Here is a 576,716-nt window from a genome sequence, read left to right on the forward strand (position 1 = left end):
GCCCTCTTTTCTCTCATTGGCCTTGGACTGCACTGAGGTCTCCATGTGAAACCGATCACTTGTCCAGAGCAATTGCTCAGCAAAAGCCACAGCTCACATTCAACTCGAAGACTGAACGCATGACAGTAAACTTTTTCTACCTTCTTTCCACTCTCTTGCAGGTGCTTATATAGTTCTATATTTGCTTGGTCTTGTGAGGGCAAAGGCCTGTGAATCCTGGGGAGACAGTGATCACCTCACTGGCTCCCTTCTTCATACAGCCATAAAGCAGACCAAGAACACAGCTGCCGTGTCCCTGACGGACACACACAGAAGGGTACATAAGACAGAGCCTGGTTTGCACTTCACCAGAAGAAGTGAAAAGTCTTCATTTCACCCTCGGTTTATTTTTAAGATCTTACTTAGAGGAGAAATACCTTTAAAAAATTTACTGACTATGTAGTTTCTGGAGTGTCCTGCACTTAGTACCCATCACATTTTCCTAAAAAATGGCTCAACTATTTGACAGCTGAGCGACTAAAATCTATGAAATAATAGTATATATGAAAATGGCTAATAATTATGTAGTTTAATAGTCAACACTTCATCTAAAAAATTGTCCTTTCCTCAAATAGCTTAAATTGCTCACATGAGGATGGAGTTTTCTGTGTAACAGAGGTATCTACTTTGGCAGATGTTGTCTGTAAAAAAGCTTTTAGCTTGAGTACCTCAGCATTACACATTTGTCATCATGTGCCCAGTTACCAATTCTGAATCCAGCTTCTATTCCTTCCAGATCACTTTAAGGATATTTGAATGGGTGTAATGAGGAGAAAATGAAAAGAGGATGAAACCTCTGCCTTTAGATTCCCAAATTCAGAAGAAAAGAAGCTTCTTTCGCCTCCTTGATTAACAGCTACAATTTTTTCTTCCTTAGCCATAGTATTCCCATTTACACATAAGACATTTTTTCTAAGCAGATATGTCTTATATTTCCAAAGATGATTATTATGGAACTAAAAATAAGATTTAAAATATACAAAGCCCAATAAAAACCATAAATGTTAGAAATGACAACTCCTCAAAGACTGTTTTATATACATTTTATGTATTTCTATCACAGGAAAGCAACTGAAGATGTGTATGAATGAGTACTGGGCTCATTATGATGTGTAATTTTGAGATGGGTGATTCAAGTGAAAAAAAATGTTAAGAATAAGAAAAGTGTACATTTGAAGTGAAAATTTCCCCACATCTATTTGCCCTAAATGTCCTGTTGAGCCCTATAGGTACTCATTCCCTTTGTCTAACAACTTTTAGTGAGTTTTTATATTAAACTCAGGAGAGATTGTGTTGTGTACCACTAGATGGCACCATGCACAAATGATCGTTTTCTCCCATCCAGAAGGAAGCCCTGCTTTCCTCACAAGCTGTGGACAAGCAGGACATGTCACGTAGCAGGGTTGATGAAGTGGCTTCCTATGAAATGGACTGTTGTCTTTGGACCGTGTAAGTTGGGGAGCAATCTATCAGCTATTACTTTACTCCAAAGGAGAAGGAAATCAGAATTCATAGTGAATGTTATTTGACATAAACGGTGTGTTGAACGTGCGGAAGTTGTCACTCACTTGAGAGAAAACATAACAGAGCTCTACAATAGATGAATACCTCCCTTACAAGGAATCAATCACTCTTCCCTTTTCTGGTGTTGGGAGGTTGAACCAAAAAACAGGCATCTGAAGTGAGCCCTAAGGGCCCTCAATGGTTTCATTAATGCAGTTCCTATTATACTCAATATTTCTGTGTTGGTGATTTTTTTATTCAAAGTTTTTCATGAAAAGCTTTTGATTCATCTGCATAGCTGGATAGCTACACATTGATCCCCTCTACTTTTCACTAGCATAGAAGTTCCTTTGAGCGTCCAGTTCAGATGTCTAGTTCTTGATTTCCATAGGTGATTCCGCAGACCCACCGTGAATGAGTAATCTTGACAAGTTAAGTTTATTTCAAAATGCAGCAATGGACACTAGCTCTCTTTCCTCCCCCCTTTTTAATATCTATTTTTAATTTTTAGAGTGCAATTTCACTCATTGGTATGAATATTATATTATCCACTGACCTTATTAGTGCAAACTCTCCCTTCCACAATCACTGTAACAAATATTTTTATATGTGGAAATCCTGATGTAATGAGTAGCCCGAGAGAGAGATTATTTAATATATGTCTAAAACTGAAGATTAAAAAAAAATGCATCTGAGAAAAGAAGCTCAATAAAAAGGTATCAATAGTTCCTCAAAGATGAGGATGGGAGAGCTGGGAACATAAGTCACCAAAATAGGAGTTGAAATACATGTGGAAAGATGGGAGGAAATGTGTAAAATTATTTCTAATTAAAATCCAGTCAGCAACCTGCATACCTCCAGCCCCAAAGTAAACCACAGTGTTGTTTTGAGGTTCTGATTCATACGCATGGGCCCTTGCTGTTCAGTCTTGGTTTGGCTACCAGGCTGCTGACTCTTCATTCCCCACCTGCTGAATGGAGTCTCTGTGTTAAAACAAAGAGCCTGTGATGGTCCCAAGGAAACATCACAGTTTACATAAAGTAGTCTGTTGACTAACATTTTGCAAGGTACAATTTTTTTAAAGGGCTAATTAAATAACTTGAAAATACTACTGAATATTATGAAAGCAAAGATTAAGGGGGGAGAAAAAACTCACTAAGTTCCTACTGCTGGATGAATTTGTAAGAGTGGTCTTGATATTAAGAAACCAAGACAAAAATAAAACAGGATTTGCAATTAGTTAGGAAAGCTTGGAGTCCCAAGAGAAGACAAGAGAATGGTAAGGAAGGGATGCCATCTCTCTGTGAACAGCATAATGCAATGACACAAAGACAAGACTTAAAAGCCACATGTGTTGCAAGTTAGAGTAATTATCCTCCAAGTCGGAACTATTTGAAAGGCGTAATGTAGCCTGGGCAAAACACTAGCTATTTAAATGATCCAGGTCAGAGTCCACTGTGGTCTTCAGACTGATGAATGAGATGGGAGGCATCACGGTGGAAGTCCAGCATGTTAGAACCTTGAGAGGATCTAATCCCACCCCTTTATTTTACAGGTGAGGACACTGAGATCCAGTGAGGTTAAATGACTTTCTCAAGGTAGCATAGCTAGACAGTAACACACCCATGATAAGAACTGGTTTCCTGATTTCCAGTACAGAGGCTGTTCCCCCAACCACACTGCCTCTAAGGTAGACAGAGCACCATGGGGAGTCAATGTGGGGTCACACAACCACAATATTAAGTGAACTTAACAGGGACTCAGAGAAAGACTGCCTGAGCAAGCGGCAAGCACAGATTGACAAAGCCTACTTTTCCAGGGCAGAATAGTAGAAGAAAGGTAAAAGGTCAAGGAAGCAGTGCCTGTTGAACTAAACTGGCGACCACGCCCCCTTGTTATGTGAGAAGATGAGGCAGGTCTAGTCAATACCCAAATACTAATAGTACTGCTAACAGAAAAAATTTAAAAGAAAATCCTTTTACTAGAATACTTGTAAATACTCATCAATAATAATGATAATGATAATAATAATACCTTTTAGAAAAAACCACTTCGAATCGCATATTACAAACACACGTGTTGTGAAGAAATGCTGTTTGTGTGGCTGAATATGAATTACTATCTTCCCTGCAAAGCTACGGCTTTATTCCCAAAGGGCACCAGGAGGGTCCTCCCCAAGGAATAAGGAGTCTTAGTTATCTCTCCTCTACACTTAGATTCTCCACTTCCCTGATACAAGTAGTAACACTGGTTCGACAAGTTCTAGACACAGGACACTGATGGATTATCTGAGACACTTGATGCACATGATTTGTAGCAAAAGTCTGTGATTTCTCTGTAAATTACTCATCTGAAATAGACACAACAAACCGTCCACAGCTTTAACTTCAAATGATTTGAACAAAAATAGAACGAGCCATGGACAGTGTCTGCATCCCTGTCCAATCTGATGTAAACAACATTTGTAGAAATTGGGTTTGTTAAGAAAGTTTATCCATATATCTGGATAGCAATAAAAAGCGTTTCCTAGGAAACTGTAAGATCCTGTACCACACAGCATACAGCCCAACTAAGAGAAGAAATTAGGTTGATTTCTAAATTCAAAGTACAAATTTACACCATTTTTCTTAACTCCTCTGATGATGTCCGAGTAAAGTGGGCATGTACATCGGCAGGTGTATGTTTTCCTTCTCTCTCCTGCTGTGATCGTGCCTGTGAAGCTCATTGGTCTGGTCTGGGTTTGCTCCCCGGCTGTGATTCTCCTGGACGGCCACAGACTCCCGGTGCATGTGTGTCCTTCATTTTCAGTTCCAGCATGGTCAGTATTGCCCTTCTGCTGCTAAGGACACTACGGTTTCATGTCTTCCCATTTCTTCCAAGACAGCTGCCAGCATACTCAGGTTTCCATCTGGGAAGTTCTGTGCTTCCCAAAGATCCAGGATTACGCCAGTTGGGCTCGATTTAGTGGCAAAGTAATTCAAGTACCTGTAATAGGGAATGGGAGATTGTGCTGGATGACATGATTCACAGATCTATTTTCTATTCTATTTTTACTTGGCTAAATCTATCTGTGTCTCTCCATTTGTCTTCAAGTATACCAGTCCCACTGTGGTTTATCGTGAGCCATCCTCAATAACTAGCTCATACTTAATTAGATCAGCTCCAGACAGGAGACGTGATGTTTAACATTATTAACCTCAACTCTGAGTAAGATAATTTAAGAGACAAGACGTCTGTGGGTCATATCCTAAGCAGGAAATCAAGATACTTATGTTTTCTTTCCAGCCCAGGCTCTGATAATCTTTGACAGGTCATGCCATGTCTTTTGCTTGGTTTACTACCTTACTGGGTGACATTCTACAAAGGAGAGGCTCCTGAGGTCTCTTTATAACTTAATATCAGTGAGGTGTTAACATGTTAATTATTCGTCAAACATTAGGTCCTGCTTAACTGGAGAAAAGGAACAATAACTACCTTAGTGAGTGGATATATCATTTAGGGGGATTTAGCGCTTCAGCTTTGCAAAGTGGATCATAAAACTTGGTACTTACAAATGTCAAATAAGCCCAGAATGTCTCTTGGCACAATGTGTGTGCAAGCCCATGGTGCAAGGTACAAAGAAGGAGCTTAATAAGTGTTTGCAGAGTGAAGAAGTAAGTAGATGTGTGGATGGAAAAGAAGGAATGCTGCCCAGTGTCTAACAGTTACATCCAGAGACCTGTGTCTGACAGACAGTGACTAGTCCTGGAGCCTGGCCATCTCACCTGTCCAGGTTTAGCTTATGGGCCAGCATCCTCCAGTCATGGCCTCTGGTCTGTGGGGCGTCCAGGCTGCTGCAGAGCTTCTGCCGGATAGGGAGAGGGATGCTGAAAGCACTCGGCCCTGTGACGGTGGTGATGGTGCCAGCAGGATCCAGCAGTGGCAAATCGATGCCAGTAGGTTCCTGCAGTTCAGGGATGGGAACAAGACAGCATTATTTCTGGAGACAAGAGCAATCCCTGTTGAACCAATCAACACAATGCCTTGCTTTGAGCGGTCGGAAGAGAATGATGCTGTTATTCTTATGAGAGTGGCTTCTTCCCACCCTGAAAGTTGTGAGTTACTGTACATTACCTGGATGAGAGGAAGGGGTACATTTTGAGCACAGCCTTGAGTTTATGGGTCTTTGGTGAGGATTGAGCTAGACCAAAAGCTCTGGTGTGATTCAATACCAGCTTTTCTAATGGGACGCTCCAGGATGAGAGCGAAAAGAGGGAGTATCAATGACCCTAAAAGTTTAGATTTCAGGAGGGGAAAAATGTTTAGAAGAACAGTTCTTTGAGGATGAACAGATCTGAGATTAGAAGGCTAAGAGTTAAAGCTTCTGGAAACTGACCGTGAAGGGAATTCCCTGAAGAAACGCCCCCCTCTCTCTGGAACCCATGCTGAAGATGGTTCAGTTCTGCTTTTGTTGAATGAAATGGAACACAGCTCTCTTCTAAATGATGTCAATTTAAGACTAATTTTTTTTTTAAGAAAATGGTAAACAGTATATTGCCTTAGGGCGAGCTGCTAATGACATCCTCCAATTGCTGTACATCCTTATTTTTTTTAAATCTAATTTTAGTAGTGAAAATCATAAATTGGCTCTTAAAATAGTTTCAGCTCATAAAACAGCACAAATGCAAAATGTGAATTTCATCTGCAGGAGAAACTCTAATCATTTTCTGTTCACTTCTGCTCATTGGAAAAGCAAAAGCAAATGTTGCCTGGGAACTATTAAAGCAATAAAAGAAAATCTACTTAATCTACTTTAAATGTCATCTCTCTTTTTTTTAAAGTAGGTAACTCCTTGGTGTGCATAATTAGTCGCTGGAGGATAAACTGGCCACACACAGTGTCAGCCATGATGAAGTCTCCAGTATCTTGCTGAGGGCTCAGCTCTGGGGGTGTCACCATTGCCCAGAGCCCCTAAAAGCCACCCTGCACTGCTGCAGTGGCCTCTACAGCTGTGGGGTTTGTGCTGCGGGCGGTGGTTCTCAGTGGTCTGTGCCCCCGTGTTGACTGGCATTGTGTTCTGCATTCTGGCATCAGCAACCAATGATCACGGCTAGGCTTGGGTAATCCACTGCACGGGGTCCATCCTGGGGTTTGGAAGGCATTTTAGAGCAAACCTTTTTTTTTTGGGGGGGGGGCCACATATGCACAGTAGTGTTGGCTGCAATCACAATATTTGGTCTCAAAACCCAAAGCTTGGCAAACTGAGAGTCCAAGAGTTCCACTGGCTCCTCTGTGTTAGCTCTGGCACATACCAGGATTTAAAAGACTGTGGCACAAAACACAGAGGCAACAAATGGGAGCTGGTGTCTCTAAATAAGGATCATGACCCACAACTCTTTCCCCCATCAGGCACAGAGGGCTTTCTAAGGGATTCAAGGGGAGAGCATTCCTGACCCCCAGGGGCATAGTCTTCAAAGAAAGGAGACCAGAAGAGTGATCTGAGGGTATGTGTCAGTGTTTATCAATGGCTTTATGTTTGGGATGTCTGAACCCGAGTGCTCCAGTGCTTATATGAGGCACAAAATGATGTATGGATGGGTTGGAGGTGGAGGCGAGGGAAAATAGATTTTCTTAACAGAAAAAGAGGATAAAGCCAGTTCCTGATGGAAGCCCACTTCATAGAGTAATGACCTTCTTTCCAACTGGCGGCTAAGGGCTTAGTTTTTCTTGCTGTTAGATCCTGAAGTTAAAGGCCCGTCACAGGTAGGCATGGATCTCAGGAAGGTCTGCTTCTATATTCAGGTCGTTCCCTTTTTCTTGGTGAATAAAGACCATCACCATTTCATGTGGGTGTTAAAGTCCTGAGCCCTCTAACCCTGGCTGCTGTGCTTATTTATTTCTGTGTGGATGAAACAAGCTCATGGGGCATTATTGCTTGTCTCTCTTATCAGATAGCCAACAACAGACTTCAAAGTAAAAGAAAAATACATTTACATTTCATCTAGTAATTTCAGTTGCTATTAGTTCTTCCTTTATTTCCAGGTAAAAGTAGAGTTTACTCTCACAGAATGCTTATTACAATAATTGTTTATGATATTGGTACCATCTGCCTTTGATGTTATGATTCCCTTAGTTAACCATATGATTTTTCAACATTAACCAAACAGCTGCTATGGGAGAAGGCGTCAGGACTCCACAGTGGAAACAACTCCTATATCCTGACTCTTCCTAAAGTCACTAAGAAAAACTAGATTTTCCCAGTGGTCATTTTGAGCAAGGTATAGAAAAGAGAAGAGGTAAATGGATGGAATGGCTGGAACAGTGGGATGTTACTTTGTACGTTTTTAATGTTATCCTTTGTGCACACAAAAGTTCTACGCATCACTACTTAGTAGAGGTTACATCTAGCAAATGTAAGAAATTACAATAGTTGTTATTCTTATCTGGAAATCTATTATTAAAGTGGATGACTAATACTGCCCCCTAAAGCTACACCTTCTCCAGGGTTCAGAGCCATGAGCTAAGCAACGCTGTGATAAAACAACTTAGGGAGATATGCCATCTTCTCTCTCAGAGCTAATTTTTATTGATTTATATTTACTTTTCATTTATTTATGTATTTTTTAGGAACTATCTGAGTTTTATTTTGCTTGTTTGTTTGTTTATTTTGATAGAAAGGGAACCTGAAACTTAAGTTGAGACAGATCCCGTGGACTGGAGTGGCAGAGTTCACTCAAGAGCCCAGGTACCCTAATGGCTTCACGGCAACAGTAAGGACGGTGAGCGTGTATTAAGTGTGTACTATGGGCCGAGCTCTGCTCAGAGCACTTACTATTGTTCACCTAATGATATCATTTAATTCTCACAACAGGCCCGAGATATAATATACAGTCAGTGCTCTGCATCTGTGGGTTTCACATCTGTGGATTCAACCAATCACACATGGAAAACATTCAAGGAAAAAAAATTGTGTCTGTACTGAACACGCACAGACTTCTTTTTCTTGCCATTATTCTCTAAACAACACAGTATAACAACTATTGAAGTAGCGTTTACGTTGTTTTAGGTATTATAAGTAACCTAGAGATGAGCTGAAGACTTGCGCATCCTTGGATTTTGGTATTCACAGGAGGTCCTGGAACCAATTGCCCATGGATGCTGTGGGATAACTATATTACTATACCAATTTACACATGAGGAAACTGAGGCAAGAGGAATAAGTCATTGCCCATGTCCCCATGGAACTGTCCACTTGGGAATTTCCTATGATGGGTCTTTGTCTATAGCTAAAACTAAATAGAAGTCCTGAAGAAACTGTAAGTTTCTCCCTTTTCTCTACACCATTTTTTCTTTTGGTGGTGACGGGTAGCTTTCTGGTTATTACTGGCCCTGCACCTATCTAAAAAAAAAACCAAGAAAAAAATCTTTTATCATCATTTACATTTTGGCATTCATTCATGCCAATACTTATAGTCTTCCAGACATTTTTATTCTTAAACTTCATCTCCATGAAATGAAAGTCTTTGTCTCCGGCCAAAGCACCCGGAGAGGAATAACTGGCCAGCTCCTGAAATAATCACGGTACATGTCACACGCGTGGCCTGGGCTCTGTGGTGGGCAACAGGTCTCAGTAGAGAGGCCAAGAGAGGCGGGTGGCTGTATCCACAGCCGCTGGTGAGTGCCGGGCAGTGGTGGGTGGCTAGGGGAGGGGACAGCACATTCCTGGCAGGTTGGCTCATTCTCGCAAGCGAGGACATTGGGGACATTGGAATTGGAAACCCCGCCCAGCTGACATTTTGACCTGTGACCCTAGGAAGGAGCCCTGTGAAGGAGAAAGCAACCACAAATGGACCTTTTTCTCTCTTTGTTCATGGTTTGTCAGTCATCTTGTACCGCTTCTTGGAGTTAGTGATGAGGACCTGGGTCTCAGGACCCCGCAGAGCCCACTGTCCCTCAGCGCGGCGCCCCCCTCTCTAGTCCCGGTCGCAGCCCCACACCTGCTCCTCCGCGCACCGCACCCGCATTCACTGCTAACCACAATGGCGGGACTCAGTGACCCGGAAGTAAAGGCAGCAGAGTGCCCCTTAATCCCCAAAGTCATCTCCACTCCGGTCACTTCTTCCCCTCCTCCCTCCGTTCAATGCACTTGTCTGTCACACATGGACAAATGCCTCCAACGTGACTGAAGGGCTGGCCTCTCTGAGCTGACTGCCACAAAGTTGCAAGAGAAATCATCTTCCCTCTATGTTGGCAGAAGAAAGCAAGTCCTTAAATTGTGATCACACTATGCAAAGCTGTCCTTTCTCTGGGAGGGGGGAGGCGCTGAACAGCTCTCTTTCATTTGTGGCTGCCTGGATCCACCCTTTGAGCACGCAGCAAATGTTCACGCTGCCCAGAAAACAGCCATCAAAGGACCAGGCCGCCTCACCCCCCTCCAAAATCCCCAAGCCTTTGTTGTCACTGGAGCTGGGTGGTTATTGAACTCTGCAGACCTGCTGGGCCTGGAAAGTGAAAACACCCTCCCGAGCCAGCAGGGGTGGTGCTGTGTGCCTGGGAGATAGCGCTGGCCCCCAGGCCGGCGGTTGCCATGGCGCCTGGTCACCGAGATCACGCCTTATGAATGTCGCCGGGGTCTGTGACTAAAGTTGTTTATGAGTCAAAAGTCTCCTGAAACTACAGAAGGAAATGATGACCGCACCTCGGCCTGCTGTGGGAAAGATGGAGTGTTGTAGAGAACGACATGCTTTTCTCCCCACTTGGTTTGCAGAGGAAGATAGTCTTTAAATATGCCATGTGGAGCAAGACAAGCTGAACACACTGACATTTCATTCATCACTGTGCATGAGACAGTGAGGGGGAAGTAGTATTTTAAATCATATGCTGGCCCGCTGTAGTTTTTAAAATCCACCAATTCCCGTGTATTGTGGCTTCTTCTGTCCTCCGGTGTGCAGGGCTATCAGTGTCCGCACCACAGCCTCAGGATCCCAGGGAACAGATAAAGTCACAGACGCCTCCCCTTTCCTTGCAGAGAAGTGTTAAATAGCGGTGATCATTGTTAGTTCTGCAATATGGGCATGTAAAAACGCCCACATGAAGGGTGTGACAGTCACAGCAAAGAAAGGCAAAACTGATGGCCACCAGGGGAAAACATGTAGATTTTACTTCTATTTCTGCAACATTTCCCCCACCCTGGAAAAAAGGATATCTCTTCTGATATTTGGAAAACTATGTCAGAGAGAGGAAGGAGACCAAGAGATTTCTCTTTTCAACAAAGAGAAACAGGGAAAGAAGAAAAATAGAGAGGGCAGGGGCCCCTCTCTTTCTCTGCACCCCACTAAGCAGCACATGATTAAGGTGAAGGGGGGCACATTACTCAAGAAAGAAGCAGAAGGGAGGAGGGACGGGTGGAGGATGCAGGGAGCACATGCATCAAGGGAAGCTTTGGGAAAAGTAATCCATGTGCACGCTATTAAATTCCACCTTGCCCTTGAAATTCAGGTCTGTTTTTAAAAGTTAGAACCTGATTCTTAACTTCATGTCATAAAAAATTAGACTTGTTTTTCAAAGAGGATTCCCTATTATATTCCTTTAGGCATCTAGTTCCCTGTGTTCATTAAAAATATTATTTCATTAGCAAATAGGATGTATAAAAAGTTTTGAGGACTTCCCATATGGCCTATATTGAGATCTCCTTTTATCCCCTCATTCCCTCCTCCTGAGGGTCATTCTCTCCCCTGATTTCAGACAGACGAGAGCTGCTTACGTCTGACACGGTGCAGTTCAGCTGGAAGATCTGCCCTTCTCCTTCCACCTGCCGCACGCAGAGTTTGCAAACCAGCTCCACCGTGTTCAGGCTAAATCTTTCCAGAGTGAAGATGCAGTGGAGGTTTCTCTGAGATCCACTCCAGATATGGTAAAAAGGAATTTCCTGAAGGATATAAAAGTGTCAACCACGAATGAGGGACTATTACCAAAAGCAACTATCAGACACTCTGGGCTAGGTGCTGTTTTTGGTATTATACATTTACCTCAGTTAATCCTCACAACAGCTCTGTGTGTAAGTACATCCTGACCCCCTTTCACATGAGAAAAACTGAGGCCCAGAGAGGTTAAATGACTTACCCAATGTCACACAAGTAGGAAGTGGCAAAGTCAAAATTTGAATCTAAGGAGTCAGTCTCTAGAATCCATATACCTAACCAGTCTGTCATGTGTCTCTCATTTAGAAAAAAGAGCCATTGTAAATGACTTTTTAGTTCAAAAAATTCCCAAAATAAAACCTACATTCACCAGTCATCATTGCTCATTAAAAGGAATCCCTGCTGTGACATTCTGGAGAAAAACAGAGAAAGTCTAAAGGATAATGCACCGATACTGTTCTCTTTCATGCCTACATCCTTGCTCTGCACAGAGTGGTGAAAGCCAAAACTCACCACAGTGGGAAACTGCAGACTCAGCTGCCACAAAAAAGTCCTTGGCCTAAAAAGCACCAAGCCTCTAACAGACTTAAATTTTCAAAAAGTCTAGACCACATTACACAGGCAATCTGAGATTCTTTTGTCAGTAAAAGAAAGAAATGGTTGATACATAAAATATGGGAGCACATGGTTGTAGGCTGTGAAGGCAAATTTGGTACAAATGAGAAGTTCCTCCCCGAGCCCACCTGATGCTTTGGGGCAAGTTACTTAACCTTTCCATGCCTCAGATTCCTCATCTGCAAAAGAATAAGCAAAAGAGCAGCTAATTCATTGACCTGCGGGGGGTTAAATGAGATAAACCATAGTGCATAAGAGAGTGTGGCTGATGTAAGCATCCTGCCAGGTTAGCTTTAACTAATACCATATTATCATTATCAGTAAAAATAGTATTCTCCATTATGATTTTAGAAAGGAAATTGCTTGTAAAAGGGGACGATTCATGGAATTCTATGACAATTGCAGCATAGAGGAAAGATGAAAGCAAAGAAGAGATGTAATGAGAAAGCCCATATAGCCCAATCCCTCCATCCAGTGCTGAGCTACATATGAAGAATCTGGCATGCAACCTCCATCCAAGCTCACGATGGTTAACGAACTAGCAGGTTTGTTTTCCAATATTTATGTGTTAAGCACTTGACATATGAAAGTAAGAGTGGAGCTGAAAAGTCTTCCCTTTAGTGCTTCTGGTTTGTTCATTGACTTATATCAGGAAATAGCGACCAGTTCAGCCGCAGTGCTGGGGTTTGGGTTGGAGTAGCATGTGTGTAGACATGGCTTCACAGCTTCTCTAGATGTGTCTGCACCTCCAAGGACTGGCCATGAGGCTCCCAATCCCATCAGGACAGTCACGGGGTGGGTGGGGGGAGGTGAAAACCCCCTGAGAGTCCTGATTTTCTCACAGGAACATAAGTGAGACTTGGGACCAGTCTTTTCATGCCCGTTATTTTAAAATAAAATCCTGACTGGGTTTTATTTTCACATGCTATTTCAGTTCCCAAACTGGAATTCCTTTTAAGTTTTTAATGTAAGGGTACTGTCATAGCAAGGCTGAAGCCTAATTTGTGTCACATGGGGTAACAATGTCCTATTTTTCCTATTAATGCATTTGAGGCTGTTTTTATCAATTCAGTGTGAACATTTAATATGAAAATTAATTGAACGGATGGAATTGGAAGTCTTTTATTTATTAAAAAATAAAACCTTGACTGTACAGTAATTTGAAGAATTTTAAAAAAGCATTCCTTCAAATACTTGCATGTCTATGTGGTATTTTTTAAAAATCCTGAATAACCCAAAACTATTCTGGAGAAACAAGTACTGACCTAAGATTAATATCAAGGAAGGGGATTTCTGATGTCTATATAATTTTGGTCGTCTTTCTCGGCACTGCCTCCAATCCTTTAGTTCATGTTGGGAATCTTACCTGGTATTTAGCCAGCAGTTTACTCTTCCAGAGGGAATGGGCGATATCGTGAATCGACAGGCGCAGGTTGTGGGTGCTGCCTTTAAAGTGAAGAGCCTTTGGTTCTTCTAGGAGCTGTCCTCCCATCTGTCTTTCAAGATGTAAAACCTCCTGCAATGACATGTCCAAAACCCAAAGCATGTTATTGGATGACTTCACTTCCATCAGCTCTCATCAGATGAGTAAGTTTCTTCATTCTGCCTCCCGAACAGCACATCTAACTCTTGTAACACCATGAACATCCACTTCTGCAGCCCGGAGACCCTCAAACAAAAGCCCCTGTCATTTTGTATGGGACTGGGCCCTACTGACAATGTTTTGGCAGTCTACATCACATTGTTGTGGAGCAAATTCAGTACAGCCTGTCCTTACTGACTGACAAGTAGAGTATTTAATCAAATAGGGGGAATAACAATCAGAACTCAAAACTGGAAGAACCCCAAATAATAGACTAAATAGGGAGAAATATAGATAAACAGATAAGAAAGCAGATTTTCATTTAACTTTTAGGTAAAGGGGCAAGTAACTGGAAGACAACCCCATGCCTTGGACTTGATAAACCAACCAACAAACAAAATATTGAAACCTGTTTTAGACAGTTAGCTCATTACCCTGTAGTTTTCCTTTAAATGCAAAAATAAAATCGTGAATTTTTTCCTTAAGTTGATCCATTGCACAATTCCTAACTATTAAAAAATGAGAATATGTTCTTTAAATGTCCTACTAGAGGAAGATATTTTGATACAGTGTAGGAAGGTTTTTTCAACACCAAATATTGAACTAAACAGTTACTCAAATGAAATTAAAAAAAAAAAAACACTTTATTTTTCAAGAATTGTGGCTGATGAAAAAATTTGCTATGTACTTTTCTTATAATATAAAGATATAACATGAAGACAAATTCTATATATACTTCCATTTCTCAAGCTAGTTAATGGAGGTTAACGAAGCATTTCCAGCTGTAGCTGTAATTATCCAAACAGCAGCAGACCATTAGTTATCAATGAACAAACTATCCTGGGTCTCCTTTGCTGTCTGAACCATCCCCACACACTTTACTCCTCTCATGCCTTAAAAGTTCTAATGATACAAATATGTAGGCCATTTGTGACCTTTTTTTTTTTTTTTAATGGGGTCCAGGAATATAATAGATTTTATTAAAAAATATAAAAGTAAAATATGATTTTCTTTGTTGCTGATATTTCAATAGAAAGCAGGGATTTCAAGAACATAGGTGTTCATTCAGAAGGCCACACATATGTACTGGACACCTTACCAGGGTACCAAGCACAGAAGGGTCATGGCGGAGAATTTTAAGTATAGGACCCAGATTGTGTTATACCCAGAAATGCATCCACTTTGCATTTGTTGAATGAATTCTGACCCATGAATTTGTAGTCCAGTAAGTGCAGAGCTTGCTAACATCATCGATTAGATGTAAACAGCTCACTGCAAGCTGCTTCTTTAGTGGTTCTTGGCATCCATCATCTGTGGGTCAGGCCACTATGGTGAACAATGCAAGCTGCTGAAAGGTCTGATAAGGTGTAGGAGATATTAGGATAATGTGGAATGTGGTCTCAGACGGGGACTCCTCTAATTAGTGTCTAATGGACACAATGAGGCAATAGCAGGCTGACGTAGAGAAGCGGGTGGCCCAGCTGCCTGAGAGTATTGACCTATTTAACGTGGCTGGCTGATGAGTAGCTATTACTCGTGACAGGAGCTTGAGCAGTCAGCCAGCCCCCAACCACAGTCAGCCGGCCACCACAGCACAGATGTTGTGTCACTGTGTCCTGACTGCTGTGCCTGCAGCTCCGTGAGCCCAGCCACACAGGCACCTCACAGAACGCCCTCCACCACCCTGCATACCCTGGTCCTCTACAAGAATCCGGCCATGTGGAATGGAGGAAAATAAGAAAAGTGAGGGTTAATTGCCATTTCTTCTGCTCCAGCAGGAAGACATAATAAGCTTATGTTGATCACGCTCAGGGTCTAGTTAGCATAATAGAGAAAGCTGATTTCCCAGTGAACCTGGCACCTGACAAATTCTAAAGCTAAAATGATGTTTGTTTATAAGCCATTAGAAAAAAAGAAACATAATTAGAAATCTTTGAGATTACAGTCATGCCAATCAATCAGTTCTAGCTTCTTTCCAGTATGCCCTAATTACCTCATCAAGATGTCTAAAGAGCAATCGATAGTAATTATCTGATTACTATAGATCTTCATTATGTCCAAATTATCTCCCTGGGACGTCTAAAAGAAGATGCATTGTATTCTGGGAGGTAATTGTACCCAACGATGTATAATCCACACCCCATCCCTACAATCACCATAGATTGCCAGAGGATACAGAGAGCATTATCAGTTTTCTTGGCAAGGAGGACCATTGAAAGAAACCCCAACTGCCTATTGGCCATGAACTTGAAGTCAAAAAATCTAATACCACGTTTTGAGCGTAAAGTCTGGGTTGGAGTCAGCTCAAGAATCAGGCTCGGTCCTTGATTTCTTTAGCAATGAACTCAAAAGTCATGGCAAAGAGTTCTCCCTAGTGGGGAAAGAGTGTGGACTGGCTTGTAGAGCCCTTTTTTGAGAGTACGAACCAAGTAAAGTGCCATTTTAAAGATGGTGGGGCCAGAGAACACACTCTGTCCGTATTCCTCAGCTCTCCATCTCCCTATCAACCAGGAGTGACACAAAGCTGCTATAGGGAGCTGGGAGCTACCGGTTTCTTTCTCCCTTTCACAATTGGGCATGACCCCTGGTGAAAGATAGACAGGCCATCAGAATGCTCCATGCCTACAGCAGGGGCCTCTAAACATGTTCTCTTGCATGTTCCTACCTGTCAAAGCTTGAGCAGGCATTTTACATTTATTTATGTTATATACCTATATTAATACATCAGTATGTTAACATGTTACATTATAAAATGTACATAAAGTTAAAAGTACGAACTAAGATAGGTAAACACAGAAGTACTAATATTGTTTTTTTTTTGCCCCAGTAGTTCATTGGGCCTGCGTGTGTGAACTCAGTTTTGGGGACTACTGGCTCAGACAGCTGTCCTTTCCCTAGGACCTCGGGGAGAAATCAGCCGAGGAGTGAACCATTTTGTAAGAAAAAACTTTACCAAACTTAAATTTGACATTTTTTCCTGAAAAGTAGCAACTGATATCATTACACTCGGGATGTTCAACTTCAAGGAAACATAACAAAATAAAGAAGATAACAATCAAAATGCAAATATTTAAGCATGAATTACAGATATCTCAACCAATCACTAAAACAATCTTGGAAACTAAAATAATCTAAAACTCCACATGACTCAGAGCTGACTTGTCACATACGGTGAATCCCAAATATAAGTTCTGTGTCAGAAGATAGAAATAGCAAGCCCACTTGATAAGCTAACTAGGCTTTTGTTCCATATTGTTACTGTTTTAAGTATTATGACCTGAGATATGCTATAGCAGGTCCCACTTAAAAATGTGCTGCAACTTGTACTTCAAAAAGCTTGTTTTCTGAATTCCTTCTGCATGAAATCATTTTGGTTAGTGTGTATATGATACAGATACATAAGAAGACATAAAAATAACAGACATACAAATCAATAAGATATGGCTTTACAGTTAAATGTTTTCTTCTCCTTAACCTTCCTGGGAACATTCATTCAACATCCATGAAGCACAGAAGGCCTGCCTGGATCCATGTCAGGCACAACATAGTGCGTGTGCTCAGCTCTAAAGCAGCTTCTAGATGCGCTGCTTTCAGATCACAAAGGTTAGGACATTTCACACACCTTAAAAGAGAATAAGAACAAAATATATTGAAGGTTAAAAGATTTAGGAAGTCTTAAGAAAGATATCCTGACCTTGGAAAGAAACACCATAATAGGAATTAGGATCATCTAGGCTCTTTTTTCTCAGAAATGTAAATGTCACCTTCCTTTGCAGAGGTTATCCTCCCCCAGGGCGGCATCTCCCACCTTGTTCTGGCTCTGGGTGAATTCACCTGTTGCTCTGATGAGCTTGCTTGCTTATGTGAGAAGGGGTTCAGTTCTGACTTCCTTGTACAGTTGCATGCCACCCCTCAAACTTTACCTTGCATATGCACTCTCAAGAGTTGGTTATCGACAGGGGTGTTTCTAGCCCTCCCTCTACGGTGACACGCACGTCTACACACATAGGACTGCAGGCATAGTGTCACCAGGCCCCTCTGCCCGGGATCTGAGTAATCCTGTGGGATGGGCTCCTTCCCCAGGGGGGGCTGCCTCCAGCACAGACCCTGAGTGAGGGCTGTATTGATTCAGGGAGCATGTGAGGGATGGCTCTAAAGGCAGGGACAAGGGATTCCACAGTAGAAACAAGCAGCTTTCACAATAACCAATTAAACCAAGACATTATCCATGCCAAGCCATTAGCCTGGGCCACTTAAGAGCCACAATAAATCCAAGCTGTTTTAAAGGCCTGTGTGCATAGAGGGAGCACCGCTGGCCTGTACCCAGAGCTCTCCCAGGCTTGCAGACGAGAGAATCTGCCCTCATTAAGCCCTGACAGAGAAAGGCAAGAGGAAGGATACATCTGGAAGCCATATGACTCCCACACTGTGGTTTTTCCTAACCCCAGAATTTTTCACTCTGCATTCTGTCGGTGTTGGATTGCACCTGCCTCCTCTGCTTCTTTCTTCTTTCTACTCCTGGTCCTTCAGAGCCTGGGCAAAGCTCCCATAAGTGTTGATCTCACACCTATTGCTCCCTGGGAGCCCTCAGGTGACAGAATGGCATACACATATATGCTTGACTCTGAATATGACAAAGATCTGACAAGACTCTGCCTGCAGGGCCCAGGCTGAAGCTGGGTTACAAAGCTATGAAAAACAGGAACTTTGTGCCAAGCCCTGTGAGGTGCAGGGGCTGCACAGCAGGGCTGCTGGGCCCGGGGCTCTCAGCCCTGTCCGTGTTCCCTCCGCCCTCTGCTCCCCATCCTCCTCCTCAGCTCACACTCACTGCACAAGCACTCACCTCCTCTCTCACACCACTGCTCTGAATCACGCCACCTTCTTCCTTCGAGGCATTTGTTTTAGTTTCAGTTTCTCAAGGGGTGATTTTCCTATTTGTGGATCACCTAGTCTTTAGCTAGACTCTGTCTCTCTCTGTATCTCTTGTTTTCTCTCCAACTCCTTCTTTTCCTTATCTTATTAGAAAGCTTAGATAGAGAAAGGATGAAAAGAATGATTAAATATAAGTTTCATATAATTCACTGAAATCTCTTCTTGAAGAGAAGGTTGGAAGGAGGTTAAATCAGGACTGTGTTTTGCTTTGTCTTGCTTCATTCTTGAACTTGTTTCTGGAGATTGTTCGTCCATGCACTCTTTATTCTTGAATGGAAGTATGGGACCAGGAAGTGGCGGGATTTATTCCTGCCAAGGAGCCTGGGATGAGCACTGGGAACGTGAGCAGGTGGAGGTAGCTCTTGTGCGAAACCACTAAGATGACGACCCAGCGAGAGAACCCAAAAGAGCAAGTGCAGCAACGGCAGCCTGCACTCCGCCTGGTTTTAGCCGGTTTGGCTTTACCGCTCCGTGGCGATGGAGCCGCTCTCCAGGCTCTGTCCACGGTGCTGGACCAGGCACTGAGGGCCGCGCTGCACGCGGGCAGCGCCACACCTGCACCGTACCTCTGTGACATGGGCACACACCACTCTCCGAGGCACAAAGAGCAAGCCAGCAGACGTCCAGCGCACCACACAAGTTAAACTTTCAAAGGCTAATCCTCAATGATTGTGCTGACTGTGTTTAAAAAAATCGCTTCTGCCATCAGATTTTATGGAACCTGCCTTGCTTCCATTCATTCTTTAATACTGTGTTGAAACCTGCCCTTGCCATTTGGGGATGAGAAATTTCTCTCTTTGCTACTGTGGCTGTCGCCGCTGTCTCTGTCACAGCTGTGGGCCTGCACTCCACCAAAGCAGAGGCCAAAAAAAGCAGCCATCCTTCTCTCCCGCTCCTGCCAGTTCTGTGATGCTGCTCCAGCCCCCCATGTGCCGCCTCCTGCTCTGGCCTCCAGGCCTCAGGCTGCTGAGCCTGGCAGCGGGGAAAGTCTGACTGCCAGCCCGGCCGCGCCCACCTGCTCTGGGCACCGGCCTCACACTGTGGCTCTCCCTTCCTGTGTTCACGCTGGGGTGCGGTGCCCTCCCCCTGAGTTCGTCTGCCTTGCTTCATCCCTAATAATAACAAGGCTGGACTCTGGTGACCACGTGCAAACGTTTCCCCGTCAAGTCACGTCGTTTCTGGGGCTCAGCCTGCTGTTCCCACAGCTGCTGCTGCCATGGCTGCTTGGTCTGAGCTGCCACTTCCAGCCTGCCCTGTCAAGGCGGTCTGTGACACTTTTACAGTCAAATGCCAAGAGGTCATGTCACTTGTCTACCTCTGGGCATGCTCCTAAGGAAAAGATTCTCTCTTCCATCTGTATATTAGGAAGAGGATTTTTGAAGTCACCTTGTATTTCTTTTCACGCTTTAACACATTAATTTAAACTTCTGTATTAGTTTTTTATTGCTGCCGTAAGAAATGATCACAAATGTAGTGACTCAAAACATCACAAACTTAATATCTTACAGTCCTGTATGTAGGTCAGAAGTCCGACACAACTCTCAGTGGGCTAAAATCAAGGTGTCCCTGGGGCTGCCTGCCTTTCTGGAGGCTCAAGGAGAGATGTCTGTTTCACCTTCCCAAGGTTGCTCACCTTGCTTGGCTCACAGTTCCCTTCCTCCACCTTCAAATCTAGCAGTGGCACATCTCTCTGACCCTTCTTCTGTGGCCGTCTCTCTCTCTGACCATAGCTGGAAAAGGTTCTCCACTCTTAAGAACCTGTGTAATTAAATTGGACCCACCCAGATAACCCAGGATAATCTCGCCATGTCCCTCAATCATAACCGTAAAGTCCCTTTTGCCAGATAAAGTAACATATTCACAGATTCTGAATATTAATATGTCTTTCGGGGACATTATTATGCCTACCACAACTTCTGTTTTCTCTTCTCTCTTTTCCTCGCAAAAAATAAATTCAACATGACAGGTCATTTCCAAGATATGCTAGGGATAGGACCAAGTCTCATGAGAAGATGCTAAAGACAGGGTGAATTTAGAGGAACCCAAGTAGATCCTTGTGATTAAGTGGATGACCAGCCAGACTGCCAGCAAACCTGAATCTCACCCCACAACTACATCACAATTAGATTTCACAGCTTCATTAAGCCATTATGTTAAAAATGCCACAGTAGCCTAAATGCCCAGCTAGCGATGATTAACAGTATCTAGTAGCTATTTTGTGCCAAGAGATTTAATAACCTCGATCTCCTAGAATCCTCAAAGGGTCTGCAAGTTGAGTGACTGGCTCGCCAAGCTGATGAGTGGCAAAACTGATTGAGTCCCCCAGCCTGACTCAGGCTTTCCTACCACACTGTGCTCCCCTCCATACACGCAGCAGGGAAAATGCATTAGGAACATTTAGCACATTATCTCCTGTTGTTTTCTAATATATGTGCTACATGTGTGAATATATTCATTTCATTCCAGAGACCAAGATCCTGAAGGTATAAACACAGGTCAGGCTAGTTTTGAGGCTGTTTGAAGGAACTGAAAGAAAAGGTGTGGGTAATGGGGCCAATTCCAGGGAAGGCCAGCCTTAGGGGGCTTAGAAGAGCAGGCTTGAGGGGGTCTGGCTCCAGTAAGGTCACAGAGGAGGCACTGGTGGAGAAGGCGACAGGTGGCAAGATGAAACTAAAACCACCTTCTCCCTTTAACAAGCTGCCTATGACTGTCTACAACTGTAGCCTTAAAAAGTGAGTATCACACTGTTCTCAACTAGACTTTACCCACTATGCCTTCTCTTTCTCCGCCTTTCTATGTATCTTTCATTCTTCTCATCTTTTCACATAATATGACCTTTTACAGGTTACTATACTAGACTACAGCATGAGTTAGGGTATGTGAAGACTGACTGAATCCAGGGAAGGCTCTTCACCAGGCCACATGACTGCGTAAAGAAAGGCAGGTCATGTGGATACACATTACGTGTTTTGCATCACGTAAACATTTTTCAGAAATTCACTAATCATACATTGCCAGTAATGTATGCAAATAACTCCTCTTTTAGGTTCAGAATCTCAGAGTTTAGCATAAACCCCTTTATTACGAAAGGAAAACCTCATAAATTGTACCCTTTGGATAGAGGGGCAGAAATTACTTACTTCCACACAGACGTCTGTTTCTCCCTAGGTATTTTTAAATTTACCCCAAATATAACCTCATTCTCTGTTAATTTCTGCTCTATTTATACTAGGATTTAAGTCTTTGCAAATAATGAAAGGAAAACACCATTTTATTACTTTAATTACCCGAAGAGGGAAGAAAAAGAAAAGCTCTGATACCCAAAACTCAATCTTTGCAATAGACTTGACCTCTCTATATTTGAGTAGATTCCAAACTATTCCCACAATTCTTAGCGTCTTTATCTCTTTAGGAAAACTCAGCCTGAGCACTGTTCCCACTGGTCCTTCCAGCACTTGCGCAGGGAAAACCCCTCCTGAAAGGGGTATAAAAGAATCCCCCTGTCTCCCCTCAGCCTTGACTTCCACTCCGGTAGTCACTGCAGGCATTCTCACTCACATCAATGCTTCCAAATTGCTAAGTGCAGCTTGTAAGATTCAGGTGACTATTTTTGCCCCACATTTAACAAAACTCAGGGAAATTGTTACAAAAGTTGCCAAACTCAGAGGTGGGTGGGGAGGTGAAAGATGCATCAGGGTTGCTTCAGGCTGACTGACGGGGAGGTCTCCCTTTTATTTTTTTCATCCACTTGGATAATACAACCACATATGATCAAAAGTGATAATATTCTTGATATGTTCAGCTCTTGACATTGGGCCACAATCTTTCTCTAACAGCTCTCAAGGACCGCGTAGTTGTGACCCCACAGAATGAGTGCTCCCCTGGGCCCCCATCTCTGCCCTAGTCCAACATTTCTGATCTCTTCTGCAATTCAGAGAGAATCTCCAGCAGACAGCAGTGACTGTAAGAAAATATCAAGTCCTGGGAGACCCACGTCCGGGCGTCGTTTGCTATGCTAGAGATGGAGGTGGTCAGGAGACAGATTAAAGCACAAACAAGCAAACAAGGAAGCAGAGATCCTTGTCATGAGAGTCCAGATTAAGTGAGAAGAGGCCGAAGTGAAAGGTTTGGAGGTGTAAAGGACAGCAGCTGAGGGAGCGTCTGCTGAGGGGTCATGTCACTGCTAAGTAAATAAGAGGACTGTGGAGAGCAGGGGGAGGCAGTGCTTAGATCAGATATCTTGAGAGTGTAACAGACACAATCGGAAACGTATGATATTTTTATAGCAACTCAGCCTGGAAGGAGAAGTACAGGGCTTGTTCAGTGGAGGTCATCCTTAGCTGTGGGACTGAGAAAAGCCTGTAGCAGCTCCAGAGATCACCATGGGTGGGAGCAGATGAGGGTTTGTGGACCAGGAGACTACGGAAGGTTGAGGGAGCTTCTGCGCAGCCTGGGTGAGAGACATGGAAGGTGAGGTGGTTGTCATCAGGAAGGGGGAGTTTCCCAGGTGGAGATCTTGGCGATGGAGCAGCTGCAAGTGAGGATGAAGTCTAGAGTATGTGTATACTGGTGGCTACATAATGCGGATGATATGAAGGCTACTAGAGCAAAGGGATTGTGATTTCAGCGGCAACACTGAATTTGAGAGAATGATGGGAATAAAATGGGTGGAAAGACCACGAGGCAGGTTCTGCTAGTGTGAGGACATGTCCGTGCTAAGGAACTGAAATAGATAATGAGCAACAGAAGGGAGATCTAGCCCATGAAGCAGAGAGAGGCCGCAGGAGGCTTCATGGATGTGAGCAGCACTGGCCCTTCTCTTGGCCCTGTGGTTAGTTAGGGGTGTGGTCTTCCCCGCAGGTATTGTGAAGTGTTACCTGGAAGATCCAGGGGGCAATTACATGAGCAGGGGAAGGAGTGGGGGAGAGAAATGATTTGAGGCTATAGAAAAATCTGTCTTTAATAGAATTAAAGTTCCAAAATGATTTGTGAAAATGTTTAGGATGATAGTTCTTAACCTTGACTGCACAACAGAATAAGCCAGGGAGTGTTAAAAAAAAACAACCAAAACTCCAATACCCGGACCAACTAGATCAAACCTTTGGGATGGGACCCTGGAGGGAGGCTTTTTAAAAGTTCCTGCCAGTTCCCGTGTACACTGAGCTGGAGAACTGCTAGTTCAGGAAGAGCGTGAGTCAGGCATGGGGTAGGCATGACGAAGCACTGATGGCTGGCAGTGATTAGAGAAGCAGGGAGGTGGGAGAGACTGCTGCGGACATTAGCAGGCAAGAGGCCAAGAAGGCAAAATTTCGGTAATGAAGCGTCTTTTTGAGACAGGCAGCCTCAAGGTTCCAGTTCCAGCGTGAGTGTGAGGTGGTGTTGACATGACTGATCTCATTGTCTCTTCAGCATGTTAGGTAGACCGTTTACCTATAGCTAGGATTTTGGTATTTCTGTACTACTAAATGTCCAGGAGGTGCAAGAAAGCCTCATCCATTATTCATGTTTGTTTCAGGGTGACTGCTGGATCTCCAGATGCTGAGAATTTATAAATGTCTATTTGGAAAGTGTTGACCACAATACAAACTGCTCTTGGGTTGTTTTCACTGCTTAAAGCTGTTTGTCAGTCTTGACATTTGCAACTCTTTTCCACTAGTTAACATAATTGAAATTATTTTCTAAACTATTACATTTTTTGGCATGGATTTTTGTGGTGTCTGTTGGGAAGATTGGTCAAGATGCCTGCATAAAGAACTATGTGCGTGAATATAAAGTATGTGTATCCAATATTACAAATATGATGTAGGTCTTCTAGGGTATGATTTTTGCAATGATTTTTCTTGGAATTGTTAAAAAGATCTGCTTTAATCAGACCCCACAGATCCCCTACACATATAGTTTTCCTTAAGAAGGAGTTAAGTCTAGCATGATTTCTATCCTGACAATGCCTTAGAAGTATCACGTTTGCAAGGCATATAAAAGAAATAACCTTAAGCTTTACACTAGAGCTGTGTGTTCATCTCATTTATTCAACATCAGAAAATTCTACAGGCCTGACCATCAAAAATATATCCAGCGACAGACCAAGTCTCATCCCCTCCCCCAAGACCATCCTGGTCAAATCCACCATGAGGCACAGGTGACTGCAGTAGTCTCCTAGCTTGTCTCCCTGTTGTCACTGGTGTCCCCTACAATCTGTTCCTTTGGACCCTACTTCCTAGGGGATCCAACCACCTGAAACTCTCAGTTTTCATGACCCAGAACTACTCTCTGGATAGAAACTCTAGAAGGAAATACCCTGATAGTCAGAAAAAGTCTTCCTTGACTCATTTTTTTTCCCCTTCTCCTCTTCCTTCTCTGGGTGCTCATCCTTCTTTAGCTGCTTTGCAGGTTGCCTTTCTCCTTCCAGCAATGGCAGGGCTCTTCTTGGGCCCTGGGCTCTGGGGTGTGGCTCCTCAAGCAACCCTGCTCAGCAGCCAGCTGCCCGGGCACGAGGCCTGCCTTCTCCGCTGAATAGCTGGGTCACCTAGAGCAACTTTCCCACACTTTCTGTGCCTTGGATTGCACATCTGTAAAGTGGGGGTAAACGTATTTTACAGGATTCTTGTGAAGATTAAGTGAATAATATAAAATATTTAGAATTTTGCCTGGCACACGGAATGCTCTCAGTAATATTTATTATTTTCATGATCATTTTCTTCCTCTACCCTCCCTTGGTGTTCTCCCTGATCACTGTGGAGGATGAATATCAACACAATATACCTGGTTCCTGAATCTCTATCTTAGGATCTGCTCTCTGTTCAGAGAGCCACACCCATATTTCTAACTGTCCCTTGGGCATCTCTGTGTTGATACTCAATTCATACCTTTAATTCCTATTCCAAAAGAAAAAGCACTGTTATGAACTCAATGTTTGTGTCCCTCCAAATTCATATGCTGTAATCCTAACCCCCACTGGGATGGTATCAGGAGGTGGGGCCTTTGTGAGGTAATTAGGCCATGAGGTGGAACCCTTACGAATGAGTGACCTCATTGAGGATACTTCAAAAAATTTGTGGAAAAATAGAATTGAAAATAATACAAACCTCTCCATGAACTTTTTGAAATACCCTCATAAAAGAGATCCCAGGGGGCTCTATCGCCCTTTCTCCACCATGTGAGGACACAGCAAGAAGTTGGCTGTCTGCAAGTGGAAGAGCAGACCAGGGCCTGACCATAATGGCTTCTGAGCTCAGACTTCCAGCCTCTGGAACCATGAGAAGTAATGTTTGTTGTGTAAGCCACCCAGTATGAGGTACTTCGTCACAGCAGCCTGAACTGACAAAGACAGGCACCATCGCTACAGCCCCAGGCTACCACCTGCCTCCTGCTTTGCTATTGTTACTTACAGGCGGAAACGTGATCTTCTGCCCCACCCATGCAGCGTCAGTCACCAGGTCCCCGAAGAGGCTACTTGAACAGGAGCTTTTACACCTGTTCCCTCCATCACCCCTCTGTCATCAGCCAGCTCCAGCATGCGCTCCTTTACTTGGCTCTATCTTCCCACTGAAGTCAAACTAATACTTCTAATGCATATTTTCAATCATGTCTCTCTTCCGTTTAAACCTCTTCAGTCTTCATTATCTCAATTAACTGAATCTCAACTCCTCTCTCTGGCGGTCCATCCCAATACAACTCCTACCGATCACTCTAAGCTTACTTGAAACTATGTGCCTGCATAGTCTTCATTTACTTCTGTAATTCTGTTTGCTTCTGTAGTTCTTCATGCTCCTCCCTTCACCTAGAAATCTTGGGTTCCACCCCCCCCCCCATTATTTTTAGTCAAAACCCTACCCTCAGTTAGGGCCAATCTCAAATGTGACCTCCTTTTGCTGATTGCCTCAAAATAATATGGTGCCTCCTCTCCTGCACTCCCATAGAACTTTGCATCTCAGCTGCAGCGTTTATCATCCTCCGCCATGTCTCCACACTCTTGGCACTCTTGCTTTTATTCCTCCTCCTAGATTATAACTTCTTCAAAGGTGCTTACGGTATGCCTTTAAAGCTTCATATGGGACGAAGTGAATGGCAATAATCACACCAGGAATTAAAGCTCGTTTATTCTGCAAAGCAGCAGCCTGTTGTCAACTGCTAACCCGCTCCCAGAGCCCTCCTAAAGAGAATGGGAAAGCACATAAATGAAGTGGCACACAAGAGGGACATACAGTGTGAGCAATTACGCCGATCCCTTTTATAGGAAGAACACAGCTGAGATAAACACGGAAGCAGATTATTTACCATCCGTGGGTCTCATTGCCAAATTCTTCTAAATTTTTCATTAAAAGAAATCAAGGAAGGTAAACAAAAGTAGCCCTTGGGAGGAATCGGCATGAAGGAAACAGCTCGTATATCAGCATGGCCTCAGACAAATGTCTATTTTTTAAAAAAAACTGCATCCTTTGGGGTCAAACACGTGTGTTCCCACACTTGGGCGCAGGCACACACATCTCCAGGTGTGTACAGCCCGGCCAAGCCCTGGCTTCCAGGTGAAGGGGAAAGGGCGGGTCGGGCGGGCCACTTACCTTCAGGGCATCCTGGGTGTCGTCCAGACAGTAGACTCGGATGCTGTACTCCAGCGAGGAGCAGCAGAGGGGCCCGAAGATGGCCAGCTTCAGGCGCTTGGCGGCCGCTTTGGTGGTGGACTGCCCGACCAGCGTGTAGGTGCTAAGGTTCTCTGTGAGGACGTGGCAGGCCTCTGTGTCCAGCTGAACGTAGCAGGGGGTGGTGAAGTTTTCCTCCCCCACCACCACCACATCCTGGGGGACAAGAGGGAAGGAATGCGTCATGGCTAAGCCACCAAGGACGCACGCTGGCCACCGTGGGTGGTGGTGGATAGGGCAGGATCTCTTCTCCTGAGTTCTGATTATTCTTTTTCCTGCTTTTTTTTTTTCCTTTCTCAGGCTTTATGACACTTCAGTTTAGACCCTTAATCATTATTTCCCTTTCTACCATTGCCTTTATACTGATAATATTCTTTATTTAGGTGCCCTTTCTTTAGCATTTTTTCATCTTCCAAGACTGTACATTACTGGAATCTACATGAAAATCTAGAAGACATTTATAAATTATCCTTTCAACCTTACTGTACCTGAGTTTGTTATCTGTTTCTGAGAATTTAATGTTCAAATCTCTAAGTTTCTTATTTAATCCAAAAGTACAATTTTATTACAATGTCATTATAGCATAGCAGTTTCTTCCCTAAAAATCTACATGTTTGAAAATAATAACAGAAATTAAGGAATTAGGCAGTTGCCTTCTACTGTATTCTTCCAAACTCACCTGCCAGTTACTTTCCAAAGCAAGACACCGCCTTTCCTAAGTAATCCTGTTTGCCAGACTGTGGAAAGCAAGACATGACAAACTCCATGCATTTAAGACATTTTTCTCTGTTACTTTTTATGTAAGCCATTAAACAGTATTTTCGATTATTTTTTGACTTTGAAAATATTCAGCAAGAAATAAAAATAAGTGGAAGTGATGATCAGTGAAATATTTCCTTCAACAGAACCTAAACCCCAAAGGGAAGCTCAAACTGAAAAGGAAAAGAGAGAAAGAAGCTCAGCATTTCCAGGTTTATTCCAGCCCCCAAAGGACACCTGGAAAGCAGCTGCCTTCTCCAGCAGTACAAAGGCAAACCTCAAGTATCATCTAGTGATGGCGTGTTACAGAAAGCATCCTAGAAGACATGGCCAAGAATAAAGATGCCCATGTCCCAGTCACTTACAAGTACAACGATGTTTTTATAAGGATTATCCTCTTCCACTCTCCCCATCTATTTGGTTTACTATTATTATTGTTGTTAGTATTATTGCTCTAACCCAGAAACAGATACGGTATTAGGCGGAAAATCATACAAACAAATTAAGGATCACCTGAGATTAAGACTTTGGGATTTTTCCAGATAAAACATGTATAGCTCAAATGGAATTAAAGTTAGATCTGCTTAAGTCTGGTCTTAATATGACATATATTCCTAGACTCCAATCCTGGACTTTAGGTCCTGTGGCAAAGAGTGGTCCCCTCATATGGCTAAGGGTAGAACATGTTCACAGAAAGGAAATTCCAGTTAATCCCAGGAAGTCCATAATGTTTTCCTAAATTATTGGGGGCTTGAATCTTTATGTATATCTTTTCTAAAAATTTCTCTCCTAAAAGAAAAATACTATAAGCAACCACAATGTAGGTAACATATACTTTGTATATTATAACTTCATATTTTATATCTATTTAAAATTATATATAAATATACATTTATGTCATAGTTTTCATAACTATTTGATATTTTGGGGTAAACATATTCCTGAACTATAGGTGCTAAGTGAAGGGCTCTGATGTAAGGAAAAGGATGTGTTTAAGGCATTGTCCTTAAGAAGTTATGATGGCAATGGCCACAGAGAGCCAAGATACCACAGATTTTCTTTGTTCTAGTGGAGCTTTGGAGACACACCCTTTCTGTTCTCCCAGGTTAAGTCCATAAGAACTATATCCCAGCCACCTGTCTGAAAGTAAGTGCCTAAGATTTTCTGACCCAGGTGTAGTGTTTCTCTACCTGCAGATTAAAAAAAAAAAAAAAAAAAAAGTAGCCCTTTCCAATATATAGTACCTATATTCTAAAAGGGACTTTGGACTCTTAAGTGCACTTTCCCTGAGTTAGCTAATGCTTCACCATTTTCTTTGGGTATTCCATCAGAAGACAAAGCATTCAGGAAGTAGTCTGTCTGTCTGTCTGATTTTCATTTTGAGTGAGAGCTAAAATTCTTCCCATGTTTTGCTTTAAACATAAGAGGCTTCCCGTAATGGCTCCTGCTAATCTGCACGGACTGCTCCTGCATTCCGTCTGTATTGCAACAGGAGCTCACCTCCCACTGTCCCTGTGCAGCCTGGTTCTTGAGCTGGATCTTCCAGTCCTCGGTATGGGGATCTGCGCAGTGATGCATTGTGAGGACGACTGGGCGGGTCAGCAGGGCTCCTGGAGGCCCACAGCTCACCACAGGGGTCAAGAGCGTCTGAGAGTCTTCCATGGGTGGCCTGGTAGGGGAGCAGGGAACAGCATCAGTGGCATTTCTATAGTATTTACGTAGAATGTACTCATTGAGATCTGAGATCTAAAGTTGTATAAACAGTTCAAATAGATCTCTCTTGGAGTTTTTTTTTTTTTTGGAGGTGTGGGGTAGGATAAGTGAGGCAGAATTAAATGAGAGGACACACTTTATGTATGAAGATCTTGATCTTGCAAGACTGGAGGTCTTTATGACAGCAGTGAATCTGCCAGCATCTCTTTGATCCCCTTCCCTCAGACACTGGTCTGCCTTTGGTGGCTTCCTCTGAATTCACGTACCGATACTTTTAGGATGCAATGAGAAGGAACAGAGTCCTTATGAAGTTACATAACCAGCTCTTCTGATCATACTTGCCATTGGTCTCACAGGATTTTAAATACTTTTGCATTTTTAGGACCTAACTTGAAAAATATTTTTAAAAAAATCACCTCAGAATGAGGACACCCTGGAGCTAAATTTAGTCCAAATGACTTTCAGGAATAATTCAGACTAGTATAGAAGATTCATTCTTTCAAATATGACCAAAAAGAATATAGAACTGTATTTCTATACCAATTAAAAATATCTCTTTACTTTCATTCTTCATACTCTGAGAATCTGGCCGGAAAAAAACTTAAAGATCCAAATAATTTATTTTCATATATTTTTTAGTTGCTTAAATTATTTGCCCAGTAAGACTAATCAACAAGCAAATGGATGCATTAACCACACATCAGTTGATTTGTGGGGATTTTGTCCCCAAAGTGTTGAGTGGATTGTCCAGAGTTTCACAAGTAACAAGAGCAAGTTAGTGCTGGGATTAAAAGCAATGCCTTCTCAACCACAATACTCAAACTACTCTGTCAGAATAGTGTGGCTTTAGAAAGCATGGACTCATAGATTTTAGAAGGGCCCTCCGGGGTCATCGAGTACCACCTTCCATCGAAAGCCACAGCCTTTCTACAGCATGGCTGATAGAAGGTTAGCGCTTTAGGCATATTCAAAATTACAGTTCACTGGTTCATATATTTGGAGGTTGTAATGATGTCTTTAAACACTTCTTTATTACAGACCAAACACTTCAGTTTTTTCAACCTCAGATGGAAAACATATATTTCTACCTTCATTTTCATAAGTATGTTTGTCAGTGTTTCAATGTCCTTATTAAAGTGGGGCACCCTGAAATGAACTCAGTACTCAAGTAGACAGCATAGTGGGACTACTGTTTTCTTTGATTTGGAATACACAGTTATATTCATGCCTCACAAAATTGTTGCCTTAGATTATTCTCAATCAAGTAATTACTTATAAATATTATTTAGCAAGCTCCAGTTAGACAGGAAGAGGGAGATAGTATGGTTAAGCATCTCCTTTACAAAACGAGGCAATGAAAACCCAAGGAGCTTAAGTAATTTATTAAAGGTAACCATTCTAAGTATTTCTAACATGAAAGGCTCTTAGGTTAAGTCTATATCCTTCTGTGGTTGTAATGATGGCTTCTAAACCTAGGTATAGACATTTATGTTTAGCATTTTAATTTCACTTTAATAGTTTCAGGGCAAATTTCAGGCCGTCTATTTCCTAATGCTATGTCTTTCCTCCAAATATTGGCTGTCTCTTCTAGTCTTTTATTTTTTATAAATCTTATATGCCTGCCATTTGTGTTCTCATTCCAATCATTGATAACATTGTAACACAAGAATAGGGCAAGGGCAAAGACCTTTTCAAGGATACCACTGGAAAACTTTCTCTAGGCTGACATTAATACTTTGAGTTATTCAGCTCAACCAAATATAAACCCATTAAAATGGACATTGTCCATTCACATCTTTCCATCTCATTCACATGGATATTACAAAGGACATATCATATTCCTTCATAATTGCAACAGCCACTGAAATTGATTTTTTTCTAGTCTTTATCTCTTGTTTATATATTATTTATTACATAATCAAGAAGTTAGTTTATAACCATGGCCTACCCCTATTTAACACTGAATAAATGATAGCAGCTATTATTGTTTTTAATATGGTTGGAAGACAATTCTCCACGGATTTCTCATGTTTCTGAATGTTCCTGACTGTCTCTTCAAGGATGCTTGCATAGCAATTGCCTTGGAAGATACAGATAGTGTCTACCTCTGGTGTAAATAGCAGGCATGTCTACTTCTCCTTATAAAAGATTCAGGTTCCTAGGCTCAGAGGTCTTTTCCTGGAATAAAACCACTGAGTATGAAGATGTCGTCTGATCTTCTTTGCCTCACCCTTTTGGAACTGGAGCTCGGGAAACTGGCACAAAAATGACACCCTGGATAGTTCTAATGCTATGAATAATAAACAGTCCTTTGTCTCTGACTAAAGAGTCTTTTGTCTTCTATCAGCATCCATGAAACTGTGGCAGCTAACTTGGTAGCTAACAAACAAGGTCAAATCTTAGAGCTTTCACAGTTGACTATTACCAGTTCTAAGAACTCATTTACAATTTGGCATATTTCCCCCTTAATAATCCTTGACTATCACTACTTTCTCTCTCATTCTAAAATTTCACTAGGATCCCACCAACCTATGGCTTTTCTTTCTTCCTATTTAGAAAACCAAAATGATTTTTACCTACTTTTAGTCTTTTAATATCATTTCCGTTCTCTATGAAGAACAACACAGTTCCCTCTATTAAATCCGAAGTAATCTCGGTACTTGGAAATGTACTTATATTTGGAATCATAAGGTTATCAGCAGCAGCTTGAGACCTCACTACTACTCCCTTTACCACCTTGATTTTCATTTCCTCTTAACCCATTTGTCCTGCTCCTTCCAGCCTGAAATTCATTCTCTTAGACCATGAGTGAAGGTTTCCTTTCATGGTGTCATCGTTAATATCCCACTATCTGCCTTGAGCAGTGACTTTATTATTGCTTAATTCTACTTTTCCTACCGGGGGTGATTGCATTTTCCTGAGCACTACTCTCACCTTTTAGTTACAAGTGTATCTTAAGAAGTGAGCATTAAACTTTTAAGGCAGGAGACTAAAGTGGAATCCATTTCAAGTGGCCTTTGCAATATAGTTGGGGATTGGAAACATCTGTCTCTCAGTCTGGTGCTAGCAGCTGGTGCTTGAGGCAGGAAGGAGGAGGGGTTCTTCTCATCACTGAGTTGGAACAGAAGGGAGAAGAAGACTCCCCGCTGGGTTGGGGGCTGTCAGACCTGTACTCTCTGAGCACACCCCTGGCATACAATATTGATGGGCACCATTCTTGGAGGAGGGATAGCAAGGGAAGGAGAAGGAAGGAGGGGCAGTAGGTGTCAAAAGAATTTATTAAGCCAGTGAGGTGCAAGAATGTAATGAATAGGAAAGTGTTGGAGTGGAATTCCTAATGAAATGAAAAACAAAGAAGAAATAATAAGAATCTCTTACGTGTTTTCAAGATGAAAGAAGTAGCGTTGAAATTGGAAACATTTCCAAGCATATACGGAAGGAGTGACTTAGGGAAGAGTAAGATTTAACTATGTGAAATCAAAAGTCATGGTGTATGAATTCACATTTCTTTATTTATATAAAGAGAGGATATTAAAATATGTAAAGAACAGGAAATAATAAATACGTCTGATTCATGTTTTTGCAGAGAAAGGCTTCACTCCTTTATGTCTTATGTGTTCTCTAAGCTATTCAAGCAATTCGTAAATATTAATTGCAGATGATATGAAAATGAACCCAGAGCAAAAATTAGCTGCAGAAGCACCAATTAAGTAGAAATTCAGCAAAGAACAATGATTAAAATTTTAAAGGCTTTTCAAAGTCCATCAAGGATAATATCATGGTAAATGCTGGATGGGTTCCTAGGCCTCGAGCACAAAGCCCACAAAGAGGAGTTTCAGTTTCTGTCAGACATATTTTCTCATCCTTTGCTTGCTGTTATCAGTGAGAACTTCTACACAAAATTGCATAATTTACAAAACTTTCATAGAAGAAATTGCATTTGCTGCTCATGGCACACCTGTAAGGTAGGTAGAGTAAGTATTTATATTACCTCTTTTGCAGAAAACTGAAATCTAGAGATATTGACACACTTGCCTAAGGATGGAAAGCCAGTCATCGGCAAAGCTACATTTCAAACACAAGTCATTTAGTTTTCTTCACCCAGTAGTGTGTTCTGAGTTGCTTATAATGGTTTAGGGCCATGATAAATTTTTCTTGTCTGTTTGCAGGCTCAAAACTCCTTAGAAGGAATCTATCTCCATCCACCTCTGTGGGGAGATGAGATGCCTTCTATTTAACACACGTGTCTTCTGTCAGGTCCCTCAGGATGACAACCCCACCCTAGGCTCAGCTGCCTTTTAAGGCACACGCCTTCACACATAAATGGCAACTTGAAATATTTGCACTCTAGGTACCTGACAGGGAATATCTAACTCACTTGCTATCAGAAGCTCAATTGAGCAAAAGAAAATATTTATGGAAGCCACTCTGAAGGGCGTGCCACCATGTCCCTAGACACGCCAAAATCTATCCCTGGATTAAGCCAGAACAGCTAAGCATTGTGCTCTGGACGGAATGGCTGAATCCTTGTGGAATTATTGTACTGAATTTATACTTGGGTCTTATACAATCTATTTCCACTGAGGGACACTAATAGAAGCAGCCATTGAAACTCATCACTGTTTTTAAGGATGCTGTTCGTTGTATTAACAAAATGTCTTCTGTATGAGGAACCAAAGGAGAAATAATTGAGCTTTGTCTGGGCGTATTTCCTGTCCTCATGGACACTTGGATCTTGTAACTTAACACATTCTCCTCTTGAAAGCTTCAAAATAGTACATTCATAACTTATTATCAGGAAATGTGCTGGGATTTACACCAAATCTTTTATATTCTAACTGTTCACCTGACTTTATCTTATCTTTTATAACATTTATTTTTCCCATTTCCTTATCTTTTTTCATTCACTTATTTAAAATTATTTCCCTGCCATTGAAAATAATGTGTTTCCATAAACCACCTAGAAGCATTTCTTTAGAAACAGTATTTCAATAAATAAACATTGTGGAGAACAGTGAGAAAATAAGATTTAAATATACCTGGACTCACTGTCCCCTCATCTTTAGTCTTTTTATAGCTATTCTTTCAAACTGAGGAACTTGGGACTCATGAATGAGAAACGAATCTCTTCCTAAAAGGAGAAATATCACTGAGTTTCACCAAGAAATAATAACATCAACTACCATTTTACAAAGTTCCAAACAATAACTTGTTAAAATAAACAAAAACTTTCTCCTATATGATTACCCACATAAGGGATTTTTGGCCCTCTAGTTTATCATAATATAGTATTTGACTGCTTTTATTTTACTAGCTATATATGAAAGTTTTAGTTGCCTCACCACTAACTCACACCTTAAACCCTTTCTAGTGGGATTTCATCAATAAAACAAACCCTGAAGGCCACCAATGTCCTGCAATTGATGAACCCAATCATTTTTTAATGTTCTTCCACTTTCTTTACATTTTAATTCTAATGACGCCTCTGTCAACCACCTTCTCCATCTTGAAGCTCCCTTTCCCTTTGATTTTTGAGATCCTGTTATACCCCAAGTTGTTTATTTATCCTTATATTTATCCTTTCATACAAAAACATTCATTGAGGGCCACTATATGTTAAGCACTGTGCTAGATGCAAACTCTTCATTTATCTGCCTTATCTTCACATGTTCCATTTAGTTTCTCTCACCACACTCAAATCTGAATGGGAATGCTTCCCAAACTTCTTTCCCCAGCTCTTTCCTTTCTGCCTCTGCCTTCTCTCAGGTGGAGGTTCATTGGCAGCCATGACCTCACCTCCAGCACGCATCCCCTTCCCCACTCCCACATCTAAATCCCAGTCTGCTTCCCTAAAACCCTGTGCTGCTTCTGACCTCTTTCATGGCTCTCAAAACTCTCTCAGTGCCTGAGGCTTGATTCCTAAATATATTGGGTGTGTTTGGCCACTCCTCTGCAACATTTCTAGCCAGTTGTGAAATATGTTTTCTGGTGAAACACATCTCATTTTCCATTCTTTCGGGCTCAGGCCTGGCTCATTCCCCTCTCCTCATGCCTAGATGATTGCCACAGCCCACCCAAGCCCGGCCCCCTGGGAGACGCCTCTGTCCCTGCATCAGTCCAGCCCGCACATGGTCACCAGATCAGTCTTTAAAAAGCGCTGCTATTCTGTGTCACTTAGCTGCTTAGAAACCTTCTGTGGCTCCCCACAGTTTACAAAAAAAGTGTTCCATTTACCTTTATATTTGGGATTTCTATATATTGATTTTTTTGCCTTTGGATAAAACTGCTAGGTGAGTACAGAATGTGGAGAAAAGGGAAAATTAACTTTCATATCTTTAACGCAAATTGTTTTTCAATAAGAACTGACAAAGGGCAAAGTTTCAGTCTGAGTCACTCAGATTTTTAAAAACTGCTGCTAGAAACAAGGTAAAAAGGCCTGCATTAGTGCCATTAATGGTGGAAATTGTATCCACGGCGGAAACAGGCTTTGCAGCCTCCCCAGAGTTCTGTAACGCAGGAGAGGCAGAAATCCTGAGCACAGCCTTGCAGCTCTGCACACTCTTTGGTCAGAGTTGGCTTGTCCCGTGTCTGTGCTTCATTCAGGCTATTTATTCATCTGCCTGTCTGTGCTTTCTCTAATGATAAGGCCCCTCTTGTCACATTCACTATGCTACATGTAATTAAGTTCATGCCTCCCTTCAGATAATTCGCATCAGCAGATGATCAGCTGGAAACACACCCATTTTGGATTCAATAAAAGGAATCGGAGAGAAAGAAAATGGAGAAAAATGCTCAGAATTTTCCTATGAGTGCTTTGAAGTAATATCTACCTTGCCTGATGTCCTCAGAGTGCCTTCTCCCAAAGAAGTTCTATCTCATATCTGGTAAGGATAGAGGGAGGCTTTAGTGAGCAATAGAAGGTGTGTCCAAAAATGCACTAGAAACAAGAGGCAGAGGCTTGGTTCGTGTATCGTGCTATGGAGGGGGGACGGCACATTAGCAAGCGGAAGAGCTTTGGGGTTAGATGACCCTGGGTTTGAATTCTGCCTCCCTCAGTTAGTAACTTTGAAACCCTGCCCATGTGAACGAACTTCCCGGAGCTTTAGTTTCTTTGTCTTTAAAGGGGAGCTCACCATAGCTTGCAGAGTTGTGATGAAATTAAGAGCATGCTGAATAAATGGCAGCAGATGATTTGGATTATTGCTATAGTCTGAAGCACATTCTTGTCGGTGTGCTTTTATAAGAAAAATGCATTTAGTTCAAAGCAGAAAATTAGTGAAGAGAGGACTTCTCATTTAGCACAGGCAGGGTTATCTTCTCGTGTTTGTTCTTTTTTTATGGTCTCTGGTGCATATTTTCTTTTGCGGTCTTGAGGTTTCTCTAGCTTTATTTTTATATACAGAACTTCTTTGATGCACAGCAAATTCAATAGAAAATTCCCTCTGCACCTAACTTCAGGTAGTAGGCAGAGCAAGAAGTGATTTATACTCTCCTTTTCTCAATAGTCAAAGGCAGAGGAACCTAAAAGCAGAAGTGTCTAGCTTTATCAATTTTCTGTTTTCTCTTTCCTTCCTCTAATATATACAATTATCCTGGTATGATGCCAGCTAAACTACAGAAGGAAAACAGAGCAGGGGTGAGTACACATATCCTTCAGCTTCGGCCCTTGCCTGCAGCGGCCCCTTAGGGCTTCATCTTCAGTGGAAGACAGTGGTAATCAGATGAAAATAAGAGACCATGAGCACCTCCCGGCTTCTTAGCATAAAGCAAAAGCCAATACTTGTTGCTGTTTAAACAAAATGTCCATGTTGGCAAAAGCCTTGATGGATGGATCTACTTAATGTTAACCTTGATTCTGTACCAGAGAATGAAAATAAAACAGAGAGATTTTTGAAGTTTGCTAATCATCTTTTCTTCTGCTTGCAAAAGAGGGGAGCTCTGATGGCCTATGAATGCTGCTTTGCATTGGGAATGAAAAAAAATAAATATTTGATGTGGGTAAATACAAGCCTTTTAGTGATTTTCTGTTGCTCAAATTTAAGGCATGGATAATGCTCAAAGAATTTTATCATTTTCTTACATGGGCTAGTGTTTGTGGAGGTGAAAGTACACCACCTGAAGAAAAGATGTTCTGGGTCATATCAATTATAAATACCAATATCTCCACCTGAGAGCATAATAAAAGAGCTCTTCAGCTACTGAAGAACAAGACTAGAAATGGATGTTTTTCTAAGGATGACAGAGTAGAAGAGAAAAGGTGTAATACGCTATATTGACAGTCTAGGTCTACATTTGTCACTCACGCTTTGTGTTCAGAGCTCAATCTGAGATGCTCATGCTCTTCCCCTTGGGAAAAACAATGATAATTACATGATGATGATCTCCATTTTAACAATATCTTTTATTTTAAGATCTTAGTGAACTTCAGAAATATTAACCAGTCAGGCCTCTAAAGCACTATTTAACACATGCACTTTATATGGTAACTAATCAAAAAAGACCATATGCAATTCATTGGAGGTCAAACTGAAAAGTGAATTCAAGACTTCTAAACTCTTCTTGTTATTTTTACTTAAAATAATTTCATCTTTATGATGATGACACAGTAGAAACAGGCCTTTTGATTCAACCTAGTTTTGTTCAACCTTAGGCCTAGTTTGAAAAAAGTATGGAATTTAAACCTCAGTAGGAGGTTGATACTGGTTAAGCTAGAAGAAAGTCACAAAAGAAAGAATCTGTGGGGAAGAATTAAGTACTAGGCTCAGGTGGGAGTGGCAGGTCAGGAGTTAGGGGCTGTACAATCCTCTGTGACCTTTAACTCTATAATGGGAACAGGCTGGATTCCTGAGCCAGGCCACATGAAGTCGATGTCTCTGTGTCTACCCACATATCTCTCTGGACAAACTATGGATCACATTTCTGGCCATTTTTTCAGCTGCATGTTCACAGAAAAGATCTCTGGCCTTCTACCCATACTCAAGATCTGCAAAAGAGTCTGGAGCTTCAAAGACAAAGAAAAGGAAAACTCGACCTTTTGTAGGTCTAGAGGAAAAATGTATGTCAGAAGCAGGGCAATCAAGACAAAAATAGGTTTGGTTTATTCTTTCTATTGCACAGTTCTCCAAGTTAGACAGTGATAAAATCAAGTGCACCAGAAAAAGCATGCTTACCTCATATTTTCTTTCCTGTGTACAGTCACATACATTTCATAGACTCTCCCTTGGGGAATGGCCCCAGAGGGAATCAGCAAACTTACTCCTGAATAGCAAAAGAGAAAAACAGTCATATAAGACTTGTGAGTCAAAAGGAAGCTTCATCGAATGCTTTTGCAGCAAGTAAAAGGGAATAAGGAGATTTTTGTGACCATGTAGCAAGAAATTTGCTTCCTTTTTTCTAAAGACATGTAAATATTCATAGTTTTCTGCTTTCCTTCCTTATTGGCCTTATTTCTTACCACAGCTCCCTCTGAACTTTTATGGAATTACTTAAAGGAATGATGTAATTTTTTAGATTCTTGTTTTATTTAAGGAATACACAGATGGTCTCACTGTTGTTTTCCTTGTAAAACAAGGGGAAAACCAACAGTGGCTCTTAAAATTTCAAACAGCTGTAATAATGCATAGTTTCCAATTTTTAAAAAATCCCCACAAGATTCAAAGTCAGGGAAATGCTAACTTCAACCATATCAAAAAAATTTATTTCTGAAATATCTGTTTAACATCAGTGTTATTCTACAACAGAATTAGAATTGGTGAAGAACTTCTTTTATTATACATAACTCTAGAAACTGAACAGCAGCTGCTAGTTAAGTCACAGCAGATCAGAGGGTTTCTACTTAGTTGTTAATTGTGCCATTTTGTTGGAACTGCATTGAGCTGTGTTCTAAGCTAACTGTGCTTGTAGCAGAGGTTTGCAAATTTGCACTTGCACCAGAATCACTTGGAAGGCTTGTTAAAACACAGATTACTGGACCCTCCCCTAGAGTTTCTGATTCAGAAGGTCTGGGGTGGGGCTGGAGATTGTGTAGTTCTAACAAGGTGCCAGGTGATGCCCACACTGGTGGTCTGGGGTCCACCCTGTAAGCAACCCTGACTGCAGTACTAATCGCCATCACAAAGAGTGCATGAGGGTGGGCTGCACTCTGAAGATGTTTGGCTCCATCATTTATATACATAAAATTCAGTTTAATTCAGGTCAATAAAAATTAATGGAGCATCCTTGTGAGTACAATGCTTGGCACTGTTATGAATGCTGAGAAGTAAAAGATAGTGTTCTTGTCTTTGAGTAATTTATAATTTAATTAGCAAGGATATGGAATATGACAAATGAGCACGGGGCAATAGGAAACCTTGCCTGATGATGGTGGAAAGTCTAGAGAATAAAGAATGAAGAGATAAGGGGAATAGTTATTCAAAAGCCTTTGTGTAAGTGCTTGGAGATGTTGAGCCATGGCCTTCTTGAGAAGGAAAGTACCATGAGAGCCCTGGTGTCGTGGGACGTGGAGCCTCGTGCTAATGTACAGAACGGTTTGTGGAGGGCACAGAGTGGAAGCAGAAAGACCCCACACGAGGCTACCAAGCCTCAACACTTTTATTTTTTTCAAATGGAACCATAAAACATGCCTGCATTTTTGTTATGAGGATGAAACAGTATTATGGATGTAAAGTAACAAGCATAAGGCCTGACAAATATTAGGTAACTATGGTTACTCTATTAAATAAAATAATGTATGCTGATCACCATTGCCTAGTATATGGGTACAGGAAATATTTAAAACATGCTAGCTCCCTTCCTTCCACTTAAGAAGACTTTATAATAATTCACATATAAAAAAGTGGCAGGTGTAAAAATGGAAAGGAAAGGCAGAATCCAGTGAATATCAGGCAGAAGATAATTGTCTTGGGAATAATTATGATGTTTAAACAATGGAAGAATAATAGAGTATGTTTTGATCCATTCATTTGTGGACTATTATAAAGATACTTAAAATTATGATTTTGGAGAGCATGCAATAACATGAAAATTAATGAGAAAAAGGTAAAAAAAAACCATTATATATAATACATGACCTCAGATTATTTATATTATTAAAAAAAGAAAAAAATCATATCCCAATAAATATTTCAATTTTATTAAAATGTAGTTTTAAAGATAAGGAGTGAAAAGTTGACAAGGCATTGAACTGGGGGACTGAATAGAAGGAAGAATCAAATATGAAATTTTGTATTCAGGCCTGAAGACCCATTGGTTTGCACATTATTGGACTGAATATATATTTCCTTATGTGACATTAACACTTTAGGTCAATCAAGGTGCTTTTTATTATTGTATTTACAAAATACTCACAGTTTTGTACAAAAGAGTCAAGATTGAATATCAATCTTTAATCCAGCATTATCAGTCACTAACTTAAGTCCAACATTGAAGACCTTTATGAGGCTTATATTCTAGATGCAGATAAACTACATAATAAACTGAAAACTAAATAATACTACAAAAGGACACCTGACGAAGCTAAGATTTTAGATAGATATATCAGAGGTAGGAGTGAGTACCTTATAAATACCCAGATGTTAAAGCCCGTGTAATAGTTAATTTAATAAATGAAAATTTGATGTCTATTATGATATCTTCTGATCATCTAAAATAATTATTATGAAGTATTCCTTCACATAGTAAATTGGAACTGAGCCAACTGATAGGTTTTCTAATTAATTTGTCCTTTTTAAGTATAATGACAACAGTGAGTGTTCCTGGCTTGATGCTGCCTTCTGAAGTTCTATTAAAAAGAAGGTCAATGACAGTTCTAAATTACTCCTCAGCAGAAAGTTGTGCATATAATATTTCTAGAGGAAGTGTTTTCAGAGTTGGTTGAGGAAAGATAAATGGTTTTGCTGATTTTGTCTAAAATAATGTTTAGTTTACTTTGAAAGTAGATTTGGGTTTGATAGGCTACATTGAACTTTTCAGGCCTAATAAAAACAAACAAAAAGATTTTGGTACCAAAAAAATATGTTTTCCAGCTGCATTTTGCAATTTACACCTTTAGGAATTACCTGCATTGGGAACAATAAGGTGACCCCCGAGGGAGTTGAAGGTGCCAAATGCAGTGCAGGATGGATCAGTCTGCCTTGCCAGGCTCTGATTCTTCAAGTTGAGTGCCTCATTCTCCAGCAAGGATTGGGTCATCTGAGGGGAAAGCTTGGATGTAAACTCAGAGAGGTCATCTTGGGGTGTGACAGCACCTGAGGTGTTATACACTTTGATTTTCAGGTTGGGCAGTGGATCCAGAATTGGAGAATTGGTCATTGGGATTTTGTCTGAGACATCATGCAAGGCGTAGACAGGTCCTCTGTACATGGCTGCCGCTGAGGTGAGGTCTGGAGGTACTGCCAGAAGGTCTGAGTCAGAAAGAGAAAAGAATTCCATTTGCATTCTTCATTCGGGCCAACCTACATTAATCAGACTCCCTCTCCTCTTTCTGAGCCCAAAGCAAAGCAGCTTGGCTAATCCTGGAGATGTATGGACTGAAAGGCCCTGCTGAAAACAGGGCAATCAGGTAACTTGCATCATTTTTATTATTGGCTATAAATAAGTAGCCAAGCTCATTCTAAATGCTTCTTTGAAATCTACTCATTACACCTAAAAAATGAAGCTATTTCAACAGACTGGATTGGACAATGAGCCCTGCTAGGTGTCTTTTAGGTAATAGTCTCCCTTGTTTATACTGAATTTGGGTTCATCTGTAAACCACTGTATTCATAGCAATACACAGCAATGTCAAAGGAGAGAAAAGGAGACTCAAAAAATTAGTCAAGCAATCAGTGTACTCTTTTCAAAAAGAAGTTAAAAAGTGCGACAGGGCAACCAGTCAGAAGAGAAAAATAGATGATTTTTGCATTCAACTCTAACTTCTTATGTGAATGACATTAATAGAGAAATGAACAAAATTGACCAAAATTGTTGTCTTCATGACTACCACTCTAGCTGAACTGGATGATCGAATGTCCCAATCTGCTTACAGGCATAAGTCACAGGCTGTGCCGTGGAATGTCCACTGACCTTGTCTTGCTGCCTTGATGTTCACAGGCTGAAAGCCCCCATTGAGTGCCGAAGAGTCAATAATATCAGACTCAAAGTCACGATGATTCTTCCGATACACAAACAGGGCCACAACTACAGAGATCGCCAGGCAAACTATCACCGCTATCACAATCCCAACATAGAGAGCAACGTCATCTGAATCAGGAGCAGCTAGAGGGGAAGAATGGAACATTAGACCAACTGCTTATAGAAATTTCCCACAGTACACAGATGCATTACTATAATTTTTTCAGACATTTATTGCCTTTTTTATAGGTTAATTTCAAATCTATTTCAAAGCTATATAAAATGACTGTGGCCTTTCAGTGGAAAATTATCTCTGATTTTTCTTTCGCCCTCTGCATCTATCCACCCCCTAATCTATCTTATAATTGGGCAGCATAACAGACCGTTTGTTACCAAGCATATAACGAAACTACAGCTAGAACCATACCCACCCACAGGAGAATAAAGTTTATTACTCATTTCAGGTAGAAAAGTTTGAAGAGGTTTGTGAATCCACTAATAGTTATTCAAAAACATAAACATAAACGCTGTTAGAGATATCTGGCATGATTTGAATCTGTATATTTATTGAACCAGAGTATTTTCCTAAGTGTCATTCCAAGTCATAAAATTTCTTTTCATAGCACTCCTCTCACTTTCCCCTAAATCAGTGGAGGGGTAGGTGGGAATGGGGTAACTAAGCAAAGCAAATATTAGCAGCAAACATACTGGATTTGAAAGGTGTGCTTTCAGAAGGCCCAGATCTGGGGAGCAGAGGTTAATGTCAATACCTTCTCTAGGTCCAGGCTTTTGCTACAGATGCAGTATTATTTCTGAGAACCCTGAGCTTCTCATGGTCCCGTGTCAGATTTACATTTGATCTACTCATTACTGGAATAAAATATAGCTCTACGGTCTACTAATTAAGATAAAGGCCTGGGTCAGTGATCATAAAAGTCAGACTACCCCAGAAGGCAAATGGCACATGTGACCAGCACAGTGTATAGTCAATTGGGGACCTGTTTCTGGGTAAAGCAACAACAGAATTCCTGTAAATGGTCCATGTTGCCTTGGTAGCACAGAGAGCACTTTGATCCAACTGGAAAAGGTGATAGAAGCTGATAATTAAAATCAGACAAACAAACAAAATTAAACCTTTGTTGAACCCCTTTGACATCTTTAAGTCTCTGTTTTTAGTTTTCTGTGACCTACAAGAAATGTTTAGCGAAGTTAACTAAAGCTACTCTGCTTATCGTAAAAGTGATGCTTAAATTGGTACTTCAGGTGGTCAAGAACAACCTAAAATTTTATGATCAATTTTATATACATGTGCATATTTTGGGAGAGACAGTTTTCAAATTTGTAGGTCCCATGGCCTCCTAAAATTTGAGAAGCTGGCTGGCTGGTAGCTCAGTTAGAGCATGGTGCTGATAACACCAAGATCCAGGGTTTGATCCCTGTATTGGCCAGCCAGCAAAAAAAAAAAAAAAAAAAAAAAAAGAATTGAGGAATCTCTACTGTCTCCTAAGCCTCACAGCCACATGGTTTATGTGGTGAAATAACTCATTATTTCATTTGCCAGTGGCTTATGTGATAACTCATGCTCTCATTCATGGTATCTTTCACACATTGGCAGAATAAATGAATTCCTTATTGGAAATTGCTCCATCTCTTTTAGCATGTTGTGTTTAAATGTAGTGTATGTGAAAGGATTTTGCTTTCTTTTTAAAAAATTGTCTTTCTCAAACTTTCCAGGATATCCATTTTACCGATCAATCAAGTCAATATTGACAGATTTTTTCAGAAGACCGGTGACATCTCAAGTACTCTTGGTTGCATGAGCACCACTTTCAAAGTGCTGACTTCCCTTTGCTGCTGGGTTATTTTTTTTTAAAAAAAGATGACCGGTAAGGGGATCTCAACCCTTGGCTTGGTGTTGTCAGCACCACGCTCAGCCAGTGAGCCAATCGGCCAATCCCTATATAGGATCCGAACATGTGGCCTTGGTGTTATCAGCACTGCACTCTCCTGAGTAAGCCACAGGCCGGCCCTGCTGCTGGGTTTTATTTGAGGCCCTGCAGCAGGATTCTGAACTCTGGTTAGAGTATTATGTCTAAATCCTTAATGTTTTACTTTACCAGGCCATGATTACTTATTCAACATTCATGATTTCTAGCTTAATAGATCTGCATTTTCTCAACGCTTTCCTTTTTGGTATTTGAACCCTGCCCTTTATTTACATCAGCATATTTCATGATATGTTTTGTCAGTGACTGGGACTCAAGCTTTAAATGGTAGACTGATAGATTTTAAAGCTGGCAGAGACTTGAAATGACCCTTTCTTCTCTTCTGCAGTGAAAATCTAATTTGTTTTTCATGTTAGAATATATTAGGCTTCTATTTCCTGTGTGCACATCTGTGATCCAAAGAAAGGTAAACTTGAACTGGGGGCAATAACATTAAATGATTATTCAGCAACATAAAATCCAAACATCAAACTTACAAGAAAATCCATATTCATTCTGGGTTCTCTGTTCAGTTGAAATAGGATAAATGAAACCTTGAAAAGAAAAAAAAATGAAACAAAAATGGGAACAAAATCAAATTAATGAGGGAAACAAAATGGGAAGCATGAAAAATGGTTTAATTAAAAGAAAAGGAAAAGGAACTTGTGGTCCTTTAAAATTCTGATTCAGTACAGAATTATGATTTTGCGTCTCCTGTCTGCTCTGGGGCCTCACTAAGAATTAATAAGTAGGCAGATTGAATTTCAGAGCAAAAACTGGTCTCGAGTCACTAACTTTGGAGTGCTTAAAGTCTTTCTTTTATTGAGCATAAACTCTAATGGATCTAATTTATTTCAGACATCAAGGGTCATTAGCATAAGGAAAATCTTTTTTCCTTATCCCTGCCATATGCTTTAATTCCCAGGACATATTCAGTAAGGCTCTAAACAGTTTTTTTCTTTTTTATTTAATCATAACAGTTTGCTCTTGGTCTAACAGAACTGAAGAAGACCTGTCGTCATTGGTCAAAGGTTAAGTATTCATTTACTGAGCTGAGTTGAGACCACCTCTCCACCTCCACCGCAAATCCACCTTTTGGATTTTTTGTTGCTTCTTGTTGCTTCTTGCTGCTCCCACCTAACAGGAATCCAATAGGTTTTGTCCAGGGACTGAACAGTTTGTCAATGCAATGGAAACTGGATGCTTTTTATTTGAAATCACTTGAAAATCAATAGGGCCTAGAGGTTACAATGTTATTTATTTTAGGGCTTCAGAAGAATGGTATAAATTGGACAAAATAAAAACCCCAACTCAACTAAAAATGCAGAAATAATTTAGGAGTTTTATTTTTCTTTCTTTTTAGTGCATTCTGAAGTAGGAAACTAATAATAATAGTAACATAACACTAATGGGAAGTAGAAGAAGATAGGGAGAAAATATTTTTAAAATGTAGAACACAAAGTTTTTGAAGTAGAAAATCTGTGCAAAATATTTAAGTATAACTTATAACTGGTATCTATAGTTCTCCAAGATTTAGTATTCTGCAACATAATCAAATGTTATAGCACCATTTGGATTAATCAAATGAACACGGATAAAAGCATGTGAATTACATCTTGCTAGTAATACTCAAGGGCAAAAAAGATAGGGAAACTGCAAGAATCACAATTAATTGGTTCAAAATGAAAGGTCTGTAAAGCTTTAATACTAAAAGCAACTCTAAACCATGCCTCAGGTAGCTCTTCTGTAGTTTGCAGAACATCTAGTTCTTACAAGCTATTTACTTATTTGGGGAAACTAATTCTGGAGAAACATGCAGTGCTATCTTAATGAAAGAGAGGTTTGCTGTAGCACAGACAGGTTTGCTCTGAATTAATTTTTAATGCTTTATTTTAGAGCAATGATTGCAACCTCCTACTCAGTTTTATAAATATTATATTCCTCATTCCAGTTGTCCGAGTCCACGTATTAGGTTTGATTTTCATTTATAAACACCTCTGTCTGGTAATAACCTTTTTCCATTTGGATTCTGTGAACTTAATAAAAGGACATCTGGGACATCTACAGGCTTTATTTTTGAAACCCAAAGACTTGGGACAAAACAAGTTCACTGCTAGTAGTGGAGACCAGATAACAATCTTTTTGGAAGAGCCATCTTTTTGCAAGAGATGATGTTAAGTAGAGGAATTGCAAAAGACATATTTTTCACAGGTGAGAGGGCAAGGGAATGAGTATAAAATAGGATATTTGGAAATGTTCTGATGCTCATCCTGAAAATTTTGGTAAGAATCAGCATGGGCCTGCTTCAGTAAGCAGAAGGGCTTCTCATAAAAGAAGCTTGTCTCCAGAGAGATATAACATGGTCTGAAATTACTCTCTGTAAAGCAGTTCTGGGTTTTTCCTGACTTATACCACTATTTCTCAACAGAATTCCTGTTCTTGGCAGGCAGGCTGAAGAATAATAGGAAAGAACTTTATAATTTTAATTTCAACTTTACCATATTTATGTGAATTTGAACCACTTAATACCTATTTTTGTGCCTTACGATATTTATTTGAGACATATTTCATTTCAGGTGCAGAACTATAATTAATTCATTTATTAAATACTCTTGAACCCTATTATATTCTGGGTTCTATTCTAGACATAGGGGGCACTTTCTTGCTTTTTACAATTCTAGTTTAACAAAAAACGAGCAAGTAAACAAAATAATAAATGGATCATTTCAAATACTGAAAAAGTCCTTTTAAATATAAAAAGAATGTAATGTGATTGGAGATATAGAGTTGGCTAATTTAGGGAATTAGGGAACAATTTTTTTATTGAGAAATTTGAGCTGCAGCTGGAATGTTGAGGAGGAATCAACCAAGTAAAGATGAGGAGGCAATAATGTGTTATGAAGAGGGTCAGTAAATGCAAAAGTCCTGACATGAAAACTAAGTGGTTAGAGGACGGTGAGCAAGATGAGAAAGGGGCTGGAGGCGTGAGCAGCAGCCAGATCACGCAGGTCTGTTAGTTCATGATGAGGAGTTTTGATCTTATTCCAAGTGATGGAAGGTAATTCTGTGGCAAATCCTGTGATGGAAGGTAATTTTGGAAAAATCATTTTGGTTTCTCCATAGATAATGAATTGCAAACGGAGGATTTTACGGATGGTTTCGTAACACATGGCTTGAGAGATGTCCATCAGCAGGTGTATCAATATGTTTGATGAAGTGTCCATATTTGAGTTTATTCTAAAATTAAATTAAATTAAAATATAAAAAATAAATAAAAGTTTCACTATTAGTTATTCCTCATAGCCAATTAGGACCAATCTAACCAAACTGTTATTTTCCTACGTGGGAAAATTTAAAACAGACCTGTATTAAGTGTACTCACCAATGGTTCAACACCCCAATTTACTGTTACGGAAACACTGATAAAGAGTTTTGGAAGGCAGCCCTGTAAAAGTTTTTCCATCCTTTTCAAAACACTTCTGCTACTACAGAAGTAAAACAGCACTTGGAGGCTGGGAATGAGAGAAGAAGGGGATTACTGTTCCAGCTCCTAAATGAGGGGAACACAGAATCACTTTCTAGAGTTTGTTTTTATGCTTTTCCATCTGATCCGTCTCTCATGGAACATCAGGGGACATTTTCTTCAGCTAATGAGGTAACCCTGCTGAGAGTAGTCCTAGCAATAATGAAAAATAACATCTCCAGGAGAAAACAGTGCAAAATAATTGTTTTTAGTGTCACTACCGACAGACAGCCTGGTTCATAAGTTAGGGATTTCAGTTAACTTTCCTGTTACTTGAAAGTAAAGTGGACTAAACAGTAGCAGGGCTGTTGGCTGAGGCAGGGAAGCACTGAGGTTTTCAGCCTGAAAAGCACTGAGCTTTTCAGCTAGGATTTCAGTTTGAACACTACTCTGCCACTTCTTTAGCTGCCACAGCTTGGTCAAATGACTTCACTTCTCTAAAGCGTCAGTTTTCTGACCTGTGTAATGGGATATGAATACTGCCATAGCTGTGGAATGGATAAACGAGATTTGTAAAGTGCTGGTATACTGCAAGCCATCAATAAATGACAAATAACTCTGTCAACATCATTATGATGCACGTTACTAAGGTACACTAAGACACTGGTTTCTTAAGGGATTTTATTTGCAGAGTCAACACAGCCTATTATATAATAAGCAACCTTAGGGAACTTGTTTGAATTTCAGTTTCTCCAGTTATTACAGAGAAGAGAAGCCCAGTTTGTTCTGAGAAACCATGAGCAACAACATTCCTTTAAGGACTAGACACTTTTTTACCCTCTCCATTTAAAGAGGTTTATGCCTGGCCTTTGTGGCTTCTGGCAAAGATATAGTGGCATGTTACAGAAGCAAATTGCCAGAGCTGGAATACAAACTGATGCTAAAAGCATTTCTCAACTAGGAGTGGTGCCACTTCTCAAGGAGGTGTTTGGAAATGGGACGGGGGCAGGCTGTGTTTCTTTGGTTGTCATAATGATTAGGGGATTGTTTGGGGCATTTAATGAGTAAGGACCAAGGATGCTGAATGGCCTGCAATGGGAAGAACAGTCTTGCCATGGAAGAACTGTCCGGGACAAGATGCACCTCCACTGATAATTTTCAAAATCACCTCTCTGGCACTGATAGAGGGAGCACAGGTGAGGGACTCGGGGAAGGGGGCAAGACTCATAACTTCAATACTTCTCAGCATTATTGGCCAGTTTTAAATTCCTCAAAACCAAGTGTATGCCCTCACTAACCTGCAATCCCCCAGGGTATTGGAGTTGAAATACATCCCTGATTAGAACTTCCTATTTCAACCCCTTTAAGCACAGAGTGGTAAAGAGACTCGTCTAACATTACAAAGCTGGTGAAACCGCAGAGCCAGGGTCAGATCCCAGACCTCAGACTATAGCCCAGGTCGTTATAATCACTATATGAGCATTTATTAGTAGGTTTAAATAAGGAGAGACAAAGAAATAATAGAAAGGGGCTTGGTATGTTCCTGGATTAATTTGTAATTCAGAGATTGGATGAAATAACACTAATGATGTAGACTGTAAATTACTTCTCCACTGAAACATCATCATTGATATTCATGAGAAAGCTAACACAACATAGAGGGGTTTTCTCTCTTAAATGAGACAACTTCCAAATAGTGTCTTTTGTTTCAAGTGTGGGGCAAGCAAAGGGTTGCACCAAACCTTGGCATCTGTACTCTTATGTAACTGGAGAGGCTTGCTGGAGTGATGTACTTAATGCGTGATGATCACATTGTATTTGCCATAAACCCTACGATAAGTAAATATTTTAAGGAGAAACATTGTTTCCTCCAAAAATGATACCATCAGAAAGAAAAGGAATAAATATCAATAATTGGAGGGATCCTACACATCAGAAGAAAATCCCATTTTAAAGCAATAACAGCCAACAACCACTTGTTTCCAGCATCCAAGAACGCACACGAAAAGCGGTTTAGAAATGAGACAAGTTTGGGTTCATGTGCTGGCTCTAGTACTGGTCCGTGGACATTGGAGGGCTGTTTCAATTCTATACCTCAGTTTCTTCTTTGAAAGAGAAAACTATTATTAAGAGATACCAAATGCTCTGTTGGAAAGGTTATTTTTCCTATCTTTTGGGCATTAATTAAATTGAATTCAAGTCAGTTTTGTCTCAGCTTGGCTATATTTCTACCTAACACAGTAGAAAGGGGTCAAAGCAACTTATGCCAGATCCTAAAATCAGTGCATTAGGTGGAAAGTGAATAGAATTAAAATTAAATCTGAAAACCTTTAAACTACTATACATATACATATATATATAATATGGTAATTTTTATGCCCTCCAAAGTTTGAGAACAACTGACCCAGACTTAAGGAACACCTAAAAGGAAAGTCTCTATGTAGATATCTGAGAATTCAAACTATCTTTACATTACCTATCAAATCCCTAGCCAAAAGGGAGATGGGTGGAGCTTTTCTTAAAATTTATTAGCTAAAAATTATTAGCCGAAATTGTTAGCTAAACGTAGAAAATACAAGAGTACTTCAAAAAGTATGGGTAGATTTTGTAAGGTGTTCCCGCTTGGCTTTAAGGTTTACTCATTACATTTCAATATGAAGCCGATTTTATGACCTTAATTCACGTAAATAGATTTTAAGATACTGTGAGGACTAAGTACAATAAAGGAGTGATTCATACTAAATACAAGGCGTTAGTATGCAAGTTATGCATATGACATATCTCAATTGTAGTTTATAAAAACATTAAATGTGTTCTATAAAAGTACATATTTTTAAATCACTAAGTTTTGTCTTAGTTTTAGTCATATTTATCTACTTTGAGTATACTAAACCACCTCATAAGCTCTTTCCTCATTTTAAGATCTTATTATTCGAAGAATCTACGTTCCCAGCGGATTTTCCCCTTTTTGACCTGGCTGCTTGGTCTTTCTTTTTGCCAGTGACATTACACTTAGTCAAAACATGGCGTTTTTCTCACCCCAATTACATTTCTTCTGATGCAAATGTTCTTATTAAAACCTCAAGGGTCATTCAAAATAAACGTGTCCAGATTTTCTTTTTTCCTTTTAGGTCAGTTCTTATCTAGCAAACCCATAGGGGCTGAACTAATGATGTCAAAGGTCAGGTCTGTCAAAGACACCCAGGGTCATTTATTATAATTTACCACTCTTCTCAGGGTTTCTTTATTGATGGGGCTTAACGAACTCCAAATAAATGAATACATAAACTCTAGCACATGACAACATAAATTGCAAAGAACATTTGCTTATCACTGATGTCAGTTATCTAAACTGCTGTGGTAATTTGCTGCTCCAGACTTCGGAGAACATTTGGCCATGCCTCGCTAAACCAGTCCATAGCCCTGTTCGTAACAGTAACCATCCACACCATTTTGAAAATGAGGAGCAGATAATTAAGGTTCCAGGATGTAAAAGTCTTATCTCATGACTCACAGGAACTGAAGCATAAATGTCTGATATTTGACTCAACAGTTCAGTAAAGTCAAACTCATAGATCAGCTACCCGAGTGTTTTTATGTAGCAGACTCCATTCCCATCAATGCTCCTTAAAAGAGAATCATAAACTCTTAAATCCAAAGGCAATGATATTAGAATCTTTCCATAGTAGTAAAGACATCTGATAGAAAAAGTAAGATGACACAGAGTCCTGAAGTAAGGTTGCTGATTTCTAGAATACATCACTCTATGGGCTGGATGTTTAGGTAGAAAGAAAAATTCAGCTAACAGCCCTGGACCCGCATCCACGTGATTTCAAAGGAGCCCTTGCTTTGCTGTGGTGGTTTGCGGGGTGACACCTTTCCTAACCCCCTCGGAGTTTCCTTCCATCTCAAAGCTGAAGGACTTGGCTTTTGTCTTCTTACACTAATCTGCTGGGGGTTCCATAGGTGTTCATCAGGTTTCTGTGGGCTAAAGGTTTTGCCCACATCCCTGCTTTCAAAAGCAGGAAAATGTTTTACCAGAAAGGAAAAAAGCAAAAGAAAACCACACTGACTATATCGGAGACTGTGGAGCACTGATCTGGGCGGCCCATGTCCAGAATATTTATTTGCCAGCTGGGACACTACGCAAATCAAGAGCTATACAAACATAGCTATGACATCACCTTCTTCCAAACTACAGATAAAAGCCCACACTGTCTAACACTCACAATTATGCTTTCCTATCAAACTGCTGTGTTGACAAGAACTACACTGGGAACTGACTAGCATCTTTTCAAATGCCTACCACGGACGATTATAAACACATCATTCTAAAGTCAAGAAATGAGTAATTGTAAGGTAAATTATTTCCCCACATTAAATGCACTTGGGACTTGGGGGAGGGGCCAGGGGGAGGTGCTGGTATGCAGCCGTCCACACCTCAATTCAAACACAGAGTTCTGCCACTTTCTCTGTATGTGAGAATTAATGGAAGAGCTGTGTGTCATGTAAATTTTTTAATGAGTAGAAAGTGCTAAATTTGCAGAATGCATAACATTTTAATTTCCCAAAGTCAGGAAGTTCACTGTTGCAGACACAATTCCAGGCAGTTCTTGTTTGTAAATTGCAATTTTTAATTTGTCTACTGTGGCATAAACCCTCCTCAGCAAGACAGAGTAATTCTAAATTCAGATTTTCACTGTTACATATGCCTGTGTGGAACTCCAAACTTAAAAATGGGATTAAAAACTAAAGTCCATAGTATAGTTACAGTAAAGTAATAATCTAATTTAGTGTATTAATAAATATATATAACTCATCATTTCTGGACCAAGTCATATATAAAATCCTTGGATTGCTAGTTTCAAAAGGAAGAGGTAAGCATGGCATGGATTTGCCAACCATGACAAAGTAGATGTTACCATAAATTTATTATAAAGATTCTAAAAGTAAAAAGTTATCAAGTCTTAAATAACAATTATATTTTATACATACAATTATATTAAATACAATTAAATACAATTGTATTTAACATAAATTGTTTAAATACAATTGTATTTTAACATAAAATGTGAGTATGCTTATTGGCTTAGCATTTTTTGAAGATTTCGCAAGTGCTTTCTTCTTCTGCATCTTTCTCTGTGTCTCTGTCTCTCTGTCCCTCTCCCTCTCTCTCTCTCTCTCTCTGTCATCAGAACCATTTCATTTCAAAAATATATTGCAAAACCAAGGGCAGGCTACTTTCACATCATTTTAGGGATAATATAAAGAAACCTAAATATTTTAATGGGCAGGCGGTGCAATGGACCTTCAATACTACCTTGTGAAGAAGATATTTTAATCTGTAATATTAAAAGGTAAAATAGTGAAATTTATTATCAATGTTCAGTTTTTTTCTCATGTCAGACAGATCAGACATATGTTTTCAGTTATTTTCAATAGAGTCAAACATTCCAAGTCATTACGCTTTCTTGTTCAATTCAATCCATACCATTTAGTATACCAAAGGACTCCAGTTTTTAAAATGTTTACTTTAAAAAAAATTTAAAATGTGCTTATAAATTAAAAATGTCCAAATTCTTTCTGGGACAATAAGTAACTCTGACGACTTCTAATTAGCCTTTAATAATGCATTCTAGTGAAATAACATCAGTTTCTGGAAGTTCTTCATTTGAAGGCACCAAGGCATTTTTCTCCAGTATAAGAACTACTTTTTCAGGCCAATGAGACTATATCCACTGTAATATATATAAATATGTTACATATTATACATAAAATATGAACTAAGGGAAATGAATGGTTTAAAAATTTAGAGGAGCTTCTGAAATTGTTTAAAGACCATGGTCTTGTTTCACAAATGAAATCACACAGCATCACATAATGAATCCAATTTATCAAATGGTCTAAGAATAAGTATAGTTGCAAGGATAAAGTGATATGTATGTGATAGGGAACTGGGAAAAAATACAAAACTATTATTTCAGTTCCAAATCCCTGTGTCTTCAAAATACTTTGGTTTACTGGCTATAAGTAACTCTTGCCACCTAGGGTTTTGCACAACTAAAGTTTTATGCAAGTATTTTATGCAAATACTATTTTGGTAATCTAATTTGAATTAACTTGATCGAATTCCCAGGACAAGTCAGTGACATTGCTATATCTCAAATCCAGAGAGCTCTACCTCCAAATACCATGCTGTGGTTCCAGCCTATCCTCAACATTTCTTTTTCAAAATGTTATTTATAATTATAAACATAATGGAATACTAACTCTAAAAAATGTGGAAAAAAAAAAGCATAAAGAAAAAGAAAATAGTTACTTGTAATCTCACTAGCCCAGAAAATGTATAAATTTCATTCATCTTTTTTCTAAGCTTATTTTTACATAGTTTTAACCAAATGCATATACCCATATTTTGATTTTCCATGTTAAACCATCATACATATTTTATCAGCTGTACAGTGTTCCATTTTATAGAAGTAACATATATGACTAACACTGGACTTTTGAGTTTTGAATGTTTTAGAATAATAAAAAACAAAGAATGTAGACACATATCTTTTTAGGTATTCATATTAATTACTTAAGATTTATTCATTCAAGTAGGATTACCAGGTTATTTATTTTACTTTTTTACTTCTGCTGCTTGGGCTGCTGGTCAGTACAGGGATCCAAACCTGTGACCTTGGTGTTATAAGGCTGTGCTCTAACCAATAAGCTAACCAGCCAGCCCCTGGATTACTGGGTTAAAGTAAAAGGATATGAACAATTTTAAAGCTCTTGGCTTATATTGTCAAACTATTTCCCCAAATAATTTGTAAAAATTTGTATTCCCATCAGCAAAATACAAGAGTTTCCACTTAACTACACATTTGCTAACATTTAACATTATTAAATCTTTAAAATATTCAGTCATTTTGTAAGTAATCCTCAAAGCGTTTGATGAAAAATTTCAATTGGCATTGAAATTTGAGGAAATAAATGGATTTCTAAAATGTCTTACATAAGTATCTAATAGCCTGGTAAACAATGCAGAAGAATTTTGATTAATTATTCTGTTATAAATGAAGCATTCTAAAAAACTATAAAGCCTAAGAAAAACAAACATGTAAATTAGAACTATGAACAAAAACAATCTCTTAAGTATGTTACTTAGGCATAATGGGAAATGAAATTAAATAAAATATTGCCCAGTCAGATAGTCAAAGACATTCACCGGACGTTTCAAAATAAATATTGAACAACATTGTAAGTTCCATTTCTTAACTGTCAATCTTCCTGTATAATTATGATATAATTGTGTCCTTCACAAATATTATAAAACTGGATTTTTTTCCTACAATTAAAAGAATTTTTTAATAGGAGTGTTAATTCATTCACATTATGATCCCTGGTATAGGTAGATTTATTTCTACCACCTTTTTATTGTTTTATTTACCATGATTAGTAAATCTTTTTTCTTTTTTCTCTTTTCCTGCCCATAAAATTTTTATTTTGAATTTATGCATTCAACGTTTATGTGTGTAGTCAGTGTTAACTGGAACATTTGAATTAGTAAAATCTAATGCAAAATATATTACTATTCTTTTCCTGAATAATATATGGAAATTGGAAAATTTTAACTTAGTTCACACCTTCCCATGTTCCACGTTAATGCTGTCAACAATTTAGTTCCATCTTATTGCCATCTGCCCCTCAGTTGGTCTCTCTCTTTTTTGAAGAAGCAATTCTTATTTTACATTTCTAGTAATCTATTCAGTGAGGGTTCGAGAACAGTAAATCCTCTCTATACTGATTGTCTGAAAATCTTCTTTATTTTGCTCTCTTAAGTAATGAATGTTGGATTTTCTTATTCTGTCCTCCATGAGTTTTAATCTCCTTTTTACATAATCACTCACTTTACCTTTTTTCCCTGTATTTGGGAAAGTTTCATGATCTCTATGTTCCAGTTCACTAATTTTCTTTTCAGCTTTATCTAAAGCTTTGTCTGATCTAATTTTTAATCTTCCTTTGAGTTTTAAGTTTTGGTCATCATACTTGCATTTTTAGACATTCCATTTGATTTTTTTCCCAAATCTGTCTGTCTTTTTAATAATATTTTGTTCTTTAATTTGTGCCTTATTCCTTTTATTTATTTATTTATTTTTTGCACTTACTATTTTTTTTTTTTAATTTTATTTTGTCGATATACATTGTGGCTGATTATTGCTCCCCATCACCAAAACCTCCCTCCCTTCTCCCTCCCCCTTCCCCCCCAACAATGTCCTTTCTGTTTGCTTGTCGTATCAACTTCAAATAATTGTGGTTGTTATATCTTCTTCCCCCCCCCCCGGTTTGTGTGTGTGTGTGTGTGTGTGTGTGTGTGTATGTGAATTTATATATTAATTTTTAGCTCCCACCAATAAGTGAGAACATGTGGTATTTCTCTTTCTGTGCCTGACTTGTTTCACTTAATATAATTCTCTCAAGGTCCATCCATGTTGTTGCAAATGGCAGTATTTCATTCATTTTTATAGCTGAGTGGTATTCCATTGTGTAGATGTACCACATTTTCCGTATCCACTCATCTGATGATGGACATTTGGGCTTTTAAAAATAGTTTGTCTTTTTACTTTTACTTACTTTACAGTCTCACTCACATTGCTCTATGAGTCCACTATTTGAATACTAACTCATTTATTATGTTGCCAACTCTCCCTTACAGTGCACTACTCCCTTGGGAGATTTGAAACTTTATACTGTAAGCTCATTTTCAGGAGTGAGCTATTTTTGTCATAGAGCATTTACATTGTGGAAGAGACCCTAGAGTGGTTTGCTGTTTGCTGTACTGATGATGCCCCTGAAGTTTTAGTGATTATGGTAATTACACATCTTTTGTTTTTTGCTTCCTGCACTGTTTCTTAGATTCCACACTGGAGCTGGGTGTAGAATTGTGGTTTTATTTAAGTGAAGACTTCATTTTCCTTTTTCTTACCATGAATTTTTCTGTGGCTTACTGGGCCAGTGGGTGAAAATGTTCTACTTGTTCTTGTAGTGGGGCAGTTATTTCTTATTTATGAATCCCAGCTTTATTCAGGGTTCTTGCTTCCAAATCTCACCCTCAGACTTTCACAAAGCCAGGGCTGCTGGCTCTGTGCCAAAACTGGAACCCTAGCTCCCCACCCCTAGGACCTGTGTCCATGTCCAGTGCTGCCCTTCGTTATCCTGGTGTCAACTCTCACAGTTACCTCTCTAGCTTGGGGTTGCCACTTTATTTCTGGTACCTGAGTGTTTATCTTCTTTCTTTTGAACTACCCATGCCACCATATGTGTGTGTGTGTGTGTGTGTGTGTGTGTGTGTGTGTGTGTGTGTATTTTAAGTTTGCAATAGTTTATCCAATATTTTTATATATTTTGAATCAAAGGTATTTGTATTAAGGTAAGTGGTTAAGGAAGAAATGTATCTGAATTTGGTTGTTTTGAACAAATTAATGAATAAACACTGGCAGTAATATTTTAAATATATTTCACACTGTATTGCTCTTAAGCACCAATTTACCTTTTTAAAAAACATTACACTACATTATCCAGGTAACTGAATCCTAATCATATCCATTATGAACTCTGAATTTTTCCTACCTACCAGTATAGCTACATTTATATCAGAATTACTGTGTACAATTTTGCGTAGATTCAGAGGTAGTATTTCATATCTGGTTCAATGGTAAGTAAACTAGCTTTGTTTTGAGATAATATTGCAATACTGCTGAAGGACTATTTTTGTTAATATATTCAAGACACTAATTCTCCCAAAGTAAACAAACAGTAAGTGATTATTCCTAATTATTGATTGCAACTTTCTGGCTGTCTTTTCTACCATAATTCCTCTTTTTTTGGTGGGGGCAGCTGGCCTGTACAGGGATCGAACCCTGGACCTTGATGTCAGCACCACGCTCTAACCACGTGAGCTAACTGGCCGGCCTCCTCCTCATTCTTTTTCTGAACACAGACCTTGTTCTTCTCACAAGTTTTGTAGGTTTATTATTAGAAAGTCTTTTGTTTTCCAAAATAAGGGTCAAAGCACTATTATTTCTTTGTGAGACTTTGGCAGCAATACTATGCCAGAAACACCATGCTTACTGGTAAACAGAAACTACAGCTTTCACTGTAAAATACCATAATTACACAGCACAGCAATACCTCTGTGGTTTTTTATCACTGAGGAAATCAATAGTAGTATAGACTACAATTCTCCGTTGGACTAGAGTAGATATAGGAGGGAAAATGAAAGAGTTTATTGACTTAGTAGAGATTGTTACTACAGCAAATCAGAGCTATAGAAAGAAATAGCTTTTTAACTGAATGATTTTAATCCAAACACCAAAATGCTTTGGTCTAAAAAGAAACTTGATGAAAAATAAATACACACACAAAAAACAAAAAACCTGCCTTGTAGCCTCATTCCTCTTCCCTATTTACACACACACTTCAGGCCATTATTACTGACAAATAACCAATCACAAGGAAAAAATTCTATTAATGCTGATAAGAAATGATCTAGATGCTAAGAGGTTATTATGTCATGAAAGTTTTTGTCTGAATATTTCATATTTATGCTTGACAAATGTCATTATTTAGAACAGGTCATTTTGTATAACTAACAAAAGGTCCAATGTTTCATCTTGGGGCCTTGTATTCCTGGTTAAACAGGTTGCTTTGAAGAATTTTAAATATGCATAATAGAAGTAGTAGGTATTAAATCACTAAAATTCAAAATATTATATTGAGAAAGAGAGAAAGCAAAAGAGTGAGAGAAAAACTACAAATATTGCTACTTTTCAGTCACATGAAACAGTGTGATGTACAATTGAAGGAAGAATATTAAATGATAAAAATGTTAAAAAGAATATCTTGTATGTGGTATGCTGTTATTTTAATCCTCAACTCAAACTCATGCCCAGAGGAACAAACCCTGGATCGTTAGTGATGGTTAGTGAAATAGCTTTTCATTCTTGCATTTCTGGTACCAGCTTAGGGAGATGCACGGTAGCAATCCCCACATCACAACCAGAAGCTGTGCTTTACGCTCAGCAGAAGCCCATTCTCGAAGAATATGATGTGTCAGGAACATAAAAATAAGAGACTTATTGGATATTTATTCTGCATAAACAACACGATTATTTATTTGTATTTTAAGTAAGGTTCTTTTTAAAGGTCCTTGAGTGTATAGACTCTGAAAGGTAAAGAGAATTTCATGTGGTGAAAACAAAATACCTTATCCTTAAAAGACGAATACAAATACCTCTATAAAAATACATTTGGTTGCTTGTATTCTGTGTTATAAGAAATGTTAACATTTGGCCACCATTAGTTCAGATCCAAAGACAGCACATTGTTTGATCCATTCATCTGAACATGTGTGATTTCAGAACAACTCTTAGTACCTCAATGCACGGTCATGAAAAGAAATGGTAAATTGTGAATATTTAAGGGCTCCTTAGTAAAGAAGTGAGAGTTTGCAAGTATGGAAATCAAACTACCATCTCATTAAGAAAATTTCCAGAACAAAGACACGAAAAATGGAGAATATTTAGCTTATAGCCTCCACAACATTTCTGAGCCAAATTTCTGCACTCATTTTAAAAATTTATGTTTTATTAACATTATTTCCTTTAAATTAGCTAAATCATACTCATTATAATTTCTAAGACAAACGCAGCATTTTCAAGGGGTTGTGAAGATGTTTTTACTAAATACTTGTTGTAAATTGGTAAATCTACCTGCAGAAATGTCTACCATCCGTACATAGGCTTTGCGTTCCATGGACATTGGTTCAGCAGAAGCCATGGATTACCAATAAGTAGCTCACTTTTTGGAAATCATGTTTTGACTCTATGAGAAGTTTACAGTGCCCTTTTGTATGCTCTGACAAAACTGCGTAATGGTTCCCTGGTCTGGAAAGAATGACAGCCCCTCTGTGGAAATGACTAAATCACTTCTGGCTAGTGGGAAAGCAATACTGTGTGTCATTTGTTAACTGGACACAGTTACTCATTCTGATTCCTGGGAGATTAGCTTTTTCCAATTTAGAGACAGAGCTAGAATAATGTTATATTATCACATTTCATGTGGTTTGAAAATTCTTAATTTCTAATATTTCTTTCTAAGAGATCCAAATGGTTCAATCTCAGGCCCCTTCAGTGTCTGTAGTTTGCACAAATGGACTTACTCTGCATGCAGAGTCCATCCGTGCAGTTTTTGGATTGCAGGACGAGGCCATCACAGTCCTTGCCTCCGTTCTTGGGGGCTGGCGCTGTGCACTCCCTCCTTCGCCAGTGGGTGCACTCGGTCCCGCAAGTAGACCACTTGCTCCATGAGGTCCACCTGCCATCCACTGTCATGAAAAAACCCAGCAGCAGGTAAGAGAGAGAAGCAGCTGCTTGAGGGTAAAGGGAGCAGAGCTCAAGCACGACATAACAAAGCAAAAACTGGAAGCAAACACACCACCAAGAAGCACTGCATTCATTTCAACCACTGGGAAGTGGAGCATGCTCGACATCATCTGGGCTCTGTGGACTTTTCCTACAGGGAGTGTGGCTGTTTCCTCACTGACGAAGCCAACGGAAGCTTAATAGGACACACAAAATCCAAAGTTGTCACCAGGAGCTATGTAAAAGTAGGTCATCATGGTGCCTCTTTTTCCATTAATGTGGAAGCTTCTCTATTTTGCATTAAAAATTAGGGGGCCTCTCTTTGGATCTAAGATTCCTTCATTCATAGTGTCGTGTGGACAGTGAAAGTAAACTTGGGTGGGAGTGGGGAATAAATCCATCCATCCATCCACCTATCCATCCAATCCATATCTATCAATCTATCTATATTTTACATACTCTTTTTATTTTACTATTTTCATCCAGGCTGCTTGATTCTTGAAACCTTTAGCAATGCTTCTTGTGAAGGCTATATTATTTTCTATTTATTATTTAGTGATTCCATTCCATTATTTGATGATGTACCCATTTCTATATTTATTTTAAAAATAATATGTAGGTAAGTTCCTAATTTTCACTGTGACTCAATCATTTAGAATTCACTCACTTTCTTTCTAATTTTGGTGGCTGGCTTATTAGCAATTTCAGTGATAAACAGCTGAGATAGCTCTATTTGAAAAACACAAAATCCCAGTTTAAAAAAATCTACGTAAATTTCACTGTCAACTTTAAAATGCATTCTTTTAAGTTTCTCACAGAAATAGGATAAAAAATGTTGAAATAGGAGTTTAAAATGTTTAATTTTCTCTGAAATACATAAATAATTATGATTATCTAGAATTCGATGTAAAACAAGGCCAAAAGTTATTTATTGAACATATAAACCTCTTATACCTGAATATGGAGAAAAATGATATCAATTTTAATAGTCAACATAGTTTGGGAAATTTATATGATTTCATATTCAAATTATTATGTAAATATATTATGTATAATGTGTATAGAGATACAAACATTCTCCCACATGAAAAAAGATGAAAGCAGTCATATTTCAATCATACAGAATTGACTAAATAAGCAACTCCCAACTATCTGGAGCAAAGACATTTGCTTTGACCTGGACCATCTCAGTGTACTGATACCCGGACACACAGGTACATTTCTATTTCAACTCACGTTGATCAGTGCATTTTTAATTGTGGGAATAAGCACCTAGATAAAATATAGGAGAGTACAAAATAAAATCTGCAGTGCTAAGCTAAGTGTCAAAATTTGTTCCTTAATAAAAGCTCTCAAAGGTTCAGTGCGGGAGACCATTTTATATTTGGAAATCAACACTTGGGAATATAAAATACAGATTATATTTTTCTCTCCAGTTCATTTCTCCAGCCCAACTCTGCGAAAGTTTCTATTAAAGGATGAACAGGATAAAATTAAGTAAAATTAAAAAAAAGTGAAGAGGCCATGTATCTAAACAATGAAACCGATAGCACAATAGCTACTCCAATGAATGCACTAAATTTATGAATTATTTCAAAATAATTTTAGCTTAACTTTGGAATATATTATACTAGGCATTTTCACAGGTTTTGGTTTTGTTTTTTGGCAGATTTTAACTTTAATTTTTCAAGGTATAAGAGCTGGTAGCAATATGAGGTAGGGCAGAAATATGCTAAGAAGCGATCTTGCTACAGGTACCACTGCAAATAATGCGCAAAACAGATGACCAACATGTACAGATAATAAAGAGCTGACTGCATTATATTTTCAAAAGCCATTATCCCATGTGTCACAGAGCTTTGCCTTCCTTTAATTCATTCCAAATGTTTTATTTGCCTTTGCCCAGAAACTGACACCAAATATCAAATATTTCAGTCTAAAACATTTTCTAAATTTCATTTCCAATTAATTTCCATGTTTTTCTGAAGACCAAGAGTTGTTATTCCTAAAATGTGTGGCTTTCATTGCTGTTCAAATCCCTTGAATTATGGAACCTGCAATCTAGGCTCCAGCAGGTTTGTTGAATAATACAGAAGAACTGTGTTTATGAGTGTTTAATCTTCTGTTTCAGACTATTTTGCATGTTTGGGTAACAAAGTTAAGTACTCTTTTGGAGGAAAATACTTGATTTCCTAGCAATGTAAACATTGACTGTAGGATGAATTCAAATAATGTGTATCACACATTCAGATCAAGAATAAAGCCTTTGTATCTAATCTTTAAAACATATATCTAGGATGGTGATGTTGGGAGACATTTGGAATGAAAGGACAGGTTTATTTACCTGGACATAATGTAGTACATGCTATTTTCTGCACACTCTGCCCTTCACAGAAGGCACCACCATTGAGTGGTGCTGGATTGGTGCAGGTCCTTGTACGTTTCTGGTATCCTCGTCCACAGCGGCTATTACACACAGACCACTCTGTCCAGGTGGACCAGCCACCATTTACTAAAGGGAGGTAAACAATAAAAAAGTGGATTAAACGTGTATATGCACACAAACCGCACATGATACATAAATAAAAAGTCATCTCCTGAGAGACCACAAAAAAATCGAAAATTTCAAAGCTAGAAGAGACTATTAGAAGGGACCTTATTATTTAATCCAAAGTTTTATTGTATAGCTGAAGAATCTAAACATGGAGGTAAAATTATTACCAACATTTACTCACCTACTTAGAAAAATAAACAGGACCGTGTTCTCTTTTCCTTGGCCAGTATTCTTTAAAAAATTACATCCCCTTACCAATTCAAGCTCTGCAAATTACTTTTAACAACTTATCTCAAATAATAAATGCTTACATCTTTATGCCAAGACTGCAAATGGATCTATAGCACGGTAACTGAATAAAATCATTTAGCCTTTTTAAAAAAACCAGATGATTGATTATTTTTCTTTAGCATATGCAAATTTTACAGCCTTTTAAGGGTTTTTAGTAAGTTTCATAAACTAATCAGTGAAGCTGGCTAAAAAATAAAATCTTATAGTGTTGGAGTTTTAAACACATTGACTGGCTATTTGACTGAATTGGCAATTAGTTGATGTAATTGAAACGAACACCTGTTTTGTGTATAAAGGCTAATTATGATGTTTGCTGGAGCTGTCAGTATATTTGTGATTGTAAAACCTACACCCTAACACCATGCACACTATACAACTCTGGAGATCCCTCTTTAGAAAATATTCCAATATATATTTTTAGTACTTTAGTAATGTGAGTCTATTCAACTATTGTAATTAAGCAATTTGGTAACAAAAATTATTTGCTGGTAGTTAAAACATGATACAACTAACACATGATACATCTGCTTCCTGATAGTAAAAGGTGTAAAGGCAAGTAACACAAAACTTACATGTACATATCATTTGCCCAACATCTTACTTTCTAGAAAACTATCCAACAGAGAATAATCACGAATATGCTATATTTACAAAAACAAAGGTATTTTTCACACAGAGTTTGTTAATATAAAGGTATAAATAATTGGAAACAACTGTATGTTCAAAAGTAGGAAAACTAAAATAAACTATTCATGAAGGGTCTTCAAAAAATTCATGGAAAGATTCATATTATCTTTCAATTCCATTTTTCCACAAACTATTTGAAGTATCCTCATATGTTCATGTGATTGACTGACTCCTAGGCAACCATAAAAAATGATGCTGTAGAAGACTATTTAATACTACATGAATATTTCAACATTACGTTTTAAGTAATAATAATATATGCGTATCCCTTATTTTTAAATCCTATGTATGCAGAGAAAATACCAGTAGTATACATATCAATTGTGTGGTTCTTTTTAAATGCTATCTCTGGATACAGGTTGACAGGATTATAGGTATTTTCTTTTTTGAGCTTCTCTGAGTGTTCCAAATTCTCTCTAATGAATATATGAGTACATTTGCAATCTAATAATATTAATAAAAATGTATAAAACAGACTCAAAATATGAAATACTTTTTAGATGTATATGTTTTTCTGTGGACCTCTAGTGAGCCCAACCTATAACCTCTGGACAACTTATTTTATGAGGTCATGGATAGGGCAAACAGATGATTGATAGGTAGGGTTTCAGTTAGAGTTCCAAAGAGCAACTTAACCTACTCAACTTTACAAAACTCCAAATGTCATGGAATTATCAGTATAAATTGCTTAGTAGCATACTGGCAAGCTGATTTTGGGTTTATAGGACACATGTACTGTTCTGCTAGAATTTTAATGAGAAATGAATAACGAGAAACTTTTAAAGACAGAAAGGTCTTCAAAGATTAGGGATAATTAGGCTTATCCCTTCATTTTATCTAGAAGGAGACAAAGGCTCAGAAAACCTGGTTAAAAGACCAACTGAAGGTCAGTTAGTGGCAGAAGTAGTTCTAGAACCCAAGATGCCTGACCTTTAGTTTGATGCTGTTTCCTTAACTCAAAATGCTTAAGTTACTTGTGTTTGATCCCTTTTAAAGATAATGTACACACTGTATTTATGGATATTATAAGCATGCTATACATAGGAAGAGATTTGCATGTCTATTAAACATCTATATATAATCTGCCTTCATTAGTTATTTATGATTGGTGCATGCCATGATTGTGTCCCATTTCTCCTTTGCATTTGAAATGCTGTTAATCAAGTCTCTCAGGCAGTTTAGAAAAAGATAAAAAGTAGGAAATATTTTATTACAATTTAAGAGAGGCAATCCAGTACAATTTACCATAGTCATTACCTGGACTAGGAAATTAAACCTCAGAGTAATCAGAAGATTAAAAAAAATGTATACATCTGTTCTGTAATTAAATGACAGTTTTAAAGCATCACTGTATTCAGCCTTTGGAATATCATAATGGCTTGTGTTTTCATAACCCCTTACGTCATTGGCACACATCCATCTAAATGGCACTGTACGGAAGGCAAAATGTTTACTTCTATCCTTTTAGGTTTTTTTTGTTTTTTTTTTTTTGGTTTGGGCCTGAGAATTAAATTAACATAGGACAGATCAACGGGAGAAAAACATACACATTTACTTAATACAAGTTTTATGTGGAATGGAACCTTCATAACGAGATGAAGACCCAAAGATTAGTTAGAGTTGAACACTTATATACTGAACTGGACAAAGAGTAGTAAGTTGTGAAGAAATAACTAAATTATGTGGTGAAGTTAAAGATTAAGAGTTATTTTAATAAGACCTATACAGAATTCGCTTCCCATCCTTGATAATAAGAATGCTACTTTCCTTCTAGTATAGGAAAGACATCTTTCAGATGAGAATTTCATCTCCTGCTTTTAAGAAACAGAAGGAAAGTCAGAACAATTTTCCTGTACTTGCTGTTTTTCAAGTGCCTTTAACTAAAAAAATAGTCAATATACCAGAACAGCATACTTTGGGTGTCATATTCTTAACTTCTTTAGTAAGTACTTCTGCAGTAAGTATCATGAGCCAGATACTTGCCAGTGACCGTCCCTCCTTCACAGTCAATCAGACTCAGGCCCTTAGAGTATTGTTTAACACTGAAGCAGCAATGAAAAGCTTCATTATGTTCTAAATGGCAGTGAGACATATCATTCAGGAGCCAGCATAACCTCAAAATGCTTCCCAACGTTGTTTAGTTTCCTCCAAGACAATAAATCATAAACAATATAAGGACCTATCACGTGTCTCACATTGTGAAAAATATATAAATATTCAGACCAGTTTCTCAATCTACAAAGAGTTTGAAGCTTAGCTGGGGAGATTGAACAACCTGTGAAATGACTAGAAAACAATTAAACTGAAGCATATATGCCGCATCAAAATTGGGTACAAGATAGTTTGGTACTTCAGGAAAAATGATAGGTTCAGAGATGAGATGAATTAGAAAGGACCAGAGAGGGGAGAGAAGCTTCCTGCAGAAGTGGTTACGTTGGACTTTGCCATGCTGTTAGGATTAGGGCCACTTGGCCATGACAGCCCTTATCTTCAATCCGCCTGACTCTGATAGAGTGACTAAAAATGTTTGAGTAAGTTAAAGATGCTCTGATGTGCTTGGGGAACAGGTCAGCTCCAGCTTTCCCGAGGTTTGCAACCATTGGACTGAGCCCAGGTGCACAAAAGTATCAGCAGGCTGATTTCAGCATCTTTATCTCCAGAATTCAATCTAGATTTTGGTGGTACAGGTTACGAAGATGGAAGGGCACAGGGAAGCAGCATGCACTCAGGTAGACTCTTCACTTTCCTAGAAGCTGACTGACAGAGGGCCAGGGAAGCCTGGTCTTAGGAGTATCGGGGAAGCAGTTAATCCTCGCTGTCTACGTGAGAGGCTGGAATGAGCAGCAATACTGAAAAGGGGACTCTAGCGTGATATTTTACAATTAAAATACCAATATGAAAGAGAAACTGCAATTTCACATAAACTAGATTGAGACCCTGAAAGCTCACTCACCATAGACTATTACAGTTGCAGTTGTACTTTTCCTCTTGGCAACAATGTTTTTGGCGACACAGGTATAATTTGCAGTATCTGAAAGGCGGGCCTGCTTTATGATGAGGTTGTGATCAATAGTAATATAAAAATTCCGATCTTCAATAGGATCAATTATATCTTCATTTTTCAACCATTCCACCTAAAGATGCACAAGAAAAATAGATAAATCTCCAGTATGGGTCCCTGGCTGGCTGACTGTCCTAACTTGTGTTTTGTAATATGTACAACATTGTTCCATGCTATGAGCTTCTCCAAACTGGGGGGGAAATAACTTCCCGAGGTCATGAGGTCATGTTAAGTACCACTCACCTGCCAAACATGCTGATTCTGTCTGCACTACATTATTTTAAAATGCCAATAAACCTACTGGGAAATACAGCGTCCAACTTATTTTCACTTTGCCCTGCAGGCAGGAACTGGGGATGTGCACTGCCAAGTTCAGAACCCAATCAAAAATAATAGGCTAAGCATTTCAAACTGAACCTTTTGCTACTTGATTTGTTTACTCTTGGCAACTTACCTGCTGCTTTTCAGAAAAGAATATGAGGACTATAAAAACAAACAAACAAAACAAAACAAACAAACAGAAAAACAAGCTCAAAAGGCATTTTAGACATTATGTAGCTCTAATAAAATAACATTTGGATGATTTACATGTATCCTCACTGAAACATATGGATTAAATTTCCCCCCAAATGCACTGACTTTAAAATGTAGCAAAATACATATTTAGAGATGCATCTAAGCCAAAATATTTAGGGGAAAAAAAAAAAAAAAAAAGGTTTCTCTACCAAATCCCGGTACAATCCGAATACCTTATAAATCACATTCAAATCTCTCCTTTTGCATATTTCTAGTGTTCAAATCTTTGGCTCATGGTTTACTTTTGGGGTCATAAGACATGACTGCTCAAAACTATTATGCTGTTTTCTCTATGCAAATAATATCAATTTAGCAACAGTGATATTATGCTTGCTGAATAAAATGAGGGAAATACTAATACCTGCATAAGCTATCTTTCTGGAGGATACACTATTTCTTATGCTGGCGATTGATTTTTTTTTTCTCTTTGCACAGGTTTTTCCATAAAGCGAAATAACATTGATATTTACCACACTTAAACTTTCCTTTTGCATTAGGGAAGATGTAGATACAAGTAACCTTTAGTGGTAGGGAGTCAATATTGTTGCCATTTTCAAAATCTTAAGGAGCTTCTCCAGCACCACAAGAGGTCTAGAAATTAATCTCTAAATCTGTCAGTGGACTTGACATTGCACAGCTCTAAATTACATTTAACACAGGGACTCTCAAATATTATGTTCCAATAATCCTTAGAAGAGAGGCCAACATTTAAAGAGAAAAACAAAAACCAACAACAATCCTGAAATAAAACAACATGTAAGGATGTAGATTAGAGCAACTATTTGTAAAGATGTAAATTCTGAAATAGCTAAATATTCTTGATATTTGCACTAAAGGCTGTGAGAAAGAGAACAGAATCCATCTAAAACAGTGGGTTTTCCAAACATGCATTTTGTTTGTGAGTACAGACCGCACATTCAGTCAAAGATTGGATATATCTGATATGTACTCATTCTCATTTTGACCTGAATTTTCTAAGTTTGGCCCTCTGTGTGGTAACATGATCTTGCTGGAAGTAGATGGGAGAAGGTAGAAAAACTTACACCGCTAGAAATGTCCAGGATAATATTTTTTGAATCTAGTCTTTACCTAGGTTATCTATGCCATTCTAAAGAAAGCTTTCTACTCATAGAAAGCACTGTTGGGCTCCCCTCAGTCGGTCTTTAATCCCTTCTACTTTTTTTTGTGCTCAGCGTGCTTTTCTTTCAAGGGCCATACCAGCTACTCTTATTCGAAGGACAGCCCTCAGACTCATGGATTCTCCCTGCCTGGAAGTGCACAAGAGTTCACAGCTTCCTCTATAACTTCCCCATTAGCCGCTGACTAATGGGTGGGGAAATATGCCATCTGTCCACTCAGGTCAGAATCTGAGCTGCAACTCTCCAGAGTTCCCTTTTGCAGATCGGGCTGAAGCTATATCCTGGAGACTTGGCCTGAATTTACACTATTACTTGGCTTCTCCTTTTCTCTCCTGTTTGCTCTGCCCACTTTACAGGGCTCTCCTGGGAGAGCACTTCCTTAAAAAACTTCTTGTATCCAAACCTTTGGCTCAAAGTTCACTTCTGGAGAACCCAACCTAAGTCATGGTTTCTTCTATGTAAACTATATCAGTTTAAAAACACAGTGATGTTATCCTAATTACAAATGACATATAGAGATCCCAAGGGATATTGCAAACCACTTGTTTATTTGAAGAGTTTATTACATGGACTAAAGAGTTCAATCTACACAGTTGACAAAAGATTTAAAGAGACAATATATGATTGTTGGGTATAAAACTGCCTAAAATTATCTAAAACTGTTTTTTCCCCCCATCTCAAGTTGTTTTACAAGTTATCTTGCAAGGTGTAAGCTGAGCATGCACAGAGAGAAGGACCTTGCCTTCCCAATGACTTGGGAACCACAGGAACCTGAAAAGCCTCCACCAAAGAAATGGATTCAGGCCTAACCAATTAGCCCTTGCCTGCATCATATGGCCTGACTGAGTCCTAACCTATGATCAGCCTTTGCCTAGTCATATGGCCTGATTCAGAGCCAGCCAATCAGTTTTGTCTCATTATCATATGTGGCCTGACTTGGAACTATCCAATCCACTTTCAACACACCATATAGCCTGACTCAGAGTTAGCCAATCAGAGTTGCCAAATACCCCTTAAAGCCTGCACAGCCCCTGAATCAGAGAGGCAATTGGAGGTGCCCTGCCTCCTGTCTCCACACTGGTCAACCTCATGAATAAAGCCTTTTCTTTTCCCAGAAACTGGTGCCATGGTATTGGCTTCTCTGCATATGGGGCAGCAAGCAGGGCTTGGTAACCGGTATGTGAACTTTACTTTTAACTCCACACTTTCCTTGGGTGTCTCTCAGCAACTTGGGAGCAGTGATTATGACCTGAGCTTCAGGGATCCCTGAGAAGCCCCAGCAGTGCTGGGGAGGCCTCCAGGGCCCTGTGGGCGTGCACTGCCCTCCTCTCCTACTTACTGCTTTAGTCACAGAAGCTCTGCTTTCATGTTTTCCACAGTAGGTTGGCTCATATGTCTCTTTTGAAGAACTATAGCTAGAAAACAGCTGAAGAAATGAAGAGGGGAGCCAAGTACTCCTCCAGCTTCTGGCAAGACTCCCTACAGTTCTCTAGGCCCCGGGAATGCCAGCCATGCCACCCTCTGCTTTGAGACCATCGTCTGCATGACAGGCTCAGGTCAGGACTGCAGGTCATCTCTCATCTCCTGCACTATCATCCCAGGCTGTGCTGTACAGCCGCATCTCCAGAAGTCCTGGAGTACAGCAGCAAAATCCTCCAAAATTTCAACATTCTTAGATTGGTTTCTTCATTTTTTTCTCTACCTTTTTTGATGCTATTGTTTCCTCTGTAGTCTTCTCAAGTGGTAGATGTCTGATTTCCCAAATCCGACATACTACTGTGACTGTGGATTGGGAAAGCGTCCTCCTTGCTCCATAATGTCTATTTCAGACTATTCCCTCTAAACACCTTTGCTTTGAATCTCATACCAAGAGATAATATCACCCAATGTCTCCATTTTTGTGTAGTAATTTACATACCTCTTATAGTTACTTTACCCAGCATAATTTCTGTCATAATTTCTAATGATTTTAATAACCACAAGATGACACTTCCAAATCTTAGCCCCTCAATTCAATGACCCTCCCTCCCGCAATGGTTCTAGGCCAGAGGTTTTGAACCCCAGCTTTACAATAGAATAACTTGGAGAACATTTATGATATATCAAGTGTAAATTCAACCCAGAGAAACTAAATCTAACCCACAGAAATTCTGGTTCACTGCTCTAGAGTGGTCTAGCATCAGTATTTTTTAAATGCCCCAAAGGGTAATATTTTACTGCTAGGGCTGAAAAATACCTCTCTAGATCACTGCCTTTCAAAATGAGATCCCTGGACCAACAGCAACCTGGGAGCTTGATGGAAATGCAGAATCTCAGGCTCTGCCCACATAGGCTTAATGAATCAAAATGGGCAACTTAACAAGAACTTCAGGGGATTTATATGCACATGAAAGTTTGAAAAGCTTTGGTTTAGCTCTTACCTTCCCATTAACTGTGACCCTTCCATAAACTCAGTGTCAGTCATCCTCACCATTTCCCATTTTCTGTCTTTCCTACTCACTACCATGTAGTGGACTCACCAACTTCACTTCTCATCCTCTCATGTCACCTCTCCTTCCTTTACCAAGCTTAAATTCCAATGTCTAACTTCATAAATAATCATGCATTATACCATCACTCTCTCATCCCTCTCTTCCTTCCAGGCACTCACATGGTCCCTATTCCCCTACGCCACCTCGGTGTCCTCTGTGCACAGCCATGCTGAGTGGGCTCATCTTAAATTCAGGATATGAGAACTCAAATGGGCCCTTCATCCTGCTGAGAAGACATACTGTATTTCCTTTGTTTGTTCTCTCTCCCACTCTCCTAGACAACTATTTCATACATTCTCCTCTCTCCTTAAACACTACCTCCCCCTCTATCCTCACTTCTAGCTGCTGACCAAAATTTCTATGTCGCTGAGAAAACAGAAGGTCATGAGAGATCTTCCAAAGCTCCCGCTATCCACCTACCTTCCCCCTTCTGCACCCTCTCTTTTCACCAGGGGAGCTCTCTGCTCCTGTCTCTCACCGCTGACTTGTACTCTGCGTCCCATTCCCACTCTCCTGTTCAAGAGCAAGGCCCCGCTGTTCTCCTCTCTCTTCCAAATCATTCAATTTTCTCTCCGTATGGAATCATTTCCATCAGCACAGAGATGTGCTGTTATTTTTCACAACATAAAACACAAACCCTTCCCACCCACTTCTGCCTCTCGTCACCTCCACATTTCTCTGCCTGCCTTACAAAACTCCTTGGAACAGTTGTTTATCCTCACTGTCTTCAGTTCCAACCTCTTCATCTCCACTGAGCCCGTCTAATCTGCATTCACTCCCACCACTTCACCATGACTGCTCTTTTCAGTCACCAGTGACTCTCTCTAGTTTTGAATGCACTGGCGAGGCCTTGGTGCCCACCTTACTTGACTCATCAGCAGCACTGGACCCAGCTGGTCACTCCCTCCTCCTCCTGGCTTTCTTGGACACAGCACTTTCCTGATTTTCATCCTACCTCTCTTCCACTCCCACAGCTTCGCTGGGCTAACATTTGTGCCCCTGTTGCTCAGTCCTTGGACCTCTTTTTTTTATTTTCTATTTTCTGCCATATTCACTTCCTTGGTGAGCTCATCCAGTCTCACACAGATGACTCCTAAATTCATCTCCAGCCTGGGTCCCACCCTGAACTTCAGACTCATGTATCCAACTGCCTTCCTGCAAGTCCACTCGGTTGTCTAGTAACAACCTCCCGAACTGCCTTTCCAGACCTGCTCCTCCCACACCTTACTCATCTCAGTGAATGCAACACCAGCCTTCTAGGAACTTCAACAAAAACTTCCGAATAGGGCTGCATCTGGTCTTTACCTGTACTTACTGCAATCTAGTGAAGGATTTAAGGTGCAGAAGCATAATGACACGTTGATTTAAGAATGACTGTTTTAAGGTGGATTAGAAGGAGGCACAGCAGAAGGTGGAGACCAGTTAAAAGTCTATTGCCATCACCCAGGTGAACGACCATGAAGAGTGAATTAAGCAAGTGGCAAGGGAGATGAGGAGAAAAGAATGGATTCAGAAAGTAATTTGAAGGGACAACGGGCAGGACACAAGAGTTCAATGCATGTGGAAAAGAGGGTGCTAGAGGGATTTGTCTTCAATTTCTAGTCTGAGACTTGTGTGTGGAGCAGGTACTCTGGAGGCAGAAAAGATTTGAGGACTGAAAGGATAATCAGTTCAGGTTGGGCTGGTCTTACAAAGAATCCAGGTAGCACACTATGGTTTCAACAATAGCTAAATTTCTCAAAATTCCCATTATTTCAATCAACAGAGTGAATCCTCTTGCATTTTTGAAATACTCTTAAAAGAACACATCCCTGTGACTCTGCTTCTCAAGGATCAGCTTTATGTTACCATTAAGAACTGAACATGGATATTGATAAAAAAGATCTTCAAGGCCAGTATGGCAGAAACAACATTTATTACCATTTTGGCTTAGACAAAAACAATAAAGCATTAATGAAAATCTAGAGAGAAGACATATGGAAGGGAAAACAACGTGTGAGAATTATTCTGTTTTTCATGTAAAGGATTGTCTGAATCAGCAAGAGATATCAATATAAGAGCCATAATATACAATTAAAAAAATACATATATATACTTTTCATACAATGTCTTCAGAACTGACACTGCTAGGTAAAGTGACACTCTTCCATTTGAAGTAATTCCACAGTTAGTCTCCTTATATACACTGTATATAAAATTCCAAGAAACAATAAAACTCTTTTGTTGTGCTAGAACTGTACTGTATTGAATATTATTTAATTAATTATATTGTTGCAATGCTATTTATTTGTAAGCTAATCTTGGTTTTAACCAGGATTCTACTTTGGTCTGGCCTCTGAATTCTGTTCCTATCTTGGTTATTTCAATGTTTTCGTTGATTTCACCCTGAGGCTGGTCTTCCACCCCTCCCATTCAGCAAACTGATTTATGCAAGAGAGAAGTCTATCTGAGTTAGAAGTTATTTTTAGCTACGTATAAAACATTCAAGAAGAGAGAAAAATAGGTTGAAGTTCAGAAAACAATAAAAGGCTTCAACTATAAACCATGACTTGTTGTCATGGTTGCAGTGATGCAAAATACTGTTCAAACAATTTCTGTCCTTGTGGCTCAGTAACAGCAGTCTTTTCAATAATTTGGGACACATTTGAAGTAATTTACTTAAGTGGTTATAAAGGCATGGGCTTTTTAAAACAGGTAATAAAAATAGTCACAAGGCAACCTTAGGAAGACCTATTTGCGTATTCTGTTGTTGTATTTGGTGTTGATTAATCTCATTATGTGCAATTTCAAAATCTTACTTAAGGAGCAGTTCCTGAAGTCCCAGCTAAGAGGGCTGCTCTCAGCTGCCTGGGTTCCAAAACCGAGCTCTGCCATTTGGGAGCTAATGTTTGTGCCTCCCTTGGGTAAATTTCTTATCTTCTCTATTTCTCAGGGCCCTCATTTATAAAATGAGGATAATTTTAGAACCCATTCCATAAGGTTTCTAAGGATCAAAAGAGTTAATACACAGAACACTTAATGCCCAGCATATAATAAATATATAAAATTATTAACATTTAATTAAGGGTCTACTAAATGAGGTGGGACAAAACCCAAACAACTCTAAAAAATATACAAGAGAAATGGTGTTAATCTAAAAAACCAAAGAAAAATATTTTAGCATCTGAGTTCTTTTAGCCTTCACTGACATTTCTACTAGACAAAGTCCACTCATCAATAGATTATAACTCTTTAAGGTTGTACTAGAAGTACATTAGGTAATGGAGTATTAAACTGACCAATATAGTTTGTATGCTAAGCCTAAATACATATTTCCACTTAAACTATGAATCTATAATTCTAGAGATGTCATTAGTATGAATCTGCTTTATAGACATTATAACATTTTATTCAATCTATATAAACGTTATTTTCTAATTCTTTCAGTTTATAAGAAATCATCACAATACATCAATTTTTTAAAAGTATAAGTAAAATAGATTTTTAATCAAAGATATTTTATTAAAATTAATCTGAAAAATATTTATTATTGAACTTGGTAATAAGGCATAAATGAGAGGCAATTTATATATTACTATTATTTTTACCTAGATATAGAACATCCACATTTTTATAGGTTTTATTTTACTTTTGTGAGTGTTCCAGTTCTTTCCTCCTGGTACTTCAAGTCAGTCCTCATTACTTGTTCTTTTAATGACATCAATGTACACCCCACCCCCACCCCATACCATGGCACAAAGATCATTAGCTTTCACACTTTATCGAAGTCCCCAAGAGATGGAATTCCCTTCCAGCCACCTCTACTCTCCACACTGCCCCCAAGTTCATGAGTGATTGTCCCTGAGCTCTCTTCTCTGTTTTTCTTTCTCCCCAGAGAAAGGATTCTGGGACAGAAGGACTGGCATAAAGAAAGAGAAGAAATGGAAATCATGGGACATACCCTGTGCTTATAGAGTAATTATCATTCTTTGGGGTAGGGGAGGTAGGGGATGTGACCTGGAAAGGAGAGGAGACCTTAGAGGCCCTAATGTGAATCCTGAGAATCGTGACCTGGATTAACGGAGTGGAGAGTTCAAAGCACAATAGTTCCCCTGTGCTGAAATTGGGAGGGCAGAGAAGCGGGTGAGAGACATGGAGAGGATGGCCAAGGGTGAAATAGGAGGAAAACAGGAGCTCGTATTGAGCATTCCAGGCACCCAACTAGATACTTTATTTACTTACTCTCTATTCCTCATAACAGCCCTGTGAAGTACATATTTATATTCCCATTTTTCAGATGAGAAGAGCAATGCTCATAGAGAAGAAACTGCACAGGCTTACAAAGCTCGTAAAGGAGTGGAGATCTGAGTTCAAGACTGTCTGAGCTCTGGACTCTTCTCTGTTTGCTAAACACAGAACTGGGAGCAGGCAATTATAGTGCTATAGACCTGAGCGCTGACAGGTTGCGCTAGCCTCAGCCTGCTGCTCCCAGGGAAGCTATGAGATCCTTCAGAAAAAGGCATTGGATGCACCCTGGATATCACCATGACCTTGGTCACTCTTAGCTCCAAAACAGGTTTACTTTTGGAACTAGCATTAGTACTGGGAATACTTTGATTTTAGGGATATAGGGAAAGCCTCCTTGCTTTCCAAAATTGCTCCCCTGATTTTTGGCTGTGACTTGAAATGTCTGTAAGAGGGACCATTTTTAAATCCCACCATCAGAAGGTTCTCTTCAAATGCAAACGACCTGGAGAAATAATATAAACTAAACCATATAAAGTATTATAAAACATAACATGTAAATGACTAAGGGAAGACTCTCCTTGTTAGATAAAAAGCAGTTTGAAGGTGCCAAGATTTTCAAACTGGATTCAAGTAGAATTACAAACTGAGATTTCAAAGCTCGAATTCAAGTATGCAGCAGTATGCAAAAATTATAAGGGATGTATAGCAAGAATATTTTTAAGGAAATCAGTATTTATATCTTTAACTTCCACGTACACTCCTTCCTAAAACAAATTTCTCTAAGAACTTGCTCTTTATTTTTCAAAAGAGAGAGAGGCATATCTTACATCAAAATCTTACCATTGTACTTTGCATGAGAGTATAAACACCTCCAGGATGCCAGACATGGGAGTAATTGAGAATACAAGTGTGGTAGTTGAGAAAATAAGGAGCCATAATAACTGGGTAAAAAATCTTTTTGTAAATCAGGTAATTTACATTTCTTCACTTTCATCAAAATTGAAGGAGGATCTAATGTGCCAGCTGATGGTTACCGAATGTTAGTATGTGGTTTTTGGCACTGACAGAGTTTGGATGTTTTGTCCTCCCAGAACTCATGTGGAAATTTGATCTCCAATGTGACACTGCTGTAAACTGACTGAGTCATGGGGGTGGATCCCTCATGAATGGATTAATGCTCTCCCTGGGGAGAAGGGTTAGTGAGTGAGATCTCGCTCTATTAGTTCCCGTGAGAGCTGGTTGTTTATAGGACCCTGGCACCTCCTCTCTCTCTCTCTTGCTTCCTCTTGCCACATGATCTGCTTGTACCCACTGGCTGCCTGCCACTTTCCGCCATGAGTAGAAGCAGCCTGAGGCCCATGCCTGATGCAGCTGTCCCAGAATCGTAAGCCAAATAAATTTCTGTTCTTTATAAATTACCCAGTCTCAGGTATTTCTCGTATAGCAACACAAAACAGACTAATGCAGGCATATAACTTGGAAGAAGTGCAGAGTTGAGGGACATTGCTACAACACAGCCACACATATTCCTCTTTACATATGTACAAGAAGGTTCTCAGCATTTGAATCTCTTATAAATGACAGAAATAAAATTGATTTTATCCTCATTTCAGCAGTAAGCAACATTAGTACATGGCTAAATAAGCTAACATGAGGGGATGACAACCCCATCTCCTCTATTAAAACATGTACTTCCAATAAAAATTCAGTCTTTATGCTAAATACTTATTTATCAAAATTTGTGGTATATTTGGGTCCTTTAGACAAATCATGTACTAATAATCATAATGAGTACTGACAACTTAATCCTGAGGAAATTTAAAACTTTGATCCCTATGGTCATAGGAAATAAAATTTAAATATATATTTTTATTATACAGAAGTATAAGATGATGATCAATACAAATTTTTATGCCCAAAATGTATTATATAAAGATAAAAATCTATGAGAAAGTGGTGTAGAAATGCAAGTTAAAATAGAAAAAGGAACACTGCAAATTTTCCTACTATTAAAGAAAGTTGGTTCTCATATTTTATTAACTGATAATGTGGATAAGAAATCATTATGGTGTTTTCATTCCATCGGATAACTTTATGTTATCTAAGAGTTGTTTTTTTAATAAATATGCCAATATTTATAATATACCCTGACATAATATCTTTTCCCAGTTTAATTTTATGATAAAAATTTAAAATATCAACTTAAAAATGTGCAGGAGGGTACGTATTTTTTGTCTTTTAGAGATACGTAAACAAAAAATTTGAAGACAACTGCAGCAGAGCATCAGCGGTCAGTGATTCTGTCACCAAGAAGAGAACTGTACTGGGGACAGAAGGAAGGAGGCTGAGAACTGGGAAGAACAAAGAACAGGTTAATAGGAGCAGGAGTTGGAGACTAGTCAATGGAATCCCCATATGTTTCTCCTGGATGCTTCTGCAGTTATGTATATTGCTGCAATTTTTAAGAAGGCCAATGAGACCTTGCCAAAAGACACTTGAGTCTCAGGTACAAAGGCCTATGGTTAAGACCCAGCTGTACCACTCGCTGATCTTGAGAAAGTCACATAACATCACCGATCCTTATTTTTTTAATTTCTAAAATAAGAATAATAGTACCTATCCTAACTCCCTCATAAGGTTCTTGTGAGGTATGAAAAACACACATGAAAGCACTTTTGATAACTGCTTTACAACTTTAAATTGATATGACATTATGATTTTTCCTCCACAGAGTAAATAATTCATCCCTAGACCTTACATTAGTGTCTTTATTACTTTAAATAACTTTTGTAAGTTAAGATTTAAGGCTAATAAACAGGGAACAATGATATCTAGCAAAAAATGAAAGATATTTAGAAATATTTTCAACAGACACTTTTTTTTACCTAACAACATTCCTTTAAATTCTGTTGTAAAGACACCATCCATTTACACAAGGTGATATAGTTCTGTAAAGAGTAATCTTAACTGTTAACCTTAGTCACCCTACTGTACAACAGAACATCAGAACTTATTCCTCCTATGTAATCAAGTTTTTACCTGTTGGCCAACAGTTAAGTTTTGTTTATTACCTATTAGCTAGAGGAGAGGCTTTTGAATGTTTTTACCACAAAGAAATGATAAATGCATGAGGTGATTGATGTATTAACTACCCTAACCTGATTATTATACAGCATATGTATGTATCAGAACATCAGATTGTACCCTCATAAGTATGTATACTTACAATGTGTCAATTAAAAATGTTTTTAAAAGAAGCAATACATAAAAATAAATTTAAATGAAAAAAAATCAAAAACAAAAAGCAATCTTCACACTGTGAGTCTTTGTTCAATATTCAATGAAGGAAAGACAAACAAAAATAAGGTCATCCTACTGTAGCTGAGAAGTGTTAGCAAATAGGAAAAAGTCACCCTTTTCCCAACAGAAAGTCACCAACAAAGTACTCAGTATCTTTGTGATCTTCCAAGAAACATATATCAGACCTATTTTTTCAGACCAAATAGGCCAAAAATATTAAATTCCTCTTCCTTTCTTGAGTCTCAAGAAACCTACAAATACGCACAGGTCCCCTCCATCCTTAAAACAAACCAACAACAAAATTACCTCTTGACATGCCCACCTTCCCAAGCTATGCTTCAGCCTTTTCTTTCCTTTAGTGCCTTGAAAGAGTAGAATATTCATGGTTTCCATCTATTCACCTGCCCATTCATTCACTCTTCAATTTACCATCGTCTGGATCCACACTCACCGCTCTACTCAAATGTAACTTTTGAAGGTGACCCCTGTCCTTCCTAATTGCCAAATTCAAAGGCATATTCTCTTTATTGACCTGTCTACAGCAAACAACTGTCATCCCTCTGAAAACCCTTTCTCTGCTGTTTTTCTTGTCACCTGATTATCTGTTCTTTCACAAACCTTTTACTGATCCATTTATTTTATCCACCATTTTCATATAGTCCTTCTCAGGGATCTCTCTCTCATTTTCTCCTCTTTCTATTTTATATCAGTGGCTCCTAACTTCGTGCATCAGAATCACCTGGGGAGCAGGTGATTAAGAACTCCTCATGCCTGGGTCCCATCAGCAGAGATTCTGCTTTACCTGGGCTGGCAAAGTGCCCAAGCATCAGTATTTTAAAAAACTCCTCAAGTGATATGAATGTGCATCTAGGTTTGAGAACAGTGGGCTTATATACATGGTCTGGGTGATCTCATCCACCCACATGGCTAACTCAAAATTCACTAATTTCAGTTCCAATTTTCATTCAGCTTCATTCATATTTCTGATTACTTTCTAGATAATTCCATCTGGATGCTCAACAAATATAAAAAGCATAACAGGTACTGAATTGATCACAGTATTTCCTCAAGTTAGTCCTCTCTATAAACTTGGGCCCCCTGGTCTTCTTCTTAAGTAATGGAATCATTAATAGACACTGAAGTTGAGTTTAATTTCTCATTTATATTATAAAATTCCAACATTTTTATTATTTCGCTAAGTATGTGTAGATAATAACAACACACAACACAATAAAATGTGGTTGCTCTACTTTTAGAAAATTGATGAGATGAGATGATGTAACACTTTTTAAATAAATGATTTATCCCAAAAGATTTTTTTGTCTGGATATTACCTAATTAGCTTAGGAAAATCAATCAAAAAAGGCCATGCACACAATTTGTGTTATTTAATGAACAAAATTTCAAAAACGTGCAGTCAAAAAAATTTTTTTGTTAGAAGATAAAAGGTTTAGATTCAGACAGACTTGGCACTGAATCCCAGCCCTCCGACTAGTTGAGTTTGCAGCCTTGTCTAATATCAGCTCCTAGAATCACAATCTTTACCTGTACAGTGGGAAAGATTATCCCTCCCTGAGTGTAGGAGGATTCAATGATATATGGAAGGAAAAGCACCTGGAATTAGGAGACAGTCAATTTAATTTAATTGCCTCTTCCCTAGTACTAACTTTATCCCAAACAGACCTATATCTACACAAATATATTTTAAGCATTGATGACCCAATAATTTTTTCACGGTTTGCTATTAAAAGTTGTTTAAAATATAACTATGTTCTTGTTGTACTATTAAAAGACAAATATTTTGGGTGGAGTGTCTCTACTCAGTGACTTAGTGTCCCTACTAAGAAGTATATATCTTTAAATTCATAGTACCAATCAGGAAAATAATAAAAATTTTAAAACCTGGTAGAAATCTGACTTTCAATTTACCACTGCACAAGACTATTGGAGTCTTCATTCATAAAACTCTTGGGGTGAGGAAAGTTTCCCCTTATTTACAGCCTCAATCCCAACTATTGTATTTGCCAGAAGAGATGTCATATTTCTAGCCTGCCTATATGAGGACTGTTTTCCAGCTCTTACAGTAGGAGGATAAAATGTTCAGAAATCCTTCTAACAGTTAGATCGTTCAATTCCATTGACACTTTCAGTCTGGCAGAGTTCTCAAAACACTAACATGATTATATTAACGAAGATGAATTATTCCTAATTTGATTCCAAGTTTTAGGACTGGAGCATATCCAGTCCATATAGCGTGTTCCCAGAAAAGGTGTATAAAACTGCCATCTCTACTTGTGTGTGGTATGATTTAAGAAATAACTTTTTTATGGCTGCCAGATGCATGGTTTTATAGTTTCACTGTTACTGGTATTTTATAAAAGTCAGAACTATTGGCTGTACTAAGAGTGGTCAGGGTAAGAGAAGTTTTGTAGCAAAACATGAAAATCGTTTTTCAATGGCTCAGGCTTCCATAACTTCTTTTGAGCAGCTACTCCAGCATTCAACAACCTCATATTTCAAAAATTTTCTACTACCTCTTCCCTAAATATTTTATTTTCAGTTTGAATTTATTTTTTGATTAATATCATCAGCAAAGAGAAAAAAGCAGAATAACATTGCCAATGAATTATCCATTTATAGCTCATAGTTAAATATGGGATAAGTGATAATCCTGGTTTTTAATTTTAATTTTTTATTTTTTTAGGGTCAGTGTTTCGTTCTTATCTCATAGAAGCATTTCTTTTTAAAAATTTATTTATTAAGAATATTCATGAGATACAAAGCTATTTGTCTCCCCTCCTGCCCATGATATGAGGGTCAGATTCACACCGGGGGCATACACGTTACCAGAAATTACTTTTGTACCCTTTGTCCCCTCCCAATTATCCCCCAACCTCCCTCCCCCTCCCCCTCTCCCCTCCACTTGTATTTGTAGCCCGAGGAATGTTCCCTCGCTCTGTTGGGTCACGGCACGACTGTGCTTCTTCTTTCCTGCCTTCCTTTCTCTCTTAGCTCCCACATATGAGTGGGCACGTGCAGTATTTATCCCTCTGTGCTTTGCTTGTTTGACTCAACATAAGTTTCTCCACGTTCATCCATTTTGTTGCAAATGGGAGTATTTCATTCCTTTTTATGGCAGAGTAGTATTCCATAGTGTATATATACCACAGTTTCCTTATCCAATCATCCATTGATGTACATTTAGGTTGGTTCCATATCTTGGCTATTGTAAACAGAGCTGCAATAAACATGGGAGTGCAGGTATCTATTCGACATGATGATGTCCATTCCTCTGGATATATACCCAGAAGAGGGACTGCTGGATCATATGGAAGATCTATCTGTAGTTGTTTGAGAAACCTCCATATTGTTTTCCAAAGTGGTTGTACTAATTTACAGTCCCCCAACAGTTCGGTAGTGTTCCCTTCTCTCCACACTCTCGCCAGCATTTGTTATTCACCATCTTTTTGATTATAGCCAGTCTAACTGGAGTGAGGTGGTATCTCAACATGGTTTTAATTTGCATTTCCCTGATGACTAGTGATGTTGAGCATTTTTTTCATATATCTGTTGGCCATTTGTCTCTCTTTGAAAAATGTCTGTTTAACTCCTTTGCCCATTTTTTAATTGGGTCATTTATTTTCTTACTGTGTAATTGCTTGAGTTCTATGTATACGCTGGATATTAGTCCTTTGTCGGATGCATAGTTGGCAAAAATTTTCTCCCACTCTGTAGGCTGTCTTTTCATTCTGTTGATTGTTTCTTTTGCTATGCAGAAACTTTTTAGTTCGATATAATCCCATTTCTTTATTTTTTCTTTTGCTGCTTGTGCTTTCGGGCTCATGTTCATAAAGCCTGTGCCCTGACCTAACTGCTGAAGTGTTTCAGCTATATTTTCCCCTAGTCATTTTACAGTTTTGGGTCTTATACCTAGGTCTTTAATCCATTTTAAGTTGATTTTAGTGTATGGTGAGAGATGCATATCTAGTTTCATTTTTCTGCATATGGATATCCAGTTTTCCCAGCACCACTTGTTGAAGAGGCAGTCTTTTCCACAATGTAGATTGTTGTTGCCTTCATCTAATATTGGATGGCTATAAGCCTGAGGAGTGATTTCTGAGTTCTCTGTTCTACTCCACTGGTATGAATGTCTATTTTTATACCAGTACCATGCTGTTTTGGTTACAATAGCTTTGTAGTATAATTTGAAGTCAGGCAGAGTTATGCCTCTGGCTTTGTTTTTTTTTTTTTGGCTCAGGATTGTTTTTGCTATTCAGTCTTTTGTTTTTCCATATGAAAGGTAAGATTGTTTTTTCCATTTCTGTGAAGAATGTCACTGGTATTTTGATCGGGATTGCACTGAATCTGTAGATCGCTTTGGGCAGTATATACATTTTCCACAATGTTAATTCTTCTAATCCAAGAGCATGGAATATCTTTCCATCTTTTTGTGTCTTTAATTTCTTTCAGAAGTGGTTTGTAATTCTCATTGTAGAGGTCTTTCACCTCCTTGGTTAAGTTGATCCCTAGGTACCATATTTTTTTGGTGACAATTGTAAATAGGCTTACTTTCTTCATTTCTCTTTCTGTTAATTCATTATTTGAGTATATAAATGCTACTGATTTGGCGGCATTTGTTTTGCATCCTGCAACATTACTGAAGTTATTAACCAGCTCTAGGAGTTTTTTGATAGAGTCTTTAGTTTTTCCTATATATAGTATCATCTCATCTGCAAATAGGGAAAGTTTGACTTCATCTTTTCCAATCTGGATTCCCTTTTTTCTTTCTCTTGCCTGATTGCTCTAGCTAGTACCTCCAGTACTATGTTGAATAGAAGTGGTGAGAGTGGACATCCTTGTCTTGTTCCTGTCCTGAAGGGGAAAGCTTTCAATTTTTCCCATTCAGAGTAATACTGGCAGTGGGCTCGTCATAAATGGCTTTTATTGTGTTAAGATATTTTCCTTCTATACCTAATTTGTTGGGAGTCTTTATCATGAAGGAATGTTGAGTTTTGTCAAATGCTTTTTCAGCATCCATTGAGATAATCATATGGTCTTTGTCCTTCAGCTTGTTGATGTGATGTATCACATTTACTGACTTTCATATGTTGAACCATCTTTGCATCCCTGGGATGCATCCCACTTGATCATAGTATATAATTTTTTTTAATATGTTGCTGTATTCTTATTGCTAATATTTTGTTGAGGATTTTAGCATCTAGGTTCATCAAGGATATTGGCCTGTAATTTTCTTTTTTGTTGTGTCTTTATCTGGTTTTGCTATCAGAGTTACGTTAGCCTCATAGAATGAGTTTGGAAGAGTAGTGTCTGTTTCAATTGTTTAGAATAGTTTGAGGAGAATTGGTATTAACTCCTCTTTAAAAGTCTGATAGAATTCAGCTGTAAAGCCATCCATACCTGGACTCTTTTTCGTTGGAAAGTTGCTAATTACCACTTCAATCTCCTTGCTTGTTATTGGTCTGTTCAGATTTTCTGTCTCTTCTTGGTTCAGTCTTGACAATTTATATGTGTCTAGAAACTTATCCATATCTTCTAGATTTTTCAAATTTGTTGTCATATGGTTGTTTATAATAGTCTCTAATGATTCTTTGTATTTCTGTGTTATCAGTTGTAATATCTCCCTTTTCGTTTCTAATTTTTGTTATTTGGGTCTTCTCTCTCCTCTTTTCTGTTAATCTAGCTAATGGTGTGGTTTTTTTGTTGTTGTTTATCTTCTTGAAAAACTAACTTTTAGTTTTGTTGATCTTTTCTATTGTTTTTTGGGTCTCTATTTCATTTAGTTCTGCTCTGATATTAATTATTTCTTTCCATCTACTGAAAAGACTTTATGTTTGGATTGTTGTTGTTTTTCAAGTTCTTTGAGGCATAGCATTAGGTCGTTTATTTGAAGTCTTTCCATTTGTTTGATATCAGCATTTACTGCAATAAATTTGCCTCTTAGTACTGCTTTTGCAGTATCCCAGAGGTTTTGGTATGATGTATCTTTATTTTAATTAGTTTCTAGGAAGTTTTTGATTTCCTGTTTAATTTCTTCTTGGACCCACAGGTCATTCAGGAGCCTATTATTTATTTTCCATGTGTTTGTATAGCTTCCAGTGTTTTGCTTTTCCAGTTTTAGTCCATTGTGGTCTGAAAAGATTGTTGGACTGATTTCAATTTTTAAAAATTTGCTGAGACTAGATTTGTGACCTAATATGATTGTTATGTCTTCTAGCTGGACAGTTCCCTTTATCATTATATAATGGCCTTCTTTATCTTTGTTAATGTTTTTTGGTTTAAAGTCTATTTTGTCTGATATAAGAATAGCTACTCCTGCTCGTTTTTGGTTTCCATTTGCATGGTATATCTTTTTCCATCCCTTCACTTTTAGTCTATGAGTGTCTTTACAGGTGAGTTGGGTCTCTTGAAGACAGAATATACTTGGGTCTATCTTTTTAATCCAGTCAGTCAGTCCGTGTCTTTTGAATGGGGAGTTTAGTCCATTCACATTTAGAGTAGTTATTGAGAAGTGTTTTTTAATTCCTGTCATTTAATTGCTACTTGTTTAGGTGGTTTAAATATCTTTTGATCATTATTTCCCCTTTTATTTCTCTTCTTCAATGTCAGTTGGGAATTTAAGGTGGAATGATTTAGCTTCTTTCACTTTCTTGCTGGCATTTTTGTTTTAACTGTGGGTTTTGCTCTTTCTTGTGTGTTTGTGATGCTGGTCATCATTATTCAGATTCCAGATGAATGACTCCCTTGAGAATTTCTTGCAGGGCTGGTCGTGTGGTGGTGAACTCCCACAACTTTTGTTTGTCTGGGAAATACACTATTACTCCCTCATTTCTGAAGGAAAGCCTTGCTGGGTAAAGAATTCTTGGCTGGCAGTTTTTTTCTTTTAGTATCTTGATATATTATTCCACTTTCTTCTGGCCTGTAGAGTTTCGGTTGAGAAGTCTACTGTTAGTTTGATGGGGTTCCCCTGTAAGTGACCTGACACTTTTCTCTTGCTGCTTGTAGAATTCTCTCTGTCTTTGAGCTTTGTGGATTTAACTATAATATGTCTTGGGCAGGATCTTTTTGGGTTGAATCTGTTTGGGGACCTTTGAGCAGGTTTTCAATACCTTTTCCTTTCTCCTGCCCTTCAGGAATACCCACAATTCGGATGTTAGAGCACTTGAGGTTGTCTGCTATCTCTCTTAGATTTCCCCATTCTTTTTAATTCTTTTTTCCTTTTTTTGTTTGCCTGAGTTATTTCAAAAAGACCACCTTTAAGCTCTGAAATTCTTTCTTTTGCTTGCTCTACCCTGATGCTCAAGATCTCAGTTGTGTTTTTTATTTCACTGAGTGAGTCTTTTATTTCTACAAGTTCTGATACACTGTTTTTTAATGGTATTAATCTCTTTGTAGATTTCCTCCTTCATATTCTGAATGTTTTTTCTTGTTTCATTGTGTTTTCTAACTGAGTCTTCCTTTATTTCTTCAAGTTTTCTTAAGATCATTGCTTGAAATTCTTTTTCAGACATTTCAAGGATTCCCTGTTCCATGGAGTCTGACTTTGGGGCATTACTGTATCCTTTTTGCGGTGTCATTTCTTCTTGATTGTTTGTGCTTCTAGTGTTTTTTTACTGACGCTTGGTCATTTGGTAGAGGGTTTGCTTCTTCTATTACACTGAGGTTGGCTGTGGAGTGGCCCTGGTTGCTACTGTGGTGGGTGAATTGTCTTTGCTTGACAGTAGGTGGGGTGGTGGTTATGTTAAACCACCTTGGTTCCTGTTTGAGACTCTGTGGTCATAGAATGAGCCTCTAGCGCCATGGAGTTCTGCTGGGCCAAACTTGTTGGGTTTGATCCATAGGCTGATGCTCCCCCTGGGTCTGAGGAGGGGAGAGGAGCTGTGACCAACCGCATGGTTCTGCTGGCTGGTGCTGTTGCCAGCTGCTGCCAGTGGGCTCACCTTCTGATAATACTCAGTTTAATCCTGACTTCTCATACTCATTTTCTCAACTTTTTTCATTCCCCTCCCATTTTTCTAATTAAACATTATAAACGCTAGTGTACCTAAAATGGACTGTACAACTTCCAATTGTGTTCTCTTATTAAGAATATATAAAGTGGGACCCATTTCAATAAGACATTTTCCAAACATTATTTATGTCCAATAATTTTTTCATGGTTTGCTATTAAAAGTTGTTTAAAATATAACTATGTTCATGTTGTACTATTAAAAGACAAATACTTTGGGTGGAGTGGTATAATAATAATATTAGTAATAATCAACAACCATGGCCTCTCTTCCTTGATGCTTCATTCCTCCCAGTGCCTCGGGCAAAAGGAATGTATCTCAGGATGATGTATATGAGGGGCTTTCTAGGAAGGTCTGGCACCACAATCACAACTATTTTCAAATACATTAAATGCCCTTTTGTTCCATTTTTTTTTTTAAAGCAAATTAATGTAACAGTAAGAAAATGAATTTATAATCTATCATTCCAGTCTTATTTCCTGACCAACTGATTCAAATAAAACAAGGACAACATATTTGAAAACACAATATAGACATTATAATAACGTATGATGATGGCATACCTTTAGACTATAAAAGCACATAGTTAACTATTATTAAACATTAGGAATGTGAGCCACACTTATTAGAAAGTATATACTTTCTAAATTCTTTTTTTTTTTTTTTTTTAAATTTTATTTTGTCGATATACATTGTAGCTGATTAATGCTCCCCATCACCAAAACCTCCCTCCCTTCTCCATCCCCCCCTCCCCCCCAACAATGTCCTTTTCGTTTGCTTGTTGTATCAACTTCAAATAATTGTGGTTGTTATATCTTCTTCCCTCCCCCCCCCGATTTGTGTGTGTGTGTGTATGTGTGTGTGTGAATTTATATATTAATGTTTAGCTCCCTCCAATAAGTGAGAACATGTGGTATTTCTCTTTCTGTGCCTGACTTGTTTCACTTAATATAATTCTCTCAAGGTCCATCCATGTTGTTGCAAATGGCAGTATTTCATTCGTTTTTATAGCTGAGTAGTATTCCATTGTGTAGATGTACCACATTTTCCGTATCCACTCATCTGATGATGGGCATTTGGGCTGGTTCCAACTCTTGGCTATTGTAAAGAGTGCTGCGATGAACATTGGGGAACAAGTATACCTTCGACTTGATGATTTCCATTCCTCTGGGTATATTCCCAACAGTGGGATGGCTGGGTCATATGGTAGATCTATTTGCAATTGTTTAAGGAACCTCCATACCATTTTCCATAGAGGCTGCACCATTTTGCAGTCCCACCAACAATGTATGAGAGTTCTAAATTCTAAACTAAACAAAAAGTCTTATCTTAGGATACACTTTGACTACCTTCAAGAAATCTAATCTGTTGATTTCTTAAGTCTATTCTCCACAGTTTTAGAACCAACACAAGAGTGAGGCATTGCTCGTATTACAAAATGATTCGGCTACAACTCCATTTATCTCTAAAACCCCGCCAAATATGGAATGCAAATGCCAATAAAATAACAATAGAAACAAAATCAATTTTCCCACTAATCAGAAGGCTTCAAAATTCAGATACATGGAAAAATATAAGCAGAAAGTATAACAAATTACAATCCGATCGTGATTTATATATGTTTATAACACCTTCAATGTGATCCTATAAACTGAATTTTGTGATTTCTTTCAGAGTGATATATCAATAAAGGTGAATTCTTTTTGAAAGTTTCAACTATTTCTACTTAAGAAGTTGTATATTTCTGTAGTTCAGGGTAAATAAATAGCATACGTACATTTTACCAATAGGGCAATGTAATTTTTTTGTTGTTAAATATGAAGGAAAGACCACTCAAATTCTTTGCAGAGATCCTTCAGAGGTAGTTGAACTTTGGTCAGGATTATGTTAATCAAGAGAGGTGCTCAACCCCCCAAGTAGCTACTGGAACCACTTTACCCTTTTGATACATGAATTTGTTAACCCTGTGATTGATTAAGGAATTGTCTAATCATATATATCAATAATAAAGAACAAAACACCTTGCAGTTTTCTTTCCTATTCTACTCCCCTGTGAAAGACAGATGTGTTTTGTCTAATTATTCACTGATTGGTATCGGGAGAAACATTAACATAATTGGCACATTTGTTCTAATTAACAGAGAAAACTGCCACATGCCACCCAACATGAAAAGTGAGTCCAGCAACCATGAACTAGATAGACCCACCCCTATCAGAAAGGTTACTTTGTTAAACTCAAACTGGGGCCCATCAAGTCAGAACATGGATGTTGAAAATGACACCACCGAGTTGAGATATGTGTGCATACCTAAGAGAATGGAGATTCAGCCTAGAATGATTGTATGCAGGTACATTAATCAAACGAATGGGAAAAGCAATTATGGGATAATTATCAAATGCACACTCAGCCAAGCCAAGCTTCTCAAAAGAAATTAGCTAAAAGCTGGGAGTCTGCCAAGTTTTACTGACTGGTTTAGAAATGACAAGTTCGAAGTTTTTGTGTGTTTGTTTGTTTTAACCTTGCCATTTAGACCAGCTCTTCCCAAACTTTGCTGCATTTTAGAATCACCCGGGAGCTTTAAAAGCTCTTGATAACCAAGCTGCACATCATACCTATTAAGTCAGTATCTCCACGGTGGGACATAAGCACTGGTAGTTTCTAAATATTCCCAAGTGATATCAATATGACTCTAAGTTTGAGAATCAGTACTGCAGACTGGTTTTGATGATTTTGCTAAAATGCAGATTCTGATTAAGTGGTCTGGGTGGGGACTGAGATTATGCCTTTCTAGGTCATGTCAATGTCAATAATCTATGCACCATAGTTTGAATAGCAAGGCCTTGACAATTCTAAAACATATCTATAGCTAATAAGCCTTTTGTAGACTTTCACAGTTAAGATCAATTACTCCAGATTTCAAAATCTCAGTATTATTTTCTTCTCATTTCTTACACTGGCAATAGATATCTCACCGTCCCTTTTAGGTGCTTCAAATAACAAAGAAGTCTTCTACTATGGAGAATTGTGTTAGATGTTCTCTCTTGCCAGTAATCGAAAGCTACTTTGGCTTCTCTTTGCTTCTCAGATTTGCAATATCACAAGTATTCATTCACTTCTTTGTTGACCATTGTGCAATAATATACTTTGCCCCTTTCAGTTGGTTTGTGAAAGTATGGGCATTTTTTATGCTTTAAAAGAATGCTGGTCTTTAAGCAAGCTGAAATTATACCTTTAGATAATTGTAAAAAAATAGCCAAAGTATTAAAAAGAAAAGCAACTGGAAACTGTAGTGACATTTTGCTCAGTTGTTGTAACTTCTGCAAAGGGAAGGCATTTGCCAAGAAAGGGAATTTGTTTTCCTGTTGGGGAAACACTCCCTTAATTGCACATATGTCTGGCTCATTGCTTTTGAGAGCTGAACGTACATTGACCATATTGTGGAGGCGAACATGTCTTGAAATCTGAAAACTTCTAAAACCTAAGTTCGACTATGAGGAGATTAAAGCATGATGACAATGTACTAATAGCAACAAGCAACAGTATAATAAAGTAAATAAAAAAAACAAAGTAGAATGAATATTATATAATAGCATCTTCCAAGGGAACAAAATAGCACTAAAGTGTCCTTTAAAAAAAATTTTTTCCAGGGCAATAGGATAATAAATTGACTAGTCTATGGCTAGTTCCTAACCAGTTTTTATTGTGTGTCTTTCATGATAAGTAACTCTCAGACTTTCTTCTCATTGACAAATTAAAAAGTGTCAGGTCTATAGCTAAGTCTGACCATCTTTAGAAAATACAGGCTTTTTGCTCTCTATGACTGCTATTTTTCATCCACAGTGAGTTTATGATAAATAGTGTCTATAGGCATGTGGAGAGTCATTGGAAGAAATCCCAAAGCAAAATAACTTATCAAAGAAACAAAAATCTTTATTCACCTAATAAGGGCCCTCCAAATAAAAGACCCTCCTGCTGATTACAGGCACAGGCCAGGTCTTTGCCTGTTGCTGAAGCCCCACTGAAATAGAGATTGTATTTGAAACAGCTGAGGTCTACTGACCACTGATTTTAGGTCACCTGAAAAAAGGTTATTCTATTGGGTCTGCTGAACTTTATCCTGGAAGATTTCACTTCATCCCGAAAGCCCAAATACTTGCTAGATTTTCTTCATTTAATACAATTAGATTCAAATGCCATGTTCAGAGTTCTTCATTCCCACAGTAATTACAATATATCCTTTATTTCTCCACTTTTCTCCATCTCTTCTATTTCTGCCCTAAGACAAACAACCACCTCTTCTTGCTTGCTTGTGTGATGTTGGCATGATCCACTAAATGGTGTCCCTGCTTCCATTCTTGAATTCCTAAAATCTATTTTTATGCAGCAGCCAGAATGATCTTATTAAAGACACATATCAGGTCATGACAATTCATTACTTAAAATCTCCCATCACTTTTCATGCATTTGGAGACAACTCCAAATCTGTTACCATGTCTCTAAGTCCCTAACCCCCCCCCCACTCCCACTGAATATCTTCTGGCCCTCCTCATTGCTCACTGTCTCAGACACACTGGCCTCCTTTTCAATCCTGTAACAACATCAGCTCCTTCTGAGGGTATTTGTACTTGCTGCTCCAACTGCCTGGAGCTTTCTGACCCAGATCTTTTCAAGGCTGGCTCCTTCCTATCATTCAGATCTCTTCAGATAGACTTTCCAGTCCCCAGCAACCATCACTCTCTCTCCTATGAACCTGTCTTATTTCCTTTAACTTACAATAATCTGAAAATATCTTATTCATTTTTTTATATTCTTGCTTATTGTTTTATCCCCTGTAAGGACTTTGGCTTGTATTTCCGGCAACCAGAAGAGTATCTGGTGCACAGTGAGCCTACAATAAATATTTCTTGAATAAATGAATTGACGATTAAAAAATAAAATCTGCATTTTGTACAAAGGCTCAAAGGAACCATTATGTGCAGAAATCAGGCTGCAAATTTCTAAGAAGTCAGATAAGGTCTATTATTTCTTACTTTTGTTTTAAAACTGAGGTTTATGTGGTTTAATTTTATTATTTTTAAAATTTGGCTTACATGGTTATCTGGGCTTGTGGCAATCTTTGCATATAACTATTAGAGGCGGATATTGGAAGAAAAATATATGGGGATACCATAATAAAAATCAAGATTTTCCAACACCACTTCTTCACTGTGATCTCCTCACACATGAAAAGCTTGAAGCTGACCACTAGTCAGGGACTCAAATACTTGTGAAACCTTGTTTTCCGGACTGATAATTAGATCATAAACAAAACCCCTTCCTGTCGCTACAAACATGCTATAGATAAGATTTTGCTGTGCACTAAAAGCAACAGATATTGCTGTGCACTATAAGCAACAGATATTGCTGTGCACTAAAAGCAATGTCTCCCCCCAAATTAGTATTCAAACTCTCCTTTTTTTCCTAAATTTCTTTTGCCTGCAAAGAACATAATGCACAGCTTGGGAAACAATGCACCTACATGGAAATTCATTGACAAGAAGTTCCAATTATGAGTGAATGGCAGGGAAACACAAGTGGCTGTCATGAAACAGTGTTCAGCAGCCGTATTAATAATCAATTAGGAGAGCCACCTGATGCTGCACATTTGGTGGCACCTCCAGCTGCCAGCAGCTTTTTGTCCTGCCAGTATCAGCTTAAAAATTATCTGCTCCCTGTTTATCACGACTAAACCCATCAAAATTATCTATTCTTTTGTACTTGACCCCATATTTTCCCACTTGCTAATTAGAGATGCAAATGTTAATAAATAAGATGACTGTTTCTAAGCACAACTGGGTCACTAAGTTGAACATTGTGCCCTGTTCCTCCAATTAAACTCCTATGAGAAATAGCTCCGTTATAATTAGAGAAGCAATTATCCCCTTGTTAAAGGCAAAACAAATCACAGGCTTTACTGAAAAGTTCGGTTTTGTTCCTTCTGCTATGCCAACAAATCTTGTATCCATTGATGTTTTGATCCCAGTGCTCTCCAAAAGAGATAATCTGATGAAATAAAGTATCTCTGAGTGTGTTTCTGGCTCACCATGTGACAGTAACATTTTCTAGGCATAAACAAAAATGAGCAAAAAGGGATTAATTTCATACGCTGCTGCTATTATGCCACGGGAGCAACCCAGCACCAGTTTCATGTGCGTATTAATTTCCTCGCTTCTTCAGGGAGATGGAGGTGGGGTTTGTCTGTTGAAAGGGAGGCAAATGCCTCACCAGAAATGGAAAAAAAGAATTCTACTTTTGGCTTAATGCTAGCAAAAATGTTATAAAAAATCCTGAGTAATATCATTTTAGAACATTTCTGAGACTAGTTTTTCTTTCTTTTACCTAGTCTACTTTAAATTTTAACCTGATTATTATTAACCTCCCCTTCAGTCCTTGAGCTAAAGTATTTCCCAATGGGCTTTTATTCCCAGTCCGAGTGGGTTGGAACCTTGCTCTCAGGGTTCACACTGACAGATTCCCTCACCTCACAAGGAGTTTTCTCAATAAGGTTGCTTCTTCAGGGGTAAAAAAAAATTTCTTTTTTTTCTGGAAAGTTCTATGTCCTGAGGTGCAGCCTCTGTGTTACAGAGGAACACAGGAAGAGAAGCAGGGCCTCTTTCTTTCACTTAATTAAATATATTTAGAGAACCTACTATGTGACTTATAATCTGCTGGCTTTAGAGATAAAACACGAACAAAATCCTTTTTGCTCCTTATTTCATCACCATCTAGTCAGGCAGGCAGAAGAATAAGCAGATAAATTTCAGTACAAGTCGTAGTCAGAGCCTATATAAAATTGTGGTATATAGTGGCTACCATTTAGCTAGTCACACTGGCTTGCCCATACCAGGTGTTAAATACTGAAATAGTTCTGTATCTGTTACTAAGTAACTGAGTGCCCTTCACCCCCATACCCTGGCTGGCTTTTTGGGATTCCTGTACCACCCTATGTTTCAGCAGCTAAACGGTTTGTATCTGTTATAGCACAAGGGCCATCAAGACTCTGCTCCTGTGCTGAGGAAGCCAGGTAGTTACTAAATATTTTGAATAACTTTCCCAGATATAAAGAAAGGGCTTACGGAGAACAGAGGAGGGAGCAGCCAAGCCTAGAGCTCTGAAACCCTTGCGTTTCATCCCTAGAGTCCACACAAAATAGCTTTTCTTACCCAACGAGTACTGAGAAGTGCTCTTAGTCAAGATTGTCACCACCTAGAGAGAAGGAGTACAAGGAATCCTGGGTTGGCCGCTTCCTACTCTTGAGAAATGTTTTGTCACTGTCTTTAGTTGGGCTCTGAAAAGGAAATCTATGAGAAAATACAAGGGTTGTTCTAGTGTCTTAGGACTGTGAGGCCTAAAAGAACAGTAACTTTCAAGATCATTGTAAAGACAGCAGCACATCACAACTGGCTATAGATATTTACAAGTAAAAAATGACTATTTTGAATTCAAGAGGTTGAATTCAGGCTTTGATGCATTAATCGGTGATAATATAATAATATTACTAGCAATGGCTGATGTTTCTTATGTGCTTTTAACATGTTGTAAGTGATTTGCATATGTATCTCATTTAAACCTTCCAACCACATTCTGCATAGATTCTATTATTATCTCCCTTTTAGAACTCAGGAAACTTAGATTCAAAGAATTTAAATACCATGCCCAAAGTCAAAGAGTTAAAATGGTGATGCTTGGATTGAAACCTGGAGTTCTATAAGGAAATTAGATGAATATTCTATAGTGGACACTATAGAATGCCAGCTTAGGGGAGAAATCAATTATTACCTCAGAAATGACTATATTATTATTCGCACCAAAGGTGGTACTACCATAACTAAAGATAATAGTTCTTGAAAAAAATTACTGATTTGGATATGAAGGAAGAAAATTACTGCTTCCTGATATTCTGCAAAGAATGTAACTACTTCCTCAATGGAGCTAGACATATACTTATAAACCAAAGGTCAGTTGAATCAATCAGCCATGTGTTCATTGAACATTTACCATCTGACTCTCACAACCATTTCCTTATATACAAAAGATGCACATATCCATTCCAGCCTGATATCCTAAGGACTCATCCTAATTATTTCAAAACACATGAGTTTTGCCTGTTGGTTTCCCTTTAAGATCAATATTTCATCTTATGCTATTTTCTGCTTTATGATTCCATAAATTAATAAATAAAATATTAAATAATGAACGCATTTATATCTAAATTAAAATGATCATATAATCCTTTAACTCACCAAGTTACTTTGTATCCTTTTCTTTATTAATCATCTGCCCCGCTTGAGCAAATGGCAGTTGTAATGTGTCGTGTTAAGGTATTCATTAACTTTCTGATCCTGGTGATTTTAACAGTGTTGAAAAAGAACCTACATAGGAGTTTATTAGCCTGCTCTCAAGCATGTGCGTTTGATCTCTCTTCTGACTTCAAAAAAATGAAAAAGAAATATGTATTAAATATAGTTCTTTGAATGTCAAATGAGTATATGATTCTTGAGCTTGCCAAGTGTTAATTAGTCTCTTCCCCAGTGATGATACAAATAAAATTCACAGCCAATTAGTTTGCAGTCATAAATCTTTACAACTTGACAAAGTGAACTACTTTGTTGAGGAGACTGAAAAAAGTGAAGAAACTCCTAAGATCACCTCACTGAAAGTCAGTCACCTTGAAGAAATCTTGAGTAAAAATGAGACTGTGGATACCCACGTTACTCATAATGTGTTTTGGTTTTTAAGGTGGTTTAATGGAGGAGGTTTGCAATAGCATCTTAGAAATAAAATTAAGGAGACAGATGCACTATTGTAATCACTGAAATGAAATACTGAATAGAGAATTGTGTCCTCCTTTCTAGTTGCACTGAATCATACTGTGTTTCAGTGCAGGTTTTGGTGGTGTTGGATGAAACAGCTACCTACAGTCATGTGAAGTCTCTGATACAGTACTGGGAAGTGCCACGGGATGCCAATTACAAGGCAAAAAATAGCTCTCTTCTTTCAAAGTAAAAATGAAAATTTCATTAAAATTTCCTTTGAGTCTTTGCATTGACTCATAAAGATATGAATGGCTACGACAAAAAAAAATGGAGTTGTTTTGTAAGGGTCCTGCCTAAATTTTCAATTAATTTATTATTATTATTATTATTTATTTGGTAAAGGGAATTGAGTGTTTGATTTTATTGTCATGGGACCAGCTAACTGAGCTGACTTCCACCTTGCTTCAATCTTCAAAAGATTAAAACTATGAGGAGTCAGACAGTAAGTGCATTATTAATTATTAATCACTTTTTTGGTGAATGGTATAAGTATCAATAGCATTATTTTTCAACTTCACAGATAGACAAAATTTCGGGGTTTAATTTTACAAAAAGTTGGCTGACCCATACACATTGGACCCATATATAGGTTCACATTGCAGCAACAGAAACATGCCTCTTTCCACATATGCAATAAAGAGTAAAAATTCCAAACGACTCAAGGTAGTTTGAAGGTAAACAAGGATCACCAACAAATTGGTAGCTATGGCACTTGTCAAATTAAAGTGTCCCTGGGTTTGTAGGGTAGTGAGGATCACCGAGGGCAATGAGGTTGGACGTGTAGAAGGATGTCTCCGGATAATCATGTAAAGGGTAACATTATTTTAGAGTTTGGGATTACCTGTTAACAAATGAAAGATACAGTATGAATTTTCCCTAACAGCATGTTCTAAGATAATGGTGAGTGTGTCCAGGAGAGCATGCAATCTTGTGGGTCATCTAGGCCCATCCCCCATAGATGGGCATTTTCAAAGGGCTCTGTATTGTCTGGTGCTAATGAAAAGTCATGGTCTGAATCTGATTCGTAATACTCCACTAGCACTCAATAAGCTTTGTTTTAGCAGAAACGAAAAAATGAAAATGAAGAGTTTGATGGGAAGACTATAGGATAAAACTAATTGACACATTATTCCTTAACCATGTTTTTATTCATGGTGTGTAGATATAGCTTTCAGGTATGTCCATGATGACATCACAGAACAGGAAATACACAAGTGAGGTATACAGGCTTACTGACACAGACACATGTACACACACACACACACCCTTCTTTCAGTCACATTTTTTCATATTATCAAGAAGAACAATAAAATTGATGGCCCATTATTAAGTCATACCATCTCTCTCTATGATAAGTGCCAGATAAAATAAAGCAGTATTACTGATTTCTTAAAAGAGAATGACAAAATTAAACCAAGCTGCCTGTGGCTTTGTCCAGTGGGGCATTCTAATTGACTCCCAAGTCATTAATCAGTTCCCAATCAATCTATTTTGCCAGCAGCAGGCAGTTAGGACTCCATTACTAACCATTCATCATGCCATACCCTAATTCACTGCACTATTAGCCATGCGTTAGGCCTCTGTTACAATAACTAAGTGCCAATTGCTAAATGCAAAGAATTTTTGTAACTCACTTCAGCCACTGGGATCCCTTCAGGTGGTCGACACTGTAGTAAGACTTCCTGTTCCAAGGACACTTCCTTTCCCAGGGGTTCCTGCTCAAATGTTTTTCGAAGATCTGAAAAGCACAGGTGATAAAATGCATGTCAAAACTAAATAACATTTTTTAATTTAAAAAAAGTACAAAAAACATTTCTAATTTGATATTTTATGTGTCCTTGTATTTTTCTTTAACCACATGTTGTTAGCACTGTACCGTAATCTGGGTGATTATATTCTATGTGGTGAAAATGATGAAATTCAGATGCTGCAGACTGTTCCCCTTTTAAACTTTATTGGAAGCCTTTGGAGAGCATCATTTTAATAATTAATGAGATTCATTAATTGCATTTCTTGATAATCAACTACGATGATCATATTTTTAATCAAAAGAACCTCATTCTCATGATTTTTATAAACACAGAATTCCTTATGTACATAAATTTTCCTTTTTTTTACAATAGATACTATTAAAGTTGTAGGAATCTGGAATCTTTTGATCAGTAACTCAAAAGCAAGTTTCTGTTTCAGAGTAGAAAACAAAATGCTAGAGTCTTCAAAGAATGAATATAAGTTCTTGAGGTGACTCAAACACAAGGCAGGGGAAAGAGTGACTACTGAAGACAGTCCAGAAATATCTAATCATATAGTATTCTTCAATTAGAATATTAGTCATTTCTGCCCAAATATACCAAGTACCTAATTATGTATTTATATAGTAATAGTTATTAGAGCAATATGCAGCAGAGTTTTTAGAAAGTGTTTTAGATGGACACAATAATGTTGGAAAACAACTTGTCATTCGAAACATATCAGAAGCACCTACTTCAAGAGACAGGTTTAACTAGACCCTCACTGAATACCATATAATTATTTTGTTTTTTATGGTTTGGCTTTAAGCTCTCTATAAATTTTGTCTAATTTCTAAAGTTAAAAGATTATTCAGTCATAGAGCTTTGAAGCAGTACTTAAAAAAAAAAGCCCACAAAATTTTTATTTTGTACATGTACCGTTCAGTTTCTTCCATTAAAAAGTTATTGAAATTTTATTCAGTGAATTTTAATAAAAAATTAATGCCACTGTTCTTTCATCCCACGTGTCTGATAAAGACATAAGAATCTGACAGCACCATCTCAGTCTACTGACTTTGGGTGGAAACCTGAAGACTTCGGAGGCATGCCCCTAACACATGTAGATCCCTACCAGAAAGCACCACCTGGAAAAATGCACTAGAAAAAAATCCTTTGTTACACACTTGTCATTTTGTTGAATTTCTTGGCAAAAGAAAACATCCAAGATTATAGGAGTTGGGAAGAAATTGTGGATCTATGTGGGTCTGAGGTAAGATAAAAGACTCTCCAAATGATGAAAGAATTTCTGTCAAAAGGACATTTCTAATCTGATTACCAAGAAATTGAGTACATTGTAGAAATGAAAATTTAGAATCCACAGTTATCATGACTCGAAAGTTATTTAAACCATGTCCTTATTTTTACATGCGAGGAACATGTTTGCCAAATTATCGAAAGCCTCATAGCAAGACGATGAATGCTGCATTAGAACCTGCTGATCTTTGATTTTACACATGTTGCCAAGCAACACATCCCTTGGACATCTCTTTTGCTTAGTTGGTGCCCTTCCGACAGAAACATTAAACCTTTCTTTTCTGATGGGGTAGTTTCTCTGATTTTGATTTGCATTGAGAAAAACATTTTGGAAAAATACTAGATACCAGTTAGAAGAGCAGCAATGAGGAACTTTTATAGGATAAACTATTGATGAAGTATACCTTGTTTGTGAAAAATGATTCTGAAAAACTCCCATCTGATGTGGGGTAGGGCAAAACATAACTGGAATTAGTTCTCATGTTAAATAACATATTGACTCACTCTCACTTAAATTAATCAGGATATCACAAAATGAGAGCTAAGAACAAAAGTGAGGTATATAAGTATCTGAATAGTCAAAGCAATTTTATTTAATATTTATTAATTACCTTCTATTGGTAAGTATTCTATTAGGTACTTAGGAAGTAGATGTACAAGATACAGAACTAGGACTAGAAGGTAAACCTGAGGTCAGTTTGTGAGAAGAATTTCTGCCAGGCTAAGGAATGGCAAACCCTGAAAAGCTTCTAAGCCTCGAAGGAGGGAGTTCAGATGTCATATTGCTCTCAGAGTGACAGATGGATTGAGCTGCTAGTGAGGAGACAGAAAGTAGTTAGATACCCATTTAAATAGACCAGGAATGATAATGGGTCCTGAACTCAGTTAGTGATAGTGGACAGGAAGAGGAGAAAGCAATTCTAGAAATAAACAGATCATACCTTCAGGAAGACTTGGATACTTGGAGAATGCTAAGAGGCAAGGATAATGCTAAATCCTTAGCTACTGCATTGTTAAATTGGTATCAACACTAAATGAAATAGTAAGAAGTAGGGCAAGAAAGTGGGGAGAAATATAAATTTATTTTGGTACCTGTTTAGTGTATTTGTAAGATATTAGAATGGGAAAGTCCAGTAGGTCTAGATCATGGTTTCTAAACATCAGCACTATTGATTTTAATGGCTAGATAATTCTTTGTTGTAGAGTTGCCTTTTTCATAAGGAGATGCTTAACTGCATCCCTGGAGGCTACCAGCTAGATGCCAGTAGAACCCTTCCCAACCACAACAAGATAAATGCCTCCAGACAATGCCAAATATTCCAAGGGGAAAAATCACCCCTAGTAGAGAATCACTGGTCCACAATATGGAAAAGAAGTCCTGACAGGACTTCTTGTGCTTTGCTCTTTAGGCACTAGCTGAAGTGTCAGAAATAGATGACATCCCTGGGGAGAGACTGCAGAATAAAGAAAAGAGGGCACCAACACTTAAGGGGAAAAGTTGCCAGCATCAATGAACAAGCGTGAACAAAGAGATAGGAGAGAACCCGAAGAGATAAGCGTCAGAGGAGCCAAGAGGAAAAGAAAGTTTTAAGAAGTAGGGAGGTCAACAGGACACAAGCAGCAAAAGACTGAAAGGGGAGAAGTCACTGGTCTGGGAAACGCTGGAGTGCAGGGCGAGGAGAAGCCAAGCTGTGTGAGGAGCGCACGGGAACAGGGGGCACGAGCAGGGTACCTACTACTGTTTTCCAAAATTTTGTAGTGACAGAAGTTGGTGGCACCATTAAGGGGCATGATCTTCTTCTTCTTAGGATATCATGTAATTTTTGGAACAATTTTTCAAATTCCTGCCATATGAAGGCACATTGTTACGCAGATCCTTGTTTCCTAATTGAGAATGGTGACAACCAGAGGCACCTAGGTTTAAGTGAACTAACACTGAATTCCAAGTAATTATTTGGTTTTAATGATTTGGCTTTAAACGCTATATAAATTTCATCTAGTTTCTAAAGTGATCTCACATTTAAACCCCCTGAAGTCAATACTTCTTCCTGAAAAAGGCTTTTAATTCCTGCCATGAAACCTCTTTTCTGGCTTTCAGGTTGCATAATGAGCGTAGAATACATCGCGGCTGTGCGGCAGGGCGGGGGCTCATTTTGGTGGGTCTCTGCGTTACTGTGTGAGGGGAGGGTGGATAACACTTTCAGCATATCCTTCATCATCTGGGGAGTGTGATAGAAGGCGGGCCTGATGCCATGCAGGCAGAGAGAGACACAAGAGTGACGAATGAAGAAGCAAGAAAAATGGACACTTGTCCGCTAGGCATTAGATGTAAAACAGAATGCTTCAGAATAATGTGGGCATTCCTGTCAGAAGGAAGATGAATTTCTGCCCTTGGAAGATCTTTAAGATTCTACATTTCTGTTTTCTTTCCATTAGTGCTAAGGCTGCTACTAGAATAAGTATAAAGTCCCTTAATTATAATCTAGATTACTTTTGCAAAGTCAATTTGGCCTACCTTTGATTTAGTCATTGATTCTACCAATTAAAAGAAAAATCAGCTTTTGTCATATGCATGTATTCAGATAGATGTTTACTTAAGAACATGAATATTGGCTTACTAAATCCATACACGGAAATCCAATTAGCAGATGTAGAATTAGACCTGAAACAGTATGGATTTCCATTTACCATGTATATGTAATCAAAGAAGGTCTTTTTGAACACACACGTGTATACACAAAGTCTCATTTTTTTATTGTAGAATTTTGATGCTTTCAAGTGATTTTTTTTGCCCAATAATACTATGCTTACACATTATCTGTGATGCAGAATACACTAATCCATGGCATTCTGCAAACATTAATCTGCTTTTTGATGATGTGATTATCAGAAAAGAAGGCTAACTGTGAGATAGAAGACTTTCTGGCCTTTGCTTTCCTCACTTGTAAAATTGAAATAAATAACTGGATGCTTTTGAAGGACTCTTTTTCTGTAAGAGCTTATAACTGAATAGACCACAATTTAAAATATGCATTTTAAGGGAACAAATGCTTATCCTTTGTGGAATAAGATACTCATTAGTTGCAATTATCAATATCCAAGGGAAATAATATAAGAAATTACTTTTGGAATTGATGTATCTTTGAAGAGAACAGTTTATAATGTTCCTATCAGAACAACTTTCATGGAACTTTTGGACACTTGGATCTACAGGTATGGGTAAAGGTTAGAAATTGGGGAAAAGGGTGGGTTCCAGAAGAGTCAGTATTAAAAATATTAGCAAATTCTTGGTATAAATCCAAGAGTGATATAATATACTCCACAAAAGCAGATAAAAATTAAAACTCTAGTGATTGTACATGCACTGAGTTATTATGACAAAATGAATTTTCTGTTTACATGGAACAGAGAGGATGGGGAGTGAATTGCCTACCCAAAACAATGCAAGAAAGCCCATCATGTCAATGAGCATATTTACAAAAGAAGCAGAAAATCATGACTCCTCCCCCGTGACATCCCTTGAGCAACTTTGCTTGACACCATCTGAAAAGGGTGAGTGTGGCCTCTAATGGGAAAGTGAAGGTTGGACGGGCCACAGCTTTGACTATAATGGGTCACCATTCATGTACCTGTGAGTTCTGTTGATTTTGGAAGAAGACCAGGAGAAAACATCAGCAAAAAGATCTCCCTACAGTATTTAAGCAGGAGAGTTGCTGATAAACATTATTATTTCAAGTTTTTTTAAAAACTGTACATTTATTAAAAATGCTTATTCCCTCACCAATGCTATTTCATTATGCAGAAAGATTTATTGGAATAAAATATTTTTTAAAACAACCCAAAATTTTGGTGATGTGATACACTGATACTATAAATTCAAGAATTCTCCAATGAGTACGCTTCAATAGAATAAGATATAAATGAAATATTACATTATTAATGTTGGTTGTTTTTTGTTTTTAGACATAGGGCTTTGTGAATATTATAACAGATACTGAATCTTATAGGGTTTGGAAGATTATAAAGAAGAAAACACGTGTAATAAATTATTACAACTATGTTTATTATTACTCAGAGAGTTTTGGAATGAAAGATGATTATTCATATGTAAATTTTCAACATATCATTTTCCTATGTGCTTTGGCCATGTGTTCCATAAACTATGCTATCTAATATTCCTTATTGTTCTTATGGAATTTCATGTTTATTCCTGTTTTTCAAACTGTGTGTCATGACCCTGTAGAGGGTTAAAGAATCCATTTAGTGGATTAAAAGCCAGCATTAACAAGTATGAATTTGAAGAAACAGAAAATGTCAAGATAATGCTTTGTATGATATATCACACAAATATATGTGTGTGTTTGTGTGTGTGAGGAGGTGTGTATGTGTCTGGTGGATCATGATGCAAACATATTTTATTGTGGATCACTGTGAAAAAGGTTTGAATGCCACTGGGAGACAGGATAACATTGTGGCTAAAGGCAGGGTTTTGGTGTAGAAAAACCTGTGTTTAGATCTTGCCTCTATCCATGAGATCTTGAGCACACTGAATAACCTCTCCTTCTCTTAGCTTTTTCAGCTGAAGAATGGGTATGAGAATAGTAACTATTTCACAGCATTTTATAGGAAGGAGCTCCTATAAAATAATTTAGCATCATGCCTGGCATATAGTAAATGCCCAAAAGATAATAACTCCTGCTCCCACCTTTTCCAATTTTATCATGAATTTTATCATGCAATACAAACATTTGGCATTATCATCATTAGTCAAAATAAACATAACCAAGTGAGACAAAGCAATTATTAGTGTGGGAAGAGAAGTGACTGATGGTGATGTTTCACAAAGAGAAATCCAAGGATTACCATGCAGTGCTTGATACAAATGCAATTTCCTACTCAGATTATGCCCCGGCTATCTGAGAACCATTGATTGATGGATTATGGAACACGATTGGTGCAAAACACTGTAGGCCCTGTGGGGAACCAAGCAGATATGCTTCTGCACTGTGGCTGTAACCACCTGCTATACAATGAGCACCTGTTGGTGTTTCCACAACATCAACAGAGCTCATTTTTGTATGGCTAACAGCTGATACTATATAGCACAGGATTTGAATTTCGTGTGTGTCCAGGGGTCACGTAAGCAACATAAATGGGAGAAAGTTATGCATAAGATTTATTTTTTTCTGGAAACATGACACCCACTTGAGTTATCATTTGTTTTCTAAATTTTAATAGAGACATGGGTACAAAACCAATCCATTTCCTTGGTTCTTGCTGCATGTTAAAGATAGGAATGCAGGCTCATTGTCAGCAGAAGTTGGTAATGTGGATTTTTATGTGATTTTTTTTTTCTAACTGCTTATGCTGTAAACTATGTAAAACTTTATCAAAATACTTTGTGCGGGATACCATTTTGGGGGCTACACCAAAAAGTTGGTGGGCCGTATTAGGCCTGTAGACTGCTACTTTGAGACCATTGGTCTAGCAAGTTCCATGCTGAAAGTGTCAAGTTACCTTCGTGTTTTTTGTGGCCTCTCTACCATCTCAGAGACAATTCCCAAGACTTCTCCCTACAGTCTCCCTGCTTTTGACTTTCATACACTTAACCGAGAAAGCTGACCAAGAGATCTTGGAGGGTAAAGCTGTTTTTTGTTAGTAAAACTACATACATAAATTTTTCTGAATTACTATTTTATAATTACGGTCATGCATTGCTGAATGATGGGGATACGTTCTGAGAAATGCATCATTAGGCAATTTTGTTGTCAGAATATCAAAGAGTGTACTTACACAAACCTAGAAGGAATAGCCTAGGTTATAAGGTATAGCCTATTGCTCCTATGTGAGTAATACCTTGACCTACAATGGTACTAGGCAACTGGAATTTTTCAGCTCCATTATCATCTTATGAGGCCACTGCTGTACATGTGGTCTATCATTGGCCAAAACATCTTTACATGGCACATAACTGTGTTAATTTATATTCCCTTACTTACTTTCAGAAAGAACATTAGGCAACAAATATATGGACTTCAGAAAACAAACTGCCATTTCAAATAAACGTAAACTATTAGCACCCAAGCAGGCAAAACAAAAAGGTTCTTGATGGCTAAAAAAGATGCTTTGTTATCATTTGACTACATAGGATTTAAATGTCCGTACATTCTTTTCTGAACCAACCTTGTCATTGCTATGATTGCTATGTACAAAACCTGAAGTTCTTTTAGGTACAGCAGGAAACTGTCAAGAGTGGTTATGATCTGTGCTCAATGCTCATTCTTTAGAGTAGGAACGGCAAATATTTGGCACCTCTACCTTCCCTTCCAGCTTGCGTGTCCATGACTAATCAATCATCATATTCCTTTCTGCGGAGTCTGGATTTAGCCTCAGGATCCTCCTCCACACAGGGCTCTGGGAAGCCAGAGTTAAGCAGCAACTGCAGTCACCATGTGATGCATCTGCATCCCCAGCCTCGAGTTCACACACACAACTCCTGACACACAGTGTGTCTGTATAGCTATGGCCACCTTTCTATCAGCTATTAGGTCACCACTAAGTTTCACTTCAAAAAGACAAACTAATTACAGACAATTGAATGCTAAATTTTTAAATTTTGAAGATTCTTTGGGGTCAAATACATGGTGGTGCTTGGTGCTAAGGAGACAGTATCTCCTTAATAAATGCTGAATTGAATTCAGTTTACAAAGTAATCTGGCAATCCCTTTCCTGAGGGTCCGAGAACAATTTCTCTTATGATGTATAACTCTAAAAGGTCTTACAAAGTGCACAGTCCAATCCCCTCACTTTACAGATTATACAAGTGGGACCCTGGGAAGTTAACTCACTTGTTCAAACCCACCGGCTGTGTAGAGGCAGGCTACTCCATGATGTGGATTTGTTGATGGATGAGTGGCACACAGTGGTTGTGCTCATTTCCTGTGGAAACTACCACAAACTTCCTGGCTTAATACAACAGAAATATATTCTCTCACAGTTCTAGAGGCCAGAAATGTGAAATCAGTTCCACTAGGCTGTAATCAAGGAGCCGTGGGGCAGCACTCCCTCTGGAGGTTCTCAGGAAGATAGCACGGCTTGTCTCTTGCAGATGCTGGTGGCTGCCAGCATTCCTTGGCTTGAAGCTGTTCCTCCAATCTTTGCGTCTGTTGTTACACTGCTTTCTCCTCTTCTTTGTCAACTGTGTCAAATCTCCCTCTGCCTTTCTCTTTTAAAACACTTGTGATGGCATTTAGAGCCCAGCTGGATAATCAAGGATAATCTCTCTATTTCAAATTCCTTAATCACATCTGCAAAGAACCTTTCCCCACGTAAGGTAATGTTTACAAATCCCAGGGATTAGGACCTGATGCCTTTGGCAGCCATTGTCAGCCTACAACAGTGGTCACAAACATGGAGCCTGAGTTCACCCTGACTGGGTTTAATCCTGGTTTTCTGCACTTAATGAGGTTTCTATGCTTTTGTTTCTTCATCCGTAAAATGAGGATAATTACAGTGATTATTGCATAGGGTTCTTGTGAAGATTAAATAAGGTAATAATATACATAAAACACTTAGGACAGTGCAGTTACATAAAAAGCCCTCTATAAATGTCCTCACTTAGATGCCCACTCCATCTAGCCCCCCAAATCAGCATAGCTGTTCACAGAGTTCATGGTCAAACTGATATTCATTTATTTATTTATTTAATTTTTACTAAGAGGCCAAACTCCAACTATCAGAATTAAGCTTCTTGCCTCCTGGTTGAGTTGGTCTTGACAAAATGGCTTTAGATCTAGGGAAATTCTGTGCTCAGAAGAGATCCCTGTTGGAGTTATCTGCTGCTGGCATTGTAGGTAATTTCTGACCTTGCATTAAGCAAGTACAGTTGTTTTACCATGACTCACATTTTTATACTTTCAAATTATTTTTCAATTACCAATTTTAATTTGATAATAAACAGAGGTACTGAACACATTTTTAATTTTTTTTAAAAATTGGCTTAATGTCCAAGTGACAGGTACAATGGGGGGTGGTGGTGGAGGTGGTGGAGAGGAACTGGTAAAGGGGCATGAAAATCAAGCACATTGTATTTTGAGAAGTAAAATAAAATAAAATTAAATTAAAAAAAATAAAAAAATAAGCAATCAAAAGACCCCCAAAAATTGGCTTAATGTATTTTCAAAATGCTCCTCTAGTGAATAAAATAATTCCATGGTCACATAAAATAATAATATTTGTGTTCTTAAAATGAAAAAAAAAAGTGCTTTCTTCCAATAATGATGGAAGAGGTTAATTATGTTGTCATAGTAGAGTAGAATTTCTGCTTAAATCACCAAATCTGGCTGTTAATGGGAAATAACTGCTGTGAACTGACCAGTGCAGCATATTTTGGGAGAACTAGACTAGTCTTCAGAGCTTTGGGCACTTGTTAAGAGTGAAAAATGCCTGACTATCCCATAGAACCCTAAAAAGTTTGCTATGGTTTTCTTTTCCAGGAATAGAGTATCTGAAAAGTAACGAAAAATATTATTACATTAAACAATTCTTATTGTGGCTTTTAAATATAAGGGATAGAGTAATTTTAAAAAGTTGGAGGAGTTTTTTTACTTGCCTTTCCTTCTCAAATATTGTAAACAATAAAATCAAATAAAAACCAACCAATCAACAAACAAAAAACAATTACATGCAGTTCCCTCTATGGTTAGATTGAAAAGTCAAGAATTGTTACATGTTTCTCGCAGTACATGTGCAATGACCTGTACTGCGAGGAGAAAAGCTTGCTTAAAACTCAGGTACACCATTTCCTAAACACGTGACTTGGGTAAGTTGCCTAATGTTTCCATGCTTCTGTTTTGTTACTTGTGAAAAAAAAGTAACAGAATATACCTCCTAGTATGTTGCGAGCACTGCAATAGTTAACATGCTCAAGGGGCTGATGACAGAGTTAGGCCCACATACCATAAATGTTGGCTACTAGGACGGAGGTTTTTAAAAAAGAATGAAGATGACAGATTTTTTTCCTATTATTTTTGTAACCTCATTTTGCTTTTCTTAAGAGCTAAGGTTTTGTCCACTTTTAAGAATTTAGCATGAAAACTTCATAAAACCATAATTCGTATTCATTGACAGAGGTTAGAATAATCCTTAAAAAAATCAGCAGTATTGACTTGGTAATGTCTTCAGTTGTGCCAAGGCCTGGCTATCCCCTACTGCACTGAGATCATTTAAACAGAGACATTCCAAGCGAACAAAGTCCCTGGAGAAGAGAAGTACAATTTCAGCCATTCTTCTTTATTTCTTGACTTTGGGGCAAAGTCAAGAAATAAAGGACAAATATATATGTATTTTACAGGACAAATATATATGTATTCAGATAGTCTTGCTGCAGGGTTTTTTAAAAAATAAATATTTTAGAACTAGAATGCCAAATGACATCCATTACAGAGAAGGAAGGGGAAAAAAAAACAAAAACAAAAAATACAAGCCACTCTTTTATATTCACACTGCATTTTTACTTTCAGAATAAAAATGATTATATGTCATCACAATATTTTTTAAGGTATGTCTTAGGGATAAATAATAAGAAACATGCCAACTTTATGGATAAGAAACCTGACATACCCAAAAGTTAAGACTCTTTTCTCAGAGTACAAAAGAAGAATGCAATGATTACAGACAAGTTCTTTTTTGCAGATAAGTATTTTAGCTATAAACTTTGCTTTTCATACAGCATAAAACATACTTTAATGACTCATTTTAGTCCAGTGGGTGACTATGGACAGATGATTTCTCCCAAAATGTGTCTTATGAGACAGTGTTCTATCAATTGGATGATTACCTCTCAGAATAAATATGGGCTATAAGTGCCTATGGATTTGTGAGGCCTCCATGAAACTTAGGAACTTCTGCCATATACAAAAGCAAATATGTTTAGAAAAATATAGACTGATGTAATCAGTATAATTTTTAATACTGTAATAGGAATGACATGATGAACTATTTCATACAATGAGATTTATATGAAAGAAGGACAAATTTGTTAAAAAACCCTGTCTAAAAAAGTCTAATTTATACAATTAACCCTATATAATTCAAAATACAGCCTCTGTTACTTATAGTGGGATTACTAAGGGCTTTAACGGTTGCACAAGGGTTCAGATCACAACTCCAAAATGCACCTTGGTAAACAGGCCGTCTACTCTGGGGTATAGGAAGCTTGCTGAGTTCTGCCAAGACATCTGACATTAGGCTACTAGAACTGCTCATAGTATGGTCTACATCTTTCAGAATGCTTGGTTAAAGAAATGAATTATTTGGGTAAACTATATAATTTATTTTGTTTTATGCCAAGTAGAGTAGACAGTTAAGAAATGGAAAAATAACATATACACCACAAATAATGACTTCTGTATACATAAACCAACACACTAATTCATAAAGATTAAACACATATTTAATTGGAGATGCTTAAATATAGAAATGTTGATTCGTTCATTCCTTTATCATATTTATTGAGTACCTACACTGCACCCGGCATCACCCTAGGCATTTTGAATTCATCAGTGAACAAACCACGCAAAAATTTCTGCTCATGTGAAACTCACTTTCTAAGGGGGCAAGGAGGAATAGAACACAAACCATGAACATAATAAATCCTAAATATACAGTAGGTTTGAAGTTGATAAGTGCTATGGAGAAAAAAAAGTCCAAAAGTGCAAGGGGGGTTGTGGGGAGGGGCGCAGAGGCAACCACTGCAAGCTATCTGATGTTCTTGAATTACATGGGAGAGAAAATATTTTTATTAAATGAACAAATGAATAGCATTAAATAGTGTCATCACTTTGCCCCATCACTTGCTTTCAATTTAATGCCACTTATGTATGTCTTCTTTTATTTAGCACCACCAGCCACATGCCAGGCACTATTTTTAGACATTGGGGATATAACAATGAAGTAAATAAAATTCCTGCCCTTGTGAAGCTTATATTCTGGTAGGGGAGACAATCAACATAAAAGAAAACAGATCATAATACAGAACAATGTGTCAAGAAAAATAAAGCAGGTTTGGGATTAGGAAAGTGACAACATTGGGGTCGGGGTAGATCCCTTAGAAGAGGTGACACCTCAGTAGAAATCTGAAGGAAAGAAGGATGTACACCAGGTTTAGAGTTGGGGGAAGAATGTTGCAAGGGGGAAGGAACAGCTCTTGCAAACAGTCTGTATCTGAAATGAATTTATTGCATTGTGGAAACATGCAAATAGGTGTTGTTTGAGCAGACCAAGTAAAAGGAGAGAGGTGGGAAGACAATGTCTTTATATTTCTATATTATAAATAATAGTGAGCTTAGAAACATTATGCATGTGAAAAATAAAATGTTTTTGTAAACTGCCACCTGACATAAAAATCCTTGTCACCTCCTCTCTTATTTGTACTCAGTGTGTTGGTTAAAAGCATGGACTCCATTGCCAGACTGACTTGCTTCTCCATATACCAGCCGAGTAACCTCTGGCAGGATTTTTAATCTCCCTCTGCTCTCAATTTCCTCATCTATAAAATGAGAATGATAGCAATCCATCACATAAAGTTGCTGTAAAGATTAAATAAGCTAATATATTTATACTGATTGGGACAACATTTCCATTATTATCATTATTCTAGAGCCTATATGTCCAACACTAGCCACATGTGGCTTCTGAGCATTTGACCCATGGCTAGGCTTAAGTGTACTGGAAGTGTACACACACCAGATGTCACAGATTCGTTAAAAAAAAGAATGTATTTTGTTAATATTTATATTGGTTATATTGTTGGAGTGTTAGTTTAGATAGATTGGACTAAATAAAACACATTATTTTAATTCATTTTACTTGTTTCTTTTTACATTTTTAAGTGTAGCTACAAGAAAAGTTTAAATGACATATGTGGCTGGCATTATATGTCTATTGAACACTGCAATTATAGACAGTGTGCTAGACAATACAGACTCTCAAATATGAACAAGGCTTGATCCAAACCCACAGGTGGCTCACAAGGTAGTTCTAATCTCAGAGAAAAAGATGTATGAGCTGGGAGAGGAGGGCAGGAAGGGCCACCTTGATCATCCTTAATGCTTTCCAGCGACTATCTTACTCCTCTCTGTAGCCAGTGGCCTTTGTGTGCTGGCTGTGATTTAATGGTTTGCACACATGATAAAGAGGAGATCCTGAGGAACTATCCTGCCATTCCCAGGAAGATGGATTCTCCGTGCACACACTAGTAAATCCTACTATAACTCATAAATTGTAGGAGGAGGGTGACCATCTGGTGTGCTCTTCCATCCTCGGGCATGGGGAAAAAATACAGTTTAATTTCATGTGAATCAAAAGAGAATTTCAACTGCTATGATTGAAAGCCCAGGCCTGGGACATAAAGTGATAAAAGAAGGAGAGCGACTTGCGTTTTTAAAGTTTTACTTACTATCAATGGGTTTCAAAATAAACATATAAAGTTGTTTAAATTGTTCTGTCTGTTATTATGAACACCTATTATCATTCACTGAGCATTTACTTTGTGTCTGGCACTATACCATATGCTTTACAAGTTTATCTCATTTAATCTTAAAATAATTCCATCATTTTCATTTCCCAGTGAATGAAACTAATGCTCATAGGGGTCAAGTAACTTGACCAAGGTCATACTGTAAGTGATGGAAGTAGGATTTAAATGTACATTGACCTGGCCTCAAAGCCTTGCTCTAACCACTCCACTACGTTGCTCTTTTCACATCATCTCTCTCCCCCTAGCCTGCAACCACAACATCATGAACAATAGCAATATCAACAACGGTGACACTGAAACCAAAACCTTTCCTGAAGAAAAACAGTGTTTGCTAATGTTTTGCCTGAATTATGTTTTCCTAGCTTACACTTTGGGATTCTCCCATTGGCCTATAATAAGAGACTCTCCAATAAAAAGACCCTGTGACACTGGTAGCTGTATTACCATTAAGTGTTCTACTTAGAAGAATCATTGTAGTATCAACTTGTGTACTCTCAGAAGAAACTTCTCTCCGCAATGGAAGCTACAGCACCCACCTAGGAAATCTGTCACTTCCTTCTGGTAAATGTGTAGATTTTAGAGAAGGCATATTATGTTCTCAACTTATGCCTGGCTGAATCCTAACTTTCATATTTCCATTTTTTCCTCTGCCTTGATTCTCACAAGCTTATTTTTATATTTTGTATGGTTTGGTTGTATGAGCTACTGCAAGCAAACTTAAATGAATAGTCACTATTCATTTCTGCTTTATAAACTTCTAAAAACAGCTTTTTCATGAAGAGCTATGGGCCCCTCCATAGTACACCTAATGAGCATAAAAATAATTAGGTAAGCAAGTAATTGTACTCATTTAACCTTTGCACTGTGGTTATCCTCACCTGTGACAAATTTAAACTTTAATTGCAGTTTATGTGATGGCCATCTGTCAAGTATTACAGGGCAAAGACCACAGCTCACTTGATACAGGGCAGACGAGAAAATATACAAGCCTTCTGCAACATTAGCAAGGACCAGCTTGGTAGGGATTAATCTTGACAGAATATGACACTTAACCTCTTTTGTTTTTCATCATGCTGGATATCTATATGAGTAAATCTTTACATATTTGATGGTGTTCCTTGGTCACATACAATGAGTTCAGTTAATTATGGAATTATAGGCAAACTGCTACTAAGTATTATTACATGAGGGTAAAAAGGGACTGTGGTTAAATTAACCTCTTACTAGAAAAAGAGTTTGTTTTTTTATTATTTGAAAATGTAAAACTTTGTTTAAAAGCCATGAAGTAAATAGCAAGTTTAGAGAATATGTTGCAAAGAAGGATGGAGGTTTTATACATATATACATTTAATTTTTAAGTAGAGAATAAAGATAAATATATATACACATATATATACACTATATATATAGTATTTTATATATCTCTCTATATACAAAACTGGCACAACAATCTTCTGTAAAAATCAATACAAATTGAAAGCTTATTAACTATAAGTTCATCTTTTGGAACTATGCAGCCCTGAAACTTCAGCTTTAGGCAAATCAATTTAGTATGGAGTGTAGACTGGCAATTTAAAATATTTATTGTGCTTCATATTAATAAATACATAGAAATGAAAGATAAAGGCATAATATTCTACTATTGTATCTCTTTCGATTACAATTTGAGGCTGATTTAAGTCTTTGACCAAAACAATTAGTTTTTTGTTTCCTTTTAAAATGACTAAAAGTATCTTTTTTTCTTTATAATTCATAAAATCAATTCTTCAGGATTTGTGGTAGAAGACCACAAATGTAGCGCGTGTTGTGGCATGCCACCAAACCCCCTTTCAGGCCTGGTGGGAGTAGTGGTGGAGAAGGCCCACAGCCTCTCTCACCTGGAATTGCCCTCAGTTGAGGAGAGCTCACTTGGCCCAGGTCACATATACTGGTGGGGGTGGGAAGTAAAGGAGGAGTTGGCATTTATTGTCTATGTGGGACAATAAAGTCCTCCTCATCACCTTTGTCTCGAGGTGGGACAACTCTGATGGGCCATCCAAGCTCCAGAGCTCCCGGTAAGGGTAACGCCGTCCTTTGTTGTATCCGCCCTGTGGCTTAATGGCTCCCTCTGCCCAACTGCCTTCATTCCTGCACAGACACTGTTCCTAAGAGTACTCTTCAATCCATCTCCTGCATGCATGTCTCCATCTCACAGGCTGTTTCACGGAGAATCCACTTAAGACACATAGAACATCTCTTTAGACATATTCAGAGAGGAAAGATTAACATAGAGCATTTTAATAAACTTCACTGGGAATTCTTTATAGCGGTTTTAATTCAAACAAACTTATTAAACATCTATGATGTTCCAGACATTGTGCTAAGTACTAAGATATAAACTTAAGTAGAACAGAATTATTGATCTCAAGGAACTAACTCACTGGCATGAAACACAGACATTACAAAAAGTGAGTATAATTCAATTGAGACCAGTCCTATATTAAGCACATAGACAAGCTGTTCTGAACGTATTGAGAAAAGAGTGCCATCCTCTGACCACGAGACAGGAGGGGCTTCACTGCAGACATCTGCAAAAAATCCTTCAGCGCGCTCAGGCTTTTTGAGTCATCCTCTCCTCTCTCTCTCCCTTTCCCACAGCCAGTCTCTCAACAAAAGCTGTTACCTCTGTCTTTAAATATACCTGGAACCCTGGTCTCCCCGCCTCCACTGCCTCCATTCTCCGCCTTCCTGCTTCTCCCCCTGCCTGTCCTGCTCTACTCTCAGCACAGCGGGCAGATGATTCTGCTAACGGAAGTCAGATCAGGAGTTCCTCTGCTGAAAACATTCCAAAGTGTTCCTGCCTCATACAGAAAACCAGAGATGTCCCAACACCTACAGAGTCCTATGCTCAGAAAGGTTGGACGTGTCGTCCCCCACAAAACTCATGTGGAAATCTGATCCTCAACTTGGCAGTGCTGCGAGCTGTTTGGGTCATGGGGGCGGATCCCTCATCAATGGATTAATGCTGTCCCTCAGGGGTGGGATTAATGAGTGAGATCTCACTCTATTAGTTCCCTGAGAGCTGGTTGTTTAAAAGAACCCAGCACCTTCCCCCCACCCCTTGCTTCCTCTCGCCATGTGACCTGCCTGTACCCTCCAGCTGCCTGCCACTTTCTGCCATGAGCAGAAGCAGCCTGAGGCCCGTGCCCGATGCAGCTGTCCCAGAATCATGAACAAATAAACCTGTGTGCTATATAAATTACCCAGTCTCAGGTATTCTGTTACAGCAACATTAAACGACTAATACATCTGCCATCTCCACACACCCCCTTCCCCTAGTCTGTACCCCCAGGCCTGACCTTTCTATCCACATCTAGGAGTCTCCTTTCACTCACTCTGTTCCATCCATTCTGGCCTCACTGCTCTTCTTGGAACCTGCCAGCACACCTGCCTCAGGGTATTTTTTTCTTGTGTCACTTGCTGTTCCCTCTGCCTGAAACTCTCCACCTCTCCTTCAGGTCTACTCAGCTATCAAAGTCTTCAGGAAACCTTCCCTGATCACTTTCCCCCAGCACTACGTATTCCCTTTTCCTGCTTTATTTTTTCTAGACAGCGCTTACCATCTGCTCTATACCTAATTATTATCAATTTCATTTAGAGTTTGCTTTTCCTTACCAGAACATAAGCTCCATGAAGGCGAGGATACTTATATGATTTGTTTCTAGCACCATTCCCAGTACCTACAATTATACCCAAGAACAGAGCGAATCCTCACTAAATATTGTCGGATAAATGAATTTTTTAAAATTATGAAGGGAAGTAATAAGACATGGGTGAAACCCTTCAGCATGAACAGTAACTGAAAGGCATGGAATTCAAAGTATTTCTAATATAGTGTGACTAAAATGTAGCACTATAGGAAACATAGGTTGGATATGAAAACCATGAAATGTGGTTGCTGTGGGCTGAATTGTGCCCCCTTCCCCCAATTCTTATGTCGAAGCCCTAACACTCGGTACTTCAGAATGGGACTGTATTTGGAGATAAGGCCTTTAAAGAGTTGAACAAGTTAAAATGAGGCTGTTAGGGTGGACCCTCATTCAGTCTGACTGACGTTCTTAAAAGAAGAGGTAATTTGGACACACAGAGAGACACCAGGTATGTGCTCGCCCCCCGAGGAAAGACCACGTGAGGACACAGTGAGAAGGTGGCCATCTGCAAGCCCAGGAGAGAAGCCGCAGGAGAAACCAAACCTGCCAACACCTCGATGTTAGACTCTAGCCTTCAGAACTGTGAGAAAGTACATTTTTGTTGTTTAAGCCACTCAGTCTATGGTATTCTGTTTCGGCAACCCTAGCAAACTAATACAACGACATATGCCAAGATTCCTACAGAATTTTGACTTGACCTCACAAGTCACTGTACAATTTGAAGTAGGGTGGATGTGAGGTCAGATGAGACCTGAGTTTTAGAAAGATGGCATTTATGGTAACATAAAGGAAGGAATGGAACAGAGAGCAGACCTGAGCCCTGGAGACTAACTGGGATATATTTGCAGTGGTTCAGATCTAGATCAAGAAGAAGGAAAGGAAGGGATGAGTACAGGATTGGGAGAAGCATCAGAGCCAGGATTGCTGGAATTTAATGACATATTAGATGTAACTGATACTGAGATTCACCACAAAATAGAATTTATAAAATGTAGAGGTGCAAAGGGGTTCAGAAAATAAAACATATGGATTTCGGTGATCTCTTTCATACACAAGAAAATTTCTCAATATGGAAACAAGTCGCTTCCATGCTGCTCAAGATGTGAAGAGTACTCTTTGAGAAAAGGGTTCTATCTCTCTCTTGGGGATAATATGCACATTAGAATATTAAATAATCTGAGTTTTGCTTGAATAAACCTCTATAAGTTTGTCAAAAATGTACTTTCCACATTTTTTTCATTATAGAACCCTTTTTTGTGAGGCACCTTTAAACCTCTTCCAGAATATGAATATTCTAGAAACTAACACAATTTCGAAAATAGTACTATGTTCCAATGCCCTGGAACAGTTTGAAAATAGGAAGTTTTAACTGGGTAATCTCTATTCCCAAAGAAAAATTACTCAACATTCTCTTAACAAATTGGCAGAATAAACTCACAAAAGGAATATACTTGGTTTTCCCATAGCTAATTACTAAAAGATCTTTAAAAATCGGAATCTTTTGAAAGTAGCACTAATTCTTTCACATCCCTGAAGGAAAACTACTCAGTGCCTTGAAACAAAAAAGGAAATGATATACTGGTAACTTCAGAAGAACGTGTGGTCCAAATGCAGAAACCTGGGAGCAGTTTTTGACTACAGCTCTTTGACACTGGAGCAGTCAGTCTAAAACGTTCCTATATCCCCTCAGCTTCTGAAACCCAAAGTGTTGTGTGCAGGGACTCACATGCGATGCGCACATATGCCTTCCGGCTCTTGGTGGTGCCCGCTGAGCTCCAGGCCACACACTGGCACCAGTAGTCCTCAGGCCCGAACAGTTCTTCCACTTGCTGGCGTGAAATCTCAATGCTTACTTCCCGGACAATGAGACCTGACCAGAGAAAAGAAGACTGAAGTCAAGAGAAGACTTTTGCTAAAGAAATATAAATCATCACCTCACGTTATTCCCCCAATGATCCATCTTGACGCGCAGATCAACATCCCAGATATTGTCTCTCATCTCCTCTGATTTTCTTCTGGCTCCAGTTACTTCACTCAACAACCTTTCCATTCTCTTATTTTTTGTTTCAAATCTTCCGGATTCATCTGAAGATGAAAGTGAAGTGGATCTATCAATCCGCAAAATAACGTCTTTCTTCATAAAGCTTGCTAATATCCACCTCCCACCGAGCTATCTCCCTCTGTATATTCAAATGTGAACTCGAATTTCACATCTTCTAAGGATTCTACCTCAATTATATAGGTGTGGGTAGGATACCCATGTGCTGTACACATCTTTACAGTAGCTAAATCTTCCTAATTCTTCATGTGAAATGAGAGAGAATAACCTAAAATCATAGTCATTGTGGTGGTTATTTAACATCTAATGTACTTTAACAGTTGTGTTATAAGTATAATGGCTCATCCTTTTCTTTGAAAAAAATACTAGCCCCCACTAACAAACCTCTGGTATCCTATCCAAAGAATATACAACTTTAAGGTTTTCATGTATAATATTTTGAAAGTCTAAATGTTTCTCTGCTATTGTAATGTAACTAAAATCCTTTTAAAGATAAAGTGGATTCCAGCTAAAATGCTCAAATAATTGGAATTTATTTCATAGTATTACATAATTCTGGATAACAAAAATTGAACTAAGAATCTGGGGTTATCACTTTAGGGGGATTTATCTTGAAATATCAAAGCTGTTTCTGAGATTCATTCTGCAATGTGCCTCTGCACTAAGCAAAAGGTATTATCCAAACAATATATGTGGGCAATTTTTAGTTCTAGCGATTGAATGCATACACTTCTAGAATGGAGTGTCCATTGAGAGGACTAGCAGAACACCCATAGGGTCAAGTATTGCACAGTAAGAATGGTTAAATGTATTGCTTTGCACTGTTTATTTATCAACTTATTCATTCACTTATTCATTGAACAAATATTTATTAAGTATCAAGTATGTAAAAAATACTGTACTGTGCACTTGTGAAATTCTGATGAGTAAAGATAGTCATTGCCCTTAATGATCTTGTATTATTGCGAATAGAGCTTCTATGAACATACAGTTTATTACTTTGGTACAATCGTGTTCAATGTTGCAAAAGAGATGTATAGGGACAAAAGTGAAAAACAATGAAACCCAGTCTAGTATGAAAAATCCAATATGAATTACCCTGGTTAAATTTTATTTGGGACAGAACATATGGGAAGAAGCAAGAAAGAGAATTAGGAGATTAAGAACCCAGGAAAAAACTGAGTACTGGACATTGAGAACAGTTGCATAAGATGAAGCTAGAGACAAGAAAGGGTCCAGTTTATATAGTGATGTAGACTAGTAGTTCTCTAAGTGTGGTCCTCAGAGCAGCTTCAGCAGCACCACCTGAGAACCTGTTGGAAATGCAAATTCTCAGGCTCCACTCCAGACTCACTGAATAGGAAACTTTGAGGATGGGACCCTGCAAACTGTTTTAACAAGCCCGCCAAGTAATTTTGATGCGTGCTATGTTTAAGAACCACTGTTGTACACAATGTTTAAGATTTTGGATTAAGAGCTATGGTATGATTAAAGTGTTTTAAGCAAGGAGATGACATGTTCAGATGATAATTATATATTTATAAAAGATATCTATAATGATAAAGATATCTTAGATATATATTATATAGATATATACCATTTATATAATCATCTGATCTCTTGTCATCTACTTGCTTAAAACACTTTAATGATAATATATATAAATAAATATCATATATAAAACACTTTATAATTATGATTTATAAAATAGATATATGTGTTTATGTGTGCATGTATATATATACATGTGTGTAAGTGTATGTACTCATATATGTGTGTATATATATATATTCAATTCTTTAGAGTTTAACAAGTTTTAAAAGTTATAATTTCTTAAAATACTTGATTGTAGTTGACAGGGGAGGGTGTATCTTCTGGAAACCCTATAAAAGGGTATTCCAGAACTTTCTCTAACACCTAGGAAATGTTCAAATGGGTAAGAGCACTTAGGGAAATTAAAAACCATCCAATAGAAGTAGGTGCTGTCCCTCTGGGGGAATAAACAATATTTCCTATCAAGATCTGAAGTGGCATGAGTCATAGAAACTACTAGGCCCTACTAAACTACTAGGTTCACTAAAAACTCCCAGAACTCAAATGAAGCCCAGGAAATTGGGTTTTATAATTTCAAGGCAAGGCAAGATCTTGAAAGGGCAACTCTATTGTAAAGAGTTTATTAATTATTTTAATGTTCCGAAAATTAGTAATATGTCTATGTTTACATAGTAATCAATTTAAAAAGATTTTTCAAGTAACTGGCATATCCCAATCCCTCACCCTTCTATGAAAGAGAGATTAGTATATTATTTTAGTCAGTGTCCAACTATTACAACAATCTTCACAGCAAAAATCCCAAGGTATTAACAAATAACACTACATTTCTCCCTCTTTCCTGGTCCCTGTCAGGCCTTCCATTTTCCTATTTTATTGTAATTTTTCTCATTATTCTGACATCAAGAAGTCTGTGGAAAGACTGAATACAGCCTCTTCCCCCAACCCCCATCTCCTTCTCTCTCTTCTTTTTTCCCCACTCTCTGGTGTTTAAAGGTTTTGCCTGTTTTACTTGTTTATACAGTCTCTCTTCATGCAGAAATTCAGTTACTGGAAACAAAACTCTTCCTTTAAGGTTGTTGTAGTAAATTCACGGTCACCAATGGGCTGATAAACCTTCAGTGTGTATTTCCTTAGAACCATAATGGCTCTTTCTAAAATGCAGAGCAGCAACAAATGGGCTCAGGATATTAAAACCACACGCAAATATTTTGTGTCCCAAGATGATAACCTCAGGTTTCATTCCTGCCTTTTACTTAAAGCAATTACAGGAAACCTAATTAAATGCTAGAGGAACTTCACTAGGTCCACTATATCCTTTAGGACAAATAGGCTCATGGATGTTTCTACTGACCACAAGTCTGAAGCCTTTTAAGAAGCCACAGACCAACCCTCCTGCTACAGGAGTTATTCACAGTATGAATGTCCTGAATTGTGTCACCCAGGCTCCCTGCAGGCGCTGGAGTCAAGCACACACTGAGTTTTGTCTTCAGCTTTACAGATGCCCCATTCAGGAGGAGGTGAGTTAATTACAGTTGTATATAGTTGTCCTGCCACATGGCCCAAAGTTTACACTCCAACTTTTGGTCAACAACATAGGAACAAGAACTGAAGCATGAATTATTTAAAGTCTTACAGGTCAGAATTCCCTTGAATTGGTTGCATTATTAAGACTCTGAAATACGTGATTACCTACCATCTTTTCATTACCATAGGTAAGTTCATTACCTTTGACGTTTTGCTCATCAAACCAGAGCCTAGTGGTCTGAGTAAAAGTAGGTAATATCTTTTCTCCTAGAAAGTAAAATTTCAAATCTGCTTGAAGTCTTGAGATGGAAAAAGCAAGCTGCCTTGAAATTTGAAATGCCATCAGCATTACTTCCAAGGCGGGCTGCTTTGAAGAGCATTTGGGAACTTGAAATTGGTTTCAGGTTATTTAAGGGTGGAGGAAATGCTTCGGTCTACAGGATTTACTCAAATACAAATGTGTAGTTTCCATCACATCTGATAACATCAAAGATTTCCCATCACTGTGCTTCCTTTAATAGTAACATTTCAAGGATGCATTCTGTTTGAAGTTTGCAGTGATTTGCTTTTATAATAGGATTCATTGTGGTTTGGGAGCCAGAGTGCAGAAAAGTAATTAGCATGTTATACCAAGGAGCCTTATAATGAGTACGAGTATGCACTTGTTAATAGGGATTTTCAAATGAATATAAAAATCCAGATGCAAATGTAACTCTCTGATTGGATCTTTATGAGGCTATACATGAATATGGCAATAAAACTTGGTAAATGACATTTATTCTTCATCTTTAGCATAAGTTTAATTTTATAATAGTGGTCAGGCACCATAAATAGTGTTTTTCTAGGATATTATTATGAAGTGATTATAAATACATGACAAATCCTATTGTATAATTATTTAAAATAATATCCATATTCCCCCCAGAAATGCACTCTGTAGTGCGGTCAAACAAATACTTATTGAAAGCCCACTAATGTCAGATATTATTTTAAGTTGCAGAAATATAAAGATGGTTAAAACATTACCCAGCTTAAGTTATTTATTTACTGTATAAAAGTATCTTGTTTATTAGATGATGCTCAAAAATCATACACTATCTTAAAACATGTTTTAAAATGTGGTCATCAATCGGCACCTTCTGATACCTCATGTATGTTTCAAAAAAAAAAAAAATCCTAACCCAGCATTAGTCTTAGGTGTTATGACTTTATCTTTCATGTAAAACTCCTCCCTATTCCTTTATCTTTTATATGACAAAGGGAACTTTTGAAACATCATGTTGTGCAGGCCTGGCAATTCAACTTCCTCCAGCAATCTCTCTAATGGGAGAAGAACTGCAGAGCTCGCTCCCCCAAATCTCATTACAGTACATTCACAGTTCGGACACGGGTTGGTGGGAAATGTGCAAAGCTGCAGGTAGGGATGTTCTGGAATATATTACAATGTTTTATTGAATTAGTGTGGTCTCTTTTTCATGTTTTCTTTCAGAGCCTAATTCTATTAGTTTTCACTAATATGATCTAAAATATGAAACATATCAGTTCTTGATGTTTTAATATAAATTAAATCATATAAAATAGTCTGTCATTATTTAAAAGGATGTCATACTATTAAAAACCTGATGATTATTTTAGCAACTTATAACTCTCACTAAAATAATCAAAATATGGTAACTTAAAAGGCAGAGCTTCACAATCAAGATACTATGTTATATTACATGAAGTCATTTAACAATCTTTAAACTACAGCAGGAAAAGAAGACACCATAAACACATAATTTGCCAAATCTTATCTGAAATGTTTTCCTTAAATATTTAATATAAGGTTAATATATGAACAGGCTATCTAACTTAACTAAAATTATTTTGTGCAATTAGAAATTGCAACTTACTTGTGTATTAGATTTACTATGAACATAATTTTGCTAAAGTTACATTTACTATCTTTGTGATCAAGATAAATTTAAGAAACATAAAACCTACCAAGACTGAATCGTGAAGAAATAGAAAATCTGAAAAGACCAATAACAAGTGAGGGGATTGAATCAGTAATAAAAAGTCTACCACCAAAGAAAAGCCCAGTACCTGATGGCTTCACTGCTAAATTTTACCAAACATTTAAAGAAGAACTGAGACCAATCCTTCTCAAACTCTTTCATAAATTAAAGAAGAGGGAATACTTCCAAATTCATTTACATGGCCAGCATTATCCTCATACCAAAACTAGACAAGGACACTACAAGAAATGAAAAGTATAGGTCAATATCCCTGATAAACATATTTGCAAAAATCCTCAACAAAACACTAGCAAACTGAATTCAACTATGCATTAAAAGGATCATTCACCACGATCAAGTGGGATTTGTCCCTGGGATGCAAGGATGTTTCAACATATGGAAATCAATCAATGTGATACATCACATTAAGAGAATGAAAGACAAAAACCATATGGTTATCTCAATAGATGCAGAAAAAGCATTTGACAAAATTCAATATCATGTCACAAAAAAAACCTCAGCAAATTAGGTATAGAATGAATATACACAATAAAGGCCACATATGACAAGCCACAGCTAAGGTCATTTTTAACAATGGAAAGTTGAAAGCTTTTCCTCTGAGATCAGGAACAAGACAAGGATGCCCACTCTCATCACTTCTATTCAACATAGTACTAGAAGTCCTTGTCAGAGCATTTAGGCAAGAGAAAGAAATAAAAGGCATCCAAATGGCAAAAGAAGAAGTTAAATTGTCTTTTTTTGCAGATGACATGATCTTAAATATAGAAATTCCTACAGACTACACCTAAGCCTGTTAGAACTAATAAATGAATTTGGTAAAGTTATAGAATACAAAATCGACACTCAAAAGTTGACAGTGTTTCTGTATATGGACAATGAACCATCTGAAAATGAAATCAAGAAAACAATCCCATTTAAAATAGCTACAAAGAAAAATACTTAGGAATAAATTTAACCAAGGTAAAATATCTATGTACTGAAAACTATAAAACATCAATGAAAGAAACTGAAGGCGACAAAACTAAATGGAGTGATATCCTGTGTTCATGGGTTAGAAGAATTAATATTGTTAAAAACAACCTACAGATTCATAGCAATCCCTATCAAAATTCCAATGAGAATTTTCACTGAAATAAAAAAAAACTTAACGTTTATATGAAAACATGAAAAACCTCAAATAGCCAAAGCAATCTTGAGTGAAAAGAATAAAACTAGAGGCATCAAACTATGTGATCTCAAAATCTATTTCAAAGCTATAGTAGTCAAAACAGCATGCTACTAGCATAAAAACAGATATATAGGCCAATGGAATAGAATAAAGAGCACAGATATTAATTCACACATTTACAGTGAATTGATTTTCAATAAAGATACCAAAAACACATGATGGAGAAAGGAGAGCCTCTTCAATAAACTGAATTGGGACAACTGAATATCCACATGCAGAAGAATGAAATTAGACCCTTACTCACACCATGCACAAAACCCAACTCAAAATGAATTACAGACTTAAATGTAAGACCTTAACCTGTAAAACCACGAGAAGAAAACCTAGGGGAAAAGCTCCATGCCATTGGTATGGGCAACAATTTTTTGGATATGACCCCAAGAGCAAAAATAGACAAATGGGATTACGTTGAACTAAAAACCTTCTGCACAGGAAAGAAAACAGTCAACAGAGTGAAGAGACAACTTACAGAATACAGGAAAACATTTGCCAACCATACAGGGGTACTTCAAAAAGTTTGTGGAAAAATAGAAATAAAAAATAATACAAATTATTCCATGAACTGTTTGAAGACTCCTTTTACATTTGATGAAGAGTTAATATCCAAAATACTTAAGGAATTCAAACAACTCAACAACAAGAAAACAAGTAATCTGATTAAAACACGGGCAAAGGATCTGAATAGACATTTCTCAAAAGAAGATATACAAATGGCCAAAAATAAATGAAAAGTGTTCAACATCAGTAGCCATAACGGAAATGCTCATTAAAACCACAATGAGATATTACCTTACTCCTGTTAAGATGAGTATTATCAAAAAGACAAAAGACAACAAGTGTTAGCAAGAATATGGAGAAAGGGGAACCCTTGCACACCATTGGTGGGAATGTAAATTGGTAAAGCCAGTATGAAAAACAGTTTGGAGATTCCTCAAAAAATTAAGAACAGAGCTACCATATGATTCTTCAATCTCACTATTGGGTATATATCCAAAGGAAATAAAATCAGTATGTCAAAGAGATACCTGGACTCCCATGTTCATTGCAGCATTATTCACAACAGCCAAGATATGGAATCAGCCTAAGTGTCTATCAACAGATAAATGGATTAAAAAAATGTGATGTGCACATGATGGAATATTATTCAGCCTTAAAAGTGAAGGAAATCCTATCATTTGCCACATCATGGATGAGCTTGGAGGACATTATGTTAAGTGAAACAAGCCAGGTACAGTAAGACAAATACTGCATGATTTTACTTACATGTGGAATCTAAAATAGTCCAGCTCGTAGAGGAGAGAGTAGAATATTGGTTACCAGGGGCTGGGGAAGGGCATGATTGGGGAGATGTTCATTAAAGGATACAAAATTTCAGTTAGACAGGAAGAATAAGTTCAAGAGACCTGTTATACAACATGATCGCTAAAGTTAATAGCAATATATTGTGTACTTGTAAAAGATAAGCATGTGAGTTAATACAAATGTTAACTAGCTTGATTTTAGTCATTCCATGATGTATACATATTTCAAAACATCATGTTGAGCACCATAAATATATACAATTTTTATTTGTCAATTAAAAATGTAAAAAGGTTGAATCTATTCAAAGGTTAAAGAAAAACATGGCTGGGATTGAATGGTTCAAGCGATTTGCTTGGAAGCATTTCATACCAAGGTCATTGACTTGATTCCTTTTTATGGTCATAGTTTTTAGTTACTCGGCTCTGCTTGGCAGCTTGTGTCAAGCAAGGATCTGTGTTTTGTTTATTTTTGTTTTTTCTAGAAGTGAGAAGACTATTTATTGGATTGTGAATTGGGGTTGGGGTGAGGGGCTTCTAGAAAGCTCTATGACAACTACAGATCAATGCACAGTTTTTTCCCCTGAAATTTGAAATTTTAGTTATGAGATGACATTAATTACGGTGACAAATGATACTTTGGCAATCAGAACACTGTCTTCCCCTTTCCTTTGTGAGAGTGTCAGGTTTTGAGTTTTACAGGAGAACCAGTTGTCCTATTTTTTATTTGACTTTCCAATTACCATCAAACTTAGAGCTCCAAGTCTGAAGAATAACTGGAGTGGTGGGTCTGCAAAATGTTTCTCTCTTACATTTAGGATTGTAATGAGTTGATAGAAATAAACCATACCAGAACTGGCCATCACTTTATTCCTATTCTTAACTTTGGTGATAAAAAAGTCTGTTGAATCTGTGCTGAGAAGGCTTTCTGAAACCAAAATGGGAACTAAAATGCTTTCTGCAATTAACCTCAGCACTGTCAACGTTCTTTACAATATAAAGTTTTGTAAAAACATGATGGCAATTTGTTAAATTTGGAAGGACACAAAGCACATTCCATTGAGTTAGCAAATGCAGTATTCTTCTAAATATTTTTCCTAAACAGTAAACCTATTATATGTATTTAAATGTACACTCCAACACTTTTCTTTAAAAGAGTAAATCTTCATTATAACCTATATCTGATTACATGCATTTCTTTGCTTTCTTCTTTCATGTATTTCATTAATAATTTCAATAGAAGAAATTTTAATAAAATTTTAAAAAGAAGATTCTTGTCAATAAGTTTGGGGCATTGTAATGTGTTCTTGGAAATCTAGATATCTGAGTACTAGTGAATTATAGATCTTACTATTATTCTTGCCCAGTTATTCATTTGTTAAATATTTATTGAGACTCTACTAGGTGTCAAGTGCTCTTTCATGTTCTGGAAATACAGCAGTAAAGAAAGCAAATAAAGTCTCTGTCCTCCTATGCGTTATATTTTATTATGGAGATAATTCTTGACCACCTATTTTGTGCATTCTTGTAGCTATGGACATGAATTACTTATGTATCCTTCCTTTAGAAGTTTACTGTCTAAGGCTAGAGATAAAAATAGGAGTTCATTGGGTAAAGGGATTCTGTCATAAGCATTCTGTATCTATCAGTACAGTAACAGGCATAAATGTTTGTCAAGTTAGTGTATGTTAAATGAATAAATGATTCATACATTCATAGCTACAAGTCAAAGTAAAGTATTAAATTCCAGGTGTAAATAAATTTAATTGTAACTCAGAAGAGACTAAGGTAATAACTAGTATTAACTGAGCATCTTCTATGTGTCTCAGTTAATGTTCATAACAAATCTTGGGGATTAGTATCATATAGGTAAGGAGCAGAGGTCAGAATTTAAACAATTGCTCACACAGCCAATAAATAATAAAGTAAGGATTCACATTCGTCTGAACCCAATGTTTCTGTTCCTTTCACTACGCCAATATTCCTCAAACTGTGTCTCGAAGAAGGGTTCCACGGTCATACAAGCTCTGGGACTTGTGTTTAATACACCCTTCTTTAAGAAATTCAGAGTGCTCGTCAGTACGGTATATTGAAGACATTGGTCAGAAGTTCTGCCATAAAGAAGCCTGTTTAATGTGGACTAGCACCATTTTCCCCAAATTTATTAAACCACAGAACCCTACAGTCGACATAAACACAGAACCCCATCTCGCCATGGCTTACGTGTGGTTTTGTTTCACATTCTTTATGTTGATCCATTAAACAAAAGAAATCCACAGTTTGGAAAATTCAGAAAACCCCATGAAGACGTCTATATATAATGAAGTCGCTCCAGGTGGAGTGATCAGGGTAAACATGGGGATGTGGAATATTTGAGACTGATGCTGGAGTATGGTTTGGGTTTAAAGATTTAGAGAGGGATAAAGAATTTCAGGAGGAGAGAATAGCCGGAAAGGAAAAAGCAGAGATTAAGGAGCAGGGAGCACTGCTAGGGAGAATAGTTTGGATCAATCAAGTAAAGACATAAATGCTGAATTAGATAGAAGAGAGATCTGTGGCGAGCCTTGAATGGCAGTAGAGAAGTTGTTTATTGGAGGGGGGAGATTGCGAAAACTGTGAACTGGTGAAATGACATTTTTAAAAGTGACATATTCTTGAGGAAGATTAATCTGTCCCTACTATACTAGTAAACAGGCTAAGCTGACTTACTTTAAAAGAATTTTAATAATTTTTATTTTAATTATTATTACAAAATTGTTTTCAGATCTATGATCTTACATCAAGTCATTAGTTGTAAGTGTTAAGAGCAATATTCTTGTTGAATCTGAAAATGCTGTCTGACAGTGGAAACCAGGTACATGTATCCAGAATAATAATTACTCCTACTGTTCAGCTTTCATTTTGCACTTACCCCAGATGACTTGAAAACAAGCATTAAGAGCAATCACTTCTGAGTGACGGCCACTTATAAAAGTTCATGTGCAGTATATTCTATTGGGGACAGAGAGCTATTTGTTTATCTTGAAAGCAATATGTTTCGTATTCTTAAGGAAACTTTAAAAAACAAACTGTAAAGGTTCATATTTTTAAAATTCAACTCACCCAGGATAATTATTATTACAACTCAAGGAATGGAAAAATATTTCTCTAACATACAGCAACTTAGTGATTTACAAAAATAAGAAAATAAATTCCTATTCTGTATGTAGTATCTGACATTTGGCAAGTATTACATTCATCAAGCCTTGGTTTCTCAACTTGTAAAACAATTATCAAAAATTTTTTTTGTCTTGCTGGGTTATGAGAAAAATGGAATAACAGTAACAAAAGGACTTTTAGTTAAGTTTTGTATATTATAGCCAGTGCAGAGGCTTTTGAATATTGTCGCTACAACCAAATGATAAAAGCACAAGGTGATAGACAGATTAACTACCCTAACCCGATTATTATACAATATATATGTATCAAAACATCAGACTGTACACCATAAGTATGTATAATCACAATGTGTCAATTAAAATTTTAAAAAATTTTAAAGTACTTACAATTTGTAAAATGCCCTTTAAATATACTGTATAATAATATTTATTATTTTGAGAATAAAGCTATATTCTATTCACAAAATTATCAAGTAAGGTACTAAATTGACTTAGGAGGGGAGAGGAGCACTGGTGATTGGAAGTTATATTAGGCACATATCCAGCTGCGAAAGACATGCTGGCTCTGGAAATATTCAGAGGAGTTGGGTGAGTCAGGCCTGGGTGGGGACTTCAGTTATTCAGGGCAATGCAAATGAGGCTAGTAAATTTTAAAATGAAGTTTGCATACCAGAAATGAGTTCAAGGAATTTGTCTTTAAGTTTCTTGTCCTTCAGCCAACTCACCTGGGATTTATGACGTGTAGATATAGTGGAGCTACCATGACACGGTGAGTGGAAGTGTGTAAGCTGTACTTATTTTGGCAATCAAAATGCTTGCATGGCTCCACTAGGCATCCCTTATATCCCTATTCAACAATACAGGAGAGGCAGGGACATTAAACAACTGAATGGAAAGTACGAAGTGGGCTACTTCTGACTAATTTTGGACAGAATAAGCAAACATCCATATTTAAATGAAGATGTAAAATTGATGAGTTTAATCATGTCTTCTAGAGTCCTTTTTCACTCTCCAACTAGAATGTGAGCTCCATCAGGGTGGATAGTTTTGTTTCTTACATGCTGTTGCCATGGCCTAGAATAATACCCAGCTCATATTGCAGGCATATAATAAATGCTTGTTAAATTAATGAAAGAATATTTTCCCCAGGACACTCTTACATACTTATTTAAAAGATCTGTGATTATGTGCAATTATATTTTAGAGAAAAAGGACATTCAGTCATGACAGTAGTTATACAGGGTACTTCAAAAAGTTCGTGGAAAGATGGTTTTGTCTTTTAATTCCATTTTTCTAGGAGCTTTTTGAAGTAATTTCATACCTTCCTCCCTAGTCAGAAACACATCATCAAAACAACTTTGATTTAAACTTTGAATAAAAGCTCAGCATTTACACTAAAAATAGAAAAAAAGGTGAAGTTATCATCATGTTTCTTAGAGCCTCCAAAATTACCTATAACAGCTGAGCAAACACAGATCAAGTACCAATGACAAGATTCTTTTTTATTTTTGTTTTTTTAAGAAACTCTAATATGCAAGAATGACTCACTAATTCAAAACAAGAAGGAAAAATTTAACCTGTGAAATTCCGAGTAGAAATACAAAATGTTAGTATTTCATGTGTTCAAGCCAGGAGCATGTATTTTGAACTTTAGCTAAAAGAACAATTTTTAATTTTTACATTTTATAGAAATTGAGAAATAACTGTGTGTTCTGATATTTCCAAAATATTTCTATATATTCTGAGATTCTTGCCTCAGATCATTCTTTTATCATTTCAGAGGGAGAGATGACTTAATAAAAACAACACAACCAAGATAATGAATTTTCTAAATTTTTTCTTTTATTTTTAATAGAGACTATCCCTCTGCTCTTCTTCTGATTCTGTTACATATATTTAATTTTCTGTAAACATAAAGCTTTAGGTAGAATTTCAGAAGACACTATTGCTACAGATATCTCAGTAAAACCTTATTTTAAATTACTCTTGGCAATTGATTTAATTCAGAGTAAGATTTTTGGAGAAAGACCTGGTTCAAATTCTGGTTCTTCCAGTAACCAAATGTATGATCTTGGGGAAATTTCTTTACCTCACTAAATCTCACTTTCCTCAACAGGACAATGGAATTAAAATTCTTTAATTCAATGGGCTGTAAGATTCAATGAGGTAATAATACATGGAAAATTCTTCACAAAGTAAGCCCTTAATACGAGTTAATATGATTTTAGAACCTAGAATAGTTAATACTATGCTGTGTCCTAAGTAACTCCTCTAATTTCAGAGCATTATAAAATATAAGCTTATTTTTCATGATCACTTGGCCCAGCTGAACTTCAAGGAGAATGGGATTTGCAATATTCCTGTATGCCCAGGAAGGAGAAGAGTGGATACAGGCATTAGAAGTCCTATTACGGTTTAATTGATAAAGCTACTTAAATTAAAAAAGAAAAAAAAAGGAATTTAATTTTTAAGAAATCACAATGATATTGAAATACGATTAGTCATGAAATCAAAATGAAATTTGGCTTATTGCTTTCTGTGGTATGAAAGTCTTTACTGACAGAGAGAACTAAATGTAGAAAAATAAATCATTAGAATAAAAGAAAGAAAACCTGAGTTTTAGTCCTGGCTTGGCTACTACCGTGAATAACCTTGGGCAGGGAATTAAATTTCTCATTTTTATCAACTTTGATAAAAATAGGTAGTCCTTCCCCAGTGTCCTTTATAGGACTGTAATGGGATCACAAAAAATCTTGAAAAGAAGCTACTTTTACAGAGACTGCATGGCAAAGACTGCCAGCTCCTTGTATCTTCCCACGAACATAACTTGACCACATTTTTTAGCTTCCTTAGTTTTAGAAGTAGCCACAAAACAATTCCAATCAATAGGAAGGGAAAAGTATTCTTCTCTTGGCCAACTTTTTGAAGCTTGTGGGTCTTCTCCTTGCTGTGTTTCCCTATCTTCTGGCTGGACGCAGAAGAGAATGAGGTCTTTGGGATGGTAGAACCATAAGATGAAAGGAGCCCAGGTGCCCACTGGACTAAGGGAAGCAGAGCTGCCCTAATCAAGGGCTCCTTCCTGGGACTGCTATCTAAACAGGTGTGCCATTCTAGCATCTATGAGCCATTCTATCTTTTTGGGGGGTGGTGTCTAAATGTTAATGGAGCTTAGCATAATACAAACTTAAATGATACAGACTATAATATGCTTGGTACACAGTGGATTTTCAAAAAATGCCTATTGAGTAAATGGCTGAAGAAAATACTTATAAATGCCATAATACTTGGTGCATTTTTACTCTAATTCAATGCTTAGCTCCAAACTCTTTTTGAAAATTTTAATTTGACAATACCTTGTTTGATACACAGAGAATTTCTATTAATTCTGAGGGTTTTCAAATATCTGAATGTTTAATTTTAATATTATTCCCCCAATGCTATCAAATACAGAGAAATTTATTGGTTATGTAACAAAATATTATTTTCAAAATGTTATGTTTCCAGTGTTTTTCAAAATATCATTTCCAACATAAACATTGGACAAATTGATGGGAAATACTAGGTCACGGTGTTTAATTACCATTCTTGTTTTCTTTACAGTCAATCAAGTTTTGATGTTTTTGCAAGAGACAGAAAAACTTAAACCTGAAACAACAGAAGAGTGACACCCGATTCTGAATATTATTTGTAGCTAGCAATGTCTCCATGTCTGTTCTACACTAGCATTACAAAGAAAAAGAAAAATGATTGCTTCCCACCAATTCCCTGAGTTATTTATGTAACTGTATAATGTTGCCAACAGAACAAACAGCTTCAGTCATATGTCGTCTGTTCATATCTCCAGGCAAAGTGTTCTCCTTCCTTTCTTTTACAAATGTGTTCCCTTCAAAGGATACACACTCTAGTGGATATATAATTTACATGGGAAGAATATGAAAGCTAGCTATTTAATACATGCAGTTAGAGTCAAGAGGTTGGAATCATACTAAATAATATTTCGTAATGATACTAACACTAATAAAAAAGGATGACATTTTCAGGATTAGCTATGTTTTTAGTAAAGGAGAATTAATAGATAGGAATATTCGGTCTGAAGGATACATACAACATGCTGACAAATAAAACTGGGTTTCAGCATAAAGTGGATGTATTATACAGACAGTATACATATGCACCTACCATCTCTGTGTACATTTATATGCATATTATTCATCTAGTACTTTCTTTTTACCTACCAGTTGGAATGCATTTACTTCATATCTTATTATGAGCCCATTTAGTTGCATTTCTGTCAGATCCCTCTTGCATATGCACTATTGAATAAATCAGCGGTTAATAAATGTCCTTGGAAAAGTGTTTAGAGATAGATAATGAACTGCTGTATCTGATCATAAATGTACACTGAGCATACACTTTTACTTTCAGAATCCTAGAAGCCTGACCTATCATATACATACATGGATAAAAGAAATAATTATAGAGCAATCATGTAGAAGGAGCCTGATTTATTACTCTTGAATGGATACGTACCAAAAAAAGTTATCATAACTGTTCAAAAAATTCTACTACAAAGGAAATACCGAATGAGGAGTCAACCTTTCCATTATAAGTGCTTTTTGTCACAGCTCCAGGGAATTGGGGCATGCGCCCAGCCCCACTGCATGCAAAACTGCAGGAATGTCAGTGTTTCAAGCCTACCGTGCCCGCCCCTGCACAGGCACTGCTGGAGCTGACCACAGCACACTTTCAATTTGTGGCAGGATGGTCTGACAAGCAGACTGGAGGGCAGTGGAGGTGAAAATACAGATCAAGTGTAGATAAAAATATGTTCACCTTGAAAAACACAAACAAAACCTCTAGGTAACAATATACAGGCATGCACTTATTGAAAAATGAGAGGAATACAATCGCTTCTTTCTCGTTAATTATTTTCACAATCTCCTTTAGGTTCTACTCCAACTTCTGTCCATAATCCAGTATCTGTACACTTCTTGCATCTATACTTACTTAATATAGATTTATGTCCCCTGCACATATCTTATGTTTACCCACCACTATCAAAATTTCTAGGTATTCAGCAGGTTTTCAGATTTGTTTTAAAAATCTGTCAAGGGGGTGAACCCTTAGCAATACTTTGAAGTATTATCCGTATTAAAAGTGAAGAAGGATCTGAGGTCTTAAAAAGAGAAATAATGACTCAGAATAGCTATTATTTCATATGTTCCTGACATAGAGCTCACTGCTTTAAAAAAAAAAAAAAAGAAAGCACAAATAAAATTTAGAAGGTAAAGGGGGCCACATAAAATCTTGCCAAAGGTTCATGTTTTACATAAAGCTGCAGTTGGGACTTCACAAAGGAAATCTCTGCACTTTTTATTTCTGGTTCAGAGGATTTACATGCTCTTTCTAATGATCTGGGCCTTCAGCACTGGGTAATGTCTCCCAGTCCCCAGCTTAGCGCTCATGCAAAATTGAAGCACTTTGGAGGCAGTTTAGTAGCTGCAGATGAATCTCAATGTGCAGGAAAAGGCATAATGGCTGTTTAGCACTTGCTAGGAGAAGCTGAGGAAATCAGGGGGAAAAATCTATTGAACTTAAGCCATCTGGGAAGCCAACTGAGAGTGGCTGCATTAACAACATGTTTACATTCCCATTGTGTTGCTAGGCCAAGCAAGAATAAGTGTGTGTGTGTGTGTGTGTGTGTGTGTGTGTGTGTGTGTGTGTGTGTGTGTGTGTGTGTGTGTGTGTGTGTGTGTGTGTGTGTAGAAGAAATTATAAAGTGAAGCTCTTTTGATTGTTCTGGCTATTTTGGCTTGACTTTGGCAATTATGTGGTGAAAGAATTTGTAGCAGAAACACAGCCATGAGAATGTTCAGGTCTCCCTGAGATGACTGTTACAGTGCAGGGATCGGCAAGGATGCTGTGGGGGTGAGGAGCATGAGCAATGTGTAGAGTCTGGCTGAGCAGATCTTTCCTGTTGCTGGGAGACATTACCCAGAGCACAACTCAGCAGACTGGGGGAGGCTTCAGGAAGCCAGAAGAGGACCGTAGGGAGTGCTTTCGTTGTTCGTTACATTTATAGTTAACTTACAATATCAACCAAACAAGGACAAGCAGCCAGGTCAATGACATTCTCCACAATCACTCCCCTTCTGCACTGTCATATTAAGTGACATTTTCTTGACAGATGCTTGGTGATTAGAGTGGGCTGAATGGTAGCCTCCCAAGAGATATGTCCATGTCTAAATGTCTGAGACCTGTGAATGTTGCCTTATTTGGCAAAAAGGTCTTTGCAGAAGTAATTAAGGATCTTCAGATGGGGAGATCCAGGATTATCCCCGTGAGCCCTAAATCCAATGATAAGTGTCCTTGTAAGAGACACACAGAGAAGAAGACAGACACAGAGGAGAAAGTGATGTGAAGATGGAGGCAGAGGCTGCAGTGAAAGGGCCACAAGCCCAGGAATGCCAGGGAAGCCATCAGAAGGTAGGAGAGACAAGGAATGAATTTTCTACAGTCCCTGGAGGGTGTGCTGGATTTCAGACTTCCAGCCTCCAGAACCATGAGAAAATAAATTTCTGTTGTTTTAAGCCACCAAATTCGTGCTAATTTATTTTGGTAGGCCTGGGAAGCAATACTGTGACTAAGGGCATTTTCTGTCTCAGCATTCAAAGAGTAGACTCAAGAATCTGACAGAGCGAAAAGGTGAGAAAAAGCTGTCTGCCATGCACTCTTTTCCTGGTTTCACAAATGCTCCCAGAGTGGGTATGGGGAGGTAGCCTTTTAGCCACTAAGGTCACCTCATACAGAAGGCATCATTGTCCAGGATCATCCAGGCTGTAGCTATAAAAAGAGTCATGTCATTCATTCCCTGCCACTCTTGGACTTGCCTTGTATAGAACATTCCCCTGGGTTTTTCCAGCTAAATTTTAATTCACTCAAGCCCGAGAGTTTACTCCACTTCCCACAGGAGCTGCTCTCCCTCAGTCTTAGCAGTTTAATAGGCAGAGACAGGGGAAAGAATATTGAGGGAAGCAGGGGCTCTGCACCATGTAACTCTATATCCCAGAACTACCAAGGGGTTTCCTGAATTTATTCTCAGAATGAGAGGAAAACCTGAGCAAATAGTAAACCGTACTCCCTTGTTCTCTCTCTTCTCCTTCCTCCATTTGGCTCCCTCTAGACTGGGATCTCCTTAACTGCAGTAATCAGGTCTTGGTTATGTCTCTATTTACAGCACCAAGTAAATTATCCGGGTCATGGTTTCTGAACAGAATGTCTACATACTCCCTCTGTGCCACCCTTTTGCAATAAATAGTGTCTCTCTCATGCCTTGGTTTTCTAGTCTGGCTGTATATTAGCATTCCTACAGAGCTTAAAAAAACCCAACAAACAGACAAAGGAAAAGCTATGTCCTGTTCCCAATTAAATCATTATCTCTGGGGCTGGGGCCAGGATATAGGTGTTTTCAAAAATTCCCTCTAGTGATTGTCAAGTGCAGCCGTGGTTGACAGTTCCTTCCCTAATAGTTCCTTGTTGCTCTTGCCTTCATGTTCTGAGAAATTTCTTCCAGAACAGATTTTTATAATCAGGTTAAACCCTTGATGAAATTAGAAATGAATCCAAGACTTCCCTAATCTGAATTGTTTTTCATTGCTAGGGAGTATACTTCCCACACGCTGTGTGTACTTTTTGGCCAGACCCTGATATTTGACTAATTGCAGCTCTCAAGTTATACATGCTGGTTTTGTATCTCCAAATGTGCTTTTCAGAGGATCTGGCAAAAGCAGGTATTTCAACAAGTGTTCCCAAGATTGGTGTGAGCATCACTAGCTAAAGGTTGACTCAAGATTGATGGTATGTGAGGGAGAAAACCAAATGATCCAGACTAGTAAAGTCCTCTCCCTTCAAGTTTTAGCATTATTCATCGATTGTGGATTTTTTTAACTAAAAATTTTCTATTGTGTCTTTAAAGATGCTCAGAAATGTTGGGGTGGGGAGAGAGAAAATAGCACAGGATTTTGAGCAAATTATTGAGAGCATAATGGGTACTGTGATTTAGTGATACAGAAACTCAAATAGAATTGATTACAATTTGTGACATCGCAATAAAAGGACAACAGCCTGGGTCATTATCTTATCATTATTAACCAAGTTTATATATATTTAGTATAATAGGTTCAGACACCAAAAAAGAATTTTTAAATATTAGGAGTAAAGCTATGCTCTTCAGGAAGCTGACCCTGTCTTTTAAACTGAAATTGTTTCCTAAACTTCCTAAAACATGATGCTTAGTCTGTTTCATATTACAATCCCAAACTGTTAAATATGTTTCTTCCTATGGAAATAAAGTACAAGAGACTCTCCTTAAGCCCTTCACATATTTTAGCCAAAGGTTAGATTTTGAAATACACTACAGCTTTTAACAATTGTGCTATTCTCACTTTGAAGTGGGCATATTAAAACTCTTAAGCTACAGCATATGCAATGATTGCTGAGCACATGGCAAAATTGCTATAGCAACACAATCGCTAGTTTTGCTCCTGAAATGCCCTATTTGGGTAGCAAGTAATCTAGATGAAGAATGGTCCTTAGACTCCTGCTTCTTATTGTAGCCTCTGTGTGGGCCTGAGGGTGGGTAGGATTTGATTTTCTCTTTTCTGAATTCAGAGAAACACACAAACACAAATACATATGTATATACTTACATATCTACCTATATGCATATTCTTGATTAAATTGTATGAATCAATGCTTTCATTTTAGCTGTGTGAAGAAAAAGGAGTAACATATTACAAGGACCCATGCCCTAAGTGTTAATTGGCAGGGGAGAATTCCTTTGTGTTCAATACATTAAAAACTCCCAATGTATGTAATTTTAGAAAATTTCTGTTTGCCCCTAATGAAACATAACATGCTAAAATTGCATTGAAAGGTGTAATGGTTTCTTATCTTTACTTTGCAATCATGTTCTGGGCCATTTCTGTTCAATAAATACATGGTATTAAAATTTTCTATACGGTATGCAACTCAGACATTAAAAATATTCCCCATGAGATATAATTAAATTAAAATTATATAGTGCTGCAAATATGGTGTAGTCAGGGTGTTTTGGAGTATGTGCAAGGTCTATAATATTGATATTTGCAAGTATTAGAATTATCCAAAATAAACAAACAATAATAAAAACTTCATGACAACAAGATTAGAAACAAAAGGAATCCAAATGTGCAGCCTAAAAATTTGCAAGTACTCACCTCTTCTTCTAAGTTGGGAAAATAAGAGAAACAAAAACCAGGTTTATACACGGTAGGTGAATGCACGTCACTCAGTTAGCAGATACTCATCTTCCCAAAAGAATAGAAGTGAAAGCAGAAACTAGATTCCAAGTTTAGAACTGTGACCTGACCATGTTTTTGTAATTACAGCTGAGATTATGTTGGCTGTATTAACCCAGGTATATAAAGATATAAAGTCAATATGAAATAAGGATTAATCAGTTGTAAACACTAATAAATGAAGAATAGGCAAAGGCATACAATTCAGGATAACTGATAATCTGTTAGATCTAACTGGCTACTACTCTCTTGTGAAGTTATCAGACTGACTCTGTGGAAAGCCTTCATGTACTACATGGGTCCTTACCAATTTTCTATTTTTATTTACTCAGCCCTGGGGCCAAACTCATACTGAAAAGAAAAATTGTTAGTTTCTGGTATTGAAATAAGTACCTCTGACAAGGAAATCAAATAAATAATTGATTTATATTCCCGAATCATTTATCTTCATTGGCAGACAACTACATTACAGATACGAGGCTCCATTCTTGTGAAAGCAACACTCCCACTGACTCAAATAAAAAATTATGGAATGCAGTTCAAACAGAGTTTCAAAATTTTATGCATCATTTACTAAAATTTGAACAAAACCCACCTAACTTCCTTTTGAAAATGTTCACTCTGTTAACAAGAACTGAGTTTAAAATGATTACTTTACATGGAGAATAAAGATTGGTATGACGTGTACACTTAATGTATAAAATAACTCTTCTTACAGAACATTAAGCTATCTTAATGTATTCTTCAAATTCATGAAATATTCCAAATAATTGGTACGTCTCACTAAATTTCAGTCACTCAAATTTAGTAGTGAGTAGCTATAATCTCACAAAACAAACTTTGATAATTTCCTTTGTTTACTGCCTTGTGTTATAAACTTCAGAAAAGACGAAACTATACAAAATATAAGCCATTTTATACCATTCAAATCTAGTTGAAGAAACAGAGATTATATATATATTGTATATATAAATGTCTATGAATATAACTTTCATAAATAATATATATTGAGTGATAAGCAATTATGATTTGTGTACCTTGAAAATGGTTGAATATTGTTAATTTCATATGGATTAACCTAATATACATATACAATTAACACATATGAGTATAATGAAAATAGAAGTACAAATAAGAAAGCCGAGGACATGTTTACTTATAACGGGGTTTTATAGAAAGTTTCATTGACAACATTGCATTTGAGCTTCTTCTTTAGGAATGAGTAGGATTTTGACAGAGGTGGGATGGAGGAAAGTATGGTGTGAAGAATAATTAATTCATTCAACACATATTTATTAAGCACCTACTAATTACTCAACACCAAGTTAAGCATGGAACTGGAACAGTGAAAAAGACTGACATCACCCCGGATTTCATGGAGTTCACTCTGCAGCTTATAATGTTTAGACTGAAGAGAAGAGCTAACTTGGGAAAGAAGATGTGATAACTGTTCTTTTCAATTATCTAAGATTCAAATAGGACAGGATGTGACCAGACTTATTTTCTCAAGTTCCATATGACATAAGTAGGTCCATGAACTCAAGATAACAGAAAATTGGATACACTCAATTAACGAAGAGCCAACAATTCATTAAGTTTAACTACATGACTGCCACAGTTCTCGTAACATGGTTTCTATGACTCTAGAACACAAAAGTGTAAAGAAAAGAGTGTATGCATCATTTAATAAAATTTACACAAATTCCCCCTAATTTCCCTTTAAAAATGTATGAGCAGCATTTCCTAAATCATATCCTGATGTGACAGTAGTCTCATGATATGTCAACAGAGGTTCTATGAAAAAGAGTTCAATTGCCAAATAGCAAAGGAGGTTTTTCTATTGTGGAACTTTCTGAGACTTTCACGTGGTAATACACATTTGGCCTGAATGTTCATGTCTGCCCCCCCAAATTCATATGTTGAAATAATAACTTCTTAGGTGATAATATTAGGAGGTGAGGCCTTCTTTGGGAGGTCATTAGGTCATGGGGAGTGGCCCTGATAAATGGGATCACTGCCCTTACAATTTGTTTGTTTGTTTGTTTGTCTTTTGGGGGGCTGGCTGGTATGGGGATCCAAACCCTTGACCTTGATGTTACAAGGCTGCACTCTACCCAACTGAGCTAATCAGCCAGCCCAACTGCCTTTATAAAAGAGGCAAGAGAGTGACCCCTTGCCCCTTCCACCAAGTGAGGAGCAGTGAGAAGGCACCATCAATGAGGAAGCAGTCCCTCACCAGACATCAAATCTTCCAACACCTTGATCTTGAACTTTCCAGCCTCCAGATCCATGAGAAATAAGTTTCTGTGGCTTATGAGCCACCTAATTTACGGCATTTTGTAATAGCAGCCCAAACAGACTAAGACAACTTTATACTTTTCTCCACAGGGGAATATAATTATTTGACCTGAAAAACAAAGCTTTTACTTGTTTGCTTGTTTTTCAAAATAACACCTATTAAGGACTTATAAGACACTGGTGATTTGCTGAACACAGTTTGAGAGGAAAAACCAAATTGGCCTACACAGAGGGCATATGGCACAGGAGAAACTATTAGGATAAGGCTAGAAAGTTTGACTAGGACCTATCCACACTGAAGACTTTGAAGATAAGACCAAGGAGGATGTGCTTCACTCCCTGGACAAAGGGAAGCCACTGTGTATTTTTGAGAAGAGGAGTGACAGTCACTTGGGCCTGTGTTTTAGGCCTGTAACTGCCTGGAAAAAGGACTGCCAAGGAGAAAAGCCAAAACCAAGAAGGTACAGGAGGCCACTATAATAATCAAAGAGGTATGCAATAAAGGCTTGTACTAGGAGATTAGAAGAAAGAATTAAAAGCAGAATGATTTAAGAAGGAATTGGCAGTTTTTGATGATCACTGGCTGCTGGAGTGAGGGATGAAGCTGAGATTTCTATTTTGGTGCCGGGATAGAGAGAAGAGGTATCTGAAATAGGAATATGGAGGATAAAGAATTTCAACTGTGCCACTCCTGCAACAAACAGGAACTTGAGTGAGTACAATGTATCTGTGAAAGCTCCATGTTTGAGTAGAAGCAGTTCACTTAAATTGGTGCCCAATTATAGCCTCTCTTCATCAATTTCTTTTTCTTTAAGGCTTACCACCTTTTGCTAATTGTCTAAATATTAAAGATCTTCAAGAATAAAAAGAATCAAATCCTAAGCACTAGCTTATGCTATTACATTAAAGAATCACAAAGGCCTACATATGGAAAGGCAAGGAAGGCAGATGAAAGTATGAAAGGTACACATTTAGCTGACATTCTGAGCCAGACTTTCTTTTCCTGAGAAAAGGGATAATTGTATTGCATGGCTCTTTTTTAGACCAACTGTTCTGTGTTCAGTAGTTAGGCAGAATTTAGGGAGACAATGGGCACAGGGTCAAGAGCAAAGGTTTGGGAAGCACAGAGCCTTGGGTTTGTATCCTAGTTCTGCCACTTCCTCTTTATGTGATTTGGAGAAGGTTAGTTTCTTCATTTTGCTGAACCTCAGTTTCCTCATTCACAAAGGAGGATCCCAGAAATTATCTCATGAGATTGTTGAAATGACTAAAGGACATAATACATGTCAGGTATTCAGTATAAGGCTTGCAACTCTTTTTATTGTTGTTATCTTGGTCCTATTGATAATTTCTGCTAATTTAAGAATAATTAAATATGAAAAGAAAAAGTCTCAGGGATTATTAAAATTTCAAAATAATCATGGTTTCTAAACTCCCTTGCTTCTTCTTAGAGGAAAAATATTTGCTTTTAAATGGTGGATCTTAAGTACCATGGAAACAAGAGTTGAAAAGACTTCAAGCAAATAGAAAGCAAGAGTCTGAGTTTTTCTTAAAAAAATAACCATAAAATTTTGAGCAGATCAAGATTTCTATGGAATTTGGAAGGCAATATAGGTATGTATTACTATATTACAAACCAACATCTTCTGAATATTGAAAAATTCTAAACCATTTAATATATGCTGCTTTCCACTTTCCTGTTTCTTATATTACATATATGCAAGAAATGCAAATGTGGTTTAAATGATAGAAAAGCAAACAGTAATGGTGATGAATGATCTTTAACCAGTACATTTTATTATGATCAATGGTATAACTTTGCTCAGGGAGTACAAATAATCATTTGCTTCATATTTCTTTATAAGACAGTCTACTTAATGGCTTCATAACTTAAAAGGAAGAATTTTGTGAATTGAAGAAGACCTTTTTGTTCTTTTTTCAGTTTTATTGTTTTCTAGTTTTTCAATGTGAAGTTACCTTTGATAGAGATTCTAGTGAATGTAGTTAATTTTTCTTAGTTGAAAGGGAGTGTATCTGATTGCCACTAAATATGCTTTCAAATATTCTAAGGCTGAGGTTTGTATAAAAACAAACCTCTTGTTTGCAATGACTCTGTCCTATCATCTGAGAACAATTCTGATTTTTTAAATAACAAGAAATTTTCTCTGATTTGCAATATATTTCAAGACTTAGTGTATTCTAACATTTCTTGCTATTAAGAACTTCTAAGACCCCAACAATACTATAGTCGACTGTAATAAGTAGAAAGTTGAAGACCAAGGCTGCAGGTGAATCCAGCTTCAGGGGAAAAAAACCACAAATGGTTCTATTTCAATTCCATCTACAATGTTTCTGATCTCATAGGAAAGCAAAGAGCTCTAATATAAGAGGCCTACAGATTTCCCCCCAATATTTGTCCAGGCTGGAGATTTATGATAGATGGCAAAGAGATGCAATAAAGTGGTATGGGATTTTATTCAGGTTTCATTATTTGAAAATACATTCACAGGATTAAAAAAAAAAATCAAACAATAAAAGTCTCTTATCCCAGATTCTAAGCTGTCAACTTCTTGTATATTTGTCCAGAAAATTCCAATGCATACACAAATATGTATGTGCATCCTCCTTCTTTACAGAATGGGAACATATCACACAAAATGTTCTGTACTTTGGTTTTCATGTAAAATTTTATCTGAGAGATTTTTCCACAACTTCACATGTGTAGCAACCTCATTGTTTTAAAAAGTATCACAGTATTCCAAACTAGGGATGAACAGTCGTCCCCGACATCTGCAACAAAGGTGCAATAGACAACCTGGCACACAAGTCTTCGTGCACATTTGTAATTTTATTTTTAGATCATTCCTAGATTTGTAATTAGTCACTGAAAGGGTAAATACCTTTCAATACTGATAGTATTTTCAAATTGGCCTTTGAAAAGATTGTACCAATTTTTACCCCCATCAACGAAATGTGTCTTTAATGAATACTGTGTACTAAGAAATGTTTTGATCTTGACAACATCTCCTGAGATGCTTATTTACCATTTGCCTTTCTTTCTCTGTTATCTCCATGTTTAAGCTCTACTCAATTGTCCATTGGGTTGCTGGTCTTTTTCTCCAATATGGCTAAGAGCTATTCATGTATTAATTAAATTAGCCCTTTGACTCATACGTATCCACAGATACTATAACTACTTATAACTAGTTATCTTTTCTGTCTTGTGGCTTTGTTTGTGGTTTTCTTGCCTTGTATATTCAAGTTTAATAATGCCTTCCTGTAAGGCTTCTAGATTTTGTGTCTTAATTGAAAAGGCTTGTGCCCATCAATGAAACCAACCAACCAACCAACTGACAAAGTGCCAAAATTTTCTCCTCGTGATGATGATAATGATGATGATGACTTTAAGCCCTAAACATCTAAAATTTATTTTATTATAAAGAATGAGATGGAACCCAAGCTTTATTTATTTATTTTTCTATTTTTCAACTGTCTCCCTGTTGTCTCAACTCATGTATTGAATAAACCCTTTTCCTCACTGGTTGGAAAACTTATCTTTATCACATTCTAAAATACCTTAGGCATTTAAGTATTTCTTGGTCTCTATTTTAATCCATTAATTTATGTTTCTTGTCCTCTGACAAGATGAAACTCTTAACTTTTTTAGCTTTACAATATAAAGAGCTGGTGTTCTTTTATTACTCTATTATTTCAAAATTCTTCCAGCTATTCTCACAAATTATTTTTCATACAATGTTGGTGACCTTACAGATTCATTTATACATAGCAGACTAAAAAATATTCAGCCTTTCTATTCAATAACAATATACATATCTCCATTTATTCAAGTCATGGTATTTCTCTTTGTCTTTGAGTAGAATTTAAAATTTTCCTTTCTAAAATTCTGCAAATTTCTTGTTAAGTTTAAATCTATATATGTTCTTTTACATTGCTATGCTAAATGATACCTTATTATTACCTTTTAATTTGAATTGGCTACCTGTACATAGAAGAGTTAATGTTTACACAAATTTATCAGCCACTTTCCTGTATTCTCTTAATGGTGTTTTTTTCAAATGTTTTCTTTTAAAACTACATAAGTTTTCCAGATATACAAAATCACACCATTGGTCATAAATGATAAATTTTCACTTTTTTTTACAATCTAGTATATCAACATTTGGCTGGATGCTGGCTTTCTTGTAAAGTTTTGGATGAAAATGAAAGCTAACAGAAAGCTACACTGCATTTGACTGCATCCCTGAATCTCTGAAGAATTGTGCAAATATTGGAGCTCCCAAATCGTCCCTTAGTTCTCATCTAGCTATTCTGAGTTTGAATGAAAACATGCCATGTAATTTAGTTTATATTTACTTTAAAAGGTAGTTGTAATCATTGGCATGTAGAATATTAAATAACTTTGTGTAGAAATATAAAAAACAAATGTTTTAAGAAAGTAAACCAATCTCTCTCTCTCTCTCTGTCTATATATACGTATGTATATCTGTAGCAGTGTGTTACCAACATAGCTCGAAGTTGGCAGATGTGCTCGACATCAGTGCAGTTTTGTTTTTATTTATCATCTTCCTATATAGGCATTTTCATTAATTTAAAAGAGACAAGCCTAAATATATTGTGACTCTCGTTTTAGCTTTTGTGATTTATTTCTTTTTCCTCTTATCATTAAAAGCTTATGTATTTGAAATCTTTATAAATAAATGAGCTGAAACAAATAAAACTCAACTCACTTGAGATTTTTGAAGACATCTGGTGGAGTTATTTTCTGTGTAATTAGACCAAGAGGTGAGACAATTCCCTGAAGTAAGCCACCCTACAACTGGATACCCAGTTATTTCTGCACTCATCAGCTTGCATGCAATGAGCATATTGATTCACAAATTGACAAGCAATTATGTAGAGCTGCCACCTGATTTTATAAAACCATTTATGTTATGTAAGTATATGCCCCAAATGCTTTTTTAAAAGTTGCCTCTTCTCAGTCCTCTCACGGCTTTTTCTATTTCTTTTTGTTCTATTTCCTCAATATGCTATTTATGTTGTCAGGGACATTGAAAGCAGATCCTGTTCAAGTGCTGATCTCAACTCACCCCTCATTAATCCAACACTTGGGCACAAATATGAATTATTTACAATTTGGTTTTCAAAAACATGTATCAAGTTTAGTACAAAGAGGTATCTATAAGGGATAACAAAAGTATTTAAATGCTTATATTTTTGTCATATTTGTCACTATCTTGGAAATGTTAATGAACAAAGTCTTAATACTTAAAATATATCTTAATATAAAATCATAGATGTGAAAAGGATCTGAAAGTCCAAAGAGTCATTCTCCCTACTGAAGAGAAAAAACACTTAAACCACCATAGAAAGATACGTATTTTTCTAATTGAAAAGAATTCTAGGAGATCCCACAACTTTCTTAAGTTATCCATCAGGGGATAAAGAATTACTATCAAGAAAGTTTTCTTTGTAGGCAATGTACATCCCACAGAATCGACTTCATCCTTTCTATGCCTTCAGTATTTTCTCTTTAAGGTGATATTTACAAAGTAATAAGGTCAGGAGTTTGAATTATGCCAAGGGCAAGATGCTCTGAGCAAGAACCATCCAGAAAGTGGCTACACTTGCCACTTCTGTTCCTGGATCCCCCACTGTCACTGTTCTCAGTCACCCTCAATTTAACTGTAGATAACAGTTAGAAAATAAGGATTCGTTTTTGATCATAAGTTAGGAACTTACAATACTCTGAATCTACAACATTTACAAATTCCTCAGAAATGTATAAGGGGTAACTATGCATATGAATTAACATTTGACAGTGATGTAAACAAGTACAATTTTTCCTTAGTTGAACATGCTCCTCAGATCTCAGGATATTTAGATATGACTAGTACACAAGTGCAATTTAAGGACATCTTTGACTAGGGCATTTAACATTAATTCATACCATTCATTCACATTATTTATTTTCTGAAGGATGAACCACATTTTAATTTCATGTAGTCCAGCAGGAATCAAGTCAGGATTTATTCATCACATTTTACTTTGCAATGTGTGGAATGAGATCATCAGATCTTAACCAAAGCAATTCAAAACTTTTTACCCAAGGATAACAACTCCATTTTCAATTTTACTAATTGAATCCAGCATGAGGACAGGCCAAAGTAGTGACTAAGTGAACCTTGAACTGAAATCCAAAATGCCATGGAAAACTCACCGGAAGTTTCGTCTACTCTCTCATCTACTATGTGGTCCTTCTGATGAACCCATTCACTATTGCACTTGAAGTAGATCTGGGTGGCAGGGCTTGCTTTACAGTACAGGTTCACAGGCTTATTCTTCACAATATAGGCTTCTTCAGGCTCAATAAGGAAATGTGGCAAAGGCTCAGGTGGATCAGATGGAAAAGTTTCTGGGAGTTCATGAAAAAAGTCATCGTCTATGAAACAAGAAGAAAGTGGAAAATGGTCAAACCACTGTTACAACTTGCCTTGTACTAGCTGTTCATTTAAAAATAATTTCTCATAAACTAATTAAGTGACTTAAATGCCTGCTATGTGCCAAGCCGCATGTTAGGTCTATTGACTGGTTGAGGAATTAAGGATCTGGATTACTATTCTCCTTTTTATACACGGCAAAACTCAACACCAGGGAGGATAGACAGATACATAAGTTGCCCTGGGCACACAGGTAGTAAATAGCAGAACTGGGACCAGAACTCAGGATTGTCTCACTTGAAAAACGTGATCTTTCCAATATATTTGTATTACTACACTTCCCATCACATGCTACTCTTGTGAGCAGACAAATGCAAAAGCAACTTCATTAGAAAAACTTGTGTGAAAAGCATAAGGCTCATAGATAAACTTGAAATCCTTTGCAAGGAGTTGAGTAGAAAGACTAGAAACATGAATTAAGAAACTTTATGTTTAGATTCAAATCTACTGTTATTTTCAAAAGATGCCACTATGTGAAATATTCATTCATTCAGTCAGTCAAAAAATATTTATTGAGCTCAGAATTATGCTAAGCACTGGAAATACAGATAATAGCATCAAGTTAGCCAATAGTAGAGCCATAGTACAGCTTACAGTCTAAAAATACTGTTTGGTCTTATTTTGAAACTATACCACAAATGTCATCTGGTGTTACATGACTAGTAAAACCCATCCTCATTAGAATATCACTGAGTGTTATCACGAAGAACAATAGTTTTATTTTAATAGAGCTGAAAATTGTCAAACATATTGCTCCCACCCTGATGTTCTAACACCACTGAATAAACAAAACCTAAAAACCACTTTAGATATTTGCATACTTTGAGGTACGTTTTTCTTTAGCTTGGATTCCAAATAAAAAATAAAATATCATAGAATGCCTTTTAATAAAACCTACTACCATGTTTTATGAAAGTCAAGGTAAAAGGAGTCTTTCCAATACACTATAAATAAGTTAAGCCTGGCGAGTATCTTCCTTTGAAGGATAGAGGACAACAACACTATTATTAATTCCCTAAATTGATTAAATACCCTTGGCCAATATGTAAGGTTAAAGCTCATAGGTCACAATTAAAAATTTTTACAAGTTCTTTAGAAGTGCATATATTCAGTAGCAAATATGGGATACAATATTGGTACTTAAAGACTGGTTGCTCAAATGTTACCTTGAAAATCATTTCATTACTCCTGTAGTTGTTGCCCTGTTTTGGAAACAGCCACTGGTGAAGTAGACATCTGTCCACTAAGAAATCTGGCCTGGGACCTTTTTCGTCCAGGTCATGGGAGAGCTGTCAAATAGGAAGGATGCCCAGTTTCTGCCTATCTGTTTGGTGGTAAAGATTGGTTTCACTTGCATCACAGACAAAACTAACTTTCAAAGCTGCTCCACGATGATAAATTCCTGACACTGGAATGTAAATGTTTCCTCTACCTAGCTTTCTTTCTCGCTTTATCTCCTTAATTTGCTTTCTTCTGGCAGAGCATCATTTTTAGTTTTTCCATTGTTGAACATCAAGGACCCAAACTGTCAGCTTACTAAAGAATAATCTTGTTTCCATCAATTTTAGCTCCTCTAGTCGATATGCAAGAATGTTCAAGACGGCTTAAATAAACATAGCTCAGAAAGGCAAAGGGATGAGAAACTAACTATTGACAGATCCATCAGCACAAAACTGATGTCTTAAAGGCTTTATTCAACCTCTTTTTTCTTAAAGCACTTACTGTTATATATGATGATGGACAGTGCTGATAATCAATAAAGCTCCACAAAATATATGATTCAAAGGTTATCTATTGTTTTTATTTATTGTGGATATTTATTGTTGTTATTATTCATGAAGGCAGAGGGTCAACTAGATTTTACTTTTTTATTATTGGTGTATGTTTGTATACACAAAAATGTGAACCCATTTAATAACTATACATTTATTAAATTATGCAGAGTATAAAAATTCTTTCTTTCAGCCATTGTTCTAGAAGGCGAAATTTGTTCCTTTAAAAGGAGTTATTGCAAGATACCAGATGACTGCACATTATCTTACCTTATTCAATAATGTAGCAAAAGTACTTACATGTTCACATCTTATAGAAAGACTACATAGAGAGGAACTAAAAATTGATTACCCTGCCTTGCCAAAGCATGTATTTCTTTCTTCTGATTATTTTATTGCAATCTACTGAGATGACTAATGGAAGCTAAAACTGTCATACATGTTTTCAAGTCAAAAAGGGCTCCGTTAAGTGCCAGGGTAAAAAAGTAATGCATTGTGCTCCTTGCTTTCTTTTTGGTTTGTGTTTGCATTTTATGTCTTTGCCCATTCATTTGTTTTCAATCTCTCTAAGTGATTGTGTTTCAAGATAGAAGAAAATTGGGCTTTATATTGTGATCCAATATGAGAGTCAATATTTTTAGTAAATTCTCGTAAATTAATATGACAAAAAAGTAATGCATTTAGAAAATATGTGGGCAAACTAACTTTATATTTCTTTAATTTTGAGAAATAAAGCTATGTCTTGGTTTGAGGCTACACACAGTATTGACTTTTCAAGGTGTTTGGCAACACCTAAAATGCAACTTATTAAGGAATGATTTCTATCATTTGAAAAGTTTTTTTCATGTGATAAATCCAGTGTTTCTTTTATATATCATTCTAGTTTCTGCAGAACCCATCTCTTGAAGTTGATCTAGAGATGCTTTAACCAACCACAACATATTAGTTTATTAATATTTCTTAGAATATTCATACAGTAAGTCCAAGTCTATGTCTTGAATGAATTCACATAAGGCGATATGGCATATCACATCAAATACTCAATTCAGGTGTTGGGAATGACATTAACAAAGAAAACTCAAGATCCTGAGTTAGTAGATATGTTTAGTGGCATAGCTATGACAAAATGCAAATGTACTGATTATCAGCGGAATCTCAGACCTGTGAAATTCTCGCCTGCTCCACTTGCAACAGATGGCCTAGGCACCTTACTCAACCACGGGAGCTGGTCCAGATAACAAGTTCCCCACCATCAAGTGAGGCACCCTGAGACCACTTTCTGATTCTTGTTCTATACACAAATATTGAGTGTTGGCATTAATTTCCAGATAAAGTGGTATTTTAGAAATTGTCTTCTTATGAAATTTTTTATGAAAAATTTTCTAGAGTAAGTTTTGAAAATTAAATGATAAAACCAATTCTGTGTCAACCAAAATAAAACAGAAAAACATTTGAGTATTTAAATAACCAGCATGTGAGGCCGGCCCGTGGCTCACTCGGTAGAGTGTGGTGCTGATAAATAACCAGCATGGCTACATCTATATGTACTTAACAAGGAAAAAATGATGAGCTATAAATGCCATTTACTCTCCATGAATATTTATCTCCTGTGCACTATGCATTTGCCTCTCACATATATGGAGGAATCTACTTTTCTACTTTGGTAACCAGTTTTATTCAGATATCACCAATTTTCAAAAAACTAGAAATATGAAACAAATTCTTAACACTAGAATGAAAGCTCTTGAAGGCATGGACTGTGCTGTTCTCACTGTCATTTTCTTTAAGTCTGGCATAGTGCCAGGTACATTATAAGAGGTCAATAAAAATCTTGTAAAATCATGAATATTATACTAATGGCAACTTAGATAAAAAAACAAAAAGATTCACAAGGCATTTTAGAGTTTATAGTGCCTCAAATTAATATACAAATATAAGATGTCATAACTGTATTAATATCTACAATTCAGGGATCCTGGTTAAAAATTTATTAAGAATTCTGAAATTGTGACAGTAGGACATTAAACCAAGCACTGTTCTTGTGTGACAGTACAGGTCACAAATCCATGAAGCCGGCCCTATCTACAAACATCAGTTAACTGAGCATTCCACCTCATAAGTCTGAAAAATGAAATTACACTGTTCTTAGTGGATATTCATTTTGGAACATTTTTGGCATTTCCCAGCTTTTTATGGTGATTAGATCTTTTGTAGGAAAAATGGTTTTTCAGACTGAGAAACTCAGGCTCCAATCCATCCTCTAAGCAAGTGTGTTTGCAGTGGTGAGAAAGTGAAGGTGTGAGATTTTATCTGTTCAAGGCCTTCACTTTGTATTTAATTCAGAGTCCATTGGCTTGATCCAAAACAAGTAAAATCTCTGCCACGCTGAGGCTAACTCTTTCAGGGCACTAGAGGACTGCTGAATACATGGAAATAAGAAAGTTTGAGATTCTACCTTGAGCTGGTAGATCAGTTCCTAGCATGCAATTCACTTTACTATATAAAAAACCAGCTTTCTGATACTATTTAGGTCCTGCTGCAAAAGTTATAAAAGAACAATTTTGATTTTTTCAGCAGGAAAATCAGAGAGTGCATCCTCTTATCACTTCATTTCTTAACATAAATATCCGAAGGAGTGATATCAGGGTGATAACAGAAACTCCATTTGTGAACAGCAACTTCAGAGTGTCAACTTATTTCTGGCAACATGCTACAGTTATCCTAAATTATTATATTTTGTATATATGCACACCCCAGCTGCTGATATTGACTGCATTGTGCTATCTGGGAAAAATTACTTGATTAATTAAATTGCTAAACAAGTTTTCTACATATAGTTCATTCAAATTAACAAAGTAAAATTTCCGAAGTTGCTTTTGTTCTGTACATTAAATTCAGTATTAACTTAAAGCTGTAATTGCCTTTTTTTATTTAGATGTAACATTAGTATTCATTTTATCCATCTCTAACATGTGACTTAATTATCCACTTTCTACTATTATTTGATAATGACATTCCAACAGCAGTGTCATTTTTATCTTGATAACAGTAAATCTCTCATATTTCCTTTTCTGTTATCTTATATAGGCTTTTGCTTTTTCATTTATATACAAGAAGAGAAAGCTTTGTGCCATGTATTATTTTTATAGACTTTCATTCCACTTAATTCTTGACAGGAAAATATTATGCTATGAACATCAATCTAGGAAGCTTTAGGTTGCTGGCTTTATTGCTATATATCAAGCCTTAATTTTCATCAACTTAATACATAAGTTTCTATATTTCTGAATCATAAGACTTAAACTATTATTGCTTATATCATAAAATATAGGACCATTATCTCTTTGTCTGAGACCTGAAGCGTATTCTTCTGAAATGGAATTTACTTCCAAATGATTCAAGAGCAATTTAAAATGAATGACTGCAAAGCTAATTTTATCTGCATTTGGATACCCATCCATCAGAGAGATAATTCATGATATATTATAACAAAAGGCAGATGGAATTAACTATTTGAATGAGACTCCAGCTTATTTTCAATGTTTTGATTAAAATATCCTCTGGAAGACAAAGACTACGGTCTATATTTTAAGCAACATGTTAATGGATTCATCTTTTAAATTCAAGTAGTTGAATCTAGAATGTCTTAAATGTACTACACATTTGGAAATACTGAATGATTTCTAACTTCAAAAGTAAAAACTTTTTATTTTTTGCTTTTAAAGAAACACTTGCCAAATTACCGCCCATACATTATTAACAGTGATATTAAGTTACCACGCTATCTGACATGCACTTACCTCTGAAACAAAGGCACCTCCTTTGTTGCCAGTTTAAGCCTTCATGACTTCTGTGTTTTACTAATATAAAACCCTACTAAGTTTTATCCTGCCTATCATCCTTATCTCTGCTATGTAGCCATATTGTGCTCTAAGAATAAATTTTTAAAAGCACATTTATTCCCTTCATCAAATAATAAATGTAAAGCAAGATGGTGAGTTTCTTTTTGATTATCAGGTTAGCTAAAAAATACTGAATGATTTTGAGGATCTGAGGAAAAGTACATTTGCCTATATTGGCTGAAATGCAAACGGGTATCATAGTGAGATAATTTGACAATATAAATAAAAATTAAATCTCTGAATACCTCCAAATAGGCTATCTCACTTCTTGGAATCCACGTTACAGACAGAACAACATCAAAATGTGAATACACATGTACTAAAATGTTCACTATAGCATTGTTTATTTAAGAAAGTACATGATGTATTACAACAACAAAAGGCAGCTGGAATTAACTATTTGAATGAGACTGAGAACAACTGACTATCAACTGAAGAATAGTTGAATAATTTCTGAAACATGCAACCAAGGGTACACTGTTCAGTCAATAAAATAAAAATAAGGAGGCAGATTTATATGTGTTGAGCTAGAAAGACATCCATTGTTTACTGAGCAAGTAAACAAGTTTTTGTTTGTATAGAATTGTGCCATTTTAGGTGTGTGTGTGTGTGTGTGTGTGTGTGTGTGTGCAGGTGGCTGCATCAATCAATCACAAGAAGAAAAAGATTAAGCATAGGCTGATGCACAAAAATATTAACACCCATTATTTCTGGGGAGAAGAATTGGAGGCTTTAGGGGAAACTTTTACCTTTTATTTGAAGCATATTTTTCAAATTCTAGATTATGGATGACTTACATTTTTTTTGTGTTTTTTGAGTTTTTATTCAAATTAAGAGATAGAGAAATTAAATATTTCCATGTGCAACCTATTGCTTCAGCTTAGAATAACCACTACAGGTTTCTCTACTAAGTTCAACCTTTCCAAATCAATGATCCTGACTCCATAAAAATTACTTGATGGCTCCATTAAAACCTGTGTTTACAGATCATGTTACTTGCAAGTATACAGCATTTACTTAATTCTTCCTGGCTTCATCTCATTTTTCTCCTATTTTCCATTGCCCTAATTTCTTCATCTCTCTGATCTCTAACTTTGAATTAACATAGTTGACTAACATAGTTTATCTTTCTAACATTTTGTTCAAAAATGAATATTTGTTGATCACCTTGTCCTAGCTGCTGTAGCTTTCAATGAAGTCTTTTTACTTCTAGAAACAAATCATGAGATAGGAGACATTAAATTTATGATAATCTGAATTTAAAATAGAAATTGGTCTATTAGTCTGGTTATGTAAACAGCACGTGTATAATTGATTGATACTTGATTAGTATTTGACTTTCACTTTAAAGTGCTTAATTTTAGGATGTTAGAAAGGTTTGCTAATATGTAGAGAGTTTTACACAGTGAATTAAGGAAAAGTTCAGCCATTTTTTATTCTCTATTAATGTTTTGAGTTGCAAATCCTATACTATTATCATGAACCACAGGAATTTGAAGAATAAAAAAATATCCCAGAGTAATATTATAGAAATTAAATAATTATTGACAGATAAATAAGACAACATAATCCTAGGGTTAACTCTTACTAGTTAACTAATAAGAATGATTTATCATATAGAATAATCTAATAAAGATTTGAAAATTCAATATTATAATATATTTACATGACACATGCTGATCTCTTTCCTGGAAAACTCTCTCTGATGCTCAATATTAAATGTCAACTCGGCTAGGCTGCAGCTCCCAGTTATCCAATCAAATATTAATCTAGGTGTTTTGTGATGTAATTAAATCTGTAATTGGCGGCCTTAAATAAGAGATATTATCCTTGGTAATCTGGGTGTGCCTGATTCAATCAGTTGAAAGGTCTTTTTAAAAGCAGAATTGAGGCTTCCCTGAGCAACACCTAGATTAGTATTTCATTGAATAACTGGGGGCTGTAGTCTGGCCAAGCTACACCATCAGACTCCCCACCATTTCATGCCCATCCTCTTTCATAACTCTTACTCATTCTTCAGGTACCAGGTTAAACACTCCTTCCTCTGAAGACCTCCCCATCCTGGGCTGAATCCCCTGCTATCTTCTCTCATTGCTCTGTGCTCCTCTCTTGTTCACATTTCTTCCCCACTAGATGGAAAGTTCAGAAGGTAAAGGAACATGATTATCTTATTTGTTTCTGCATGACCCATGCTTAATCCAGCACCTGGCATAGACTTCAGAGGTTTTTATTCTTTTTTCCTTTTCAATTAGCATTGCTATTCCTACAGAGGTTCTGCAGAGGTTCCAAAGAGGTTCTACAGGATAAGAGAGAAGTGTATTGGAATTACTCTATTAACCAAAATCATGAGAATTTAGAAAAAATACTTGTACAAAATACACCTTTAAATTTAAACTTTAAATAAATTAAAAAGGTGTTCCTTTAGTGTTTATAAGCAGGGATCCAGTTCCCACATTAAAAAAATATTATATCTATCTTCCATGCAAGACTTAACGTCAACTAAATGATTCCAACTGCATAATTGAAGTTGGATCTAAGGCATGTCATGCGTGGGAAATAATATGATACACCTGATACACCGTCTCTTCAGCCTCTTGGCCTCATCTGACACTTGACTTCATTGCACCACTTTTTCCTTTTGGAAACTTCCTTCTCTCTTGGGGACTGTGAATTAGCACTATATTGCTTCACATCCTACCTCTTCGACCTTTCTCTTTCTTCTTTGCTGCCTGAATATAGTGAGATACTCACTTACTAAGGTTTCTTCTATAGTCTCTCCCCCGGGCATCTAATCACACCAGTGACTTCAATTATCAGATCATGTCACACACACAACCTTCCACTCCACCTCCCTGCTTCTTAAAACCCTTCGATGCCTTTGCATTGACCGAGAATGAAATCAGACTCTTTACCAAGGCCAATAATGAGCCACCTGATCTGGTTGCTGCCGGTCTCTATGTCTCATTTCCAAGCCTCCTGTCCTTTTGTCACCATGCTCGAGACAGACAGACTGCTATGTGCATCTTTAAACACACCAAACTCGTTCCCACCATAGGGCACTGGCGCTTGCCCTTAGTCCTCTAGGAAGGATACTCCATCCCCTTCTTGCCATTTGGGTTTCAGTTCAAGATGTGTTCCAAAGAGAGGTTCTTGACCCCCCAGTCTCAATTCGATTGAGATCTTGCATCCTTCCAAGAACATTTCATTGCATTTGATTTCTCTTTACAACCTATAATGATCTCAAATTAGTTTGTTTACTGTTAGTTTTTCTTTCCTCTCCCACAAAACTCCAAGCTCTATGGGATCAGAAAATTTGTCCATTTTGTTCAACACTGTATTCTCTGCATCAGCATCAGAAGACCTTATCTTCCCATTAAAATTAGCTTCTTTTGACTCGGCTCAACATTTCTGACTACAAGATCATCCTTATGGTGAAAAGCTGAAAGTCCCATCTCCCCATCAGGCCCAATTCATTGACAGTGAGCTCTACATTGTTTCACTCACGTCAACTCCTACTCTCCTCATCGCCAGCATTCAAGCTGAGGACCTTATCATTTTTTTTCAGATTATTACAAGAGCCTTGATACTGATTTGCCTTGCTCCTGACTTTCCTCTCTCAATTCCATCTACACCAAATCACTAAATTAGCACCGCCAAGTGAAGGTGGAATCATAACATCTTCTACTGGAAACTTTCAGTATTCCATGTAACAGGGCCCAAAGTTTATACGATTTCCAGTTTATTTACCACCAGTCCACCAAAGCCAAATTTGGTGATTTTGTATTCCATAAACGCATCCCTTTAGGTTTTTTCAATGCCATATATTTACTCTGCACGTAATGCCTTATTCCCTATTGACTTTTTAATGCCTATCTCAATCCCATTCAAAATCAATCATTACTAATGTCATTGTTATCTTTACCTCTAGTACTTGAATTCTGGATCCATGCGTGTGTCTTTTTTGTAAATCATAGTTTCCATGTGGCATTTGATACCAATTCAGATTTTATGACTTTGCAAGGAAAGGATTAATTCTGCTTGTTGAGTAAGGATGTTGATTTTGAACCAATACCCCCACATTTTATTCTTTTTGTGGAGCAAATGACATTCTTCCAAAATTTATTCTTTTGAAAGATAGTATACCCAATATACTGAAGAAGACGGTAAGGGTATGAATCACCTCCAGCAAAGTACAGGATCGGTTAATGTTTCACATTTTGCCTCTCCTGCCACTGGAAATCACAATACTTGACACTTGGTCAAAAAATTATTAAACCTTCAAGCAGCAACACTTCCTTCTCCATGGGAGATCTCACTTCTCCTTGACACTTTACTCCTGCAGTCCCTTCAGGCTCCTGGCCTTTAACTTCCTCTCTCTCCCTTTAACCCCCATAACTAATTAAATCTGGACAAGTCTTTGGTGAAAATAGTTTTCTTCAAAGTTATTCATTCAAAGTTCCCCCTTAAGGCATTCTTTGTCACTTTAGCCCAGCCTGTTATCTTTACATGAAGTTGAAAGAGGTGAGCAGTTTTTAAGATAAAACATCTTTCAAGACCTAAATCCACCTTGATGCTTCAGATAAAGAGTAAATTTTGAAATATGAAAAAATGTTTCGGCAGCCATGAAATTGTTATTTTTCTAGAAGCTTATAAATAAACAAAAAGTTCCAAGGACTCTGGTCTTTCTTCAAGGCATTTAAACTTTAAAGATTTAATATTACTGTATATTTGGAGGTAGTTTTATTTGGGGGTCTATAATTAAATTCTACATAAAAAATGGAAAAGGATTAACCAACTGTACAGTTGAACTCCTTCTCAATAAGTTTATTTTGGGAATCATATTGGACCTCAGAATTAAGCAGCATTTTTAATATGGTTATCTATTTAGAAGAAGACAAAAGTGAAGACTTAAGAAATAAAGAATTAAGTCTGCAAATATGACACTGCTTATGAATTTTCTCTGTTAAGGTAAAAGAAAACTTGCCAAGTTGCCAATTACTTTAGACCTATTTCCACATCGCACAAATAAATAAAAAATAATGCTTTTATTTGCTTAAAAATTTAAAGATCAGGCTTGGAACTTTGTTGGTCAAGGGTGTTCAGCTCTAGGGCAAAAAAACTGCATGAGATTTAATGATGGCTCCATCATCACTTTAACGCCAGAGAAGTGTTTTCTAAGTTTAGTAACTGCTACTCATACAGTTTCTAAGAGGAAGTGAGGGAAGTTTTCTTTATGAAGCCATTTTTTTCTACATTATTTAATAATATTGGCTTCTCATTTTTTGTCTATCCTGTGGGACATGACTTTTTAAAGCTCCCTATGTTTATCATAGATGAAAACTTAAGTTTTGAAAGTTTGAGTGTGTTTCACAAGACTATCCATTTGCTTAATGGAAGAGCCAAGAAAGGAATCTAAGTCCTTCTGGCTTTGTAAGCCTGACTGCTTTGTACATGACACTGTGTCCTACAACATGAAAACTTGCTCATGAAGACAATTCTCTTATAGTACTATGGTCAGCAACAACATTGGAACCACTATAAAAAAATAGTAAATACTGATAAAGCACTTACAAAAGGCCAGGTACCCCACTAAGGACTTTAGATATATTCCCTCATTTAATTCCCTCAATAGCACCACGGATACTATCATTATCTCCATTCTAAAGAAGAAAAAACAGACAAAGAGTAGTCAATTAACTTGCCCAAGAGTCACACAGCTAATAAGTAGCAGAAATTTCCTTTGACTAACACTCAACACATAGATTAGAGAACAACCTGATGAGTAATCAGCTCTGTGGAGTTTCTCGTGGAACATCTCTTTATTAGTTAGAGGTCAAAATGAGAATTATACACATACTACTTTTTCAATACATAAGCGTATACATAAGGTATTTACTGGTGTCTTCAGAGATCAGAATGATATATTCTTATTGCTCTTTTATTTGGATTACTTTCTATTTTATTCAACCAACACATTTATAAAAACTGTTTTCAATTACCCGTGAAAGCTATTCCACAAGTTAAAAGAAAAAGACAGCAAATCATTGTCCACAATATGGAGAGAAACAACAAAACACAAGTGGCAAAGAATATGTATAACCAATTTGAAAACTGTTAACTGTTCCACAGAGTAAGGTATTGTTAAAAACTAGACAATTTGCAAAAAGAATAGAAGAAAAAGACTAAACAGTGCAATTCAAATACAATATTTAATCACCTTTCACTGTTTCTCATAAGCCAGAAATCTAAACTTGCATTTTATCTGCCTATAATGTGCTTCTTCATAATATCTATAATATGAAGCAATGACTATGAACTAACGTAAGCTGAGGTAGAGGAGGGCGAAGTGTGGAAAGACAGAAACACTGAGGCACCAGCTCTGGCCTCTTGTTACAGGAGGTGAATTTCTTTGAACAGTATCTCTTTTCCTTTCTACAAGGCCTCTGGTTTTATCAAACCTCCAAAAAAGAAATAGGAATTGACAATCTTTGCAAATATAAAGGAGTCAAATGACTTGTGGAAAGGACAGATAACAAGGTTTTCTCATGTTAAGGAGGCGTTTTATCAGAAATGCTCTCATGTCTAGAAAAAATAGGTCTTTGAGCACAGATGATCGTTTTCAGAAAGGCATATCCTTTCCGTCTTCCACTTCAGTAAACACGGGGAGTGAAAACACATTCTGTGAATGCAACCAGTTCACTGACATTAGTAGCATATCATTTTCCCAAAGTTTGAGAGAGCAATGGATTGATTTCAGGGTTCACAGTGGGGCAGGATAAGACAGCCCGGCTCACATGTCTTTTGGAAACAATATAAATTCATAGAGCTATTTGAAGGTTTCATGAAGATATGATAAACTACTGGATTTGGTTGCATGTTTCCTCCTGCAGGGACTATTTTATCCACTCCTCTTAGATAAATCAGGCTGATTTGTTGTTTGCATGCTCTGTTTTTCTTCAAATCTACTTAAATAAGCAGGTTGATTTCAGGGCAGATACCCTAACTCCCTCTTCCTCTGCATGGGTTCAACTTAAGTTCTTGTGAAATCACTACCCTTTTCTTACCTTCAAGATGGACTACCACAAAAAGTGAATTAAAAAGTAAACAAAACTAAGCTAAAATGAAATGTGGTCATCAAAGATATGCAGCTCTGTGCAGATGTGGACACAGAATCATGCAGCATTTATGAAAATGTCTCCTGTGCAGTGTGAGCTGCTGGCAGTTCGAATGCCTATGATACTTGAAAACACACACACTCCCTCAGGCCAAGTGTCACTTTGCTCCCACCAAAACCAGAACCATATCCAAATCAAAGCAAACAAAATGCTTTCAATAGTCAGGAGTACAGAGAAACCAGGCAGCCATTTGAATTTGATTGTTTCTGTTCAAGTCACTACCAGTACTTCAGGTAAAGCTTGTACTTATATGATCTCTCAGGAAAATCAAGCTGCATCTTTTAATAATTGGGAAATTGAGCTGATTTCTACTTGTGGAATATACTATAAAGCAAATGTACTTACAGGGTCTTGTTTTCCAAAGCCTAGCAGTTTCAAATATCGACCTTGTGGAGGCCTGGAAATTTTCCTCAGGCTGCAAAGTCTCTGTTGTAAGAAAAAGATTAGTGGCACAGCAAGGTTGCTGGCTCAAGGACAGACTAGTTACTGATTGTTATGTAAAGATACTGAGGAATTGCTGTAAGATCACTTACTTGTCTAATGGAATGTCATCTGGCTTGTTTCACTGAAACTATAACCCGACCTATGTTCTCTTCCTGTAACTTCCTGGTCTGGAAAATAAATGCAGGAAGAGAACTCCAATTCAGGGTTAATTTCCCAAGGAAGGGATCGCTCTCGCTTGAGGGTTCTAGTGGGAGATTAACCACTTTGGGGTCTCTCACTGCTCAGAAGAGATGGGCTTTGAGTAATCCTTTGCATCTCCATCACCCGGGGGAAGTGGGGTGACAAATCCATGGGGGGCAAAGCAACACCTACTGAAACAAAAACTCAAAAAATATTCTCATGATTCTCACTATCAGTTTGTCCATGTGCTAATTTGGGTTCTTCAGTATTCTCAGAGGCTCTTGCTACGAGTCTAAAAAAAAAAAAAAAAAATCTTTATTGCTGATTACAAGCAAACCTGAAACTGCCAGGAACGAATGAGAGGTCATGTAAAAAAAACATACTAGATTCAGTCTAAGAAGACTTACATTGTCAAGACACATCTTCTCTGAGTCTTAGTTTCACTATCTGCTAAATGGGGGTTAATGCAGTTGAAACGTGTTGTTTTCTTTTCCTATCTTCTATTTCTTATTGTTTTGAAATATCTCCAACACTCGGAGGCCATTAGAGCCTTCCAGTCCTCCACCACAGTTACTGGTTCAGGATGAGCACATGGCCCATGGAAGTGTAATTAAAATAAAATCTGGGATTTTGTCTTAATGGAAAGAGAATGATTGGTAAAAGGACTGGCCTCTGTGAGAGGCCACCTTGATGTGGGACAGAAAGAGCAAGTTTGCAGGAAGCAACACAGAGGAAGGTGAAGCTGAAAGATGTTGACAGAATGTGTTCAGGTCATCATTTAGGTCGTTGGATCTGGCTGTGACTGGAGCCAGATGGGTCTAATTCTGGGAGTCTGTTATAGGAACCAGTAAATTCACTTATTTCTTTTGACTTAAACCTGTTTGGTTTGGGCTTCTTTCATGTGCATCCAGAAGATTCCTAACAGCTTCCCTGGTGGTCTAGTGGTTAGGATTCGGCGCTCTCAGAAGATTCCTAACTATTCCAATGTGACGACTAAGCTGACATAGCAATATAAACAGTATTTTTGAAAAGTTCTTACTTGTTTAAACATAAAAATCTAAAAATCCTTGGCTTTACAAAATTTATTTACACTTTTATTCAATTCAATGAACAAGTTAAAAAAAAATACTTTTCCTATGCAACAGGCAATCTAGGGACTGGGAATGTGAAGATCAAGAAAATAAACATGTTCCAAAGGAGTTTACAGGCGAGTAGGAACAGAAACATGAGTCGAATAATAATAGGATACTGTGAAAAGGGTAAATGTATGAATTGCAGAGATACCATATTACCCAACTCTAGAGGGCGACATGCACACCATAGCTTATGTAAATGTCGCTCCCTGGAGTTATACACAGGGAAATCCTAGCTCAACTACATCTCTGGCAGCTGGTGGACTGTGCTGGGGAAACATATGCACCAGCAAGTGTTTTTAATTACTATAAAAATTACTTTAATTATTATATGGTTCTTGGCTGTTTCGTTTTTTAATGGACTGATTATTGCTCACTATATCTGAGTTTTTAGGAGGAGTTTCTGGCAGACAGCTGGCACCACAGGTTTACCATTGCACAAACCAGACACAAATCTTGCTTGTCTTGCTTGGCTATACTATCATTTGTTACTGATTGACTGGCAGAGGCACCACTAAATCAAGTATCTGCAAACACAAAATGTTTCATCTCAGGATTACAGAGGTCTTTGGGCAGCGGGAGATTCATTGAACATCAGATTAATTACCTGGCAAAACAAGTGGAGATTTTATGACTCAAAGGTCCTTTACAAGAGCATCTTTCACATTGTGGCCTCAGAGATAGTACTTCATTTTAAGTGGCAAAATCAAACTATAAGTAAATTAATATCCAAATTAAACCAATAGCTATGTGTTTGATAGTGCTTCTCTCTTGTTATCAGTCACAAAAGAGAGAGAAAGAAAAAAAAAATCTTTGATATAATGCCCCCCTAAAACAATGCCAAGGTAGTTTATTGTTTAGTTACAAAAAAATACTCTGGTGGCATAACAGCCACAGCTCCCCTTGACACCCTACCAGAGTCTGCCTAAGTTCTTGAAAAGACAGGGTAGCTTCGGCCCTGGGATTGGGTTCATGGGCTTACCATACATAGATGCTGAATCACCCTCTTCTGGAAGAAGCAATTATAATTCAGCATTTGAACCATGTTGCGTAAATTCTTTGGATAGAGGGTGGATGAAAAATTGATATCCTTTCATATACCGATTTATCAACATATTAAGATTCGGCACTTGACTGCATGTTCAAATTTATCCATCTCAATCATTCCTGGTCCAACTTTCTGCTGCCACTCTTACCCAAGATGTGCAACTTTCTGAAGCACCCTCTGGCCTGCATGCCAAAAGTGCCAAAGGTCTGCAGGCTGAAAGGTTTGGCTGCAAGCCGAGCTGGCAAAATACGACTGCGTTTTCCTGGTGCAGACACATGACTCCTCCAACAGCTCCATGAGCCACACTGTCACGTCTGGAGATACTGAAAAGGAAACTTCTTTTTGATACACCAAAATTGTACTAAACTGCTGCTGTTCAGGGGTGTGGATACTTTGAAGAGCTATATCCCATTATTGATATGGGGATATAATTTGACTCGCTGTATGATTCAATATGTGGTGAGGCAAGGCGATTTCAAATGTGTCTGTAAATTATTTCATTTTACCCTCAGAATGATTCATATTTTTATCATATGGACACTATAATTGTGTTTGTACTTTGGTTTCTCTGCTAAAAGTCTTTGAACCAAATATGTGGCACCCTATAAAATGTGTATGTGATTCTACGCGCTGGTTCCACAGAGAAGGCGAGGAGCTCTGTGACCCAGAGCCTAGGCTCAAAGGCCAAGTGGCAGATTTCGAACAGGGGTTCTACCTCTTTAGCTCTGTGACTTGGAACATGCACCTTAATTTCTTTTTCTTCATCTGTAACATGTTTCTACTATCTCAGGTTACTGTGAGATTTAAATGAGTTTCTACATAAAACATGTTTACAACAGTGCCTGTCAGTGAGTATACACTAAATAAACATGTCACCATTATTGTCATCAATTCATTATCATCACTGCCTTGATGATTTTCCTGCCCAACCAACTTCCTCAATGATTTATCTTATTCATTGCGATTTAGGTATTTTTTTAAAGCATTGTCAAATTCTTTATCAAGTACAGTATGGTAAAAAGAAAACAATATAAATAATATATTTAAAAATTTTTTTCTAACAGAGATAGTACTCCACTCTGCTCTTACAATCACACCTTCATTGAAAATTTTACTTTCTAATGCTGTTTGAATATTTTATTTCATAACACCATTTCTAATAGCTCATACCTATTTAAGAGTATTCTCAACACTCAAACATGTGTTGCAATGAAAATTCATCTTCATTTCTCTTTTCAAACAGAGATTTCTAATATACATAGAGTTAAAACTATGCATGCCCTTAAATATCAATGCATATGAAAACTTATTGAGAATAAGCAACATAAAAAGGTAAGTACAGTAAGACCCAGCTTGTCTGGGATGACTGATGATTTCTAGAGATCTGAGCTTGGGCACTCGTCTACAAGGCAATATTTTCCTCATTATCCAGGGTTTAGCCGCCATGTACCAAACAATTTCCACCCCCCCCCCCTGGGATTTCTCTACTCTAAAGAATTTCCTGAGAAGCAGTTTTTTCATTCAAATAATAAGATATAATGCAATACTTGTTTTTCTTCCATTTGAAGAGATATTACATTTGGTTCTGTGGAATATCCTGTATCATAGGAACATCCTGCACCAACCTACTATCTGGTCCTGTCACAAAGGGCCTGGTGTTACCTACTTTTCAACAGAGAAAAGTACAGGTTTATGATTTTTTAGGAAATGAAGTCAGTTAATAAAATATGTGTAATGTTTAAAACACTAGTCAACTTACTAATTATATCTCATCCAAAATTTATTATAAGAGATGAGTCACTACTGTATATCCTTTTAGCTTAAAATTTTTGAGAAACTCTAACTGCCTGGAGCATCCCACAATAACAAAAACAGTACAATTAAAATCCCAATCTCTCTTCTGCATTCCCCTAAATCTTGAGAAATTGCTTCTTATTCCAAAATTTGCTATTTGAATAAAAAAATCAAATACTAACCTAGCCATAAAGTTCATTGTAAAATGTAACAAGAAGCTACTACAGATAGGATCTTCATTAACATAAAATGCAAACCAAAAACCTAACTGCAATCTAATTTTCAAAGGCAACAAACAGTTCGATATTATAATACTTGGAGGTCTTCTGATCAAGTCCAGTAAAACCTAGCTTAGTATTTTATCTCTTTTTTAATTGTTAAGCTAATTTTTGTCATATTAAAACAACAGAACTAAACATTAAGGCTGTCGTTTTAAAATACAATAACTTTCCTTTTGAGGCAGTTTACACTGCCGAATATTCTATACTTATCCTATAAAAATGTGATCACATCTCCTCTCACACTTTATTGTTAACTCCTAGAAAACTATATTATATTCACATCAGTTATGTTTTCCTGATGATATGCACACTTTTGAACATTATTACTTATTGTAGTAATATCTTTCTTTGTTCTGATGTTTAAACTTTTCACGTTTTCGCATTTTTTTATTATTATTCTTGAAATGTGTTGATTATACATATTTGTGGGGTATAGAGTTATATTTCAATATGTGTATACAATGTATAATGATTAAGTCAGGGTAATTAGCATATTCATCATTACCAAACGTAGTCATTTATTTGTGATGAGGACATTTGTTCTACTCTCTTCTAGCCATTTGATAATATGCAGTAAATAACTGTTAATTATAGATGCCTAGCTCTACTATACACCATTAAAACTTATTTTTTCTATCTAGCTGTTTTGTGTCCATTAACCACCTCCCACTATCTCCTCTTCCCCTTCCCTTTTCTCACTTCTAGCAACCCCCGTTCTGCTCTCTTCTTCTGAGTCACATACATCAAATTGGATGATTCGTGTAAATTTTAGTTGTTTCAAGGAAATGGATTACACCACCTACCATACTTAGCCCATAGTAGGTGCTTAAGAAATTCTTTTTGAATTGATCAGCTTCTATCTAAGGAGAAGCTTATAGATTCTGTTAGCAATGGAATACAAATAGCATATTTGAAATTTTTAAAAATATTATCTTCCCTAGAAATGGCTGACAAATTTATTCTGATGAAAGACAGATATGGTGCAGTGAATAGATGCTTTCACGGAAGCATTAGAGGCCATGAAAGTAACCAAGACACAGTCTAAATTAGTCTCTTGTGTGCTGACAGCCTGTTAGCATAGTGTATGAATACTGCTTTCATCATTTAGAAACATTTTGAAATCTCAAATAACATTAAGTCTAGTTATCTGTGATGTATGAAATTATAATACATCCTAAATGAGTACTTTGACTGAACACTGAGGAATATAGTAAATGCAACAAGCTAGTAAGTCTCTGTTCTTTCCCTCTACCCATAGAATCTAATTATAGGCTTACATTTCAGGTCCCATCAAGGCATTGGTAAAAATTATTAATTCACTTGAAAATATGTCAATAAATGGGGGAAAAAACAAACAAACAAAAAAACACCCCAGAAACAAGAAAGGCAAAAATATTTCACAGAGCAATACGTTGGAAGATAGGCTGGCTCCGATGATGGCTAATGTTTATTTGTGATGCACTTCATTATATCCTGTGACTTTTAAAAGAGACCTCCTGTAAACCAGTTATTATTTACAGGTTTTAGGAATCTGTTCTACTCTCAGCCATAACTCTCCAAGTTAAGTGTTTGAGACATTCCCAAAGCCAGCACTGTCCAGTACAAATATAAAGCAAATCACATATGTAATGTAAAATTTTCAAGCCATCTGTGAAGAAAATAGAATAGTTTAGTCAGGCCTCTCCCTCAGGTCCAGTTGGGTGTTGTGCAGCACATTCTTTGTAAACAAGTTGTGTGGGGGTGGAGTTAGTGTGCATGTGCGCCCCTGTATCTTTTTAGGTTGTTGCTATTGTGTGTTCTTGAGTTTGTGAGGCAGGGCTGGATGGCAGAGCTTGCGTCTAAAAACAGAGCATGTTTACTTTGCTAGCAACTGCTCATTTTTTCTTTGGATTTTGCTGGTAGCAATTGAGTTTCTCTTTGGACTGCCTCGCTCTTAGACATGTGTGTGCTGAATAAAGACTATTCTTTCCTCAACCAAGGCTCTGAGGACCTTTTTTCCTGTTACCTAGCTCGTAGACCTGCATGTGAAGGGTTTGTGACCCAGTCTGTACAACGGGCTTGAGGGGTCTGTGAGCTCCAGACCCAGCCCTAGCTCTGCACCATCACATTAAAAAAGTAAAAAGAAACAAGTCAAATTAATTTTAATAACATTTTATTTAAACCAATATATCCAAAATATTGTCATTGCAACATATATCCAATATAAAAATGTATCGATGAGATATTTTACATTCTTATTCTTGCACCAAGCCTATGAAATCCAGTGTGTATTTTATTTATACTTTCAGCAATCTCAATTTGGGTGCTAAATTTTCACTAGAAATACTTGATCTGAATTTGGTTTTCATGAAATGTATAGTTCAAAAAGTAGCTTTACCTTCCGAAATGTTCCAAATGTACTTAAGAGTTTCTTAACTTAATCCAGTATCAAATTTAAATTAAAATTAATGAAAATTAAATTAAATTAAGAATTCCTCAGTTACACTAGCAGTATTTTAAGTCCTCAATGGTCCAATATAGGTAGGGCTACTATATTAGACAGCACAGATCTAAAGAAAATTAAACAGCACAAATATTTTCAACTACGTCAGTAGGCAAAATATGAGAAAAGAAGCAAGATGGCATTCCAGAGGAAGAGAATAATTTGAAATAGCAAGTATGGAAGAGGATGCTTTTTGTAAGCCTAATTTTTTCAAAACAGTTTCCTAGATTATTCTATCATTTTGTGGTTTCCAAAATAATTTTGCCATGTGTTTATTTGCTGTCCACAAGAGAACTCAAAACATAGTTTTAAGGCTATAAAGGAGCTAATGTGCAGCCATTTAAAATTCTTTTTATCAATAAGAAAAGTTTTGTCTAGAGCTGGACTCTCCAGTGCATTAGCCACTAGCCACATGTGGCTGCTGAGCACCTGAAACATGGCTAGTCCAAATTGAAAAGTGATTCACGGATAAAATACACATTTAATTTCAAAGATGTGGACACAAAAACGCAAACTATCTGATGGAGTTTGGATGTGTTGTCCCCTCCAAAACTCATGTGGAAATTTGATCTCCAATGTGGCAGTGCTGGAAACTGATTGAGTCATGGGGGCAGATCCCTCATGAATGGATTAATGCTGTCCCTGGGGGAGGGGGGATTAATGAGTGAGTTCTCGCTCTATTAGGTCCCGTGAGAGCTTGTTGTTTAAAGGACCCTGGCACCTCCTCTCTCTCTCTCTCTCTTTCTCTGTCTCTCTCCCTCCCTCCCTCCCTCTCTCTCTCTCTCTCTGTCTCTCTCTCTCTCTTCCTCTCACCATGTGATCTGCTTGTACCTGCCGGCTGCCTGCCACTTTCTGCCATGAGTAGAAGCAGCCTGAGGCCCGTGCCAGATGCAGCTGTCCCATAATCGTAAGCCAAATAAACCTCTTTTCCTTATAAATTACCCAGTCTCAGGTATTTCTGTTATAGCAACACCATCTCATTAATAACATTTTAATATTGAATACATGTTAAAATGATAATATTTCAGATTTATTGGGTCATATAATTATATTACTAAAATTAGTTTGACTTGTTTCTTTTTTTTAATGCAGCTACTAGAAAATTTTAAATTTCATATGTGGTCATATTACATTCCATTGGAAAGCACTGTCTACAAAGAAAGCTTGCATTTGCTTGCATCACAGGGTTGACACCTGAGGCTGGATTGCCTGGCTTTTGGTTTACTCTGGGTGTATGATTTCTGATATTTATGAAACTCTACCCAATATACTACTGAGAAAAGTCCGCAAATTCCTGGCCACAGTAGGGCCTTATGACCCAGTTTCCTATCACCAGCTTTTGCAAGCAACGTTAGGGTGTACTCCAGACCCTATGTGAGAAGGAAGGTTTATTTGTACTCATTTTCTACTAATTGTTGTTTTGTTCTGTTAACCTCCTTTTGTTCACTTACATTTGGCAGCTTGATTTGTGCTTTTCATTCTTCAGGAGTTGCAAAAGTGGCAAACCGCACCACCCATTGTGGGTAACTCCCTGCAACTACTGCAGATACTTTTACACTTAATGCAGTAAGACAAAGGCACCATAAGAAGAGCACTATGTGAATGATTATGAATAAAATAATTACCAGGTTGTACAAAATAGTATGTAATTCAAAAAAATATGCGTTCAAAGTGGTCATTCATTTTCTTAACAGGCAAGCAGTCTGTAGAAGGAAAAAATATAGTTTTATTTAAGCCTCAGTCTTTACATTGTTTATCTGGTTACCATATACATAGCATGGGCCTGAGGTTGTCAGTAAAATTAAAATGGTGTTGGACTATTCCTGCTGCCTGCTCTGCTATATCTGTGTTGAGCAGGGAGGAGGGAAAAAGTAGCATCCACAGTGTTGTACGAACATGCTACATGATTACTTGAATCTGGATTGCATATATTGTTTGTATATAAACTGAAGTGGCATCTGGAAACTTCAATGTGGAGAATTTATAAAGTGGTATTACTGCATCAGGTTCTTTTTTGATCTTCCCTGCTTAAGTAACTCAATCATATTTGGCCTCTGCACTCTGTCTTAGCACGTGGCACGGTCACCAATTCCTTAATGCAATGTGACATGGGAAGTTGCTTGCTCATTTTGCTGAGGAGCCAGCACCACAGCTGATGCCTACTGTCCTTTGTGAACTTTCCTGGCACCTATCAGGGACATAGGAAGTTTGCTTCCATACCACAAACTCTCTGTGTTTGGTTCTTGAAAGGGATTTTGCCTGTAGCTCTGGGGTTCTAATGCAACACACTCTTGCTTGGCTCAGATAAGAAGGAGCAGATTTCTGCACTGTGTTGTAACAGTGTGGTAATGTACCTCTAAGGATCCCACAGAAGGGAGCCCTTGGAATATGAAACAGTGAAACCTCATTAAAAATATACTACTTAATAACGCCATTTACAAACACTGACTTCCAGGAAACAAAAGAACAGAGTTACTCAGAATGATTGCCTGCTGGAGGTCCATCAACTCCAGTACTTTCTTTTAAAGGGTTGACAACGTTGCCTGAATGACTGAAACTGAAAATAGCTAATATAATTCACCTTTTTAAAGGTTAATCTTGTTGGAAGACAAGAGGGTGAATGGCAGCTTATGTAAACATTGACTTTAGCACCCCATGTGGGTAATCTATGTGTATTTCAAATGCATATAACAACACACTCTAATTTTAAGAAATAATTGTTTTTTTAATACTAATTCAGGTGAATTTCTAAAAGATTCAAGCTGGGATTTAATCATAGAATATTTGCCTTTTTCTGTCAGAATTATTTACCTGAAATCTCAATTATAAATAGAAGAGTCATATCCTTGGGAATAGAACATTCAAAAGCATGGGATTTTGATACATTCATTTTTTAATAAAAATTTAATAAGTGTTGGTAGAGATGGACACGAAAAGAAAGAATACACTGGAGATCAGCCTAACATTTGTCAATTAATTTATGGCTTGACTAATATAGAGCTGACATTACTTTTTCTGATATTCTCTCTTTGTTGTCATGGCCAAAATCTATCACCTTCTATTCATTTAATTGGCACTTCTTTCTCAGAAAGAATTTATACATTTGTTGAGAGGCTACTGTGTGCAGACACAGTACTTGGCACTTACGTAAATAGCCTTCTCAATCCTTATAACGATCAACTCAAGTATGAACCTAGTGTAGAGATGAGGAAACCAAGGGTAAGTGAGGGCACTTTCCCCCAGGTCATGAGACTTGCGTGTGCTCTGCAGAAGACGGAATGCTGTCTGGCCTGACGGCAGAGCTGCATTAAACTACACCACTACTGTGATAGGATTTGCATAATGACAAGTAAGAAACTTTAGGGATATGTTGCTACTTGTTAGCAGTGGGCAGAGTATTAACCGAGGAATTCTGCCTGCAGAAAAAAGCCTTCCAGGTAATTGTTTCCTGGTAATAGAAAGTAATGTCAAATCTTTTCAGGTGATAGACGAAGGTATATTTCTCCTTCCTTTCCAGAGTCTACAGACGAAGAATCACAGATATAATTCCAAGACTGATTTACACTTTTAATGGCCTTACTTCTATAACTAAACTTGAATTTACCAATTTCTATCACTCCTTTCTACTGAGCTGACAGGCTGTAATCATGTTGAAAGACAGGCACCTGAGGTAAGGTCGGGTTGCTGCTGCCAGCTAGTATTACTGTGGCGATTATTCATAAGTGAGTGCCGAGGATTGTTTCCAACCTTAGTGATGTTATAGTTTTTTTTATTTTTATGATTTTTTTAATTGCTTGAAGTAGCACGTTGATATAGGTTTAGGATTGATTTTAGTGACCTAAAATTTTTGGATTGAAGAATCTTTACAGTAACTATTTATCAATAAGCAACTAGAAGACTCTAATCACTAAGTCTTTGGCATTGCTTTTTCTTTAAATAATGTATTAGATATGGATAGATAAGAAATGAACATGTAAAGAAACTACCATGCATTTTTAGACAGATAGAGAGCACAATAGATCTATGTTTTAGTAACACTTAATAAAGCCACAGAATTTTTACTCCTAAACCACCCTCCAACTGTTAACATTACCTTTAAGCAATTCATAAATAGGTTACCCTTATTATGCAACAGAACAATCTTTAAATCAGTCAAGAAAGAAAAGGCACATGGTTGACATCTTCCTTGTGATCTCTTCAGTCTTTTGTCTGATAACAAATGAAAAGACTATTTGGTGAATTACTTCGATCTAAATCTTGAATAGCCCAAGTATATGGGTCTCTAAAGGAAATGTCAAAACTCCTAGTCTTTCACGATTCTATATGTATATGCCTCTATGTGTATATACATTTTTCTATTACACTCTTCAGGTAACGTGAGAAGGCATTAAAAGAAAAAAAATCAGGTTTTGTTTAAGATCATTAAGTTAAAGCAAGGCAAAGAATGAAATTTTGTGGTTTTTTTCTGACTCAATTGTTGGTTTAAAGTGATCATGAATGAGCTGGAAAAAAGAAATCAATGGATTAAAAATGTTTCATAATGAAAGAACATTAAATGCTCAGAAATGTGAAAGAGCTACTATGTGGATCATTTATGATTTTATATATATTTGGTAGCATATTACAGACTGTATTTTATAGACCAATTTTTACCAAGAAAAATTGTTGAAAAAGTTGGAAGGAAAATGCTATTTCTTTAATTAGAGACTTGCAATTTGAATTAACATTTCAATTACTATGATTATTTGACTGAAGACAGTTTAGTTCTTTAAAGTTGACTTTTTTCTTTCTTTCCCAGCTTACTCTAACTTCCGGCCCTGACTTTACTCCATAACTCACAAATCATATCTCCACACCTTTATGGGTCAAGTGCAAGCTGTCATCGTGTTGAACATCTTTGTATGAACATGCAAATAGCACCCCCAAATTCGATCTGTCTGCAGTGGATAGAAGGGACGGTGTAAAAGAAAGCTGATGTTTTTATGCATCTACCATATGCAAGGTAATTTACATTCACACAAGTTATTACCTGATGACTGCCATTCTGATACTCTTCTTGTGTTCCTTAGCTCAAATATAGTTAATTAAATATAAATTTTCTCTTAAGTCAACGAAATTAGAAACCTAGGAATCAAGTTTAATTCTTCCCTCTCCCTGACCCGTCACAACCATTTCATTTTCAGTCATGTCAACTATATCTGAAACTCCATCCCCTGTTCTTTTCCTACCAGCTTAGTTGAATCCTCCCTGGCTGCACTTGAATTACTACTAGAGTCACCTATGTGTTCTTGCCTGGAATGAAATATCACACTGTGAGTGTTTTTGTTTTTCAAAAATGTAATCTAATCAAATTATTAAATTTCACTAAAAACCCTTCATGTTTCTACCTTATCTCTGGCATTAAAATCAGTTATTTTTTTATTTGTATTCAAAGCCCTCTATATAAAATGGCTCAGGTCTACCTTTGCAGCCTAATCTGATATCTCCCCCACCTACTCTGATCAAATAGGACTTTAATTCTTGACCTTAATTTAACTGTTGGCCTGAATCCTTAATTCTTGGCCTTTTATTCTTACCTTTAATCTTTATTCAACTTATTAAAATTCAACCCTCCCTCCCCCATCTAGCACTCCCAATTCTTACTCTGCCCCACGTTTCCCCCAACATCTGTAAAATTCTAACCTACCAATAATTTACTTATTTCTCTATTATTTACTGTCAATTTTAACTTATTAGAATTTAGGCTCCACCAGAACAAGGATCTCTGTTTTGCTCCTTGATGTATTTATCATTGCAAATGACTAGAATGGTTTCTAAACCATAGTAAGTGTGCAATAAATATCTGTATGAATAAATATAAATATAAATATCTGTATAAATGAATATTCATTTATTCAAAAGAATGAATAAAATCTGGAGTGACTTTGTTCCTTGTATCTTCTGTTCCCAATGCACCCTCATTTCTTGCCTTTACCCATCCTCTAGGTGGCAAAATCTCACCTATCCTTAAAGCCAGAGATCTTCTTTTTGCCTTCTTTTTGACGTTTTTCTTGATTCTTTAACTGTAATCAATCAACACTTTTTCCATGCCCTCACAGCACTTAACCTAGTCTAACTCGGGTTATGGCTTGCTGTCTCCGTATCAAACTGAGAGCAAGGTATTTTCTCAGCCATCCAGCCTTGCACACAGTGGTAGCTTAATGCATATTCAAAAAATTGATTGTCTAAACAGAGCTGCAAGATGGGACATAAGCTGAGGAAAATAAGACATGGATTTATCAACTGCAATCATGATAAGGCTACTATTGCAGTTGAGAAACAGCAAGGACAAAGGGAAACAAGGTATAATTTCCTAAACCTGTATCAACTCTATGCAAAAGGGACTAGGAAAGATTGAATGACCTGTGTTAAGCCAATAACAGGGACTTGGGAGACTCATTATCATGCAATACTTTTAGAATAGCTGACCTTAATTTTGGACATACTTAAATGGACAGATGCCATCTATGAAAGCAAGACTTCTAAAGCATTAAAGTAGCCCTTGGTATTTTTGCAACTCGCTTTGTTTATCACAGCTTAGTTTAAGAGACCTAACAAAAATCACAGTGGAGGAATTTGCTTCAGGCCACTAGTGAATTCTGTGCACTCGAAGACACTACATGGTATGTCAAATGTTAATTAGACAATGAAATAAACCAGAGGTGGCATTAGAAAATAGGCCAGCATTGATTTTCTTTTCACTTTTTATTTATTAAAATGCTACAGAGGAAACAGATAAACTTTCTTGGCTCAATATTTATGACCAATTTCCTTCTTTTAACCTGGAAAAGGAAGTGCCTTTAAATATGGATCGAAAGCCTGTCTGTTTTTAGTAACACTTTGGTTAAGCGGCTTTCCCTCAGCTACGGTAGGCTTCTCACCATAATGCTGTTTGGTAACTTTTTTCTATAGGTTATATCTTGACAGAAATAGTGTTGTAAAACAGCTAGGAAATGTAAGAGATGAGAAAATACACATTGCTTTTAAAAAAGGTATAAACCCACTTGGCATGGGCAGACCTGTCATTGTGCTTCAACATTGCTGCAACTACAGTAATGAAAATAAAGAAATAAAAACACTTGCAATTTTTTATTTCAGTGAAATTAAATGGGATTGAGATTAGAGTTGGAGAAGATCAACACTTTTGGTTATTCTAAAGGATAAAGAAGGTACAGTTAAATCTGTTGGTCAAGAGTCAGGTCTCTGTATCTACATACTTTTTCTGAGTTCATCATTTAATACTTGTGTGAATTTGGGCATGTTACTTAACATCTCTGTGCCTCATTTTTTCATTTGAGAAATGGGGATAATTTTACTACCAACATTGTTATGTAGATTAAATGAGATAGTATGTGCAAAGCACTGGGAACTCAAGGGCTATATAAGTGTTTGTTAAATAAACAGCTTTTCACAGAAGGAAGCAAGCTCTAAACCTCATAGCATACAGCATAAAGAGCACTTGAGAAGCCATAAATCAAATGGGAATTTAATTCAAATTTTCACCAACTAAAATATCTGTTCTCTTCAAAATCATAATGTTAAAATGCAATAACCCTTACTAATCTTTGGCAATTTATTTATAAAGATCATGTTCTGCATTTCTTAGTAAAGGTTTTCAAGGTATGTGTGTTTCTGGTTTATGGATTATAATGCAACTAGCACCAGAGCCAGGACAATTACATTGTTTCCTATCAATTGCCTCTTCAATGCAATGCCTCCTGAAACCATTTTCTAAAACATATAACAATCCTATCACATAATTGTGTAAAACCCAAGACACCTATGCCTGTTGTTTAATGCTAATTTCCTTGAGCTTTCTAAGAGGAATTGCTATTGACTACTTTCATTAGGAAACTATTGACCCTACTCCAGTGGAGCATCCTGAGAAGAAATTCACTAAATATGCCCATATTTCATCTTTTGAATATCCAGGTGCAACAGGCATGCTGAAGGATATGGTTTATTTAATCCAAAATTAAAATTTTATAGGCTACATTACCTAAAGTAAATTGCTTAATACATTTAGAAGAGCAGCTGCTTTCTAAGTGTTTGGCATGCATGCATTTGACGCCTAAATGAGACAAACCCACCGACACCAGTGCAAACATAAGGGTCTCCATGATATTTCAGACATGGTGTCTAGTCCGTCCTCCCCACCACGTACAGAAAGGCAATTTCCAAACAGGAAAGAGTTGCTCTATTAGGTGTCATTAATTCCAAAGAGGTTTCTTAATCCTTCGTCTTACTTTCTTAGTCTGCAAAATGGAGAAAGAGTCAAAAACATTTTAAGGGATTTAACATCCTGATTTTCAGTTTCTTTAGTCTTGTTGGGCTAATATTACATTTTTATTAAAAATCAGTATTTATTCCACATTCAAAATTAGATCTGAGGCATCTTACAATTGAAATAGATATAAAATATGGCACTTAAAATAAAGCAGGAACTAATGTGTGGTTGGTGGTTTGTGAACACAGGAGAGATTTTCTGGCTCTGCTTCTAAGCGAAGTACCCAGAAATCATTCTATAGTGTTCAGAGGATGCAACTGTAACAAAAGGGCATGATCTAGATTCTGAAAGGTTGGGTGTAAGAAGTGGCACCAGACTCTAAGCCCTAATTAGGAATAATCCTCAGGAAACTACACTATCACATGAGAGTAAACAAAAACAAATAAATAAAAATGAGTAGCAGATTCTGCCAGCACTCCTCGCCGCTAGGATGAAGTCAGAGCTCATTTACACATGATCAAAATATCCCCAATTCAACCACTTCCTACGGAGTCCTCTGCTTCGAACAGAGTCCAAGCCACCCTGAGCCCTTGTCTTGTCCTACCATAATAGTCTCTTCACAGGTTTCCCTTCTTCCACTTGAAACCCCTAAACGTGCCTATCCCCCAACAGCCAGAGTGATCTTTTAAAATCATAAACAAACACATTCCACAACAATACTTAAAATTCCTCATGACTTCATTTCACCATGGCCTAGAATGCCCTATCTCTGCGGGAGCTGACACAATGTTACCATCCTATTTCCTACCATTTTCTTCATCCCCAACTTTGACTTTCTTGGTGTTCATTCAGACTTTCTTGGTGTTCCTCTAATACCTACCAAACAATCTCCCCCATCAGGACCATTTGTGGTTCTGCAGGTTGGGACACTCTCCTTCCAGGTGCCCACATACCCTGCTCTGTCCACTCATCCAGGAGCCCTCTCTTTTGTCACTGTCGCAAAGAAGCCTTCCCTGACCACGCTCTGTCCTTACTTACTATCTCATTCTTCTTCATGGCCTATAACTTCACCCAGTATTATGGCAGATGTTGATTTGTTAGTATGGTTTTTATCTGATTTCTTCTCTCAAGTGTCTTAGATGTTTGTTTGTTTCATGACTGTATCCTTAGCACTAGCATAGAGACTGGCACAAGGTAGGCAAAATAAATAGCTACTGAACAAGTGAATGAACATCTAGTTTATAGGGCATAACAGTTTAACTGTTGGAATATGGGATAGAGAATGAAAGACTGATTCTTTTTACAAATGTGGGAAAGAGGCGGCATGCTTCCATTAACTCCCCTCTGACCGTTGACCTCTGTTAGGCTTCAAAATAAGAAGGTGAAAGTAAACACATTGATTCATCTTAGTTTGTTCTATAATGGAGTTGTTTTGATGACTAACTGAATCACTATAGACGAGGCCTAATCTCCAGTTGGCCTCCAACTGTCATCGTTCCCTGAATTTGAAGAATGGCTCTGAATTAGCCGTTCAATTATATCATAAGCAGGTACACAGCCCAACACAAAACTTGGGGAGTGAGCACTCTGACTTAAGAAAACAGAAAGGGGATAGCAAAGCAGCATCCCTCAAGGACTAATCTCAATGAATTAGGAAAATAAAGAAAACAAAGGAAAATAATATTTTAACACAGACCTGCATCCAACATTTGCAGGGCTTGGGGCAAGAGCGAAAATGGAGGCCCACATACCATATGTCTAAATACTTCAAGGTTATACATCAAGTCAACTATTAAATAAAATAATTATCCTCCTCAAATCTTGACAAATACACCTTCCAGAGATTTATTGTAAGGCTGAGTTCCAAATGATTGTTCTTTAAGTGTTTTGAGTTCCGTGAAAGCCCAGGAAGAGCTGATGCATTCTCACAGCCTTGCACATACCTCTGTGGCCATCTCAGTCCACCGCAGAAGCTCTGCCCACACCCCTTACAAACAGTTGCTCCTTGGCCACATTCACAGCGAGGTTTATCTTTGGACAGACTCAGGAAAATGGTCCTTACAAGCCTTGGAAGCAAGTGAGAGCCATCTGATCAAAGAATCCTGGAGTTCTGGTCACCCACAGCATAACATTGAAGAGGAGTTGGATGAGGGCCAAAGTGGAACCCTCCAGACCACAGAGGGTGGCCCAGGGCAGCAGGCTCTCCAATCCAGGTCTAAGGGTGGCAATGTCTGGTGCAGTCAGACTCCTTCCCAAGAAGGAAGCAGAAAAGTATAGAAATCAAATACAGTCCATAGGTCTTATAAAGTAAATACAGAGTTTAGAAAAAAAATCACATTACTAATTCTCAGGAAGTTAAAAATGGCATGGGTGCTAAACTTCGATAATATAGTAGGTCAAATTGTAATACCGAATATTTAAATCAGCACTACAGGCATTAAGTAGTTGAACTGATGTAGAAAACAACATAGATGGAGTAACTGAAAATACTTAACAGAGACTGGGAAGTGAGCACCCCCCTGCCTAATGGCTTGTCATGTACTAGGCTCTCAATAATCGTTTAGGTGAGAAGTGGATGAATAAGTTAAAAGGCTAAATTAAGAAATGATGAGAAAGAATGACAGACATGGAGAATAAGTAATAGGAGTTCTGACACACCATTAAAGTGAATTAGAATTGGTTATGGAGGACATAATTGAAGAACACATTTAAAAATAGGTAAAATAGATAATTTCATCAAAAAACCAATGTCAAAGTACCTTCTCTTAAGATTCTTTAATGTCATAAAAAAAAAAACCATTTTTCATACTTCCAATCAGGGTGAAACAACAACAATGGGTTATTTTAAAAGAAACCATTTTCAGGAAATATGTCCATTTTCCTTCTACAACAAAGGACAAACAGAACAAAAGTAGGAATGTAAAGATCATTGTGATAAAGAAAATATGTTAATATAAAACATTAACCTGAAAAACAAAAAAATTGATTTGAGTCAAAAAGGTATGTGAAAACATTTAGCATACATTCCTAATAAAATCATTTAAAATAAGATTAGAAGGACAATTTCTTAAAAGCAAAGTATCTATCTTAAGATCAAAAGCAATATTCTTGAGGGCAAAATTCTTGAAAAAGTCCTTTTAAATTCAGGAATAAAATAAGGGTGCTCACTATTTAATATTATTCTGGAAGTTATTTCTCATCCAAAAAATACTTCAAAAAATATAGGAAATAAACAGATAAAATGTTTGATCCATTAATTCATTTTAAAATTTTGCTCTTATAATATCTATCTATTGTATATATGCATGTGTATATATGCACATATATATCTTAAATTTATATATTCATGTATATATAAATTGTATATATATAGTATATATATATACAGGTATATACAAATATATATATACATATATATATATTCATGTGTATATAAATGTACACAGACACACGCATGCTAATACAGATTTGTTTTCAGTGAAATACATTTGTTTGACATCCTGCATTGCTGAACTATAAGATGATCCATAGTTTCTAAAAGAAAATAGGTTCCTTTTAAATATTAAATTTGTTTTGATATTTTAAGTGAACACATAGATATATAAGTGCTATGTGGGTATATCAATATTTATATTGGTGTGAGACAGGATCAGCTTGATAACCAGCAACCAATTCATGCTTTAAGAAGCTTCTTTTTTTCCCAATGAAATAGGGTTCTAAAAAAATTCCTTCCAACTTGTAACAGAACCTCTTGAAATGTTCAAGTGATCCTGTAAAATATCTTTATTATAACTGATTTATGAGTATATCATTTTGAACCAAAACATATTCTTTTGATAAGAGGTTAAATTTACCTTGAAATAAGAATAGACTGCAATTGTATAAATTTTTATCTTAAGTATTTTCAAATTACTTTTAAGATAAAGCACCATTACTATATAATGTACTCTACATCCACCATATATTTTATTGTTAAAAATTCAAATTTGACCTTTTAGTGTGCAAACATTTTTCTTTTTTTTAAACTTCGAAATTTTTTAAAAAAATTAATTCTTTTCTTTGTACTTGCTTATGGGGTGCAATTTGTTGTTTCAAAACAGGCATATAATATACAATGATCCAATCAGAATAGTCAGAATATATCACATAAACATTCAACATTTCTTTGTGGTTATAACATTAAAGATCCTCTTTTCTGGTTATCTTGAAATAAACAATACATGGTTATTAGCTATTGTTAGCCTGGAGCACCAGAACTTTTACCGTTTCTTGAAAATATAGCTTTTTCTTACAAATTGAATGGAGAACCAGCATAATCCAAGAGTCTCTCCAGTGCCCCTTGACAAGAGCTCTGGGTGTCTGCCTTTCCTCTGTTGTTTTAGGCCAACAAAGTGCTATTATCATTTTCCACCCTTAATCTCAATCTGCAGAATTATTTAACATTAAACACAATTGGTATAAGCAAATCACTATTTGGTTAATATTCAGGGAACATAATCACTTGCTTCATTATATTTTGGAATATAAAAGCACTGAGGGAAAAGAAAATCAAACAACAATGACAAAAAGAGCAGTTAAGAGGGCTTTATTTGGTGGGGGAGGTTGTATTTAATATGATTTTAAAATCACACTTTTCAATTTCTGCTTTATAATGAACTACAGCCAATTAATTCTCATCAACACTGATAAAAAGAGCTGTCCAACTGTTCAACATTTGCTTTACTAGTTGAATAATCAATTATTCAAAGAATGATTTTCTCTATCAAGCTCCAGGAAAACCTTGATCGTTGTTCCAGCCCCAGCTATAACAGTGTGGAGCGACAAAGATACCAAATCCAGATACAATTCTAAAATGTTAAGAGAAAAATCTTGGGATAAGATTTATGACAACTGAAACTGTTTTGGCTTCTCATGGATTCTGATCTTTTCTGAGACTGCTAATCTCACCTTCTCACAGTCTATTGTGCTGATTAATTCATTGGCAAGTATCACTGTGTTTCTTAAGAACATGCACTTTGTTAGGTAATGGGTTTTAATGATTAGTCTAAATGCACTCCTTCCTTGCTAGCAAAGAAAGACCTCTCCCTAAGTTATCTCAGCCCCAAGAGGACTCTTTGGGGAGTAGGGGTCAGGTGGTGGCAGGGGAATTCTCAGCTGACAGATGGCAGATGTGTTCTGCATTCATGCCCTACATTTAGATGGATTAATAGTAGCTGAAGGTCATTCTGTGGATTTGCTCTTTTAAAGACAAGATAACTTTTAAAAGACTCAGACAGCATGTATAAGCAGATACTACCTATAGTTTTCACAGTATTCTGAGGGATTCCTTCTCACTGAATGACTTGCTTTAAATACATACACATTCATCCAAGCTAGAAAGAGCTCCCACCAATGGGAACAGGTTATCTCCCTGCTCCCACTTCCAGTAATTATTTTTCCACAGAATCTGGACAGAAGAGTTTTGAATGACTTTCAACTATGTGTCACCTTAGCCAGAAGCCTATATTCTTTTCTTTCACTACTTTTGTCTATGTCTAAAAGCTGCCTAGTTAATAGAAATCTGAGATTCAGTGCTTTACGTAGACGGTGCCCTAACTTTCACTGGCAGGTCAAGCTCTTCAAAAGAATATGCTGAGGGGAATAATAATTATAGTTTTAACAATTTAGATTAGTTTGCAACTGAATCATCCATATCAAAAGTATACAGTAAATGCAAAGCATAACTCACTTTCAGAATAGCGACTAAAAATCAGATTCTCAAATAGAAATGTAACCTGTGAATGGGAAGAGCATTACAGAGAGAATTTTGTCTCAAATCAGGCCAAATTAAAAGTACTGATAAAAACCTACGTAACTGTTAAGTATTTTTATTACATCCTAAGACTATGATGGTTGATGATCATTTCAGGAGCTAAAAAAATATCAGACTTTTTGCATTTACAAACAAACATAATTTATGCAAATTCCAATTATTAATAGCTTCCCATAGAGAATTTATGATGAATCACTAGAATATAAGTATTATAAAAGTTGGGGACTTTATCCCAGTACCTGCCGGTACCTGGCACATCACAAGTCTACAATAAATATTTATTTAATGCGTGAATGAATAACTCCAGGTGGCTATAACTATTTTAAACTGTATTTAATTGCTCTTTCATACTGGAAAGCAGAGCAAGCATGTGATTTTAAAATCTTTAAAAAATTAGATTAAAAACTACAATTTCTAAAATTTTACCACTGGTGACTTCCTGTATCCTAAGCATACTAATTTAGGGATCTTTAAGGTTGCTTAGAATAGTTGACTTACTGACTTTGTGTTTTGTGTCTAGAGAAAACATGAAGTTTTCTTTGTAAAGCTTAGAAACTTCAGCTAATATTTTGCTAGTATTTGTTTTAAGACTTAACCTGATTGGCTACAGGATTAAGTTCATAGTTTGAGAAATTTAAAATTGACACTTGTTTTGAAAGTAGGAACTAAATGTTCATCCTAAGGATAGTTTATTGTATCACATAATTTGAAAACTATTGGTGCAGGGGAGGAAGGATAACTAAGGCGAAGAGTAGAGAGACAATAAAGAAATAGTCTGATCAATAATAAATAGGATACTAAGAAACACCCCAGAGACTCCATGCCTCCAAGTTCACTTAAGTCTTAACGTACTTTACATTTCAAATCATATCTCACAAAACAAGTGATAGGATTACACTGCTAAATCCATAAGCATTGATTTTTGTCTCAGTCACAGATACATGCTGTGCACTACTGGAAAATTTGCTAAAATAGGTTTATTCCATACAGTGACTACCATGTAGCAAGCACTATTTCTATAGACTTGCTGAAGTTTTTAATAAGCAATTATCTAAGCTTTAGCAAACATAAACAACATTAAATCATGCAAAAACCTTTCTAAACATGCTCATGAATCTTTCCCATTTTTACCATTTTCTATTGTTACACAGGCCTTCCTATTCCCCTAGCGTAGTATTCTACTTTCTAAAAATCACAGCACACATGTGTGAGCTTTCAAAGTGTTTTTAGGAAATATTCCCAGTGGACACTGGAGAGCTTGCCTTCCGGTCAGAGAAAGAAGAAGCGCTCAAATGGGCTATTATTTTCACTGATAGGTTGACCCCATTCCTTGTGGAATTCTGGATTTAGTTTCACATGATTTAGTTTCACAGGGTGGTAGATCGGTTCTCAGCAGCCATCGGAACAACAACGACTTGGCACTTCGGAGGCATGACAAGGCGTCTCAGAGAACACGGGCACTAAGATATGGAGGTGACAAGGTGGGAGTGCTGCCTCGAGCTTTTGTTGGTTCTGTCAACTACTCCTACAGCCAGCTTGTGAGACTGGGCCTACAGATGTGATAAGATCCATGGAGAGTCCCTGAAAGACATGTGGCTGGATGACATTCAATGACACCTCCTACTGAAGCATTTGTTTCATTTATCACTTTGCTCCTTCTCCATTGATGCTTTCTGAAACTTCCTCTCTAAAGCTTCTGCTTTGAAATTTCTCTTTGTTCCATACTTTATTTTCAGGCCCTCTATGTTGACTTCACTCTCTGGTTCTTTGCCCAGTTTGATCGAAATCAGTTGTATTTTGTCCCATTTTCTCATGCTTTAATTTTGGTTTTAGTTATACCCTCATATCTAGTTATTTCACGTACTTTAAATGTACCTTAAAAATAATTTTGATTTTAATGTTTAAATTAATGTAGAATACTTAAATTTATTTTTAAAATAAAGTCAAGTCATCAATTTACATTTTATGTCTCATTAACATGGTCTAATGTAGATAGAGTATAAATAATACATTGTAAAGAATCCTTAGGATTGCTAACAGAGTTATTATTACAAATTGCAATTTTTCCTATGTTTAATAAACTTTTTATTCCTTAAGTGACCATTTTTAACATAACTTCCTAAAAATAGTTGTTTACCAAAAACCAATCTGAAAAACAATGCAAACTAAATTTCAGATTTTCTGTGATGCTTCTTTTCACACCTTTCTTTCTATGTGACACACAAATCCCCTTTGTAAACATTTAAGAGTAAAACCACACTATTCAGAATCCATTAGATGATCATCTCTAATTTCTATGATTAAGCATTTAGCTTCAGATTTTGTATGTAGCTAATAGCACTGAGCCCACTTTAATTAATTTAACCTCATTAAAGAAAGGATCTCTCTCCCAGGGACCATGTAACAAGTGCAATGTGAAAGTTCATATTTTGTTCAATTTTGCCATACCAATTTAAATGACTGTTGGTTAAGTATAAAACTTAAATTAAAAAGGGATTTTACTGCACAGGAAAAGGAAACAATATACTTAGGGTTTAAGTATTTTTTTAAATTCAAGTACCTAACATTATTACTGTTTATAAATATATTCTTACCAAGTTTCTCTTAGGATCATATACTTTTAAATTTTTTACTGCACTATCATCAAACAACAAGAAAAAACTTGAATTTCTTACAGGCACAGAATGAGATGCATGTTTTGCTTCGGAGCATGAACACTCATCACTATTGAACATCTACAGTGCATCTAAGAGAACCACTTTGAAGAGCTACATCATGGAGCTGGATGTGTTGATTGTATATTTCTGTGAAATTATTCATGAGGGTGCTGAATGGCTTGAAGTCCACAGCAGATCTGCTGTGAAAGGAAAATGTTTGTATGTGTGGGGGTGCCACGATGCTAGAAGAAAACAGGAGGGAAAGAAGCGACTATTCCTATTCTTATGTCTTCTTTTTTTATCTTTTCAAATAAACATGACTTTTCTAGCTGTACCACAAAGAAAACCCACCCAACCACCACCACCACCACCATATATTACTGTCTGTGAGATAATAATGTTGAGTAGGTATCACCTTTAACAAAGAAATTACATTTTGGAGAATGTATCTCTAGCTCAGAAATGAGAATGTCAAAATAAATTGTCCAGTTTCATTATTTGATAGTATACTTTTAAATTTTGGGAGCTTTACTATCAATAATGTGGATGTGGGAATATTGCGTGAAGTATTGCATATACATTTACCAGCTTCATAAATAGCAACATCAGTGATCAGAGGTAAAGAAAGAAAACAAAACTAAACCTCAAAAAACAAAAAACAAACCCTGCTAAAACATTAAATCAGAGCTATTGATCTACATAGCTATTGAGAATTTGAAACAATGGGAGACTCTCATACTGGTATGATATCAGTTTAATAGTGATTGGCTGTTGACCACAACGCTGGAAAAGAAGGTATGAGTGTATGCGTGTGGGTGCTGGGGGAGGAACATCAGGGCCCTTAATAGAGTCTTAGTAGAAGAAAAGAGCAAAGCCCAAACTCTGGGCTCACTAAAGCATCCCCCTCAAGCTCATGAGCCCCAAACAAATCTGAGTAAGGACCTGGTCTCCAAACTTCCCTAATCTGCAATTGGTGCTGAAGAGTTTGTTTAGGTCAAGAGTGTCCTATTTCAAGTCCAGTGTCAGCACATGGGAAATGTAAAGTCCTTTATATAGGGATCATTATCTCTGACCCTCAGGAACATATCCAAGTTTTGTGGAACCTGATGCTTAGAATATTTGGGAGGCTTCATGAAGAAGAATAATCCAAAATCATGCTTAAATAAACACGATATCTACAAATTTAGATACAAATTGGATATTTGATTTAGAATGAGGAAAGAAGTCATAAATTAAAAAATTGAAAAAAATGAAAATATCACAAAATTCAGAAAAGTAACATTTTTTTCTTAACTGCTGCCTTACTTTTATAATAGTCTTTTTACCTTGTTTTGTTGCCCACTCTTTGATGGTCTTTCCATGTGACGAAGGTTATACATTTAGTAGCTACCAATCTGACTTGCCTCACTTCCTGTGTTATGAAAACATCCTATAATTTCTAGCTTGCAGTCCATGTCATGTTGGTCTCTGAAGCATTTTTTTGATGCTGTTTCCTTTTAGTTTCTTAGTCCTAAGCACAGATGCGTGGTTCCACTCTCGATGGCAGGATGACACTGGTTGGGTTAGCACACCTATTATGGTGAACACCTAGCAGACATGACAATGGGTATTTCACGGCACCACTGGCTTCTCCCTGTCACAGCTTTGCTGTTCTCCTGACTCCACTGTCATGGGCATCTCTAGCCTTTCTTCACAGCAAGTTGGGGTGTAGAGTGGGGATCCTGAATCTGAAACCTTTTTTTAGGCAGGAAAAAATAGGCAAAGAATCACTAGGGTGATGGCTCATCCAGGATTAAAGATCCCTTCTCAGCAGTTCTTTCTTGTTGTCCCATTTGCATAACTGTGGGCCAAGTGAAATAACTCTGTGAACTTTGCTTGCTATGAAGAAAAAAACCCAAAAACCTAAAAACTCATATTTGAAGAAATGCTCTCCCAGTTTGGGAGTTGGAAGCACCTTTATTGCCTCTCAAATTATTTAACAGTTTCTGCCCCGCAATATGAGGTAAACTTCCACTCAGAAACATCATATATATATTCTCCAAAGATCTTTCTTTGAAGTCACAAATATCTTGAATATTTTGATTACTTCTAGTACTCTGTATGAGAAACAACTTAGAACTATTTTGTGTCACTTTGCATAAGTCAATCTTTTGGGCACAGATAGTAGGTTAACTTTTAATCATGCTTATTAAGATAGGAGCAAACTGGCACTCAAAAGGAACGCAGAGGGCGTAGATCACTGTTCCCTCCTTTGGGTAAGTACATAGTAGAGTCCTCAGGTGGAGTAATCTACTCTCTGTCTGTGTCCCCTTTTGGGAATGGGATACATAACCTTGCCATCATTTGGTTCTAAACTGATACTCCTGCTTAGCTACTGCTTTATCAGTGCTTGGCTGAATGTAAAGCCAGAAGTGAGCAACTTCCTTCGGGTGCACTGGTTTTGATGGGTCAGCTGTCAAACGCTCCATTGTCCAAATTACACTGTTACTGTAGACTTCCTCCTAAGAAACAATTTACGGCAGCATTGGGCTATCAGTCTTGTGGGCTGTGTTAGTTTTGGGGTATCAAAATCCAATTAACTTGTACATATACACAGCAGTTCCAACTGTTGCTTTCCCAAAATTTCTCTTTACTGTACTTTTAGCAGGCTGTAATAACAGAGGCTCTGTACAGGAAGCATCCCTAGAATAAACAGCAAACAATGCTGCCAAAGCTTGATGCAATATTGAAGATGAAGATAAGTGTGAAAATAACAAAAGGAGAGAAGAAGAAGAAAAAACTAAATTATCAACATTTACTCATCGTTTTCTTCTTCCAACAAAGGACACATAAAGTATCTAATACACACACACACAATTGAAATATAATACAAATCTTTCCATGAACTTTTGGAAGTACCCTCGTGTGTGTGTGTATCGCCAGACATCTTTTCCAAACTGACGAACAGTTATAAAATAATAAGCACTCCAAACTATATGTGCTTGGGTTTTATTTACCATTGTCATTAAACCCATAAAAATAGTGAGATGTTAAAAATAAATCTCTTCTTGTAATCCAATGTTTTCTTCTTTTAAAAATTATTCCTATAATAGCCATTCTCAGGATTTCTGTTTTGGTATGTTAAGACTCAATTATCAGTTTGCTGACTCAATACAACAATGTAATGATGAATCTGTTTAGCTTTTTCCAAGGGTTTATATTCATATATATAAATACCCAACATCAGCATACCAAGGAGATTTCTGAGATAAGGAAAACAACAGGCTGTTTACTCCTTATTCAATATGAGAGAGTTGAGTACTAGATTTAATTTAATCATTACATTTAAGACAGGACCAAACATCAGTTCTAATACTGCATTTGTGATAATATTGATATCCATATTTGCTTGCTTAATTAGAAGCACAATAACTAGCTCTAATATAAACTTCTCAATTTTTAATAAGCTGAGACATGGACATTCTCATTACACAGGCAAATAACTGCACATGTAAACTTTCCATCATAATTCTCAGTGAGACCTACTGGTTTCTTCTTCACATTGGGGTACTCAAAATTGTCTCATTTACACAACAGCACTAGAGTCTCTCAATACGTTATTCTACTTTAGTGTACTAAACTCTTTTGTAAACAGCATTAACTAATTTACTTCCTAAGGAGCCATTTATTAAATCAGTAGTAGTGTTCAAATAATGATTTACTCTAAGAAAAAGTAATAACTAAGACAGTATGGTCAAAATCCAAATATTTTATCATATAGAAATATAACTAATTATATATATATATCCTCAATACAAATACAATATAATATATACATATTTCAGCAGGCTTCGTATGTAAGCTTGCCAATGGTATCATTAAGAAGAAAATTGAATATTGTTCCTACTTGAAGCCCATCTGTGCCCAGTTTAGCTCAACTTTATGTGAGAAATACTTAGTGAATAAGTATTATGAACTAGGTTCTGTGCTTGGTTTTGCAAATACAAAGTGCTTATGTACTTGTATAGTCTCTGTCCTTAAAGACCTGAGAGTATAATAGAGAGAGAAGCTGAAAAATGATTACAAGTACAGGAATAATAGAAATAAGTAGGAAGCAATGGAAACAGATTGGCCTTCAAGGGAAGTCATTGGAAGAGATGATGTTTTAGCAGAATCTTGAAAGAAGAGCTGGTTGGGTGAGCATGTGTGTAAAGGGCACTCTAACACTTGCCACGTTACGGAAGTGGGCCACGCAGGGTGGTGAAGCAGCTCAGGCAGTTGGGTAGAGCTGGAACGTGGGCCACACGTGCAGGAGTGTGGATAACGGCTGCAGAGTCCAGAAGGGCCTGGCAGGTAGAACCAAGAAACTTGAAGGACATCCTGGCAGGAGGCCATTAAAGAATTCTTCAGGGAAGAGTGATATGTCCAGATTTCCATTTTACTTTATTTTTTTTTTTAATATAGAGCAACATTTATTTTATTTTTAATTTATTGAAACATAATTGATTGCACACATCTGTGGGGTACAGCATTAAATGTCAATACCTGTGTGCAATATGAGATGCTCAAATCAGGGTAATTAGTATATCAAACATTACAAAATGTAATCATTTTTGTGGACCTTTACCAATTTCTTGCTAAAATAAGTACTTTGGTGGCTATGTGGAGGAACGGTTGGGAGAAACAGAAGACAGAAAAAGGGACAAGCAGGCAGAAGGATATTGAAAAGTTGGTGAGAGATTATGGAGGCCTCTACCAAAAAGTGGCTCTGGAAAGATGAGGGAAATATTTAAAAGATCCTTAAAGGCTGAATTGAGAAGATTAGATCTTTGATTAGATATGGGTACTGGAGGAGAGGGACAAGTTAAGAATAAAGTGTTTGGTTGGCAGACTGATGTCACCAATAAATTAGATGGAAAATGTCAGAATCAGACAGTTAAAATGGGCTGAAAAGGCATGAGTTCCTTCACATTGCATTTGTGCCCAGGGGAGGTCTGGAGCTGATCTGGAAGTGGCAGTGGGAGATTATCCAGAGGAAGGTGAAATATCCTCGACCATTAAAACATTTATAGATTCCCTGTTTATATCACCCATTCACAGTGCTTTGTAGACTCACAGATAAAGAAAATAAAAACTTTTCGTGCTCATAAAGACTTCATTTTATTTCAGACATGTTCTGAGAACACAACTGTGCTGTTTATGATTTTGTCCCCTATTGTGTCAATGCATTGGTTTGCTCATAACCTATAAAAAATGGTAAGCTACCATTTGTAGAAAGATAGAAGAACATGTAGTGACATACTGCTCAATTTCATTTTGTTCTTGTAAAAAATTTATATTTTCACTCAAATTCATTTTTGTTGTCACTGAACAAGTAAGAACTAAAGCCAAACAGTTCTCAGTGATGCTTCGTAGAACTACAGAACATAGAAAGAGGAATTTTAATAGTATAGTATATTATTCAGGGGTTCTACAATTAAAAGTGCCTGAAGTCTTCATTGCTATCAAGTAGATCGTTCCTGCAGTAGAAAAAGGAAACAAAAAAGTGCTTATAAACTGCCATGAAATGACCCTTGAAAACCTTTCCATTCTTAAAACAGAATTATGATTTTTGCTGATGGCTATCCAGCCTTTATCTCCAGTGCTTCCCATTGGCTTAAGACCCAGCCCCACAAAGACATTTCTAATAGACAGCCTACCTGGATTTCATCCTGCAACCTCAAACTACATGTGTTTAAGAAATACGCCTCTTCAGTTTTTTTTATTTAGTATTTTTTTTAGTTCTAATATGTCCAGAATTCTTCTCTTTGGCTATATGACCTGAGAAAAATCAGTCTTTGTTATAGCACGACAGTTGTTTTATAAACCAAAACCTAAAAGTTACTTAGGGGTTGAATCAGGTTTATACAAAGTTGAAACATCAAAAAGCCTCAGTCCTCTCCAAACATCTCCTAACCTTCTCTCTACGCAATGTCTGTTAAGGGTACCACTACCCTGCTGGTACCCATTCTGAAATTGTCTTGATCCCTGATCAGCCATCATAACATGCAGGGAAAGCCCTGTAATTTTTTGAATGTGTCTCCCACATCTTTCTTCATTCTCTCCTAGCTCAACCCTGTGTTATCACAACCAATTTCTAACAGATCTCTGACACTACTCTGGTATCCAGATACATACTTTCTGCATATACTGTTGACTGAGCATTCACATCTCCACTTTTTTTGATCTTACCTCCTTTTTTACTGCAACACTGATCTCTTGATCTACTCAAATGTTTTTTTCTTCTGAGCACTCTTGGCACAGTTGCAGTTTCAACACGAATGGCTTTGATCACACCACTGTCTCCACCTGGAGGCTTCTGTTCTTGTCTATCTAATGCCTGTTTTATGTTTGAGATGCAGATGATCTCTCATTTTCTGTGATGTTCTGAATTGTTTAGACAAACTTCTGCAGAGGCAGTGACTTACTAGTCTCTCTTGGTGGCAAGAATGTTGACAGCCATGGCCATGTCCTTCCCTTTCCTGGGAAGGGCAGATACTAGAGCTCTTCTCACTTCCCACCAAAAAGGCCCTTGTCTTGTGCTCCTTTTATGCTTCATTTAATGTGGTAAATCTTCCCCACCCCCAGTGAGGATCTTTTTGTGGATCTTAATGGACATTCACATAGGTTATAATATAAGATTAGAAACCTATAATCTTTAGATCTTTACTGCAATATCGAAACTAACCTAAACCCTGGTCCTCTAGAGACACTCTTCTTTCACTCATATAAATAAAATGTGAGATCTGAAGAATACTAATTCAAGTTCTGGAAGGAAAAATATACATTTTAACTCATAAATAATGTTTTTAAAATGCATTCGTGTTTTATGTGACATAGTGCTGTTTGTCTGAATTCAATATATTTAAGTATAAACAGACTTACCTGAAAATTAAATATCTTGACATTGCTAATTCTGTCCCACTTTCTGCCCTAGTTCCACTTCTAAAATGTAAAAGCAAGTGCTCTGAAATTCCATTCACATGCAGAGCTAACAACTCAATATTAAGGGTTTTAAAAAATACTGGGGTCTATATAAAAAACACTGTGCTTCTGCCATTGCTGTTCTGACGATAAACTTTTGTAACCAACCCTGTAAGAACAAAGTTAGATTTTTTTTTCTTTGCCTGTGATAATGCATCTTAAACATCAGTTCAGCATAGGTTTTCATGTTAGCTGGTGGAGATCTCCTTCCTAAAATATTTTTACTTGTAATAACCTGATTATCTCAAGGAGTTTGCTGTTCAGTAGAAACTGTCTATATGATTGATTGCTCCCCGAAAGTATGTGAATGATTTCCAAGCTATGTTTTCAAGGCAGTTAGACAGATAAGTAAAACCCATAGGAACTCTGTTCAAGAGATTGATAGTTCTGCATTTGTTCCAGAGGGATATTTTTCATATTCAAGAATAAGCTCATTTGCTTTAACATTGAAAACTACCTACCAGAGATGATCTATTTTAATGCAAACACTATAAACATTAAACATGCCACATTTATAATAATAATCAGAAAATAGTTCTGAGAGATAGAAGTCCAGGAACATGAAGGATGATGTAAATTAAAAAGCAACCAACAATGACAATAATAAGACAGCAAAAAAGTACAGTAATTTACCAATCTGGCACTACATAAAAGTAGCAAGTGTACATTGTGATGTTTATCTTTGCTATAGTTTTCAGAACATAAAACCATACCTTGATTAAAAGTCTGATCTATTATTCATAAAACGGTTTTAGAGAATTTGTCAATAAATTCTTTTTTCACAATAGATTCAAATTAGTCATCTTGGAACAGGTAGGAAAAGCAAAAGTCACACAGTAAAACTGATGAACTATTCCTTTTGCTGCCTGACAAAAGAACATGCACACTAATTAAAAACAACAACAAACAAACAAAACTGGAGATGAAGCCTTTGACACTTCACTCTTCAGGGTTTATGAACTTTGGATTTACTTCACCACCATCATTTGCTTTTCTGCTTCTTAACCTTTGGAGATGGGTCTAAAGTGTGATGCTGTCTATAATTCTAGTCATCTTGTAGAGTAATAATTCATATTCAGAGCACTTACTCTGTGCCAGGCATCGGGCCAAGGACATATTTTCATTTAATTCTCCAACATCCCTATTAAATCGGTCCTATTCTTATTTCCATTCTAGAATGAGGAAACCAAGGTTTGGAAAGGGGAAGTAATTGAACAAATTAACATAATATATACATGATGACATAACACAAACACAGCCAGTCTGACTCCAGATCCATGCTTTCCATTCCTATGCTATGCTGTCTCTTACTATGGGCCCAGAGCACTAATTTTTAAAAAAGGAATAGCAAGTAATAAGCCTATATATTATATATAGAAATATTTTCTAGAGTTGCCAGTTAAGATCCATTGTGCTATTGAACATTTTTTTCTAAAATTCTTTGCCAGGTAGAGGAAATGCTGCAAAAAGCTGCCCTAAGCCTATTCCTTGAATCTCTCAGTTGGTAATTTGATAAGCCTGTTGTTATTCAAAAACACTTGTTTTTAACCATACTAGAGCAATCAAGTGAAACAAAGCAGGTTACACTGAAAGTATTTATAAAGCAGGGCACATGGTTATACAAACCCACAAAGCTTTCAAGCTGTTAGAAAGGAAATCTGGTCAATTCCAGTACTAACAATCACAGTTAAGGCAATTTCCCAATGTTATCTTCCCACCAGTTCTTAGAAGGATGTTTCAGTATTCAGTATGAAAAGGAAAACCTAACTATTTACTACGGAAAGTATGTGAAAAATGTTTGCGCTACAGAATAAAGCACTAGTCAATGAAATTTGATAAAATAGCTGGATAAATGGGTTTTTGTCTCTTTTTTCTCTTAAATAAATAGGGATATGCTACAACGGGAGCATTGCACATCTTTTAGAACTGTGCTATTCTATATGGTAGCCACTAGCTACCTGTGGCTATTGAGCACATGAAACATGGCTAATATAACTGCTGAACTGAATTTTTAATTTTAATTTATATTAATTGATTTAAATTTTAAATTAATCACTGATACTCAATTCAGTCATTTGAATAATTTTAAGTATCTTTAGAACAACTTGAGTATGTAAATTTACTTTTTCAAATGCAAATCTAATGAAATCAAATACAGATCATATATTTTCAATAAAAATTTAGCATCTGAATGAGCTGTGAGTATAAAATACACACTGAATTTCAAAGTCTTAGTATTATAAAAGGGAATGTAAAATATCTCATTAACAGTTTTAAAATATTGATTACATGTTGAAATGATATTTTAAATATATTGAATTAAAATAATGTTATTAAGATCAATTTCAGCTTCTTTTTACTTTTTTAGTGTGACTACAGGAAAATTTTAAATGACGTATGTAGTGCCCACTATATTTCTATTGCACAGCACTGTTCTAGATGAGATGCTAAGTTCATCACTTGGCTTGAAATAAGTTTAATAGTGTGTCCCAAAACTTACTGAAATGATATTATTTATCAATCATTATCTCCACTGTAGTTGTTACAGTGAAAAAGTATCATATAAATTCATTATTCAGGAAACCCAGCAAAATCACCTCACATGAAAGGGAAAACTGGGAGACTCTATGAGGTGTCTAACTCACTCCATTGCTCCAAACACCATTGCTGGGTTAAAGCCCAGATTTGGTAAAATGCTTAGCTTGAAACTAACCAGAAAACTTAGGCAAGGTACATTTCTAACATGTTCAAAATCAAGTACACTCCCTAGAACTTCTAAACAGGGGAGCCTGCAACTGAAGCAATCACTACAGCAGTCTCATTTGTGGGTTCTTCACCAATTCCAAAAGAGATAAAACGTAACAACTCCACACTTCTGAATGATCCCAATGGTGGTCTATTCTTTGGACTACATTCTAAAAGTAAATACCCCCCCCCCAAAAAAAAAAAAACACGAGTAAATGAACACACAGGTAAACAAATGTGATGGCTCAGTGTGTCTGGAGGTCTGCAATTGTGACCACCCCCCAGTTCTGTTCGCTTATTCCCAAAATGGAGACGGGAGGCTCATTATTTCTAAAGGCTTCTTCTAGTGCAAAAAGTTGGTGATTCTAAATGAATTCAAAGAAGCTAACACTCATATAATTCTTCACATTTATCATAGCACTTTCACATATTTAGTTCACAACAACTTGGTAATAGGCTTCTTAATTCTCTTTCACCAAGGAGAAATCTGAGACTCAAAGAAACTAAATGCCCTCCAAACTGACATGTTTTCAGAAACTGGAGAGGCTGGGACTGCAACCAATCTAAATCATTTTCCAGTATATTATATTGATTGTCATTTTCTGACAATCACAAAAATTATGCTGAACAATGTTCATGTATAAATCATTTACAAGAGACGGGCTAGCCAGTCAGATATCTGTTATTTCTTGCTCTCTAACATACCTTGTCTCCTTTCTTTTTCTTCCACTGTCAACACTGCTTATTTTATATGTAAACTCTTAGAACTCAGTATTTAACTATTAAGTATAGATACAAATGATTTAGTAGACAATGTCATAACTATTTTAATGATAACAAATCCCTTAACTTTTTTAAACTACCATGTTCTACAAACTACAAGTGAATGACAGAGTTTGGATGTGTTGTCCCCCACTGATCCTTAATGTGGCAGTGATGGGAGCTGTTTGGGTCATGGGGGTGGATCCCTCGTGAAGGGATTAATGCTCTCTCTGGGGGATGGGGATAGTGGGTGAGTTCTCACTTTATCAGTTCCCTGAGAGCTGGTTGTTTATAGGACCCTGGCACCTCCCCTCTCTCTTTTGCTTCCTCTCACCATGTGATCTGCTTGTACCCACCAGCTGCCTGCCGCTTTCCACCTTGCGTAGAAGCAGCCTGAGGCCTGCACCAGATGCAGCTGTCCCAGAATAGTAAGCAAATAAACCTCTGTTCTATATAAATTACCCAGTCTCAGGTATTCTGTTATAGCAACACAGAAATTGACTAATACAGTGAGCCATGTTCTTTTCATGAAAAAAAAAAAAACTTTAAAAAAGGTACTCATAACAATTTTCTAAAGTAGTTGAAAAATAAATATTTTTTACAGAAATGTAAATGTATCTTTGGGGCCTAGAAGAACTAAAATATCAAAAATTAACCCCTTTCAACCAAAAACACCCCCTTCCTTCCCCAGAAATCTGGTTCATTATTAGCTATTTCTAATATCTTCTGTGAGTCAAAAGAAAATAAGTATATAACTGATAATATATATATATATATATTTTTTTTTTAAAAGATGACCGGTAAGGGGATATTAACCCTTGGCTTGGTGTTGTCAGCACCATGCTCAACCAGTGAGCCAACTAGCTATCCCTATATAGGATCCGAACCCGTGGCCTTGGTGTTATCAGCACCGCACTCGCCTGAGTGAGCCACGGGCCGGCCCCATTACTGATAATATTTTTAGGCTAAGAAAAAATATTCCAGATAAAATGATTAGTCATTAATTAGTTTAAAATGGCACAAATTTTTAGCATAATTTAAACATTTGACAGAGCAATTTTTAAGAGAGTTCGAATTACCTAAACAATTTTTCAATAGGCTATTCTACTATAGAAATCTTACCACTGCAAAGTGCCTAAAAGTGTCTCAAGAAAGAAAATAAGGGAATTTTAATTTATCAGATGTTTTATAAACCAGTTCAGTAAACATATGTTATTGGTTCAGAAGGACTGAGGCCATATTGATTTAACTGAGACTACCTAAAAGTAAAAATCTCCCATGAGACTCTAAATAAGATATATACATTTCCCATTTCCCCAGGGAAATTCCTTCAGATCAGCATGAACATGCACAGTATAAGATGTCCACAACTGCACCATTTAAGCTGGAAACAAAAGAGAAAAGAAACAGAAGTGATTTCTACCTGCGGGGAAACATAGTCATTGGCTTAGATTTATTATACTGCTCTTCTACTATGTGTCACTTAGTGATAAAATGCAAGGTGGGAGTAGGACAGATGGAAGAGTTAGATGGTTCAGATGGATTTAGGTCATGCCTGTTGAGTGCAATGTAACTCTACACGTCAATATAATTATTTTAAAGTCAAAGGACAAAACATAAAATGCTGAGTGAATGTAAATAATTTGAATTTTCCAAAATGGAGCTTTGCTGACCTGATCATACTAGCACTGTTGGAGGAATCAAGGGGGAAATACCCAGGAAGGAGGCAAAGACTTTTCTCCTTTGAGATGCTTACAACACGTGCTATATGGGCTAGAGTTGTAACCCTGCAGGACACTTGTTCTATTATAAGGTTCTCCTGGAGTATTTCTTAAGTGAGAGTAATTTCACTGGGCACTCTGGACTTAATTAGGAAGTTCTACTGAGTACGATTAACATTTCCAAATATTAATTTTTTTTTGTTGCTTCTAAATATTGAATGAGAATATTATTTCTGTGATCTAATTATCCACCCTCACCCCTGAATTATGGACATGAGTGTAATTTTACCAGCTTTATGTGGAGAATATTCAGCACGCTGATACTTTCTTCCTGTGATCATTTATTCGTTTGAAATTAAAAACCTACAATGGACATTTTTCTGATGTCTTATGGATAGCCAGCTGTTCCGAAAATTACAGAATTGCTTGTCTTAAAATAATAGAGTCCAAAAAGTAATTTCTAATACAATCTGTTTTTTTTTTTTTTTTTTTTAAGATAGATTATTAGAAGTCCCTCCTTTAGGCATCAAACCTGGAGGGCAGTTTTAAGTTTAAATAAGATTAAAGTTATGATAATGGCACTTAGTTGTGAAAACCTATTCTCTGATAGTTTTATTAAGAAATGGAAAAACAAATGAAGATGTGTGGTTGGGTAGCTAAGGACATCTTATCTGCAAATCTGTCCTGAGTACTATTAATGCATAGCCTTTAGTTGTCCTTTTAATGTACTAAAGCTTATACCGATACTGTGAAATAAATCCACTCTTTTCTTCAGTATTGCTAGTCCGTTTCTTTTGAGAGTTACCTAAGCTTGACTTCTGTCAAGCTGCTTTCTAACTACCTAACTGAGACTTCTGTCCACTTCTAAACCTTTATAGAGTAATTTGCGAAAGCACCTCCATTCCCACTATGGCAATTTTTGAAAAGAGGTGATGAAATCTCACAAACTGGGGGGAGTTAACTGTGCAGTCAGACTCTCCTTACACCACGAATAAAGGGTTTCTAATCAGAAAACTCCTCTTGGATGATGAAAACCAGAGTAAACAGAGCTCACTTTAATAGCAAAAAATATCAAGTAATACTTTTACATCAATTTTGAGAAATGGGTATGAGTGGGCTAGAAAAGTTCAATGTTGGCACAAATACCTCCCAACAGATAAGTTACATAAATCAGAAGGGATGACAAAAACATACGATTGCAATTCTAGCATCTGCTATGAAAAGGTGCTTGGTATAATATTTTTTTTCTCATTTGTCATTATCTGGGATTATTCTTTTCCTTTGTTAGTGTTATCCTGCTGTTTGCTAGTAAGTATGCTCTGCTGCAAGATGCTGGTTAAAAGCAATTCGGCACCACAAGCAGCACTAGAAGGACTGATGAAAAAAATGGAATATGAATAGAAAAAAATAACCTTACTCTCCTCTATTCCTGACACCGAAAACAACAGGCTGTGAAAATGGTTTCATTAAAAAATAACAAGCTCATGCTCACCAGGGGATAGATCGGGGCAAACTGAATCAAAAATTCCTCAATCATTGCTCAAGTAGGTCAACTAGAATTAATTCAAAGGGCAAAGATTCAGAGTGAGCTGCCCATTTCTCCCCAGTCTGCTTCTTTAGCCTTCCTATCTGCCCAGGAGGTAAATGGTTTGGAGGAACCCTCCCTGGTGGGCAGGTCATTTGGCCAAGCCTCGCTTTACATCAGAGTAAAAGTGGGCCCATGTCCTATATAGCATTAGTTTGAGCTCTGCCAGTTGTCGAGATTGAAATGCTAAAAGGCCGCTAACTGGATCCAAAGATATTTGTCTCTTAGCAATGTACTTCCGTGATTTTTTTGTTACTGCCGTACTTTTCCAAGACAGCCATTAGTTCAGTTGGATGGTCAAAATATTGGTCATCATCACAGTAAAGCTATTTTTCTTTTGCTCAGGTTCCAACAAAGCATGATTAACTTTATTCTTCTATGTAAAACTATATTCTTTATTTGAAAAAATTAGAACAAAGTCTCTTTAAACAGAACTTGAGAGGAATTAGACCAGGTTAAATCTATAGAGCTCTAAGTCTCCTCCAAGACCTGTCTAAGTGTATAGCTGTCTCAGAGGAAATCTTCTGTCTTTCGCTGTCACATCAAAGCTAACGAGCCCTCTTCTTAAATAAAATGCAGCATGCTGCTCTAGTGAAAATATAGTTTTTATATATATTACTAATTTGGGGGTATATGGTCCTGAGGTTTGCTATTAAAGCCATAGCAGTTCTTTCCATGCAAAAGCAGATCTAAAGTTTCTTGAGTGCCCAGGGATTTACCACAAAGATCCACTACTTCTACGCAAGACTGGCCAAATTAATTGTGGGCCCAGAGAAAAATAAAAACATGGAGCCAAGCATGGGACCCTTCTGAGTTCCAGGACACCCTGAGTCACAAGCCCATGAAGCCTGGCCTATCTCTGGGTCTCACACAGCTGGAATGAAGATTTGGGCAGCTTTCAGAGCAGCACAGTTCCTCTGCCTTCATCATAAAGCAACTCCTATGTTTCTCTTAATCAGCCTTTGCAGTAAGAACCCTGGGAAACAGCTTGTAGGCTAATATAAACAGATAACTGATAACTAGAGCAAGGGTTACAACTTAGGATAAACCCACAGGATATTACTCTGAGGGTTTGTGCCTTTAGCAACGGGGAAGCTACAGAGGAAGGGAGAGATTCCACTGTCTAGGAAACACGTACAGATCTCATAGATATTAGAACACCCAGGTTCAGGATCTGTTGCTCATTACCTAGCTATGTGATCTTAGGCAAGATATTCTAACTCCCTGAATCTGCTTTTTCTCACTTATAAAGTAAAAGTGTTGGATACACGATTCAGTGGTCTCTGGAATATTTACTAAGTCTATGAGATAAGAAGAAAGAGAAATGGCCTGCATTTTATTTTCTGAGTGAGAGAAACATCTCTACTCTTAATGGGCATTTAATTTTATAAAAAGGTAATGATGATGATGATGATGACGCAATGTGCCAAGTGCTGGTTAAATGCTTTACATGCTACAATTGAAATAATTTAATTTACATTTAGCTTTTAGCTCATGTAATCTTCCTCCTTTTTTTCTTTCTTTTTTTTTTTTGTGGCTGGACAGTATGGGCATCCAAACGCTCAGTTCATTTCATCTTCGTAAGAACTTCATGAGGTAGGTGCTATCATTTTACCTATTTTATAGGGAAGGGAACTGAAGCCCCCAAAGCTTAAGGGTGCTGACATTTACTAAGTTCCTATCATGAGCTTGGCTCTATGGCATGAGCTCAGTGTGTTCCAGGTTGGGGAAGCCAGGAGGCCAAGTGCTAGAGGAGGGGCTGGGGAGGAGGAAAGATGCAAAGTCTTGCGTGTGTTATTGGGATACCCTGAGGAATAGAAGTAGAAGGGAAAAGCAACTTTCTGACAAGTGGGAAATAAGAAGAATTTTTTAAAGAACGTTAAGTAGGTTCCATTCATGGTTCTGAGAAAAACTTGTACTTTGCACAAAGTGATAAAGTCTGCATTTAAATCTGCACCAATCTGTTATATTTTCAGCTAAACAGGTATGAATACGAGAACTCACATTTGATATTCAGCTAATCCCATTCCACCAATGAGTTTTAAATAGTAACATTAGAGAAAAGTTAATAAGAAAACACTTAGGCACCTTAAGGATTTAGTTAATTATGCCCTAGGCAAAGAAACTGCTTTCTTTATGCCCATCCTGATTTCTCATTAGATATTGCACTAATAATTAATTTTCAGATGGATATCAAATCTATTTTTCCAAAATAGAAAAAGTACATTGAACAGAAACTTAGTAGCTTTTTACATATTTTTTATATATGTGTCATTAGATGCATAGGACATTAATGTACATGATGTGGCCAGTAGCATCCCTAAAATTGAGTCCTTTAACAACTGTCCATTTACTTATACTGAAAAAATCATGTCTGAGTTTTAACTGCTCTTTAAATTTTTAGACATAGACTGCACAGAATAAAGCACATTTAAATTAACTGTGCGAAGCAGAGAATAGAGATCATCTTATTGTACAACATTGAGACAACTATCAGAAACAACTCTTTGAAACTCTCATCTATATTTCAGAGTAGTAGCATTATTAATTGTCTGCATTCCGCTCCATCTTCATAATTCATTGTGTCCAGTTCTAGAACTGTTCCATAAAATTGGCATCTTTATTGCACCCTTGGGACACAATTTCCCAGTAAGAACTACCCAAGTGTAGCTTTTTTTTTTTTTTTTTTTTTTGCTTCCTACGTAAAATGCTGTAGTGGATGACATACCTCCTTACTCCTAAAGGGCAGGAAGAAATTTATATCACGAAACATATGCAAATTGAAACAAAGGATTCCATGCTTATAATCAGAACCATTTACCTGGGTCATCAAAACTACTTGGGTAATCAGAAGAACCTATCTCCCCAGGATATTATGGAAAAATGTCATGTACTGCTGAATAACTGAATCTATTTTTCATTTTACCAAAACTGCAACCAAGAAACCATCACCCCTGATTGTGACCCTGGTCTTGCCCAACTCTGGTGGCCAGATTCTGCAAACCGTCTACCAAACTAGTGAGATAATAGCCGCAATTCACTATTAACTTCATTCAATCACTCATTCATTCAACAATTGAATATCTGCTAAGCACAAGGCAATAAGTTCTACCACAGCAGAGAATTCTCCATATTGAGTTTTGCATCATTCTAAACCATTGTTGACTTCTTAATACTGTCCATTCAAAAATAAAAACTTGCATTTTAATTACCAGTTTAGACAAAGCAATGAAGATATACTTCCCTTTTCTTCTTGTAAATTTTTTATTTCTACAAGAAAATAGGGCATTGATTTTTCAACCACAAGTAAACAAGGCATCTGGACTTTTTGTTAATGAGATAAAGTCTAGCCTGTGCTTTCTCAGTGGGATGGCTTTTGCTATTTAATTGGTAGCAAAAAACTTCAGCAGTGTGTCCTTTTTCTGTGACAATGAATTCTACATGGGAATGAAGTTGCTGTAGAGGGCTTTCAGATATAAATGCTGCTTTAGAACTAATTAGATAAAAATCACATGGAAAATTATTATTTATTACTTGAGAGGAAACTTGAAAACATTATTTCACTCCATAAATTCCTTGAACAATAAGAATTTAGAATTTAGGTTCTAAAGAATAGGTTCTTTGGAATATAGAATTCAGGTTCTATATTTTTCCACTGAAATCTTCCAAAATAAGGTTGCTTTACTTTAAACATGCCACTTATACCACAGACGTCTTTCTAATATCTTAGACAAAATTAGGATAACAAATATGAACAGAAGTATGTTGCTTGCAATGTTCATGTCCCTAAAATAAAAATGCAATCACTGTAAAATAAGAAAAAAAATGACACAGGAATTACCGTGCCAAAAGAAGTATTCTAAAAAATGTTAATTGAGACATGATTAAGTATCAATTACTTTAATTTAAGCAGGTCCTTCCCTAGAGACTACCTGGTAAGCCTTGCCAACAACTCCACAAAAAAAGCAGCACACTACATACAGCAGGCAAGAACACTCTCAAGTTAATGAGGATTTTAAAAAATGTGAACTATTTTTTATTCTTTAGAGCTTTTCAAGTTGGATCATGCCACTTCCTTGCTGAAAACCCTTCGATGGTTTCCCTGCACTTAGGGTAAATGTAAAGTCCTCATCATCATGGCCCGCACCCTCACCTCCGTCTATCCGCAGTGCAGCTCCTCCAGGTACACTGGTCTTCCAGGACCTCAGATGGACTTAGTCTTTTTGGTCTCAGGGCCTTTGCACTTGTGTTCCTGCTACCTAAAGTTCTTTTTTCTTCCTCTTGTATAACTTCTAGGCATTCTTTAGGTGGTCAAATGATATTTCCTTAGGAAAGCATGCCCTGATCACCAAATCCAGAGTATTTTTTCTTATTTTCTCTCAGGGCACCCAAGTGGATTTCCCTCATGAATCTGTTTCTCAGAACCCTGCTCTTTTCCTTCTCAGTACTTATTAGAAACTAATTATGTATGGGAGTAGAATTTTCTTTGTTCATTTGTCTTTCATTTTAGTCTTCTCCATCAGATTATATGTTCTACAACTACAAGGACTGTGCCTCCATTGTTTACCCCTAAGCTAGCTCAATGCCTGCATATGTGTTCACATACGAGTGTACTTCAAAAAGTTCATGGAAAAAAAGAACTGAAATATAATACAATTTTTCCATGAACTTCTTGATGTAACTTCATATGTATTTCCTGAGATAATGGTTAACATCTCAGTCATTGGATTTATCAATAACATTGCTATTGATAAAGGTAGCTAATCGTTTATATACACATATGGACCACAGACTGTAGAGTATGAAACTGTTGTAATGGACACATCCTACTCTGATTCCAATGAGTTCCATAATCCCCTCTCCTTGAGTGCAGGAGGAATGTGTGACTTGCTTCTAATCAACAGAATGTGGCAAAGGTGATGGAGTGTCTCTCCCATGATTAGGTGATATTATATTAGACTCTGTCTTCGCTGACAGAGACTCCTCTTGTTGGCTTTGAAGAAGTAAGCTGTCATGTACTGAGAAGGGGAAATAGCAAGGAACTACAAGAAGAGACCCTGCTAACAGCCAGCAAAAAAAACATGACCCTTAGTGTGACAGCCACACAGAGATAAATTCTGCCAACACCTTGAGGTAGCCTAGAGGCAGATCATCCCCACACCCACCCACCAGCTGAAACTCTGATGAGAACGTCTCATCCCTGGCCAGCATCTACATTGCAGCCTGGTGAGACCCTGAGCAGAGAACCCTGGTAAACCCTGCCTGGACCCGTCACCCACATAAACTGTCAGATTATAAATGGGCTTTGTTTTAGGTGGCTAATTTAATGGTACTTTTTACATGGTAGTAGGAAACTAATACAACTGCCTAATTGGATCACATACAAAGCAAAATTGCCACTAAATGCCTTCTTCTTTTATATTCTAATTTTACTGTCTGTTAATTTAACAACTGAGTTTTTGGATGGTAAAGTTGTTTTTTTTTTTTTTTCTGAGATAATTTTCTCACTAAATTTTTTTTTTCCTTGAGATGTAATATTAGAGTTGTTCTTTCCCCCCTCTTTCTATATGTGTTCTAATTTGGGAGCTTTAATTTGCTCATAATGAGTGTCTACTAAGTACACTACAGGCTGCACAAAGTACGGTGTACTTTTGGGAAGGGTGAAGCTGTGGAACAAAACATATAATCCAATAGTGTAATACAGACTGGAAAATAATAAAAAGAACTCAGCATGTATGTTCAGGGCCTCTTCATGATATTTTGATTCTATCCCTCATCCCTGAGAGGCTGAGATGAAGTCCTTGATGTGAAGTAATGCCCTCTTTCTAAGCGCAGGACCAATGCCACTTAAGATAGCCCCTCCATTGTGTGAAAGTTAGGTGGGAAAGTGGGGGTGGGACAGGAGGAGCTGTGCTAACTGCAAAATTAGCTCATGTACTGTTAGCTTGCTTGTGTTGGCTAATACCTCTTGGCACGGTGATCAGGTGACTGAGTTGCTGCGCTTGCAGCTTTAAAAACGGAGAACAAAGATGGTTCGGGGCTGCACCTTGAATTGGCTGGTGCAGTCCCGGCTGCTGGAAATAAAAATCTATTTCTCTTTTTCTATATCAGTCTCCAAGGGTGATTTTCTCCCGACGCCTATAACAGATGGTGTTTGGGGCAGACCAAGTGGTCGAGGGTCTGGAGGAGGTGGGCTCAGTGGATCTGAGTGCAGAAAGTTATCTGACATACTCCCCTCTCACAGGAGGCCAGCTACAATATTTTATTCACCTGTGTATTCATTTCCCAGATGCAAAACTGACATTCAAGAAACATTGATTTTTTTAATTGAAAGCTTGAGAGCGATCATAGTACAATGGAACGTGTCAAGGATATTTTCTTGAAAGCAGTTTCTTATGTTGTTTCTTGAAGATGTGGACAGGTTATTGGTAGAGAGAATGGAGAAGTGGCATTTTTCCTGTCTTTATGTGATTTCACATACCAATTATTTAGCTTTTTCCTAACAGCAGCTTCTAAAAATGTATCATTTATAGTTTCATTCATTTTGTGAAATGTAATGCTACTAATACAACATCTTCATTTAATTTCATTTCTACCTACTTGTAATCTTTTTCAGAATGTCTTCATCTCAATGCTATTACATAATTTAAAGACATAATCTATGTTTTGCTCCACTGGTTCTGATTTTTAAATGGCTGCTGCCCCATGTGTAACCTCCGTCAGATACGCATGTGCAGGTCTCTCTCCTCTGCTTGGGTCTGCTCTCCCGGCAGGCTTGAAGTGTCGATGTGGTAGAAAGAGCTGTGGACATGGACAGAGAAGCCCTGTGTTTCAGTCTGGGCTATGTGATCAAGTACACTTCTCTCAAGGGTTTATTTTGTATAATAGGCATAATCATTCTCCATCTGTTTATTGCTCAGAGAAGTGCTTAGCCTTGAGGGGAATAAAAGTGTATAATAACAGTACCCTAACCCCTGTTTCTGATCACACAGACAAATAGGGGAGAAGAATAAACAGTTATTCCCAGAAGGCCTTAGAAGATTATAATACCTAAGTGTTCCAGGCTGATGCTTGGGGACAAATATGACATATACAAAAATAATTTGCAGACTTCACAGACTCTCTGTCACTGTACAAATATGCTATAACAAGCATTTTCCACCTATCTCTTGGTCATACCCTATACTTTCTACCTCTCCATTTTAGTTCATGCCACTTCTCTAGATTATTACCACTTAGCTAAATCTCTCTAAACTTATTTGAGGTTCTGGTTGCTTGGCGGCAATTTCTTAAGAGTCCCTTAGTCTAAAGAGATTGCTCCCTTTTTTCTAAATTGAGAAACTAATCTAAAGTTTCTCTGAGACACTTCTATGGTCCTAACAGTGATCCGAATTTTCAGTGATCTACCTTTTCATGTATCAGATGCCCACTCTTTAAAATACATTGTAAGTATTTAAGATATCTTTTCAGTTTGATGAATATAAATGGCTTTTGTGTTCTGGAAGATGTCAAGAACTTCACAGTCTTGGGAGAAGAAAGAGAGGGAAGTAGACACGTGTGCCAATAATTACTAAATGGAACCCAGGAATAGATGTGGTAGGCATTACAAATAAAAAAGGAGCAAAAGATTGCATCTGGTTGGGAGAATCAGGAAAGGCTTTCTCAGAGCAAGGTCTTGAAACAAGCCTGTCAGTGTTGATGAAATTTCCAAAGCAGAGACTGGGAGCAGAACATCCGAGAAAACAGCCTGAACAAAAACGTGCTGACAGAGCAACCTTGAGCATGTTCTTGAACAAGTCAGGTTAGCTGGATCCCAGCTGCCATTCAGGTGCTGGGACTCAGACTTGGGAACCAGCTCAGTGTGGAGGTGAAGGCAAGGCATTTAATTAGTAGCAAGCCACTGAAAGTTTCCGTGCAGAGATCTCCATAGAGTTCAATAAATATATACTAATATTTTTATTTCTACTAACTTTCAAAATCTTGTTCCCCTTTTGGAGCCTTTATAAATTTTTAAAATATAATACCTTTATTATGGAAATAAAATAAAAATATATTTTCCATATCCATACTCGCTGTGGATTGATCGCTATTTCACAAGTACATCTCTTCTGGTCCTCATCCATCTCCCTCCAATTTACCCAATCTCTGTGCCACCCACTGTACTGTTCTTTAGTGCTCTGTGGATTTTTTTCAATCCCTTGTTTCAAGAATTTGCTTTAGGTCATAATTAAAGAAGGAAACACTGGTATGTTTCCTCAGTCGTGTTTTTGAATCATCTTTTAAAGTTCTTTCTTGCTTGTAGAGTAATCAATAGGAGGGTATTTCCAGAGAGGCCAACGTGGCTCACAGATGGATCGCTTTCCAGCAGCACAAAGCTACCTTGGGGGAAGGAAACTACTTAGCCTCCTGTGTGGCAAGTACATTAGACATATACAACACAATAATTAAGTTGATGAAGAATCGATAGGCTCTAAAGGACTGGGAGCAAATAATCAAAAAGCACATAAACGTTCCCCTCCTCTATTTTTCTTTAAGAATCATTTTTATTTTATACCACCGATGAGAAAAACAGAAATTCCTAATGTGACTGTTCATTTCTGAAGTAATTTACAATGTTTGCTAATCTTCATAATGTTCTCTAGGAGGGGTCCAGTTATACCCTATATTTCAGTTAGATCTGACCACCAAAGGGAAATAGAATATTTTTAGACAAAACTATCCAAACTATAACAGAACAAAATAGTAGTCTTGAGTTATTTTTATTAGTTGCTGGTAGTGATGAAACTAGCTACATGACTGTTCAAATGCCCACTTGGTGGAGACCTGTTTCATTTCTGAATAAGCTGATGTAAAAATCTTCTGCATCCAGGTGTGACTTTCATTTCTTCTTAACATCATAAGGTCAAGAAAATCATATTACAAGATTGTAATGATATAGTATGAAGAGGGTCAACGTGAATCCAGGGTTACCGGCCAAGGTCCAAGTATCCCAGTAGTTCTAACTATTCAACTGTGCGTTAATAGGCCAGTTAGGTTTTCTGGAACTCTTTAGTCTTCTTATTTATTAAATGAGTGTTGGCAGGGGTAGTTAGTCTTAGCGATCTCTCCGGTTGCTACAGCTCCAAACCTATGACACAAAATTCGTCTGTTCTATGGTTCCTGTGTTCCTCAGTGGGATGCTATGGGTGGTTATTACCACCAGCTGCTTCATAATCGTTCCCTCCTCCCAGTGGTATCAAATCAAATACATATATTAAGTGCCAAAACAATACCCGAAATCACAAAATTTAAGAAATATAAGGGGTACATTAAGGAATCTGGTCCAACTCCTCATTTTAGATGAGGAAACAGAAGCACAGAGAAGTTACATGACTTGCCCAGGTCATTCATTTGCCATGGACAGAACCAAAGTCCAGGCTTCCTGTCTTCTCGCCGCATGCCTGCATCTCCCAAATGTCAACTGTGTGGGCACCATGTTCACGATTTCTGATACATTTGCTCACCACCTTTACTATTATTTGTGAATACTTTTATTGAAATCAATTCATGGTTTTGTTGAAATATATTGTTAAAGACAAAACTGTATATTATCACAGTAAATGGAAACCAGTATCAATTGCTAAGTTATTGATAACAACAATACGAAGTTACCATAATATGCAAAATGAACACAAAACAATGTCTCATCATTTACTTCAGTTCTTGTTTGCCAGCAGCCTGGGGCCTAAAGTAGACACTCTTAGTTAAAAAATGAAAATTAGCAAATGTTAGCAGGTGTCAGTCGTAATAGCAGAAAATGGAGATCACTGCCTTAACTTAATGAGGACTGAAAAAACAGAAATCACTCCACTTTCATGCTAGATCAAGGTCTGATTTCAGTTTTTCTTGACTCCCCAATATCTTGACTTCTAACTCCACACCCACATGAAAAAACAATTTACTCGTCCTATTTGCCATTTCCCTGCTTTCTAATGCTCTACTTCCCATCTATAGGAATACTTCATCAGTATTGTTAGGTTGGGTGAGAAGTTCCGTCTCAGCCAGCTAACGTGCTGCATTATATAACACGGGCTTCTGGGAGACAATGTCATGATCTGCAGGTACTGTGGCAGGATTTTCAAAGACTTTCCACATCATATGAAAAGTTATTGTTTGATTCCATTAGGGCCAGCCCTGATCTCATTTCTCCAAAATGCAACCTGACACCTTTAGTTAAGGCATGGCTTATACTTGATGCAACTAGGGCAGACTTGATTCATAGTCCAAATTTATCAGAACGTAGCAAAAAAAAAAAAAAAATAGGTTATATAACAAAAAATAGGTCAAAACCCCTGATTTCTTTCACTGTCAGTCCTTTAAGCCACTCTGCTTCATTAACAACATTTATTCATCTGTATTTCTATGCTTACATCTCTGAGTATAATTTATAAAGCAACTCAAACTCCGAGAAATAAAGTGCATTGTATGCTCCTGGAAAATTAAAGTAAAATTCAAATCTTAAAGCTTCAAAATATTAAGTAAAAGCAATTTATTTTTCAAAAGCTGGTTCACTTCAAAGTATATGTTCAAGAATTTCACTATTTAAAAATATGCCCCTTTAAAAATACAAACATTTGCCTTTAAAATGAAAATGATTCAGTGATTATAAATAGTAAATTTAACAGACATGATGTTAAATGGGCATATTTTAAGGGTTTCATGAAGGAGGTATAACTTACTGGTTTATACATACATTATTGCACCTTGCTCCTGAAACCCCTAATTTCAGTGAAGAAATAGAAAACCTACAAACACACTAGAACAAAGAGAATGAGAGAGTAGACAATAGCAGATGAAAGCTGTCAAAAAAACCTGAATATAGAAATAAGATGAATTATTAGAAGCTAAGGTTTTGGATAAGAAAGTTATTATCTAGAATTTTATATGCAGCATAGTATCAATTGACTACATGAAGAAAATAAAGATATTTTCTGATATACAAGGGTATGAAAATTTTACTTCCCACACTATCCATTCTGAAGAAGACACTAAAGGGTACATTTCCCTAACACTGGGGAGTAAAACATATTCAAGAGGCAGGCTATCCAGCAAAAGTGAGAGGTGTGGGTATTTCCAGGGCAATGGGCAGAGAAATCTTAGGTAAACACCTAAGATGTGTTTACCTTAGGTAAATCACCTGTGCTATAAGCCTGGAGGGGAACCTATAAAGCTGGAGCTGGGACTGTGGGCAGAGGTCTCCAAAAGGATTGGATCTGAAGGACAATAGATACATGTATTTGGTTTTTCTGGAAGGAGTTTAAGAATTTTGTGGAAGCATTTGGGGATACATTAATGTTAGTACTTAGAATTCTAAGGGGAGAGGGAGAGAAAGAGGCACAGAGATGCAAATTATTAACTTCAATAAGAACAAAAGTTGTATAAGAAAGTAAATAAATTCATATGATGATTCACTTTTGAATAATATTCACACAATTACAAGGCTGTAAACACATACTACTAACTTAACCAGAAAGTGTTATATTGAGAAGACAGGGGAGGGGAGGATTTGGGGGGGCGTGAGGAAGGGGGTTATAATAGAAAAAAATGCAATTTGCAATAGTGGAAAGTCAATCACAGTTGGCTAAACTGTTAAGAATAATAGAATAAACAATTTATTTAGAAATAAATAAGTAAAAATCAGAAGAAATAGAGTCAAAAGCGGCTGGCTCAGGAGTTAAAAAAGGGTGTGTAAGGAATTATTTGACTTTTTACAATGTCACATTATGGTAAAAATATATTATACATTTAATTAATCTATAAATTAAAGTAAATGCTTCTACATTGTTTATTTATTGTTAAATACATTTATTTTAAAAATAAACTGTTAAATATTTTCTGTAAATATCTCAAAGATTTTGAACTAATGCAGATTTATACCAAAATGTAGCAAGAATATTTTGTTATCATAGAATACTCATATTCTTTTCAAATATCTATATTCTTGTAATCTGTTATGTATTTTAAATGGTTCAAAGAATTTTTGAGACTTCTATAGAATAAAGTGCTTCTGGTGACAACCAGAAGCTAAAATTCTCTCTCTACAACATATCAAACATTTTCATCTGCATGCTGCCTTTTCTGTTCTTTATCACATAAATGCATTCAGTCTCTTTTAATTAATACTTTTGCCTTTAGAGTGACTCATTCTCAACTGAAAATATTAAAAGATATGAACTATAGAATCTTTTCTGAATTGTTGATTCTCTGTATGTTTGATTTCTAAAGAAAATCTTGTCTGTCTTAACAGCAAGGCATTTCTTACCAAATATAAAAAGCAGCAGAGTCAGTATTATTTGAAATATGTTAATTGAACACTGAACTATTTAATAAAGAAAGGGAATCAGGTTTTGCTATTTAACACAGTGAAATATTAGTGCTTAGGGCACTGAGATATTTATAATTAAAAAAACATGCAGAAATGTCTTTCTGAAATTACATTATATAGAAGAGGGCAAGGAATATATACAAGGGAGATAAAAAGAGAAAGATATTCCTAGCTATTTCAAATATGAGGAAAGAGTGATCATCTTCTACAGCATTTAGGTAGCCAATATGGTATAACCTCTCTAAAGATTACAGGGTTGAGGATAATACCTCCTTTTCACTTCTGAGCCTATGACCTGACTCACGTTCCACCATTTAGAAAAACGGACACCGGCTAAGGTAGCTGGTGCCAGTGAGTTTCTCATGACCCTAATTCAGGAAGAGGCAGGTGAAGTGGGAAGCTTGACAAATTAACTTTTTGAAGCAATTAAATTGAAATGGTATTCTAGAGTATTAGAATTCCTTATTTCAAGCCACTGTTGATAGTTTATCTTTACATAGTTCAAAACACTTTATAAGAACTGTCCTGTCAGATAAGGTCAACCTCACACAACCATTAGGAGGTTAAATAACAGACATTACTATCCTCAATCCAATAATGTTTAGCTTTTGAAAAAGGAGAAACTAAGGCTGAGAACTCCTTTCTTCGTTGTCCAATTTTCTTTCCACTCCATCAGTGATTTCCAACCTGCTGGCTTCAAACAACTCAGGGACACAGAATAATTTTTAAGTGTCCAAATGCAAACATGGCATTATCTTCAGAAGAATTCAAGAATATATCCTATACACATGTATAATTCTATTTTTCAAATGTGCATCAATGGTGCTCCAATGAATAAAATATGAATTTGTGTAAAAGTTTTTTACCGGATTCACATAGCCTTTTACCTTTGTGTTTTCTCAAATCAATGGAAATTAAAAATACAACTACTTAATCAATGGAAATGGGCACAATTTTTTGATGTTGAAAAGGGACCGTATGTGAATCAAGTTTGGGGACCTGACACCATCCTCTTGCAGAGGACCTCTTTGACCAGCCAAATGAAATTAAGCACCCACTCCACCCTCCCTTCTCTCTCAGCCCTTTTGCTCTTCAGAGCACTCATCACACTCACAAGCATTCCATTTATTTTGACTTGTTTAGGGGTCTGCTCTGCTCCATCACTCACCCACCACAAGCAGGTGAGGTCTGGCAGAGAAGAGGCAGTGCTGCCCCCGTTCACTGCTGTGTGCACCCAGGACTAGCCTGGCACAAAGGAGAGCCTTCCTACAGCTCACTGACTTCATAGGGAATGAACATTTCCACACCCAGTCTCCCAGCTGCTCTGTGGCTCTATCCTCCTAGAACAGATGATTACTGTGAAAAGACAAAAACAACTGTCAATGAAAATGGTGACAGTTAATGGTTTGTGGGTGCTTAGCACACGGTGTTAGTACCTTCCTATGTACTGGATTTGCACTCAGGTCTGTAGGGTGGATATTACTGCCTCTGCTTTGCAGATGATACAACTGACTTGGATAAGTTAGGTACCATACCCTGGGTGGTTGTGCTTCTCAACTACATCTGCATGCTCCTAAAAAGCTGTGATAATCCACTGGGTTCTACTGTCCTTGTACCATTCTAGATACATGACACCTCCTACTAGGTCTCGTTAATAAAAAAGAGAAGACCAACAAGTTCCATCCAAGGGGCTACCTGTCTTCTCTCACTTTTGTGCATTTATTAAAGACTCTATCTCTTCTTTAGAATTAATAGATGTTTCAGCATTAACTAAATTCTCCCCTTATTTTTCAACTGCTGGAGGAAGGGTGAGAAGAAGTAGTCAAGAGATGCTCACAAAGGAAGTCTGTGATGCTGCACTGGCCTCAGAGCTGAAGCGCAGGCAGAACGATGCTGCTACCCACCAGAGGATAAAAGAGCCACTTTGTTAGTAATGGGGGAGAGTGCTAGGGGATGCAACGTTTAGCTAGAAGAAAGTCAAGCCTCAGGCTGAAATCAGGGCAATTATTGAATGGATCTTGGGGCATCACATTCACTGTGAGCAGTAGAGATGATAGCCTTCTGCTCAGAGGCAAATGACAGCCTTCAAATGTGTATCCCACCCCAATCCAGCCCCCACCCCCTTAACCCAGTGTACAGAATCAAAGGGAGTTCGAAGCTCAGCCTGGCTCTGCCTCAGGGTTGACAAATGTGAGAGCAGCCCCTCCTCACCACCACCTGGTTCCCTGAGGACCTTCTAATGGTTCAGAGGGCAGAGGAATAATGCAATTTGTTAGGAAAGGGACAAATGCCGCAATAACGATGTCCACCTAAACTGAGCAAATGTTTGGTTTAATTGTCTCTACAAGTCAACCTAGCAGGAGTTCAGCAGAAGAAGCTGATGATCCAAAAGAAATTATTTTCGTATCTTATATTAAAAATTTCAAGAAAAACCCATGCCACACCCCCTCGGGACAAACCAGAGAACCTCCAGGACAGGGAAGATGGATGTCTTCCAATGTCTTGGCACATCTAACTTTAAGATATTGAGGATACTATCATAACTTTCTGCCTTAAATGTCTTTATTAGAGAAACAAGATTAATGTTTTTGGTCTAGGGGGCACAAGAAACTTCGATGTCCATAAAGGCTCCTCTGTCAGTCACCTAGCCTATCTGATTAGGGGCACATAGGGCAGAATTTTAAAAAGAAAGTTATGTTCTTTTGGGTGGCCAGGTTTCCCTTCCCTGAAATTTACTTTCATCCATTCCCTTGAGGTTTCTGGCATATTATGTTACTTTTTTTGGTTTCTGTTAGAAATTCCTGCAGGAAATAGTAACTCTCTAGTTTCCTGATTTTCAAAAATAAATGTACACATATGTTTAGCATCAGATCATAAATCTGCACCGTACAGGAAAAGTGCATATATTTTAAATAATTCATATATCATAGCATGAACTTGTATTGCACTGGAGGAGGAAATTAGGCAAATTAAAAATTCACAATTAAATTGGATCTCAAGCTCTTCTCTTTATTTGTAAGCTTAAAATCCTCATAGTTGGCTAAGTGATGCCTAGGGGAATACAGCTGATTATTACAAGTTTTCTGATGGCTTTCAGCAGGAGCAATCGTAGATTCCAGACTAGTCTTTATTTTTCCTCCAACTGGTCCCTTCACTGTGGCTGCCTCCATTAAGGACCTTGCCATCTCTTGCCAAACAACTCCAAAAGTCTCCTAACTGGCTTCCCTTGGCCTCTTGTCTTCACTCCTTCCCATCAGTCAGTTCTCCATTTTGCTGTGGAATTTTTTTTTTTCCCCTAAAAGACAATTCTAATCACATCATTGCCCGACTTTACATAGTGTCTGCTTCTTCATGATGCAAATGCCAACTTCATAGGTTGGCACAGGGCCCAGCACGAGCTTCTCCAGTTTCATCTCTCGTCATTAGTCTTCTCTCCCCCAACACCCTTCACTCAAGTCGTGCCAATGGACTTGTAATTCTTCAAAAGGATTGTGCTGCTTCAAGCCTTTTTGCGTTCACACATACTTCTCTCTCTTCTTGGCACTGCCCTTTTCAATCCTCTTTACCATGTTAACATCACTCTACTCAAAATTCAACTTGGATATTACCTTTTCCACGAAGGCTTCCCTGATCACGTTCCGTATGGTACAGTTGTCCCATTGCAGGTTCCCACTGGACGTGGTTTTCTTTTCTCACACTTAATCTTGTGTTAGATCCTCCCTCCTCCTTTTCTATACTGTAAACTCCTTGAAGGGACTGACCTTTGTCTTATAGTTGTTTTTCAAGTGTTGAGAGTTGTGCCTGGCACGTATTCGTGGACACTTGACACAAGTGTGTTGGATACATGAATTTATTAAGAATACAATGAATTAGAAGCCACCTTGCTTAGTACGATGTGAGCAACAGTGGGAAGTCAAACATCTCCCCCTCAAAATTTACTGATGCCTGAAAATCTACCATTCATGATTTGTTCTGTAAGTGATTTATTGCCTTATTCCTGGAAGACTATTAAAACGTAAATACTCTTGTGAGAGACAGTCACCAACTGCTAATCTTGAATTAGTGTTTAGGTTCCCACTATCACCAGACAGAGTGGAGGGCATAAGACCACAAGATACAGGTGGTGAGAGAAAGGATGAGTAGCAAGAGGCTGGGGCTAGAGCCTACAGGGAGCAGGGGGAAGAATGAAAGTACGTCTACCAGCTTTGTAATTTTGCCTGGCCCCAGCTCTTGCTTTCCGTCTACACACCCAGGATTCTGCCCATTTCTTTCACTATGGGAACTGAACAAAAGCGAACAAGGCAATTTTTCTTTCACAGGCACAACAAACTTGGTAAACAAAATGAACGAATCCCATGTAACCCTCTGACACACCCACCTTCCCTCTTTACTACATTCAATTCCTCAAACTCATATGCCAGCACCCTTGCCACTTTCCAAACTCCTGGTCTTACAGCTTCCTTGAACTTTTGGCGTTATTACTTTCTTTAATAATCTTGAAGCATATCCTGTTCAGTTTTCTGTAGTGGCCTCTTGTCTTCTGCTTCCACTATCTCTTGTAACACCACTAATGCAACTCAAGTGGGCTTTTTCATGCTTTCTGGAAATGCCCAGAGAGCACCGATGTGTCTTTCTCTGCAGCCTTCTCAGCCCTGTTTTCTTGAGGTCCACCCATGGTGGGGCCTGGCCCCCAACATCTTCCCACAGAGGGCCACACTCCTTTCTAGAATTCATCAGTCTCATCATTCAGATCTGATCTAACATCTAATTATTCTGATTATACCACATTCCTGTGGAGGGTCTTATTACCTTTGCACTTTATTGAAGATAATGTGATTCAGAGTAATCAACTGAATTCATTCTCCTAAGGATGAGAATGAAGGTTTAAAAGTTATGCAGATTGGGGAAAGTGTTTTCTAGCACCGTCATACACCTATCCCATTTTTGTTCCTTTTATAAGAATCAGAATACTTTTTATTAAAAACATTTCTCCCAAAGAGTTGAAAACTTCTCTGTACAGCCTATTTATGAATTCATGCAACAGCCAAGGAAGCAGATCATAAATTTCCTGTAACAGCCACACGAATCATTAGGCTACACAGCTCCCCACTGCAAACCTTGCAAACGTACACATGTTAAATTAGCTGCGAATGGCTTCCTGGTTGGCCTTTTAATACATGAGACACAGCCTGCAAATGGGAAGGATAAGTCCTCACCTTCAAAGAAAAGCTGTTTCCTAATTTGCACTCAGACTCAAATGCAGAGTCAAATTTCTTTGTATCTTATTAAATATGGAGGCACATTAGACAAATACCAATTTCTATTGATCAGATCTATGTGACATCTCAAATAGCACACCAAGATAACTTACCGAACAGCTCAAACGGTTGGTAAAAAATTCTGAAATTAATAGCTTCTTTCGACAGTTCTTTAGAATCACCTCAAATTTCCTCTTTCTGTTTCTACCCACTTCCCCCCACCCCCCAAAGACAGGCCTGGTAGAGAGGGAATGTTACCAAAAAAGGGACAGATAGATGGAGGGTCATACTGACAGAGAAATCAGGCAAGCATCCAAAGGTCTACAAAGGTTACTCTATGCTCCCAACAGCTCCCTGGCTGCTTACCAGTTTCCCAAGACACAGCTAAGTATAGGACAATTGGCTTTGCTATGAAGACTGTCAACAGTGGTTAAAATCTGTTAGGCAATGGGAGGTCTGACCTGAATTTATTGGCAGATGATGGCAAAAGCAGGGTATGAAGAAAATACCTAGCAATTAAGGTCCTTAAACCCAACCATTTTTGTATTTAAAGGGAATGTAGAGCTTATTACTGTGAGACCACATGGTTATGAACCCTTTGGTAATGTCAGTTTTCTAGTTTTCTCTAACCGTTAGTCCACATTCTATTCTAGAAGATCATTTAAAGTAAATTCCACTCTGTATGAGAATATTAATGTCTATAACCTTATCCACATGATGTAAATGGGCAGGCAGAAACCCATAACCTAATATTTTGAGGTAATTTTTTATTCAGGTTCAGTAAATGACTTTGAACGTAAATGCATTTTCTTTGAGGAGGTTATACAGTGCAGTGAAGGAAAGAAAATGATCTGGATAATTATGCTAAAAAGATAAAGAAAAGAATTTTGGAGATTATTGTGACCTTTCTTTTACAAGAGGGAAATAAGATATAGTCCAAAGCTTCAGTACAATAATATTTACTCATCATATTAAATTCATATAGCCTTAAGCCTCTCCCTTGATTATAAATTCATCTGAGCCGGGGCCATCACAGCCAAGGATTTCTTTCTTTTCTTATCTTGTTGATACTTTAGCCTGAGCTGTTACAGGACCCTTTAACTCTTAAAAGGAGTTCCAGAAGCATGAATCAATCTAAATGAACTAAGTAAATAATTTTCTAAAATGCTAGGCATGCACAAATTTTATTAGCCATTAATATTTGTCTCAGGTTAGTCTACATTACCTTGCGCCCTACTTTCTTCTTCTAGTCACAACTTTTTACTTCAAAGTTACCAAATACATTAGGACAATAATCCTCAAAATATGAAATTGTTAAACCTACAGCTTCCTAGCCCTAACTTGACTTTCTGAAACCAGATCTCAGAGGAGGCTGGGAACACAGATGATCCTTGGCAAACACTTTCAGTTTCCCCAAACATAAATTTCTAAGAAAACCAATCACCTACCAACCAAACAAAGAAAGCAAGTGGATGAAAAATAGAATAAATATGAATATGAATAAAACTAATCATTCACTGATTGAGCTGATATTTATTGAGGACATTTTATGTGCCAGTCACTTTTCTAGCCCTTGGGCATGATTTATACACTATTCATAAGGACAGCTATTTGGTTTTAATAAGTTTGATGCCTCATTTTCATTAAGGCAACATTGATTTTTAAAATAAGGTTTATTATATGCATCAGAACTTATTTCCAAAACAACCTTGATGGGTAACAACCTTCATGGGTGTCCATGACGAGTAATTAGCAATTATGGGATAAAAAGAACGGATATATTGCCTGAGTTCAGGACGTGCAGGTGTTAAAAGGCAACCCTAAGAATGGACCTACCATTCTTAAAAAACACCCTTACTTTGAGTTCACTTTTCAAGTGCTTTAAAAATCACTTTTGTTTTATTGAAATGTATTGATTAGACATATTTATAGGGTATAGATGTTACATTTCAATTCATGTATACAATGTGTAATGATCAACTCAGGGTAATTTGCATATTCCTCATTGCAAAACGTAATCATTAATTTGTGATGTGGACATTTGATCTCCTCTCTTCTAGCCATTTGATGACATTTAAAATTGTTCTTTCTTATTCTGGCAATAACTGAAAGATAATAATGTCCCTCCGCCTTCAATCCCCAACTTCAAAAATAACCAGATTATATAAAAACATAGATAAAAATGGGCATGTTAAGATTAAAATTTGAGATGATAAGTCTTAGGAATAAATTTATTTTTGAATGTCCAGAGGGCAATCATAAAATTGGTGAACTGAAGATAGAGAGATTTAAGTTAATGTAAGGAAGAACCTTTAAGCGCTTAGTTTATGGAATGGACTAGCTTGTCAGAAGAGACCAGGGAACAGTCTGTCAGTGTTTCTGTGGGCACTAGACTAAGGTTTTTGAAGGATTGCAGGCTAAATAAGTTTCATAGTGAGGAAGCCCTTATAATGGTGATGTGCACTGTAGTTTCCCTAAACAACGAGAAAGTTTAGTCTGAGGAAGCTTCCCTCCTCAGTTCGTTCTTGAGCTGTGTTTGCCTCTAAGAACCAAGTGGAAACTAAATAGCTAGAGACCATCTTGGGGACAGTAATCAGCACGGTTAAGATCTCTTTTTTAAAAAAAAAGTTGAGCGGAAAAGGGTCTGGGTATGATGCCAATTCTCTGCCATCATGCATAAGTGCACCTTGAATTCTCTGGCTGGAGACAGAAAGAAAATGAAATGTGTGAACATTAGAAGTACATATAATTTGGGCCGACCCCGTGGCTCACTCGGGAGAGTGCGGCGCTGGGAGCGCAGCAGCGCTCCCACCGCGGTTCGGATCCTATATAGGGATGGCTGGTTCGCTCACTGGCTGAGTGCGGTCACAAAAAAAAAGAAGTACATATAATTTTATTCATGATTAATAGGAATTTTCTGGCAATTAGAACAGTTAAGTCCAGTTCACTTAAATATGCTTTTATCATCATTACAAAAATACATTTTCACTTTCAAAACTTCTATGATATCACCAGAATGTACACATGCCATGCCCAAGTCATAGAGCAACAGAACAAAATACCTGACATAATTAAATAGCTTGTGCTTCTTGGAAAAATAAGCATTTAATAGCGTGTGCAGTGTAAAGCTGTTTGAAAGGACCAAGCTGAGTGCCCACCCTGCCACAACATAAACACTCACCAAAGATCTATTAAATGCATATATTAGACCTAGATGCCTGCTTGTGACAGTTCACACAACTGTTCTAGGAACTTAGAGTGTTACATCTGTTGTCTTATTTATTTTTTAGAATAGCCTTATGAGGCAGATTCTATGACACTTCTCTTACTGGTGAGAGACTGAGGCCAAGGAACTTGCCCAAGGTGAGTGCCAGAAACAAAATTTACCCCAAATCACACCTTATCCACGGTGAAGTCTGGCTGAGTGACCTCCACGCACTCTTGCTGTAGGATATTTCTCTTTATACATCTCAGAATGAGCACCATCAGGACCTCTACAGTACGAAGTGCTACAACTCCGATGGCATGCAGAAAATAAATTGCATATGGAAATGATTTTGCCAGCTGGAGATTTAATAAATCTTTTTACATAAATTAGCACCTGAATTAGTAAGTCCTGAATGTGCATTAAGTTTAATCATTCATTTTCAATGTGTCTCCCACACATGAAGCTCTTTGACCTACCTTCCGTTACTTTCATTATTAACAAACTGCTGGTGTTTGACATCATGCACTTGTTGCATAGAGATTTTCACATTTAGTGAGCAGGAGAAACCATCCTCTTGATGACCATTTTGTAATTCTCCTTCAAAATGTTTCCATGGGATGTTGTTCAGATTGATTAAAACTAATTTAGAGAAAAAAGGAGGCAAGCATCTTCAGTACCTAAGCTAATTAGCATCATATGAAGTCTCTGGAATTGACATAGCATTTCATAGTTGTATTTCATCATTCATATAATGATTATTGATGAAGTAGAGCCAAGACAGGAAGGAAATGAAGGCAGGCACAAAAGAATGCGCACACACAGGACTGAGTGTGTGCTTCTGGTAATGTGCCAAATCCAAATAAAAATGAGGTTGCTATCTGCTGTGTTGTCATAACCACGCCAATTCTTGCCTCTCCCCTGATCTGTTATCAAACACAATTAAAACAAGTATATATGAACACAGGAAATGCAAAGCAAATGGGGGGGGGCTGGGGAGAGGCAGGGGAGAGAGAACTCTGTATCTGAAGAATTCTGTATGCAAAGAATTCTGTACCCAGTTGGCACTTTGAGATAAGCAGTACCTTTTTCTCTCTCTCCCGTAACACCAACTGCAAAAGATTAAGGATGTATACCCGAATAGTCCCTCAATAAATAATTATGACTTATTCATGAATTTAGCTCAATGCTTTATGAGTCTGTTAACATTTTTTAGCTTTATCTCAAGATATTTATAATCTTCAGTTTAACCTAGTATTTCTCTTTATTTGACTAAAGTGTATCTCCTCCATGCTTCTCAGACTGTTTCAAATTCTGGGATTTGGCAAAATGGACTTGTTTGTTTACTACGGGGTCAGTTCCTAGAGAAAGTTTAAGCAATTACATTTGTCTTCCTGGGCTTCCTTTTCTGCACCTTTACTCCTATCCCTCTAAGCATCCGGAAGACTATTGCTGTTTTTTCTTTCAAAGAAAATGACTAACTGATACATTAAGGCAATTAATGGTCACACAAAGTGATTAGAGACCATATTATTATCCTTTCTTTAGTATGGGGAGGTGGGAGCTTAGGAATGAGCAAAAGTCAGTGGGGAACTGTTTTTAGAATGGGCTGCTTCTTCCAAACTTATAAATAATTCCTACACTTAGGTGAAGGACAGTGAGGACCCAACCCACCAGCCCTTGATTTTAGACTGATAGCTTTATAGCCTTAATCTTGCTACAGTGAGTAATTTACACATCCTTCTTTGAAATATCAGTCTGAGGTTATTGTTCTCTTTTAATATTCAATTCTAACACTATACAGACTTGATTAGAAATGCCACGACAAGAGATTTTCAGTTTGATTTGTTGATAGTTTTTGGAAATGAGGAGTTTTAGGTTATCTTTTAAGCAATTTTTAGAATAAACGTGGTGAGGGATTTCAAGAAACACAAAATTAAGGAAGAAATGATGAAAACAACATGCATTGCAAGTAGTCATGCTGTGGTCCAAAATGTATGTTTGAATAGGGACACCACGCTGGTGGATGGGAAGTATTTAGAGTAACTTGAGGCCTGTCTTTACTATAATAACATGAATATCACTAATTGAACAAGCACCAGCTGCCCATGGCTCTCTGACTCCTGACCATTTATAAAAAGGAAAGGTGATATCAAATACTCCTGGCCATTAGGGAGGGAAAAGTAAAGCTTTCAGTTGCAACAAACAGAAAACCTAACTTTCTTTAGAAAGATGATAAACAGTTACAGAGCAGCCCCTGTTCTTCACACAATCAGAGGCCAACATCCACTTCTCACAGTGCACGTGTAGACAAATGCCCGAGACTGAAGCCATCCCCCTCCCCCATTCTACCCTCCCCGCCCCTCCTGTCCCTGATGGCTTCAAAATGTTTTTCTGCTGCTCACTTTCTGTATCACTGCCTTTAGTTTATTTCCGGAATATCCATCTCATTAGGTGAGACATAATAATCATTGATATTTTAAACATCCCTTAATTTTTTCCCACAGAGAGGTATATGAAATTGAGATAATATAAACAAAAATATAGACTTCCTTAGATTGAAGTCAATATTCCAACAGCTGAAACATTAAGGTATCAAATTTGTGATAAATGGTTGATGGAGATGGCGAAAGACTCTATCCAGGTGGTTCTTTGTCTCCTTTCTAATATACCCTCAAGTTCACTAAGTTTTATAATCAGGGAAATTAAGATAACAAGGTTATCCTGCTCTTACGTAAACATATACATAGAAAGCAATTCTTAATTTCTTAAGAAGATGAAAATCATTAAGAACTCTCTAATCATTGTCCAAAAACCTAGTATTTTATTCCATTTGCCTTTTTGCCCACAGGTTCTTTATGATAATTTTATGTTTATTTTCTATTAAACCATTTTAGTAGTGATCAGAAAGAAATCACAATTAATCTCATAGCTCGACTCTCTTTGAGCAAAGGTAGACACTAAAAAGAAATTGTGTTCCCTCTGACTCCAGGGAGGATACGCTACGGTTCTCCGCAGCCTAATGCAGCTGGCTGCCAGCAAAGGCTTTCTGGTAAATGCTATTTATGTTCACTCAATTAAAGTAAACGGATATTTATTGAGCACCACTGTGCATAAGACAGAAGTGTTGCAGTAATGGAGAGATGCAGTCACCAACTCACTACCCTATAGACCCTAAAACTTTGCTTCTTTCAGATTCCGCACCCGGGGAACTCACTCCAAGAGTGGTGCTCTTCTTGTGCATGTTGCACGTTTATAAAATACAAGCCACTCTTGATGCTATACTGGACATACTGGACAATATAAAGTACCCAAAACAAAGGATCCTTGCCCTCTAGAACTTTATTTCTAAAATATAAGATCAAAACAGCTCAAATGTTCTTACAGAAATAGGGAGCATGGATCTTGTTTACAAGAGCTTATACACAGAGGACATGATATGCAACACAATATTTCTATAATCTTGATGGTCTGACTTTTTTATGCAGAAATGGCGTTTTCAGCATTTCCCTTTGAGGGTTCGTGAGTATATATACCTTAAAGTATAAATATGCAATGTGAAAACAAAGCATTAGTAAGCATTAGTATTTGTTAATTTATTCGATCCTTACTGTGTTTCTGAAAAAAGATGGATTGGGTTAAACAGGTCTTATTGAAAAGTATTAGAAACCTATACCCTCCCAAATATGATGAAAGCTCATTGAACAAGTCCAGGACAGTATATTCAGGTTCTAATTCCTGTTTTTCTTTGTTGTTACATTCTTTGGGGATGTCTGACACAAAATCCAGGCAGGTTTAGTCTACTTTGAAAGCAATTTTCACTGAAAATGACCAATATATTTGTGTTGATGGAGACACATAACAACAAAAATCAATATGTTCATAAGTCTAGGGATTCAATGAATCTAATTTGTTCTAGCTATTAGCACTTGCACACTTTTATTTTTTAAAAAGGGGATCGATAAATAGGTCCCAATAAAACTTTACACAACTATGTTTTAGCAATGCACAGGCTAAAACACATAAGATATTTTTTAGAGTTTTAAATTGCTTTAAACTCACTTATTTGTCCTTTCTTTTTAATGAGATTTCCTTTTATATTTTACTACAATGAGCTGTAATAATCAAAAATTTCAACAACACATTGGCTTCAACACAAAAGTAGAAAACATTCTCTCATCTTTCATAGGAGGTATCTGTAGCTGAATTTGCTGTCATTGTGGGTGACACAGAAAAGATACATGAGATTCAAAGAAGGACTGGAAAAGGAAAATGTAAATAAACCAGGTTACATTTTAAAAAGAGCTTCACTTTAAAATGAAGAAAAGTCTCCAGTAAAGAAGAACAAAAGCTACTTTGATCAAATTCTATAAAATCATGTGATTAACACGAGATTAGGAAGCCTAAAACCAAGGCCATCCTGGAATTTAATTCCAGGTCTGCCACCGATTACCTGTTAAGACTTGAGGCCAGTTCTCTAAGAGATCTATGTTTAATCCCTATTATGTTCTAGCTCAGCTTTTTCACTCCATCTGGACAAATATGAGCAATATTTCTTCATTTCTCAATTATCAGACATTTATTTCCCTCCTAAAATCACCTCTCCACTAATTCTATCTAAACAAATTACTTTGCATCCTCAAAACTTTACACCAGAATCACTTCCACATGGTCTTTTCAGAACAGTCTTTCCTGACTCCAGTTACGTAAAGTATCTTTACTATGGTATCTATTTTATAACTGTAGTTTATTCTTTATGAAGGTAAAGAAAGACCTAATAAATTGTGTAGGATAATATCCGAATCAATGGCCATGCAAACAAATAGCACGAGAGAGATTAGTGGAGACCCCAATAAGCCCACCTTTCTTTGTCCCTCTCTCCACCCTCTATATCTGGAATATATCTACTTGTCAACAAGTTCGGGATAATAAAAATAAATTAAACTCAACATATTTATTGAACATCTATTTGAATGCTTGGTGTTATTTCAGGCACTATGGTAGATTTAAAAAAAAAGATGTATTTTGGATTCTGTTCTTAAGTCGTATATCTATTATTTGATAATTGATCCAAAACAAGAATCAGAAAGTTAAAAGCAAAATTACTTCATACTCACATCTACTATACCCTCTCCTTTTTCTCACACATACACACAGTTAATTGTTAACACAATAGTTTCCATCAGACTGAAATATAACTGTGTTTGGCAAACAAATGTTTATGAATAATTTAATGCAACTATTTCAGGCCCCCAAAGTAACTCTTGTTTTACTGTGTTTTCCAAAGCACTCAGTAAGCTAATTATGCTGCATGGGAGGGTCCCTATCATATCTCCTATAATGGATTTTATGGTTCATTTTACTGAAATACTTTTTCCCCTTCTTTATTATCTAGGACTTGGCTGTTTTTTTCCTCTAATACTTTACTACCAAGACAGGAAATCAAGTTGATAATGTCCTACAGATCATAACAAGTTCATCTGTTTGCACTAGTAAAAGATCTGTGGTAACAGCAAGGGCCAATGGAGCACAACATGTCAGACGTGCTGACTGGTCCCAAGACAGCAGGCAACATGAAACAAAAAAGAGAAGTTCAAGACCTCACTGATGACAACAAGCTGCAGGAACAGCTTCCCAGCTGAGTGACACCAAGCCCATAATGGAAACATTACTCGTTTAGGTGGGCACACATGAAATATTAATTTCCTGGATTGTCTGCATTTGCATAGTAATAATAAATTCATCTTCTTGGCTTGTTCTGGCCTCAATTAGCAATTATATTGTCATACCTGAGATTTGGGGAAGGAAGGAAAAGAGGAGGCTGTAGAAAATTTCCCTCTGGAAACAGCAACACTAATGGAGCTTATCATGACCATCATTAATTTAATCAAAAACCTTGAGGCAGAGGGCTATAGTAATCTGTTAAAACATTTTCTAAAATGAGAATGCTTCCCATTTCAATTAGGATCTTGCTCTTTTTTTCTCTTTGAGACATTTTCTTCCTCTAAGTTCTCTCTCCACCTCCCATGCCCACCACTGATTAGATCTACAACTGGGGGCTGTATTTTTACTAAAGATTGTGTTCTTCCAAACTGACAGTTTTGAAACAACATCCCTCTCCCCTAATCTTAACTTACTTCTTTTTTTATGACATCTCAATTAGTTCAGACCCACAGTGCCAAAGATAAAGTCCTTATATCTCAATGAGACAATACTCTAGAGGGAATGGAGTTTGCTTTACAGTGTGCATGTTAATATGCTATTCTCTTTAATTAGTTTTGCAGATATGGCTTTCAGTGGACAATTGTGCTGTATTCATATGCGCATTTGCACACAAATGTGTGGTTAGGTGTGTTTCCTCTTCCAGATACAGGGGAAAAAAAACAAACCAAGAAACAAACAAAAATGATGAAGACTATGAGAACCGAATTCCTGAAAATGTAATCCCAAAGAGAAATATAAGCATAGTGCTTATAATGCAAAAATATCAATCTACAGTTTCTGGATTTTAAATTTGTTGATTTTAACAGTTCAAGAGCAACATCATGATTAAATATACATAAAGTGTTGGTGGTGGTCTCTGCTACAAGGAGGCTTTTCACCGCCCCAGGGAACACCTTTATTAATGCAGACAAATCCCTTAACAAGCCCCATTGTAATGGTAACACTTTCTTTTTTTTTTTTTTTTTTTTTGAAAAGAAAAGTAGTTTTAATTAGGTAAGGATACATGAGAATTCACAAAGAAAAATGTTACTGCAGAGTAGCTGGATAATTGAGGCTTATATACAATCTTTTTTTTTTTTTTTTTTTTAATTTTATTATGTCGATATACATTGTGGCTGATTATTCTGTATGAAAGGATTTTCTTTGCTCTGGAGAATTTCCTGAGTCAAAAATCATGTGCGCTTCCTGACAGGAGTTTCTCTTTGGGAGTTGGAGGAAACAAAACTGAATTTTGGACCTCTGTGACATTAAAAACAACAGTGATTTGGCCATGCGGCCCAAAATACACAAACTCCAACTGTGTTCCCTCGTCCTTATCCCAGCGTGTGATTCTCTGTGGCAGGAGGAAGCAAGTTGCCTGTACTAGGCTCACCTCTCCCAGTGCAGTTATACTGCAACATGTACATGCTATACAAGTGTCAAGCTCTTTTACCTACCCATAATCCTGCTGACTGGGTCAATTGTCAAGCTAGGGCTGGGGAACTCCCAGATCGCTTAAGCCCATTCACAGACTGGGCCACAAACCCTTCACACGCCAGGCTGGGTCACCAGACCCTTCACACACAGATCTATGAGCTAGGTAACTGGCAAACAGGTCCTTGGAAGCGGTAGGTTGGAGAGCATGGCCATGTGGGCAGATGCCTAAGGCAGACGCCAGCCAGGTTGCGGTGCCGGGTATGTGCCCTAACTCCACCCACACACAACTCATTTACAAAGAATGCACTGCACCACCCCCAACCAGACTTAAGGCAAGGGGGCCTGATTAAATTATTCTATTTTCCCAACAATAAGTAACACCATGGAATTATGAGGTCATGAAATTGCATGTAGGAGACTCCATCTATGGACAAGATCTAAAAAAGCTGTCATAATAAAATACATTCACAAGACAGAAAAAACATTCTTATATTGTTCTTTTCTATTCACACAAATACATTTTGAGATTGTTTTCTTTCAATATTTAAAAATCTGGTTGGAAATTGGGGGAGATAAATCACAAATAAAATATATTTTTAAAAGGATTTAGGAGAAATGACTTTCGAAATCAAAGCCATAAAGTAATCATAGCCTTTTCCTCTAAAAAGTACAGACTCTATTTGTGCCCATTTCTACATACATGAGAGAGAGGCTCTCGTATACATGAGCATTTGTACTGGTGTGATTAACAGCTAGGCTCTAATAACACTAAGGCAAATATTCTCTAACACTTCTACAATCTTCTAAAGTTAAGGTCACAAACAACAGTGAACAAGCATTTTAGTATAGTTATTATTGTTTTTAGAAACAATAATAGAAATGGATAGAAATACACTTATGGCCCAAGCTAGAAAGGTCTTAACATGGATAACTATATAACAAAATTAATCACTTTCTACAAATATTAAATACTAAATAAAAAGGCTAGCATTAATTCACACATAAAAAGCTGACAGCTTTTCAATGATAAAGGGCTTTATTTTTTCTCCCTCTGATTCATGAAATTTTTAGTGAATCATATTGCAGGATGAGAAACTTGGTGAGTGACTTCTGAAGGTACTAACATATCATGAAAATAAATAAATAAACCGAAATAGCCTTTGCCATCTCCCTCTCTCCTCACCCACTCCATATATATGGTGTGTATATGTGTGTGTGTGTATATTATTTCTGTATTTTTAAAAACTTTACAAAATGATCCTATTTTCCTTAACATTTGTAGAACGATATATAAAGTAATGGATACAAAAAAAGTAATCGATACACATATCTGGAGTGGGTGAGGATGGACACCCACAGACACACACACACACACACACACACCCCTCCATGGAAGCCAAAATTATCATATATATAGACACACACACACACACATATATATATGAAGAGTAGGTAATACTGATTTCTCACATATTTTAGGAACTGTGCTGACTGCTATATATGTATTAAATTGCTCAATCCTCTCAGTAACTTTACAAGTATGATAACGCTTTTACAAATGATATTTTTCTATATAATAGGACTTCAGGCATTTTCTTTATAGATGAGGAATCTGAGGCACAGAGAAGTCCAGAAATTAGGAATGAACTGGGATTCAAACCCAAGCACTTTTAACCATCGTAGTATTCCATCTATACAGGAGAAAAAAGAACTGGGACTAGGTTGCAGGAAATTTAAGTCAGCTGCACTCTTGCCCATTTTAATGATTCACTAGACCTCCATTTTTTCATTTCAAAAATGTCTAAATAACCTGAAGTTGTGAATCTCCATGTCACTTGTCACGTTTCAACTCCAATCTGCCTAACGTTTCACGTGTAAATTGCCTCTTCTCCCATCTCACGAATTCAGTGTTGAAAGGGCATTTGATATCAACAAACCCAGGCTCCCTACCTCCAGTAAAGAAATCTATTCTATAATATCGCTCATTCACAGTGATTTTTATGCATGAATTCTTCCAATGCAGGGGATAGGCCATAGGCCATGAGACATTGTTAAAAGTATAATTGTTAGAAATCTTCTTTTTGTTAACTTTATATCTACCTATAAGTTCTGAACAATTGACTCACCTTTTTTTGTATCCATTATTTTATACATCTTTTTACAAACAAAAGGAAAATAGGATCATTTTGTAAACTTTTAAAAAAGTACAGAAATAATGTAAATAAATTAAAAACTTATAATTCAACTATCCAAAGAAGTCAGTTAAAAATGATTTTTTAGTAGTTATTTTAACACATATATTTCAACTTTAAAAATCAAACATTAGGTGCTGGCTAATGTGGGTGAATGTGGTGCTGGTAACATTCACTTGGGTGAATGTGGTGCTGGTAACATCAAGGTCACAGGTTCAGATCCCCACACTGGGCAGTCACCAAAAATAAAAATAAAAATGAAAAAATAAAAATCAAACATTGATCTAGTGATCTTTCACTCAACATCATATTGTAAACATTTATCCATGCCATTAGCTAGTGTTGTTGAATGTGATTTTTATAATTTCAACTTCTTTATATTTTTAATTTTTTATTATAACTTTTGAGAATTTTTCAGTGATTCATATACTCCTAATCGTAACTATCAACATTCCCTTTTACAGTTTCTTCATTTAGTAGCATCCATTTCAGCTCCCAAAGAAATTAAATATTTGCTTCTATTTTCTTCTCCAAATTTCATGGTTTCTTCATATTTTCCCACATCTATCTTTTTAATCAATCTGTCATTTAATCTAATGTGTGGGTTGATGAACTATAAATTTTCTGAAACCTCACAAATGATATTTCAAACAAGACTTCAGATATTTGAAATCTGTTATTATGCCTATCATTTCTCTTCAATCCAAATTACCAGTCTTTTCTTCTCTATGTTAAACATGATAAATTCTTCTAAAGGTTTGTTTTTTCTGTTTTTGTTTTTTAAGTGGTTTGAAAAGTAGTCTCCTCTGTATGTTCTCAAACATTCCAATTTTATCCAAAAGTGTGATGTTCACAACTGGACACAATTTTTAAAATGTGCAATTGGCATTCAAACATCCTAGGGCAGGGAATTATAATTCTATAAATGAAATTAAAATTCAATTGGGTTGTTGGCCACCACATCATAAACCTGGCACATATTCAACTTGTACTTAACTAAAATCTCCCAGATCTTTTTCACATGAACCACTACTGTCAAGCCCTATTTTCTGAAAATGCTGGCAATTAATCTGCAAGCCTTTCATCTACATAGCAGTATATATGCATTTGATACATTTTGCCATCAGATGGTGATTGCATTTCTTATTTAAATAAGATTATGCAATCACCCAGAAACATAGAAGGGGGCTCAATGAATGCCTTTGATAGGAGTACTAATGTGGCATGTACAGATGTTGGAGGCCCTATTCAGTAATCCTGTCTCATAAACAGTCTCACTGCTGTACAGAACACATGATGGCCATATAGTGAGCAATGCCGTCATTTAAAACACATACCTATGGAATGATAATAGGGATTTTACAGAATCCCTTTAAGAATACCAAGAAACAATCTTAAAACTCCCCAGAATCAAAAAGGAGTTTCAGGCACCAAAAGAACTGAGCAGACCACTTTTTTGCCAAGCCCTTTGTGATCTTCTTAAGCCATCTATTCAGAGTAAAGGTCAAGTGGGCAAACCCAGCAATTCTATTTTCCCACAAAGCTGCTACAGTTTTCTGTCTCCTGACAGCCCCGTCACTAGGAGTCTATTATCTACTCTTCTGTTTCCAGCACCACCCAGATCCTTAACTGGAAACCCACTAAACAGCTCCTTTCTTTCATGGGCTGACTTTCAGCTTCTTGTAATGGCTTCATGTTATACATCTAAAAGCTTTCTCCCCTTGCACTGTTTGTTTAAGGAGGGCACTTTGAGAAAGCAGAACCCACCCTAAACAAACCTTTTACTACTCAGCAGACCAAATGCAAGCAAATTTGCTAATCAAGGCCTCTTCTAGTTCATTAGGTAGCACTTTAAAAGTAGCATCTAGATGACATGTCTGAAACTGTCTTTAAACACTGTCTTAAGGATTTGATTTCTACTTGCTGGTACATTTTACAGCTTCCCATTAAATAATAGTTAGTGATTCTTTAAAAAAAACCAAAAAACTGGAGTTTACTGTCTAATCCTACAGACTACCGATTGTGTCTATATTATATCAGGTACTCCTGGAGTAAAAGCTTGTCTTTGCCCCAATACCTGTTTAGTGTGGTAGCTGTTTTTGTTCAGGTTTCAATCTAGATCAAGAAAGCAAATATTAGAAAATAAAATCTAGTTGTTCTAAGTTGACAGCTGTTTGGCAGATCAAAAAATCAAATCCTCCCACTTTCAAAGTTAAATGGAGAAAAACAAGAGGGAAAAAAGTTTCTTCCTGGCAGGCTATAAGCTTTTTATTTAAAGGTGTTTGTACACTGACATGGATCAGAGTGGGACAAAAGGAGCTGGCATTCATAGCAGCAGAATCGACACATAAATTTAAGTTCAAGTTAGCTGTTCTCCTACATTTCTAACATTTCAGTACATATTTTCTTGCCGTTTCTTGACTGGCAATTCTTGACACCTAAGTACACACTTACACACACATTCTAAACACGGAAGAGAAAACGTGGATAACTTACTGAAAAACTAATGGCAAAGACATGAAGAAAACTTAAATGCATATCACTAAATGAAAGAAGCCAGTCTGAAAAGGCTACATACTGTCTGATTCCAACTATATGACATTCCAGAAAAGTCCAAACTATGGAGACAGTAAAAAGATCGTTGGTGTCCAGGGGCTAGCGGGGAGGGAAGGATGAAAAGGCGGAGCACAGAGGATTTTAGGGCAGTGGAAATACTGTGTGTGACACTATAATGATAAATATATGTCCTTAAACATTTGACAAAACCCATAGAATGTACAACACCAAGAGTGAACCCTAATGTAAAGCAGGGACTTTGGGGGGCAATGATGTGTCATTGTGGGTTCACCAGTTGTAACAAATGTACCACTGTAGTGGGGGATGTTGATAATAGGGGAGGCCCGCGTGGGGGCAGGGATATGGGAAATCTCTGTACTTTCTTCTTAACTATGCTGTGAAGCTAAAACTGCTCTTAAAAAAAAAACCTTGAGTCTGAGATTAACATGTATCCTAACATTAATCTGGGGGGTGAGGTGAAGATATTTACTCATTTACCTAAATTTCATGATAAAAGGTACTTAAATGATTAAAAAAAAATGCTTGGTTTACCTTCAGTTACTTAGTTGAAAAGAAATACACTTAAAAACACAGGCCACAGGACACAAAACGCCAACATTTTAGACCAGTTTTTTTCCTTTTATTTTTGTCACATGACATCATTTTACCACAGTGCTGTTGTTTCCCTCCTCATGATGCAAAGTCAATGAAGAGAGCAGTTTGAATTATTAGCTAGCAGTAATCTTCAAATAAAATATATTCACAAAACCATTCCTCTCTTGTGTTTCTTCATGACCTATTATTTGTGTAGAATTTCCACCCTTGGAAGTGGCAGTGGAAATGAACATTGCTTGAAAACAGCTCACTTCTTATGACAATTATATGATTATACGGAGCCTAAGAACATGAAAGAGCCCAGGAGCAGTGGCGGGCACACACACTTACAGAAGTTCTGGTAGTGGTTGGCAGGGTGTTCCCCTAAATCACGAATATGGCTACAAGGACTTCATGGTCTGATCTCAACTCATTTCTCTAACCTTATCATTATCACACCCTCCTCAACTACTCACACATCATTCTTCATCCAGATACATATATTTGTGGACCCTACAAATTTGGGCACCATATTCTCCCTAGCCCCTATGTCTTTGTACTTGAATTTACTTTTACCCAAAATGTCCTCACCCTCTAACCCCCATGAACTCCCAACTGCCTGATTAGGTAACTACCACGTACCTTCAGTACTCAGTTGGAATCTCAGTGCTCCTACCTTGACAATCTAGGTCCCTCCCTGCCCCCAGTGCAGTTTCATAGCACCCTTATGTACCTCCCTAACACTCTACACTGATGGCTTAAAGCAGAATTTTTCAAAATGTGTCCAAGGACCATCTGCCTCAGAATCACCTCAAAGCCTTGTGAAAAACAGATTTCTGGGTCCCACCATGGTCCCACTGAATCAAAATTTCTGGGAATAGGGCTGAGAAACCTGCACTTTAAATAAGCTTTCCAGGTAACACCTATGTATCTTAGCTTAAGAACCACTAGATGGGGAAATGTATTCTTTGGAGAGGTAGAAACACCAATTGCAGTTACTTTTGCTTCTTTAAAATAGCGAGAGAACAAGGGATAAAGAATAAAAAATATAATGATAATTTAAAAGTGAAATATAGCCTTCACATGGGAGTAGAACAATTTACTTGTCTGAAAGTCATGATCCTCTAGATGGTCCTCCTTTTCTAGCCTAGAAAAATGAAATCATGCTCTACTCATGTCAATTCCATACCTCCCCGCAGGAAACAGGGTAACAACTCCTCTAAAAAAGATTGGAGGGAAAGTATGTGTGTGTGTTCAAGAGAAGTACTTTTAAAAGACATTTTAATTAACCCCAATTTAGTAGACAATGCTGAAACACAGGGGACTTAAGACATTCTTGACCTATAGCTTTTTAGTGATAATGATGATGATAAATGAGGCTACATTCTCCAGGCTAGAAATACTTGCCACAGGCATGATTTCTGAATAACTTGCTTCCTTCACTTCTCAGTGCCCCATATCAAGTAATAATGATGTCAAGCACAAGAACAGAAAGCTGAGGGAACCAAATGAAAGAGATGCAAAAGGAAATGAATATAAGTGAGGTTATACAGCTCTGGTGACATTTTTAAAAAATCAAATTCCAATGAAAAGAGTTTAGAAATTGGAATGACCCTTAGGGTCGATTCTGCAATCAGTATTCGTGTTTCCTGAACAATTCTGATGTTGATTCTCAGGTTTTAATTAGCAATGGTGCCACCCTAAAAGGATTCTCAGCAAATTCTCGTAGACTCTGGGCCATTTGCTCTCATTATGAGAGTCTGCTTTCATCGTTCCTGCAGTATCATTGATCTCAGCACAGTTGCTAATGCCAACAATCATCTAATTATTTTCTGTGTAACATGGAGAATAAAAATAAGTTCCTCTGTAAAAAACTAAGACATATTTTATTTTTAAAATGTCTGATGGCTTTTCAGAAAAAAGGGGATAACCATATAGTTTTCCAAATGCTAAGCTATTTCTTTATGTGAGTCAAAAACATTGATTTTGGCATTTTGCCTACACTGAGAAAATCAGTGCTTTGAAGGCAATGAGCTACTGACTACTTACACAGAGCCTGTTATAATCTTTCACCCCCTACCTCTTGGAAAAGCAGAATTCACAGTGGTTGGTCAGAACCCTGTTTGGGGCTGGAATAGACCAAGACCACTCAGAAGCTTCTAGAGCCAATTAAATACCTCTGATTTACCGATTTAATAAAGAAACTCTGTCTTCTGACCTCAAAGGGTCAATAAGAACAAACATCAATGAAAAGGAAATGTTTTCATTGAAAACATAGGGAGATCAAGCACGAGGTTTCTAACATGATTCTGTGATGCACTAATTTATCAGTGAAATGCTCATAGTGGGCAACCACTCATCAAGGAACAGAGCAATCTTCTCCACAGCCTTCACACAATGCTACTGGAATTTTACAGACAGGTTAGAAGCTGAACTACTGAATGCACCGAGACTCTTTAGCACACTTAGCTAACTTTCAAAGAAACAATGGTTCTTTCTTTTACGTCATTTAAGTCAACCACAGCCTGAAAAAAATTTAAAGTAGAATATGCTGTTGCTAGCTGATTACACTAAGAGAGTCCAGTGTGTGTAATTCCTTTCTGCTACCAGGCACTGGGTGGACAGTTGAGGATTGACGAGTTCTGCTCTAACAGCTTTGTCTTTATACTTACTCAAAGAAGTACCTCATCAAAAGATTCTGATAGTTTAACTGATGTAAAATAATGAAAGTAATTTTTAAAGATATTTTAATCTATGGGATGTGCTTACTATTAAAGAAAAGCAGGTATCAATTCTGTAAAAATAAAAAGTCATAGAAGAAGAATCAAATGATAATATGCTAGAATAATCCTTCTTTTTGGTTGTGGGATTTTGCATAATTATATCTTTCCTTATTTTCATATTAGAGCAGTTATTTTTTCCAATATTTTGTTATGAATATTTTAAAACATACAGCAAAGTTGAAGGAATTTTACAGGGAACCTCTACATATCTCCTACCTAGATTTTATTAGTAACCTTATTATACTTGTTTTATCACACTTCTATACATGTATCCATTCCCCTATCAATCTTATTGTTTTGATGCATTTCAAAGTAAAGTACAGATCCCAGAACACTTCCTCCTAAATATTTAAATGTGCACATTGCTAACCAGAGTTTGTTATTTGTTTAGGGGTTTTTTTTGTGTGTAATATTTACACAAAATAGAACTCACAAATAGTAAGTTTAAATTCACTGAGCTTTGACAAATACATGCCACCTTATCCCGATTAAAACCCAAACCTTCTACCAAGAATGATCTGGCTTTGGCATTTCTCTATCACTAATCTCCAGCTACATCAGCCTTCTTTCTTTTTCTCATATAAGCTGAGCTCCTGATACCTTCACAGCCTGTGCATGGTTAATCCTTCTGTTTGCCCCTTCCCATCTTCGATCATCACCTTAAACTATCACCTCCTTAAAAATGTCTTCACTGCCTGACTATACAGATTATGTCTTTTCAGATAAGCTCTATAATTGTTCTTATCAAAACTTGAATTATGCATTTGTTTATATTTTCTTTATTTTAAGTCTGTGTACTTTGCTAGGCTGTAAGTTCCATGATTGGAGGGACTATATATTTCTAATTTACTAGTTTATCTAATGTAGTGAAATACAGGAGATATGCAACAGATAACTGTTGTGTGAATAAATTATAGCCCCATTTGATCTCATCTTTCTTAGACATTAATTGTTCATTCTACAATAAAGCACCATATTATTTCTTAACAACTTTGTATATTTATCTTTTATCTCTTCCTGTAGACAGTAAGCTTTTGAGTTCAAGGCTTATACATTCATTCATACATGTTTATTAATTACCTACTCTGTACCAGTTTAACACTGGGGGATTTAATAGAGAAAGAAACAGAAATGTTTCTGTCCTCATCTCACAACAGAAAGAGGAAACAGAATAATATGATATAGCCTGAAAGGGGCTTTGGAAACACAAGGGGCACCTAACTTGGATCTTGGATCAGAGGGTCACGAAAGACCTAACATTGAAAGTGGCCTCCAAGCAGAGGTTTGGAATAGATCTTAGCCTTACTCTACTTCCTTTACACACTAAATTCAGACCACCTTCTCTCTCATGTGTGAACTCCCTTTCACTTTTATCAACATGGACTGTGGAGCACTTTTCCCTACACGGACAAAGAGATAGTAATAATAAGGTGTCAGAGTGACTCTCGCTTGGTTTCTAGCAAGTAAAATCCAGGAAAAGTTCAAAGCTATGACTATATTATCTTTCTCCCCATTGGTCTCCTTCTTGAATATCCCACAGTGACTATGAAGTTTCAGCTCAAAGAACTTATTATTTTTCTACTCTGTGCACTGGAGTCTAAGCTCCAGAATATGAAAGCACAGCAGTGGAAGGGCCACAGAGGCACCAAAGTCTCTCAAAGCCCTTCCCTACCAATATTTGTTAACTTCTCTCACAGTACAGCAACACAGCATAGGAGATTTTTGATCTTGCAGAGAAAAATGTACAATAGGAAATAGAGTAGGTTGAATAAATTTGTCCTGTCCCACACTTTCACTTGCTCCTTTAAATTCATTTGTTTATTAAATAAGTACAGAGTCCCATTGTTGCTTCTGCTGACTGGTTGGTAAGCACAAATTCCAGGGATAGAGTACAAGAAAGCAGACACACGATAACTCAGTGGCCTTCCCAATTCTGATAACTCTTCTGATGTTACTTCTCAATGCAAAACCAAGTTTGAATAAGTGAATCAAGTTGGACAGAGAGGTTGAAGTGTTTTGCATAACAGTAGATGGAAAAATAAAAATGTTGCCATTTTGTTGTACTATATTAGTGATATTATTAGTCCCCTTCTGTTACCATAGTGAGACTAATCATTTTCAATGAGAATGTTAGTGTGCCCATCGTTTTTTCGTTTAGTTCTGCTGTAACTCTTGTTTTGAAAACACAAACTCCCAACAGGGAATAATTTGAGAATGACACAAATTTCCCATTTAATTATGCTCTATTTCCCTTGGGAGGAAGAATAGACAACCACAGAAAACTGCACCCAAATGAACTGAGCTACACAGGGATACACAAAATACACTAGCACACACACACACCCTGAAACATCTACCCGCTGCCTCAGTTTGCCACACGTGTCAGGAGCCACACCCATTCTCCGTCGATGTTACAATTTTCTGTCAGAGTTCAGATAACCCTCCTTCCACCTCTTCACAATAACTATCAAGTTGCAACTCTTCCAATACCCTCTTCCATAAACAAACTTCAGGTCTCTTTCAAGGTAGAGTCCATATTTACTGAAGCATTTATGTATTTCTTCACTGTTTATGTGTAAAACTATTGCACTATTTTTATTAGGTTTCTATCTTGTGAGTGTGTGCCTATTTCAAATTTTGGGTGTTATGCCCTAAACCCATTTTCCCCATAAGCTCTTGTGATTTTTATTTCAAGATTTTGCATAGTGAGATGAAGTTTAGAAACATATAGGTCATATTATAGCAGAACCGATTGTACAATTTCTCATTGCTATTTGTGAGTTTTATGAAGCCCTTCTCCACAATTTCAAAGTGTCTTATAATATAGTTGCAAATTTAAATTAAAACAATTTTTATTCCAATAATCACAAAGTTAGTAATAATTGGAAAGATAAGAAATTATAATTTATCTGATGAAAGAAAAAAATCCAAAGAGAAAATTCACCGAACCAACGATTAACAGGTAGATTAAAAACAATAACTTATAGTCTATTTCTCTAAATTGGAGAAAATGTCCCTCTATTATATAACAGTATCTTCAAAAACTCCATGGATTTTCTTGGAGGTGGCCTCTGAAACTTTTTTGAAGCTCAGAAAAAATTCCTCAGTATGAGAAAGAGTAGAAAAAAACCCAAACCAAAAACTTACAATTACTAAATTAAAGTCAAATTGTAACCACACTGATTGTCCAAATATTAACTGTGCATAGTGCAAAGATATACAACTAATTATAGAAACTGCTATGAATGAATGGTCCAATGCTTAAATGCTTGTTTTGGCATTTCTGAGGGACTCATCTTGCTAAAAATGTGAAGACTGCTTATTCATGACAAAATCTCTTAGGTTGTTTCTATTAATTAACTCTAGGAATAACTCAGAGTTAAATCAACACTTTTAGGCTAATAGAATATCAGAATATATACCAATATATACTAGAGTATTGCTAATGGATCTATAATCAACAGAAGTATAGAATAGGTTAGCAAACCAATTGAAGAAGGGTGTGGAGGAGGTGTCCCCATGACACTATGCCCTATTTTTCTAGAACACAGTCAATATTATGATCTTAGAAATAATGATCCTTAACAGGCTTTCACAGTTTATATATTTTCCAGTGTCTATTTTCTATGACAGACATACCATGGGATTTTTATAGTGCTTCAATGAAGGCAGGAAATATTTTTCGAAGTGCTCATAAACTCTGTATAAACTGCTTTTAATCGGACTTGGATTTTTGCTTGCCTTTTTCTTTCTTGTAAAAAAAAAAGAGAGAGACAATATAAAACAGCAGGGCTGCAGCTTTCTCACCAAGGAAATAAAGGGGAAAAAACCTGACAGAGCAAATCCAAACCAATTAAGCAGAACAGAAACCATTTTAAAGTGCATAAAAGTATAGCTGAACATCAACTATAGGTCTAATATTAATGTGAATAAATTATGCAACTCTAATTGTGAGATTTACATAAGTGTATCATGTCAATTCTAATATATTCATTATATTTTATTTAAACTATTATTAAAAATTCATATTTAGATGGCCCTGAATACTTGAATTAGTGTTGTGATAACGAACACAGGTCTTTTTGTACAATCTAAAATTCTCAAGGATTCAAAAAGATGCAAAATATTTTAAATTAAGATCAGTATTTTCATTTACTGAAAATTTGCAATCATAGTTTCACATTAATGGGAAAATAAAAGCCTTTGTTTTGTGGCATATAAGAATCTGCAGCACCAGAAAAAAAAATCTAGAATTTTATAAGAGATGCTAAATAACCTTTAGTAAACAAAGGAGATAGCTCTTCTTTCATGCACAGACATGAAAAAAACAAAACAAAACAAGAAACTGTAAAATAAACTACTGAAAAATTTTGATTAGCATAGATCACCCATATTTTGTAGTAGGTGAAGTAGATAATAAGGACAGCCCAATGTAGGACTATAATTAACTTTCCTGCCACACTGCGATTTTGCAAAGTTAAATAAACTGGATTTGATTACTGGAATGAAGCTCCATCACACTGATACGGCATCAACAATAAGGTCAATGCCATCTGATTCTGTAATAAAAGCAAAAGCCCAACTAAGAAATTGTGCTAAATTGTTTTGCAGCATTGAAAGAAATGAAATAGAGTGGGAGGATCCTTATCCAAGCCCAGGACTTCAGTGTGATTAATGCCACATTAGCTGTAGTTTATTTGGGTGGTAGATACTGTGCTGCTGGTAAACTTTGCACATTCATGCTTCTAAATTCATTAAAAATCTGTATGGAATTTCTTTCCCATTACTACAACAAAACCCATGGTCAAAGAAACTTTGCCTCCCAGGAGCTCCATTTACAGATGTTGGCTACCAGATCAGTTTTGGAGAAGTCTGTAGACATAATTAAGAAATCAATTTTTTTTTTCCTGCCAGAGATCGCTCAGTTTTAAAAAGACAGAATTCAACAAGATCGTGAGGACTCTGGACCTGAACCCAGAGATTCCATCACCACCTCAAAGTAATACAAGCAAAAATTTAATGTTCTATTAAAACAAAGCTTCCAAATAACCACATATCAATATTTAACGGTGCGAATGAGAAGAACGAATTCCGGTGGCTTTGAAGCCAAGATGGCTCTCTGGGAACAGGAACTCTCTTACTTAATAATTTGACCATGTAAAAGTCTCTTTTTGAAAATATTCTGTAAATGAACTGATCATAAAATTACATGAAAAAGTATAGTATGAGACAAAAATATATTACTCAAAACGAAACAATATGATTTGTGAAAAATGTTTTTAACTTTGCAGTGATAAGTAATGATAGCTATAGTACAGTTATTGGTCAAACATTCTGGATATTCTCATTGGCATTTTGCATCTGAGGAATCTCAACACACATTATCTGAGATGAACTGGAATATAAAATGCTTACTGTGTGTAGTTTCCTAACAGCTGCTTTTATTGATTGATTTACTTGTACAAATTTGCGAATAACATTGCTGGTTACTGAAGATATTTAATTTTCTAGAAATGAGCCACTAGACATCTTCTCCTTTTCCTGTTATCCATAAACAATGAGGAAACTCAGCAACAAACTGAGAGTCACTAGGTAGTACTATGTCATCCCTAAAGGCCAAGTGTCCTTCTTTCTCTCCAAGTGATATTGATACAAAGTAGCTTTGTTTTTAATCCTTAAATCTCCAAAAATTCTATCAGTGATTTCAGCTTCCTTCCGCTCTGTCATGTAGCAAGAAAAATTATACCTCTGGTGCATATCCAAGTTCACAGGCCAAGTTCAGCTTATTTTTCTTTTACAGGCCCTTGCAAAAGCAGTCCATTACAAACAGTCCTCTTCATCAAAGCTAGCCCCAACAAATACAGATAAATAATAAAACATCCCAAGCTTCTAGAATTTTAAAAGATTTATAAGCATGGCTGGCATGGGTGATGTGAAGAAGGGTTCAGAGGCTGTTTGTAACATAAACTCAAGAGGAAAAATCAGAATCTTTAACAAGAAGAAGAGTGTTGAGTTTTTTCCCTTCTTTTTATGTTTTAAGAGAAAGTTTATTTAACACAACACACAAGCATCCTCTTAGTTACTGGATATGGTTAGGGTCATAGATATGTTTCTGGTAGATGAAAGAGAAACACTTTTAGAAACAAAAGTAATTTTTATTTGAACTCTTCTGGAAGAAAACCCTCCGAAAGCATATCACATACTTCCTTGTTACTGTGGTATTTTAAATACGTACCTAAATCTTTTTCGATGATTTAAAGCGTTATCTCCCAAAGTGCATTCTACGGAACACTAGTTCTAAAAGCAGAATGCTAATGGTGTTTCCAGGAAAAAATGTTCTGAGGTCAAATAAATTTAGGAGATGCTGATGTCAACTTGGATTTGTTTAAAACAATGAACAGTCCCATTTAGACTGGCTAATTGGGAGGGAAACATAAACCCATATGTCAGGGTGTGAAGTGACCCCACAAGCACTGAGAAATGAAATGTCAACCCTTCTCTTGTAATTTCATGGCACCATTCTTCCACCAGCTCCTTAGCTGTAGCTGAAATGTTAGAAAGGGAGAGGAAAGGAGACAGGGTGCAGAAAGAGAGGGCAAGCTGAGTTTACCCATCCGACACGCTGCCGGTTTGCTTTCCCTTATCTGCTGGTAGTCATCTCTCTCCTGTCTTTTGTGGCTACAAATTCAGCCAGCTGTTGCTGCTTCTGCCCTCCATGAGCAGTTCTGCCACCTCTGTCCTCCGTTTGGCAAGGCAGCCATGCTCACCTGCTTTTGTTGGTGTTCCTGTGTGGAAGTTATAAAACCACAGATGGGCTCACTGTTGTTCTACATGGACAGAGATGCCAGAATTATATGCAATTTATAAAGGGAGATGCCAGATTCTTTTCAGTGTGAGGTGACTTATCTGTGTTTACTGGCTTTGTTTTATTTTCCTATGCACTAGTATCAGAGAAGGGAATGAAACTGAAAATGAGACAACACAGGTGAATTTAGTCATATCTTAGAAAATATTCTGCTCCTTAAATGTGAGGAATTCAAGCAAAACAGATCATTTACTCATAATCTTCCTTAAAACTAATTTCGTAGTAGTAATAATTCACATAATTGACCATTGAGAGGATATTAGATTCTCTCCAATTTTTAAATACTCTCATAATTATTTCAAATGTTGGTATGATTTTTAATCAATACAGTATGAATAGAAAACTCTACTTATTTATTTACAGTAAAAAAATAATGCATTATAGCTAATCTCACTTGCATACAATTTTAAGCCATTGCAGTTTTTTAGATGGTAGAAATGGTGATGATTAAGAGAAAATTAGAATTCCTAACACCTGACACTAAAGAAAACAAAAGCCCTCAAAAAGAGAAGATTCTTGAAGGGCTGGAATAAAACTTAACCCAGCCTCAGTGAACTTTAGAGAGGAGCTCAATGAAATGAAATTTAAAAAGTACTCATCAGCAAACATAGCTCTAACATTGTTTTCTTTAATAAATGAAACTTAATTAACACTTAGCGCTTACATCATGATTTTCATCTTCAAGGTACTTTACAAACATTAAGTAATTTTTATAACACTTGAGAATTAATGATATTTCTCATTTACATACAGTCACTCATTTGAAGAATCTAAAAGTACTTCACGAATATTAAATTTAAGCATACTGTATTTTTAAAAAAGAGAAGAGAAACAAAAAGAAAAACTGGTCAGGTAGTTGGAAATAGAGTTGACATACCATTTGAATTTAGAATTTCTGATTTCTAAATTTGGTTTGGACTACATGAAAATATTCCTTCCTAGAGGTTGCTTAACATCAAAAGTGTTTAAGAAACTTGTTCAGAAATTGATATAAAAGGACTAATTTCAATTTAAAGCCCTTCCACTTTTTCATCTCAGTTCTAACTACTTCCTGAACAGTCAAACATAGCTGTCTCCTCATTATCCAGCCTAATGAAAGGAAGCAATGGGACTGCTAATGCAAGACATAATATAAAAATCATTCATAATGGACTTCAGATGAATTTATTACTCTCTTTGCAGTAAATTTAACTTTCAAAATTGTCCATTCAAAAGATAATATTGAAATTGTTTTACAGTTAATTAATAGTGAAGAAGAACTCCACAGTTAGTGGTGAAACATCTACCCTGAGGGTTTTTTTTAAATCAATATTTGACTAATAAAGAAATTGCTAAATTACTATGGCCAGATATTATTTGTGTAATATGTTAGCACTCATTGTTTATACGAAGTCTACAAATCTATGTTTTAGAGATCTTGTAAAAATAATAGGTATAATTACTCTGTTTTGTATATGCATATACATAATACATATACATAACAGGTATAATTACTCTGTTCTGTATATGTATATACAGATGCATATTTGTATATATAATTATATTTAATTATATGTCATAAGTAATTACATAAATTATTTAATCCTGACAGCAAAAGATAGGTATTGCTGCCACTGTTTTACGATGAATTAAGTAAGACATAGGAGTGTAACTTACGTAAGATGGTATATCTAGTGAATGGGATTGTCAGGATTCAGACTGAGACAATCTGTTTCAGGAGCCTGGGCTCTTAGGCACTCTTTCAGAATAAGTTACCTACGTGAAGCTAAATATTACAGTAAACTTCTAACAGATGCCAGGCGGGCAGTGCACGGATAACCCAGCACAGAGGAAAGAAAGGCAACCCAGATAGTGGAAAGGGGGTTTGACTTCGATTCGCGAGCCCAGTTTGAAGAATTGCTTGTGTAGTGTACTAGACATGTGACTCTGTGCACTATGTCAACTTTTAGCAGGAGAACAGGAGTGGTGAGAAAGAGGTTGAATTACAAAGTCTTGAAGATCGCCTCTGCTGTTTTTAACAATGTACATTCTCTTCTGCTTCTATTATTCACAGCTGGAAAAATTTTGGTGAGTTAAAATAATAGCTGTCTTACATAGAATCGATTAGTAATTGATGTAGATGTATTAGTTAATATGCTAAATAATTAGTAATGTATGCGCATGTTCTTTATTTTTCTCTTCAAAGTTGAGTGTGTGCACAAACACATATACACACACATAAAAATATTCACACAAATGCAGACTATGTATAGCTTCTTCCTCTATCATTTATCATGCTAGTAACTCAGGCAGGTATCCCTAGGTTTGGGGGACATCATGATGATCAGGACAGTCCTTATTCTCCAAGAGCTCACATTCTAGTTGAGAGAACATATAGAGATGAGCTAATTGGAAATAAAAGAGTAAGTAGGAAGCCAGATTGGTTAGGGAAGGACTAGATGATAAGTATAAGGGAGCAATACAAAATCTACTAGGAGAACCTCCCGAGGAGAAGGAATAGCTAATGCAGGAGGCTTGAGCTGGCCATCAGCTTGGGTAGTCCAACAGATAAGACTGCCAGCAGGTCAGTGTGACAGGGAAGAGGATGGAACCAGACCAGAGAGATACATCAGTGGGGGCCTCAGAGGTTTCTGTTTTTGTTATAGTTATTTTTCAAATGTAATTAGAAGGCACTGGTAAATAACAAGACACCTATTTTTATCCTCACAGTATGAAATAGTATTTTAAGTACTATTTCTTTAACACTTCTTAACTTTCAAAAGATTCCTTTGAATAATCTAATGGTATCTACTATCCTAAATATATTTTGGTATTATTATATAATCAAAGCAATCTGCCATTTTCCCTCTACCAGGATTCAGAAGAATCTGGAACTTTTTAGCATTTAATAAATAATTCCTCCATTTGGAACTTATTAAAAATTTATATTTAATAATTTTTCCCTCTTATTATTTTACTTTTGTTTTTTAGTTTGTACTCCTTTAGAGATACAACATGAAAATTGATGTTTCTAGATAGAATATTATCAATGTTAAGGGGTACAGGAAAGTTTATTTGAGCTATATATTTGTTGTCTCTTTTTATTATTGTTCTCTTATTTATTGTTTATTATTGTTCTTTATTCAGTTTCTGTGAGATTACTGAATTTTAAGTCTAAGTACCGGTAGGATTTGATCTGTTCCTCCTGTATGATACAAACACTCTTTTTTTCACTGAAGATAAAACCAAGCTAAGTTTACAAAATTTTAAATTAAATCATGAATGTTTTATTTCATATACATAATCTTCTATTAATGCATTAGGGCTCATTCACCCTTTTTGAAAGCTGACAAAATGAATTCTATGATGGAGATGGCTATTAAAATAGTACATTTGCATATATACTGATGGTCTATTAAATATCCTTGTGAACACAAAATTTTCTTCATATATTATATTGGGAATGAACAGACAGACAACAGAATTGGGGTTACCCTTGTTAACATGGGATTCTAAGGTGAAAACAGAACTGATAGATGGAGATCTGGTTCTCATTAACACCTTCCTTTATTCACTGTAGGATCTTGCAAGTTCACTGTGGGCCTTAGCAATCCCATATATAAAATTGGGATACTTCCTTGTCTGACAAATAGGCAGCTGGAATGATTGCCATTTGAAGTCCTTTAGGAACCTGTATGATTAGCCAGGGGGACATTAATTATACCAGAAGTATAAGGAAAATAGTCTTCAGAACCGAAGCAGTGATCAGTAGTGCTTTCCTCCGTTGATTACTGGCACCCAGAGCCCCCGGTATAGCTCTACATTCATGTGTCTGAAGGGTGTTAGTACCATTCTGCAATTCTAAGATTTTGCTTCCATTAAAAAATTAACTGAAATATGATATAAAAAGTTTTCAATTATATTTAGAAATGTACAGAAAAGAATACAAATAGCCACTTTGGGTAGATTATTCTAATGGAACCTTCACTGCAGAGTTTAATAATGTTGAAGGAAACTAAACTGACAGCTGTGGAGGCAGAGCCTTGAGTGCGTCATTCTGGAAGGGAAGGAGAGAGCGAATCCAATTAAAAAAATGACAAAGCTGTCACCTCACCCAACTTATTTTCATTATTAGTTGCCTTTTGCTTTCCTATTTTTGTAAAGGAGAGGGTGTAGAGACAATTCATATACCAAACATATATCAAATTTCAGGAGTTCTTTGTAAATTAAATTAGAAAATTTTTTTCCCTCCTTACCTGCAACTATATATCATTTCCATTCTTAGTTATTTCTCCTTAATTTAATCTGTCCCCTCTTTTCTTAGATGCATTAATTAGAGGAATGAATCTTATCTCCTTTTTCTTTTAGGTGAAAAACAGTGAAGGAGTGGGGAATGCCGCTGAATGCAGTGTAGGTTTCTGTTCCATCCATGTGGATTCAGCTAGGGCCTTTGTCTATCACCCTGTGATAGCAACAGCCAGAATAGCCATTCTTGCTTTTAAAATAGTACTTTGTGATAGAGTCAGCAACACCAAGTATGCAAACTTGGTAAGATAATAATGCTCTTGGTAATGTTGCTTTATACTATCTAGTCAATCAATCTGTAAATATTTATTGGCTTGGCAGTAACATATCTAGTATGAAGGGAAGCACTGTGGGGAAGACACTAGAGGCCAACTGAGCAGTCACGGCGGGAGCCATACCAAATTGGCAACCACAGCAACATCCTAGTTAGTCATTAGTCTTAAACCGGTGGACTGTGAAACCCCCTGCCACAATGAATAAACACCAAAAAAAAGACACCAGAAATACAAAAAATCAAGAAAGTACACCACCAAAAGTTAATAAATCTCATACTCTAGATCCTATAGAACAAGAAGCCCTTGAAATAACTGACAAGGAATTTCGAGTGATAATTCTAAGGAAACTGAATGAGATACAAGAAAACTCAGCTAGACATCATGATGAAATGAGGAAAAGTATACAGGATCTGAAAGAGGAAATATACAAGGAAATCAATGTCCTGAAAAAAAATGTAGCAGAACTTGCTGAACTGAAGAAGTTATTCAGCGAAATAAAAAACACAACGGAGAGTTTAACCAGCAGGCTTGTCGAAGTTGAAGAGAGAACCTCTGAACTTGAAGATGGGCTGTTTGAAATAACACAAGCAGACAAAAAGAAAGAAAAAAGAATCAAGGACATGGAAGAAAATCTGAGAGAGATATCAGACAACCTCAAGCGCTCAAATATCCGAGTCATGGGTATTCCAGAAGGGGAGGAAAATGGAGATTCCATTGAAAACATATTCAACAAAATAGTGGCAGAAAACTTCCCAGGTATAGGAAAAATCACAGATATTCAGATCCAGGAAGCTCAACGATCTCCAAACGTATTCAACCCAAAAAGGCCTTCTCCAAGACATGTCATAGTCAAATTGGCAAAACTCAGAGACAAAGAGAGAATCTTAAAAGCTGCAAGAGAGAAGCGTCAAATCACCTATAAGGGAGCCCCAATCAGGTTAACATCAGACTTTTCATCACAAACCCTAAAAGCTAGAAAGGAATGGGATGATATTTTCAAAATACTAAAAGACAAAGATTGCCAACCAAGAATACTCTACCCTGCAAGGCTATCCTTCCGAAATGAGGGGCAAATAGTATATTTCTCAGACAAACAAAAACTGCAGGAGTTCACTACCACAAGACCACCCTTACAAGAAATCCTCAAGGGAGTACTGGGTTTGGTTCCTGAAAAATAACTACCACTGCCATAAAAACCTAAGAAAAATCTAAACCCGCTAGTACAATAAAAATGGCATTCATGAAGAGAAAACAAGCTAACAAAAACACTATCTACAACCTAAGGAACCAACAAACAAAGAAACCAAACAGTAAATCAGAAAGCAAGGAACAAAAGACACCTAAGACAACCAAACAACCAATAAAATGCTAAGAATAAATCAACACCTTTCAATAACAACTCTTAATGTTAAAGGCTTAAATTCCCCAATTAAAAGACACAGACTGGCTGACTGGATCAAAAAGCAGGACCCAACTATATGCTGCCTACAAGAGACCCACCTCACCCATAAAGATTCACACAGACTAAGAGTGAAAGGATGGAAAAAGATTTACCATGCAAACAGAAAAGAAAAACGAGCTGGAGTGGCTATTCTTATATCTGACAAAATAGACTTTAAACTAAAAACCATAAAAAGAGACAATGAGGGACACTACTTAATGATAAAAGGACTGATCCATCAAGAAGACATAACAATCATAAATATGTACGCACCCAATGTTGGAGCAGCCAGATTTATAAAACAAACTCTATTAGACCTAAAGAAGGAAATAGACACTAATACCATAATAGCAGGGGACCTGAACACTCCACTGTCAATATTAGACAGATCATCTAGGCAAAGAATCAGTAGAGAAACACAAGATCTAAACAAGACTCTAGACCAATTGGAATTGGCAGATATCTACAGAACATTCCACCCAACAACCTCAGAATATTCATTCTTCTCATCAGCACATGGATCATTCTCCAAGATAGATCACATATTAGGTCACAAATCAAGTCTCAATAAATTCAGGGAAGAAAGTGCAAGTTCTTGACAATTCAGTTGCCAAGATAAGCCTAAAATTACTATAAAACAAATGCGTATGTAATAAAGCAATAAATGAGTTAGAGAAATCTAGATGGATTAGAGTCATCATGATACATTCTTGAAGAGTTGTTAGAAGTAAGTCTTCAGTTACTCAATAAAGGACAGGTGTTCACTCCTGGAGTGGAGGAGAGGGTAACACTGTAAATCTCCATGCTATTACAGTGAGACACTGCAAAATAACATCTCAACGACAGACCACATACACGACTCTGGTATCATGAGATTGTAATGTCTATACCATATAGCCTCGCTGAGTAGTAGGCTACACCACCTAGGTTTGTATAAGTACGTTGTGTGATGTTTGTGTAACGATGAAATTGCCTAACGATGCTTCTCTCAGAATGTATATTCTTCATTAAGCAACCTGTGACTGTATTAAGATTGTGCCACCAGAAATTTCTTACCAAGAACATCCAGTTTCTGGAAGACAAGGAATCTGCAAAGAAGGGGTTGGTCTTTATAAAACTCGATTTTATAAAGCACCTAGAGTGAGGAAGGACACATTTCATCTCAAGAGAGTGCCTAAAAGAGAAAGGCCCTCAATTAGAGCCTGTCTGTTCTTAGGTAACCAACAATTCAACTTGTTATTTAATCTGATTTACTATGATACAAGAAATAAAAAGTACCAAACAAGAAGAGAAGAGCACAGCAAGAAGCAGTCAGAGAGCAAACTGAAAGCAAGTTGTAAAGACAAGAGAAAAAAATCTATAAAATAGAAGATAAGAATTCAAAAACAGTCATCTGAATCCATTTAGGGAAAACTAGCATTCTCTATGGTGCTATACACTGCAGGACCGCTTAGTATAACAATACCAATTCCTACATACAGTAATTACTCAATACTCAATGAGCTATGCTCATAATGAGGACTATTTAGAAAAATCTTACATGGTGCTTAATATTATTAGTAAGTCAGAGTAAATCTAGAATTATTCAATTAAAAAAATCAATATAAGACGTCTTAAGGGTTTTTTTTTAATAAATATGCAGGAGAATGAAACTAGAGCCATACCTTTCACCATACACTAAAGTCAACTCAAAATGGATTAAAGAATTAAATACATATCCTGAAACAATAAAACTTCTTAAAGAAAACATAGGAGAAACACTTCAGGAAGTAGGACGGGACACAGACTTCATGAATACGACCCCAAAAGCACGGGCAACCAAAGGAAAAATAAACAAATGGGATTATATCAAACTAAAGAGCTTTTGCACAGCAAAAGAAACAATTAACAGAGTTAAAAGACAACCAACAGAGTGGGAGAAAATATTTGCAAAATATACATCTGACAAAGGATTAATATCCAGAATATACAAGGAACTGAAACAACTTTATAAGAAAAAAACAAGCAACTCGATTAAAAAATGGGCAAGGGCCGACCCCGTGGCGCACTCGGGAGAGTGCGGCGCTGGGAGCATAGCAGCAGCACTCCCGCCGCTGGTTCGGATCCTATATAGGGATGGCTGGTGCGCTCACTGGCTGAGCGCGGTGCGGGTGTCACCAAGGGTTGCGATCCCCTTACCGGTCACGAAAAAAAAAAAATGGGCAAAAGAGCTAAGTAGGCATTTCTCTAAGGAAGATATACAAATGGCCAACAGACATATGAAAAAATGCTCAACATCACCCAGCATCCGGGAAACGCAAATCAAAACCACACTGAGATACCATCTAACCCCAGTTAGGATGGCTAAAATCCAAAAGACTCTGAATGATAAATGCTGGCGAGGTTGCAGAGAAAAAGGAACTCTCATACATTGTTGGTGGGACTGCAAAATGGTGTAGCCTCTATGGAAAATAGTATGGAGGTTCCTCAAACAATTGCAGATAGATCTACCATACGACCCAGCTATCCCACTGCTGGGAATATACCCAGAGGAATGGAAATCATCAAGTCAAAGGTATACCTGTTCCCCAATGTTCATCACAGCACTCTTTACAATAGACAAGAGTTGGAACCGGCCCAAATGTCCATCATCAGATGAGTGGATACGGAAAATGTGGTATATCTACACAATGGAATACTACTCAGCTATAAAAAAGAATGAAATGCTGCCTTTTGCAACAACATGGATGGACCTAGAGAGACTTATATTAAGTGAAACAAGTCAGGCACAGAAAGAGAAATACCACATGTTCTCACTTATTGGTAAGAGATAAAAATAAATAAATAAATTCACACACACACACACACACACACACACACACACACACACACACACACACACACACACACACACACACACACACACACAGACAAACCGGGGGGAAGAAGAAGACATCACAATTACAATTCCTTGAAGTTGACATGACAAGCATACAGAAAGGATATTGTTGGGTGGGAGAGGGGAGAGGGAGGAGGGAGGGCGGTTTTGGTAATGTGCCACAATAATCAACCACATTGTATATCGACAAAATAAAATTTAAAAAAAAATCAATATAAGACATCTTAAGGGTTTCTTTAAAATAAAATTGCTCTAAAAAACAGCCCAAAATGCTTATCATATGACCCAATGATCCACTCCTATTCACCCAAGAGAAATGAAAACTTATGTTCACAGAAAAGCCTGTACACAAATGCTTACAGTGGTTTTATCCATAATTACCTAAAACTATAAACAGCTCATATGTCAAGTGTCCTACAACTGGTGAATGGATAAATAAACCATGGACCATCCATGCAAAGGAATACTACTCAGGAATGAGAAAAAATTAACTACTGACGCATGCAAAACACGGCTGAGTATCAATAGTTCTAAATGAAAGCAACCAGAGAAAAAGGCTACATACTACATGATTACATTTATATGACATTCTGGGAAAGTTTTAAAAAACTGTAAGGAGAGGAAGCAGATAAGTGTTCCCAGAAACTGGGAGGAACGGTGGGGATTGACCAAACATGGACATGAAGGTATATTTGGAGGTGAGGGAAATGTTCAATGACATGCAACTAGTGAAAGTGTAGATCCAGGATTTAAAATGAGGCCTGCCTAATCTCAGATTCACCAACACACAATGGTAAATGTTTTTTATAGTCTGACTGTGTTGGATACACACCTGCAGTGGTTATACAACTGAATGTTTCAAAACTCATAGACCTATACCCTCAAAAGGGTAAATTTTACTATATGTAAAATCATAGCTCCTTTAAAAAAATCCTTTCATTTTTCTGTGATTACCTGTTTTTTAAATGGTGGTGTATTAAATATATCTGTTGGCTGAGTATTGACTTGTATACTACAGTCATGTCTTAGCTGTCCATACACATGGTCATCCTAAATGGATTTCTCTATCACTTTCTCTGTATAGCCCAGGAGATTCACAGAAGCTTACAATTATCTGGGCTTAAGTTTCTTTCTCTGTTTGACCCAATCAACAATTGACTATAAACAAAAATTATTTCTTATATATATCCAAAATACCTTGACTCATAAAATCAAGATAAAAGAGTCCCTCTCTAGCATGTCTATAATGTTGTATTTTATCTAGATGCATTTGCTTAGATCTGAATCTAGCTTGTCCAGCAGGAAATAAATCGTTGGAGATTAGGTATAGATATCATTATAAAATAAAATTCTATATCCAATTACTATGCTAGATTAATGGAAAGATGAATATCTGGATTAAACTCTATTGAGATACAAAGACTAAAAATAATAATAGCTCCTATTTCTTAAGCACTTGCTCTGTATCACATATTTTGCCAAGCTATTTACATGTTTTAAGCTTCAAAATTTCACTATGAGGTAGATGCCCTAAATTACAGACAAGGAAAGTTATACTGGAAAATGTAACAACTTGCCCACACACATATCTAGTTAAAGTGGTAGTTCTGGGGTTAAAATTCAGGTCTGCCTAATTCTAGATTCACTGAGGCACAATGATAGAAAATACAAAAGTCTACAGCAAGGCAGACTGTGAAGAATATTATAATAGAGTGAAAGGGATCTGCAGGAAAAGGGATCTTCTTTCAGGAAGGAGGGGCTTGGTCTGGCACCATAGGATGGATACAATATTGACAGATTAAGGTGGGCAGGACTTTGCCAGTAGAGGAAACAAGGAAACAACAACTTCCTTGCTAACAGCTGAGAGTATGATTTCTGCTAACTTCAAAAAACAAACAAACAACAACAAAAAAACGAAAACAAAAAACAGCAACCTAAGCCTGATATGTGGACACTGTGTTATTACTTCTGTGGGAAGAACACTGAACTAAAGTCATAACCCCATATGCAACATTTGAAAATCTCATTCCCAGGGACAAACCACATGACCTCTCTGGGCCTCAGTTTCCTCATTTGAGAAACAAGTTTAAAACCAATATGATCTGCCCTGTCTACCTCTAGGGATTGTTGTGAAATTAAATGTTGCATATATGAAATAATTTCAAATTCTGGTGATAGCACATAATGGAGCAATTTCAGGAAAGACAGTCAGAATGACCCTACATTCTGCTTTCCTAGCCTGGCTTTTCTCTGATGAACAATGGGAGGAGCTGCTGTAACTCAGGGAGCAGCTGAGAGACGATGGTGACAGATGAAGACCTGTTCATGATGGGCAGTCGTGAGCATAATATAGGAGATGCCCAGTTTCCCTGGGCTTGGGTTACAAGGCAAGCCTCTGGGTAACAAGCCATTCCCCAAGGTTTCAGGCCCTCCTTGTGGCTCTCTCCTAGAGGAAAGTTACTGTTGCCAGTCAAACCTATTTTCAGCTCTAACTGGGGAAAAATGAGACAACAAGGGGCTGGCTTATGCAAATCTACTGGCAGGGCATGCTCAGTAGAGAAGAGTTATGTAACCCTGGTGGTTGAATGACCTTCCACTGGAGGCGCTAGAGAGCACAGACTGTTCTTGAACATGCCTGGTGCATGTGATAGGGTCTGACCAATGAACATGCTCTAGGAAGAGACCAACCGAGCATGTGCAAGACTAAAAGTTACATACGTGGGAATAACAAGTGGCTGCTCATTCTCTTGAGCCCGCCTGCACTTTGTACTGAACTTTTACTATGTTTTTCTTGCTTTTATGTTAGCCCTGATGTCTGTACTGAACTTACTTTTGTGTTAAACTTGGTGTGGGCCCTGCTCCATCTCTGGAGCTATGCTGCACTCTCTCTATGGAACCTGTATCTCTTATCTGTTATATTAAACCTGTTCTCACTTTCTACTGTTACTCTGCCCTTGAATTCATTCCTGGGTGGAGTCAAAAACCTGGTAAGAGGACTGGGTGGGTTGAGGCAGATTATCCCGCCCCCTTGACCCTACCTCCGACATCAGGAGAACTTGAGGCTATGAAATTTCCTACATATTTTCCTTTGCTAAATTGAGTTATGACTACCAACATGCCTGCAGATTTTTAACATGAAACTATATGCAAATATAATAGCACACGGGAAGCACACTTTTACACAGAAAAGCTGTCAGTAACATACACTTTCTTTACAATGAACACTTTATATCAATTTATGATTCATTGTATTTGGATACTGAAATTGTTTTCATGTGATTTCTGGCTAATCTAACTTGAAAACAGAGGTAGTTTTTTTTTTTTTAATTTATTCTAGGTGCCCCCTCTTTTTTTAAATTTAAATTTTATTTTTTTTCATTGTACATGTTTATGGGGTCCAGTTTGTTGTTTCAATACATGCATATATTATGTAATGATCTAATCAGAATAGTTAGCATATCTGTCACCTAAACTTTTGTCATTTCTTTGTGGTTACAACATTCAAGATCCTTTTTTCTGGGTAGCTTGAAATATACAATGTAATATTATTAGCTGCTGTCACCCTAGGTCACCCTAGATAGGCCCTTCCTATCTAACTGTAACTTTGTAACTTAGTACCAGCCTGTGAATCTTTCCCTGGCCCCCATCCTCCTCCCTTTCCCTGACTGTGGTAATCACTGTTCTATTTTCTATTTCTCTTCTTAATTTATTTTTAATTGACTCATGATAATTGTTACTATTTATGGAGTGCAATATGGTAATGGGGTACATTCATACTGTGTGCAATGATCACATCAGGGTGCTTAGTATATCCATCACCTCAAACATTTGTCACTTCTATGTGTTAGGAACATTCAACATCATCTTGACTAGCTATTCAAAGATGCCCAGTACTTCGTTGTTAACTGTAGTCTCCCTATATTAGTACAGAACACTAGATCCCATTCTTCCTAGCTCTCTACTGTTTTGTATCTACTGACCACCCTCTCGCCATCCCCCCTTCCGCACATCAGTCTCTAATAATCACTATTCTACTTTCTATTTCTTTGAGAACAACTTTTTAAGCTTCTACTTATGAGTGAGAACATGTGAAGCAGGTGCACCTTTTTCTTTAGGGCCTCTATGTTGGTAGAATCTTCTAATATTATGGGCCATTTGTTTCAAGTATAGGCCAGGTCCAGTATCCATCGCACCACCCCTGCCCCCCAACCTCCCCATACATTGTTTATACAAACTTACTCCTATCAGAAAAAAACCAAATTATGAAATAAAAAAGGACACTTTAAATGTTGACACTTTGCTCTAGAACTGGCAAGACACAGAAGGCATGCAGCTGTCTGGTAACAAAAGAAAAGACCACTGTTGCCTGGGCCACTTCTAAACAGCCACTTAATAAAGTGTTTTTCCCTGGATTCTACTTATTTACTTTTTAAGTACACAAAAGCAATGATAGGACCATTGCCCTGTCATCAATACCGAAACTCCAGGCCTTTCATGAAACCAGCCCTTTAATAAAAAATAATAACTAACACTATATGGATTGCACACTTAATTTTTAACTATATGAGATTCATAACTGAGAACATTTCTAAATTTGTCACAGTAAATATTTACATCCTTTGCAGCATCCACATCTCAACACAGCTGATTTTCTCATGCTCAAGAAATAATAGAAATCTTTTGTCCCCCATTTAAAAATGTTTCCCCAAATGAACTCCTAGGGCCACTGATGGTAATAAGGAAAACATAAAGACATCTAAGAAAGTGGTGGCAGTTCTTCATCAGAAAATAAAAGTATGTACACATTCAAAGAATAGAATGTGATATTCTGCAATGTTTCAAATCTGTAACTGAACAAATCTACCTATAAACCCTGTACAAAAACCGTTTTAGTGAATGTACCACAACTAAAATGCCTATTAATGACTTCATTTATAACTTTAGTCTTATATTTACTAAAACAGTAAGATAATTTAAGTTTTATTATGATATTTTATTGTTTTATAGGGAAAAATCTAGGTTCTAATGATGTTTAAAGATTAGAGCACTTGTCAGACTTTGGAGACACATGTTTCAGGAAATCAAAGGTCTTCAGATTTCAGTAGAGAACTTGGCCCATCCATGCCCAAGTTTCTTGTTACTCTTATCTGAGCAAACAACCCTTAAGTATTCAAGATTTATTTACTTCTTTTGACTTAATTTTAGTTCCCAACAGCAAGGAGAATTCCACTTTATAAGAATCTCTGTTTCTGTGTAGCATACATTGCACTTGGAGGGAACAGATAAGCTATGTAGATAAACTATGTAAGCTGTAAGGTGGTAATTCTTGTACTGAAGATCTGACATTGTTGAATCCTACAATGAAAAACTATTTGGGTGGTATATCATTCCTTCTGCTTCCTTCCTCAGTCTTACTTTTCCTCTGTGAGCACAATTTACTTCTTAATTACCTGTTATCAGTGATAGTGCTTAATAACACCAAGTTTATTCTAATATGTGCTTCTACAAACTTTAATTCATACCTTAAGCTATAAATGTTAACCATTTGTACGTATTTTTTAAGTTGCCTATTTGAAAAAGGTAAATTAAATTAAAATGTTTACATAGCTATCCTAGATCTCATGTTCACTTATATAAAGAAATGCCTTTATTCATTCTACAAATATTTATTGAGTTCCTTTCAGTTTCTAGGAACTGGATTAGGTCTGAGCTAACAATGACCAAGACAACTATCTTTTCCCTCATAAGCTTAGAAGCCGCAAATAAGTACCGTAGTATGGATAATATATGTACAAGTGTTTGCTTGGCACACAGTATTCAATAAAGTGTTAGTAATTAATGAAATTTAATGATAATAATTAATATTGATTCCACACAACATAAAGACTGCATTTGCATCATTGGCAGGGTGTTTGCAGCATTTAGAAGTTTCGTAATTCCCTACCTGGAAGTCTTGTTACTACGATCTTGTCAGTAGCAATGGAATCAAATGACACATTTAAATAAACTGATCTACAGAGACCTTATTCAAAATGGCAGGCATTGCTGATTTAAATGAGGTCTAAAGTCTACCATAGCAACTTAAAACTTTTCCTACTCACAACTGAGTAAAGTGATGTTCATTTCCCGAAAAGAAACATTGACAGAAACATATAAGAGAAATTAGGTTGTCATTTCTGGAAAGCTACTGAAAAAAACTCACCAGGTTTATCTGTTCATGGCCAAATGCCTCAAAATGTAAAATCTGGGTATATTATCAGGCAAATAGTGATATAGTAATGTCACTAATGTTTACTATATGTGGTAAACCTGAGAAATTAGAAATTTTTATCATAAATAAACACTAAGGAAATACAGACAGATCTCAGCATTTGCTAAACTTCAAATCATATTTAGTTATTTGTTATTCAGTAAGAATACTACCGTACTACTTTTGTTTTGTATAAGATTGAAGAAAAGTAATAAAATAAATATAAAAAGGGCACTGTATTAACATCTTAGTGAAACCAGAAAGCGACTATATTTTTCAAGAAATAATTCTTTTGAGAAGCATCTCTCTAGTGTAATTATCAGCACTGTAATATACTGAGATAAATGTTAAACTATTAATATAACTCGGAAGTTGTGTTTGCTTTCTCTTTTAAACTATGTCTTAAACACTTAAAAATTTGACAGAATTTCTGTTTCAAAGTCAATATGACAATGATAGCTCTTGAAATGTTATTCTAAGTTGTAAGTCAGAAAAGAATATGTTGGGGAGGATAAGAAAAAAAAAAACCCCAAAATTTGAAAATAATCTTTTAAAGGAAATATTTGTGATTTTTTTAGACATAGCAGATAGATTAAAACAAAGCAGTTATATATATTTACATTATTTTTAAGTTGTTCTAAAACTTTGCTTCAATGTTGGATATACTTTGTTTCCACATACTAATTTTTCACGCAAAAAGTATTTTTTACCTCTAAACCTCTAGTGAGAAGTATTGCTTAACACAAAATGAATGAGTATGCTGTAATACTTTTTTTTAAAACCCTGCAGTCAACCCTTTGCATATAACTTTCCAATAGGAAAAAAAAATCCCACATATTTCATTTTCCCTAAAGAGCAGCATGAGATTTCCAATCCTTTGCTCGAACACATAAAATATTAAGAGCCAATTTTCAGCTGCACCTCTGTCACTTCCATTATCATTCTACACGTCTAGAGGTGATAATGGACTCTGTAAATGGCAGTCTTTCTCCATCCCAGACCACGGAGGGTTTCATCAGGGGACAGTTCCACACAAAGGGTGGCCCAGATGTATGTTAATGGCACTGAGCAGCAAGGAGCAGACACCACCATACAAGATAATGTGATGTGTTACCCAGAGGAAAGACAAAATGAGCAGAAAACAATTTCCTTAGGAATTCAGTAAAATCAACAACCTATTCTTCCCCACAAATCAAATATGTAGCACTATCTTCTCAGAACCTTTGAAACAGAAGATGAAAGTACACTCCTAATGCTGCCCCCTCTCCCACACCCCCATGAGAGAATTGTCTGTCCAAGCCAACAGAATGAGTGCTCATGGACACTGAAATTTAAATAATTACGGAAAAGGCTGTTACTTGCCATTGGCTTTTTTCAGACACATCACACAGATCTGCCAGCACTAGTAGCAATATCTACAAACATGAAGTGAAAAAAGAGGGCAATGTAAAGGAAAGTGCTTATCTTATACCTTGCTGAAATGATACCCACCACACAGTGGTGGGAAATATGCCTTTTAGAAGCAAGCTGTCTTGCAGGAAATTGAATGGGGTTGACACTGGGTTTTTAAATGATCATGTTTCCCATTATCCCATGAAAAATAGTCAGATTTCAGAGAAAATATCTAGGACGAAAGAAGGGATTTATATCTAGTTTTTCTGTCATTTCCATAGCCAATCATCTGACTAGTTGTCTCATTCTAACACCGGATGAGTGTTCATACATTCAACCCACCAGACTGAGCACTGAAGCTTTGGGGTGAAAGGGTGGGGATAGAGTGGAAGACAAGGATTGTGTAGAGGAAAGAATGTCATGCCAAGAGAAAGAAAAGAGCAGGACAAAATCAGATCTCATCGCCCAGATAATTCAGTGTAGTTTTTTTTTTTTTACATATAAGACAATAATATACATGATACATAATCACTGTTTATATGCCAATAAAGCTAAATGTTGGATAAGACAAAGTAAAGTCAATCTTAATTTGTGGGCTAATTCCACATTCTTCAAAGCAATTTCAGAAAATTCAGATTTCAAAAAGAAAAAAAAAAAAAGAAAAAGATTAAAAAAAGGAATCTAGTAAAATCATTTCTGAATTAATTTAGGGTTAAAATATCACCAATGAGCTCCACCTTTTCTCTTCCTTTCCCCATCCCATTCCCTTCAGCAAACACCAAGCATGAAATATATAAAGGCACTGTGCTGAGCACTAGGGGAAAGAGAACAAAGTTCACCAGTGATTGCAGTCATGAAGTAAGCAGATCAGTACAATACAGTGTGATACTTGCTGTGGGAGGGGGGTCAAAAGCCGCTTCTGATCACACTGTACCACCTTGTCAGGACTTATTCTTAGGATTTCATTCACATCCTTGTTCTCCATCTCTCTTTCCTCAAGAAAAATGGGGTATAAAATCAATGCATAAACAGAATTTGTAATTTATACACATTTACAATTAAAACAATTGAAATCCAGAATAGGCAAATCCATAGAGATAGGAAACATATTAGTGGTTACCAGGGGAAAGAAGGAGGGAGAAATAGGGAGTGATTACTTAAAGGATACAGGATGTTCTTCCAGGGTGATGGAAAAGTTTGTAAACTAGAGAGAGGTGGCAGTTGCTCACACTGTGAATACAGTAAATGCCACTGAATTATACACTTTAAAATGGTTAATTATACATTATGTGAAATTCACCTCAATTTAAAAAAATAATTGAAATTCTTCCTTTGACATGTTGTAGCAGTCTGAAATAGTCTTTCTGAAGTATCACAAAAATTTAGAGAACCAGTCTCTTCCATGTTTTTATTACACTCTATATGCAGAAAATTGTGTGATTCTATTTGAGAAAATAGATCATAGAGAAACTTTTGATGTAATTGCACAACTAGAACAAGGTTAATGTCTTTGAGATAGCTTTTAAAGTTGATAAGATTGTAATAGTCCAGCAGCATAACAGGAGGTACTGTGATTACACACACCAGTATTCTCAAAAACTGTATTTTCCATGAATTTTTAATGATGCAAGTAATTTTTCAAGGTCACTGAGAGAGCAATCAGTTATTCAGACATTAAATTTGTTCACAGTTTCTTGGCAGCTTTGCAAGAAAACAAGCCAGTGGGACTTGTGGAGGAGGAGAAATGATACAGAGAGGAAGAGGTGAATTAGAAGTACTATATAATTAGCTTCAGGTATAGTTGATTCACTCTTCAACCTGTCAGGTTGAAGAGTATTCTTCATTAGGTGTTCTAGAAGGCAGAATGAGACTTACTAGAATTAATCATCTTCTGGTTGCAACTGTAGTTAATAGCATGTACACATATTTTTAAATTGTCTACACCTACAAACCTCATTTTCTAGTGACTTGACCACATGAGTATCAAACATCTGCTGAACATTTCTAATTTTAAAATTAAGTGTATGAGAAGGACATTAAGAAATATACACTTGTCAATATTTGCAGCCCAGAATGAGATATTTGTCAAAAACTTGAAAATAAGAAGAAATGATATTGTTATCAATGTTAAATTATAAGATGGAAACATAATGCAGCAAGAGAGGGGTATGAAAAATGTGTACAGTATATATATTCAGAGGACTATTAATCATCCTTGAGATCATATTAAAAGGGGAGTTGCAGAGGTCAAAATTCAAAGTATCTTTCAAACATTTTTCAGGAGATATGAACTTTGGGCAATAAACTTCCAGAATTCTTTCCCATTGGCAAAGCCATATCTAAGCTGGAGATAGATGCAAGGAATTGCATTGCTTCCTTTCCATTAGTGAAACCTTCTCTACTGCAATTGGTGTTCATCTGTAATGGCCCAAAGCCATTAAACACATGATTTATGTAATTCTCCTTACTCTGGTTCCAAGCAATCTTTATCACTTATTTTTCCACGTACATCTGCCTACAGAGAGAAAAGGCTTTGTCATACGGATCTTGATATTCTTGTCCTTGAGATATTAGTTCTTACAATAAATGAATAACTTGGCATTCTATATGATTTGACTTCTCAAGTATTTGTACTAAGTCCATCATGTCCACAGGAATATTATGCTCCACATAGCAATTATGTTTTTCATTTTAAATTGGAATTTTGGTTTAATACATCAGTTCATCCACATAATAGGATTGAATTCACCAGTGACTGAGAGCCAGCTAGATGGTAGCTAATTTGTTAAGGCCTGTGGGTGACATCTGGGAGCTCTGTCCCAGATGAAAAAGACATAGCTCTCTATTTTGCTGAGTAGCTGCATATAGAGGTTCTCCCCTCCTCCAATTTTAACTGCTGTGCATATAATGGTAATAATTATAATAACGCAATAGAACTGTACAGAGGAGCAGACACCAACTATCTAAGAGAAATTAAAATAAAAAAACTAAAAAGAGAAAATGTGCTCAAGTGAAATAAAATTACAGGGTAAGTTAATTTCACATTTACATCTTTTAGGTATGAGGAAGGTATACAATTTGGATACTAAGATTGGAGGAAATTCAGTTGTAGGGATGGAGAGCTCACTGAGTTGAAAGAACTCCACTATAGCAGTGATGCAAAAAAACGAACTTGCTTTCGTAAACGCAACTGTCATACATGTGAACATTTTCACTGACTGTGTTGTTAGAACTTTCTTAATCTTTCAGATGCAAAAGACTTATTTGCTTCTGGCATTCAATATAAATCCTGAAAATGAAGTAAATGGCTGTTTTCAGCCTTGATTTTCAGGTAACAGATACTGTCTAATTTAAAAAAGGAAAATTCCTGGAGCCAACAACATATTAAGGAAATTACAAATATTCAAGGACTTATCCAAAATTTAGACATTAGAAATGCCGGATAAATTGAAGAAGGTATAGTTATGTCCCTATGTGTAAGAATGAAGGTTTTCTTTTTAAAAATATAATTACATATTCTGTCACATTTAATGAGTAGAATATATTCATTGATTAGGCTTAACCAAATACTATTAAAAGATTCTGTTTCCTTTGCAAATATGAGATTGAGATTTATTTGTTTAGAAAATTAAAGGTAAATGAGAGTATTTTCTAAGACTGTAAGGACTTAACACCAAATTGGTGACTTTTATTATCATGAGTAACATGAACAGTAAGATATTATGTTCATCTCTAACTTCAGTGTTGCCAGAAAATTCTACGCATCTTTGGATATGTAATAAATACTCCTAAATGAATTATAAATAAATTGACATAACTTTTAAGTGACTGAATTAAAAGCTAATCAGAAATTTCCAGCAATGCCTTTACCTACATGTTTACGTGCACATTTAAAAAAAATTTTGTCACACTTTCAATACTGTTTTTGGAGTTCATTTCAACTGAATTGAGAAGCATTAGGAATACACCTATTTTCTTTTATTTCCTTTTTCCAGACCTATTATGTACAATGATTGCAAATAAACATTCTTTAAAAAGTGGAGAAGAGAACCACTTTTCATATAGAGTACAGATTTGTCCAGGGTGTTTTATACTCTTTTAAAAAATGTGTTTCTTAAAAAAACAAAACAAACAAAAAAACAAATATTGAAGAACATCTTCCCTTGTTCTCTCTTTCCATCTACCAAATTTTGCTTTCAAAGAATTGTGTTGACAATGTCAAATACTCTTACCACCCTTGTCACTTTTCGTTTGTCTGGGAAAGGCACGAGAGAGTCTACTATAAAGAACCAGCAAGACAAAAGCACACAGCTGAAAGGCTTCTTGTCCACACTCACATTTCCCATTTTCCTGCATTTAATCCCGTTAATATTTCAGCAGCTGTAGTACTAGGGTCAAACTGAAGTTTTTAACTATTTAATTCTGAACTCTCAGTCAAACCTTGGGAGAAAGAGAGGTAGGTAGAGATAGCGATGACAGAAACAGAAGTAAAGGTAGACGTGGAGAAAGAGAGATAGAGAGATGGATTCTCTTGTGAAGAACTGACAGCAAGAAAATAGGGACCTCAGTCTTACAAACACAAGGCACTGAGTTCTGCCAACAACTGTACCCAGAGAGCTTGGATGAGGGCCTGGGCCTCAGGTGAGAAGGCAGCCATAGCTAATACCTTTGTTTCAACCTGAAGAGACAGAGCAGAGAACCCTGCTAACCCATTCATGAAGTTCTGCCCTATAAAACTCTGAGAAATGTGAACAGCTTTTCTTGTGCTAAACTGGGAGAATCTAGCCTTAGAAGTGAGTTCAAAATTTCCAATCTAAGATCAGTTTGTTTGCTTAATAAAGAATAGGAGTAAAAAAGTAAATAGCAGATATATATATATGTATATGTGTGTGTGTATATATATATATATATATACACACACACATATACATATAAAATGTTATAGCATCTGACACCTAGTAATACTTACTTATTGTGGAGATACCTTTGTATTTTTATCAACATTTCTTTTATGTTTCTTTTTCTGCATGAACATCGTGTGTGTGTGTGTGTGTGTGTGTGTGTGTGTGTGTGTACATTTTCTTTCTCACATAATTTTTTTATTTCATCGCTTCAATGCAGTTTACAAGGAGGTGAGGTTCAAAGAAGCCCATCATTAATCTAGAGCCAGAATTTTTTCAAGGGTTCAGTAGTTTCAAATAAACCAAAATGGCACCTAGTGCCCTCTCCAAGGAGCAGGTCTGTCTCATTCTAGTGCAGTATTACATTTTTACTTCTGTTTGGCTAGGAAATGGGGATCACTGAGATTTTAAAAAATGGTTTGGAGTATGTCTCTGTCACATCTTCCCACCAAAAGAATTTTTGCTAAATGTGATTTTTCCATCAAGTAAAAAATGATTAAAAAAGAAAAATAATGAAAATTTTTGCCCACCTGCTTAGATATGTTTTTCTTTACACAAAAACTGACAGATAGTTTTAGTTTTCCTTTTCCATTTCTTTCTTTTTCTTTCAAAAATTAAAAAATTTGTTTCTCATTTCTTTCCTTTGAACCACACCAGAATAGTCCCTTACCAGAGCTAACTGAAGAAAGAAAAGGACTTCAGTAAGATATCTTCTGAGGCCTTTCGAGATTAAAACTCATTTTTTCAGAGTAGGTTCATTATTAAAATTTATTTTCTTTGTTAGAAAGTTAATAGGTGCTCATGAAATTTTGGTTAAAGGAATAAATGAATAATAAAGATTAAATTTTATTGACCATTTACGGTAGCTTTACATATGCTGACCCATTTAATCTCCATAATGATCCAATGAGTAAGTGCTATTATTACTATTATTTAATAGAATACTAAAGTTCACAGTGATCCCCAAATTTAAGTGGTATGGCAGGAATTTATAACCATCAGTTTAACTTTTACCCCAAGCTTTTATACATCAACATATAAGTGAATAAATAAATTCTAAAATAATAATTTACTTTTGATTGTTCTAAAATGATTACTGGCTTCTTTTATCTTATGTTGCAATTCCAGAAAAATTGTTTGGACATTTCTAGCACCTTTTCATTTACATCCCAGCTACTCGCCCAGGAATTTTCCTGGGTTATTTGCCTACTGCATCTATTTTAAGAAAGAACATAAAGTTAAAAGGAACCTTGAATCCCATTTTAAATTTTCTTTGTTTAGAGGCAAAAGAACTATAAGGATTCAGAGTGACCAGCTTTTAATTTCCAAATCTTCAAATCTCTAGCTCCTTCCTATATTAAACACCTGGAATTCAGATCCTTTCATATGGCATTGTGATTGTTACTTTATGTTCTTTCCTCTATGAACTGACTTTGGCTTGTACCTGAAGATCAAAAAAAAATCAAAATGTACATAGTCATTCAGCAGATTGATGCTATATTATTCCAGTAATCAGTGTATGAAAAGTATCTAAAGTCCCATTAAGATATCAGACTATGCCGGCTCCAGACCTGTCATTGTCTATTTTGGTTCAATAATGATTATGCACATGTAATTGACTGAGAATATATCAGACCCATAAGTCACATTGTAAATGGACAAAATACAATAAATGTACACAAATAGACTGTAATTACAAGCCAGTTCAATATAATAGATTTGATAAACTTCCTTATAAGTTATAAATATTCTAACAACCTTGTGAATGATTCTGCCTACAGTTTTATCAAGGATAATATAGTTAGAGATACAGCAGTTAGTGTGGGTTCCAACCTCTTCAGAAGTGAGAGATTTGAACAAGGCTACTTATTCTACATTGCAAAGATCATTGACCATTTGATCCCAGAATAGCCTAGAAGAATTCCCCTAAAAGATTTACAATAGAACTGCAGTCATTTTTTGTGAAAACATCATTATTGTAAGTTTGAAACAAGTATTTTTCAAAAATTTCTAAATATTTAATATATTTATCAGTTACTTGTGGGTTAGAAATGAGCATGAAATATAATTCTTATAATATTATGCATCTTACCCATTATTTTAAATGGTAACTGAGATTGTTACTCATAACAGTCAATGAGTCAAAATACACCAAGACAAGTACTTAATTCAGATTTTATTTATTGTGAAAAAACGTTTTCTTTGGATCAAATATAAGAACATTGAATTTTTAAAAAGGGGTAAAAGTGACAATTTACTAGAGATTCTTCCCATTAGCACTGTCATTGGATAACTGTACTTCACAAGCCAGTCCATGGATGGAACTGTCTATCTAGATGGTATCAAAATCCAAATTTTGGGGGTGTTTTTCATACTTCCCTATGATAACTTGCTTTTTCAAGAGGTCTATCCATTATTACACATCTGGATTCATAAAAAAAAATCATAATAATGACTCTTCTCTATGGAATAACTTAAACAGTTACCAACCTGCTTATCTCCCTTTGTTTAACTCAATGTTTACTGTTTATGGACCTTAATTAGGTCTATAAAATCTCTTTTGCCAAACAGCATAATATAATCATGGAAGTGATATCTCATAATATTCATAACTCCACCCACACTCAGTCAGAGAGAATTATGTAGGGTGTGTACATTAAGGGGAAGTAAGTATTTGGGCCATCTTAGAATTCTACTTACCACACATATAGACAAACGATGCTTATTACCTACAGAAATTATAAACACTGTAATATTTTCTATATAGGCACAAATAGATAAACAATTTTTAGATATTTTCTGATATTTTGGCATATTCTAGTCTTTAAATCCACTTTTAATTATTACAGAAAGTGTTCATAAATCCTAAATTTAAATTATTGACAATGATAACTATTTTGCTCAGTTAAGTACTCTGAAGACACAAATAGGTTCTCTGTTTTTTCTTTCAGAAAGACTTGAAGAAAAGATTCTTAATGCAAAATATATTTTTTCTCCACAGATAGTGTGAAGCATGAAATTTATAGCAATTCACTTAATGCTGGATTGATTCTTTCCATAGAGTTAAGATGCAGTACAGCCTTTTCTAACACGAATCAGAAGGCAGGAATGAGTTGAGTAGATGTCAAAAGAGAGACATCAGAGGAAGAAGCTGTCACTCTCTAAGAGTAAAATACTATATTATGAACACATTACAATCAAATATAAGTAGAAAAATATTCCCCGAAGTAAAGTTATCCAAACTATCGTTGGCTCATCCAAACTATAATTACAATCCAAATGAGATAATCAAGTATTCACATTAATCTAAATACCACTTCAGTTTTACCTTAAAAACATTATCTCTAGCTGATGAACAGGATTAACTGGACTGTTAAAAATGGTGTGTTTTCTCTATTTTTTGGTCAGTTAAATTGTTTTTTGTCACATTATACTTGCGGCTTTTTGTATAGAAATAATACCAAGGACAGCAACTCTGTGTTTTCTAATCCCTTGCCTAACTCAGTGCCTGTCACAGAGGAGGAAGTCGGTCAGAGCAGACGCACGGGGGTGATACTGACAGTGCTCTAACGCAGCTGGCAAAGTCGGACTGCTTTCCCAGCTCACCCAAGATATCCTTTCATATGCAGAAATTTAGCCAAATAAGAGGAAACATTTCTTTGTTTCTTTTGATTTTCTTATTTTTATCTTGTGGTTATATGACTAGTAGTTGGAACTGTTTTTTGACTTTTTTATCTTTTTACTGATTCCCACAATACTTTCCTCAATCAACTTGATAGAGCTTTGGGGTTTTTAAGCTGTGTAAACAGAGAGAAAATTATATGCTAAAATACCGTAAAATATAACCACATTCAAAAATAGCCGTTGCTGCTTTTTAACTGTTATTGCATGGGCAAAATATTTCCTCAGTACTCCCTCACTTTCCCTCCCTCTCTCTAAATAATTACCTTCTGTTTGATATACGTACATGTATTCAGATTTTACCTAAGTGGATACACAGTAAATAGTTATAAATGTAGACAACAAAAAATGGGACATTCAAACCAGTCACGGGAAAATGGCACAATGTACATTATGGATTTACTTATAAACTCAAGAAATATTTATTGAGTGATAAGCATGTTCCAAGTGCTATATTAGACTTTAGAGATAAAAATCATAAACAAGACCCATTCCCTGCCCATTAAGGCCCTTATCAACCTAAAAGCTTTCTAGTGGAGATTATAGTCAAGTTAACCCTGACTATAAAAATGAAATCCTCAGGAATAATTCCTAGTTCAAGGGTAAGTTCTTGTTATAACACATGCAAGATAATTTGGTCTTAAGAGAATGCCAGAGAAAGATTTCTGAAAGTAAGGAGCAAGAGTTAACCCCGTAATAAGTTTTAGACCTTTCCTAAAAAAATAAAAGCTACGACCGTCATTAGCATGTATCCTGGGTTTATGTGGCAAATTTAAAAACAACTTATGCAGATGATTTGAATATCATGTATGAATGGGCCTCTTCTTGTTAATATTTAAGAAAGTATACTTCAAGTGTACTATTTGTTTCCCCAGATTCTTTGATTAAGGTAGACTGTCAAATCACATGGTGCCAAGTCACTACAAACTGAACAGTTAGGGGTCATGAAGGGGTGAAGACCTTGAGCTGCTCTGCTAGTCTTCAAATCTTTGAGGGTGACAGTGTCTTTGATCTGTCTGCCTTTTAAACAAGGAAACCTGGAAATATCTCAGATGATCATTTGATGTGTTTCTGTTGGGGAAGGCAGTCCTCCAGCTGACACCCTCAAACATGCTGTGTTCTTCCCACTGGCTAAACCCTGGGCTTTTATGTTGGAGAAAAACCAGGCTGCCAGCCACATAGCAAGCTAAAGAAAGGGCTGGTGAATAAGGGCAGTGATTGGAGTGGCAGCCAGGATGCATACCTAACTGCAACCTTCACGTGGAGAGAAGTGGCCACAGGGACTGCAGAGCAGCTAAATGTGTGGATGCTGTCATAACGAGGCAGAACAAGAAACCTGCTGCTGATAAGAAGAAGGGTGCTCAGGAAGAAGTCAGGACAGAAGAAGACACCAGGCTCTCCTGATTTAAAAGGCAAAAAGCCCACCTGAGCTTAGGGGTGAACAAGCCATGAGGCAGAAGGATTCAGGAACCCATTCTAATGGAAAGCAGAGCATGGAACAGAGGCCAGAGCAGGAAACCTGGGAGGTCTCAGTACTAAAAAATCTTCCTTGTAAAATCTATGAATAACCTGCATTACTACAGGACTTGTGAGACAAAAGGGAGCGGGGAGGGAAATAGAGCTTATGAATATAATGGGATATTGTAATTCTCAGATTACTGTAAATGTAAAACAGGACATTGTAAATCTCAGCATATGCATTACAGCAACACTTACATCCATTTAACCATTCATTCATATATTCAACAGACCTATGTTGACTCCTTATTTTTAAACCAATGTATTGGGTACTGCATATACAAAGAAGAATAAGAAACAGGTCCCTACTTCTAGGGACAGTCTAGGGAGGGCAAAATTTACGTCAACCCAACAGAGGTTTCTGCCCTTAGTATTTTTAAACTCTACAACTACTATTAAATTATTGGTATTCAGCTTAAATCTTGGAGCATTTACTAAAATAATTGCTGACCCATACTGTAAACCAGCTTTCTCAGGAAGTACAGAATGAAGTAAAGCAATATAAATACTAATACAAAACAATACACTTTATTATTTGCAAGGTAGTAATTTTATCACATCACAGAAAAGTGTTGGCTGTGTGGATGGAGAGAAACATCTCATTTTATTGACCTACTAAAATCTATTTGGAAGCTATTGATACTGAGCTGCACCACAGATTCATCTAAAAAGTTTGGTATTGGTTTATTTGAAAGGAAAAATACTTGGTGAAGGCCAAGTCGGCCTGCTGGGAAGAGTCAGAACAAGGAGCATCATTGGCAGGCTGCATAGTAACGAATTGGTTTCTACAGAAATGAAACTGTCACTGTTCGCTTTTGTCATTTACAATTGATTCATGTGCTGCATCTGGCATTTTAATCTTAGCATTTGAGAGCCATCCCATCTTTCTTTACGACATGAGGATTAGTTAAAGACAGTTAAAGACGACAAGTATCAAGCACAATATCATTAAGAAGAGTCTGACTAGAGAAGTTTCCAAGCCTTAGGAACTGTTTTTTGACAGTAGTGTGTTTGGTATACAAAAGACCTCTTTAAGTCAGAAAAGTAGGAGAATCTAACATAGTACTGCTTTAAATTTTTTAACTTATAAACATAATCACATGCTTAAGTATTATTGACAAGAATGTGTAATTAATATAGGGTAATGTTTTACTAATGATACTTCCAAATGTCATAGATCATTTCTGAATTATAAATAAATTCATATCATTTTGTAGCTGAAATGACTTATGAGAATTATGTGTATGAATTGCCTTCACAAATCACTGTTTTATTTCTTATCACGAGCATGACAAAAATTCCTAATAGGCTTTTGCTTCAACCTGAATCTATGGAGAGTTTCTTTCCATCTATATACCTCATACAAGTTTTGCACTGAAAAAAATCTGAATTCTTTCCATTTTCAGAACTTGGAACATTAGTTTTCAGAATGGGGTTAAATGCTACATTTAACTTTAGTCCAAATAAGTGAACCTGAAGAGTTCAAATGTTCAAGTGAAATACCATAATTGGGTGTTAAATAATGTAAAAGAAATTCTTTCGGAGCTTTTCACAGAGAGATGATCTGGGCTGAACTTGTGTCCCCAGTGATAGTGAGAACCGTGTGACTGCTGCCTGACATCTTCAGGGTGTCATAAAAAGCCTCCTAAGGCACACAGTTCCAAATGAAAACTGTACGGGTCACTTGCAGGCTATGTTAAGTAAACAATAAAAAATTTAAAACAAACAGCCACAAAGACTTCGAACACTCATGAAGAGAAGTGGATGAATTATTTTGAAGTGACTCCCTACATTATCCTTTTCTGTCAGGGGCTAGCCTCTCAAGCTACATTGGAGCCACTACCTTCCATCTCCAAAGGAGGAACAAAGAAGTTTAATTGTGAAACTGTCATACAGACACACTTGAAGTGGACAACTATCCAAATTATCTAAAGTTATGAAAGGAGATTAGAATACATAGTCTCTAAAGTCACTGAACTCTACAATTATTTGAATCATTGTGTTGCACTAGAGTATTGTGTGGGGTTCACAGAAAAGTTCTTCCTCCTCCGTTTGTATTTTCTTCCATGTAGGAAGAAAGCCAAATACTCCTTCTCTCAGTGCTAGCCTTTCTGAAAAGACTTGGTGGTTCTCTAAGGTAGATCTGCACCATCATTTTGGGTAACATGTGGGATGGGTAAAAATGAAGAGAGAATATTCAGTAGTTTATTTTAGGACCTATAGCAATTTATATCCCAGAAATTAGAAAACCTAATGATGACAAATATATAAAAATTAATCCAAAGCACATAGGTTTTTTAAAAAAGTTTGGATTTGCACATGTTACTTCATTTCTAATTTCAGAACCAGAATGACGAACAAGTGATTTCCCCCATGTTCTTCCTCCTCTTAGCATCCCTGCCCAGGTCCTGGAACATGTTTTCTATCTTCACCAGTATTCAGGGTTTTTGCCACCCTTTGACTGTAAAACTTTGCTGCCCCGTATCTTACCCTACACTACACAAAGTTGCCAACAAACGAATCAAGTAAACTAGGTCATTCTGAAGGGTCTGCCTCTTGGCAATAGCCATAAATGTGTGTTTCAACACTGGGTTTTTGCACATAAACTCTTTAATACTGAAAACTTCAGTCCAGCAAAAAGGAGAGGTATTTTGAAGATCTTCAAACAAATATAACTATGTATAACTGTCTAAGTGAAATCTCTGCAAATGATAAGTTAAGGTTCTGACATCCCACCGTAGCAAAATTTTAATTAATTCATTTAATAAATATTCATAATGAATCTACGCGATGTCAGGCAATGTCCTAGTTCAGAGATACTACCTGGCACAAAGTAGGCAAAAGTTCTGGCCTTTATGGAGCTTAAAATCTAGTTAACATAACAGATAATAAAGAAAATATATAATAACAGATTATAAACATATAATAAACTACATATAAACTACACATATATGTTGGACAGTAATTGGGGCACTTGTGGCTTCTAAAACTAATCTCTAAAATTAAAAGAAATAAACAACATGATTCCATTTCCCCCTATTTCCCATTATTAGATATGGAGCAAGAGGAACAAAATGTTAGCGGTAAAACTTTAAATGTTTAGAAGGCATTTACATTGGAGACATTAATTAATTAATTTTATTGTAATTCAGTACCTACTATTATCTGCCAGGTTCTATTTTGAGTTGAGCTATGAATACAAGGGTGAATAAGAAAAAGAAAATCCCAGCCCTCAAAGGAAATTCATACTATTACACTTTTAAAAGCTAATCATAAGTCTCATGATAGTGTTATTGCAATGACTGGAGAAATTTTCTTTCGTAATAAGGATGACGGTTTTAAGATAAATCCACGAGATTTTTGATACTACTCCTTTCAAGAGATGGAGCCTACCTCCATTCCCACTGGGTGTGGCCTGGATCCACTGATTTCCTTCTAATGAATAGAATCAAGCAGAAGTGATGGCATGCAACTTTAGAGAGTGGGTCATAAAAGCTACTGTGTCTCCCCTGCTTGCCCCCTTGCTCTCTACTGGGTCATTTGCTCTGTGGAAACCAATTTGTCCAGTTGAGAGAACACTCAAATCATGATGAGAAACTGAGGCCTCCTGCCAACAGCAACCAACTTGGGAGCAGATCCCACAGCCTTACTCAAGCTTTCAGATGATTCTGGCTCTGCTGAAAGATTGACTGCTACCTCATGAGAGATCCCAAGCCAGAACCAATCAAGCTACTCCCAGATTCTTGACCCTCAGAACTGGTGTAAAAATAAATCTTCATAATAAATAATAATGAATGCAATTGCCTTTTTGGAGGGCAGAGAAGGACTAGGATAATAGGAAATTTGTGTGTGTGTGGAGAGAGAGAAACATATAAAGACCAACCCATAGATATAAACAGAGAGGGAGAGAGAGATAGGAAAAGCATGCAGAATGCTTGTGGTATGTATATATATTCTTTTAGATTGTCACTGGGATTTACAATCATTACTCTGCAGCAACATTTCCCATAGTTAACCAAAATTGCTACATGGATTCTAAAGGTAAGTTTTGAAGATCCACAAAATTATGTGAAAGTTAAATGAGGCCCTGTGTCTGTATATTCACTGCATAAAAGTGTAGTTTGCAGGAGGGCCTCTGAGACAGGGTCAATATGTGAAAGACAAGGATGAATGAGAAGATTAACATGGATCTATTTATCATTTTAACTTGGATTACCCGGATGATAGAGGATGGGCCACCCATGAGTATATCACAACATCTGGGAAGGAGATGGGGACTGTGCCTTTGAATGAGATACTGCCTTGGAAGGGGCAGCTACCTTGAGTAGCTATAGTGTAGGAGGTGAGGGGCAAGTGGTGGATAATAAAGGGCAGGAAGAAAGGCCGGGAAAAAAATTGCCATATGTGATGGCAATAAATTATGAGACTGAACAAAGTGAGTGCTCAAAACAAAGTAAGGCTATTTCATAATAGGCCTTGAGATGGGTCAGATATTTATCAAATTTTATGCTTAACAAACATTTATAATTAGAGCAGGAAAATAAGCAACATTCTGGTTTGATAAATATTTTAAGGAGATGATAAAGATAACGCATTCCCGGCAGGTCCAAATTACCCTTAAGGTCTATTTGCTTAGCTAAGCAGAAATTACTAATTATTCTTTTTAAATTACAATGGCTTGCCTTGTTTACAAAAAAAGTATGAAATATTTAATCTTTCAACAAGGTAGATTAATGGTGTTGAAACAGTTCTAGCTTTCGTGAATGTCAGGAAACACTTTTTAAATTTTTGTATCCATATCAAAAAGAGATCCAAAGATGGAAACCATTATCCAAGTAAAATGCATCTAAATTGGGACATTTCGAAATCTCCTTCATGCAACTTCTTAAATTTAAATATAGGGAGATTGGCTGTAACTTAAAACTCTATGAGGATGAGGTGGAGATGGTAAGCCGGTAGTGAGGAGGCTGGAATTAGAAGTAGAAAAAAGATTTTCCTTGTAAATGTTGATTTTGGTTTGAAACTGGATGAATAAAAATAATATGAATACATTCCATTATAAATATAATAATGATATGTTTGGTAAGACTTCATGGGTGGTATACTTCAAGTAAGCATACCAATGTGTAATTTATAACACTTTGTAATCTATTAGGAATAGAAAGATGACAGCACTCAAAACGATTGTTAGAAATTATGGAGTGTTTTAATGAAGGAATTACCTGAAAGAAAGAGTGTCATAGCAGAGGAAATTAGCCACTGAACACAGTATTTCAGAGTATTTCAATATTTTCAAGAAAGCGTCTCTGCAGCTTATATGAGTACTTGTACTCTGCTAACGAGCAGTTTTCCACAACCTGACCGAAGACACGATGCCTGTCAACGTGACCCTCAAATCCATTTATTACGTGACACCTTATTGGAAGAGTAACTTTTTTCTTAACACAGTTTGCTATTTTTATGTTTTTATGTCAAACATCCTTTCGTGCACAGGCATTTATACATATGCAATTTTAATACTTTGGGGGGTGTCCTCATTAGTTTTCTTTATGGATCTTAAGAGCACACTATGTGAGAATGAATACCATGCACTATAAAAAACTTTTACTCTGTGTGCAGTTCAGCTAAATAAAAAAAGGTCTGATGATTAAGTTTTAAAATTTCAAATACTTTAAAGCCTAGACTAAGACCAGGTAGGTTAGAGATATTTTAGACCTCAAGTGTCTCTGGTAAGTCTAAAAATAGATCTAGCTTTACAGAAAGCATCATGTTCAGAGAATATTTTTTGTTTCTTTCACGAGAATAAGGGCACAACCTATTATTTACAAACATTTAAAATTTCCCAAGCCCTTGGGATTCAAAAGTATGTATGTTCGTTAAAATATCTGTTGAAGGAATATCAAGGAAAACTTATTAAAAAGACCAAAATGGAAAATATTCTGTAGCTTCCATTCAATGGCTTTGCTATAATAATCTGTCACAGATACATTATTTAAAGAAAAAATAAGCTTTCCATTTTAAAGTATTTTAATTAATCTGCACAAGTATAAATTAAATTCTTTTCATGGAGTGCAAAATTTCTCATTCCACATTTCCACCATGAGTTCTACTTTTCTAATTAAAGTTTTCAAAATATTCCTATATGAAGTAAGTTCCAAAGTATTTAATTTATCTGTCAAGATCCCCCAGGTATGGGAATCATAAGGGGTAGGTGACCGCTCATTTTTTAACCATGTAACTTTTAAGACATTAATGCAATGCAAAGTTGCAGTTTTTTAGTTAACAGTTTTGTCTTGTTATTTCCCATATATTTAAATATCATAGATCTCTAAAGTGAGTATATGAAGACCAAAGAATGGAAATGTAAAATGAATGGTTCGTTTTATCCTTTGCGGCATCATTTCACTACAGCCTATTCCCTGTGCCAACCCCCACGGTACACATATAAATTCACCTTTCAATCATCTGTGTGGGTTAATAACACTGAGTAATAGCACATTAGCAAAGTGCCATTCCAGACACCAGCCAGGCATGCCAAACAGATAATCTGACAATCATTTCAGATTCATTTTCCACGAACAGAAACACTGTTCAGGCTTATTAACTGGCAAATCTGCATAAGGAGAAGCATAGAGCACAGAGCCTCCATTAAAAGTAGCAATCTAGCTCATTAATGTAATTTACAAGGATATTTGGCCCATTCTATTGTTGTAAAATCTAGAAAAAATATGTTCCTGTACAACAAAGCTATCGTTTATTTGTAATGAATTTTATCCTATCCCTTATGCTTCACTGAAATAAAAGGATCATAAATTGGTTAATAATGAAACTGTTACTCGAATATCTTATATTTTGCTGCCAACAGTACAAAGCATTTGGAATTTAACTCCTTATGTGCTCCTCAAAATCAAATCTGATGATAGACTCACCCACTGGTAATCATGCCAACTCATCTTTTGTGTGTTGACTTTCTACTCACAAATTGCCTTAAAACTTCCCCTTGGAACATGTGATTAGGGACCGTTGTACTGAAAATATCTGCAACCTGATTTTAATAAACATATACTTGCTTAAGATTTCTGCCATATCTCCATCCATGGTAACCTGGGATCTTGTTTTATTTTTACATCTCTGAATGGAAAGCTGAAGTTCTCATTCAATAGGTTAGCAATATAGTCCCTTTTTTTCTCTTGAGAGCTTGTTGCTTCTTGGTGTTTTATGAGCAATGTGCTGTATACTTTTTTGCTAAGAAATTTCCCTGAGTTTATTTTCAGATTTTTTTTTTTATAAGAGCAAATTCCACTCAGAATTCAGCTATCTTTCACAATTTTAATTTAATTTTCTTTCATGTTCTCATGATATAGGTGTAACTCATGTTAAATTGAGGTGATCTGTTCTTAAGCATTCATTTCCAAGAAAAGCTATCATAATAAGATCAAGTTTTATTAGAGATGTTCACATACAGGCAGATTTTCAAAGGCGGTGATGCTGAATTTACTCAGGAAATATTAAAACCTTCACTCCTCTGAACCATATTCCTAGTCTAATATCACTTGCATTGAAAATCTCTACATGGGGGAGACAGTAGCTGTAAATGACTTAATTATGGGAGAGTGAGGTCAGCACAGAGTCTCAGAAGGACAGAATTTTTGAAGGGAAGTGCTTGTTAGGATAATAGTTCCCACCTGATGATCTGTTTTTTTTTCTCAAGGTCCAAATCCCTGAGATAGATCACACAGCTTTTCATCCCTGGTAAGCTACAATCACAAAACACATTTTTCCTCAGCCTTCAATTTTCTCTGTGTTGAAGACAGAGATATTTCATATATTTAAATTCCTTGCTTATATCATCCAAACTTTCAATGATAAATTCTTCCTTCAATGGTTCTGTACTTGATATTTTCCTTTCATTTAGAAACCATTAGTGTTATTATTTCCCCCCACTTTGTTTATATTGCACAAAAATGTGCTTGCATTTCTCACAGCTAATTTGCCTTCTGTGACTGTCCTACTGCCACAAAGTTGAGATGAAATCAAACAAGGCTTGGGATTTATGCAAGGGTACTTCAAAAGGTTCGTGGAAAAATAGAATAGAAAGATAATACGAATTTTCCTATGAACTTTTTGAAGTACGCTCATGTGTGTTTGTGTATTTTATACATTGTCATACATATATTTAAAAAGACACTGAACAACTGGATAGAAACCAGTACCTTAGGGACTAGATAATATAGAAACAGAAATAGAATTATATACAATGAAAATCAAAAACATAATGGATGATTTTAAAAACTTAGACACATGGGTTATAATGTAGAGCTCAATAAATTTCACAGTTGTACCCATTTGTACACCTAGTACTCAGATCAAGAAAGAGACCTTTACAAGAATCCCAGAAGCCCCCCCTTACTCTGTCTGCCAGTCATTATTCATCACCCCTAGCATAAACACTATTCTGACTTCGAATGTCACAAATTACTTTTTCCAGTTTTTGAACTTCTTATGTTTGCTTTACAGTGCCCTTGTATTAAATAAATATCAGTTTATCTATATCATCAAGATCATTTATTCTGATTCTTTCCCACCAGCACACTGCACATCACCAGGAGAGCCACTGATGAAGGTGTCTCCAGCTGCTTGTCTTTACCGGAGCCTGCCGTGGCTCTAACAAGCGGCTCCCTCTATGAGTGATCTGGGGTTCTACTCCTGCTCTGTTCAAAATGTCTCAGCTTTCCCAAAGATGAAGGCATAATCTAGTCTTACATTAAGAGGTATTTTTAAACCCTCTCCTCTTGACTTACGGGTAATGAGAAACTCAGGGATACCGTGAAGGATCCATGACTGGAAAGAACATGTGAGAACACAGACTCGAATCCAAGATCAGTTTTGGATCTTGCTATGTCATTACCTGTTTCATATGTGCCCCAATCTGCTAATTTATAAAGGGAGGTAATAATGACACCCCATTTGAAGCTTTGTGGAAGAATGAAATCACGACATACAAGGGTAACTCATAAAGTTCATGGAAAGATTCTTATTATATGAACTTTTTGAAATACCCTCATATGTTAAAAATGTAACTGATACTGATAAATCTTTAGTTTATGGGTCCTTCCTCATCACTTCTGTTCCATAACATTCAGAATATAATATACTTTTTTTTCCAAAAATATAAAGTGAGGAGCTACTCAGGATAAAAGATATTTTGCATGATTAGGGAAATTAAGTTCATTGTCCCTTTAAATTCACAAAAGGATTTTAAAAATTAGTTCTCCCATACTAAAACAAACAGCTACCCAGCTGGGAGACCTTAGAACTTACTGTTCACTGTCTTGTGTCAGCTTTGCCACCTTTTAGCAAAATAAACTGCTCAAAAAAATCTGTTTCTTGTTTAAGCCTGAGTCACAATTACTGCCAATTCATTCATTACCTAAATAGATGGCAAGATCTCTAAGGATAACCAAAAGGTCCCCACTACATTTCTCAGAGCAATGAAGTGTTTTTAAAAGTTCATGTAATTATGTCAGGCATATTTTATGTTTAATTGCATTATTACATTATATTACATTACATCATATTATAATATTATATATAATATTATTATACAATATCAAGTACTAGCCAACATTCCTAGTCAGCTAAGCAAATACTTCTGAAGGAAGACCATATGATGCATTGTAATAACTTATCAAGGCCCATTTTACTCATTTTTATTAATATTCAGTCACTTCAGTTTGTCCAACTCTTTACTTCAAATACATTATTTGATCTAACTCTGTTTCTTGGCTTTTCATTTTAAACACATCCTTTCACGAAAGGGAGAACTTCCCTCTGGGCTCATTGCAGATTGCTCCAGTAATGAGTCCTATTTTCAGCAGTTAGTCATGCTTCCTTCCTTCAGATCTCTGATACGTGGATTAGCTTCCCAGTAAATATTTCTGTTTGAAAGCAGTTGGCCTCCAGTCTTTGTAAAGTCATAAAAGGCCTGGCATCTACCATCTCCACAGGGTCCTTTGCAGTTGTAAAAGGAATGTCACAGTTTGCAGATGACAGACAGTTGGCTATTTTCTTTTCCCCAGAAGGTAATGGTAGATTATACGTAAAACATTATACAAACTACATAAAGTCAGAAGTAACCAAGTGAGATATAACTTTTTAGAACTGGGGTGTCCATTAGTTTTTTCAGAGAACATTTCCTTTATCTCTATTACCTTTTCTAAATTTAAAAACACAAATTCACGCTTTGCTATAGTTTCCAAAATATTATAATTTCTTCAGATGCTGCTAAGAACAATACATTTCACATTAACCAAAATACAAAAAAACAAACAAAAACTACTGTGTAAAAGAAAATAACACAGGCTGAAAGCAGCCTATGTAATGGGACGTGCAGGCTTTATAGCCAGGCCCAAGTCCATGGATCTTACTAGCTGTGGGAATTTGGGCAAGTTTCTCACATTCTCTGAGAGACCGTTTCATCATTCATAAAACAAGAATAATAAGACGTGAACTGCAATTTGTTGTGAAGATTTAGTGATGGCTTATTCCTGTGCTTTACATGTATTGACTTGTGTATCATGACACAGACTAATCACCCAGTGAAAGCAAACTATCACTGTTATTGAATCAGAAACAAAGCTGTCACACTCCTGTGTGTGTGTATGAGAAAAATCCTAAATAATATTGGTTTGGGATGACATTTTGTCCAGATCGGATCAGAACCAAGGTGATCATGTACATTGTTAGTACTGTCCTGACACAGAATTCCAAATATTTTTTGAAAAAAACAATTATGCTTTGAAAAACAGCACACAAATACTTCTACTAATAAAACTTATAGTAAAGAAAAATCCTTATTGCAGTAAGGACTTTTCTATACTTTATTTTTTTATTTAATCCTCTTAAACCTGAAGTATATTCTATTCTTATTCCCAGTTTACAGATAAGAAAACTGAGGCTAACAGAGATTAAGTCACTCTTCAGGGTCACCCGTGACTTTTAGCCCTGGTCTGACTGCCTCCACTGCCTGTGCATTTTTCCATAGCCTTGTATGAGGAAAAGTAATCTCACACCAAATTCATTCATTTGAACATATCCAGAATCTGAATTATGATAGTTTGTGATGTGTATGTGTGTGGATGTGCCCACAAAAAAGACACAAATATGAGAGAGAGAGAGAGAGAGACAGAATAAGAGAAACAATGTTAATTTTAACTTGAATAAAAATGTCTAAAGTCAACTATCAGAATGGTTAAGTTAGACTGCTTACATATTTGGGAAGGGGCAGATACGTGTGTAAGGATGTGGGGAGCCCTCTTTCTAAGACATTGGAGGGCAATGTGAGCAACTATGCCTGTGGGGTGTGATGACATTAACATATCCACACACACATACACAAAATATATCAGCCTGAGGGAAAATTAATGTTGACTAAAGAAAGGGGAAGGTCTGAGAAACTGAAGCTGGTGGAGCCATTCTAAGCACTGCCTAGGGGAGAGGGTGCCATGGTCTACCAGAAGGGATCATTCCTACATGAGATAGAGATGCCAGGCTGTCAGAGCTCCACACCTCCTGAACCAAAATTCCTCTCAATGCTCTTGCCCTGGTCCACATTCACCAAGCAGCCTTCTGAAGGGTCATTTGATAGACTACACACCAGCCTTTTTTCCATCAAATATCTGTTACACTTGAGCTTTCCCTAATTTAGAATAATATTGTCTTTGTAAAAAGCATGGTTTTCATGAATAGCCATCTAGACACAGACGCCTTTAACTGCTGTCATACTTAAGTATGTGCTCTTAAGGAGGATAAGCACATACTTGCGGGCTTTGGAGCTGGATTACCTGTGTTGGAGTCTCAGCTCTAGGATTTACTAGTTATATGACCCTGACCAAATTATGTAGCCTCTTTCTGGGACTGATAATAGTACCTACTTCATAGGTTGGCATGCAAATTAAGTAAGTTCATATGTGTAAAGTGCTTATCAGAACAGTGCATGGCACATAATACGTGCTCAATAAATTTTTACTGTTATTATTGCTGTTGTTATTGATACCTTACTAGATTTTTTAAGCTTCGTCCTACCACTCCCCAAACCCAATACTCAGCTCCAACTCTTTATTCAGTCCTTACACCATGCCTTCTCTCAAATCTCCCCTACGTTTTTGTTTTTGCTCTTCAAGTTCTTCTCAGTGCCCTATTCACTCTGGGTAGCATCCTTTTTTTCCTCTGGCAAAACTTGCCAATGAAGGCTGAACCTTCTTCTGTGAGCCACTTTCTGACTCACAGGGCAAGGATAAAGAATTTTCATGTTTTTTGGTTTCTGCTACCAGTTTCTCCAAGATCACTCAACAATATCTCCTTTTTAAATATCTGCACTACCTGAAAATTACTGAATCATATGAAATTAGATATCAGCTAATAAGGGTATCCTAGACACTCTCCCACCTAAATAGTTGAAATGGTTCAGGACTGCTTCAAATTCATCATATATTCCTTTGTCATCTTTAGGGATAATAGCATTGATACTGATGACTCTTGTAATATCTGGGTGGTTGTTTACATACCCTCGTAAATTACACTAACATTTATGCTACACCACAAGCAGTTCAGTTAGCCTAGTTTGGCAGAAGTTAGTCTTCTTTATTCAATCTGCATTTTATTATTTTATTATTTAACTCTCATCAATACTAGACACAATGGACTCCAAAATCCAAAATCCAGGGTTATAGTTAATCTGAACATCTACCTTTAGTAACTGTGTAATGGATACCTGCTTTATTCTTATGTTGATTTGTATGCAGACTTACATAAATTTTTATTTTCCAGTTCATTCTTTTTTTTTTGTCTTTTTCGTGACCGGCACTCAGCCAGTGAGTGCACCGGCCATTCCTATATAGGATCCGAACCCACGGCGGGAGCGTCGCCGCGCTCCAAGCGCCGCACTCTCCCGAGTGCGCCACAGGCTCGGCCCTTCCAGTTCATTCTTGGTTTCAAATATTCTCTCTCATTATCTTTATATGTACATTCTTCCTTGTCATATGTCTCTGTTTTTATTAAAAAAACTGTGATTACTATTCCTACGTGGGCTTAGGTGATATGGAATTTTAGAATATTGAGTAGATCACTGAATGTGTGATTAAAGATCATGTTAGAAGCAAGAGATATGCTCCCCTAGATGATACTAATGTGAAACCAGAATTAAGATCTTAAAGTGTAAACCACAGCAGAGGGCAGAAATTGTGTTATTTAAAATGGACGGTATTTTCTGCTCAGTTACCTAAGCAAATATTTGAAACTATAAGGAGGGTCTGAACTTAACTACTACAATACCCAGTGGAAAATCCAAAATGGCAAACAAACTGTTTTTAGTGGGAATAAAAATCCTCATTCATAAGTAATAGCTTAGTTTATAAGAGACCCAAGAGAGTGAATGTACTTTTCACCCACAAAACCAGTCTCCCTAAAGTAATTTACTTTTCTTGGGTGTGATGGTTAACTTTATGTGTCAAATTGACTTGGCCATGAGGTGCCCAGATATTTGGTTAAACATTATTCTGGGTGTGTCTATAAGGGTGTTTCTGGATAAGATTAACATTTGAATGAGCAGACTTGAGTAAAATGTATTGCCTTCTCCAAGGTGAGTGGGCCTCCTCCATTCTGTTGAAGGCCTGAATAGAACAAAAGGCTGAGTAAAGGAACATTTCCTCTCTCTGTCTGAATGTCTTTGACTTGGACTTTGGTCTTCTGACTTTGAACTTGCAGTCAGACTCAACTGAAAATTATACCATCAGCTTTCCTGCTACTCAAGTCTTTGGACTGGAACTACACCATCAGCTCTCCTGGATCTCCAGGTTGTTTTCTGCAGGTCTTGGGACTACTCAGTCTCTATAACCATGTGAGCCAATTCATTATAATAAGTTTCTTTATCCATACATATATATGTATGTGTGTGTATATACATACACATGTACATTTCCAATTGATATATATATACGAATCTCCTATCGATATATCTATATCTCTCTATATATCTCCTACTAAATCATATCTCTCTGAAGAACCCTGACTAATAAAATAGGGCTTTAGTTTATTATTTCTAGAATACATATTACTTTAGGAAATAATTGCCTAAAAATTATTGCCATGTCCTCAGAAATGAGCAATAAATGCTACCATTTGCATGTATATATGATGGAATATGGTTGAGAATTTTCTCAAAGACCACCCCTGTCACTTTTCTGCTGTCATGCACAGCCTACTTGTTATACCCCAAATGAAAAAAAAAAGGGGGGGGGCTATGTTAAGATGATCACAATAGAATTCACTGGAACAGCAGCAGGAGTTCTAGCAGTTCTCACAAGCCAGCTCTTTATAAGCACCAGCACATCACTACCCTGTTTTCAAGATCTCCTGCTAATAGTAAATGCCTGGGTTGTGGTTCTGGTGTATTAGAATGTCCACTGGCAAGGAACTCAAGTTCCATTCAGGCATAATAAATCATCCGTCTCACACTAGCAAATAATTCACCCAGACTCCCTTCTGTCTTCCCTTCTTTGACAGCTCATCTCCTGTCAAGTGAACTAAAAAGGATATTAATGTTCTTCATTTTCCAATTATTAAAGTCAAATCAGCACTTTTTATGTTATCTTTAAGTCTTTCTCTTTATTTTGTAAATACTCACTTTTTAACTCTACCAATATAAATATATATAAGAATGTGTATGTGCATCTTTCTCTGCTTATTATGTTTATAAAGCAGCTAACTGCCCCCCAGAAATCCTAAGCATATTATAATTTTAAGTTGGTAGAACATGACTTTAGTATATAAAATGGCAGCATGATAAGCTTTTCTCACTTCAAAAATCAAATACGATCCTATTCTAAGGATGAGTAAAACAAAACTAAGAAACAGATCCATTTATGGTTCTATATTCTATTCTCATTAGCTCTATTTGTCTCAAGCCACCCTAAAAAACCACCCCAAATCAGGCCTCTGCTGACCTTCAGTGTTCCCTCTTCCTGACACAATCCCTCAATATAGTGGCTATTCCCTAGGTTTGGCTGTGATTTCTCATTTTTACTGTTTTCAACTTGGATTGCATTAAGCATAGGGCAAGTCCTTGTATATCTCACTTTAGTGATACCTTCAAGAAACAAGAAAAAAAGACACAAAAAATAAAAAATAAAAGAAAACACACTTCTTTAGGAATAGTATATGACAAACAAGTTAACTCTACAGAGGGAATGAGATTCTCAATACAGTTCTTAGGGCATCTCATGCATTCATTCATATTCTAATACATCAGGCCACATTCTAGGCATTGGAGTTTAAATGGCAAACTAAACAGATAGAGTCCTTGCTCTCTGGTAGCTTACATTCTAGCAGGAAGAGACAAACAATAAATACACAAAGCCAAATACATTTGTCAGTATATCAAAGAGTGGTGAGTGCTATGGAGAAAAATAAAACAGGGTAATGAAGAAGTGCCTATCTAATAAGGAGACCTACAGGAAGTCAGGAAGGGAGCCACATAGGTGGGTGTATGTTCAGCTTTGTGCTTCATAGTAAGGACATTGGTTTTTCCTTTTAATGAAATATGTAGCCAGCCAGTAATTTTGAGCAGAGGACCAATATGATGTGACACATTAAAATGATCATTTTTGGCTGATCTGTTGAGATTGTCTTGTAGCAAGAAAGGAATCGAATCTTCCAAACCTTGAGAGATATTACTAGCACACAGCAGTATCCAATTCCCTTTTTCTACCTGGACATACAAAAGGGTACTCTCCTTTGCAGTTAGGTGGGACCACAGGACTGGTGCTGGGCAATGAAATGTGGATGTTAGTGACATGTGTCACTTCTACACTGGTGCTTCAGGATTCTCCAGTCTCTTTCTTCCCCTACTGCTTCATCTGGTAACCTGTCAGCCTGGATCCCTGAGTGACTATAGGAAGGGGGTTAGGGGGAGCTAACTCCTTGCCAACTCAGGATAGACTTTTGTGAACAAGAAGTATAATTTTTTTGATGTTAAGCCACTGAAGTTTGGATATTTGATAGTTATTGCCGCTAAAGCCTAGCCTGTACTAACAAAATCAACTAGTGAAGAGCCTATTACAACAACTCAGTTCTGAGATGAAGTGGCTTGGGCCAAGGTTAAAGCAGTAGAGGTAATATTTTCGGATAAATTTTGAAGGTAAAGACAAACCTTTTGACCAATTCCTGTTATCTTTATAAGAAATTATTTTTAAGCCTGAAACTTTTGTCCTTGGTTAAAAAATGTTTAACAAATGACAAGATGAATGTAATCCATCCAAGCATATATAATGTCTTTGGGCTGATGTAACATAATTATTATAAATGGTCTCACGAACACATGCAGTGGTGAATATCTGATATTTATATTCTGTCTTTCTTTCTTTGGTATGATAATATCTTTTGAAAAAACATAAATTTCTATTTAGTGGAAACTGGTATCATATTATCTATATGTTCTGGCAACAATTTCTGATAAGAAGACACATAACTTTTAAAAACTTAGTGTACTAAACTGAATTGGGAATTACTAGATATCTTATGCTAAGACAATAGGACACCCTGCACTATTTTCGCAGCAAGAAATTAGCTGTGCTTAAAGTTGTGTCTAAAGTTAAAGATGTGTCTAAATTTAAATATTGTATTAGTCTGTTTTTGTGTTGCTATAACAGAGTACCTGAGACTGGGTAATTTATAAAGAACAGAGGTTTATTTGGCTTTCCCTTCTGGGACAGCTGCATCTGGTAAATGCCTCAGGCTGCTTCTACTCATGGTGGAAAATGGCAGGCAGCCAGCAGGTACGAGCAGATCACATGGCAAGAGGAAGCAAAAGAAAGAGAGAGGGGAGGTGCCAGGGTCTTCTAAGAAACCAGCTCTCATGGGAACTAATAGAGTGAGAACTCACTCACTACCCCACCCCCAGGGTGTTAATCATTCATGATAGATCCGCCCCCATGACCCAAATTGCTCCCAACATTGCCAACTGGGGGATCATATTTCCACATGAGTTTTGGGGGGACAACACATCCAAACTCTATCAAATATCATAACTATTTATTTAGTAAACAAGTAATAAGGAAAAAATGGTATGTTAAAACCTGTGCTAGGCACTTGAGTCATGATCAAATGAAGAAATTATTGATCTTTCTAAGGTCAATACTTACTTTCCTAAGTAAACCACTTTATACTGGTTTTAAGAACATGATGAATAAGGTCCTTCATGTGGCACCAAAGGAAATTAATAGTGTTATAATATTATATAATATAGCCCCCCTCCTAAGTTAATGGAGTACTTCGTATCTGCTCCATGCAGTTCACAACACAAGCACTTGAATATTGAATGATTATTACAGTGATGATTCTAATGTGGCCCTAAATTAACACATCATGTGCATTACATCTTGAATTTAGTTATCATTTTTAAAGAAGAAAGGAGATGGAGATTTTTTTTGATAATGGCTTGTCAATTTCTCTTACAATTTATTTTGTCATCAAATCTCAGCTATGCATTTAAAAGGGTCAGGGATCAGGAAGGGTTCTGTAAACTACATTTATGCTCTACCCAGATGGTCACTTTTATGAGTGTTACTAGTAACACAATATCCATGGATCCAACCATGCATTTAATTATACAACCTTCCAATATCTTTTCCATTAAGAATTAAGAACATTTTGATAGCCAAGAAAATGTTTCTTGACATTAATGACTTCATAAATTTATTTTGGAAATGAACTATAAAAAATATTTTTCTGAAAAATATCAGGTCACCTAAGGGGCAACCTTTTGCTGAAATATTTTTATCTAATTCAATCAGCTTTGATTTTTTAAAAAGTATATTATCAGTCTTATCTTTTTAGTTTTTGATTTGTTCAAATTCAAAATGTCAAATATACATAAATTTTTTAAAAATGTATATTTTCAGAATTTATAACCATTACAGAAGTTTTTATTGCATTAACCTTAAGGTACAGAATGTTTCTGAAACTACTCCAGACTTACCACTGACAATATTGAAGTCTTAATATTCCCTTTGTCTAAGTTTTAGACTATCTGTAAGTATAATTTTCTGGACAATTGTTTCCTAACCTATAAAATACAGGCATTCACCACCCACAATCCTTTCACCTTCTGACATTTTTTCACTCCAACTCATTGTTGTGTCAGTATTCAGGCTTCTTGATATTCTTACTGCTACTGTCTTAGTTCAGGTTCTCATTTTCCTATACTTGAATGACACAGTAGTCTCCCAAATACATGGTGTTTTTATCTCTAGTCTGGACTCATTCCCACCAGGCTCCAAATTGCTAAAGGAGTTTATCATTCTCGAATGTAAATATGAGCACTTGAGTTACCTCTTGGCTTAAAAACGTCATTAATGTATTTCATCTTCCAGAAAGACGTCCTGGATCCCACTATCTGATTGGGATGCTCCTCCCCAAGACCCTGCCATGCAGAGCTTTTCTCTCTTATAGAGCTTATCACAATGTACTATGATGATTGATATACTGCCACTGCTATGGTTTGAATGTGTCCCCCAAAAAGCCTGTGTTGGAGACTTAATACCAAATGCAAAAATGTTGGGAGGTGTTTAGGTCATGAGGGCTCCACTCTCATGAATGGATTTATACCAATTATAAAAAGGCTTGAGGCTGCAAGTTTAAGCTCTTGTTCTTTCTTGCACTCTCTTACCCTTCCACCATGGGATGACACAGCAAAAGACCTTCACAAGATGCTGATCCCTGAATCTTGGACTTCCCAACCTCCAGAACCATAAGCCAATACATTTCTGTTCATTATAAATTATCCAGTCTGTGGTATTCTGTTACACAAAATAGACCTCTTTACCTCCAGGCTCCTGAGAATAAGTAGAACATTTGATTTGGGATCCTTGGTGTTTTAGCAGTATTGCTTTACAGCTAGTAGTGAATAGTATGTTCTCGTGGAATAAACAAAGGAATGAATGAATAGCTATCTCTAATGCCTGAACGCAAGGTTTTATTAAAGGACTAAGGTAGCATATACTCTAAAACTCTATAAATGCTTATTCCCATTTGAAAATATGTCCATAAATCCCTAGCACATATTTTACCACAAGAGATACAAAAGGGAAATGCTATACAAACACTAAAATCTGTGGTATACTTTTTAATATTCATACATAAAATCATCACTCAAAGTAAAACATGGCTTTTTTGCCTAATTTATTTTATTTAGACAAAGAAATCAGACTGGCTAGATATATGAATTGGTTAAACATTCTATGTATTGACTTACACTACTATAAATACTTACATGCCACCAAAAAGTTTTTTGTTTTAAGCAAAAAATTACAAATGTTAAGTTATTAGAGAACTCCTTCCTACCACATCCTGGTTATTGTACATGGGATCTAAATTTGGGATCTAAATTAAGAGAATACATGTAAGTTCCATGCAGCATGATTTAGAACATAAAGTTACCCTAGTAACCATATGCAAGTTGGCAAGCAACAAGACAAACTATAGCCTTAGGTTCTTGTAAAGAAATAGGAAGTATACTTTATGACCTTGAATTTGTTATTGGTTAACTCCTTCCTTCTGGGCTCTGGCATTATAATTTTAGGTTTGTCTTTTTCATTTAGGCCGACTTTTTACAAGTAGGTTGGAGAGAATTTTAGTAAATCCCATCCCATTTTCTTCAGAACTTTCAGATGTTTTGTATTAGGACTAAAAATTGTGAAAACGTTTATTCTTTCTTTGGTTAATATACTAGTATAATCAATAAAGCAATCTTTAGCCTCCTTCTGTCAAACTATAGTAAGCCCAAATGACATTTTAAACACTCCCTACCCTGGAAATGTTCTGGAAATAACCATTGAGTCAATAGCAGAAATATTAGTGTTAAGTTTATTTATTAACATAATTTTTGTGAAAATAAATGAATGAAAGAAAATTGAAAACAAAGTGCTATTTATGCAATATATTACTAGTAATATTATTCATAACAACAAACAAATATAATATTCTAAAGAGAATTTTGAATTACTCTTTGTATGCTCCCTGACAACAATAATCCAGTGCTCCCTAGTTTTGTTTTAGTAAATTCTTGAAGAAATTTTCCTTAGGATCAAACAGTGCAGTATTTCCATAGCTTCCAAAAGTTAGTTCTTTGGTGGGAGGCATACCTAATACGCTTTTTAAGTACTTCAATGTCAGTTCTTTGGTATACATGGTTCTTAACAACCAACACTCTAATTATTTTATCTGATTTAAAGAGAAAAATGCACATTCAAGCAAATTCTACTATCAACAACAGGAACTCATAACACAAATTAATGGTAGCACATGCCTCTTAGTGGTTAATATAACATTTACAAAAGCTTTTTGTTAACTGTAGCAATATGCTGAAACTTCAGGACCATCTGGAAATAATTCTATTCACAGTCTCAGAAGGAGGCAAGGGTTGTTAGCACAGAATATTTCAAATATTTATATAACTTCAGATAAAGATAACATTAGATAAAGTAGCCTATCACCCTCACATGCATATGCATGCTGTCCAGCTTTCAGAGGCTTTCTCAGAAAAGAGCAGTTCAAAAAATGATAATATAAGTAAACCATGCAGATATGGGCAGATATTTATTCTATACTATGTTAAATTGTGTTATACACAAAGGAGATGAGGGTATAGTGATATAATAATGACAGAATTCAGGAAAAAGAAGGAAGGAAGGAAGGAAATAAAAATATATACTTTTTAATATCTAAAAAATTATGATAGGGTGATGCAGTACGAATGTCCGTAAGAAAGCATGTCATTCGATTGCTGGGGACATGGCATTGCAAGCAGAGGAACCCAAGGCTCTAAGGTGGAAAGGGCATGGGCATTTTTAAGGAACAGAATGAAGGCCAGTGGAACTCGAGGAGAGGTAGTGAGTGTGGCTCAAGATGTGATCTGAGAGGGAGAGATAAGCCAGATGATACAGGGCACAGTTAGCCACAAGAAGTAGTGATTATATTACTCTGAGTGTAGGGAGGAAGTATTAGAAGATCATGTGAAAGAAAGCCACTGAACTGGTATGGATGTTAAAAGCTCACCCTGGCTGCTTTGTGCAGAATTTTTTTTTGGAGGGGCAGGAGTGAAAGCAGGAGAAACAAATCATTGCCATGCACTAGGTGAGAGAGTCCTGCACTGGAGGGGAGCAGAGAGGATGTAGAGAAGGATGTGCAGAAGACTGCTAGTAGAAGGACTCAGGCTATGCTGTGAAATGCCAGTCTCAGGACATGCTAATGACTGAAGCTGATGACTCAAAACGGGGAAGAAATCAAGAATTGTGTTGTGGCCAGGTTGTATGTGAGAAGCCTATTCCAGGTGGAGATGTCAAATATGCGGATGACTATATGATTCTGGGTTTCAGGGGAAAGATCAGGGCCAGAATTGTGAATTCAGGAGTCCTCAGCATATAGATGAAATTTCAGTGTATGGGACCAAATGAGATTACCTAAAAAGATCATCAGAGCCATGGCACACAACTTGGACAAATATGTGTGTCCACAGAGAAGAAAAGGGGACCCAGGATGGAGCCCTGAAGCTTCAACACTTAAGAGTTGTGGAGAAGAGGAACAGCCAGAAAAGGAGACTGACAAGGATAGACCTGAAAGGTACAGAGGCAGAAAGAACAAGAATATGACTTCACAGCAGTCAAGAGAAGTACTTCGAGAAGATGGAAGGGGTTACATTGATCAAATTCAAATATAGCAAGTTATCACAAGCCCTTAGAGAAATAACCACAAGGGGGAAAAAAGGCATTAAAGTGTGACAGCTCTAAAAATTTTGAATTTTTCAAGGTATTTCCACCAATAAACCTAAAGTTCACAGTAAAATAAGCATCCAACCACATTTTATTGCTTATCTGAAGTGCTAATCCCATTGTGAACTTTTAATTAATATATAAAAAGAGCCCCTGGATTAACTTATTCTAATCATTAAAAAATAATTAACATCTTGACTATAACTCAGATTCTGCATGTCTATATCTATGAAAGAAAGCATAATTAACACACATATTAGATTCGTCTGCATTTTCATGAGTGACCTTATTGCTTCAATAAAACCTTATGGAAACATCAGCGTAACCACAAATATAAATGGAAAAGAAAATTATCATGCAGTAGTTATCTCTCAATAATATTCCTGCTAAGGGGAAAATTTTGTTTCTGAGTACATTTACCCATTTAGTCATATTGATTAAAAGAACATCTAAAGATAGCCCCTTAAGTCTCTGAAGTTTTAATTTGTGCTAAAGAATAAATTGCAAGATATTTTAATAGTAAAATATGCTGCAAATATAAAATGCACTAAACTGAACAACTTATGAATTATATATCTGGGCAGGTCTCATTTCAATGTACTATATCAAGTATAAAACATAATTTATTTCTTTAATTTTTATATCTTACCTGTTTTTCTCCTAGATAAAAGGATCCTCATGGCAGGGACTGGGTTTACCTAATTCCCCAATGCCTAGCACAGGGAACAGAGTAAGAACTTAATACTTGTCTGGTGAGTGAAAAAAATGAATGGGCAGGTGGTAGCACAAACGTAAGATGGAGGGAATATACAAAATTGCTCCTTCTAAAATTCTAATATTTGCAAACAAAACTTTTCTATGACTGGTCAAAAAAGTGTATATGTGTATATGTGTATAACACAAGAAAGCAAATGTGAGCATGGCAAATTATTTCACTGGAGGCTGACAAAATAATCACAGGCACAAATGACAAATCTCCCCAACATATTACTGTATTGATATTTTAAAGAGAGAAAAGGAAAGTAATTTGTAGAAGGGATCATATTCACTTGCTGATATAAAAAAATGCAGAATTTAGGATAAGAAACATTTGGTATTAGACAAAGAGGCAAAATGTAAGTTAGGCAAAGAGGTAAAATATGTTATTTTAATGAACATTTTAAAGACATATATGGAAAAGCTGCCTAACTGTAAGTAGACAAGTCAGCAAAATAGTTATTCTATTTTCTGGGACAATTCATTCTGTTTACTGTGCAATTGTGGTATAGAGAGAAGACCATGTCACAAAGAACATGTTCCCAATTCCGGATTCATTGAGGAACCCACTTAGGGTTAGGAATGATAATAATTACCAGATAAGATGGTTCCAGAGATCAAATGAAAAAATTCATTTGAAAACAATCTTTGAATCATAAAGCAATATTGAAATGTGTTGTGTTCCAAATAACTATTTCTCCATTTTGGGTTTTTTGTTTGTTTGTTTGTTTGTTTTTGTAATTAAGGTATTCCCAAGACATTTACTGATTTATTCTACTCTCAAACAGAAATTGCCATTTGAATATCAATATGAATCCAAACACTATAATGTCACTGGCATTGTTTAGTTAACATCAAGTTTAGCCAGAAAATTTTGGCCTGTATCAAAATATATGTGTAAAATAAAGGAAACATGCTGAAATTTTTGAAATGTAGTGCGGTAGTCCCCCATTATCTGCGGGAATACATTCAAAGACCCCCGGTGGATACTTGAAAGAATGGATTGTACTGAACCCTATACATTCATACTTACCTATGACAAAGCTTAATTTATAAATTAGGTACAGCAACAGATTAACAACAATAATTTACAATAAATTAGAACAGTGAAATAAAATAAGGGTTACTAGAACACAAGCACTGTGATACCACAACAGTGCATCTGATAACTGAGAGGCTACTAAGTGACTAACAGGCAGAGAACATCTACAGTGTGGATCTGCTGGACAAAGGGAGGATTCATTTCCCAGGCTTGAGATTTCACCGCGTGACTCTGAACTGTGTGCAATTTAAACTTTGGTATTGTTTATTTCTGGAATTTTCCATTCAGTATTTCCAGACCTCCACTGACCTTGGGTGACTGAAACCATAGAAAGCAAAACTGTGGATAAAGGGGGACTACTGTATATTAGTTATCTAAATATCTTTTAGTGTGCATAATTTCCTAGGAAAGTTTGCTTCTGTCTATGTGCAAAAAGGAGTAGTGTAGTTGTTAGAAAAAAAGAGAGATATGGGTGACAGAAATAAATCTCTAGTTTGAAATGGGATATATTTCCTTGCTGTAATTTAAATAGGAATATATAGTTTGGGGGAGGAACTACACTTTTATTTTATGCTTAACTGCACTACCTTAATAAAGTACTTTTACTTTGTACTATCTGAGTACCCAAGATTTATGTATTTGTTTCTATCATACTTCTCTTGCTATTTATTGTTTGATTTTCAGGCATTGATATTCAAGTGTGTTCCCCACAAATGTGTACAATCAACTATGTTACAATAAAAATAAATAAATAAATAAAACTGTCAAAAATAAATAAATAAAAATTAGATTAACTTTTTGCAGCCCTTTGTTGTATAATTTTTATAAATTGTTGCTTCTCCTTCCTGATAAAATTAATATGGAATCGACTTAGCAGAAACCATCCACAGTTACTGAGCTGCTCTCTTGCAGCATTATTATAAGTCTGAATTATCTGCCCTCTCAAAATATACGCAAGATAGCTTAAAGATACACTAGATATACACTACATTATACTCTAGAAATACTACACTGTACACTATACACTAGTATAACCACTTTCAAAATATGCACTAGATAGCTGAAAGATTACATTTACTTTACCTTGTGCATTAACACTTTTAGCTGTGTTTAAAATTCAAAAGTATATTTTATTCGAGGTACAAAAGAAGTAAAATTTAATCATTAATCCATGTTATCACACACACACAAAAATCTCAACTACACCTTTAATGAAGATTATGTTACTAGTGTAGATGCCTGTGGTGAAATTTACTACTGTTCTAAGATAAATTCATTACCTAATGAGCTCAGCAGAGTAAATTCTTATAAATGCAGCATTTAACTTAACAGAACACTTTTCAGCTAATTTAGATAAGATTTTTTAGGCTTAATTTACCTCATTCTCATCTCTGTATTAATTAAAGCACTTGACCATGGACTTCTATTTGTTGATATTTGGATAGCAAGACATATATATATAGTAGTAAATAACCACATTTCTTTTAAATTAATATACAATTCTGATTCTGACCAATGTAGACTTCTTTTTTCAATTATAGAATAGCTCAAAAATATTTATTAAACATCCATTGTATGTTGGAATGTATGTTGTAGGGAACTTAAAGAACATCTGACACATTTGGGGCCAGCTTTAAAGGTAATCAACATTATTACAAAGTAATGTAAACTTAATACCAAGTTAGAATAAAGATAATAAATGCAAAAAGTAAACGTGAAATGACCACGGGCCGGGGTTATTAGGGGTGAGATGTTCCAGGAGGTAGAATCTGAGATCATAATGGACTGGAAATATGTGAAGAATTCCAGGCCAAGTGTAAGAATATATCTTTGAAGCAGGAATTCCTGAGAGCTCTTCAGAAAACTGGTAGCACAACCACAATTCAATTACAATGCAGAATTCATAGTTAGAAAGATGGTGGAGAAAAAGTTGTCTAGATGTTTAAGGTACCCAGTATCTGGGTCAGGAATTTTAAAAAATGTTGAGAGAAGATTGCTGCATATTCCTGCTTGCTTCAGAAAGCTTTAAAAATCATTACTTTGTTAACTCAAAGTTAAAGATGGCTGGGTGAGCAACAATATTACGATCTAAAGGCCAATTCCATTATTAATAAGCAATCTGAAGGCAAAAGATAGATAGGAAATTCCCACAACTATTTCAATTACAATGCCATTTTTTTATTTTTAAAAGATTGAATCTGCCAAAGATGCCAAATATATGGTACATTTCATGATTAAATTGAAACTATGATATCAAAATTCAGTAAGGAGATATTAAAACTGCAGAAATCAGTTATCTACTCACTCTAGGGTTCTTAAAAAATGTTCCCCAGATTGAAAAGGCAAGAAAGAAAAATCACTCATATGATCAGTGAGTAAAAAAGGAAAGATGACTGGCTGAATATAGCTTAACTCACTGAATAGGCTTGAAAAGTGGTTCTATTTGTGAATGTAAAGTGCAAATCAAATGATATTTAAATCCATTTACATTTTATAGAAGAGCAAGCCATTTATAATTTAATGATAGCACATTGGGAGGAGGTCTGTATGTTCAGATATTCAACTGGATTAATAATAATGGCAACTTGTGATTCATTCAAAAGATTTCAGAACCTTTAAAGTAATTACTATTGTTGAGATTTTTCAGACGTTAGAAAATTAGACCAAGAGGTCCCGTAATTTGCTTAGGGCATTGGAGAGCTTTTTCAGATCTTGTCCTCTCCACGCCCTTAAGTACAGCTAGCACAACTCCATGTTTTTATTGAAACAAAGTACATGGAATGCCTCTCAAAGAAGTGTCTCTGTTTAGAAAACCTTCCTTCATTAAACAGAATCCCCCAAATTGAGGAAGTTTAGATGAGAAAAAGCAAATTTGGTGGTGGGAAGAAGTGTGTCTTTTTTTTCCCTAAGAGGCAATGCTAAAATTAAAACTTATTAAACTAAATCTTAGCTAAAATTAAAACTTATTTTAAAATCAAATTGAAAATGAAGATATTCATACAATGTATTCATATGCTCTCAAAGGGTAGAACTGATTCAAATTTTTTAAGTCACTACTTACTGTGAAAGTCTTTGTTAATGTCAGTACCAAAGAAGGATCTATTACTTTTCTATAAATGTGATTGAAAAAAATTAATTGGAGAAAAACCGATTTCATGATAAATTAGAATATTTTATATTGATGTAGATGGTCTACATATATAGAGAATATTTAAAAGCAAGATTTACATAAGATGTTTCTCCAAATGTAAACAAAGCGATGCAGTTATGCACAGTTGTGCATGTTAATCATACAGGCATTTCTAATTATTTTTAGTGGAAGTCAGCTAGTCATTAAGTTGGAAAGAGTTGTTATGTTTTCCCCCAGTGTCCTATATCCATTTTCACTTTCCTTTTTTCAGAGGGGGAAATTATTGCTCTCTACTCTGCTCTTTCTTCATAATCCCTTATTTTCTAAATCTAACTGAAATGAAGACTATAACATATTCCCCACGCCCCTCTCTAGGGATGTTCTCAAGAGTAGGATATTCCTTTTATCATCTGTAACTTTGTCAGTTTTAAGACAGACAAATTGTACCCAGTACAGAGGTCAGGCTCTGTTGATCTATAAAACCTTCCCTGAAATTGACAAAACCATTGCCTCTAACACTAGAGAGAAAGAGTTTGTCAATTTCAAGACCAAATTAAGCACTTATCCTTTTTTGGCACTGATTAAACCCTTGAAGAAAAAGATTGGACATTATATGAAATGGAGATGCACATATCATAATAAAAAGATAATAACGTACTTAAGGCCATAAAGATTGCATTAGCTCCATATAGACTATCTTTCTAGACCTTCACAACAATCTCAGTGAATAAACTGGGAAATGGGTTGAAATCTGCTAAAATTTTATGAGGGAGCTATGACTCTATTCAGCAGGTTAAATGGCTGCCGAAGTTCAAATAGCTATTAAATTGCAGATATTGGATTTAAAATTTCATGTTCTGATTCTAGAGCTCATGTTCGTTTAACAGCCAACTTGGTCACCCTCATTTTTAAATTATCAATTTAGTGCAAATCTCTCTTTGTTGACCACAGCAGCAATAACAACATAAATGGCCAAAAAAGGAAGAGAAACTTTAAAGATTTGCTAAAGTTCAAATGAATGACAAAAGATCCAGATTTCAAGCAATATTCAACTCATACGGAGAAATTAAAAATTATTCAGACATAAATTAATTTTAACAGCAACACTTTTCATTCATATGTAACTTTGTAATTTTCAAGGCGTTTTATGCACATTATGCCATTTATATTGCACATAGGAGCAATTCAATAAATGCCAGTTAAATTTATTTTAATGGCAGAACATCTAGGACTAGAAAACTGAAAATGTGAAGACTAGAAGATTATACTTTTCTGGAGAAAAACAATATTAGTCATTCTACAGATAAATTATTTTGCATAAATCCTTAATCAACTTGGCAACAATCAGAACAGCATACTCTGCTGACAGAGTATGCAGTACTTACATATTTTAACTCTTCCCTGATTTTCAAAGGAGACATTTACTGAGCCTCAAATGAGGATTTAACCAAAGGCATCTAACTTTTTTCTTTTAAACTAGTGAATGACCCAGGTTGTTCAGGAAGAGCTATATTGTTATTTGAAGAGAAATTAAAAGTATTAACTATGTATTTCAAATTGTACCATAACTAAATTTGTGATGTGTTACATATCTCAAGCATATAGAAGAGGAAATAATTATAGGTTGTTGTTATTTTAAGTAGTAAATTATGAACTGCACATCCTCAGTCATTTGTAAGCTTTAATCTTAAAATATTTTAGAGTATGTTACTAACAAAAAAATCACTTTTAGCCCATCCTAGTTCTAAAATAAAGACAATATTTTTATCCAGGAAAACCTTAATTCAATCAAGTGACCATAAATATTGAGCATTAAATGACAATAGCATTGAGGACAAGTATAGCAATAAATAGATATTTGTACTTATTTTAAAATATAAATATGTATTGATATATGTCATGTGAGGCATTTAAGAGAGATTAAATTCATTACTTCTATGCTTACTTCACAAACTGTAATTAACAAGTTTTAATAAGAATGTTTGTTTATTAAATGATCATTCACTTGGGGTTTATTTAGTGAACACTGAGACAATCACTAGTCCTGGAGGTGTCCAGATAAAAAAGACATGGGACATATTCATGTGGAAATCACTAACGATTTCTCAGGGGTATAAACAAATTATAAGACTTAATGTAATAAGTGTAATACTCATGGTACAAAAGGCACTTAGGTAAAAGAAATAATAATTGATATTTTCCATGTACTCATTTACTACTCTACCATTTGATTCATTTACTATTTAAAAATAGGTATTCAGGAAGCACCCAGGCTCTCAGGAGCTGTGGCGGTGGGGGGAGGGGGGCCTCGGCCACCCCACCTGACACGTGCAACCAGCCCAGTAATGACCACCGAGCCACCGCAGGAAGTACCGCGGGCTCTCCTGAGCTGGGGTGGTGAGGGACATGGTCCTCAACCATGTCCCCCTGACACCCGCAGCCAGCCCAGCAAAAAGACTGAGCCTCAGCAAGAAGGGCCCTGGGTTCCTGAGCTGGGGTGGTGGGGGGCAAGGGCTTTGCCACACCCCCAACATCTACACCCAGCCTGGCAATGACCAAGCCACCACTGGAAGCCTCCTGGTCTCCCCTGTGGGGATGAGGGGGGTGCCACAGGCCTCAATCCCACCCCTCCTCCTTCCTCCTGCTTCCATCCCATTTCCTTCCCCTTTCCCCTCCCCCTCTCCCTCCCAACTGCTCCACAACATCATAGAATGTAAAAAAATATTTAAAAAAAGAATTAAAAAATTAATAAAAAAAATGAAAATAAATGAATATTTATGAGCAATATAATTATAATTGTAGTAAAGAAAGTCAAGAAAACACAGGAAGGAATAAAAAACAATGCAAAAACCATTTTCATCTTACATGTTTTTTCCAGTCTCTTTTTAGTATGTGTTTTATTGTGACATAAAGTTTTACTTACTTTCTCATAAGAATTTTCACATACTCCTACATAATTCTTTGACAAGCTTTTAAGTAACTACATAATATTCCATTTAGTGAGCAGATATAGCATAATCATGGCACAATGCAAATGCCATACACTTCCAAATCTCAGAGACCTGGGTTTAGACTTAGATAATTGTTCTATCACTTTGCTACTTTTGTTTTCTTACCTGTAGAATGGGGGTAGTTATGAATACATTTTAGGCTTTTCAAGCATCAGAGACTATTAATTTATGAAGCACCTATCACAGACTCTGAAACTCAGTAGAAAACTAAGAAATAGCAGCTATTGCTTACAATTTTACTCAGCTCCTCCCACAAGTTCACCTGCCACTCATAATGATCCCTGACTTTTTTATGTTCTAACCTCAAATCAGAAATATATAGTATTAGGGCTGACTGGTTAGCTCAGTTGGCTAGAGTATGGTGCTGATAACACCAAGGTCCAGGGTTTGATCCTGTACTGGCCAGCTGCAAAATAAACAAACAAAAATAAATATATCGTATTAATTATTTTGGCAAAAGGAAAGATCATTCAGGAAGCCATAGCCAAAGGAGGGTAAGAGCAGCTGCACTTAAAATTAAAACATTTCCCCCTGACTAGTTGACAAGTGTTACATGAGAAGAAAAACATTCCATCTTTTCTAAAAACATCAAATGAGATACTATTTTCCAGAGTATTCTAAAAACTGAAAAGGGTACACAAATGTTACATTATGCTAACACATATTCAGAGGATTTTTTTCTTCAGTGATTGGTTGTATCCCAAACTTTGAGCCAACATTTTACACACTTGCAAAACTTTTTTTAAAAAGTGGAAAACCTCTTCTGTTATATCATTTTATTTCTTCCACAATATGTCCAAATTGCAAAATATTTTTTTTCTGAGGATCATGTATCATTATAACTGAATTCAGATTTTGCCTTTAAATATTTTATTTTGGGGTTGAGAACTCTAAGGTGGGGCAAGACACATAGAATTGGTACTTCAATTGTTGATACTTTGTCATCTTTTGTTTCAGCAAATCTAGTGTCCTATTCAGATAAAAATGTAATTCTCTATGCTTAGAGAATACAGAAATGCAAGTTTTTAACATTTTTTTATTGGTAGAGTCTTTTGATCATGAAACCTCTTTTTCCTTCACGGAAATGAGATAGAAGGTGCTCGGTTTCCATGGGCTCAGATTACAAGACACATCTCTAGGTTTCAAGCCTCTCCCCCAAGGTCTCAGGCCTCTCTTTTAGGCTCTCCCCTAGAGGAACATTACTGTTGCTTGTTAGACCTATTTTTGGCACCAACACAGGGAAATTGAGACACAAGAGTCTGGCTTATGCAAATCCAGTGGCTGGGCATGCTCACTAAAGAGGAATTATATAACCCTGGTAGCTGCACATGCTCTGTAAAGTGGAGTTTATCCTTTGAATGACCTTCCACTAGAGGAGCTAAAGAGCACAGAATATTCTTGGATATGTTCAGTATATGTGATAAGATTTGACCAATGAACATGTTCCAAAAAAGAACCAACTGAGCATGTGCAAGACTATGTTCCATAACTCAGAACCACCCCCTTAATTGAATATTCATTAGATAGCATGAATATATATTAGATAGTGAAACTATAAAAACTGAATCCTTGTAGGGGGCAGGGTTGTTGCTCACTTTCCTGGAGCCAACCTGCACTTCACTGGCTGAAGTGTGTATGCTTTACTTTTGTGTTAAACTTACTTTTAGTGGGTAGCTGCTCACCCTCTTGAGCCAGCCAACACTAAACTTTAAGTGTGTATTTCTCACTTTTGTGTTACACTTGGTGTGGGCCCTGCTCAGTCTCTGGAGCTAAGCTTCACTTTCTCTGTAAAGTCTGTATTTCCTATCTGTTACATTAAGCCTGTTTTCATCTTCTATTGTGACTCTGCTCTTGAATTCTTCCTGTGGCAGAGTCAAGAATCTGGTAAGAGACCTGCTGTGGGCCACCCCAGATCCTTTCTCTGACATCAGAAATGGGGGGAAATGAAAGTGGACCTGGTAAAATGCGGACTCAAGTAAGGAAAATATTTGAAGGCATACAGTTTTAAAATATACTTATTCTAGGACAGATCTCATTCATTATGTTATTTCCAACTTGAAAGATACAAATTCTGGTCATTCTCAGAGTCGAAAGTTGGAAGAATATTCTGGGTTCAATAGAAGGAGGTTGAAAAGTTGGCTTGATACCCTTAGGCATATGAAGACCTGCTCACTGTCCCCTTCAGGAATGTTTTGAAGGCCAGTAAACCACTCAACTGCTGTCTTCTCTATAAATAATTCTCACAGGCTACTGAGGAAGGCTAGATGTAGCTTTCAGCTTCATTATGGTTACTTGAGCGCATTTGCAGGTCCGGCTTCTGTTCAAGTGGCGTCTGCCTCTCTGGGAAACCCCAGAGATCTCCTGGGGGTGCTGGCAAGGGCAGGCGGCATGACCATTCTGTTCTCTGGAAACCTCACTCCCGTGCACTTTTCATGCAATCAGTCACAAAGAAAAGGTCAACAGACAGCTTTCAAATAACCGATTCACTTAAGTACTAACATTCATCTGGCCAGAGAAGTGAAGTTTGTGAGATGAAGGGAGGAGCACAGCAGTCAATCACAGGAAACCTAACCCCCTTTAAGTCTTCTAAGGAGACTAAACACACTCCAGTAAGCTCCCTCCCCTCAGTCACAGACATTTGCCAAAGCTATTAAGGTAAGTTTACTCAATGTCCAGTAAGAAGTTGGTGGTATGTGTGCGCACATGTGGAAGGTGGGACACTGGGGAGAAAAAAACAGGAGTGAAAAGGCTGTCATTCATTGTAGATGTTAACAAAACAAGACAGGGCTGTGTTTCAGAAAGGTTAACTGGCTACACCCTAGGCCATTAAGTGCAGATCTGAATTTCAGGAAACAGAAGGCACACGATGAATTCTTCCATCTTTTGAATACTTAATACACTTTTAGTGTCTGACTCAGTAGTAGCTGAACTAAAGGTAGTCTGTAAAGCCAGTTGACATGGAAACTTAATATAAATGATATAAACTTTGGAGGTTTATTTTGTCTTGGGAGCAGCCAATCCTTTAACACTTAGTTCACAGAAATGCTGTAATATTTTCTTTCTAATAGAAAATAGATTTAATTTTCCTTTTGCTTTCATTCTTAGCACCTTGTCATTACACAAAGAATATTAATGAGAGGCTCCCCAGTTTCAAAGGGGTTTAGAGTCCTACAAGCCTTATTCTTCCCAGAAAAAAAATTCCATGAGGAGAGGGACCATAAGTATTTTGCTCAACATGATGGCCCTAGTGCTTATAGCACAATGACTGGCCCATATTAAGCCCTAAATAAGTAAGCTGGTTAATGAATGGCTGAATTCTCAAGAAACTCTGCCTATCACAGTCACAGTAATAAGTTTTCTAAACTTTCTATATGTATTTCATTGGTCATGTTTCTATGGTTTACTATTGATTTGGCATAGAAATAATAAAATGAGCACCTTGATCCAAGGGTCCTCGGCTGAATAAACAACTTGCTCTTATTTTGATTAAGGAGAGTCATTATATGTTCTTCCTCAAGCTATTATTCTGCTAGGAACATGCTGTAATTTATAAGCCCTATCAAAACCTCCCCTTTAACTAAATAAGACATTAATTCAGTCAGGCAGAAAGCTCTTTTAGCTAATAGTTTTTAGCACTTCCTTCTTTGAAATACTAGAGAGCAATTTTCATTTACTGGTTATTTAAGGAGGAAAAATCCAGTCTCATTGATATCACCTTGATTGGGTTTATGTACAAGTATGGTATATTCTCTCCCTTGGGCTATAACCATGTGCTATATATGGAAAAATAAATGTTCCAGCTTTCTAACATCAATAGCTATTTTAAATAGTACTACACAGCCGTTAGTGGAAAAAGTCCTAGAATAATACTATTTCCTATGTGTTAATAAATATTTGAAGAATTTAGGTAATTTGGATTGGAGTTAAAATACCATACTCATGAGCATTGGAAGAGACGTGGTTCTAATTTTACCCTGAAATAAGGGTACAAATTAATGTTCTTATTTTAGTTCTCGGAAAATGCTTTATGATTGCAATGTTTACATAAATGACAGGGCAATTAGATTTTACTTTTTAATTATATATATGTAGTTTGTCCTCTGTTCTATGTGGGCATATGCTCTTTAAAACAAAAAATAGCAAGAGGAATTTTTTATTGGCTATAAACTCCGAAAAGCAGACTATGCCTTAGGACTTTTATCGTTAGCAACAAGTATCAATAATTCTATAAATACTGTATTTACATACATTTTACTGTTTAATTGGGAAAAGTTGAAAGGAATTTACTTCCTAAGAAGGCTAATCATCCCTATTTGGAATATATTTTTTGTTACTAATTAGCTTGACAAAGCCTTTCATAGAACAAAGGTCATTTTTCACCTAGCAAATATTAGTATTATCACATGCTAATGAGTGTAGAAATTTCAATCGCTGTTGTTAAATAAATAAATTCTCAGGCTTCTGTTATACATATGCTAAAATACAATAATTATGAAGTGAAATAGATTTAAAAATAACAAACTATAACTCGTAAACAGCTATACTGTAAAGTATAAAGTTACAAAGACACATCAGAGAACGCATGGGACCAAAGATCCTTTTGTCTGTTATAGTTCCTTTTTAAGGATTCAGCTTTGAGGGTGTTTTGAATTTCATATCTGATACCACCTTTGAAAATATTCTAACAGTGATGTAAAACAGTTTTCAATATATGTGTATAACCTATTTATCAAAGCTTCTTTCCTCTTACATTGAAAAAGGTTAATTCTTGATTGGAAGTCTGTGGTGATGCAGCTACAGTAAGACAAGAGAGGAGATTTATTTTCCCTTGGTATTATGTTGACAAATCAGGTCCCTAAGAGGCGGCCACTGCTTTATTTCTTCAAAAACCGTGGTCCATTATGGGAGGAATACTTATGTTTTCAAATTCTTACCATGACAGTGTGTTCATACCTTATCACTAGTTTTGACCAAAGAAGTAAATGAGCATTTATGCTTGATCTTTTAATGAATAACATGTTACTTGTCCAAGTTTGACAGGTTGTTTTACTAGAATGTATGTGACTTAGGCTTGATCAAAATCCTTGTAAAAACTGGATTAGAAATTTTATTAGAAATATAACAAGAAATAAGTCTCATATAAACTCTTTTTAATACTTATACATAATTATAAACATTTTATGCTAGAGTTACATTTAATCAGGACAGTCACCTGACAATGCATAATGCTCAGCACGATGCCTGGAAAGCTCTCAGTATATGTCAGTTACGATTTTTACCATTGTTAACAACAAACAAATATTTTCATTGTAGGAAAAACTTAAAATTGTCCCTTATAACTTCCTTTTAGGGCAAAGCATAGACTTTGGTTCAGATTATTTTGAATATTATAGTGGTATTAACTATTACCAGAATCTCTAAAATTTCTGTCCTGTAAAGACTTCTACAGGTTTCATATCCAGGATTTTTCAAATGATGTTATCCTGGATCCCGACTAGTCTTATATTCCTTCTTCATTAAAAAAAAATTACTCTCTTGATTTTATTTATGTTTACTAAGTTTCTTCCATATCTTAAGTTCCTATTCAGAAAAAAGTTTGGTTTATATGTACTATGGTTTGAATGTGTCCCCCCAAATTCATGTGTTGGAAACTTAATCCCTAATACAACAGTTCTGGGATGTGTGACCGCTAAGAGATGATTAGGTCATGAGGGCTTTCTGCCCTCTGAATGGGTAAATGCTGTTATTGCAGGAGTGGGTTTGTTTCAAAAGTAAGTTGTGCTTCCTCTCCCTCACCCTTTCTCTCCCTGTCACTTTCCACCATGGAATGACACAGCAAGGAGGCCTTCACCAGATGCCACTTTGATATTGGACTTCCCAGCCTTCAGAACTGTGAGATATAAACTTATTTTCTTCATAAACTACCCAGTCTGTGGTATTCTGCTATAGAAACACAAAACGAACTAAGAAAATATGTCTTCCATTTTCTTCAAATTTATAATTATTCAAAATTGTGACTATTGTTTCTTTTTTCTAATATTGTTTGGCTGCCATCAGGATACAAACCTTTGGAAAATTATTGAAGAATAGAAGCCAGATGAAATAAAGGGCCCTAAAATAATAAAAGAGTAACCATATAATTTATGTACTTTTTATTATATTTCTGTCCTTTTACCTGAAGAATATCCAAAACAATCTAACTAGCTCTTTAGAAGAGCATCAAATAGCATGGCTCCTGTCCACACCTCCAAATTTTTTATTGTTCTCAGTCATCTGACATTGTTTCCACCCTCTCCCACTCCATTTTGCTTATATTCAGTGGAAGTTTTTCACTAGTACGCTCAATGCAACAAAACAAATTCAGTTTCTGAAACCTATGGCATTTTCTCTGCTGCCATCACAATCCCTAATTATCACTTCACATCAATCTAAGAGAAATTTCAAATTTGTGTCATTAATCAGTCACCACTATCTAATATCCCTAAGAATCCTGAAAACTTTCTTCCTACAGTTTTGCAATGTATGTTTTTATCTTAACTCTATTTATATTATGCAGTAAAACAAGACTTTTTTTGAGGTCCTACTGACATTTTCCATGAAATAATGAACATTCAATGGATGTAATATAAGATGGCACTTCCTGGTCCTCGGATCCTTGGAAAAGGTCCAGTTTTCTCTGCCTTTGAAGATTAGGGTTTCTTCCCCTTTCTAAGTGCAAACAGTACTCTCTTCTGAACAAGTTTACTGGTCACTCAGTTCTAAATATCGCAGAAAATAAACTGAATACTTTTAACATTTCTTCAACCTCCTGTCTTCAAATTCCTAGTTGTCCATTTGGGGCATCTAACATTTCTTGACCCATGTCTGTGGCAAATATATATAAAAAATATATACATTTGTCAAATGAATCACCTCTTTGTAAACCTAACTTCTTAGTAGCGCTCTTGAAAAAACAGGCATAAATTATAATCATGATCATGATATTAAGTAAATTTATGGAGTATTTAATTACTAATTTTGTCTCTTATTTAAAAGGCAACTATGAATTTTTTTTTTAAATTGGAGAAAGCACATATCAAATCCACATAGTAACAGACTTGAGCTGAGGTTTCAAAAAAACATTGATACATTAGAATTGGGAGTGAAAAATTAACCCTTTTGCCAAAAGCAAATTAACAACTCTTTAAAAAATTTTTTTGCAAAGATATTACATATGCATATATGTGTCCATACCCTCAATTACACGAATCATTGACTAATGTCTTTTCCCTATGATGTCATACATTCCTGTTTAAATTTGGGGGTGGTCCATTCTATAATTTTTATGATCTTTTCTTATATTACTAATTTTCACTTTTTATACAATTACTGTCAATAAAAAAATTCTATACTTTTTTAATTATTCAAATTCAGCCAGTCTAAAACTCAGAGGCTTAGCTTATTTACCCAAATATTCCTGATAATTTCTTAAAAAAATAAAACCAACAATGCTACATGGCAGGGAATCAAAGAAAAAAATCAACGAATATTCTCTTTTCAATTTCAGAATTTTGAGAGTCATTATCGGAATATGATTTTAATTATTCATTAATAGAGAACAATTTATCGATTAAGAACAGTAGCAAATGAACAACTTACGGCCCCCAAAGTGTAACCACCCTAGTACAGGCCAATAGAACTAGGAAAACAAGAGGCCAATTCAGGAGTTCCTGCCCAATTTCCTTCCACAGCCAGGTCTTTATGAGCAAGCAGTCATGGAAAAGATCCTAGAAAAATAAACTGTGGAAACATTTCAGCAACTTAATTGAGATTTTGCAGGGCTCTCAAAGCCTGCATTGTTATAGCCCACTCTCATCAAAGACCATGATTCAGCTTTAGAAATGGAGCTATTCAAACCTTGCTGTATTAGCCATATATCTTAGGAATTTACTTCCTAATTATGCAGTATGCCTTATAAACACTTTTCTTGTTCTGTCATTGGGTGACATAATATTTTAAGCAAGCAAATCAAATTGGTCTGATTATTATTTTGAAAAGTTCTTCCTCAACACTTGTCAGATTTGGGTTATGAGAGCACACTGCATTTTTTGTTCTAGAAACTTAAATAATCTCCAAATGAATTTATCACTTGCTGTGCATGCTACCGGGGTACATATGTGTCTGTATAGTCTCATATTTAACAGTGAAACTACTGACTCTCAATGTGAAACACAAAAGGCAAACACTACAGTTTTTGTAAAAAGTGAGAAACTATGTCTTCTGGAAAGAGGAGCAGGAAGGTCACAACTTTGATTTTATCTCTCTCTCTGAGGAAGACCCAGAACAGATTCAAAGAACATAAAACTGAACTCATTTCAAAGGTGAAGAGTAATTCTAAAGTGCTTTTTTCTTGAGAGTGCTACCAGGAGACTAGGATATATGCTGACATGTGCCCTTTCCCCCAATATCTGGCAAAAAGAAAGGATGACAAAACATGTTTTTTAAATTTACTTCATCCATCAAATTTTTATTTTCATTATAAATTCATTTTAATCTTAACAAGTGACTCAATTTTTATGACTTTTCCAGGAAACGAAGTAGACAAGATTCTACATGTTATAGGAAAATTTGAAAGTAAAACCACTAAGTAGTTGCAGGGTATTCAACTGTGGGGCAATAAGTTCAGAGTGATAGTACTGTGACAGTATTTGTATTTAAGACGTTGTTTTTATCTGCTTCCGGTGAGTAATTATCATAAATTACTACATTTCCCCAATAGTACAGCACATTCCAGTCAAACTATGTCACCAAACCACCAACACTGTGTGATAATTTTTGGCCCTAGGTGATAGTGATGTTAGGCATAATACTCAATAGTAATTTATCCTGTCATTCACACATTTTAAAGTTGCTATTTTGAATGGTCTTTGATGTAATAATATATTGCGTGTTACTTTACACTTAAAAAAAATCCAGCATGTTGAGTAAGGCTAATTGCTATAGAGGGAAAGACGACCTAGCAAAATGATTATGTACTTGGCCTAGACAGATGGTGATAAATCTGGGAAAAAATTAATCAGTAACAACCTCAGCAATCTGGGGTTGTTAAATAGATGTTCTGTGTTAAGAAGAAGAAAACAGAATAAAATGCTGTCATGTATATGACAATGATAATATTCAGGATACATCTGATTTTCTTCCACAGTTGTTGTCTTCTAATACCTTCACTCTTTGATTTTGAGAGTATATTAAAAAATATACTCTCAAAGTCAAAGTATATTAATAAATAGACTTTTTATATTAAATATAATATATTATTATATTAATCAAGTATACTAATAAATATAATACAAGCAAGGTATAAGTGATATAAATAAATGGCATGTGTGTATACGTGTATACACTAAAACACACATACATACTAGATGATTAGAAATTGCACTCTAAACTTCCTGAAAACCATTACAATTTATTTTGAGGCACAGAGTAGAAACTCAATAAACATTCAGGGTCTTAATAAATTTTTGCATTTTTAAGTGTTCAAAGTTTTCACCACCATGAATTTGAGACTATCAAACGTGCTTTTTTAAAAGACTGAAGAATAATCATTTTCATTTATTCTCTAACGTAATATCATACCAATTGACAGATACAAAGGAAAGAGATTATCTATTTAAACTGACCAGAAAAAGTGAGGTAATGATACACCATTAGATAATTAGGATAGATAAATAACAGTTGGTAACTCCAGAATGACTTACTGAGTCCTTTCTAATGAGAGCTAAACAGTCCAACCCCATGAAATGGCTTAACTACCACCTCCTCTTCTTGGTTCTCTTTTCTTCTTTGTCCTTTTTAATAATGGGTGTCATCATCTTAAATACATTTTTCTATGTAGGCTCTGCAACATTACAATTTTCTTCTCTTAAAAATTCTTAGTTCCCTTCTCTGATTTTTCTTCCTTCACACACTTGTAACACTGAGCAGATCCCAAGACTCTTTCTCTAGTTTCATCTCTTCCTATCTCATCCTTGGTCCTAAAAATCTCAAACCTTCCCCTGATCTCAACCATCATGTTGGTGCTGATAACTCCAAGTCTCCATCTATAGCCATTTCTTCCTCCCAATATACAGTCACAAAATTCTAGTATGCTGACATCACTTCCAACTACAGATCTTTGAAATTCAGACTCATCATCTTCCCCTATAACTGTTTCTTCTGTATGAGCTTCTCAGTTTTGTCAGCAGTATCGTAATTTCTCCATCATTTTGATCAAAATGCCACCATCAGCTATAACTGATACAGGGAACTCCACTTCCTTGGATCAATGCAGAACCATCAGTTAAGTCAAATGTTTAGCATTAATGTTTCGTTTTAGAATCTCTAAACTTCACCCTTTCCTTTCCACCCTTACTGCCATCATATTATTAAACACTTTAGGATCTCACACTTGGTTTTTTGCCCAAGCTTCCTGACCAACCAATTTTTTGCAAGAGCCTCCTGACCTTTCTTCTACTTCTTGGGTCCATCCTTCATATGGTTCCAGATTAATCTCAACATACAAGATTTTCTGTAGAGCACAGAACAGAGTTTAAGAGCACTTAAACTGGAATTTAAGTTCTGGAATTGCACTGCTTGAGAATGTATGCATGCTGACTCCAACATTCACTAGGTTACTAATCTTGGAGAAGTCATTTGACATTTTGTTACCTTAGTCCCTTCCTACAACATAGGGTTGCTAAGAGAAATAAATGAGTTAATGCACGTAAAACACGTAGAAAAGTTCCCGAGACAAGTGCTCAGTAAACAATGGTCACTGTTATTATCATTATCATCTTCTTCATTAAAATCTTCTGAGGGCTTCTTGCACACTATGTGATAAACCCCAAATCCCTAACCTAGCAGTTAGGCTCTCTGTTCAGTCTGGTCCCGTGTTAATGGCCAAGATTCAATGAAAAGTATTTGCTAATATGATTTCTCCGCTCCAGGCAGGATGAACTGAAACAATGCATTTCAAAATTATGTTTTCGTTCTTGCTGTGACTCATGATGTTGCTCTCTTCCTTTGACATGGTTTCTTTTCTTTACACCATTATCCTGCTACTCATTTTTCAATGACTTACTCAAATCCTGTTTGTTTCCAAAGAAGATATACCAGATCAGCATTTCATATGGCCCAAGTTTCTTTGAAATCCCAGAGAAAGACTTTTTAATAGTTTTTTTTTTTTTTTTGGTAATCATAAAAATGTTTGCAACCTCTACCCATATTTTTCTTTCTTTCTTTTTTTTTAACGCAAGATGATTCTTTACTCATTTAAGTTTCTGAAATTTAAAAAAGTGGAATACAACAAATAACTATGATTACATTACTTAGAAATATATGCAAAGTTACAGACATTTACTGGTGAGAAGTGTTTTCTGAGAAAACTGAGAGGTGAGGAAAATGCCTCTCTGTACTAAGCAAGCTCCAAAACTAGCAAAGATAAACCAAACAAAAACTCAGCCGTGAGGATCTACCCATATTTTTCAATGTAATTGTTAATGTGGTATCTGGTGGCAGTCAGTTAAAGAAGTATACTCCGATGCTGATTAAAGTCTTACTTTAAATTTCCTCATCTATGGATTAATTTCTTACAGATTTTTGGTCTATAATTTTATGCTCTTTTGCACACATTTCAGCCTCCAACTACTAATTTCTAGGCCCTGCCTTATAGTTAGAAAAATTCAATCTTTATTTCTATCATATAAACTATAAGAAAGGAGAGGAGACAGTGAGATATCAGAACAAATAAGAGGATGAAATTTACTTAAAAATCTGCAGATTGACATCCAGTATTTAACTAATTCAATCACTGATGCTTAAAATATTATTTAAAATATGTATACCATGTTATTAATTACATTAAAAATAATTGCAACCATATAGATTGAAGACAACTATTAGGTAATTAACGAGTTTTTCAGAGAAAAACATATTCCTCAAAATGTAAGTTTTTATGTATGTTCATTTAATTTTATTCTCATCAGTTTATTATACCTAATGCTAGAGTAGCAGGCTATTTTAATCCAAATAATTATTTACATAATAGTAATCAAATGTGAACAATAGAAATAGTATGAAAAAAAACAGTATTAATCAGACACACTAGTATCTAAATTGTCAGTTTTCTAAGTAGCTATAATCAGAATATTCCCAAAGAGTGTGTTTGCATTTGATGTCTGTAACTATATTACCGTTAGGCAGATTTTGTTTCCCACCTGTGAAATATCTGGCTCTTGCAAGACAGGAAAAACAGTTTAAACACCTATCTATATTTTATATAAGGAACAACAAATTGGAAGTATAACAAAAATATAATAATATTAGGCTTAAAATACCAAGTTGCACATAAAATACTTTCATTTTTCTAAGAGGAAAAGTCCTTTTATTTTTGGTTTCCCAAATTCTCCTTGATATGTTTTACTACAAAAGTTTAACATGAACAAAAGAAAGCTTTATTAGACATATATTTATTAAGAACTAAAATTCCCTTCCTATCCATTTATAAATGCTTTTACTGTAAATATCTTACTATTATTAAATAAATACTCATCTTTCAAAAGCCAGGATTAAAGTTCATTTAAGCAGACCACTAGAGGGCAAGCAACACTCTGATCTCAGTTATAAATAAGTGAATAGATATAGCTCCTTAAATCCCTATGTTATATCTAATATTCATTCTTTCTCTCCTTCCTTTCTGTATTCTTTCACTTGAAACTATTTTTTTTCAGTGTCTACTGTGTGCCAGGTGCTACTGTAAATACAGAATTGAAGTAAATCAGATATACCTCTCTGTCCTTGGTTCTCTCTTTCTCTCTCCATATACACACATGTATATATAGTTGAGAAATAGTTTTAATTCATTCTTTCAAAGATTTTTATTTCTTTGTCACTTATCTTTAATATTTTATAGTGTTCTATAGCAACATCAGATATCCAGACTTTACCAGAGAAGTTGTAGTAGAGTATCTTGGAAATCTCTAATACTGAAAATCAAAGAATAGCTTTTGGAATAAAGAATATTAATAAATAAAATCCCATAGAATGGAATTTTAATAAAAGCCTGTGGAATGTTCCACAACACCATCCAAAATTTGCCTCAACATTTTTCTATCTCGGTTTGTCCCTTCTTTAAGAGGCAGACCAGAATATACAAAGAAAAAAGTGGTTGAGTTGTTGTCAGAGACAATTAAAGTCTTCTTCAGGTCCCCATTAGCCAGTGCCCTGAGAAATGGATGGAATGATTTCATAACTTCTGTTGAATATAAAAGGACACTGATACCCTGGGGATATTGATTCAAAAAGACAGAAAGAATAGCTAGGAAGCTCTTTCAGGATAGAGAAGTTAATGATTTTGTGATTCATTCAAGAGAAAGGTCGTACAACCTTTGATAATTACAAGGCGGATAGTACCACTGCTGACCCTGTCAAATTAGCAGGAGCTAATAATTCCATTGCAGAAGCCAAACCCAAACACCACAAAGGGGGGTTCGCAATACCCACATATTTTTAATGTGTGTGTGTTGGGGGGGGGCGGGTTCTCTAATAAGAGATTGCTTTTAGTCCTTGTTAATCTCAGGTTCAAAGTGTTTCCTAACCCGAACACTTTTATGGCATGTTAGATATACTAGAAATGTTGTGCCAAATTACTAAGGAAAATGGAAGCTGCCTCTCTTCCATATGCCAAAAACAAGGCACACAGCACCAGTGCTATGTGTAAATATTCACCATATTCAATTTACACAGGGAGAAAAATACCTCCAAGTATAGAAATTGATTGAGAAATGTCTAACTATCAAGCAACAATTTACATCTGTTTAGCTAATATTTTCTTCACTTAATATTTACACTGACTTGTTCATTCAGAAGATATTTGCAGAGCTACTATTCAGGTTCCACAGATAAGCAGTAACCAGATCTGTTCTCATTTAGCATATACGGTCTCCTCTCATTTAGCATACGGTCTCCTAGTAGACACATAGGAGATAAAGCTGATCAACAGCCCGTTCCCTTGAAGGATTTCTTTCGACATGTGGGAAAAAGCCACAGGGATTTAGAACGATGCAATGGAAAAAAATCAATAAAAATAGAAATATGTACCGTGATTATGGAAGCAAAGAGGTGAAAATTTTCTTCTGAGGACCTGGTGGTCGGGACCACATCCTAGGCATTGTCTGGAAGCAGATTCAAGAGAAAGAAGTTTGCTTCAAGATCATTTTGTTTTTGGCAGAAATTTGAAAGGTACATGAAAAATATTTGTTAGATGGAGTGGAAGTAGCTTATCAGGCACTGGGCAACAAGTAGTTGAAGAACATATAGTATAAGTGGAATGTGGAAATAAAAATGGGGCTGGAGAAAGCGGCAGAAGCCAGAAGCCAGAACATGAAGGACCTGGCATGTCTCACACCTATAGGGAACTGTGACTCCCTTTAGTTGGTGATTAAAAAAAAAAAACAAAAAATTTAAAGGTTCAAACTTGACCTTGATGAGGAAACACATGAAAAATGTGCAAAAAATGTGCAAAAAATATTACTTTTGTATTTTACACACACAGAGCACTGTGATGAAGGTATAAAGAATGGACTGGAGTCAGGCAATTATTCTTACACTTACAGATCAGGATATTGATGGAGAAACTGGATGTATGATTTTCAACCAAACAGAGAGAATTTCTCATTCACAGCTAGCAATCATTTAATCATCTTCTCTCAAAAAAATATACTATGGGAAACTGGGCAAGCTCTGAAAAGAGAGTTCATGTACAAAATGAAGCAGCAAGAGGACTTCAGCTTTCATTATTCTAATTTTTGGGCATTCAAGCCTCCCCAGAAAGGAAAGTTTCTTATAAACAACTGAATGATTTAAGCACATTTAAATTAATATCTTTTTACACATAACAAAATCTCCCAAAATTTACCACGTCTCACATTTCAATAGAGTTTAAAGATTCTTTACCTGAAATTATATTTGTTTTGTTAGTGACTATGATAAATTAAATTTTCAATGTTTTCATGCCAAGTTCACGGCAGCAAGCTTAGGCTTTCGCTTCTACTAAGTAAAAGTAAATTTTTTTAAAAGTTAGGTTAGTTTGTAAGAAATTTAAACAAAAATTAACTTTTGGGTAACAAAAATCATTTTTTTCAGAAATGCTGACCCAGTAATATAGTCAGCATTTTTAAGGACATAAAAATCCTTGGTAAATTAATTTACCTTACAGATTCTGTGCATATATGTGCTTTAACCCCTGGCAAAGGTGTCCCTCTGAAAAAATACAACTGTTTTCTTGATAGAGGTTAGCATTGCAACCTCCACAAGTGGTTTGACAAACCTAGTTCTTGTCATGGTGCTAAATATGTAAATCACACTGAATGACTGAGACTAAAAGCAAAATGACAGTTGACTGTGATTGCCATTAACCGTGGATCACATCCCGGCATGTAATGCAATTATATGGCAGGAAACAACTAATGTGGGCTGCTGTGGTGGGATAAAGGAGAAAATATTGAATTTTTCTTTGTAATCTATTTACGTCTTGCAACGGGGGCATTAGTGAGATTAAGGTTCAGAATGGCAGGCACACACCCGCCCAGAGTGCTAAGTGCCCTCCATGCATAACGTGATAAGAAGGTAATGGCTAGAGAGATAAATACATTATAATCCCATTGAGTCGGGGGCAGTTTTCTCTCATATACTTCCCTCTCTGTTACACCATCTCATGGTATAGACTGAAATCTTTTAGCAATAGAAAGATCTGCCAGCATTAAGTATGAGCCCTACTTCACCTTTTCCCTCACGAGTAGACAAATTACCTCAAATGCAAAGTAATTCATATTAATTTCCTCACAAAGTTTCAGCTTAATATATGTTATCAAGACACACGAACAGAACATGTTAAAATGTACATCTCAATTTATCTATTCCTGAATATATTGATGTATATTGATAGATCACACCAAATTTAAGAGAGAAACAGGCCAAAGAGAGGGTAGGCATTGACACAAGTTTGGGAAGTCTCTTTCAAATATTCCAGGAGTTTAAAACTTCAAACTTCAGCATATTTTTCTTGGATGTTCATATATTGTCAATCTTCATGACAAGACTCTTAAATGTGTGTTTAACTTATTTGAACAGTTCATTTGTTTTGCAAATACGTGGATTTTAATTTTAGAACTCATAAATCGCTTTACCTAACTTTTCTTGAACTTGAAAGCATATCACTTGAATAACTTTGGATTATACAAAATACGTGCTACCCCATGCTTTGGGCAAATGGGATACTTCAGAATCAGTATTAAACTTGCTAAATTAGCTACAAATAAACTCCTTGTTTCTCAAAGCAGCTTTCTGAGAATAATCAGTTTTATCATTCCCAGTAATACTTCTCTCATTTTTTTCATGGTCTCTTTCACCAGAGCATATTTATAAGATAATTGTTCAAAAATTATCAATAGTATATAGCAACCTAAGATCAAATCTGTTATAAATAAACTTGACTAGTTAAGGATTAACTCAACTAACAAAATTTGCATTTATTTCTAAATGCTTATATTCAGTTTGTGTGTCTAAATTAAGGGAAAACCAGAAAAAAATCATGCTCCTCATTAAGTACAAATAAACTAAATCCAGACATGTAAAAATTGTGTGTGACTTTAGTATGCTTTGACTGTCTTATGAAACTTTATAGTTTTATTGGCCCTGAGCACTGGATTAAAATTCTCTTTATGCAGGGCTAATTCCTACGAATTTTCCAGAGGTCAAATAACCTCCTCTGAGAACCCTTCCTTGGCAATCTCCATCAATTGTCATATATTTCTGTAATGTACTGTGCCTTTCCTTTAAGGCACTTATCACAATTCCAATTAAATAATTTTCTGTATTAATCTTCACTGTTCATCTCTACACTAGCTTGTGTATTCCAGGAGCAGAGGAACCACACATCAGTTTTATTTATTCTGAATCTTTAGATACAAGAAAGGTGCCAGGCAAACAGTAGGGACTCAAAAAACACTTACTGAATGAATAAATATATGAATGGTGATCTATTCTTTGATATTTCCCCATTTCTATAACATACTTTCTTAAATGTAAGTTGCATAGAAGGACTAGAAGATTATATGTAACACACAAATAACAAGGAAGAAGTCAACTGCTTTACATAAGTTATATAAAAACTAACAATGATTCTGAAGTAGAATCAAGAAACTCATTTCTTATACAATATGTGCTTCTACTAGTTCACATATAATTAATTTACTGACTGTAATCCAATTCCTAATTACAGTACATTACATGCTGCTTTTACATGTGTCTTCCCAATAAATCATCACAAGAGTCTTTGGGTAAGGTGTTGCTGCCTTTATTTTACAGATAGACAGACTGAGGCTCAGAATGTTAAGGGTCCTGCCCAAATTTAAATACCTGGTAGGTAGGTAATATTGACAGAATTGAATCTGCACAGCCTTATAGTTTGAATGAAATCCCAAAGACAAAATTCTTAAGGAGTATTTAATAGCTTTCCCTTTGAAATAAGGTATTTGTACTTAACACATTAGGTTTTTCCTCAGTGAGCCTAAGTTTTTATTAGCTGAGTAAGTGGATAATTGAAAGCATCTAAAATTTTTCTTTCTAGTAGAGAAAGAAGTGAATGTTAAGCATGAATAATGCAGTTAAATAGCTATAATCAGCTACTACGCATAGCCAATAGTCAACAGATGTTCCACAGAGATCTAAGGGGAAAAAACACCTAATACATCTAATAGGATTTTATTTGAAATAATACACCTTAAAACGAAGGTCAATTTTGGCACACAAAAAAATTCAATTTCAGCAGTTTTTACTTTTAGAGATCACATTTTCCTATTCTATGGCTGTATTGTGGCTTCAGTCAAAGGGAAACTTGGCAGTCTGAAAAGTGTTCATAGATGTTGCAAAATTTTTGTTAACATCAAACAATCCCTAAATGATGTGGCATTGTGAATGTGTACATATATTAATTCTATATGTGTACATATGTTTGCAAATATTAAATTTTATATTAAAACTTGTAAACTGTGCCTACATAGGACAAGTCAAATAAAACCATAACTGTACATGGTTTTGGACTGGATCACCCATGCAGAAAAATCTTTACTGTTTTTTTCTCAGTATTATAGTAATAGCAGTATTTACCTATATTTCCTACCTGAATCCTTAAAATATAATTCAGTTATAGTCAATTATTTTATTTGGGTAAAAATAAAATGTAATTAAAATTAGCACACATTTGATACTTGGCTAAAATATGATTTCCTAAATTGACCCAATATATGGCTTCTCACAGAAAATTCTTGAATGTGAACTCTGGACACAAAGCAAATGAAAACAGTATTGACTGGAAACATTCTGTGGCTCTGGGAATATCCTTCATTTGTTCAACCAAAACTGAGCACTGAATATCTGATGAAGAGTAAAAACACACATGATCCCCAATTTTAGTGACACTGCCAGAATTCCTGGCTGATTTTTCAGATCATGAAGACCAAATGCCATGTTTTCAGAGACTTTCTGGTGCACAGTGAAAGTGTGGGGATAAGTGTGTGTGATCTCCCAGTGGTGTTTAGCTGCCCTCCTTAGAGTGGGCACAGAGGCCTTTAGAGTGGAGGGAGTAATGGATTTGCAAAACCTCCCGCTGCTCCCAAAGCTTACCCAAGCACTGCCTCTAAGTCCACTGTTCCTGTAATCAAAGTAACATGCTCATCAGCCTGGATAATCATGGTTACATCAATGTCTGCATCTGGTGTTTATCATCTTGGAGAGCCAAGCAACAGAAGGCTTCATTTCGACCATGCATTTTAAAATCTCTCCTTGGAATGACACTTCCTGTGTGCCCTGAAGGACTTACAGCGAGTGCCAAGTTACTGTGTGTCCTGTGGCACATACAAAGGGAGAGCACTATGAAAAGAGAACTGAAATTCCCAGGATGGAGGTTTATAAGCTACATGAAGTCATGAAGGAGAACAGAAGGGGAAGGATGTGCTCACGCTCAGTCACTCATGGGTAATACCAATATCTATTTCTCCTTTCTCAAAGACTAGTTATGAAGGTTAAATGTCACAACATATGAACCTTGCATTATAAAGCTAGATACAAATAACTATTAATAGTGATAATAATGATAAAAATATCAAAGTGTTATTCAAATGCAAGGTACTGTTATCCTTTTTTTTCTTTTCTTTTCTTTTTTCTTTTTTGGTGGCTGGCTGGTTCGCGGAAAATACTGTTATCTTATTCCTTAAATCCAACTCAGAAAGTTCCTGCTTCCTCTAAATACAATTCTTACTTCTTTGGAAGTTACATCTTTTTCATTTTGTTGTTCATTTATGTTTTAATCTATGAATTAGGGGATTTTTAAGCCCCAATGACCTTATGTTAAAATCATGTTTATTATGTATAAATACAAGGGTACTTCAAAAAGTTTGTGGCAAAATAGAATTAAAAGATAATACAAATCTTTCCATGAACTTTATGAAGTACCCTCATATCTGACTACCTGTGCCGAGGTCCCAAGCACACACAATTAGAAAAAAAAAAAAAAGATGCCCCAACTATATCATAAATACACATGCACACACAACTAAAAACTGAAACAACACAGAAACTTCTGAACAAACAAAAAAGGACAATCATACTGAAGTGCTCCTAAAAATTTGATAAAGATAACAATTTTCAAAATTAAACTAGTAACCTGAAACTGCAAAGATACACTCTTCCAAGTTGGGATTAGGCTATTTCCATCCCTGTACTGAAAAAGGAAAATATTTTATGGCCATAAAAAGTTGGAATTGAGGCACAGTATTAAAAAAAGGATACCATTAAGAAGAGACATCTGGTCATTTTGGCATGATCACATTTCTGTTATGGAGTGCGAATACATTCTTTATGAGAATGTGCCATTGATTACATACTCTGCATTTTAGCACTGTTTCTAAACATACTGTAAATTATATTAAGTAACTCATTGAGTCTCTGATTTAGTTTTTTTTCCTCGAGCAGAAAGATAATGTTTGCTCTAAAAAAGAAAACCAGTAGACAAATCACATTTATAAACTCTGCAAGTGACAGGAGTGACGTTAAAACATCTGGGAGATGTTAGAGACTGCATTAACTCTAATCATGGATCATATTATGGCAGAATTTTTTTTTCCTTAATGAGGAGAAAAAAACTGAGATAGTGAATGTGTTACTCAACATAACCCTGCAGTCTTCGTCCAAGAACTGATAAAGCACTAGAGAGAAGGCCTTGTCCCACCAGATTTCCAGAACTAAGGTTACCCAATCTCCTTTATGTTTGGCCTATGTGTCACTGGTGACAGTGTCTGAAAAAACAAGGCTCATTTTCTCACTCCAAATAAATCACAGGCTACCCAGGACCCAATATTTACATTTAACAAGAAGATGATTCTCATTCCCTTTCTTCTAGCAACACTCCATTTATCTGTTAATTGAGTAACCTAAAGAAGAGGTCACTAAAGACAAGATTCCATATACAATGATAAGATTTAAACTCTAAAACTATAACATACATGGAAAAACCCAATTTAGTAATTATGCTACAAAATGTAGTCAAAAGATCTCTAAAAGTGGCTTTAAATATGCATGTTTAAGAGAAAACTATATGATAACCCAATATCAAGTATATAAATATGGAAGAAGGAATAGGACATTAACTGCAACTGCAGTAGTTCACCTTGGTAGAGATTTATTTATCATTTTCAATACACAGAATAGCAATCACTTCACTCTAAAAAGTGCTTTTCAGCCATTTTAACTTTAGGAATTATATTTTTATTTCATTTATAGTAAAACAATCAAACAAGATCTACTTTGTGTGAGATTGACTTGAGCTCAAAGTGAAATTGAATAAAATATTAATATCCCTTTCATGAAGTGGTTGCTTTACTAAGATTTAAGTCCTCATATGTAAGCCTACACAAATTTTTTTTAAAGACATAAAGGAGGCTCTAGTAAGAAATATATTGACTTGGGTGTTTTGGCACTAGAGAATTAGAGGGATTGGTTTAAAGTAATATTTCCAAAAGTGTCTTGTTTGAATTCAATTTCAAGCACAGTGAAAGAGAGAGACAGAGAGAGAGAAAGAGAGAGATACTACTTGACTAGAGAAACAGTCTTTACTTTCTATAGAATTATCTTGGATTATATTTTGGAACTAGTGTTCTGTGGACCACACTTTGGGAAATGTTGCTTCCTGGTTAAATGAACATTTGGGAAAATTGCTTCAGAACATAGAGAAAAGGGAGTTAAAGAGAATTTTATGATAATGCTTGGGTAGACTGCTAAACTGCAAGCAGCTGGTTAAAAAAAAAGTTCTAGGGGAGTAGTAATTGACACTCCATCCCCCTCAGAATTGGGACTGGGTGCCTGGCTGTTAGAGGAAGGACAGCATGGGCTTGAAGCCCCCAGGGGAGTAAGAATCCATTTGGAGGGAGAAACCAGAGACTTGCCCTGGCTATCACACATCCCTGATCATTCCAGAGTGATTAAATGGTTGCCTCCCTTTATAGACCATAGAACAGATCCCAGATGACATCATCACAACCGTCACGATTGCTTATGCCCAGTGGCCCAAAACAGGGCTTCACTTACAAACTCAGAAAACTTCTTCAACAAAAAAGCAAACATAAACACACACACATACATACACGCACATGTATTTTCTTTTCTTTTTTTTTTAACCTTTTCTCTTTCAAATAATGATTGGGGTAACATTTTACCTGGAAGTCATCAGACTAAAGTAAAATCAACCTATCTGCCTCACTGCCTCACAGCAAACACTTTTTGATGTCAATACAAGTGATGGAATTAATTGGGGGAGTATTAATTAAGTGTGCTTTATTTGCCTAGACTGCATAATGGAACAGAAAGGGGAGACTTTTTATAGATTTTCCCGTTTCTTCCACTGTCTGCCCTACTTAACTTCCAACCTAAATTGCAAACATAGCTGAAGGTATTTTTGTCTTATATAACTGCAAATGCCTGCATCTTTAATAGAGATGATTTATAAAGAGGTTTTGGAACACACTGACTTCATAACAAAGAAGCTCTACTCCCAGAAGAGTCATTAAACCATACATTACCAGTACCTGAACGATTGGGAATGCCAGGATGGATTCTTGGCCTTTCAGATAAGCTGAAGTATACAGGAATCTCTATCAACCCACCAAAAACTTTAAGATGAATGAAGAAATTGAAGCTCCGAAAAGGTAAAATGACTTTCCCAAGGTCACAGAACTGATCAAGTCTCTAGACACCCAACCTAGAAAGAGATCTCTAGATCTCTTTACAGATCACACATCCTCCACATACAGAATATGACATATCTTTGTACGTGTACCAACGTTTTGCTGTGTCACTGTTCTAAAATAATCCAATTAGTTTTTTAAAATAAGGATTACCTCAAGTAAAATTTAAGCATAAGAATAAAATTCAAGACTTACATTTTTTGTTTTTTATGATTGACACATCAGTATTTGTTCAGATTATATTACTGTAATAAACTCCAAAATGCATAATGGTGAAAACATGATAGAAATTTATATCTGATATAAATAGATTCATGTAAAGAGATATTCATTATGTTTGGATAAATGACTAAAAATGGAACAATATGAAAGTGAAATTTCCTGAGAAATCAAGGAAGGTGTTTTTAAAAAAATATTTTTCAGAAAAGTTTTCAAGTATATGCTCTTTATGATAATCTGGTACCTCCTGCTCCTATGTAGCCTTGTAAAATAATGATTCTACTCTCTGTCTTAGCACCCCTCACAGAAACATTGTCTTAGCCCATTTTGGCTGCCATAACAAATTACCATAAACTGCGTGGCTTAAACAATAAATATTTATTTCTCATGGATCTGAAGACTGAAAGTCCGAGATCTGAAAAGGTGCCAGCAGGGTGGGTTCTTGGTGACAGCCCTCCCTCACATGGCCTTTCCTTGACATGCATGGAAAGACAGAGATCTAGTGTCTCTTCCTCTTCTTCAAAGGCCATTAATCTCATCATGAGGGATCCACCCTCATCTAATCCTAATTACCTCAAAGGCCAAGGTAATTACCTCAAAATACTGGCACATCAGGGATTGTGGCTTCAACATATGAATTTTAGAGAAAATGTAAACATTTAGTGCATAGCAAACATCTGTGGGGAAAATGTGAGAAACATACATTGATCTTCATTAACTCTCCAAAATACTAAATGCTAAAAAAATGTGGAATAATTACATATTTATAAAAGTTCCTATCCATTTTTATATATCACAGAATGCAAGGGAAAATATACTGAGTGAAATTATGAAAAAGTAAACATAATTTTCAATTTAATTTTATCATTCAATTTGGTCTTGGCTTGGTGAATGAGAATGCTGGCAGTTACAAATTGTGTAATTCACCTTAATGAATATCAAACTGCAAATAAATGTCAGAAATGTGCATTTTTTTCTGAGAAAAGAAAATGACCAAATTTCTTCCAGTAATTTATTTCTGGATTAATTTAATTGTATACACTAAATAATATTCAATTTTACAAGATCATCTACAAATAAGTCCCTGGCTGAACAGCTACATATATATATACACACACACACATATATATAAAGATATTATTTATATGTATATATATAAAATGTTTGGAAAATGCCTTTTCTATAAAAGAATTAAAAAGAATAAACCTCAGTCATTTATATCTTGATACCCTACAAATGGCCAAGAACTTTAAATAATCATTTTTAAAGTGCAATGCTGGTATTTCTTTTAATAAAAATAGATTGGGCTGGATGAAAGTCATTCTGAAAGCAGGTCTGAGAGTAAAAGCATCTATGTGTGTGTATGGGAGATGGGAGGGAGAGGGGACAGAGTGAGAAGCTTTATTCAAACTTTAGTAATTTAATCTTTATGACCAAATTAACATGAAAACAGCCTACCAAAAAAAAAAAAACCTGTAATTTTTTTTAATTTATGGAGAAAAGAAAGTATCCTGCATTTTCAATTAGTCTTTAAAAGTTTAGTTGAGAACCAGCTTCCAAAATCACAGTAGATTCTGTTATCACTATTGACCTTCTGTAGAAAGCACTATTGTAATCCCCAGCAGAATTATTGAACTCACTACAGTATTTTTTAATCTTCACCTCTTCTTTCTTTTTTTTCCTAATAGTGAATTTTTATCTATTTTAGGGTCTGCTGGGAGAAGAGCCTATATTCCAAGCCATATGTTCTCATAATTGTTCTATCCAAAGGCTCCAAAGTCTTCTATGGTTTCTGGTTGTGCACAATACCAGGCACCAGAGGGAAGAACAAAAAATGGAAGGACCCTCACTTGTGCCACATTTTCTGGCATATTAGACAGTGTTTCAACAACCCTGATGGGTACTCTGCTGTCTGTCTTTGCCTGGGTTTCCTAAAAGAAGAGCTTGACAGAGGGATTCTATGCACATGACTCACTGAGGCACACCTGCAGGAGAAAGGGATTGGGGAGATCAGGGTAGAGCAGAGGAGGAGATAAGTAAGAACGAGGTCTCAGCTAGTCAAACCTCAGCCTCACCCACAGGGAGCTCTGCAGGGAGCTTCTCCCCCAGAACTGTTCTCATCTTAAGGAAACCTACCATGCAAGGCAGATCTTGGTTCAGCCAAAGGCGATTCTTTGGAAAAGGGGAACGATGGCAGCTGTGAGCCTGTAGCCGCCAGCATCACAGCAGCTGGGGGATGCGTGCATTGGGCCAGTAAAGGAGATCAAGACAGGGAAGCAACAGCACCCATTGCAGTGCCCCTTCCTTGGAGACTTCCCATCACCTTTCTTTGACATAACTGATCATCTCTGCATGTAGCAGAAACAGAAGTCGGGACAGATGACTGTAGTTGGAATGATATGTGACTGTGCAATTGATTTGGAGTGTAGCTTTGAAAGAATGCATGGCTATACTGCAGAGAGAGATAAAATAAATAATAATTAATTTTCAAAAAAACCATTCTATTAGTTTCAAGTGACAATGATGCCACTGTATACAAAGGTGAACAAATAAAAATATTAATAACAAAATAATTTTTATAAATGCAGTTAAAATGATGCACTGTATTATAAAAAATTACATGTCAGTGTTCCAATTTCCAAATACATAATATATTAAATTGAAACAATGTTACCTTTAGGAATAAGTATCAAAAATATCAATCCCCTAATAAAGTTTTTAAAAGCCTTAATTTCATCTCTATTAAAGGTGTACAAATAATTTATTGATTTTTTTTTCCAGAAGAAAAATAAGTAGAAACATATGTTAACCCAGCTAGGAGCCAACTAATAAAGCAGTTAGAAGTTTATTATACCAGAGATGTGATTTAAATTGTAGAAATTATCATGGTCTATGCTTAAAATAATTATTAGTTTACATGCCAGACTTTTTCACCAAGCCAAATATCATGCTTTATGCAATGTTACCCTTTATTTTCAAGGGCACACAATACTTTTTGCATAGTGGCGATTCAATAGACGTTTGAAAACATGTTTGAAAAACTGAATAGAAATGAACTTTGGAAAACTACAGATTCACCAGGAGCTTTAATTCGACCATCGGGGAAGCTGAAGGGTGTTAAGGCAAGATTAAAAGCTGAGGGATCAGACAGGTCTAGGCTTCCCCTGCATTTAGCTGTTTGACTTTGGCAAATTACTTCAAACTGGTAGAGCCTCAGTTTCCTCATCTTCAACACTTCCCTGGATTATTGTGAGGATTAAAAGAGACAACACAGAAATGGTGCCTGGCATGTTTAAAGCAACAGAGGCTATTATTATTGCTGCTGTTAGGGAGATGAGAAACATGCACTTAAGTAGAGCTTGCAATCTGGCAGGCAGCTGGCAAATGTCCATCTGCAGGCATGTTTTCTTTGGCCTGCCCTGCATGAAGAATTTCAAATAAAAATTGAGATCTGGCTTGTCTGGAAAAAACTGGAAGCTGCCACTCTATTGGGCCCATCCTCCTGTGGTGAAGACCAGGAGCCTTTTGTGTTAGGATGTGTCTCTCCAGTTTGCCAGTCCTGTGCAGTACCTGTCGTCTTACACTCAGCCCACTTACTCGTGTAACCTCATTGGTCCCAGTAAGCACTGAAGCTTGTGACTGCTGGGTTTGCCAAGGAAGAGTAAGACTCAGAGGCATGCGACATAAATCTGCATGGGGGCAGTTGAAGATGCAGTGCTGCATGGTAGAAAGCAGCAGGAACTGGGAGCCTAGGGACATGAGCTGTAGTCTCAGTTCTATATTAACACCCGTGTGAACTCTGGGTTCTCTGGGAGTCCGTTTCCTTATCTGTAAAATATATGTTCTGGGTAGGTCAAATTTCTGAACACAAGGCAAGTCAGTTCCCCATCTGGGTTTCAGTTTCTCATGTGTTCTTTTTTGAAAGTGATGCCAAATTAGTGGATCATGGAAGCCTGGCTGAATTAGAGAAAGCCCTCCCTCCACATGAGCCTGTCAAAAAAGAAACATCGCACCCAGAATTGATGGAATACATTTGGAAGCTCAAATGCCAAGAACAGAAGTTTGACACGAGTAAGAGTAGCAATTCTGAGAGTGCCCTCTCATGTGTTGCTGGCCCCATGCATTAGTTCTAACTGAGTAAATAGAATTAATTGTTTCCCCAAGTTTATTCTTCTTACTGAAATACTGATGAATGCTCAAGTGCTAAAGTAAATTAGATCTGCTTAATAATTCTTCTTGGGCAAAATTCCAACTCTATGCTCTTATAACTTTGGAGAACTATGTTTTGAAATGTATGACTATGAGTATTTAATCATTATTTATTCTTTTTATTCAGTCATTATTTATTCTTGTGTTTTTATTTTAGACATTTTTAATCAAAGGATTTTGTAAATTCCACAAGATGTGAAACACATGTAACTCAAATGTGCCACCAAAATTCTCATCCAAGGTAGCACTTTAAAAAAAATTATATGCAATTCTCATATCAATGTGCTAAGACTATTTCTAAAAACAAAGACATATATAGCTAATATATCTTGCTGATGTCCAAGATACTTGTTTGGAAGTATTACTTTTTTTTTAGTCCAAAAAACCATTTTGACTCATTCAGCTGAATTTCAGTAGGCTCTGAAGTAAAAGAAAATTAACGTGCAGAAGGTTATTGTCAAGGTTTTCTCTGTTTTACATTCTGTTGTTGAGTAGAGTAGCTACCCTCCTCAAACGTGATGGTCATTTGGTGACAATTCCCAGTAGTGAAATGACAGCTAACAAGAATAGGAGAAAAGGGGGCAAGATTAACCTTGGAAAAAATATATTCTACATTTGTGTAGTTTTTTATTTGTTTGTTTGTTTTAACAAATCTTCATTTGTATCCCTTTTTTAAAAAATAGTCTGTTATTGAAAGCAAACTGCTTTACTTCCTATAATACATTTAATAAAAAAAATAGGTTAATGAAAGATAAGGTACATAGGTAAAACAATTTCTGTTACTTGCCATGGACAAAAAAGTAGCTGTTCTGGTTAATTGATTATTCTCTTCAACTTTATGAAAGCACAATAACTTTTCAAAGACATAGAATACAGTATATTTAATCCCAAAACTATTGTGAACATGATCTAGCTTTTCTCCCTCGTGATTAAGAAGGTATAGCATGACATTGCAGTGTCCTGGTAGAGTGACTATCCATTCTTCTTTACCCTGAACAATTTTAGTGTTTACTTCTAAAAGCATAATTATTAATAGTTTTCTCTTTCATCCACAAAAATAATTCCATGTAGTCAATAAATTATGTGATTTCCCTACCTCTGGGTCACTATAATGCATCTAATCTTATATGTAACACACTGTAGGTTCAATGATAAGATTGAACCTGATGGAGTGATCAAAAAAAAAGGAGATTTACTATACAATATATAAATAAATACACTTCCACACAAATTTTAGTCAAGCTATATTTTAAATTTGTTTAAATGATGGCAAAACTTTTTAAAAATGAAGAATGGTCATCAATAAGTTAAACTAACTAAACTAGTAAGTAATACTAGAACAAATGCATTAATTGCAATATCTATGAAGTTTTTAGTTTGTGTCTTAAAAGCAAAATTAAAGCCCAGACTATTTAAATGATCACCATGAAAGAACTACATTGCAAACACTGTATAATAAATTAATTCAAGTAATAAAAAAGTTGAATGGGCCCTAAATGGGCCTCTCACTTTCTAAGGTTGAAATAATATTCTTACAATGCCAATTTTACTCTGTGTTGCTCTGAATCTATTCATGTGGACTGGAAAATGACCCTAACATGTTTATATTACCAACATTACAAACTAACAATAAAAATAAAAAAGAATAATTATTTGCACTGATGTTAAGTCAAGTGACAATATTAAAAAAAAACAACGTAAAAACTCTGTAAATAAATTGTTTTATATATATGTACATTTACCCTTATATGCAAAGTTCACAAGAATGAAGACCCCCAAGCTACTTTTAACTAGTTTTAAAATCAAATGACAAAAATTGACTGAACTCAACTTAAGCAATGTGGTCAATTTTAATTCCAAATATTTTAGTAACTAATGATAAAAACATCACACACATTAATATAAAAAATATATTAGTATTTTCCAAATTTTACTTCACTTACGATTTTTATATTTTTTCCTGCCTTCAGCATCATTTTATACTCTGTTCTTAATAAATTGCATTTATTGAGAAATAATAAGTTAACTCACTTTAAATCACAAAGATGCACAAGTGCAAATTAGGGCCTCTGATCAGTGTTACTAAACTGAGTTGATAAAGAAAGACTTGATTCTTATATGGTAAGCTGTGCAACCTTAGGATTTTTAAATTACTGAAGTAGCTCTCAGCCTCTCTATCTTCATGGTCTTCAAGTTGGTATCCTGTAGACATGTCAATATCAACATATGTTTTTGTGTATATACATCTAACATAGGAAGAAATTCATAATTGCTTTTGTGATTACTATTTTCATATATTTTAGGAAAAATGAATGTTTATTTTTATGTAATTAGTGTGCCAAATGAGAATAATGGAATTTGTTAAGAATTAAGCATACTTCCTTTGAGAGAATGGGGGGTGATTTTCTGATTAACCTAAAATATGGCATTTCTTTACATGAATTTTAATCCAATCAATTGAGAAACTTTTAAGAAGAAATCAGAGCCTGTCACATGCATGGCTATAATGCTATACTGCAAATCACTTTACACTCTTCTCCCACATTCTTCCCACACTTTTGTTTTCAACATTCACATTTCTAAAACTAGAAAATGCCAGAGCTTCAGAAATATTCACTGGCATCCTATCCACTATTTCCTCTAGCAATAGTCTTGGTCTCTCCAAATGACAAAAAGGCATAAGAAAAAGTTAAAAAGCATACTAAAAGGGAGGACTAAAGAATAAGGAAATTACAGCTCAAAAAATTATTACATGATCAAGTTTAAAATTAATATCTATTAACTATCTTTATTTGTGAAAGTTGTTAGGCAAAAATCTCCTTATGTTTTTTGAATTTAATATCTAAGTTTCAGAATCTTTCATAGAAATCCGTCTGGCCACTTCAATGGAAAGTTACCTGAAGAATTTTAATTACAGAAGTTTCTGCAATTGACTTTGAACTAGTTCTACAGTTGCTTATGCTTAACTCGATCCATCTTCCCATCCATGGCGATTCATGCACTAGTTCCCTCTGCTTCACATAGTCTTTAAAAAGAAGAAAAATATCTAACATAGCCATCTCTACCTTCAAGCATTGACATCATTTTATAAACATCAGAGCACCAAGGAGACCGTTACTCAAAATCCAAACAAGTATTAAAAGATGTAAACCTGTATTTAAAAGGAGACAACAAACCAACTTGACGAATTCAAACTCTGTTGCTGAGAGATGCGGTAATGTCTGGCCTAAAGTGGCTTAGCTACAGAGCGTGTAATAAAACAGCTAAATTTGGATTGGAGACTCATTTTGCACTGCAGAAATGTAGTATAACCCTGGGAGAGCAAAAGCGAAAAGGACTCAAGAAACCAGAGACCAGGTCTCTGCATACGTAAGTCCTCACTTCCAGGTAAAAACAAGAACAGTGAACTGGAAAAGCCCTAAGGAAGAATTGCTCTCAAAACTGAAAGGGGAAGAAAATGAAAAGAGGTGAAGAGAGAATATAATTGTGCACAGCTACAACAAAACGTTTCTAGTAGCCTCTTTGAGTTAAGCAAGAGCAGTACTTATTAAAGGCAATGAAAGGTATTGCTTTATTTCTTTCTCAAAATCAGCTAAGAGTTTATCCCAGCAGGCAGTTCTGCCACCAAACCACATTTATCTCTCCTTTTATCTCTTACAAAATATCTTCATTTACTTTGTCATGTCAGTTTACCATCTTGTGGTTTGATCTGTAATGTTTTATCTTACTAATAAGACTTTAGGTTTCTTAAAGACAGGTACCATATGTGATACTAGTCTATCTCATTTATCTCTCTAGGATATAGCAATTAATACTTCCAGAATTAAATTAATCTCAACCGCACTAGATTTTTTTCTCCATTAAAAAAAAGTTAAACTGACTATGGCTTGAGAGAATATGACCAGTAAGGAGATCTTAACCCTTGACTTGGTGTTGTCAGCACCACGCTCTCCCAAGTGAGCTAACCAGCCATCCCTATATAGGGACCTGAACCCATGGCCTTGGTGTTATCAGCACCACACTCTCCCAAGTGAGCCACAGGCCGGCCCCTAAAAAAATATGTATATTTTTTAACTTTCACATCTATAATTCTAGTCACATTTTATCCTCACATAAATTTAAAATTTTGCTAGTGAGAATTCAGACAATTACTTGGATGCTTTGTTACACCTACATAAACTATGGATCTAATGTCAGGCTTAGTTTAATTTATTTAACAATCTAAAAAAAAAGAACTCTAAATAAGTCAAAATATGCAGACAAATTACTAATCATAAAATCTTACTCCCCTCGTTTTATACATCTATTTTTAAGTAATTCTTGAATCTCTCTTCTATATTTGGTGTCCACTTGAACGAGGACTGAGACCCTCTGCAACTTACATATACATTTTTAGATGGAACTATCTTAAGCATAATGCATCAAGTGTAACTTCAGTTTATTTTAATTAGCTACAGAGATCTTTTCCCTCAATTTTTGAGGGCTGGTCTGTCCTGGTAAATTTCCAAAATAAATTTTATGTCTTTCTTTTAAGTAGGGCAAGATCTTCACATACAATTACTGTGGCAGCTGAAGGCATTTCTGGCAAGGGCAATGAATGATTGACTTTTCCACTTATTTTCATAGTGATAAATATATGGTTAGTATTAGATAGGAAAACAAATATTACCCAAAATATGTACTAAGCATATCTAAGAATGAATGGGGTCATACAGATATATATGACTCTTCTCTCCATTAGGAGGTGTTCGGTTCCGTGAGGTTCATTACTCCCACAACATACAAACAACCAAAGTATATCCTTATTTGAAAAAGAAAAAAAAAAAAAGAAAATTATCGATTTCTTCCTCTTTTTTTTTGTGGTAAAATATATATAATATAAGGATAGCCATTTTAAGCATTCTTTAAACATACAATTGTGCAGAATTAATTATATTCATATCGCTGTGTGACTACTACCTCTATCTATTTCCAAAATTTTTGGTCCTCCTAAACATAGACTTTGTACCCATTAAGCAATACTCTCTCATTATTCCTTCCCTCACCCCATTTCTATTGACCTTTAAGCTATTTCTGTCTCTGAATTATTTTTTTCTTTTGAATTGGTTTTTTTCTGAATTTTCTCATGATAATTGCATATATGTATTGAGTTCAGTATGATCTGGGGGTGCATTTATATAGTGTGCAATGGTCTTATCAGGGTATTTAGTATAGCCATCAGCACAAAATTTGTCACTTCTTTGTGTTGGGAACATTCAACATCTTCTCAACTAGCTATCTGAAGTTATACAGTAATTCGTGATTGAATGTAGTCTCCCTGTGTTGCTATAAAACACAAGATCATATTCTTCCCATCTCTCTACAATTTTACATCCATTGACCACTCTCTCCCCATCCTCCGTCCCCTTACTAGTCTCTAGCAACCACTATTCTACTCTTTCTATAAGATCAACTTTTGAGCTTCCACATATGAGTGAGAACATGTGGCTTTTGTTTTTCTGTGCCTGACTTATTTCACTTAACATAATTTTCTCCAAACTCATCCATGTTGCTCCAAATGGCAGAATTTCATCCTCTTTTATGGCTTAGTAGTATTCTATTGTGTATATATACCACATTTTCTTTATCCAGTCATCCATCAATGGACGTTTAGGTTGGTTCCAAATCTTGGCTATCGTTAACAGAGCAGCAACAAACATGCGAGTGCAGGTATCCCCCTGAATTGTTGTTTCCTTTCCTTTGGATGGATATCTAGTAGTAGGATTGCTGGATCACATACTAGTCCTATCTGTAGTTTTTTGAGAAAACTCCATACTGTTTTCCATAGTGGCTGTACTAATTTACAGTCCCACCAACAATGTAAAAGAATTCCCCTTTCTCTGCAACCTGGCCAGCATTTGTTATTTTCTGTCTTTTTGATAGTAGCCAGTCTAACTGAGGTAAAATCATTATCTCAATGTGGTTTTGATTTGCATTTCCTGATGCTGAGTGATGCTGAGCATTCTTTCATATACCTATTGGTCATTTGTATGTCTTCTTTTGAGAAATGTCTATTCAGCTCATTTGCCCATTTTTGTGTTTGCTTGTTTGTTTGCTTTGATTATTTAGTTTTTCACTACTGAGTTTTTGAGTTCTTTGTATATTTTGGATATTAATGCCTTGTTGGATGCATAGTTTGCAAATATTTTCTCCCATTCTGCTGGTTGCCTCTTCCCTCTATTGATTTTTGCCTTTGCTACACAGATGCTTTTTAGTTTGATTTAATCAATCCCATTTGTTTATTTTTGCTTTTGTTGCCTGTGCTTCAGAAGTCTTATTCATAAAATCTTTGCCCAGTCCTATGTCCTGAAGCATTTCCTCTATATTTTTTTCTAGAAGTCTTATAGTTCTAGTTCTTACATTTAAGTCTTTAATCCATTTTGAGTAAATTTTTGTATATGGTGAGAGATAGGGGTCTAATTTAATTCTCATGAATATGGATCTCCAATTTTCCCAGCAACATTTATTGAACAGACTGTCCTTTCCCCAATGTATGTTCTAGGCTCCTTTGTTGAAAATCAGCTGGCCACAGGTATGGGGATTTATTTCTGAATTCTCTATTCTCTTCCATTGGTCTACATGTCAGTTTTTGTGCCAGTACCGTGGTGTTTTGATTACTATAGCTTTGTAGTATATTTTGAGGTCAGCGTGTACAATGCCCCAAGCTTTGTTCATTTTGCTCAGGATTGCCTTGTTATTATTCAGAGTCTTTTGTTGTTCCACATAAGGAAATTCTATATTTAAAAATGCAAAAACAACCAAGGCCATGTTTGTTGGGATTTCTTTGGTCTACCTATGCCTCAAACAACAGAATTTCCTATAAGTTAATATAAACCGAGTTGGTGTACAGTTTCAGATTTTAAAAATATTGAAATATGTTTTGCTGTCAAAACAACTTAGCTAAGTGCATTTCTAAAAGTGGAGTTGGAATCATCAATCAACACGTAACATTTCCTTTATAACTTGATTACAAATTTTCATTATATATACTTTGTCGTATGGTTCAGTACTCTTTAAAAGTACCACTTAGAAAGGATGATAATAGTTTATTTCTTTTAGAAAAAGGTGAAAATTGAAAAATGTTATCACTGAAAAGTGAATTTTTTTGTGGAAATTGACAAAAATTTTTCATCATATATAATCATGAAATCAAGATTTGGTGCCCTTTGAAGTCATGGAAATTAGTTTTAAAAAAAGAAACTAATGTGTCATCCATTCAGTTTATTCATATGACACTAAAATAAAGAGCAAAGTTTTTGTCTACATCACAAATAAACATTTTAATAACAAAACAAAAAAGGTCTAATGTTCTGAAATTGTCCCTGTTCTGAAAAAGGGACAGAAAATTTTTCTGAAAAATTATCATTTAATTTTTTTTTATAATTGACATGAAATAATTGTACATGTTTATGGGGTACAGAGTGATGTTTCAATACATGTATGTATTGTATACAGTCTTCTTTTAGATTTAATATCTTGATAATATTTAGATGTATAGAGTAAGAGGTTAATTTGCGTTAAAGGAATCTATTACATTTTCTTTTGTTTCCAAAGAAGTATTCTTTTAATACTGCTCTCAAGCAGTTTTTACTTAAAATGCCTTTTGGTTTAAATTGATAGTCTGGAAGTCTTTCCTAAAGTAATATTTGCCTCTTTAAACATCTCTCTGGCATTCCATTATGGGCACCTGCTGCTGATAATTATAGGTCTGTCTCCTAACCACTTCCTCTGCTTTATGTCAAGGCAAGATTCAGGCTGCTTGATTACAAACAACTACCAGTTAAAGACCACTGCATAGCTCTCTGCGGTAATTATTCAGGGCAAGTTGGGTCTGTGTTCACTGAACTCTTTTTTTTTTTTTTTTTGTAAATTTTATTTTGTCGATATACAATGTAGTTGATTATTGTTGCCCCTTACCAAAACCTCCCTCCCTCCTCCCTCCCCCCAACAATGTCTTTTCTGTTTGCTTGTCGTATCAACTTCAAGTAATTGTAGTTGTTATATCTTCTCCCCCCCCGTTTTTTTTTTTGTGTGTGTGTGTGTGTGAATTTATATATTAATTTTTAGCTCCCACCAATAAGTGAGAGAATGTGGTATTTCTCTTTCTGTGCCTGACTCGTTTCACTTAATATAATTCTCTCAAGGTCCATCCACGTTGTTGCAAATGGCAGTATTTCATTCGTTTTTATAGCTCACTGAACTCTTAAGAAAAAAGTAGTTACTTGTTATAATTTCCTCTTTGCTAGCATTGCAGCATAATCCACAACATATTTTGGTCACCTTAAAAGTCCCTACAAGAATATGTGATTCAATAATACATTTCACTATACTATTTCCTAGTCTAAAAATCAGAATATCCTGGCCAAAGCTAATAGGCTGTGGTCCTACCAAAAGAACTTTCAGATAATAGTCAATTAAAGGGAAACAACTGAGTTTTAGATGTACTCCAAAACAGGTTTATTTTTCTTGACAAGGCCATTCTTCTCCCGCATCCACAACCGCACTTCCCCCCACCACCTCACACATACTATCATATCCTGCAAGAGACTTGTTTACTTTACAGTGGAGAGAAATAAGAAGAAATACTTCATACGGCAATTTTTGGCACAATAATCCCAATACAAAACAAAATTTTCATCACCGATTTCAGTCAATTTATTTCATCAATATTCCATCTGATAAAATTCTACAACTGATTATAGTAGCCCCCTTATTTGCGGTTTCACTTTCTTTAGTTTCAGTTACCAGCAGTCAACCACAAAAATATTAAATGGAAAATTCCAGAAATAAACAATTTGTAAGTTTTATATTGCGAGCTGTTTTGAGTAGGGCGATGAAATCCCACGCCCGGGACGTGAATCATCCTTTTGGCCGGTGTATTTACACTGCAGACACTATCCACCCATTAGTCACCTAGTAGCCTTCTCCGTTATCTGATGGACTGTCCCTGGATCTCGGTGCTTGTGTTCCAGTAACCCTTATTTTACTTCATAATGGCCTCAAAGTGCAAGTGTAGTTGTGCTGGCATATTGTTATAATTGTTCTATTTTATTATGAGTTATTGTTGTTAATCTCTTATTGTACTTAACTTATAAATTAAACTTTATCATGGGTATGTATGTGGAGGAAAAACATAGTATCTATAGGATTTGGTACTTTCTGTGGCTTCAGGCATCCACTGGGACTCTTGGAAGGTATCCCCATGGTAAGTGGGGCTACTGCAATAGGATTATTGAAACATTGTTTGACTACTAGACCTCTAACTCTCAATTCTGTGTTTAGGCAACTTGACCAAACCCCAGCTAGAGCCCCATTGTACTCATGTTACTTACCCATCAATTGTGTGGGGTTTATTTGCTTCAACTACAACAGAATTCATGTTCTTTATTACTTAATAGCCCCAAATTACGGGGTAGAAAATCTGAAGTTAGGAATGGATTTCTGAGGGTAAGGAGATTGGCCTTTTAGCTAGAATTTAAGAGATGGGAAGCATTCACTCCTGGGCCCAACCTTACATTCACCTCAATCTGTCTAGCAGCTCTCACTGTGTATGATGAAGATCTCTTTTGCTGGAGACAACAAGATGAGCAGCGTTCCTGCACTCTTCATTTTGACATGCTAGCTGGGGACCGGGAAAAAGAAGAGGGTTCCAGGTGGGTGTGTACCCTGATGAAGGAATGAAGTCCTGAATTAAGATGTGAAGATTGAACAGGAGTCTCCCAGCAGGAAGGGATGGAACATGAGGCATGAACACTTTTTCATGGCAACAAAAGAGCATAATAAACGAAACCTGGCAGTAGGTGGGCATGGTAGCATGCTGGAAAACCCTGAAACGTCCCCCACGAGGGTTGCACTGGAACAATCTGGGCCAGATCTGGGGAAAGGGTATGGCCTGAGAAGACTATAACCGCAGAGTCCAGTCTGCCCTCCGTATCGGCATCCCTGCGGGTTTGCCTTCAGGACTCTGCTTATACCAAAATCGAGAATACTCAAGTCTCTCCAGCCCTTCTGCATCTGCAGGTTCTGTTTCCGCGGACTCAACCAACCACGGATCAAAAAAGTTGACAATACTCTTTTTTCCATCCTCAGTTCGTGGAATTTTCGAATGCTGAAGTTTTGGACACAGAAGGCCCACTGTATCTAGGAATGAAGTTAGAAGTGTAAGCAAAAATACCACTGTGGGCCACATTAAGAAATTTGGATCCTATTCTAAAGACAATACAAAGCCATCAAAAGGTTTTAAGAAAAAGAGCTCTACTGATGGTGTTTGTTAGGATTTCTCTGGCTTCAGTGTGGAGTATAAAAGAGAGTGGGGGGGAACAGGAAGCAAGAAGAAACTTCTTCAGTGAACTGGTTGAGAGGAATGAACATACTTGGGTAGCCTACATCACTTTTTCTAATACAATATCATTAAATGTTTGAATATGTTTAAATTTTTTGCAAACATATAGATATATGAGATTCTAGGAAATAATTTGTTTTATTTCTTTGTTTGAACAACTTACGTTTCTGAATTGCTCTCCTACCCCCTCAACAAGATAACTGCAAATAAACATATACAGATGCTCCTCGACTAACAATGGGGTTACGTCCCAATTAAACCCATTATAAGTTGAGAATATTGTAAGTGAAAAATGCATTTCATACACCAAACATCAAACAGGCCTGAAACGTGCCCAGAGCACTTACATTAGCCTATATTTGGGCAAAATCACCTAAACAAAGCCTATTATAATGAAGTTTTGGATATCTCATGTAATTTACTGAATGCTGTACTGAAAGTGAAAATTAGAATGGTTGTATAAGTACTTGAAGTACAGTCTCTATTGAATATATATTGCTTTCACACCATAGTAAAGTTGAAAATGTTTAAGTTAAGCCATTATAAGTTGAGGACCGTTTGTATTCTGGCACAAAATAGATATTGTTCACATCAATTAAGATTTTTAAAAAAATCTTGATAATCACACAACAAAACTTCCTAAGACAGTTTAATGTTCAGAAAATTAAAGTTTTGAGAAGCGTGTTTTCTGTTAGCCTGGTAGAAGGGATCATAAATACAGTCTCGTCTTTTAGTCATTGCATTTTTTTCTCCTGGAAATCTTCAAAGAACACTACTACAAACTAAATGTCGTGTGTAGCATGAACTCCCAAATAAGCAGCTTTACCAATCATTAAAAACATTCTAGGTTTTCTCTATTGGTTCTTTAAATGGAATAAGATCCTATAAAAAAAGGAGAATTTTATAATTATGTAGGGACTAAACCACACTGCTGATTCCAGAGTTCTTATTAATTTTTCCTTTAAAAGAGGAATGTTCCCTACAGCACAGCACTTGGCGGGAGAAGAGAGCACAGGCTAAAAAATAAAAGTGTGTACATGTTCTCACTTATTGGTGGGAGCTAAAAATTAATATATAAATTCACACACACACACACACACACACACACACACACACACACACACAAAAAAAAAAAAACCGGGGGGGGGGGGAAGAAGATATAACAACCACAACTATTTGAAGTTGATACGACAAGCAAAGAGAAAGGACATTGTTGGGGGGGAGGGGGGGAGGGAGAAGGGAGGGAGGTTTTGGTGATGGGGAGCAATAATCAGCTACAATGTATATCGACAAAATAAAATTAAAAAAAAAAAAAGAAACTGTAAGCAATAAATTTTGGGTTTTTTTAATAAAATAAATAAATAAATAAATAAATAAATAAAAGTGTGCGAAACTTTGTTACATGGACAAAGAAAGTCACAAATCAGTGTTCAAGGGACGTGCTTAAAGAGTTTCCTGTATGGGTACCATTTTGATGTGTGAATGAGTTGTCATCGTTCATTTATTTAGTTAATGCATCTATTACATTATGTATACTAAAGGCCCACAATTACATTAATCTGGGTTATAAATGTTCTGGTTCATGTTCTTCTTATAAGTTGACACATTTTGAGGAAAAGGATTTTTATGTTTTGTCTTGTTTTAATATTACAATAAGCCATTTTAAAGAACATAAAGGAAAAGAACAAAAGGGATTATTAATGTCACAGTGAGCTAAAAAGTATAATGCTAAATATTCTTTATAGTTGAAAGGTTTTCACTTTTTTTTTCAAAATAAACTTGTTACTTAAGCAACTGTAGACTTTTATTTTATAAATACACACTCAAAAACTTTTTTCAAGCAGTACTATGATTTTTTGATTTCTTTTCCTTTCCCTTCTTATATATCATAAATAACACCTGTATGCCTATTAGAAACTATAGAGTTCAGTTATGGTCTATTCATAACTAATCCATTTGAAAAATATTTTATTAAATACAATATGTCAGTCACAGCATATATAACATTTTGGGTATCTAATTAATTTCTCACTTGCTTATATTATAATATGCTCCCTTGCACATGTAGAACTTTAGCCTTGCTTGAAAATTTCAGTTTAATTAATTTTTGCTTTTATCCTAGGATCAGTGAATGCTTTGTAGTGTTAAAATTTCTTATATAAAGGAAGGTTGTTTCTATTCCTCGCAAAAGTTTAAATGTTAGCAAAAAGTAAAGGATTTGCTAATTGTTTTTTCCTGCTTTTTAATTTATATTTGAGTTTACAAATACAGCAAATGTGTAGTGTAGAAAAGCACAAACTGGTTTTTTTCACCGAAGTTTCTCAGGTACTAGTTTCACTGGAATATATTCTAGATGCAGAACCTCGCACAGAAAAAAAGAAATCACCCAAATTTGCTCGTTCATAAAACTGAAACAAATATCATGTGTTGACTTTCCAAAGAGTTTTAGTGTAAAATTAACATCTCATAACAACTGAGTATAAAAATGTGATTTTAAAATCTACCAATTTCTTTTAAGAATTTTACATTTGACAATATGCTTTTATAGGTTCATGTGACATTTTTTCACCTGATGGTACTCCCAACTGAATGCAATCCTTTCATTCTGGTAATATATCTAACTGTTTTCATAGTAATACCGAATGGAAATTACTGTATAGTATAGGCTTATGCAAGTATATTGAGAATAAAATAGAAACAGCAACAACAATTGCTAATGTGTTTTAGGTGCTTAATTGGTGCCAGGAACTGTTCTCAGTTCTTCACTTTTGATAACTCTGTAAATCCTCTCAGTTCTATGATGTAAATACTATTATTATTCTGATCTTCTACTGGCAGATGTGGGGTGAAACTAAGATTTTAAACTTGTATGTAATTTACAAGCATAGAGTTTAGCACAGTTTATTTTCCTTTACCAAGAAACTTACGTAAAGGCTGGCATTAGTATTTCCCCAGGACCAGTTGTACACCTTGGTGGTACACGTTAATATATTTTTCAATGAATTTTGATTAATTTCCTATATGAGGAAATTATCAGATCCAAATACACACACAAATAAACACACATACACACATGCATACATCCAACATATTTTTAATTCCCTAGTGGTTAAAGAAAGGAAATGTTAAACTAGCAAAAAAAAAAAAAAAAAAAAAAAAAAAAGAGAGAGATCTAAAACTATTCGCTTATCTAAATGCAGTCATGATAAACTAAAGAATGGACATTATTAAAGACTATTTTAAGAAAAGTTTTCCAAGTATAAATAAATAAGCAAATTCAACTGAGGACCAAACCATACTCTATATTATGTTCACTCAATTTTTTAAAAGATGAAACTCATATCAAAAAAAAAAAGAAAGAAAGAAAGAAATAGGACACACTTTAAAAGCTATCCGAGAAAGTAATAGTATATTAACATTGCATGGTATTTTTTTCTAAAATCTATTTCAAACTCTAATGTAATGATTGTCCTATTTAAATCAGTCTAGCCTCATCTTTTTATTTTTGACATAATGCAATTTCATGATACTAGTTCATAGATGTGTACAAATTTATTGTGTGGCCAAATACAATGTTGTTCTTTTTTCATCTTGCAATAGAATTGAGTTTTATGCAACACGAAAGGAAAAACATACGGAAAATAGTCACTTTTAACAGATGTCTTAATCTGAAAAAAATAAAGTCGATTTAGAATTAAAAATCAAAGCTTACTGGTTGAACTGAGGCATATTTCCATCTGTTATTAATGTCTGGATTACATACTAAAGACAAAATTATTCATCAAGTTCCTCATGCAATATGTAAGTAAATGGGAATTTGGTTAGTAATTTAGTTGCAGAAAGCCTGCCCATGTTATCTCCCAATTCATTCAAATAAGCATTTACAGTGGTCTGAACTGAATTAAAACAGTTAACAACACCAAAGGATACTTCTTGATTTTATTAAAAACTGCTTGTATGAAAACCTAAAAGGGAGATCTCTGTCACCCCATTATGGTTAAAAAGTAAGCTTTTTTTTTTTCTCAAGAAATGCAGGGTTATGTGAGTTTTAAAAATCATATAAAGAAATATGCACTTCATTTAAAAATAAAAATAAATAAAAGATATGATGCCTCTGGTTAGAGAGTTGAAGAAACAAACCTGAGTGCTAAAAAGTGTGATGAGAATTCAATTGACCATTGTGAAGATGCTCACAAAGCTCATGCAGAAGCTGTTGGGGTCATGTGTTCAAGCAGGGCCCCACTGCTGTTACTTGTACAGGGTTTCACGAATGGTCTGATAATGGGGGAGGGGAGGCAGCATGGAGGTTCTCGTAATACTGTACGGTGGTGTGAGCATGACAGCCACTGATTAATTACTGCCCTGTTTCCACTCACACATCAGATTACTGAGCAACCCTGTTTGTCTCCACAATGGTTTTACAGTTACAGACATTGTCCTAGAGAATACTTTAAGATGACTTATTTAAAGATCCTTGGATTTTAATATAATTTTCAGTAAAATTTCTTGTCTTTTAGCTGATTAATATGGAGTAGTAAGTACTCAAGATTGAAAAATGTATATTTAGGAAACTCTTTTGGGGGTGAATAATATGGCCATTTCAACCTTCAATTTGATTTCAGACAGCACTAATATATCATACTGTTTTCAAAAATATTATAATAGTAATCACCTTTAAAATGTCAGCACAGATTAAGTTATACCTGGGTTTTCATTTGTTCTCTTTTATAATCCCGTTATCCTTGCCCCCATTTACACATATGACAGTGTCTAAAGGGGGCTTCCTATAGTTTCAATATACACTGAAAACTAAACACTACAGCTAATGATTTAAAAAAAATCATTTCACTTTAAATGAACATCTCAAAGTAGCTCAAGTTAATATGTGGTTCTATGGAAACAACTCTTTCTGAATGTCAGCTTAAGCTTCTCCCTATGATTTTTCTCAAAAGCTCCCTTTTAAAACCATCACTAGTATTTATTATCTTTTTGTTATTTAGACTGTTACTTTTGTTTCATCACAAATCTCTGCCTGTTTATTAGCAGCCCTGCCACTACTATCAGATGACATTTGTGTTACTTAATGTACATAGTTTTAGACAAAAATTATAGAACTGCTATTACTTCATTATATGAAAAAATTCCAGTGTACTTTTAGCTGACACTGCATCAGCTGCTATTTAAACTGGGCTTAGCTAATGGACTTTTAATGTCAGAGGGGTTATGTGAAGTTACTGGCTATTAGCAGAAATGGCTTCTTTCTATAAAAATCACTTTTCCTCAAGTGTGCTGTTTGAACATTCCTTTGCCTAATTTAGTGACTGTCACTGAATGCAAAACAAACTCAAGGACTCTGGAGTCCACCATTATCTTTAAGACCCTCTTTTTAACCTTGCAATTCAGCATTAAACAGGTGACCTCCCTCATCACGATTTAGACTTGTAATCACAAAACTTTGTCAGGCATTATTATTTACTTTGCTATTCTCAGCACTATACTACAAATTTTACTATGAAAACCCTGTGTCGTCAGTGAATAATATATGTATTATAAGGAACATCCAAAACACTTTCCTGAATCCTAGAATTTACTTGCATACTTAAAAGTCCTACTTCAAAAACGCCAAAGGATGTGGAAATGTATGATAATAATCAATATCTATTTATACATTGAAGGCATCATGTCAATATTTACATCAACCTGGATTTAAAATAATATTGACTATAAGCAAGGAAGCATATTATCTCTATAGCCTGGATGAAATTCTATATATTTTTTCACTAGCAACAGCCTTTTCTCTCTCTCAACTAATTTTTATCTTTGTCTATTTAAAGAAAGTTTTAAATGGATGTAATGGATAAACCTGGAAATAAAGCCACCAATACGGCATCTGAGGGAGTTCAAGAAAATTAAATGTAACTCTATTTGATTAAGAGGTTGAAACAAATCATCACTGAATTCTGGTCAGAGAAGAACACAAGTGACATCTCTTTCAATCAGCTCACATAAGAGGTCACGTCATGTAGGGTGCTTACGAGGGAAATACTGTCTCTCTTAGAGAGTGTCCAGAGAGGAGTCACAAATGTGGATAATGGATTTTACTGCTGCATGCATGAAAGTGTACATTTTCCTTTGGTCAACAAATTATAGTCCATTGTATAGGAAAACAACAGAAATTCACCATGAGCTTGAAATAAGCCAGTGAAAGTAGAGATTCCCCAGTCTCTGGCACTTGGATGACAGGAGAAAACTTGTTCCTGTAAGATAAGCCACTGCACTAATGAGACAGAGGCATCTCTACTGCACACCAGGAAAATGACTCAGAAATTTGCCAAGAGCAAGGCGGCTTTTTGCAGAAAAATAAGATACAATTCTTCATTTAGAAATCAGTGAATTAAATCTGATTTCTTATTTAATAACTACCTTTATGAATTTGCTTTATTAGTTTAAAAGTTTTATATTCATTTGTTTGTTAGGTTTCATTTGTTTTGGGGGATATTGCCAAGTCTGTTTGCAAATGAACTCTCACTCCTAAAACAAAAAAATGCTACACACACACACACATACACAAAAACACACACACACACACAATTTGTGCAAGCATATAGTATATGCTCACAGGGAATTATTAAATTATATTTGCCTACACCTTGTAATTCTTCATTTCATTAACAGTCTGCCTGGAAGTGCACTCCTAGGAAATAATTTCACAGTTATTTAATTCAGTAAAAAATGACATTTGTATCTTTCATGTGATCATTTCTAATAAAACCAATAAAACAATTCCCCCACCTTCGCCACTGGGAAAACACCTAGTGTCAAAACTTTTCCTAGCCAACCTTCTACTTTCTTTCACCATATTTACGTATGTGTAAGTAAACTGTAACAAAAATAAAATATATATTTAAATCAATATATAAGGATAGAAATATAGTGACAACATTTGAAAAATGTACTGTAATCCTGATAAATTGCACTTAAGCAAACTCTTTTGGGAGATAATTGTCCCTAAGAACTCCCATATAATTCTAAGAGAATGCTATTCAATTTCTTATGTGCAGGTGACATTTAAAACAAAACATTGGTATTATTATTAATAACAATGTTTACAGAATAGCTCAGGAAGTGGCAATACATTTTATAAAGACCACTGAAGGATATCGGTACACTACTGATTTAAGCCTAGATTTCTCAAACCACCACATCCTGTCCAAACAGGTCCAATAAAATCCAAACTTAACTTCTTACAAATACACACTTTTTAAATATGTTCAAAATTATTTTGCTATCTTAATTGAAATAAGTGCAAATCAAGAATCTATTTAGGTAAAAGTTTGTAGTCAGAGGGCTGCTGAATAATATCATGATGAAATACTGATCTGGGGCCTCTACTCCGGATAGCACAAATAACAAATCACTTGAGCGTGCCTGGTTTTTCTCAGCTTCTGAGAGCAGTTCCTGAAGTGGGCTTCTGTTTTCCACCAGGCTGCCTGTTCTGTCAGGGATGGCTGTGGTAGTCTGGGAGGGAAGCGTCTTAGCCTCATTCAATCCTTGAATTTGATCCCTAACACATTTTAAGCTTAGACTCTTTCATCGTCTTATGGAGATCCAGAAGGAAGGAGAGTTGCTAAAGAAAATGTAGAGTGACTTCAAGATTGCTGGCTAAACTTAAGAACTTCCACTGGGTGGCTATAATTTTGATATTTGGCAAATTCTTTATTCAATAAAGATAAAATATATGATTTTCCCTTTATCAAAAGCTATATTCCAATGTCACCATATTTCACACAGACATAATGCTCAAAGTGAAATTACCATTATTTACTTTGTCTTTCCAATCATAAAATTTTTGTTGTGGTAGTAATTTGCTTATTTGTTTGGTTTAGATTAAAGACAGCACATGTCTCTGAAAATGGTATGTTATAAAACACAGTGCTGTTGTCATTATCACGGTTAGTTTCTGTAAAAGTTACAGAATAGAAAATAATTTGTTAAAGATTACTCTTCCACCTAGCTCTTGAAAGAATTTTTTTAGGCTCTTGAAAAATCCAAAAAGATATCAGAATGATTTAAAATATTAAATTTGAATACAAGTAACGAACTTGCAAATTCATAGAGAAAAGAATAGTCCAAAATTACTTGCTTTAACTTTAATCCTATACATGAGTCTTTTTTATTATATTATATTGCACTAAACTTCTATTGGCTAAGAGAATTTATATTATGAATTAATTTTAAATAATCATGTTTCCATACAAATGGTATACTTTACTTCTATACTACTTTTTTATATTTTATATTATTATACACACTAATTTTCTTGAGTTTTGAAGAAAACCTACATTTCTACTCATGGACATATTTGCTCTTATTACTGGACTGCAGATGCATTTTAATGTGCAAGCACTAATCTGTTTTCATTGGAAAGGAATGTTCGCATATAAGGTTTTTCTTCCAAATAGAGAAAAAGAAGGCAATAAATTATAGTTGAGGTCAGGCAGTTCATGATTAAATAATCAATTAAGACATCGACTAAAAATGAGAAATGTTAGCATTCATCAATAAATGTGTTAAATGTGCTCACGCAGTTTCTGTTGTTTAACATCCTTAGTTTGAAGAGGAGATAATACATGTTCATCTACATGAGGCATTTTTTATAGCTCTTATAATTGCTGAGAAATGAAACTAGCCACAGGATTCACATGACAAAATGATTAATGAAGGTAAAACCCCCTATCCTCACAACATTATAAAATAAGTAAGATTGGTAACTCTAGAGTTAAATTTGATTAATCAATATCATCTGTAAACATGATTATTTTGATCTCTACTATTTAAAATAAGAACTCTAACATCATGTCAATATAATGAAATTTCACCTGGCTGTCCTCAGTCTCATGTTCCACTGCCATGCTGGCAATGAGATGTGGTTAGTTATTTAATTAAAAGAGGGTATTCCCCAAACATTGGGGTTTTCAGATGTTATACTTCACTTCTGCCAAACAAAGCACTTTTGAATCACTGCTCACTGGTAATAAAAGATGTACTGACTTAAGGACAAATATCTGCATATTTGGCATTTTCAAAGCTATTCAAAGCACTTTCTAAATTATAACTTCAATTTAATTAATGTCACAGTAACTTTAACACTATGGACTCCGTGCAAAGGCTAGATATGTTTTAAGTTCGTATAAAATCTGAAAACATTCTTCTGGGTATTTCAAAACCTTATTATATTGTCCTAAGGGAACTACTTTTTGGAAGGCAACAATGCCCGAATTGAGAAAACACATTTCAACTTCAACCTGAAACTTATTTTTTAAATTCCAAAATCGCAGCTCAATATTTTCTAACATTTTGTTTATAAACAGTCCAAATATTTGCTGCATGATATATGTTTTGGTTTTCATGAAAAACAGAAAGTCTTCTGTCAGCTCCATACAGGTAGAGAGGATTAAAAAAAAAGTTTATTTCTGGTCTTGTTAGCTCATAAAAGTATTAGTATAAAATGTTTTTTATTAAAATCTCTATAAATTTGGAAATAAATATTTACAATAAGAGAAACCATAATTATCCAATTATTGGAATTGTTCGTAAGAACTAGAAAAAAGGAAACACTAGTGTTTTAATGTCGCTTAAGGCAAATTTACTCTACTTCAAAGATGTAGCATAAAAAATAGCACTGAGTTTCTGTGAGTAAAACATCCTTGAACTACATGATACTGGAACAATACCCAAGGTCTCAGATTCTTGTAGCCCTCCTCCACAAATACATAAGCAATAACAAATCCAAATAAAAAAATGAAATCAAAGAAGATTCCCTGTATAGGTTTAGAAAATCAGGTTAAAAAATAGAGGGGCTAAATGCAGAAGCAGGCTATAAATAAAAAAGCAGAATGACAATTTTGTAGGAGAAAGATCTGTCTTAACTCTCAGTAACATAAAAAGCCCTGCAAATCTCTAGTTTTACCTTAAAAGTTTGCCAGAAAACATTTGCACCAAACATGCAAAGAATAGCAATAACCATTAAAAAATTAGAAGTAATTAAGTGTAACAATTGCAAAATATATGTTATCTAGATTATCAATGCCGTTTTAAATTACAATACCAAACTTTCAACTGCAAATATTACTTAAATAAATGAAAGTCCTGGTGAATTTGCTTTGTTTTCACATCAACATATTTTTCTATGTTTCTTTGTGTTGTTTTAACCTGTATTTGATTTTGTTTAGACTATATACCTGGGTTCATTTTATTTTTAAAGAAAAACTGCTGATATTTGCATAAAAAGCTGATTTTCCACAAAATCTTATCAGAAACACTGGGATGTAACAATTTTTTTTCCACTGAAGTGTTTATGGATTTATGAAAACTCATCTTTCAATTTTTCTTGTAAAAATAGAAAGAAAGTCAAGGGTAGAGTTTATTGCTTGGACTTAATTAGCAGTGACTTAACATGGCATTTTTTGAACTAGTATTAGGTTCATCTTTCCAGAGAAGGCAAAAAGGAAGAAAGGAGGCTATGAAAGGGAGTGAGATTCCCACAGGCTGTTCAAAGAATTGTCCAGGAGTTTGGAGTGATCCACTTTGGAGCATGTCCTTAGACAGCTCCATTTCTTGCTTTTGGAGAGGCGGTATGCACAGTTCTCCACACTCTGAGTTCAAAATTGACCTTTAATTTCTTTAATGTCTAGGTTTCTTTGTACAACGTTTACCAAGTTGGAAGCCAAGGAATAATATTTACTTTCTGTGAGCTAAACACAGCTATAAATGCTTTATATGCATTAGTTCACTCAAGCTTAATATGACCTATAGTATATATTATTATCCTCGTTTTGCATATGAGGAAACTAGGTACAGAGAGGTTAAATAATTTACCCAAGGTCACACAGCTAGAAGGTGTTGGAAGCAGGATTATGAGACACTGTGTTAACTGACAGAATGGACATACTAACACTAGTAGCTTATTAGCCACCACTAACACTTAGCTTGTGCCTCCCCAAGTCCAGATGAAATATATATTAAATCTAAGTAAAACACTGTTGAAATGCAAACAGCTTCAAGAACATCCCACTTCCAGCCAAATCACCACCCTTCAGTTTCTCTGTGTAGAAATTTTGGAACCCCCACCGCCATTCACATTAGAACCCTAGCCTGACCTATATTACTATCTTTGGATGCTTGAATCCAGAAAGTACTATACCTATGCCCACTGTTATATTTCAGAAAGTGAATTATAATTATATGCTTGTAAGTCTGTTTTCCTTGGGGGCTGACACTGTCAGATTCAACTCTGTGTCTCCAACAAATAGCACACAGTCTGGGACATAATATAAGTGCACAACCATTGTTAAGAACTTTACCTCTAATACCATACTCTATCCAAGCGAGCTAATAAGCTTCTGATTTGTGGGGAAACGCCAACAGACAAAAGATGTAGGCTAAAACTGCAAGGCAAGAGCACTGACTTAATCTCTGCCCTACCATTTCCTTCATTATTTTACTAAGGCGGTTGCAGCCTGTGATTTTTATGCTTCTTCTGAGAGTGACTCCCTCTGCTGCTCTGGCAAAGCCATGACCTAAATCAGAAAAGTGCTAAATGCAGTTAAGTACTAACAAAGCACATTTTCTATTTGCACTAATTGAAGAACCTAGCATACATTAGAGAACAGTTATATGTAAGTCTCAACAATAAAATAAGCTAAAAGGGTTTTTCTAGTAGATGCCTTGTTCATGTCCTTAGCAGGATGGGTCAAAATAAATCAGTATAAATTCTGATAAGGACAACCTGCTCCCACACTACAAGTGAGATGCTCAAGGATCCTGCCTTATTTAACTCTGATCCCTCAGTATCCAGAACACAGAAGGCCAATATATTCTGTTCTAATCTAATGATTTCTCATTCTTTGGAAGTGCTGAAAAGTTTGTTCTTTGAAGCCTTTTAAGCATTCCCTAAGCCAGAATACATGAAATTATTTTTCTAAACAAAGGTAAACCAGCTTCCTTCTCCTTATTGCAAATTCTCAGTATGAATGCATGAATTTTCTTTGCTCCTAAAATGGAAAAATATATGGTAGAATTGTAGTGAAATTCAGTCGTCTTCAATGCCAGTTGTCTGTTTGTACCATACCAATATGCATAAATGCATGAAAGTAATTTTTACTCTCTTATAGGGAGAAGTATGTTGTTTTTAAAAACACTGTAAGTTAAGATAATAGAGAATTATCCCAATCTGATTAGAATCTTCAGTATTGTTCTGTTCTGAGTTTGGTGGTGTTAACACTCATAACACTAGTTGGTGCTAGATAAGCATCATATCAGAGCTGTGTAGTCCAGAAAAAATGCATTTATATAAGACAGGAGGGCATTAATTCAGAAGCGCACTGATCAAACACACAAACACACAGTCTTTTATGAGTAAAATCATTCATTCTTGGAAGTCAGAAGTACCACAAATTCCCTGGAGCTAGGAGTTCCCAGCAATCCTGAATGAAACAATTAGGGCATAGCCAGAAAGGAGAAAGTTGTTGCCTAAAGCCTAGAGAATTTCCCAAGGACCTGTTTAAAATGACTGCTGTCTTTCTTTAAACCGCAGTTACAAACCTCACAAATAACACCCATTCTGATTCTTATCTTAAACATCTGTTGTTTCTTTGGCTATTTCTGAAGAGATGTATGAGGGTACTTCAAAATGTTTGTGGAAAAATAGAATTAAAGATAATACAAATCTCTCCATGAACTTTTTGAAGACCTCTTTTATATTTTTAAAAACTTCTAATTTTTCCAGCACTTCTACAACAACAGAATAAAAATCTCACCCATCAATATGGGTGCTTAAATTAACTTTCCATCCTAATAGCATAAGTACTTCCATTCGTAAAAAATAGTTTCTTCCCATCTTTAAATCAGGAGCACAAGGAAATCATACCTTGAGAGTATGGGCTAGTGTTCTAGTCCAAAGAGAGTAGAAAGGAAGTAATAGTGATTCAGTAGTAAACAGGCTGGGGTAAAGTTAGAGTTATGGTGATAGCAGCTGATAGTTGAGTTTGGTGCTTTATACTTCCTTTGATACTTAGACAATACAGAAGAGCTAGTACCCTGGAACATGGCGGATAACAAAGATAAAAGTGGTGGAACAGTGCATTTCACAGACCACAAGATTCAAACAAAAATCCTATTCACCAGTAACTGAAGGAACTAAATAAACCAAATGGAGAAGAACCGCTCTGAAATGCACTCACTCCACGGAGTACATTTTATTTTTTCTGTTTAAGATCAGAATCAATCCTCAATCTTTGACTTGCCTAGTCTATAAAAAGAAAAAGTGCAAGAAGTAAACAGTCTCGACATCCTGAGCTTTTTTTCTTTTAATCTCTTTTCCCTTTTTCTTTCAATATTAATCCATTTACAATCTCCTGTTTGAGTATCTTTTCTGATCCTTTTTCTACCCAGTTTTTAAAATTTGGCTGTTGTAAGCTCTCACCAGGGATCCTGTCTCTTGTTTGGCATCTTTGGATACTTTAACTTGTCCCTTTCCCAAACAGTTCTCTCACCCTGTCCCATCACCGCCCGTCTCCCCTGCACCCCTACCCCGGGCTCAGGCCTTTGTACGCCCAATAACGGCAGGCGAATTCCACAGGGAGTCACGCGGTGGATTCCACGACTGTTCATCAGGTTGCTCACCTCAGCTTCCAAACACCCCCCTCTAAGCCTCCTCGGCTGCCGCCCTGAGAGCTGCTTACCAATTTCAGGAAAACTACACCAAGCTATGATTCTCAATGGACATTCCTTTGTAAAATGGACAGATGAACCCTGGAGGTGTGCATAAGAAAACCAGAGCAGAACCTCCTCGGGGACGGGAGGCTTCTGTCGAGAAGGAAAGGAAGGATTTATGAGCGTAGCCACTTAGCAGGGGAGCAGGAAAATTTACTCCCGAAGTAGCTATCGCTAATTCACAAAGCCCTGCTAATCACTTCCCTCCCCACCAGGACCACACTCGCCTTCTCTGCGCTCCGCTCTACCTCCAACGCCCTCGCCCCCAGCGCCTCTAGCAAATCAGAGGGAATTCAGTCGGGAAATGCCGGGGTCTGAGCATCACTGGGGGAGTTGGGGCTCTCGCCGAGCCTCCCTTGCTCTCCAAATTTGGAAAAAAGTGTAACCGAGATGGGGGGGTGTCCCTTTTTCCTTCCAGGAAAAGCTGAGCTGACTTCCCTGAGCCAGCTATCACCAAGGAACCGGGCGAAAAGACCTAGCTGGGCGCTGGGCTTGGCCGGAAGGTTGGGAGCCCAGGTGACCCGAGAGACACCCCGGAGAGGGCAGCCTTGGTTCTTTCTTCCTTCGCTCCCTGCCACTCAGCTTCCTGGGCTCGGAAGGCGGGGAGCTGCCGCTACCACTTCAAACTCGGGGGACAAGAAGGGAGCCGGGCGATCAGCCCCCGCGTCTCCCCTCCTCTCTGACCCACCCCCAACTCCTGGCCGCTCTGCTCCGAACCCGGCTTTGCCCAGAGCCCCGGACACTTCTTTTAAACAGCACACGCGTTAAATTAAAATGTCAGTTATAAACTGGTCGACTACCCATGGGAGTTTCGGATTTGGTTTGAACAACCAGCCCCTTCCCCAGAGCTCTGAGGTTTTAAGTTTCTCCGTCGCCTGGTGGAAGGAAGACACGAAGAGGGAATGAAGTGAGGAGGCATGCACACCCGGGGCCTGCCTCCGGTTGGGAACACGGGTGCGGGTGGGCTGTGCATCTCCACAGCGCCCCGAGCAGCCGCCGAGGGGCACCGGCAGTAATGGACACATCTCCTGAGCTGAGCGTCTGGTGCGCTCAGAGACGCAGTGATGGTCCTCTAAGCCCGGCCGTGGCACAGCGCTCGAGCCTCTGCGCACCACGCGCATCAGGGTGCATCTATAGCATGCCACACAGCGACCAGAATCCAAAGTCTTTCCAAGCCACTGTGTGCACAATATGCAACAACATGCGCTTGCCAGAGAGGAAAGTGCAAAAGACACCCCAGGTTCCCACATGCACAGAGACGGATGCGTGTCCACACCCCGTGCGTCCCTGGTCCATCCGCGCCCATCTCAGAAGATCGATTTTTAAATGTAACAATAATCAAAGCTTCTTGACTAGTTGAGAAAGTGGAATTTAACGTGGTTTCCAGTTGAGAGCAACGAGGCAGACTGAGGAAGCCAGGAGAGCTGGGGAGGAGGAGAGGAAGAAGGAGGGAAGGAAGAAGCAAAGGGATGTGGCCGCGGAGCCTGGCGGACCCCCTTACCTTGAGCAGCGGAACCGGTGCCGCTGGCGCTGAGCAGGGCCAGGGCAGGTAGCACGAGCATTTGCAGCACGTATCCCAGTCCCAGTCCGCAACGGGCCGCTGTCGCCCGCAGACCTTTCCTCATCGTCGACAGAGGTGTGCCGGAGGGAACAGCGCAGAGAGACGCGCAAACAGCGGAAAGCTCCACTGGGCAGCAGCTGAATCCGTGCACCGCGAAGCAGTCCGAAGAAATAACGACAACCAAGCGCCACACTCCACTTTCTCCAAGGGCAGGAGCCAAAAGGGGGTGGAGAAGAGACGCCGAGGAGGAGTTTGAAGGTTCTTCTTACCCTGTGCCTTCTAACTGACGTCTCCCGCGAGCGACTGCTCTGCCCCCACTTGGGAAGTCCAGGGAGGCGCAAGGCGGCCACCTCCGCCGCTCCCCCAAGCAGCAGGAGCAGCCGCAGCCCCGCCGCGCGCCGAGCCTGGGCTGCTCTCCGGGTCCCCTCGCCTGTGCGGAACACACACAGGCACCGGGGCTGGGGCGGGGTGGGGGGAGGATTGGAGGAGAAGAGAGTAGAGGGAGGAAGCTTGGGCACAGTGAGGCACTCCGTTCTCCAATCTCAGTGTTCTCACGCCGGCGGAGAGACGTCCCTGCTGCCGCTGCTGGGTGGCCAAGGAGGGTCACCTCCTAGAGCACGGAGCACGGGTGCGCAGAGGCGCTCTTCGAGGAGAAGTGGAGGGCGCAGCCCAATTCGGCTGAGGGGTAAGTGGCGGCGGGAGCGCGCCCGCCAGCCTTATGTAAGCAAGGATTGGAGGGAGATACGCTCCCAGAGCGGAAGGTGGAGGCCGGCTGTCGATTGATCCGCTGAAGCCCTGGCGAGAGAGACCTGGAAGAAGAGGAGGCTGTGGAAAGTGGGAGCGCGCCTGCCCCCCGCGGTGCGCCAGACCCGGACTCCGGGAGCGCAGCGGGCGCGCCCCGGGCCACTTGGCTGTGCGCAGTGGAGCTCAGCCTACCGCCAGCCAGCTACTCCATCGCACCGCCGGCAGAGCCAAGCCAGACTCACCGCGATGGACTCGCTCTGACTCCGAGTCTTGCGGTTGATGAAGCCGGGAGCGGGTTCGAACTGAAGTCGTGCTTGGTGGGGAAGAAGGCAGGAAGCTTTTGCAGTGCTCCAGGCCGCTGCTATTTTGGTGTTGTCAGCGCCAGTCAGCCTGCTTTATGCTCTGAGCGCCTGTGACCTCTCTGCAGTGGAACAGAAACTACAAGCTCGATGAAAACTCATTCTTCAATAGTGCTTTCTTTGCGTGCATCTTGGTGGCTGGCAAGGTTGAGTATGCAAAGCGTGGTGAAGCGATACCAGGAGGGACTCTCCTAGAAAAAAATGAACAAAATTTGTAGATACTCAAAGTGATGCTGGAACCTATGGCATGTTTTCCAAATTCCTAACAGCGTGCGTAAGGACTCAAATTGTTATGAATGTTTTACCTTTCTACGGGAAAAAATTGCCTGGGTAGTTAGGTTGTGAATCCCTGTTGTAAGGATGAAGGAGGAATGTAAGAATAAGGAAAGGCTAGACAAAAGGAAAGTGAATGGATAAAAAAAAGGTCAATATACACTAGCACAGCCAACATTTGGGGAAGAAGTAAAGCCCTTCCCAAGATTAGGACATTTCTAAATAAATAAATAATGTATCAGGGAAATTTTAAGCTTTTGGTGCCAAGGGGGCCGTGTGTGAACACACACACGCAGGAATCTTGACGTCCAATTTTGGCTATGGCCATAACTCACTCTGTTACCCTGACAGGTCAGGTAAACTTTGCACGTCTCAGTTTCTTTACCTGTGAAGTATTTTATTCTTTTCAGTATTAACATTCCATGATTCTGCCTGCCCAGATCCATCTAAACCTCTAGCCAACAAGACCTGTCTTGGATGAATCTGATAGATATCAGATATCAGGTCATACTTTTCAAAAACATTGACAAAACTGGCCACTTCTTATTTGTATGTAGGCTCTGGCTGCCGCACTAAAACTCTTCATCAGCATCTTCAGCTTCCCCACACCAAGATATCATGATATTTTGTTAAGAGGGCAGGTTCTCACTCCAGGCTATTTGGGTTTAATATTTACTGTTTTATTACCCTACTGATATTGAACAATAAGTCTAGGGGCCTCTGTTTCCTAATCCATAAAATGGGTCTAGTAGCAATAACTATTTTACAGGAGTTTGTGAGGATTAAATGAGTTGAACATAAGTAAATGCCTGACACATAAACTTGTGAACTGCTATTCCTACCATTGATGGAAGATTCCCATCAACCTCATGCTAGCTAGACCAGTGCCGTTCAAGAAAACTCCCTGCAATAAGGAACATGCTCATATCTATGCTATCCAAAATGGTAGCCATTAGACACATGTGGCTACTGAGCACTTGCAATGTGGCTAGGGTGAATTGGGAATTTTAATTTTTATTTAATTGATTAATTAAAATCTAAGTAGCACCACATGTGGCCAGTGGTTACCATATTGGATGGTGCAGCTAGGCCACAGATAACCTGCCAGTTTTAGAATTATGTAGCCAGAAGGGATTATGATTATATTTCATATCTTTCTTTATGAATTTTTTCCAACAGCTTAAATAGTCAGAAACCCCAAAGCATATTCACTATCATAATAACAACATCCAGAAGTAATTTGTTTATTCATTGACAATTGCCTGCCTTTTCTAACCAGAATTTAACTCTTTTAAGGCAGAGACTTTGCCATGTTCATCCCCAGTTCCTAACACAGAGCCTGATATATAGTTGATATTCAATCAATATTGACTGATTGATTGTCAAAAACCTCACCAGGAAAGATTCCTCAAAGTCTCGGACACTTAAAGGAGGTTGAAATTGCCACTCACTCCTGGTTGAGGAATTGAGGTGTTCAGTGACTGGCACTGCATGAAATTAATTATTTGGAAGAAAAAGTGAGAGACAAGAAGGGAAGAAGTAGTTCAATACTGAAATTCAGCCTAGAGAGGGCAGGAGGATGGTTTGACAAATGGTATGCAGAGATGAGGTAGAAAAGGCAGGAGAGCGTGAGAGCACCAGCAAGCAGATTAGCTTTACCAACCAGGCAAGTTTCCTATTAGATGGAACTTGCCTTGTGTGTCAGCATCACATTTGACTGCCACATTTTTAATTCATGAAAGAGATAATGCAGTGTTCTATAGGCTTCTGAGTACAGGGTTGCTAATACCACTAAGATATGAGCTCAAATATCACTGCTCTGAGAGGCCTTCTCTGACCAACTTACCTAAAATAGCAACAACCTATCATCCTAAATTGCATTCGCTTTCTTTGATTTGCCATATAGCACTTATTTTATATATACACATATATGTACATGTATACATACAAGGATACTTATAGGTGTATGTATGTATACTTTTCAAAAGAATGTATGCTTCTCAAGGGGAGGAATTTTTTTTTTTAGAACACTCAGCACTGTATACGCAGAAACTAGAACACTGCCTGGCACACAATAGGTGATCAATAAACACTTATTGCATACTGAATGGATGAATGAGAGCCAATGGATTTTAAAACTGACTTAAGTCCTTGGTTAAACCTTCTTTCTCTCACCCCCCTCCCCCAAGACAAATTTTCAAATTATGAGTAGGCTTTTCTAGCTGTTGAATAAAATCAAATTTGGACAAATTTTGACCAAAAATTTATGTGAATATGACTTTTTAGGGTTGAAATACTGCAGTTGTTTAAGAAACAGATATGAAATTCATCTCATTTTGAAAAATAAAAAAGCTGCATTTAAATCCATATACAAGGGCTTTCTTTTTCTTGGCTGCAGTGAGTGGAGAATTAACTCTGGGATAATAAATCCCAGTGACAGGTGCTAATGGGAATTAAGCATGCAAATCCCTTGCATATCCCTCCAGAAATCTACACCAAGAAAAGTATGCTATTTAGCATCTAGGCTGCTTAGTAATAATATTATTTACTCTGAACTAGTATGGAAAAAGTTTCCAGCTTAAGGCTTAAAACATGAACATACATTTTAATTACAGAATTTTTTTTTTCATTTTTATCCCTGCCCTTATATGTTTGATTCCTCACTTTTTGTATTTTATTTATTCTTTAAATCTTCATACCAGGGATATTATTAACTGGCAACATAGAAGAAGGAGGATTTTCGTGAATAAATAGGATGGTGATGAGGAAAACTCTTTTTACTAACTAGGCTTTGGGGGACGAGAGGCCTCTGATAATATTATTTATAGCCATCAACTAAGGAGCCAGATGGTTCAGATCCAGTTGGTTCAATCTCCCTTCTCTTCCTCAGCTCAGAGAAAGAGATTTGGCTGGTCATAAACCTGTATGGCCTGGGGTTTTATTCTTTTTATTACTTGTATTATAAGGCCCATTTGGTTGCAAGTGAAAGAAACCCAACTCAAACCAGCTTAAGCAAAAAGAGAATTTATTGTTGTACATAATTCAAAAGCCATGGATAAAAAATGTCTATATTAATAATGGCTAACATTTATTGATCACTAACTGTGTGTCAGGCACTGTTCTAAGCTCTTTACATGTGTTATCTCATTTAATCGTCACAGTGAGGATTAAATTAAAGTACCATTATTATCCCAATTTTAAAAATGAGGAACCAGAGTAGTTAAGTAACTTTGCCCAAGATCACACACAGTTAGTATTTATCATGCCAGTCTGATTTCAGAGATCATGTTTTAAACCCAAGAACTTGAATACCACTCACGGAACTCAGTCCTTCCCCTCACCCTCAATATCTTGGCTATGCTGTCCTCTGTTTTCGTTTTATGCACAGACTTGTGATCTCCATGCTGGGACTCCTGGCAGCTCCAGGCTTACATTGTCTTTACTATTACTAATCTCAGCAGAAAGAGCGCTCTCGTTCCCAGCTCGCCAACACAATCCCAGAATCATGTCTCTGGCCTATCTTGGGTCACATACTCATAACTGAGGCAATCACCATAGCCAGATGGTTGGAATAAACTGAATGGCAAGGCCTGGGTCACATGCCAATTTTTGGCACTGGAAACTTGGATTGAGAGTGGGAAGAAGGGGTTCCCCAAAAGGAAAATTGGTATACTGGGAAGGAAGATTAATACAAAAGAATAGATGCCAAGAGAATGGATGTAGGGCAGACAAAACAATGGATCCCTATTCTGTGGTGTATGAGGCACAGTGAGTTCCTCCTCAGGTTTTTGTGCCACAACACATCACTGGCGCAGATGAAGAACACTGGATAAGAAGGGCTGAAGATCAGCCATCCCCTTGTAGATTGCATTTTCCATTAAGTGACTGGCAGAATTGAGTCCAATTCAATTCAATTCAGAAAACTTTCACTTAGCCTCTATTATTTTGAGATTCTGTTCTAGCCTCCCTGGGAAAGGATATATATGAAGAATAGTCCTTGTGCACCAAGGGCTTACAATCTAACGGTTTATATAGATGAATAAACAGAAGGATTCTAAATAAAGACAAACATGTTATAGTTAACAGAGTTGGGAAAGGGATGGGGAAAGGAGGTTAGGGAGTCATTGGGTAGGGGACACAAAGAGTTATTACGATTTTCAATGATGAACATACTATTAACATTGATTTGATTATCACATACCGTACACAAATACCGATAGTCAACTCTGCACCCCATAAATATGCGTGTATAATCAAAAATAAATAAATATTTTAGAAAAAATAAAAACTATCCGAAATTTAAAAAAAAAAAAAGACAAACATGTTGTGGGCATATAAGGACATGAGAAAACTTTAACGAAGGGAATCCGAGAAGAAGATCGCCTAGAAGTAGGACTTAAGTACCTGTGTATGTGTAATGCTGTGCTTCACACAATGGGTATATTTTATCTCTAACAATAAGGAATAAGGGAGTAGGCACTCCATGGCCACTATGGGAGCTCAGTTATGCTCTTTTCATGGTTTGGCTCCATGTTGCATAACGTGTGGCGTTTCATTGTCACAGTTGTTCGATGACTTTTCTTCCTCCAGTCATCATGTCCCACTTTCCAGGCAGAAAGAAGAAGAAACAGGCCTAAGAGGGTGCAGCTAACATAGGTGCCTTCCAACCTCTTTTTCTGGAAGCCCACAGCCCAAGCAGTCACATGGCTCCCTTAGATTAATTACAAGTGGTGGAGAAGGAGAAAGGGGTAGTGAATGTCAGCTGGCTCATCTGTGTTGGACACACTCTATTGGAGACGAGGGACAAGGGGAAAGCAAAGAAAGAAAGACATTACGACAGGAAATTACAGAGTACATTTGGAAAATTGTACATAGATGAAAAATATTTCTATCATTGGTTGAATAAAAGGGAGGGGTGTGTTTTCTATCACATTAGGAAATAAAAGGATGGAAAGGACTCAATTATTCAGTCCACTGAAGTATAATTATTGAACTTTTGGGAAGTCTGCAGCATTGAGATAGTGTTTCACTGAGTTTATAATTGGATTGTAGAAATAATTTTTACAAAAAAGAAAGCAAGATTTTTAAAAAGGGAAAGATGACAAGAAAAAGTGGTAAGGGACAAAGGAAAGAAGGAATTAAGGATTCAAGGAACAAAGGAAGGAAGGAAGGAGAGAAAGAAGAAAAAACAGAGAAAGAGATAGAAAAAACTGTGATTTCTGCGTTTGTGTAGCATGTTGTAAAAAGAGAGAGAAAACAAAAGCTCAATTACAAACTATAAGGAAAATAATAGAACATATAATTTACAAGAATATTTCTGGCGATGGTTTTTGTAATTATTGCTTACTAGAGCTTTTCTAACACCTCATTTTATTTTAAATGTATCTACCAAGTTAGACCATGGTTGTTTTTCTCATTTTACAGATAGCAGAAATAGGATACTTTACGGAATGGTGCAAAGACTCTGTATCAGGAGACATAGACTTAAGTCTCCATTTATCTAACTTATTTGTTCAGAAATCCCTGTTACCTCTTTGCACTTTAATTTCTTTGTTATAGAAATGGTAACAATATGATACATAAAGTTGCCGTGAAGGTGAAATGTGTGCGAGAGTGCTTTGTAGTGTCTGTACTTAAGACATTATTATGACATGTTCTATAATGTTCATTGTACCTAATTTACATAATCATCTGAAAAACAGTATTAGTGATTATGGCTTTCTGTACATTAATGAGACCACCCTAGTGTAAACTTTGGAGCTGTTCTCAGCATCTCCATCTTCTTTGCCCATATCACCCTATTCAATTACTGAATCCATCTAATTTTACTACTTAAAGGTTTGTAAGACCTAGCCCATTATTGCCAAAGCCACACTATGTATTTGCATGTTTGAAGTGGTTTTGTAATTACTTCCTTAGTAGCTTGTGTGCCATCATATTTTAATCCATGCTCTCTGCATCCCCCAAAATGACTTTCTAAAGTGCAAAACCTGTCATTTTACTGTCCTAAAAACCCATATGATGATTCCTCATTGTCTTAGGTCTGCTTTCCTAAAGTCCATTACAGGGAACGCCTGTCCTTAAAAAAGGGGTTCTAGAGTGAACGTAGTGTGATAGATTATGTTGTACCTGATTCTTTACTCCTTCTTTGTAAATAAAACTACTCAACCACACCCTTCACCTTTTGCCTTTGTGGTCCCACTCACTGCACTGTGGATGGGATGACCTTGTCTGCCTCACTGGTGGGATTTGCTTTAGCCAAGATATTCGTTTGCCGGTGAATGTGGGTGGGTGTTACAGTGTGCCAGTTGCTCCCATTGCACACTTCTACTCGTTTTCATGTGCACCTGTCATTAGTCATGAGATGTTGGAACATTCTCCAGGTAGCCACCAGTCTGTGGTGGATGAGAGACATATGGAGAGATGTGCAGCCCACAACCTGGAGCCTGGTGCCTGCTATCCAGAGCCTAGAGCCTAAGTTGTGTAAAACCCACAGACCCAAGAGTAAGGAAAAAAAAAAAAATGCTTGTGTTCAGTTACTGAGCTCTGGGATGATTTTTTATGCAGCATTGTTGCAGCAAGAGGTGTCTAATGTGCTTAGTGTGAGAAATCATCTCCTCAGATTAAGTTCAAGATAAATCAGAGATAATCTCCCCCATAGTGCTAATAAACTGGTAGAAAATAAGACAGACTACAGAACTAAACAGGGCGACTCTGAGAAGGTGCAGTGAGAGAGGTATGGAGACATTGTTATAGGAAGTGAGAGGGACAGGGCACTTCAAACAGAAGGACCAGTGGAGTCTTAAATGAGAGCATATTTGACCTGGGCCTTGAAGAATAAATACAAAAACAAACAGTGACAGCCTGAATTTAAGTAGTAAGTAGAAAGTAAGTGAAGGGGATATACACAAGATGTCTAATTGGGACAGTGATTACTACTTCCAGAACACAGGATGAAAAATTCATATTATTAAATATTCATGATAAAATTAAGAATAAACTCTGTAACCCTGAAAAGCTACTTGTAGCAGTAAACTACCCACAACTTAATTAAAGGCATTAAAGAATTAAAAATAAGATTTGAATGTTGAGAGGGACACATTAATTTCTTAGGACTACTAGTGCTCATTTAGAATTGAAATAGTTTGTTCAAGCAATACTGTAATTATTCACTAACATTTTGGCTATATAACCATGTCATTTGTTTTTCACAGACTCAAATACTGTGCCTGCAAAGAACGTAATCAACAAATACTTTTAAAATAAATGAATAACTTCATTTACAAGAACATTTTATAATATATAACCTAAATCAGTTATTACATATTAGAAATATTTTACTTTCAATTTTTTCCTAAATTTACTTATAAGTTCATTGTTAGAAATGTGTTGTGCTTTATATCTTACAGAAACATGCCATAAATTACAGTCTGGAATTCAGCCCACACAATGCTGTTAATCACGTGTCATTAGATGGAAAACAATGCTATTACATACAGCATATATAATTCAATCATAACATACCATAATTAAATCAAACAAAAGGCAAAACATTTGATCTTAGTGCTTGTAGTTTAAATAAAGTAGAATGAGGAAGAAAATGTAAAATGTTATGCAGATATATGTTTATTTCATGATATTTCCAAAAACTCCCAACAATGAAACCATTTCTTCTATTTCACGTCTAATTTCAACTGAAAATAGAAGGATTTTGTTTTCTTTAACACAGGTGTTGCACTAGAGCTAACTAGCCTTATGTCAATCGTAGTTGTTTTTATTGAATTAGGAACAAAGAAGGCATAAAAGGATATACATTTTTTATAACATTGAGGAAAACAAATGAAAATATAGGGAAAGGAAGAAGTATTAAAACAATTCAAGTGAGAATTTTCCAGAGGTATTTTAAACAGAGCTGTGTGAAACAAAAGTCAAAAAGAATGAGCTGAATAGCCAGGAAGCAATAGTTTGGATAATTACCCACTTGGGCCACCAGGTGGCCCCACTGGCCAAGAACAGCCTGGTATTATAGAGTAGGACTCAGAGGGCAACCAAACATTAATTTTTATGAATATTACAAATTAGGTAAAAGATAAAGGTCTTGCTTGTTTACGTGTGTTATTCCAGACCTTGAGCTTCTCAAGAAGGATTTTATTATACTGAGGTAATATTTGAATCATCACCTACCCCAATGCCTAACTCTCAGAAGACCCTAGAGTGGTTGCAGAATGAATAAATAAATAAATGAGTAAATTATATAGTAAACTTATGTTCATTTTAGTTTAACCAATTCTATTTTTTGGTATCGTTGCTAGTTTATTTTTTGTCAAGACCAGGAAAATGTCTTGAGCATTATTAATTCTCGAAGGCAAATTTCACCTTACATTTCTGACGGGAGTCAGTCAAAGACAGAAACTCAACTTTCATCCATTTTTCTTTGTCTGCTGACATGCTGCTTCTGGAAAATGCAAGGGACCATTTAAGGGAATGGCTTACTTTTCATTTTATTGACCAACCAACCAAAGGCTACAAATTGTGCTGCATATGGATTAGGAGGAGTCTATTAAGCACATTTGCGGTTACAGGGGATAGGGCCAAACAAATCTATTTGAATCCTGAGGAAGCTAAAATCTCTCAAGAACAGGTAAAATGAATTTATTTGAGGAGAGGTGTTGGGTTCTGGAGACCTGTGTTGAAACCTCACCTCTGCCTCCATGTCCTCGGCATGGCCAACTTTCCTTCGCAGAGGACTCAAGCCTTTTGTTTGCTCACAACTTATTACCTGGGAAATTGTTAACTTCAAGTCTCTTTGCTTTTATTTATGACCTTTACTCTGAAGTTTCCTTTCTTATAATTAGGTCAACAATTCTTTAAAATCCAGCTCAAATGCTAGTCCGTGTATAAAGCTTTCTCTAAGCTCCACAACTGCAAGTGCTCAGTCCTTCTCTGATGTCTGCATGCTTTTATATCATCTATTGATATCTCTATAAATGTATAATATCCTTCTACTAATTTATGTGGCATGTATGATTTGAACCTGGGTCTCAGATACCTCGGACTCTTCAGCAACAGCTGACACATTGATCTACACATGCTAAATGGATAATACTTTTAAAATGTGTGAAAAGGCCTTTACTGCCTTTACATGAATAGAATTGTCCTTCTAGTCATCTCGAGGCATTCATCTACCTTGGGAAAAGAAAAAGGTCCAGGAAGTGGGCACACCTATGATTAGAGCAGAAGTGAATGTGGGAAAGAACTCATATTTAGTCTCTGGATTCCAAGATAGGATTTGTATGGCTGTAGCCTAATAATGGGTTGAAAAATTAGCTTCTGTAGTATAGAGAAGATGCCACTTCCAATTAAGACCAAGGCCTTGAAAAGTGCTGATTTAGTGCATGTCATATGAGGACATGAAGAAAACCCCACAGCCCATATCTCACTTTGTCTCTAGGTGTTGTGGTGAAAAGCAGAAAGGGAAAGGAAGAGCAAAGAAGTCAAGTTTTTGTTTCCATTGTTCTCCATCGGGTGTACTTATGAGGAAGAGGAGTATAGAAGCTTCCAGTCAAGTTAAGGGAAACTCAGTGGGCTAAGAGGATGAGATAGGAAGATCACCTCATATCAATATGATGTTCCTCAGTGGAAAACATCAAGGCAAGCTATTCTGCATTCTGAGTCTCTGAAGGCAATTTTGTGTCAGAGAGGCATCTAGAATGCCCTTAATGAAAAGAAGACACATGGGATGGCACTTGTTTGAAAGCCGTGGTAACTTCCATGATATTCACTCTGGCAGAGGCCATGGGCAGTATGAGAATCATGTTCTGCAGGGCTAGCAGGACTCAACACAAGGATAAGGCACAGGAAACCAGGGGACCCTGGCAGTCGTCAAGTGTTTCAGAGCATGAACTCTGAAGGGAAAGTGCCTGGGTTTTAACCCCTGCTCTGCCCCTTGCTAACTTTGTCACCCCAGAAAATTTCATAAGCTGCTCATAAGTTCTCTTTTCTTGTCTGTAAATTGGGATAGTAATGTTTACTTTATAGCAGTCCCTACCTTATAATGTTGTTGTACATATTGAAGAGATTCATTCACATATAGTATCAATACCCACGCTTAGGTAGGGTAAACATTAGTGTTAGCTATTTTAAAAATATTATTATCTTTCAGTAAATAAGTATCTGTAAAAGATAATTCAGAAATCTTTTAGTTATCTCACAGATGTAAATGCTTGTTATTTCAAATATATTTGTAACATTTTGAATATTTTAATTCCATAAATAAATGTTACATCCATTCATACAAATGTTTTTATTTTTCAAAAATGAAAGTCATTTATGAAAATTTAGTTTAAAAAAGTCAACATATTCCATATTCCAAATAAATTGGCAAAAACATGTTAGAATAAAATGATTCAATTATGTGATTACAACATAAAAATGTGAGCAGTATGTGTGTTTATGTTTATACCTTATGTTCACAAACTCAAGATAACACTTGCAGCAAAGGACGCCTAGAAGGTCAGTTGCAGGCAGAATAGAACAATATCTACAAATCTTTACATTGTTTTTTAAAGGGAAAAACACACTCAAGGCAATGTGACACAGTGGTCATGAGAATTGAAGCTATGGGAAATGTGTGCATGAAACCAATAGCTTTTAATGTTCCTTATGATATAAAGTGGATGTTACTCCCACTATGCTTTTCTAATAGTAGCACTTGAATTGAGCTGAGTTTGCCACTCTCTTTTTCTTAATTTTATGGAAATCTCCCAGAATGAAGCCTGAATTTTTAGAAAACCCCCAGAATGAAGCTTACTGACCTATATGAGTATTTAATGCACCAATTTTCATCTCATTAGTACGAGTGACTAACCAACTAAATATATCATTCAGAAAATATTATAGACGCATTCATTTTTTAACATGTCAGCATTCAATTGAAAGATGGTGTCATTGATGTATGTTTCAGGGTTTCTCCTCCCCACCTTCTATACATGTTAGAGGCTCATGTGCAGAAACCTGCCCTTTTAGAGATAAAAATGCCTATTTGTAAGCGAACAGATGGTGTTGCTCAAGTTCAGAGACACATCTTAGGCAGAATCTCAGGGGGCGGAGGGACTGTGGGTAGAGAAGGGCTGGTCTGGTTTGAAAAGGCTTCCTGGGCGATTCTGATAGTCTCCCACCTTGCACCCACTGTGCAGGACTGATTTAGAGCTTAAAGATACATAAATGTCATTTAGATGTTGATTTGAGCTGCAAAGTAAAAAATGAACTCTTTTCCTGGTAGGAACTCATCTGATTGCATTTCTTTGCATTTTATGTCATAATTTTCAAAGCCTGAACATCCCAATGATATCTTAAAATTGGCTCATTTTAAAACTTCTGATTAGTTCGAGTACTACACTATTTCCATTTTTGTGATGGCGCTGAACTGCAGGTCCCACATGGTCATTCAAAGGTAATGTTTGTTTTGGGTGGGTTTCCATATACATCCATTACAGCAAAAGTGGATCACACATATGTGACAATCTGAGCACCCACAACCATAAATACTAGTGGAAACATGAAAGTTAGGTTTGAGATTCAGAATAATTAAAATAACTATAACCAAAATTACCTTTGAAAAATCCTTGAAGTCAACCAGAAGAATTGTACAGTGTGTTTTGTGTATATAAACTTGTGCAGTAATATTTATGCATGCTAAAATTTAAGATCAAATTTTCAAACTAAAAGAAAAGAGGGAAAAGTCTATGTGCAGATGTCTAAGCATTCAAACCATTCTGAACTTCAGAATGGTTATTTCTGAAATAACAATTAAATTTAATTGGTTAAATGGTTATTTAATTCCAAGAAGTGAGGGTTGTCAGGGACAAGTGTCAGAAAGTTACCTGGGCTTGCCTTTGACACACCAAAAAAGAGTTATGTGTGTTCCCCTGGAGGCACTGAAGTTTCCCATCCTTGGTAGGGTGGGAGAGAATTTCATCTCCTTTCTTTAACATTGTAATCAGATGAATTTGGAATACCCCAAAGGAAAAAGTTGTCAGAATTGGGTAAATTTTCCATAAACTACAGAAAAGATTGTGTTTTAAGTTCTGCTTTGATAAGGTGGTAGATGCTTAAGCTCTCCCAGCCCAGGTCTGAGCTCACCTGTTTCCTGGAAGGGACTTTATACATGATGAAAGAAAAGAACTGAAGCAAGTGAGAATCGTGCTATGATCCAGGACAGGCCTGGGGAGAGAAAACCCAGCTCAGCACTGACCATAAGCTGAATGCAGCTTGGCTAACAATCATCTCTGCATTTAGGTTTTCCTTGTGAGGCAACCTGCCCGGATTTCCAAGATTAGCCACTGGTGTGTGGTAGTATGTGGGGTGCGTGCGTGCGTGCGCACGTGTGTGTGTGTGTGTGTGTGTGTGTGTTTAGAGAGAATATGTTAACTAGCTCTTTCTTCTAGAATTCAGGTCATACTTCTGTCACTAGTTTTCTAACATTTCTAGGTAATGCTGGAGTAGACCACACACACACACACATACACACACCATACACATAACATATATGTGTATATATATATATATATATATATACTTACATATATGTATATAATTACCCTCATTGCAACCTACAATTCCCAATTCTCTTCTAACATTTTAATCTCTTATCCTTCTACAGTCCATTCTTTCTACCACTCCAGTCTTTTCCTTTCCACATTTTCCCTTTTTCTCTCCACCTATTTTCTGTAAAGAGCCAAAGCATGATCAATATTTTGATCATAATTAGAACCAAACCTCAGGGAACATAATTTTATACATAAGGACATTGAGGTCCAGAAAGCCCGTTTGACTTGTCCAAAGTACAATAGTTTAATGATATAATCAGTATCAATAACCATGTCTTCTGATTTCTGATCATATTAGAAATATTCTGGAATAGAATATATCTGATATAAATTTCATTTCTGATCTTTACTAGCTGTATGATTTTGGGAGAAACTTAACTCAAAAATAAATTTCGGTTTACTTATATTTAAATAGGGAATGGAGAAAATGTGAATAAATAGAGTTGTTATGAGGCAGTGCTGTGTGAATGGATATAAAATGACCTAATACATGCATTGAGTACAGAAAGTGCAAAATAAATAGGATTTTCCTACCATATGTACAATGCTTTTTCTTTTCGGTCACATCACCTTGTAATTTCCCTTTTAGTTTAATCTTTTCTCTTCTGAAAAATTACTTTTCCCCTTTTTATTTACTTATCTTTTTTTTTTTTTTCACTGAAGTGTCCATACTCAGGTTTCAGTGGCTAAAGAAATCTTTCCCAAATCTGTTAATGACATCTTGAGTGATAGAGCAGTTTCCTGTCTGCCCTGATTTGTCTGAAGTTTAGGCAATGGAGGATCATACACGGATAGATGTTGCAGATTTCTGCACATCTGAATGCCGAGGCAGCCCACAGCTACAGGGGCTCCCCCTCCTGCAAGTGGTGGGAGTCTCTGAACTCCCTGAAAGACTTGACTTTTGCCTAGTCCACCTTCTCAGCAGCTCTAACTTTCTCTGGCTGTTGGCACAAAGCACAAAGCTTAGGAAGTTGTCAAAGAATATTTATGAAACTCATAAGGGAATAAGTGGCTGAATGCATATATAAGTTTTTGCTTCCCTCTATAAACAGGGCAGAGAGCAAGTGCTTCTGTGCCGGAATCAGTGTCTTACACCTGGTGATATGCTTTTTGTGTACAATTTTGAAACAATAGGCTCTCTTAGCATCTTAGAACTAGCTCCCTCCTGATTCTGGTTATCTCATAGAAGAAGGACCAGTGTTTAAACAGTTTTCTGTAAGAGCACTCTAACTGGGGCGTGGGGGGCAAGGTGATGTTTTGGTGGCATTTCTGAACACTTAGTCCTGACCTTTCCACTCCCTACTCCCGTCCCTTAAACAACTTGAACCCTCTTGGAGGTTTTCCCTCATGCTGCCATTCATACCCTTTCCTGGATTTAACATTCTGACCTAAGCAAGGACAGCAGGCTGCTTCCCTTAAAACAGTTGAGACAATATAACATTTTAAAAGTAGCATCGCTGTGTTATAAGGAAGGTCAACACGTAACACAAACAGCAGATAAATAGTCATGTTTTGAAATCTGGGGATTCTACTCTTTCTGGGTGGTGCTTCTTTAGCTTTGTAGACACCTCATTTAACTCGATGCCCTCCTGGGTCTCTCTCTGATGGGTTCATTTGATATTGCCTTTTCTCCTGACACACATGGGGACACCTAGGGCATCTCTTTCCCTTCAAGGACAGAAGCAGAAGACGTCACCCCAACTTCATACCCTCTAACTCTACAGATCTCCAGTTCCAAAACTACGCCTTCCGTCGTCAATGGCCAGATTGTGGGGATTGAAGCAATGTATGATCTCATTCCACCTTTTTTGGATAATCTATTTAGCCCAGCCATAGATAATTTCCTGATTTACTTCTTAAAATACCATTTCACCTCACATAAGCAGAAGAGGGCTTGTTAATATTCACTTGCTACGAGTCTTCTTTGGCCAAATCATCCATTTGCCAAATCATCCTAGTTGTTGTCTATGAAATAATCACTGACCCCTCCCAGAGAGAAAAAGAACCACTCCCTTCTCTGAGCATAGTATTTATTTGCATGTCTGTGCCCACTTCTTTAGTGTGATGATGTGGAGGACAGCTTCCATGGTTTTGCACCTTGTGTCCCCAGTGCTAACACCGTTCCTGCCAGAGTAGGGCCTTCCCAAAATGCTACAGAAATTTATTTCAATAAGAGCTTATAAATATACCAGTCTTGACATCCATCCATTCAAGACTTGGATGTATATAGTAACAGAAGGGTCATGTTCTCCAATTCACCCTATTTGTGTATTTCTGCTTTTTCAGATCACCTGGACCTGGAATTAACATTGGCCTTTTATCTCTCATGCACCTTCAGTGTAAAAACGTCATTTTTGGTGGGAGAACCCTGCCTTGACACAGAGAATTTCCATATCAGACAGACCAGTCAATGTTAGCTAGATTATTGGTCCTGACTTTTGCCATTCTTCCCATTTCTATAATCTCCCAAGGTAAATCTTGAGTTATAAGACTGCTATAAATTGTCCATATAACTCAAGGATACAAATGAGGATTTGGCTGAAGAAAGGCAACAGATAACAAAGAAGGAAATGGAGAAGAAATGGTTTGCTTCCTCTCTAAAAAGTGCCAGGGCAGGACGATCTAAAAAGTTAGACTGAATCAACTAAAAAGATGACAAGCCTATAGATAAAAGACGTTTCAAGCTTGGCAAATACTTTCATTCACTACTATAATTTCTTGCCCCCAAGAGTCCCGAAAACCTCTTCTATGACCAGCTACCTAAAGGGAGCTCCTGTCTTCATTCTGCTCTTCTTCACATTTTCCTGTTTTTTCTTTCATCATACTTACCACTATAGACTTTTCTGTCTTCTCCAACTAAATGTAAGTGCATGAAGGCAGGAATCTTTCTATCTTATTTCCACTGATTCCCCAGGGCCTCCCTCACATTGTGCTTGACTTGTAATAGTCACCTAGAAACTATGTGAATGACTAAATGAAAGTATTGTCACACTTTAAGAATCTGAGCATATACTATTCAGCTATTGAAAAAAATGAGTTTGTCATTTGCAGCAGCATGGATGAAACCGGAGACCATGATGTTAAGTAAAGTAAGCCAGGCACAAAAGACAAATGCCACATTATCTCATATGTGAAATCTAAACAAACAAACGAATGAACAAACAAAGGTTTTCATAGAAGCAGAGAGTAGATAATGGTCACCACAAGCTGAGATGGGAAGGAGGTGGGGAGGAGGGGAAGTATGGATTATTGGCCACAAAGCCACAGGCAGATAAGAATAAGTTCTGGCATTCTAGGCTGCCTAGAGTAATACTCTAATATTCAAAAAGTTCATGGAAACCCGGAATTAAAAGAAAACACAAAGTTTTCCACAAACTTTTTGAAGACCTCTTGTATTGCTATATTGTGTATTTGAAAATAGCTAGAAAAGAGGACCTTGACTGTAATCACCACAAAGAAAAGATAAATGTTCAGGGGATGGATAAGTGAATTTTTGTACAGTGTATATATGTATTAAAACAACACACTATACTTCACAAATATGTACAATTAAGTTTTACATTTTTAAAAAAAGGAAAAAAGAAGATTCTGGGAAAATTCCTAATTCACTCTTAGGTAGTCTATCCCGAATTATTAAATATTTAGAATTATTAAGTATCAGAATACTGTCAATAATTTGATATTTCCATTCAATACAAAAAATTATTAGAGTTAAGTAATATTCACTTTGTGAGTACTGCTGTAAAAGACCTCATTCAGAGAAGAACATTTTAGGATGTGACTTGAGTCTTGATAACAGATATCTATCTATATTATCACATAAGAAAAAATCCTGATATTGTTTGATAAGGACCATATTAGAGTGTAAGACCTACTCGAAGGGAAATTAAGTACTTGGGCAATAATAACCTCCCTAGTCATTTAGCAGAATACAAAGCAGTGATTTGAATGCTCTTATGAATAAAGTGTTATAGTCTACACATTAATCATCCATGCTTGAGTGTCTGTTTAAGTGGATAATGTCCGCTATTTAAAACACCATGTTCAAATATTTAAATGTACTATTGTTCAAACTGATAAAAACAAAAAAGTTCTAATATTGTAAATAGTATAGAAATGCAGCACATTCTAATTAATAAAATTTATATTTTGCATTCTCATTTTTCGGTCAAAAATCTTTTTCAAAATGCTGAGTGAAACAGTTACTTATTTTAAAAGAAATTAAAACTAAGCCATGTAATAAAACATTTGGATGCCTTATATTAACAGTGTCTGTGTAAAGACAGATTAAACCCTAGAGCAGAGAAGAATGCATACACACATATAAATATGTAAACTCTTGTGATATTTGGTGAATCAATATAAGTGGTACAGATGACATAAAGCTGGAAAACTGGCAAATGTTAGAGTACTTTCCAAAAAAAGAAATGGGTAAATCCTACATATTTCATTTCGGTAAGCTTATAATAATCCATGGAAAAATTCTAGGTCAGATGATTTGTGAGTTTTAATATAAGTTAAGGTTCACTAGTAGTAAGCATGAGTCTCTAAGAACATTTTGTATGAAAGTAACACCATTTTCCATTTGGACAATTGTTGCCTAGATTAGCTCAAGGAAATGCCATAGATACAGGCTCAATTTTTCCCTGATATAAATATGGACAGGATGTTTAAATGTGACCTATATAACTAAATAGAACAACTATGATTAGTGTCATTAGTAAAACAAAGTCAATCCAACCAGTGAAGTTGAATCTCCAGTGATTGCAGAAATGGATCTTTCTGACACTCAATGGTAAGTGCCTGTGCCTGGGGATAGGAAAGGTGACACACTGCCTTAAGTATAGATTACCTCTCCAGAATGATGGTTCTGGTTAAAATCATTTGAACAGGAGTCCTAAAGACAGTGTGGCACACATTAATATCATGCTCAGTCCCACTACTGTCCAGAACAATGAAGAGAAATTGGAAATTCAGCACAGTGGGGTGGAAAGTTTGGGTACTAGTGAGTCACAAATCAATCCCTTCCTCCACAGCTCTACCTCTTCTCCAACCTGAGAGTATCTCAGACACTGAAGCTTGGATGGCATGGAGCCAATGTGGATGTCAAGGGCTAGCAATAACTTACTATCTCTCAAGGTTGTTTTAGAATGGAATGTTTTAGTGATGGAACGCTGGACTAGATCAGATGTCTTCTAACTTCTAAAAGTGCTAAAGTTAATTTTAGGTATTCTGAGAAAGCATACCTGAGAAATGTAGTCTGGTTTCCTTTCCCACCTGCCCTTTTATAATTGCCCTTCTCATACTTCACAAAAGAAAGGCACACTGCGCTTCCATGCCGCATTGCAGCCACGGTTGAATTGTCTTAGTGCAGAAGCCCCACTCTCAGCACTAACTAAAATGACAATTACAAATGTGGGTATTTGTATTGAGGAAGTAAATGAATCTAATAACTGTACCAAATGCATTTGCAAGTCAAATGGTTTCTAATTCTTTGCTTTCAACAAAATTGAAGGAGTATCTAGCTGATTTGCTTTATGATGGTAGATCAAATGGAATAGAATTGATGGTGAACCCTATCTTATCCTGGTAATAAATAATATTCATTCTTGGATACACAAATTAATTGGGGAAATAAAGCTGCATCCATCTCATTAAGAGATGCATTTCTAATAAAATTTTGGTCTTTATGTACTATAATTACAAAACATGTAATATATTCATGTTGTTTAACTCAAGTTTTTACAACTAATTTTGATTATATCTCAATTAAAAGAAACTTCTAGCATTAAGAGCCTTGTGGTCAAAGGAACATTTTTTAAAATACTAAATTTCAATTTACATACATATTACATTGCAGAGAAGTATGATGGGGGATCAATAAAAGACTAAAACCTAATAATTTATTAAATCTGAATAAAAGTGTCTGCATAGGTGAAATGAACATATAAGTTCAAGGAGAAAAGTCATGATGTTAAATTTCTGATTGTTGAAGAGATTTTTATGTATTTTTCACATGAATAATGGTAAGTATAAAACTGCTATGATATCTAGATTCCACAGGCTACATTTAGAAATGACACAAGATTTTTAGGGACTTCCAGTCAAGATGGAAAAATAGACAGTCACCAGTGTCACTCTCTCCCACAAATCAACCAATTTACAACTATTAAAAAGCAATGACAGCCAAGCTGGGGCTGCTAGAGATCAGGGAAGACTATGGAGTGCATGAAGGTGAGAGATGTCATGATGAGAGAGAGAAAGAATGTATGTCAGGGTTCTCCAGAGAGACAGAATCAATAGGATATGTTATAATTGTATGAGAGGGATTTATTAGAGGAATTAGCTCATGTGGCTATGAAGAAAAGTTCCACGATAGGCGATCTATAAACTGGATGCTGGTAGCGTGGCTCAGTTCAAGTCCAAAGGCTTCAAAACCAGGGAAGCTGATGGTGTCCTTGGTATAAGTCCTGGAACCCAAAAGCTGAAGAGTCTCGAGCTCTAATGTCGATGGACAGGAGAGAAGAGTGTATCCCAGCTCCAGCAGATAGAGAGAGAGCTTCACCTCTTTCCTCTGTCTTTCGTTCTCTCTGAACCCCCAGTGGATTGGATGGTTCCCACCCACACTGAGGGTGGGTCTTTCCCACCCAGGCCACTCAGACTCTCATACTAATCTCTGCTGGAAACACCCTCACCGACACACCTGAAAAGATTGCTTTACCAGGTTTCTCAGCATTCCTTCATCTAACCAAGTTGACATCTAGAATTGACCTTCACAAGTCCACCCCTTGTCAACTTGGTGTCCATACTATCTCCTTAAATCACACTTAATTTTTAAATGGCACAATAACATAATAGTTTCACCTAACATGATACATTATCCTGCTTACAACTGGAAATGCATTAATCTCTTTCTAAGAAGAAAAAGATAAAGTCCTTAAATATTTACTCTTTTCCCAATATCCCATAACTTAAAATTGCAAATACTATGAAGTAAGGTTAACAGCATTTAAATGCTGGTATAAAGTCAGTAAGTCTCTTGGTACATGATAGAGAACAAGAACAAAAACAAAGATAATTGCTTAATATGTGTACAGTATATACACAGAGACATATTCTTAACACAACAGGGAGAACAATTACAATCCTCGTTTCTATAATTGGTCACATGGTTGAAGCTGGTATTTATAACTTCCTTCTTCTACTACCCATTCTGTATTCCCTTTGCCTTCAGCGAGCACCTCAGTGTGTCGTGGTTCTTTATCTGGTGGAGTGACACAAACCTTCATCCCTGAAGAGTCTGGGCCATTTGTAGTCTTACTTAGATTTGGTTGTTGTAATTTTCCATTGACCTTAATCACAGGGCATGGTAGTACTAAGAGACATCCTAAGGGATCTCTTGTATTCCAGATATAATCTTCCTTATCTTCGTTGTGAAGGAGTAGTCCAACTTCCCCTTGGTAGTCTGGGTCAATCACCCCAGCCAACACAGTGACTCCTTTCTTAGCCTGTTGATTCAGAGGCCCGAGGAGCCCAACGTGGCCAGGTGGCAGTCTTAACTTCCAGTTCAATGGGATCATTTTTGTGTCTCCTGATGGAAGCATTCCTCCTTCTGGAACCAAGACCTCTAGACCACAGAGCACAAAGTTGCAGGGACAGGAAGCAAAAATTTTGCTAATGGGTCCCCAGCCACTTCTGCTTCCACCCCTTGATTCCTGGACCCGTGAATCGTGGCTATGGGAGAGACAGTATCATACATTGGGCACTGATTTAGATCATATACAGCCTGTTGGAGAACTTTGCCCAAGCTCTGCAGGGTATTGGCACCAAGCTGGCACTGTAACTGTGTCTTTAAAAGGCCATTCCACCATTCTATCAGACCAGCCGCTTCAGGATGATGGGGAACATCATAAGACCAATGAGTTCCATGAGCAGGAGCCCATTGCTGCACTTCTTTAGCTTTGAAGTGAGTTCCTTGGTCAGAAACAATACTGTGTGGAATGCCATGACAATGAATAAGGCATTCCATGAGTCCACGGATGGTAGTTTTGGCAGAAGCATTTCGTGCTGGGAAGGCAAATCCATATCCAGAATAAGTATCTATTCCAGTAAGGACAAAACGTTGCCCTTTCCATGATGGAAGTGGTCCAATGTAATCAACCTGCCACCAGGTGGCTGGCTGATCACCCTGGGGAATGGTGCCATATCTGGGGCTCAGTGTTGGTCTCTGATGCTGGTAGATTGGGCACTCAGCAGTCGCTGTAGCCAAATCAGCCTTAGTCAGTGGAAGTCCATGATGCTGAGCCCATGCATAATCTCCATCCCTGCCACCATGGCCACTTTGCTCATGAGTCCACTGGGCTATGACAGGGGTGGCTAGAGAAAGAGGCTTACCAGTATCCATAGAATGGGTCATCCTGTCCACCTGATTATTAAAGTCCTCCTCTGCTGAGGTCACCTTTTGATGGGCATTCACATGGGACACAAATATCTTCACATCCTTTGCCCACCCTGAGAAGTCCATCCACATACCTCTTCCCCAAATTTCTTTCTCACCAATTTTCCAATCCTGTTCCTTCCATGTCCCTGACCATCCAGCCAAACCATTAGCTACGGCCCATGAATCAGTATATAATTGCACATCTGGCCATTTCTCCTTCCAGGCAAAGTGCACAACCAAGTGCACTGCCCGAAGTTCTACCCATTGAGAAGATTTGCCCTCACTACTGTCCTTCAGGGATGTCCCAGAAAAGGGGTGCAGTGCCACAGCTGTCCACTTTTGGGTGGTGCCTACATATCGTGCAGAACCATCTGTAAACCAGGCTCTAGTCTTGTCTTCCTCTGTCAACTGATCATAGAAAACTCTCCATGAGGCCATAGGTGCAGCCTGGGGAAGAGAAGACAGTGTAGCAGGAGTAAGAACCACGGGCATTAGGGCCACTTCTTCATCACGTATATACCATTTCCATTTGATGATCGAGTGCTGCTGTGCACGCCCAACCTTATGACTTGCTGGGTCAGATAACATCCAGTTCATGATGGGCAGCTCAGGTCACATGATAACTTGGTGGCCCACAGTCAAGCGTTCAGTTTCTACCTAGGTCCAATAGCAGGACAAGAGCTGTTTCTCAAAAGGAGAGTAGTTATCTGTGGATGATGGCAGGGCCTCGCTCCAAAATTCTAAGGGTCTCCACTGTGATTCACCTATAGAGGCCTGCCAAAGGCTCCATACTGCATCCCTATCTGCCACTGACACTTCAAGGACCATTGGGTCTGCTGGATCATATGGCCCAAGGGGCAGAGCAGCTTGCACAGCAGGCTGGACCTGTTGCAGAGCCTTCTCCTGCTCTGGGGCCCACTCAAAACTAGCAGCCTTTCACATCACTCAGTAGATGGGCTGGAGAAACACACCCAAGTGAGGAATGTGTTGCCTCCAGAATCCAAATAGGCCAACTAGGTGCTGTGCCTCTTTCTTGGTTGTAGGAGGGGCCAGATGCAACAACTTATCCTTCATCTTAGAAGGAATATCTTGACGTGCCCCACACCATTGGACCCCTAGAAATTTAATTGAGGAAGAAGGCCCCTGAATTTTAGTTGGATTTATTTCTGATCCTCTGATGCACAGATGTCTTACCCATAAGTCCAGAGCAGTTGCTACTTCATGCTCACTAGGTCCAATCAGCATAATGTCATCAATGTAATGGACCAGCATAATGTCTTGTGGAAGGGAAAGGTGATCAAGTTCCCTGTGAACTAAATTGTGACATAGGGCTGCAGAGTTGATACACCCCTGAGGTAATAAAGTAAAGGTGTATTGCTGGCCTTGCCAACTGAAAGCAAACTTCTTCTGGTTGGCTTCATGGACAGGGATGGAGAAAAAGGCATCTGCCAAATCAAGAGCTGCATACCAGGTACCCAGAGATGTGTTAATTTGTTCAAGCGATGAAACCACATCTGGCACAGCAGCTGTAATTGGAGTCACCACTTGGTTAAGTTTATGATAATCCACAGTCATCCTCCAAGATCCATCTGTTTTCTTCATGGGCCAAATAGGAGAGCTGAATGGAGATGTAGTGGGTATCACCACCCCTGCCACTTTCAAGTCTGTGATAGTAGCACTAATCTCTGCAATCCCTCCAGGGATGCAGTATTGCTTTTGATTTACTATTTTCCTAGGTAGAGTCAGCTCTAATAGCTTCCATTTGGCCTTTCCCACCATAATTGTCCTCACTCCACAGGTCAAGGAACCAGGTGGGGATTCTGCCACCTGCTAATTACATCTACTCCTATTATACATTGTGGAACTGGGGAAATAACCACAGGATCAGTTTGGGGGCCCACTGGACCCACACAGTAAGTTGGGCCTGGGCTAAGACTCCATTAATAACCTGACCCCCATAAACCCCTATTTTAACTGGAGGGCCACTGTGATGCTTTGGGTCTCTTGGAATCAATGTCAATTCAGAACCTGTGTCTAATAATCTCCAAAACGTCTGATTATTTCCCTTTCTCCAATGTACAGTTACTCTGGTAAAAGGCTGCAGGTCTTCTCGGGGAAGGATGGGAGAAAGATTAATAGTATAAATTTTTGGTGGTGTACCAGGGTACTTCCTCAAGGGGACCTGGCCACCCCTTCATTCAAGGGGTTCTGGGTCTGTAAACTGGCTCAAGTCTGGGAATTGATTGAGGGTCCATGACTCTCTGTTTTTATGAGTCAAGTTAGACTTTTGTTCACTTGACCTAGAAGTTTTCTGCTTATACAGATCAAGTAAGAATTTAGTAGGCTTCCTGTCTATTTGACTTACAGGAACACCAACATCATAGATCTATACTAGCCAGACTATTCTGATTATCGCTTTGCCTCTGCTGTCCATTATGGTAACTATGCCCACCTTGCCTTTGAGTTCTGCCACTTGGCCCCTGCCACCCCGGGATCCAATTAGTCCCATTGCATTTAAGTGTTCCAATTGTTTGACTGCTGTTCCCACTGTAAGGTCTGGTCTACAGAGAAGAGCAATAACAGGGCTCTTCAGGGATGCTGGGGCTCCCCTCACAAATCTATTTCTCAAAGTATCAGTAACAGATATGTCTTCTGGAGCCTCCCAGTGTGGGTGAGTAGGTTTTATGTGACAAATTCACTCTAGCGTACCAATCTCCCTAAGCCTTTGAATCCCTTCATCTACAGTTAACCAAGGGAGATCAGGCATCTCTAACTCACAGTGGGCTATCTTTTGATCCATATTTCAGCCAACCAACAAAACAAACTATTAGCACCTTTGTTAACTTCCTGAGCTACAACATTAAATGCAGAATCTCTGCTTAGTGGGCCCATATCAATAAATTTGGTCTGATCCAATTTTATGTTCCTTCCACCATTGTCCCACACCCTTAATATCCATTTCCATACATATTCTCCTGGTTTCTGCTTGTATGAAGCAGAAAATTCATTTAGTTCTTTGGAGTGTAACGCACCTCCTCATGGGTCACACTATGTACCTCACCTTTAGGGCCTGCTGGGCCTTGAGTCTAGTTATGGGTCTAGAACCAAAGACAGGAGGTGGGGTGGGTCCTCAGCATTGTCTTGCTCAGTCACTGCCTCAGGGGAAGCCATTACTGTTTCCTTAGACAATGCAGAGTTAATCCTCTCAGGCAGAGGTGGAAAAGCCACTGTCTCTGGGGATGAGGATTGGGAGTTCATTTCTGGTGAACAAGCCTCAATGCAATTTATGGGTTCCATGTCCCCAGCTTCATCAGGGTCTTCCCACACATCCCCATCCCAACTTGCAGGATCCCATTCTTTTCCAACTAATGCTCTCACTTTAGCAGTAGATACCCTGTGAGGCTGATAATTCAACTGCTGCTGTAGTTCAGCCAATTTTTGGATGAGGGCTGTGTTTGATTCTCGGCAATTTCAGCCCTGTGGGTACTGGAGAGAAGATTCTGGCCTAGAGCACACCTAGAAACTTTTAGGTCATCTGTGTGGCGCTTGAGCCGAGAAATCACTTCACTGAGCTCCACTTTTCTTTCTTCAGTTTACCCAGTGTTGTGAGGAGCAACCAGCCAATGTCATTATAGTCCTCAGATTTCCACAAATACTCAGAAGTATTATGTATAGAGTCACTGAGTCCCTTGCCTTTTACAAGTGGTGAATCAGAACCATCAAATGGATTTATTTTGCATATCTCTTTAAACAGTTCACACCAAGGACTATCAGTGATCTCTGTATTATTAGAAGTTGAGCTGTTAGCATTTTTAGGTCTAATGCCCTGAAATCAATTGAAGAAATTCATCTTTAAGATTCTGTTTCTCTAGAACCACTCCTGCTACCAAAATCTGTATTAGTCAGGATTCTCCAGAGAGACAGAATCAATAGGAAATGTTATAATTATATGAGAGGGATTTATTAGGGGAATAAGCTCACGTGGCTATGAAGAAAAGTCCCACCATAGGCCGTCTATAAACTGGATACCGGTAGCGTGGCTCAGTCCAAGTCCAAAGGCTTCAAAACCAGGGAAGCTGATGGTGTCCTTGGTGTAAGTCCTGGAACCCAAAAGCTGAAGAGTCTCGAGCTCTGATGTCGATGGACAGGAGAGAAGAGTGTATCCCAGCTCCAGCGGATCGAGAGAGAGCTTCACCTCTTTCCTCTGTCTTTCATTCTCTCTGGATCCCCAGCAGATTGGATAGTTCCCACCCACACTGAGGGTGGGTCTTTCCCACCCAGGCCACTCAGACTCTCATACTAATCTCTGCTGGAAACACCCTCATGGACACACCTGAAAAGATTGCTTTACCAGGTTTCTCAGCATTCCTTCACCTAACCAAGTTGACATCTAGAATTGACCTTCACAAAGAACCACTCTGACCATTTTGAACCCCAACCACTTCCAGGCTGGAGCTGCTGAGCTCACAGAGCAGGAGCTAGCAAAAGCTGCAGCTGTGCCCTTTGGATGAAGTTGCTTGGAGATGGCAGGGGAAAGGATGGCCTGGGTGGCCCCCAGACCAGCAAGACCACTGATAGGGTTCCCGTGTACCCACATAGGAATGAGAGCCACAACAACTGAAAAAAGGAGCCACTCAGAGACTGACGAGTCATCACAAGGGACTGGAGCATGGCCTGTTCCATGGAAAGTATTTGGAGCACTGGCAGTGGGGGAGACAGGTCCATTGGGGGAACACTGGGGCACAGCAGGGACAGCTAATCTGCCCCCCCAGTCAGCACAGGACCACTCAGGAATATAGAATTGCATGGGGTGCAGTTTGATGAAAAGACTCAGGCCCAAATCAGAGTTTCTGCACAACTCAGGTGCACCAGATCTCACTAAACCAGGAAGTACCTATAAAGTCAACCATTAAAACCTGAGCTGCACAAAAGGCCTTCTCCAAGCAATTAGCAGCAAAGTAGCAATTTAGCTCAACCACACAGCTCAAGTACTGGTTCCCACAGGAAGTTCCCCCATCTTAGAAGTAAGCAAAAGACAGCAAATTAGTTCCAGCACAGAATTTAAGTGGTGGGAATAGCAAATAATCCAACACAGAACTGAAAGGAAAAACAAAGTACCCACAACCAGAGATTAAGCTTGATATTAACTAGTAAAGGTCTCATTTCACCAAAGAACACCTATAACACCTAGAAGGACCAGAAGTCCCCTGGACTACCAAGCCAGAAAGGGGGAAGGGCTGGGGGCCTCAGCCATGGCCCCTAACACCTGCAACCAGTCCCAAGGGTTGGGGCTGAGGGCTTCAGCCATGCCTCCCTGGCATATGCAACCAGCCCAGGGACGACCACCAAGTTGCTTCAGGAAGTGCCTCAGGCTCTCACAAGCTGGGAGGTGGGGGGCTGAGGACCTCAGCTACTTTCCCCCAACACAGGCAATCAGCCCAGTGATGACCACTGAGCTGCAGCAAGAAGGGCCCCGGGTTCCTGAGCTGGGGTGGTGGGGGTGAAGGCTTTCGCCACACCCCTGACATCTACACCCAGCCTGGCAATGACCAAGCCACTGCTGGAAGACCACCTGGTCTCCCCTGTGGAAATGAGGGTGGTGCCACAGGCCTCAATCACACCATCCTCTTTCCTCCTTCTTTCGTCCCATTTCCTTCCCCTTTCCCCTCTCCCCCTCCCTCTCAACTGTTCCACGATAACATCATAGAATGTAAAAAAAGAAATTAATAATAAATAAATAAATAAAAATGACACAAGATTTTAATTTTAAAGTGCCAATAATTACATGTTAGAAATTATATAATTTGCAGCTACTTGAGATTTTATGAAGAATTAAACATTAACTAAAAATTGTTTAAAGGGGTTTTAGGCTTTCAAAATTTGTTTAGGTGGTATCAAAGCCGAAGTTTGAAGACCATTGGACTAGTCCTGGTGTACTTATAGAATGCTTCTTATCCACAATAAAAGGAAATGTATTCAACTAATGAAAATTACAACCCAGAAATGAAGATAGATGTAAATAAGTTGAACCTCAAGTGATCATCTGATCCAGTTTTTAGATGATTGTCCAGATGGTATTTTTTTCCTTAAATTTTATGAATTTAGACATTTATTGTACACACTAATAATTTTTGTTCTAGCACATGAACTTGTTATGTAGAAAGAACCTGTTGTGAATATGAATCTGATTTTAATTACATTTAATATTTATCTATTGAAAGAGTAATAACTGCTAAATCTATAGAAAAATGAATAATATAATTATCTACATGTGTTCTGGTTTGAGAAAATGTATGCACATATGAAAACATATATATTATATTTAGTATGTGTATATTATTACATACTTATTTTTAGATTATAGTGTATGTATATTACTAAAAAGTTAATATTATTAAATTATATAACAAGTAAAATAGATTATAACTTAAATTTCTTTTTAAGATAATATACTACTTCCATAGAGCAGATACTCAGTAGAAAATGCATATTGTAAAATAAATGTTAGTTTTATGATATATTATAACATATATTTTCCCCATGCCGATTCAGTTTTTCTGTGTTTATCCACATCAATTCCTTTAAAAAATTCATACAAATACTATTTTATCCATTATTAGGAGATCCAATAAGACAAGGTACAGAGTAATACATTTGAAAAATTAGAAATTCCTTAACATTTTCTCAAATTATTTGTTATGCCAATGATAATATTTTAAGCAATAATTATTATTTAACCATAGATATTATAGTTTATAATGGTTTCTGATTCTGTTAGACTCCACCATTAGCAACCTACTCAAGTGTCTTAAAGTAATTAGATTTCAGTACCTCAGATATAACAACTAAAACAAATTATTTATATCTTGGTTGAAAAACTGCAAGCAGGTGAAAATAGCAGCTGCCCTTAATAATTGGGTATGATTTTGTTTTGTGTGTTTTAAATACATTTTTATTTCTTTACTGAAGGGCTTATTAGATGAGAGAAAATAACCATAATAGTATGGTTTGTGTTGTTATCTAATTAAAATTGACAAGGTTTTTCAGAAAAGAAATGTGCATTCCCTGGGTGAGCCACATTTTATATAAAGAGAACTTAAGTTACAATGATGGCATTATCTATGCTCCTATATGAAAACCAGCCTAATTAATTAAAATGTTTTTGATTGAATTAAGTGCTTTTAGATCTTGCCTGGAAATTAGATATTTACTGGTAATTGTCAGTTCTTAACAATGGAAGTATATTAGGCAAGGATCATTTATTTCTTCTGATCATCATGATTGTACTACAAAAACCTTGAGGTTCACAAAATCATGTAGGTAACAAAGCATGGGCTGTGAATCAGGAGATCCCAACTTAGGCATGCAACTTATCCTGAGTCAGTTTTAGTTTTTTGAGTTGTTTACAAGTCATGCTCAGATCATGGGAAACAATAAACCCATTGCACACAATGCCAATCAAATCACAATCGCAGCATGGTGTTGACCCTCTGTCTCATAAATTTTAAAACTGTATATTTGCATGCAATGTGATTAATCCCAAGTGTAGGTGTACATTTTCGGAGCATTGGCAACCTAAAATTCACCCAGGAGAAGGCATCAGAGAAAAGCATCTAGGATTTTAAGGAGTCTAGAGAGTGTGTCATATAGAAGCAACTGGAATTATTTGGTCTTGAAAGAGTAGATTCAGCAGAGCCATTTTAAAATATTTGAAAAACTTGGAAATAATAAAAGACTTAGATTTTTCCTATGTTGCTCCAGAATTCGGAAGTAGGATTAATAGCGGGAGTAAAAAGAATATAGATTTTGTCTTATTGTAAGAATTACTTTTAAAGCCTAGTTCTTTGGCAACAAAATAAATTACCTCTTAAAATAGTGGGCTACTCATCGTGGAGCTACGTAAGCGAACCATCTTTTAAAAGCACTGTAAAACATACTAAACTCCAGGATTACTATATATTTTAATGCTTTTAAAATACCTAATATATTTTTTTAATTCTAAAATTCAATGTTTAGACATGGATTATTTACATTTATGGGACAGGACAGTTTTAATTTTGAATGCACTTCCATTCATTCAATCAACAAATATTTATGGAGCAGTTACTATGTGCCAGGTGTGGTATTAAGCACTGGGGTAGAATGGATAACCAGCCTAGACAAAGTGTCAGCCTTATGGAGGTCAGAGATTAGTAGGAGCAGACATCACTCAAAAGTCACATAAACAGATGGGCAACTGCAAATTCTGATAAATGCTTTGAATAAGGTGCACAGTACATTGTGACATTATATCAAAGCCATAAACCTGGGCCGGCCCGTGGCGCACTCTGGAGAGTGCAGCGCTTGGGAGTGCAGCGGCGCTCCCGCCGCGGGTTCGGATCCTATATAGGAACAGCCGGTGGGGGCGACACCACACCAAGGGTTGCGATCCCCTTACCATTCACAAAAAGACAAAAAAAAAAAAAAAAAAAAAAAAAGCCATAAACCTCCTTCTCTCTTCACCATCACCATATGGTCCAGCCCACATAATCACTCACCTGGAGTATCACAAAGCCTACCACCTGGGCTCCTCACTTTCGCTCCTGCTGTCCTCCAGACCTTTCTCAGCTCTACAGCAAGTGTAATTTCTCCAAAATGCAAATCAGGCCCATGCCTCCACCTTACCTAAAATCCTGCAATGCTTCTCATTGCTGTAGAGATAAAGACCACCATTCTTAAATGGCCAGAACAGATTTTTATAATATGGCCCATTTATATCTTTAAGGTTATCTCAAACCACTTTCTCCTGTTTTCTGTATTCCAGCCACTTAGGATTTTTAGTACTGGAGCATTACTCATTATCTTCTGCAACAGGGCATTTGCATATGCTGTTCTCTCTCCCTGACAAATGTTTTATCCCTTCTCTCTTCAACTAGATAACTGCATCAAATATAAGTTCACATATTGCCTTTTTGTACACAATCATGTCATTTCCTCATTTACTAAACAAATATTTATTGAGTTCCTATTAAGCTCCAAGGACTGTTCTAGGTGTTTGGGTTACACAAGCAAACAAAACAGAGATTTGCCCTCCAGGGAGCATAAACAAAGATTCTGGCTAGTTTATACTTTACCTAGAAAGTTAAGCCATTATCTACGTGAGTAGATTAAATATTTAATTTCATTGTATATATAACTGTATTCCTAGAGACTTTCAATGCACAGATATCTACTAACTCAATAATGAGAGATTAGAGAGAAGACTATATAAAAAATGGCCCTTTGATAAAGACACACACATCTGTATTTACAATTTACAGGTAACTTGGTGCATTTCATGCCACATTATTTTATAACTTAGTTGATAGTATACCAGTGTATTTGTACATGTATTTTTATATGTATAGTGTATATGTGTGTTGTGTATAATAACATGAGTATATTATATACTATATACTGCAGAAGAATGCAAACTAATATTTTATCTTGAAAATGTTAATGAATTTGCTTGAAATTAGTCTTGATATTTTGGAAATTTAAGATACAATTTTATAGATAACGATTATAGAATCTACTTTTTTCAAAGCAAGTGGTCATTAATTAACTAACCAATTAGTTATTCCAGGAAGACTTTATTCATCACATTTTATTTGGTGTTGGGCACAAAAGGAAGCATTTACAAATTCACTGGTTTGAGGAATTTATAGTTCACCTAGAGAGACAACATAAATGAAACAATATGAGGCTGTATGTCGACAAAATACAACAAAGTATAATAAAAAGTGAACATAAAAGAAGAAAACAACAAAACTTTTTCTCACCCCAATTATTTTCAATATACTTCCTTATTCAGCAAGACAAAAACAGTACAGTCATGAATTTATGTTACATCAGATGAAATTCAACTAGCTCAACTGTGATTTCTGATATGAAAAAACTGCTAACTAGTGTGTGGTTCTACTCAAAAAAATGCAGATGCAGCAACCTAGAATCTCCAGGAAGTTTCTGGTGCAATAGATTGTGATTGTATTCCCTTAAGATCAGGACACTTCAGTTTGAAGGCTTTACAAGTTACAGATTTTAGGAGAAAAATAACAGTTCAGGGAGAGTTTCTCCTTTGTAGCTCACTGATATGAGGAAAAGGTTAATGGCAGTCTAATGCATTACAGCAGCCTGGAAAGCAGCTGTGTCAGATAGGATCTCATGGTGGTAATTGTAGCTCTACTTTCTTCCGTCATTCTGATTGTGGTGAGAGCTGAGAACGTAGAGCAATGGATTGAGAAAATACCATGAAATGAAAGGGCCACTGGTCTGGATAAAACTACATTCAGTAAAAATGGAAAATAAACTTCCATGTGTTTGGCCTCTAGCAGCCTCAGAGACTTCAAATAACATTTTATTAAATTGCTTTTGAGTCCTTCATTGTTATAATTTTTTTAAGGTCACTTGATAGTTTAAAATCTGTTAGCAGTTGTAAAATAGTGCAAAAGGGATATTGAATATGTTTTTCTTCTTAAATGCCACTTGATCCAATAAAATTTAGGCCAAGGGTATGTATGAATTTTAAAAGTTACTATTGATTTCCACTGCTGATGATACAGATAATGCTTGTACTCTAAAAAGTTCTTTATTTGGTTCAGGATTGTTCAAAACAAACTTATTTTCACTGGCCTACATATTGTTTTCATAGAGCTCAATCCTATTAGTTGAAGAATTTAACATTACTCCTGGTTTCAGATATTATTTATGCTAGATGGTTTTGTAGGTAGGGCACACAGTTTAAAAGGGTGCACTCTGTAATATTAAATGATATGACAAATGAATGCTGAGAACACAATTTAAATTTGAAAAAACTAACATGCTGACAATTGACAAATGGCCCAATTAACATTACAGACATTTCGCCAAGTTGAAAAATTAGAAGCAAACAAACAAAAATGTATTTGTATTAGAAGCAATGTTTAGACATCTATAAAAATCATTTTTTTTTCCCTATTTCATTAAATGACTCAGGATTCTTTTTCTCAATTGCTTACTTATGGTGCTTTAAAGAAAGAGCAGCAATGTGTGATTAAGTACCTAATGATATAGGTGGGTTATTGCAAAAGTTTTATATAAAGTAGTTATTTATGTTTTGGATCATACTGTGCCATTGTTTCAGTCTTTTTAGTACCTGAGAGCAGGGGTGTCTGGCTCATTGCTGTGTCCCCAGCGGCTGGACAAGTGAGGTCACACAACACACCCTGAGGCCCTCAAGAAATTTTTGTTGAATGTATGGATGAAGGCCTAACAAGATAATGAACACCAAATAGCAAAATATGACTCCTAATATGGAAGCATTCTGCATGGAATATCAGTGCAATCAAGTTTATGATGACAAAAAATGACAAAAACAGTTTTACCAAAGTGACACGAATACATTTGCCCACATAACAGGAATAGAAGATGTTCTACGTTTCTCAAATAATTTTCTACTGTCAGCTCTGTAGGGGAGAAAAATAACAAAAACTGAAAGGTGCTCTAAAGATGTACTTAAAATCACTTATGTATCATTAATCACCGGATAAAGAGAAATACTCATCCTAACAAGGAGTACACCACTGCTTTTTGCTATTTTTTGTTTTGGAAAATTCCTTCTTGATAGGAAGAGAAGACAGAAATAAAAAGGTGAATCCATAGCAAAACTGTATCGCGACATAGTTTGTTTTATTTCTTTCATCACAATTTCTCACTGAAGATCCACTTACTTATTTGTTCCTTTGTTCATTTGTCCTTTTCTTCCTCTTGCCTTCCTTCCTTCTTTTCCCCTCTTTCCCTCCTACCTCCTTTTCTTTCTTCCAGGTGAACCTTAAGAAAATGGAATCTATACAAAAACATTCAAGCCTCTGCTTTGAGATTTGGACCGGTCTAAGGGACTTCTCAAGGAGCTACTTCCCTTAATTGATGCTAAGGATATCGGCCAGGAAAGTACAGAGATTTGGAAATGAAGGAGTCCCTGAAAGATACCATTCCCCTGCCTTCCTTCAGTTGCCCATTCTCTTCACGGCCTGTCCTTGCTATCACACTTTTACACTAACCCTGTAGCATCTCTCGTGCATCGTAAATATCTTCCTTGATTCTCCCCATTTTTTGGTCCTTCAGTTATTTTCATTGAACAGGGAATCCCTTCACTGCTTTGTTAGGTTTATCTGGATCTCTAAGGTGTGTTATAACATCATCAAAAATCTGGTAGTAACAAGTCGAATGCAAAAGCATGAAATACTGCTTGCTGTTTGTCACATGGTCTCAGCGCTATGTACCCCAGTATTTCCTTAATTCTTGAGGAATACTTTTTCTTGAAAGTAATACAGGACATTGGAGAAAACATCAAATTGTATCTCAACTTGTCACTGCCTAGCTTTACTGGAAGTTCATCCCTTGAGATCCTCCTGGTTTCTTGAAATGACCTTCAAGCATGAGAGGATGAGGATCAATTATCCTTCTGTCACTAAAAGTCTGCTGGGGATTATATCTGAGTATGGAAGTGCCATACTCAAAAAAAAAAAAAAAAAAAAAGCAACTCAAAGGTTATCATAATTAAATGATATTGGGCTGCTGGGTGCCAGAATTTTCAAAGCAGATTCATCTAAAAAATCAATATGGACACAAGACATTTATTGCATTATTCCATTATACATCCATACTTCAAACATTTAACATGTTGTCAAGAATAATACTTTGAGCTCTTAAACCTTAACCAAATGTAAAAGCAGGTACCCATAGAAAATTAAACCTCTAGTGAACCAATGCATCAAATTTATGATTTTTGTTCCTAGTTATTCCAATGATGCCATGAAAAGAAAAGGAGCTATTCAAAAAAATGTGCCCAATAATAGAAACATTTTTAGAAGAGTCACTGACAATATAAAAGCATCAATTAAATGAAGTGTCCTGGTTGATTAACAAGAACAATAACAAAAAGGGAGTGAAGGACTTATAGAAGGTGGCTTTAGGGAATATATTGATTTGAATTAGTTCATTCCTGACAATGTCTGCCTTTTGTGAAACAGGTCTCAAGACAGTGGTATGGTTTAGAGTAAGGAAATGAAGTGGCAGTAGAAAAAGAGGCTTGAGGGTTGAAAGGGTAGTTTAACTTGTGAAATCTGACTAATAGTAATACTGCCATATAAAGGATTGAGATAGGTGAGTATCTAAAGGACATTATTCTGTGGGAAGAAAACATATGTTAGATAAATGCATATTTTGTTTGCATTGACCACTAAATTCACATTTAAATAATGCCAGAATGCTTAGAGAAAGAATAAAATAGTCTATCATCTAGATGTTAGGCTTTTTAAAGTTTCTCTATTCACACAGTTTTCTGGATTATTTATGTTTATCTAGTATAGACATAGACTAGGTTAAAAGAGCAATGCAAAAAGTAAAAGCAAAAATATTAGGATAAAAAAATCATGCATTGCACCATACTTTACATAAAATATTCATTAGACTATATTTAATTATTCAGGTTTCACTCTATAGGTCTGTCTATATATTTAAGTATCATTAAACTTTTTCCCAATATTTCTTGCATCAAATAATATTGAAAGATATTTCCTGTCAACTAGGTAGAATTTTAAAGACATTTTTATGACCCAATTTAAGTGTATAATAAAATCTTGTTATTTAATAGAAACATTATTATATGCTCCTTCCCACAACCTAAAGATCCAAATTCAAATATTTAAAATTATTTGATATTATTGTACCACTCCTATATGTCAGACACTGTACTAGAAGTAAACATATGACATTTGTCAAATATGTACATACTTACCCACTTATATGCATATCTACACATGAATACACTCAAAGAAAAATATACTCAGTTGATCAAATTATTATCTACATCAAATTTTTAAGAAGAAAATCACAGGAAAAGAGATATCAGAAAATTAGGTTTCCCAGCACCCTATTTTAAGTTAAAATAACATTTCTAATGTAAGATATGGAGTTAATATATATTCAGCCCGATTTTGTACAGCATTTACTTGTACATATTGATTTTTAATTAAATCTGACACCTACACTAAACTTTTAGAATAGTGAAAGCTACCAAAATATCCCTTTGCTGAACATTGCAACAAAGAAGGAGATATTATATTCCTATAAGTCTTATCCACATGAAAAGATATATTGCAGTATGATGAAAGAAGATAAGATTATTATATTACAAATTTGAGCACAATCTGTAAGAGTAACAGTGTTGCGATAGCGGGTTAAAAAAAGAAGAAAAAGAAATTCCCCTTCGAGGGTTATAAGACTATGTTTGTTCAATGAAGCAATATTAATGTTTTGATAAGAGCAAGATTTAATATGAAATTTTAGATGACCAACAACTTGCATCAAGCATTATGCTTTTTAGAGCAGCATATTACTCTTGCCAAATGTAATTTCTTTTTCAATTTGGAGATGCTCAGGACTCTTGCAAAAGTAAAGATGTGTAGAACTGATGACACAAGTCTATAAGGACCAAGCTCTATATTGTGAAAGATATGTAGGTAATAACCTTGCTACTGATTGAAATAAAACGTGTTAAAGATGATCTTTATCAGTCAGTTTACTGTGATTGTTATTCATATATAAAGTACTTCTAATGGCATACATACAGAAAACTTGCCTGATTGCACAGGAAGGCGCTGGAGTGGTGCTTTCTTTTGTTCATGTAATCATGTCCGCCCTTCTTCTATATTGCATATAGAAGCAATTAGCAAACAAAATGTGAGTCTGGCCAGGGAAGATTATGAGATTATGTGACCATGAAATTTGTTTTCTAGTATTTTACCACATTACGGACTCATAATATTAGAATGAATTTAGTAAAGAAAAATGTCATTTGAGGATATCCAGAAGTAAATTTATATTTGCTTAGGAGCTCAGAATTTCTCTGCTTTGCTGTAACTTTGTTTCTGTTTGTTTGTTTTTCTTTCTTTAGTATCACCAGTCATACTGAAACCAAAACTTGATAATCTGTACTTTCCAGAAGTGGGATAAAATCTGTTGCCCTGAATTGTGAAACCAGTTGCCTATTAGAGACAAGCTATCTATGTAAACTGAGAGGAAGAATATATAAATAAATAAGGTAAACAAACTAGTGTATTGTTATGACAACTTTATAGAACCAAAATTATATAATGGATCAGTAGGTGTCCTTAAATTTTGTGGATTTGAGAATATTAAGATAAATGCTAAATTATGTTAAATTGTTGTTTTTTAAATACAAAAGCAAAACTGGGTTTTTGAGGTAGGTACTTAATTATGTCAAATTCTTCCACACCTCCTACCCTTCCACACCATCCCATTCCCACCCTTCCAGGTGTTTATTTTTGTTTTATTATTCATCTCAAACAGCAGTCTACCTTTAGATCTCCCATGGAATTCTTTTTCACACATGCTTTGAGCCCTTTTAAAGAGTCAAGCACCATGCTATATGGTTTATATATGTTCTTCCATTTAATCCCTAAAAAATATTCTGAGGTTGTTGGTATCCTACTTTATAAATGAGAAAACTGAGCCCTAGAGAGATTAGATTACTTGCCCAAGCTGTAACTGCTGGAGCCAGGAGTCGTCCTCGAGTTAGCGAAACATTTAAACTTGTGCTCCTACAAGTACAAAAACTTTAAAACTTTAATTCTCCAGACTCATCGAAGAGAAAATCATGTGACTTCATAACAGCACTCAAATTAGTCACTCTAGAAGTGCTTTCTAAACACCATAGGTAAACTCTCTGTAGGAGAGAAAATAATTAAGGCATGGGAATCCCAGATTTAAGTCTTGTTTGTGCAAATTATTTAGTCTCCATATTTCAGTTTGCTCATCAATATGGGGTAATAATATTCACCTTGTGGGTCATTGTGAGGATTAAGTGTAATAGCCCACATAATTAATAGCACCTGGCACATAGAAAGGAGGAGCAGGAAAGATGAGTGGATAGGGATTTTAAAATCTAATTGAGGAGACAAATGACCAATATAAGAGTAACTCTAGGACAGTTATAGTTCATGTTAATAATTATGCCAATGAATGATTATAAATATGTATTCCTAAATGAGGACTGTATTGCTAGGCTAGGGCTCACACCCTTCATACTTGTACAGACTGGATCACAGACCCCTCACATGCCAGGCTGGGTCACCAGACCCCTCACATGCAGGTTTACAAGCTAGGTAACTGGGAATGATCCCGGGAGCCATTGGCAGATGACAAGCTCAGTCCTCAGCTTCCTCAGCAGCAGCAGCAGCAGCTTACAGCAGCCTCCAGCAGCAGTGGTAGTGGCCTCCTGGGGCCCCCCTGGAGCCTCCTGGGAGTGGGGAGGGGTGGGGGACACTGTGGATCAGAGCCACTCATCCTTTGTATTTAAGTCTGATAACCCAGGACACCTGGGTGGAAGTCAGACAACCCAGGAACACCTGAGTGCACATGTGTAATTACATTAGACAATAATCAAGAAATACCTGGGCACATGTGCATATTTACATCAAATGCTTGGCAAGACGGTGAACCTCTGAGGGACCCTGACCATTTATCTTTACTTTCCCTACAGGGACTAAAAATAAAGTAATAAGAGGGAGATTGGGTATATAGCAAAATATTTCTGAGAGCAGGTGCATTGCCCTATGTTAAAGTGATCAATAGTACTTGAGTTTAAGGGTATGAGAGTTAAAGGAAAGGCAGGAAGCTAAGCCTTTTAAAGGGGCACTAAAGAGGAACTGGAGGACTCAATTGAAATAGAACTTTAAGGTGTTCTTAATTCATTTACACTTCAAATAAAATACCAGTTGATAGTTATTTAGTGTTTTCTAGATGCCAGGCACTGACCTAAGAACTTTGTGCTAACTCAATCTTCACAACAACTATAAGAGGGAGGTGCTGTTCTTGCTTCCTTTTCACAGGTAAGGAATCTGAGGCACAGAGATGCTGACCACCTTGGCCACGTTCACACATCTAGTGAGAAGCAGATACAGGATTCTAAATACAGGATTTGAAACCCACACAATCTGGTTCCAGAACTTAAGGAGCTTCCAGAGAAGCACTTAGCATATGCTGCGGGGGAGGTCTCCACTGGATGGGTGCACTGTGGAGCAAGGCTTATAGCCTTAAGGTGCAGAGACTGGTGCCACTTGTTATGTCAATTGAGAGTCCAGCCCAAATGCTTCCTGTTTAATTTCTAAGAATCAGAGGATCTGAAACTTATCTTTAAGATGTAAACCTTGCAGGGATTCACAAGGAATTTTGCTGGCAGAAAAGGGATAAGCAGGTTGGATTAAAGGACTATGTTGCACCTCAGTAACAAGCAATCACATAGAATAGTGCAGAGACAGGATGAGCAATAAATGCAAATCACATTACAGAAGTCTAAGTAACTGGGTCAGGATGAAGTCTGGGAAGGAATTTAGAGATGAGAGAAATTTCACATAACATTGAGCAATGAGGTACATACAAATGGAAGTTTGGGGAAAATGGAAAGAAAAGAAGGCAGGATACAGAAGCAAGGTCCCACCCTAAAATCCCTGAAGTATCCAGTCTGAGTAGTAGATGGAGTGGAAGTGCTATCAATATTTAGCAAAATTAAGAAATTGATGGGAAATGGAAGAAATTTAGTTTTCATGATATTGAGCTAGGGGCAAATTTTAAGTAATCTACAAAATACATTTCTCTCTGAACAATTTTTAGTATCAGAGTTAAGTATTTCCAAATACAAATTTTAATGAGTTACTTATTGGCAAAATATGATTAATAAGGATGCCTAACAGAGTCTGAGAAAAAGGCATTGAGTTTATCTGATGTTGGGAAAAAAAGGCTAGGAGTAATATAATTTTCGTACACAAATTTTGTGTGTGTGTGTGTGTGTGTGTGTGTGTGTATGTTGTGTGTAGAGAAGAATTGTATCATCTCCAAAGAAAGTAGAACAAGAAAAATTAGAGGTAAGAGAGGTATTAAATACTAGATCTGGATATTATCAGAAGTAGCCTCTCTATATGTATATCACTGAAAATGACATTTGCATTTGGCTGAAACATTTTAATAAATTTCAGTCAGAGTGACCTGTCATATTCTCTTTGTTAAGTTTTGTGGCTCTGATTTCACTAACTTTGCTGTTGTCACCAGCTCATATCCACAGCATAAAACATCTGGCCCACCAAACTAGAGTTTGGAGAGCCCAGAGGCTTCCCAAATTCATGCAGGATTCCTAAATTCACTTCAAGCTTTGACCCTTGGGAAGTCCCAGGTTCTCATATCTCCACTCATCCCTGGAGTGGCCTCTTATTATAGGAGACAAATAAGTGGTAGCAAGACTCTGAAGCTTGCAAAATCCAGTGGAGAAAGCCACATGAAACAACACCTTTGAACTCACTTGGGATTAGTATCTGATTCGTATTTGAGAATCAAAAGGTTGTCATAAAGTTCATGTCTTATTGCCTCCTCTTTTTATATCAGGCAACTCCCAAATGGTTATAAAGTCCCACTTTTGTTCTCAGTGGTAGCCAAGGCAGGCAGGCAGACAGCTTGCTTGTGTTTGCAAGTTTGGTGGAAAGTGGGGCCCTCGGGTACCATCTCTCTGGCCAACACCCCAAAACTGATTTTGGTGGAAGTTACTTTAGTTCTCTAAAAGGAGATCCAGTTTGTATGTTCATTGTAGAATTGGATTTCATCATCAGATGGTTGTCTTTTTCATATACATAATCTTAAGCGGCCCGATCTTAAAGGGTCACAGCTGTGGTTAGGTTAGTAGAGAGCTGCTGGAGGGTATTAGAGGTTAACCTGTACACAGAGCCAAAACCGACTCTTAAAAGCACTCAGCTTTCTGATCAGTTTTGCTGGGGGCTGTTCTCCCTAAAGCCCTTAACTAAAGAGATTTGGATATTGCTAATGATCTGCAACTTATAACTGCTCTAACCATGCTGAATTTTATCATAGACCTAAGTAAAATGGTTTCAGTATTAGATAATCCTCATATGTTCTAATACTTATGCACTTATACTCCCTAACTTAAAATGAATAGACTGTATTACAACTATAAGCTTTTTAAAGGTACTCCTTAATTGTATTTTCCCTTCTACTTTTAATTACCACTCATAATTTGGAGGATGAACAGTGGCAAACACTGGAGAGTAAAATCTGTAATAGAATGTTTGATAAGGGCAGGGATTTTGTGTCTGCTTGTACACTGCTGTATGGCCAGTAGAACAGCACCTGGCATTCAGCAGGAAAGCAATAAATTTTATTGAATAGCTATTTTTGATTTAAATACAAAATTTTAAATAAAAACACTGGAAATTATGCATATACCAGAAAAATCCATACACATAGCTCTTTTGGTAAACTCAACATATTCCAAATGACTGCAATAATGATTATACATAACACTTTCTATTTACTATAGAATTATAATTACTGTGTTATTATTTTTAATGCTCAATGTATCACTGCCTTGTCAGAGGAGTTACTCCAAAGCCTGGATTCTTGGTTTTGTATTGTTTCATTTTTCATACCTGTGAGAGCAGCAAGAGTGTTCTGCTCTTTTACTACCTCCAAATCTGGGGTCAAACACCCACCTAGAATACCTGGTTTAGTTTAAGGGAGGATAGTGCATGAAAGTAAAATCAGAGTATAGGCAAAGCAAAATCTGGGCATGGCTGGTCTCTCTAAATATAACTTACGGATAATTGGGTGAGACCACATAGAACCGTTTTGCTGTGTTGGTAGGCAGGGGAAAAAAAAAGAAAGAAAATTCCTTAAAATGATGAATTTGTATTGACATTAACAAATTACCTGCATAGAGCTCTGTACTTTTTTAGTATTGATTCAATATGATTGGTTGCTTAGGGCACCATACATATGTAAGTTATCCTGCTAAATTTAACATTTTAATGCTGGAAGCTGATCCCCCGTCTGCGTGTTTAAATTATAGTGCTGTGCAGAGTTTTAGGTACCATCCACTTATGCCATGAAGGAGTATTTCTTGTGCATTAGTGAGCCCCTTATTGGCTTTGCGAGAATTTATATGATTTACAAATAGAATGCATGAGTAGAGCCTTCATGGGAATACTGTGGTGAAAATGCTTTTCTGCTTTTTCTTGTTCCTTCTTCCCTTCCTCGTGACCTCCAGTTATGCATCTGGAAAGCGGCCCAGAAGAGTGCAGGTCCTTACGGTCTTCCTGATAGCCTCACTGGAGTCAAGTTTCAGCTCTCTGAAAAGGGAAAGAAAATCCTGACCTCATCCCCAACCGTAAGGACATGAGGCTCCAGACAATAGAGCTCTACTTTTGCGCCTGTTTTATTCTTATTCTATTGATGATGTCAGGGTTGTCCTTTTTTCCTTCTTCTTTTGCTATTGGTGGGCTTAGAGATGCTTATTTCTTCATTCTGAAAACGTCGTATCATTTAGCATCACTATGTGACTACTCCCTTCGCCTTCCTACTTCTGGTAACATCCTTTCAGTTTTTCAGTTTTGCCTTTTGTTGTGCTTGTGTCTTTTTTGTCCCCCCAGAATAATATAAAGGTCTGTAATTCGGCTATAGAGTCACAAAAATGGAAAGTTTCCTACTCATGTCTAAGCATCAAATACTACTAGTCTAAGCATGTCCTAAGCAAACTTTGTTTTATACAAAATTAAGCTAATTTTGCCAGGTGAGTGACAAAGGGATCTGAGTCTTTGAAATTTTCTTAATTAAACTTGGACCTAACTCAGTTGCTTAGAAGCACTTAGAAGACAAAATTGAAGTCATATTAAGGAGGAAGACATGTGTCCAGCGTCCAGAACATAAAAACTCTCATCTAGAAAATTCACATAAAATAATTTCCATATAAGCTTTTAAATGTCACTTAGTTCATCAAAAATCAAATTGCCAAAATCTTAATTACACTTGTACATTTGCATTACCAAATTATAACCTCATTCCAAGGAGCTCCAACTCAAAAGTGCTTACATATAATTTATTTCCCTTCCTTTCTCTCCCTCTATTTCTCCCTTTTCCCTCCCTTCCTTCTTCCTTGCTTCCATCCTTCCTGCTCTTTCCTTCCTTCCTTTCGATAAATGTTCAGTGAGTTGCATGAGGACAAACATCGAATGTATTTGTGCAGGCATCCAACAATTGTTTTCCCATGGCTTATAGAAGCCACATTACTACCTCAGGTTTCATGTTCAGTATTAGTTACATTGTACCACAGGGCTGAATCACATCCTCACCTCAGAAAAATCTACCTCCAGTAAGTAGGCTCATCAGACAAGAAATCTGAACTAAGGAGTGATATGTCTCTCAGTTCTTTATGCCATATTTTTGCAGCCTTTAAGAATATAATAAAATTTGAAAATTGCTTTATATTTGGCATTCTCTAAAAAAGAAAAATTGATGTTTGGTTTCTCTTTTCTTTCACAGTAAAATGTAATGTTCTCAGGGAAAAAACCCAAGGGCTCAAAATATCTCATCTAATAACTCACTGAGGGCATAAGGCCTTTTTAATAAATTTGCCTTTTTACACTTGATCTATGCCAAAAGGCTAAGGAGTGGTGATATTTGCCTCTTCATCCGTGGTTGACATTCCATCTCACTGGGTCACTACCACCTGCTTTTTATGCTAACAGCCTTCTTCCATGAAATGTAAATAGAAATTGCTCCTAAAAAGCAAAAAGAATGCCCCACATCTCAAATAATACAGGGAACATTTTTTACTATGTTAAAAGAAATATATTCTCCCACTACTCACAAAAGGGAACATATGCATAAACATAAAAAAATACTCTCCCAGATAGGAAGAATTATAACTAAAATGGGAAAAGAAAATAACTGAGCATTGTGAGTTAACCAACTTGGTTTAATTACTCAAAGGTCAGATATATCTTCAGCAAATCTGAACACCAAGAAGCCTTGAGTTGTGTGATTTTTACTATAATATGTAAGATGTGACTGCTGAATGCATGTCCTTGGCCCATGGGAAAGGGGGAAATGGAGAATGCCATGGCCATACAGTGTGGGGAGCTCTCCCACGGCAGCCAGACCACATACTGGTCACAAACCACAGGCTTGCAGGAGAGCAGCTTTCATAAGTTGAACAATGGAATGCTGTTTCCAAATGAAAACTCCTTTTTATTTTTTAACTCTGCAGTTTCTGAATACTGAATGGTCTCCTTAATACCGTTTTAAGTAAACTATAGAGACTCTAAGTAAGAATTAATTTTATCCTGAAGGAATAGCTCTTACAAAAGAGATTAAATATATGCAGTTTTAGAAAACATGATTGAAAAATAAAACTTTAACTTGGCACTGAGGTAGGTACCTAGAGTACAGGAGTGAAGCCCAGAAGCCCAGGTATCTGTTTATCCCTCAGATGTGTTCTATTTTTATTAAATGAATGTTGTATATTTGTATTTGTTTGTGTGTGGTGACTACTACTGATTTTGTCCGGTTTGTTTACTTTTTCTTCCCTGGTTCTAGTAATTACTTTTATGTGTTTCTGTGCAAGTGATATTTCCTGTTTTATTCTTTTATTTGCCAGTTTAAATATTTCCAATCACAAATGAAGTCCAAAGTTGATCTTGGAGATTGGTTGTGATAAATGGAATAGCAGAAACAAAATACCTTACTTTTGGATTTCGAATATAAAATCCCATTTCTCTAGGGGGAGAGGAGAATGGGGAATTACTGTTTAATGGTACAGGGTTTCATTTTGGGACGGTGAAAAAGTTCTAAGGATGGATAGCAGTGATAGTAGTGACAGTTGTACAGCAATATGAATGTACTTAATGCCAGGGAGTAGTACCCTTAAAACTGATAAAATGGTAAATTTTATGTGGTGCATATTTTTTACTACAGTTTTTAAAAAGCCCATTTCTACAGTTTTATGAAATAATTTCGGCATAAAATTGAATATAAATATTCGGCCAAGATACTAAAGAAAAATTGTAATAAATTTGAATAGCATTATGTTTTGTTAGAAATATTCTCATGCTCTCAAAATAATGATTACTGTTTTCCAGAATTAGCATCCAATAAACATGTGAATGATCAAAAACCTTTGTTTTTTCTTGTCCAATTTACCAATCTTATGAATATAATTTTCTCCATCTTCTAATAGGTAATCCAGAGTTGCATTTGTTGTTTCTGAATTGTAGATTTGATATGAGTAACTTTCTTCTTATTGTTTTGATCAGTAATTATGGTATCCAGTAAATAAGGTAATATGTCCGATATGATCTGACCTATTCAAGTTGAGAATTAAATAATAATTTTATAATGCTCAATTTTATTGTTTTGATTAGAAACTAAATCATAATTAAATATTTATAATCTCTCATTTGTGGATTTTATATGTCACTTTGATAGAACCCTACTCACTTTTATTGTTAGCATTTTAAAAATTTAAGCAGGCTAACTCTTTAAAGATTTCCTTTTTTCTCCTTTCAGCATCTTTTTTTCTGAGTTCTGTTTATGTATCTTTTATTGCTGTTATATGGACTTGCAATTAATTGAAATTATCTAATGATTTAAAAAATAAAATGTCATTGCATTTAAAGAGGTCAAAATTGAATATATATTGTTATCTAAAATGTATATTACACATAAAATGTCAAAAAATTAAAATTATTTTCCATACATGTGTTGGCTGTTTTCTCAATAACACTTGATTATACCAGTTGGGAGGCAGTACCCTGAAACAATGGAGTTCTATCTTATAAGGGTGCAGTTAATGTTTGAATCAGTGACCAATTCATTATGCTGTTTACTGAATAATTGATCTGGGAATAAGGGATACTGATGGGACTGGATCTTCTCACTATTACACCTAATAACCCACTCACAGAATCTTTTTTTCTCTTTCAGTCCCTGTACCTTGGAGTTACGTTGCTTCAGAGCTTTTAGTTTCCAAAGAAGAAATGCATAACAAGAGTTCCATTGAATTTGACTGCTACATGTATTTTGGATGTTTTATGCTTTTGAGCCAATAGACAAAGAAAGGGTGTGTTTGTGTGTGTGTGTGTGTGTGACTCTAATGGTTGTGGTAATTATCAAGAAAAAATTGGGATTTTCCTTTATAGTGGGGGTATGGTGGACTATGCCTGGAACCCAGTAGACTCCCTGGGGTCCCTTTTAGTATTTACATATCAGATAATGAAAGTTAATGAAAAACTGCACTAACCAACCAAACCAAACCAAACCAAACCAAACCAACAAACAAAACCTCCAAACAGGTAGAAACAATGAGCATTCAGATTCTTTAGGAATGAAGTTTTCAGATCACCCCACTAGGCAGAAAACCTCAACAGTCAAAATTCTGGCTGAGCACAAAGGTTACATAAGATGGATAGTGAAAGAAGATTAACTGAGGAATTAAACTCTGGGCATATTTTCTCTTGCTTGTTTTGTGTACATATCACTTTATTGTTTTATATAAAGATTGTTGTTTAATTTTGCAGTTTAGTCTTTAGGTTACTGAATATGCAGGTGGAAATTTGACTTATTTTTTATGGAGTTATTAGTAATTCCCAGAGATAGATGCTGTGATTGTCATTCAAAGAGTACGCTACAATATACTCACAGAATACACAGTGACTGTTCACATATATGTCTCACCTTTTGGGAGAAGAAAGTGAGACGTGAGAGTTTTGTTTAAGGAAAAGATGTATTCTGGTAGGCCAAAAAAAGTTATTGTTGCATGGGAATTCAAATATATGCAGAAGGATGTGCAGAGGTGTTGAGTAGTCAGGGGGGTGGAGTGTGTAGTGGACTGTGTATTGTGGCTCTCTTGTTTCAAAACCACCCTTCTCTACACTACATTGTTGTGCTGGGCCTAGGACTTGGGAAACCTCATTGCTTCTTTGCCAGTTGTTTCCCTGTTTGGTTTGTCCAATAGTGGCACTGGAGGTAGACTAGAAAGCCAGAGGAAGGAGAAGGCCTAGGCTCCCTTGTGTTTTTACTTCCTTTTCTTGCCAGAGTCTCTTTGTCAATGGTTCTTCATTCTGACAGTGGTTGTTTTCAATTTCCTGGGTTTTGGGGGGTTTTTTTGTTTGTTTGTTTCACATTCCAGAACTAGTCTCATTATGTCCCCTCAGAGATTACAGCACAAGAGAGTCAGTGTCCTTTCCTCAGATCTTAATTCTAGCTGGTACCTCTTTAAAGGTTTGGGTGCCAGCCCTGTAGGGCTTGACATAAACTTCTAGGTTTTAAAAACCCAATCTCTTCCTTTTGTTTACCCAGATCAAGGAGTGTGGGAGCTTCTTTTAGCAATTAGTATCTTTGTGTTACTCAGTGTTATATTTTTGCCCTATCAGTCCTCTAAAATCTATTTAGCAAACTTCTTATATTAAATTCTTTCTGTGAAAATAACTGGTGTGAATTCTGTTTTCTGGACTGGACCATGAGTACTATGGTATTAAATAAAAATAAAAATATAAATTTATTCTCTTGAAATGTTCATATCATATATTAAAATTAAAATAAAAACATAAATTATAACTAGTAAATATAAAATTAAAAAAACAAAATTATACAAATAAAACTGAGAATATGGTATAAAAATAAAATAAAATCTTATTAAGTATTTTTGTAAAAGTAATCAATTCTAGCATTCAATGTGTATCTAGTTAGACCTACATTTATGCATATTTAAGAGTAACATAAATTGTCTGATGTTGCAAAATGTTTCTCAGCCATCATGTGCAACTATATTGTAAATACCACCCCAATTCAAGAGTGCCTCCAGAGGTATTATTTGAACATAAAGCAAAACAGTAAAAATGAATGCTTGGTACTCCTAAGACCAATCCTTCCTTACGTGGGAATTTATTTCTTTACACTATCAAAGAGGAAAGATTTGAGAAGAAAATTAATTTATCATTTTTCTTACTTGAAGTTTCACTACTCAAATCTTTCCTGTTAGGAGCTATGTTCTCCTACACCTTCATGATATTCCTACACAGTGACCTCTTGTTTGGAGGTCATAAGCCAAGAACTGTGGAAAAGCATTTTCTGTGGTATCTTTATGGTCATACTCTGCCAAGCCTGAGTGCAAGATCCAAGTACAGAGTTGCCTATGTGTGGCTTAGTACAGATGTTTGTGTGCATGTGCATGTGTGCTTTGTAAAACACGGGGACCAGAGCTGCAATGCCTCTTGTCTGGGGCCTGAAGACATTACAGGTCACCTTTAGTATAATGAGGTACTGCAGTGTTCACTAGATTTTTAAGACCCTGTAATTTTTTTCTGGCCATTATTCTGTTTCTTTCTTTTCGTTCCCAAGCATCAATCTCTCTTTCCCAAACTCTTCTTTCATTTTTTGAATTTTAATCTGTCTCTCAAAGGGCTTGATTTCCTCACATTTCCATGACATAACCAAGGCTAGATATCTTTCAAGATCCCCTTTATTCTGGTCTTCAGCTCTCTTTCATTGACCATTTCCCAAAACAGCATATGACATTCTTACAGTTTTCACAATTCTAGAGCTTACCTTGTAATCCACTCAGTATGCATTTACTGGGATTTACAGCTTCCTCAAGGGATTCCATCACAATGGATCAATTTGCTCCAGGAGTTGCAGCCTCTCTCTGAAAACTTCTAGTACCATTACATTCCCTTCAGCACTGGCCTTCAGTAGAGCACATCATTTTAAGGATTAACTAGGAGCCCCAAGGTCCTTCTCCCCATGCAAAAATTTATTTTTTATTTTATTTATTTATTTATTTATCTTTTAATTATTTATTATTTTTTAAAAATTTTATTTTGTTGATATACATTGTGGTTGATTATTGTTGCCCCTTACCAAAACCTCCCTCCCAAGAAACATTTAATTTTTTTTTTTTTTTGTCTTTTTGGTGACCAGCTGCACCGCGCTCAGCCAGTGAGCGCACTGGCCATCCCTATATAGGATCCAAACCCGCAGGCGGGAGCGCTGTTGCGCTCCCAGCACTGCACTCTCCCGAGTGCGCCATGGGGTCGGCCCCCATGCAAAAATTTAAAAGTTTCTACCCATAGAGTTATGAAAACTTGAGTTCACTGTTGCCACCACAGTCACATTAGCACACCTTGGAGACCTAGTGGATTTGCCCTCCTCAGCATAAGATTGTGTGTGCCACATGGCCTCTGAAGTTAAAGCAAATCAATGCAGAAGTCTTCTCTTTATTTCCACATCATGGAGGCAACAGGAAGCAGATTCCCTGGCTCTCAAATATCCAATTCAAGAAAGTGTAACTGAGTCTCTTTTCCATTCCTCAGACAAGAAGCCCTGGCAGGATGTATGGCCTGATCATCAAAAGCTTGTCATGTTACGGTGCCCCTTCTCTCTGCCTTAGACAACCCCAAATGTTTATTGTGAAGTCTCAACTTATGTCAGAATCCTCTGGCCCCTACACTCTTCTATTCCTAGAATTATTTTACATAAATACATTTATCTTACATAAATGTACATGCACATATTTTAAAAATTTAATATAGTTTCTGTTTTCTGATTTTTGTATTTTATCCTCTTTCTCATTATATACTGAACTCCAAAATTAATACTTATTCATTGTTAATCCTTTAATACATCTACATTTCATAGTCTAGGTTGATCAAATAGAATTAAAATGCATTAAGTAATAAAGACCATAAGAAAGTAAATACATTAGGAAACAATAATAAAAAATTGAGCATACAACATTAGACTAGAGCAAACGTACATAAATACTTTCCACGCATTTTACCAAAGTAATTATTTTTTTCTCTATAATGTAGATATTAATAAAATATAATCCAAAGGAAATTTTAACAACCTTATTTATACAACAGGTCACTGAAAAAGAACATACCAACATTCCATTTAGAGTTTTTTATTTAAAAAGCAATATTTGAACTTTTGTATTGTCATATATTTTCTTAACCATTTGATTATGTCAGGATTAAACAAGCTTGATGATTCTGAAGCCATCATAAAACCTTCACAGAATAATTGCAAAGTGTAAGTCTGGATGTTTCATTGACTGTACACTATTCATATGTGTAATACACCATAATACATCACTTTATTCTCAAGAGTAACAGGAACAGTCAAGTTCGCTGTAGGGGCATGAAAGAACTGAAGAGTGTGGAGCATGCAGTGCGTGAAAACATAATATTCTTCCTACACCAGCTCCTCCAAAGTCAGCTGAAAATCATCAGTGTTGTTGCAGTTCTGTTGGTGCACCTCACAAATTAAAAAAATAAAATAAAATAAACAAAACAATTGTTGGAAATCGTATATAAATCCTAAACATTTAAATGTGATTTGCTTGGGTTTGAGCTTGATGTTCTGCAATGTGGTGAGGGTTGATAGTGACTCTCTCACAGAAGGGACTGGTAACCTCTTATTGTAGTAGCAAACCTTAAGGAGAAGCCAAGCATTCTATACAAATCATCTGTATGGCTCACAATCAAACAAATAAAAAAGAAGTTTTTTTACAAATTCTGTGACTTAAGCAGAGCCTCAAGTCACACTGGTGTGTGAAGCCACTGGCTCCATCTCACCTTGTGGCCTATCACCTGTTTTCTCCCCAGACCCCCACTCTCATGCTCCAATTCATGACATTTCTTTGGGAACAATAATTAAACTACAGCTTAAAATGAATTAATTTAAGCCGCAAACTGAGACATTTATCTATTACAGGCATTGGAGATTATACGAACGTAAGTAAAGTTTAGAAATTTTCTCTGTTAAAAATGCATGTAAAATTAAAAATTTAGAAACTATACTCAACTGTATCTGAAAATGAAGGTGGACAATGATCTCTTTAGTGCCTAAATTATTTGCTTAAAGGCAGGTAAATAGGAGCCATGGTCCTAAAGTAACAGTTTTTGTATTATTGTTATATACTGTCAATTACATTTTTTTAAATGTATTTTCACAGAAATTAGGTAACTTTTCTTATAACATCCTAAATTGCAGTGAGTACTTTGGCATCAAATTCTAGGCAGATAATATATTATACTAGTTGAGAATGTTGTTTTGATGCTGTATAAGCCTGAGTTTTGGAGTCACATTTTCATCAGTTACTATCTTTATAACCTTGGGCAAGTAAAAATATCTCTATTTTTCCATCAATAACTACATCACAGACTTGTTTGAGAATTAAATGAGATAATGAGAGTTCTAGTATAGACACAATGAGTGGCAGGTTATTTTTGTTAATTATTTTTATTATCTCCACAGAATTTTTCTAGAGGGGAAAACTAAAGAAACAAACAACAACCAAACATGGGTTAGTTATATTGGAAAATGCACTGAACTGAAATCGGAAGACATGGATGCTAGTTCTGCCAACAATAAGGATTTATGGGTTCATTCAATGACTGTACAAATCAATTCAACTGGACATTTGTTTTTTTGATTTCCTCATTTGTAAAATGTGATAATGTTTGAGACCCCAACTCAGTTAGTTGTAGGATAAAGCAAGACAGGGTGTGAAGTCGTGTCGAAAAATATCAACATTCACTATACTTAGACTCATGTTGAGTAGACAAATGATTAGAATTGGTATGAAACCAGCTATGTTATCAGCGTTTTTAAATTATGACATAGGGTATACACACAGAAGAACATAATGTAACACAGATAAAGTTTAAAAGGGTAATAATAAAATTAAGGTACCTCCCTGTGTTTTCTGTTTCCATAGCACTATCCTGGCTCACAGCTAGGGATAAGACTTGGTGCTTATTTTTATCTTGCACATATGTTTATTTCCATCAATGATACATTTTTAAAAATGTATAGAAAAGATATCACACTCTGACCATTCCTCTATGACAGTTTTTAAAAATAGCTTTATTGAGATATAATTCACATACCATAAAATTCACCCATTTAAAGTACACAATTCAATGGTGTTGAGTATATTCACAGATCACGCAACCACCAGCCCACTCTACTTTTAGAAAATTTTCACTGTCCCCGCAGAAAAACCCGTGCACATTAGCTGTCACTCCCTATTCCTCCTCACATGCCCCAGCCCTGTGTAATCACTAATCTACTTTCTGTGTAATTTGCTTTTTACTCATCATTATCCTTCTGAAATTCATCCATGTTGATGCAAGTAACTTTAATTTACTTTCACTGTTTTTCTTTTCTTTTTTTTTTGTCTGCTTGATCTCTCAGCCACTGGGAGAGATGTATTAAAAACCACCACCTTGTAAATTATGATTGATTTTTCAATTTTAAAGCTATGTCGTTAAGGACATACACTTTTAGAATGGCTGGATTCCTGGTATTTGAAATGTTTATTTTCATATAGTGATTAATAACTCTAGAAGCTCTTTTTGCTTTAAAGTCTCTTTGAACTGATATTAATAGAACTATATCAACGTTTGTTTTCCTGACTAATGTTTACTGATATATCTTTTTAAAAATACCTTCACTTATGATTTAAATGTGTTACTTGTAAAGAGTATATTGGTTGGTATTTATCAGATTTTGAAAAACACATTCTTCTCCTTAGAGAATTTAAGAGTAGGGACTTAATTCAACTTACAGGTGTATACGTATGGGTGTCTGGATTTACATATATTTATCTTTAGTATTCTATCCTGCCCTATGTTGGCTTAAGGAGTTAATAGTCAGTGTAGTAAAAAGGGTTTATTCTTGTGGGTGGTTGGTGTATTTGCCTTTGTTAAGAATATTTTTATATCTCAGCAAAGCAGGTGTCTAATCAAGGGAGAGCTAATGATATTAGTTTAGTTAGTTCATTTCCCAATTTAATCTCAAAATGGAAGTCCTGAATATAAATGTTCCACAAACAGAAAGTAACAGTTCTAGTACTTTCCTTGTAAATGCTGGAAGACTACAATAAAACAAATTTAAGCTGTATAAGCAATTTTTTAGAGGCAAAATGTGTAGGTACTGGAGGCTAAGTGTGTGCATCAATAATAATTAGTTAATTAGTAATACACACACTTACATTGATAATAAATGCTGTTTTAAGCTATTATTTCCAGAATTCTGAGAAAAAGTTTGTGCAAGCAAGAAGAAAAATTTCAGAAAGCAAGCTGGAATACACGCTCTTATATAGACCTTAATTAAGAACCATTTTCAAAGGAATTTGAGTCCAAATTGCTTCACTAAGGACCAATTATTACCAATTTTCTAGAGTCAGACAGAACTTGGAGCCATCTTCTTGTCTCTTTGAGAAAGATACTTAACATCCCTGGCTTCTTTTTCAGATCTGTAAAGTGGGGACTGTAATGACACTTACTCCATGAATTTCATTTTTTTGGTGGGGGGAACAAATTATTATTTTATTATTATTTGACTACTAAAATTTATTGAATAGTATCTCTCTACCAAGTATGTTACTAAATCTTCGTCTTGTGTCATTGGATTTAATCTCCTACAAATTTATGGGGTATGTACCATTATTATCCCTGTTATTCAGGTAAGGAAGCAGAAACAGGACTGGAACACTCGTCTGTTTAATTTCTTAATTGTTATGCAAAACTATCTCGCAGTGCTATATGATATCCATATTTTCTTCTTACTCCTGTGAGCTCTTTAATTATATTTCTTCAGGTAGCTTTTCTTCCACATGTTAAATACAGGCATTTCCTAAGATCCACGCCCTTGGTCCTCTTTCTCCTTATCTTATGATCTCATCTACATTTGTGTCTTTGGCATTCATCTTAATTGATTCTTAAATTTCTATCTCCAGCCCTGAGGGCTCTCCTGTACTTCAGATTCTTTTTTCCAACCAACTACTGAATGTGACCACCTGGAAGGCTTCGCACTTGAAACTCACTATGTGAGAACCTAAACTAACCATCTTTCCTCACAAAACTGTTCCTTCTTCTGGCTAGGATACTGCTGGTCTCCTAGTTACTTGAGTTTGATATCTGAGAAACATCTTTTACTTCTTTTCCTGAGATCGACATTCAGCCAGTTGTGAGCTCTTCCTGATAGCCTGTGTTCCTTCAATTTCCTCATTTCTAGTTCATCCTGGTTCATAACATTGTCACCTGCCATCCTCAGCAGCTCCTGATTGATCTTCCCCCTCAACAGCTGCTCTTCTTCTATCCAATCTATATACAACCTCTAGACGGATTCTTACCTGAAGCCAATCTCTAGTTATTCAGATAAAAATAAAACAGAAAAGAACAACCCATTAAAACAACAGTGTCCTACTATCTACCAACTTTAAGTCCATATATTGAGAGGGTTCTTCCGAATTTTCACAACCATGTGTAACTTGGTACAAAGCCACCTTTCCAGACTTGTCTCCTGCAAGCTCTTTTTCAAAGTAGTCTACTCTTTTGGCAAACTACTATTTCCATTTCTTAAACATGTCTTATTCTCTTTAAAATGTGACACACAGTTTTCTAATTCTGTTCCACCCTCCCTGCCTTTTTTTACTCTAGAGCCATCTAGATATACCTGACATGATTACCCCCATTCTAATAGGAATTTATGCAACTTTTATGGAATGTAGTGAAGTCTACCTAATTTTTTGTGTGTAAACCTGTCTTATCTCCTTTACTAAATTGTTATAGAGAAGAGAACTAACATTTAATGAGGACTCCTATGGAGAAGGCACAGTATTTCCTTAAAAGCCACATGAGGAGGCCCAGACAAATCTAACAACCATTTGTGTTCTGAATTGTACTTTGGCAAAGTTCTGCTAAACTTTAATCTCAAGACCAAGTTTCCATGTATTGAAAGAAGAATGATTCCTTAAGTCTTGCCACGACATGCTCATTTCTCATTTGGCTTTTCACAACAGGGACATTTGCAGTGTTCAGGGTGAATATGACTGAGATTTACCTATTTGAATTTGTTCTAATTTTCCTTAGCACTACTAAGAAGGGACTTCTTGCCCTTACATATGGCAGTTCTAAATTCAATGAGGAAGATATTTAAAGTTCCGTAAATATCACTTTGGCATTTTACATTTTGTAGGAAAGAGCTTTTACATTGCAGTTCATAGCATAGTTTGTGGTTTTAAAATGCCAACTAGATAACGTACAAAGAAGACCTTTCATGGAGAAAAGACCAAGTTTCAAATTCGACATTGAGAAATGTGCAGAACTTTCAGGGGTTGCTATGAAGACTGAAGATGTTATTTGATGAAAGAACATAGGGCTCTGGCTCAATTATTTATTGGCTCACAGGAAAAGAAATGGGACATTAGGATAAGAGAGAAGAGGATGATAATGTACTTTACTTCCTTTATATTCTATTATATGACCACCTGGAACATTAGAGAGTAAGTAGGAATCATATAGACATCTCTGGAAAAGAGCAATGTCTATGCTGGTAAATTGTGAAGAATGGAGGTACTCAGTTGCAGATGTAAACATTTTAAAGGTGGATGACATATCAGTAGGAAGATAAGCCTGGGATGTCACCGTTCTAGAGTACATTATTTTGGGGGGAAGGAGTGCTACTTCAGCTCATACTGTTATTAAATGGGTTAGAAACTAGCAATGAAGGTCTGGAAGACAAGGTGGGGTTTGCTGAGCAAGACCTTTTCTCCTTCCTAACCTTTTATTTGTTGAACTTACAGAGCAAGAAAGAGTACATGAGAAAAAAATGACGCGCTAATATTTTCATATCTTTATCTACATCTTTCTGTCTATCCACCTATCCATTTAGTTAAAAGAACATTGACTCTTCTGGTGTTTTCATATAACTACATACATGTATACAATGTGTGTGTGTGTTGCCCATGTTATTACTCAGGGTCCCAGCAGGAAATAGATAATATACTCAAATGAAATAATTGAGAAAACTTAATGAAGGGACTATTCATAAAAATTGTGGGTAGGTAGCATGAACATCCTAGGCTGAGAAGGGGAAGAAGGGTAAGGGGAGCGAGTAGCACCTGGACAAAGTAGAAGCTCTGGGAAAGATACCTTTGGTAGAGGAAACCAGCCACTGCCAACTTGTGGTCTGATAGGGGAGTAGTGAGAGGAATAGATAGCTTGACCTGTATCTGTTCTATCTCTCCAATTTCCTGCTAGTCCCTACCATTGGCCAAACCCAGTCAGAAGCCATAGGACACCGGAGTCTGGTTTATGCAGCCCATGAATGCCATCCTCCTGTGGAACAGAGAAAAATGGGGAGTGGTGGAGGGTCCACGTGAAGAGGTAAACTAAGGAAATCGGCACACCAATGTGGACATTGATTAGGAAATGAAGGGAGAAACAACAGGAATTATCTGTGGAAACTGTAAGTTTTTTTTTTCTGGAATTATTTGATTCTGGTCATTCTTTTATTCATTGTCCCCCATCTTTACTTTCTGGTCACTCAAAAACTACCATAAATTAGAGAGAAAAAGATGGAGTGATAACAGCTGGGCTTTGCATTAAGTTTAGACTTATTAATAAGCTCTGGGTTTTATAAAATCATCATGTATAATCTATATCTCTATTTTATTAAAAGGAATATCATACCCTATGTTTGACCATATGGGTTACTTTTTTAAAACTTGTTGCCTACTAGTTATAACCAGTTAACTTAGCTGCCTTTTGTAATTCCAATCATTTCTCAATTTTTCCATCATGTCAGTTTGTTTAATAATCTGAAAAAAGCCACAAATTCAGGAAATTTAAGTTTTGCAACAAACATTTAGACACTCAGCTTGGCCTAAAACTTTTCTCAAATTATTGTTGCAATAATATCATTTGTTGACATAATAATGTAAATAAAATATATAAATAGCTTTTATCTTTCACATAGAGATGGTTTCTATGGTATTTCTGGAATTTATTGTCAACAGGTATGGCAGCTTATAAGCACACATGGGCTGCTGATGGTGGCATGGAGATGTTAATGATTAAAATCTCATCCTGGTATAAGATTAACTATTCCTACTAACATTTAGCCAAAAATTAAGCAATTTAATTTTATCTGCAATTTGTTGCCCCTATTATTCTTCATTGTTTTCCCAAGAACAGCATAATGTATGATTAAAAAAATCAAAATAAAACAAGAAAAAAGCTCTGTTCAACTGGCTTTGCTGACATTCTGCCTTTTCTCAGAAAGCAGAAAGTTAAAAACAACTCAAAGGCATTTTTGCTGAATGCTCTGATCTGGAATAAAGATATCCCAATAAGTTAGCAATTTTCTATTTTATAGTTTATCCTGAGAAGAAACAGCCAGGGTAATATTTATGTTCATTACACACCTATAAAAAAGTCTGATCTCAATCTAATAAAGAGTCACTAATTAGGTGGAGTTTACATGTCTTTGAATAATTGCTTATCACTGTGTATTCACATATGGGGTGAATTGGTTTCAAAATAAGAAAATCTCTAGTAGTTTTTTGGTAGAGTTTTTAGATTTTTCTATACATAGGATCATGTCATCTGCAAAGAGGGACAATTTGACTTCATCTTTTCCAGTTTGGATTCCCTTTATTTCTTTCTCTTACTTGGTTGTTCTTGCTAGTTCTTCCAATACTACATTGAATAGGAGTAGTGAGAGTGGGCATCCTTGTCTTGTTCCTGTTTTTACAGGATATGCTTTCAGATTTTCACCACTCAGGATGATGTTGACAGAGGGTTTGCTATATGTAGCTTTTACCGTGTTGGGATACTTTCCTTCTACACCTATTTTATTGAGAGTCTTTATTATAAAGGATGTTGAATTTTTTCAAATGCTTTTTCTGCATCTATTGAGAAAATCATATGGTTTTTGTTCATGGTTTTGTTGATGTGGTGTATCATGTTTATTGATTTGTGTGTGTTGAACCATCCTTACATCCCTGGAATGAATCCCACTTGATCATGGTATGTAATCTTTTTGATGTGCTGTTGTATTCTGCTTGCTAATACTTTGTTGAGGATTCTTGCATGTATGTTCATCAAAGATATTGACATATAGTTTTATGTCAATTTTTTGTTGTATCTTTGTCTGGTTTTGGTATCAGGGTAATGCTGGCCTCGTAGAATTAATTTGGGAAAATCGCCTCTGTATCAATTTTTTGGAATAGTTTGAAAAGGATACATGTTAATTCTTCTTTAAATGTTTGGTAGAATTCAGCAGTGAAGACATCTGGTCCTGAGCTTTTCTTTGTTGGGAGACTTGATTGTTGCTTCAATCACATTGCTCTTTACTGGTCTGCTCAGGTTTTCTGTTTCTTCTTGGTTCAGTCTTTGTAGTTTGCATGTGTACAGAAATTTATCCATTTTCTCAAGATTTTAAAATTTGTTGGTGTATAGTTATTCATATTAGTCTCTTATGATTCTTTGTGTGTCTGTGGTATAGATTGTGATGTCTCCCTTTTTGTTTCTGATTTTTGTTATTTGGCCTTCTGTCTTCTTTTTTTAGTTAGTCTAGCTAATAGTTTGTCTATTTTGTTTATCTTCTCAAAAAACCAACTTTTTGTTTCATTGATCTCTGTTTTTTTTGTTTGTTTGTTTTTTGTTTTGGTCTCTATTTCATTTAGTTCCTCTCTGATCTTAATTATTTCTTTCTGTCAACTAATTTGAGGATTGGGTTGTTCTTGTCTTCCTAATTCTTTGAGGTATAATGTTAAGTTGTTTATTTGAAGTGTTTTTATTCTTTTGATGTAAGCATTTACTGCAACAAACTTTCCTGTTAGTACTGCTTTTGCAGTATCCAATAGGTTTTGGTAAGTTGTACTTGTATTTTCATTTGCTTCAAAGAATTTTTTGATTTTCTGCTTTATTTTTTCTTTGACCCATTGGTCACTCAGGATCATGTTGTTTAATTTCCATGTATTTATATAGTTTCCAGAATTTTGTTTGTTGTTAATTTTAATTTTATTCCATTGTGGTCTGAAAATACTTGATATGATTTCAATTTTTCAAATTTGCTGAGACTTACTTTGTGGCCAAACATATGGTATATACTGGAGAATGATCCATGTGCTGATAAACAAATTCAGCAAAGTTGCAGGATACACAATCAATACACAAAAATCAGTAATATTTTATATACCAACAACAAAAAAGCCAGACAAAGAAATCAAGACAGCAAGCACATTTACAACATCTACCAAAAGAATAAAATACCTAGGAATAAATTTAACCAAGGAGGTGAAAGATCTTTACAATAACTGCAAAACATGGCTGAAAGAAATTAAAAAGGACACAAAAAGATGGAAAGATATTCCATGTTCATGGATTGGAAGAATTAATGTTGTGAAAATGTGCATACTACTCAAAGTGATCTACAGATTCAGTGCAATCCCTATCAAAACATCAATAACATTCTTCACAGAAGTAGAAAAAACAATGTTAACATTTGCATGGAACAACAAAAGACCCCAAATAGCCAAAGCAATCCTGAGTAAATAAATAAATAAATAAATAAATAAATAAATAAATGCAAGCAAGCAAGCAAGCTGAAATGACTTTTACCTGACTTGTCCTACAAAGCCATAGCAAATAAAACAGCATGGTATTGGCATAAAAATAGACACACAGACCAATGGAACAGAATAGAGAACCCCAAAATCAACCCACATACTCAGAGCCAACTGATCTTTGACAAAGACACCAAGAACGTACACTGGGGAAAAGACAGCCTCTTCAGGAAATGGTGCTGGGGAGACTGGATATCCATATGTAGGAGAATGAAGCTAGACCTGTACCTCTTGCTTTATACCAAAATCAACTCAAAATGAATTAAAGACTTAAGTATAAGACCTGAAACTATAAAACCCCTAGAAAAATAACATAAGGGAAACATTTCAGGATGCAGGACTGGGCAAAGACTTTATGAATAATACCTCAAGAGCACAGGCAACAAAAGGAAAAATATCAAACAAAAAAGCTTCTGTACAGCAAAGGAAACAATCAACAGAGTGAAAAGACAACCTACAGAATGGGAGAAAATATTTGCAAATATACATCCAACAGGGGATTAATATCCAGAATATACAAGGAATTCAAACAACTTTACACTACAAAACAAATAATACTACTAAAAAATGGGCAAAGGGGCTGAATAGACATTACTCAAAAGAAGACATACAAATGGCCAACAAGTATGTGAGAAAATGCTCAGCATCACTAATCGTCAGGGAAATGCAAATCAAAACCACATTGAGGTATCATCTCACCCCAGTTAGACTGGTTATCATTTTTTATAATAATATAATATGGCCAGAGAATTACAAATGCTGGTCAGGATTTGGAGAAAGGGGGACTTCTATGTTGTTGGTGGGACTGTAAAATAATATGGCCATTAAGGAAAACAGTATGGAGGCTTTTCAAACAACTACAGACAGAATTATCATACAATCCAGCAATCTCACTTCTGGGTATATACCCAAAGGAATGGACACCATTGCATTGAAGGGATACCTGCACTCCCATGTTTATTGTAGGTCTATTTACAATAGCCAAGATATGGAACCAACCTAAATGTCCATCAGCTGATGACTGGATAAGGAAAATGTGGTGTATATACACAATGAAATACTGCTCACTGTAAAAAGAATAAAATTCTGCCATTCACAGCAGCATGAATGAGCTTGGAGAAAACAGCGTTAAGCGAAACAAGCCAGGCACTGAAAAAGAAATACTGCATGTCCTTATTCATAAGTGGGAACAAACAAACAAACAAACAAACAAACAAATAAAAGAAGGAAAGAAGGAAAGAAAGAAAGCACAGTCATAATAATATACTGAACTTTCAGAAGGAGAGAACAGAACTATGGATGCTAGAAGTGGGAAAGGAGGCAGGTGAGGAAGTTAGTGAGAAATTGGTTAATAGATACAAGGAGTGATCATGTTTTGTAATGATGAACATGCTGATTAGCCTGATTTGATCATCACACATTATACATAGGTATTGATATTCAACTCTGTACCCCACAAATATGTGTAGTCAATTACCAATCTTTTGCTGTGTAACAAATTACCCCAAAACTTAATGGCTTAAAACAATGCATATCTATTTTCTTATAGTTTCTATAGATCAGAAATTAGGGCTCAGCTTAGCTGAGTCTTCTGGCCCAGGGTCTCTCACAAAGTTGCAATCCATGTGTAGGCCTTGACTGTTGTTTCCTCAAAGGCTCAACTGGAGGAGGATTTGTTTCCAGGAGCACTCTTCTGATTGTTGGTGGGATTTAGCTCCTTGTCAGGGTTGGGCTAAGGCCTCTCTTAGTTTCTTGCCCCACAGGCCTCTGCACTGAGCAGCACACAATGAGGCAGCTGGCTTCCCTCAGAGTGAGAGTGTGAGAGAAGGGCATGCAAGCAAGAGGAAGTCACTGTCTTAGAATAACCTAATTTTGTAAGTGTCAATCCATCATTTTTGCCATATTCCATTCATTAGAAGTGAGCCGTTTGGTTCAGTTCTCCTCAAGATGAGGTGATTATACAAGGGCATGAATACCAAGAGGCAGAGCACTGGGGACCATCCCAGAGGCAGCCCACCATATGTGCCAGCTAAACCTGTCTTTCCAGGCTGTCACAGGGGCTTGGAGCAGTATTTCCAAAATTAATCAATGTTGCTCCCAAACCTGCTTCTCCTTCTATGCTCTTTCTCTTGAATATGGGTCACAGATTGTGACCTACACAGTTTCTGCGTGTGTGTGCGTGTGTGTGCGTGCGTGTGTGTGTGTACTTTGGTATGTGATGTGTGTTTTGGTATGTGAGTTTATTGAAGTTTTTTCTTTTTTTTTGTCTGAAGGGCTGGTTGATGTTAGTTTATATTACTAGTTCAGAGATCCTGGAGACAATACCATGGTAAGATAATATAGTCTGAGTGTGTAATTCTAGAAAACTTTGTGTTTAGTGAATTTTTGCCTGCAAGATCAAAGATTTCTACTCTTCTTTCTGTCTGGCCTGGACTTTTTTTTTTAAAAACAAATTTACGGCATGATGATATCTAGTCTCTTTATTGATGTTGCCTTCATTCTCCAGATGTCAGGTGGAATCTCTGCTGTCTTTCCAGTGAATGGTCTGCTGTCTGTCTGCTTGCTGAGGCTGTACAGACTTTGTGTGTACAGCACACTGCTATGGAATTTCAATGGGGACAATGAACTAAGAGAGGCATGCATGCATGTACGATGGCCTTCTCTCAACTCCAGATCTCACATTTTCAAGTTAGAGGAATCAAGATCTCCTCCACTTGCTTCCTTGCGTTTTGAAGCAAAGGAGTCACAAGACATCTTTTGTACCCAATTGCGTTATATATGGTAATTATTTCTCATTAACTTTTTGGGGGGTGTAGAGAATGCCTATAGATATTTTCACATGCAGTTTCCTATTTTTATACTGTATTAATTTCTTCTGGAATCTAGAATGAGTTGGTGATGAGGTGAACTGGAAGTCTAGGTTCAATTAGTTATTTTACATAATTTTTTAAAAAAATTACCTTATTTCTTACCTTGACACCATAATTAGATTCTATTTTAGAGGCTTAATAACATCTTGAAAATTTCTCCTGTCAAAAATAATTATCCACCAGTTTCTTCATGCCCAACTATTTATTTATTTGTCCTTCCCAAAGAACTCCAGTAGATTAGCAAGAAGTAATGTTACCTTGATCTCAATAGATTGCATTTCTGAAAGCAGCATTATGCCTATAACTTTCTTGCCATGGAAGTAAGGTTAATTTAATTGCATGTGCTCTATTGCTTTTTCTGGAAACTCTGAGAGTTGGGGAACATCTTGGCAAGCCTCTGGTTCTCCGAAAGTTTCTGTTTGTACGATCATAGCCATGTATGTCAATTTATGCTTAACGGTTTTCTAAAAATTTTGTCTGGGGATCCAGTTTTTGTGCCTTACTTATATCTAGTTCATCAACTGATGTAAAGCAAGCTCTATGTCTTTTACTTCTTACTTATCAGCTAAGGTTATCTGGGATCAGTGTTCTTTATAAAATCTTGTCAATAAGCACCAAAACAAAGTTTACAGAGTCTTTGCTATTTCCTTGTCATTCTTCAGCTTGAATTTGGTACCATAAAGATAAAATGGCCCCAGTGATTCAGCTTTAAATTTATTTAAAGAAAACTTTTTTCACAAACTGTGTTTAAATGGTAAGTAGTTCCTAGGTGTGCCTAAATTTTCACATCTGTTTTGCTATACTTATTATTTGTACAATTCTCTTTAGATGGCCAGAGACACTCTTTTTACTTTCCCCTAACAAATGCTTAGCTTTTTTGGGATTCGCTTTTCTGAAATTGAGTAAACATGTCATGGATATCAATTACATCAGGATCGTCACTTGCTGCCAACCATTTCAAACATTGATTTTGTTTTTATGCCTCTAGTATATGTCTAGAAGCATTTGTCTGTATTTCTCAGCTTGGCTTTACTGCCACTTCTTATACTTGTCAGTTGTCTGAGCCATTTAGTGGATTACTTTTCTGTCCCCATTTTTTTCTCAAGTACATCATCAACTTGCAACAAAAAACCTTTGTAAGACTAGTGTCAATCTGAGTGTTTTTGCTGTTCTGCATTTATCCTTTACCTCATCGTTATATAAAAAAATATAAAAATCACTTTTGCTGACATTTTATATTTTAATGCCAATGCCTTGATTGCATTTTTGTTCATACTCTCTCTTTTCCATCAGTGAGCTCTTCTGTGTATAATAGGAACAGGGTTGTGGGTTAGGTCAAACTTCAGGTGTGTTCTCTGCACTTCCAGGCAATACCAACTATATTTCTCAGTCAATTCACTTTCACAATCTCAAAGTGGACTCAGCTGATGGTTTTACTTTTTATTTCACTGAAAATATTCAATCAATAAGAAGAAAACTTGTCTTCCTGCAACCAAATTTACCAAATACATATGGATGTATGTATATGCTCTGTCTTTCTCTATCTGTTCTTCTGCTACAATGCATCCAGTACTCCTGCTTTTATTGAAAGCACTATACTTATGTACTCGATCCCACTAATTTTCTTCCATTTGAGGATTTTTGCTCCTGTGAATGTATAACCTCTTTTCTGCATCATCAAATTTTTCCTAAGAAATTATTCCTATTAGTATGCAAACATAATGTAATATTTTTCATCAAAACAAACAACATGAACATAATGAATGAGGGGTGATTACTGTCATTTGTCAATCACTCAAATGTTACTGCAATCAGACATATTAAAATTAAACATATAAGCAACATAGGAGGGGTCTTCAAAGTTCATGAAAGGATTTGTATTATCTTTTAATTCCATCTTTCCACAAACTTTTTGAAGTACCCTCATATGTACATTAACAATGTCACTTAATGTAATCTCTTGCCACCAACTTTTTCCTATAAACTGTACACACAGATTCTAAATGCAGGCTCTATTCTGTTGTCTAATAGAAGTTTGATCCAGAACATACTTACATTAATTCTTAGATTATCATCAAAAGGCAGTTATTTTTCAAATTTTGAGAATTTCTAGATTCCTGAAAATAAGGGGGTTTGAGAAATGTTTTTTATTTAAAAAGAGGGTGGGGAATTAACTCTGAAGCTCGGGCCAGTAATAAAATTGCATTTACTTGCCCTTAGCGTCTTTTGAGTGCATCTTCCTCATGAGCATAGAGAAAGAGGACTATTCACAGATATGAATATTCTAATCTAGCCAAAGGCCCTTCCATATTTTTATTATTAATGTTCAGTATCAAAATTACCCTTTTGTATATCTTGAGGTGGTGATTGTTACTAATAAATATAATATAACCATCCAACCAAAATCAGACTGCATGATCACTGAACTAAGTGAAGTGGTTAGTATGGTGGGATAGATGATGCAAGAGAACAAAGTACTAGTGTCAGGAGGCTGAGTGAGTCCAGGCTTTAAGTTCTTTGGAAACTTGCTTTTCTCCTCTGAAGACTGACAGTGTTGGATTAGATGATACACAAGGCCTCATTTGCTCTGAAATATAATGAATATTTTTTTTGGCCAATGATAATTAAAACTAACTTTTTTGAGCTCTTTCTAAGTTACATTTCAAGGCACTATTATAAGCGCTTGATATGGACTATGAAAGTTAATTCTCACAACAGCAACTCTTTAAATTTTGGTACAATTAATATCACAGATAAAGACACTGAAGCTTAGAAAGACTAATTAAAATGTCCAAGGCCTATCAGCTGGCAAGTGGTGGAGCTGAGACTTAAATCCAGGCCATCTGACACAAAAGCTACAAACCACTCGACCATCTCAAAAGACTACGTCTTTCAAAGTGTGAACAGATTCCGAAAAAGTGAATTATAATATAAGTAGAATGAATTTTTTTTTAATGAAGACCTGTGGTGGAATTAAATTTTGAGATTTTGTAAACCTGTTCATTTCTCACTCTCTACTCCCAGGAGACTACCCTAGTCCCTTGGAGCCAAGCGTTGTTTCAGGGAAATGATTACAGAGAACACAGGGAAAAAGGAGCCAAGGTTCTGGCTTTTGAGTATCTAAATTGACTTTTTAAACTCATGGGGAGGTAATTGGTCTTTTGAGCCAAAATTTGTGATGTGTTAGAGCCAGGATGTTTGAATTTCAAATGGTTAGGAACCTAGGAGTATTGAAATGAAGTTCGTGTTCCTTACAATGTATTTAAAAGTGTAGACAAAAAGAACAAGTCTTCCCCTGACTCAGAAATGAATTAGAATAGGCTAGTCTAGGAAGAAGAGTTAAAGAGGAAGTGAGTGAGTTCGAACCTCAGAGAACAGGTCCATGACTGATTCTCCAGGGTCTGAGAACTTTGGGGAGGGGGGCAAGTGATAGTAGCCCAGGTAACCCTTCTAGGGAATTGGAGAGTAGTGGAGATGTTGGCCTATTTTAATGGCTGGAACCCTGGGGGTTGGCAGCTTCTCAGAAGATCCCCATAGAATGGGGATAATTATGAAATGGGTGTGTAGAGTGTAAGTGCCTCTAGGGAAGAATCAGCGGGCCTGAGACAACCCCAACAAGTTATCTGAGCCTGTATCAACATGGGAGGACACCATATATTTTTTTTGTGTGTGGTCACAGAGTATTGGTAGATAAGAGGGACTTTAATCCTGGAGTAGACTAGAGCTGGGGATAAGGATGATGCAGAGTGAAAGGACATCACCTTGAGAGACTGGGAGAGATGAATGGTGATAACCAGATGTCAGAAGAAATAAAGAAGCATTAGTTGATGTTGAGGATGTTATAGGCTAACAAGTAACGCACTCCCCAGTGCCTTCTTACCATGTAAGTACCCTAGGAAATTAAATGTAACCTTTTAGAGAAAAGAGGAAGCTGTGTGGGATTCTGACATGACTGAAACAATATTAAATGGACTGAGAACATTTTGGTGATTGAGTTAAACTTATTATGTTTGAGAAACTGACAGATGGAGTTGACGCAATTAAGATTTTTGTCACTGGGTACAATAAGGGCTTGAAATAGAAACCACGTTCTGTTTTGAAAATATAAGATAGTTAAATATTTCTTGCACACCTAGGTAAGTAGGCTAATAATATCATACTAAGAAAGGAAGAATGTATTGAGGAATTAGGGAAAACTTCTCAGAGGGTTTGGGTTCTGAGTTGAGCCTTGAAATGTGAACAGCATTTTTATTCTAAAATTACAGGGGGAGACGGGTGGAAACTGTTTACCAGCTGTAGACAATATGAACAAAGAAAGCACACAGTTGTGAAAATTATTGGTGTATTCAAGGACCAGTGTGACCACAGCATAGGAGGATACATAACTGGGAGAATGGATTAATGCTTGATCATAAATGCAGTACAACACCATGCTCAGGTGTTCGGATGTTTTCAGACCTGTAGACAATGAGAGGCTGTTGGAGGGTTTCAAGCAGAGAAGAGAGATCAATTGCTTGCATTTTTATAAGTCACTCTTCGAAGCCCCATGCCTGTTATCCAACGTCCTACTTGACATTCCTACTTGGCGTCTCACAGAAAGGTAAAACTAAACCAGATTAAGAGTAAATTCTACATTTCTTTCCAAATCTTCTTCTCTTCCAGGCTTCCTATTCCAGAAAATAATACCTCCTTTTCCCCAGGTGCTCATGCTGTCATGCCCTTGTTCTGACTACTTCTCTATATTTAATCGTTTTTTTCTATTTTGTCAATTCTACTAGAGAAATAGATTTCAAATATGCGTGCTTCTCTCCATCTCCTGCCCTCACTTCTAATCTAAGTCACCAATTTCTCCTACCTGGATCCCTGCATTTCACTCTGATCTACTTTTGTGGTATGCTCTGCAATTGATGCTGGTCATCTTCTACTCTTGCCCCCTCCAATCCATTTTTTTCCCATTACAGCAAGAATAATATATGTAAAACAAGAATATGTTCATGCTCTGTTTAAATTCCTCCAATGACTCTTCACTACCCTTACAACAGAATCTCAAACCATCGTTATCAACAGTCTCCATGTTACGTGCCCTCTGCATGTCTTTCCAGGGGCATCTCTTGCCTCTCCTTACTTCACCCTCTAATCTCCAGCTTTACACTCTTCCAGTTCCTGAAAGGAATTCAACTCTTGTCTGGCTGATGTTATTTTCACATGCTCTTCTCCAACTCTCTACCTAGTAACTTTGTGCATCCTTTGGTTTCAATTTCTAGAGAATCCTGCTTTGAATTTCAATCCTAATCAAGACACTTTTTTAAAAAAACATTCTTCACATCATTTCCTTTTTTACACCACAGTTTGTAATTATATATTTGTTTGCATATTTGTTTAATGCTTGGCTTCCCTGCTAGACTATAAACTCCATAATTGTATCTATTCTGTTCCGTGATCAATCACCAGTTGCTAGCCTAGTCCCTGGCACACTGTAGGTTTTTCTTAAATATTCTTTGAATAAGTGAATAAAAGAATGGCAGTCAATGACGTAAAAGCCAGGTATCACGTTTGAGGCAAGAAGATCTGTTTAAAAACTTGCCAATAAAAAATAATAAAAATTGGAATTTATTGTAGTTGTAAATGACAGAAAAGCAGAAGATAGAAATTGGTCAGTTTAATACCCTGAGGTCAGTGATCTAGACAAGTTCAACAGCTCCACACTCATCAGACTCCCAAGTCTCATGTAATTTCTTGCCCTGCTTTCCCTAGAATGCCACTGTCTGAGCCAACCAGGATGGCTGTGCAGATTCTCCCACTGGGTCCATGTATTGGGCTGCACAGAAATGGAATGGGAGGCAAAGGTCAAGCCCTCTCTCTTTAGGAAGACTTCCCAGATGTCCTATAAAATGCTTCTCTTCTGTCTTGTCAGCCAGATATGAAGTGGTCATATCTAGTTTCAAAGGGGTTGAGAGTGTGGTTTGCCAGCTACAATTGGGGTTCTATTATTAAGAAAGTAGGAGAGAATGAGTATGTGTTTGGATGATCCATAGTCTCTACCATATGTTGGTTATGATGAAAATAGAGAGACTGGAACAAATATGGGCCTCCATTTAGATGTACTGAGAACTCAGTTCTGATTAGGTTAGCTTAACTCTATCTCATTTCATGAGATAGAAGAAAAATGAGGTCAGTTCGAATGAATATGTGCACCTACACACCTCCTTACTTCCCATCATCCTGATAACATAAGGCCCATTTTGTCAACAAATGGTTTCACTTATGCTGACATTTTCTATAAATTTCATTCGAACTAAAACTTTATGAGGAATTCACAAAACATCCTCAAAATGCTTAAGCAGTTTGCAGTCTAAATATTTGAAACAAATATATCCAAATATATAAACACCGACTGTCTCATCTTTCTAGTAGATAAATCCAAACATATCAGTGGGGGCAGTGAAAAGTCAGCTATCTTTGCTCAGATGTTGTTTAGCATATCCCCAGATGCAGTGGAAGATATTTGAGGGGTGTTCTTTTCTTTCTGCTAATCCTTTTTATCATTGGATAATGTTTCAAAATGTGGAGACATAATCCTACTAATGAAAAATATGTCCAATTAAAATCTCATCCATATAAATGTGTTTTGCTCACAACGAAATTTTAAACTATTAGAAAATAATTCTGAAATATCAGCTACTATTTTTACATTTTATTATACCTTATTTCGATCAAATAACATTCTATTCTTATAAAATATCTCATACGATGTATAGAGGTTCATCTTCTGATCATTTTCCCTGTTTCTTTTTTTTTTTTTTCTGGCCAAACTTGGGATTTCTTTTTAGTAATAACTTCTCTGCTCAAATAGGTAGGAGCTTTGATCAAAATTCTGTCACATTGAAGTACTGTAATCTATTGATGTAACAATCACAGTCATCACACTATGGCAACAATAACAATAAACCAAAAATGATCAATAACGGAGTGTTTTCAGAGGTGTAGACAGGGTCTTTGGTACTTGACACACATTATCTGATTTTAAATGGTTGGTGATCATTTCCACATTTCATTGATGAAGAAAATTAAGTTTCAAGATGTTAAGTATCATATCTAGGGCTGCAAAGCTCACAGAAATAAGCCAAGTCTGTGTGACGAGGTCCTGTGTTGCCCCTCTCTTCATTACGTGCACTCTCTGCTTCCCCTTCCCTCAATCTCTTAATGGACATTGCATTCATTTGAAAACCCAGAAGACGTAACTGGAGAGCTGGCTAATTTGTTGGCTTTTATGAGAGATATGGGTCCACAATTATATTAGTTCTTATCAAAAATTCCTGACTTGGAGGCCCATTGACAACAGAGCGTTCAAGAATATGTGTGGAAGTGCCTGTGAACATCCTGAAATGTTATGTATTTATTTAGGGAGACTATTTATAGCCTTCATCAGATTCTTATAAGGATCTGTGATTTCTAAAAACCTAAGGCTCTAGAAAAAATCAATAAATATTCATGAATGATGAACATGACAAACTAGTAAAAAATTTGTTCACATATTCCTTTGAAATATATATCACTGCTCTTTTTAAGAAGCCTGAGTGGATGGTGGGTGACACCTGTTGAAATATATGCACTCCTCTAAATTACTATAGGAGGAAGGTGGAATCAATATTTACTAGAAGCCTGTTGATTCATTAGAAGGCACTGGAGTGTGTGGTAAAAACACACAAACAGGTTTAAAGACTGAACTTTATCTGGGACTCAGACCTGTCCTCTGACTTTGCAGTAAGTTTCTTAATAATTCTTTTCCTCAGTTTGCTCATCAGTTTAAAAAAAAAATGGAATGATAATATAAGCCCTGTCTAGTCAATACAGGAAAACAAGATAATGGATATAAAAAATAAACAAACACAATTATTTTTAACACTGAACTGAATCTCTGAAGTTCTCTGTTTCATCCCGGGTTTTATAATGACACAGTAGTCAAATCCCTTCACTGAGCTGGGACATTAATTCCTCTGAGGAAAAAGAGAATGCTCTCTTTCCTTTCTGTCTTCCAGAAGCAGTGTTTGGAATAACAATAACAACGAAGTGATATGCAAACGTTGTTTCTTCAATGAGGCCTGCCTATCTGAAGTAGCATATAGTTCATTAATTCAGCAATGAACTACACACTTAAACTAGAACTAGAACTAGAATAATGAACTAGATGCATTAACTTACCAGCATATTCTGCCCTGACCATGATCCATTCTTCACTACTTGACATTATATTAGCTATCTGTTTCTTTGCCTATTGTTTTTCTGCCCCCCTACAATTAAAAATATCTATGAAGCTTAGGACTTTGTTTTGGTATCTGCAGTACCTAGAATAGTACCTAGAACAGTACCTGCAATATAGTAGGTACTGAAAAAATTCTTGAGTGAATGTTGAATAATTTACATGTACAATGCATTGATAAAATTGAGGCACAGAATATTACAGTACCCTATAAATGCAAAACACTGTTGCAACTCACCCACTCTTCCCTTATCTATTATTTTCTCCTGTGATCCCTTCCTTTCTTCCCAAGTATTGATGAGCTCCCCATTAATTTCTTATTACTTCCACCATAAACTTCTGCCTTGGTCTATGTTGGGCACTGTCACGTCGTCACTGCAAGCCCAAAGCAGTTGACCATGGCTTAAGCTCTGGAGTCAGTCATGTATGAGCATCCTGGCTCTGCCACTAACTGGGTATGTGTCCTAGGAAAACTCGAGTAGCCTTTGCAAGCCTCAGTTTTTTCTAATAGAAATAGAGAAAGAGAGAAAGAAAATAGAAAAAAGGTAATCACAAAATTTACCTACTACAGGGTGGCTACAAGAAAATCTTAAAAAAGGAGTGTTCATAGCAATAACCTTGGTGACAATTAGCAAAGTGAGTGAGTTTTGAAGTAGTGACATGGATCTGGTCAGACTTAAATTCAGCAGCAGCCTTTGTAACTGGAAATGCTGTTATATCCATCAGCAAATACACTAATAAGCCCTCCTGTGGTTGTTCCTACTATTTGGACTTTAACAAATACCCTAAATATGTGTGTTTTTCAGGGAACATTTGACTGCATTCAGAAGCACATCAGGAGTTCCTATGTGGGCAGAGACACAGATTGTTGGGGCCATATGGGCCTGTGGACTTCAAGTATAGTAGCATGCTAAGAAACCTTCTCAGATTCTTTCTTCCATCCAAAAACTCCTACTTGGTGCTTGTTCCAACTCCAGACTACAACACATAAGTCATTTCATACTGAGAGCTCTAAACTTTCTCAATAGGAAGGTAAAGTATGAAGATATGTGGGATAATTCTGGGAAAAAATAGTTATTGCTGATGCTATCACAATAAACAACTTTGATGAGGACAGAAAGTTCTGAAGTCAACATTGTGCCAAGGCGGAGTTAATTTCTCACTTTTAAATACTAATAATATGTATTCTATCATAGTCTTTTAGGATGATGGGTCCTAAAAATGGACTGGGGTGTCTGAAGTGGTAGGATTAAAAAAGGGGTAGAAAAGTGTCACCAGTATTGGACGATGTATGGATTTGATCTCACTGCAAGAGTTGCAATGTGATGCTCCGTTTTGCCATACAGACTCCATAGATTTTAACAGGACTTATGGTGAAAGTGAATGATATTTCTTTTCCAAATTATTGACCTGTTTTGATATTTTTATATTTACACATGGGTCTTGATTCAGTTGGTTTTAATGGGAAACTAATTAAGAAGCTATGAATTTAAGTTTTGCTTATTACCATATAAAGGATGCTGCATCTACCTGCATGTGCATTTGCACCGGTGTAAGTAATTTGTCTCAGAATGACAGTGAAATTGTAATTGATTTGGACTGCCATGATTGAGGTCTATGTCATTTTTTGTCACAGAGAGACATGGGGAAGACCTGCAAGGTCTGTTGTTATATGAGAGTCCACTGGTTAGCATGGGTGCCTTGCCTGTTTCTCCTCAGCACTCACCATTCTGTACATACCAATGTATTCTTACTGTAAGGCCCTGTGACTCTGTCTTTCATAGCTTTCATGCAGCTAGTTGGAAATGTCTGGTGGTTAATTCCAGCAACAGGCCTCAACCAATGATGGACAGCAGTTGACAAATAAATACCTCACTTCCTTGTCCCTTGTGTGGGACACCCTTGCAGCTTACTTCATGGAGTCTTCTGGAAGTCCTCAGCGGGACGGAGCCCTAGCTGTGCATTACACCATGGCAGGGTATTCCTTGACATACTTTGGATAGCTTCCTTTCCTGTCTCACTTCTGCACTACTCCAGTACTTATGCTCCCTGGGATCGCTTCTCAAACAAGCTATTACGCACAAGTCATTATCTTAAGCTTTTCTTCTGGAGGTAACCTAACCTAAGACAGGAAGTCATAAAAGGATGCAAAGGTATCATGGTTAGGATAGTCAGAAAGAGGAATTTATGGATGAGGACAGGCCATATTCATTTGTTCATTTATTCATTCATTCATTTATTTATTTTTTCATCCTTTACTCGTTGACAGACTGCAATGTGCCCATAACTATGGTAGAATTTGTAATGATGAATAATAACTAGCACCCATTCATAAGGAGCTCACAGTTCATAAAATATCAGGCTTTTTAAAGGCTGAGACTATTTCATAATTTTTTCTTGCTGTCCTAGGAACCAAATCCTAAACTGATTGGATGAAATAAAGATTTACTTATTCTTCATTTGTAAATGATGGAGGTTTATAAATTGAACACAGGGCAGTGCTAAAACAGAAACCTGCTTGCATGGACTATCATTTCTGTTTCATATGCAAAGGAAAATCTTTGTTATCTGGACTCTCTATACCCAGCTTATAAGGGTGTCATTAGTTAATTCTTTTTCTGTGGATTCCCTGGCTTTGAGATGCTCCATAAGAACAAGGTGTTATGTTCTCAACCCTTACTAAATTTTTTCTTTAAAAACCACACAGTTTTTGTTTAAAGTGGTATGTAGGAGGGTTTTAGAAAACACATTTTATTCCCACTCTTGTGCTCTGTTCTGTCAGTACCATCTGGTAGGAGGGAGAACCTCCTTAATTGACACTAATGACTGGGAGATCCATTGCAAATTACTAAATTTTGCAGATTAGCAAACATGATTAGAAAAATCAAAGCATCTGCATTGAACTAATGTATTTTGTTGAGAACTAAGAAAAAAATTTAAACATGCTATTAGAGCTTAATATTTTAATATAAATAGGTACTTTATAGGGCTGACGATGCCATTAGGGAACACTAGAACATAATGTTCTGTGGAAGAAATTAGTTGCAATTTATAAAGAAAATGTCCTCATTCATTTTCTGAACTCTACCAATATCCACACTGTACATGAACTAAGACTGAGGTAGAATCATACTGGAAGAAACTGAGAGGTCATTTAGTGCCATTTTCTCTGATGCGGGAAATGTACAAAGATTACTTGTATATGTGTGTCTCTTTATGTTATGTCTTATAGCTTTATAATAACAGTGCTTATGTTAATGGAAATTTTGTGGTTTGTAAACATTTTAAATGTCAGATGTTGAGGCTCTTAACGTTTATTATTCTCAATTCCCATTCCTCTGTTATCCTTGCTCATTATCGGGCAACAAAATCTCTCGCTTCCTCTCACACACCAGTGTAAATAGTTCAACACACACAACTCATATATACATACAACTTTCTTAGGCCCAGCTGTGTGTGCCTTCTGCGTCCTTCAAGAACTCAGTCATGAAGTGGAGGGTGGAGGGAAGACGGGGAGAAAGAACGAAAGTAGAGGATAGACTCACAGCATTGACAATGCAGAGATTTCTTTTCCCCCTACCTTTAAATATTGCAATATACAATATGGTGTATTGTAATATCATAATATTGTCAGCTTCTTTTCAAGTAAAAATCTTCCTGAAATTAGGCTGAAGTTAAGTGTGGAATTTTGAGCTCCAAAGATTATTGCTCTAACCTAGCTATTTTTCTGATTGCAAGGAAAAGGATGAAAAAGATCACAGTGCCATTTACTTCACTGTGATACAGTCAAAAGCCAGTAGGAGGAGCATCCCAGATATGTGCTCTCTGCAGCTGGGACTTGCACTCCACAACATCCTAGCTTGCATGTGACACAAGGTTAGTGCTTCTGGAATCCTGGAATCAGAAGCAGGAGGAGCAAAGGATGTACATCTCACTGACTGTGTGATCAAATTAAATGAAATAATGTCATCTGTGGCTTTGAAGCAAGTAGAAAGCTATGCAAATCATTACCTATTTTTCTTCATTTAGGTTTCCTGTAATAGGAGCTCTTAATCTACATTTGAATTTTTAAAATAAATTATCCTTGAAAATGAAAGCTTAAAAACATATAAAAGCAATTATAAAACAATTCATTCTGGTATGTTTATGATTAAATTAACAATGTATTGAACTTACTACAAGAAGAAAATTAAGATAAAATGCAAATGCATGACACAATTTTGCTTGCTTTTTCCTCATTGAATCTTCTGTAATCTAGTTCTGCTTGACTTTTCTACTTCTCACCCGGAAAGTTGGAAAATATTATGAGAGATTATTCTAGTCTTAGATATCATGTGGATTTAGCTTCCCCCCTCTCACTGCAGTTTCTTTAGAATACATTCTCTAATGTTGTTTTCTCTTTTCTGCTGTTTTAAACAACACCGATATTTTGTTTGAAGGTTCTGTCGTGGGAATGTCCTGAAACCTGAGACTCCTAAGGATTTTAGATTAGGAAATGTAAGTGAGTTAGTCACTGAATGCTTATAATAACTAAGACCTCACAGATCTTTCTGGCAAACATGTATGCTTAGATAAAACTCACCCAGAGAGAAACTTTTATAAAAATGCATCATTCATTCATGCTCTTAAAGACAAGTAAAATAAAACAAAAAGCAAATATTTTCTGAGCACTTAGTGTGTTCAAAGCTCTGCAACAGTGGGAAAAAAAATCAATGAGTATGAATGGCTAGAATAAAGAAATTTTTCCTATGGCTTTCTAGCACAAAATACTTCCATTTCATAGCATTTGGCAATTTTTTTCTTTTTTTGAGTTTATATTAGTTCGTCCCACTGAAAGAATTGGGAAGAACTCCATACAAAAGAGGGGTTAACTGCCTAAGCTTGCATCAGAAATGCTTGACAGTATATGGTAGCATTAAACTGAATTGAAGACCTACTAGGAGTAGAGTGATGTAGCCTTTAAAAACTGTTGTGCATAAGGATGAGTACCTTTTTTTTTCAGGAAATTAAAAGGAACCACGGATGCACCAATCAATAAGAGGGAATAAATGACATGTTGAATTGAGAGAAGCTGTAATCTTTTTTGCTAAGGAAAATACTCACTTGATAGATTCGTTGGTAAAGGACAGAAATTTTGTGGAGTTTTGTTGTACTATTCTGTCTCTCTTTGCTACAGTTGAAATACAGACATTTCTAAGAACTTGAGAGGTATTTCTCAGCAGTCACCATAATGTTTACCCTCAGGGATCTAGGCCCAACAACTCTAGCAACCAAATTGGCTTAAAGACATTTCATCTCAAAAGGTCTCTGTCATGTTCAAAAAGAGCAAATCATCCTTAATCTCCTGTTTAAATTGAAAGTGAAAGACAGTAGACATTAACCTGAGATCTCCACTCCAGTCACATTGCACAATTGCATTAAAGTGCTCTGGTTAGAATGACAGTCCATAACAACACTCAGGTTCTGCTGCTTTAAAATATTAACCGTTCTCTTTGTAGACCTGGAAGATGCTGTGTAAATGAAAAAACATTATAAGAAATGCAGATGTTAATAGGGACATTCCATTTGCACCTTGGGAAATTTTTACACAATGGACAAAAATATGCAGACCAGAAAAAGACAGCAATTGTTGTATCATCAGGCTCCTCTGTACTTATGCGAGACACATTGCCTCTGTCTTGCTCAGACTCTCCCATGTAGGTGTATATTATCCCCATTCCAAAGATAAGAACACTAAGATACACATTTCTTTTTGCTATAACTTGACACCTTAATATTCTTAGTAAAATAGAAGCAAAATTGAAGAGAAGATGAAATAATCTCCAAGGAAGACATTGCAGTTCATTTCTGGGAGAGGCTAATGACTTTGAGCTCTCAGGTTTCTGCTTATTATGTCAAGGCCTATTTCTTCTTTCCTTTAATCAGCCATCAATTTTTCTGAAGGACTGTGCTCCTCTTCACGATGTAAGCTAGTACCGGCCAGACACAAAAAAGAAAAAAAAGACGTAAGCTAGAATGGTGTTTTTGAAACCATGTGGACATAAAATTGAGTCATGGCACAATGAGAAGCTTATGTCACCAGGGTGTTTGTGGGTGTTGAGAGGTTCACTGGAGCAATGGTGAAACTTTCATATTTGCCAACAGTCTCAGCAACTTCTAGTGTTTGCAACATGAGCCACTTAGACTATGGCTATGTGTTCAGCATCATCTAAAACTCAGATATATCACTACTTACACAAAGGTAAGTAAAGAGCCCTAAGGAAATAGGTACAAGTTTAAAAGTGTCTTCCTAGTTCTTGGTACTTCCCTGGCCTTAACCTCTAGTTTTTAATGATAGTCTCCAAACCTGCAGTTACTTGTGGTACAGAAGCACAAGTGTACAGCACAGGCTGTAGTTTCAGTTATCAAATGGTTGTACTTGATCATTTTCTTTACCTCTCAGAGACTTGTTTGCTTTATAGGTAAAAACATGTATGACAGAAGTCAGCCCACAAGGTTACTCTGAGGACCCAATATTATAATGTTATTGCTACAATCCCTCTTATAGTGGAACTTGGTCAATGTTTGTTCTTTCTTGCCTTCTCTTTTTAATTACAGTGACTCTACCTGAGTCTAAATGGCATGTGGTGGTGGCAGAGACTGTGGTTCATTTCAGGCAATATCTCCAGCTTCTAGCAAAGTGCTTGGAACATGGCAGGGGCTCAGGGGACGATGTCTCATCCCATAACAGTCTCTCCTTGTTTACAGTGCTCTAGGTGCACTGGCCTTCCCTCGATTCCTTGAATTTCCCAAGCTCCTTACTGTATCATTTTACAATTGCTTTTCTCTTTGTTGGAATGCTAGTCACACAATTCTTTGTGTGGTGACCTTCTTGTCTTTCGAGTGCAAGCTTTACTGCCTATCTCCTCAGTGAGGCCTTCCTGCTTCATCTCTCTCTCTCTCTCTCTCTCTACCTACCGACCTACCTTCTAAGTGGGAGTCCTGTTCCAGGCCCACATCCTATGTGTGGGACCTTTCAGGCCCAACCACAGGCAGTTACAAGGCTATGCCTGACAGGCCTCATGGGGGGTGGGTGTGGGTGTGGAGAGAGAGAGCACTTTCTACACCACAGCCGTTGCATTGCAGTTTTCTGTTCTTTCTGAAGGGATTTATAGTCAGGACTTAGCATAGCACTCTGACCCCCCAGCCCTTCCAGCCAACCATGCCCATGCTCTCATACAAACATCTGCATTCCCAGCTCAGGTGCCTTCACTCAGAGGCCTTATCTATCAGGGACCTTGGTTGAGCACATGGATGTTCTCTCAGTACCTTTCTACTTCTAGCTCTTCTGCTTTCCCTCCCCCCAGCCCATGGACTCTGTAAAGAGAGAGGAGACTTTGGGCCTCCTGGACAGATTGTCACACCTGTACTTCATCCATCTGACCCCTTGCCTTGTGTCGTTCTGTGGGTGTATTAGTCCGTTTTGTGTTGCTATAACAGAAATACCTGAGACTGGGTAATTTATAAAGGAAAGAGGTTTATTTGGCTTACGATTCTGGCACAGCTGCATCTGGCACGGGCCTCAGGCTGCTTCTACTCATGGTGGAAAGTGGCAGGGAGCCGGTGGGTACAATCAGATCATATGGCGAGAGGAAGCAAGAGAGAGAGAGAAGGTGCCAGGGTCTTTTTAAGCAACGAGCTCTCACAGGAACTAATAAAGCGAGAACTCACTCACTACCCTCCCCCGAAGGGAGAGCATTAATCCATGCATGAGGGATCCGCCCCCATGACTCAATCAGTTTCCAACACTGCCACATTGGAGATTAAATTTCCACATGAGTTTTGGAGGGGACAACACATTCAAACTCCATCAGTGGGGAAAAATGGAACACTGGTGAGCTGGTGCTTGCTTTTGTCTCTTGTTTTCTGTGTTGGCAGTAAATAAATAAAGACTTGACTGTTACTTTGTTTGGCTCATTGTCTCAATTAACCACCTTATATGTGATTACTAAGAATTTATCGCTGTTTGAAATTATCTCATTTACTATCTCCATTTCTCAACTTCAATGCTCCATGATTCTAGGGACCCTGTCTGCTCTGCCCACTGTGATACCTGCAGTACCTAGAACAGTAGCTGGAAGATACGAGGTTTTCAATGAAAATATGAACACAAATAGTGGAAGCTAAATACCTGGTAAACTACTTCACCTGGGCTCTTCCCAGCAAGAAAATGTGTGTATCATGCTTTTCACAAGGATAAGCATAAGATTCAGGCCCTTAATGCCAGTTCCTAGGTTTTCGTCATTTTCTTGACATAAGATCTGTTTTAGACCATGTCCATACTCCACCTGCCTACACATTCATCTACTGCCTCTTGTAACACCACTTGGAATAACATTCCATATGACTTATTGTAGTTACACTCATAATTTCCATTTTTCCTGTCTAGTACTGATTGCTTATTGACTAGGACTTTCCTCAGTGGCTTGTTAATTTTTGCTTCACTTATCAAATACTCAATCTTTATAGGTTTTTTTCCTCTCCTCAGTCCTGGGAATCTTACACTTGACCAATTTCACTTATTACAAAAGGATGCTAAACTCTAAAACAGAGGTTGGCAAATTATGGCCACTGGACCAAACCAGCATGTGGCCTGTTTTTGTACAGCCCTGAAGCTAAAAATGGTTTCTACAATTTTTAAAGGGTTGTTTAAGAAAAAGAATATGTGACAGAGACTGTATGTGGCCAGTAAGCCTAAAATATTTACTATCTGGCTCTTTGCAGGAAAAGATTGCTGAACCTTGCTTCAAACTACATCCAGCCAGCCTCCACAGTGCCAACACCTGCAGATCCACTTGTTAGCAGAGGCTGCATTGATACAGCTAGCTAACCTCAAAAGAAGGCTATTCACCTAATTATAGGAGAAATAAGCTCTACTGTGCTTTGCTTCTGTACCAGTAATTTAAACTTTTCAAGGTGACTCCTCATGTAAATCTTGGGATGAAGTTTCACTTGCCCCTTTAAAGAGTAAGAAGACCCTACTATGCATTATATCTGTTCTTTTAATCAGAGCAGAGAGTTGAAGGCCTCCTTTGGACTTGAGGGTACACTGCTTGTTACCTGAGCTCTCTTCATCTTAGGTCCTGGTGGGAATTATTTGCAGCAATTTACTTTGGAGTTCCTAGAAGATCTTTAATAAAATTGATAGTGCTGAGGTAATTTTCTAAGTTCATGTTGACAAACATGAGAAGGGTGGACCAAGGCGGGAAGGCAGGGGGATTATATAACCAAGGGAGCCAATTTGCAAAGACACACTTATCAAAAAGAAAGAATTGTGTGGACCACCACTGAATTTTTTGTTGTTTTGGTTAAAAAAACTGAAAAAAGTTGACTGCATTCAACAAGTTCGGAAGTTTTTTTGTTTTGTTTTTTTCTGCAAAGAGCAGTAACCTTCATCCATTGAACAAACATTCATTCAACATCTACTGTTTACCAGGCACTTTTATAGGTATTGGTGATGAAACAATGAACAAATAATGTTTCCACCTTGACCTGCCCTTCTAGTGTGGGGGGCTGACATAGGTCAGGTGGTGGTAAGTGCTATGGAGATAAATACAATAGAGTAAGGGAGATAGGAACAGCTAAGAGAGAGTGTTGCTCTTTTGTGTGAGAGTTTAAGGAAAGCCTGGGTGATGAAATGACACTAGAGCAGAGATAGGACAGCAGTGTGACGGTCGATGATGGAACAAGAACATTTCATGCAGAAGAAACTGCAAAAGCCAAGGCACTAAGGTGGTAAGGTCGGTCTGTTCAAAGAATAGCAAGATCAACGCAAGTCAGCAGAGAAAGGAAAGACAGGGGAAGGCGAGGTCAGAGAGGCCTCAGGAAACCAGACCTAAGTGGCACTGAAGACTTTGCCTTTCATTATGAATGAGATAGGAAGTGATTGAGGGCTTTTAGCATAGGATTGCAATGATCTGACTTAGGCTTTGAAAGGATTGCTGTGACTTATCTTTCTATTGAGAATAAATTTGAGAGGACAAGGGTAAATACTGAGATTTTAGTTAAAGACCATTTCAATAATCTAAGAAATGGCGATGATGTGGACCAGAATGGTAGTAGTAGAGGCAATAAAAAATGGTTATTTGAAGAACATGCTGTATTTCAAGGCTATAGCTTATGTATTTTGTTGATGGATTGGATACAAGGTATAAGAGAAAGAGAGAGTCCTAGATGACTCCAAAGAATTTTTCCAGAACAAGTGGAATGATGAGGTGGACATTTGGTGAAATGGAGAAAAATATGGGAGATATTGGTTTGGTGGAGGTAAACTGAAAGTTTGCCTTTTGACTTCTTAACTTTGAGATAACTATTACACATCCAGGTGGAGGTGGAAGACACAGATGAATATGCTAGTCAGAGGGCAGTCTGGGCTGCAGACATATATTTGGGGGTGGTTATTCTATAGATTGTATTTAAAGACATGAAATGGAATGTAGTCCCCTAGGGAGCTGGTGGGCTTAGAGAAGAGAAGATGCCTGAGAACCCAGCTCTGGGTTGTAGATATAGATAATGTAGTGGAATAAGCACAGGAGTCTGAGAACGAACAGCCTGTAAAGTGATGGGAAAACTAAAGGAGATGGTATTAGAAACCAAGTGAAAAGACTGTGTCAGGAAGGTATGACCAATTCTGTCAAATGCTGCTGATGTGGAGTAAAGTGAACATTATATGTAGGAATGTAGTGTCCATCAGCATCTTCTGGTGGAGATGGGGGATGGAGTGGGTTCAAGAGAGAATGGGAGAAGACCATATGAAACTAATTACTCTCTTGGGTAAGCTATTCTTTAAAGGAATATCATGGTAAATAGACATAAGAGAAATTGGATAGTAACTTGAAAGCATATAGCTTCAAGGGAAACATTTAAAAAAATATGTTAGTATATTTGTATGCTGATTGGAATAAGTAGTGAAAGAAATACTTTAAAAAGCAGAGGAGAAAGGGGATAATGGCTGGAATGATGTCTTTGATGGGTGGGACTGGCTTTTGATAGGTGCATGGAGAGTATATCCTTAATAAAAGGAGCAGTAGAGCTGGGCTAAGAAATGGGGTGGTAAGAGTGGGAAGAAACTCTTTATATTGCTTCTGTTTTCTCAGTGAAATGGGAACCAATATCATAACCACAAAAGAAGTTGGAAGAGAATATATTATGGGCTCATAGAGTGATTGTGGAATAGATGTAAGCTAAGCAATGACCAGGTTGGGAAATGGGAGGCAGATGAGAAGTAAGGCCAACTGCTTAGGGGGCTCTAGCCTTGGAAGCAGTTGTTGACAGAGAGGAAGCCCAAAGGTGCTAAACCTAGAATATGGGGTCAGACCACCGTGAAGATTCAGGATCATGTGAAGTTACAGGATGAACCAGGTGTGGATTAGAAAATATCAACACACACTCGGCAACCTGTGCTCTTCACTTAATAGTGGAAAATAGCATCTGCACCAATTTTGAAAGGCCTCAGAATAGAGTGATGCCCTGGGCTCTGGGAGGGTTGTTCATTCTGTAACCCCACCAAGGCATGGAAGTTAGTCCAAAGGAGTGTGAGGAAAATATTGCAGTCATGGGTAAGTGACCAAATTTTAAGCCTCACTTCTCCTGCACTATTTTAAAAGAACAACATATCCTGTAAACCAAAAGAATTTGGGGTGATAAAGTAGCATCTCAGCACTTCCATGAACCTACTTTTTAAAATTCGTTTTATAGTTGCTCTTTCTAGATCCAATTTAGTCATCTTTCTGGGACCTATGTTAATAATTTGCTTGGGGATTAGCAAAATTATGAAAAATACGTCAAATGCCACCTAGTTAACATCACCATTTTATTGTTGATTGTTGGTTAATTGGCTCTTTTCCTAAGACATGGATGTAGAAATTAAATGTATGCTTAATTTTATCTGCACATGTTTTGTGGACACTTACAAGTCATCATTGTGGCTTTTATTTAAAGTGTAACAACCCTGAGAATTGGAATAGCATGGTGTTTCAACCACTCCTTCAAGTCGAATTTTATGAACAAGAGGACATTTTTAAAATGCTAGTGCTTCTACTATATTATGTTTCAAGTTTGTACTCCTAAACCACCTTTTTATTTCATTTACAATCATGCTAAAATAAGCGCTACTCTCTTGTAACATTCTTATTAGAAAAACCTTTATAATCAGCTAGCTCTAGAGATCAAACTTTAATATTTAATAGATGTAAGTACAAAAGGCATAATCTCCTCAAACTCTTGATATGAAATTTTCCTGAATTTTATAGCTTATAATTTTATTTTTTCATTACCCAGTGAGAATTCTGTTCAAGGTTAGCCTTTGCTCTTCTATAGTTCTATATGCAACACATTGATATTTGTATTAGAAAGAAGTTGTTGAATGGCTGGTATAATATAAGACCTTATCAGGAGGCTCCATTAGTTGACAATTGATTTTGGTACACACCAAAATAAACTAAAGCTTCCCATTAAACTTTACCTTTAAAATATTACAACAATGCAGTCTAAATCTATTTGCTGCTGTCTACCAAAGAACCATGTCATATGGGGAGAATTCATATACACCTTGCATATGTTACTTAACTAACTCAAATCTTGGTTTCCTCCTCCCACTGAGGATAAAGAGAAATGACCTTGGAATCTAGGTCTTCCCAACTCTAAGGTACTAGGAATCCATTTGAAGTCACATAAATCTTTGCACATTAGACTTGTCTAATGTTTACCTATTTGGTAAGGGAGACCTACCTTGCTTATCCATATAAGTGTTTTTTGGATTCATTATTTACTCTCCCCTTTTCAATACCATCACCTTAGTCATAATACTAAGCATCCGGATTTTTGCAAGGCTTCCAAGCTGGTTTCCTGTGATTTGTATATTGCATTCTAATAATAGGCTGTTAATTATTTAATTAATTGAACAAATATTTGTTGAATGTCTTATGGTTCAGGCACTATTCTCAATCAGCTGTGAACAAAGCAGACAAAAGCATCTACTTCATTGAGCTTATATTCTAGTGAAGGAAGAAAGACAATAATAAATCAGTAAAAAATACATGTCTCAAACGGTCATCAGAAGAGTGAGGAAAATACGCAGAGTTGAAAATTAGGGAAAACTGGGGTGGGGTGGAGAAGAGATATAAATAGAGTGGTCAGGAAAGGCCCACTGATAAAGTGACTTTTTTAACAGACTGCTCATGCATTTACTATGAGTACTACATTTAGTGAGTTCCAGACCATGTGACTCTGTAAGGCATTTAGAAGAAGAGAAAAATGTGTAAGCATAGTCTCGGAATTCAAGAAGATTAGAATCCAGTGGAAGATATGAACAAATCAACCAAGTAAAGAAGAGGTGTCTATGATACAACGCCCCCCCCAAAAAAAGTGGGGGGTGGTCAGATTCATTCTCTGCCACTTTCCAGTTGTGTAACCTAGGAAAATGACTTCACATTGCTAAACTTCAGTGTGTTTATCTGAAAAACTGAGATTATGACAGCACTCACATCTGTGTCCTAAAATAATTACAAAGGTTAAGTGCCCTAGCACATTTTTGCTTCATTTTGTTTCTCATAGACTTAGCATTGTAGCTGGCATATAGTGAGTTGGCACTTAATATATGTTCAATGATTGAACAGAAGAACAATAAAATATTTTTTAAGAAGTGATTTTTGTTTTACGGCTTTATTCATTGTACATGAACAGTTATATATATATTTTTTGCTTTTATGGTAAATCTTAGCTAAGCTTTTAAAATTAATGCTTATCTTTTGAATTATCTGAGCTATAAAAAAAATCTGAGCACAATAGCAACTGTGAATTGAAAAAGAAAATAATCTAAAAACATCACTGATTAAAATGTTAAATCTTTGCTCTGTAAATATAATTTTCTATGAACAAAAATAAGTGTTATCATTAAATCCACATTTATTGCTAACCTCAAGGCTTCCTAGGAAGAGTGAAAGAGTGTTATTTTACAAAATGAATGAGTCTATTTTCTTAAGCTGCACGAAGGTTTTAATTTTGTTGACAATGAAAGGCATCCCTAGTATCTAGGTAACAGCTATTTACATATTGGATTGGAGTTGGCCTTTAAAATCATTTTTAGATAGATTAAAATAAACTGTGCCTTATTTTATGCTGAAATGGGGTTAATCAAATACATCAATCAGTTTCCTACTATAAATGAGGTAATATAAAAAGAATACACTATATGTACCATATATATTTGTTTTCCTACTCAGCCATGTAGCACAGCCATAGAGACCCACTACATAGTATAATGTAAGCAAAACATTACTTTATCCCATATTTTCACATCTTTCAATATGTTTAAAATAAAAGCCATGTTTAAGATTGTGTGAAAAGCCACAATCCTTCCACTAAATTGTATACCTAGCACATTTCCAAAATGGTAAACCTGATACAAATAAAACCATGAAGATTGCTTTGGTGTATCTTAGCTTTTGCATCAGAAACTATTGAAAGAAGCACTCAGGGCAAATAGTTGTCTTTCAAAGCTATAGTAGCTTTCTCCCCCCTCATAGAATCCATCAACTTTTGAAGAGGAATGAGCCATTCATTTGAAAACAGAAGTCATATTAGAAAAAAAAAAAACAACAATACATGCTTGACTAACAAAATCCTCTCATTCTTGAGCAAGATTTTATTTAAATTTCAAATCAGTAGTGAACCCTATCCAAACAACAAGAAATGAACTCTATTTCTATGGAGATAGTTTGTGAAGCATAACATGTGATAGATCTTGCCTTTCCTGTGCCCTTGCTTACTACTGAAAGGTGCAGTAAGTCATGAAAAGGTATAGCTTAACTCATAAATAATATTTAATTCACTTTGTTATTACTCATTATTCTGTATGAAACCAATAAGTAATCCTTGAGCCTAATTGTAATAATTTTGTTACCCATAAATAAAACCCTTCCATTACAGACACAAGAATAATTTTTAATGGTTAAAAATAAGCTTAAATATAAGTTAGCAAACAAGTGTGAATAACACCGAATCACAAAAATTAACTGTTCTTTATTTTCAATCCTGGCGTAGGGCTGATGTCACTTTAAATTTTTATATCCAGCATCTTTATTTGTAAGATTAGCTAGCCATCTTTGATTTTTTTCATATACATATTACTGGTTTGGGAAAATACTTGTATAAAATACATTATACAAAACTAAAGTTAGTAGATCATTTGGGAAATAAGAAGAAACATATTATTGGAAATGAAGGTTATTGAAATTTTCAGTCTGAAAGTGACTTTGAATTAAGCTCTGCAGACAAAATTTGACATTGAAAGAAGTACAGGAAGTGTAGTCATTTTGATAGTATCAAAGTTCTGGATATTAATCATTTTATGGATCAGATAACTGATTATATTTTTCACTTTTACTCATGTTTGGTATTGTGTATACATGGCCATCCTGGGAAAAACTTTTGAAGAAACCACAGATTTTGCAACCCTGACAGCATATTTTCCTTAGGATTACATTAAATCTACACGACTACCAGCACTCTAACAAGTACAACGTATCACCGGAGAATAATAAAACATGACTTACTGCAGGTGTTATGGAGGTGGAGTACCATAAATAGAGTGCATTTTCCACACACAAGTTCTGAACCAGCATCAGGCAGGTAGAAACCAAGATATCTCTTTTACTGATACAGTGAATATTGGAGGCTTATGTCTGAAGGCAGGTGGGCTTCTTAATATTCAACCCCAAGTTAGGTGGGATTCTTCCCACGATGACAGAGACTTCCTAGAGGATTAGAGTGGAGCAAAAATAGCCTTGGTTTAAGTTTGTTCTCCTATGAGAGAGAAAAACAGAGGCATGAAATTACAAGTGCCCAGGTTCTCTTTCTATGCTCGCTAGTTAGAAAAATCACTCCAGCTGACACGGAGTTAGAATGTGGTCGGAGAGGCCAATGACACGAGCCGGTGGGGCTTCCACCACATCCAAGGAAATGTCAGGAGTGGACAAGCAGGCCAATACTTGCTTTACCTAAAATATCTGTTGGATATGAGAAAATGTGGTCAAATAAAAAATGGTGCTAGGTAGGCAAGGAATCTGTGACCAAAATTGCAATTTTAGCCAATATTTATCAAGTAGTTACCATGAGAAAAATGACAATGCATTACATAGTTGTTCACAAAAAGGTTGAGCTCAATAAATATTTGTTGAATTAATGAAAGGATGATACGAAAGCTACCATTGAACATAAGCACTAAAGCCAAAATTAGTTGAAGTTAATTGGCACTATAATTCCAATTGGCTTTGTTTAGGGGTTGGAAAAAAAAGAGAGAGAGAGAAAAAGCAATGTTCAGAGCTTCAATTTGCCCTGCCATGTATTTAATGTTTAAGGTATTCATGTCCTTTGTCATCTAACTTTGCAATGTTCTGGGACTGGCCATGTGGCTTGCACAGGTCAGTAGGATGGATGCAGCAAACATGACCAGGCAGAAGCTGGAAAAGTGCTGGAATGATTGGGCTTGCTCTGTCTTGTGCTGCTGCTGTTACCATGAGGATATAGCTGGTCTAGCCCGCTGGAGTACGAGAGACATGTAGTAGAGCTGATCTATTCCAGTTGCCTTACCTGAGACCTGCCCAGATAAGCTAGATGTGAACCAGATGAATGCATCAAAGTTCAGCAGATCCACCTAGAAAGCACCCTAGACACTTGGGCAATGAAAACTTATTATCATATGCCACTGAAGTTTGGTGGTTCTTTTAAAATAACATTATTGCAACAATAGTTAAATGGTAAAGCTTCTTTCCATTTCCCTCCCTCCCTTTCTCTCTCTTTCTCTCAATCTCTTTCTCTCTTCCTTCCTTTAATGATAAATCAAAATTTATTCATTACTTGCTATATGCCAGGCATTATGCAAAGAACTGGAGATGCAAAGATAATAAGGCCCTAACCCAATCACTTTATCCTTATGTATGTCAAATCTCTGCAGTCCATGCTCTCTTATGACTATCAAAGTCAATAGGCTATAAAATTAAGTGTCTATCTTCAGCCAAGTGTAATTTGGTTAATTGTTGTATTCAGTCTTTGAGCATCTAACTAAAGTAAATAATAGACGTGCTTAGTCATTACTTTTATTGTTAGCTCTAGCCTCTTGTCTTAGAGCCTGGGCATAAAGCCATGTGCTAATCCATAAGGTTATTGGTGTCTGAAATGACAGGAACAAAACAGATCAAGTAGAGGATGCTTTAATCATAGGAACTGCCAGGTATAAAATATATACTAATGTGGGACTATATAAGATGTGATGATATTAAGCATCAATATTAAAAGTCATACTTTTAATGGTCTTATAGCAAAAAATCTAAAAAATATATGCTTTATATATTAATTGAAAAACTCCATATATATATATGTATATAAAGAAAAGAATATAATTCAATACCATATACCTTTTAACCTAGACTCAGGAATTTTCAACTCATGGCCAATTTTGTTTCATGTACACTTACCTTCACTGATTTCATTTTGAAACAAATTCCAGTCATTGTATTATTTTATCTATAAATAGTCGGTACATATACCTAAAATATAAAGTCTTTTTAAAAAAGGTAACCTTGATGCCATTACTACACTAAAAATTAATAATCTCAATTATGGGCAAATCCCATAATCCATGTTCAAATATTACCAACTGTCTCATGAAAGTGTTTGCTCACCAAGAGCCAAACAAATTTCATGCATTGTAATTGGTTGATATGTCTTTTAAATCTCTTAATTTTAAAAGATTAGTTATCTTTCCCTCTTTTCTCTTGAAATTTATTTTTTGAAGAAACTGAGTCATTTGTCTTACATCTCATGACAGTCTGAATTTTGCCGTGGGATTATACAACATGTTTTTCATACGCTTTATTTCCTGAAACTTGAAACTTAGATCTATGGGCTTGATCATATTAAAGTCAGATTCTTTGGCAAAAAGTTTTGTGTATTTCCATCAAGAAGCACAGATGTGTCTTTTTCCAAATCTATTAATTATCTAAGCCTATTAATTCATTAAAGACTGCAAAATAGCGATACTATAATTATATCTTTCACACTTTTTAGCTAGAACATGTTTATCAGAGAAAGTTCTTGAGACATATTTGGTTACCCTGAGATACAGTTGGTATAGGACAAGGTAGATAAATGCTTATTTTTTTCTATTAACCAGTTTTCAAAATAATGAATAATGAGTGATAAATTGTATCTCCCGAAGAGAAAGAAGTGATTTTCTTTTCTACTCTTCTTTCTCTTTCTCCTCCTCTACTGTTTTTCATTTTTAGAAAGAATCTTCAGGGCCCATGAATTTACTCATATTTGATTTATATTAATTAATTGTCCAATAGGAAATGCTTCAAGTTGGCTACTGAGTCCTTTTGATTAAACAAAATGTTTCAGACTAATCTTGTACATTTTTTCCCCCCAGAACTGGAATCTGTCACTCGTCAAGGAGCTCCTGGTTCCTTTGTGTGGGAAATAAAATTTCAAGACTGTAATCTGAGCACTAGTGGAGTCATGCAACTAGGCTTATTCATAGTTTCTAGGCCTTTTCAGCATAAAAGTTAACAAATGTATATATATTTCTTAATTAGTTTATGTAGACTCTTTGAATTCAAGTGTAGAACTAGTTGAATTGGAATTGCATACACAATCTTGTTAATTTTATGTCTGTATCTCCTGTCAACCAATGTTAAAAATCTAGGTTCCCAATGACACCAATAAAATTACTCATTTGTTTTATGTTAAACACAATACACATGTAACAGTTTCAGAAAAATACTACCATCACTACCACCACCATGTTCACAAAAAATTTTTGAAATTATTTCTTCAGTTCCTTTTGTGGTTAGAGTGTATCAAACTAGAGATATGCAGTCAAATTTTGTATTTATTTACTTGAAATAGTTGTTTTTTTGATTATGCCAACACCTCAATAACTAGTTAGAAAATGTAAATTTTTAAATCAATAGTTTATATTTGAAGATATTTCTATGATAGAAATTTCTATGATAATTTTTTAATAATTATTTAGAGAATTTTCATTATTTTAAAATTAAATTAATAAACAAGATGTAGTAGCCACCTTCCAAAGTACTTTTATTTATATACTTTAAAAATTTTTATGCCCTCAAAGATCTTTGCCTTCTGGTGTTCATACCCTTGCAGAGTTCTCTCTTGCTGTACAGCCCGACTAGTAACATACTGTGGAAGTGATGCTGTGCAACTTCTGATGATAGATTATAAAAGACATTGCGACCTCAGCCTTGGTCTTTGGTATCAGTCACTCTGGGGGAAACTTCCACTATGTCTAACCTACTTCTCAATACTTTATTGAAAAGTTCATCCTCTGGGTCTCAAAGGTGTAAGTGTGCAAATTGCACATAACAAATCTACTTCCAAATTCCTGTCTCCCTAAACCTTCAGGTCCCTCCCTCTACGTTTTACTAAGGACAATCTAGCATATCGACTTTATTGAATATAGGTCACTCTGAAGTCCATGTTTTAGTTTAAGGAAAACTGCTAGAGCTGCTTCTAGCTGCTGGAGCCACCACATTAAATCCAGAGTCTCTGATAAGTGCACCCATATCAATCATTTGGCATGATCAAAAATTACATTCTGTCCTCTGTGGTTTAATACTCTTAGAATTCATCCTCACGTATATTCCTCAAAGTTGCTGGTGATGTAAATGATCAAAACATTGCAATTATTTTGGAGTATAAACCATTTGCTTCGTGGTTAGACTTCACACTTTTTTCCCTCAAACCTGTGGAGCTCTGACAATAATTATAGGTGTAGAGGAAATAATGGATGGTTTGGGTGGTTCTCCAGGTGCACAGCAATTCTCTACCATGCTACTGCCTCAGATAAGTTTATTGCATAGTCTTCAAGAAAAGGAAGGCTAGTTTCTTCAGACACGGGAGGAGGGGAAGACTTTGCTGATAAAGAAGGTTCGGAAAAAGTAGGAGGTCCTGGATAGTCAGCATTATTTGAGTACACCCATGCATTCCCATGGCTATCTCAGAGTCCCAATCTTTCCCAGTCAATGCTCTCACTTTCAGTTGGTGAATGTAAGTTTAACTTACATCATACTTCAACTTGCACAGGTAAGTGTTGGGTCTTCTCTTCAGCAGGCTTGGCTCTGTGACTACAAGGAATAAATGATTCCTCTAGGTTTACCATAGAATAGAAGCTCTCTGGTTCTTTGTGACTTAAATGGAAAGATTAAAGCACCAACCTTGTCATCTTCTTTTTGTAAAATTCTCCAATACAATAAGAAACAGCTACTCTGGCTTCTGGGATACAACATGCCACTGTTGGAAAAAACATTTGTGTTCAAGTGCCTGAATAAATCTAAGGACCATAAAGAGAGAAAGAAAAAAAGAAACAGCTATCCTTCCCCACAGCTACTACAGTTATTATTACCACCACTTTACAATTATAAAGGGTAACAACCATTTGACCTGCCAGGGTACTTCAACAGGCACTTTGTCACAACAACTACTTACAATTTAATTTATCATGACGCCTCTGGATGCTGTGGATTGCTAGGATCCTATTGCATACTAGCATGGAATCTAGTCTGCATTCAAAAACACTGCCAACCAACCCAAGAATCTTCTCAGGGTCCCTACAGAAACAGACCAACCAAACTACGTATTTCAAAACAGGGAATTTAATACATAAATTGATTGCATGGATGCTGAAAGTCTGAATGAGCAAACAGAGAACTCTAGGTAACAGGGTGATTACAACTGTAGAAACTGCTGTCACATTTAGATCTCATGAAATGTTTCAAACATAGAAGCTTAGGCGAAAGCCTTGTGTAGCTGTAACTCAGAATTTCTTATCAGGAAGGCTTGCCCAACTGCCCGGTGGGACGGTGAGGAGGGGCAATGGAGTTCTGGGAATGCTCAAGGCAGCTTGAGACTGGGACCCACTGCTGCTCCTGGGGTGAAATGTCCTGGCTTGGGCATTATTATCAGGAACCACATGAAAACAGGAAAAGAATAAATCATTCTCTTTTTATCTGCCTTGAAGTCCTACTTGAGTACCTCCTACTGTTCCTGGAACCTAACAGGATGCCAGCTGGCAAGAAGTTTTCAGAGTCCCAGCTCCAGCATGACAGAGCAGAGTATAGGAGAGATTTGAAACTGAGGGTTAATAGGTAAATGACTGGCACAACCATTGGTTTTTCTGTTTTCTCAGTAGAGGCAGCATGGCTTAGAATATATTTCCCAGCTTCACATCTCTAGGGCTTCCTTCTCTGTTATTAATACTAGATATTCAATATTATGGACTTGTGTACTCTGAGATCTGTGTCCTCCGCTCCTCTCCCCACTTTCACTTGGAATTCCTTTTTACTTTGCCCTAGTACCTCCTTCCTCTTCAATTAAATTTCTCTTTCCAGTGGTTTCTTTTCAGGGTGGACCGAGTCCTGGAAACCAGCTACAGTTGGTTGGTTTCTAGAGTTTACAGGGCCCAGACTGCCATACTGACCACACTTTCCAATGTTTCTTCCATTTACCTGTGAATTGGAGTCTGAGTGGCCTCTTCCAGTTTCAGTTGCTGTTCTCAGTTGGCCCACTGATCTTTGCATGCAGAATGACGACTTCTCTATTCGGGCATGAGCATTTGTTGACAATTTATCTATGGAGTCTCTGACTCTCTGGGCCATTGGAAGTCTGTCTTCTTTTTCTGTCCTCCTGTGGGGTTGCTGCTACATCACACGTCTTTTGGCGGTTGCACTTTGGCTCCACCTTTGTATTTTTGTATTCAGGGGATATTCTGTCATCGATTTTGCTGTAAAGGTTGTGTGTGTGTGTGTGCATTTTTTAAAAATGGCTTTATTTCACATATCATACAATTCACCCATTTAAAGTGTGCAATTTAATGGATTTTAGCATATTCACAGAGCTGTGCAACCAACACGACAATCAATTTCAGGACATTTTCATCACCCCAAAAAGAATCCTATTAGCAGTCACTCTCCATTTCCTTCCAACCCTCAGCCCTTCTCCCAGCCCTAGCAACTGCTAATCTACTTTCTAACTCTATAGATTTATCTATTCTAGATATTTCATATAAAAGGAATTGTAGAAATTGTGTTCTTTTGTGATCAGCTTCTTTTATTTAGTATAGTTTTTTAAGGCTTATCCATGTAGTGTGTATCCATACTTAATTAGTTTTTATTGATGAATAATATTCCATTGTATGGATGCATCACATTTTATTCATCCTCTTATAAGCTGATGGACACTTCGATTGTTTCCACTTCTTGGATATTATGAATAATGCTGTTATGAACATTAGTCTACAAGGTTTTTATGTGAATATATATTTTAATGTCTCTGGGTGTATATATAGGAGTGAAATTGCTGGGTTGTATGTAACTCCTCAACATTTTAAGGGACAGCCAAACTGTTTCTAAAATGACTACACAATTTTATATACACACCACCAATGTATCGGTATTTCAGTTTCTCCACATTTTTTCAATACTTCTCATTATCTTTTTAATTACAGATATAAACAGTGTAAAATGATATTTCATGGGGTTTTTATTTGCGTTTTCCTAATGACAACTAATGCAGAATATCTTTTTATGTGTTACTGGTCATTTCTTTTCTTTTTTTTTTTTTGGAATTTAAAAAATTTAAAAAATTTTTGTTTTGGCATTTAAAAAATATTTTTGGCATTAAAGAAATTTTTTAAAAAATTCAAACATATTGATTGTACACATTTATGGGGTACAGAGTCATATTTCAATACATGTATACAATGTGTAGTGATCAAATCAGGGTAGTTAAAAAAAATCATCATCATAAAAATATATTGTTTTCTTTTGTGATGAGAATATTTGAGATCCTCTCTTCCAGCCATTTAAATACATCCAATGAATTATTGTTAACTATAGATGCATAGCATTATAGTACATCATTAGAACTTATTTTTCCTATCTAGCTATAATTTTGTGTCCGTTAAGCAACCTCTCACTATGCTCCCTTTCCCTGCCTCTAGTAACCACAGATCTACTCTCTACTTCTAAAAAGTTCAAATTATGATTATGATTATTATTTTTAGCTGCCACATATGGTGAGAACATGCAGTATTTATCTTTCTGTGCCTAACTTATTTCACTTAACATAACAAAATGTCTGTTCAAATCCTTTGCCAAATTTCAAATGAGTTGTCTTTTTATTGATGAGTTGTAAGAATTTTTTGAATATGTATTCTGGATACAAGTCCCTTATCAGATAGGTGATTTGTAAATATCTCCTCTTATTCCTTAGGTAGTCTTTTTATTCTCCTGGTGATGTCCTTTGAAGCACAAAGTGTTTAATTTTGAAGTACAACTTATTTATTTTTTTTCTCCTATAACCTGTGCTTTCAGTGGCATTTCTAAGGTTTTGCTTAATCCAAGACAAGCCAGATTTACTCCTGCATTCCTTAGAAGAAAGAAGACTTCATGAATAAGACCTCAAAAGCAGAGCAACAAAAGGAAAAACAAGCAAATGGGATTATATGAAACTGAAAGGCTTCTGCACAGAGTTTTATAGTTGTTGGGAAAATAGAATAATTTAATCAGGCCCCCTTCCCTTTGGGCAGGTTGGGGGTGGTGCAGCATTCTTGGTACGCAAACTGTGTGTGGGTGGAGTTAGTGCACATGTGCGGTGCCACCACATTGGCTGGTGACTGCCTCCAGTGGATGCCACGCTGCGCAGCCATGCTTTCCAACCTACAGCTTCCAAGGACCTGTTTGCCAGTTACCTCGCTCGTAGACCTGAGTGTGAGGGGTCTGGTGACCCAGCCTGGCATGTGAAGGGTTTGTGACCCAGCCTGCAAAGGGCTTGAGGGGTCTGTGAACTCCAGACCCAGCCCTAGCTCGACAATTGGCCCAGTCGGTGCAGGATTATGAGCAGGTAAAAGAGCACGACAATTGGCATAGTTGTGTAGCTCTACAATTGGTGACGTCAGCAGTATTCCAACATTAGCTGTAGTGCCACAATAGTCTTAGCTCTTATATTTAGGTGTATGATACATTTTCCAGTTAATTTTCGTGTATGTGTAAGGAAGGGTTCCAACTTAATTCTTTTGCATGTTGATATCCAATAGTTCCAGCACTATTTGTTAAAAAGTCTATTTTTTCTGCCTTGAATTGTCTTGACACTATTCACAAAAATCAAAAATTGATTATGGATGTAATGGTTTATTTCTGGATTCTCAATTGTGTCATATTGAAATATGATGGTGCTTCAGAAAGTTCACAGAAAAGTAGAATTAAAAGCTAATATGAATCTTTCCATTAACTTTTAGAATTACCCTTGTATGTATATCCTTATGATCTACATATTTATCTGTCTTGATTACTGTGGCTTTGTTGTAAGACAAAATTGGAGTGTGTGAGTTTTCCAACTTGGTTATACTTTATCAAGATTGCTTTGGTCGTTATACATTTCTATGTAAATTTAAGGATCAGATACTTGTTGGCCTTTTGTCTGTCTTGTTTTGAGAAATGTCTATTCAGCTCTTTTTCCCATTTTTCAATCTGATTATTTGCTTTTTTACTGTTAATTGTTTAAGTTTCTTGTATATTTTGGATATTAATCCTTTGTCAGATGTATAGTTTCCAAATATTTTCTCCCATTCTGTAGATTGTCTTTCACTCTGTTGACTGTTTCCTTTGCTGTGCAGAACCTTTTCAGTTTCATATAATCCCATTTGCTTATTTTTGCTTTTTTTGCCTGTGCTTTTGAAATCATATTCATAAAGTCTTTGCCCAGTTCTACATCCTGAAGTGTTTCCCCTATGTTTTCTTCTAGGAGTTTTATAATTTCAGGTCTTATATTTAAATCTCTAATCCATTTTGAGTTGATTTTGGTATGTGGCAAGGTGTATGGGTCTATTTTCATTCTTCTACACATCAGGGAAATGCAAATCAAAACCACACTGAGATATCATCTCACCCCAGTTAGACTGGCTGTTATCAAAAAGACAGAATAAAAAGTGCTGGTGAGGATGCGGAGAAAGGGGAATCCTTCTACACTGTTGGTAGGACTGTAAATCTGCACAGCCACTATGGAAAACAATATAGAGGTTTCTCAAACAGCTACAGATAGAACTACTATGCAATCCAGCAATCCCACTACTGGGTATATACCCAAAGGAGTGGAAATCAATGTGTTGAAGGGATACCTGCACTCCCATGTTTATCACAGCTCTATTTACAATAGCCAAGGTATAGAACAACGTAAATGTCCATTGACAGACAACTGGATAAAGAAAATATGGTATATGTTGTACACAGTTCAATACTATTCAGCCATAAGAAAGAATGAAATTCTTTTCATTCTTTGATTTGCAGCAACATGGATGAGCTTGGAGAAAATTATGTTAAGTATAACAAGCAATGCACAGAAAGAGAAATACTGCATGTTTTCACTCATAAGTGGGAGATATAAAAATAAACAAAGAATTAAAGAAAGAAAGAAACAGCAATCACAATAATACATTGAAACTTTGGAAAGAGAGAACAGAACAATGGATACTAGAAGTGGGAAAGGGGAGGGGAGGCGGTTAGCAAGAAATTGGTTAATGGACACAAGGGATGATTACATTTTGTAATGATGAACATGCTGATTTGCTCATCACACATTGTTCACAGGTATTGATATTCAACTCTGTACTCCACAAATATGTTTAATCAATTATTTTTCAGTTAAAAAAATTAAAAAGCAGAAGTTTTACTGTTGACCTTAAGTATCTGGAACCAAATTGTCTCATAGTATTTTAGGATGAATTATACTCATTATCTCTATTCTATTGCTCTGTATTCCAAAGGAAAAAAATATTTAGGATCAGCTTGTCAATTTCCACAAAAAGATCAGCTGAAAATTTGATAAATATTGTGTCATATCTCTATATCGATTTGGTAAGTATTACCATCTTAATGACGTTAAAATTTCCAATCCATGAACAGGAAATTTTTTCCTTTTTAAATATTCTTTCCTTTTCTAATGCTTTCAAACATGTTTGTAATTTTTTTAAAAAAATTAATCTTAATTTTTATTTTTATTTAATTTTTAATTTATTATTTTTTTATTTTAACTTCTCAATATACATTGCAGTTGATTTTCGTGTCCCTTTACCCATTCCTCTTTCTCTCCTCCCTCACTCCTCTTCCACCCCCGTTCATCAAATCTGTTTACTTGTCTTAACAAGTTCAAGAAATTGTGATGGTTGTTTGTCTTCTTCCCTCACCACCCTTTGTTTGTTTGTATATTTATTTATTTATTTATTTCTAGCTCCCACAAATAAGTGAGAACATGTGGTATTTCTCTTTCTGTGCCTGACTTGTTTCACTTAATATAATTTTCTCTAAGTCCATCCATATTGTTGCAAATGGTAGTATTTCATTCTTTTTTATAGCAGAGTAGTATTCCATTGTGTAGATACACCACAGTTTCCTTATCCATTTATCTGATGATGGGCATTTGGGATGGTTCCAACTCTTAGCTATTGTAAAGAGTGCTGCAATACACATTGGAGTACAGGTATCCCTTCAGCATGATGATTTCCATTCCTCTGGGTATATTCCCAGCAGTGGAATAGCTGGGTCACATGGTAGATCTATCTGCAATTGTTTGAGGGACCTCCATACCATTTTCCATAAAGGCTGCACCATTTTGCAGTCCCACCAACAGTGTATGAGAGTTCCTTCTCCACAACTTTGCTAACATTTGTCATTCTCAGTCTTTTGGATATTAGCCATCTGAACTGGAGTGAGATGCTATCTCAAAGTGGTTTTGATTTGCATTTACTGAATGCAGAGTGAAGTTGAGCATTTTTTCTTAATTTTAAGTGTACCAGCCTTGAATTTATTTTGTTAAACTTATTCCTAAGTACTTTATTGTATTTGATGTTTTTGTAAATGGGATTTTTTCCTGGTTTTATTTTTATATTTTCTCATTGCTTTTTGTATGTTGATATTGTATCCTCCTGCAACTTTGCTGAACTCACTTATTTGTTCTAATGGTTTCTTTTTTTTAAAAAGTAGAATCTAACTTTTTTTAAAAGTTAGGATTTTCTATATACAAGACCATATCATCTTCAAACAGATAGCTTTGCTTTTTCCTTTCCAGTCTGGATGTCCTTTAAAATTTTTACTTGCCTAATTGCTCTGGCTAGAACTTTCTGTACAATATTGAATAGAATTGGTGAGAGCAGACATCTTTTTCCTGATCTTACAGGTATTTAGTCTTTTACCATTAAGTATAAAGCTTTGGGGTTTTCATAGATCACTTCATCATATTGAGGAAGTTCCCTTCATTTCTAGTTTAAGTGTTTTTATCATGAAAAGGTATGAGATTTTGTCAAACGTATATGCTATGTTTAGTGAGATGATCATGTGTTTTTTGCCCTTTTTCCTATTAACATGATCTGTTGATTGACTTTTTTATGTTAAGTTAACCTTGCATTTCTGAAATAAATTCCACTTGGTCGTGGTTTATCCTTTTATTGTTTCTGGATTTGGTTTTCCAGTATTTTGTTACTTTCTTGTCTATATATGCATTGAAACTTTGGAAGGAGAGAACAGAGCAATGGATACTAGAGGTGAGAAAGGGGAGAGGAAGCGGTTATCTTCATGAGAGATATTGGTCTGTAAGAAATTTTGTTTGTCTGTTGCTTGTTTCCTGGTGATATCTGGTTTTGTTATCATTAAAGTACTGACCTCATAGAATGAGTAGGAAAGTCTTCCACGCTCGTCTATTTTTGAACAAGTTTGTAAGAATTAATCATAATTTTAAAAAATCTTGATAAAATTAACCAGCAAAGCTATCTGGACTTTATTTATAAAAAAACTTTTTTGATTATTAATTCATTCTCTTTACCTAATATGGGTCTATTTAAATTTTCTATTTCTTGTTGAGTAAGTTTGGTAGTTTGTGTCTTTCTAATGATATATCCATTTTATATATGTTATCTAATTGTTGGCATACAGTTGTTCATAGTATTTTTTGTAATTCTTTTTATTTCTTTAAGGTCAGTTGTGATGGACTTTCTCTCACTCCTGATTTTCTTAATATAAATATTCTTTATTTTTATTGTCAGAGTACTTAAGGTCTGTCTTTTTATTGACATTTTTGATAACCAACTTTTAGTTTTGTTTATTTTTCTCTATTATTTTTCTGTTATCTATTTTATTAATTTCTACTCTAATTTTTATTTCCTTTGCTTGTGGGCTTTTTGTTTGTTTGTTTTATGTCTTGTTATCTTAGTTGCTCTGTTTTTATGGAAGGATTTAGGGATATTAAAAAATTATTCTGAAGTCACTGCCACCTTGCTGATGCCAACATATTTTTAAATTAAAAGGAAAAAATGTTAAATACATTTTCTGATAAGACCTTCAGTAATGCACACTTTGTTATGAACTTTCTTGAGTAAAGCAATGTGATGCTACTGATCCATCATTTAAAATGTGCAATTTCTCTGTTAAAATTACTTAGTTTTTAAGTTTTGTAGACATGAGTTTATTAATAATTGAACTAGATCCTTCACATATGTAATTTATATGACTTTTGTCCTTTTAATAAGACATGGGGCTCTGGAAACCTTGAATTTTTAGAATATCACATAAGGAAACACTAATCTCTGAAACATGTATCATAAATAACATCAATAACAATAACAATAAAATTTTAAACTAAAAAATATAGGCTAGGTACTTCATATAAATTATCTCACAAAATTCTCACTACTCTGAAAATTGGGTATTACTGTCCCCATACGAAAGAGACTCAGGCTTAGGGAGGTGAAGATCTTGTCCATAGCCATAGAGGTAGTAACTGGAAGAGCAAAAATTCAAACAAGATCTCTGAATAGTTCTGCTGTCCCACTTCAGCACTAGACATGAAGTACTTTCTATTACATTGATTATCCCATATGATGAGGCCACATACTTATCAGATTTAATGGGAATAAATTGAGGAATATTTGGGGTGAACTTATTGGACTCGTGTCTATGTGGAGAAATCTAGGCATCTGTATGGTAAAAAAGAAAAAGAAAAACGACTGAAGAACAAAATGTAGAAAATGAAGAAGTGATCTTGAATCAAGATGTATTTCTGTAGGTTTATATGCCTGTGTCTCTTTCTATTTACTGATGTGATTCTTTAGGCAAAGTTTGCCAGATTACACCATACCAAATGGCTGCGGGGCCTTCCAAAAAACAAGTCACTAATGACTTGCAAAGCCTTAGAAAGGCATGAATCTCCCATGTGCAATTATGAGCAGAAACGTACAGAACTCAGTGATGAGTGACTTCTTCATTATTGATGTGATTGATTACGGTGAGTCATAAGTGACGCGGGAGTGATCACTAAATGGAATAGCCTCAAGAGAAGTCTTTTGTCCAAGAAGATGAGTTTAGGAAGAGGGTGCCGGGCTGAAAACATGAATTATGGTTTGGATTAGAAAGTGATAAATGAGCTCTTTCTGTTGGTATCTAGTAGGGCCCAGGGGCTATTTGAAATGGCTAGAAAATGTAACTGCATCAGGAGATAGACAGCTGTATGGTAAGAAGGGTCTTCAAAATACTTTAATTGATATGATCTTTTAAAAAATCTCCTTAGGAGTAACACATTTACTGCAATTCCTTAAAGTCCTGGGGTCATATGCATATCACAATTTAGTTCTTTAAGCCTTCTGCAGTCCATTTCCCAGGAATACATTTTGACCATCTCTGGAGAAGGAAAAAAAAAAAAAATACTAGTATTCAAAAATTAGCTCTGTAAATTGTGAAAAATTAATTCACACCTATATTTGTTTTGTTGTAGTGTAAACGTGGCAGAATTTTACCAAGATTGAAAATGAAATAAGAGAGGGGGAAAAACTCAACAACCCATGAGCTCCACTTAGTGCAAAGGGACAATGTCTAATCTTGCTATCTGCTTATGAAATTCTTTGAATGTGTGAACTACCATTTCATCCCCTCTTCTACACACTCCCTGCGACCACACTACTGCCCAGAATCCTCAACCCCTGGGGCTTTGTTTCTTGTCTGTTGTTTTGCTTTCCTCTGATGCAGGGGGTTTGCTTGGCTGTCACATTTAGACATCCAGGGGCCTCCAGCCAAACTCTAGGTATATGAAGATCTCTTTGCTCTCCTTGAGGTTCAAACTAAAGTTGTTGGAATGATCTCGTACTCCTTATTCAGGACTCAGGACTCCCTTTTGGCTTCTGACAGTGAGAAAAATTGTCAGAGAAGATCTTAGCCTTAAACTGTTGCCACCATCATGGCCTTTTCTTTTCTCTCCTTTTCACTTTTCTTCCTACAGCCCAACCCCTTCAACCACACACAACACCCTGAAACTCCATGCTGAATTTTCTGAGTTTGTTTAGGCTATTAATAACTGCATCAGGGCCTTCAAAAACAAACAAAAAATTTTCCTTTCTTATTTTCATTCTGGGGGTGGTGTCAGTGGTGGGGTGGTCTTTAGCTTTTTATCTGAGGTAGGCTGAATTATAATAAAATGAACAGTTAGCTGCTTAGAATTGGTTTTAAATTTAAGGAAAAGAAAGAAAAACTAAATGCTTGCCAATAACTGAGCCACGCACTTTTACATATGTTTAAAGAAGACTTTTAGCTTTGCAGTCTAGCTATCTCATCCATAGCTAAGCAAGAAGTCGGGGAGTCAGATCAGGAGCTCTGGACCTTATTAGACTGTCTCCTGAGTTCTAGTCTACAAGGATGAATACAAAGAGAGATTATGGGACAAGATGATAAGTAAATCTCATAACAGTTTGTGGCATTGAAAGCTTAAAATTAACCATGAGTTAGACAAGTTCTGAGGAGTCTCATTGTATTAGTCGGGTTCTTCAGTGAAACAGAACCACTAGGATATATATACCTCCTATATTATATATATAAAATATAATATATATAATGTAATATATATAACATTTTATATATATATATATATATATATATATATATATATATATATATATATATATATATATATATATATATATATATCCTATATAATCTCCTAGAGGAGATTTATTATGGGAATTGACGCACATGACTATGGAGGCTGAGAAGTGCCTGATACGCTCTCTGCAAGCTGAAGAAACAGGAAGGCCAGTGATATAATTCAGGCCAAGTCTGAAGGCCCAAGAACCAGGAACTCAGGGCAGGAGAAGATGCCTGCCCCAGACCAAAAAGAGAAAGTCAATCGACCCTTCCACTGCCTTTTTGTTCTCTTCTCGCCCCCTCCCCATGTCCTTCCCCACTCCTTGGCATTGAGTGATGCCCGCCCACACTGGTGAGGGAGGGTCTTCTTTACTGGCCCACTGATTCAAATGCTCATCTTCTCTGGAGACACCTTCACAGACACACTCAGGAAAAATGTTTTAGCACCTATCTGAGCATTGCTTAGCCCGGTCAAGTTTATGTATAAATTAACAGTCATACTCATCATTCTGTCTGGAAGATAAAAATTTAGTACAATAAAATTCAGGTTTTCAAAGAAGATAATTTTCATTCTTAACATTATGCACCCTCATACGAACTGAGGATGATATTAAAGAAGGGATTAATTTTTTATTTGCTCTTTCCCTCATGAGCTTGGATTTAAAAGAGCTAGACCTGATTTCTGGCAGTATGTGTGCATGTGACTTTGGACTACTGTTTAATTTTCCTGTCCTTCAGTTACACCGATGCTAAAATGAGGATGGTAATATCACACCAAGATTAGTGAGAACATGAATTAGATAATACCTGTCAAGTTCTTGTAGGTCCTTAGAGAAAGGTATCTGATTCAAGCTTGCTTGTAAATGACTAAAGATATAAAGATCAACACTATACTAGACTTCCCTTAAATGATATTATAAAACTTCAAGTATATTGGTATTTTGTGTTCCTACTATACATAAGACTCTGAACTCTACTTATGTTTGAACCTAAGATAATGCATTAATTATATAACAGAGGCAGGAGTTTCATGATGAATATAAATGTGAATATAAAATAAAATTATTCACATTTTAATGTATTACATGATTAGAAGAATAAAGGCATTTGGTAAAAACAAAGAAGACATACCAGCAGTGATTTTTTCACTGTAACTTGCCATTATGTCCCTATAGGTCCTTTTTCTAAATGTTGCCCATTCAAAAATTTAAAACCCTATTTAAGAGAAGGAAAATTTAAACCACAATTTTCTCAAGAGAGATGTTTTACTTTAAATTGTAGCTCTTATTCTTTTTTGGATAACTGATCTTATTTAGGATCTATTGAGAGAGGTGAATCCTCTGCCTTTGTGAAAGCATAGTGTCAGTCAAGGATCTTTATTGAAACCAACAGAAACTAACTCTGGCTGGCTCAAGCAGATGTGAAATTTACTTAAACATTTTAAGTAGCTCACAGATCTTTGAGCAGATCAAAGAACTAGGCATGGAGGTGAGGTACTTCAGAACCAATGTTCAAAACACGCCAGAGAATGATGTCACTGTTGCCCATCTGGGGTTTGTGTCACCAACACTGGATGCTCCTACAGTAACCTTGACCTTTTCTGCTTTTGGGAAATAGATATGTTTTTTTACCTTTGCCATAAAACATTCCATTCAGTGTTTATTTTCTCAGTCAAAGTCTGCCCTGGTTGTATCTGATTTCAATAGATCTTTATGAGCAAACAGGTGCTTTCCAATTGTTCTTTCTTTATGTGACTCTGAATCCTTAGCACCTGATCCATGGAATTACTGGGAGCATGAAGAAATTCTAATACTTCATAGTGCTTAGTCTCAGAATAATCTACGGCTCTGACATGGTCATTGGGCCATTAGTGTAAGAGCAAGATTACTCTTAGAAGGGAATACAAAATTGAGTTTAGTCATTCTTCTTTGCCTGCTGACAATGTGTTTACAAAGGCAGCTAATTGTGTCATCTGATCTGAGTTCCTAGGCTCTGGATAATGCTGAGAGCTCAAGACTTAATCCCCACATAGTTTAATTATCTTAGTTGCTGAGATTACCACCACAGTTTGAGCTACCATTAGTTTACTCAACTACATTGCCTTTAACGTTCTGCTTTATAGGTTCTGTGGGTAGAAATTTACGGGGCACACAAATAAACTCAGAGGCATGCCCCAAATACCCAACTGTACTACAAGGAGCGAGCACTTGTTTCATAGACACTTGAGGTGTACCCAAGTAGATAATTTATAAGACACTGTGGTTGTTACTATCCCTTATAAAATCTACTTCTCTGACAGCAATAGGAGTTGATTAAGTTATCATTATCACAGTTACATGCAGGGAAGCCCTCTCACATCATCCCTATTTCTTTTCCACATTACTGAATATTTGGAAGCATATCCAATAGATCATTTCTATCTTTGAGAAAGCCCTGTGGCTCTTGTCTTAAGAGTTATCGCTGTGTAAAGGTTAAAGATTTTCCAGCACCCGGGAAGGTTAAAGCTGGTGCTCTAGCTTTCTCATCGTTTTGTCGGGGTCCTCACACCTACTGCTCCTTCTGCCTCTCCCTCCCTATGATATCTGTATGGCTTGGTTCCTCACTTTTTGAAGGATTTTGCTCAAGTGTCACTTTATCAGAGAGGCCTTCCCTGATTTTCATTTACAGAATAACACACCTTTCATCCATTACCTCCCTGGTCTGTCATCTGCTCCCTGAACACAGGATTCACCACCATCAAATATCAAACATTTATTTGTTTGTTTTCTCTTTCCTTTATGATAGTGTAAGTTCTGTAGAGAAAGGAACTGTGATTTGCTTGCTGCTGTATCCCTTTTGTGTAGAACAGGACTGTCAAACAGAACTCACTGCTCTGATGACAATGTTCTAGATACGTGCTTCTGATCAGGCAGCATTAGCTACGTGTGGCTACTGAGCACTTGAAATGCAGCTAGTGCTGCTGTGGAAGTGAATTTTTAATTTAATTTTACTTAAATAAAATTTAAATATCCATGCTTGGTTCATGGCTACCATTTGGACAACACAACAAAGACTGGAATCTAAGAAATACATGAGAAATATTTGTTGGTTCAAAAATGAGTGATGTTTTTCATCCCAGCTGGTGCTTCTCTCTCCACACTCATTTTGCTGCAGATATGTATGTGGTAGGGCCTTGCAGACTCTGAAATGATTGTAGACATAAGCGGTAACCTGATTAACTTGGCCCCATTCTTATGTACTGCTTTTTTTCCCCCTAGAAGAAAGCTGTATGTCCATTTATGACACTCTATTTTGACCTGATTGTCTCTTTTTCTTGTTTAATTTCATCTCTCCTTCTTTAATACCATAGGATGCGTCATGTTAGTTCCCAATTTTCCTCTGTTGATGTGGACATTAGTAGTGGTTACCATGTCATTAACATATGAGTTATTCCATTTTCTGGTTATATCCAAATGAATGCCTTCTTATATCAATGAAAGATTGCTGGATTTTTATTATCTAAGTCTAATTAACCTGGAAGTTCCATTTATGGATTCACAACTTTTAAGGATCGGCATCAGAAGCTGTTGTGGAAGGTTATAGTTTTTGTGATAGCTGCCTGAAAGTTTTTATTGATAATATTACTGGTAAAACATGAACTTGAAACTAGTGAAATAAATGAAACCATTTCATTAATAAAAAGACAAGTAGGGAGTTTGTCCTTCACTTTCTTATGTAAACTCTCAAGATATTTCCATGTGTTTTACTCAGTCCAACATTCTAAGAGTTAAGTTTTGTATTAGTCTGTTTCTGTTACTTATAACAAAATATCTGAAACTGGGTGATTTATAAAAAAAAACAAAATTTATTGCTTAACGGTTTCTGAGGCTGGTAAGTCCAAAGTCCAAAATCTGTCTGGTGGTGGTGACAGTGACCCAGGGGGCTCACATTGTGAGATGGTGAAAGCAGAGAGAGCAGAGAAAGCAACACAGACTCTTCATGCTCCCCTTTTAAAGCCCTCCGAACTACACCCATGACCACCATTTTTAAACCATTCATTACAGTGTGGTCCTACAATCTAATCACCTCTTCAAGGCCCCACCTTTCGATTATCATAATAGGATTTCCCACCATCTTAACAATCACAGTTTCTAATACATAAAACTTGGGGGACACAATTCAAGCTTCAAATGAGTTTCATGGGGACATAATTGAATCCAGTAGAAGTTCTTTATTCACTTACCAATTAATGATAATCATATGGAAAAACACCCCCCCCCCCAATTAGAACAAGATCTTGAGTCTTAATTTGATGTACTTGGCATTGGATCTGTACTATTAGATATATTGGTTTAGAGGCCTGTTAATATCTTTCCTGTGACTGGCCAAATAATTACTCTATGACTGGGTAATATTGGGGAGGGGGAAGACGGTATACCCTGGATGTCTATATTTCCTCTATAGCTATACAAAATCTTGCAGTCTCCATCATTATCTGCCACATTTGCAGAACGTGTTCTCAGGCAACTTGCTGAAATAGATACCTAACATGCAAGTTTTCTACTAACAACATTTGGAGCTGGGTGTGCAACCTCTGGCGCCCTGCTGTAAAAATTTCTGTCCTGAACTCTGTTCTACAGAGGCTCCTTGTTCTTGAATAGCCTGTTAGTGCTGCTGTCTCTACTACACAAAATCTCAAGGTCAACTTTTGAGGCCTCAAGGGGATGGCATCATGGACAAGGCAGGGGTGTGGTCACAGGTAGGCTGAGCCCATCATCTCTGAGTGCCTAGATAACAAGACAGGGATGAAGAAGCACACCCCTTTCTTTGTTCACTCATTTACCAAGTATCTTGTAAAGTATGCTATACCTACTAGGCACTAGGGAAAACACAAGGAATAACTCAGCAAACAGTCTGTGAATTTGTCAAAGTCACTGAGAAGACTGAGGGCATTGTGGCTGAGTCAAAGGGATTTTGTAAGAATTTTCTCCGGAGGAATTTGGCCTTGTTGGCTAAAACCTTAGGATTGCTTTAGGAAAATAAGGTAGGGTAGAGTCACTCACTCATAAAGTTATGAAAACAGAAAATGGGAAATTTCAAGATAGAAAAAAGTCCATTAAGTAGTGTATTATTTAGGGTTCTCCAGAGAGACAGAACCAATAGGATATGTATATAAATATATGAGAGGGGATTTATTAGAATAATTGGCTCACATTACAAAGGCTGAGAAGTCCCATGGTAGGCTGGGTGTCTGCAAACTGGATGCCAATAGTGTGGTGCAGTCCACATCCAAAGGCCTAAGACCAGGGAAGCTGATGGCACCATTGGTGTAAGTCCTGGAACCCAAAAGCTGAAACATCTCAAGTTCTAACGTCCACTGAAAGGAGAGCAGAGCGTATGACAGCTCCAGCAGATAGAGAGAGCAATACACCTTTTTCTCCATTTTTGTTCTCTTCTGGCCTCCAGTGGATTGGACTGTTCTCACTCATATTGAGGGCAGATCTTTCCTACCTAGCCCACTCAGGCCCACATGCTAATCTTTTCTGGAAACACCCTCATAGATGCACTCAAAAAGATTGCTTTACCAGGTTTCTAGGTATTCCTTAATCTAATCAAGTTGACATGTAGAATTAACCATCACAGGGAGTCATGTGAAAATGATGTCTAAAGTGGAATTTACCAAAGACTTAACTGATTAAAGAACAATTTGAAGTAGGCACATACACACACAGACACACCCACAAATACATATATGTTGTTAGTCTAAATAGCCAAGTCATTAGATGAAATAGGTTAATCTCTTTTTGAGAAGGAAAATAACATGTATGAGTTACAATACTGTGTTAGTCTCATTGGGCTGCCATAACAAAATGCAATAGATTAGATAGCTTAAACAACAGAAATTTATTTCTCATGGTTCTGGAGGCTAGAAGTCCCAGATCAAAAGTTTGGTTTTTAGAGAAGTCCCTCTTCCTGGCTTGCAGATGGCTGTCCTCTTGCTGTGTTCTCACATGGCTGCTCCTCCAAGCATACTTCAAGAATGAGTAAGTGGGGCCGACCCTGTGGCTCACTTGGGAGAGTGTGGTGCTGGGAGCACAGCAGCACTGGGAGCGCCGAGGCCGCAGGTTTAGATCCTATATAGGGATGGCCAGTGCCCTCACTGGCTGAGCGCAGTGCGGGTGACACCATACCAAGGGTTGCGATCCCGTTACCGGTCACAAAAAAAAAAAAAAAAAAAAAAAAGAATGAATAAGTGAGTTCTCTGGTGTCTTTTCTTATAAGGACACTAATCTTATCAGATTAGGGCCCTATCCTTATAACTTCATTTAACATTATTACCTCCTTATAGGCCCTATTTCCAAATGCAGTCACTTCGGGGATTAGGGCTTCAACATATGAATTTGGGGAGGTGGGGAGAAACACAGTTCAGTACATTGCAACATCAAGCATATTTTATGCAATATTGTTGATATTTTATGATGTTAGGAGTTTTTGGCTAAATATTTTTAACCCAATCACATGTCATTATGAGGTATGCTAGAGAAATATATTTTTGATATACATGATCAGAATATAGGACATTTTGGTTTAAATACAAAGCATCAGTTACTCAACATCCATTCTGTACAATAGCCACCAGCTAAGCATTCTTCTTACATACTTTTCATTTAATGCACAGTATAAACTTGTGGCATTCTGTAATACATATTAACTGAAGTGGGATTGAAAATTGTGTTTAGGAAACCACTCTCACTTATGGGGACATGATGAGTAAGGTATAAAATAGAATATGATTTTATTTTATTTTATCTTTTGTCACAGAAGTTTCTTGAGAACTCTAAACCACAGGATCTTGCCTGTAGATGGGATGCCATTACATAAGTTTGGGACTTACAGAGGCTAGAGTAAAACTCTTGATTTCTGGATAACAAAATTTCTTGGGAGCTCTTGAAAGTACTACTTGACTTAGGATTTGCCAACTATCTTTAATTTATAGAACTGTATATCTTAGTGTGTGCAGAAGAATCTTTAATTTATTTTAATTAATTAATTAATTATATTGTATATATTGAGAGGAATACAACATAGTTTGATATACTTACCTTGACATACATAAGCACAGTAAAGTGATTTCTACAGTCAAGCAAATTAACATATCTATCATCTCATATAACTATCTTTTTTTGTATGTGATAAGAGTACCTAAAATCTACTCTCTTGACAAATTATCGGTATGCCATACAATATTATTATCTATACTCCTCCTGTTGTACGTTAGATCCCTAGACTTATTCATCCCACATAACTGCAACTTTGTACCCTTTGATGCACATTTTGCCATTCCCACTGCCCCTGGTAACTACTGTTTTAGTCTTTGTGTCTATGTTACTAATTTTTTTTTTTTTTTAGATCCCATATATAAGTGAGGTTATAAGGTACTTTTCCTTCTGTGTCTGGCTTATTTGACTTAGCATAATGTCTTCTAGGTTCATCCATGTTGTCGCAAATAACAGGATTTTCTTCTTTTTTAAGGCTGAATATTCCATTATATATATATATGGGATATGTGTGTGTATACACACACACACACACACATACATAATTTTATATATGTATAAAATTCATAGTATAGTCTGTAATGTTGGACTTATTTTCATTATTAAGCTATTATCTTGGGGCTGTCAGTCTATTCAGGCTAACAAAACTGGTTATTAAGATAATGGAAGAAAGACAACACAAACATTTCCATTTTAAGGTTTATTCAGAAATCTTAATCACACTACTAGAATGAATGCTTAAAAATTTTCTGAGTTATTAAAACACAACAAAACTAAACTTTTTAATATATTTATATGTCAATTCTCCCATATTGTATAGTTTTGTCAAAATAGGTTAAACCAATATTTTAAATAAAATTGGTAATACACACTTCAATAAAAACAAATATATTATATTTATATTTGTCTGCATTTGTATTTATATTTGGGTATATTCTATATTTATATTTGAATAGATTGCAAAATATATTCGAAACTAGTATATTCAACTAGTATTTATTTTGTGTTATGTTACTATCTTCCAACTGGTTGTGTGCCTTAGTAATAGAAGCAAACGCTTCTCCTTAGTATTCAGGATAATGAGGTATATTGACATATCCATGTTTTGTTAAAACCTTCCTTTTTTCATTAAAAATTGATCAACTCTATTGTGATATAACAAAATTATCACTTAGCTATCTGAATGAAAAGTCAGATACAGCATTAATGTGGATCCTTTAAGGTAAAATATTTATGGAAATGAGCAGGAATAAATTGTGCAATCTCACTTTATTATTCCAAATAGCCCCTCCAATTAAAAACAAATTCAAGTCAATCTTGCTTAAAATTACCACTAATGATATTCATTCTTTTACAAAACTATAAATCCATTCTTTCCAGGGTGTGGTGAAAAAATTCTTTTTTAGTTAATATTATTGAATACATATTCGGCTATCTTCAAAAACTTATTTGTCTGTCTATCTCTGTTCACTAATTTAAATGTGCTCACAATATATCATGGGCAAAGCCTTCTCTAATTCAGAGAGTGTTCCATAATAAACATGTCCATGAAATAAGCAAATAAATTTTTTGGTGGAAACAAGGCCTTTTTGCTCTAAACAAAAGTAAGCATTACCTCAAGGAAAGAAATATGTACAATCATCTCAACAAATCCTCCTGTTCGCAGCCACAGACAAACAAGAAACATATACCAACCTTTGGAAAATATGGAAATAATTTATAATAACTAAAATATTATCAGACAAATAGAATTTACTTTAGATTGTTTACTTCAAACAAGGTGGAGGGAGAAAAAAATGGCATGAGATTCATTATATTTTAAAATATACACTTAGAGGAAAACAAACAGGTACACTGAATGACGTGATCATTATAATAAATTCTGTAGTTTGTGATCTCTGATGAGTGTGGCTGTATTCATCCGTTTTGTGTTGCTATAACAGAATACCTGAGACTGGGTAATTTATAAAGGAAAGAGGTTTATTTGGCTTACGATTCTGGGACAGCTGCATCTGGCACGGGCCTCAGGCTGTTTCTGCTCATGGCAGAAAGCAGCAGGCAGCCGGCGGGTACAAGCAGGTCACATGGCGAGAAGAAGCGAGAGAGAGGGAGAGAGAGAGAGAGAGAGAGAGAGAGAGAGAGAGAGAGAGAGAGAGGAGGAGGTACCAGGGTCTCTTAAACAACAAGCTCTTGTAGGAACTAATAGAACGAGATCTCACTCATTACTCCCCCTCCCCCAGGGAGAGCATTAATCCATTTATGAGGGATCCGCCCCCATGACTCAATCACTTTCCAACACTGCCACATTGGGGATCAAAATTCCACATGAGTTTTGGAGGGGACAACACACCCAAACTCCATCAGCATCAGTGGCATTTTTTGCTTGCATATTTGTTTGGTTGCTTTTTTTTTTTTTTTTTAAATACTGAATCATGCTTTTTTGCTATATTAATGCAGATTTGAAGTTTGAAAATACGTTAAGAGACTACGTTGAAGGCCCTTTAAATCTATAGTCTGGCCAGACTAAACAATGGTGTAGGGTTATAGTTCTCAGAGAAACTCCCCTACAGCCTCCTCCCATATTCAACAACTATTGGATTTTGAGCCGCATATTGAAGATGACAGGGCCAGCAAGCAAGATTCCCTACTGATATTCCTCCTTCAGAGTGAATGGACTTCCTAGTGCCGTTAAGGGCAAATATTCCTCCCAGATTCTCTGCTATGAAATCAACATACAAAGATCAATAGTATTTCTATACACTAACAATTAACTATCTGAAAAAGAAATAAAATCTCATTTATAATACCATCAAAAATAGATAAAATAAAATACATAGGAACAAATTTAACCAAAGAGGTGAAAGATCTATACACAGAAAACTATAAAACACTTATAAAAGAAGACACAAATAAATGGAAACATATCCCATGTTCAAGGACTGGAAGAAGTAATATTTAAAAAAATGTCCTTTCTACCTAAGCAATCTACAGATTCAATGTAATCCCTATCAAAATTCTAATGGCATTTTTAAAAGAAATTTTAAAAAATCCTAAAACTTAAATGGAATCATAAAAGATCTCAACTAGCCAAAGCAATCTTGACCAAAAAGAACAAAACTGAAAGCATCCAGATTACCTGATCTTGAAATCAACTAGCTGTAGTAATGAAAACAGCAAGGTACTGGAATAAAAACAGACATGTAGACCAATGGAAGGGAATAGAGCCCATTAATCAATCCAAGCATATATGGTCAACTAATTTGTAACAAGGGCACCAAGGAACCACCATGAGGAAAGAATAATCTTTTCAATCTGTGGTGTTGGGAAAACAGGATATACACATGCAAAGGTACGAAATTCGACCCTTATCTTATACCGTACACAAAAATCAGCTCAAAATGGATTAAAGACCTAAACACAAAACTGGAAATTGTGAAACACCTAGAAGAAAACACAGGGGAAGAGCTTCTTGGCATTGGTACTGACAATGCGTTTTCAGAGAGGACACCAAAAGCACAGGCAAGAAAAGCAAAAATAAACAAGTGGGACTATATCAAACTAAAACTAAGAGGAAATAGTCAACAAAATGAAAAGGCAACCTATGAATAAGATAAAATATTTGTGAACCAAAGGAATCCTTGTACACTTTTGGTGGGAGTGTAGATGTGGAAAACAGAATGGAGTTTCCTAAAGAAATTAAAAATATCACTTCCATGTGACCCAGCAATCCCTCTTCTGGGTATATGCTAAAAGAAAATAAAATCATCACCTCGTAATACCCATTTTTGGGTGAGGTATTTGATATCACAATAATGACTCCCAACCATGTTTATGCTCTAATCCACGGAATTTATTAATATGTTATGTTACATGGCAAAGGGAAAATAAAGTAGCAGATGGAATGAAAGTTGCTAATCAACTGACCTTAGATAGGAAGATTTTCGTGGATTATTTGGGTCCAATGTCATCACAAGGATTTTTAAATGTTTAGGAAGGAGTCAGAAGAAGTCAGTGATTCAATGTGAGTTGGACTTGATCCACACTTGCTGGCTTTGAAGATGGAGAAAGGGGCCACCAGCCAAAGAATGTGGGTGTTTCTAGAAGATGGAAAAAGCAAGGAAACATATTTTCCCTGGATTCTGCAGAAAGGAACACAGCTCTGGGATTCCTCTCAGCTCCAATAGGATGCCTTCTGGTCCTAGTCACTTGGCCTGCTCCCAACATGACAATTTACTTCTTCAAAGTCAGCAAGAGAATCTATCTCTCCAGCCTACCACCATAGTGTCTTATATAATATAACCTAACCGAAGAAGTGACTGTCCCTTCATATCCATAGATCCTGCATGCACTCAAGAGGAATGCATAAATAGGGTGTCTCTTTCTCTCTCTCTCTCTCCACACACACACGTGCATGCACACACAAACACATGCACATATATTTGTTTTACTTTTTTCAATGTAGACACAGCTTCTTGTAATATTTGACTTCTTAAATTGTTTTTTAAAGTTCAGTTATAATATTTCTGTTTTAACTACCAGATCCCATCTGATTCAGATTCATGAAAACAACATGAAGAAGATAGAGAATTTCTCTGTGCATCTTTTCTCTTGTGACTTTCAATTGCATGCCCACCATCACCAAAACCACATCATTATCGACACTAACATTTTAAATCATCTCTCTTGATATTTATTTACATTTTAAAAGATTTTTCTTTATCTGTGAGGGTGAAGTAAATATTTATTCATACCTCTGTACTTCTGGTGAAAGAAAAAGCTATAACAGAAAAATCTTCACACTGATCCAGCACTTTATAATATTCTCCATGAGTCAAGTGATTAAATCCCAATACTCCTCTGAAGGAGATTGGGCATTTTTATAAATGAGAAAAATTATAGCTAAAGTTTTGAATCAAGTTATTCTGAGTATTCAGGTAGGCATACCCTCAAATATATACAATTAAAAAATTAAAATTTTTTATAGGAAAACTTACTAAAATTTTTTCACTGAAAAATAACAAATTATGTTATAAATGATATTCATAGTAAATTTCTAAAAATACATGATGACTTTGTGGTCAAAAGAGGTGCAAAATATATAAAATATTGTATGTGCATATGTATATAAAATTTTTAAGAGCGGTTAGAAAACATGAGTGAGAACCTGTGAAGCATTAGTTTTATGCATGTTCTGATATCCTCTCCACCCCAGGGCCCAACACTAAGATCCCTGACTCAATATTAACTACAGACTAAAGATGGACCCCTTTAACACACTGTGAATGGTCCATTTTTTGGTTAAATGAAACTTAAAATTTTTCCAAAAATGCGATAGCAAAACGATGTTTAATGCCTTACTATATTGAGATGTTAAGGAATAAACTTTAGTTTTAACATATCTTAAGGCTTTTCTAGAAGGAGTACAATAGCTCTTTCGTAAGAAACCATCCTGTCTTTGTGAAAGAAATTTGTATATTTAATGAAAAAGAGGCAATTCGTTATGATATGGGGGCCTAGGAAATCTTGCACTACAAATCCCTTTTGGTTACAGGATAAAAAAACATCTTACAGATTTTGTAAAAATCAAAAAGAGAGAAAAGGCAAATAAAAGTCACCAGTACTCCCATTTCTACCTCCTCCAATACTACCGCTACATAAGGATGCTTTTTCTTCTAGTTTTTCCTGTTTCTTCCCGATGTAGCTGCCATGTGGATCAAGCAAGTCTTGTGGGATATAATCACCAAGCATATTTATTCTTGTCTCTTCCTGTCTTTTTTCATTTAATTGATTGACTGATTTCCCCCCTAGTTCTTTTCTTGGATGAAATTTAGGGCAATTTCCCAGGCTTATCTAGTCACTTTCAGATAATGAAGTCTTTACCAAACTGCAATTAATAGTTTCAGTCCACTGTAATATTAAAAATTTTAACCTCATTCAAAATACGATGTACTCCCCCTTTCCAAGCTGTGCCTGCTATAGCACAGGCAATGGCAGTAGGAGAGGGATGTTGTCCTTTCCCTGATTGGTATCTTTTCCTGCTCCTTCATCTTGTCAATCATAGTGTCTGAGCCCTAGGAGGAGTGGGAGAGGGGAGGAGGAGAGGAAAGGAGATAGACATTTGACTGATGCTGTTTAGAGCTGGAATATGCTCTTCGGGCACATAGGTATTTAAAGCTAAATTTTCCCCTAAGGGATACTCTCCTGGGTTTCTTGGAGGCTGATCTGCATGACCCCGCTGCCCCAGGAGAATCTTCACCTGCAGCTTCCTTGACCAGATCATGTCCTCACCCTCTTGCTTATTTTTCCCTGGTTCTCTGAAGCTCTGTTCATTTTTAATTTTTAGGCTATTTTCTCTCTATTGCTCAGACTGGGTAATTTTTGTTGTTGTTTTTTAGATGTATTGATTCTTTTGTCTGACATTCTGCCATTGGACACATCCAGTGCCTGTATTCCTTCTATACTTTTGTTTGTCTGTCTTGTCACTGAGCACATCCAGTGAGATATGTATTTTGTTTTGGTGTGTGTGTGTGTTTTTCCATTCTATAATTTCCTTTTGGGTCTTTTAAAAAAATCTTTGACTTTTTTGTTAAAATTTTCTGTTTTTCTCTTTATTTCAAGAGTGTTTGTAATTGCTCATTGAAATGTTTTTAGCTGGTTGCATTGAAATCCTTACTAGATAATTCTGGTAGCTGATTCACTTTGGGGTTAGTGTTTATTAATCGCCTTTTCTTATTTTAGTTTGATCATCCTTGTTGTTGCTGTGACAAGTAATTTTCAAATATATCCTGGAATTTTGGCTTGTGTGATTGGACTCTGGATCCTATTTAAATCTTCTATTTTATCAGGTATTCACCTTCTTTAGGACTTGTGGCTCCAACGGTAATTTAGTTTTCAGAGTCTTTGCAGTGCTATTTTATTCTCCTTTGTTTGTGTGGTACCCAGAGGCTAATCTGAAAACCTCAGTGGTTTTCCGAACAGTAGGTCAGCTCTCAAATCTTTTGCCATGTTACATCTGGTCAGTTTCTCATGTGGTCTGCTTAGGAGTCTCCCTAGGACTTCAAAAAACAGGTTTTAAGAATGCCTTCCTCGAGCTCCCTCCTCCCCTCCTCAAAACGTTCCCAGAGCTCCTCCTTCCAGTGCAGGGGGGTGGTCCAGGTTCTTTATCGTTGGGGTAGTGTATTACTACTACCTGCTAAAGCTGGGTGTGGTTGCAAGTCCAGGCTCCCTCCTCAGTCACCCAGCAGGAGAAGCAGACCACTTCTCACTACCACCTGATGGTGATGGAAGCCCAGGCTCCCCACTTGGCCTCTGGTAACACCAACACGGGGGACTGGAGAGGAAGGAGAGGTGGTGGTGGTGAGCAGGTGGTAAGAACATGGTTTTTCTATGGTCTCAGCTGAGGATGGTTTCTATTCATCTAGGCCACTCTTTTCCTGGTTCTTTGGTTAAAGAGAGCAGTCTTTTCTTGGGTCTTTCTTGCCTGTGTCTTTTAGTATTTCTAGGTTTCCAGCGTCCTCAGCCCCTATTTGGGAATACATGACAAGCAAAAGGAACTCACTGCCGTGTCATTCCCCACATGCCAAGATCTGCCTTCTTCTTTCCACCCTTCAGACTCATGCCGTTTGCTTTATTATGTCCAGGGTTTTTACTTGTACTTAGAAGAAGGAATAAGGTAAAGGAGTTCATTTCATTATGTCTGGAACTGGAACTCGTAATGCTCAAACCAAATTTACCTTCATTGATTTTATTAGTGGCTCTAATAACTCATTTTGACACAACAGTTCACAAACACATTAATATTCCATTCACACATATTTATTTAAAAATGTGCTGTACTCCAGCAGCTAATCAAAGAATCCTAGTTGACATAAAAAAAATTGTCCTTCATAGTAAAACTTTGTTTTAACAATTTGATAACTTCTTCCCAGATAAAGAGTGATTTTCATTTACTTAGCATTCCTTGCTAATAGTATTTAGAGTTTTAATACCAAAAATAAGATGCAAAACTTGAAAGTAAACCATCACAACATTTAATTTTTCAAATGCATTAACAATTTGAAAAAAAACAATAAGAAGGATTATTCAGGGCTTATGTGTTTAAGAGGATCTAATTATGTTTGACCATGTTCTACTAGAGTTAATATTCACACTGAATGAACCAATTTGTTTATCAGAACAGTTTATGCCTGATCTTACATTTTCACACTAATTTTTTCAAAGATGTTTAAGGCTTTTTATGGGTATGTCCGTGAAACACTTACATGTTTTAGTGATTTTTGTATATCTTGAAAAATTTCACATAAAGTTATAAAAGGAGTAATATATTCTCATATATTTAAGATTAGACAAACACATTATTATGTACACTTTTGAAATGTATTTTACACATGAATAATTATGTCCTGGTATTGTACATAAGTATGATTTTAAAATTTATAGGCATATATTATTATGTTGCTGATAAAGTTCTTATATAAACATAGTATAAATATCAAAATGTATTTAAGAAAGTAAACCTTTTATAATCATATTAGGTATCAGAAGAAACATTTTAGTTAAATTTTGTTTGCATACACAATTTACTTGAAAAAAGTATATATTATGTATATTGTAGATAATCTCAGAATTAGGACTTATGAGTTCAACAAAGCACCTTTTGGTTACATAGTATTATTTATTGGCTATTGATTTTTATTTTTTATTACTAGTGTCTGATATAATACTTCAAATACATATATTTTGAATTAATGCATTAGTTAAAATGAATAAGATTTATAACACGAATACAAAATTACATGTGTCATGCTTTTCACTGCCTTGAGTATCTGGAGTTTATGAAAGCTGTTCTAGAAGAAGTGGTGTAGACTCATGGCCAGCAAGCTATATTCTCTACTCAGTTTCATGAAGAGCTTATGGACAAGTCATCAAGCTGCTCCTCAGAGTGGCAGGACACTAGTATGTGACCTCTCTCTTGCAGAGATATGATGAGATCTTGCCTCATGAAAAGCATTATGAATGCCTTAGAAGTGGGTATTTTATAATATAAGGAATTACGTTAAGTAATTTGATGTCCTCAAGGAAAAGGAAATATATATTCTCACATCTAAATACTCTTCAACGATGAAGTCACCATGTGTAGAGAGGCAGGAGTGGTACAGTTCTATGTCCATAGCAGCAATGAGGGGGGAGATAGATCAAACCTAGGCCACAATTCATGCAGAAGTTGCAATGTCGGAAACCTTCCGCCTCAAACTTCCACAACATTACTATATCAAAAATGACTCATACAATCATGTGTAGGATAAGAATTATAGCTGTTCATTGTCCAGTGATATCCAACCTACATTTAGAGTCAATCACCATAGACAGTAAGTTACTGGTTTGGAAGTCTATAGGAAATGGCATCCTTTAAAACTATGAAAGAATGCCATTTAATTTTATCTTTTAGTCATATTTAGTCACATCTCTAGTGATATTGGAAGGGATATTTTAGAATCTAAAAGATATAAGATTTCCTGTCTTCTGAACAACAGAGACTTCACTTAAAATTTTTTCTTCATGAATCTTGTGTTTGAAGATATCTTCTCTATCAAACACCACATTAATTTGTAGTCATTTATTTACTAAACAAATACCACTATTTGTTTACTATAAATCAAGCGCTATTCTAGGTCCTGAGGAAACAGTTCTCCTCTTGGAGTTAAAAATATTTCCCCGTATCATAGTAATTAAAGACATATTCAAATTCCTAACTGAGCTTCTGATTATAAAGTAAAAATGAAGTCCATTACACTGGCTTGATATACCTCCAGGCAAAATATCTTGGTGATTTGCTTTACTACTTAGCTTATGTATCTTATGTTTCTAAATTTGGAAAACAGCCCAAGGGCCGTTCATCACTAACTGCAGATCCCTAAGGGTATAGTGAACCCCCCTGGGACTATAGCTTGAAACTCTGCTGATGCTAAACACTATGATAATTTGCCAAAAGTTTATCTTGATCTACTTTCTACTCTATTTGGTTGTTATGTAGTTGCTGTATTTGGCTGCGAGCTCTTATTTATTACATAGTTGCTGTATTTGGTTGAGAGCTCTTAGGGATGAAATGAGACAAAGGCACTGCAACCCTAAAACTGCTCATATTAATATCTTTTATATTTTCTTTTTCTGTTTTCATCATATTCTAGATTTTTGAATATGATTAACATTCCTCACAATTTTTAATAAAATCTAGTTCACTTGAGGATTGTGTGCATGACACTATTGTAGTATGAGATTCTTAAGGAAAAAACTGTGTGTGTGTGTGTGTGTGTGTGTGTGTGTGTGTGTGTGTGTGTGTGTGTGTTATGGGTATTTGACAAAACTCTGTCTTCTGTGGACAAATTAGTAGAAGACCTCCTGACAGATTTATATCACTGTCATGTAAAATTGGCTATATAATAAAAATATTATATATATTTTAAAAAGTAGTGATCTTCAAGATAATAGTCTATCCTCTTCTTTTAAAATTTGTTTGAAATTTTATCTCTTTATTGCTATTTCTTCTATCCTTTTATTATATCCTTGCAATTATTCCAGGAATCTAACTCTGATGAATCACTTTCCCGTGTACTATCCAAATGGTGTGTGGGAGGCTGAATTTTGGTGGACCCCCATGACACATGCTCCTTGATAGTCATGCCCATATGAGTCCATTCCCATATCAACTCTGGACCTGGCCATGTAGCTTGGCCAATGCAACATTAACATCAGGCATTCATCCGTCCTTTTGAAATCTCCGATACCATGACATGAAGAAGGCTAAGCAATCACATGGGATGGTCCACATAGAGGAGAACTGAGGTCCCTGGCTGATAGCTCTCGCTGTCTGCAATGTGAATAAGGCCATTTGGACCTTTTATTCCACTCAGGGGCCTACCTGATATCTTATGAAGAAAGGAAGCTTCATGATCAACCCACCAACCCACAGAATCATGACTAATAACAAATTTGTATTATTTCAACCAACTAAATTTCAGAGTAGTTTGTTACACACTAAGAGATAACCAAAACATGGTCTTTCCCTTTTTCCCTACAACAACTAGATTTTAGTTCATCAGAGCATCTCCCTCATGGCTACCTAGCCCATTTCTGTATTTTGAAATGCAATCCATAGATTCATTAGAAAAAACAAAACTGAAAAAGAAGTGGTTTATCTACTAAGAGTTTATAATCTAGTAGGACAGCTATTATATATGAAACTAAATTTGAGGTTGAAAGTGATAAGTTTCTTGATAGATTCAGAGAAAATGTACTGTGATGGTTGAGTAGAAATATGAGTCACAATATCAGAGGGATCCAGCCCTCTGCATTCACCGCAGTTTTGGAGCTAACACCACCCTTCCTTTTGGCTTTAACTAGCCAATGACTGTGCATGTGCCTTAGTCAATATGGATTGCTAAAACAAAATACTGTAAACTGGGTGGTTTGTAAACAACAGACATTTATTTCTCATAGTTTTGGAGGCTGGGAAGTTCAAAATCAAGATGCCAGCGGATTTGGTATCTTGAGGGTCCACTTTCTGGTTTGTAGACTGTAACTTCTAACTGTATCTTCACATGATGAAAGAGGTGAGAGGTCTCTTTTCAGGTTTTTTTTTTTAGCAAGGGCACTGTGTCATTCTGTTTTCTGTTGCTTAAAACAGAATACTGAAACTGAGTAACATAATGAAACAATTTTTTTTTTTTTTTTTTTTTTTTTTTTACAATTTTGGAGGCTGGGAAGTCCACTGTTCAAGGAGCACATCTCTTGAGGGCCTTCTTGTCAGTGAAAGCTCTCTACAGGGTCTCGTGGCAACCAGGGTATCACATGGTGGGAAAAGCATGACCAAGAGAGCTAACCTCACTTGCTCTCATTATAAAGCCATCAGAACCACACCCATGACAACCCATTAATCAAGTAACTCATTACTCTATGAATGAATCAATCCATTCATGAGGGCACAGTCCCCACAATCCAATCAACTCTCAAAGGTCCTACCTTCTACCACCACATTGGGGGTTAACTTCCAGCATGATCTTGGAGGGACATTTATACCACAACAGGCACTAATACTATTTACGAGGGCAGAGGTGTCGAATCACCTCCCAAAGGCCCCATCTCCAAACGCCATCACCTTGGGGGTTAGGATTTCAACATATGAATTTTGGGGAAACAAAAGTATTTAGACCATAGAAGTGGGGTTACTAATTTCTGCCCATTTTTTTTTGATATATGCAATTCTTCTAACAGGAGAATTGCAATTGAGAATTTCACACTGGCCTGGCTGAAATTTTCAAAGAACTCTGCTGAAATACAATATGCTTCCTACCTGATCCTCCTTCCTTCTACCTTTTCTTTACAAGTTTCAGACATGCCTGTCCTTGCCTTCTTCTCCCTCATCTTTAGCTTTCACAGGCATTTCCTACAACAACAAAAATCTCTTGTATATCTAATTCCATCTTGGTGTTTGTATCTTAGGGGAGCAGAACTAACACATCATGTATATTGGGCCTTGAAAGACAGGATTTGAACGCCTTCAGAAGGAATGGTATTCAAGGTGACGGAAACAATTTTCAAAGAGACTTCAAAGAGTGAAAGCTTGATGACTCATATGTGAAACAAAATTCGACTGGAGTAAAATGAATAGGAAGAAGGATCAAAGGAATAATATAAGAAAAGTAGGCTGTGGTCTTAAATGCAGGGCAAAAGAGTCTGGACATTGGAATAGATAAATGGGGAGGCTTGGGAGGGTTTTGCATAAATAAGTGACATAATCTGAGTTGTGCTTTAGAAAAAGTAATCTGCAGCAGGCTGGATCAGAGAGATGACAGGGGCAGAGTATGAATTAGGAGACTCCTTTCCAGTCAAGCAAGAAATCAAGTAAGAAGCCTGATCTTGTATACCAGTTGGGACAGGCTTGGCAAAAGGAGTAATAATGACTATGATAACACCCTTTCATTTATACAATGCTCTGGGATTTACAAAAAGCTTTTCACATAAATTTAATTCTATGATCATACATTTAGGGAGTTAATTACTTTTATCTCCATTTTACAGATGAGGAAACAAAAGTTCAGAAACTCAGATAATGTAATTTAACTTCAGTGCAGAGTTTGTAGCTAGCAAAGCTAGGACTTGATACCAAATCTTCCGCTTCCAAGCTCAGGGTTCTTTATGGTTATATCAAATTTTAAATCCATGAAAGACACAGAGGTAAAGCATTCAACTAACTAATGGAGAAATTAGAACTTATGGGAACATTCGAGGTTGGAGACATATCTTTCAGACCCATATCTAAAGGGGAGTTGGAGGAAGCCATGGAGTTGATGAGAATATTAATGAAGAGAGATAAGAGAAAGAAGAGCATCCAGAAAAGTCTGTTGAACACTTTAGGTCAATGCTTAAGCAATAAGAGGAGGATCTGCAACAAGAGAAATAAAACAACAAATGTTCATTCAGTAAATATTTATTGAACACCTGCCATTTACCAACATGGAGATAAAGAGAAAAAAAAATGTTTTCCATCAAAAATCATATATTCTAGAGATGTTAAACAAATATGCTTGAAGACTTTTGACATTCATGAATGAAAGTGCTGGTTTGAATGTCAAGTGCTTCTGACCACACATTTATATTTGGTCACAGGAAGAGAGATACGCCTTCACATTACTCTAAAATGAAGTCACAACTCTTATTTTTGCTGTTATGCCAAATTTAATTTACAGACCTAAAAACCACTATTGTATTCTTGATTGGAAAATGTGAAAGCAATTTACCTTGGGTGAGTTAATGTACAACCTCTGGTACATATATTCTGATAAATGTTCATAGCTTTATGGAGTTTACAAAAAAACCATATTTATCTCTTAGAATATGGAAATTTTACCTAGGTGTATTTTTGATAACTTAAAGACCTGGTCATCCTAAAGCAGAACTTTTTTTTTTTAATTATAGGAGAACGGATGTGGCTGCCGTATTTTAGAGTGCTCTTTCTTGGACCTGTGTTGCTATGTTCTTACTGCTTTCCATCTTACCCAAACAATGGTCAGACACAGCCAGTGATCAGCAAAACATTTAAATCATCTTCACAATTGACTCTATTTATCAGGAATTATTTGCTTAGATTTAGAAGATCATCCAGACATTCTATCTTTTATTAAGTTATTTAAAAAAAAAAAAAAAAGTACAGTTTTTGGTACATTCTCTAAGTTCCCATGAATACAAATTAAGAAAATATATTCTTTAGAATTACTGGATTTTTAAGTTGTTCATGTGTATGCTTTTATATGTAAAAAGGTGTACATTTCTGTAATATACATACATATACATACATACACATATACACATGTGCCATGTACACAGACACGGTCTTATCCCACAGTAAAGCTGAGTTTGCATTCAGCATTTTCTGTAAGTTAAAATAAATTTCTCTCTCAGAAACACACACCCTATGTACCAATCTGAAATTATGGCTTCAAATAGCAAAACGCATAAAATTCTTAATACAGGGGCATTAACGGAAACGTCGTTAATACTGGGAAACTGCCCACTGAACAGTGCTTCTCCAGATTGGCTTGCTGACTCCAACCTGCTCAGTAAATGAAAGTAGAGCCTGTGCATCATTTCATCCCTTCAACCCTAAAACTGCTGAGAGTCCTCACTTTTCTCATTTTGATAGATCTCTCAGATGAGTGACAAGTATATTCATGAGATAATAAAATGTGTTAAAATAGTCTGCTTGGCAGTGTTTTTGCTGATATGTTAATTCAATTCTTTTCACGTGCTATATCACCATGATGTCTAACCAGATTTTATGAGAGGGCTCACTGAAGTGAAAATCAAGTCAATGAATCGTTTAACATGAACTAATGAAAACAAGATAGAAAAGGCTTTAGTAACTGTTTTGAAAATTTAATTGTTGAGTGAAGGTAAATTCTGAGCACTACTAAGTAAAGGAAAGGATTGTAATGATGAAATTGGGATGACTCTGTGATAATTGGTTTAATTAAATAGTCACGTAAACAGTGATGTCCTGGATGAAATAAGAAGGGCGAGATGCACTTTGAAAGACAAAAGAGTGCATCATTATGTTATTTTTCTTTGCCACTTTTTAAGAAAAATTATCATTAACATGTCAAACATTTATACAAAGCCCATTTGTTCAAAAAGAACAAATTCATAAAGACATTTACAATATTTTGAAACAAAAAACTAACAAAATATTTCAAAACTTCTGCTGTTTGTTCATGATATTGATGCAGTAAATTTACAGGTTTGTCATGTGATTAGCTGCTACAACGTACAAGGAGGATCCATAAAGAAGACAGCTATAAATACAGCATATAGGTTCCTCTTGGAAATTCACAATTACTTTTATTGTATTAAAATAGGCAGTGTCTATAATTAATCAGGAAAAGAGGACCAATGGCTGTTAAAACTATGGGGTGAAACATTTTAAGGGAATAGGATATTGGTAGGACACCAAAGTATCATCCAACAGATAACTTATTAAATACAGATACAAGTTTTTAACTTTATTTGAGGTCAGATCCTTAAATAAGTAATCAAATTTAGCATCATCACTGATAATCCTTCTTGATATGGTTCAGTAAGGAGTATATAACATCCCTTATGTGATATTTGTGCCAAAACATTTGAATTGAATTTGATCATGAAGAAATAAGCAGATAAATCCAGAATGCTCTATGCATTCTATAAGACAACTGGCCTGGACAGAGCACAATGTCATTTAAAACAAAACAAAACACTCAAAATATAAATCAAAATTCTAACTTCAACAACAACAACAACAGCCTAAAGGGAGAGAACACCTAAGGCAAAGATTGATGCCTGGATAGAAAAGAAAAGAGAGAAAAAGGATAGCATACTTCTTTTGGAGAAAATTGAAATGTATAGTTTATTTTGGATAGTATTAAATTAATATTGACTTTCTATATTGGTATAAAATGTAGGTGATTCTCTTATTCTTAGGGTATGTATAATGCATTAGGGCTTATGTGTCATGCTGTCTGCAACTTTCTGTCAAATAGTTCATTACCAAAGGGGGGAAAAAAATAGAGAAAGACACAAAGGAAATGTGGCAAAATGTTTAGTTCATTGAAGAGCATATGCATTCATTGTATTAATTTTTCAACTTTTCTGTAGATTTAATATCTTCAAAATAAAAACAATTGGGGAAAATTGGTATTGTATATGGCTTATTTTAGTCAGCAATAAGTATATTTGGGACTTGAAACAGATACACACTTCAGTTAAATAATGTAGATCCCCTTACAAGCAGAGTTATTAAACTAGTTTTTGAACAGTTATACACAGACAAATTAGATAATTAAAAATGATAATTATTTTCTGAAAAGTCACAATTCCAAATTTTTCATGAAACAAAAGACTTATGGATGTCAATTGCTTTTTGCTCAATATTACTACTAGGAATTATATTTAGCTTTACTTAATACAGATGAAAACATCTCAAAGGGATCAGTCAATGTAACTATAATTTGGATCAAGAAAATTTTATCTTGGTATATATTTTAGAGAATGCAAAAGTACGAAACTCATTCTTAAAGACATATTCACATGCATTTTGTTATGTAAGCATTTAAACAGCCTTGAAAGAAGAATTCATTCATTCAGTTATTTTGTCCATACCATTTATTTGACTCACTTTACCCAATAATTTGATTTATTTTATTGTTGCAAGTAGATACACTTAGTTATTTGTCAAAAAAACATGCAGAAAAATTATGTTAAGAGTATATCACCCTCTTTTTTTGTGACAAGTCTTTTCAAAGTAACTGCATAGTGCATTAAAAAGTTTTCATGCTTACAATCACAACATGTGAGTTAGTAGTCATGAACATAGAATTAAAAATACCCATCAAGCTGTTTCTCAAAATAATAAAAGGCCTAACAGTGGAAGTGGCTATTAATTAGGGTTTGAATACATGACCTTCTATGCTTTGTTAACCTGGCTTGTTATCATATGTGATCTGGAAGAATCACAGGAATGCAAGGATGGTGTAATGTCAAGACATAGATTAATATTACTTGTATTAAAGTAAATTAAAATGGAACCCAGGCCCAACAAACTTCTGAGCAAACAAAACTAGTTAGACCTCATAAGTGACCTCAACCTTGCTTGATTTGGAAACATATGAGAAACTTAACTTGAGCTATTTTGTGTAAATGTCTATTTTTTAAAAAAGCAGAACTTAAGGTCAACCAACGAGAAGTAGCCAACAAACATAAGTATATAACTAAAAACTTTCCAACAAGTTAGATCAAATAGGCAACTGTAATTGTAACCCATCAAGTGTTTTCTTTGCTATAATCCTATGTCCATCCTTTAAAAGCCTCCCTCTTGCATTACCTTGGTGGAGTTTCTGAATTGGAACTGGTTTGGAGCTGCCTGATTCGTGAATCACTGTTTGCTCAAATAAACTCTTTAAAATTTTATTGTGCATCAGTGTGATAGTCAGGGTTCTCCAGAGAGACAGAACTGATAGGATATGTATATAAATACTTAAGAGGAAATTTATTAGGGGAATTGGCTCATGCAATTATGAAGGCTGAGAAATCCCATAATAGGCTGTCTGCAGACTGGATGTCGTTAGTGTGGCTAAGCAGAAGTCTGGAAGCCTCAGAATGAGGGAAACTGGTGGTGTGATTCCTAGGTGCCAAAGGCCTGAGAGCTGGAGGTGCCACTGGAATAAGTCCTGGAACCCAAAGACTGAATAGTCTCAAGTTCCATTGGCAGGGTGGAACCAGCTCCAGTGGACAGAATCAGAGCTTTGTCTTTTCTTCTGTTTTTATTATCTCCGGGCCCCCAGTAGATTGGATGGCACCTGCTGATGTTGAAGATGGATATTTTCTACCCAGTTACCTAGGCTTACATACTTAATCTCTTCTAAAAACACCCTCACAGAGACACCCCAAAATAATGCTTTACCAGGTTTCTAGGTATTGCTTAATCTAATCAAGTTGACACCAAAAATTAACCAGCATACTCAGCACTCAGTTTATCTTTTTAACACATGCTATTGTCTGAATGTGTTCCCCCCAAGTTCAGATGTTGAAATCCAAAGCCCCAAGGTGATGATACTAGGAGGTGGGGCTTTAGCAGGTGATTAGGCAATGATGAGGAGCCCTTATGAGTGGAATTAGTGCCTTTATAAAAGAGACTCCAGAGAGCTAGCTCACCCCTTTCTGCTGTGTGAGGACACAGTGAGAAGATGACCTCTATGAACCAGAAAGTGGGTTTTCACCAGACAGTAAATCTACCAGTGCCTTCATTTTGGACTTTCCAGCCTTTAGAACTATGAGAAATAAATTTCTGTTGTTTATAAGCCACAAGTTTATGGTATTTTGTGATAGCAGACCAAATGGACTAAGAAATTACAAATTCTTTTTTTTTTTTTTTTTGTTAAGAGATTTTTATTTTTTTTTATTTTTTATTTTTTAGATTTTTTTTTTAAATTTTATTTTGTCGATATACATTGTAGCTGATTATTGCTCCCCATCACCAAAACCTCCCTCCCTTCTCCCTCCCCCCTCCCCCCCAACAATGTCCTTTCTGTTTGCTTGTCGTATCAACTTCAAATAATTGTGGTTGTTATATCTTCTTCCCCCCCCCCCCAGTTTGTGTGTGTGTGTGTGTGTGTGTGTGTGTGTGAATTTATATATTAATTTTTAGCTCCCTCCAATAAGTGAGAACATGTGGTATTTCTCTTTCTGTGCCTGACTTGTTTCACTTAATATAATTCTCTCAAGGTCCATCCATGTTGTTGCAAATGGCAGTATTTCATTTGTTTTTATAGCTGAGTAGTATTCCATTGTGTAGATGTACCACATTTTCTGTATCCACTCATCTGATGATGGGCATTTGGGCTGGTTCCAACTCTTGGCTATTGTAAAGAGTGCTGCGATGAACATTGGGGAACAGGTATACCTTCGACTTGATGATTTCCATTCCTCTGGGTATATTCCCAACAGTGGGATGGCTGGGTCGTATGGTAGATCTATTTGCAATTGTTTAAGGAACCTCCATACCATTTTCCATAGAGGCTGCACCATTTTGCAGTCCCACCAACAATGTATGAGAGTTCCTTTTTCTCCGCAGCCTCGCCAGCATTTATCGTTCATAGTCTTTTGGATTTTAGCCATCCTAACTGGGGTTAGATGGTATCTCAATGTGGTTTTGATTTGCATTTCCCGGATGCTGAGTGATGTTGAGCATTTTTTCATATGTCTGTTGGCCATTTGGATATCTTCCTTAGAGAAATGCCTACTTAGCTCTTTTGCCCATTTTTTAATTGGGTTGCTTGTTTTCTTCTTGTAAAGTTGTTTGAGTTCCTTATATATTCTGGATATTAATCCTTTGTCAGATGTATATTTTGCAAATATTTTCTCCCACTCTGTTGGTTGTCTTTTAACTCTTTTAATTGTTTCTTTTGCTGTGCAGAAGCTTTTTAGTTTGATATAATCCCATTTGTTTATTTTTCCTTTGGTTGCCCGTGCTTTTGGGGTCGTATTGATGAAGTCTGTGCCCAGTCCTATTTCCTGCAGTGTTTCCCCTATGTTTTCTTTAAGAAGTTTTATTGTCTCAGGGTGTATATTTAAATCCTTAATCCATTTTGAGTTGATTTTAGTATACGGTGAGAGGTATGGATCTAGTTTCATTCTCCTGCATATCGATATCCAGTTATCCCAGCACCACTTGCTGAAGAGGCAGTCCCTTCCCCAGTGAATAGGCTTGGTGCCTTTGTCAAAGATCAGCTGGCAGTAAGTGTGTGGGTTGTTTTCTGGATTCTCTATTCTATTCCATTGGTCAGTGTGTCTGTTTTTATGCCAGTACCATACTGTTTTGGTTATTATAGCTTTGTAGTATAGCTTAAAGTCAGGTAGTGTTATGCCTCCAGCTTTATTTTTTTTGCTGAGCATTGCTTTGGCTATTTGTGGTCTTTTATTGTTCCATATAAATGTCTGAATAGTTTTTTCCATTTCTGAGAAAAATGTCTTTGGAATTTTGATGGGGATTGCGTTGAATTTGTATATCACTTTGGGTAGTATGGACATTTTCACTATGTTGATTCTTCCAATCCAAGAGCATGGGATATCTTTCCATCTTCTTGTATCCTCTCTAATTTCTCTCAGCAGTGGTTTGTAGTTCTCATTATAGAGATTTTTCACATCCTTGGTTAACTCAATTCCTAAGTATTTTATTTTTTTGGTGGCTATTGTAAATGGGCAGGCTTTCTTGATTTCTCCTTCTGCATGTTCACTATTGGAGAAAAGAAATGCTACTGATTTCTGTGTGTTGATTTTGTATCCTGCTACTGTGCTGAAATCATTTATCAATTCCAACAGTTTTTTTGTAGAGGTTTTAGGCTGTTCGATATATAGGATCATGTCATCTGCAAACAGGGACAGTTTGACTTCATCTTTTCCAATCTGGATGCCCTTTATTTCCTTCTCTTCTCTGATTGCTCTGGCTAGTACTTCCAACACTATGTTGAATAGGAGTGGTGAGAGTGGGCATCCTTGTCTAGTTCCTGTTCTTAAAGGAAAAGCTTTCAGCTTTTCCCCATTCAGGATGATATTGGCAGTGGGTTTGTCATATATGGCTTTAATTATGTTGAGATACTTTCCCTCTATACCTAACTTATAGAGGGTCTTTGTCATGAATGAGTGCTGAACTTTATCAAATGCTTTTTCAGCATCTATAGAGATGATCCTATGGTCCTTGTGTTTGAGTTTATTAATATGGTGTATCACATTTATTGATTTGCGTATGTTGAACCAACCTTGCATCCCTGGGATGAATCCCACTTGATCGTGATGAATAATTTTTCGTATGTGTTGCTGTATTCTGTTTGCTAGTATTTTAGTGAGGATTTTTGCATCTATATTCATCAAGGATATCGGCCTGTAGTTTTCTTTTTTGGTTATATCTTTACCTGGTTTTGGTATCAGGATGATGTTTGCTTCATAGAATGAGTTTGGGAGATTTGCATCTGTTTCAATCTTTTGGAATAGTTTGTAAAGAATCGGTGTCAATTCCTCTTTGAATGTTTGGTAAAATTCTGCTGTGAATCCATCTGGTCCTGGGCTTTTCTTTGTTGGGAGCCTTCTGATAACAGCTTCAATCTCCTTTATTGTTATTGGTCTGTTCAAATTTTCTACGTCTTCACGGTTCAGTTTTGGGAGCTTGTGTGTGTCCAGAAATTTATCCATTGCCTCCAGATTTTCAAATTTGTTGGCGTATAGTTGTTTATAGTAGTCTCGAATGATTCTTTGTATTTCAGATGAATCAGTTGTAATATCGCCTTTTTCATTTCTAATTTTTGTTATTTGAGTCTTCTCTCTTCTTTTTTTTGTTAGCCATGCTAATGGTTTGTCAATTTTATTTATCTTTTCAAAAAACCAACTTTTTGATTCGTTGATCTTTTGAATTGTTTTTTGGTTTTCAATTTCATTCAGTTCTGCTCTGATCTTAATGATTTCTTTCCGTCTGCTAACTTTAGGTTTGGATTGTTCTTGTTTTTCTAGTTCTTTAAGGTGAAGTGTTAGGTTGTTCACTTGCCATCTTTCTATTCTTCTGAAGTGAGCATTTAATGCAATAAATTTTCCCCTCAATACTGCTTTTGCAGTATCCCACAGGTTTTGGTATGATGTATCATTGTTTTCATTAGTTTCAATAAACTTTTTGATTTCCTGCTTGATTTCTTCTTGGACCCATATGTCATTAAGTAGAATGCTGTTTAATTTCCATGTGTTTGTATAGTTTCCAGAGTTTTGTTTGTTATTAATTTCTAGTTTTAATCCATTGTGGTCTGAGAAGATACATGGGATAATTCCAATTTTTTTGAATTTATTGAGACTTGATTTGTGACCTAATATGTGATCTATCCTGGAGAATGATCCATGTGCTGCTGAGAAGAATGAATATTCTGAGGTTGTTGGGTGGAATGTTCTGTAGATATCTGCCAATTCCAATTGGTCTAGAGTCTTGTTTAGATCTTGTGTTTCTCTACTGATTCTTTGCCTAGATGATCTGTCTAATATTGACAGTGGAGTGTTCAGGTCCCCTGCTATTATGGTATTAGTGTCTATTTCCTTCTTTAGGTCTAATAGAGTTTGTTTTATAAATCTGGCTGCTCGAACATTGGGTGCGTACATATTTATGATTGTTATGTCTTCTTGATGGATCAGTCCTTTTATCATTAAGTAGTGTCCCTCATTGTCTCTTTTTATGGTTTTTAGTTTAAAGTCTATTTTGTCAGATATAAGAATAGCTACTCCAGCTCGTTTTTCTTTTCTGTTTGCATGGTAAATCTTTTTCCATCCTTTCACTCTTAGTCTGTGTGAATCTTTATGGGTGAGGTGGGTCTCTTGTAGGCAGCATATAGTTGGGTCCTGCTTTTTGATCCAGTCAGCCAGTCTGTGTCTTTTAATTGGGGAATTTAAGCCTTTAACATTAAGAGTTGTTATTGAAAGGTGTTGATTTATTCCTAGCATTTTATTGGTTGTTTGGTTGTCTTAGGTGTCTTTTGTTCCTTGCTTTCTGATTTACTGTTTGGTTTCTTTGTTTGTTGGTTCCTTAGGTTGTAGATAGTGTTTTTGTTAGCTTGTTTTCTCTTCATGAATGCCATTTTTATTGTACTAGCGGGTTTAGATTTTTCTTGGGTTTTTATGGCAGTGGTAGTTATTTTTCAGGAACCAAACCCAGTACTCCCTTGAGGATTTCTTGTAAGGGTGGTCGTGTGGTAGTGAACTCCCACAGTTTTTGTTTGTCTGAGAAATATACTATTTGCCCCTCATTTTGGAAGGATAGCCTTGCAGGGTAGAGTATTCTTGGCTGGCAATCTTTGTCTTTTAGTATTTTGAAAATATCATCCCATTCCTTTCTAGCTTTTAGGGTTTGTGATGAAAAGTCTGATGTTAACCTGATTGGGGCTCCCTTATAGGTGATTTGACGCTTCTCTCTTGCAGCTTTTAAGATTCTCTCTTTGTCTCTGAGTTTTGCCAATTTGACTATGACATGTCTTGGAGAAGGCCTTTTTGGGTTGAATACGTTTGGAGATCGTTGAGCTTCCTGGATCTGAAGATCTGTGATTTTTCCTATACCTGGGAAGTTTTCTGCCACTATTTTGTTGAATATGTTTTCAAAGGAATCTCCATTTTCCTCCCCTTCTGGAATACCCATGACTCGGATATTTGAGCGCTTGAGGTTGTCTGATATCTCTCTCAGATTTTCTTCCATGTCCTTGATTCTTTTTTCTTTCTTTTTGTCTGGTTGTGTTATTTCAAACAGCCCATCTTCAAGTTCAGAGGTTCTCTCTTCAACTTCGACAAGCCTGCTGGTTAAACTCTCCGTTGTGTTTTTTATTTCGCTGAATAACTTCTTCAGTTCAGCAAGTTCTGCTACATTTTTTTTCAGGACATTGATTTCCTTGTATATTTCCTCTTTCAGATCCTGTATACTTTTCCTCATTTCATCATAATGTCTAGCTGAGTTTTCTTGTATCTCATTCAGTTTCCTTAGAATTATCACTCGAAATTCCTTGTCAGTTATTTCAAGGGCTTCTTGTTCTATAGGATCTAGAGTATGAGATTTATTAACTTTTGGTGGTGTACTTTCTTGATTTTTTGTATTTCTGGTGTCTTTTTTTTGGTGTTTATTCATTGTGGCAGGGGGTTTCACAGTCCACCGGTTTGAGACTAATGACTAACTAGGATGTTGCTGTGGTTGCCAATTTGGTATGGCTCCCGCCGTGACTGCTCAGTTGGCCTCTAGTGTCTTGTGTGTGTGGTTGCCTTGGGTCTTGGGCTTCTCCGGGGATCCACCTTTCTGGTCAGCTTGGACTCTGCTGGGCTGGTGGATCACGTACCACAGGGTGTGTGATCTCTGTTGAGCTTTCACTTCCTGTACAGGACTTCTCCCCGTTCTGTGTGCTCTGGCCCAGGCTGTTAGATCGTGCAGTGGCGACCCCACCGGGTGTGTGGTTTCTGTTGAGTCTCCGCCTCCCTGGCCGCACGTCTCCCCCCTCTGTGCACACTGTGCTGGGCTGGGGTGTGTCTTCTGCACCCCTCGTCTATCAGCTGGGCCTTCAAGACCCTGCTCAGGACCGCCTCGCTCAGGAAGTCTACCAGGTTTCTGCTAGGCACAGATGACCGGTCTCTCTGGGTGCCTTTGTAGCACTGTGTAGATCTTTCTCGGGTCTTGTTCACCTTTGTATCCCCCCGGTATAAACCGAGTCTAGTGCCCGCCTGCAGCCTGCTCTCCGGCAGGTTCAAGCGGACCTGGGAACTCTCCTACCACACTATTCCCAACCAGAAATTCGTTAGGCTTTTTTCCAAACTGGTGGTCGCAGAGATGGTATCTGCCTCCCAGTAACAGGAAGTTTACCGGGGCCGGAGTCCAGGGTGTGGTGGAGTGACAGTCGGCCCGCCCGTACTTCCTTGCCCTCCCAACACTGGTCGGGACGCCCCACGCCCCCAGCCCCGCCAGAGAACCGCGGAGGGAGTGGGAGCGGAGACCGGTCCGCAGGCTCTGGAAAGCCCGGCGCCAGGCCAAGCAAATGGGCTCAGTGATGGCCGAGCAGGGCGGAGCTGCCCGCACCTGGGAAAATGGAGGCAGCACCGGGCGGTGAGTGGCCTGGTGGTGCAGGCGGGAGCCGCGTGGGCATCCACCCCCCGAACAGAGCTGTGCCAGGGACCACTCACAGTGCTGTGCCAGGTCGGGTGTTCGCTCTCTGTCTCTGGTTTGTCGCCTTCCGTGTTCTCGGTGCTGCCGCCTCGGGCTGTTCAGTCGCGGCGCGGCTCGGGCGCTTCCAGGAGTCTTCTTTAATGCCGGCCTGAAACCTCAAATCCTGAACAGGGCAGCTGGCCGCCTTCAGTGCGGCTCCAGCCTCCGGGATCCTGGCTGCATCCACAGCAGCCCTGGCGCCATGTTCCTTGTTTCAAGACTCGCTTTTGCAGCTAAGAATCAGTTCTTTTCCTGCTCTACACTTCAAAGCTGTTGCCTGTAAATGAGGCAGCCTCTCCTGCCGGGTGCAAAGTGGTGTTGAGCCCCCACGACCGTCCAGCAGCTGTAGTCCTCCCTTAAGAGATGGTGAGAGGAAGGTCCACAAGTTTCCCGGCTGCCTGAGGCCCAGTGGCCGCCTTTTACACCTCAGCTACTCCGCGCCAGCCGCCGCAGCCGCCGCCATCTTGAAACTCCAAGAAATTACAAATTCCATCAATAAATCAAATACATTAAAACCAGTCTTATTAGATTCTGAAAAGGCATTTGATAACATTTGTGAAAACTGGAAGAAAAAAAGTGGAATCACATCTATTAAAAACACCAGGCCAGGGCCGAACCCGTGGCTCACTCCGGAGAGTGCGGCACTGGTAGCACCGAGGCCGCGGGTTCGAATCCTATATAGGGATGCCCAGTGTGGTCACTGGCTGAGAGTGGTGCAGACCACACTGTGCCAAGGGTTGCGATCCTCTTACCGGTCAAACAAACAAACAAACAAAAAACAAAAACACCAGGCAAGTGTTTGAAGAGGAAAATGGGGAAGGCAAGGAAGGGGGACGGAAGTGGGCTTCTAATGCAGCTATGCCTGGTGCCAGCAACTACCATGAAGGACTCTGTAAAACTACCGTCTTCCACAAAAGCCTCTGTGATAGTTCACTTTACACATTAATAACTTCTATGTAGTATTTCATCTGCCCCAAAACTGCCTGTCCAAATTTGTTATTGTTCCTTGTCAAAGTCAAAGATAATTATCCCAAAACAATTATGTAATCCTCTATCATTTTTCTTTTAAAAACGTTTGTCTTCCTTTACCTCCCCAGATACAGTTTACTAGGCCATGTGTATTCTCATTGCAATGTTCTATTCCCATTTAAACTCATCATTCTTTTAGAGAGCCTCTCTCTGTTATGTGAGTTGACACATTCAAACAAATTCTATTTAAGAACCCCCAATCCACTTTATTAAAAAATAAACCCAGGAATAGGATTGTATATTAATATCATAAAAACTGTTTGCTTGAGACCAACAGCTAACATCATGTTTAACAGTACAACTTTAAAGGAATTCCCAGTAAAATCAGAGGCAAGTAATCTTGAAAATAACACCATTATTTTTTAACCTCTTTTGTGGATAGGTTTTGTCAGGTGCAATTAGACTGCAGATAGAAATGAAAGCTATAATTTCGGAAATGAGAAAAAATATCATCACTTACAGACAATATTGATATATACTTTAAAAATAAAAGTGATTTAATTGAAGAAAACAGACACAAAAGGAAAATTCAGAAAAGTATTTGGATCAAATAAAATAAACAATAGCTTTCTTATTAAAAAGCATAAATCACTTGGAAAACATAATGAAAAACAATTTTATTTATAAAACCACAAAATAAAAACACTGAGAACTAAACTAAATTTAACAGGAAATGTGTAGGATATATGTGAGGAAAGTCATACAACTTTTTTTTGATTAATAAATGAAGATTTTAGAAAAAAAATTTCAATAACAGGAAGTTAAATAACTTGGTATATTCTCTCAATAGAATATATCAGGGCTACAAGAGGGCCCAGCAACAACTGCCTTCCCTTCTGAGCTTTGAACCAATCTAAAGTTCTTCAACACAGCCTATACAGCAGATCAGCTGAGCTCCTGTCTGTTCTCTCACAGCCTAGCACTGTCCTGTTTCCTTCTCTCTTTCTATTATTCTGGCCCGCCTTGGTGATTTTTCAACATACCAGGAATGATTTTGCTTCAGGACTTTTGTATGTCCTATTTTCTCTGCCTAGAACATTCTTCCCCAAAATATCCCTATGGCTTATCCTCTCCCTTTTTTCTGGCCATTTCTTAAATATCAGCTTTCTTCATTAGATCTCTCTTGGCTGCTGTTACGGGTGGAATTGTGTTCCCCTGTCTTATTTTATTTTCCTCTGCTATAATAGAATACTATAGACTGGGTAATTTTTCAAGAATAGGGATTTATTTGGCCCATGGTTCTAGAGGTAGGAAGTCCAAGAACACAGTACTGGCATCTGGCAAGAGTCACCCCATGGTGGCAGGCATCACATGGTGAGCAAGTGCATGACACAAAGAGAGAAAATGGGGACCAAACTGATCTTTTTATCAGGAGCCCACTCCCACAAAAACAAATCCACTCACACTATAATGATATTAAGGGCCCTACCTATAATGGCATTAAAGGTCCTCTTAAAGACATTACAATGCTATAACAGCATTAAAGGTCCTCTTAAAAGTCCCCTTAAAGGTCCCTCCTCTCAACAATATTGAAATTTGAAATTTCAATGTTGAATATTGAAATTTTCCAATACATGAAATTTTGGGGGATGCATTCAAACCATGACCTTCGAAAAAGATATGTTGAAATCCTCATCCCCCAAACCTCAGAATGCAGCCTTATTGGAGATAGGATCATTACAGACGTAATTAGTTAAGATGAGGTCATACAAGAGTAAGGTGGGCCTCTGCTCCAACACGACTGGTGTCCTTATAAGAAGACGACCATATGAATACAATGACGTGCAGAGAGAACACCAAGTGATGATGAAGGCAGAATTGGAGTTACACTGGTGCAAGCCAAGGAATGACAAAGATTGTTCACAAGCCACCAGAAGCTGGGAAGAGGCAAGGGACCATTCCCTTACAGGGTTCAGAGGGAGCGTGACAATGCTGGCACCTTGATTTTAGACTCTGGTCTCCTGAACAGTGACAAAAATTTCCATTGTTTTAAGCTGTCCAGTTTTGGTACTTTGTTACGGTAGCACTGGGAAACAAATACCGCTGCCCTAACTGAAATTGCAATTCCTGAGATGTCTAAACCCTTACCTGTTTTTTTCTCCTTAACCCTTGACCTCATCTATCCTACTGTATTTTATTTATCTATTTTGCATATTTTGTTTACTACCCCCAAACTCAGCCCAAATGTCTGCAACACGAGGTTAAGTATTTTTGTTACCGTCCCCTCGGCATTTTGATGTGTTACAGGTCCTCAAAACATGCTTGCTGGCTGAAGGAATGACTGAATGAATGAGGGAGGGAGTCCAGTAACTGGTTCCATCTCCACAGGGAAAAACGAGAGGTGTTTCAGAGTGACATGAGTATTCTGGAAAATAGTTCCACCTCCTGTATAAACTGCTGTTAAGTGGAAATAACTGTTTCCTCTTATAAAATACTAGGCAGCAATTAAATGTAATTTTTTGAAGAGTTTAAATGATATAAGAAATTCTTGCTATTTTATAAAAAATGGGATTTATAAAATAGTTTCTACAATATAATCATAACTATGTAAAACAGACACTTTTTACTAAAGAATAGACTAGAAGGAAATATTCTAAATTTCTAACGATGGTGTCTTTACTTCATGATACTATGTGTGATAATTTTGTCTTCATTTATTATTACTGAAGCTGAAAAAAGTTTAATTTTGAATAAGAAAATGTTTTGAAATATAGACAACATAAGCTGTGTTACATAAGGAATTAATGTTTCGTTTATAAACATTAATTTGAGAATGATTTAGATTTAATATAATAAAAATGTCCTAATAGATTTGAATGTGTTTTGCCTTACAGTATGTTTCTTATTGAATTTATTTATTGTGTCCTTGTATTTATTTATCTATTTACCCATATATTTATGTATTTATTTAAAAAATATATTTAAGGTGTACAATATTATGTTTTGATATACAGACACACTGTGAAATGATTATCACAATCAAGCTAATTAACATTCGGCATGTCACATAGTTACATTTTTTGGTGGTGAGAATACTTACGATTTATTTTCATAGCAAATTTCAAGTATACAATATGTTAGTATTAACTATAGCCACCATGCTGTACATTAGTACCCTTTGATCAACTTCACTCCATTTTCCCCACCCCATGACCCTGCGTAACCACCCTTCTACTCTCCGTTTCTCTGAGTTCAACTTTTATAGATTCTACTTATCAGTGAGATCATGCAGTATTTGTCTTTCTGTGTCTGGCTTATTTCACTTAGCATAATGCCTTCCAGGTTCATCCATGTTGTCACAAACAGCACGACTTCCTCCTTTTTTAAGGACGAATAACATTCCATTGTATATATACACCACATTTTCTTTATCCATTCATCCATTGAGGGACACTTAAGTTGTTTCCATATTTTTGCTATTGTGAATAGTGCTGCAATGAATATGGGAGTGCAAATATCCCTTTGAGATAGCGATTTCATTTCCTCTGGATATATACCCAGTAGTGGGATTGCCAGATTATATGGTAGTTCTATTTTTAATTTTTTGAAGAACTTCCATACTGTTTTCCATAATGGCTGTATTGACTTACATTCCCTACAACAGTGTGTAAGGATTCCCTTTTCTCCACATCCTCATCAACACTTACTATCTTTTGAATTTTTGATAATAGCTTTCCCAGTAGGTATGTGGTGGTAGTTCATTGTGGTTTTGATTTGCATATTTAACTGATAATTAGTGATTATGAGCACTTTTCATATACCTGTTGGCCATTTGTATGTCTTTTTTGAAAAATTATCTATTCAGATTCTGTGCCTATTTTTAATTGGGCTATTATGCATTCAGTTAGCTATTAAGTTGTCTGACTTCCCTATATATTTTGGATACTAATCTCTTATTGGATAGATGGTTTGAAAATACAGAATTTTCTCCTACTCCATATGTTGCCTTTTCATTTTGGTGATTGTTCCCTTTGCTGTGCAGAAACTCTTCAGTTTGATGTAGTTCCACTTCTTATTTTGGCTATTCAGTTTATTATTCTTAAATTTCTGTACTTTATGCAACCCATCCCAAATGTAATGACATTTATCAAATGTAATAATAATTGATTTTTAACATTGCTCTTATCTACCTCAGACTCATGGCTGCCTGCAACTTTGCAGAATATCAGGAAAGAACCCAGAAGCGCAGTTGTGATAATTCCATGATTAACTTTCAAAATCACGTCACAGACCCAAGCCACCAAATTTGCCACTGCTTCTGCCATGTTCAGTAAGTTTAGAAGCAGAAGTTTCCACTGGACCTGTCAGCTCCAGAGTCTTGCTTTCATTCCTTCATTCCCTCATTTCTTCAGTAGGAAGCTGGTGAAATTGGAAGCTCCCTGTTGAATTAGGGAACCACAACTGATTGAAGAACCTCAGACTTCTAACCAAGAATCTATGCTAGCAAAGAAGACATGTTATATTCTGCCTCTATCTTCTTGTTAATGTGAACTAAAGTCTCATGTGTGTGAATCTAATCAGCAGAACTTAAATTACACTGATTCGTAACTGAGAGGGAAACTGGGAAATGCAATTTTGAATTCTACTGCCTCTGTATACTAGCAGGTAGTTGGAATGCATGGTGATTACTCCTAAGATGAAAATAATATTGCATGTGTGGCGTGTTTATTGTACTCCCATTTCTAACATATATTCAGGGGGAACGGGATTTACAACACGGTGAAATAGAATAGAAATAGAAATAGAATGCTTAGGAACTAGCCTCACGAATTAAAAAACCTTCAGGCTTTTGGTTTATGAATGTGAAGAGCAAAGAAGGCAAGTTTAGTGCCTGTTATAAAAAACTCAGAGTTCTCAAGCTTAGGATTCCATGCATGTAATGCTGTCCATATTTGCAGGTATCCATGTGTGCCCATCTGTGTCACTCCCTGGAACTCACGAACAAGAGGAATTGTGGCAGATATGGTGATGCTCATGTTGTTTGCTGCACTCTCAATGATGGGAGAATTTTCACATTAAGCTGAAGCAATTTTTCTTTCCAGTAGTGAAAACTTACAAGTGTGCACATTAGAAGCCCTACCAGCTTTACCCAATCTTTTAAGAAACACATTTTAATCATAGAGGTGCAGTTGATTACAGCTGAGGAAACGACATTTCAGCTCAAGTTACCATATGCACCACTTGGGCTGCCATAGACGTACTCTCTAGAGAAAAATTTGCTATTTTACCTGTATTAAGTACTTAGTGTTTTTAAAAGATATACTGTGCATTTGTTCAACATTAATTTAAAGTAATGACTGCAGTGCACTCTATTCCTCTCTCCATATGGCAGAATTGGAGATTTGTCTTTTTTCCCCTCTCAAGAATGTTTTATTGCCCTACATAATTCCATTTTTTTGCTGAACTTTTTTGTATTATAGGTGGAAAATAACACATTAGATATCTTAAGTCTTTCTTCTTAAATGTTATAGAAAAATTGACAATCACCATATGGTGTATTGCATGTATTTTAAAGTGTTCCTCAGAGCAAACGTAGTTATATTTATTCTGAAATATACTCTCTACCTGTTTCTTTCTTTCTCTTTCTTCCTTCTTTCCCTCCCCTCCTATCTCGTCTCTTTCCCTCACAGCCTTGAAAGTACTTATTCTTCATTAAGAATTAAATAAGCTAGTTCAAATGTGCTAGTAAAAGTTCTGAGAGATTTAAAAAATTAGCTATTCACTTCAAAACATTTTATTTATCAGAGAAATAATGTTTACCTTTCTAGGAAGAAAATATAGTGAGAAATTATCAAATGGCTAAAAGTTTACTTCTGGCTGTGCATTGTGAGTGTTCTGGAGTACATAGAGATACATTGTGGAGAAAGCATGCTTATGGAACAATCTATGTCAAATTAGCATTGAGAATTTATTTAAATAGAACAAAGATCTCTGAGGTCTTTTAGCAGTTTTGCTACTCTGTACACAAAAGCTTTTTTCCTCTCAGGTACAAACACACACAGCATAAAAACGTATTAAGTCCTTCCTTATTCTAGTGGCAATGAAAAAAAAAAAAAAGAATCATTATGATAATTTCAATAAGAAGGCACATTTTTATTTTCAGAAAACCTAATATTGTAATGAATAAGAACCAACATAATAAATTATTTCGTCCTAGAGATCTGTTTTTCTATCCTGTTACACGAGATACTTTCACAATCTGTCCATTTGCTCAAATTACAATTCCAAAAATCATCCTAATTTTTGCCATAATCCCCCATGTATTCAATTAGTCATCAAAGCCAGTCAATCCTATATTTTTAATACTCTAAGATCTACGTCTTCCTTCTCTACTGTCACTACCTTGGTTCAGGCCAAAATTACTGCTTCTCACCTAGATTATGACAGTTGTCCCTTCCTGAGCTGTCGGCTTCCAATCGTTCTCCACATCAAATCATTTACCAGAGAGACATTTATAAAGCATCATTTGGCTTGCTGCTGTCTTCATGATTAACACATATTTCCTTAGCATCACACAAAAGGTCCTTCATGATCCAGGCTTGACCTTTCTCTCCAGTTTCATCTTGGGCCCCTGCCCCTCTCCACACCCTCTGCTCCAACCACTCCAGATTATTTTCATCTCCCTAACTGCTCCATGTTTTCTTTACTTCTCTTCCCTTCCTTTCTTCCTATCTTTCCTCCTTTCCTTCCTTCCTCTCTTCCCCCCCCACTTCCTTTCTTCCTTCTGCGTGAAAATGGTATCTTCTCTGCCACTAATGGCTCTGTTTTCAATCCTCATCTAGCTAAAACGACACATCATGCAGACATCTACCTCCTTTTCACTAAAGTGTTTTACCAGAGTGATGTTTCCAAAACATTAATATCATTTCTCAAAGTTATGGAACTCTCTTCAAAATCACCAAATACCTGTGTGAGCTCATCATTTTGAAGCTTGTATCACTCTGTATTGTTGTTGCTGGCTCTTCATCTGCCTCCATCCAACACACAACTCTGAACTTCTTCAGGGCAGGGATTATGGTTTGCAAATTTTATCACCACTGGTTCTAATTCAGTACCTGTCACATAGCTGAGGAACAATAAATGTTTCATAAGCATGGCACTTTTACTTTACTGCTAGGAAAAAAAGTTTAATATTTTAGAAGTAATTACAAGCTTAAATAGTTGTTGAAGAAGTCACAAAAAATAAATAAGTGTAACTAGATAAAATATTAAGCATCCTTGACATAAAATCCCTATAAACACATATGCATGCAAGATGTGAAACATATCATTGAAAAAATGCAACAAATATACATAGCTTGTGCTTATAGCTGCAGAAATTTTATGTAACATTTAATTAAAATTTTTTTTAAATTTAACTTTTTAATGAGCCAACTTCATCTACTTAGAAGATTATCAAAATTCTCCCCCATTTCTAATGGAGTACCAACCACTGGTTTTAGTATTAAATATTCATGTGAGTTGTTTGTTTGTTTGTTTGTATTCATTTTTTGCTTTAGTGGAAAGTTTGCATAGCTTGCAGAGAGACTTCCAATCAAATGTAATTTTAAACTACTATCTTCATCCTTTTGTTTAATTGTCCCCACGGATCCCTGTGCAACCCCATAACAGCACATCTACCATATTATAATACTGTATAGTTGGCGTTTTTTCTTCTCCGCTGGAACCATATTTCATTAGCCTCTTTATCTCAGTGTCTAGCCCAGAGCCTAGAGTTTACAAGATATTCAAAGGTGGTTTTTTGAATGAATGAATGGAATTCCTAATTTGACTGAAATAATGTGATAATTTATAGCATGGTTACAAACTTACATTTTATGTACAATATACACTTGGCCATTTGTTCTATTTTGTCTGTTTTGAATGATTAGGCCCTAAGGAAATATGGCCCATGGATAGGGAAAGAGTCAGCGTGTTATACATACCAGGACACCTGTAGCTACTTTTGAACAGGATTGTCTTGTTAAATTATATGTATTTATTTTTAAAAAGTAAATAATAAAACATTTTTATCATATAAAAATTTCACTAAAAATCCAAGTGACCATATTGTATCAAGTAAAATTTGAATGATTTGAATCAAGTTAAAAATTGTAAGTGCCTAGGTGCTTGTGTATGTCTGTGTATATAATACATGTGTGTTTGTGTGTGAGTGTGTATACACACACACACTCACACACATATACATATATATATATATAGAGAGAGATTTATTATAAGGTATTGTCACACACACACACACACACACACACACACACACACAGAAATATGTTCATAACTAAAGAGTAAATAGTAATGACAATTCCCTTGCAGTCCTCATCAGTATAACTGGTCACATGGCCATAGTTGGTATTTATAACTACATTATTCTATTACCCATTCTGTATTCCCTTTGCCTTCAGCAAGCACCTCAGCTGGTCATGCTTATTTGGTGGAAAGAAGCCAACCTTCCTACCTGAAGGGTCTGGGCCATTAGTAGTACTACTTGAACTGGGTTGTTGTAGTTTTCCATTGACCTCAATCACAGGGCATGGTAATATGAAGAGACGCTCTAGGGGATCTCCTATATTCTAGGCACACTCTTCCTTACCTCCATTGTGGAAAAGCTGTCCAATTTCCCTCCAGAAGTCAGGATCAATCTCTCCTTCCAACACCACTCCCTTTGCTTGTTGATTCAGAGGCTTGAGGAGTCCAAGGTGGCTGGGCAGTAGTCTTAACTTCCAGTTCTGTGGAATCATTGTTGTGTCTCATAATGGAAAGCATTTTTTCCTTTGAAATTAAGACCACTACTCCTGCAGAGCATAAGTTTGTGGGAACAGGAAGAAAAAATTTGCTAGTGGGTCACCAAAGGTAATTGTGAGTGGTGTCATGCCCATTTTCATCCCTTGATTCTTGGACCCATGAATCTTGGCTATAGGAGAAACAGCACCGTATATTGGATGCTGATTAAGAGCATATCCAATTTTCTGGATAACCTTGCCCCAGCTCTGAAAGTTATTGCCACCTAGATGGTGCTGTTCCTGAGTCTTCAAAAGGCTGTTCCACTATCTAAATAAGCCAGCTGCTTCAGAGTAGTTGAGAACATGGGAAGACCAGTGACTTAGTCCATTCAGGCTTCTATAACAAAATACCATATATTGGGTGGCTTATAAACAACATGAATATATTTCTCATAGTTCTGGAGGCTGAAAAGTCCAACATCAAAGTTCTGGCTGATTTGGTCTTTGGTAGGTGTGTGATGTTTGGTTCATAAATGATGACTTCTTACTGTGTCCTCACATGGTAGAAAGGCAAGGCAGCTCTCTGTAGCCTTGTTTTTGGTTTTGAAAGGGGCCAGATGAAACAACTTATCTTCACTTAAGAAGGAATATCTCAACATTGTCCACACCAATGGACTCTTAGAAATTTCACTGAGGTAGAAGTCCCCCGAATTTTTGTTAGGTGTATTTCCCACCCTCTGTCAAACAAATGTCTTACCAAGAAGTCTAGAGTAATTGCTCTTTTTTACTCACTTGGTTGGATCAGCATAATGCCATCAATATAATGGACCAGTGTGACAACTTCCAGTTGGGAAAGGAGATCAAGATCCCTATGAACTAAGTTGTGATATGAAGCTGGAGAGTTGATACACCTCTGAGGTAGGAAAGTGAAGGTGTACTGCTGGCCTTGCCATCTGAAATCAAATGCTTTTGGTGGTCTTTACTAACAGGTAGTGACAAAAAAGCATTTTCCAGATCCATAGCTTTATACCAGGTACCAGAGATGTGTTAATTTGCTCAACTGATGAAGCCACATCTGGTGCAGCAACTGCAATTAGAGTCACCATGTGCATAGCTTTCAATAATCCACTGTCATTTTCCAAGACCCATGTGGCTTCTGCATAGGCCCAAATAGGAGAGTTAAATGGGAATGTGGTGGAAATCACCACCCCTGCATCTTACAAATACAGGTAATCCTCGAATAACATGGGGGTTAGGGGTGCTGACCCCCCACTACTGCACCTCTGTGAAGTGAAAAATCTGCATATAACTTCCCCCATGTATTTACTTAAGTAGTTAAGTAACCTGAGTGAAGTAAATCAAGTAGTTGGGCCTGTGGAACCCACAAATATGAAAAGTTAACCCCCCATTTACATGGGTTCCACATCCCACAAATACTATTGTATTAGTCTGTTTCTATTGCTTATAACAAAATACTTGAAACTGGGTGATTAATAAAGAAAATAAAACTTATTGCTTACAGTTTCCAAGGCTAAGAAGTCCAAAGTCCATCTGGTGGTGGCAACAGTGATCCAGGGGTCTACACTGCAGGATGGTGGAAGCAGAGAGAGCACAGAGAGAGCAAGACAGAGAGACAGACTCTCTTCTCTCTTCTTTTAAAGCCCTCAGAACCACATCCCTGACTATCATTTTTAATCCATTCACTACGGCATGATCCTACAATCCAAACACTTCTTCAAGGCTCCACCTTTCAACTACCATAATAGGATTTCCCACCCTCTTAACAGTCACAGTGGGGGTTAAGGTTTCTTATACATAAAACTTGGGGGACACAATTCAAGCTTCAATGAGTTTTGGGGAGCATAATTCAATCTACTACAAATGTATTTTGCACCCATGGTTGGTTAAATCTGCAGATGTGGAACTTGCATACATGGACCCATACAGTTCAAATCCGTGTTGTTAAAGGGTCAACTGTAGGTGTTGGTGACACCAGTTTCTGTAATCCCTTTGGGAATGTGGTATTTCTTTTGGTTTACTATTTTCCTAAGTAGAGGCAGTTCTTTTGGCTTCCACTTGCCGTTTCCCATGATAATAGCTCTCACTCCACAAGTTAGTAGACCAACATGGAGATCCTGCCAGCTGTGATCACACCTATTCCAATTATGCATTCTGGAACTGGGGAAGTAGCCACAGGATGGGTTCAGAGACTCACTGAACCCACTTATCACCTGACCTGCATAAGCTTCTACTCTGGTGGGCCAAGTGATGTTTCAGGTCTCCTGGAATAGTACCAGTTCAGAACCAGTGTCTGGTAGTCCCTGGAAGGTTTTATTATTTCTTCTCCCCCAGTACACTGGTACCCTAGTAAAATGCTGTAGGTCTCTTTGGGGAAGGCTGGCATAAAAATTGACAGTATAAATTTTTGGCAGTGTTCTGGGGTCCTTCCTCAAGGACATCCAGCTTTATTCAAAGTTTTCTGGGCCTATAAACTGGCTCAAGTCTAGGAATTGATTGAGGGAACATGACTGTTTTTATGATTCAGGTTAGACTTTTGTTCACTTGACCTAGAACTTATATGCTTGTACAGATCAAGTAAGAATTTAGCAGGCTGCATATTTAGTTCACTTCTGGGAACATTGTGATAAACTAATTAATGCCACAGGTCTGTCTGAGTCAGACTGTTCTGATTGTTGCTTTGACTCTGGTGTCCTTTACAGTAACCACCCCTACCTTGCCTTACTGAGTGCCTGCACTTGGATCCAATTACTTCTAATACTCCTGGGATTCAATTACTCTTATTAAGTTTAGGTTTCCCAATTGAGTAGTTGCAGTTCTAGCTGTAAGCTTTGGCTTATAGAAAAGAGTTCTTTAAGGATGCTGGGATTCCCTCCACAAATTTGCTTATCACAGTAGTAAGGAAAGATACATCTTCTGGACCCTTCCAGTGTGGCTGGGTAGGTCTTAAATGACAAATCAACTCTAACATTACAAACTCCCTGTCTTTGAATCTCTTCCTGTACGTTAAACCAACACAGTTCAGGTATGTCCAATTTGCTCACTATGAGACATTTTTTAGTCCATTGTATTAGTCAGGGTTCTCCAGAGAGACAGAATCAATAGGAAATGTTATAATTACATGAGAGGAATTTATTAGGGGAATTAGTTCATGTAACTATGGAGAAAATTCCCTCAATAGGCCGTCTATAAACTGGATGCCATTAGCGTAGCTCAGTCCAATTCCAAAGGCCTCAAAACCAGGGAAGCTGATGGTGTCCTTGGTGTAAGTTCTGGAACCCAAAAGCTGAAGAGTCTCGAGCTCTGATGTCCATGGACAGGAGAGAAGATTATATCCCAGCTCCAGTGGATCGAGAGAAAGAGCTTCACCTCTTTCCTCTGTCTTTTGTTCTCTCTGGGCTCCCAGCGGATTGGGTGGTTCTCACCCACACTGAGGGTGGGTCTTTCCCACCCAGGCCACTCAGACTCTCATTCTAATCTCTGCTGGAAACACCCTCATGGACACCACTAAAAAGATGGCTTTACCTGGTTTCTCAGGATTCCTTCATCTAACCAAGTTGACATCTAGAATTAACCTTCACATCCATGTTTCAGCCAACCAACCAACCGTTTAGAGCCCTTTCTAATTCCACAAGCTATAACATTAAATAAATACAGAGTCTCTGCTTAGTGAGCCCATATCAATAAATTTGACCTGAGCCAATTTTATTTTCCTTCCACCAATATTCCACATGCTTAGTATGCATGACCTCACCTGTTCTCTGGATTTCTGTTTGTATAAATTAGAAAACTCAAGTAGTTTTTTCAAAGTATAATGCACCTCCTCATGGGTCACATTTTCTACCTCACATTTAGGGGCCTGCTGGGACTTGAGTCTAGTTACAGGTTTAGAAGCAAAAAGTGGTGGTGAGTGTGGGTCCTGAGGAAAATCAGCATTGCCTTGCCCAGAAACTACCTCTCAGAGGCCATTAAATTTCCTCAAGCATTGCAAGTTTAGTCCTTTCAGATGCGGTGGAAAGTCTCTTCCTGTTACCAAAATCTGCATTAGTCAGGGTTTTCCAGAGAAACAGAACAATAGGAGACAGATTCTAGATCTAGATCTAGATCTATCTATCTATCTATCTATCTATCTATCTATCTATCTATCTATCTATCTATCTATCTATCTATCATCTATCTATCTATCATCTATCTATCTATCTATCTATCTATCTATCTATCTATCTATCTATCATCTATCTATCTATCTATCTATCTATCTATCTATCTATCTATCTATCTATCTAAGAGATTTATTTTAAGGTGTTGGTTTACATGATTATGAAGGCTGAGAAGTCCAGTGATCTGCCCTCTGTAAGCCAAAGACCCAATAAAGCCAGTGGTAGTTCAAAGGCCTGAGAGCCAGAGGGTCGATGGTATAGATTCTAGTCAGAGTCTAAAGACTTGAAAACAAAAAACACCATAGGCAGGAGAAGATTGACATCCCTGCTCAGTCAGGCAGAGGGAGAACAAAACCAATTTTCCTTCACCTTTTTGTTGTATTTAGGCCCTAAATGGATTGAATGATGCCCATCCATGCTGAGGGTGGCCATCCGTTTTATTCAGTCCATCAATTCACATGCTAATCTCTTTCAGTTAACACCCTCACGGAAACACCCAGAAATAATGTTTAATCAGATATCTAGGCATCCCATGGCCTGGTCAGATTGACACAGAAAATTGACCATCACAGTGCTTCTTCAGCAATTTGGTCTGTTTATGAAGCTTTGGCACTAGGGTTGATATTTGGATTGTGTTGTAGTTCAAATTATATCATAGGGAAGAATATCATTGGGCTGATGAACTATATAACCATGTTCCCATAGGATTTAAAGTACTTTTAAAAATAAAAGATAATGTTTTATATTAACTCTTAATATAATCTATGTGTTTTACTATGTGAAGACATCTGCTACAAAGAAAAGGAATCTCCATGAGTGTGTTACCAGCTATTTTCTAAGCATATGAGAAAGGTAATCTTGTGATTAATTAATAGTTGAGCTGAAGGTTAAATTGTGCCTCCCACCCAAAAAGGTATGTTAGAGTCCTCAGAATGTGACCTTATTTGGAAATAGGGTGTTTACAAAGATAGTCTAGACAACGTGAGGTCATTTGAGTGAGCCCTAATCCAATATGAGGAATTTGAACACAGACATGCGTACATAGAGAACACCATATGAAGATAAAGGCAGAAAACAGGGCAATGCATCTGCAGGCCAAGAAACACCAAAGATTACCAGCAAACAACCAGGAGCTAGAAGAGGTGCTTGGAACAGATTCTCCTTCATTGCCCTCTGAAAGACCTAATTCTGCCAACACCTTGATCTTGAACTTTTGGCTTCCAGAGCTATGAGACAATAAATTTTAATGTATAAGCCATGTAATTTGTGGTACTTTGTTACAGAAATCCTAGAAAACTCATAAATATATCCCAAGTAAAAAATGGCACATATCATTTGCTCATAGACAGGGTCTGCAATAGTTCAGGTCCTCTGTGAAGCAGATGCCAAGAAGGGATTATGTGCAAAGTTTTATTATTATTATTACTACTGTTACTATTGTTATTATTATTATAAGAAATTCCTGTGTGAAAGAAAAGAGAGAGGGATCCAGGTAAGGCAGGAGCAGCTGAGTAAGTCTAAGAGAACCATCAGATCACCATGCAAGTCTGACACTGGGTGAAGGCGAGATGGAGAAGACAATGAATGGACATATTCTCTTAGACTGTTCTGTAGTCTAAGGAAGGTTCAGTTTGCCAAAGCCATTGTGGTATCTTCGAGCCTAAGTTAGCCATCAGGGACATTTTGGTTCTTCCAGGAACAGGTCAGCCTTGGTATCCTTGACATATATATTTAAAGTCTGTGGGTAGCTGTGGGAGACCATCCTCAACTCAAATGAGGTGATGGATTGCCAAATGCAGCCTGGGGCCCTTGGTTAATTACAACCCCTGAAGAAGGAGGTCTGCAAGGCACATTCTCATGGCCCCCAGAGATGCTCCTCAAGTGATTTCAGAATTGATACAGAATTCAGTCCTAGAAAGAAAATAAATCAAATGTAAATATCTTGTAAGAATAAAAAAATTTGAGTCACCTAGAAAAAATTACTCCACCTACCAGGTTAAGATAGACAAGGCTGTGAAAATAAATCAATCCTAACATGTAAAGGCATAACACAGTAGAAACTTTTGTAGGAGGCAGTGTAGTGATAGAAAACTTGGGGGTGGGGGTGAGGAAGTTGCTCTTCTGTGCTCCACACTAACTATGAGACATGCAGCTAATAGTAAGTCTACCATCTTTAATAAATGGCTTCCTGTTGGCCCTAGGGTGGGGGTGGGGGGATCATCCTTGTTAGCTGGAATGGGAAAAATATGAAGAGCTGCATGTGGGAGATTTTTATGGTCAAGGCCTTGAAGTGGTGTCTGTTTGTTCCACTCATTTTCCATTGGCTAAAATTAAGTTATTTGACCACACCCAACTGCATGTTGGCTGGCAAATATACTCAAGCTATGTGCCCAGGAAAAAAGGAGAAAGGATCCTGGTGTACAGCTGGCCATCTCTACCACACCTGGAAATGAGCAAATATCAGTGTTTGTGGCATTAAATAAAAAAAACTCTGATACAGTGAAAGAAATTCTGTTTTTATCCAGCTGTTGGACGTTATACAAATACAGAAAATACTCTTTAATTGATGTTTCATGATTAAAGTTGCCTACAATATATGAATATACATTACTAGAAAGTAAATAAATTAAGTGTATATTAAGGGGATTATGAAAATTCTATTTCATAATCAAATAATTTCCACCCAGTTTTCACAAATTGAAAAATTCAATTAAGTATTCTAGAAATAGAATTACAGATGGTCCAAATTAAAATGTATGGAGGTGGATAAATCTGACATGTAGAATCAGTCCTATAAATAAATTCCTTTTTGGTCTTGTTTTACAGGCTTTTAAGAGTGTATTTTCAGGCTCATCTTTTTCTGGATTGTCTGTATTTTTGGTGTGTATGTATTCATAGAGTTGTAATAAGAAAGTTACAGATGACTAAAGAAGTACTTTTAGTGTACCTCTAAAACAGGTTTAGGACAAATGATCACTAATATTTATCTTTGTAGCAAAAACATTAATCAAATCGGGACAAGTCTCAAAGTTCAATGTGCCTTGCTAGCTACTTCTCCCTAGTTACTACTCCATCCTGGCCTGTTTACAATGAGTATTCTGTCACCTGTAGACAGCCCACATTTCCCCAGAGAGTATTGAAACCCAGTCTGAAAAAAGCCTAACCACTATTAGTGTGTCCCATATCCTCACATGGAACCAGATTAGAATGTGAACTGTGCTACTAATGATCTGTATGACCTTGGGAAATTTTCAAGTTCTTCAAACTCTTCAAATCTCAGTTTCTTTCTCTGCAAAGTGGGAATGACAATGACTCTTCATAAAATTGCCGTAAGGAATAACTGAGATAATCTGTGTGTAGTGATTATCATAAACCTGACATATGGTTACTGTTCAATCATGTTACAAAATATTACTATTATTATTAATATTATATATATTTGTTGTTAAAACCTTCTGCTTTACTAGTTAGTGGTGTCCAGAAAATAGTTCTCAGTGTAGGCTAAAATATTTGAAAATTTAATTGTGCAATCTCTTAGGGTAAGAGATTGGTCCTTCTGTTTAGATTGGGGAGGAGGAGAGCTTAGATTTCACACGGACCTTCTAGGTTTCTGTTGGTGCCTGCTCTGGAGGTCAGATTGAGTCCATACACTTCTGTTCCTTGTTTGACCATTGGTTCCACCAGTCAACCCTACTCCCTCCCCTTAGACCAAATTTGCATCTTGGCCATGGCTAACAATTGCCTGGAGTCCTGAAAGCCCAGTTTCAGAAGCTGCTCTTTGATTTGAGACCCTTCCTTGGGTTGCTCGCTCTGCCCTCAGGGTGTGCTGTGTTGTTACCCCAAAGCTTTCCACATAGCTTGGTGCCTTTCACCTTTTAATGAGAGACACAACTGTTTGAAACTAACTTATTTATATCTGTAACAAGTGACATTATTTTAGTATCATGATTAGTAATTTTTCTGGGATCATTTCTTTCTATATTTTGTTTTTAAGTCTGTGTATAGATTTAGAAACATCTCATGTATAAGATTAAATAAATCCATAGGATAAATATTGATAAATACACGACTTTTGTTATCCCAGGTTCTAATGGCTACAGTACAGTAAACAGTGAGATCATATTCTAACTCTGATATAGTTTTTTATGAAAATTTTGAATAGAAAAATTTTTTAAAAAAAGACATGGAAGTTTCTTTTTAGGTTTTGTATCCCCACCCCCAAATGTGGTATAAATATTTTTAAATATTTTAAAATTGAAACACATCTGCCCGTTTATATAGTATATTTGTTTTAACATCACTGCACCTTTAAACCTTAATTTGCTGGAAAAGAAATGCTGCCTTGTAGAAATATTTTTCTTTCTGCACCATTTGAGTATTAATTCTTTCATCTGACCATTCATTTTTTCTTCATTTCACTGCCATGTGCTATATTAGGTGTTGGTAATTCATTGAAGAAGACAGAAACCTATTATGTTTTCACAGAGGGTACACTCTAGTAGTCCATGAAGCTAAAATAACTGTTTTTAAGTGGAACATAGTTCATCTGTGACATCATCCTTTAGTCAAATAATCACTGAGCATCTACCTATGCTACCTGCTCTATTTCCCAGGTTGGCGAAATACAGTGGTCAATAGGAAAATCAATTACCATGTCCTGAACCCATTCGTGACAGAAACTAATTGTCCACCTGCATGAAACAGAATTCAGAGTATACAGAATTTCTGCTAAACTCGTATACAAATAAGGGATTGGAAAAGGATCCTCTCTCCCACGGCTTCTTCTGCTAAATTGGATTGTACTGCACTCACCTCTGCTCTCATTCCTCCCTATCACCATTCTCCTACTCCTTGGGATGTAGGATGAAAACAGCAATGTCAGGCTCTGTTCCCAACTCAGCGCCTCTGCAGCCATTTTGGTATAGTGTAACTGTAAACTTTATGAAGTAAATACCTGGTTCTTTTTCTCCTGGAAATGCTGCTTAAACGCTACACCAAAATCATGAATGGGAAGGAAGTTCTTTCAGTACCTAGAAAACAACCACTTCTCCTGGATTGTCAATGAACATATGAGGTGACAAAAATTATTTTATGGACATCTTTCTAAGCACTAAGAAAAGAAAAATTTGGAAAAAGTCCCTGGTTATTATGTAATTCTAGACTACTCATTATACTTACGTAACTAGGAACACTACCTAAGAATAAGAAGAATTGTTGCGAGTGTCAACAGATTAGGACCTATGTGCTCTTAAAATGAACCTGGACTTACTTGTTTTAGTAGCATCATGCAAAGAGAGAATGCTATAGTGCTAATAGTTAAAAATTATGTTAAGAACTAAAAGTCACAGCCCTAACTACTTAAAAAGTTTCCATTACAACTTGAAGCATTTGTCCATGTAATTCCAAAGCTGTGAAAGTTTAGATTGTAGCTGCCTATGAAATCACTTATATTCTCAACTTACCACATTCCTCTTGACTGTATATTTTCTGTAAAATTCACATTGGAGAAAACCAGCAAGAGCAAAATTCTAATATTCACTCAGTTTTGATTTGGGTAAATTTCACTCTTGGAAAAATAGGGTAACATTTTCAATCAATTTGAACATTAGTGATATCACATGTTAAATTCTGACATAGGAATACTGTATTACTTTTCCAACTCTGGTCTCCCATATGTATTTAGTATGTGTATTTTTAAACAAATGATAAAATTATTCTTCTGATTGAATTATTTGATTCAATTTGACAGAAAATTAGTGCAGCAGATCTAATGACACAAGTGATATAGAATCTTCCCTACACTTTTTTTCTTTTTAGAATTGGCAAACTGTTCTCATGTCCTAAAATTGTTCTCTATTCATATTTGTTAAAGAAAAATAAGATTAAATAAGGATGGCCTTTTTCTTCATCCTTTTTAATAAGAGTTTGAACCCATTCTTAGGTCCAAGATGAAATAATACCACAGTTGTCACTCATCACTGACACAGATCTCACCAGATCTGTGACACTGAATCTCTATTAATGATTTCACCTCTTGCACTGTGCTCCCACCAAAGGAAACACAGCTTTTAGCTTGAGTATGTGAAAGTGGAAGGAAAGGAACAATTGAACCTAAGCCCCGAAGAAAAGCTCTGTAGGTTGTGCTTAGCACTGAGTGGAGAAAAGGCCCGTGAGTCTTTGTGTGAGACTAGACTAGGCTGAGGTGGGGTTTCATTTGACTCCTTTCCTCTAGGCATCTTTATCTTCACCTCAGGATGAATCCTTACTACTGTTTTTATGACTTTTCTAAAGAGAGAAATCACAAAAATTACCATTTTCTTCTTTTTGTAATTGTTTAAAGAGAAACAAATGGAAGGCAACTGTACTCCTCAAGGAAAGGACTTAAATGAGCTGTGTTCAGGAAAATAGATGAGAAAAAGGATTAAATTTTTCTGTTCTTTAAATTTAGAAGGAAAAAAAACCCTCTGCATTTATGAAATGTTTCTCTAGAAACACTAATCTCAAGAAAAAAATTTCCTCCTTGAGCCATTAATTTCAAGAAGGCAAAATGAGTTAAGGAATAGAAAACAATATATACATATATACATATGTACATATCAATAAGTATATTATATATGCATAAACATATGAGGGTACTTCAAAAGTTCATGGAAAAATAGAATGAGAAGATAATATACGTCTTTCCATAAACTTTTTGAAGCACCCTGTGTATTGTACATATACACATGTACACACTCCCATACATCCCTGGATTCATTACTATTTTTTTTATGTTCCATTATGGTGCCACACAGAAATTGTCCTAATAGCAGCACAGGATTATAGATGGTCCTTAAGTCATCCAATACATTCCCTTGCTGAAGGGAAGTTGCTCTATACAGTATATTTTCCAATCCTTTTCTCATTTCATGTTTAAATCACTCAGCCAAGGGACTTTGACGATCTCCCGTAAAAAAGTATTCCATAGAATGACATGTTAGTATGAAGAGATGATTTGAGACACTCAACCTAAATTTTCTTTTACTCAATTTTATGCTGCTGTTTCTAATAGTCCTTATTTCTACTATCTTAACATTATTTTTTTTTTACCACAATCGTTACTTCATTTCTTTCAAGAGAAACTAATTATAACAGCAATATACTTGATTATTATTTTGCTTATACCTACCAAGTTGTTTACATTGTTTCATTTTAAAAGACCCTCCTAGCCTCTTCATCATGCTTGTGATTTGGGTAAACTATTCACTTAAAAAAAATAGTTATTACTCAAATAATTTATTCTTCTTTTTACTTGAAAAGTGAGCCTTATTTTATTTATTTATTTATATATTTTTTAAAACTGAGCCTTATTTTAAAAACCCTGCAGGTCTTGACTCTCAAAAATCCACATTTCTGTGCTTGTGGGTTCTTAGGAGGTAGGAAGTATGTCTTGTTTGTATTTTTATTCCTTACTGTAATAAGTGTACAAACTAGGCACACAGTGAGAGAGTTGCTGAACTAAGTCAAAAAGCTATTTTTGCATATTGAGGTTCTATTGAAGATATAGCAGTTGCAATCTAAATTTTAAACATTAAACATGTTTATTCCTGAAAAGCTTTCCCTTCTGTTATGTTCCATTGAGATTGTCTCCCACATCAGGTACTATTTTACTTCTTGCTTGTATTAGATATTACCTTAACAATTTCTGTTTATGTTCAATTTCTTGAGCAATTAAAGCAATTAAAATGGGGAACCAAGGGTAAAATTGTGGGGCATCCAAGATATAAGAGTCTCCTAGGAAACAGAAATAAGAGAAACCAGTACAGAGTTATACAGGTTAGCTCTCTATTTTTCTTTTCTCAATTCTTCAGTGCAGAACTACGTTGAGATTAGATATTTAGTTCAACTAAGCACTATGCTTACATTCCATGTTAAATGGAATGGAGCTATACAATTTTCAGAAAACATCTCTGTTTACGATTGAATGTCTTCCCCTGCTGAGTTAGCTAAAGTTGTTAGGGATGTTTTTCTACTGTGATTTGCTTATCCATTTAGGGAGATACTCAAAACTTCTTGATACTCAAAACTAGTGGCATCTATCTAAGCAGTTACAAGTTTTATTTTGTGAATATTGACACAGGCACTGTGCCACTCTTAGAGTCATCACAGTACTAATGATAGAGTTTCTATTACAACTTTATTCTCTGATATGGGCGAGTCTCCAGCTTTCGGGCTCACAAAACTTACATCTCAGTTAATATCAAGGTCTTTTGGGTGTAGATGTGGCAGTACATTACCAGCGACTGTGGTGGCCCTAACTAATAAACATGCATGGACTCTTATGTAAGCCTTCTTTTCATTCACTTGGGATGACTACTTCAGATTCTTCACAATTCTGATGTAGGACTAATGCCTTTCAGTTTATTTTTTTAAATATTATTTTACCAAGTGTTTCATGATTTTTGTAGTCTTAACCAAAAATGTGTGAGGTTACTGGAGGGACAACATAATGCAGTAAACAGAATTTCACTAAAAAATTTCCACTTTGTTTTTTCTTGTCCATGCTAGAGATTTTCTGTTGCCTAAATACACAAAGTCTGTAAGACTCTACTATTTTCCTTGTAGACTTTCCGAAGGATTTCAAATTTCTCTTCTCTATCATACAGAACAATATTTGACCATCTTTTACTATTTTAGTGAGACCTTGCAACTCTACCCTTCCAACATTAGTATTTAATTTGGCATTCTCCCCCCACCATATTGTTCCCAGAAAGTAATTCTGTGAATCCTATCTTCTCAATATCAGTGCACATAAGTAAAATATGAGAAAGAGTAAAATTCAATTTAAGGAGGCTTTGATATAATACCATGCCAGGTGTTGAAAGAAAACAAGCATAAAGAAGCGTAATTTCTGCTGAGTTATCTATTGCTGCATAAGAAATTACTCCAACACTTAGTGGCTTAAAACCTCTATTACCTCCCAGTTTCTGTGGGTCAGAAATCCAGGCACAGTGTAACTAGGTCCTCTTACTCAGGGACTCTCACAAGGTTACAATCAATGTGTCAGCAAGTTTGCAGTTATCTCAAGGTTCAACTAGGGCAGTACATACTTCCAAACGCACTAAGTGGTTCTTGGTAGGATTTAGCTTCTCATCAGCTATTGGATAGAAGGCCTCAGTCTCCCTATGGAGATGCCTGGCCAGAGGCCACCCTTTTATTGTGTTGCTATGTGAACCTCTCCAATAGGGCAGTTCACAATACGACAGCTGGCTTCATCAAAGTGAGCCAGACAAAGACAGAGAGGGCCATAAGGGTGACACAGCTTTCTAATAACCAAATCTTGGGAATTTCATTCCATCATTTTTGCCATATCCCATTTGTTAGAAGTAAGTCCCTAGTTCCAGCCCACACTCAGAAGGAAGGGATTACACAAGGGCATGAATACCAGGAGGTGGGATTTACTGGGTGTCAATTCAGATGTTCATGCACCATATTCAGTTGTACCCAGGATTGAGAAAATGGTATCTAAAAACAACAGATAATACATAAAGTACTATTTTTTTCTAAGTAATAGACTTTATTTTCATAGAAGCTTTAGGTTTACAGAGAAATTGAGTGGAAAGTACAGATAGTTCCAGTACACTCCCTCCCCCAACACACACAGTTTCTTCTATTATTAACATGTTACATTAGTGTGGTACATTTGTTACAATTATGAACAAATATCTACCCACTGTTATTAACTCAATTTTATATTAGGGTTCCCTCTTTGTGTTGTACAGTTCTATGGGTCTTTGCCATAGAAAATAATACCATGTATTCACCATTACGGTGTCATACGGAACAGTTTCTCTGCCCTAAATAAATCAGTATTTATAGCAGTTAATAAATTAAGCCATTCATCTTCCCATTGGTATGCAGTACTTTTTGGATATTGAGTACTGCTATTGCAACAGATGCCCAAATCACCACCTTTACCCCATATTGAGGACTGAAACCCTCATTCATCCAGCTGCTGTGAGTGTTGGTGGCTGATACCCCTCAACTGTGTCCTTCTTGGAAATTGGCTTCACCTAAAGATAGCTGCAGTGCTAAGGCCACTCCCCTTCCTGGGGACAGGCTACATTTAGTGACTGATCAGTGTTGAGTTTTAAAGGCCAAGTTCCCTTGCCCCAGTGTTGAACAGCTCTGAAGTCTCATCCCAGCTCCTGGGCTTCTTGCAAGGAAGGTCAGCTGAGAGACTTGCTGTGACTGCATAGCAGTCTAATTCTTATCTTTATCCAGTCCGGCTAATTTCAGTCTCCTACAAGTGGTGATCTGAAGAGTACTCTCTAATAAACTTTCTGCATTCAGATCTAGTTCACAGTCTACTTCCCAGGAAACCCAACCTCCAACAGCTACACTTTCTACTTTTTCTTTCTGTGTAGGAGTAAAATAGGTCACATATATAGGATGAAATATTAACATAGAATCTATAGAAATTTCATATATTTACAAACATCTAAAAAAGGGATATTGAAATGCATCTCTAAGTATCTCAAGCCAAGATGTCAGAAATTTGCACTGTGGCCCCCTATAAAATTTAAGCAGAATTTAAGATCATGCTGTTGATATTCACTAATGGTTGTTATAACACAGCCATTTTCATTTATAACAAAGCTACAAAGCTATTATTGTAGATGTAGTTCATTATACTCTTTTCGTCCCTTATAAATAAACATTTGGTTGCAAATTCTTCACCCAGTATTAGAGGTGAATGCTTATTTCCTCTTACGCATTGATTTGCTTCACACTTCTGATCCAGACCATAGGGAAAATATTTAGCTCTCTGTGGGAAATTATCAGTGAAACTAAAAACAAAATACAAAAGACCAAAAGCCTTAATACTAAATAGAGAGATTGTTTGGAAGCAGAGTCAAGGTTATCACATTATATATTAATCACAATAATCCTCAAAATGTGGTTACACTATGCCATAACTTCCCTATTTTATTAAGATGGAATTCACACAAATCTTATCAGTGCAATGTGTCAATGAAGAGGATGAGATGGAAGTGTTGAGGAAGTATCGTCAAGCAAATTTGAAAGGAAATACAAAAGAATTAGATGTAAAACCTGATAACTGTTAGGATTTACAATTTTGTTATAATTTTCCCATGGAATTCTTGCTCTCTGATCCATTCTTCACTCTTCAGCTGCTTTGCTCTGATCTTGGGAGAGGAGGGCTGACCTTGGAAGGTTGTGTTTTTCAGTCTTCTGCGTCAGCTGACTTCCAGGGAAAGATTGGAGGAGGCCGGGAAGAAAGGAGAAACGGGATACATCTTGCCCTCTCCCTCTGCATTGGGTGGTGTCTTCAGGTGCAACTGCTTCTCCTCTGTGGCTCCAGCTCTTATCTGCCTTCGCTACTTTCTGACTCTTCCATGTCCTTCCAGTCCAACACTGGTAGCTGCTTTCTGCTGTTGTTAATCTCTGGTTTGCTTCACTGCGCTTTTTGGCTTTCTAGTTTTTTTCTGTTACGTATACAGTAAAGTCACTACTTTATTTCTGTCTGATTTAAATACGTGGAATGATTATGGTTGTACCAGGATGGCTACAAGTCCCTGAAGTATACTTCTGTTTATTGCAACAACAACAAAAATCCCTGACAAATACAAAGGGTCTTTATACCACGAAGGAAAAAAAAATTAGTTCTCAAAATTATCCATATTTTACAGAAAAGAAAGGTGGATTCAGCAAAGATAAATAATTTGCTTGTGATCAATATCTAATATATAGCCTACACGAAGAGGGTGGCCTCTAATGTCAGACAACCAGGATTTGAATCCTCACTCCAGATCTTACTATCCAGGCAAAACACTTAAACAATCTATGCTCAATTTTCTCATCTATAGGATAGGGATTTTAGCTATGCCTACCTCAAAAGAGTGTAGTACAGATTAAATAAATTAATAAATGCTAAAGTTGTTAGAACAGTTGCTGGCACATAGCATTTGCTTGATAAAAGCTAGCTAATATTATTAGCCATGTGGCTTTAGTATTGTTATTAATTACTTTGAAAACAGAAAACAAGCTACAATGATTGCTCCTCAGGTTTACAGCCCAGTGTGTGTTTTGAAAGAACTTTTTGCAAATGTATGACAGATCATAACATTAAATGATCATTTTTAATTTGATTTAAAATCTGGTCCTTTACTCCTGATTATCAGAACAGTTTAGAAAAGCAAGATTGATTTCTTTTGTGGAATATTCGAGAACAACACAATGGCCTAAGGCACCAAATGATCGCAAACCCTCATCCTGCAATTAAAATGGCCAGAGCTGACCTGCTCTTTATTAAACATTAATCTTTGGCTTTTTCTGAATGCACCAATGAGTTCAAGGTCTGAATATGTCTGACTCATGCAAGCTCTGTGCCATTAAGCTGTTTTATAGGAGAAAACTATTCTTCATTGCACTGAGTGTGACACTTGAGATTCTTTTTATAATTTGAAAATTGGCAGCTTAGAGTATATTTAAATGAAAAATGCTAGCTGTTGTAACCATTATCTAGATGATAGGGACATTGTTTTCATCATTGAAATAACTGTACAGAAAACAATGTGGTCTGAAAATGCCATGGATACATATTAATATTTTATATATAATATTGTTGGCACAATTTCTTTTTGCAATATTTTTTTACTCAACATTTATACTTGTCAACATTCTTAACAGTATGTAAATTATATGGATAACTAAAATTATACATTTATTTGAAATTATGTGGAAGAAAAGGCAAGCAGATACATATATTGTGAATAAGAATTTTCTAATAATTACCATTAGAATTATTTATTTTATAATGTTTCTGAGGCATGACAATGCAAAATAAAGTGAGGGTGAAATAATCTGAGTAGCAAGACAAATAATTGCAACAAATATTCTAGTCTTTGTTATATACTTTAATACTCATTTTATGTTTTTATCATATTTAAATATCTAATTGCTTTTTATTGAAATTTCTCCCAGTTTCTTCTGCTCTGTAACTATGCCTTTTATATAACTACAAAAGCCCACTTATAGCAATCTTGGTTATTTTGACTACTGAATGAATATTAAGGAAATTTTGAAATTAATTTGGTAGCTGGGTGCCACATTTAATTCTAAACTTGCAATAGATACTAATTCTAAACTTGCATGGCTTTTTTTTAGATTATAATACATTATTTTCTTAGCTGAATCTTTATACATATGTAAATAACCTGATATTGTGTTTTTCTTCTGTTACTTTTTCAAGTGATTAAAATTACACTAACAGTACCTGGATAAAAATTATTGTCCTTTATGCATGTTTTTGCTCAAGCAGTTAAGGGAGAACAGAACAGTTTCCTGATGTTGCTTTAATCCTGGAAGTTTATCAGTAATCTGTAATAAACAAGTATAATATCTAGCCTTTATGATGCAGATAGCCAAAGGGATATGCAAATTCAATGTTAATTTTGAATTAAACCTAGGCTTTAAAGTCAGTGTCTTTAAAAGGAAATGTAATACACATCTAACCTTCACATATTCCAGGCTTTTAAACTAAATGTACAAGCAAACATGATTTAGAGTGGACCAGAAAGATGTAGGCTAAGTTTACACAAAGTACTTCTAGGGATAAAATTTATGAGAGCAGGAAAGGCTGAAGGAAATATTTTCAAAAACACCATTTTCTTTAAAATTTGAAATTTACAAAGGAAAGAAATACTCTATAATAATCCAAAATAAAAAATAGATGTTTTGTTCAAATATTTGCATTTATTGTGAACATGGATTAACATAATTAATGCTGAAGAACTGAAATGAGTGGAACATCATGACAGACCTAAATACATTATGTGAGGTCAACAAATAGTCTCTTCTGTTCTTCTTATACCAATTATTCCACTTGAAAGGGTCACCCAGCAATGATGACATCAATTTCAACCTAAGAGAAACTTGAATTGAGTCTAACCTGTTTATTGGACAACAAACAAACAAATAAACAAGCTGAAGTCAGGAGGAACTTAATGGCTCTCCCCAAAATATTTGGTATACAGACGAAAAATTTGGTTTTTGTGAACTGATTACAAGACAACCCAGTGATGAAAATATCTATCATAAGTAAATTAATTCTTAAGATTACACTTACACTATCAAAGCTTCTCAAATGGATTTTTAGATCCAGATAGACATGGGTTCACTTTCAGGCTCCGTGCATTAAGCTATTAGATCTTTGGGTAAGAGCCTTAAATTCCTGAGACTTTATACGTTAAATACAAAATTTATCTATATAAGTATGATGAGACATGTGAGAATTAGAGATTGCAGCATTAAGTGCCAGCAGTGCCTGGTGCACAGTTGTGGCAAAAACTGGTAATCTGGGAAAAGTTTCCATTTGAGGCAATAATAAAGAAGATCACAAGATGTAGAAGTTACCTGGTTTACTTTATATTTTCCCTATCTATTCTGAATTATTTCCTAATCACATGTTGTATTCCTTTCATCTTATATATCTACCTCAGAGATCATATTAATATTTAACATTCTAATTTTTTCCATATTTCAGTGAACCCCCCACTGTATTTTATTTTGCCATTATTGATAAAATACGGAAAGTGTATGAATGACATGGAATTGTATGAATTCTGAATTGAAAATTCTTTGTTAATAGCTTCTAAGACTCACATTTATGATTTATAATAATTTATACCATTAGAAAAATATACTCTATAACAAGACCTTAACTCTCTTTGTTTTAAAAATGATTAGTACTATGTATTATTATTAATAGTAATAATAACTATTGGGTATGAAAGAATAAACTTGAGAGCTAGCACATATCCTTGAGTTCTGTATAAATTCTCTTTTATTAATTCTGAAGATAAGATACAGAAAAAAGACGCCATAAGGGAAATAAGGAAAATCACATCCCGACAGTTTCTCACTGGACTTGTTTCCTGCTCAAAAAGACTTAATCAGAGTTTGTCAAATAAAATTCACAAGAGTAGTTCAAGGATTCAATAACATATATATATCGTATACATTGTAACATATTATAGCACATTGCCCTTTAAATCACAATTTGGAGAACAACAGTGCCGGATACTTTGTCCTCTACTGCCTCTGTGAAGACATAATAAAGCTAATATTGCTTTTTCTCAGAACTTCTGTGTCTCATAACTTGGGGACTAATGGCTGCCTGGTGGACCTCCTTGAGGGCTATGGCAGCAACTGTCAGCATTGCAGTGGTCCTTGTGGCTGCCAGTTCTCACAGTGTCATACACAATTTCAGCAAAAGCTTACTAATAATTATAACACTCATAATTACTGTTTATTAAATTATTGTGAGTTAAGGACTGCGGTAAACAGTATAAATCATCTTATACAGCCACAATGCAGGCATAGAAAACAGGCGTATTATTATTACCATTTTACAAAAGAAAAGGGTCACTTAACTTGACTAAAGGATTATAGCTAGCAGTGGCAAAAACGGGATTGGAATTATTTATTACCAAATCCTAAACTGTTGGCTACTACATTGTACTCCCTCTACCCAACCTGTCTTAGCTTTATTATTACTATTTTTTAACAAATATTTGTCTAAGTCAGGTGATGGAAACTTGGGAACTATGCATTGCAATTGATGTTGTTTGAGATATCTCTTGTGAAATTGATTCCTGTCTGTTCTGAAGCCTAGCTATTGAGAAGTTCAATTATTTAGAATACAATAGACTTATTTACTAATTTCTGTATCTGAAGCTTCTGTCTAAAAGCATTTCAAACTTGAAAAAGTGTTTTAAATTTTCTAAGAGCTGGGGATATGATGGAATATAATTATTTTGAGCAAAGACTACTCTATAATTTTCTCCACATGCATGAACCAAAGGCATAAAAGATGCACATAGAATAAAAATCAAAGGAGCATCAGAGTAGAAAAGCTAGTGGCAAGCAAAAATTCAACTCCAGTAAATGGATGGCTGATCCATTGCCTTTTTTCTTTGAAGTTTTGATCTAAAGGAATAACAACAAAAAAAAAGTCGGCAGAGGAAAAAAAAAACTTGCCTCAACAAGAGCAGAACCCCACAGAAGCCATCTTCAGGATGCAGGTACAGTTAAGCAACAGGACTACTTCTAGGTTCTTAAATGAGATTAGAGGAAAAGCCCATTTAAAAAATAGGCTAATATCAAAGAAAATGTCTCTTGATTCACTCATGAAACTGATCTGATCAGATGCTCTGATCATTAATGCACCCCAGGGCAAACTCATTTGACATTTCCTTCAGAAATACTGAGAGATGTCTGGAATTATTTAGAAACAGCCTCATTTAAAAACTGGGTTTGTCCTTGCTGTGTGAAGAATGTTAATCACACTCATTTGGGAAAATTTACTAACACGATGCATATAGATAGTGCTGTAGACTGGATGACCTCCAACCTCATTGAAGCTTAAATCTTCACTGTAACTGTTGAGGGTGGGAAATCCTAATATGGTAATTGAAAGGTGGAACTTTGAAGAGGTGATTAGATTGTAGGACCATGCCATAGTGAATGGATTAAAAATGGTGGTCATGAGTGGTTCTAAGGGTTTAACAGAGTGAATGAGGAGGTTAGTCTCTGCTCTCTCTGCTCTGCCATTTTCACAATATGATTCCCTGCCATCTCTGTCACCACCACCAAGGCCTTCACCAGCTGAGTACTCTGGATTTTGGACTTCCTAGGCTCAGAAACTGTAAGCAATAATTTCATTTTCTTTATAAAATACCCAATTCTGTGTATTTTGTTACAAGCAACAGAAACAGACTAATACAGATGGAATTCAGTTTACTGAATTTTGTGAACACTCGGGACAGGCAAAAACTTATAAACCCTTGGTTAGCTTGAACAAAAAAGCAAAGAAAAACTAATTGTAGATATTCCATTTATTTATCAAACATTTACTGAGCTCTATGATTGACAATATAAGGATGATTTAAAAGAAGTGAGCCCAGAGTTTTAAAGGATAAATAGGAGTTTTCCAGAAATATGAAGGTGAATTCAACTTCCAGGCAGAAGTAGGAGTAGGAAAAGAGGGTGGAGAAATAATAAAGGGTCCAACCACTACCTAAGGTTCTTGAATTACCTGCACTATGATCTCCTGGAGTGTTTGTTAACAATGAGGTTACTATGCTTTGTTCCATGCCAAGTGAATCACAATCAATGACAGTAGAGGGCAAGAATTTGCATTTTTAGTAGGCATGTCTTAGCTCTTTTTATAAACATTAAGGTTTGACAATTGTTTCTATATGTAATAGAAGTGTAAGGATTCAAGCAACATAATTTTACAATCTGTTTTGCATTTACAAAGGATATGTGGTGGCTTATGGATAATAAAAGAGGATTGAAGATGATAGAAGAGACCTGTTTCAAAGAAGGATCCTTACTTTCCTTTCTCTCTCTCTCTCTCTTTTTTTTTTTGTGGCACTGGCAGGTACAGGGAGAGAACCTAGACCTTGGTGTTATCATCACCGTGCTCTAACCAACTGAGCTTACCAGGCAGACCACCCCTTCTCTTTCCAACCTACTTAAACCTGGCTTTTGTTCCCAGAACATTGAATTTTCATGGTTTTGTGAGGCACCTTCCTGCAAGAATGCACTTACACGCCACTCGTGCAGAAAAGGACAGTTTATTCACTCCAGCTGGCCAGTAACTGTTTCTCAAGGAGCAATCAAGGGAGAACGGCCTTAGGCCTTGGTCTTGTGGGGTTTCTAAAGGCAAAAACTACATCCCGTTGGCACACGGGTTTGTCCAGGTGCACAAAGCAAGCTAGGGAGCTAGGTCACAGAGGCTGAGAATGCGCCATTAGAGCAATCAAGCATACAAGTTTTCATTGTGTCTTTTCCCATGTAATAGTTCACTGTGTATGGCTCCTGTTCCCATGTAATAGTTTACTGTGTATGGCTCCTGTTTTTATGCAATGACTTTTGTTTCTATGAGAAGGTCAACGGTTTCTCATGCAGAAGTGGGGGATAGTCTGCAGGTCAGAGTAAAATGGAGTTACTTAAGCAAGTGATTCTGCAGAAGCAGATAGTGTATGTTATGAGAGTGTAGGGAGCCCTATTTCAATGGTTCTCAAGAAATCACCTAGTATTCATTTTCTTCAGCCTCTATTTCTCCTACTTTACTGGATCTTTCAGAACCTGGACCCACCTTCTCTTCCTTCTACACTTACTCCTTGTAAGAGCAGGTCTAAATGATCATCCAAATAATTAGACCTCCACATATCCATCTCTACATTGTCTTTCCCTTTCGCTTTATACCAATATGTTCAGCTATCTACTCAAAATCCCCACTTTGATGTCTAGTGGGTTTCTTGAGTGTTTTACGTTGAAAAGGGGACTCCCTTAACTCAAACCGCTCCTCCCTGAGTCTTACCCATTTTGGATAAAGGCACCCTCACTTCATCATGTCAAATGCTTAATAATCATCCTTTTTTCCTTTCATTCTTTTTTGCACATTTCATGGTTGACCTATCAGCAAGCCCACTGGAAGCTTCCTTAAGCTGTATCCCAACTGTGACAATTTCACCAGCTCCATGGCTACCCTCCAATTCAAGCCGCCAGCATCACCTCTTGCCTAGACAATGCCAATAGCTTCCTGACTGATCTTCCTGCCTCTACTCTTACTCCATATGATAAGTTTTCCGTAGTTATTCTGAGTGATCTTTAAGAACATAAATCAGAAAATGCTACTATTCTGCTCAAAATCCTTCAAAGTCTATCATATTTAAAATCAAATCCAAAGTCCTTACCAAGGCCCACAGGGTCCTATATCTCCCCTATACTTGGACTTGACTTATAGCACTTCAACCACAGAGGTCTTCTTGCTTTTAAACACACCAAGTTGGCTTTTCTTCAGAGATCGGCTATTGTGGTCATCCCCAGCTGGGATGCTCTTTTCCCAGTTATCAGCTTGGCTTTCTTTCTTATTTTATTCTGTTCTCTGCTCAATTAAACTTCCTGGAAATGTCCTTTCATGACCACCTTACTTAAATGATTTTCCCTCTTCCATGTTACTCTATATCCCCCTATGATGCTTTATTTTATTTATAGCATTATCACTACTTAACATTGTATCATATAGGTACTTTCTCTCATATATTGTCTGTCTTCCACATAGGAATAGAAGCGTCATAGGAGTAAGTTCTTTATATTGTTCACTTTTGTATCCCCTGTGCCTGGAATAGCCTAGTACATAGAAAGCAGGAAAGAATATTTATGAACTGAATGAATCTTCCACATGTAAAGTGTTGAAGCTTTAACAATGACATCATGAATAAGGGTGATGAGAAAAGGATGATTCTGTTTTGGGAACTTAAAAGTCATTTTTAGTAACATTAGATTGTATACTATAATGTGATAAGATGAACTAGAAAACGTGGAAAATGACAGCACATCTATTATAAAAATGACAATACAAGGGATAAAATGGTTAATCTATCCAAAAGAATGAGATGTTATCAGTAGATCTGGGTTTGAAGAATTATTATTTTCTTTAATTAAATTGATTATTTTTTGATTATACATATTTATGGGGTACAGAGTTGACTATCAGTATTTGTGTTCAGTATGTGATGATCAAATTAATATTATAAGCATGTTTATCATTACAAATTGGAATTATTCTTTGTGTCCTTACCCAGTTACTCCCTGACCTCCCACCCCCTCCTGCTTTCCCACCTCCAGTAACTATAGGTCTGTTCTCTCCTGAAAGTTTCACATTTTTCTTTCTTTCTTAGCTCCCACTTATGAATGCAGACATGCAGTATTTCTTCTGTGCCTGGCTTACTGTACTTAGTTTTCTTCAAGCTCATCCTTGTTGTTGTGAATGGCAGAATGTCTTTCTTTTTTATGACTGAGTAGTATTCCGTTGTGTACATATACCACATTTTCCTTATCCAGTTGCCTGTCAAAGGATGTTTAGGTTGGTTCCATATCCTGGCTATTATAAATAGAGCTAGGAAAAACATGCAAGAACAGGTGTCCCTTTAACACGATCCTTTCCATTCCTTTGGGTATACCCAGAAGTGGGGCTGCTGGATCATATAGCAATTCTACTTGTAGTTGTTTTCTATGACTGTGCTAATTTACAGTCCCACCAAGAGTGTAGAAGAGTTCCTTTTTCAACATTCTTGCTGGCATTTGTTATTCTCAGTCTTTTTGATAATGGCCAGCCTAATTAGGGTGAGGTGATATCTCAGTGTGGTTTTGATTTGCATTTTCTTGATGTTGAGCTTTATTTTCATGTGTCTGTTGGCCATTTGTGTGAAAAATGTCTGTTCAGCTCATCTGCCCATTTTTAAATTAGATTATTTGCTTTTGTACTGTGAAGTTGTTTGAGTTCCTTCTATATTCTGGATATTAATCCCTTGTTGGATATAAAGTCTGCAAATATTTTCTCCCATTCTGTAGGTTGTCTTTTCACTCTGTTGATTGTTTCCTGTATTGTGCAGAAGCTTTTTAGTTTGATATAATCCCATTTGTTTGTTTTTTCTTTTGTTGATTGTGCTTTGCCCAGTTCTACATAGGTTTGAAGAATTCTCGAAAATGGAGTTTGTATAGACAAACAGGAGGCAAAGGAGAGAACAAAATTGGTAGAGATAAGTTCAACAGTCATTCTGGGCACAGGGATTGACATTAAAGTTCACGGAAATTTGGGAAAACTGAAAATAATTAATCATCCTAAACCATGAAATAGGAAATTAGGGAAAATTATAAGGTAAGAAATTAAGGTGAAAAAAAATCATCATAACTCAGGTTATTTATACCCTTGAAGGCCGTATGTAAGTTGTTAGGTCCCCGGAACTGAGAACCTGACTTTTAGGAAGTCCTCATCCTTCAGTTTCGTTCCTCTAAGTTTCTATCCAACTAAGTCTGTTCCCATGAACAGGCTGAGCAGGCTGTACCCAGAGTGTAACAATGTAACTGTTTCCTTCTGTTAGGCCAAGGTTTCTGTCTCCCTAAGTCTCTGTTCCCACGAGCAGGCTGTACCCAGAATGGAGCAACTGTAGCTGTCTTCCTAGGAGAGGCGGGAGGCCAATCTGAACCCTATGAAAGAAGACACCCAACTGCCTCCCGGTGCTGACGCCATTGCAGGCTCAGCCTGGCAGGTCCACTTGCTGCTTGCTAATAAAATCTTCTTTTCTTCCTTTACCTGGCTGGCATTTCCTTCCTTGGCGACCTTACAGGACTATTATTGAATAAGGGTTGAGGGGCATTGAAGAGTGTTAAGCAGGAAGGGGAATCCATAGTGGATGTTTGTTGATTTTGTCAATGCAGAACTGAATAGTGTTGAGAGTCCCAAGTGGCTTAAGCAGCTCCAGTCATGGTGGCTGAAATGGGAGAGACTGCTCCCTGCTCCCTGAAAGCCAAGGCAGGTTTAGATTCAGCCAATTGGATACGTCTGCCAGGAATTTTGATCCCCAGGGAATGAGTGTACATGGTGGTAGTGGAAAAATCGAGTCCAGGGCTCTGGTGGTTAGAGTCTATGCGTTATAGCAACACTATGGAGTACCGAGCACAGCATTCTCAGTTCTTGAACTTTAAAAGGCTTTGTGTGCTTTCTGTAGTTTTTGATAACAAGCTGAATGTGGCAACTCTCAGAAGCCGGTGAAGTCACAGGTAGATACACACTGGTGGAGGATTAGGGAAAGAAATCTATAATGTGTAAAGATGAAAAAATTATTTTGTCAAGCTTTAAAGTTTTGTAAAACTTGCTGAGAGGAAAAGATAATATTGAACAGTATCATAATGATTTCAACAATTGAACTTCTGATTGGAGTCAAGACGGCGGAAGAGGTGGTCCTCAGCCCCACTCGGACAGTCAACCAATTTACAACTATTAAAAACCAATGACTGCCAAGCTGGGGCCACTAGAGCTCAGGGGAAGAGGAGGCCAGACCTACAGAGTTCATGAAGGTGGGAAAAGCTGCTATGAGAGAAAGAAAGGATTGCTCTGACCCTTTCTAGCCCCAGCCACTTCAAGGCTGGCCCTGGTGAGAACATGGAACAAGAGCTGGCAAAAGCCACAGCTGTGCCCTTTGTGAGAAGTTGCTTGGGGACTGCAGGGGAGAGGAGGGACTTGGTGGCCCCCAGGCCAGTAAGACCACTTACAGGGTTCCTGTGGTCCCACATAGGAGCAAGGAGCCACAGATACCTAACAAAAGGAGCCACTCAAAGGCCAGTGAGTCATTGCAAGGCACTGGTGTATGGCCCGTCCCATGGGAAGTGTTTGAAGTGTGTGGGGTGGGTGAGATGGGCCCATTGGGGGAACATTGGGGCACAGCAAGGACAGCTGATCTTCCCCCAGTCAGCACAGGTCCACTCATTGGAGACTGGTTAGGAATATAAAACTGCTGGGGCTGCAGTTTGCTGAAAAGACTCAGGCCCAGACCAGAGTTTCCACACAACCTAGGTGTACTGGACCTCACAAGACCTGGAAGTGCTTAAAAGGTCTACAATTAAAACCCGAGCTGCACAAAACGCCTTCCCCAGAGAATCAGCAGCAAAGCAGCAATTTAGCTCAATCACAGGGCTCAAGTGTCAGTCCCCATAGGGGTTCTAACATTTTAGAAGTAAGCAAGGGACAACAGATTGGTTCCAGTGCAGAGTTTAAGTGGTGGGAGTAGCTAATAATCCAACACAGAACTGAAAGAAAACACAAAACACCCACAGCTCAGAGACAAAGTTCTGATATTAACCAGTAAAGGTCTAACACCACCAAAGAACACCTAAAAACCCTAGAAGAGCCAGAAGCCACCAGCTTCTGAACTGGGGAGAGGGGTGTCAGAGGGCCTCAGCCACGCCCCCTGCATGACTGTATCCAGCCTGGCAGTGATGGTGCCAACACTGGAAGCCCCCTGGACTCCTGAGCCAGGATCAGGGGGCTGACATCTGCACCCAGGCCAGTGATGACCAAGCCGCCACCAGAAAGCCCCTAGGTTCCCAAGCTGGAGTTGGGGGGAACCATTGGCCTCAGCCATGCCACCCACCCTCCACAACAAGCTAGCAAAGGAGCTGGCCGCGGGCTAACCCTGTCCTCCCCTCCCACCACCATTCCCCTACACTCCTCTCCCCTCTCCCTCACTGCTCCACATCATCATCTTAGAAGGAAAAATAATAATAATAATAAATAAATACATTTTAAAAAAGAACTAAAAAAAAGTCTCCTTAGTCCCCACATTAAAAAAAAAAAAATTGAACTTCCTAAATTTGAGAACCGAATTTCATTACAACCATGGTGGTAGACTCATATTTGACAAATACCTGATAGATTAGATTAGTGTAGACTGTTCAATAAGATGGTTCTAACACAAAATTTTAATTTTCTAAATTGATTAAATTATTTGGAATGTTATCCTATTTACACTTTCTATATATAGAAATGAAACAATTTTCTCCCTCAGGGAAGTGAATGGCTCCCCTCATCAAGGTGAATTAATTTTTCCAGGTAACCTGTAGTCTAGTGGTTCACAAAGAATTTTCAGAAAAAGTAAAATGTACTCAAATATAATCCATGGTAGAACTGAACCCAGTAACAATAATGTAAGCATAAAGTAATTTTTAAGGGATCTCTGCATATAACTAGCTTCAACTGACATAGGTCATAGGAATGGTTTAATGTTAAACTTTTCTTGATTAATAATGTGCTGTCGTTAATGATTACACTGCTAGAGCACGGAACTTTCATTAGAGTTTTGTATATTAATTTTAAGTATTCATTTTCTGGGTTTATGTTAGCCCTAAATAACAATTGATTTTAATAGTCTGGATTTATTTGAAATTTGCTCTCAGGATTTAAACTATCACAGATGAGCTCATTTGCCTAAAAACATTACAATTTACTGTATATTACCCCATGCTATCCAATATTTTGGAAATTTTCAATATCAACTGCATTAGAAAACATTAATTTAATAAGCATCAGGGAAAAATCATTATTTGGCAAAAATAAAGCTTTCAATATCATGCAAACTATGTAAAAGCATAACATCTTGTATGTTTTGAACATTGTCATCTACTAATTGTAGCTAAACCAATTTGGGTAGTTCATAGCAAGCTTAAAATAGACTGACTGATTCATTTAAATAGACTAATAACATTTAGAAGTAAAATTCTAGAAATTTCAAAGCAATTGTTGAAAGAGATGGCAAGCATGTTATTTTCATACAAAAGATAGTGTTCAAGAAGCAGTTCTCTTGTGAATAAACTGACTGTATTCATGATTTAGCAAAATCAGTTACTTTGCAATTGATTCTGACTGTAGCTAGTATTTGAACTTTAAGTACTGTGATCTCAGGATTTTAGCTAACGGCATGTATGGATCTCAGGACTGCTGCAAAACATGCACAATGTTCTTGAGAATGATTTCCTTTGCATTAAGGAAACGTTCTCCAAGGTGGACTTTATGAAAGGGTCCAACTGTGACCTTAAGATATGACAGGATTTTTCGTAAAATACAGGGACTGGGGAAAATTCAACATCTTGTGAAGAAGATCATTAACCAAATGCCTGATATAGCAGGTAGCAATAGGACTGGTGAACCAAGCTGAAAGTTTGATAGTGGAACATGTTACACATAATTAAATATGGATCTTTCCTAATCAATAGTGAGGGCATAATTACTTTTCACAAGGATAGTTAGGCAGGGTTATTTGAGGGGACAGGAGCCCAAGTGAGAGGAATCAAGAAGACAAACCAGAGAATCATGCCTTTTGGAGCTGAAGAGGCTGTCAGGAGCTTTGGCACACTTGAAAAACCAGACTACAATTTTATCAGTAGTCTTATTAGGGGGCTATTAGACAAGGTCAAGGAGGCCTGTGAGAACTGGTGTGTACCTTTAAACAACGCCTCCCTGCTCCGCCAAGTTGCTCAATAACAGCTGCCAGATTTTCATGTCTTTAAAGAAAAACATCTTACATTAGTGTTTCCTTAAACTATTGCTCAATTCAGCCTTTTAAAGAATGTCATCATTTCTCTATGGAAACTATCAGTAAGAAATTAATGCAGTTTCCAATAGTGACGAATCCAAACTGTTCCAACCACTGGAAATCAGGAGGGAAAGAAATATGTACTTAAAGTATGTGTAGGTGTTTGTAAATATGTCTCCCCCAAACCGGACTCATGTGAGGGAGAAACAATGAAGAGAAAGAGGTTAACAGCTTAGTTCCATTAAGTGTGTGGGCTGGTTAGCATTCCTGTAAATGTTGCAAAATATTATATCTTGCCTACTTTCCTCCCTTTTCCTCTCCATTCCTAAATATTTATTGCAGCTTCTATGAGCCAAACATTGAATATAGGAGGTAAACAATTAATTTTAAAGACGTAAATGAAAATGATGATGATTAGGCCAATTATGAGAGTCTGCCAAATGTCATCAGATGAGACCACAGGCTCTGTATTAAACAACAGAGAAAGATGACTTGAGCTCTCAGCCATATGAGACTATAACACTATCTGCATATCTGACTTTTGATAGAAAAAAGTATGAAGGGATTTTGAGTTTATTCCAGGAACAAATTATATGGATTTGTATTTATTGTAAGATAATATTTTCCCGAAACTTTTTTTCCAAGGGTACTTCATGAAATTTCTTGTCTCAGAGAGATTTTTTTTTCCAGGAAACTTACAGCATTCTAAAAATAGTCTGACATTCTAACAAATCCCTTAAAGGTCTTGCTTTTCTTACTTTCATTTCCAAAACTTTAATTTGTTCCCTTAAGAGGCATGGAAAAATAACTCATTGTTTTGATAAAAATAAATATAGGTTTTGTCAGTAACCTGGTGAAATAGGAATCTCCTGAATCTTCCTGCACCCACAGATGCACCAAATCAACATCTATTCATGGATCAATTCCTCTGAGAGAAAGTCAGAGACCGGTTAGGGGACTCCTACCTACCCAGCAACTGAGAAAATATCCATATCCAATGGGTAGGAAAAACTGAGGCACATTCGGGCAAGGCCTTGCCTTGGACCCTGTGCCGTAAAATCAGGAAAGGAATCCACCAAACCCAGCAAGTAGAGAGGAGGGTTTGGACATCACACATACCATGTTAACTCTAAAGTTCCCCACAGTTTGGCTCTTAATTTGCCAACTCTGGGAGCAGAGGGGATAAGACACAAGTGAGTCTCTTTAGACCACAGGAAAAAAGTGGCAGTTTTACAAAAGGGTGCAAGAAGCGCTTTCAGGGCTTTCAGCTCCCAGGAGCAGTGCAGAGAGGGGGCTTAATAAATGCAGTCCCTGTCTCTCCTCAAAAGGGGTTTATGACACACTCTTTCAGGAGCCACTTGGTGGACTGACTTCTAACTAATTTGCATCAGGGAGTTAATGAGGCAAACAAACAGCCCTCTGGCAGCATGAGCCAGAGCTCAGCACTTCACAAACCTTTCCTCTAGCTCATACCAGTGATAAATCCAGTTCTACTCATTTTTCCTGGAAGGAGTCTGGCCAAGCACTATGTGCCACAACTTCTATGGCTCCCACCCAAGTCACAGTCTCCTTAGTGACCTAGATCTGGGAGTAGATGGGGCTTTGCATTCCCGACCCCCGGAAACAAAGAGGTGGACGTACAACAGGCCCATCTCCAGCAGCTATCTCCCCTGGATCAGAGGGCACTGGTCTTGGGGTACTGACAGGACATGACACATCCTAAGCTCCAGAGGACCACTGAAAACAGACACAGCAGTCTGGGCAAACATAAAGATTTGAGAGGCACGTCAACATCTCTGGCTGGACAGATTGGTGAGATTCTTTTCTTACATGAGGCCAATCTGACAAGACTGGGAGAGATAGTTGCTTTATCTAACATGTAGAAACCAGCACAGAATCAAAGAAAATGAAGAAACAGGGGAATACATTTCAAATAAAAGAATAAGATATGTCTCCAGAAACTGACCTGGGTAAAGTAGAGATATGTGATTTACTCGATGAAATTCTGAATAATGGTCATAAAGATGCTCACCAAGGTCAGGAGACCTCATTTAGTCCAAATAGACCTAACAGATATATACAGAACATTTCACCCAACAGCAACAGAATACACTTTCTTCTCAAGTGGACACAGAACATTCTCCAGGATAGATCACATGTTAGGTCACAAAACAAGTCTTAACAAACTTTGGATGATTGATGTCATATCAAGTACCTTTCCTGACTACAGTGGTATGAAACCAGAAATAAATAACAGGAGGAATCACGGAAAATTAACAAATATCTAGAAATCAAACAATAAGCTCCTGAACAACTATTGGGCCAAAGAAAGAATTAAAAAGGAAATTAAAAAGAATCTTGAGACAAAAATGGAAACATATTGTACCAAAACTTACAGATTCAGTAAAAGCAGTTCTAAGAGGGAAGTTTATAGCAATAAACACCTACATCAAAAAAAGAAGAAAGATCTCAAATAAACAACCTGATATTACACCTCAAGGAACTAGAAAAAGAAGAACAAAGCCCAAAATGAGCAGAAGGAAGACAGTAACAAAGATCAGAGCAGAAATAAATGAAATAGAGACTAGAAAAACAATAGAAAAGATTAACAAAACCGAGTTTTTTTTTAAAGCTAAACAAAATTGATGGACCCTTAGCTAGACTGAGAAAAAAGGAAAGAAAACTAAAATAAATAAAATCAGAAATGAAAGAGGAGACATTACAACCGATAAAAACAGAAATACAAAGGATCATAAGAGACTACTATGAACAATTATCTGCCAACAAATTGGACAACCTTGAAGAAATGGATGAATTATTAGAAACGTATAACCTATTAAGGCTGAATCATGAAAAAAATGGAAATCTGAACAGATTAATAACAAGTAAGATTAAATGAGTAATTAAAAGTCTCTCATCAAAGAAAAGCCCAGATCAGATGGGTTCATGACTGAATTCTACCAAACATTTAAAGAGCTAATACTAATCCTTCTCAAATACTTTAAAAAATTGGAAAAGAGGGAATACTTCCAAACTTATTTTATGAAGCGAGCATTACCCTGATACCAAAGCCAGACAAAGACGCTACTAAGAAAAGAAAACTATGGGTCAAACTTACTTATGAACATAGATGCAAAAATTCTGTACAAAATACTAACAAACCACAGTTTACAGTACGTTAAAATGATCATTCACCATGATCAACTGATATTTATCCCGGGGACACAAGGTTGGTCCAACATATGCAAATAAATAAATAGGATTTATCATATTAATAGAATGAAGAACAAAAAACATGATCACCTCAAGAGATGCAGAAAAAACGTTTGACAAAATGTACCGTCCTTTCATGATAAAAATGCGCAAATCAAATATAAAACACAATAAAGGCCATATATGACAAGTCCACAGCTCATATCATTCTCAATGTTGAAAGGCTGAAGGCTTTTTCTCTAAGATCAGGAACAAGAAAAGGATGCCCACTCTTGCCTCTTCTATTCAACATGGTACTGGAAGTCCTAGCCAGAGCAATTAGGCAAGAGAGAGAAAGAAAAGGCATCCAAATCACAAAGAAAGAAGTTAAACTGTCTTGTTGATGACATGATTTTTTATAGAGAAAATCCTAAAGACCCACCAAAAACTGTTAGAACTGATAAATGAATTCAATAAAGTTGGAGGAAACAAAATCAACTTACAAAAATCAGTAGCATTTCTATACACTAACAACAAACTGCCTGAAAAAGAAATTAAGAAGAAAATCCCATTTGCGATAGCATCAAAAAGTACTCAGAAATAAATTCAACAAGGAAGTGAACCATCTGTACACTAAAAACTATAAACCATTGATGAAAGAAATTAAAGGTGACACAAATAAATGGAAAGATATCTCATGTTCAGGGGTTGGAATAATTAATATTGTGAAAATGACCATACTACCCAAAGTGATCAACAGATTCAATGCAATCCCGATTAAAATTCTGATGTCGTTCTTCACAAAAAAATAGAAAAAACAATCCTAAAATTTGTATAAAACCACAAAAGACCCAAGATAGTCAAAAAGCAACCTTGACCAAAAAGAACAAAGTGGGAGGCATCACACTACTGGATTTCAAAAAGTGTTACTAACCTATTGTTTGTAAATAAAAACAGCCTGATGCTGGTATAAAAACATACACATCAACGGATAGAATAAGATAGAGAGCCCAGAAATAAATCCACACATCTGTGGTCAATTGATTTTCAACAAAGGTCTAAGAATACACAATGGGGAAAGAACAATCTAATAAATGGTGTTGGGAAAACTGAATATCTACATATAGAAGAATGATAATAGACCCTTATCTCACTCCTTATACAAGAATCAACTCAAAATTGATTAAGGACTTAAACATAAGACCTGAAACTGTAAAACTACCAGAAGAAAACGTGGGAAAGTTCCATGACATTAATCTTGGCTGTGATTTCTTGGATATGAGCCCAAAAGTATAGGCAATGAAAGCACAAATAGACAAATAGGATTGTATCAACTAAAAAAGCTTCTGCACAGTAAAGGAAACAATTAATAGAGTACAGAGACAACGCATAGATTGGGAGAACATATTTTCAAATTATACATCAGATGAGGAACTAATATCTAAAATATACAAGAAATTCGAACTACTCAATATCAAGGAAACACGTATTAAAAAATGGGCAAAAGACTTGAATAGTCATTTTTCAAAAGAAGACATACAAATGGCCAGTAGATAGATGAAAAAACTGTTCAACATCTCTAATCAGAGGAATGCAAATTAAAAACACAATGATATATCACCTCATACCTGTTAGACTGGCTGTTATCAAAAAAGGTAAAAGATAGGAAGTGTGGGCAAGGATGTGGACTCCTTATACACTGTTAGTGGTTTGTAAATTAGTATAGCCATTTTAGAAAGCAGTAGAGGTTCCTCCAAAAATGAAACATAGAATTTCTATATGATCCAGCATTTCACTACTGGGTACATACCCAGAGGAATTGAAATCAGTACATAGATGTCTGCACTCTCATGTTCATTGCAGCATTATTCAGGATAGCCAAGATATTGAAACAACTTAAGTCTATCAATGGATGAGTGGATTAAAAATATGGCATGTGTATACAATAGAGTACTATTTATCCTTTAAAAAACTAGCAAATTCAGTTATTTGTAACAATATGGATGAACTTAGAGGACATTATGTTAAGTGAAATAAGCCAGGCACAGACAGACAAACACCATATGATCTCACTTACATGTGGAATCTTAAAAAGTCAAAGTCATAGAAGTAAGGAGTAGAATGGTGATTACCAGGGGTGGTGCAGGGGGATGGACAGAGAAAGGGGGAACATTGGTCAACGGGTACAAAGTTTCAGTTAGAGGGAAGGAATGAGTTCTGTTGTTCTACTTACTGCACACCATGGTGACTATAGTTAATTATAATGTATTGTGTATTTCAAAATAGCTAAGAAAGAGAATTTTAAATGTTCTCACCACAAAAATGATACATATTTGAGGTAAAGAATATGCTAATTAGCCTGATTTGATCATTCCACAATGTATACATGTATGGAAACATCACATTGTACCCCATAAATATATGCAATTATTATTTGTCTATTTAAAAAATAAACTTTAACAAAAAGAAAATCAATATAATTCACGATAGTAACAGACTAAAATATGAAAACCGTATGTTCGTCTCAATAGATGCAGGCTGAGGAGGGTGGCAGAGACTGTCATGAAGTACTTCACATGCCTTAAGAAGCTTAGATTGCATTCTAGATACTACGGATTTCCCACTAAGGGATGGGAGGTAGATATTAAGGGAACTAACACAATCAGTAACAACATTTACTGATGGTATTTAAAATGTTTGTAGGCTGGTGAGCCAGAGGGCAGCAAGCAGAAACCAGGAGCCTGAGACAGGGAAAATGAAGAGACCTCTAAGGATTGAAGGGGAGCTAAAAACAAACAGCAGTAGCTTCCTAATCCTTCTCATAAATGCCTCGGTATCAGCATTTAACCAATGCCTGGAAATTCATATTAGTGATCACCATTTGCATGAACAACAAAGAAGAGCCTGTGTCTGAGGTGACCTCCCTCATTCCAAACAAGAATTACAACCAACAACCAAGACACTGTGTTCCTAGGCCTCTAAGATTTCATCTCCTTTTAGCACTTTCCAAATTATTTCATGTTCATGAAGCCTTCTAATGTAATAAGAGGAAATAAACCTGATTATAGATGAAATTCTTATCATATTTTACTATCTATCTGGCTATACGTGTGCCACAAATTGTGTCATTTCAATTGCTTGATGTGTGAATTTACATGTGTGATATTCATGTTCTCATACTGAATGCTAATAGCTAACATTTACTAAGTGTCTTTTATGTGCCAGGAACTAGTCTAAGTGCTTTTAGAATATTGTCTCACTTAATTCTTGACACCTCTATAAAATAGATTCTATCATTACCCTCACTCTGTAGGTTATGAAAACAAGACACAGAGAGGTTTAGGTAATATTTGCAAGGCCATCCAGCTAATAAACGGTAGAGATAGGCTTCAAAATTAGGAAATCTGATGCCAGACCAAACTTCTTTTTTTTCAGACCAAACTTCTAACAGCAATGCTATGAAATGAAATGAGTGATGTTCCAGAGTTTTATCAGTTCACAAAAGACCACTGAATGACTTTAAACGACCTTGAATAGGGCATGAAAGAATATCTCTACATCCCAGGGTTTAATCAAACAAGATGTTGGTTGACTAAATTATAGTAAAATTATTTTAAACATCATTTTAGTATTACACACCAAAATTCAGGCATAGTCAGGGCACAATAAAAAATTAAAATTTATCATCAGGGGCTGGCCAGTTAGTTCAGGTAGTTAGAGTTCAATGTTATAGAATTTATCATCAAAGTTTAAAAAAAAACAGACTTGAAAGAAGATACGTTTTCTGACCCTTTTTCTTTCTACGAAATGCATTTTATTCAATAATAACATTTTATGTATAAGTACCAATCTGGGTACTGGAAATACAAAATGAAAACACAAATAGGGTCCTTACTCTCAAGGAGCTTATATTCTAACAGGGGAAAGAGGGAGACATGAACAAATAAATTATCAAGAAAATGTCTATGTGATATGATGAAAACAAAAGGACAGTGAGATCAAGAGTAACTTGAAGGCTACTTTAGTGTGAATAATCAAAAAAGCCTGAATAATCAAAACAGTTGAAGCAAAATTATAAGCAGTTTTGAGGGAGTCCACAATGCAGATTTAGCAATTCAGCATTTTAGTATAAGAAAACTATAGCGTATGCCAAGAGAAAATAATTTAGTTATTGAAAATTGAAGAGATAACTTTAACTTTCTATCAAAGAGAACCTTAAAATACTTAATAATGTAGAGTAAATATGAAGAATCTTTTGCCCTTTTTCATGTAGTTCTTATTTTTGACACCACGCATATGAAGGGAAAAAATAATAAAGTGCATGTATGTAACGTTTCTGAAATGACAACACTATAGAGATGAGAATATATCAATGGTTTCCAGAGGTTAGGAAGGTGAGGGGAGAGAGAGGTGGTTGTGGCATGAGGAATTCTGCACAACACATACACACACACATACACAAATACATGGTGAAATCTAAATAAGGTGTGTAGATTGTATTTATGTCAACTTCCTGGTTGTGATATTGTACAACAGTTATGAAAAGTGTTACCATTGGAGCAATCTGGGTGAAGGGTACGTGGAATCTCTCTGCATTATTTCTTACAACTGCATGTGACTCTACAATTATCTCAAATAAAAAGTTTAAAAAATAGTATATATCATGTTTAATAAGTATTATGAAGTGGTCAAATCTGAGATAATACATAAAAAACTTTTGAAATTAAGTAAAGTCTGAGCCAATGGAACAGAATAGAGAGCCTAGAAATAAACCTACCCACTTACAGCCAACTGATTTTCCATAAAGTTGCCAAAAATATACACTGAGGAAAGGAAGCCTCCTCAATAAATGGTACTAGGAAAACTGGATGTCCACATGTAGATAAAAACTAGATTAAATAAAATAAAAATAATTAAATTAAATAAAAAATTAAAACTAGACCCTATCTCTCACCATATGCAAAAATTAACTGAAAATGTATTAACAACCTAAATTTAAGACCCCAAACAATGAAATTTTATTAGAAGAAAACATAGTAGAAACACTACATGGAATGGGAGCAGACCGTACTTTTTTGAACAAGACTACAAGGGCACAAGCAACTAAAGCAAAAATAGATAAATGGGACTACATCAAACTAAAAAGCTTCTGCACTTAACAAAGTGAAAAGATAACCTGCAGAATGGGAGAAAGTGTTGTTTGTAAACTACACATCAGACAAGGGGTTAATATCCAGAATATGTAAGAAACTCAAACAACTCAACAGCAAAAAAAAAAAATTAAAAAATGGGCAAAGGACCTCAACAGACATTTCTCAAAAGAAGACATACAAATGACCAATAGGTGCATGAAAAAATGCTCAAAGTTACTAACCTTCAGGGAAGTGCAAATTAAAACCACAGTGAGATACCATCTCACCCCAGATAGAATGGCAGTTACCAACAAGACAGAAAATAACAAATACTGGTGAGGATGTGGAGAAAAGGGAAAAGGAAACCCTCCTACATTGTTGGTGGGAATGTAAATTGGTACAGCCACTATGGAAAAAAGTACAGAAGTTCCTCAGAGAAGTAAATACAGACCTACCTTATGACCCAGCTATCTCGCTGCTGTTTATATACTCAAAGGAAATGAAATTAATATGTGGAAAAGACACCCGCACTCCCATGTTCATTGTAACACTATTCATAACAGCCAAGAGATGGAATCAATTTAAATGCCCATCAGTGAATGGATGGATAAAAAAAACTGTAGTATAGATACACACGGGAATACTATTTAGCTATATATATACATAAATAAAATCTTATCATTTTTAGCAACATGGATGAAACCGGAAACCATCATATTAAGTGAAGTAAGCCAGGCATAGAAAAAAAATACCACATGATGTCACTCATATGTGGAATCTAAAATTTTTTTTAAAAGAATTTTTAAAAAGTGGTTCTTATAGAAGCAGGGAGTAGAATAATGGGTATCAGAGTGCAGGAGAGGAGAGATGGTGAATAGGGGGTTGGAGAAGTGGTGGACTAACAGGTACAAAACTATGCTATCTACACTAAGTGAATCATTGTGCAGTATATGCATGTACTGAAACAACACACTGTAGGCCACAATTATGTACAAGTAAATATTAAAATTAAATAAATAAAAAATAAAGAACTAAAGTCTATGAAAGGAAAGTTTTTTTGGTATTACTTGTGCTAATTGGACCTGGGATCAGAATTAGTAAGTATTCTGGATGCCTTAGAAAGACCTACTTTCTAAGCATGCCAAAGGTTAAGAAATAAACTCCAAGGGAATTTAGGGATTGCATCAGTCACTTCTCTAGAGAAAGAGTCAAATAGGATACATATACAAAGAGAGATTTATTTTAAGGAATTGTCAATTTAAAAATTTTTATTCTGTTAATTCCTTCATTGCATATTGCTTCATGGAAGTCTTTTCAGTTAAACCATCTGAGTGGAAATCTGTTTCCTGCAAGATCCTGTCTGAGATACTCTCTGATCCAGAGAGTATATATTATCCTTCTTACCTGTCACAGGCTTAATACCGAGGTAGGATTTGTAAGGTACTTGTGATATTGTAATATAATGAGAACTATATATTTGGTCTCTGCCCCTTGTTCTTGGCACAGAACTCCTAAAACACTTATAAGCAGGGTGGTGGTGGTGCTAGACTAGATCCATCTTTTGTTCTAATATTTGCTCTTTGATTCCAGTTCCTCACAAGGAGTTCTCTAACCCTTGGAATTTCCTGGGTGACAGGAGCATCTTTAGTTCGAATGAAGCAGCTATTGGTGAGCTCCTGGTTGGGGGCTGGTCACGAGAAGGATCAGGTTATGATTAGAATCTTGAAACTTTCAGTTCCATCCCCCATCCTCCTGGGAGAGAAAAGGTGCTGGGGATTGAGTTAATAATTGATCATGCTTACATGATGAAGCCTCCACGAAAATGCATTAACTACAGGATCTGGAGAGCTTCCAGCTTGCTAAATACATGCGTGCATGCAGGATGATATGCCCAGAGAAAGCATGGAAGCTCAGTGCCCTTTCTCACATACCTTGCCCTATGTCTCTTTCATTTGACTATACATCTATATCCTTTGTAACATCCTTTATAATAAACGGGCAATAGTAAGTAAAATGTTTCCCTGAGTTCTGTGAGCTGCTCTAGCAAGTTACTGGAACCAGAGGAGGGGGGTTGTGGGAACCCTAATTTATAGGCTGCTGTGCACAGAACACAAGCTAGGGCTTGTGATGGGCATCTGAAGCAGAGGCAGTCTTGCAGGATTGCACCCTTGACCTGATGCTATCTCCATTTAAATAATGTCAGAACTGAATTGAATTATAGAATACCCAGCTGATGTCCTCTGGAGAACTGGTTATTGGTGGGGAGAAATCCCCAGATATTTTGGTGAGCAGAAGTGTTCTGTGTTGCATTGAGTGTAAGAATACGAAAAATAATTTGGTATTTCTTATCTTTTACAGCAGTCAGTGAATGTTTGTTAACTGATAATTATCATAACTATCACTTACTGAGCTTGAACTATCTACCAGAACTGTGGTAGGCATTTCATTTTTATTTAGCTTTAGTCCTCATATTAACTCTAAAGGGGTTTTACAGACAAGAAAACAGAGACTGAAAGAGGTTACTTGGGTGAGTAAAACAACTAGTAAATAGTGGCATAGAAACTTGTACCTACATCTATCTGTAACAATATTCTATCAAGTATCAAAAAGAAAACCCCATTTGTTTTCTTGATACTAATTTTGAGGTAGGTAATATGAATAAATAATTCTATCCTCTTTTGCATGACGTTCTCAACATGTCTAGGAGAAATTCTAATTCCATTCTTTCCTGAAACACACAATCTCCTTTTGCCCCCTACTTGCTACACATCATGCTATGTGGGTGATTCACAAGATTTGACATATTGTTTCTAAATTAGCACCACTAATTCACTGAGATTGAACAGGAAATATTTGGAGACCCTTCACTAGTGGACTTGCCTTACAAAAGGAATTTGATTTTTACTGGGAGAAGTGTATTGTACCTATTTCTGTAGAGGTCTCCTAGAGGTCTTAAATATTACTGCTATAAATAGAAAAAGAGCCAATAAAATTTTTAAAATTTTGGAATTTTATTGATATCCCACTATTTGTCTCTAAAAAATCTCATCAAGAATGAGACTGTTTTTTTGGCTTAATGTGGGAAATCTAATATCGTGGCTTTAAAATATTTCTAGGTTCCTCCTATTGACTGTTATGTTTATTGGTATCACAGTAATAATTGTTAAGTATATAGGGTCTCGCAGTCCCATAGTTGCTGTCTCTCCAGATGGTACAATAGAAAGTCAGAGTAATGGAACAAAATCATGGTGTTCACCAAAACACTATCACTTCTCTAAGGAGCAGCATGTCAGTGGTACAGATCAGGACCATATCCTGTAGCTTCTTCTGAGACCCAGTCAAAGAGGGTCAAAAGGGGGGACTGACAGTAAATGTTTATTCTTTCCAAAAGACCCAATTTACATTTCCACCAGGGGTGGTAGATTAAATTATGCCCTGAAGGACATGAATTACACTTACGCATGAAGCTGCAAAAACAGTCAGTTTTGAGCTGAGTACCCCACAATCAGAAAGGCTGTTTGATCAGAGGAATCACTCAATGAGCAATTAGTCCTGCTTTGGTTCATTTATATTTAATCTGAATTCCACCTTTCCCTCCTTCGGTTTTATATTCCCTTGACCCTTTATTTTTTTAAAATGAAGCTACATTTCTATGTGCAGTTTCTTCCTTCCCTGAGCAAAAGTTGGAAATAAATTCCTCTTTTTTGAAAGATTCACTACATTGGGATTTCTACTAATATCATGAATAAGAACTTAAATTAACAGATTAATGTCAATGCATATAGGGCTTAAGTGACTTGTTCAAGGTTATGAAGCAACTCAGAAACAAAATCAAGGGGATTCCAGAAAGTAAGGAGGTACTCAAAAAACAAAGGGATGATGGCACGTGGAAGGGACACAGGAAATGATGTAAAAGAGCTCCTAATCTGGAACAATTCGGGCAATGAAATAAAAACAGACTGTTCGATTATAACCCAAGGCAGAACATACACACCCATGAAATGAATATCTAGGTGGATATAAATAAATGAGTGAACAAATAAGTGGGGAATAAGAGACAAATTGATTATACAGTGATTCCAAATAATTTATATAGATTAATTACCTACTTCTCCCCAAGAGGTAGAAATTGATACCCCATGCCTCCCCTTCCTGCTACAGTGTGGGCTGTGCTTTGTGACTTGCTTCCAAAGACTACAATAGGAAAACAATTGGGAAACAAAAAATGACTTTACAGTACAGTAAGCTAGTAAATACTATCTTGACCAGATGATGAAAATTAGCATCGTGAGTGATAGGTAATGTATCTTTGATACGATGTGATAAGAATGCCACTTCACCTCTGCAGTGTTCTTCTCAAAAATCTAGAATCCCAGTCTAGAAATGAGAAAAACATCAGACAAACCCAAACTGAGAATATTCTACAACATATCTGACCGGTACTATTGAATATCATTACTCTTTAAAACTATCAAGGTCATTAAAAGCAAGGAAAATTTGACCAACTGTCACACATGACAAGAGAGAGAATGACTGATGTGGAATCCTGAATGGGGTCCTAGAATAAGAAAAGGACCTGAGGAAAAAGCAGTGAATTCCAAATAAAGTGCGGAGTTTAGGAAACATTATATACCAGTTTTGGCTCCTTAGCTGAGGACACGCGAGTCTAAGATATTAACAGTAGGGCTAACTGGAAACTTTTTTTTTTTTTTTTTCCTTTTTCGTGGCCGGCACTCAGCCAGTGAGTGAACCGCTCAGCCAGTGAGTGAACTGGCTGGTCCTATATAGGATCCGAACCCGCAGCGGGAGCATCGCTGCGCTCCCAGCGCTGCACTCTCCCGAGTGCGCCACGGGCTAGGCCCAACAGTAGGGCTAACTGAATAGTGGTATATGGGAACTCTGTACTAATCATTACAACTTTTCTGTAAACATGAAACTAAAGAAACTAAAGTAAAAAGTTATGAAAAAAATCAGGAAAAAAATCAAGGTGAATACTAGAGATCTTTGTAGTCTCAATCAAATTTTTGGTATGAGATAGATTTTTGGTTGGTTGGTTTGTTGTTTTTTAATGTATTACTGAATAAACTCTTTGCAAGTTTCCATTGTTTAGCACATTCTAGTACTAGAGATGAATATTTATACCATGAAATAAGTGAAATAGCTCTGGGCACGTTGCCTTGTATAAAGTAAACCCTCAATAAATATCACTTGATTGAATAGGATTGCAAATTATTTTTCACCATGGCTTGGGGTACTTATTACTTTGTTCTGGTTTCTTACATAATAAGTAGATGGGTGTAAGTGAGAGGCTTTTCAAATATGGAAATATTAATCCCTGAGAACCATACTAGTAAGGATCAATAAGCAATGTAGCAGATTAGTCATCCGATGAAGTAACTCATCCTGTGAAATAGCCTCTCAGTTTATCCCGGAGGAGATTTGAGAAAGGTCCACCTAATCAAGATGATTGGGGAATGAGGTCAGGAGCTCATAACGGGAATGGAATTGATATGAAAGAAAAATAGATGGATCAATGACATTAACATTCCTGAAGATAGCGTAGCCTAAGCAAGAAGAAAGGGGACTTTGAGAAGAATAACTTGTCAGCATTTCCCTAGCCCTCCTCATGGATGCCTCAGGCTATCCTAGCTTGATGTTGTTAACTATTAGGTTCATTCAACTAACTAACTCTACTTGCTCTGATTAATTTTATTTCCCATGTAGATTTTTTTTTTTGTGGAGAGAAAGTACTCTCAGGTCCTTTGCTAGTTATGTTTCTCATGGCACATTTGTAAATTTGCATTCTAGTTTACTCACTAGTTTCTTGGGCATTCGGTTAACCTAGTTCTCTTATTCACCAAATATGTGCAATATTATTACCTATCTCACATATAGTCTTGAAATTAAAATTAGTGATAAAATGCATGTGATGTGATCGGTAGACAAAGCTTTATATAGCACTCATTAATTATTGAGACATTTTTGTTGATATCATTTTTAATTACAATTGCTTCATTGTTGCCTGTTGTTGTTATGGAATCAGTTTCCAACTCCATCCTGAATTTGAGCCCTTTGGACAAAATTGAATTCCTTAATCTGAAAATCAGAGCATTAGATTATCATTCAACCACTCTCTGATGGAACACAGCTTTGCTTGGTCTGTCTAAGGAGCCAGTTGGTTTCCCCGTTGTACCTCTGTCTCTGCATATACTCTTTAAACATTCATGACAGCTAGTAACAGGTAGATGGGCTACTTTACAGGGATCTCTTAATTCATCATTGAAATGAGGCATCTCTGGAGTGGAGCATAAAAGTTATTTAAACAGCAGGTTTAGCAGCTGTGATAAATGGTGTGTGTGATTTAAATTTGAGTAGAATTGTGTTTAATTGAAAATTTGGCCACTATATGGAACTTTCACTGCAAAGATTAGAATGACATTGAAGGACTGCCACAGGTGCCAAGAATGTGAAAGAGTCACTTAGGTTAATATTTCATGAAGCAGTTAGTGTTTTATAAAGCAGAGTTCTAGAAAGTGATGTTCCAGGACCACTTTCATCAGAATCACCTGGGGCATTTTTTAAATTGTAGATCCCTAGGCCTCAAAAAAGTTCTATTGGATTAGAATACCTTTAGGGGGAATCTAGGAATTTGTGGCTTTAGCAAGGTTCATAGGTAATTCTTATACACCCTACAATCTTAGAACCTGGTTTTACTGTACGAGTCAAGATTTCACTCATGCATTTGGTTGGTCACACATTTCCAGAAAGTCTCAAATTTAAAATTTAATGGGTAAAAAGCGGGGAAAATATAATTCGTATTATATTCAATTATCATGTCTAGATCATCAACTTTTAAAGTAAAATATTTTTAGAGTATGTTTTGTGAACTAAAAAATGTACCCTGCATTTTAAATGTTTTTAAATTATAAAGCCCTTTTGGTACAGAAAATTCATTCAATTTGCATACAAATAACTAGGCAAAATATCTCTTACTAGATGCACAGTAATGTAATTCAACCAAGCCTGATTTCTTTGTTTTACATTTGTCAGAATTCTTCTATGTTTGAGGTTATTTTTCTTTCAATAAACATTATATTGAACACATATCAGAATCAAGCTCTATCAAGTTTAATCTCATTGATAGCTAACTCGATTTAGTTAATTTCCCCAGGTGTATGTTTGACAACAGATTTGCTTTGTTCATTATCCAATATTTGCAGTCCTTGAAATATTTTTATGAATGCTGATATGTGTGTCTGTTTTTAGCTTAAACAAAACCTATACTAAGGAAAAATTTACCAGACTGTCTTATTTGCAGTTAAATGTTCATCCTAATACCAATTCAGTGGAACCCATTGAAACGATAAACCACTGAAAACAATTATGAAAATGATTTCCTTCTGGTCACACTGAATGAGTATAGCTTTAAGGCAAAGCAACGTGTGATATACTGTTTATTACCAGCTTGAATTTATTACGAACTTGAATATAGTTTATGAGCTTTCTGAGCCTCAGATTGCATACCTATAAGAGGGGTTGGCCAAATTAGATATTTGTAAAATGCCTGGCACATTGCTAAACAAAGAATAGAAGCTAAAAGGAGAAAGGAAGGAGCCCTGAAAATAGGGGAACATTGATGGGAAAACAGATTGCAACTTCTGGGGCTTTGCTGGGTACACACAATGTGGAATGCTTCAGCTTAGTCATGGGACATCCAGACTCTTAGTGAGTACTGGAACAATTACGTTATGGAAAAGAAGAGAGGGATAAAAGTTGTTTAATGGCACAGCGAGAGCTCAGTAATTTCATGAATTGTAAAGTGAATAAGCATGTTATTTACTTCAAGAAACATCTCTATTGAACCATGGTTGAATGAGTTTAGAATACTTAATAAAGGCACTATGCTGTGAGAAGTATCTCTTGATGCAGCTGCCCTTAGGTTTCCTGTGTTACTTTTTGATTCTTTGACTACATTTCCTGTATCCCCCTTTACATAATGAATAAAAATTGTTTCTACATTTTATATAATCATGTACATTATTATTTCTTATTAACATTTTTATTTTCACCAAAAGAGAGCAAAAAGCCATTTCTAAGAAGAGGAAGAACTAAGGATTTTTAAGCCCTACAAATTTTTATAGTTATTAGAATCATTACCGTGCTTTCTCAAAAACATGCCATTTTAAGGGAAAGGATCTTAAACCTTTTCCTGATTACAGGGTAATATCAGTTTTCTATTAAATGTGTTGATATAACTGAATTGATGACCTTAGTTTTTGCAAAATAAGGATAAGAAAAGGTAATATTTTCATGACCTTGAGCTGTTACTGTCTAAAGTAACAGGATTTTGCTCTTTTTACAGTACTTTTGAACAATTTACGAACCCCCTTTAATTTGGATTCAAATAACAAATCCACTTAAAAGGAGTTTGCAGTGTGTGCAAAGAGTTTTAATATATCAGAAATAGGGGGCAGGGGCTGGCCCCATGGCTCACTCAGGATAGTGTGGCTCTGGTAGCGCCGAGGCCTCGGGTTCGAATCCTATACAGGGATGGCCGGTGCGCTCACTGAGCGTGGTGCAGACCACACCCTGCTGAGTGTGCGATCCCCTCACTGGTCAAAAAAAAAAAAAAAAAAAAACATGGGAAGAAGACATTGATCTGAAATTAACATAAACATAAATTAGAATGCAAATTATTTTCAATGTAGGAAAATGTATTGACCCATAATGAAGTATGGGCGATAATGTTAGATTAAATGAGAATAGAGCAAGAAACTGGACCTATGGGACTGTGAGAAGGAAGAAAAATATTCTGGGAAAACTCCATGAAAAGTTATAAGCTTGGAGATTTGAAATAGAGTTTTGTTTGTTTTTATTTTGTTTTCCAATTTTTCCATTTTTTTAATCATATTTTTTTAGTTTAAACTTTGCCCTACTTTAAAAAATTTTATTAGAATAGATTGCCAGAGCTAGAATTATTGCATTAAAGAAAATTTAAAGGTGTTGCTATATGTTGCTAAGAAAAATGTTCTATTTTTGCATAGAAAAATGTTGCCTAAGTCTTACCAACATTGTGTCTGAGAATGCTGCTCTGACTATACAATCATTTAGCATATTACTTAAAAGCTGTCACAAATTAGAAGAGTAAAAATTGTTTCTTGTATTTTTGCTATGTTTCTTTGATTACTAATGAGATATCAAGTACTTATTAGTAATTTGCAGTTCTGTGAATTGTTTATTTATGAGAAATGCCCATTTTTCAATTTGAAAATTAGCATTTCTTTTTATGACTCTCTATGAGTTCTCTTCATATATTAAAGGTGTTAGTCTTTATGAGTAGAAATTGTTGCAAATGTTTTCCCAAGTTTGCCATTTGTCATTTAAAGTGGTTTTTATAATTTTAAATATGAAAGTGTAATTTTTAATATATTTAAATTTGGTCTTTGGCAAGTTAGTGAAATGTCAGAATACATGTTCTGACAGGTCATGGGTTTGCCTGTCCTGTACTATGCTGTGTGTTCAGCACCTAGCATGTCTTAGCACCTAGGAGATGCTCAGTAAATATTTTTTAAGTGGATGAGTAACAGTTGTAAACCTATGGTTATTAATAACTCTGGCAAAGGTAGAATTCTAGGGAAAATTAACTATTGCTGTATTAAACTATTTTTGGTCATTCATAACAGTATACCTGAAAGTGGGTAATTTATGAAGAAATGAAATTTATTTCTCACATTTTTGGAGGCTGGGAAGGCAAAGGTCCACACTTGGTGAGGACCTTCTTCTTGGTGGGGAGGGACACTTTGTAGTTTTCCCTGGCAATGCAAGGAATCACATAATGGGGGCTGGGTAAGAGTGTGCCAACATGTACACTTGCTCTCCTTATGAAGCCCATAGCACCATTCCCATGATAACCATTCATCTATGAATGGATTAATCCATTCATGAGTGAATAGCCATCATGGTCAAATCACCTCTTAAAGGCCCCATCTTTCAAATACCATATTGGGAATTAAACTCCAACACGAGCATGGGGGAATATTCAAACCATAGCAGTTGCCTTATCATTTATCTTTTAATTTGAATCTTAGAAGTCTCTAATTATAAAACAAGCATTTTGAAATAAATCACTGTGTATCACGCATGTCTGTACACTTAGGAGAGCTTATTACAGGGCCTTTTCATACATATTCATGAAACTGAATTCAGTGCAAAGAAAAAAAATCCAGCCAAAGAGAAACATGATATTTTCTTCCCCAAACCTTTATCAAAACTCATTTTTAAAATAATTATTTATTGACTGCCTATTCTCAGCTAATTATAAAAGTTTCTCTAATTTATCAGTCTGGTTTTTTGGAGGCTGGTAACCCTAACAAACTGGCTGTCTGAAACAAAAAAGAAATTTGCTAGAAGTGCAACAAGTGCACACAGAATAAACAAACGTGAAGTTGCAGGACTGGGACTGAAAGACAATCAATAAACAAGTCTGCTCAGAGGTAAAATGGAAACAATAAAATTTTGGTCAGGATGATGTTACAATGCCTGAGGAATATCATCAGTGATGTGTTAAAATAGATTCTAACTCTCTTTGTTTCTGTGACACTAAACCAGGATTCAAAGGTGAGAAAACAAACATCTGATTGGCCAAAACTAGGGCATATGTTTCACCCTGATTTTTGGACAGCAGGAAGAAAGAGAATTTGCCTCAGCCCTTTTCAACTTCCACAGGACGCTGTGCAAGAATATGTATAGTGGATCATTCAATAAAGTAGGCAAGGGTTATTGGAAGCTGGACAGAAAAAAATGACAAATATCCTATAGAATTAGTAATATTGAGCAAAACAAATAAAATATTTTCCTATCACAGACATAAATGCAATATAGAAACTGTGATAAGTGAAATTAAATAGTGGTATGTATGTATTATCATTATATATATATATATACACATATACACATATATTTATATGTACATGGAGAGAGAGAGATTAAGATCTTTAAAAAACTGAGTGATAGAAATCCAGCTCATCTGGGTCATCGTAGTTCACAACATAAAACAATTTATCAGCTAACTTCTCCAAAAAGTTCAGGGTTAGATTTGGCTTCACATGTGACTGGGTCCAGTCTCAAACAATGTGCTATGTCTCGGTTCCTCTGTCTCTATCACTAGGTTCTAATTCCTCCAGTGTTGGGCTCATTTTCAGGTAGCCATTTCCTGACATGTTGGGAAAGCAAACCCCAGTGAAACAAAGCTTTTGCACTTTGAACTCCCAAAAGATCCAATGCTGGAGATCTAAGATGGAAGATGCAGAAAGAATGAACAAACTAGAGGGATCTTTACGCGTTCCTAGAGTGATAATTATAAAGGTCAGCGAGAAAACTAAGTGGGAAATTCTCCTCACTGAAGAGACATTGAAAAAAGACTAGTCTCCATGTTTAAAGAGTTTATTAACCTTGAATGTTTAAGGTTGGGAGTCTCGGAATATCTAAATGAGGAGCTGTGCAAATACTCTTCTCAAAATACAGTGACTAAATCTTCAAAAAACTTTTGGAAATGTACCTAATGCATAAACAAACAAACAAAAAATAGGCAGAGAAACATTTATTCAAGATAAATGACTGAACCACTGTAAGCACTGTAACAGTCTGTGGCATTTTAGCCCGGGGCTGCTCACACCCCCTCCAGATCTGTGGCGTTCCATTTCTACCAGGACAGGGCAGACTGTGAAGACGACAATACTCAATGCTGGAGAGGGATGATTTGATATAGAGCAAATATGGAAAAACTTACTCTTGGGAGTATTTTCAAAAGCAATTTTAATGTTGGTGACAACTGATAGACTCTCTATAATCTGCTTTCTCTTCCTGCACACACAGATAAACTATATTTACCAGTTTCCTAGTTCTTGTGTGACCATGAGTTCTTGTTCTGGCCAATGGAATCTAGACAGAAGTTATGTACACCATTTCCTGTCTTGGTCTTTGAAATTATCTTCTCTCAACTTCACCCATGTGCCTGAAAGCAAACGACTTTGAGATGGTGAAGACACACAATGCACAAATTTGAGAGTGCCCACCTGTGTCAACATGTACACATAAACACGAAATTAATTTTTATGGTGTTAGGTCATTGGTAGTCAGGGATCCTTGTTACTACAGTTTAGTGTAGCTTGTCATAATATGTTACATTTGTTATTTTATAGGATCCCTCTTTTGTTTAAATTCCTGCTATGACCACTATTCATTATTTATCATCCCTTCACAAGATAATGTCCTATAATATGCATTATTTGTTTATTCATAGTATAGGAATGACCAAAAAAAGAGAGTATTGTTCCGGTTATTTCAGCATTTTAACGTTGACTGAATTGTATATGGATCTCTGTCGGGGTGGGGTGGAGGAGATGTCATTCTCCGTGTTCTCGTCCATGGCATGCCTAAGGAAGTGATTTCTATCAATTCTAACTTTTCCCTCTTCAACAAATATGGACTGTGATTCGTATGTGTGATTTGAAATTTTAAGGGAAATTACCTTTAAGTTAGGAAAATATGATAAAGATTACAGCCTGAAGCAGAAGATTATAGGTAGGAAGGCGAGTTAATATATTTCGGGGGAATCACTGCAATGAAGCCAACCAACCTGAGAAACTCGATAGTGAGGTGCAGAGGAGTGATTTCAAGTACACGGAGGTCACAGTTTAATGAGAATGTGGGAGAGGTAATAGGGAGAAATGGGAAAGAAAATATAAAGGAGTACTGACAATCAACCAGCAAGTATAGCATAAAGGAGCAGAGAGCGTGCCAGAGGAGAGACTTCTGGAGCAGACAGTAATCTGTCTTCTTTTAGCATTGGAACAATAAGGTTGTGAGTCAATTCAACATTCCAAGTAAACGAATCTTTTTAGTATAATAATAGTCTTCCTAGAATTTTTTTTTTCTTTTTCATTTTATGAGTCCATGAAGACCGACCCTTTTTGACTTGTTCCTTCCTGGTCGTAACTGAAGCCCGGTTCTTCTCTGGGGACTCTGCTTCTCTCACTTCCTACCTACTGTGGAGGCAGGAAGAAATTCAGCAATTATCTTGCTCTTCATTGATTTCTAGATACTCATCTACCTTCTTATAGTATGTCTCATTTAATGCTTTGTTTGTTATCGGAGTATATATAGCACTTTTTTGCAGTGCTATTGTCTTCCAATTCCCTGGTCTTTTTGCTGTAAACATAGAAGATTTGGCTCTTAGGAGACAACTTCTCCATCATTATTCACATCCTCATCTTGAATTATTTCAGTATTCCTATTGATTCAGTTAACACAGTAACCTACAATTTCCTAAACTTTTAAAATCTAAAACCATCATTTCTGGTAGTGTTTTGAAGACTGGCAGTCAAGACCAGCAGCTTTAGGTTTTATATTGACTGAAGGGATCTGGATACAAAAAGCACATATTGTATTGTTTCACCTAGAATACAAAAACAGGTAAAAATGATCTTTGAGGTTAGAAGTCAGGAAAATGAATGAGTGACCAGTGGGAATTTGGGATGCTGACAATATTGTGTTTATTAACGTGGGTGCTGGTTATAGAGGTGTGTTCATTTACTGAAAAATAATCAAGCAATGAACTTATTGTCTGTGCACTTTAATGTATGTATTGTATGCTTCAATAAAAAGTTTCAAATATTAAAAAAACCTAGGTTTTTATTCTGGCTCTATCCAGTACTTGCTTTGGGAAACTCTCTAATACTTAAGCTATCTGATCCTCAATTCCTTATACTATAAGATAGTCCCCAAACCTATACTGGTAGACATTCCATTTCCTGGAAAAATGAACTAATATAAAGGAAACAGTTGTACTACCACTACAACATGCTAGAAAATCAATAAAAAATCATTCTAACAACTATTGATTAAAAAAACTTCATTAAAATAGCCTCTGTGATTACAACATTTACCTTGTCATATTTTGAAATCTCTCAGCTTTGAAATTGTAAAAATCCTAATATTTCACTCTGATAATGAATGTTTCTCCTTCCAGCTCTTTTATTTTGGTGTTTCCAGGCTCCTATGAGTACAGGCTGTGCAGCCAGGCTTCCAGAGCTCAAATTCAGGCTTGATCAGCTCACCTCTGTACATGCTTTTTTTGTTATGTGGCTAGTTTCTAGGAATCATTTCTTGTCTTTTAATGTCTTGTTACTTGTCTTCCAGCCACACGTATTCTAAAACAAGTTAGAAATCTTATTTTATTTGACTCTGAAAACCACAACTCTATATGTAGTCACAAAGAAAGGTTAATTTTTAGAAAGAATTAGAAAAAGTTTTTTATCAGAATCTGAAAAGGGAAAGATGCCAGGTTAAGATACTGTAATTATTTCATAGGTTTAGAAATTAGGCATATGAAATAGGTCCTCCTTAATTCCTAAGGAAAGAGAAGTCCAGAAATTCAAGTTATGCAGTATTTCACAAATCTAGACAAGTAATTTTTATAACTATCAAAGGAATGACACCATTGCTATATATGAATGCCCTCAAAAGAGTAGGGAACGTTTGGAAATAGGGAACACAGTTGCTACACTTAAAGGCCGAGAGGCTGGAAACTTAAAGGCCTAGAGGCTGTTCCTTCAAAGGTAACATATATCGGCATTTTACATTTATGATGTAATGTATATTATATACTTTTGCCACTTTGTGAAACAAAAGAGAATTCTCTGATTGATGAGTTACAGGAAGGGCAGTTTGGATGTCCTAAGCCAGGCAACATAATGGCAACATAAAACTTGAACTTGCTTCAATTTATCTCTCTTTGGACAAGTTTGTTCCTGATCTTCTGTAAACTGATAATCTCAGAAAGGCTAAGAAAACAACTAACATCCCTGAGATATTATAAATTTCTTCTGGACAAATACTATTTTATTCTACTTTTCATATGCTCTAATAAAAGCAATAGTAGGTGCTTGATAAATATGTGTTGATGTCATTTGGTGAGCACAATGCTGGGTTAAGTAAGAGATTACAATAAGCACATGGCTCAGCCCTCACTGTAAGGGCTTCTAATCCTGGTAGGAAAACAGGAATTTAGAAGCATTTGTTGAGAACCAAATGTGGTCTTAGTCTCACTTACAACTTTCTAAATGACCCTAATCTGTGAGCACAATGATCTTATATATGCATTTAGAAGCATTTGTTGAGAACCAAATGTGGTCTTAGTCTCACTTACAACTTTCTAAATGACCCTAATCTGTGAGCACAATGATCTTATATATGCATTTTACTGTAGCACGTGGTTTGTTTCTTCTTGAAAGCTATGATAAAATATTTATGACTTTCAATATTTATATATTAGTCCATAGATTGAAAAATGAGAACAGAGGCCACAAGCAAAGACTAATAATTTTCCATTTTCAGAATTCTTCATTCTAATCAATATCTTTGCCTGTATGTTATCTCAGTATCCATTTGCCTTTTTTTGTTTGTTTTATATTATCAATATTCTTACAAGACCTTTCAGGATAATTTGTTCTTAATTTTTCAAAAATTTAGCATTTAGAATGAGGAGAAAATTCATAACGTATTTTATTTCCTTTTAAAAATTAGGGAATATTTTCTGTCAAGATTAAGCATATGATTAAAAAAGTACATAGTGCCAGAAAGAGAACTTATTTTATGAGTAAAATAAAATCAATATTTTAACTTATTTTTTGACATAAGATTCCATGTATGTGTGCATTCTCCATGTGTTTGATGATATGAGGAAAACAGAAAATTTGTATGTTATTTTTCAAATCTTGTGGATATAATTTGTATGTTTCATGTCCTATGAAGACTCAAAGGCCATAGCTAGTTGTTAAATGAATGAATTGATGTTAATTATCTGAAGAGAAATTTGGTTTAGGTGAAATTGCAATCACCAAATCCAAAAAGGACTTAACTAATTTCAATCTTTTCTCTCACTCCTGGGTGCCAGGTCTCCTGGAGCTCCAGTCAGCTCAAGAAAAACAGGAAATTCCCAATGACTTGCAAAAGGGTTTCCTGTCATTGGATTTCTAAGAAAATTGGCCCAATTTGTAGGTCTGGGCACTTCCCTGGACTGGAGTAGTCACTCTGGAGAAGAAGGTGGGAAAAGAAGGCCAGAAGAAACAGGTAAAGGTGGCTGCTATGGTCTGAATGTGTCCCCCAAAATTCATGTGTTGAAAACTTAATTACTAATGCAACAGTGTTGGGTGATGTGGCCTTTGGGAGGTGTTTAGGTCATGAGGCCTCTGCTTTCATGAATAGGTTAATGTTGTAGTAAAAACACCTGAGAGAGGGAGTTTGCCCCCTTTTCCTTTCTTCCATCTGCCATGTGAGGACATAGCATTTCTGTCTTCCAGAAGTTGCAGTGTTCAAGGTGCCCTCTTGGAAGCAGAAAGCAGCCCTCACTAGATACTGGTGCCCTGGTCTTGGAGTTCCAGGCTCCAGAACTGTGAGAAATAAATTTGTGTTCTTTACAAATTACCTAGTCTCAGGCGTTCTATTACAGCAGAACAAAATGGACTACGAGTTCTATTGCTTTGTGGTCACAGAGGAATAAGGAGGGAAAGATACATTAGTTGACTTCACTCTTCTCGTTGGATGAAGTGGTGATGCAATTTGGCTTTAGATATCTACTTGGCTAACAAAGATATATCTATTTTATTGTAAGACCACAAAACACTCTTTGTGGAAAATAGGAAAATCTCTCTTCTTATAACTAAAAAATCAATGAACACATGGTAGTTAATGGCTATCGAGGTGCACAGTTGCAAGTGACTCTCATGAGTGGAGACAAGTTCAGCAGTTTTTCAACATGCTTAGGGATTCATTCTTAGCTAAAAATCTCTACTTTCCTGCTCCTGCAAGCGATCACTCAACTGATGTGTTTTATGAAGATGCGAAGTTTGATTGGCCCACTAAAGAAGTAAATTTAATGTGGTATAAATAAAAAGAGGCTTTAACAGTCATTTCAGGCAAAAAAGAATTCCTCCACCAACAAGTTCAATCCTTTACTCTTTAGTAAATGCAGTCTTCAAATGGTATAATTCCTTTCCCAATGTAGAGATTGTTGTTTAGTTTTGCCCTTAAAGGCAGTACATCTTCTGCTTATACTATCTTTGAACATTGATTTAATATTAAATATTTGAGGAGTTGCCACCAAACTTGCTGATGATAGGAAATACTTCAAAGGGAGTCTGTTTTGGTCTATAAAGGAAAAGAAATCTTAGTTTATGCATTTTATTTCACCCCACTCACTCCATAATAGAAAAAAACCTGATATCAAGAAAAAACCTTTGGTGTGCATATTTATTGTAAATACATGTATCATCAATTTGTATTTTGCATACAAAGTTCCTGATTCATCCATCCAAATCTGCTTATATGTTTCCAACAGGGCACGCACAATATATGTCAGCTAAATTCAGAGATTGAGGCCCAAACTCTGGTACTATCTAAGATACATGTAGAAATGTGTCTAGTCCAAATTAGGGAATGGTAATCAGGATTAAAATTCTCATCATCACAGAATAGCCTTGGTAACATATATCTATATGCTACAAGGGAATTTTGATCTGTGAAGATATAAACTTACAAAAAAGATGAGGTTTGAATTTTGGGAGAAGAAAAAGAGTGCTATTAATGAGGTACAAATATTTCCATACAAAACCAGAATGATTTCTTCTAGCATTTTGGACAAGCCATTTCAAGATGTGATCAAGTGATTTAAAATAACATGAATTTTAATTAATAATAAACAAACCAGGAGGTAGAAAAAGTAATAGCAATAAACTGATAAAATTTGAGAAAATTTAGGGATCACTATAGGATCTAATGGGTAAAAGCTCATCATGAATATTAAATTATTTGTTGGTAGAGAAGATGGCATATGCAATGGCTGTGAAAGTCTTCTGAATTTACAGAAATAGCTCATCTAAGACAATGTAATTGTACTTACTCATCTGTAATTGTGCTTATTACCACTTGCAATTATTGTGTTTATGTCCCATGACTTTCAGCAGTCATAAAATGGTTTATAAATGGACAACAAATATTATCTTTTGATAAAAGAAGAGAAATTTAGTGAGGGATTCAGTTTAAGTATTGTGTCCACATTTAGCTAGACTAAGGAATGAAAAAGTGAAATACTGATATATGACACCCATTGTATGGATAATAGGAAGTTTCTCTGGGAATAAAGTAATACTAAGTAATATAGTACTTATATTAAAACTAAAAATATTGTATCTGATCGACTTCTGAGCAGAGAGTTTTTAATCAGTGGTATAATCATCCTGATAAACTTGTTCAAATTGATCCATGTTTAGGGGACTTACTGGTTTATTACCATTAGTACTGCCATGGGTTTCTGCCATGTTGCTTTGACTTTGGCTTTTATTCTCACTTTTCCAGAACATAATTGTAATCACTATTTTATATTGATCAATTTTTTATGTACTAAAGTTTTTGCTTAATCTTTGCTAGAGTATCATGACATAGGTATGATTATGATCATTTCACAGATGAAGAAACTTAAGTTATGAAATGTAAGAAATTTGCTGAAGATCACAAAACTAATATTTGATAAAGCCAAGGCTTGAGTCCAAATGTCTGTTTGATGTCAAATGTGTTTGAATCCCCCAGGACTCTCATTACAAGTACAGAGCGGAACAGCATACAAATGTGTTAGAAAAGAATTAAAGTATTTTTCTGCATCCTACAAGCAAAACATGATTGAGACCTTAGGAATGGAGCTTTTTTGTTTTTTATGCCGCTATTGATTTTATTGTATCAATAGAAACGTTTGCTTAGACTGAACAGAAGCTTTTACTTAAAACTGAACTGAATAAATAACATTTTTCTATAAAAGGAAGACCAACTTTTCAATTACAATGAATTTCATATACTCTTTACTTATATCAAAAGGGTCTCCTTATGGAAAAGAACAACAGCGAAGGAAGAGAGGAGAACAATCTCCTGTGGAGAGCCCACTGGGAGCTTCAAAATGAAATGATGACTTCAATTGTAAAATAATTCCTCCCAACTTCAGTAGGTTTTATTGGCTCTGTGTTCATGTGTCTAGTTGTATGAGCTGTATGAGCACGTTTCTCACAAATAAGAATTTGTGTGGACATTAAAAATTTTACCTTAGGCAGGAAAATTATCATATGCTCATCCTAGCACCAAGCACATGCATGGGTTTTTGTAAAGGAGAACTTATTTTACTGAATTACATTAGAAGAGCTATGCACTCCCAATAAAAATGGATTTCAGTTTGGGTTTAATAACAAGGCCTTACTTTTTCTTTACAATTTACAGAATGTTCTTATGTATATTCTCTCACTTGGACTTTCATAGGTGATATCCTTCCCATTTTATAGAAAAAGACAGTGAGGCTCAGTGCTGTTTAAAGTTTGCCAAGAATTTTTCTGTAGTGGCAGAACTCATGAGTTTTAGAAGTGAGAAATTTAACTAAAGATTTTAACTTCAAGCCCAGAGTTCTTTTCACTTTGCAATTCTCAATCATTTTAGTGATGGCACAATCTTTACTGAGATTCCTCTAATAGTGGTTTGTTCAGTCAGTGAAAGTTAACATTCATTCATTCTTAGATTTCATTGTTCAGCAAAATGTATTGAGATTCTTATACACCAGGCACTGTGTTAAGCAGATAAGCAGGTTAACATAACAAAGGAGGAAGTGAACAATTTGGGGAGAAATGAGTGAATCAGTGAGAAATGAAGACGTTTCTGTAGAGGAAACTACCCTTTGTAGTTAATACAGATAGTTTACAAGTAAAGACCTAAGTAATAATTGATATGTTTATTTAGCACCTTGAACCTGAATCTTGTGACAGAAAATATCTCATATTATTTCCTAAAGAAGCATAAAGACTTTACCAAAAAACAAAACAACAAAACCCAAAAAGCAAAAAAACAAGGAGAACCCCAATATGTGAAAACAGAATTCTTCTGCTTGAAAGGGGTGGAAAGAGTCTTGCCTACTTGGCTGTTGCATTTACCTAGAATTTTCCCTGGGCCACCTGTGAAGAACTCCAGGAAACACCCGCATTTACCATCGACCCTGGATATATGATGCATTTCTATATTCTGCTTTAATGTCCCTATTGGTGAGGGTTTAGGTCAGACAATTTTCAACAAAAGTTAGTTGGTATGAGAGGAGAATAACTGTTCCAGTTTTTTACTCTTCTCTGAACTTTCTGAACTTGTCTGGCAATTGACCCATTCAATCAGTATAAGGAAATCATGCAGAGTGTTGCATTTAACACACATAAGTGAAAAAAATGTTGACCTTTGACAACTGTTGCAAATGACTAGAAGAAAACAAAAATCAATAAAGAAGTGAAGGATGTATTTCAACCCTCAGTTAGCTCCCAACATTTCACTTACCTGCTTTATTCTCCATCTTTATGTTCTTGGCATATTTGCCTGTGCTCTAAATAACCATGATCTTTCTTATAAAACTCTACCTGTCCAGCCTAGCCTCCAAACGGTGCTCAGTGATTACAAATCCTACCTCAACAGAGTCCTCAATGTTACATCTCTTTGTTACTACTCTTTCTCTTTTTTTTCTAGCTCTCATTTATTGAGCACATATTATATCCCCCAAACAGGGCTAAACATCTTATATTCATTATTGCATGCAATAATCTTAATGTCTTTTTGAAGTTGGTCAGATCAGATGAGGTTACTAAAGCTTTTAGACTTTCATGTGTCTTAATAGGCCTATTAGTCTAAAGCTAGGATTAAAGCGAAATCCATCTGAATTTAAAGTTGTGGCAGAGACTACTGATTGATTGCTCCTCAATATCTGACCTCCCCTTCTCTGTAGTAATGGAAATTTCATATGAGCACTAGATTTACCACTTTCATTGCTGCAAGGAGAGGCCACGTGACTATGTTCTACTAGGTGGACATTGTGGCACAACCTCTGGGCCAAGACTGTAAAGAGAAAGAAAGTCCCCTCTCCTCTTGTTTTCTCGCTTGCCATTGGCTGGAATATGGTTTTGATGGAGAGAGTCATCACAGGTTATTTGGCCCACGAGATCAAAGTTGAGTGTGCAGAATGGCCGAGTGATAAGTCAGAGGATAGCTAGGTCCTCAGCAGCAGCAAGCTGCCAGGTAAGCATTGGATTACCATGCAGACCTATCAACACCATATTTTTGGTTCCCTTAGGGCAGCCTAACATTTATTCTGACTGACACATGCTCTAAGACTCAATCTGAAAGTGAGAAAAAACAGTATGAAACAAAGCACTTAGTAAGCACTTTTAGGGGCTCACAGAAATGGTTTTGATAATTTATGCAAAGAGAAGTAAGGGAAGGGAGAAAAGGAACCCAGGCTGACGAACAATCATGATTACCAAGAATAATGGCCTTTCAGATGGTGTTGGCAGTTTTACTCTGGATGGGTAAGTGAGGATTGAAGAAGCAACACAAAACATCCAAAACAATTTGCGTTCAAGGAATGGGGGTGGAGTATAGAGTATAAAGCAGCTGAGGACAATCTGTTTAGCAAAACAGGATGCAATTGGGAATGGTTAGAATGCAGAAATGGAATTAGGTATGAAAAATCTGAGAAAACTTTTTGCATAGCCCATTTTCAGTCAGCCTGTTATGTAGTTTCTAGGTCTATTGAAAATATAGTTTATTTGTATACAATTTAGATCTAATAAACTTTTAATAAATGTGCTAATTGTTCCTTATTTTTTTTTACTTATTAATAATTTGGTTAATTATTTTCTTTTTACATGAATATTAACAGTTGCCTTGTTTTCAATTCCTTAACACTTATTATTTTTTTTAAAGACTTACTTTTCAGCATTCAGTATTTTATCATCTTCAAAACTGTATTCCATTTAAGTTGATTATATTTTGGGGAGATTTATTATCATTTTGAAATATTAAATAGGAACAATTTAAAGTTATGGATTTTCGAGACCTGTAGCAGATCTGATCTAACACCATCACATTCACTTACTCAAGACTCAGAAACATGGTTGGAGCCTAAGCCATAGAATTCCTTAAAACTTGTTTTGTGTGGTGAGAAGTAAGTCCTGTAAAGGAAACAAATAAAAAGAGATTGACTTGTTATAAGGGACTATCAATCACCCTGGAGATGTATGGGTAGATTGGGCATTCCCTCAGATGAAGGATTTTTCTCATTATTGGGAATTCAGACAATGAAAACTTATTCCTCAGAGGTTTTTTCTATGACTGGCTGTGCTGTTTCTTTCTAAGGTTAAATAGATCCTATATGAAACATAGTAACTCTCCATCATTTGGGCTCTATAATAATTTTAAAGGGATGATGATATTGAAAATACTGCAGTGAACTGAAGATGGAAATGTGGTAGAATGCACACATTAATTAATCAAAATTACTGCTTTCTTCTTGTTTGTTTCCTTGTTTTCTCTTGCCTTCAAATGTCTGGAAGAAATCATTTCCAAAGAAAATCTATCAAAGCCTTTCCAACCCATTCAAAATAATAGCAGTCTTTATAAAATACAGATGCTAGGCACAGTTTGGCTGTGGGGAAAGATCCTTCTCATACAGGTTTAATAAACCATATGTGATAGGGTAGCAAATTGCACTTTCCTAAAGTGAATGCATTGTTATCTATCCTATTACACATCCTCTCCTTCAGTAAGACCTAGACGCTCCCTACTGAGAGGTGAAATTGTTTTCTCCCCACTTCAACCTGGGAAGACCTTTGTAACTTCCTCTACCAATAGAATGCACCAGAAATGATGCTGCATGACTTCCAGGGTCAGATCTTAAAAGCAAACAGAGCTCCCACCTGATTCTACCTCTCTTGAGGTACATACCACCATGTTGAAAGAAGTCCAGGCCACATGGAGAGGCCCCATATGGGTGTTCTGGCTAACAGCATCAGTTAGACCTGGGGCTGAGAGCCAACATCAACTATCAGATATGTGAGTGAATGAAAAAATTTAGATGATTCTAGTGCCTAGACTTGAGTCTTTCAGCCAGGAGGAAACATCATGCCCTCCCCAACCTCTTACCTGACCCAAAGAAATCATAAGTGATAATAACCATTATTTTAAGCCACCTAAATTTTTGGCTAATTTGATAAAGAGTAATAGCTAACTAATACATGTAGTAACTGAGCATCTAGGGCTATCGACCATGGCTACCAATAAATACTTGAGGACACTTTGATTTACCAGCTGGCTTTAGAATGACAGTGATAACTATTTTCTGGCGGTGCCCAAACATTGGATTTTTAAAAGTTTTAACTTCTTGAACAAAGAAGCAAATAAATTAAACTAATAATTTTCCTTAAATTACTTGTAATATATGGAAAAGTTACTGAGCCTAAAATGAGTTTGAAGTTGTTATTAATATCTAGAAGTACAGTGAATGTTTTTGGACAAAATATCAGATATCACCGTATTTTCAACATAAGACATTCCTTTAAGTTCAGTCATTTCACTGACCACATTAGTTGATTTCAGTTTGATATAATTACATTTATTAGCCTCCAAAAGTCTCTCTTAGAAAAATGTAATCATATTAAAGAAATTTGTTTTTCTCTAATTATTTTTTAATTGTTTCCATAATGCAACTGTGTATGTTTCCTTTTGAAATGAATTAAGTCTTGTTGAGGGTGTCAGATGGACAGAAGTGGTAGGTACACTTCTGTTTTTAGGCTGAGAGCAGATGCAGCACTGGGGGTGTGAATTATTTTCCCCGCCACCGTCCTGTGTCTGAACAGCCTGTGCAACTGCTTTGCCTTGGGGAATTCCCCCGCTGTTGGCTTTCCATTGTGGCTTCCAAGAATAGGCATTTATTTTAGCATTTAAACACTTCTCATTCCCCCAGAAGTTAGGCCTCCATTCACTTTTACATATATCTGTATGCTTAATGGCTGAGGAATAAGTATTTACTTCCCTATATGCATTTTCTTCACCCAGTTGTGATGGTGGAATTTGAGTTGAGGAGTCTCGTCTTCCTGATCTGTTGAAGACCTTATTTCCTGTAGGACATGAAACATAAAGTGTCATGCTCCTAATGAGACATATATTTTTATTTCACTGAATGTTAAGGACATTTTGAAAAAATAATGTATTTTCAGTGGCTTAGAGTCACTATATGTGGGAATGTGGCTAATTAATCTTTTAGATTTATATATTCAAATTCCAGCACTTAATATATTTGTGGCTCTATTCTATGTGTTGATTTGGCTTTAAAAGGCCTCCATAGAAGATGCACTTGATAGTCCACCAGTATCCAGCACCCTTGCCACTTCGTGGGTCACATTTCTTTGCCTGTGGGCTTTCTCTTGTGTTTATAGAACATATTGTCTCTCGTTTGGCATGCCGAAAGTTCAGAGGAATTAATGTCCCTGGGAGCAGCCCTCAACCAATAACCCATAAGAATTGATATACCATTACACCTCCTTCCTCACTCCTTGCTGAGCTTAACTCTGAGGCCATGTGCTTTCCATTGGCTCCCAACTGTCTCTTTGAGGATTAAGCTTTAGTCACCTTCAGCGGTGGCTGGCTGGATACCGTAGTCTTTTATTGGTTGTCTTCCCTTCCTTGTTTCACATCCCTATTCTCTTCTGGGTATTCCCTTCACCCCTCAAATGAACTACTTGCCCTTAATTCTTGTCTCAGAGTCTGCTTTGGGGAGAAAGCAAAGTATGACATCAGTCATTCTTCTAATATTTGGTTAATTTCAATGTCCTTTTTGAATTTCTCTACCTGATTTCTTTTTAAATGTGTGTCTTGGTCTAATAACTTTTTCTTGTCAGCAAACCCAGAAACATTTATTCTTTTGACTTTAGACATTATAGCAATTATTCTCCTTTATTGGCATTTTATAATGTGTGTTTCTTTAGTGCTCCTCCCTTTGCAAATTTTGTTTTGTTTTGATTTTCTTTGGGCAACCTCTTTCTACCCACCATTTTCAATCTCTTTTTTGATAAGTATCTTTCTTCTTCAGTATATTTTGATTTGTTAGAATATCAGAGTCAAAATTCATTCTATTTTTGTTTTTCCATTTAGGCTAATATAGCCTTGAAAGACATCCCCACCCTAAAGGTGATACAAAAAGATCAAATTGATAATTGAATATCTTTCTTCCCCACTACCTTCTGCCACCAGCCTGATGCTCTGTGGGGAAGACATGCTTCTGTCTTTTGTTCTTCCAACACATGTCAGTAGGCCCATGTTGCTGCTGAATTTTTGTCTTGAGGGGCATGGTGGTGGTGTCCTCACATAAACTCAGTTCTGTGTCATCTTTCTGCACCTCAGGACCTGTTCCTTCTTGGAGGTTCTTCTGGATGGAACCCATAGGAACTATTAACAGCTGGCTAATAGTTGTGTCAAGGTTAAAAAAAAAATGTATGTGAGTACTAGGCAGAATAAGAAAGTTTGCCCATAAAATACATGCAAGTATTGGGAGTCTGGGTGCAGAATTCATCAGAATAAAGGAATGCAAGAGTGAAGATTTTGGTCTGCCTCCCTTTAGAAAACAAGGGCTCTCCCTATGGGTGGTGTAGGGGAGAAATGTAGTATCTTTGCTCATTTACCTCAAGGTTCATGGCTGAGGCACCTGAAATAAAAGACAGGTTCACAAGAAGAAAAACATAAAAATTTATTTAAATTTTACATGACACAGGAGCCTTCAAGAGTGAAGATCTAAAAAACAGAGAAAAGTAAATATTTTTAGGCTTAGGTTTGATAACAGTGGACTGTTGTGTAGAAGGATGGTTGGACAAAAGGGGTGTGATCTAATGGTGACAAACTGGGGGAACTTAGCAAGGCCTGTTTGTTCAGATTCTTCTGTGTGTTCCTATGGCTTCATTACTTTCCTCCAGGCATTGCGGAAGGTCAGAGAATTCTTTTATTGCCTATTTCATGGAAGAACAGTAGGAGAAGGTCAGAGAGATCTTCATGCTGCTGCTGTTTTCTCAAATATCAAGGTGCCATATTTTGGGGTAGCATGTCCTGAACCCCGTCAATGGTCAGTCCTATAGTTTGGAACTCATAGTTACATTAAAGAAGACAGCAAAGGACAATTGCCCAGGAAGACAATCTAAATGGTGCCAAAACATCACTTGGTTGCAAAAATGAGGTGGCAATAGTTCGATATGTAGCATATGTGTTTGTAAGGAATAAGATGTTTTGGGTTTGAGGGAAGTGAGATACCCAAAGAGGATTCTCAATTCACAACAGAGAGTGAACTGCTTCTTAAGATGTTTGGGTCCAGTCAACTGTTAGACTTTTGCTTTGCTAAGGCTGTGAATTTCAGCCTACATCAAAAGATTAAGTAATACAGAAGTAAGTCCTGCAACCAACACTTTTCCCTTACAAAGAACCCAGCCTTTCTTCTTAATAAATGATTAATACATATTTAAAGAAAACTACAGTTAAGGCATGACAATTGTTAGCCTTTCCCAAGTACCCACAGATCTCTCTCTGGTTCTGTGTAGTTTTCTTACAATACATTTTATTTTTCAATATACTACCACTGACCCTACCTCTTGAAGTCACCTTCAATTAGTAATACAAGTAAGTAGGTGGGACAGATTTCATAAATTAATAATATTATCAATATAACTTCTTATCTTGCTCCTTTACAGAAAATAGACCAGCATTAAAGTAATTCCATCACCTCTTTTTCATCAAGACCACCAAAAGCTCTTCACGCTGTGACTAAAATTGATATTTGAAGTTACCAAAAGACAAGTATTAACAAGTTAAAAATCTCCAGAAAAGTTTTTGATTATTCTCTATCTTTTCTGATGCACTTGGAACTTTATTTAAAATATGTAAATACTGAGAACTTTTAGCAGAGTTTATTTTATTATTATTATTCCTTTTTTAATATTAGTACTTGTTACGGGCTGAGACACTAATGTCTTTGGAATCTAGATTAGAACATGCAAGAAAGAATATTTTTCTTTCTTTGGAAGCTGAAGAGCTTATGAGTTTGGAATAGTCACAATAGGGGATGTAAAATACAAATAAAATTGTTAATCAACCCCCTTTTGATATGTGTGCTGATAGCTACTAATCAGTGGATGTCAGTGAGCTTGTGGTTATCTGGTCTGTGGTGTTTAGATCAGGGCTGATGAGGATAGTTGTGATCATTAAGAAAGTCTAAGAATCTAAATGGAAGCTGTCAGAAAACACTGTGCTAAACATCTAATATTATACATGCTCTACCAGCATTTCTGGTGAAGTGTCTAAACATGTGAGAATGGTCACAGGTTTCTTTCATCATCTAACTAGTACTAGAGTAATCCACTTGCTATTTTCATGTGAAATGACTGATGAAGCATCTTTAATATTTTATCTTTTTTTGCCCAGTTCTTGTTTTAGCCTTTGATCCCATTCTCTTCCACATAATTTCATTTCTTTTTCATTAAAATTGGCTTGCAAAGAGAAGACCATTAAGATACACTGTGTAGCTGTCAATCAGTAGGCCCAGAAAGTTCCTAAATGATAATCGTTGATTCAGCACACTAGCTTGTTGGAGTGATCTGCATGGCAGAGATGTCAGTGTATTGTTTGCAAGCCAGACTTCTACATGCAAAGAGTAACAGAGCATGTCCCTGCTTCTTTTATCCTCCTCAGGAGAGCAACCAAGTGGCATAATCAATTCTTCCAGCCTTTGTATTTCACCTGATGTTTACTTTATGCATTGCTTTGAGATTTGACTTATTTTTTCTCCTTAAAGTCTATTTGACTTTTCCTTTTTACCTTATAAGAAAATAAAATCATCTTAGTGCAAGGTCATGGTGCATTTCATTAAGCACTTAAGATAGTTTTCTTTTCTCAGCATCCACAAACCAGTGAAAAGTTGTCCTAATTACTGAAAGATTGTCAGTCTCTGAATATACAAAGAATAACCTTCTATGTACCAGGTGTTGAGGGAATTGAAACTGTGCAGATGGCTTTGGCACAGTAGCTTTAGTGGTCACTGACATATATTATTGTACCTAAGAGAGATCAAGCATAAGCTTGACATCTTCTGTGCTGTGAATATCAAAATCAAGAAAGTGTGGATTTGGTCTTTAGAGGATGAAAATAACTCTATGCTGCTTTAGAGAATTCAAAGACAAAAGTTAATTGTCAGATTTTCACAAATGACCAACCTGGCTTTTTCCTTTGGGTTTGCTGTGTATGTTTCCCAAGTCAATTAATAAGATCAGGATACCATTTCTGGGTACTAAAGGTCATTTTAGGAAACTCTAGGACTTTTCTTTATATTGCAATTTTTTAGCAGTCAATACCAGCCACCTGGAGGAATAGCCACTGCTAGGCCCTGGCTTCTTTTGCAGTGACATTTGCTCAATAAATTTTTTTATGGCAATAATTGAAAAAAGTCAAAATGGTGCAAAGAAGTAAATGTCATATTCCCATAATGCAATATAAAAGGAATTCATAAAGGCTCAGTGACTCACAAGACAGGTTAATTAAAGCCTCCATGTGGCACACAGGAGTTAGCACAAAATTTGCTTGACCACATTTGTTTTCCTGACTGCCTAGGATAAATCCTTGTTTAAAATGTCCGGCAGAGACTGTGATCTAGTATTAATCTGTTATTGCTACTTACATTCTTTTGGATTATTTTAACCCACTTCCCATTTCCAGTAGGGAACGTTTTAAGGGCTGGTTTTCAATAAAAAAAGTAATGTGTTGCAAAAAGACAACACAATCCCTGTCTCCCAGAAGTTGCTCTGTCCATACCAGGAATGCCAGGTAAGTTCTGCAGCCCAAATAAAGAAAAAGGTGCTGGTGCAGAGAAGGAAAAACATATTGTGTTCTCAGAAGGATTTTAAGTATGATGATTGTTAATTTCTCATCTCTACATATTCCTATGCGGCCTTAACAAAAGGGACCTTGCTATTTGGAGTTAACTTTTCTGCTTCTCTAGGACTATGGAACAAATTACAATACACAATAAATAGTCCCCAAACAGAAACAACATTTAAAAGAAGATGGGGCCAGACAAGCAGACAGAGCAGCAGCTTACTCTCCCCCAACCCCCAGAGTCAGCCCCGTCAGCCACTAGGGATGCCAGCTGCTCCCAGGTGTCTGGCAACAGCTCACGGGAAGAGGGACCTCAAGAGCAGGGGGCACTTCCCAAGAGCCTTCTGATGCTGGCTGCTTATCTGTACAGGGTGGGTTAGAGCACTACCATCCTTTATTCTCCCCAGACGACAGGTGAATAAAATGAAAACACGACTTAAAAAAGAAAAGAAAAGAAATGAAAAAAAAGTTGAGGACTTTTGTTTCAAAGAAAAATTATTTTGAATCTTGGCAAAGAATAATACAGGTGCTTATTATTTCATTACAACCAAAACCATGAAACGATGTCAAGTTTTAAATCTTGGAAGTGGAGAACTTCCAAGTTATCCATATCCATATAGGAATATAGGCGTGTGTGTATATATACATATACACTTGTATATGTACATAGATATATTTTTTTATCTTTTTCTTTTGTGTCAGAGACCTCAGGTTTCCTACCGCAGTGCCCTTTCCTTATATTTTTTAGCTTGGCACATGATCACGCAAAATAGAGGTGCCATGTGCACAGACAGAGCCGTAAAGAAGAAGCTGCTACTTCTGGAACTGAAACCAGCCTCTGTTTCAGCCATAAACTCTTTAGAGCAGAGCACCTTTCAGGGGAAAAATAAAGACACTTCTGCTTGTTTAAGCCATTACTATTTTGCATTTTACTCCCAGCTGTGCCCAGTCTCACTATTATGATGATGGAATAACCATGAAGCCATCGAGAGGCCAGGCAGGGTAAAGGACTTTAGACTCACAGTCGGAAAAACACGTCTGATTATTGCCTCTGCCTCTTGCCAAATACGTATGTTTGAGCCGCTTAGTTGCCTCATTTATAAAATGAGGTGATGGTTCCTACTGGACAAAGAAATAAATAAGATAGTGAAATACTTAGGAACAGCAAATCTGTCTGCACAAAATGATCAAATGTTAACTAGCATGTAATGAACATCTGAGACATTTACCTATATTTAATAAGGAATAAAAACACTTTCCTATTATTCCTCATATATTTAATTTACATGACTTAGTACCAGTAGTTCTAAAAAGACCCAAATGTCCCTTTTTAAATTGCAGTTCTTAATTATCACCAATTATTAGTTGGTAGTTTAAACATCACAAAACTCGAGGAAAGTTAAGACAATAATCTCTGATGAGTTTAGATTATACCTTTTCTTTCGAAAGGGCTTTTGCTGTGGTTAAACATTCTAAATCTGTTACCTAGTGTGATGGTTAATTCTAGGTGTCAGCTTGATTAGAACAAAGAATACAAGAAACCTGGTAAAGCTATCTTTTTAGGTGTGTCCCTGAGAGTGTTTCCAGAAGAGATTAGCAAGCAAGCCTGGTCGGACTGGGTGAGAAAGATCTACCCTCTATATGGGCAGGAACCATCTAATCCATAGGGAACTCAAAGAGAACAAAAGCCAGAGAAAAAAGGAGAATCGCTGCATTCACTGGAGCTGGGATACACTCTGCTCTCCTGTCCGTGGACATCAGAACTCAAGATTCTTTAGCTTTGAGTTCCAGGACTTACACCTATAGCACCATTGGCTTTCCTGGTCCTGAGGCCTTCCAACTTGGACTGAGCCACGCTACTGGCATCCAGTTTGTGATGGCCTATGGTGAGACTTCTCAGCCTTTGTAATCATGTGAGCTAATTCACCTAATCAGTCCCCTCTCTGTATTTATATACACATCCTGTTGGTTCTCTCTCTCTGGAGAACCCTGACTAACCCACCCAGCGTCCTGGAAACAGTTAGGAAAAGATACAGTCAATTCAAAATAGAGATTATCACTTGCTACAATCTCCACATGGAAACAGGCTTAGAAATCATCAGTCCTGATTGTAAAATAACGTTAAATGACTCTCTACACACTTAAGTTACTCTCCTTTTATTCTCCCTTTTCTGCTAACCTCTATATTTTGTCTAATTTTCATACCACCATATTTTAATTCATTTAATCTTATGAGAGCTGGCTTCTGTCTTGACCATTCTATTACATTGTTCCTTTTGGAAATCATTCATCATTGCCTAGTAACCAAACCCAACCCCTCTTCTCACTTTTTAACCTCTTTGAGTATTCTGCTATATGCAGGATTGGCAGCTACCTCTTCTTTCTTGTTATTATATTTTTGGGGACTAGATGCCCTTCTGTTTGTTCATTAGTACATTCATCAACTTCCTCAAAATGTACTCTTCAGGGCTTTGTAGGAGTGAGGCACAGTGTTCAGAGAGAGCAATGGCATTGTAGCATCACGCAAGCCATGGACTTCACAGTTACTCTGCATGCATGTCTGCCTCTATGACAATCATATTTCCATTTACTAATTTGGTAAATATATATTTATGGGGTACCCATTACATGGTACAGCACTCAGTGCTAGAGATACAATAATGAACAGTTCAAAATGTTGGACTCTTGAGAACTCAAAAATTCATTCATTCAAAAATACGATTTATAGAACACATATTATATTCCTGGCACTAGTTTTGACACTGGAAATACAGTGATGAAGGAATAGAGTCCCTGTACTCATGGGATGCATATTCTGGTGGGGAAAATGGACAATAAAAAAATGAGTAATCTAACATGACAGAAGGTTTTAAATGCCATGAAGAATATTAATTAGTATAAGATGAAAGACATGAGTGCGATTTTTTTACACGTTAAAAGAGGCGTTTATTGAGAAGTTTGATGGAAGAAGCGGAGTGAAGCATATACATATGAAAGAGATCATTTCCATCAGTGGGAATATGAAGTGTGAATACTTGAGTTGAGATTTTGTTTTGTGTGTTTCATGTATAGGAAGGACAGTGAGCCCAGAGGGGAGTGAGGGTGGAGGTGAAGGTGAAGTTACACTATCCAGTTCATTTTAGGCCTTTTAGGCCGTGGTTTGAATTTTATTCTGACTATGGTATGAAACCACTGAAGAGTTTTAAGGATTCCTTTAACTGCTATGCGGAAGATAGACTGCAGGGGTATAAGCAAAGATGCCAAGTGACCAACTGGACAATGCAGAGTAGAGCTCCCAGCCCATGATCACGAAACAGGAGCAAGTTGTAACCTTTGTTTCTTAAAGCCATTGAGATTTTTGGCTTATTTTTATCTTTCCTGACTGGATGTGCATGGCAAGTATTTCTAACAGTATTTAAGGAATGGACTTTTTCTGCCTCATTTATGACTGTAGTACTGATATGAGAGACCCACTGAAACAAAGTGACTTGTGCAGAATGTCAAAGAAATTAGCCAGAACCTACTTCATACTTTTCAATGGCATAGCCACTTGGAGAATCTAAAATATCATTTTCATAGAGGACAGTTTTGTGAAGTGATCAATGAAGAGATTTATTTGGGGACAGTGGTTGCCTTGTTGTGCATTTTTACCCCATCCCACACATTGCTGGGGGAGGGCTGGAGGTGTAGCTATCTTCTAACAGTAAGGCCAGCTAGAGAGCTTCAACAAGGGATAGTAGGAGAACCTTCAAATGTATTCCCTGAAGTTGGGAGACACAAAGGATTGGATCCTGAATCTTGCCTGTGGACGTTGGAATGGATTGTGGATTGGGATCTAACTTTTGTCTGGGAAATCTAGAGACAAGAAAAGTACTAACTGTTTGGTGGCTTAGTAAGGAGAGTGCTACTTCATTGGTACCTGCTGGTCTGAAGTCCTGTTAGTTGTCTGGGCAAGAGATGCATTTGTGTTTCTGGGACACTAGAGAGAGTCACCAGAAAGAAAGAAGTGTTGGGGGATGGTGGAGCCATTGCGTGTCCCACTGAATAGGGCCTCATGGAGGGCACAAAGACATAACCATAGGGAGCAGTAGGCCTGAGATGCCCTGGCATTCAAATGACCACACAGAATAGAGGTGCATCTGTCAAGATTAAAAGAATTTCAGGAGGGGCCGACCCCGTGGCGCACTTGGGAGGGTGTGGTGCTGGGAGCACAGCAGCGCTCCCTCTGTGGGTTCGGATCCTATATAGGGATGGCCGGTGCCCTCACTGGCTGAGCGCGGTGTGGCCGGTCACAAAAAAGACAAAAAACAAACAAACAAAAGAATTTCAGGAGAATGGGGCTCAGCAAAGAACATATTAAGATCCCTTGAAAGTATGTCACTAGATGGAGAAAGAGAAAGAAAGAAAGCAACAACAAGTGAACAAACAATAATAATAATAAGTTGAACGTTCAGAAGGAGCGAGCAGAACTGTGGTTACTAGAGGCAGGAAGGTGGGGGGTGGGTAGTGAGAGGTTGGTTAATGGACACATAACAGCCAGATAGGAAAAATAAGTTCTATGGATATACAATCAAACTAAGCATCTATAATTAATAATTTACTGAATGTTATCAAATGGCTAGAAGAGAGGAAATCAAATGTCCTTATCTCAAAGAAATGATTGTTTTGTAATGATGAATATGCTAATTACCCTGAGTTTATCATCATACATTGCACACATGCATTGATATTCAACTCTGTACCCCACAAATAGGTATAATCAATATGTTTCAATTAAAATAAAAAAGATGGAGTCAGCTTTTAATCAGCGTGGCCAAAGTACAGAGTTGCTCAGGTAAATAAGAAGTGTTTTATCCCTTGCTTTTCTCTTTCCGCCACCGTTTTGGCCTTGTCAGTTTAAACAACTGCTAGTTTGTTGAAAGAGGAGCTGATCGGGAAGAGAGAGGACAGCAAAAGGACCATGCCCCACCTTCCCACTGTGAGAAGGGAGCAGGGACAGGGTGTTCACAGGGTGTGCCCTCAACACGGAGCACAGTGCACTCTGAATCGACTGAGCTGGCCAGTGCAGATAAAATTCAGCCGCTGTTCCATTGCCTAAGCTGTCTCCCCTGGCAGGGGATTCTGTTCTGCTTAGAAAAAAGGGCACTTTTTCTTAATTTTCACAAAGACACCATATTGGCTAACAGAGACCTTGGACAGAGAAGAAAATTAATGGTAAACTAAGGTCACATTTTGACTCATGAAATAAACGCTATAGGAGGCAGGTGATCAATATAAACAAAGAAGCTTATCTATTATTGTTTTGCTTTGTTGTTGTCAGGTTTTCTTTTTAAATTTTAATATGTAGTTTTCTTGCATTTGCTTCAGTATGAAGAATGTAGGAATACAGTATTGTTATATAGGGATGGAATGACAAATTTATCACTCCAGCCTTGATTTCAAGGGATTGCAGAAGGATGAATTTCTGACACAGAGGTCAGAGCAGAGAAATAGCCAAAGAAAAGGGAATGGAGACCAAGGGAGAAATTGCTTCTAGGCACCCACTCAAGTTGGATTCTGTCCAGACTCTAAGACAACCCACTGAGATCAGTAACTAATTACTTCGCACCATTTTCTGTATTCTGAGTTTGGCTGTGATCACTGACTGCCAGGACTATTATTTCTGATAATGAGAAGTAATTGCATATTCTTCTAGAAGTTTCTGATACAGATATAGTTATGTAGACTAGATAGAGATAGAGATGTAGAGATATATAGATTTAGATAAAAATAGATATGCAGACATAGATATTTATAAGGTACTTATTAACATTTGTTTTATTTACATTTTCTCAACCATGGAAAGCAGTATTATATTCAGTTCTGTTCACAATAGAGTTTGTAAACTTGTGACCATATGAAAAGTGAGCATACATGAATGCAATTTACTTAGTAGCTTGGGTTGCAATCAGCTAAGCTGGCCAATCAGTTTCTCTGGACCCATATCTATTTCCAAATGGCAACCCCTCTATTCTAAATAGGACACTTCAGAGCAAGGGAGGATTTGAAAATGGATAACAAAGAAGATTGTAGGCTTTATCGTGCCCAATGTTTTTGAAGTATAAATTTGTGATAGGAGAAAAGCAGTATGTGTACTAAGCATGTAAAGAAGTAAAATCACTTCAGTTTGTGACGGAACGAGAATCTGGGGAATCCTCTGGGGGCTGAAAAGAGGGAAGATGGAGATACATTTGGAAGGAAAGATATTATTTTAAGGCTATATTGAAGAGCTCTGGAATTTTAAATTATGTATATTTCAGTAAGTTTGACTTCTGCCTAATGATGGAGTACTCAGACCTAAGTGTTCTGTTAGTTTGCTCTTTTAGTGACACTGAAAGTGTCACAGCCAGTGAAGCCTCAGCCGGTAGTCTGGGACCTTTTCAGCAGAGGGCATGCAGGGGAATGGTCATGGGTGAGTGATGGGGCCTACGTCCCCTGTAGGACTGGCATAGGTGGGAGGGTGCTGCCAATCCAAATAAAGGCTCATAAGGCAGGTGGACATGGAATCATCTGGGCTTATGTTATTAACCATGGTATTCAAACAGGGGGAGGAGGGATGGGACATTGTGACAGGAATCTCCTAGCAACAGTATCTCATACTTAAGAATCAGGCAGCAAGAACTTATTTTCTTCCAGGAATTCTACTCCTGTTTGGTGCAGACCCAGAGGCATTGATTATGGGTACAATAAATAGTCCCTACAGAGAAACTGGGATAGGAGTTAGGTTGTGAAAGCCATAGCAAAAAGCCTAAGTTTCATAGGAAGTTTCTTGTCCTGGCAGGGGAACCGAAATACAAATCAGTGGTGGGGAAGAAAGCCACTCCTCTGGCAAGTCCTCACGATGGGGAGGATGGGAGAAAGAAGGACACGTGAGAAAAGGCTGCAGCTTGTTGGGTTTGGTGGTGCCTGGGTGTGTGAGATTAGTTTCCAAATCCATCCATTCTCTAAAGTCTCAAGCATGAATATGATTATCTCTAGAAATTGAGAAGGGTGGAGGCTGGAGTTTGAAAAGTTTGAGTGAATGCAAATTTTTAGTACCTAGTGTTGAGCAGGTCTAGGAAAAGCAGGAAGATACAGGACACATCAAGGGCTGGATTGAAAAAGTAAGTGGGAAGGATACGAGGACATGTTTCTTATACTTACTGAAGGACACTGAAAAGAACCCCATCCACACAAATCTCAAAGCCAAATTCTTAAACATTAAACTTTGAAATGCTGTGGGGGAAGCAATCTCTAAACATACTGTGTTCTGATGAAGCACAGCTTGTCAATCTTCTACTCCAGTCTAGGAAAGGGCACAGTGGAAGAGCAAGTCTCCTTCTAGCCTTACTAAGAATTCCCAGTACACAATGCTTCAGCCCGTCTTGTGAACTAAAAAGCAGACCTTTCCCCCAGCACTTACCAAGTAGACTCAGCAACAGACTGATTAAAATAGGAAAGTACTTTCCCCTTCTTTTTCCTTCACCAAGAAGACAAGGGACCCTTTACAGATGAGCTCCAGATGAGCTCCTGATGAGTATGAGGTAAGAGTATCTTAGAGGCTACCTATATTCCAAATTCTGGGTTTACGTTTGAAAAATATTTTAAACTTATGTTTTCCAAAGTTTTCTTCCAGTAATACAGCTTATTTGGTTCTTTTAAATTTTTGAGCAAAAACAAACCAACAAATCAAACAATACAGCACCTGTTTAGTTCAATATCCTGAATCTCCTACCTAGGAGAATTGTGTGTGCTTTCAGACTTGGAAAATATGCTCTCCACTATTTAACCTAAATGCCACTGTAATTACAACCATCTCAAACTTATTCCTATAATTCTTTGTGCAAGATATACAATTAAAATAAAGTGGTAATCTAAACAATGAAAATAAAATGGAACCCTGCAATTACATAGTCAAACTTTTCTCATGTTAGAACAGAATGAAGAAAGGCATTATTTAATTAAGATTCCAAGTGCCAGGAGGGAAAACCAAGCAAACCGTAAGTACAGAATATATAAGGTAATATTAAAGACAAAACCACATGTCTAATACTTGACATTATGTATAAATACAAATTATACCCCAAAGGAATCTTTCTATTCTCGATGGTAACCATTAGTGACTGTATTCCATATATATTATTTTTAAAACATAGCATGGGAAAAACAAATGTTGCCTGCAGCTGAGTGGCAGCTCCTTTGTCAGCAGGACACGAGCTCCCTGGCTCACCAGATCCACAGCCTGTTGTGTTGTACCCAGCCTGCCTTGCTCTCATGACTAATCCCTTTGAGCATATGCAATTATAAACCTTCATCACAACTCCATCTTCTATATCTCCTTTACCCAAATCAAGAGCAGCAATATTGAGAACAAAATAATCCTCAAAGTTAAGTAGTCATTTTCAACACTGTTAACAATACTTATCTGCAGAAATAAGCCAAGCAAGTTTAAATATTATTTAAGCAATAATGCAATTACTTACTTTAAGAATGCTATAGAAGTTTTTCTTGACTTATTAGCTAGCAGTCTATTTGATATTTTTAAGTTATTATAGGTGAATATTGATGAATCATAACTTCCTGATTATTTGCAGGGAAGTCTGACCAAACCATTGTCAATTCATAGTTAATGTTTATTTAATAAGTAGAACATACTCTGTTTTCTAAAATTACCATATTTGTACCATAAAGTAAAGAATCCATCTATATTTGATTATAAGGAATAGACGTGACAACCTATACTCAATATATCAATGAAAAGAATCACGACTAATAGAAAAAGCTTCTTATTACTGAGATAAATGTAACTAGCCTGCCCTGCCATAAAATAAATATGTGCACGTGTGTGTGTGTACTTCCAGATTTTAGGATCATAAAAATTTTAATGTATTTTTGTTATATATGCCCACACATACAAAATATATATCACAAAAGTGTTCAAAAATATTTGCCTTAAAAAATGCAAACTATATTACAGATACCAGCATGTTCAGCACTTATATACATATATAATGCACTAGGCATTCTGTAGTACAAAGCAAAACTATAGAAACAAGATCCCTGGACTCCAGAATTTAGTTGTAAACACAAGATTTTGACTTAAAAATTGCTTCTTTCCTACTTGTCCTGCCCATAGCATGTGAGGTGTTGATCCTCTTCCTCTCTCCTGATACCTTCTTTGGTTTATAAAGTAACATATTCTCCTATTTTTTTTTTTACTTTTCATGGGATTTTTTGCAGGGGGATAGGAGGGCTTCTCTTCAGGATTCTCTTTCCTTTTCATGTCATTTTCATATTGGTCAACCTAGGTTTCCAGCCTCAGTTTTCTTCTCTATTTTACGGTACACACTTTCAATATTTCCCTTATAGCATCCATGCCCATGCTGTTAAACTCATGTCTATTTCCAGCTCAAATCTTTCTCTTGGAGACATCATGCCTACTAGACAATCCATAATTTTACTGACCTTATGGCCTAAAATGTTTTCTTCCCTTTTTATTTCCTACTCAATTAATGACACCACTGCACACCTACTTGAATAAGCCGGAAATGTTCAGCTTTGACGTCACCTGCCTGCACTACCTACATCATTCAGACACCATCTCTCTTCACTTTTGCATCTTTGATAGTTTTCATCAGTGCCTATTACTTTCCATTCAGTGTACCAGACAGTCTTATTAAAGACTTTATAATTTTTTACTTAGCTGATAGATTATCCTCCTAACTAGTTTCCCACCTTCTAGGCTGTCCCCTGCAGGACACAGTAATTCTAGAATAATCTTTCTAAAATGCAAATATGATTGTGTTATTTTGTTGTTTTTCATATTGTATGGCTAATCAAATATTTAAGGATAAATTCCAAACTCATTAGTGTGTTATAGAAATATCCTCATATCCAAATTGCAACTCTGCTTTAATTTCCTGCCACTCAGCCCCTCAAACTCTACTGTCATAAATAAAATGTCCCACATACACTGGCCTCCATGCCTTTGCATACTGTGCACTCTGTTTAGTACTCCCCCTTTTTAAACCATCTCAGTTAACTTTCTACCCTCCTTTTCTCAATTGTACTCCCCCCCACACAATTTTTTCTTCAAAATATGCTCAAAGAACACGCAATTGTTTCTTCAAAATAAGCTCAAAGACTAGGAGAGAATTTTCCAATGACAAAACTACTCAAGTTTGGATAGTTAGTCTATTAAGCTCTCACATTATCAGGTCCACACCTCTTTTAAAGCCATTTTCATACTGAATATTAATAAACTGCTTTTTTTTCTCTTCTTACCTCTAAACTGCAAAGTTCTTCTTAGAATAGTTCTTGACATATAGGAAGACTTCAAATTGGTAGCTCTAATGATTAAGTAATGAGTGAAGAATTTATAAAAAAAAAAAAAATCCAGTCCTGTTTAAAATAGATGTCAGAGGTCAAGGATCTGGTGTTTGTTACATTGATCTTGAAGAAAAAAAAACGATTTAAAGAATTATTTTATTTTCTTCCAAGTTCAAAGAGCAGCAAAGTATAGCTCTATAGCATATATTTAGCACTGTAATTATTGTAATTATTTTATCTTTTATATTTAAGGTTCATTATAAGCAATAGTTTAAATATACTTCTTAAACTTTTAATTTATCACTTCTTCCCTAAAACTTTGTAGTGGCTCCAGCTTATTAAAAATAAAACCCAAAGTCTTGAACTGTCAACTTAATTCAGCTCTCTGTTCCCTCTCTGGTTTGACGTACTGTCCTTTCAATAAATATTATCGAATGAATGAATTGTTGAATATATTAGATTTCCAGCATTCTCAGAAAGGACAATGTATGGAATTGTATTAAAGTATACCTCAGATAAAATGATAATTGCTCGTATTCTCTATGGTTCTCATTTGCTGCTGTTTTCAAGCATCTATTTAGCATGATGCCTTTCCTTTGCAAAATAAAAACCACCTCAAATTAAGAATTCCAAAATTCATGTTTTGTAAAGTTTCTATGCACTATATCATTACTATGGAGTAAGCATATGCTGGGAATTAAAATATTTTAACTTAAGTTTAGACCTCAAATTTACTGCATAATTATGTGTTTGGTTTCCTAGAAATTGATATAATGAATACTGAAGGTTATGTCAGGTATTTATTTGAAAATAACTCTGTACAATTTGGGAAATTCTTTCTTCTGGCTAATCATTTTGTAAAAGGATGAATTCTGAAACTCCAAAAGGAATATTACGGATGATTAGAATAAATTAACTTAAATGGAAGAAAAGAAATTAACCTTGAGCTTGCTATGGTATACCAAATGTACTGAAATTATAGACCCTCCATTAAGCATAGTGACTTCATTCTATAAGCAGCATTAACTAGGACTTTGCTATACATGTTGTGTAAATGTATACCTTGCCACCTGGTTAATCACCATCTTTTGTCTTAAAAATAAAATGAATTTTCCATCTCCATTAAATGTTTAAATGAAGGAATATTCATGTCCAGTGTATTTGTTCACCTTTCTTTTGGAGTAATTATATCCTTTGTGATTTCTTTTTGCCTTTTATTGTTAGTGCCTATCTTCTTTTGTGCAAAGGATGTGTCCTCAGGGTAGGAGTGTGAAAATGAACAACAAAAACAAGTCTTTCTTACTTTACTGTTTGTTAATTAATTGAACACCTTCATCCGCAGATCTGTCAAGATATCTTTCGTGAAGTTTTAAAGACTAAGCAATGTGAGAATGACACTCATGTGCAAAATGTGTGCTATGGAGCAATTGGATTTATTTTCATCTTATATGCAGTAACATGGTGTGAAAATTAATGAGGAATGAAGTCATGAGTAATTAAAAGATGCTTTGTTTTCACTTTATATGCCTTTATTCTCTGTGAGAAAAACGTCTCCCCAAACTAACAAACAAGCAACAAACCATACATGTACATACACAAAAAAGAAGTCATGTGAATTAGAAAGGTTCTCAAGTTAGTGCCAATAATGAATGTCAACTCAAAATGAGCTTATTGCAGATGAAAATCATACAATGAAAAGATTCACTCTAAAACAAAAATTTCAACATGCCATTTCCTTATTAAAACACTTCACATGCAGAATCTACCAAGGGTGAAGAAACCAGGATACCCAAATAGAGTAAGGAAGAAAATTCCCAATCACAACCAATCCACTCCCCAACTAAGGGAAGCAAGGACCCAGGAGGAGCCTCTGCCTGTAGAAAGGAGAAAAGAGAAACTCCACCTAGATTTATCCATTCAAAATGAGGAGCTCCAATATACCTCAGTGCATCCATGAAGGTCATGGGACACTGGCTGGGGTGCCAACAAGCCCACCCAGGGTCACCCACCAAAGAGTGATAGGGCACCCAGGTGCTTCTGCATTGAACTCAAACTTACCTACACCCCTGATGAACCAACACTGTGTGACTAACTCAGCAGGGAATCACTAAGTGCCCCAGCACCTAGGCCACAGAGGCAGCTACATGCAACTCCAACACTAAATACAGTCAAAGTACCCACATGGCCCTACACTACTGCATCTACCTAGAACCAATACTAAAACACCCTACTCAGTGGTCAATATAAAGCACATCTATAGGAGGAAGCCTCTCCTCAAAGCCCACTCCAGAGTAACAGAAAAGCACCACTCTTCTGGGTGACCAGACATCAACACAGAGATATTAGAAATATAAAAACAAACAAACAAACAAACAAACAAACAAACAAACCAAAAACTCCAAACAAACAAAAAAAACCAAGAAAATATGACACCACCAAAGGAAAACAATAATTCTCAAGTAGCAGACCCCAAGAGCAGGAAATCCTTGAAATGACTGGAAAAACATTCCAAGTAACAATCTTAAAGAAACTCAATGAGATACAAGAATATTCAGATCACAGAACAAAATGGGAAAAAATACCCAGTATATTAAGGAAGAAATTTACAAAGAGATTAATACCTTAAAAAAGAATGTAGGAGAACTCCTGGAATGGAAGGATTCATTTATGAAAATAAAAAACATGACCAAGAGTTTAAGGAGTAGGTTAGAGCAAGCAAAAGAAAGAATTTCAGATCTTGAAGATGGTTGTTTTGAAATAACCCAGGTGGAGGAATAAAATCTAAGAGATATAGCAGACAACCTTAAGAACACAAACATCCAAATCATTGAATCATGGGTACTCCTGAAGGGGAATAAAAAAACCCAAAGACATTGAAAACCTAATCAACAAAATAATAGCAGAATACTTCCCACGTATAGGGAAAGATGAGTACCTTCAGACCCAGAAGGCTCAAACAGATTCAATCCAAAAATGTCCTCTCTGAGACACATTATAGTCAAATTGGCAAAACTTGAAGACAAAGAGAGAATCTTAAAAACAACAAGAGAAAATCAACAAGTCACTTATAAGGGAGTCACCATCAGAATAACAGCAGACTTCTCAACAGAAACTCTACAAGCTAGAAGAGAATGAGATGTATATTCAAAACACTAAAAGAAAAAAACTTCGAGCCAAGAATACTATACCCAGCAAAGCAATCCTTCAGAAATGAGGGAGAAATAGTGTCTACCCCAGACAAATAAAAACTGTGGGACTTAACCACCACCTGACCAGCCCTGCAAGAAATCCTCAAGGGAGTTTTACATCTGAAATCTGAAAAATGATAATCACTACCATGAATACAAGAGAGAACAAAACCCACTGGTAGGAAAAAAAAAACAAAAATGAGAAAGAGAAAGAAGCTATATCTTACCACCTCAAATAACCAACAAACAGTAAACACAATAAAAGGGAAGAAAGGAACATAAGATATTTAAACACCAAATGAAACTTTATAAAATGCCAAGAGTGAAACAATACCTTTCAATAACAAACCTAAATGTGAATGGGTTAAATATCACCCTCAAAAGATGCAGACTGACAGATTGGATTAAAAAGGTAGACCCAACTATATGCTGTCTTCAAGAGACTCATCTCACCTGTAAAGACATGTCGGGCCTTAAAAACTAATGCCACCTTAAGTGACATTACAAGTGGCGCCATTATGGGCCCACAAGGGTGTATTAACGTGGCAGCCTAAGACAGCAGCGCTGGGAGGAAGTAGGGTGGGAGTGTCTGCGGGAACCTTGCCTTAGCCCTTATTGGCCAAATACATGCTTCTGTGCTCGTGAACACTGCGTGGTTGCAATAGCTAGGCATTGAGACAGGATGCATGCCCTTGACCTTTAAGCTGATAGGATTATGTAAAAAACCTCCCCTCCCCATTTGCCTTTAAAAGTAAGTGCTTGTGTGATAATAAACGGAACTGCTCAACAGAACCCCTGCCGCGTCTGAGTGTCCTTTAACCGGGGACAGGAGGGAAAGAGGAATCCAGGCCATTTGCTTGCCCACCAAAAGGAACGAGTCTAGGGCTGTTTGGGTCAGCCGGCAGTGGACCCGACAGAGTGGTGCCCCATGTGAGGAGTTTTTTAAAACTTGTGGGTGAAAGGCAAGCAAGTGAGGCCCACAGCTACTTGGTCCTGAAAGAAGGTCGACAAAGGGTGATCAACCAGTGGAGTGTCCCCTGCAACCACGGTAGTCGCCGTGAAGTAATCCGCCTGCGTGTCAGGGTGAGTACCATAACAGGGGGAAGTCCCTGCACTTCTCTGCCCTGTTGCTCCCTTTGTCCCTTCCCCATGGGGCAACATGGGAGGCGTGTGTGGAAAGAGTGATGAGACAGCTTGCAAGGCTCTAAAGTACATGTTAGAAAGCAGAGGCCTAGAAATATCTGACTTCATGGCCACCAATGCCTGGCATCATGTGGTGCAGGTAGCCCCTTGGGCACCTTCTTCCAACTTGTTCTCGTATGATGAGACTTGGGACTGGGTTCAGACCTTGGCCAGAAAGAATGAGATTAGTCACGGGCTAGACCCCCCCTTAGGGTTCTACCCAACCATCTCTGCCCTAAAGCTTTGCTTCCATCCCGTGCATCAGGAAGGGGCAGAAAGGGATTGGGCGCAGTTCGATGAGGAGAGAAAAAAGGAAACAAAGCTGCCGATGCAAGGCCCATGGACTTATCGCAGGCGCTCAGCCTAACTCTCTCCTGCTTGACTAAACAGGGGTTACAGGTGTCAGCCGATAAGGTCCAGACCATACCCCCATTTAAAATTCTGGGCACACTTTTAACTTTAGAAAAGGCTAGCCCATTAAAGCCTCAGCTAACCATCTCAAACTCGTATACTCTCCCTCAATTACAAAAGCTTCTAGGCGAAATAAATTGGCTACGCTCATGGATCCCCCTTTCCACTGGCCAGCTCATTCCCTTGTTTGCCCTGTCACACGCCTCTGACCCCAGTGCCCCCTTCATGCTCCCGCCTGAGTGCTGTCAGCTTTTAAAGTCAGTCCAAGATCTCCTAAACAACGCCCAGTTGAAACACTATGACCCTGAGTCCCCTATAGAGTTATGGCTCATAGCCACTAACACCACATACATGGCTGCCCTAACCCAAAGTGGGGAGCCACTCCAATGGGTACACTTAGCCCTAGGAGGGGCCCCCCAGGTGTACACCACTCTAAACCAAGCTGCTGACCTAATAATGAAAGGAAGGGAATGCTCACTAAGATGTTTTGCAAAGGAACCACAGAAAATTGTTGTCCCCTTCTACTTGGCAGATTTTACATGGTTAGCTCAGTATCAAAACCGGCTGGCACTGGCTCTAGAAGGGTATCTCGGGGTTGTTGATTGCCACTATGGCAACAATAAATGGGTCTGCCTTCAAAGAGCTGTCATGGACTAACCCACAGCTTTTTGTTGCCAACCCCCTGGTAGATGCCTACAATGTCTTCACGGATGGTGGCAAATCAGGGGCTTCTGTAATTATTTACAACCCCCCACGCACCACATCACAGGTGGCCCCCGCTACTCATTTTCACTCCTGTGATGGGTCGGCACAATACAAAGAGCTGCTCGCTATACTCCTTGCCCTGCAAAAGGTGCCAGACCCCATTAACCTTTTTACAGACAGCTTATATGCGGCCAATCTTCTCCCTGGGCTTCCAGGAGCCCACATTCGCTTAGATTGTAATCCCATCTCCTCCCTTATGATACAAATAAGGAGTACCTAACAAGGCCACAATAACCCTATTTTTGTTTAACACCTTTGGGGTCATCAAGGGATGCCAGGATTTCTAGCCACTGGAAATGCCCAGGCAGACACTCTTGCCTCTCAGGGCCCTAAAATATATACAATAGATAGTGCCAGCCAACTGCACACTTTAACTCATGTAAACTGGCGTGGTCTACATGCCAGGTTTCCAAATATACCTATTTCACAGCTAAAAAGGTTTGTACACACATGCAAGTCATGCCTTCCTTATCTGCAAGTACCCCCCTTACAACCGCCAGGGGTCAATCCTAGGGGACTCAAGCCTAATGTGCTTGTGCTGTGGCAAACTGATGTAACTCACTTCCCCCCTTTTGGGAAACTCAAATATGTTTTTGTGTCCGTTGACACCTATTCACAAGCGTGTTGGGCCACAGCACACACAGGTGAAGCTGCCAAGCATGCAAAAAAATCACCTGCTGCAGTGTTTTGCCACCTTAGGGCTGCCAGCACAAATTAAAACAGATAATGGGCCTTGTTTTTCTAGCAAAGCCTTACAAGAATTCTTAATACAATGGAACATTAAACATACTACAGGAATTCCCTATAACCCCCAAGGACAAGCCATTGTTGAAGAGCATCACCAATGCCTAAAAATCAATTATTAAAACAAAAAGGGGGAGTCACCAGCCCTCATCAGCTGTTGGGACAGGCACTCTTAACTTTAAACATCCTAAATTTTTCCAAAAATGAACCCCTGTCTGCCTTCCAGAAACACTGGTCAGCTCAACCACCGTGCCCAGAAGTCCAAGTGTGGTGGAAAGACCCCTTAACAGGCCAGTGGAGGGGCCTTGACCTGTTGCTAACTATGGGTTGAGGGTTTGGTTGTGTCTTCCCCCTCAGTGAGTCAACCCCTATATGGGTCCCAGCCAAAAATCTTAAGTTCTTGCCAGACACCCAGGGTACTGAGGACCCTGAGGAGTTTATTGTTTGTATGTTTCAGACTGCATTATGAATCCTTTGTGGATGCTCCAAGTGGCCGCCCTCCTTGGGTCAACAAGGACAAGGGCCTCTGTGACCGGGGGAGGTCCCCACGAGCCAGCCAACCAAACCTGGGAGGTCATACAAGCCACTACAGAACTGACGCGGATTGGATCTGCTATTTCTACAACAAGGAGGGCTATGGGCTGCCCTCAAAGAAGAGTGTTGCTTCTACACCAACCACTCTGGAGTGGTCAAAGACTCCCTAGCTAAGTTTAGAGAAGGGCTAGAAAAGCACAAAAAAAGAGCGAGAAGCCAATAGTAATTGGTTCCAAGGCTGGCTTTCAAGTTCCCCGTGGCTCACCACCCTCCTGTCCTCCCTGGCAGGCCCCCTGGCATCTTGGGACCTTACGCCATTCACCAGGTTGTGTCCCTTATAAGGCGCAACACCACTTATCTCGTAATGCTCACCCAGGTGGTAGAGGAGGTGGCCCATAATGAAAGCCCTGATAGCCCTTGGGTCAATATGGCCCTTCAAGAAATCAACGCCAATCTCTAAGGCTCCGCCCCACCCCCACTTGGCTGGATAGTCAATGACGGGTAAGATTTCCAGAGGGAAACAACCTAAGACAGGCACAGCCACCAGAGGGAATGGAGGCGAGGCTGGGAAGGTTAGCTGCCTGCAGCTGCCTTATTAAAACTAAAAGGGGGAGTTGTCAGGCCTTAAAAACTAATGCCACCTTAAGTGACATTACCAGTCACGTCATTATGGGCCCACAAGGGCGTATTAATGTGGCAGCCTAAGACGGTGACACCAGGAGGAAGTAGGGTGGGAGTGTCTGCGGGAACCTTGCCTTAGCCCTTATTGGCCAAATATGTGCCTCTGAGCTCGTGAACACTGCGTGGTTGCAATAGCTAGGCATTGAGACAGGATGCATGCCCTTGACCTTTAAGCTGATAGGATTATGTAAAAAATCTCCCCTCCCCATTTGCCTTTAAAAGCAAGTGCTTGTATGATAATAAATGGAACTGCTAGACAGAACTCCTGCCATGTCTGAGTGTCCTTTAACCAGGCTGGTTGGAGCCTGTGGTGTGCTCACCTCTCTTCATGGCTCTCTTCCCCCGTCTCCTTCTAAAGGGGACAGGAGGGAAAGAGGAATCCGGGCCATTTGCTCACCCACCAAA

At 36.8% G+C, this 576,716-nt stretch overlaps 1 protein-coding gene across 1 annotated transcript; it reads right to left on the minus strand.

Annotated features, from left to right (window-relative positions):
* Positions 1–4,361: 4,361 nt before the first annotated feature.
* UNC5C (unc-5 netrin receptor C) lies at positions 4,362–348,786 on the minus strand. The gene is made up of 16 exons (XM_063108393.1): positions 348,663–348,786; positions 145,883–146,104; positions 116,896–117,039; positions 97,533–97,636; positions 67,135–67,315; positions 62,994–63,161; positions 60,448–60,612; positions 42,744–42,935; positions 41,738–42,082; positions 38,852–38,939; positions 29,469–29,637; positions 27,132–27,365; positions 13,423–13,572; positions 11,285–11,449; positions 5,307–5,485; positions 4,362–4,527 (listed from the first exon to the last, which is right to left on the minus strand). Exons 1-16 carry the CDS (start codon positions 348,784–348,786, stop codon positions 4,362–4,364), a joined length of 2,796 nt encoding a protein of 931 aa, XP_062964463.1.
* Positions 348,787–576,716: the final 227,930 nt, after the last annotated feature.

This window comes from Cynocephalus volans, chromosome 9 (assembly GCF_027409185.1).
Source record: "Cynocephalus volans isolate mCynVol1 chromosome 9, mCynVol1.pri, whole genome shotgun sequence".
Classification (NCBI taxonomy): domain Eukaryota; kingdom Metazoa; phylum Chordata; class Mammalia; order Dermoptera; family Cynocephalidae; genus Cynocephalus; species Cynocephalus volans.

What these genes read in the sequence shown, in the direction of transcription:
- UNC5C (XM_063108393.1), bottom strand. Translation starts at nt 348,786, where the DNA reads ATGAGGAAAGGTCTGCGGGCGACAGCGGCCCGTTGCGGACTGGGACTG. An exon ending in CTGCACAGGGACAGTGGGAG is followed by an intron (nt 27,366 to 29,468) that starts GTGAGCTCCTGT and finishes CTTGTCCCCCAG; the next exon opens with GATGTGGTGGTGGTGGGGGA. An exon ending in ACACCCAGGATGCCCTGAAG is followed by an intron (nt 13,573 to 27,131) that starts GTAAGTGGCCCG and finishes ATGTCATTGCAG; the next exon opens with GAGGTTTTACATCTTGAAAG.